Consider the following 576716-nt stretch of genomic DNA (forward strand, 5'->3'; position numbering starts at 1 on the left):
TCTTTGAAAACAGATTTGTGAGCCGCTGCTCAGCTCCCCTATGATTAGAGTAATGAGTACTGTAGCTTCTTGGGAATGGCTGTGTCTACAAAAGGTCAGTGGGCATCAGCACTGCTATGGATTAAAGATGTGATAGGTTCAAGGCACAATATTTCATGCAGCTTCTTAAGATTAAGATACATGCAGACATTATGGATATGTTGTAGAGGGATAATAGTAGCTTGATATTTTAGATTACTGTTTGCGCCTCTTATGATCTATTCCTATTAGGTAGTGACGGGTACAAAAGCATTCTCTTTAGCGTTGATCTATTGTTTCATTACTGGTTTTAATCAATACAAGTGCCACTTGTCTGATTCATGTGTAGTAATAAAGTATGCAATAGCGTCTACCTGAAAATATAGCACAAAGTGACACCCACAGCTTCTTATAGCATTATTCTCTGGGCAGAGCCATGTTCGCTAAGCCTGTATGCTATTATCCAAAGCCATAGGCAGTCCATGTGCCATATTATCTCGAAAACAAAAGGGAATACGGACACCGAGCAAACCGTAGTGTAGTATTTTTCTATAAAATTAGAATATTTGACAGAGGAATGACACTCACCTTAAGGGGTTGTGAGCCCAAGTCACAACTCTGAAATCACAATATAAGATAACCGGAGGGCTTCTCTTCAAATTAAGGCAGCAATGTTCCTAACACCACATGGGTGTATAGTTATGAAGTAAAAAGGACCAGCGGACCAGATTCAGTGGTAAATCTGGCATTAAGGAACTGCGCTCTTCTTAATAATTGGAAAACATGTATTTATTGGCATCAAACTCACACACAACGCGTTTCGGGCGTCTAACCACGCCCTTCTTCAGGTAAAATAGTTTCTTTACCGCTGGGAGGATAGATACCACTGAATCTGGTCCGCTGGTCCTTTTTACTTCATGTGCCATATTATGGCATAATATTATGGAGATATTTTTTCCTAGTAGCATTTTTGTGCCAAACGGCTCCCGAAATGTTATAAACTATAGCCGTGCTGTCTTGGTACAGCTGATGTGCGGGGTTTCTTGGCTGTGAGATTCCTGCAGATGTAATATTGATGGCCTATTCTAAAGATAAGGCATCAGTACTAGAAGGGTGGATAACCCATTTAATATACAGGGGCATCATTTTAGATTAGGGAAACAGGGAACACTCTGAGTCAAAGGAGGCACTGTCTGTGTGTGTGTGTAGGGGAGGAAGGGGGTTGAGGTGGGGCTGTATACTGTTATACCATGTTCGGGGGCCAGCTTTATACCGTGGCATAAATGATGACATGGCCAGGAAAGTGACATGGCATTTTTTCATGCCTTGTACTCCAGTAATACCAGGGTGGGCCCCTAGAATCCATTCCACTGGTGGGCCCTAGACATCCCAGTCCAACACTGTGCGTGGTACTTTTCTCTCAGCCTCACTGAGCAGTGTGAAAATTTCCTGGGGGCCTGGAAAACCCCTTTATTCTATGGGGCAGATTAATTAAATTATCTAAAGGAAAAAGTGTCTTAACCAATCACAATGCAGCTTTCATTTTTCAGGAGCAAAATACAAAATGAAAGCTGAGCTGTGACTGGTTATTATGGGCAACTGAGAAAGTTCAGTTTTTTAGACAACTTTAATAAATCTGCCCCTATAGTCTACACAATGGGGGAGATTTATGACACTGTGTCTTTGTTCCCCATAGCAACCAATCACAGAACAGCTTTCATTTCGTATTCTGGTCTTGAGGAATGAAAGATGGAAAGTTTTTATTTTAGACAGTTTTCATAAATGTATTCTATTGACTCCTGTTCTAGGTTTTATTTGTATACCGGAATAATGGCTACTCCTATATTGTAGAGGGGAATAATACCGCCTTTATCCCTAGTATGAGGGCAGCCGCCTGCCTATACTACTGCAGAGGAAAGTTAAACTACAGTCAGTATGATACAATAAAATATGATGATTTTATTGGTTAAGGGTAACAAAGTGTTAATCCATAGCCATCCTTACTTTCACAATATGGTGATATGTGACTAATATTTGCTTAATTTAAGGGGTTGTTTTTCTACTAAAAGGCAAAACATCTTGGGCTTATTTTTTTTCTATTTACCCTTTTATTACCCCAAGAACATATGACACACCATTGGACCATTGGGGCTAGTGATAGAAAAATGTTTGGTCCGACACACTGATGTGTTTTCTGTCAAAGGAAATGCATAAAATGGCTGTCATCTTTAACAAGCATAGCATAAAATGATTTTTACATGAACACTCAAACCAATATCTTCAAAGCAACCATCGATAGGTTTCTGCCCCTTGCCACAGACTTGGCAAAATGTACAAACATAAGTCATAAGCTGTGAAGATCAGACAGAAAAGTGTCACAGAAGCCTGGGCTAAAGCTGTTCCTGCTAAAAAGCAGGACATCACTCATATATTCTGTATCCCTGGCAGGAGAAAACACCAGTATGTCTCTGAGTACAGAGTGTTTGATGAGCTCGAAGCTAGTTTTAGACACCCCAGTCGGAGAAGTGAAACATCAGAAGACATGATTGTGTAGCTTATAACAATGGCGTCCCATGCTGAGCACCTCCACGTCAAATGAGGGTTGGTGCTGAGTTTTACAGCTAGATATATAAACACACAGATTTATAGACAGATTGCCTTAGGCTTTTCACATCTACTTACTTTTCTCCAATGGAGCTTGTTTTTTTAGGTGAAATAAAACTGGAAGAAAAGTTTAAACCTCAAACGAATACAAGTGTAAAGACTCCTGCCAAGAAGTCTGAAGTTATTATCAATGTGGGTGGATAAAAAATAAGAACCCTGCTATTTATTTTACAATGTAATAATGATACATTGAATTGCTTACCCAACTGATGTAAACATATCTTAATTTATGTTGCATTTTTATCAAATTCTCTGTTGAAGCATATCTCTAAGGAGTAGACTGAGGACTCAAATCTCTGCTGGAAAATAGCTATCCTACTCATTAAAGTCAACTGGGATTACTGTGACATTATGCCTCTGGATACTAATAATCTACATGCACAATATGTTCTAGGATAGTGATATCGCACAAGTTACTTATAGAGAAAGACTTGGTGTACTTGTAGATCATAGACTAATGGCAGCATGCAATGTCAATAAGCTGCTTATAAGACCAGCAGGATATTGTCATGCATTAAGAGAGGTGTGGAATGCGGAGTTCGGGACATAATATTATCAGTTGACAAAGTGTTCAACATTCAGCTCAGCTCTGGGCACTTTTATAGAGAGTTTACTTTAGATTATAGTTTTACATAGAGGTAGCCCTAGCTTTGGAAAAGGTAGAATAAAGAGCAAATAAACTTATAAGGGGCATGAGGATCATTGTTACGTAATCTTATTAATTTAGTCTTGAAAAGAAATTTGTAAGCGAGATATAATTAGTTTATGTAAATATAAAAAGTGACTCAAATTAAAAAAAAAATTGTAAAAAGCCCTTCCTATAAAATTTCCTGAAAAGATAAAGCCACTTCCTCTATCTGAATACTTCCGAAACACATAAGAGGCAGAGCCAAACCTTGTTATAAGAGGCACAGAACAAGCATAGCACAAGGGAGTTCCAGAGTTACTTAAATGCATATAAATGAATAACTCCCACCAGTAACCCCAATTATAAGAAGCATACTTCAACCAGAAAAGTGCATATAGACAAACAGTTCAGGATATATAATCCCAAGAAAAGGTATGATGTATTCAACATACACAAAAAGTATTGTAAAATGACATACTTTATTACCATTAATAAAAGGTTATATAAACATATAAAGACACATAGAACACCAATAATTCAAACGAAAAGGACAACCCACAAATACGGGTGTAGCACTGTCAGACCACTAGAGTAAAAATACACAATGACACTAAGATACTATCTGTTACCCACATGACAGAATGGGCACATATACATATCTAGATGTACATCATCTCCCTCCTAAGGTGTGTAGGTATATGCAGCATAAGGGAGGAGAGAAAAAAAATATACTCACAAAAATTATATACCAGGGGGTAGGGGAGACCCAGTGTAATCATACAGAGTAAATGCTACACATGTTCAGCCATACCCTTAAATGGCATATCTGAATAAACTCAATAGTGAAGATATATAAAGAGTTAGTCCTCAGCATAGGTTGGCAGAAAGCCCAACAGACATGCCTAAGGGAAAGAACATAAATCCCTTACCCATAGTAAGATGATCTGCAGGAGCCTATAGCTGTGGGGAGTCCTAGCCCGACGTGCGTTTCGGCCGTGTGACCGGCCTTCTTCTTGTTATAAGAGGGCAGGCCCACAGGAACAAACGTGGAGAGAGCATGCTGTCAGCCGAAGCGTCTCTCTGTAGAATTGCAAGTTCCTGTGGACTGTTGCTTACAAGTGCATACCTGCTTGGAGCTTTTTTGACATATGTTTGGCCACACACTTGGATACATCCCTATAGGCTTATAGTAAGTGATGTACATCACTAGGTGTTTTTAGTTATCAACCAAGAGTTCAGAGTGTGGACTTTCAAGCAGCTACATATGTTTATGATACTGCGGACCATTATACTGTGCGCCCCCCTATTATACCTATATGGAAAACGTTTCCGTAGGTATAATTGATCTGCTGTTATTTTAGAAAGACAAGATTTCACAATGATGCTCCTCCTCTTTGTGGTGTCGCTGACTCTGCTCTATTCCTGCTGCAGGTCCATTGAGTAGAGCAGAGTCGGTTAGGTCAGCAGAGGAATGAGACTTCAGGCCTCCCCAACTGTGCTCTGCAAAGATCAGCATCATGGCTCTGGGTGATCTGCTTATGCATTAGCAAAAAGGATTGACCAGTGCAGGGCAAGCACAAGTAAACTGTATTTTCCCTGCGTAATCCCTGCAGATAGTAATAAAATATTTCTAATCATATGAAGTCATTTAAAAAGTTAATGTGGTTTACAAATGGGATTTTAAAATGTTATTGTCCTTTACATAACAAACTATAGAAAGCTTCCATTTATATACTGTAATATTCAATAATCTGTGCAGTACCTGTTCATTGTGTGTTTCCTGTGAACCACATCATTTCTTGAAATAGATACCTGCTTGTCAGCAGTCACATTCCTGCTTACGGACAACGATTCTTAGAATTTTTTGAGAACAATGGCTACAGAGAATAGGCAATATTTGTCTGATATTTTTCTTTGGAAACCCTTAGGTATTTCCCTTTTCTTGTAGAATCTGAATATAGGTCCTCCAGGTGTCTGAAGCAAATACCCACTAGAAAGCATACCCAGGGGTGAACCTGTCCTTTACGCCGCCCGAGGTGGACGACAGAAAGCGCCCCCCTCCCCCTCCCCCCCCCCCCCCCCGCTGCTGCAGCGGCCTCCCCAATCCACCGCTCGGTGCTAAGCCAGTCCAGGACAGCTTGTCCTGGACTGGCTTAGGTAAGCAAAAATGCCGCCCTCCCTGGGGCCCTGGCATAGCGCCGCCTGAAGCGGTCGCTTCAGGTCGCCTCATGGGAGGTGCGGTGCTGAGCATACCACCCAAATGTGACAAACTGTATTTTATAACTACCCTACATAAAAATACCATACATGATTCACTCTTCAATTCTTCTCAGAGGTGAGCAAGTGATGGAAGTCCACAGCAGAATCCACCTAAAATCGTTGGAGAGAGAAATCCTAAAATGAGGACTTTTCTCACTGCCGGATTCAATACAGAACCATCAAAAACTATGCAGAAACCTGGCAGACCCCATTATAGTCTATGGGGTCTGTGGGTCTCCACATATAACTGCTTTCTAAGCAGACAGGGTCTTTATCTTTCAAGTCCCTATGTGGACCCAAATGGCAGAAATGCAAATTCCAGGTTAGACTAGACAGTCCAAAGGTATGGCAAATTTTCAAACAGCATTAGACTCTTAGGTAAAGATAGATTAAGACTGTGTAGTCTAACTTTACGATGTCTAAAAGTTGAACATTTTTAGTCTATCTGACCCATTGTGTTTGGCATCTTATTCTCTAGCTGCAGATAGGTCTGGATTTCTATATTGACCCCTGTCCACTGCCAAAAGTGCTTTCAATCGGCATGAAACCATGGAACAATGGAAGAAGGTGGCCTGGTCTGATGAACCAGCCAGCAGGTCACATGACTCAGAGGACTGAAAGCTCTATTGAAATTTATGGGGGGTGGGGGAAGTGTGAGCAGGAGGAGCAGGAGATAAGGGAAGAAAGAATAGGAGCTTTCTATCACAACCAAAGCCCTTTACTCACATCAGTACAGGTCAGTACTTCTCTGTATATGCTTTATGATCCTGACTCTTTTCCTGAGCAAGATAGAGAGAGTTATAGAGCTCATTCTAATGTACCTACTGTGTGCAATGTATGACATCTCATCTCCATCGACCTGCTCAGAATGAAAGGCAAACTACAGGTACAGTATATAGAGGATAAAATGCTAAACAATGCAAAGTGTAAGTCAGATACCTGCAATAATAGTGTATGTACATGGCAGTATATCTTGAATATTGAAATAAAAAGGCCGGTACACTTTAATGAGACTTGCAGGTAATGTCTTTGTGCCAGATATACAAGAATACCTATGGCTAGATCGGTCGGAGCTGTTTTGTTGGCACAAGACAGGTGGATTTAATAGTATAACTGACTGTCACATGTAATAGTCTATATATTGGTAATGTGACAATTAACTACCCCTGGGATAGCATTATAAATGTTGGCTGCTATAGTAAGATGTATTTATATAATTGGTCAAACTATTTTGTAAATTGCTTTGGATCCCATTAGGAAGTTATTACTATTTATTATACATAGTTAAAGGGAAGAACACTTCATTGCATATTGATTTGGAGATAATGACTGTTCACTTACAGCAACATCTTGGAGTCCGCAGTATAATGCTATAAAGGCATCTATCAAAACTACAGAGCGATCTCAATATTACACTCCTGATTATACATGAAAAGGAGCCAAGGAGCGGATGGAACATGTCAATCAGATGAAGTTTTGCAGTCTAGATTGCATAATTACATTTTTCTTGCTCTGTACTCTGCTATTGCATATAATTGTAGTCTAATTTCAATTTTACATATTTCACTGTTTTAAAAGAACATGCAGCATTTCTAAAATTTGCAGGAAATGAAAATTTCAGTGATGAACTTCTGAACAAAACTTAATTTGGCTTGGAAAACTGTATTTCCAAAAAATAACGTATTTTTCAATACATGTTTACTTATCTGCTACTTTCTGCAGATCTTCCCTCATTTTGTAAAGTCACTGACAATATCAACATTTTAAAAGCTAAAACATTGAGAGCGTTGCCTCAAATTCCTTCCTATTATATGGAGCCCAGTTTTTTTCAGATTTTGTTGGATGTAGAGAGCAACAGATGTGTAAATGGTTGTTCATTCATGTCTGTATCTGAAAATACATCACCAGCCACTCAGTATTCGAGTAGGACAGATAGAGGTTATTGAAAGGCCTATAAACAATTGTAGTAGTAACTTGAATTAATTTTCCTTAGTAAGACTATAATTGCATATTAAAATGACTCTCAGATAATGAACAGATTGCTATGGAACCAATTTCTAAACCACCCAATAAACTTTTAGTGGTGGGGGTAAGTTTTGACCGCTCATATAAAATACTGCATTACAAATGAATGGACTGCAATAAAAATAGTACAGGGCTGGAATGAGGGATAGTGAGGGGTAGGCGACTGCCTTAAACACCAACTCTATAGCAGGCAGGAGTTACCCTGCTCTCAAGCCTAGTACTGCCAGGCCTTTAAGGCCTGGTTCACATCTGCGTTCAGTATTCCATTTGGGGCAGCACTTTTCTCTCTGCATGATTTGTGTGGAAACTGAGCAGAAACCACACGGACCCCATTATAGTTTATATTGTCCATATGGTTTTTTAGCTAACTGCTTTTTAATGCATATAGATTTCCGTTCAGGGGGTCCCCAAGCGGACTTTCTCACAGGGGTTTGCTCTCAACAATCATGGTAACCAATTCTTTGGCACATAGCAAATTTGCCACACTAGCCTTCAGATACAACTGTCTCAGCTCCAGAATTGTACTGCTCAGGCAAACAGCTGGATTGCTAGTAACAAAAATCTGATCAGGAGACCAGGAGTCATAGAAAAACTTCCCTTCCCACCCGATGGGACTACATTGGTCAGGACCTAAGTCTGTACTTTGAGCAGTATCAGAGGGGCACCTCTTGCTGGCGGATCTACAGTGGTTGTGAGTGCTGGACTTACACTGATCTTCAAATGATGATCTATAGGTCATTGTTCATATAATTTTGGATAACCCATTTAAGAATAAATTGGAAAACATAAGATCTCTTAGGCCCCATTCATACGGGGCAAGATGGGGCGAATTTTGATGTGGAATCCACGTCATAATCTGTCCCCTCACAATAGCGGTCTATGTAGACCGCGAGCTGCCCTTTCTTCAGGCGGATTCCGCAGCTGATTCAGCCATGGCGTCCGCCTTGTGGCAGGACGCTCTGCACTAGGCCCATTCATTCTAATATAATTCATAATCCATGTTTCCAGAATATACAACAGTATAACAGTATATAACAGTCAGTATAAGCAAAGAAAAATGTAGCATAGATAAATATCTCAACATGAATCAAAATACCCACCAACAGCCATAGTGCACAGTACATAGTACACCTTCACACTGTCCAACAACCCAACTCACGCATGGTGCAGAGAATTGAGACCCATAATCTTGGGAAAGGACAGTTGTGTTACAGTTTGGTTATGATACCTTATTTTCTGTGAGTTACTATTTTTAAGTACCTTGTGGGGGTAGGAATAATTGACTTGAAACTATTTGGCATATTACGCAGATTCTTGTCATGTAACTGCATTATTACGGTTTTGCTCCTAAAAATCAAAATGTAATATATTTTGTAACTCCACCTTTGGATTTCAACACTGCTTGAATCCTTCTGGGCATGCTCTCGATCAGATTAAAGTATGTCTCAACTGAAATCTGATCCCAGGTCTCGTCTACATGTTCCCAATGTTGGTGCATACTGGTCAACTCACTTGGGTACGAATATAGTTTTTTCATTAACTATAAGTGTTCGATTGAGTTCAGGTCTGGGGACTGTGGGGGCCAATTCAGCAACTCTACTTCAATTTAATTGAACCATTTCTTCTCTATTCTAGGTTTATGCTTCGGGCTATTGTCCTGCTGGAACACTGTGTTGTCCTTCCCATATCTATAGTACTCGAATGTATGTAGTAATTTGTCTTGTTGAATATTCACATATTGTTCAGCATTGAGACCACTATCAATCCTGGTCAAGTATCCGACACTTTTGGCTGTGAAACAATCCGATATCATTAGGCTTTTGGACGTCTGTGCTCTCACTATTATGAAACATACAAGCTACTTCCACTACAGTGCTTGTCGTGCAAGAAATAATAGGCCTTTTGATGGGCCAACTTTTTGAATCTGATGTCTTACCTGGACATCCACCTCTTGGCTTTTGAATGGATAGACGGACTTCATTTTGTATTCTTCCAACTATCATGGCACTCACATCATGCAGTTTGGCAATTTTCTTGGCCGACAGAACGCTATCGATGAACTGGATGATGCAGTTACATGACAAGAATCTACATAACTAATAATATGCTAAATAGTTGCAAGTCAAATTTATGTATGTGATAGCCAAGATGATTGTCTATACAATGATGGTAGTCTCATGTCCAAAGCATTAGAGGATGGTGAGATATGAAGCCTGAAAGTCAAAAGTTCAAAGCATTGTTACTTTTTTGCACATGAGTGTATATTTATTTACGTAAGGTTATTTTCAATTAATTTTCTAATTGCATGCAGGGGATGGGGGAGGGTCACAATTTATGTGTCTGCCTAGGGCACAAAATACCTTGTCCTTGCTCTGGTGCCTGGGACTGCTCGGATTCACTTATGTGAGCAGGCAAGGTCCCATTATGATTATAATAAAGTCACTCTCCTAAGCCCTCTTCCACTCTCTTTGTGTCTCTTTCTCTTTCTTTCTGTACATATGCAGTGGAATTTCATATTGAAATATGTTACTATATAACATATTTAGAATTTTGTAATTTCATACAAAGGCTCCAGGGTCAATGAATTTATTTGGACAGCACTACTCTCATCAGTATACCTTACCTTAGGGAAAAAGATACAGTTTAAACTAATAAAAAGAACATACAGGCTTGGTAAATTTTATGACAGGAGCAAAGAGAACAAGGTCTGTTCATCCACAATAACATTTTTGCCTGTCGTGCAATACTCCCTTTATTCAGGAGGTAGGTGTGAGTCTTCAGGCTATAAATAAAGGCTTTGTTGAGAGGATGCTCGTGCTCCACGGTACCTTAAGATTGAATATGTGATTTACTGACAGGGAGTGAGGCAAGGAGTCTTCCAGGACAATATATCCTGTGATTAATAAAACGTGTCTTGCCACTTCTGGACTCTACAGTACTCGCTACGCACAGGAATTATGACCCATGAGTGGCCAGGGAAACTTGCGCCAGATAAAGTGGCTTCACATCTAACAAAAAGGGCAAAAATCTTATTTAAAGTCAGCTGTTCTTATACAATTATTAAAATAATAAGGGAAAAAATGGTTATTTAGTGGTAAGGTTACATCCAGAGGTCATTTTTTTCTAGACACAGTGTCTCAGATGCTTAAGTTTCAATATACAGTTTCTTCTCTGCCGTGTTTTTATAGCAACGTAAGTTTTTTCTTTGTACATTGGATAGGAAGAAGCGTGCCCTTGTATGGATTTGAATGTAACACCATTTTTTTACGTATATTGTCACTTAGTTTACTCAGTGCTCGGAAGGGAAAAGTGAATTTTTTAAAATAGACATGATATTATTATTCATTAAAGGGGTTATTCACTATCTTCAATTGATGGTCTATCCTTTGGATAGACCAACAATTATAGATCTGCAGGGAACCCCCGCAGATTTCTGGTATAGAGAAAGCTCTCGCCATGCTGATCACTCTCCATACAAGCTGTAGCAGCTGTCCCACAGACTTCAATCTACCCATCCCAGAAGATAGGCCATCCTAAGGTAGGGCATCAATTGTAGAAAGCAGATAACCCCTTGAGGCTAAGGCCCCACATAGCGAGCCTCAGCGAAAAAGTGCTCTGGGAAAAAATGCAGAGGAAACACATAGCGGTTTTTCCCATAGAGCTTTTCACAGAAAGTGCGCAGAGTTTTCCTCTGCAGACTTTCTGCTTCAATTAAACCTATAGGGAAACCGTCGGTATTTCCGTAGGTATAATGAACATGCATGCTGGAAATCGCAGCATTTTTGCTGCGGGTATTTTTCTGCAAAGTGGGGGTGAGATTTACTAGAATCCCATCCACTTTGCAGGGATTGTGGCATTTACACCACTTGGGGCCCCCGCCATAAAGAAGTTTTCTGGCCCTGTAAGATTGATGACTTAGATTGGCAAGGAGTCTGACACATGGGCTACTTCCAATCAACTTATTGAGGATATTACAGCATTTGGATGAGATCAGTGGGGTCTTCCCTGGAAAAAAAAAAGCACACAGATGCTTACAGATTGTTGATGTTGCTTTAAATAGCGGATCTACAGTGGTTGTGAGTGCTGGAGATCCACTGATCTTCAAATGATGATCTATAGGTCATTGTTCATATAGTTCTGGATAACCCATTTAAAAACAAAAGGGAAAACATGAGATCTCTTAGGGGTATAAAATGACTTAAAAAACGTCTGTCTTATAAGAAAAAGAAAAGTAACTGACTAAAGTCTATGACTGAATGCTTTCATATAGTTTAGATCCGCATGTGGTGTTGTACTATCCAAAACAAACCTATGATTTAAAGGAAGTTCTCCATCTGCTAGATGATCTTATAGCTGTCAGCTTCTCTTGCAGAAATATAAAGGCGTCTTAACAATGTCACTTGGTCGTGACGGCTTCTTAACAACATGCTGGTTTCAATAATGCATGTCACATCAAGGTAAAAGAAATGGTAAGAATTTCTCTGATCCCAAGAGAATCAAGCAGAAATCACATCATTTGTAAGTTTTCACTTTGAGGAGAGATTTAATAAAGACAAACAGTTTTTAGTATTTACTATTCTATATTACAACATAAATACTATGGAATTTAAAAGCAATGTACGGCCTTTGCTTCTTTTATTTAATAGAATTGTATGTATTTGAGCTATTTTTTTTTTTTTTTAAATATTTGAGTTAAAGGGAGTGTACCATAACCAAAATCAGCTCTAACTTATATGCTATTGCAGGGGTATAACTACAAAGAAGGTTAACATCTAAATTTAATTTTATCACATCATTAACAGAAGCTGATGGATGCGGCTCCAATCTTTCCTCTCCTTAAGCAATAACCACTGTACAGGTATCAGAACATGCCTAAAACGCTCTCCCACTGAAAATAATGAACATCTTCAGACTAGAGGTTCCTATGGCTCATGTAGCTGATGTCAAATGTCTTTAATTGCTCTTAACAGCAACTCAGGCAAGATGACTGGCCCCATAATCATATAAAAAAAACAGAAGATTTTTTTTTTTTTAAATCAGTTTGATTTTAATTAGTAAAAAGCCCCTATACTTCCTTTATAATTATTATTATTATTTATTATTAGAGCACCATTAATTCCATAATGTGGTAAATTTTAAAGTTCACATTTAATACATAAAATACACAAAACAAGTGTAACACTAACAGTGACCAACTGGGACATGGGATAAAGGGCCTTGCCTACAAGGGCTTACAATTTATGAGGGAAAGGGGATAGCGACAGAAGGTGAGGGTAGAAGTTGTTCAGATGGTCGTTTGGTGGCAGTAGTGTTGTATTGGAGGTTGTAGGCCTTCCAGAAGAGGTGAATCTTTAAGGCCTTCTTGAAGCTTGTGATTGTGGAGGTCAGTCTTATGTGTTGTGATAATGAGTTCTAGAGTATGGGTAATGCATGGGAGAGGGTTGTATGAAGAGAGTCTAAGATCACAGTGAAGTAGGAGATCTTGAGAGGATCAGAGTTTACGTGTGGGTAGATAACGGGAGATTAGATCTTAGATGTATAGAGAGGACAGGTTGTGGATGGCTTTTTATGTCGGTATTAATATTTTAAATTGTATTCTATGGGTTATGGGTAGCTGGTGAAGGAATTGGCAGAGGGGAGTGGCTGATGAAAAACGGTGGAGAGGTGGGTGAGAGCTTTTGTTGGGAGCCTGTGGAGAAGGGTGTTACAGTAGTCTAAGTGGGAGCTTATGAGGGTGTGCATTTTTGTAGTTTATGGGGTGAGGAAGGAGCGTGTTCAATGAATGGCTTGGGTGTGTTGATGGAAGGATAAGTCAGGGTCAAGGGTTGTCCCAAGACAATGTACCCGTGGGACTGGGGTAGCGTGATACCATTAACTTTCATAGATGGGTCATGACGGGGGTAGCGTCATACCATTAACTTTCATAGATGGGTCATGCATGGTGGGTTGAAGATGATGAACTCTGTTTTATCCATGCTTGAGTTTGAGAAAATAGACGAAGATGAAGGAGGCTATGGCTGCTCGACATTCTGGAACTCTGGATAAAAGAATAGTAATATCTGTCCAGAGAGATACAGTATATTTGAGTGTCGTCAGCATAGCAATGGTATTGAAAACCGGCGGAGTCTATGAGTTGGCCAAGGCCAAGGGTATAGATGAGAACAAGAGGGGAGGTGGTATGTGAGTAGGAATGCACGGTTGGTGAGGTATGAAGAAATCAGGCCAAGATGGTGATTGCAAGGGGTGAGAGAGTTTTGAAATTAGGATGGAAAGCTTTTCATTGGTAATGGTGTAGAAGCAGGTTAAAGATGAAGAGCACCAAACAGTCTGCAGGACATTTATGGATGATTGGTGGCAATTGGAGCTGTGGCAACATGGGTGGCAGTGAAGTAGATTTTTGGCAATGAAACTGTTCTTTGTCTTTCTGTATTACTGCAGAAGTCTAGCTCACATAGTACATATATCCTCCCTCACTCCTATCTATAATTTCTGTCACTAATCTCATTGTAATTTGTTAAATCTGACTAACCTTTATTTTGATTCTACTACCTTTAAAATTCTCTATATGTTTTGCAAGCTTTGCTGTAGATAGTGATGTGTATTTCTGAAGAAAAATTGCATTGGATCATGCAGTGATGAATAGCACATTCACATCCTACTTCCACCATCACTGAAGTGCCTTATGTTCCGGACCACAGCACCTTATATACTGTATTTGACATCAGCACTATGAGGTCTTCACCTACCACTATTTGCTGAGAGGCTGTCAGAATGTTTGCGTCACGTGTGTCTCTATTTTCACTACATATGTGTGGTGCCAGCCATTTTAGTTAATCTTAAAAGAATTTGCCACTTATTCAGTTTTATTAAAAACCAAGCAGTTTGGAAAATTTGTGTTGAACCCTACTTGTAATTAATTGGCTTGTCCATTTCTACCCATTGCCTAAAAGTATCTTTCATCTTTTCTGTACCACTGATTCATACAGTAGCTTTTATATAACAGGTCCTCTTGGGTTTATAATTGGAGCAATACCAATAGATCTGCTATGGCACCAGTTTCAAACCTGTTCCTTAGTGTAGCAATAGATCCCCTATTGCTGCTCTAAGGCTCCATACACATGGGGAATCCTGTGTGGAAAATTGACTCCATACATCAGTCTGATTTCCTGGCCCAAGCCCAAGAGATTGTAATCGTTTATTTTAACTACTATGTGTATTTTTCTTTTCTGATCTTTCACTTTTTTGTATTTTGACATTCCTAGCTTATATATATTTTTAAATGGAAAATTAAAAGTAAAATTTTATTGAGCCTTGGATGAGTGCAGACCAGCTCTGTTCCTTTCATTATTTCTACATTGTAATCCCGTGCCTGCCCGTGGCTTCACTGTCCTGCATTGTACAGTCCTATGAAAAAGTTTGGGCACCCCTATTAATCTTAATCATTTTTAGTTCTAAATATTTTGGTGTTTGCAGCAGCCATTTCAGTTTGATATATCTAATAACTGATGGACACAGTAATATTTCAGGATTGAAATGAGGTTTATTGTACTAACAGAAAATGTGCAATATGCATTAAACCAAAATTTGACCGGTGCAAAAGTATGGGCACCTCAACAGAAAAGTGACATTAATATTTAGTAGATCCTCCTTTTGCAAAGATAACATCCTCTAGTCGCTTCCTGGAGCTTTTAATCAGTTCCTGGATCCTGGATAAAGGTATTTTGGACAAACAATTCAAGTTCAGTTAAGTTAGATGGTCGCTGAGCATGGACAGCCCGCTTCAAATCATCCCACAGATGTTCAATGATATTCAGGTCTGGGGACTGGGATGGCCATTCCAGAACATTGTAATTGTTCCTCTGCATGAATGCCTGAGTTGATTTGGAGCAGTGTTTTGGATCATTGTCTTGCTGAAATATCCATCCCCGGCGTAACTTCAACTTCGTCACTGATTCTTGAACATTATTCTCAAGAATCTGCTGATACTGAGTGGAATCCATGCGACCCTCAACTTTAACAAGATTCCCGGTGTCGGCATTGGCCACACAGCCCCAAAGCATGATGGAACCTCCACCAAATTTTACAGTGGGTAGCAAGTGTTTTTCTTGGAATGCTGTTTCTTTTTGGACGCCATGCATAACGCCTTTTTTTTTATAACCAAACAACTCAATCTTTGTTTCCAAAATGAAGTTGGCTTCTCCAAATGTGCTTTTGCATACCTCCATACCTCAGGCAACTCTATTTGTGGCGTACGTGCAGAAACGGCTTCCTTCTCATCACTCTCCCTGACAGCTTCTCCTTGTGCAAAGTGCGCTGTATTGCTGACTGATGCACAGTGACACCATCTGCAGCAAGATGATGCTGCAGCTCTTTGGAGGTGGTCTGTGGATTGTCCTTGACTGTTCTCACCATTCTTCTTCTCTGCCTTGCTGATATTTTTCTTGGCCTGCCACTTCTGGGCTTAACAAGAACTGTCCCTGTGGTCTTCCATCTCCTTACTATGTTCTTCACAGTGGAAACTGACAGGTTAAATCTCTGAGACAACGTTTTGTATCCTTCCCCTGAACAACTATGTTGAACAATCTTTGTTTTCAGATCATTTGAGAGCGGGCTGTCCAGGCTCGGCGACCATCTAACTTAACTGAACTTGAATTGTTTTGTAGAAAGAAATGGTCCAAAATACCTTCATCCAGGATCCAGGAACTGATTAAAAGCTACAGGAAGCGACTAGAGGCTGTTATCTTTGCAAAAGGAGGAGCTACTAAATATTAATGTCACTTTTCTGTTGAGGTGCCCATATTTTTGCACCGGTCAAAGTTTGGTTTAATGCATATTGCGCATTTTCTGTTAGTACAATAAACCTCATTTCAATCCTGAAATATTACTGTGTCCATCAGTTATTAGATATATCAAACTGAAATGGCTGCTGCAAACACCAAAATATTTAGAACTAAAAATGATTAAGATTAATAGGGGTGCCCAAACTTTTTCATAGGACTGTATATAGTACGGACAGCGGAGTAGCATTGAGGATGGGTCACTTAGCATCATAGATCACACTTCTGACTTGGTTTAAACCAGATAATTAGGCTGATGTATGGATTAGATATTCTGTCCCCATTTCCCTTGTTTATTTGGGGCCTAATGGTCCTACCAAGATTTACCTGGTTAATTTTTTACATAAATATATTAAACTTGAACTACTTCAACAACATATTGTTGATTCCAATACACAAGACTTTATAATAAGCAAGGAGAAGGATTTTCATGTACTGAACCATTATTTCTCCCACTAGTCTGTCACTAGTCCTCCAGTGGTATACACACATGTCACTGAGGCTGCCTACCTCTGATCTCAGTAGTGATGGCGACATGTATGACACAAGACCACTGAGGTCAGCATGTCTTCACTTAAGGACACATGAAAGTTGACCATCAGAGCAGCAGCGCCAAAGTGGAGGGAAATTAATGGATGCTATGTATTTGTTTTGCAACATTCCAGTATTTTTGGTACAGTTTTTTAAAAGTCATGTAAATTTTTTATTGCTTCTGATAGAAACATAGGACATTTATATATAACCACGGTCTGCAGCTAGAACATCAGTTTTAAGCTATAACTAACCAATTTATACCTAGCCAGATTAAATCAATTTATACCAATATACCTAGCCAACGGTACATGGCAGTAGTACCTCAATAAGTACATCATATACAGTATGACATGTTACCTCTACCTATTATATGTTAGTTCAAGAAACCAGTGTACATCATATACGGCACATATAATTTCAAATCTATCTAAAATGTCCAAAGTAAAACACGTATGTTTATCTTTTGGCCATTTTTGTTAAACGGATTCTATCATTGGGAAAACTCATTTTTACCTAAGCATATATTTGCATAGCCTTTAGAAAGGCTATCCCAGGCATACCTTTTATTTGTTAATCCTCTCAGCCGTTTTTGAATTAGCCCGCTATTATTGATATGCTAATTAGCCACCTCGGAGCATCGGAAGTTCACTGAGCACTGTGTGCTGTGTGTACACTGAGGGGAGGTGAGAGCAGCCTCCCTGCTCTCACCTCACCCTTGTTTACACATAGCAGACAGTGCTCAGTGAACTTCCGATGCTCCGAGGTGGCTAATTAGCATATCAATAAAAGCGGGCTATTTCGAAAATGGCTGAGAGGATTACCAAATAAAAGGTATGTCTCGAATAGCCTTTCTAAAGGTTATGCAAATATGTGCTTAGTTAAAAATGAGTTTTCCCAATGATAGGATCCCGTTAATGTGATATTTGTAATCAAAGTAAAATTTGGTAGGAAATAACAGAACTTAACATTTTTGTTTTTTAAGCTACTTAAGGATATTAGTAATGTTTATTCTATTTATTAATATAATTTTATACCTGCAGAAAGCAGTGGTGTAGGAAGGTTCTCTGGGTATTTTCTTCTGGATATTTCCATCCATGCATGTCTACAATTGCTATAAATACCTACTAAATAATGAGTACTGCCCTTTTTGGGGACCTTCAGCTGTTGCTGGCAGCTCATATCTACGGATGATACTCATGTCATCAAGTGTTGAGTTATTAAAGCAGCTAATCTAAATTCACACTTCAGGCAAATCAAGCGTGCATATTGTGGAAGGGGGGGGGGGGGGCAGGGAATCTAATGTATACAGCCAGCTTAATACATAGCATCCCAATTCCATCCTGGCAGAATGTAGGACAAGCTCTCAGTTGGATAGATAGAAACAAGCTGCATAAGTGACAGATGTTTCATATAGGAGAGCACAGAATCTGCTGGACAGGCATATCACACTAGTATGTTGTATTGTAGGATATTTCAGGTTCCTCAGCCATTAATCTCACAGCATGTGGTTTCCTATGTACCTTGAATTCCATTTCCCCATCATCAGCATCTCTAAAATATACCGAAAAAATTGGCTAGCTCACTGCCTCGCACAGCAGTACTTATTGCCATAATCTGCAGAGAAAGGTTCAAAACTCAGGATGTAGAGAATGAATAAAAGAACAAAGGCCTTATTAAATTCAGTGTCTTTATTCATTACTATGAGCTACACTTTAAAACTATCACACTCCTTAAATTGAGGGTTGACCACGCACTGAGGTCACCATTTCACTGCAAAAGAGGTAAATGGGATCATAAACTCATGCTAATATAAATGCTGTGTGTCACATTTATTATGTGTTTTAGACACTTTTTGCACCTTAAAAGGAGTGAAGCTTAAAGGTGTTGTCCGATCCCCACTGTCTTTACTATGTAATCTGTGAGGGTCCAACAACCAGACCTCACATAGATCAGCTGTTCCATCAGTGTCTGGGCGCCATAAGCTATAGCAGTGGACAGGGGGCACGCCTGAGCTTTTCTATTCAAGTAATAGGAGCAGCACTGCACTTTCCCGTCTCCATTGCTACACAGTGCGCTGATACTATTACTTGAATAGGATAGTCTGCATGCACTTCTTGCCCACTGCTATAACGTCTGGTGACCAGATGATGCCAAAACAGCTGATCTATGTGGATCCTATGGATAGGTTATCAGTTTGAAAAATCGGTTTGGGGCTGGACAATCAATTTAATAGGAAAGGAGGAAATTGTAAAGTTAGTCACTGAAGTGGTGACATAAGGTTAAACAATGGTGTCTAAAGATGTTCCAAATTCAACATAAAGCTTCTGTGATAAATGTGGCACATATCGTCTAGTTTTAAGTTGTCTAACTTTACAACACTATTAACAAATATTTCTCAGGATGTACTGTAGGAAACACATTTGAAAAGAAGGCCCAAGTTATTGAAGGGTCTAAAGATGACATAATTTAAATAGACAAAATCCAAGCTAAAAGTTTGAAAGCATTAGACACTAAGAAACATAAAATATACAAGTATTACCCAAAGGTATCCATATCTACTGTGAGAAAAATCTGATTCTTCCATATAATACATACTTGATTTTCCAGGACATTCTATTTTTTGCTTGGGTAACCTTTTTCAAGCTGCAGAAATGCTAAAGAAAAGTCTGTCTTGAGTATGAGAAGGGTGTGCAAAGCAGATATTGTTTACCCATAATCTACAGATGGGGGTATAACATGTCAGATAGAGATGGATATTCAGTCTCTGCTTCTAAGCAATAAAATCAGCTTCTTGAACATCTAGGTACTATGTAGCGAAATCTAGAAATATACTGACAAGAAGTGTTTATTAAAATTGATTTCTATCAGGTTATTAGTGCTGACATTGCACTTAAGCAATCTATTTTTGCAGTATAAAATAAGTTTATCATGTTCAATGGATGTACATTTAATATAGGCAAATAATATAGACAGGGTATCTGTATCTGTATGGAATTAACACATTGTTGCTAATATCTCCTTCCCATTAGATATATCACAAGTGTATTGAGCATAGTTAAGGTTTGGAAGGTTTTTAAGAACTATGAGAGACACGAATGTAATCAATAGGCACAAACATAATTAAAAGGACTGTCTGGTTTAGAAAACCTATTTTCTAATTCCCTATTAGGGAATTCAGAGTTAATAGAGTGGGTCCATGCTCAGGACCCTCATCTATTAACCAGAGCAGAGAGCAGCTACAAACAGCACCTCTCATTCTGGAGGACCCAGCACATTCATTACATGGACAACCCATTGATTTTAATTAGAACTGCAGAATTTCCCCTGAGGTGGCACTGTAGGGAAATTGAGCACTTGCAGTCGAATTCACCACAGATTACAGTTTATAGCTGGGGGTGCAACAACAGAAATGATTTGATCTGCCCATATTCAAGGGGCCCTTGTGACAATAAGGAATGGTCCAAAGTTGACAACTCCTCTAAAGGGAATAAGAAACTGAAAGATCTCCTGCATTTTCCTTGTGAACGAAGTGCCAGTGCTCTTGCATGAACGGCATTCCAGTAACTTCTATAGGGCTGCTGAAGATTGCAGTCCTGGCAGCCCCAAAACAGTGGAAGAAGCACTGGAAATGCAAACACATTGGCACTTCATTCACAAAGAGAATGCAGAGGGACTTAATCCTCCTGATTGCAGGGGAACCCAATGGTCAGACTCCCAGTGATCAAATGATTATCCAGGGGTGTAACTATCGGGGTAGCAGTGGTAGCAGCTGCCACAGGGCCTGGGACATTAGGGAGTCTGGCAGAAACCGCTACCGCTGCGGATTTATTATTTTTATTTTTTAATAGGCTGTTACCTGCTGGAGTAACTCTCCTGGCTCCTGCTCACAGCCACTGGCACCTACCCCCCTGCGGAGGTGGCTGTGAGCAGGAGCTGGGATTGGTAAGTGAGGCCGTGACCCGCGAACCCCATAAACACCGCCATCATTATCAGTATAATGATCGGAGGCCCAGGGGAGGTGAGGGAACAGAAAAAATGCTGTTACTTACCTCCCCTGGGCTCCGGCAGGCTTTGGGCCTACTTGGTGATGTCACAGACATCATGTGGTCCAAGCTTGCATCCTTATGCGTCGTGACACAAGCCCGGCTTAAGTACCAACCCGTACATCATTGAAGATGGCCAATATCAGCAGGGAGTGCGCCGGAGCCCAGGAGAGGTAAGTAACAGTATTTTTTCACATTTGTATCCTCCCCTGAGTCTCCAATTATTATACTCTGGGATCTGAAAAGACCCCAGAGTATAATAATTGTACATGGGTGGTCCACAATGGGGCTTAATACTGTGTGCAAGGGCCACTATGGGGCATAAAGCTGTTTTCAGGGGCCATTATCGGGCATAATAGTGTGTGCAGGGGCCACTATGGGGCGTAATAGTATGTGTAGGAATGCAGGGGGGAAGGGAAATTGGTTGGGTCAGTTGGGGGGGGGGGGGGCAATGTCAAATGTTCACCTTGGGACACTGCCATTCCTACCATTTCTAGTTATGCCACTGCAATTATCCCTTATCCTGTGGATATGGAATAAGTGTCTGTACATACTATAATCCATGTTTTGTGCTGGAAGAATAATTGTAAAATGATACAAAACCTGTAGTAAAAAACTGGCATAGACAAACAATGATTTACAATTCTCTCAAAGAACAATTTTCAATTACTTCTTCAGTTTTGAAAAATATTTTAGGTTGTTGATGAAGCATTCTCATATCGAGCAATGTCACGAAGAAATGTGATCTTTTTCATTGATGGGGAGTTCACTGTTTGTAGAAGTTATTGACTTTGCAACATACTCCATTAGCACAAAAGGAAGACTTGGAGCTCATCCATTTGCCCTCATCTGACAGTATAGGAAATAGACCAAAGCTTGTCAGTAGCGTATCAACAAGGGGATTATGTGCAGTGTCTGATACACTAATCAAGAAATAAGGCAATTCTGAAAAATCTGTTATATACATATCTATAGATCAGATCTGATGGTTGTATTATATTTCTGTATTGTCATATGACAGGACGAAAGGGCAAAGATAAGCTACAGTCTGTCAGTCTTTATAGAAGTCTCAGTATCAGAAACCTCCGGTCTCGCAGACCGTACTGTATCAGAGCTGGGACAAGGTATTTTGGTGCCATAAGCAAATACACAAATTAAACACTCTCCTTTCCTCCATCCCCAGCATACACTCGTAAATATGAAAACAATCTTAATAAAATAGATAAAAGTTATTGCTTAGCTGTTGGTGAAGACAAAGCAAGTAATACATGCAGTTTAGATATTTTGTCACAATTTCAACATGTATTTAAAATAACATATTATGCTTAAAACCTCTATAAAAATAGAAATGTGAATAATTAAATAAATAAAAAATCTAAATGGGCAATATTTAAATATTAAAATAATAATAATAATAATAATAATAATAATAATAATAATAATAATAATAATAATAATGTATAATATTTGAGTGAGCAAGTATTAAAAATGTAATGAATACTAAAATTAATATAATGTGAAACAGTTAATAAATAATTGATAAGACAACGCTGGTGATATTAAATTTCTATTTCATATTCCATCTTTTTCATAATAAAAGTTATTTTATGGAAAAATTAGCCATAACCATGCAATACTGATCCTATGTCCACGCTGTCACTAGTGCGAAGCTTCCTATATTTTGTATACCAATCAATACTACTTTCATGCAGTGCCAAAGAAATTCCACTGTGTAGTGCCCATTTTCCCAGCAGCTTCATCCAAATACCACCATACTGTGCACATCATACCATCTAATAACACCAAATATCACAGTGGAGCACAAAATACCTCCCTGAACAGCTCCAAAGATATATTAAACTACATACGAGTATTTAGGGATGATCATGTTAATGCTGTTTTTACATTTGGCAGATGAGGCAAGTTCAGTTACATTTGATGCAAAAAAAATAGGACTTGTCACGCATGAGCTGTCCTAGCATGTGACTCAGGTTCGGCTGTTAGGGGTCATCTCACTCCACTCACTCAATCTTGTACTCACCCTTCACTCAGGATGCAAATTAAGTGTAAATCAAACCTTAACATAGTCTAAGCACCCAAACTACGCGCTGCCACCACCTACTGCATGCAGAATCAAGGACCAATAGGAATCCCAGACACACATTACTGCTTCCAGCACTCAGACGCAATCACACTTCAATACTATATGGGTAACAGGTTGATAGAGCAACACAAAGTAACTTTAAATTTAACAATTTAATATCTACAGGGTTCAGTGCTATATATAAAAGAAAAGATAACAAGATAACAAGTTTTTGATAACAAATCAAAAACAGCCTTAAAATAATGGAAGGAAAACATAATAATACTTCCAATACTTTTCTTCCAGGAGCTTGGAGGGTTTTCTGATGGAATTAGACACACCCAGTTCTGTTAGCTGACTTCCACAGATGTGTGCTGGTGGTAAGGTAAAACAATTTCTTATGGCTTGTGCCTAGCCAGGGTGCCCCCCCCCCTCTTACTCCCTGAGGTGGGAAATCAATGACTCATCTTCATCTTGGAAAGATTAATGTTCTTTATTTTCCTTGTAGAGCTGTGTTTCTTCTGGGCTCCGAGGCCCATCCTGGTCCTTTCTGCCTGCTTGACCAAGATGTTGTAAAACAATAAAAACAGATATCTGGTGAACAGGCAGAAGAAAAAAGACAACTAACCTCTGACCCCCTCCTCTTTGTATACACACGCATACCATTGAGGTAGATTGATAACATAAACAAAACATTCGCTAACAATATATATGACTAATATGATTAACCACTTAAGTACCGGGCCAATTTGTGGTCCAGGACCAGACACATTTTCGATTTTTTTTGTATGTGCGGTTTTGAGGGCTGTAACATTTTTCTCGTATGTCTCATTAAACTAATTTCTGTGTCTTTTTTCGGGGACACATAGGGCTTTATTTTTATGTTGTTTTTATTTTTGAATGTGTTTTAATTTTTTTTATATCCGGGAAAATATAAACATAATAGGAGGGAAATTGTGATTTTCACTTTATTATAATTTTTTTATTTAATAACTCAAAGTGCTACTGAAAAACTTTATAAAATAGTTTTTCCTCTCCGTTATGGTAATTTTTATTTTGTATGGTGTCGTCGGGGGTGGGGCTATAACCTTTAATAAAGGCGTTTTGTTAGCATATTTTTTTAAAAAATTATTTTATTTACATTTTTTTTAACTTTTTTATTATATATATATATATATATATATATATATATATATGTATATATGTATTTCAGACTGTGTCCCCATAAGGTCATAAGAGACCTTTTGGGACATCTGATCACTTCTTTGTTAGAGAGGCTGATTTCTCCTATAACTGAAGCTGCTACATTTAGCCTCAGTTGCAGGAGGAATACAGCCTCCTGCACACTGTTCTGTACACTTACAGAGATGATCTGGGTCCTGTAGGACCCACCAGCTCTTATAAGACACTGAGCCCGGCCGATCACGTGACCGCCGGGTCAGAGGGTGGCCCCATCGTGGCGGCGCCCATAGCCGTGTATACAGCGCTCATTGAGTGCTGTATATGCAGCGATCGAGAAGACAGGGAAGGGAATAAACCTTCCCTGCCATCTCTCTGGGAGCTCCGGCTGAAGCTACAGCCAGCTCCCAGCTTCAGCAGCTGCACGATTTTGTGCAGCTGCTGTGTTCTGACTGGACGTACCAGTACGTCCTGTCAGAACAAGGCAACCACTTCCCAGACGTTCATAGTCTATGGGCGGTGGTTAAGTAATAATGCCTGCACAATAATGCATTCTTCTTTCATTACAGGTCTGCCTACAGTTCTATTTTTACCAGCAAAATGAAGCACACCAGTAGTAAAAAGAGGGTCCACCGCATTCGTTCCAATGGTGTCTCTGATGACACGGATCTTCTCATGCTCTGTCCTTTTTCTACATCAACGTCTAATGCAGTCCTGCCTTCTCCTTCTGATGAGGGCAGGTTCTCTGTATAAGAACCCTATTTACTGGAGCCCAGTATTTCATTTCAAAAACTGCCCAGGATATCGGTGGTGGTTTGTGCGCTGCTTGGTGACAGGTTATGTTAGCATGTGCTGACTGCCTAGATGACTAACCTAGCCCTTGTTATGGCCCCTGAATAACTGTGCCTAGATAATCTTTGTACTGCTCAACATTCGAGTCCTGTCAGTTAGATCCCCCCCAGCCACTCATCAATGAATAACCCTTTCATAATTTTTCATGGAAAACTCAATAATACATTTTAGGAAATGAAATACATCTGAAACAGAAATATGTTCGGCACAATGAAGCCAATTGTATTTGAACATTTGTATTCTACTTCTATAACCGTATTTACTGTAAATTTCAAAGATAAGGATAATTTCCTTTATATAGATATATGTAAAGCCTCAAGGGTATTTCACACAAAATATTTCATGTCTATAGACATTTGGTACTGGAATGTTTTTGCATATCAAACTAATGGTAGTGTTTTTTTTTTTTTTTTAGCCAACAGTAAAATAGGATAGGAAAGAAAGAAGCCAGCATTTTTGCAAGACGGATTAATTTAACTCTCTTTTGGACCCCTTACAGTTAGGTTTTCGTGTATTGCACTCTTCAGAAATGGCCCTTAGAAAAGTCTCCAACACTCCTGAGGACTAAATCTAGAGGGAACTATTCACTACTTATTCTCCAGGATCTCTCAGCAGCATTTGACACTGTAGACCACCAATGACTCCTCAAAATACCTAAATGAAGACCCACAACGCTAGGGTGGTGAAAGATCCTCTTTAAAGAGGACCTTTCATGGTTTGGGGCACAGGCAGTTCTATATACTGCTGGAAAGCCGACAGTGCGCTGTTGACAGCGCACTGTTGGCTTTCCTGATCTGTGCCCTGGGTAAAGAGCTTTCAGTTCCGGTACCGTAGCTCTTTACATTCAGAAGGGCATTCCTGAAAGTCAGTCAGGAACATCCTTCTCCACAGCAACGCCTATTGCGCTGTACAGTGTGAGCGGAGAGGAACGCCCCCTCTCCTCCTGATAATACTCGTCTATGGATGAGCACTGTGAGAAGAGAGAGGAGGCGTTCCTCCCCACTCACACTGTACAGCATGATAGGCGCTGTTTTGAAGACTGTTAGGAACGCCCTTCTGACTGTGAAGAACTACAGATCAGGAAAGCCGACAGTGCGCTGAATTCAGCACACTGTCGGCTTTCCAGAAGTATATAGAACTGCCTGTTCCCCAAACCATGAAAAGTCCTCTTTAAAGCACCTTTCAAAACCTTCAATTCCAGCTTTTTACATAATTTAATAGACACCACTCCCCTTATTTTAGCACAGTTGGAATTTTTTCTCTAGCTCCCATAATTCCTGAGCAGTCAATGCTGATCATTTTTCTGCCTGATATGCTATTTAGACTCTCTGTACTGTCAGGAGGGCTGTGTCAGGCAGGAGCAGACAAGGGGAGGGAGTCTGAGCTCTGATACTGGCTGCCTCTGATTGGAGCTCTGAACCACACCCCCTGCCTGACACCGCCTTTCTGACATTACAGAGCTTAAATAGCATATCTGGAGTCGAAAAACCTGTGCTTGTGCCTTGTGAGACTAGAAAGAAAATTCCAACTGCGCCTAGATCTTAAATTAAGCAGTGCTAAGTACTCACTGTTCCCTTGTGCACCCTTTGCTTGGCTTTATTTTATTTGCTGTGATTTGTATCACTGTTATTTACATGCAGCGAATCTGTGGACAAACCCATTTCCCATTTATTTATCTTGTTGCTCTCATTCTCTGTGTACCATTCCCTCATTCCCTTCTTCACTGTTCCCTGCAATGAAATTACAGGTAATAAATCACTCCCACATCCCAGGTCAAGTGCTGCTTTGATGTTCCGTTTGCAAGGTCACTGACCGTGCCCCACAAATCCAGAAATGTACCAGTTATGCACAAATGCCATAATACTATGCTGAGCACATGGAAATGCAAAGTGGTGAACATAATCCAAATTGTCATATATATGTAAATGAGAAATTCTAGTGTTACTTCAATAGATAACTTGCACTAACTGGGGAGTCTTGTAAGTTAAAAGCGGAATTTCCTGGTCAATTTTCCTAGATGGTTTGTGTTTGGCCACCTTTAGGGATATGTATGTCAACAAGCTTTTTGAATGAAACAAGAAGAGATATGAGGAATATCAGGAATAGTTCATGTATTTCCCAAAGTACCCTTCCTCCTTTCAGTTACATTGATAAATCTGAAACCTCAAAGCAGTAACCAAATACAGTGTGTGGGCATGTAAGCTGTAACATCTCTGCCTGTTCGTGTCCCTGCGCCACCCTCTGCTCGCATGCTGCGGTGTAGGAAGCATGTTCAGTTTTATTCCTTGCTTAGGGTTCTTGTTTCTCTGTCTGAATCTTTGTTTCCTTCCACTTCTCTAACAGTATATCTTAGCCTTGCCTGTGTGATTGACAGCCTATCTGCCAATCAAGTCTGGGGCATATCTTGGACATCCTATATTCAGGCCATCAGCCCACAAAGGTTTGCTGGCTATTTTGACTTGTCCTGGCTAAGCTGTTCCCTTTCTATTGCATTGTATTTCTGACTTCTGACCTTTGGCTTTTCTTGTGACTACTCTTTAGGATTTCAATTTGGTACTGCTTTGTCTCTCTGGTTTTGAGTCTTGGCTTGCTGACTCTGCTTCTGTGTTGTTTGTCTGTGTAATCACCTGTTCAAAGAAGGGACAGTCACCCACTTGTCCCTGTCATTAGGACAGTTGTGGTAAGTAGGTAGGGACAGGGGCTGCAGTCGAGTGTAGGACTGTCTCTGTCTTTTCCTTTCTTTTCTGTTTCAGCAGCAACCCTTCAACCAGCAGCAACTTCTTAAACAGTAATACCCCTACATAAGCCACAGTAAATGGGCATAACTGTATCAATGTTGTTTCAGAGGTAATACTGTAAAGCCACTAATGTGTGATTACAATTACATGAGCACTACTGTGTTACACTAAGGTATGTTACCTTTTACATTGCATGGGGACACTGTATACTGTATAACAATATTCTGCATTGTGTTGCACTTGTGTCTGAAGATTGGTAATTGGCTATTGTGAGATTGCTGCATGTCTCGATTCTAAAGTGACCTACTCTGTACATTACATAGCTTAATTTTCCCTTCCCTATTTGCCATGTGCCAAGCAAAGTGTCTAAGTAATATTGTCTTTCTGCTGTCAAGAGATTCGCAACCACAGCAAAGTCAGCAAGCAAAGATTCAAAGCAAAACTTGCCAAACGTTGTTCTTTTCATAGAGATTCTTCCTGACTCTATTATCTATATGCCACAGCCTGATGAAATATTAGTTGGATAAATTACATTAACATTTCCTGATTCAAAAGCTATTTTCACAATTGCTATATAACCATAATAAATCATATTAAAGGGCTTTTGTCTTAAATATTGATGGGTGATCATTAGGTGGGAATATGACGCTTGGGAATCCCACCAATTGACACAACAAAGGAGCTGTATAGTTCTCTTGTGTATGATGTGTCTCCTATTCATTTGCCTGTGGAAACAATAAAGGCATTGGCTTTCTACTGATCTAACATTGATGGCGTATCCTAAGGATACAACATCAATATTTCAGTCTTGAAAATCCCTTTAATTGCTATTAGAAAATGAGCACAGTCTGGACAGATCTGGATTGCTGCCCACATGTCCTAATGTTACATTTATGCTTTACATTAGGAATAAAGGATAATATCCATAGGCAGGGTAGTTGCCTACATTGACAAACCTTTTTAACAGATCTGCACTTCCAAAATAATAGCCATAACTTAATATATTAATACATCATTACTATTAAGTATTTCACGTATTGTTTCGCTTTGCTGGCTTTGGTCCTGAGGAACTTAACTACACAGAAAGTCAGTCTGAAAAATAATATGTGGCATATGTTGTGAAATAGACCTCAATGCCCTTGTCGTAATGAGGCACCTCATCTGAATGCATTAAGTAATTGTTTGATAAAGAACTCCAATAACATTTATTTCACTTAATGTCACTGTTACTCTACAGAGACAAAAAGGAAACCTTTACAACAAAATAATACAATAGTTTGGCACCATTACAAAATGAGTATTCTTTCACACTTGGCCAGTCCCTCTTTGCTGCATTCAATCTTTGAGACATTGATGAATTAAGAGATTGAAGCAAGGAAGATGCTAATGGTGTGGGTAGGAGAGCTATGCTTAACACAAGTTGAATTAATGTTGTGGTTGTGGAGAAATTCTGGTACTGAATCTTGCGTTACCAGACGGAATAATAACGTGAATGGAAGGATTTCTTTGTATGACTATAGGACTGTGAAAGTTCTTGTAGGTTACAGTCATTTACTGATGAAAGTTTATTTCTCTTGAATAAATACAATCGATCATAAAGTGCTAAAGTTTAATAAGCATAGAGGTCAGCCACCAGTGCTGGGTCCGAGGCAATGTGGGTGCTCTCCTGTGGCACAGTGGCTGGCACCTCAACACTGCTACCAATGCACCACTGCACCCAGCCTCCCAAGCTGTTTTTCAGATATCAACCCCTATGTGCCACTTTCAGCTTCCCATCAGCAGTGAATGGCACAAGGACTCGTACTCCTCAATGAAGTACTATGTAGCACTTAATAATTAACCCTTTCCAGCTCTCTTCCATTACATCACGCTGATCACGTACCTGTGGCTTGAACTCCTGGTTGTGGCTTTGTTACTAGTTGTCAGAATCAGAGGTGTTGCCATGGTGGCCAGGAGGCCAGTCAGCAGTCTCCTGGCTATCTTTCCCTATTGCACATAGGGATTCTATGTACAATGTAGTGCAATACAGAAATATTGATCTACATTGCACTGGGTATCAAGAGATCGCAGGGTCAAGTGCTTTGAAAAATACAAAAAAAAGAAAGTTTAAAAAGTTTTTTTATTAAGGATTAAAATAAATAAAAAACTTTTAGTATTAAAAACCCCATAATGTAAACAAATAAAGTAAGCAAACATATTAGGTGTCCCATGTGTGTATAAGTCTATACCATACAAAAATAACGTTACTTATCTTTCATAGTCAACACCATACAAAAATATACTGCGCTGTGCCAATTAATGTGTTTTGGTCACCTTGCCTCCCCCCAAAACAGCAATAAAAGACATCAAAAAGTTGTACATACCAAAAATTGGTACCCACAAAAACTGTTACTTGCCTCATAAAAATGAGCCCTCATATATCTAAACAAACAGTAAAAAAGTTTAAGGGGTCAAATACAGAACCATTCTTTCTCTAAGTAGCCGCGGCAAAACCTGAAATCAATGGGTCTCACCACAGGGAGCAACAAGCAATCTCTTCTGTGGACAATTCATTGTCGTAACTTTGTTCCGCCTCTAAGAAGTGAGCACAAGATATAGCTTTCACTAACAGAACACTAAGGAATGTTATGCCATGCTGAATGCACTCTGATACAAACCATCAAGATTGGCAACTCCCTTTGCAATTACCAGCCAATAAAATCTCAGAGTTTGATGGGAGACAAGTCTAAGGCTATCAATGCATCTGAGAAAAAGTAGGATTCATTTCTGAAGAGGATAGACCTCCATAGTCGGATTACTGTGCATCATGATGGCCTATTAAAGTAGTGGCACAAGATCGATGGAACACCAGTAGCACAATGTGGCTTGTAGCACAATATCATACAAATGCCTTCTGATGGTTTGTGTTGACAGTGTTTGCCCCCTACACTTGGGATGTGACCTTCAATTTTACTTGCAGCACAGAAAGGATCACTACGAGCTATTCTTCACATCAGATGATCCGTCCATGTACCTCTTGCTGTTATTACAGTTCGTGCCTGTTCTCCCAACCACTGCAACTTTCAATATTGACCATTGCTGACATCTCAGCCTAGGCACATAGTGATCTGCTAGAGTAATAAACCAAGGTTTGTGGCAAGAGGCAATAACTGTAACGTTGATGAACATGAGGCATGTTACCAATCCCCTATACTCAATCATCCCACACCATGGGATCCAACTATTGAGGTTTCATGTGGCTAAAATATTTTGCTTTCAAAGATTGGAGCTCGGTTCTTATAAATTTGATCATGTCCCAATCTTAGCAGCACCTACTACTTCTGCGATTTGCACTTTACAGCCTGTCCTTCTTGGCGGTGCAATTTCAATGGTGAGGACTGTACATAATGACATTTGGCTGTTTTTCCAGTTATCACATGTGCCCAATGGCTTACTTACACATTAATTGGTGTACAATAAAAATGTTTTTTTTATTTACAGACTGAGGCAACAACCATTAATCCTCTTATGACTTGTTTAGTACTTAATCTTAGGTTGTGCTAATGGCATTTGTTATCTGCTGGTGTAAAGTATGGACAGAGCTTTTGTCATCCAATAATAATAACCTTAAACCAACATTTTTCTCAGTTATTAACTTATTACAGTTTGCCTTTGCTAAGCCATTTTTACTTTTTATTAAAGTAAATTTTTCTCTGACAGTTCCCCTTTGCGTTCGCCACTGCCAGAAGTGTGCTCACCTTTATCACTATGATCGGCACTCTCTAACAAGTTTCCCTCTTACTCTATGGGTACACAGAGTTTTCCAGAATAACAAGAGAATCGGGAGAGAATCTTCAAAGGGACTGGAATAATCTTTTAATTTGTCAAGGCTTTACTCTCAGTGCAAACAAATGTATTAAAGCCATCAATCTCTTCTTTTCCACATGCCAGAAGAAATTGGGTTATTACATAAATGTTGACGTCCATGTCTGACTTTCCTCAGTGGATGTGATTAGAGGTTCAATCCATTACACAGATGTTATTGTAGTGCCAAAGTTATAGAAACCGGGATCTTTTTGTTGGTTCTTTCAGCATAGTGTATGATCTATCTATCTATCTATCTATCTATCTATCTATCTATCTATCTATCTATCTTTAATTATGATTTTAGGTAAATTTTGAGACTTTGTCTAACATAACATATGACTTGTGCATTTACAAAGAAAATAAAGATCTAGAACAGTCTTTTTACCCGTCTAACATTTTATGTAATTTCTCTTGTAATGAACGGTCTGAACATTATACTTTACATTTCATATCCCATACCATATACACAGTACGAAAACCTTACCCATGCCTGTATATACCCACTTCTACAATCACCGCAGACAAAGTCGCGGGTACCAGCTAGAACTAAATAAATGTACCTATGAGCTTTAATATATGATCAGATCACCAAAGTGAAGACAATATATAGCAGTTCAACCTGATTGAATTACATAACATACTAATAGGAAAAATATCTTTGTACCGTGTTAGCCAGTGGATATGAAATATAAAAAATTGCGAATCTTCAGTAGTTGATACCTTTTTTAATGGCTAACTAAAAATGATGACAGATTGCAAGCTGTTGAAGCTCTAGGCCTCTTCCTCAGGCATGGTAAAAAAAAGTATCAAGTACTGAAGACTCAATATTTTATATTTCATATCTTCGATTTGGTTTTTACCAATGTTGATCTGTCAGATCAAAGGTTCAGAATATGCTCCACATTGGCGTAAGTTGGATGTCATGGCTATTTTGTCAAATGTTTCATATCAGATCATAGGGTCATAGACAATGTTTGAGATCAGTTTGAGGGTCCTTATAGATAGAGCTGATAAATAGGTAGCTCCTCTTTAAGAAAACATCTGCCAACACTTTAAAGGGATTCTACCCAAAAATGGCCGCTCTTGCAGTTCAATACAGGAGCCGGACGGCGGCCATTTTGGGGTAGCCACTCTTGCAGTTCAATACAGGTGCCGGGTGGTGGCCATTTTGGGGTAGAAAAAAAGGTAGTTTAATGGTAGAATCCCTTTAAGGGTGGAATAAGCTTTAAATGGGTTTCTTCCACCAATGCACTTGAGGGCACTTTCTGGCCCCCCATTCTTGTGATTCCTAAGTATATAGTGATCAGACATTACTGTTTCTCCTATCCTGTGAATAAGTGATAAATGTCATTCATGGAAAAGTCCTTTAAAGCTACAGCAATGCACTCAAGTAATAAGAGCAGAGCTCCAGCCCCGTCCATTGTATGGTGGTGACGCCAGGAAAATATAACTAGAATATGAGAAGACTTCTTCTCTCCATCCATTGAGGTAGCTCCCTACCCCCAGAGGCAGTCAGATCAGCAGGATCTGTGAGCGGTTGAACCTCCGCAGTCATCAGTAACAAAAATGGTATAACAAAAATGGTATAACAATACAAATGTGTTATATTGAAATATCTAACATCTGTGAAAATGGCAAAAAACAGAGACAAATACAAGGGGGAAAAGTGAGATTTTGTCATAAGTTTTGTTTCAAATGTGTCTTCTCAAACACTATATTTGATTTTTAAGAATATTGCATTGATTTATAGAAAACAGAATGGGGGAGAAGTCAGAATAACACGGACAATGCCTTTACTACAAGTTTGGATTCAAGAAAAATATTACAGATTTTTCCAGATTTTTTGTCTCATTATATTTGGCCCATTTTATTTAGAAAATACAGGTTAAGTTTTTATTTCTATTCCAGCACTTCCTATTCTCCTTCTTTTTCCTTCCCTTTGATTCTTTATTCAGTAGGCGGTGTATGCTGTGGTGATCATTACTAACTGGATTATAATTGTTCGGGATTACTTCATTTATTTAAATACTAGTCATTTGATCTTTATGAAATCACACATAATGTACATGTGATATCTGGCTTACACTAGGCTCAGACTAGCACTAAGGTTTCCATCTTTCTGGATCAGAAAAACAGAAAACCTATCTGCTTAAAAAGACTATAATGGGGTCTCATGGGTTTCCACCCAGTTTCCACTGAAAACAGCACCCAGTTTCCACTGAAAATTGGGGACGGAGTCTCGTACTGAGACTCAACAGCTGCTGTGAATCTAGCTTTACACGCACAATGACCATATTGGCTCCCTTGAATTAACTAACCATCAACTCACCAACCCACATAGACAAGTTCAATTTAATATATTGTGTAGGCAGCAGAGCTGAAGGCCATAGTGCAAGCATGGCTGAATCCAGGATTTCTTAGCTCCTGAAATTCCCTGTTATCGTATATAACTATCTCTACTAAGGACAAATTAAACAGTTTTAGTTCATTTATATGTCAGACAGTTTGGATAATATGAGGCTTTTGCAGTTCGCTTGAAAATGCCTAGAAACAGGGGCAACATGGTGGCTTAGTGGTTAGCACTGCAGCACTGGAGTCCTGGGTTCGAATCCCGCCAGGAACAACATCTGCAAGGAGTCTGTATGTTCTCCCTGTGTTTACGTGGATTTTCTCCCATTCTACAAAGACATACTGGTAGGAAAAAAAATGAACCCTATATGGGGGCTCACAATCTAAATTTAAGAAGAAACTATTTGTTAGCTAACCCCCCCCCCCCCCCACATGATTCTAACATATTACTAAAAGACATAAGACATAACAAACCAAATATGATACAACCAAGAATCACAACAAGACTGCATACTGAGAGGTAGATATCTTCTTGGTGATGTGGTATGTGTTACTTTATGGCACTTTTTAATGCTTATAGGCATTAGGCTACTTTTTTGCTAATCATTGGACCCTAAGTCCTTGGGCATCTATGGTGTATACCAAGTTCTGAATTATTTCTATGGTCTTTATTACTTGTATACTGCCTATCCACAAAATTTATCATGTTTTCATGTTTTACCACTCACCATTGTGGTCTGCTGGTATTATGACTTCATTGTCTTTTTCCCTCTTATGTCTTGTTATTTATTCGATGTTATATGTATCTTTGTGTTTTTAGTTTTGGATACTAATAAAAGTTATTAGTTTTCTTATAATTCTTTGCAATATGGTTGTCCTTCCTATTTATCTTCCAATTTGTATCCCACACCCATTATGTGTTATTGGCCTCTCATTTATTGTGTATATTAAAGGGGTTGTAAAACTATGCAGATGTGTTTTAACTAACAGACCATACAGTATATAGTAATCTGTTTTTTCAGTATGTTATGAGTACAAAAGTGATCCTTAAGAGGAGAGTTCAGCAACCACTCCTTGCTATCTCTGCTGGTACCGATGTAGAAAAACATAGAATGTACATCCAGTTCCTGAGATGTGTGTGCTCAGCCAGCCAAGCAATGCATGCATAATATTTAGCACCCACTGTCTAGTTATTCTGCAGTGTCAACAATGAAAACTCAAAGTATATATTTCATACTACCAAGACATGAAGTATTGCACCTCCGAAAACTGCAAAGGATGAACAATTATAATAATATATCTGAAAAGTAGAATTTACAGTAATTATGACAAGAACTCAGTAGACACTAGGGGGCCGATTTACTAAAAATTATGTACACACATTTTGGCAAAAAAAATGACAAATCACCAGTTTGCAACTTTTTAACGCCACATTCAACTGTAATAGCCAAAAATGGGGTTTTTACTTCGCCTTCACCACTGTTCAAAAGTGAGCAGGGTGGGATGTTACACAAGTTATATGCTGGTGTAGATCTCTGTTGAGGCGCATGGTCACCTGCTCATGGCGAGACAATAGCGATCATTCATCATGAATCCAGCTATTCCTCCGCCATCAAAGACCTATATATGCCAGTGTTGAGGAATCAGCCCCCAGGAGCTTTAGGGACTTTGTACAGAACTACTTAACAGGCAAAAGTGATACTTAATAAATGTACAGTATTTGCCATTATAAAAACCAACCCCTTATTTGCACTGGAAGCATTGTGTAACATGATCATGGGTGGAGAAGAACACGTTCAAGTACCACTTAGCATTACTAAGCAAAGCCTATATAGAAACCCCTGTGTATTTTTCCAACATTTCCTGGACTTACTTGTGATGACATTAGTACAGCCCACAGCCCATATGGGTATTGAGTAACTTAGGCTGCAGTAGCAATAGTTTTATTGAATCTACTTTTCCATGATCAGAACACAGAGGATTACTTCTCTATTCCTCCCTTTTACTAATTGCCAAAGGTCAGAATAGAGAAAATCGATATTTCAGGACCGAAGTGGAGGTATTACTGTTGGCTAAAGCCATTAGAGATTTTTGTAGCATGGAATTCTGATCAATGGAATACAAAGGTTTGTGCAGCCGCTCATCAATCTGTTCACCTAATGGTCCATTCCTTAATGAAAATGGAGGGGGAAGGAATGCTCACATAGAATTTGTTATATTTTGGGGAATAATGGTTGTCAGAGACAACCAAACAAACAGCATAAGTTGCTCTTGTCCCATTCTCTGACATCTGTCTTCAATGGGGCTGATGGTACAGCACTTGAATGGTTATTAGTCCACAGAGATCTAAGATATAAGAATATAATTCCAGTTTTACACCCATCAAGGAATATCTTGTAGAAGAGCCATCTGCACAAGCCCTTAAGGCAATGCTGAATAAAATGTACCTTAATGTATCAGTAAAAACCATGAATGATTTTATCAGAAATGTGTTCTGGGATTTCTTTTAAGCAGGGCACTTGACCTTTTATGGTTATTATGCATTAATTGGGTAGCAAAGTTCTTGTAAGTAGTAGTATCTGTCTCGCTATGTTTCACTTCCTTTGGTATCGGCATGCATTCCACTGAGTGAATTGGTTGAATATTCATGTAAGCAAAGTCTTTCATTGACCATTTGACCACTTAAATGTCAGCTGTATTTCCTAATGCCCAGCCGTCTATAGTACTTGCTTTAAAGTGTTATTCTTGCATATGGAATCATTAGTATAGTCTGTACATTTATCAAAATAAAAGGAAAATCTAAAAAAAAGTGTTTTCCGTAAATATATAGATTTGTATTTGATTTTCGACATGCATCTTTTAAGTACATACTGAAGTTGCCGACATATTGAGCTATTCTTCCCTATCCCCCTAATATTCCTAGATTTTTCAGTATTGTGAAATAATTTGCTAAGCAATAAATTTGCTAGGATATGAAACATTTTCCATGCACTGTTGTATAAAGGATGTCACTCACTTACTGCTTAATAATTCAGTCTTTGTGTGAACATGAACATTTCTTCCTCATTGCAATATCTAAGTTACCAGGAGTTACACAAGTAGTTCAGGGGTGTTGAGTTCTGTACTATAAAGCTAGCTAAATGAATATATTCTCCATCTTTTGGATATCTCAAGTAAAACCCAGTACAAAACAGTGACAGAAGGATACTGCCCGTTGTGAGCTCCATGCTGGAGAACAACTCCCATCCCATATATGAAAATGTGATAGCACTGGGCAGTACTGTCAGTGACCAACTGCTTTACCCCAAGTGTGAGAAGGAGCGGTATCGGAGATCCTTCCTCCCAACTACAGTCAGGCTGTATAATCTACATCACGCTAAGCGGAGATCACTCCACACAGAGAACTGAATGATCCTGAAGTCTTTCTTTTTCTTTTAGTTGCTATGACTCCTAGTATCTTTTCTATCTGCTATGAGCTTGTATGTGTACTTTCTTGTGATATATTACTGTATTATCCATGCTGCTGTAACACACTGAATTTCCCCATGGTGAGACTAGTAAAGGATTATCTTATCTTATCTTATCTAAAGTGAGTATTTGCTATATATTCATTCATTTAGATAATTGAGAATTAATAGGAATATGTCCTGTTCCCATTAAACTATACATCGTTTTACTCTATAATATGCTGCATGCAACATGTTCAACATGACAGGTTCCTTTTAAATGCACAATTCAGACATTGATGGTTTCATGTAAAGCATGAAGGCCAGGTAAGTTATACTGTTTCACACTTCTCTGAGATAAATACTTTGGCAGATTTTTATAACATTTTTTTTTTCTGTTAATCCCTTTTAATTCCATTTCATACCTGAGCACTCCATAGCAGCATGACCAGGAACCAAGAAAGGACAAGATGATAATATGATAGGACAACCAGTCATGTATACCTAACTTATCTTACAGTCAAGTATCTGTGGCACTTCTATAATCGCCTAGACTTGAGAGGATTGCTGTAAATACCTATCAGAGTCCTTGAATTTTGGTAATGGGGAAGGTGTACAACAGAGGTACAGATAATTAGGTATTGATTTTACAAGCTTCTAACATGAACATGGAGGAAGGAGGGTGTGAGATACAGTTACACTTAGATGTCTGTAAGAAGGGCACACAGATTTCATCCTTTGTGCTTGGAAAGGTCACGTTGAGCCAGGGTTGGCATGCTTCCAAATCGTTCTTTTCATCTGGAGATTCACAGAATGTCACTTCTTTTGAATGGATTTCAGCAATCAATTATATCTATGCTGAGTAAATGGGCCACAACTTATGCTTAACCCTTCTACTGCCTCAGCCGGCTTTACTGCATTTTAAGGCATTTTTAATCTTAATTAATCTACAAATTCTGTGTCTAATTTTACATTTGAAAATTGCTTAACAATCAATTTCCCAATCTTGTAGCTGCTCATTGTTGTCATAAACAAAAGAAAATAAAGAGCTAATAGTCATTAAGTTATTGAAATGAAGATACATCAGCACTGTCGCAGTATCAGTGATCTATTTAATGTAGAGTGGTAGTCAGCAGACATCATAAAGGGCTTGTCCCCATTTTACTAGTATGGACCTGCTATGAAGAGATCAAAGGGAGTCCCAGATCTGTGGATAAACTGCAAGCATATATTTTTCCAGCTGCACCAATGAAGGTTGAAGTCAAGCACAGTTACCATTTATATAAATAGGTGTATAATTCATGAACATGCCAGGCCTTTAGTATGTCATTCTGTAATGGCCAGAACGAGGTATCCCCCTTCCAACATCTGTTAAAGATGCACTCGGGCACATGCAGTATTATATACCGCTAGTAAGCTGACACTTCATTCCTCTCCTGACTGTACTCGTCCATAGACTAGTACTGGGGGGGGGGGGCATTCTTCATTGAGCGTCATGGCTGGGTGTTAAGGAACACCCCCTCTCACAGTACAGCGCTATGGACTCTACTGTCAGGAGGGGCATTCCTCCAAGACTGTCAGAAATACCCTTCTGACATTGAAGAGCTATGGTAATGACACTGACAGCTCTTCAGCGGGGGCATGGGAAAGCGGGGGAACGGGAAAGCCGATAGTGCACTGAATTCAGTGAACTGTTGGCTTTCTAGCGGTATATAAAACCGCAAGTGCCCGAAAACGTGAAAGGTCCTCTTTAACTCAGGCTTCCTTAATTGGGTATTCAGAAATGGATTCTCAACTATGAACATCCTTTTTCATATACATAGAAAAATTCAGATCATTATTAAACTTTTGCATTCATATTTAGTACGACTCTATTGTAAGCAATTGTCCTTTCAATAAACAAACAAAACATTGTTTAATAAATTGCCATGAATTCCCCTAAGGTATCCAGAAATCCTTTAAGCGAAGGGACAAGCAGTTCCTTTGTATAATCCATGAGTCCTCCTTGATCTGCGTCTTGCCGCTCCTGTCTTTCAAGCATGTTTTCGGATGCTGCTGATGGCTGTTGGAAATAATTCCACTTGGCACACAGCAGAAAGCCCTTCCTCAGCCAGTATGCTTTTGCCTGGCACCCAACTACGCTGTTGTGAGAATTTAATTACTAAACGCAAGCCACCACGAGAATGATAAGATGAAATTGTAAATTTCCTTAGCCTTAATGCAAGAGTGCTGCTAACTAAACAGCCCAAAGGTGTTTTTAACATCTTAACATAAAATTCAGGTTTCTATTATTGTAATAATCTATAGTTTAGCAAACACTGTAAAGTACATTGAGAACATTTTCCATCATAATTATGTTTACAGGAGCCCTGTGGGTTTGTTGCAAAGCAGAAGATTAGCAACAAAACCTGTGTCTGTCACTATCGTATTAATACCCTGAAAACTCACTAATACTACTTGGGACTTTGTCCATGCATCTAGAAATTTAAATTGAAAAACTGGCACAGATAGAAGCGAAGAGGGAACCACAGCAAAATACTTTAATTGAAAATTGGTATTACAATGCAGCTAATGCTGGAATTAAAAGTAAATCGACTCATCTGTATTGGAGGAGAACTGAAAATATTCAGTTATTTTACCATATTGTTGTTGTAGATAGAAGCGTAATAATAAAATGTGCTATTCTAATAATGACTGTAAGTATGTCTGGGCACAGACGCTAAACAATGTACATTCCCATATGTAATGTCTGCTATAAATGGAAAGCTTCTCTGATTGTGGTCAAAATCAAAACATGCTACAATCCTTGTATAAAGGAATTTCGTCATCACATAGTTAATGTGACATTCAGAAAAAATACGTTGTACATGTGTAATATGTTGTGTTACTTTGTAACATTCATGTGATCTCTCATTTTTGGCACAAAAGTATTTAACATGACAACATCACAAAGTTAAATGTGATGAGAGCTGCAATAACAATAATTGGATGAGGAAATGTCTGTGAACTTCCCTGACACATGGAATAGAATTCCAGATGTCAAAGAACATCATCTTGTTACTAGAGATGAGACAATCAGTGACAATTGGCCTTGTCAGTTTTGTCAACTTTCTTATTATGGAGCTGAATTTGCTACAATGGATGCTGCAAAGCTGGAATAGGGGTCCAAATCTCATCTGGCCTTGGAAAATATGAGTCATTTAAGTACTCAGATTTGTAAGGCAAATATGCACATTTGGATTCTATTAAAGGGTTTTTCTGGACCTATACATATTTTTGATAATGATGCACTATCCCCAGGGTAAGTCATCAGTATCTGATCTGTGGGGTCCAATACAGCACTGGTGATCCGGGTGCCTTCAGATGTTGGTAACTACACCAGTGGATGAGGAATGGAAGCAGCTCTGCTACTATTCAAGTGATAGATGCAGAGCTGCAGCCCCATGTACTCTATAGTGGTGGCACCAGGAATCTGCAGCAGAGCCACTTGAGCTCGTCATCCACTGCTGCAGCTTTTGGCGCCTGGACAAGTGAATTTGGATCAGTGGATCTGTGTGAGGTCTGGTTGTCGAACCCCCATAGATCAGATACTGATGATAGTTTATCATTAGCATAAAAATGTATATGAGGCCGGAAAAACCCTTTAAGTCAATAATATGAAAGGGATTCAATAATTAAAACTGATTTTTTTTTCTCCCTAACACGTAGGAATAGACTTAAGAAAGGCTATTCTTCTCCTACCTTTAGATGTCTTCTCCTCACGCCACCGTTCCATAGATATCCCGCTCTTCTCAGTATGTAAATGAGTTTTCTTGCAGCACTGGGGGCGGTGCCCAGCTCTCAAACAGCACTTGTGGCGTTCCCAATGCTGCGAGAAAACTCTGCAGCAGCGGCCTCTTCTTCCTCTGGAACACCCTCTCTGCTACGTCTTCTTCCGATGGCTTCTTCTGGCTTTGCATGGCATGCATGCATACTTGCATTACAAATGCACACAGATGAGGCTTATATACTGTATGGCACTAGTCCTATGATAATGTGAGGTGCACAATACTGTTCACTGCCATGTTCTGCCTGTCTGCCATACTGCACATGCACCAGCAGTAGTGCACACCACAATTCACACAACTGTTTTTCCCAATATGCACTAGTTTCAGTCTGTATTGCAAAGGACCTGGATGACCTACTTATCTATTTTCATCCACAGACATATGGACTGAACGCACATATTGATGGAAGTAAAATTATTTTTCATATTGCAATCTGAATAAGACCTAAACGGCATGAATAATCTGAACCTTCATACCAATGCAACTTGCTTTATTCATTTTTTTTAGTACCCCAATTTGATGTTCCTTTTTAATGGTCAAAAAGCAGATTGTTTTCAGAACCATGAGATTTGTTGTTTTGAATGTAATACATGAGTAAAATTAGAAAACTCTTCCATAAAATAGCATGCCAATTTCTGTTTGTCCGATGTGTTGATTCTGTACACTTTTGCCTTATCTGGCTCTCTTAGCATATGTTGCTTTCCTTTCAGTTATTGAATAATTATGATTTTAGGGTCTGGAAAGTAGGACAAAGGTCTATATGTAGTCGTTTCCATGGCAATTCTAAATGTTTAACTTTCCCATGGCAATACTGAAAAGCAACTTGACTTTGAAATACAGATTTATTTTATTGATTTCAATTTTCGCTACTGGAGTGGACCGCTTGATTTATCTGGCAACAAATGATTTTCTGCTCTGCTTCTCCGTATTGTGAAACCACTACCCCGACTCAGCCCGGGCCAAGAGCAATAAGAGATCTGCATTTCCAAACAGCTGAAGTCATTATAAAAATGTCTCCAACTGTTTCTGATTGGAAGAGACGCTCTAGTCAAGTGCTCACAGACCCTCTAATATGTCTACATTAGCCAGCTCCAACTTGACAGAAGGGCTCACTCAGTCCTCTAACAAAACTGATGTTCCCTACCAAATCTACACATGATGTTTCTGTTGAAAAATAGACATGCAATAAAGAGAAGATATAATATATATATATATATATATATATATATATATATATATATATATATATGTATATATTGTGAGAGAGTGAAGGGTGTAGTCTGGGGAGACAAGTATATTCCAGCCAGGCACCTAAGGGGTGTGTGGTGAGACCCACACCAGGGAGGTCAGCTGACTAATCAGGACCTAATAACAGTCTGAGTGTGAAGACTAGCAGGGTGGTACCAAACTGACAGAGTTGAACTGTCCAGACCGGACCTCCAAAGCAGGTACTGTGCCACCCATTGTTGTTACCAAGGTGGGAGACTGGTAGCCAGTCTCCTGTATAGTCAGGGAAAAGTTTCCTTATGTTTAAGTTAGTTTCTCAGCCGAGAAGGGTTTTGTTTTGTTTATCCTGTGGCTTTGCAAAAGCAGTGTATGCGCTACATGTGAATAAAGCCTGAACCTGTGTGCAATCCAGTGTCTGTGTCCCTGTTTCCTGCACTGCTACAAGCATCTACCTGAGCGATTCCCCACATATGGTGCTTCGGATGCGGGCATAAGTGCAGTGAGACATACACAAGCTGAAATAGAGAGCCACAGCTATGGACGAGATTGTGAAACAGCTGATACTGGCTAATAATCATCATCAGCAAGCCTATTTTGACCTGAGTGAACAGGATGCAAGCGACTACCAACGGGTGAAGGGTGAGATCCTGGGCCAGGTTTGGACCAGAATGTCCGGGCTCAAAGAGTCCATGATTGGGAATACCAGGAGGCGTTACCACAAAGTTCACAAATGCACCATCTTGTACAACTTGTCCGTAAGTGGCTCCAGCCAGAGAGATTGACCCCAGCGCAGATTGTGGAGCAGGTCGTCGTGGACCGGTACCTGAGATCTCTACCGGGTAAGATCCAGCAGTGGGTGGGGCATAGAGACCCGAGTAGCACCAATGCATTGGTGGGGTTGGTGGAGCGATACTGCACTACACAGTCCCTTGGGAAGGGGCACCCCCAAATCCCACAAACTCCCAAGGCCCAGAGGGCCAATTTATCTCGAGCTCCCCAGGACAAGGTAGTGACCCAGGGTAGAAGGACTGTCATCTGCTGGGAGTGCCACGAGATGGGCCATGTTGTGGCTAATTGTCCCCGTGCCACTGAACCCATGGACTGCAGCCTGGGTCGGAGGGTGTCCCTCTATGCTGCATCTGTATACACTGCTGCCATCCTAGACACTGTTGATGGGCGCCACCTGTGCCAGGTGACTGTGGCTGGGTGCTTAGTGGTGGTACTACTGGATTCTGGCAGTCTGGTGACCCTTGTTAATGGGAACTATGTTGACCACGGGACTGTCACTGGATGCACAGTCGGGGTCCTGTGCATACATGGAGAGATAAGGGACTATCCAACCATGATTGTCTACATCCAGACCCCCTATGGAGAGAGCCAACATGAGGTAGGAGTTGTTAAGAACTTGCTCCATGACCTCATTTTGGGACGGGACTTTCCCCTATTTTGGACTCTGTGGCGGGGAAAGCAAGGGTCAGAGGATTCAACCCCAAGAATACCACAAGTGTTGTCTGGTCAGGTCCTTGAGCCTGAACCTAATGACCAGGACTCTATGGTTCCTGCCGTAGGGGTGACCATGTTAAAAGAGGATTGTGGCTCTATGTCTCCCCTAGAGGTAATGGCAGGTGAAGTCGAGCAGGCTGGTACTGAACTTCAGATGTCAGATTTGAAAGTGTCTCATGATAACTGCACAATACAACACCAGGATCCCACTCTGCAAAGGGCCTGGTAAAATGTTAGTGTTATCAATGGTGTGTCTGAGCGCCCAGGTGCTGATGAGGTGTTCCCCCGCATGGTTCTCAACCAGGAATTGTTATACCGAGTTAACAGGGTGCGAGGCGAGACCTTAGAGAAATTACTGGTACCCCAGCCTTATCGCCGGGCGGTGCTGGAGTTGGCACATAAACATGTGCTAGGGGGTCACCTAGGTGCCACAAAAACGCTGGACCGCATATTGCAGCGTTTTTATTGGCCGGGGGTATATCATGAGGTAAAAGTGTTTTGTGAAACATGTCCAGAGTGTCAGTTGCATGCCCCCATGGCACATTTTTGAAGCCCCCTGGTACCTCTGCCCATTATTGAGGTACCCTTTGAAAGGATTGCTATGGACTTGGTAGGTTCTTTAGTTAAGTCCACTCGAGGGCATCAGCATATTCTAGTAGTCATGGACTATGCTACCCAATATCCTGAAGCCATCCTGCTATGGCACATGTCAGCAAAATTGATAGCCAAAGAGTTGTTCGCCATGTTTTGCTGAGTGGGACTACCCAAGGAGATCCTCACAGATCAGGGTACCCCATTTATGTCTAAAGTCACCAGGGAATTGTGTAAACTTTTTAATATCAAACAGTTGCGTACATCTGTTTACCAACCCCAGACAGACGGGTTAGTAGAACGGTTTAACAAAACCTTAAAAAATATGCCGAAAATGGTGGTAAGCAAGGATGGAAAAGACTGGGATGTTTTGTTACCTTATTTGATCTTTGCCATCCGGGAGGTACCGCAAGCTTCCACTGGGTTTTCCCCTTTTGAGTTGGTTTACGGCAGACATCCTATGGGTCTCTTGGACATCACCAAAGAGAAGTGGGAGCAAGAACCCACCCCCCACAAAAGTGTTATTGAACATATTTCTGGTATGCAGGACAGGATAGCGGCAGTCATGCCCATGGTTAGAGAGCATCTGCAGGAGGCCCAAAAGCCGTGTTTACAATAGGTTGGCGAGGGTAAGGACCTTTAAACCCAGTGACCGAGTACTTGTACTCCTTCCCACAGTGGAGAGTAAGTTTCTTGCCAAATGGCAAGGCCCCTATGAGGTAAGGGAAAAGATAGGGGAAGTGAACTACAAGGTTCGTCAGCCAGATAGGAGAAAACCTGAACAGGTTTATCATGTAAACCTGCTAAAGTCATGGAAAGGCAGAGAGAGTCTGCTTACAGAAAGGTCTCCAGCTAAACTGTCTCCCGTGAAATCCCCACAGGCTGCAGTTGGGACTACAGAGGTAGTAGCAGGGGTAGGAATATCAGAGACCCTCACAAAAAGCCAGCAACAAGAATGCAAAGAGTTTGCAGCTAGGAATACAGATGTGTTCTCTGAGCAAACCCAGGCGTACATCTCTAATCAAGCATGATATTGTTACTGACCCCATGTGAAAGTACGGATGAGGCCGTACCGGGTCCACGAGGCTCGACGACAAGCCATTTTAGGGGAGGTGCAGAAAATGCTGAAATTGAGAGTCATTGAGGAGTCCAAAAGTGAATGGGCCAGTCCCATTGTTCTAGTTCCCAAACCAGATGTGACATTGCGTTTCTGCAATGACTACAGGAAATTAAACGAGATGTCTAAGTTTGACGCCTACCCCATGCCTCGGGTAGCCGAACTTATTGAGAAACTGGGAGGGGCCCGGTACTTATCCATGATTGATCTCACTAAGGGATATTGGCAGGTACCCCTGACAGATAGCGCCAAAGAAAGACTGCCTTTATCACCCCTGAGGGACTTTTTCACTATGTCGTGTTACCGTTCGGGCTCCATGGGGCCCCAGCTACATTCCAACAGTTAATGGACATAGTGTTGAAACCTCATAGAAAATATGCCTCAGCGTATCTGGATGACATCATCATTTTTAGCAATGACTTGGAGAGTCATTTGGCCAAGGTACAAGCTGTAGTGGATTTTTTGAGAGCAGCTGGCCTGACTGCCAACCCCAAAAATTGTCTTTGGGGATGGAGGAGACACGCTATTTGGGGTATGTGATCGGCCGTGGCATAATCAAGCCCCAGGTCAACAGGGTCAACGCTATCCGGGAATGGCCTCGACCTCTGAGCACCAAACAAGTTAGGTCATTCCTGGGCATAGTTGGGTATTACAGGCAGTTTATACCCAACTTTGCCACGGTATCTGCTCCCCTGATGGATCTCCTAGAGGGTAAAAAGTCTGTTATGGTGCAGTGGAATGATCAGGCCGAAAATTCTTTTCAGGCGCTAAAGGTGGCCTTGTGTGTATTGCCTGTCCTCATTATGCCCAACTTTAGGAGGGAGTTTGTGGTCCAGACGGATGCGTCAGATGTAGGGCTGGGAGCTGTCCTGTATAAGGAGGTGAATGGAGAAGAGCATCCAGTCACCTACCTGAGCAGGAAACTCACACCAGCAGAAAAGAATTACAGCATAGTGGAGAAGGAGTGTCTGGCCATAAAATGGGCATTAGAAGCCCTGAGATACTATCTACTTGGGAGGCAGTTCCGTCTGGTGACCGACCACTCACCCCTCACTTGGATGAGCAGGACCAAGGACAAGAATGCCAGGGTTACTAGGTGGTTCTTGCCACTACAGAACTTTAAATTCACAGTGGAGCACAGAGCCGGGAAACTGCAAGACAATGCGGATGCCTTGTCCCGAGCTTATTGTTTGGTGGCTGGAGTTTGCCCCGAGGGGTCAGAACTGAGTGGGGGGAGTTATGTGAGAGAGCGAAGGGTGTAGTCTGGGAAGGCAAGTATATTCCAGCCAGGCACCTATGGGCTAGTTCACACGTGAACTGCCCGCGCGGGTTTTGACTCAGAGAGAGCCGCGGCGAGCCGCGTCTCTCTCTTGTCAAAACCCGCCCGCCGTGACCATCGCGGTCGCGGCTTTCACCTCCGCTGTCGGCTCAAATGAATGAGCCAACATGGAGGGTGCTGCAGCCGGGCGGAAGCCGTGCGGCGTAGCCCGCGCGGCTTCCGCCTGAAGAAAGAGCATGTCACTTCTTTTCTCCGCTAGCAGCAGCCCGCTGCTAGCGGAGAAAAGACGCCCGGTGGTCTCCATAGACCACCATTATAAGATATACTGTGTGTATATATTATGCATAAATAGGACTATGCCAAAAGGAACAATGATTTCCCTTACTGGAAAAAAAAATACTTGGTTCAAGGTAATTCTTCGTCCTTTGCTGTCTATGTCCTCACTTACTCATCTGTGAATAATAAGTGAGGAGATCATTCTGATGACATTTAGTAAAATGTGTCTTATTGCTACTGTAAATCTACAGACATCAGAGGTACATGACCTGTGAAAAGGCACCAAGCACACTGCAAGCAATGAGCTGTATCACAATCTACATTATTTAGAATGTAAAAATAATACAAATTTCACATAAGCTATACAATAGTTTATAATAGGGCTACTTGGTTATAGAATTCACCCTTGCATTTGTTTAGGGGTGGAATTGTCTTAAATCCCTTGTTAATGAAGTCAGTGACTACAGAATTAATATTGTAATGACAAGGATTAGTTGTAATGTCACCAATTGTTACACACAGTCTTCAAGAGCTTTCAACTATTTCTCCTAACTACTAGATAGATAGATAGATAGATAGATAGATAGATAGATAGATAGATAGATAGATAGATATGCAGAGCAAGCACCTCCCTCAACTTAAAATATATGGCTGAAAACATTCACATTCTCACTCTGTATGGAGAACTATTGAACCAATTAAAAATTGATTAATTGCACCTTGAAGTGCGTCAATTCTTTACTTACCTATCAATGGGTTGGGATCCTATTACAGCATCCTTTCCTAGAAGTAAAAGTGTCTGAAACACAGAAATATGCCATAAGCCATGTTCTCTACAGGTACTCTCCAAAAAACCAGCCAAACTATCATTGTGGTGGAATCTCAAGAACACATGTTTGAATGCATGCTGTTGGAAGAATTGCTTTCAATTATTCAAGTAGTTTTTGTTTTTTTTTCAAAGATTTTTTTTATATATTTGAGACCTGCTTCAAGGGATTAAAATGATTTTAAAGATCATAACTACAGATTATCAAAATCCAACAACTACTGGCATGGCCGTGCTAGTTTTACATTATTTTTTAAATTTTTGGTTGTCCATAATAACTAAATTAATTAGAAAAAGTGTGACTTAGGCTGGCCTTATGCAAACGTAAGTTAAGTCCGCAAATGGTCCTCAATTGTGGGTTCTCAATTGCGGACCATTTGCAGACACATTGTATTCAGTGCAGCCTCTTACACCACCGGATATTTCATCCGTAGTGTGTCGTGCCATGACCGAGGTCCGCACTGAATACCACAGGTCCGCAAAGTCACGGACATCACAGCACAGACTGTCACTTTGTGGATGGTCATGGACATCTGCGGAATGACTGAAATAGTGTTGCTGATCAGCAAATTGCGGACTGCTGTCGTGTAAGACCAGTCTTAATCATTGTTTCATGTAATTGATCTATAATTTATCGATGAGAGAAAATGTGTACATTCTGAACGGTATAACTTCTGTGTTCACAGCAATGTGGACTTCATGTACGTGCTTCTTTTTTGCTGATTAAAAGTCTGTACTTGTCCCTAAAACAGTATTGACACAGTATGATGACAAGCTATGCAAATGACCATGAAGAAATACCTACAGACAATGGAATGAGTGTACATTTTACCTGCAGTTAACTGTTCTATAAAGCTAAATGACACCTTCTGTAATATAAATGTCTACCATTAAGTCTGCCCTTCACAGGCCATTAATAGCAAGTAACTTTGTATGGCAGTGAAGCTGTCCGTCACATATGTTTTCCGGCCACATATTCCAGTTGTCAGAATATGGCTGTCTTGTACAATCTGCAAGCGTTCTATTGTGCCAATAAATGGAAAGCCAGAAGATTATTAGGCAGAAGGTTTGTAAACATCTTCCTCCGTTTTTTTCATTTCCATCCGCAGGATCCAGCCTTTTTACTCATCTGATTATATTTCTTCTTTACTATTCAGATTGGGAATGAGATAGAAAGAATGTGCTCTGAATAAGTAGAAGGAAGTAACAGTGCTATGAATACTAAACCAGCGAATAATAGGAAGTGTGTAGCTCGAAGACTGAGGGAAAAATGCCCATAAAATGTGACTAGGTAAGCAGCATTCTAAAGAGCATCTGCTGACATTCCCCACGTTCTCAATAGATAAAGGTCTTTTAATGTTGGCTGTCCTGTGAAAAATGATGGCTCATTGGGTCTTTAGGTACTAAATATAAATCATTCAGGCATGAGATGCAAGTGTTGCTTTACATCCGCACCTGGCAAAGCTGCCCTCAATGTAGTATTTACACTGCTTTGCTCTTAAGTTGATGAAAAGCTACAACGCCACTGAATGCCCATGTAGGGTAAAGAAAGCGTGTTTTTGTGAAAATTGAGGTCGTAGTCTGCGGAGGTGTCACAGAATGCTTTTGCATTTAGCCTTCCATCAGGAACTATGCAGTTCCATCATGAAATGATAGCAAAAATACAAGTTTAGAACAGATTGTAAAAGGTCAAACAGAGAAACAGCATCATGTTTGTGCGAAATGGTGTTCTGGCTCTAGGACTCTAGAGTTTGCTGTGTAAACATCATATAATAAGTGCTATCCACTAGTTAGATTGCAAGGATTTGTCCCTGAAAAGGGTTTCTTTGTGTAACATTATATATAGAAAATTGTCTTACTGAAAGGAAAGCAAGCTTTAGCTTGGGAATTTATTAACACACAGTTTTCTTGGTTATGTGTGTGAAGATGTGTTGTATCTTTTGTGCAAGAATCTCTTTTGCACCTAATATGCGACACATCACCACGATCTGTGAAGGTGCATAGAGCAGGGCGTGCCGGGGACGCCTCTAACTGGCATAGATCTTCATTTTGGCACATGGGCCGGAGTCTCTTCATAAATCAGCGCTGCCTCATAATAAATCTGACCCAATGTTTCATTCCATAATTATTCTGCTTTTTATTGAAGATCCATGTATCTTCGGTGTTCAAACCTAATATGTCTTTAACTTTTTCTCATTCAATGTGACTAAATATTCCGAAAAATACATTTCAGTAGTGAGTTTTTAAGCTCGGGGCTCAATGAGTACAGAAGATAATGAATGCAAGAAAACTGGAGAACTTTAGCAGAAGAATGTGATTCCGGTCACAGATAGTGTACAAAAGTCTCTCGGTATGAGAAACTGCAGGGCTGTTTGCTTTCTCTCAGAAAGGTTTTGCTTCTGCATTTCTAAATCTTGAGGCATCATCCAGACTCCTGCAGCCCACCACCAGCATGCAGGACAACACTCTCTATACCCTGCTTTCATGTACTGTATACACATGAATCTGCTACTTGCTGTACATATATACCAACTACATATCAGTATGATGACTGCGTAAACATATCACAAGAAAATGCACTACATATGTGTACACATAAATACGCCACATAGACACTAAATACAAATGTACATATACTTGCTACATGAAAAATGCATTCAGAATAATAGCAATAACAATGGCTTTTGGTCTGTGGAGTCTATTATTGCTATGTTCTAGGCTGACACTTCAATGGGTGCCATATAAAGTTCTTGCAAAGGGCTCCTGATGCTAAACACACTGCTGTGATGTCAAAAGTTTGTTTCCGGTCTGTAAACTGCTGTGACATCACAGCTGTGTATCCCTTAGGTAAGTTCCTGAGACTTCACAATTCTGTTTAAAGGGGTTATCCCATCTCAAGGATCCTATCTATACTGCTAGCTTATGAGGATTTAAGACTTTTCCTAAATACATTGCTTCATCAAAACTGCTTAGTTTGGCTGCTATCTGAGATTATTTACTTCATTGTTTACACTGCGTTTCCATAACCACGGACCTGGGGATGATCTTATCTCTCCGCCCAGGACAAGTGACTTAGCTCCCTGCTCTCAGGAGGGAGGGGGAGATGAGTGCTTGGGAGCAGCTTGTATTTCTGAGCAGTTTATCTCCCTCTTCCTGTTATCAGCTCTGCTAATTGAATTTTGCTGATAAGGGCTGAGACAGGGAGTCTGTTCCGTCTGTATGTAAGCACAGACCTAAAACGGATCAGATCACAGTCCTGTTTCTAGACCCTGGTCCAGTAGAAAGCCACGTGTAATATCAGAGAATGGATCCCTTCTAACACAGTCCCCATAGGATTGCTTGTGACAATTCACTCCGTAGCTGTGATACTTTTACATAGCAAGCTTATTTCTTACTTACTGGTAAAGTATAACTTTCAAGAAATATACCATGATTTATTCATTGGGGACTGCACCAGAACTGGATTTCCATCAGGTAAGCTACTGTGACATTACATTTGTCAGTTAAGCTGTTGTGATGTCATAAGTGGGTTTCAGTTGGGTGACATCACATCTATTTTGCTCTGATTTTACAACTGTGTTTCTATTAGGTAACTGTTATGATATCACAAGTGTTTCAGGTAAGCTGCTGAGACATCACAAGTGTGTTTCTGTAAAGTAAGCTGCCATGACATCACCAAATGTTTTCAGTCAGGTGAGCTACTTTAGCTTCTGTGACATCACAAGTATATCAAAGTAAGCAACCATAATAGCAAGACTCCCTGTCAGCTGCCATGACATCATAGGTGTTTTTCATTCCCCCCACATGGGGACCCCCCGAACAGATTACCGAACACATTTGCAAGCGGTGTGCAGTGAAAGCACACGGACCCCATAGACTATAAAAGGGTCTGTGTGTTTGCTGCGAGATCCTCGCACGAATCATATGAACAGAAAAGTAGATTGTGAAGTACTGCCCTGTCCGCATGTTCCCTACGGAGATCTCGAGGCAAGCACACGGACCCCATTATAGTCTATGGGGATCCATACGCTTTCACTGCACACTGCTTGCAAATGCATTCAGTAGTCCGTTCGGGGGGGTCCCCATGCGTACCCCTCTGGATGGATTACCGATGCAGATGTGAACGAGGCCTGACTTGGCAAGATTGCATATAGAAATGTATTTCTTTCTTTTTCTTTATTAAGTATTGAATATTAAGTATTCTATTGTATCTGTATTATATGATTTCATGTTGATAATTCTCTGTTCATGTTATTTTACCAAGGCTATGAATCTGTAATCCACAATATAACACAAAATCAGTGAAACAAAGTGTTTATATAATGTGTATAAATAGAATTAAAATGTAATGTTAGACACATTATTATTAGAGATGAGCGAGTACTGTTCGGATCAGCCGATCCGAACAGCACGCTCCATAGAAATGAATGGATGCACCTGGTACTTCCACTTTGACAGCGGCCGGCCGCTTAACCCCCCGCGTGCCGGCTACGTCCATTCATTTCTATGTGAGCGTGCTGTTCGGATCGGCTGATCTGAACAGTACTCGCTCATCTCTACTTATTATGATGTGTGGGTTTAAAATATTGGAAAAACACATACGCAATAAAAAGTGCACATTTTGCATATGTTTGTTTTCTGGTTGTGGTTTGTTTCACATTAATATTAAAGCAGAATTCCTACAATAATTTGTATAATTTTTATTCTTTGGCCTGTTATATAGGCACATGATGGAAATTGTAGTTAAGGTCATATTAATGTATTTGTAAGTTGTCCACTCTATTCTGGTCTTCTGGTCTATTCTAAGTCTGTTTCTAGTTTTATTACTATGAGACTCAGGCCTGGTTCACATCTGTATTGGGTATTGTATTCGAGAAGTCTGCTTGGGGACCACCCGAATGGAATACCGAGTGCATTAAAAAGCAGAGAACAATGTTTTATGGATGGTGTCCGCATGAATCATGTGGAGAGAAAAGTGCTGCAAGAACTATTTTTGTCTCTGCATGATTCGTGTAGAAACCGCGTGGGAAACACACAGACCCCATTATAGTCTATGGGGTCTGTGTGGTTTCATTGCTCATTGCTTTGGGGGGTCCCAAGCAGACTACCTGAATGGAATACCGAACGTAGATGTGAACCGGGCCTCACATCCAGGCTGTCATAGGAATGAATTGAGAAAGAAATGTCTTGTCTACACATGAGAAGTTGTATCAGTTAGGGTCCATTCACACGGAGGAAAATGGCGCCTTATTTGGTGCTGAATTTTCAGCGCTGACAAAAAAAGCCTCCCATTGACTTCAATGGGTGCCGCTAGCTTTTTTTCCATTCACGGAATTTAGCGCCAAAAAAGCGCTAAAGGTGTAGACCCTTACTAAGAGTCTCATTGCTGGTGACATGGCACAGCTGTGGACCCTGTTTTTTGTATTTATTATTGCAATATAAGATTCTACTGAAATCTCAAATTCTTAATTTAAATTAATAATGTAAACGTGAAAAAAACCCTGAATCTTAATTTCTGAACATAGTGAAAAATGCTATGTTTGATACCTATTTGTACCTATTTGGTTGGTTAAGCTTCACTATAGTCTTTCTAGGATTTCTCATAATGCACCTGAATTACAAGGCAGAAGAAACCTTGAGAAAAAAAACAACTTCATTTAATTATTGCATATGGAGGTTTAGAAAGTAAGCGTGGTGCCATCAATGTTAGTGTGTGATATTATGGATACATCTCAGTATAACTAACATTGTAAGCTGCGAAGGTAAAAGATGTGGGAGTGAACCATGGAGACAGCGTCCTTACAACTGTGTAGACAAATTGTTTGCTTTTGTCAAAATAGTCGATAGAAGTGACACATTAATCTTCAGGAAATGATAATGAATGTAGTACTGAGGGAATGCTGCTGCTTAATAAATGTGGATAAAATTTCAATTACTGTGACGTTCTCCCAAAGAAGTTAAGTTCACTTTTCTCTGTTTTGCATATGCCAACTTTTAATGGAGTTGTAATGAGCAATTAAACCCAAATGATGGAAGACTAGCTTAGATAAACAGCCCTTGTGTAATGAAAGTAATGAACTAATATTTATTATGAGTTAGGTTATTGCCTTGCAGAGCTCTATTATTTCCTGCTCTGATATATGAACTAAGGACAGATGATACATGAGGTTTGTTTATTGTCTTCCCACATTGGGAGTAAGATGTATAAGGTCCATTTCACTGCAGTGCTGCTTATAATGTTAGCTTTGTTTAGCGGTAAACCTGAGCACACAATTTGACCATATTGTAAAAAATATTAAAGGTATTAAAGGGATATTAACATCGTAATATTGTTATTAAGATAGTCTAAAATAGCATATTAAAGAAAGTTATTTATTATTAGAGATGAGCGAACAGTGTTCTATCGAACACATGTTCGATCGGATATCAGGGTGTTCGCCATGTTCGAATCGAATCGAACACCGCGTGGTAAAGTGCGCCAAAATTCGATTCCCCTCCCACCTTCCCTGGCGCCTTTTTTGCACCAATAACAGCGCAGGGGAGGTGGGACAGGAACTACGACACCGGGGGCATTGAAAAAAATTGGAAAAAGTTATTGGCTGCCGAAATCAGGTGACCTCCATTTTAGACGAATAGTGGATTTCAAATCCGGGTCATATGAGAATGTGAACTTTGTGACTATGAGACAGGGATAGCTGTACAGGCAGGGATAGCTAGGGATAACCTTTATTTAGGGGGGAATGTTATTAAAAATAACTTTTTGGGGCTCTATCGGGTGTGTAATTGTGATTTTTGTGAGATAAACTTTTTCCCATAGGGATGCATTGGCCAGCGCTGATTGGCCAGAGTACGGAACTCGACCAATCAGCGCTGGCTCTGCTGGAGGAGGCGGAGTCTAAGATCGCTCCACACCAGTCTCCATTCAGGTCCAACCTTAGACTCCGCCTCCTCCAGCAGAGCCAGCGCTGATTGGCCGAATTCCGTACTCTGGCCAATCAGCACTGGCTAATGCATTGTATTGGCGTGATGAAGCAGTGCTGAATGTAAGTGCTTAGCACACACATTCAGCTCTACTTCATCGGGCTAATAGAATGCATTGGCCAATCAGCGCTGGCCAATGCATTCTATTAGCTTGATGAAGCAGAGTGTGCACAAGGGTTCAAGCGCACCCTCGGCTCTGATGTAGCAGAGCCGAGGGTGCACAAGGGTTCAAGTGCACCCTCGGCTCTCCTACATCAGAGCCGAGGGTGCGCTTGAACCCTTGTGCAGCCTCGGCTCTGCTACATCAGAGCCGAGGGTGCGCTTGAACCCTTGTGCACCCTCGGCTCTGCTACATCAGAGCCGAGGGTGCGCTTGAACCCTTGTGCAGCCTCGGCTCTGCTACATCAGAGCCGAGGGTGCGCTTGAACCCTTGTGCACCCTCGGCTCTGCTACATCAGAGCCGAGGGTGCGCTTGAACCCTTGTGCACACTCTGCTTCATCAAGCTAATAGAATGCATTGGCCAGCGCTGATTGGCCAATGCATTCTATTAGCCCGATGAAGTAGAGCTGAATGTGTGTGCTAAGCACACACATTCAGCACTGCTTCATCACGCCAATACAATGCATTAGCCAGTGCTGATTGGCCAGAGTACGGAATTCGGCCAATCAGCGCTGGCTCTGCTGGAGGAGGCGGAGTCTAAGGTCGGACCTGAATGGAGACTGGTGTGGAGCGATCTTAGACTCCGCCTCCTCCAGCAGAGCCAGCGCTGATTGGTCGAGTTCCGTACTCTGGCCAATCAGCGCTGGCCAATGCATTCTATTAGCCCGTTGAAGTAGAGCTGAATGTGTGTGCTTAGCACACACATTCAGCTCTACTTCATCGGGCTAATAGAATGCATTGGCCAATCAGCGCTGGCCAATGCATTCTATTAGCGTGAACTGAGTTTGCACAGGGGTTCTAGTGCACCCTCGGCTCTGCTACATCAGATTGCTACATCTGATGTAGCAGTGCCGAGTGTGCATCAGATGTGTAGTTGAGCAAAACTGACTCAGCACTGCTAAGTCTCTGCATTCGCATAGGAATGCATTGGCCAGCCTTCGGCCAATCAGCGCTGGCTCTGCCGGAGGAGGCGGAGTCTAAGGTCGGACCTGAATGGAGACTGGTGTGGAGCGATCTTAGACTCCGCCTCCTCCAGCAGAGCCAGCGCTGATTGGTCGAGTTCCGTACTCTGGCCAATCAGCACTGGCCAATGCATTTCTATGGGGAAAAGTTAGCTTGCGAAAATCGCAAACTGACAGGGATTTCCATGAAATAAAGTGACTTTTATGCCCCCAGACATGCTTCCCCTGCTGTCCCAGTGTCATTCCAGGGTGTTGGTATCATTTCCTGGGGTGTCATAGTGGACTTGGTGACCCACCAGACACGAATTTGGGTTTCCCCCTTAACGAGTTTATGTTCCCCATAGACTATAATGGGGTTCGAAACCCATTCGAACACTCGAACAGTGAGCGGCTGTTCGAATCGAATTTCGAACCTCGAACATTTTAGTGTTCGCTCATCTCTATTTATTATCTCATATTATCTCATAATTTATTATCTCATACCTGTGTCTTTAACTATTGTTTCTGTCTTTACTGATTATCTAAGTCTGTACTTTGTACACAAGCAGATCAATTTACAATGAACTATATGGAGAGAGAAGGATAAAGAGAAAGAAGGCTGTATAGTAATTCCTAACAACCCAACTGTGTTGTGAAAGAAAGCTGTCTCTCTACAGTGCAGATGTCTCTCTGCTTTGAGGAGCTCTCTTATTCTACTCCTCCGGTCTCCATAGACTTCTATTGTACAGAGTTGACAGATAAGTTACTACACAGGCAATATAGGTATTCTTACACTTTAAATATGTTACCAACCCTTTTTCATTCATTTTTCAAGATCCTTTTGTCCCCACTACCTGGCATTGTATTTCTCAGTATTCCTCAATTTTGTTAAACTAGTTTTCATGTGATATGCTTTTCTCTGAGCACCACTTGTTCCTGTTCCCATTGGAGGTAAGAGCACAGTGATAAGTGATAGGCTATATTGTGCTATATTCCAAGTACAGCTGAATGGAACAGTTCTCTGGTTACTGCACATAAATGGGAGATGTCCTCTTCATTTCAATGGAACTATATCAATATGAACAGGTCAGGCACTACAGTGTATGTGCCACATTGAGGTCTGTAAACATCAGCAATGTAGCTGTGCAAGCAATGATATTGCAGCAGGTGGTGGTTGCATCAAAGGACAATAGGGTTCAGATGCCCATAGGAAATAGAAAAATCCATATTAGGAGACAATTAATTATATTTGTATAACTTTTATCTAACTTAGTTACCAATTTTTCCTCCTTAGTCCTGTTCCACTGTTGTATGTATTTGTTACAGATTTTTTAAATATTACCTATCCGCTGAATAGAAGATTCTATGTCTGATCATTTTGTGTATCCAGGGCTGGCCCCAAGTTTGTGTGGGCCCTTGGATGACAGAATATCAATGGGCCTCTTCTAGAGTAACTCATACGCATTGCAGCAAAAAAAAAAAAAAAAAGAAATAATTCGTACAGAGGAGTTTGAGGAGGACATGTGCCTCCGATTTCTTTCTATTTTCTCCTGCCTGGCTCATGATGCAGAGCATCAGTGTCCTGTCGTGGCTTTCCCCAGCTGAATAGCCCCAAATGAATGGACCTAATCAATAGGGACTCTGAAGTCATAGCTCCTGTAGAATCTATGGCAAGATCAAGCAGGATGGTTTTTTTTCAGCTTCCTGCTCCAATTGTTTTCAATGGCAGGCAGAATGACAGGAGAATCTGCCATTGACTTGGGGACGAAATTCACTGCAAAATCCGCGCCAGATTCCACAGTGTGAACAGAGGCTGCATTGTTAATAGTGCAGTGAATGCTTTAATCTGTATCCATATGCCCCATTTATACACACGATAATGTCCCACAGTGGCCCCTCCACACAGTATAATTTCCCATACTGCCCCCATACAGTATAATGTTCCCAAAGTAGCCTTCAAATAGTATAATGTCCCATAGCGGCTCCTCCTCCACACAGTGTAATGTCCCATAGCAGTCCCTCCGCGTTGTATATTCTCCATTAGCAGCCCCTTCACACAGTATAATGTCCCATAGCAGCCACTTAATGCATGTCCCATAGCAGCTCCCACACACAGTGTAATGTTTCATAGTGACCCCTGCACACAGTATAATGTCCCATAGTGACCCCTGCACACAGTATAATGTCCCATAGCGGCTTCTCCACACAGTGTAATGTTTTATAGTGACCCCTGCACACAGTATAATGTCTCATAGCGGCTTCTCCACACAGTATAATGTCCTATATCAGTCCCTGTACACAGTATAATGTCTCATAGCGGCTTCTCCACACAGTATAATGTCCTATATCAGTCCCTGTACACAGTATAATGTCTCACAGCGGCCACTTCATGCAGTATAATGTCCCATAGCAGCTCCCACACACAGTGTAATGTTTCATAGTGACCCCTGCACACAGTATAATGTCCCATAGTGACCACTGCACACAGTATAATGTCCCATAGTGACCCCTGCACACAGTATAATGTCCCATAACAGCCCCCACACACAGTATAATGTCCCATAACAGCCCCCACACACAGTATAATGTCCCATAGCGGCTTCTCCACACAGTGTAATGTTTCATAGTGACCCCTGCACACAGTATAATGTCCCATAGCGGCTTCTCCACACAGTGTAATGTTTTATAGTGACCCCTGCACACAGTATAATGTCTCATAGCGGCTTCTCCACACAGTATAATGTCCTATATCAGTCCCTGTACACAGTATAATGTCTCAGCGGCCACTTCATGCAGTATAATGTCCCAAAGTGGCTCCTCCACACAGTATAATGTCCCACAGCGGCTCCTCCACACAGTATAATGACTCATAGTGGCCCTTTCACACAGTATAATGTCCCACAGCGGCTCCTCCTCACAGTATAATGACTCATAGTGGCCCTTTCACACAGTATAATGTCCCACAGCGGCTCCTCCTCACAGTATAATGTCCCACAGTGGCTCCTCCACACAGTATAATGACTCATAGTGGCCCTTTCACACAGTATAATGTCCCACAGCGGCTCCTCCTCACAGTATAATGACTCATAGTGGCCCTTTCACACAGTATAATGTCCCACAGCGGCTCCTCCTCACAGTATAATGACTCATAGTGGCCCTTTCACACAGTATAATGTCCCACAGCGGCTCCTCCTCACAGTATAATGAACCATAGTGGCATTTTCATACAGTGTAATGTCCTAAAGTGGCTTCTTCACACATTATGTCCCATAGTGGCCCCTACGGTGTTCCTTGAAAATATTGCTAAAATTTTGGATCCGTCAGAGCCTGAAATTTTGGGGGTGCACCACCAACGAACTGTTATTATAGTTGGGGGATCTTTTCAGACCACGAGTATAATGATCGGAGGCCCAAGGGAGGTGATCATATACAGTCCTATGAAAAAGTTTGGGCAACCCTATTAATCTTAATCATTTTTAGTTCTAAATATTTTGGTGTTTGCAACAGCCATTTCAGTTTGATATATCTAATAACTGATGGACACAGTAATATTTCAGGATTGAAATGAGGTTTATTGTACTAACAGAAAATGCGCAATATGCATTAAACCAAAATTTGACCGGTGCAAAAATATGGGCACCTCAACAGAAAAGTGACATTAATATTTAGTACATCCTCCTTTTGCAAAGATAACAGCCTCTAGTTGCTTCCTGTAGCTTTTAATCAGTTCCTGGATCCTGGATGAAGGTATTTTGGACCATTTCTTTCTACAAAACAATTCAAGTTCAGTTAAGTTTGATGGTCGCCGAACATGGACAGCCCGCTCTCAAATGATCTGAAAACAAAGATTGTTCAACATAGTTGTTCAGGGGAAGGATACAAAACGTTGTCTCAGAGATTTAACCTGTCAGTTTCCACTGTGAGGAACATAGTAAGGAAATGGAAGACCACAGGGACAGTTCTTGTTAAGCCCAGAAGTGGCAGGCCAAGAAAAATATCAGAAAGGCAGAGAAGAAGAATGGTGAGAACAGTCAAGGACAATCCACAGACCACCTCCAAAGAGCTGCAGCATCATCTTGCTGCAGATGGTGTCACTGTGCATCGGTAACAATACAGCGCACTTTGCACAAGGAGAAGCTATATGGGAGAGTGATGAGAAAGAAGCCGTTTTTGCACGTACGCCACAAATAGAGTTGCCTGAGGTATGCAAAAGCACATTTGGAGAAGCCAACTTCATTTTGGAAACAAAGATTGAGTTGTTTGGTTATAAAAAAAGGCGTTATGCATGGCGTCCAAAAAGAAACAGCATTCCAAGAAAAACACTTGCTACCCACTGTAAAATTTGGTGGAGGTTCCATCATGCTTTGGGGCTGTGTGGCCAATGCCGGCACCGGGAATCTTGTTAAAGTTGAGGGTTGCATGGATTCCACTCAGTATCAGCAGATTCTTGAGAATAATGTTCAAGAATCAGTGACGAAGTTGAAGTTACGCCGGGGATGGATATTTCAGCAAGACAATGATCCAAAACACTGCTCCAAATCAACTCAGGCATTCATGCAGAGGAACAATTACAATGTTCTGGAATGGCCATCCCAGTCCCCAGACCTGAATATCATTGAACATCTGTGGGATGATTTGAAGCGGGCTGTCCATGCTCGGCGACCATCTAACTTAACTGAACTTGAATTGTTTGTCCAAAATACCTTTATCCAGGATCCAGGAACTGATTAAAAGCTACAGGAAGCGACTAGAGGCTGTTATCTTTGCAAAAGGAGGATCTACTAAATATTAATGTCACTTTTCTGTTGAGGTGCCCATACTTTTGCACCGGTCAAATTTTGGTTTAATGCATATTGCACATTTTCTGTTAGTACAATAAACCTCATTTCAATCCTGAAATATTACTGTGTCCATCAGTTATTAGATATATCAAACTGAAATGGCTGTTGCAAATACCAAAATATTTAGAACTAAAAATGATTAAGATTAATAGGGGTGCCCAAACTTTTTCATAGGACTGTATATAAAAAAAACAATGTTACATACTTCTCCTGGGCTCCAGTGTGACTCCCTGCTGAGTCATCGACCCTCTTCAATGACGTCACAGACATTAAAGAGTCCCGAAGACAGCAGAGTCACGCCAGAGCCCAAGATAGGTAAGTAACATTGGTTTTTATGCTTAATCACTTCCCCTGGGCTTCTTATCATTATACTCTGGGGTCTAAAGAGACCCCACAGTATAATAATACCAGTTTCAGTTCGGACATATTTGGTCTGAACAAAACTATCAGGTGATCTTTGTAAGATGAATCTCCCTAGGTTTGCCCAACAAATACTCTTGCCGCGAGCCCGCGGCCCTATTTACCTATCCTTGTCCCTGCCCACTTCAGCTCTCCAGGGCATATCATTCATGTATATCACAAATGGAGTAGTGGTGTTATATGTGCACTGCAGCATTTCAAAATAAATAGGATTGATGAATAATCTTCATCAATCTTCATCTTCATTGAAGATATCTATTTCAACTTTTTGCATCTGTTCTTCATGCTGTTTGCAATACCGACCATTTTTGTGATTTTCTTGCATCTCTACGCCAAGGTATTTCCACCATTTCCCCAAAGATCAAATACAGCAGCATTTTAGCTAAAAGTCTATAGTAAAATATGAGAATCTCTACATATGAGGTTTAGTGGTCTGTGATGTTTTTGTAGTCAGTGACAGAGACACACTCTCTAGCAATGCTGTTTTTTAGGTATTTTTATAAGTTTTCAATCAATCCAAAATGCCTAGAAAAAATGTGTTAATGTGTTTAAAAGCTAAATAAATGCTCTGTGTGAAAAAGGCCTGAAGAACTGGTAAAGTATACTCCCAATTATAAAACAGCTTTTCATAAATGAATAGTATAGGCGAAACTTTGAAATATATTGTATTTACGAATAATGTTTCCTTCTCTATTGATCAGGTGGTTTTTCAGCTCTTTCTTCACTCAGTCTCTGATCTCCAATACCACCTTTACCTATAACCAATTTCACACACAGAAGTCTATGGAGAGGGGAAGAGGAAGGAGGAGTATGCTGCCAGATAGTAATTGATATATTGCCTTATTCTGTACAGCGGTACAGTATTATCTTACAAGATATAGTAGAGTCATAATTTCTATTCTGTTTACAACATACTGTTTATGTTGTTTCAAATTATGGTATATTGAGCACTCCTTTAACCCTTCGTCTTGTCCACCTTCTGTGTATGCCCAAACAATTGAATGTAATGTAGTCGATTTGCTCCCGTCTGTGTCAGGTCTCTCCTAGATCCTGCACCTGCCAGCTCACCTAACTCACAGCTCCTCCCTCTGCTGCCATCATTGTCCACAGGACATGTATAGTTGAACTTTGTCTCTTAAAGGGCCAGTACATGCAACAGTAATTCTATCCCTGATTAATCCCTGCTGGCCCTATTCTATTTAGGTCTGCTCAGCCCTCTGCCCTGCACCTGAGCAAAAGGGTTCTTGTACTCTAAACTTGCTTTAGATTTTCCTGTTATCTGACCTGTCCTGATCAATGTATTTACCCTTAAAGGGGTTGTCCCATCACAAGGATCCTATCTATACTGCTTGTTAATGTGGATGTAAGACTTTTCCTAAATACACTGCTTCAGCAAAGCTGCTTTGTTTGTCCACTATCTTACTTTATTCAATTCTTTGTGGCCACAGCCCTGACTTAGCTGCTCATGAGTCAAGTGATGTATCTGCTGCTCTCAGGGGGGGAGGGAGGAGGGGCTAAGTGCACGGGAGCGAGCCTGTGTATCTAGCTATTCCTGTGTCTACACCATGTGACCTAGGTCCTGCTATCAGATAGGGGAGAGGAGCTGCTTGCATTTCTTCTGTTCTCCCAGTTATCAGGCTAGCTAATTCAATTGTGTTCATTATGGCAGAGACAGGCAGTCTCTGTATGTAACACAGAATGGAGTTGCTGCTGCCTGTACTTCATAGTCCAATATGGGTGGGCGGAGCTTCACACAAATTTTGGGGCGGAGCTAAACGGCAGGTTGCATGTGAAACCCCGCCCACCAAATGATGCAAGAAACCAGGAAGAAAGAAGATTTTACAGCAGTAAAGACTGATGAGTATGTGAGGTGGGAATACCCCTTTAACTTGTTCCTGACTACGTCCCTATCTGTTGTTCCAGTCCTGCTTATTAATCATGCCTGACCTCTGAACCCTTACCGCCTGTCCTGACCATCTGCCTGAACTCAACCATTTCCTTTCCTGACCCCTGGTGGTTTGCAATGGCATTTTTTTGCCCAGCTTGGCCAGTTTCTATCAACACGGACCATCTCAGGAGGTAGCAACAAGGCAGTCTCCCCAAAGTGAAGTCCACATCCCTGTGCAGGAGTTTAAGGGTGGATGATGGGGAGACTGCTGAGACATTGTTCTTACAAGTGGCACAAAGTCAAACCTGCTGACCCTGATATTGATGCCCTATGCAGCTAGGATGTACATATATGGTATTTTGTCCACTTATATGATGAATCTCATTATATATATATTATATATTGCTCTGCCATTAATAACACTGGGCCAGGAGTTTGTCAGTTAGTTTGTACTGAAGTGAAAAGGATTTGCAATAAACAGCTCCAGATCACAAAATGTGCGCACACACCCTGCTGATACTATCAGATGGGGGCAGGCGATAGACAAGAATGAAAATAGGGATCTATGTTCTCAAGTTTTAACATGTTGTTGAAGTTTAAACAAAATACACACATTTTGCATACAAAAGAGAAGGGTTATTTGTATGAATTTGTTTTACCAGCTGTTTAGAGACTCCTTTGCACTGACCGCTGAAAATCACGACGATAAGTACTGCAAGACTTAATTTTTTCATCTGGCGACTTCATTTTAAAAGAATAGACACTATACTGATTATAATGGAATCTGTTGAACTCTGTAGGTGTCTGCTGCTTTAGGACTCTGTGTTTCTCTTATTATTTTTCTTCATAACATAAACAATAAATAGATTTTTTTGTAGCAAAAAGGTCAAAACACTCCCTCTAAATGACATGTCATATTGTAGTAAATACATAGTACACATGCAATATTGAATGACACAGTTTCCATTAGACATTTTTAATTATGTGAAGAATTTCAGGACTTGAAATGGTAACTGACTTAACATACTTAAAAGAAACTCTCCAATTAGTTTTGTATCAGTCCAGGCAATGTAAATCACAAGATTGATCCCAAGAAGGTGAAAAATGCTTTGTAACTGTTAATATACAATAATCTCCATTGGACAACAGATTAGAGGCAAGTAAAGCGCTGTTGTAACTGATGGACTATAGTCTACAATGCAGTCAATATTATGTGATGTCAAAAGGTTCTATGGTTCTATCCAGTTTGTACTATAATGTTTAGACCAATTTATAGAAGCAATATAATATTTCAGAATTACTAGTCTTTCTTTTCCACTTCATATGCTTAAAGGGAGTCTGTCACCAGGGTGAAACATGTTAAACCAGCTACGCAGTTAGATAGGTTAGGCTCACATGAATGTAACACCCTTTTCCTCATGAAAATGCGTTCCTTTGTTGCAGATATATATTTATTTCACAACATGCACCAAAACCAAAGTCGGCTCCATGCTCTCCACGGTGCTCTGATATGCCCTCCATCCACACCTCTCTTTTTCCAGTGACTAGGCCAGGATGCCATGCCAGAATCTCACCTGGCCCTGTGTTCTCAGTTTTATGCCGATGTATTAAAGCAGTGCATGTCATAGCACTTTGGAGTAACGGAGCCGCCCTCAGTGTTCCACATTGCTTATTTGCATATTGTGAAAGGAATGAATATCTATCCAGAGAGGCACAAATTTTTATGAGAAAAACGGAGTGACATGCAGGTGATCCTGACATATCTGTGTTACTGGTCGAACGTGCTTCACCTTGGTGACAGTATACCTATAAAGAGAATATGTCACCATAAAAAAAACCTGAACTACTATAATGCTGGAAAGCTGAAGAGACATACATTCCAACAATAGCATTATCAACAAGCCAACCAATGGTCAGTGCTCTGCATTGTAATGTATCCTCTGGATTTGTAAGGTCAGAGAAATAATGCAGCTGAGTCCTAGGTGCAGTGATGGCTAAAGGAAATTATAGGTACTCTAGGCTGTTCCAAAAACTTAGGATTCCCTGTTCCCCACTGCTGACATTCCATAGTAATAGGAAACTTTTCTGTACTACCATTGACAACTGGGTGTTGTCATCCCCTTTGTCAAAGGACTGGGTCACTACACATTGACAGTGCCCAGTCTTTGCTGAAAGTATCAGACTTTATAGGGGCAGATCCTATACATAATAATATCCCATTACCAATCATTTCCCATTTAGAATGAGAAATTCTATAGAATAAGAGGCTTTACAAAATGCAGACAAGTCAGGAGGGGAGGCAGCTCTTCTATAGGTCTAATTGTACATGTTCTCTTTCCTATTCTTCTCTATATAGCCCAGATCTTCATGACTTCAGAATTTGCTTTTGCGAAAACTTTGGTCTTAATGCTATCCCCAGGCTCATTGCAATACAAATACATTCAGACACCAGACTGGATTTTAGAATAAATAATGACCCAGAAATAAATACAGATGCCCTATACAAAAACAGACTTCAGACCCTCTAAACTACATAATTGCAAAGAAGAGACAACCTTAACAAATACAGACTACAGAATAGACCCCTAAATAAATATAACTCCCCAAACCAGACCCTCTAAATACAGACCCAGACAGGACTCCTTAATAAATCAGGACCCTCAAACTAGACACCCTAAATACAGACCCAGGGCATACTCCCTAAATTAATAGAGACCCAACCCAGATACCTTTAATACAGATCTAAGTTAGCCCCTCTAAACAAATTCAGACCCCTTAAATTAATGCGAACTGCAGACCAGACCCAGGGGTGAACCTGGGCTTTCTGCCGCCTGAAGCGGACATCAGAAAGCCAGGGGTCGCAAGAAGGGGACGGGGCCGCGCGGAAAGGGGCGGGGCCGCGCAGAAAGGGGGCAGGACCAAGCGGAGCGAGCGGCGTTCGCAGGCAGAGAGCAGGCAGGGAGAGGACCTGCTCTCTGCCTGAGTGTGAGGGGCGGCCGCTGGAGCAGCGCTGCGTCCAGCAGGGCCGCCCCAATACACTGCTCGCTTCCTGTGTTGGGCTGCAGACAAGGTGACGCTAAGCCAGTCCAGGACAGCTTGTCCTGGACTGGCTTAGGTCAGCAAAAATGCCGCCCTCCCGAGGCCCTGGCATAGCGCCGCCTGAAGCGGTCGCTTCAGGTGGCCTCATGGGAGGTGCGGCGCTGACCAGACTCCAGACACTTACTTTATGCAGCTCACATGCCATGTCATGTAACCATGATGGACCTTCTGTAGCTCCTACAGCAACAACTGCAATAACACTGCAATTCATTGGACCAAGGATCTCTAGGCATATCAAGCAGTTACCCAAATCTCCCATGTAATAAATTGCTGCCGCCTAGATGCTTCAGTAGCTAACAGACACAGCTACTTGCTGCCTTACTGCAGATTAGTGAAAGTGAGTTCAGAGATCACAACTACATAGTTGGATTCTGTGTTTGTTCAACTATCTATGTATTATGGTAGTTCAGGAATATTTTCATGTAGATATATTACTTTCAGCATCCTAGGAAAGAAATTGTTATGGGTTAGAAAAAAGGTCCGTTTATTCTCAGAAAGCGTTCTTTTCTGTCACGGAGCATAGTCTATTATTGCAGCTGATACACATTTAAGTAAAGTTGAGCTGTAATACCAGACACAGTCTATGAACCAGAGGGGGCAGTACTAAATACACTTATGTTAGAGAACCATGTAGACTTTTCCTGGAAGCTCTAATTCAACATTGAAGGGATTGGGATAATCATATTAGACAATCACCATCTGATAATTCAACATGTCTTATTTTTCTGTTTCTTCTTTGTTTAAAGCAACTATTAATTAATTCTGAACTGCAACAGGTCTAAAGTTAAGTAAATCTTAACTAGACTAGAGAACACTGGTGAATAGATCTGACATATTCATTAAGATGTAGTACATGTAGTAAATCCAGCCATCATGTTGAAGTAAGTCCTAGTATTTGGAACCTACTGTCCAGATAGAACAATCTGGAAATCTTATTGAATGAATTTGTATGTGATTAAACATTAGAATAAATGTGTAAAATGGTTTGTTACATTGTAACAGTGGTACACAGGAAGATCTTCTCTATGACCAAGCCATACCTGCACACTGATCAAGTCAATGCTTCTTCTAAAATGTTGGGTTAATGACAGCAAATCAATTTCTTGCCCATTGGTGATTATTGCTTACTTACATTTGCATCTTATTTACATATTATTTAGCACAATTAATCACACATGCTGATGTGAGGGATGCTCTGTTCTCTTGTATAGGAAGTACAATAAAAAGGCACATGATCATTCATTGTAGGAATTGTGCACCAGTCTGTAACATAAAACCAGCAGAGAGAAGCTTTTCACTTATATCCATCTGAAGTAAAAACATAAACTCTTTCCAGTCTTTTAATCCTCCAACTTTGACGTGCTCTGTCTGTCTCTTCCTTTTGGTATTTCCACACAGGATCCATGACAGCCTATCCACATAGTGGGATGGCTATTATCATGTGATGTTCAGTGGTCCATGAACAGATGGTAGAAAATGTCCTCTTTTCTTGTGTTTATCCAAGAAGGCATCTCTGTATGTTTCTCAGATTTACTTAGAAGACCCCTTCTCCCATAGCCATCAATTCCGACCATGTTTAATCCAGTTTCTTATAATCCATTTTTGTCCTGAGCATCTCTGCACCACCAGTCTCAGTCCAAAATTTGCATCCTTGGACATCTCAACCTCCAGACAGCGGCCCGTGTCCCTGCTGACAATGGGACTATTCTGTATTTAGGATAGAAAGCAAACATTAGAATCCCTGACAATATTCTGCATAACAAACATACAGATGTAAGAGAGTAAACCTGGACATCTACAAACTGCTGCATTGTGATATCTTATTACAGAAGACAACAAATACCAATGAAAAGTCATTGATGCTGGATTCACACTAGCGTTCAGATTTCTGTTCTTCAAATCTGCTTGGGGACCTGTAGAACATAAACCTGATCCACATAAAAGGGGTTATCTTCGGAAACCTGCAGACTCCAAAGATTATAATGGGGTACACCAGGTTTCCGCCTTAAGGGCTTTTCTCTTCACATCTTTCAAGCAGATTTGGGGAAGGAAAACTTGAATGGAGTTCGAATGCTGGTGTAGCAGGGTATGTATGCAGGGGCATAGCCATAGGGAGTGCAGAGGTGGCAGTTGCTACTGGCTCTGGACCTTGGGGGATCCCAAAGATCCCATTTTTCACATAAAATATGCCACTATTATAAAGGGGAGAAGGTAGGTAAGGGTCCCTCAACAGATTTTTGCACTGGGGTTCAAGATCTTCAAGTTATTCCATTGGTGATAAGATATCACATTGTAGCAGTTTAACCAATGGCAATAATTCGAGTTAAACCTGCTACATCTGTGGTTAGCAAGATGTACAAAGTGCCAAAACTGTATATTCCATACATTTCTGTACCAGAAAAATATAACCATGTAATCTGGTAAATTATTCAATTGAATAAAGAGCAAAATATGGTATAAAGCAATGAAGCATTAAGTGTATCCCTGATTTATGTCCCTTATATGTGTCCCTGATGTGCACTGACCCTAAGGATCTATCTATAGTGAGTTATAGCATTCACATTGAACAGTTTCTCACCTGTGTGAAGTCCCAGAGTTTCTGAGTTGGTCTTGGGACATCATCACATTTCTTTAAAGTAGGGGTTCTTCCTTTGCCATCGTCAATGAGACACTTTGTATCAGGTAAGAAGGCAGTAGAGCCAAGGGGACCTAGCTGCAGTAACCCCTCAGCGCTGTATCGTACCAACTGTATGAAAACCAAAAGAAAAAATCATGACCTTTCTACTGCTACAGTAACATATTGTAGGCACAGGGCAATAAACTTCCTTTGATATTAAATCTGTATGGCCAGAATAGAATTTTTGGCCATCTTTCTTATCTCCTGCTGACTTTCTGTATTAGATAAACATATTTACAGCACACTATTTGCTGAGTATAACATTGCTTACGCCCTTTCCTTACCAGAGATACACTAAAGACACTTATTGTCTCTCTGATTCATTCTCGCCTTGACTACTGTAATTCCTTACTAATCGGTCTTCCCCTCACTAAACTCTCCCCTCTACAATCTATTCTGAATGCAGCGGCCAGGCTCATCTATCAGTCTAGACGCTACAGCGATGCCTCTGGTCTGTGCCAGTCACTACATTGGCTGCCTATTCATTATAGAATAAAATATAAAGTTATTACTCTCATGCACAAGGCTCTCCATAATGCCGCACCTCCCTACATTTCCTCCCTCATCTCTGTCTACCGCCCAACCCGTGTTCTCCGCTCACTCAATGACCTAACACTTACATCCTCTATTATCAGAACCTCCCACGCTCGTATACAAGACTTCTCTCGAGCTGCACCACTTCTCTGGAATGCTCTACCCCGGACAATAAGATTAACTCCCAACTTCTACAGTTTCAAACGCAAACTAAAGACGCATCTTTTCAGACTAGCCTATCACAATTCCTAATGCACAAAATTGTCCGAACACTGTATAAGCAATGCCGCCCCTGCTACCTCTTGTGTCACCCCCTCTACCTCATAGATTGTAAGCTCTTTTGAGCAGGGCCCTCAGTCCCATTGTGTGAAATGACGTTCTTTGTTATGTATGTCTGTATCTGAACCCTATAAATTGTACAGTGCTGCGGAATATGTTGGCGCTATATAAATAAAATGTATTATTATTATTATTATTATTATTCCAGTGGACATTGATTCCCTCATATGAACACCCTGCATTGTTTTAAGCAATCACTTTGCTTTTACTTAACATATGTTCCACTGACAGAGACTGTTAAAATCTTTTCCTGACTATATTGCCTGCACCACTGTATAATAAATGTCCGTTCCTGAGAACCCTTTGAGTTTGTGATATCTCTGACAGTAGGGAGTAGCTCAGCAGAAAGCACATGACACAAGCGGTGTAATGTGGTGACACCTGACACTTTCATTTAGGGCATTCCTGCAGAGCTCAGAGACTGTTGATGATCGGAAGGGAAACTGTGCTGGATTCTATTTTAAGAAGGAAACATCATTTTCTTTTATAAAACTATTCTGGATATTTTTAAGTTTAGAGTTCAATGTCTTAGTTACAATCATTAAAAAACACTGATGTTATATTATTATAATATATAGTGTTATATTCTAATTATATAATGACATTATTACAATTATAAGAATTTCTTTGTACAGTTGGATATGTATTCTGGCAATGTTCAGTAAGATAACACCATAAAACAACATACATTTTCAACATAAAATTGTTCCTTAGCCCGTGGGCCATGTGCTGTGTTATGGAATTAGGTTGCTAGACATTATTTAGTATCCAGATGCCAAATAGGGTTAGCTGTATATATTTAAAGTGGCAAAAGATTTCACTGGGGCCCACAAGACTTTAGTTACACCACTGATTCTGGGCTCTAAAGAGACCCCTGTTTATAATAATTTCACATCTGAACAAGTTCAGATTGAACTGGAGGAAGGCTTTGACTGAATGAAACAAGTCTTCAGAGGTTCGCCCATCCTTACTTGTTGTCAATAATTCAAGCAGAAGTGAGCGTGCAGTGCAGGTAACCCTGTTGTGAATTCAGCTTGACTTCAGCCAAAACTTCCCCAAAATCCAGAATGCCAAGAAGGAATTCAATGGAATAAGGTTGAAATAAAACTTATCCTTTATTTAGTTCATAAAACTGAATGTATGACAATACATATTCAGTGAAAACAGGACATTAAAAAAATAGCTGGCACGTTTAGGGATCTATGATCCCATAATCATAGCATAGATCCTGAAATGCATAAGCGATTTTTTTAATGTCCTTTTTCACTGAATAGGTATTTTCATACATTCCATTGGATTCCTCCTTTGCTTGCTGGATTTTATGGAAGTTTTGTCTATTTGTTGGGTACAACATTTCTAGCCGAGGAAATTGAAATCTGAGCACCGGAGGCTGAATACATCCATTGGATTAATTTACAAGTGAGTGTGGACTGTGTTTTGTTTGTTCAGTTTTTGTATGGCTTCAGCCAGCCTGAATTCAGGCGTGTTCCTGCTGGATGGGATGCATAGTTGAGTATGGTACTTTGGCCGCCCCGGTGCTCCCATTGAAGTGAATCTGAGCATGGATGCATCCCATTCAGCAAGGGGCATATCTACATTCAGTCCAGCTGCAGTCAGACTAAATGGGAGCAAAAGACCCCTTTCTCAGAATTGGTGAGGATCTCAGTAGTCAGACCCCGATTAATCAACTAATTATTCTCTATCATATGCATAGATGATAAATATTCTTCATGATATAACACTTTTATTGTTAGTTTTAGTCTACCTTTGGCAAGTCCAACAACTTTTATGCCAAAAATGTACTACAGTAAGTAGTGTATAATGCACAAGAGCTGTTCCTTCTGTCATATTATTCTGGACTACTTCGGCCAAAATTTTCTTAGCTGGCTGTTTTATTATTATGTATCCTGCTAAAATCCTTCTATTCATATTTTACTTTGATTTTATAATATCAACAATAGCAAATATTCATAAATTACCATCATTCTTATGTCTGTAGAGCCCGGGAGCCCCCAAATACCAAATCAATTGCACAGCTAGAATTTATGGATGGCTGACACATTGTGAAAATGACAAACCATGGCTCTTAAAATGTAGTTTTGACATTTGCTGATTTGTACTTTGTTGGTTGATAGAAACAGACAATACAGAGTTGAACTACTCAGACTAATCCTTGAGCAATGCATACAGACCGAGACCTTAAGGAAATCTGGGCTCAAGAGCAAGTAGTGTGGATCAATCAAGATAAATGAGTCACTGGCTGATCTAGCCATGTGCTCAAGAAGGGATTATGGCAGGAGTCTGATGTGTGTGTTTGGTCACTCAAGGTTGACATATATTTCTTATTCTGCCTTCTCCTTCTGTCTTCATTGGTTAGCTCTGAGGACCATATCCTGTAGCACTTTGACTTCCACTAATATTTTTTTCTATTTGGAAAGAAACAGTTAAACTTTTCTCCTCTGTCAAAAATACTCAGTGAAATATGCAAATAAAATCTCTGCTGCATTTGCCACATAGATTCTTTTTACAAAAAGAAAAATAAACAGCGGCAAGAAATATCTTAGCCGAGAAGACGACATTCACAAATAGCCATTATGAAAACAAAGTGTTCAGCTAAGCGTTATCTTAAATTTATAGGGAAGCGCTGCTGTTGGTAATAGGAGAATTTATGCTTGGATAAATATAGCTAAACAGGCAGGAAACACTATTACGATGTGTTAGGACAATAAACCAGAGAAAGAATATTCTTTTATAGAGGGTGATAAGCCTGACTTGGAGTTTGTCATGTCTTAATTATATAAGTACACATATCGTTCCATTACCTGAATAAAGTATAATCCTTTTTATTAAGTTTTGCATTTTTCTAAATGTAAAGTATTTAAAGAATAGCTTGAAGCATGAATCATCTAATGGAAAACAGTTTGTTTAACGTAAAGTTAGAGTACTTGTAGGCAGCTATAGATGAGTCAGTGCAGCCAGGTATGTTGTGATTAATCTGTACTCAGGTCTGCATTAGCCAAAGGCGAAACAATACACTTGCACCAGCCCTATGGTAATGCATAAGACAGCAATGTATTCTGGGTGCTTTCTTGTTAATTGGGGGGGACTCAAATTTAACTCTACTTTTTAATCCTTACATATAATGATAAAGTGTGAGGGCACTATTACAGAGTTGGGGTTCAATAGGATTTGGTGATAATAGGTGGGGTCAAAAGGGAAAAAGAGTGAGGTTAGAAGCATGGCTTTACAAATACAATTTGCCCACCTTTCTGTCGCATTAATTTTACTGTCATTTTCTGTTGATGGGAGCTATTCATATGACTGATATTTTGATGGCCTGTTGTAATGGACTATCAAAATATAAGTCATGTTCTTTTTTTTGTCTGATTTCATACATCCCTTCATACACTGTAATGAGGGACCCGTGAAAACGGGCTCCGCTTGGGTGCAAAATAGCTGCGAAAAATTAATGTTTTTCATAGCTGTTTTCACCATTGGCTATTTGAATGTTTGCTTAATGTTCATTTTCACCCTATAAATGTGCTAAATGGGTGGGGATGTTTCTAATGTATACCTGGAGAGCTGTGCTTTTTATCTGACCGATCAGCTGCATTGATATATTGTATACTGTCCTCTCTAGCCAAATATGGCCCTATCTCTTTGTTCCTGTATTGATATATTGTATATTGTCCTCTCTAGCCAACCATGGCCCTATCTCATTGTTCCTGTATTGATATACAGTATTGTATACTGTCCTCTCTAGCCAACTATCACCCTATCTCATTGTTCCTGTGTGCCCAAAAACTCCTTGAAGAACATGTCCCCAACTTTGAACTGTCTTCCACTCTCTCGACCAATTTACTCTTTGACAGATTATAGTCAGGCTTCCAAACCCATCACTTCATAGAAACTGTTCTAACCAAAGTCACAATGGTCCTACTAACTGCTGAAGCCAAGCAGCACTTCTCCTCCTTGACCTTTCCTCTGCCTTCGACACCAGTCATGACAAGAATACATGAACGAGATTCATGTTTGCATGTATAGAGTGTATGAAAATTTAGGCTACCCATACTGCAGAAAGAAAACTGTGGTAAGAAATAACAGTAAAATCATTTTCTGGGTGAAATTGTCACGGCTGTGTATTCTTTTATTTCTTATAGCAACAAATATGGAATGCTGCATAAAACAAACAAACAAACTGAAATTATCCGGGTAATTTACCAAGCTAAAATTTAAATTAACTCAATTTACTGCCATTCCTCCCCTCCCTCACATCTGAATTGAGGGAAATCCACAGCACATGCATCTATCTGTAGCAGTAGCAGATCTATTTGAGGAGGTTTCAGAAAGACTATGGGCAGAAGAAGGGAAGGCTTAACCTTCTAACCCTAAATATAATTTCATACACATACAAATACAGTTTATGTGTTTCAGGGTGGAGGCAGCAAAGCGTCATTACACTATAGCGTCATATCATTCTTTTTGTCCAGTGGTTGTGGACTTAGCAGAATCTTTTACAGTGTAGCTATATTGGTATAATAGACAGCATGGTGGCTTTGGAGGTAGGAATCCTGGCTTCCAATAAAACTAAAGGCAACATCTGCATGAAGATGTTTATTTTTTCAAAAGAAGGCTCACACTCATTCACACTGGACTTTATCTTCTGTTGAAAACAATAACAAGCTTTCATCTTATTTTTAACATTAGAGTGAATAGTGATGGATGCAAACGGAGGGTACTCCATCTGCATCCTTCATTCTGTCATCTTCTCAGTCCGTTCTCTCCTCTGTCAATGGATCAGAAGAATGGACAGAAAGAAGGCAGTGTGAATGTAGCTCTATAATAATTGTTATTGACACAGGAGTACTTAGAATTCAGTGAAGTCTCCATCATTGATTACTTAGTTACATTTCTTCATTCTATAAATGTTATATTAACATATTATTTAGATAAAAATACAAGTGAAGCTTACACTAGGTTCACACTAGTATTGCATCTATGTTGTTTGTTTGGGACCAGAATAGCATACAGGTGGACAGTTAAAGCAGTGGTTACATATGGAGGCTGGTGGATCCTATAAAACTATATTGGAATCTGTTGGGGGGAGGTTCATAGTTTTTAAATCAAAACTGGCAGAGGAAAAAGTACTTTGTGCAGGACTTTTTGCTCCGCGGATATTCAGTGGAAGAAGAAACACAGTCTGCCTATCTGTTGTTCAGGTCCCAACTAAGACTCCAGCACAGATAACAAATGTGCCTTTAGACACTACCACTGGAATTTTATCAACTTCAACTTCTACATAGAAAAATCATAAAAATTATAATGTGTAAAAGTAATACTTCAACACAGCATAAGCCACGCAATATGGCGTTTCAATTATAAGGAGGCTTGAGCCTCGTCATACATGAGGCACATGCTCCGCAGACTCTGGGGCTAGGAAGAATTGTGTCCCTAACACTAGTCTTCATAAATCTGTCCCATTGATTTCAATGTGTCTATTCACATGTCCCTTCTTTTGAATGACCATTTTTCACTGCCATCAAAACAACTGACATGTTTTCTTTGTCTGTTTTGATGGAGACACAGACCCAATAAAAATCAATGGACCTGTTTTTAATGGATATAAAACAGATTGACACGGATCAGTGGGTTGAGTCTGTTAAAAACAGATGCAAAATGGATGACAAATGGCTGACTTGGCAGTCAGAAAAGGAGAAATGGAACTGAACAGATATGAATATAGGAATGTATATGTCTATTTTTAATAGCTGTTAGGTCCATCACAAACATCACTGTCGTGTGAAATGTGTGATACCCAACAGCTGTATGTATTGCTTACCTGTGAGGACATGCCATGGCAGGGGTACAAAATGGCTTTGTTGTCATCTTCAGAACCTTGATCCAAACAATAACCCGTTGCTTTGCTATTGCGAAGCTAAAATGACAAAAAATAGTCAAAATGGTGAAAGACTGCAGTAGGGATTAGAAATAATCATACTATTAAGAATAGCATTACATATATACTGTAAGATGTAATACACTTAACAGCTTCACATTGATGTGTTTTACTTTGTATGGTGCAGTCGCTCTATAATATCATCGCTAATTCTTCTTGCTATTTTAGATAGTACTAAACTGCTCTGTAGCAGGAGATTGAAGTCCACCTTATTATATAACATACCACCTTAAAGAGGACCTTTTATGTCCTCGGGCACATGCGGTTTTATATACCGCAAGAAAGCCGACAGTTCGCTGAATTCAGCACACTGTCGGCCTTCGTGTTATGTGCCCTGGGGCAAGAGGTATAGGTGCAGTTACCGATATCTCTTCACTGTCAGAAGGGCGTTCCTGACAGTCTAGCAGGGGTGCATGGTACACCCCTCCTGGCAGCACTGTCCGTAGCTCTGTACTATCAGAGGAGACATTCCTTACTACCCAGCCCTGACGCTAAGCTGTGAGGAATGATCTCCCCAGTACTAGTCTATGGATGAGTACTGTTGGGGGGGGGGTGGTGTCATGGCTGGGCGATAAGGAACACCTCCTCTGACAGTATAGCGCTACGGACAGTACTATCAGGAGGGGCATTCCCAGCTAAACACATTTCTGACAGTGAAAAGATATTGGTAAAATATCACTGCTATCTCTTTCCCTGAGGCACATAACGGGAAAACCAATAGTGCACTGAAATCGGCTTTCTAGCAGTATATGAAACCGCATGTGCCCAAGGACATGAAAAGGCCTATTTAAAGGGATTGTCCAGGACTCACTAAACATGGTCACTTTCTTCCAAAAATAGCACCACACCTATGCAAGAGGAGGTTGTTATCTTTCATATGACACTATGGCTGTTCTACCTGTATTATTTCTAGAGATCATATGAGAATAAACACATTCAGAACGGGGAGCAGCTGTAGTTGCATATAGATATCTCACTCCCGACTGTGTATTCAACTGATATTATGTCTGAGAATATATCTGGAAATAATACGGCACTTTTTTACACTTTAGAAATTATGAAATATAAGTGTTTGACGTGAACCTCTCCCACCCTCTTTTCTCTTCATTACACACACACAATGCTGTACACCGTACACAGTGAGAAGCAGAGTACAGCTCTCTATAGAGTATATATCAGTATATTACAAAGTTTATTAATATCACAAATGCTGCCAGAAAATGAAAAGTTGCTTGAAATTTAGTTACCCTTTAAATACATACAGGATTTCTTTAATGAATTCCTCCTACTTCTTATAACCATTTCCACTCCATCAGGAAGCCAAGATCCTCTATAATACATGAGATTTCAGCAAGGTGGCTACACTGTGATCACTATTCTACTGCAATAATATGAATTGATGGACAAATAGCTGGTGTGATTTTGGGCTCCTCCTTAGCTCTTACCCTTGTTCCATCTTGGACGTTGTTGTTGATGACAATCTATGCAGCCAGACTAATGACTGGTTCATGTAATTGTAATGTCTAGCTTCACTCCCGCCTGTTCCAGGATGCTTTGTATCTGTCTCTTGACCTTGTTTTTATACATGATAGTAGTGATTCTATGGCTTTTGTCAGCATGGACAGATGTATATTTTTAGAGATAGGTGTTTTGGTTAGCATCACTACTTTGAGGTTTTACTGCCTTACATTTCATTGTAAGGCATTATCGGTATTGATTTTGCAGCATGTTTTTACACAGGTTCTATACTCTGAATATATGTATGTGTATGTATGGTTCCCACTGGAAAGTTATAGTGTAAGCTTCAATAAAAAAAACATGAAAACATGAATTAAAGTTTATTCTAGTCTGTACTTTGGCCTTTATCTACATATCATTTTGCGATTATTCGTTATTTACGCCATTCACCCTCCTTTCTCCTACCAGTACTAATATGATGTTCCTTTAGCTTACCTTTGTCTTATTTTGGGGCTATATAGAACTCAATGTTATATTTTTGGTTTCTTGGAAGACAAATTATCAGTTTGGAGACTGATATTTCTCTGGTGGAATTATAGGGACACATTTTTCATTTTCATTTTTTATAATCACCAATTTTAAGCACTTATCATTTTCACTACATCTTCTTTTATTGGTCTAAGGGTCTTTTCATAGACCTGCAATGAATATTTACTACATGTGTCAAGAAAACTCTGTTAAACGTCAAGAGCGAGGGCCACTTAGTACTTTAAGAGGGATGTGTATGTCATAGAGATTATGTGTCCACATGTACCCACATGTACCCATGTGAATAAGTCGGGTTGACAACCATGGCCAGACTCCTGCTGCAACTGGGCAACTTCAATCCCTGGTCAGTAGATAGAGAGAGGGAAGGGTCTGCTAGCACCTTACTACCCTTGCAGTTTTGGGTAGTGAGGGTTTGTGTGGCTTCAGGAGGTCTGACATTGATCTGCCTAGTACAGAAGCTTAGCCATAGACTGGGTCTAATAGATTGGCCGTCACTGTAAATCTAGCACATATCACTGCCATACAGAGCTAATAATAAATTGTTTGTAAAACTATGTTATTAAAGCACAAAAATAAAAACTGCTGGTTTTGTTTGCCTTGCCTACAAGAAAATGGAATAGAAGGTAATAAAAAAAAAAGCCTACAGCTCATCCCACAAAATAATATTCCCTTACACAGCTCGATCAATCAGAGGTACGGTTCTCCGAACGTGGCGAAGCAAAAACTAATTATTTTTAAATTGTTTTTATCATCCGAAAGTAAACATAAAAAACGTAATAGAAACAATGTATCACTGTAATCATGCTATTTTCTATTTCACCCCCTAAAATAATAAAAGTTTATATGCACCCCAAAATGGTTCTATTAAACATTACAAGTTGTCTGGCAGAAAACAAGCCATTATATGGCTGTGTTGCTAAAAAATAAACAAAAGTTTTACCTCTTGGTACAGTGAGGATGATATAAGCGTACTGAAGTTACTGGGGTTGTCCAGGCAAAAATGAATAAAATGAAAACAAACAAACAAACAAAAAAAACCCTCATACTCACCTGTCCCTGCTGCTCTGGTGCCTCCCAGGGTGATCCAGGCCTTCTGGTCCATTGTTGTCCTTTGACAGAAGTTCCCCTCCGTATGTGACACTGAGGCCGATCAGCAGTTTTCATTTTGAGAAGATATTGGAACAGCAGGAATAGACTGTGCTTGGAAGATACCGGAGCACCAGGGACAGGTGAGTATGATTTTTTTTTATTGTTTTCACTTCCACAGGCCTATTTTAAAAATAATTGTTTCGCCTGGACAACCTCTTTCATGTTTCCCATATCATTAAAGGGAGTTTATTAGCCCAAAAAATTAAAACAGCCTCAGTACCTTATAGCCCTCAGAGTTACGAGCACAATGCTATAATGTGTCTGTAGATTGGCTGATTTATTTTGACAGAAAACCCCCGCTTTTTATTCCTTTGCAAATGAGGTAAAAGTGCATTGGGGGCATGTTCTGCAATGGCTGAGCATCACAAGATCTTCCTCTTGTTCAATGCTCCTCCCAACAACACTGATGCAATCAAAACGTTCCCTGTATCCTCCTGAGCAACAGGAAGATGTTGCTGTATTGCTCAACTGTCCCAGAACATCCCCCGAATAAGACCCAGCTTTTTATCTAAATTATACGGCCACTGTACAAATGATAGCATTATGTTCACGGTTCTGAGCACTATAACATGCTAGGGCTGGTTTAATAATCTATTGGTGGTGCTGAGACACTCCCTTTAAGGGGTTAATAAGGAAATATAATACAGAAAAAAGCAGATTATGTACAGTAGGTATAATTCTGCCATATACTTTATTAGGGCTTCCATTTGTAATAAGTATTTATCTTTTAGCAAAGAAATAGACGGTTGTTGATCTAAACAAGACCCTAGATATAGGGTAACACCTGGATGAAAATATCACATGAATCCAAGGGAACATGATGCTTCCTGAAAAGGAAGACAAGTAAAGTGTACACTGTCATTGTCTTCCCTGCTGTGGATCACACAAGATGGATGACTAGTCACTGGAATGTCCAGTTTCAGCAGATGAATGTTATTGTTTATTAAATGAAAAGTTATGCAATTTTCCAGTATACTTTCTATTTTAACTCCTCCCAGTTTTCCAGATATCTGTTTGCTGACATTATTTATGTTGTTCCAGTGGATAGAAATCATTTCTTGGTCATGCGATTGACAGCCCCTGGTCATGTGATGGACACACAGGTGCACAGGCCGTCACAGCGCAGTAACCAGAGCTCTGTCTTATAATCAGCTGTGCACCTGTGTGTCCATCACATGACCATAGACTGTCTATCACATGACCATAGACTGTCTATCACATGACCATAGACTGTCTATCACATGACCATAGACTGTCTATCACATGACCATGGACTGTCTATCACATGACCATGGACTGTCTATCACATGACCATGGACTGTCTATCACATGACCATAGACTGTCTATCACATGACCATAGACTGTCTATCACATGACCATAAACTGTCTATCACATGACCATAAACTGTCTATCACATGACCATAGATTGTCTATCACATGACCATAGACTGTCTATCACATGACCATAGACTGTCTATCACATGACCATAGACTGTCTATCACATGACCATAGACTGATTTATCTACTGGAAGTAAATAGAGAATGATAACATGCAGAGATATAAAAAAAAACCAAACATGAGGAATTGATAGAGAAATTAAATTGCAAAATTGAATGACTTTTCAATCTACAAACATTTATATAACATAGCCTCTATCTTCTGAAACTGGACAACGCCTTTAAAGCAATTCTCCTGTCAGACAACTGCCTTACATATAATGTCAGGGCTGAACAGTTATGTATAGTAAATAGAGATGAGCGAACAGTGAAATATTCGATATTCGTTTCGAATAGCCCCTCAATATTTGACTATTCGAACAAATATCGAACCCCATTATAGTGTATGGGGAAAAAATGTTCGTTTCAGGGGAAACCCAAATTCGACTCAGGAGGGTCACCAAGTCCACTATGACACCTCAGCAAATGATGACAACACCTCTGGAACGCAATTGGGACAGTAGGGGAAGCATGCCTGGGGGCATCTAACAAGCCCAAATCACAGTTTTACCCCACCATCACAGCCTATCAACTACACACTTTCTACACTCAAAAAACCCACTATGAAAGTGGGAAAATACCTGGAAACCTTCTTTCCTCTCCAATTGGATGGACAGAAACCCAAATTTTAAGCTAAAGAAACATTGACAAGCACCCCTTTAAATCACATTGCCCATGACAACCACAGATGGAATAGGCAATGGGAAATCCAACAGTACCCACCCTGAACTGTCATTGTGTATGTGTGTGTGATGTGGTAAGACCTTCAAAAATTCACTTTTCTGGTCCTTAACGTGAGCCCTTCCAAATTAAGTTAGAGTCCCTTAAGCTGAGCAACCAGCAGAGATTGAGGCCCTTTAGGTGACTTCAGCCTCTCACCTGCAGAGTTTTAGGCCCTTTAACTTAGTTCAGCCTTGCACCAGAAGAGTTTTTTGCCCTTTGGTTGAGTTGAGCCTTGCACCAGCAGAGTGTTAGCCCCTTTAAAATTGTTAGCCCCTAAAACGGTGGTTCCAGAACCATCATTCTCATTGTGCTGGATTGATGCAGTGGATTGGACTGAGGACCCAGACATTGACCTTGATTGTGATTGGGAAATTGATACAATTTTGGCATCAAGTCCTGGAGGTAACTTTTATTTAGAGGACCGCAAAGGTGGAGAATTGGCTGCAACCACTACTACCGGTAATGGTCCTCTAATATCAGACTCTACATTACATCCACAGGGTTCTGATCAGGTTTTAATAGTCCAAACAACATGCTCCAGTACTTTAGATGTAGATCAGAAACCACTTTCCCTTCCGACAACAGATTTAACCAAGCTTCTTCATCATCATCCTGCTGAGATGGAGCCACTAAAGGAAACCTTGCCTTCCAAGGCATGTCCTGGAGCTGCGACTGAGCAAAATCTAAACACAGAGTTCTTTGGAACTGAAAAAAATTCACCAGCAGTGTTTTTGGCCCTTGAGGTTAGTTGAGCCTTGCACCAGCAGTGTTGTTGGCCCTTGGGGTTAGTTGAGCCTTGCACCAGCAGTGTTTTTGGCCCTTGGGGTTAGATGAGCCTTGCACCAGCAGTGTTTTTGGCCCTTGGGGTTAGTTGAACGTTACACCAACAGCTTTTTTGGCCCTTGGAGTGAGTAGAGACTTGCACCATCAGTGTTTTTGGCCCTTGGAGTGAGTAGAGCCTTGTACCAGCAGTGTTTTTGGCCCTTGAGGTGAGTTGAACCTTTAAACAGCAGTGTTTTTTGACCTTCAGTTGAGTTGAGCTATGCACCAGCAGTGTTTTTGGCCCTTGAGGTGAGTTGTGCCTTTAAACAGCAGTATTTTTTGACCTTCAGATGAGTTGAGCTATGCACCAGCAGTGTTTTTGGCCCTTGAGGTGAGTTGAGCCTTTAAACAACAGTGTTTTTTGACCTTCAGGTGAGTTGAGCTATGCACCAGCAGTGTTTTATTTTTTGGCCCTTGGGGTGACTAGAGCCTTGTAGCAGCAGTGTTTTATTTTTTGGGCCTTGGGGTGACTAGAGCCTTGAAGCATAAGTGTTTTATTTTTTGGGCTTGGGAGGGACCCCTAAAAAATTAGATTTCAGGCGCTTGGGGGTGAGCCCTAAAACATTAATTTTCAGGCCATTGGGGGAGCCCTAAAAAATTATTTTGCAGGCCCTTGGGGTGGAGCCCTAAAAAAATTGCATTGCAGGCCCTTGGGGGGTATCCATGAAAAATTAATGAAGTTTTTTAAGTATTACATTATGATGAATAGGCTGGGGTTGGAGGAGGAGGAGGAGGATGAGTGAATTGGGTGCTGGCAGCCCCTTTCCAGTACCTGGACTGTGGACTGGATACCCAGCTGGATATCCACATCCTCGCCCCCTTCTGCTACTGACAAGGGGCACTAATGGCAGCCCCTCTCCAGTACCTGGACTGTGGACTGGATACCCAGCTGGATATCCACGTCCATGTCCTCGCCCACGTCCCCTGCTGCTACTGTCAAGGGGCACCGCTGGCAGCTCCTCTCCAGTACCTGGACTGTGGACTGGATAACCAACTGGATATCCACGTCCACGTCCTCGCCCACATCCCCTGCTGCTACCCTGCTGCATGATTGACAGGTTCACTGTATGTATACAGTGTTCCTGCAGTGTAGCTCTGAAAAGAGCTGTTTTATAAGAATGTTTTCCTGCCTATAAAATAATAAAATCTATTTCTCACACTGAGAACAAGCTCTCCCTATCATTCCAAAACGAAAATGAGACGAAGATGGCAGACACTATTCTTATGAATCAAAGGTCACATGTTTTCGGCAGCCAATGGGTTTTTCCAATTTTTTTTCAATGCCTACATTGTTGTAGTTCCTGTCCCACCTCCCCTGCACAGTTATTGGTGCAAAAAATGTGCCAGGGAAGGTGGGAGGGGATACAAATTTTTACTGTGTTTGCTGCATGTTATTCGATTGCAATCGAATATATCGAAGAGCCTGATATTCGATCGAATAGTAAACTATTTTCACCCCAGAAAGATTACGTAAGGGTCAGTGCGTAGAGTACTATTGAGAGGCTTTTTTGGAGGCTGATTCTGAGGCGAATTCATCGTCAAAATCAGCACCAAAAATTTTTTGTTTGCACTGACCCTTAAGTCTCTTGTGAATGCGTTTTAGAGGCTAAGACTATTGTTTTCCTGTATGGGAAACAGAGAGAAGTGCAGAGACACCCACTTTGACAGAGCTCACAATAGATGCCAGAACAGTTTTTTGTGAGAGTTCAAGATGGTGACATTACAGGACCCATGTGGGACTTCGATAGTTCCAGAAAAATTTATATAATACCAATTGGTTAAACAAATCAATCCAAAATCCAGACAGTTAAGATGGGCCAATGGGTCCTCTCAGATTGCAGGCTACTATTGATGCTACACAGCGTTGTATACTGCCAGAGTGGTTGTACTTGCTACTGCAGTTTAGCCAAAAAGATGGAACTAAGCTGCAGTTCCAACCCAAAGTTGCCCCGTACTGACCACTGTGCCTATGTCACTTTATCAACTGATTGATGGGGTTCAGGATCAGTCCTCTATGTACTACTGGTTACCCTAAACTTCAGAAAGTCCATTGTCATGTGTATTTTTTATTTGTTAAATTTCAATGATTTAATATATATTTGAACATATGCATATATTTTATGTATTATGTACATACAACCAATAGCTTTATATAATTTGTGTAGCTTTGACAAGCATGAGTGCATGGGCAATTGCAATAACTTTGGTAATAGCAGTGGGAGACAAGTATCTTACTTCTGCAAGAACCTCGGAGTAGACAGTCAGAGCATGCGGAACATAATTCACCTCCCTGCCTGAGGATATGCACCCACGGAGGGCTGATTGCATCATGTAACAAAGTAACATTATATAATGAAGAACTAAAGTACTAGACAAATCCAAGCAGACGTCCATTCTGTGATATTAGTTTTTTTGCCAAGAGGGCCTGAAGATAACATAAGGTAACTAAATGAAATAATCAGAATAACATAACGAAATGTTACTTTGGTACAATAAAACTGAAGAAGATCTCATTAAAGGGATTTTATCATTAAAAACTTTTTTTTCTCCCTAACACATTGGAATAGCCTTAAGAAAGGCTATTTGTCTCCTACCTTTAGATGTCTTCCCCACCCCGCCGTTCGGTTAAAATCCCGTTTTCTGCAGGTATGCAAATGAGTTCTCTTGCAGCACTGGGGGAGGGCCATTACAATACTGTGTAAGTGGCCATTTTTCTTGTGGCTGACGGGCATGCGCAGTCGGCTTTGCCATAGGCCCGAGGCCTAGAAGTTTGAAGCCAACCCCCGAAAGAAGATGCGTCAAGACCCCGTTCCTGAAGAAGATGGAGGTGGCGCTGGAGAGTTCTCTTGCAGCATTGGGGACACCCCCAGTGCTGTTTGAGCGCTGGGGCCCACCCCTAGTGCTGCGAGAAAACACATTTGCATACCGGCGGAAAACGGGATTTTAACCGAGAGAAGACATCTAAAGGTAGGAGACGAATAGCCTTTCTTAAGGCTATTCCGACGTGTTAGGGAGAATTTTTTTTTTTTAATGGTAAAATCCCTTTAAAGGGGAAAGAAAACCCCTAAAATTCAGTTTATACATAATGTTATGCATACTACAGAAGTTGGCTGAAACTTGAGGCTTTCTCAAGGCCTCATTATAAATTAGCCGCACCTTCCATGCAGCAATACTACAATTTATGTCAGCTTGTAGCAGGCTTTGATTTTACTCATCATTAATGCCAAAAAATTGGTGTAAAGGCTTAGTAAATGGTGCAAACGCAAAGACCTGTAGTTAAAGTAGCTTCAGTGATCAACGGCCAGTGACTGAAAATGAAAGAAAATTGTCTTTGTGTGATGTAACATAAGATGGTGGAATTTACAAGAACTCACCCAAAATAAATGTTCTGTGTGCTCAGTAGTCACAAAGTTTTTGATCTCTTCTCTTTTGCCAAAGATTCTGTCACTGGTCGCTCCTACCAGGATATGCTAAACAAATGGCTTATGTCGCAGGTAGATCTACCAAACATAGCAGGATGATACAACTCCACATTTCTATCTAGATGTTAGTAAATGCCTGAATAAAAGTGTACCAGAATGTTGTATTGACCTCGCTGGAAGCAACGTTTTACCAGTAGTGCGCTGGCCTCTGCTATCACCAGACCTAACACCCTGTGACTTCTTTCTGCGGGGTACATCAAGGAATCAGTGTTTCTGACCCCCAAATCACAGGATCTGAATGACCTGATAAGATGTACAGTGTTGGCCAAAAGTATTGGCACCCCTGCAATTCTGTCAGATAATACTCTTGTTCTTCCAGAAAATGATTGCAAGCACAAACTCTTTGGTATTAATATCTTCATTTATTTTGCTTGCAATGAAAAAACACAAAAGAGAATGAAAAAAAAGTCAAATCATTGATAATTTTACACAAAACTCCAAAAATGGCCCGGACAAAAGTATTGGCACCCTCAGCCTAATACTTGGTAGCACAACCTTTAGACAAAATAACTGCGAACAACTGCTTCCGGTAACCATCAATGAGTTTCTTACAATGCTCTGCTGGAAAATTAGACCATTCTTCTTTGGCAAACTGCTCCAGATCCCTGAGATTTCAAGGGGGCCTTCTCCAAACTGCCATTTTGAGATCTCTCCACAGGTGTTCTATGGGATTCAGGTCTGGACTCATTGCTGGCCACTTTAGAAGTCTCCAGTGCTTTCTTTCAAACCATTGTCCTGCTGGAAGACCCATGACCTCTGAGGGAGACCCAGATTTCTCACACTGGGCCCTACATTATGCTGCAGAATTTGTTGGTAGTCTAGAGACTTCATAATGCCATGCACACGGTCAAGCAGTCCAGTGCCAGAAGCAGCAAACCAACCCCGAAACATCAGGGAACCTCCGCCATGTTTGACTGTAGGGACCGTGTTCTTTTCTTTGAAGGCCTCTTTTTTTCCCTGTAAACTCTATGTTGATGCCCTTTCCCAAAAAGCTCTACTTTTGTCTCATCTGACCAGAGAACATTCTTCCAAAACGTTTTTGGCTTCTCAGGTAAGTTTTGGCAAACTCCAGCCTGGCTTTTTTTATGTCTCTGGGTAAGAAATGGGGTCTTCCTGGGTATCCTACCATACAGTCCCTTTTCATTCAGACGCCGACGGATAGTACGGGTTGACACTGTTGTACCCTGGGACTGCAGGGCAGCTTGAACTTGTTTGGATGTTAGTCGAGGTTCTTTATCCACCATCCGCACAATCTTGCATTGAAATCTCTCAATTTTTCTTTTCTGTCCACATCTAGGGAGGTTAGCCACAGTGCCATGGGCTTTAAACTTCTTGATGACACTGCGCACGGTAGACACAGGAACATTTAGGTCTTTGGAGATGGACTTGTAGCCTTGAGACTACTCATGCTTCCTTACAATTTTGCTTCTCAAGTCGTCAGACAGTTCTTTGGTCTTCTTTCTTTTCTCCATGCTCAATGTGGTACACACAAGGACACAGGGCAGAGGTTGAGTCAACTTTAATCCATTTCAACTGAGTGCAAGTGTGATTTAGTTATTGCCACCACCTGTTAGGTGCCTCAGGTAAGTAACAGGTGCTGTTAATTACTAGAGATGAGTGAACACTGTTCGGATCAGCTGATCCGAACAGCACGTTCCCATAGAAATGAATGGAAGCACCTGGCACGCAGACTTTGCCGGTGGCCAGCCACTTAACCCCCCGCGTGCCGGCCACTTCCATTCATATATATATATATATATATATATATATATATGTAAACAAAATACAGTGGATCACATTTATTATCTGCCTATGCCACTTTTGTGGTCTCAAAAAGTCTGAAAAATAGAGTTTGCAACTTTTAAAATGGCATTTGGATCTTGATATGTTTCCTCCATTGTGGTGACAATGCTGCCTACATGTGTTGGAGCGCTGCATTTGCAGACATAGTATAGCTTAGCTTTTCATTTGTAATGTACAGTTTCCAATTTACAAACACAGGTACTGATGACTACAAAAACATAAATAACTGTGCTCTGTAGGAAAATTCTTCGAAGGGTTACTGTACATTGTGTGCTCTAACCACAAATGCACCTTGTACATAGGCAGAGGTGGAGTACATAATAGTACTTAACCTTGCTACAATGACATTGAGACAGATACTGCACCCTCCTCTCTCACCCCACTATATTATTTACTGAATGGAAAATAAGTTATCTAGGCCTGGTTCACATCAGCGTTCAGGTTTCTATTCAGGGAGTCCGCTTGGGGACCCCTCTGAACATAAACCTATCCGCACAAAAAAGCAGATACCTTAGGAAACCGGTGAACCCCATAGACTATAATGGATTCCGCTCGGTTTCCGCATGAAAAATGTGGAGATAAAAGTGCTACTTGCAGGAATTCTCTCCGCATATTTCATACGAATAGGGGAATAGAATGGCCCAAACACAAATGTGAGTCGGGCCTTAGATGGTTTCTTTACATTTACAGAGGCCCTACAGATCATTATCATTAAATGTCATATATTGAAATGTACTACTGATTTTATACAATAAAATTATTCTGCTTAATATGAAAAATACCACCAATACAATGGTATTTCCATTGATATTGACACTACAGACCAAATTTTAAACAACTTTTGCATGTACACTTATCTTAAAAAAATCCAATGAAGGTTATTAACATTTCCTTACATAATACTGCGCCGCCTGGTGTTTAAAGTGTTTAGCAATGTGCGTGCGCACTAAATGAGTTGGGCCCTGGTGGTCACTTATGCTCAGTCACTCTACCCCCAACCAGTGATCCTTTGTTCGAACAGCCAAAAGCAATAGTTGCTGCTTGTCTAGTTTTACTGCCTTTGCTGGATTGGAAAGTAAGTATGGCTTATAAAGTTAGCTGCCAGAGGGGAAAGAAGACTAATTCAGCTCAGAGCCCAATCCCAACAATATGGATTAGCAGCAGCACTAAGAGTTCACATAGAAGCTAAATATGATGAAAATGTGTTATTTGTGCTAGAATAACTGCAAGTTACTTCAAAACAGCTATGGAAGACTTTCAGGACTTTTGGCATGGAATGATTGATAGGATAACCCCTTTAAATTGTGGTGGATTTAAGTATCCCTACAAACAGCAGAGATATTCAGAAACACTATAGTGGATGTAAAAGAAAGCCAGGAAGCATGTATCCCACTTAATTCAATATTCTCAGTAAGAACATATAAAAGCCTTTCTGAAGCCTGTGAAAAATCCACTAGATAAAACTGAGGTCATGGACAGATGAACAACGATGTTCTCTAGTTTTATGTTTTTAGCCGTTGTTAAGCTTCAGGAAAAAACATAACATTGCTTCAGCACTCACACAAGTACTAAAAGACCAACTTATGGACAGAGACAGAGGCCAATGCATCATTGTAATACACTTGAATGTTTTGGCAGAATTTGACACAGTTGACCATTAGATCTTAATACATAGTCTCAAGGAGTTTGTGGATTTGTTTGAACAGTTCTACAGTGATTTGGAGTACCACCAGTGGCGTAACTAGGAATGGCTGGGCCTCAAGGCAAACATTTGACATGGGGCCCCCTTGATCCCCACCCCCCGCACAAATCGCCTTCCTGTACACACTATTTTGTCCCATAGTGGCCCCTGCACACACTATTATGTCCCATAGTGGCCCCTGCACACACTATTATGCCCCATAGTGGACCTCTCATACAGTATTATGCCCCATAGTGGCCACTGCACACAGTATTATGCCCCATAGTGGCCCCTGCATACAGTATTATGCCCCATAGTGACCCCTGCACACAGTATTATACCCCATAGTGGCCCTACATACAATATTATGCCCCACAGTGGCTCCTGCACACAGTATTAGGCCCCATTGTGGACCAACCATGAACAATTATTATAGCTTTCAGACCCTAGAGTATAATGATTGAAGACTCAGGGGAGGATACAAACATAATAAACAATGTTACTTACCTCTCTGTGGCTCCGGTGCACTCCCCACTACTTTTGGCCAATGGCCATCTTCATTGTTGGACCAGACGCCACATGAGCCAGGGTTGTGTTGCAACGCATAATGATACTGGCCTGGCCTGTGTGACATTGGGAACGTCATCAAATAGGCCCAAAGACTGCCACAGCAAAGGAGAGGTGAGTAACAGTGTTTTATGTTCCCCTACATCTCCTGGCCCTCCAATCAGTATACTCTGGGCCCTGCATACCAGCAGCATATTGTCCTATACCAAAATCAGTACAGGACAGTCCATCACTGGGAGGCAGGGACTTCTAGCATCATAGATAACTATCATGCTAGGAATCCTTCTCCCGGCATGATGTTCAGTCCAGTAAATTTGCAAAACACATGGCCAAGTTTCAAGCGTGAAACTTGGTCGGGTGAGTGTAGGACAAGGTCCCACTTTGCGCTGTTTTTTTGTTGCAGATTTTACTGTAGCAAAACGCAACTATTAAACATATGTAGAAAACTCTTGCAATGCTGCAGCTAAAATGAACAAGCTGAAGTTTTGCCGCAGCTCTTTTTCCCCCACGATGTGCGGGTGAGATCAGTCAGAATCTTGATCACCATGGTGGTATTGTAAAACATAGTCAAAAACGCTGTGTTTCCACAATGTGGGGACTTAGCCTTAAACAGATTTTCCAGATTTATAGACTGATGTCCTATCCTTAGAATAGGTCATCAAAGAAAGTTAGCAGATGGGCTGATACCCAGGATCCCGCTGAACTATTTGAAGGGATTGCAGCATTTAGGTTAAATGGTTTTGCATTTCATCCCCTTTCACTTGAATGGAGCTAAGTTACTCACAAGCCAATAGGGATATGGCCACTAAGGGTTCCACCTATGGTTGTGGTGCCCATCAAAACACTTCATCACTAGCATTATACTGTGCAATATTTCTGTATTGCAGTGTTTTGTACATGTCAGTTTTACACTGACACCCAGCTTTTTAGATCTAGCCTCTGGCTGGGCTTATGAGGGGGAATGAAAGATTGGCAGAGGGAAACCCTTCTGTATTTTATTCATTTATTTGCTCGCTTCCCTAGGGCCAAACGCTGTACATGCTGCAGTCACAATTGACAGAGGCATTTAAAGGGTTAAACTACAGGAGATTAGAGTTATCCATCCCTGACTGTTGTGGCAGGAACTCGGCTATGAGTGACAGCTGGGTCCTTCCTGTTAGGAGTATTTAGGTTCATTGCTTTCTGTTTTTCTTACCTGGGGAGTTTTTGGCTGCGCAGTGTCTGGGGTGGCATCCTGGCGCTGCGGGGTTGTCCTGTCGTGAGTATTGGTGCGCACCTTCTGACTTGCACGCGCACACTGCTGGTAGGCAGCTTTATCTCCTGGTTGATTAGTCTGTCCTCCCATTTGCACCTGGGAGGAGTGGTCTCTACTCTGTATTTAAACCCATGCCTCCCATGGTTCTGTGCTGAGTGTCTCTTTTACAGTGCTAGGCCTTAGCAGGAGGAGTAGGTGGTTATCTGGGATAGAGGAAGTTCCGTGGTTGGTTTTTGGGAGGTTTGGGTGAACGAGTTGGTGTGTGTGTTTTCCCTTCTGTGTTCACCAATCCTCCCTCTGTGTATAATTGACTGTGTGAGTGAATTGCCTTATCCTTTGATTTCTACTCAGTTTCCCTGTGTTTGTTTCCTAGTGTAAGGTTCCTTCCCATATTGGTTTGGGGAAATCCTTTCCCACATTTTTCCTGTGTGCTGCTTGTGTTGTTAGTCAGCGCACACCCTTGTCAGTCCCTGTCAGTAGCAGCTTCACTTGTTCGTTAGGGGTGACCCCCTTTTAGTCTCCAGTCCCTAGAGATCTTATAGGGCATTCCTTCTCCCACTTCCCTCTAGGCCTACGGTATCAGTGAGAGAGGAGCCAGTCGGGGTCAGGCTTAGCCTGAGTACAGCCGACCCACACCCGTGAGGCAGGGACCGGGATAGCTAGTGGGAGTAGTGCAGGGCGAGATTTCATACTGCTATTCCTTAGCCCCATTGCAGCTACCTGGACTGACATAACACTTCCATCATTGAGCATTAACTGCCTCTTGGTTATGATGCATATATTCATCATGGAGCATTAAGGGGTTAAATTTGTAACCATATTTGTCTGCATAACAACAGAAAAGTAACAAATTTTGTCATTGTGAATTAATATTTTGATAATTTATAGTGAGATAGATCTATCTATCTATCTATCTATCTATCTATCTATCTATCTATCTATCTATCCCGGTATTTATATATGGCACAGATTTACACATTTTTCCCAATGATATTTAAATTAAAATATCAAAAGCTGAAAGCCTCATTTTTAATTGCCAGCCAGACCCGCAAATGATAAAATGTGGTTTACAGAAGTTTTCTAATCTTCAAAAATTATGTGCAATTGGTTTAAATGTGGTAAGATCAGTCACTCACTAATGTACTCTCCGAGATGCCTCTGTGAGGCAGTCACACATGACCATGCTCCTGGAGTTTATCTCCTACGTTCATGACATTCTGTACTCTGAACATATGGTTATCTCCCCTTTCCCCTTCCCAGTAGAACTGGATGTCACACATCATATGCTTTTTCTCTTTGTGCTATATCTATCCCTGGCTCCTCCTTTCCCTTCCATCTCGGCAGGGGTATGTTTTGCATGCTAGACACCAGATAGTGTCTTGGCTGCGAAGGCAGGGAGTAATTATAGCTCTTCCTTAAAGGGATCCTATCATTGAATACCCTTTTTTTTTCCTCGATAACACGTCGGAATAGCCTTAAGAAAGGCTATTCGTCTCCTACCTTTAGATGTCTTCTCCTCGCCGCCGTTCGGTAGAAAACCGGGTTTTCTTCGGTATGCAAATGAGTTCTCTCGCAGCACTGGGGGCAGTCCTCAGCACTCAAACAGCACTGGGGTTGTCCCCAATGTTGCGAGAGAACTCTCCAGCGACGCCTCCATCTTCTTCAGGAACCCGCCTCTCTGCACGTATTCTTCCGTCCTGAGTTTTCTATTAACTAGGCCTCGGGCAGAGCTGACTTCGCATGCCCGGGCCACAAGAAAATGGCCGCCTACACAGCTTACAGTGTAAGCGGCCATTTTCTTGTCACCCGGGCATGCGCAGTCAGCTCTGCCCGAGGCCTAGTTAATTGAAAACCCAGGACGGAAGAAGACACGCAGAGAGGCGGGCGCCTGAAGAAGACGGAGGCATCGCTGGAGATTTCTCTCGCAGGATTGGGGACGCCCCCAGTGCTGTTTGAGCGTTGGGGCCCACTCCCAGTGCTGCGAGAGAACTCATTTGTATACCGAAGAAAACCCAGTTTTCTACAGAATGGTGGCGCGGAGAAGACATCTAAAAGTAGGAGACGAATATCCTTTCTTAAGGCTATTCCGACATGTTATCGAGGAAAAAAAGGGTATCTAATGATAGGATCCCTTTAAACCTTGTAATGCAGGGATATGCAGGCACCAGTAAAGAGAGCTGATTTGTGAAAAGATTTGAGAGAAGGAGGAATCATGGCAATTTCTGTCCTTATATTTGCAATGCCACATCTGCAAGCCCTTGCAGCATAAAAAAAAACTGTACTACACAGAGCTGAGAAAGATAATAAAGCTAAAAATGGTTGGAATACCTGTTGACCATTCTGACACATTCAGGTACTTTTTCCTACTTTGAAGAACCCCTTTATTTATTATTAATACTATTTTATGGGACTCTGTCACCAAGGTGAAACATATTAAACTAGCAACACCCGAATTTATCACCTTTTCCTCATTAAAATGTGTGCCTCCACTGCTGAGATTTATCTCACACTAGCCTCTGCCCACGACTTCGTCTGCGGGTTGTTGGTGTCGATGATCCGCCTATATTCAGCAAATTACTGCGATCGATGTTTCAGCAGCTCCCAAGCTGTCCTGATGCTGAACTTGTTCGACACACTGTGCCTGTGATTGTTCTGGTATCTCAGCAGCTCGCTGGGATGCCATATAATGAGCATGTTGTTGGTGTTGATGATCCGCCTACTCCGGCGTTTCGACGGCTGTTGAGCTGGCCAGCCACTGAACTTATTCCTCGTGCTGTCCCCGTGATTGTTCCGGTATCTCAGCAGCTCGCTGGGATGCCATATAAGGGTCCATTCACACTATGTAAATGCCAGATTATTCTGAACGTAAAACATGTTCAAAATCAGCGGAGTATAAAGCAGTTCCCATTCATTTTTATGGGAGTCGGCATACGAGCGCTCCCCATAAAATGAATGGGCTGCTTTTTTCACTACGAGCACTCCCATTGAAGTGAATGGGGAGTGCTTGCGTGTACGGCTCTGAAGGAGCAGAGCTAACCGAACACACAAGCACATCCCATTCACTTCAATGGGAGTGCTCATAGTGAAAAAAGCAGCCCATTCATTTCTATGGGGAGCGCTCGTATGCCGACTCCCATAGAAATGAATGGGAACTGCTTTATACGCCGCTGATTCTGAACGTGTTTTACGTTCAGAATAAGCTGGCGTTTACGTAGTGTGAATGGACCCTAATGAGTGTGTTGTTGGTGTTGATGATCCCCCTCAGCTCCGCTTGAGGAGAACTCTGTGACTTCTGGCTTCCTTCATGGCTCTCGTTGTTTGCAACAAATTATATTTTCTTTTTCCCGGCATGTTTAAAATTGGCAAACTGCCAATTTAAATTAAAGGTGTTTGCTCATGTCATTGTGCCAGCACTGCCTGGAGCAGATCAGATAATATGCAAATGTGTGTACACAATGAACTGAGAGATAACAGACCTGGCTTTATCAGAAGCTGAGATAAGAGCAGTGTAATATAGTATGTGAATAAATTCATAACAGTTGTGAAGCCATGTCATTTACTGTGATAAAAAAGTAGCCTATGTTTTAATCGAGGTTACAAACTATCTATGTGCCAAATTTCATTCAAATCCATTCAGCCGTTTTTGCGTGATTGAGCAACAAACATCCAGACATTTTATAATAGTAGGATTATACAAGTAAGGAGTCTGGAGCACTTAGGGTGGCTATGCTGCTTCAAACTGCTATACCTCACACTATTTTAATACGTCCTCCTTCCCCTCTCCATTCATTGAGTGACACTGCCACTGAATGTCACTTATCTATAGAAACAGCTCCACTTCTTGACATAAATCACATTTTTTCATATTAGAAATGTTTCTTACCTCACCATAGGTAATAGTATTATTGTAAATCCTCATTTCTGGATATACATTCTCCAAGTACCATTTAAAACTACGACATTGCAGTTTATGCCGAAGAGCCAGTCTTTCAGTGACATCACCAAAGTCCACCCCGGGGTTCTTTTAACAGAAAGTAAGAGCAGACATCAGGTTTCTGTTTCATAGTTCAGTGAATTGTTTAACAGCACAGTGCAGAAAATTGCTGTAGACTTGTACGCCATCTAACAGACTGACAGAACAATCAGCCTTGTGATACTGAAATGTGGTGTACAGACAAGATACCAAAGCAGAACACATTTAGGCAAATCAAATATTGATCACTTTGTTTTGTTGCATTTGACCTGGAAAGGGTGTGATTTATTTATGTAACCCCTTGTGAGTGCAGATACATGTTCTGGGGTTCATATCACACGTCTATATGTGCACATTCCCTGTCAGGTTTCTACTACTAACTTTTTGCATGGATTGGTTTAATATTTAATGAGTATTTTATATAAGTCTATGCACAAGAGATGCTCTCAAGGCATGAAATGAGGGAGGGCTTGAATGGTTCGCTCATTGCCTTGGATTGGTCCTACTTAATATTACTTTTTTACATCTTATGTCTTTTTTTTTTTAACATCATGTACATAGAGTTCTTTGTACATATATCTAACTTTTGAGACACTGAAGGTAAGCAAACAGTGATATGCCTCAGATGGGTACACAGTATATAGGCCTAGGGATCTTGTGCTATGGATAAAAACTAGGTTTTTCACATGACCGAGTTTCTCTACTTTGTAGTGTACACGAGCCATTAAAAATAGTGTATGCTCTATTTTTTCATGGATCGGTCTCTGAGGTCTGTTTTCAATGTCTCAATACTCCCATTTAGGTGAATGGGCCCATAAAACAAATCCCACACATATCTATAAAACACAAGGCTGGCCATTAGCTCTATTGAGTGAATTTGCACTTAGGCTGGATAAACATATAAAATAGTTTGGCATAATGCTTGTTTGGCCAGCAGCAGTTGTTTAAAACCCCATATACACAAGCATGTTGGACTCAGCCTATCATACAAGTGTTCTGAATGGAGAGAATGGAATAAGTTGTTGTCAGACATCTCTGGAGGTGATATTTCTCCAGTGAGACCAAAAGGATCATGCATGTTAAAATCAATATACACTATTAATTTCTTCCTTCACATTTGTTATCATCTGAGTTTCGTAGGCCCCTATACCCATTAGATGGTCCCACCATAATTGAAAAAAATCCAGAATAGAATGTGATTAGTGAAAACCTGCATTCACCCCAGTTTCTCATGGATTTTGTTTTTATGGAGTTCAATGCCATAACTTTGAGAAAAATCCAAAACTGAAATTTTTTTTTTTTCTTGGGGCTGCATAAGTGCTTGTCACTAAGCAGTAATTGGCACAGAAGGCACGTGGATGACATCCGTGTGCTGCCCATGCCTTCAAGGCCCTATTCATTAAGGCAATAGAAGTGAATGGGTTAGCATGTCACCCGTGAAAAACACGGCTAGTAGTTTGTAGTTTGGTCATTTTCATACAGGGGATACCTAATGTGCATGTGTTTTACTATATTTTTATATGTGAAGGGGAGGTCATTTCAACTTTTATTTATTTTAATTTTTTTACTGTTATTTTTGAATTCCAGGGTGTTTGATCACTAGTAAAATATACTAGTGCATTGCAGTATATTGGGAAATCCATACATTTGTCAAGTGCTGCTCACTCACCATGCAAATTGTATGAGTGTAGGTACTGCAGCACGACCCTATAGACCGCAGTACCTACACTCACTGCTTGGTACTGGTAATCTGTGGGGGTCCCAACAGATCTAATATTGATGGTCTATCCTAAGGATCAGATAAACCCTTTAAAAACATCTGCTAAACTATTAGGTAGAGATGAGCGAGTTTACTATTTGAAACTCCTGTTTCGAATAGCATGCACCCATAGGAATGAATGGACGCAGTCGGCACGCAAGGGGTTAAGCGGCCGGCCGCCGGCAAAGTCTGCATGCCGGTCACTTACATTCATTCCTATGGGTGCGTGCTATCCTAATGGCTTATCCTAAGGATTAGGTGATCAGTATCAGATCAGGTGGGGGTCCGACATCCAGGACCATCATCCATCATCTGTTCTAAGCAGCTGATACACATAGACAGGAACAAGAAGAAGACATCCTTGTTCTCTGTGTATTAGCCAAACTGGATTAAAATCAGCTAACTTTCACATGAATGGGAGTTAAAAAGCACTCAGTTGAGCCACTACACAGAGGACTGAGCTGTTTGCTTCTTGCATTCTCTGTGTACCAACTGCTGAGAAGGTGCCAGATGTTGGTTCCACCAATATGATATTGATGACCTATGCTTAAGATAAATCACTAATATTTTAAGCCCAAAAAATCCCTTTAAACACCCAGAACGAAAATAAATTCCAGTATATAATGGAAATATTATCATTATTTAATCAACTTATGTACAGACACGGTGCTACTTACTGTCATGGGTATGTTCCATGCCATATATACATGGGACTTGAACTCATCCATCCAAACTTCTGCAGCCCTTAGGGCATTACGCTTTGCATAGTAATCAATGTCATTGTTGTAAGGCTTCTTTGTGCGTTCAATATGGGCAACTCTAGAGCAAGGTAAAACTTCCATACTTCCTCCACACTGCCAAACCTAGAAAAAGAGAATAAGAACTTTTAGAAATACATTATAAATGTGACTATAGTGTACTTTGAGTTTGGGTGTAAATGTCACCTTTACTTTTTTCATGTTATTTGCGGTAAAGAATTCCTACCTTCGAACAGTATGCCATTTTAGGTTTAATATTCTGTGTTGATTAATTTCTTAATATATTCTAAAAATAAACTGATCATTAATGAACTTTAATTCATCCGCATATGCATAAAATAGATTGCAAGTATTCTTATTACCTGCAGACTAACTATGCAGAGCTTAGGAGCTTACTGCACATGGACACAATGACCTCAGTAATAAAAGAGAGTAGAAACCAGGGCTGTGGAGTCTGATCTGACTCCGACTCCTTCATAAATGACCGACAGCTCCTCTAATTCATTGAAAAGCTAGTGACTGGCTTCATATGGAAGTAAATATGTAACAAATCATGTATCTAATCAATTATACAATATTACAAAATGTATAATAAAAAATAATCATTTTATTATCAACCTTTTTTCTGACTCCGACTCTACAGCCCTGGTAGAAACAATTATCTAGAATTATATCATTTACCGTTTTATCTAAGCAATATAAACAGGGGATTTGGAGTTTTGTATCAGAAAAAAAAGCACTAGCCTTGTAACGCTAAGGCCCCACGTTGCGGAAATTCAGCTTTTTTTGTTGTTGCAGACTTTGTTGCGGTTTTTTGAGCCAAAACCAGGAGTGGATTGAGCAAAAGGTAGACATATAAGTATTTTTTATTGGTTTCCAATTCCTTCTGCTGCCACTCTTGGCTTTGGCTCAAAAAACTGCAACAAAATCAGCAACAAAAAATCTGTGTTTCCGCAATGTGGGACCTTAGCCCAAAGGTTCTACTAGCTGGATATAACCACAGATAACAATATGAAAAGGTGACTGGAAACCTTAACTTTCCAATATTGGCAGGTATAACACTGAGGTCTTATGGATATTCATTCTTTCTATAGTGGTCAAACTAGGTCACTACATCATGAGGGTCAGACCTCTGGTTTTCTAAAAAATGAGATCAAAGTCCCATATAACATCAACCAACATATAACATACTTTTAAAAACAGCAGATCTGCCCCATCTAGGCTTGCAGGTGTGTATTCCTAATCTCCTGCCTGTGGAACTCTCCATAGATTCTCATGCTATCGCGGCTTCATTGTATTAATTCTTTAGGTACATTTTGTGTATCGTAAACTAAATTACCACCCTAGATAGCACCTTAATTGTAATTCTTAACCTGCTCCTTTGTATCCAGCAGGGATCTCTAAAGCCTAGATAGCTACAATTCAATAGTATTGGTCATGGGGCAGATCTGCTGTTTTTAAAAGTCTGTGACTGTATATGTTGGTTGATGTTACATGGGGAATTGATCTCATTTTTAGTGGTATTTAAATAAAGCTATTGCTTTTATATACATATATCCCCCTTTTGTGTGAATTACTATCACACTTGAGTTATTTAATTTATTATGGGGGCCTACCCTATTATAGTCAGTTTTCATTATTTTCTATATCAGACCTCTGGGTTTCCTATCAGTCCTGTGCATGAAGTAGAGGTAGCACTAGTTTACCACAACCAGATGGGTAGCACTGTATAGAGAAAATGTAAAGGGAAATACAGAGCTAACTCAACAGTGATACTCTTATTATTGTCAGAATTGGTACAAGTTCCAGAGACTGGACTTCCATGATCCTAGTGATCTACCTTTAGTTTATAAAAATGGAAAAAACATTTAGGCTAAGGTACCATGTAGCCAAAAAATGCTGCTGAAAAGACTATGGCAGAAACACATCACGTTTTTTTCCGCAGAGCTGTTCACAGAAACTCCACAAAGTCTTCCTCCGCCAGCGTTTCCATAGGTATAGATGACATACTGTGATTTTCAAACACACAAGTGTTTTTGAAATCGCAGCATTTCCGCTGCAGAATTTTTTCTGCAATGTGTATGTGGGATTCGCCAGAATCCCACCCATTTTGCAGATAATGTAAAATGCAGCGTTTGTTTTGCTGCGGCGTCTCTACTACAAATACAACATTTTCGCAATTTGGGGTCCTGGCCTTAGAGTTACAGAAGCCAAAAAAAAATGTACTGAAAAGATAAATGGTGATTTTTCATGTTTCTATAGCAACACAGGGGATCACAATAAAGCTTTGGTTAAATTGCACAATACCATATAGGATGTTACCATTAGTATTACTAAATATATACTGTACAATGATACTATACTGATTCTTGGAGTAATACAGTTTAATATTTACACGCTGCAGCAGAGAAACGGAAAAAAAGGAAAATCCAGTAATCTGATGTCTTTTATGACACATCAATCAGTTAGAAGAGCAAATAGAGGAGACACTGGCAAAGAATGTGCACAGGGGCTGAATTTGCATGAAGTTCTTGTAGTGATGCCCCGAGCACAAAGCACAAACTGAAGTTATCATCAAAAGAGCATTCAGCATTTCCACCTCCAGCCGCCTCCCTCCCTGCTGGAGGCCTGCGACGTACGACAGAGAACTCCAGGCCTCTCCCGCAGCTCCGAGATTAACGCAAACTTGTTAAATCAAAACATCACCATTAACAACAACACACAGTTTATCTGCTGGTAAATTGCCAGCAAACAAAGAACATTGCATTACATAGCAGCGGAACAGTAGCGAACGAATCCGTGCTTCAAGTAATACAGGTATCTGTCCGTACAATCGAGACCTCATGGGCTACTTCTGCACAGACCGAAGGCAAAATGTTCATAAGCTCTTTTTGACACGTATCTAAGGAGATAGGAACATTTACTGGAATATACAAGACAGATAATGGAGACGCAGTACCAAAGTTTCCTTCTAACTCACATAATGGTGGTGATGGCTTGACATAAGCCAGCTGTTGTTAATGGGTTAGAAATTTGCCTGCATCATTCTATAAGACAGTTGACGTCTAAAATTTCCAAACAGCATTGCCTTGAGAATACCACTGATGTATGAAATCTGGTCCCCTCAATTCTTATCTACGACTACCTAAGGCTGGCTCATAGCGCACCTCAGGCATGTTTGCTACCACTGTGTATGAAATGAGAATGGAAGTTACAGCTATTGTTAGCTATTGTTAGAGGATTTTATACCAATATTCCCAACAAATAAAAATAAATTGAATGTCTTATTGGTTGAGTGATGTTTTGTACAAATAAAGAAATGGGCGTATGACTGAATGACCCAACAACCAGGCTAGGAAACTTGTTATTGCATAATATATTGCACTATCATATTGTGCTTAATAATAGTGAAAGTTATTGCATTGTGCTCTATCACAAGCTGGTTGGAAAGAATCCAACCCTACTGTATTCCCACAAATCACATTTACTATCATTAGTTACAACTGGCAGTACAACATTTGTCATGCAGCCGTAGGCTTTTGGTGGCAGATGTTGGGCCGGATATTTTAGAACATGAAGAGTTGTCAGTTCCAATATGATGCAATATGTTTTACATGCTTTGATAATCTCACTTAGACTACTACAGCAACCTCTCTGGGGCCTACGTGGAAACAGACCTATTGGCTAATTCCAACTGGTAGCGGACAATATTTTACTCACTGATCTCCGCTTCATTCCAGCCTTTGTGTCTACTTCTTTTTCATGTCCTGGAGGTAAAATTGGAGGCAAAATGAGACAGGAGTGGGGATCAGAAAGTAAAACATCAGCTGCTACCTATTGGAATGATTGAATGGGTAACGGCCAAACTTGTGCAGCATCGGGGAGGTGAGTAAAAGCAGCAAACTGTTATACTCACCTCTCCTGGGTATCCAGGGCTCCCCAGCATCCTCTACAGGCCTCTTCTGACCTGTGTCTGATGTTGCGCATCACGTGGTTATTGTTAAGGCCTTGTGATTGGGTCTCAGCAGTCACCTAGGGTGTGCGAAGCGTTATGGTATTTACAGTTTACCATGAAAAGAGTACAAGAGCTTCCAATGCAAATATGAACCTAGAATTATACATTTATGGTGCTAAATAAATAATGGTATACAATATATGAATAATTTAGGGGCGGGGCCTGACCGCGCAGCATGGTGGACGCGAGTCACTAGAGCTCCGTGATACCGGGGACTTTGAGCGGTCGTCTTGCCTTACCTGGAGGTGAACATGGGCAAATCTGGCAGAGATAAGCAGGGGGAAGCTCCGAGCACCCCTGGGATGCCCAAACATCAGGTGGACTTGCAGCGTTTTATTAGAAAAAAGGCCGGGACTTCTCCTCACACTCTCCCTAAGATGGCGCCGGAGTCTAAGCCGGAAGTGGACTCAGAGGACGACTCTGAAGTTGGAAGCATAACGGGAGGTGAGCTTTCTGATGCAAATACCACGCAACTCACACGGAAATTTTTTCTTAAAACTTTGGAAAAAGCAATTACTAATGCGATGTCGCCAGTTTTAGCTGAACTGGCGGATATTTCCTCTGAGATTAAAGCTACTTCTCATAGAGTTCAGGCTCTTGAGGAGTCTTACTCGTCCATTAGAGAGTATGCTGGGGCGGTGTCAGACCATCTCCAACAACAGGAAGAGCTACTTGATCGCTCCTTGCTACTAATAGAAGATCAGGAGAATAGAAACCGCAGGCGCAATCTCCGTTTGAAAGGGGTCCCTGAATCTTACTCCCCAGAGGACTTGCCCAAAATGGCGAACAGCATTTTCACAGATCTGTTAGGCCAGGAACGTGCAGCTCAGGTGACCATAGAACGCATACATAGATCGCTTCGGCCTAAGCCCAGACAAGGGGACCCTCCCCGTGACATAATATGTGGTCTCCTCTCCTTCAGAGACACACACGCCATCCTTACTGCGGCTAAAGCTAAAGACCAAATTTTGCTTGAGGGTGTTGAAATTTTTCTGTACCAAGACATTGCCCCCTCCATATTGGCAAAGAGGAGATTGCTCAAGCCTTTACTAGATGAACTGAGAGCAAGGAATATACAGTATGCATGGTTATACCCTTTTGGACTGGCTATTTTATGTGGCGGACGACGTATTGTTGTCCATACTCCACGGGACTTACCAGCTGTATGGTCATATTTGGATATATCCCCCCTGGAAATCCCCTCTTGGCTACCCTCTCAGAATTTGGATCCGATACCACTACTGCCACCTCTCTCGCATGGGCCTGGTGCTAATAAATTCAAGTCACCCAAATCTCGGAAGAGCCTTCTCAGGGACTAAAGAATTTACCTGAATATGCCCTGGACTTCCCTGGTTGTTATCTGTTCATGGATCTACCGGTAACTTTACATTGTGCTCACTGCCTATCTCTTGAGCAAGAGTCTAGCCTTATCTAGTTGTGTATATTTTAGTTGGACGCTGGGACATTTCCTTTTATACCATAATCACCTCGTGTTGGCTTTGGACTCATCCTTTATCGCACCTTGATGTTTAGTGTGACCGGTACAACAATACTCTGACAGTGCTCTTTAGTTTTCCCGAACTTCGTTCAGTTGTTAACTGTCTATGTTCCTCCTACAGGTATTTTACTTGCTAATTTTTTTTCTTTATAGGACGACCCTTAGGGTCCCATTCCGATCAGGAAAAACCCCGTTCCATCAGTCTACTAGTTTAGTATTTGGTTACTTCTTGACTAGTTCTAGTTGTGTAGGTACTGCATACTCTTATATTCTTTTACTACCTGATAGTTACGAGATACCCTCTAGGGTTCTTTGTGTAGAAGGCATCCACACCCTATTTGATACGTGTCTTGTTTATACTCTTTATAGATATCCTCTTACTTCTAGCCTACCTCACCATTATGGCTTCTGTAACCCCCTCCTCTCTTACGATCTCATCCTTTAATGTAAAGGGGTTGAACTCTCCAAATAAGCGCCATTGGGTAATGTCCCTTTCAAAAAAGTTTAATGCGGATATTTTGTTACTCCAAGAAACCCATTTTAGAACAGACAGGATTCCTAAGCCTTATAAAACTATATATGATCGATGGTACTACTCAACTCATCCGACGTCCTCTTCCAAAGGCGTTGCCATCGCCATTAAAAGGACGCTCCCGTTTATTATCACCCAACAGTATGCTGATGTAGAAGGGAGAGCCATTTTTGTTAAAGGTCGCATTTCTAACCGACCACTAACTATAGCCTCACTCTATGCCCCTAACCATGGTCAGCTCTCTTGGTTAATACAGATCCTGAAATCTCTGGCTCAGTTTGCAGAGGGCGAAATTTTGATCGGCGGGGATCTTAATGTCTTGTTAGATCCCCTCTTAGACTCCTCCTCACAAAAATCTGCGCTTTCCCAGAAGGCTATTAGAAGACTACACCTTGCTTTGCAGGAATTGAATCTAATAGACTCCTGGAGACTGGTAAATCCAACTGTGAAAGATTATACTTTTTTTTCAATGCCACATAATTCACACCAACGCTTGGATTATATTTTATGCTCCAAGTCGTTGGCTAATAATATTACCAAGTCCCAAATTGGTGTTATTAGTGTTTCGGACCATGCGCCAGTCTCTACCACCTTTGCACTTCCAGACCTGACCCCTAGAGAGTGGACCTGGCGCCTTAATGAACAATTACTTGACAGTCTTGAGTTTAGAGAGCATATAGGTAAGGAATTGTCTGCTTATTTCCTGTTGAATGTGTCGCCGGAAGTTTCTCCGGCATTAGTTTGGGAGGCTCACAAGCCTGTTATACGAGGCCTCTTTATTTCAAAAGCTTCAGCCCTGAAGAAGGAGAAACAAAAAATGATTGACTCCCTGATGGCTCAGATTGCCACCCTTGAGCGACTGCAGAAACGTAATGCCCTTTTATCTGCCCACTCGGATCTGTTGCTACTTAGAGAAAAGTTGAAAAATTTGTTGAATGCTTCCTCAGCTAAGGCTTTCTTACACTCTAAAGCCCGTATTTACGCTCATGGAAATAAGGGGGGTAAAATTATGACCGCAATGCTGAGAAAGGAGAGAGCAAGAGCACATATAGCAGCAATTAAGAAAACAGATGGCTCTCTGACTTATGACACTTCTGAAATTGCAAAAGAGTTTAGAGATTATTACTCCTCTCTCTATAACCTAAAGCAACAGGATACTAACCCTCATGGTCCAGTTAGGACTACGGAGGATACGTTACGTATTCGAGAGTTCCTTCACTCTCTTAAACTGCCTTCTGTTACAGAAGAGATGAGTGACTCTTTGCTTCGACCAATTACAGAATCTGAAATACAAGAGGTTTTATCTAGTTTTCCTAGTGGTAAGAGCCCTGGCCCTGACGGGCTGCCCTCCCTTTACTACAAAACTTTTCAGTCTCAGCTAGTTCCTCATCTTACTTCTTTTTGTGATTCTTTGTTGAAAGGCTCATCTATGGTGCGGCAGTCGCAGGAGGCACATATTACTTTGATTCACAAAGAGGGCAAAGACCCGACGCAATGCTGCAATTATAGACCTATATCATTGCTGAATTGTGATTTGAAAGTCTGGGCTAAGGTTCTCGCTATGAGACTGAGAGATATAGTTCCCTCTTTAGTACATGAGGAGCAGGTCGGTTTTGTGAAAGGCAGAGAGGGTAAAGAAAACACGCATAAATTGCTACATGTTATTGCATTGGCAAAAAAATTGAATAGCCCATTACTTCTATTTAGTGTAGACGCCGAGAAGGCATTCGACCGTGTAAGTTGGAACTATATGTCGGAAACTTTACTAGCTTTTGGTATTCCACCTCCTTTTGTTAGAGCTGTTCTCTCTCTCTATGCCCAACCTCATGCTCGGATTAAGATTAATGGTTCCTTTTCAGGCTGCTTTGATATATCCAACGGGACCAGACAGGGGTGCCCTCTCTCCCCTACCCTATTTGTCCTCTCCCTGGAGACTTTCCTCCAGGCAGTGAGACAAAATCCAAATATTTCAGGTTTCCAATTTGCAGATAAATCAATACACACGATGGCTTATGCAGACGACGTGTTGTTCCTGCTGTCTGACCCCGTAACGTCTCTGCCGGAACTTCAATCCCTTATAGTTACTTATGGCTCCCTTTCCAATTATAAAATTAATGACACGAAATCGGAAATTCTCAATGTGTCTATACCACCTTCCCAGATTAAAGTTTTACAAAGCTCCACACCCTACCAGTGGAAAACTAAGTCCTTGAAATATCTTGGTGTACATTTGCCCTCTGATATTGCAGATGTTTTCTCGCTAAACTATGTTCCCTTGCTCTCTGAACTCATGTCACTGCTGAAGGATTATAATCTTCCATATTTGTCCTGGTTAGGCAGGAAAAATCTCTTGCAAGTTTATATTGTCCCAAAAATGCTATATGTATTGCAGATGTTACCCATTTTTGTACCTCGATCTTATTTTCACCAAACTCGACGGCTTTTCTCGGCCTTTCTCTGGAACCACAGACCTCCTAGGTTACCATATAGACTTCTTGTTAAACGAAGACAAAACGGTGGAATTGCTCTACCAGACCTACAAATCTGTTATGAGGCTATTCAGCTCTCCCGCTGGATGTACTATGCTCTCCCTCATAAGATTTCTTTAGTCACGGACTTGGCACAAAGCCTCTTTGATGACTTTTATTTCAAACCTCTTTGGTTCCCCACACCTTCTTACTGTCGTGGAGACCTAAATTTATTATTAAAGGGCCCGTGCGAGGTTTGGCTTAAACATAAAGAACGTTTGGCTCCAACACCCTCCCCAATTTTGCCTGCAGACCTCATTCCGTTCCTTCCGCTGTTAACCCATAACGCGCCGTTACTCAGTGGTTCCATCTGGAATGTTTTGAAAGAAGTTAGACTTAAGGATTTAATTGAGGACGGCTTACCTATTTCTCAAACACAGCTTCATGCATTAGCTCCTTCTGTCAAGCCTCACTTCCTCCATTACGCGCAATTTTATGGTGTTATTAAGAAACTGCTATCAATTGCCAACCCATGTCGTAAGCTTACAGCTTTTGAGAAGGGCCTACTTGCAAAATTACCGTCCCAACGAAAGGTCTCATGCTGTAAACGAATGCTTGAGGATTATGCTGACATTGACAAACCCCCTTATGTCTCTGCTTGGGAGAAAGAATTGGCCTTGACCTTTTCTGAGGAAGATGTAGATTTTATTTTGAAACGTAGTTTTGGACAATCTAGGTGTGTGCGCTTACAGGAACTCCACTATAAAGTTTTAACTAGGTGGTATCGCACGCCGGATTGGCTCTTTAGACATGGCCTTAAAGATTCTAATAAGTGTTGGCGCTGTGATTCTGAAGTAGGTACGATGTTACACATCTGGTGGTCGTGTGATCTCATTGAACCATTTTGGAGAGAGATATCAGACTTTATTAACAGACTTTTCAAAACATCACAGGTGCTTTTCCCGGATCAAGTCTTTCTCACGGGCCCTGCAGGTTCTTTGAGCCCACATAAACGGGAGCTGTGGTTCCACTTGATTGGCGCAGCAAAGTCGCTGATTCCCTTACACTGGTTAAGTTCTTCCCCCCCAACCTTTCAGGCATGGCTAGAGAAATCTCACCAAATTGCTCGTTTCGAGGAGTTAGTGAGTTGGAAGGATAGATCTCACGATCGCTATGTCAAGGTTTGGAAGAAGTGGTGGAACCTGGTATCGTGATTCCTTCTGGGATTTCTTTCTTTTGGGAATCAGGTCCTCTTTTCTTGCTTCTTCACTCCTTTCTTTGTCCCCCCCCCCCCTTGCCTTCTTATGCTCGTATTTGAAGTTTTTTTTTCAGGTAGTTACTTCATACTTATACAGAATGACCTACACAACTGTATGTTCTTTTGACATAATGTGTTTTATTATACCCAACTTATTTGTTGGATTCTGTTTACTTGTTTTATTTGAATTTTCAAAGAAATCATTGGTGTTTGTATCTTTGACTGATTACACCTAATGTCACTGTACTTTCTTGTGTATAAATATAAATAAAGAATAAATAAAAAAAAAATATATGAATAATTTGACACATCACTGCTATATCATAATGAGACTTTTTAGATTAGTATATTCAGGAATCCATGGGAATCACAATGATGGGGATGTCATTGTGGCCGAGTATTCTACAGAAGATATTATAATGACAGCTGTACATCTTTTCTTTGAATGCAAAAATACTATACCTTCCTACTCCTGGTCATTTCTAAGTATTGTAAAGATCCATTGTATAGCGACGCCAATGTTCGAGGCAGTCTTTAAGCAATACATACAAGCTTGAGAAGGAACAGATTTTTAGCTGCAGGACACTTACAATTCTACTGCCATTGGTATTCCAATACCACATTGCATCAGTTAGCCTGCTTGCTTCTAGCCATAGTTTATGTCTACTATATATTTAATATACCTATCATTCCCTGGGATTATTTACGGCTCATACTGCCACAGATAAGAAAGTGGAACTCTCATTTGGAAAAAATAAAAATGACTTTATCATAAAAACTATATGAATATTCATCAATTGATAATGGGATTCAGTGTGTCTTTGTCACTGTCACCTAGCTGAGTACACTGTACAGCAGACCAGTTATTAAAAAGAGATCAAGTACTGTACACAGTGACACCAGAGACTTTGTCTTGACACCTTGCACAAAATATGTCACTTATGCATGAAACTGCTGTTTGGTAACACGGATGTTCGTGAATTTCACTGCACCAAAGGGAGGTTTTTAGCATCCATTCACACACCTACGCAGTCCCATAGGGCTTTGACAGAAAGGCAGGTTGTAATAAGAGCTGGCAAGGAATTCTGATTTAATTTGTCTAAAAATATTCATGACAAGAGCCACTCACCCTCCGTGCATGATATTAAGAGGCAGTTTAGCAGCAAGCTTATTACAGTGACTATTCCTGGCAAGAGCTTGCTTCACTTAAGACACTCAGCCTAGACAAGTGTGTAACATTAACCCCTCGACTGTTATTGCAGCTATCCTGGACATGGACAGTCCGTGCACAGAATTCTTAGTAACATACTAAACACTCTCTAGGACGAGGTGGCCGAGTGGTTTTTTTTTTTTACAAAAAGTCATTATATAGCACTGTAAAAGCAATATCTCAATAAAATAATAGAAGAACCACTATAATTTCTTAGAGAAGACAGACATTTGACAAAAGATAAAAAATGAAACATTCAAATCAATTTTGGTTGACATTGACAGGGTCATTGCAAATACACACAGGGAGACAAGGGAGGATACAAACATATACACTATATGCAGTAAGGGAGCATATCAGGTACATACAATAGCTGCTGAAAAACACTTGGTTTGGTGCAAGTGCAGATTATGTGAAAAAAGGACCTGTACTTCAAGCTTAGGAAATGAAGGAGGCCTGGAACTAAGGTTCCAGGTTTTGAGGAATTGCTGTCTGGAACCTTGGTCTCAACCAGAGTTCTCCAAATCTATACAGTTGCTGAACCATATCTTGCCCCTTGCTGGATCATATGTGGCTCTTCATCTCTCCATTTTAGATAAGTAATTTAGCGGCTTGGGGAAAATAAAAGATTAGATGGTGTTTTGCCAGTTTGAAGTCATAAACTGGAATCCACAGCAGAACTGTCTCTGGCTATAAGGAGATCTCTCTGTTCAGGGGCATTCACATGGAGGACGTTGGCGCTATTCTGGCATGATAACTCGTGACAGAATCAGCGCTGAAAAAAAGACTCCCATTGACTTCAACGGCTCTCAGAAAAAAGACCTGAGCGGCTCCCGTTGATTTCAATGGGAGCATTGTTTTTGGTCAGGGTTTTGAGGTGGATATGGCCTCAAAACCCTGACCAAAAAACTCTGTGTGAACTTACCCTAATAGGAGTTTGCTTTTCATACTAATTATATATCCATGCATGGACCCCACACAGATCAGCTGATCTAGCTGCTTTGGGGCACTAAAGCCATAGCAATGGAAAAAGCTGTAGGTACCATCCACTCTTTAGCAATATATAGCAGTGGCGCTGGAGTACTGCAGCTATGCTCCTACTGCTTGAATACGTGTAGAGTTGCTTCTCTTTCCATATGTCACTATAGCTTCCAATGCCCCGAGGTGGCTGGATGAGTGAATTACTGTAAGGTCAGGGTGTCAGATCTCCACTGTTTAGATACAAATGACCTATCCTGCGGATGGGTTATCAAAGTGGAAAATGTGTGAAGTGCCTGGAAAATTGCTTAAGGTTAAGGCCCCATGTGGCTTGCCGCTCCAAAAAAATGCTGAGGGAAAAACCATGGCGGCAACGCATCACAGTTCTTCCCGCAGCACTTTATTTTATTCTAAATATGATTTTTATTGAGAAAAAATTTTCAACGTATAAAGTCCAACAACAAAACAAGGGTACAAGAAATAGTGGCCCAGTCAGACCATACAAAAGAAAAGAACAGAGCAAATTCACAACCAGCTGTCAGAATAACATAAACAAACAACAACAAAAAAAAAAAGAGTACAAGCATTAAGTACAATGTATGAAAATAGTGACTGTATTGATTCACAAACATCGTCCATCATCAGATAGAGCTGAGCCTAGGACAGGGCCGGTTACAGGGAGGGGGTAGGGAAGGAGAGAAACGGGACAGAAAAGGTATAGGATGTAGGGAAAGAAACGAAAAACCAAAACACACAAATAACATAAGTAAACCAGTGACTCTATATGTATGTAAGGTACCGCGTACTCGGAACAAGGTGATACCATTCTAAATTTGGCATGACAAGCAACGCTCAGAGGAATAAGCAAACACTTGCGACTATTAGAGTAATAATGAACCAGTGTGCGTAGCACTTCAGAGAGTTGTGTCAGTTGTCTCCATAAAGGAGGATCAAAGAGCCCATCTGGAGCAAAAGCTAGAGAAGGTATGATTTTTGGAAGCCAGCATCCGCTCCAGGGTAAAGGCCAAGTCTACATGGTGAATTAGTTAGTCTACCATCAAGCAGGGGACAAATTTCCATTGCCTAACTATCATGGATCTGGCTGCAAAAATTATTTGGCCCAGTACCACCTGCAAACCTGTGGGAAAAGACCCAGTGTCCAAAAAGCAGAGTGCCAGGCTCGGGGAGGGAGGTATAGTGAGACCAGCCATAGAGGAAATAAATTAGAAGAGCGCTATCCAAAAGGCTTGGACCGAGGGGCATTCCCGCCACATATGTAGGAGGGTGCCAACCTGCCCGCAGCCTTGCCAACAGAATTTCGGTAGGGAGGCATCAATATGGGCCAGTTGGCTCAGGGTTCTGTACCAGCACAGCAGGGTTTTTTGCGCTGTCTCCCAATGGGCCGCTCCTTTTGAAACATGTTTCACAAACCCACAAGCTTCGTACCACTCAGGCAGGGAGATGGTTTAGCAAGGTCTGCTTCCCATCTTGAAAGGCAAAGAGGTTTAACCCGTTCAGAGGGGGTAGAGAAAAAAAAATAGAAAGCTGAAATGCCGCCACAACCTCAAAGCAAGCCTGGGGAAAACGAGTCTCATTGCTCCGTGGGTTTGTAAAAGGTGCCTGATTTGTAAATATTTAAAGAAATCCCTATGGGGGAGGTCAAACTCCTCCCGTTGCATGAAAAAGGATTTAAAGCAGTCATCCGTATTGAGGTGGGAAATTTTGCTTAGACCGTTCGCTATCCAACCACGGACTCTCAGCTGGGAGAGGAATACGATTAAGTAGAGCAGTGGCAATTTTATAAGGGGGACAAAATCATCCAAGGAGGTATGCGACATATAGTACCTCCAAGCCTACATAGAAGCTTTAATGCTTAATAGGGGGACCTGAACACTGTGGGGGTCACAATCTTTAGGACGTAAAAGACTCATGAGAGGAGCGCCCAGCATCACCTCTTCCATCTCCACCCATCTCCAGTTAGCAGTATCATCCTACCCGACTCTAAGCTGCTCCAAAACCGCTGATGCGAAACCCGAGGACAGCACACGAGTAGATGGGCAGGAATATAAGGCCAATATCGCAGACTTAAAGGCAGGACCTATGCCAAACTTATCTAGTAGGCTGTCCTGGTGGTGCCAGTGGAGCCTCTAAAATGCCTTTTCAGCATCTAAGGCAAGGAGCAGGGACGGTGCCCCGTCACGCTCCGCTTTTTGAATGAAGTCAATGAATCTGCGTGTGCTGTCCAGGGCCTGCCTATCCAAAACAAACCCCACCTGGTCAGATTGAATCAGCTGAGGAAGGAGGTGTAGCAGGCGCTCAGCCAAGATTTTAGCCTATATCTTAACATCCACATTCAATAGTGAAATAGGACAAACGTTAGCGGGTGTGGTAGGGGACTTGCCTGGTTTTGGGAGAGTAACAATACTGGCAGTAAGCATCTCTTCTGGAAACCGCTGGTCCTCCGCGGCTCTCCTGAACACTCACACGAGATAGGGGGATAAAATGTCAGAGAATTTCTTATAATAGATCCCAGAAAAACCATTGGGCCCGGGGATTTTAATGGCTTCAACACAGAGATAGCCTCTTGCACTTCCAGTAAAGTGATGGGCGAAGCCAGAGACTGGGACTGCTCAGGAGAGAGGCGCGGAAGAGCCACTGATTGCAGAAACTCGTCAATCTCCACTCTAGTGGGCTGATATGATCCCGAGTCACTTCTAAGGTTATATAGGGGGGTATAATAAGAACAAAACTGTTCAACAATAAGATGTGGGTGAATGACTTTATCTCCATGTTCATTTAACAGATAGGCTATGCGTGTCTTGGGCTGAACCTGTTTAATTTTCCTGGCCAGGAAAGCCCTGGCTTTGTTGTTGTGCACATATGCCTGGCATTGAAACCTTTTAAAAGCCAAATCCTGTTGGTAAACCAGTAAATTTTGCAACCTTAGCTGGAATAGGATTGGATTTATTAGTAGCAGACAGAGAGGCTAAAGAACGGAGTAAAGCATCAACCTCTTTGGACCGCTCCTTCTCAGCTCTCGCACAGGCCGGTATAAGCGTTGACTTCCTCTACAGGACATCGGTCACATTTGAGTCTATACCATTGTTATTACTTGTTTACCATTGTCAATTTTTTCTACTGTTTTCTATCTGTACTCATGTTATAATGTGCTATGAATATATTATGTCCTATTGCTGCAACATATGACTGTATGATGCTGGTACATGTTTTCAGTTGTTTTTTTTTTTTTGCTCCTTTCTTGTTAAAATTTTTTTCTTATTAATAAAAATCTAAATTTGAAAAAAAAAAACCCACAAAGAATTCCAGTAAAAAACAATAAATAGAAAGTCTTCTTTTACGTCATTTACCAATGTCACAAATGGTACTAACTTTCAAGTGCTTTATATACCTGGCAGATATTTAGGTATCAGCCCCCTAAATAAAGAACTAAATGATATATCTGAAAGTTGTAGGCTACATATGTTACTGATGTTGGTGCAACCTACTTTAGTAGAGGCATACTATTTTTGAAGGTTATCACCCAGGAGCCCTCTTTGCCCTTTTTGCCCCTTGTCATTCTGTATAGAGCTGTAACAGAGCTAATTGTAATTGTCAGTGCGTGATATCTGATTTGGCTGAAAGGTGAAATGCCCAGTCGATTCTTATGCTATTCCTGGATGACTAGGAAAGCTACTCATGATGGATTTTATGATGCAGAACACTAGGGTTACTCAAAGGTCAGATATGCAGGCTTTTCCCAAAGACGTGAATGAGCTTGCCACTGTCTTGTTGTTACATGGTCAGGCTGTCCTTTCGACATTGATAGCATGGAGAGGTGTAATCCCTAGCACAATGTGTCAGCCTATTATTCTCTCTCTGAATTGAAATAAATAAAAAATAAAAAAAACAGGAATGCAATTCAGAATAACTTCTAAAGGTTATTTCATTGAGATATTGAATTATATTGTATGTAGCCTGCGCTCACGCATCAGACGTTCACATCTCACATCAAGTACCTGAAAACATTGTGTTAATTTGTGAGTATAGCGTTTCTGGTTAGACAATAAAGGTTATCATACCTACAACACTTTTGTCTTTTTTGACACAAAAGTAACAAATATTGAATGTTAATTTGTGAAAAATTAAATTAACATGATTAATTCATTTTTGTGTTTAGATATTAACAAGGTTGTCAGATAACACTTATCATATTCATGACATATTGTGTCGTAGATATGTGTACAGTTGTGTAGGTGTATGTACAACACAATCCTGACTCTCTCTTTCCCTATTCTTGCATCTTTGGTTTGGCCAATAGTGTATGTGTTCTGAGCGGAGAGAGGAGAATACATCGCTGCCAGACACTCTCATGAGAACAAAGGATTGGGCATGTTGAACTTACAGCAGATAATGTTAGGGAAGGAGTTAACATAACCTCGCAAATAATCGACATAATCGATGGACTTGCTGACTTTTCATCTGTGGAAGAAATGTATGGGAATTTTATGAGAGTTTGGTAGCATAGTCACCCTATTTGTGTAGGCTTCCTACCACATGCCAAAAATATGCTGATAGGTAAAACATCTGACCCTTGTTGGTGTTGGGGGTGAGCACCTGTATGACAGCCGCTAACCCCAATGTGCCATAACGCTCCCTGTGTTCTGAGTCCCTTGGTGAATAAAGCACATTATAAATGTTTGTCATAGTCATTATACAAGTACGTCATATTATATTTATTGATCCCTTGATGTCTGCAGCTTATTTTTAGAATTCTGAAGGGGAAGGCGAGAACCTGCAGACCTGGTTGGAAAATTTACAGTAAGAAAATTTGTATATGTTTGGACGTGTATCCTAAGATAAAAAGGGATTATAGACTACAATGGCAGACTAGATAGCCCATGTGGTCTTTTTCTGCCTTCACTGTCTTATGTTTCTATGTTGTGATTTAAAGTGACTGTAAATTGTTAATATTTGATATTTTGTGTGACCTTGTTGCTAACTATTGTCCCCTTTAAGTATGCCTTAAAGCATGATTAAACTTTTTAGTTTAGGTCAACTTTGTAATATACTTTATAAAAGTAACCTACCAGTTTCTTCACTTATTTGCCGCTGTTTGTCACTGATCAAATCCATACAAAAGAACTCTATTTAGGGAGTGGTGAGGAAAAGGGGAGACATCAACAATATATAGAAACAGTTCATTTTCACAACACAGCTGGGTTACGAGGAATTGGTATCCAGACTTCTTCTGACCAAAATGATTCATTTATTGTTGTAGAATGTAGATGGCCTCATCTCTCTGTCTTGGCCATTGTAAACTGAGACTGATTGTGTAAGGATTGTGGACAGAATAAATCAGATAAGAAGTAAAGACAGGAGTAATACCTAGTCACAGGCACTTTTCTTTAGTGAAGTATATTGCAGAGTTTGTTCCCTTGACCTGCGCTATAAAAGAAAAGTTTATTTACGCTTTAAGGGTGCATGCACACTGAGTAACGCCGGGCGTGTATGAGAGCCGTACACGCCGGCGTTACAGCAGGGCTGCCGAGCACTTCCCATTCACTTCAATGGGAGCGCTCGTAAACGCCGCTGTTATGAGCGCTCCCATTGAAGTGAATGGGAAGTGTTCGGCAGTCTGCTGTAATGCCGGCGTGTACGGCTCTCATACACGCCCGGCGTTACTCAGTGTGCATGCACCCTAATGCTCAAGCCATACCACTCCTTTTTCCTTGCCTTCTAGTTTCTATCTTTACAAAAGAGTGAGTGAACCATTACAGTTTCGTAGTTATTCAACGTGTGTTGTGCTTGTCAGGATTGTTTTAGCAATTCTCATGAAATTGTACATTTCAGTAGATTTAAAAATATAGGTTTAGGACACCATTTACAAAGTGGCTGTTGGTTTAAAGAGAGCAAATAGGGCTTTGTTTATATAAATGGTATTTGATATGTTATTTAAGAAATGGCTTATTGAAGCCAAATTGACTCACAAGAAAGTGTTGGTCCTAGTATCCAAACCTGGCATAGGCATATATTCTTATGGGCTTTTGTGTACAGTATTTCTTATTTCTTCCTACATAACCAAAATATGGTCATGCTAGATTAAAACCAGTGTTCGGCTTTCCCCAAGCGAACCCGAAAAATGGAAACCTAATCCACTATGAAAAGTGGTTTCCGCCCAAAAAATGTGGAATAATGCAGAGAGAAAAGTCCTGCTTGCATTTATCTCCGTATTTATCAAAAGATTTGGGGATGGAAAACCCGGACCGGGGTTCCAACACTTGTATGAATCCAGCCTTTAATGAAACAAGGGATGTGACTATGTGTTGTTATTTTGTATACTTTGAAGCTATAATATTATTAAAAAATTAGTAAACAATCATCTTATCACAAAATATTTTGTATACATTTTAGCATGATGTTTTTTTATTGGGTAGAACACAGTGCCTCACAGTAATGGTAGTACACCAGGTACCCCTAATGCTGGCCCATAGGAACTCCCATGGTGACATATGATACCTGAAATCTATAGAATGTGAATATAGAGGCGCAGAATTAGCATTGCAGTTACACCTGGCCAAGGAATCTGTGGGGTACTACGCATATTCTCTCTACATAACAAGATGCCATTGTATAATACTATAATCCCCAAGATATAATGGCTTCAGAGAGATTGTAGAAGGCAGCTGGTATATAGAACTTGTTACAGTCTCTCAACAAATTCAATAACAAAGCATGTCTAGCTGTCACTTATATACACACTCTCCATCTGGATCCAGTTTACAGTTCTGAGTACACTAGGTTACTTTAGGGAGCCATCCATCTACTTTAGGTAAGCAGACAGTGTTCTATGAGCGCTTTTCCAGATCCTGTGTTCTTCTTTAATAATTTCTAGTGATTATGTGGTGTTTCTCAGCACTGCCTCTAAATACATCCTCATTCACTCTTTATAGCTGATGCTAATGTAGCTAGCTGCTGATGCCAAGTCCCATTTCAATGATGCTGTTAAGTATCTACTGGAATATGTTTATGAGTTCTGTCCTGTGTTTTTATGGACTTCTAACCACGATCTCACAGGCCAGTATTCCAGCGTGTAGTATAATATTCTTTCAAGCAAACAAAATTTCTACTTTTTGACACTTCCCTCCTTTATAAACATACTGGCAGATAATACTTTTTTTTGCATTATTAACCAAATTATATGATTTAGGTTTACAATGGTCAAACTTTAATGAGAACACTTTGAAGGAGCTTAGGAGCTGGTTTATTTCTCTTACATGTATAGCGCCTACGTATTTGGCAGCACTTTTCTATATAGGGCTCACAATCTACATTCCCTATCAGTATGTCTTTGGCGTATAGGCGGAAACCCACACAAACAAAGGGAGAGAATACAAACTACTCGCAGATGTTGTCCATAGTCAGATTTGAACATAGGACTAGTTAATTCTTGGGCTGAATTCTCATGGCCACAATACAGCTGTATTATTTGGACTGTATAACAGCTGCAGATCCTGACGTTGCCACAAAATTAATGATCCGAACTAGCAGCATCATAAGGATCTATGATTCTGTAAGTGTGGGTCATAAGACCCATGGTCTAGAGAGGGTTTACAGCTGTAATGAGGCCTCTATAAAACAGATATATATTGGATATGTGAGTCCAGCCTTAGGATTGTGCTGTCCTGGCAATTGGAAAGTGATATGCTATTACTTCTAATGATGAGAAAATCCTTAAAGATTACATCAGTCTAAACCAGGGGTAGGGAACGTACGGCTCTCCAGTTGTTGCAGAACTACAATTCCCAGCATGCTTACTTGCTCTGCTATTCTTGGAACTCCCATAGAAGTGAATGGAGCATGTTGGGAGGTGTAGTTTCACAGCAGCTGGAGAGGCAAAGGTTCTCTACCGTGGGTCTAAACTATTGAAAAATCAAAGCAACAACATGGATTATTATTTTAGCCAACAGTGTTTTTTGGAAATTAATTTCACAATTCTTACAGTTATTTGTATTTTTAATGTCTGTATAAAGTTATTTTATCCTGTGAGATTACATATGAAAAATGTGAGACTATAACCACAGAAGGGCAGCCCAATGACCCTAGAAATGTCTCTAATCTAGAGAATTGCTTATTTGGCTTTTCAATGGAGTGTAATACTCTTAAGCATTGAGGGCCTTTAGTCGGATATGAACATAATTGTCATACCACGAGAATAGAAATTGTAGTGGGAGTACAATGATAATTCAATAATTTGAAAATAGGTATTTTGTCAAAATTGACAATCAGTAAAATAGATAAAATGGCTTGGGGATTAGCCCAAAGCTTCAGGATATTAGACAGCTATCCTATTCTATTAAAAAGATCTTTATATTCATGTTAAATGTGGTCGCTGAAGCGACTTAATGGTTTCAGGAGGAAATAAAAAGCTTCATTAGGTTTCAGCAGAAATATTTGAAATAAACAGGATAAACATTTTAGGAAATAGATGTATTTAGGTTGTTTCATGCAATTTGATCAGTCAGTGCACATGAGAAATTTATCTTAAAGAGATCAGAGAAATCCTTTTTTCAAGATATGGACAGAAGGATGATCAGATGATAGTCCAGGGTCCCACTATCATTATTCCTGGCAAACAGATGATTTTGGCTTGGTAAATGCCAGCCAAACATTTATGAGCGGTGACTGCAGTAGAATTACCAAGTGGTGGCCATTTATCCCATAACATTAACTGAGCAAGGTACGTAACAGTTTAGCCTAAACAGAGGTCGGGCAGTGAAACTGCAGAGGGAACAGTTACTCTAAGGCCTTATTCACACCACAGTGCCATTTTTCATAATGTCCATGAAAAATTTATATATCAGACCGTTCAAGCCCAGTGAATGAACTTATTCACGTGACTAATGTGTAAAATCTGCTGCCTGTTCGGACCTCTGCACCATCCCCTGGCCACATTCTATGGTGCAGGAGGCATGTCCATATATAATCCTCTGGTCCTATTGTTTTTGCACAGCTTAGTATTAGTTGCAGTGTGTTAGCTCAGTCAGTCTTATTTGTCCTTTGGTTACTATGGAGTTAACTTTTCTGTGCTGCTGATTGACAGCCTATCTTCCAAGGCTGGGGTGCATTTTGGACTTCCTTAAACTGGTTATCGGTTCACTGGCTATTGTGACTCTGTCCTTGCTAAGCGTTTCTCTTTGCTCTTTATTGTATTTACTGACCTTTGCTTTTTGGCTTTTGACTACTATTTTGGATTGCAATTTGGTACTGCTTTATATCTCTGGCTTTTACTGTTGGCTTGCTGACTCCTCTTCTGTGTTGTGTTGTCTTGACTAGAGAATGGACTGTCACCTAGTTGTCCCTGTCATTAGGACAGCTGAGGCAAGTAGGTAGGGACAGGTTCTGGGTCTAGTTTAGAACTCGTTGTCTCTGCCATTCCCTTCCTACTAGGTATCATCAGCAGCACTGGGGAATTGCTCAACTGGCAAATCCCTAAAATGAAGGGAGTGTGATGGCTGTTTTTCCAATGGCCGCCACACGGAAATTTGAAAACCCATGAATGTCTATAGATCTATTCACATGGCTATTTATATATCCATCAAACAGACAAAAATAGAGCATGACAGTGTTATCACTGGTAGAGGTGGGAGATGCAAATACTTGCAGCTCTCACTTCAGCCTGTATGCAGGGTAATGAGTGCTGCTGTCAGTGTGCAAGGAGAGGAGAATGAATTCTTATTTTCCTGTCCCTATGACTGCAGATGACCCAAGGGGAGAGGATGCCATGAATGTTTGTTCATGCCCCCTATCATTCAGATGGTATACGTGTTTCGTATCATTAGAGGAATCAGTGTTCGGTGACTATTTAGATATTTTTTTTTTTAATCTCCTTTGTTTAAACCTTTAGATACTGCAGTTAATGCTGACAATGGGCACTTACATAGCTCTATAGAGCTGTAGAGTTAAAAAAAAATTAACAAAAAATATAAAATTTTACATAATTGGTATCATCACCCACATAGCAACCCATAAAATAAAATGAGTATGTTATGTATCCTGGATGATAAACACCAAGAAAACTTGACCAGATTTCTGAATTGATATTTTCTGTTCATCTCACTGCTAAAAGGTCATATGTACCCCAACATTGCACCAATAAAAATTAAAAGTGCTCTGTCGAGAGACATGTCATGGGTCTTAGAATATGGTGATACAAACAAAATAATTTCTGAAAAGCAGTAAAATAGCAAACTCTAAATATGGTATTGTCATAATCACAGTGACCATAAAAGAATACTAATATATTATTTACACACTGCTATAAGCATGAACCTTATAAAATGGTAAAATTGCAATTTTTTCCTATACTCCCCCAAAATAGAATCTATTCAATACTTTATATATATCTGTAAAATGCAAGGTCTCATAAAGCTACACTGAAGAAAAATATAAAGATTTATGAGCACAGAACACAGAAGTGGATAAAATATTACTGGTTTAAAGCTAAAATGAGCAACATCAGTGAAGAATTAACATGCACAGAATGCATTAGTTATGTGCCAACAATATTCACTTGAGTCGTGAACTAAACATCTGCTTTTTCGGGAGTGTTTTTGCAATTTTAATGAGACTGTTATTGGGTTAAAATAGATTGCTGCCCATATAGTATCTGGTTTGCCAGATAAATGATAAAATTATCACTGCTTGTATCTGTCCCTAAATTTACTATTTAATTCAATGATCAAAAGTATGTAGTAATCTCCCACACTCTTTCTAGCGTTGCGGCACAACTATGTATCAAAAAGGTTGCAAATTTGTCTACAAATTGGTGAATTTTTGCCATTTTCTGCCTCTTCTCTGTTTCGACACTTTTCTTAAAACTGGGTAAGGCAGAGTAGGAGATGGGAGGGCCACATTCTGCCCATGTCCTTTACTAGAAATTATATAGAAAGCTGACAAGTTATAACTGAAATTTACATCAGTTCATCTCACATGTAGATTTCGGTTTCTGATATATCAACTGTCAGGAGATGTACAACATATATCATAACATAACATAAGAGTAGGGTTGAGCCGATCTTGACTTTTCAGGATCGATTTAAAATCCGATTTCCGATCATTTTTCATTCGAACCCAATCTCGATCCCAATTCCGATCCCAATGCAAGTCAATGGGATTTTTTTATTAATTGGAGATTGGATTTTAAAAGCAATCTTATTCACTATACAGCATGGAATCTAACAATTGTTAGAATCCACGCTGCGTAGTGAATCACTAAAGTAGCCAGAGGATTTTTTTTTAATCCTCTGGCTACTTAGTCCCCTCTGATGTCCACTTACCTCCAGAGATGGCTGGTCCTGTGCCCGGTGCCTTCTTCTTTGCCTCGCTGCCGCTCCACGCTTCTCTTCTCCCTTCGCTGCCCCCTCCCTGCCAGGTTAGGAGAGTGTGGGTGGGTTAGGAGAGTGTGGGCGGGTACTGGGAGGGGAGACGTCACGTCTCCCCGCCCTGTACACGCTCACACTATCCTAAGCCACAAGCCCCGCCTACCTAGCGCTTTAAACACTAAACTGGGAGGCGGGGCAGCGAGGCAAGAAGAAGAAGGGCACCGGAGCAGCCATCTCTAGAGGTAAGTAGCTGCTAGCGATGTTTAGTTTAGCCTCCCATTCGAATGAATGGAGGCAGCCGGCGCGCAGGGGGTGAGGGCTGTGTGCTGGCTGCTTCCATTCATTCCTATGGAACTGCAGCGGAGCCTTCATACTGAGTATACAGCGTATACTCAGTGTGAAGGCTAGCAAAGCATTGTGGGAAAAGATCACCGATCTCGATCCCACATAAAAAGATCGTGTTCGGAATTCCGATCGCGATCGTCAAATTTTCTCGATCGCCGATCGGAATACGATCTGTTCCGAACACGAACGCTCAACCCTAATCAAGAGGCTTATGTCTGCTTTTGTATATGGTGCATTTCAGTCTACTACTTATTAAGATTGCCTTATGAAACCACCAATTTTAACAAAATTCTCCCTTATTGTCTATGCAGGGGATCATTAGCTCTGTATCAGAAAGGCAAAGCTACATTCAATACTGTATATCAAAGTATATTATGAATTTTGGACCTCAGCAATTGTGATTCTAGGCCAGCTCTGTTTCTGACCTATATTCTGGTCACCATTGAAGTTTGTTATAGTATACCTCTTTCTGCCTTCAATTTCATACAGACTCCCAAATCATGAGGCATATTCCAACAGATACTATGATATAAAGGTGTTTTCTCCTAGAACCCATGTTATCTATGTGACAGAGTTCTGTACAGATGCACTATATAATGGCACAAAAACTGCTACACTCTACTATAGCAGTAGAGTGTAGAAAGTTTGTGAACCCTCCTGACAAATGGTGGAAAAATAAGCACAGCGGACTCGCAGTGACTTCCAAAGCCGTTATGTTTTTGGAAATCGCAGCATTTCAATTATAACTAAGGAAACCCCAGCAGTTCCTCTATGGGTGTAACAGAAACACAAAGTCCACAAACCTCTGTGGACTTTTGTGAAAAGCGCTGCAAGAAAACCCACAATATGTTGCTGGAGTGTTTTTTCCTGCATGTTTTTTTTCACTGGGGCTAACTACATGGGGTCTTAGCCTTAAGTTATGATTCTACTGAACTTGTCTTACCCAAAACAAATCAGGGTCCTGAACTGGCCAAACCCCAAACGACTCCTGAGGGGTTCGCCCATTTCTATATATAATATGCAATGTACATTTTTCATAGCTGACATTTCACCTTAAAATTTATTTATTTCACCAATTATATTTTCTGTCACGTTCCTATCTGCTCACTGGAAAGCTAAGCACGCACAGACTCTTGACCGGAGCTCTCGGAGGTGGGATCAATTTCCATGTTGGCCTATTTTATACTCCAAGTGGCCAGTATGACAGATTGTTTGCTTCAATACTGGGCAGCTTATGATACTGGTTTGTCTGTCCAGATTCAGTTTCTAGTTTTGCAGTCCTTCTAATGTTGTGCCATTGTACCTTTGTCTTGGCATTGACATTTATTTTATTTAATTACTTATATTCATTTGAATTTTTTGTATTTGTTCTATTTTCTCTCATGCTCTTAAAGGGAACCCCAGAATGACATAATTCAGTATGGTGTGGGGGTCACAATAATAACACCACTAAGGAGTCAGGAAGTTGGAGGGGGGCTGGGGTTCGGAGTTGCTTTGCAGAATACTCAAGCTGGTTGGTCCCCCTCCTGACATGATTCATCTATGCAGTATACAGCTGTCAAAGTTTTTTTCATTATTTAGAATTAGACAGCAGGTTATTATTATTGTGAATCTGTCACCATAATGGATATCAGGTTGGCAATTTAACATCTTGCAGACATGAGCTTATTTATAGTGCAGTGAAAGCCATGGGGAAATAGGGTTCCCTTAAACCTTAGAACAACATTAGATAAATTCCCTGGGTGACCAGTTGTCAGAAATGCAACCCCATGAAAGCTAATATGGCTCACAATGATAATTGTCAGAGAGCTATTTTCGGGACTATAAACTAAAAGCTGAAGAAATCTGAGTACAGGCAACTAAAGTCACAAAATAAAGACTGCACAGTTACTGCATCCTAGATTAGATCTCACTGATTCCTGGCAAAACTTATTAGGAAATATAAGCTAATTCGCTAAAGCGGACCTCTACTTATAATTTTTTTTTGATAAATGAATAGTGCATTAGAACATAAGAAACATTGTAATATACTATTATGGATATCTGCTTCCTTCTCCATACATTAAGCTGTTCTCCTACTCCTTATCTCAAGTCTGACTGTTTATATAAGATTCTATCTCCAACTTCAAACATAGAACTCTATGGAGAAGTGAGTGCTGCCGATTAGTTAATCGATTTATTGCCTCACTCTGTGCACAAATAGCCTCTTATCTGCAAGCCTAACAGTGTTAAAAGTGCACAGAGTATAGTAGCAGAAATTTTGTAGCAACCTCTTGATCCTCACTCCCCTCTTCAAAGCCTAACATGTAGAAAATAACTATGAAAAGCCAGAAAGCAGAGAATAAATGTTTTAATTACATATAGTACAAAGTTTCTTGTATTCACTTGTACTATTCATCTATGAAAAGTGGTTTATAACTATATTTACACTTTAAAGGCATAGTTACGTTTGACCCTCAGGATTCAATTTTTAATTCATTTTTACTTTACTATATTTAGGAGCTTTAATGTTTTTCTTAGCTAAATTATAATGCCAACCCTAGCTGATAGACATGAATTGCACTGTTTAAGGAAAAAAGCAAACAGGAGGTATAACATTATCTTGAAAAACAAAGATTATTTTACACTACTTTTTGACTTTAAACACAATTTATATGAATATCTACTGTATGGATAAGAAATCTCCGTAGCTTACTGTATATTGAAAATATTAATAGAATATAAAGCAACTTCAAAGACTTCTCGTAGTGGCTCAAGTTTGGCTTTTGGCAAAAGAATGAGAAGTTAGATAAGTCAAAGTCATGCTAGGTTCCATTGCTGTAAGGAATTGCGTAGTGCAATTACCTGAGCCGTATATGAATAAAATAAATCATAGTTTGGATTTCACGGTGCTCTCAGCGGCTTTTTATTGAGCAATAAACACACTAAGGAAAAATTTAAATGACAATACAGTATGATCTAACTATGTATGGCTGCTCATTGCTGTAGTGCATACGCATTATCAACTCACTTCACCAGCAAATCCAAATAAATGAGAGATTTTTTCCTCCAGTCAGATTACTTAATTTGCACCGCATCTAAGAGACTTAATTAAAATATGCTAATTAAATTGTTGCTGGCTAAAAATCAGCATCTGAAATGGAGGGGGTACAGGACCAATCGGCATGCGGGAGGAAATCTTTTCACAAACCGGCTAATTGGAAATTAAACAGAATGTGTTGCAGCTCAGCTGGTAACAACAATTAACTTTCAATTACAATTTGTGGGTTTTGTGTAGGTACAGTACACAGAGGAAGCACAGAACACAGTGGAGACAGCTTCTAAGAATTGCCATAAACACAGAGACTCCTTTCTATCAACTCCTGGAGTGGACACATTCTGTTAAGTTGATTTGAACAGATTACAGGCGTTTGTCATTGCTGCCAGAAAGCGCCGCTGCTGAAGTCCGCTAATTGTTGAAACTAGTCTTTCTGCTTCTACTGGAAGAAACTCGCTAATGGACCTCAACTCTAAAGACAAAGTATCAAACATTACTTCTTTTCAGATATTTTCTATGCACACGTCACTAGTTCTTTCTCTAAATTGTACACAAATTCATTGTTTAGGCTACTGCTTCTTGCAATTAATAGCACTAATGCATTGCATTTCATTACACAAATGTGTCCTTCTGTACCTTTTCTTTTGGCTCAACATGTCCCAAAATATTTTGGGTGTGTTGAACAACATTTGTAGAAAAACATAATTTTGTGATATTCTGTCACAAAATGGGTATCCTATATGCTTTTATGTACAGTCACACTTTAATCTAAATTGCAGCCTGTCAAGGGTTTTGCTATGACATTGTCTGAGTCAGCAGGAAAATTGGCATCAAACTAATGACAGTACCTCATAGAGCTGCATCTATACTTTCCAAAGATGCCATTGTCATACTGAGTAGTTGCATTTCATGAAAATCAGCATGTTATTCTTAGGCACATTAGCTAAGATAGGGCTTTAGGGATGCTCTTTCTCGTGCTTGGGCTTTACTGTCTGCTCTAGATAACTGCCCCTATACACCACACATATGCCCTCCTTCCCTCCTCCATCTTTGAGTGACAGGGCCAGTGAGTTATGGTGAAATCTAGCCTTACCCTGTGTTTTTGCATTTTTTTTTCTTTTTATGTAGATTGTGAGCCCCATATAGGCCGCACAATGTACATTTTTCCCTATCAGTACGTTTTTGGAGTATGGGAGGAAATCCACGCAAACACGGGGAGAACATACAGACTCCTTGCAGATGTTGCTCCTGGCAGGATTTGAGCCCAGGATTCCAGCGCGGCAGGGCTGTAGTGCTAACCACTGAGCCACCATCTGCCTCCCTGTTTCTGCATTTGTGTTGGTGTATTAGAGAAGTGGGGGGATTAGCAGTTTGGAACAATGGAACTTCACTTAGTGCTCCAAACTGCTCATTTGCATATTGAGAAAAAAATTAATTTTCATTGTAAAAAAGGTGAGCATAACCTAACTAGCTTTGTTACTTGTGTACTATGCTTCACTCTGGTGTCAGGAAAGTTATCATCCCTCTGTGAGGGATTTCAGCATCTCGTTTGTATAAAATATTTTGAATATATTTATAAATCTCTCAATCTTTTCCCACACCTGCTATTTTTATAAGGTCAATAAATGGAGATGTAGCATTCAGTATGACTTGTTTCCAATTTTCCCCAATTCTTTATTCATTTTTATTAGAAAGACTGTCTGTCTGGTATTGTATGGGAAGTATGCCTGATGCAGATGTCACAGACAGAGTAAAGGTGTGTTGCTTTTACTAGGATAATAATTGAAAACAAATCTGTTATTACGTTATTTAAATATTCAGGATTTGCCCCTAAAATAAGTATATATAAGTGGTCATCAATAGTAGGGTGTTTACAGCAAATCGTGACTAGACATGGTAGCTTAGCTGGAGAATAGTCAATGTATATATTGATAGGCACTGCATGGTTAATACAGATTGCTAAAAATATTGTGCAATCCAATAGCCTATTTTCATAAATCCTTTTCTAGGTCAAACAGTATGACTTTAAGGAATCCCATTGGGAATTGTGTACTAGCAATAATGGTCTTTATATAATGTTTCATATTTGTCCTGAATATTAAGGTAAGCAGAATGAATTCTTGTGTACACATAATCTCCCATAAGTGGTGACATACTTCCAAATCCGTGTCAAACTGAACACATGCTATGTCATGGAAGCCAATGAGGTAGCTGCTTCCTTGAGTCTAAATCACTCTAGGATGCTATAAGCCAATACATTATTGATTTCTACTGGCTGCACATGATATGGATTTCTTGTACTATATATATACTACCCATGTTTGCTGAACTTACGGGTTTATTGAATTACATATATTTGCAGCCTTGTTAGTGACCCTGGTTATCTTGTCCACCTTTCACAGTTAAGGTCTGAATATATTGTGGGGAACTTAGCTCGGTAGAAGCAGTGGTGCAGACCCAAACAGTCAAGACACGGACAAAAAATATGCAGCAAACTGGTTTGAAAAACACAGGAAAATTAATAAACCTTGACTTCAGGCACAAAATGAGCAACACAAAATACAGCCTTAACTTCAGGCAAAAACTAAATAAAAACCTGCTCGTCTGAGCAACTAACTAAACAGAATGGATAACCTAACTATACATGTGGCTTACTTCCAGCCACATGAACAAAACAGGAGCAATATATTCCCACCAGACTCAGGTTTACAGGACAGAACCATACACCTCCATTCACCTCATGGAACTGCACTACAATGCAGGAGCTGCAGCCTTTTCTGGCCCAGTAATGAGCCAAGGATCTATATCTGGGCTGAGGCCTACTCCAGATCCACCCTGGACCACACATATGTCAGAAACCTGGGGCTGATATACCTGGACTCCAGCACTCTGCCTGTCACCTTTTCATAATATGAAGAATAGGCTTTGGACTGTCCAGATATCCTTGACCATTATTTCCAAATACTGTTTTATTTGTCAAAGACTCTTATAATTGGAATCCCTTATACTATAATGGGACCTGGATTTTCAGTATTTTACCGCAGATATAAATGTTTTACTTAAGTCTTAAAACTGCTCTTAAGTATTTTAAAAAAATATAGCCACAGCAAACTTCAAAGTGATGCATTTTTATATTACTTAAGGCGACGGAAGCAGATTTACCTGTCCATTAAAAGCTAAAGTCATTCTCTATCTGTACTTTTTAGAAATGTATTATTGTGACAAGCAAAGTCAACACAAGGTAATATGAGCCACAAGGGTAAAATGTTATATGGATTTCCGATATCAGCCAAACAAAGTGAAACTCACAGCCAACATACTGTCATCCCCTTCCACCACAGGCTGCTATGTTTATGGGATTTCATTATTTAGCCAACCAATAGTCCCAGAGATGCAACTTTCTCTTATTACCTGACATCACTGGAATCATCTCACACTCTGAAGGTTGGGAGGAAGAAGTGGTAAAGAGAGGTTCCCTGTCTCTGGGGAAATCACTGTCTCATTGCAATGGGTTTCTGATGGTACAATACTAGTAAAGCACACAAATCACCTATACTTAGTAATAGAATGTGACACTTAGAGCTATTTAATGCAAAGAAGTCTCTAGGATGGAACATATCTTTGTATCCAAATTATCCTACCTGACAGCTTTCTGCTACAGCATAATATACAAAATATAAGTCGCAGAATTGAGTGAAAATACATTGTATAGTTGCATTCAATCTTGTGTATAGCTAAACAAAACATGACAAACTATGAACGAACTTCCAAATCGTACAACTCTGGCATTTCCTTCTGGTAAAATAATCGTGTTTTTTTTTGTGTTAGCAAGCCTTAATAGTTACATTTATACCCTTGACATTTTTAATATAATACCAGGATGGCTGTCTTCAAGAACAGGGTGTTATGCGAGTGCTTTTTTTTTTTTTTTTTTTTGTAAAACTGTTGAGCTTAGCAGCCAAGAGTTGGTGAATAGAGGCAGTCTGTACTGCAAGATCATTCCTGAAGATACTTGACCTACAGCTTGACCTCTTCATTCACAAAAACAAAGTGAAGACTACTTGTTATGCAAAGACTGAAGCTGATAAAGGTCTCTTACAAAATTTCTCTGTGAATTTTGTCTGAACCTAAACTGGCATGACAATATATATATATATATATATATATATATATATATATATATATATAGTGGAAGTTAGCTCGGTAGAAGCAGTGGTGCAGACTGAAACAGTCAAGACAGGGACACAAAATATGCCACTGTTTATTTAGAAAAAACAGGAAAATAAATAAACCTTGACTTCAGGCACAAAATAAGCAAAACAAAATACAGCCTTAAGTTCAGGTAAAAACAAAATAAAAAACTTGCTCATCTGAGCAACTAACTAAACAGAACTGATAACCTAACTATATGTGTGGCTTCCTTCTAGCCACACAAACAAAGCAAGCGCAATGTTGTCTCACCAGACTCAGGGTTACAGGACAGAACCATACACCACCTTTCACCTCATGGATCTACCCTGAAATGCAGGATCTGCAGCCTTTTCCTGGACCAGTAATGAGCCAAGGATCTACACCTGGGCTGAAGCCTACTACACTTCCTGGCGCCGCCTTGTGTGTGGCTGCCTGATACAGTGCTCCAAGCTGGGAGCAACCTTTAACTTTCCTTTTTCACTCTTTTTCTCTGTATCTTCAAGAATCCTGTAACCAAGCAAACTAGCACTATCAATTAGCAACTATAAATCAAATGGAAGATCCTGTGGAGTATTTTGTTCCTTTTGTTTCTATTGTTAAGCATGGACAATGACTCAAGACCTGTGTACATGTGCCTGTTACCATCCCCCCAGGAGCTAAGGACAGCATGGACACCATGTGGCATGGAGAAGAAACCTACATGGAAGTGTGGACTTCTTCTTTTCAAGGAGATGATTTTTGGAGTCTATTGCTGATGTGTGAAGATGCCTACAGCTGACTGATATTTCTTTCTTTTACTGTGGACACGTGGGACTCTGTTACAACCTTGGAACCTACCATCACCCACCTACCCATGTGTTTATGGAAGCTTGGCAAGAGAGCAGCACCCTGTCTACCTGGATGGCTTCAGACCTCTCTGGGCAGTAGAACACAGTGGTAAGAAAAAAGGAAGAGGAGGGCTTGTGATGAAGGATATTTGGGGCATTTTTTTTGTGGTTAATGGACAATAGCGCTGATGCAAGATACCGAACTATCAGCTGTGAGCATGAGATCTCACCACCTACCAAAGGAACTGCCACATGTTATCATGATAGCTGCATATGTCCCCCACCTCCTCAAAAAAACAACAACATTTTTTGCCTGTTATATCTACATGCTTTGACCCCCCTCCTCATGTCCTCCAACCACGGTCGGGCAGTATTATTAACATCACTCCGCACAGAGAACTAAATGATCCTGCGGTGTGTCTGTGTTTCTTTCTTTTTAGTTGCTATGATTCCTAGGATTTCTCTATCTGCCATGAGCTTGTATGTGTTTTTCTCTCTTGTTATATACTACTGTACCATCTATGAAACTGTATCACTGAAATTTCCCCATTGTGGGACTATTAAAGGATTATCTTATCTTATCTTATCTTATCTTATCTTATCTTATCTTACAGATTTGTCCTGGACCACACATATGTCAGAAACATGGGGCTGATATATCTGGACTCCAGCACTCTACCTGTCACCTTCTCACTATATATATGGGCATTAATAGTAAGTTTGAATGGGGCCTCCTAATGTATTAAAATGGCTCTGTATGTGTTGAGTAATTTTTGTCTGTGGAGAAGTTAACTACAATATTCTGTAATGTATTTATTAACAAGAGATCTATAAAATGTGTGCCCAACTTGTATAGCTGAGAATGTGGGAAGATGCTTTGCACAGCAGATTTATTGTTATTGTGTTGTTATTGTGTTACTGCTATTGTGCTTACGCAGTGTGTTAGCTGCCGCCAATTTCACAGTGGCTTACTCGCTGATACTACGCCACAAGTGTCCCTAGCTGTAATAGGTTTTTGTCTTAGGGGTATGCAACCTGTGCTGCCACCAATCGTCTGTCACTTGAGGCTTGGGAATACTACCGGTATAAATTATTCTAAATCAGGGGTAGGGAACGTGCGGCTCTCCAGCTGTTGCAAAACTACAACTCTCAGCATGCATACTGGCTCTGCTGTTCTGGGAACTCCCATGGAAGTGAATGGAGCATGCTGGGAGTTGTAGTTTCACAGCAGCTGGAGAGCCAAAGGTTCCCTACCCCTGTTCTAAATGAAAAAAAAAAATAATTACATTTGTATAGTAGAATTTCTTAGGCCATTATATGACATTTTGACTCTGTTATTTTTTATATGGAGATTTTATTTTCTGTATTATTTGAGCACTCCAAATGGCATAATGCATCCTAGGCATTGTTATGTAGGTAACAAAATGAAGGTGATATTTGGACAATGTATGGCACTATTATGTATGATGTTGGTAGAATTATTCATTTTATGGTACACGCTTTTGTAAATTATATAACAGTACACAGTGGGTGACAAAGTAAGATTTGCATAACTTTTGTAAGTTAGATGCATAAATGTAGATGACATTTTTATGCAGATTTCTATTCTAATTTTATTTTGGACACACTGCAGTAATTATGACTCAAAATGACTGTACAGAAAAGTGGATGCAGAGCTAATGGACCATTGCTTTTTACTGGATTGCATACTGCCTGCAAAGTTTCGTGAACAGAGGAATGTACATATCTGGTAAAGTACAATAAGTGTCTTTTACGAGGCATAAAAGGCATCACAAACAGCAAATTTTAACATTCTGTGATTGGGCCTATTTACTATATGGAACATAAACAGGTGCACAATACAGTTTATGGCCCATCAGACTCTTTGTAGAATTTGTACTGTGAGCACATTCAACATGGTCGGTAAATATTAAAACCTTACCTTAGATAACTTCCTAGTGTTCTGCTTAAACAGATCCATGAATGGTTTGTCATTCATGACAGTGTCGCATTGTAATAGGTCAGTATAAATGGCACAATTATAGAACTATTAGGCTACTTTCAGATTTCGTACATTTCTTGCAAACAATACAACACTACATATATGAATGAAGTTTTCATTATGCACAAGCAACATGTGACTTTTGCTAAGATGTGCAAGAGAATTCAAGGAACAACTTCTTCTGTTGTAGCTGTCATCATCTTTACTAAGCTTACAGGATGGCAATTTAATTGACAATTTAATTTATCAAGTTATTGATTTGGAATTAGTGGTCCTTGACTGCGGTATCCAACAGGTTTGACAAGTGTACTACTACCCCCATCATTCTCCACTACGCAATTACATGGTATTGATGATGATGACAGCTAGAGGCCTAACAATAACATACAGATCTGCCGTCTACAGGAGCCTATAAAATCCAGCCTGAGGCAGGGTCTAATAAGCTCTTGTAGTACACTCTCCGTCAGTGTAAAAGTGACATTTACTGTATGCTATACTGTAACACTGATCAGTGTTTCATATGTTCAAGTCCCCTGGTTGGAATTCAAATAAAAATTAAAAATAAAAAGCTAAAAATGTTAAAACATATCTTAAAAATTAAAAATATTTTACCATTACAAATGTTAGTTTTTTTTTTTTTAAAATTAAGTTTAAATACTTGGATACATGTTAATAAACCTGCATAGTTAGCACAGTAAAAAATCTGTCTCCCAAAAAAGAAATAAAATGGGATTAAAAAGTCTTGTACCATAAAATGATAACAGTGAAAACAACATCTCATTAAGCAAAAAACAAGCTCCAACATAGCTTTTATACAAAAAAAATAAATAAATAAATAGGTTTTAGAATATGGTGACACAAAAACAATTGTGTCTTTAGAAAGTGTTTTTACTACGGTATGTTAAAATTAAGGGTAAAGTTATTTATGTTGCAAAATTTCTAAAACAAAAAATTGTGACAAAATTACTATTATATAAATTTCCTACAGATAAAGCTAATAAAAGTTAATTGAAACCCATGATTGTACCTGTTAGGGAATAGCCAGATGATAATTCCCCAGAAGCTGCTGGCGAACCTTGGGGGAAGGGGCACAAGGGACAGTGAGCCCTAAGCTGAAGCCCCCAACTTTCCCTTCCTATTGCCAGACCCTATCCTACGTAATAGGCGACAACCACGAAGACAGTCCCTCCCTGAATACGTGAAACACGAAATGCAGACAAGACAAACAACAACAAAGGGAGGTCAGCTAGCCAGGGTTCGGTAACAGTAGAGTGATGCAGTGCCAAATCAGAGTCCAAAAGAATAATCAGTAGGGAAGCCAGAGGTCAAGGATTAGAATATAAGTAATTTAAGCAAGAGAAACCAGCAAGCAAGAGGCAATAACTGACACCAGTGTGACTGTGAGCCAAGACTAAATAGGGGAGGAAGGACCCGCCCTGAACCTGATAGGAAGGAAGGCTGTCAATCACAGTGATTCTTCTGATTACCACTCAAGCACTGAAGTTTTTTCGCTGGTGTCAGGGGTCTGATTGAGCAGTCACGGATGATATGATCTGGAGAACCACAGTACAGACACAGGTTATTCCTAAGACGATGCTCTCGTCGTGTCTTGGCGTCCATAGCTCCCAGTTGCATGGGTTCCTCACCAGAAATGATGGGAGGAAAGGTGAGTTTTTCAGGAGAGAGAGAGGAAGAGACAGAAAATTTGGAAGAAACAAGTCCTACTCTCTCTTTCAAATTTTCCCGGATCTTATGGTCAATGCGGACCACCAAAATCATGGCCTGATCAATAGTAGGGGGCTCTGGGTGACCAACCCAGAGCTCCTTAACACGATCACATAGCCCTTGTTTAAAGTGAGCCTTAAGAGTGGACTCACACCAACCTGCCGTTACACTGCACTTATGGAACTCAGAGCAATACTCCTCTGCAGAGCATTTGCCCTGCCGCATGGTGAGAAGTTGAGATTCCGCAAGCGCAATGTGGTCTTGCTCAGCATAGATAGAGCCCAGGGACTTAAAATTTTTTTCCACATCAGACCACTCATCAGCATCAGGAGGGAGTTTAAGGGCCCAAGCTTGTTGGTCCCCCTGTAAAAGAGATATAACCACTCCTACCATTTGGGCCTGAGTAACATGTGGATTAATCCAAAAATACAAGCGACAAGACTCCCTGAACGTCTCAAATTTTTCACGGTCCCCTGAGAAACGATCCGGGAGTAACATCTTAACCCTAGGAAGGGAAGAAACAGCTGGGGATGGTGCAGCAGCCTTAGTAAGGGTCTGAACCTGTTTTGCTAGCTCAGCTACCAGGCCTGACAATCCCTCCAACTTGGCTGCAAGGCACTGAATAGGATCCATGCTTATCTGTAGGGAAGCAATAGATGTAGGTTTTTTCAGGCCGGTTATTCTGTTAGGGAATAGCCAGATGATAATTCCCCAGAAGCTGCTGGCGAACCCTGGGGGAAGGGGCACAAGGGACAGTGAGCCCTAAGCTGAAGCCCCCAACTTTCCCTTCCTATTGCCAGACCCTATCCTAGGTAATAGGCGACAACCACGAAGACAGTCCCTCCCTGAATATGTGAAACACAAAACGCAGGCAAGACGAACAACAACAAAGGGAGGTCAGCTAGCCAGGGTTCGGTAACAGTAAAGCGATGCAGTGCCAAATCAGAGTCCAAAAGAATAATCAGTAGGGAAGCCAGAGGTCAAGGATTAGAATACAAGTAATTTAACAGCAAGAGAAACCAGCAAGCAAGAGGCAATAACCGACACCAGTGTGACTGTGAACCAAGACTAAATAGGGGAGGAAGGACCCGCCCTGAACCTGATAGGAAGGAAAGCTGTCAATCACAGGCAAGACAAAATCACACACTAAATGGACAGAGGCAACATTGGCAGAAGACAGGTGTGGTGCAAATGCAATCACAGAACTAGAGCTGAGTTCACACTGTGCGACTAAAAACTTTAAGCAGATTATCAAACTGCACACGCCTCCTGCACCGCAGCACGCGAGCAGAGGGTGGCGCAGAGGCCCGAACAGGCAGAGATGTTACAGTACCATTGAATAATGTAACTCATCCCACAAAAAGTAAACCCTTGTATAGCAATACCAATGGAAATAATTGCTTGAAAATGAAGGCCTAAAATAGTGCGTTTATTAAGGGATGGTTTTCCCATCTCAGGGTTTCAGCAGTCTGGCTGCAGTCTTTTCATCTCACTTCCTGTATTTCTCCCCCTCCCGCCTCCCTCATGCTAAATAGACGGAGAAGTCTCACAAAACTTGTACAAATAGATACTCTGTGATGCTTGTACAAAATGGACTCAGTGTTATCTGTGTATTTACATAAAGAGATAACAGACTGCGCTTTATCAGCAAACTGCAATTAGCTGAACGATTGTCCTGCTGGCACTGAGTAAGTGACATCTCTTGTCCTATAGGTCCATGGTTATAGCAACACTGTGTAAACAATGGGAGGAATAAGGTCACATAGCAGGAGAACAAAGCAGAACTTCTAAAGCAATATATTTAGGAAAAGTTTTCAATTTACATAAACTACCAGTATAGATAGGATCCTTGAGATGGGACAACCCCTTTAAGAAAGGAGGGGTTGATTCCTACCATGGGCTATCTATGATAATCATGATTTCTTATACTGTACAAAGGCATTAGGGCTCTTGATGATACTGAGCCCCGTAGTAACTGTTACCTCTGTTCCTCCTATGCCCCAGTTTTGAGGTTCTGGGCACTAGGCATTTTATTTGTTTAGCTAGGGAAAGAAGGTCAAAAGGGCCTAGGATGTTCTTTCTGTTGATTCTGGCAGTAAATGAGGCTCAACTACAATTACTACCGCCTATAAACATGAGTGGTGTTGCTTCTGGGGAAGAAAAACAAATCTTTTAATCTTTTTGGCTTCAGCTTTTGTAGCTTAAAAGCTCAATTTTATGAACTGTATATTTTTAGCATATTTAATTAGATTTGCATCTTTTTGATTTCTTCTATATAATCATTTCCATTCTTGTCTAAGAACCTAAGTACAGGGCTACTGTATCCGAGCTCAGTAATGGAAATCTATCATCTAATTGCTGTAGGTATTGATTAGACATGGCTTTCCAGAGTTTATATATAATAACAGCATGTGATTGTGAATTAGAGAGAGAGCGGACAAAGCACGTCCAATACAGAGCTGTAGAAAAAACACTATGCTATCAATATAGCTAGTTTAATAACATTAATGTCTGTTTATGCATGTTTTCCCAAGCGCCTTCTCACCTGCAATGCTAAGGCAATGAACAGGCTAATTAAAAGAAAGCAAAGTTACACATTTTCTCCACCCGCTGCAGCCCATGACTCTTGTGATGTATTATATTTGTATAACCACATGCTGGTAAAGATAAGACAGGCCAAGTCATTCTACTCTTGCCCACAGCTACTTCCTCAGACTTGACACATACATGGAAGATGCTTTTACTTCAAATCAGTAGTTCCCACTGTTCACAAAAATCCTGCTATTATTATACATTTTTTCAGTAGACATCCCTGCCGACAAGACAATAATATTTTTACCTGTGCAAACAACGTCCTTGTACTTACTGCAGGGTTTAGAATCAGTCCCCTGTGTCAGCATTCCAGATATTTATGGAGCTGACCATCTTCATTTACAGAAGGAATTATAAAAAACAATTCCAGGAATAAAGAGTTATAAAATGGGTTTCATAATTTTCAGGTTTGAATGACAATTGGATACATTTTAGAATTTAGATTTATATATTTTTAGTAATTTTCTTAGCAACCATCATGGAACACAAGACAAGAACCAGGAGAGCGCAGTGTCCTTGAGGCTAACTGAGCAGAGCATAGTGAGGAGAAGTGGATGGTCAACAGTGTCAAAAGCTTCAGAGAGGTCCAGAAGAATAAAAAGAGAGAAGTCACCATTTGATTTAGCCATTAGGAGATCATTCAGCATATAGAAAAAATCCAGCATTCTCCGATTCCAATAAAAACTTGTGTCTTTAATTAATCCATAGTTAAAAATCATCAGCCTTCATGTACAAGAAAAATGACTGCATCGGCAGACTCAGCGTATCATAATCAGATGCTTATGATTTTTAACTATGGATTAATTAAAGACACAAGTTTTTATTGGAATCGGAGAATGCTGGATTTTTTCTATATGCTGAATTGTTGAAACCGAACGAAAGTCCATCGGTATCCGTGGATCCCGTTTAATGAGAAAGCATGTACATGACAAGAGGGTGAGCTGAATTGTTTTTTACATATTAGGAGATCATTGGTGACTTTTGTGAGGGCCGTTTCAGTAGAGTGCAGAGCGCTGAAACCAGATTGTAAGGGGTCAAGCAGAGAGTTAGCAGAGAGATAGTGGATTAAACGAGAATAAAACAGGCGTTCCAAGAGTTTAGAGATGAAGAGGAGGTTAGAGACGGGTCGATAGCAGCACAGGATGAGTCTAGGGAGGTTTTTTTCAATAGCGGGGTTATAACAGCATGCTTGAAGGAGGATGGGAAGATTCCAGAAGAGAGAGAGGTTAAATATTTTAGTAAGGTAAGTCGTGACAGCAGGCGACAGAGGTTGGAGAAGGTGTGAGGGGAATGGGTCACTACTGCAGGTCGTAGGGCAAGATAAAGAAAGTAGCTGGGAGACTTCCTCTTCTGTAACAGGTTCAAAAGATGAGAATGGACAGTCTGAAGTACAGTTGGTGAGGGGGTCTGTACTATGGTAGGTGTGGGAATCAATGCCACCTGGGGCTTGGGCAGTTATTTACTAATGGATCTTAACAATTTTATCATGGAAATTTATTCATTAGCACATGAATAAAAATGGACTTATTCAGAAACCACTGAGGCAATCTACATACTATAGGTAGGTGTGGAATAGACTTTCTAAAGGCTATGCAAAGATGTGATTAGTTAAAAATGACTTTTCCCAGTGATAGAGCCCCTTTAATGAACTACTTTCCTCTCTGCATGACTTGTGCGGAAAACACACATTATAGTCTATGTGGTCCGCGTGCTTTCAGTGCTCACCACTTGTCAATGCGTTCGGTATTCCATTCGGGAGGGGGGGGGGGGTCCCCATGCAGATTCCCCAATCGGAATACCAAATGCAGATGTGAACCAGGCCTAAGCTGTAGCTCTACTCTAATGTATCGGAGCTAAAAAGATTTCTAGCAGGTATACATTAGCTGTAGGTACAACATTATTTTTTAGACTTTTTTTTAAAATTTTGTGATAATTAAGATAACATTTAAATACGTGTCATAAACGAAAAAAAAATTATTAATCTAAATAGCTTAAATTATATGACATTTGCCTTATATTAAAAGAAAAGGTCTTCTCAGATTATTTTTCTAGATCTTGTCTTTACTATAGAGACCAGTTTCCTATTGCTTTTTTCTATCATCATCGTATCTTTTATGCTATAGGACACTTTAATTTTCAATCCTAAATTACTGCACCCATGCTGTATGTCTGTTATAATGCAATTGCCATTGTGACGCATTTCCATGGACTGATGCTTGAGTGAGATGAGCACAGATTGATGATATTTACATGGGCCAACCAAATTTCATGGGGGAAGAACAATGATACCCACAGTTCTATCAAGATGGGGTGCTGCAGACCAGAAAACATTTTAATTGCTTGGACAATGATTGGGAATGAGTGTTTGCCTGATCATTGGCCCATGTAAAACGATGTTCTCAACAATGCGGAACAACCATAACGCTTTTTCATAATATTCTCTTTCTGTGCATACAGCTTTTCATTAATATGCATACATTTCCATATGAATGCATTTACTAATTCAAACAGCTGGGTTACATAACATTCTGGTAATGTACTATCTTCTCTATATTCTTCTCAGCTATGAATGGTGTCTTGTTTCTTGGTGTTTTGTATGACCAACCCGTTCTGAATTGAGACCATTTGGTCTGCTGTTGCTGAGTTTCCAGTCTCTGATTTACTGTATGATTTCTATCACAATTGTGTCAATGCATGACAACCGTGGTACTGAATTATACTAGCACTTCTAGGGAAACGGGGTAGGTTAGCTGTCCCTAGTGCTACGACGGCTGACTAGGTCCTGCCTGAGGGTGTTGGTCAGCTGTACCCGAGCTAAGCTTGGCCCCGACAACTACTGACTCGCTAAATGCGAATACCTAATAGACAGGTAGGATGAGAGATGAAAGAGGCTAGGGACTGGGAAACTAGAGGCGGTCACCCCTAGCGAAAGGATAAGTGCAGCTGCAAACAGTACTAACAAGGATGGAACATGCTGGAGAACTAACAGGTGCAGCACAACCACAAAACACACAACAGGAATTGAGGAGAGGAAGAGTGGAGTAGTGAGGAAAGGGTAACACAGGACAGGGGCAAAACAAACCTGAAACACAAAACTCACTAATATCAAAACAGTGACAGGCAGCAAGAAATGCAGGACAGGGGTTGAGTAGGAATGTATGAGGGAATAGCAGACTCTCACACAGAACAAAACTCACACCACTTCCAATTCGTCTCCAGAAACCGTACAACTCCAACTAAACTCTCCTTCAAGACTAGGCCAAGAATCCTAGCTGGTAACCACGAAAACCAGCAAGGACTGAAGCCAGCAGTCAGCCCTTTACAGACCCCGGAAAGACCTGATAGAATGACAACAATTACATACACCTGAAGCTCGCATCCACTGAGACACAAAGCAAGCTCAAGTAAACAATGTGGCAAATACCCAACCACTATCCCAACAGCTCAGTGGCAAGAGAACCGACCAAAGAATCACAGGACACCAGGTCAAATTCCCAGAAACACACAACCATTTTATAACCAACTTAGATCCTGACAATTTCTCTGACTGTTGCTGCACTTACTGTACATGGAGATGCTCTTTCCTGCCTCTACTAACCAGGCTATGCACCTTTATTGATTTATACAATTAATCTAAACCTTTATACACTGTCATTAACTGATCCTGTAGGTTGTATTGTTACCAGTGGCATAACTACCACCATAGCAGCAGAGGCAGCTGCCACAGGGCCCGGGACATTAGGGGCCCGGTGACAGCTACCCCTGCTACCCCCGTTCTTATCACAGACAAACTGTTGTAACTGCGATAAGAGCAGGGGAAAGCTTGTAGGACCTTGTGTGATGTCAGCTGTCACATGACTAGGTGAGCGTGTCTTTATAGCCCGTGCAGTCCTAGAAGAGACGAAGAGAAGGAGAGATGTGCTGCTAGGTACTGAAGGGGAGGGGGGATGCAGGAAAGAAGTGTGTGTGTGTGTCTGTGTGTGAGAGTGTGTATATATGTGTGGTCTGGAGGAGGGGAGAGGACAGTGTCCTGATAACTGTGTATTAGGAGGAGGGGGAGGTCAGTGTCCTAATATCTGTGTATTAGGAGGAGGGAGAGATCAATGTCAGTCAGTGGATCAGTATTCTACACATTGTTTGTATTCAGACTTGCCTGCAATTGCTGTGTCATGTGACATCCGTGCGTTATTAAAGATGGCCAACACCACCAAAGACTGCAGCGGAGCCGGAGACAGGTAAGTAACTTTTTTTTATGTCTGTATCTCCCCTCAGTCTCCGATTATTATACTCTGGGGTCTGAAAACACCCCAGAGTATAATAATTGTTCATGGGTGTTCATTATGGGGCATAATCCTGTGTGCAGGGGCCACAATGGGGTGTAATACTGTGTGCAGGGGCCACTGAGAGACATAATAGAGCGCGCAGGAATTCGGCGGGGGGGGGGGGGGTCGGTCAAGGTCTTCGGTGTTGGTCAGGAGGGGGGGGCCATGTCAAAAATTCACCACGGGGCCCCGCCATTCCTAGTTACGCCACTGATTGTTACCTTGAAATGGGAAGATAGGCACTTCTGTTTAATGATTCTAGCACACAGGCACAGTTAAAGTAAGCAAGTAAAATCTTAGATTTATTGTAAAAACGTAAAGTGCATAGTATTGACAGCAGAGGCAGGAAGGAGCCTCTGCATGTACAGTATCTGCATCAGTTCTCATTGTGTGTATTGGCTCAATTACAGCATTGCTAGCGAGAAACTTCACAGCCAGTATACTTTAATCTCCTGCTAATTCAGGAATAAAGCCATTAGTCATATTATGCTTTGGTACATACATCTTTGTTAGTATATATAGTTTTGACAGCAAGTGGACAACAAAAGATCAGCCATTTTTCTTCCTGGGGAATACATAACATCACAGCATGCTTGCATTCTCTCTATTACTAAATGTAACTACCAAACCTTGTTCTTCCTCTACAGTTGTCTAGACAACTGGATGACTATAATGATATACAAAGTCCTATTTGTTGCATTTTGAGCCCACTAAGACATCTATTTGTGGATGAATCCACTGCACGAGGCTATCAGACTGAAGAGCCTGTGAAGATTTCATAATTCTTAAGAATAAAGGGCTTTGTGACAGCTGTGCTTTTTTATTTCCATGAACGTCAGGTCATTAATTTTGATTGTGTTCTTCACCCAGGGAGAAGCGCACAAACCACAGAGCTAAGTGACAAAAAAGCTAAGTTCTGTCAGGATCTTGTTGACAAATCAAGAGCCGAGACTTGAAAGCTCAGACTTTTTCTTTCTGCTGAGACAGCTTGTCTTCAAGTGTCTGCTTCTTTGTCTTTCTATTGCTGTGTTTCCATGTTTGCTTTCTTGTCTGTGCTTACTTTCTAATCAACTTGATGAATCTGGTCCTTAACATCACTTCTTTCCCACAGAGATTTTTGGTAAGCAAAAAGTCCCTCACGTCATAAGTTATTCTTTGAATTTCTTATAGTGTCAGCACTACATCTGGTTATTACCTGGGCTGTCATTCCTACAATAGGATTCTGAATGTGATCGTTAGGGGTTATATCAGAAAGAATAACTAAAGAGATTACTTTCTGGAATGTTTTAATTATCATATTGTATTATGTATCAAGTCAGTCTAACAGTTCAAACATATATCATTTTATCAATAAGAAAATAATGAATAATAATCCTTAAATTACTGTCCAGTCTTCTGAACAGACAGACATTATGACTTGTTGTGGTGGATACTACCCTCTGTTAGGGGCTTTTAATAAATACTAACCTTACCTGCATTCTCTCACAGCCCCTCGAATGACTCCTGCCTTTAGAATGGAGTAGCCAGTCAGCTGCAGACTAGTGACATAGACATCCAGGTCAGTTCATCACATTCAATTTTTCCAAATTCTGCAATCTCTATCACTTGGAATGACTATTCTCAGCACAAAAATCATATCAAAAGCAACTATTCACACCATTCTTTAATCCATATATATAGTTCATATTATACTTTAGTATAAATGGCAACAAAGGAAAGATACATATTGGTGTCAAATGGATGTGAGAAAAGTCCCCATAAATGTTAATTTTAACCTACATAATCTACACTGTGATAGTGTCCAGTCTCTTCTGGGTGCCAATATCTTAGATAGTATACAGCTGATTCCAATAAGATTTAGCTGTTCTTGTTTGACGGAACTCTAGGCTCCCAATAAGACAATACAAGTTTTATTGGAAATGGGAAAGGCTTGAAAGACAAAGAATTTAAAAAACTTAGATCTCACAGATTAAAGAAGCAGTCCAGCAACAACAATTTATACCATCATCTCATACCATCACTTGGTTTTCTCTCACACTCTGCATTATGCTTATATCCCTGCAGTTCAGCATCTCCACTGCTCTGATGAGACACATCTTGATTTTTAGATTTCTGTTTCTCTGTTCTCTGCTTTCATCCTGTTGAAGAGGTTGCCCATAATCCACCCAGCCTCTTCCATGTGCCACTTTTATCAGTCATATGGTGTCACTAGCTCTTCCTCATTCTAGTTAATGGGGCTCAGATGCTGTAATGTCTCTGCCCCTCTAATAGTTAATTTTAGCCTTACCCTGTGATTGACAGTCTATCTTCCTATCAGATCTGGCGTGAGTTCTTCCTTCCTATTTATTCTTGGCTCACATTCACATTGGTGCTTGCTATTGCCTTTGTTACCTGTATTCATATTCCTGACCTCTGACTTTACTATTACCAAACCCTTGGCTAGGTGACCTCCCTTTGTTGTTGTTGTTTGTCCTGTCTGTGTTTTGTGTTATCCTCTATATCTAGGTAGGGTTTTGCTGTCCAGTGGTCACCTGTCACTTAGGACAGGATAGGCAAGTAGGAAGGGACAGGTGGGGGGTTCAGTTTAGGGCTCACTGTCTTGTTGTGCCCCTCCCCCCAGGGTTCACCAGCCACTACTGGGGAATAGCTCCTCTAACAATCACCTTACAGATGCAAAACCACTCACAAAAACACTCACCCAAATACTAATCAGTGAGAATCCTGTGTGCCAGACCCTTACCAACCACATACTGATGACCTATCTAAGATCATTAATATGTAAGTCTTAGAAAACCCTTTTAAAGGGGCAGAGGTTTCTTTAAGTGAAATGGATTTTACTCTTTAGGAGCTTCTATGTCAGACTTTTGTTGCTATATCATAATGGTAAATATCTTCTTTACAGTTATTATTTGTTACTAAAACAGTTGAGGATGACATTATTATGTTCATTATTATTTGTTCGTTTGCCATAACACAAAGGCATCCGCTAAGGTTATTTGTGTCATTCTAACTAATAAAATATTGTAATTGAAGGGCACAACACAATAAGAGAAGAATATTAATTTGAAGGGAAACATGATGCTAAGCATAATAATAAATTATTGTGAAACACATATGAATAGATGGTATAGTAAGTAGGACATTGATATTCATTATTTTTATAATAGTTCAATGTATCATAAATATACACTGTGTTAATGTTCACAGTACAATTATTCAAAAATTATGATTTTTCCTCCACCGACAATCGGTCTTTGGGGCAGTCATATATGTGTGTGTGTGTGTGTGTGTATAGCAATATTGTGGCAGAAATGATCAAACTAAATGGAGAATAGATACTAAGCACTGTGTTTGTTGCTACCCATAGTAAGTTGTGTTTGGCAGCCCCATCCACTTTTTAGGACATATTTATATTTTCTAGTTCCTCATACAGGTAATAAGGTTAGATATAGACTATGGTTTATATTAAGTCCAAACTATAATCCCACAGAATCGATCCAGAAAAAGGCAAAAATGTACTCTTCATTTTCTATCCTACATAATTTCAGCACTCACCATGGGTGACTTTAATGTCATCATTAACACCATGGTCTCCAATTCTACCTATCCCACACACAAAGGCAGAAATGTAATTTATTTAGTCTTCTTACAGCTCTTTTCGGTTTCAAATTTTACTAATGTTTCTTTCGTCATTGATGACCATAAGCTTCTTTAAACTTCTGATGTTTGTGTGTTTAAACCATGTACTAATCTCCCTAAATCTGACATTTTCATTTCAGTCTGTGGTGTTACAGTATCATAACTATGAGGCAGTACACTTAATATCTTGGGGTTATATTTAACTCAGACCTTTCTTTCACTGCTTATATTCAGTCACTTGCAAGGTTATGTACTGCAACCTGCACCTCCAGAACTCTGTAGAATCTGCCCTTTCTTAACATAAAATACCCTTTACGTCATTGATATATAGTTAGACTTCCCTTTACTAAACTCTTCCATCTATAGTCTCTCCTAAGTGCAGCAGCCAGTCAATCTTTCACTCCAAATACTACACTGATGCCTTCAGTCTGTGCCAGTCACGGCACTGGTTGCCCATCCACTTTAGAAGATAATTTACAAAATGCAAAAGGATCTAACTATTATCCACAAAGCGTTACCCAGTACTGCACATCACCATATCTTACCCCTCATCTCTGTCGTACACAATACCCTTTCTCTCCATTCTAACAGTGATCTAAGACTAACATTAATTATCCATAATCTGGACCTCCCACTCCAGTCTCCAAAACTTCTCCTGCATTGCATCAATTCTGTGGACTGTGCAACTCAAAAAGGTTAATGCTAAACTTCCACAGTTTCGAATGTGCCTTAAAACCACATAATTTCAGGCTGACTTATCATATTACCCAATCTAACACTTATATATTTTAGCATCCTAAATTAACTCTCCCTTCTACATTATTCTTCGGACGCTGTTTCCTTATCTAACAGTAGCCCAGTATGTCAATGCACTTCGCATTTGTACACACACAGACACATGTTGATCACCAAGTTTATTTGTGTTAGCTAGATACTGAACCACTGTACGTGCACTCTACCTCTTGTATCTCCCTTTCCTTTTGTGTGAATTAATTTATTACTCTGTAATGTCTCATTTTGTCTGCCTATTTACTTTCTGAATTATCCATTTTAGGGGAAAAAATCTTTCTAGGCTCCAAATATGGCAGAATAAATCCCGCAAAGAAAGCTTAAAAACTTATATTCTAAGATTTATTTGCTGTACTTTGATTCAATGCATCCACATAATTTACTGTATGTAAAATCTACTGTATCTTTGTATGGGAATAGGGAATTAAAGAGACAAGAGAAAGCTTGGTAAAGAGTTTGAGTCATCAGATCTGGAGTCAACTGCACTGTGAATTCAGCTCTGACTTAATTCAAACTATAAATTATGGTTCAATATAAGTATTGTAATATATACAGCATATTGTTACATGTCTGTCGATTCAATATAAATCTGGATGCAAACTGTAAATTTGAGTCCAAACATACATTAAAGGGGTATTCCTATTTGAACATTTATGACTGTAGCCACAGTCAGTGGCAAAGCTATATGGGTCTCAGCAGTCACAATTGTTACCGGATGTTACCTATGTGGTGGGAATATTACCTGTGGTGGGATTATGTATTACCTGTGCAGGGCACTATTAACTGTGGGGGCACTATAACATATGTGGAGGGGAAAGTATTATCTGTTACAGGGGACCATTACCTATTTGGGGAAGATACTATTACTTATGTGGGGGGGAAATTATTACCTTGCTGGGATAACAAGGGGGGCCCTGGAATCACTGTCATCCTGTGGGGGCCACAAATTAACTTGTGGGGACACAATTAACCTATTTGGCCAATGACAGTTAGTGATGTATCAATGGATGACTTAAGAGACCCAATGATGCAGCTGAAAGTAATAGACAGGGGGCAACAGCCGTGAAAAAAGCAGTAAAAGAGGAAAGGGCCCAAACTGAAGTTTTTGAGCAGAACCTATGAACCTGTACCTTCAAAAGCATACACCATAAGGATCTGATACATGTGGTTCTCTCCTGCTACTCTCAGAAGTGTCATAAAAGTAAATTGAGAGATCTGCACATATGTCTTGTACTCCTTACTTACTCAAGTCATGAGTTGGAGGTCGAGGACCCCAGTTCTTAAAAAAAATAGTCCCATAGGCAGGGGCTCACTTTTACTGGACAGTTATGGCATAAAACTACCGAGATGGGAGTAGCCCTTAAAATATAAGTTGTATTGCAATACTAAACAGACACATTTGCCTAGTCATGTTGGCCTACCAGGCAAGAATCTCCTTGATGTTGAGCAAATTTAGAGATTAAATAATATCTTATCCTTCTCCAACAAATGATAACTCTAATAATTCCTTGTATTGAATGAGCAAAATATTTATATTGTAAGAAATAAAAGCAACCTCCATAAAATGTGGAATTGAGTTTTAATTAGTAAGAACATTTCTACAACATCTTCTACAAAATAGCATGAAATTTGCAAGTGACACTAACACATTTGCTTACAATAACTAATATTAGAACAGTTTCTAGTATGATGAATCCTCTAGGCTTCTCCTAAAGACTTATCATAATCATCTAATCACAATTCACATCAATATATAGACTTTGTAACTGCCTGCTTTCAATAAAGGTATGGACAGTGAATTGGATTCTGGTTAGGTAGATACCATCTCAGGGGCACAAAGAAATTAAAATTTTGTCATACTTAGACATGTTTTTATAAAGCAGCATGAAACTGTAAGCTACAGCTCAGGGTTCCTGGATCTATGGGTAGTATGTGAGAGAGGAGCTCTGCATATTTACAGTACAAATGTGTATGGATTTTACCTAGTAACAGCTCAGTTACATGGTTGCTAAGGAGTATGTTACAGCCTGTTTTATAATAAAAAGGAAGTTATGTAGGATAATAAAGTATATTAGAAAAATGGTCACCAAACACCTCCTGACACAATAAAAATGGAAGTTACAATTTAAGCTTTTACATCTCAGCATGAAAGTTATGACAGATCTTTTCTAACATTTAGAACATACATTAAAGGGACTTTTATGTGTCCTATGTGGTAATATTTCAATAAAGATAATCAGCTCAACAAACAATTATATATCATTTTTGCTTGGCTTTATACATTTTTCTTTTATGGTACTTGCTATACATTTTTGCTTTGATAAGAAGGCTTCATCCCCCATATATATATATATATATATATATATATATATATATATATATATATATATATACTATTTCAGAATAATGAGGATGCTCATACTGTTATCTAACCTAACATCAAAGACTAGCCAAGAGTTTGAAATGTCACACCAAATAACTTCACAAGACCAATATGGTATAAGTATCTAGCTTAGAGATGTGACTGAAATGTTAAGCAATATTCAAAGTAAGAAAAGGCATCTCAATGTTTTTGTATCATTTTGTAATGATATGCAGTATGAAATTTTGCTTTTCATGTGATTTAACATTTTTCTATTTTTTGGGAACGAATATGAATATCAATGTTTTAATGCTGAAACCAGCCACAACTTTCAGTTTTCGTTTTTATAATCATAAACAACCAACATGACATTGATCTGAAAATTGTATCAATAATTGCGAGACTTTAAAAGATATTAAGATTTCTCTAAAATGTCATTAGTTCAGTTGCCAGTTTAGCAGACAGATGTTTTATGACAATTAGTAGTTTATTTTATTATAGAAAAATATAGAACTAAATAAACCTAATAACAATCACATGACGGAGCACAATAATGAAGGGATGCAACAGCCCAACTTGAGGGCATACAAAAAATGTTAAACAGTTGCAAATTTTGTCACAAAATAGGCCATCCACCAAAAAGTGGAACTTTTTACCACTAGAAAAATTGGATTAGCTATTTCAATTAAATTTCCCATGTGTATTTTTCTATCAACCTCTGCCTTTAGAAATACATATGTGCCCTTTCTTACCTCTTTGCTAGACATATCTGGATATTTATGTCATATATTGAGCAGCTTTTCTACAAACAACATGGTTATTGAAAAGTAATATGTGACCATATGCAGCATCCCAGTGGGAGTGTGTGAAGTACATCCTTTCAAGGCTTAGCAAGTTGTAATATTATGCTGAATTTTGGTTTATGTGAAATTGGAGTCATTAACCAAACTGAAGATCATTTCACTGTAGATGCATATACAGTATACTGTACACCTATATTTTGGGCCTGCATTATTTTTCCCCATAAAAATGTTACTAAACTGTTTAAACACACTTTGGTCTAAGGAGGCTTAGTAATTTTGGTCCTAGCAGATACATTTGATATCCTTCTTTCCCACAAGTGATAATGTAATAACATATCTACTGTAGTTCTTAGTATACCTGATTTTAAGGAAGAGATCAGTCATCACATTTCATTGTAGGTAATGACAAGAAAGTTGCTTTTCCAATCAAAGTGTTTATCCAAAATCAAGGGGGTCGTTCAATTAATTTCCATACTCTCTATAAACGTATATGGACATCATGGAGGGAGGTTTGCTCTATTGTTATCTTCAATGTAATCTTCAGGTGAGAGTTGCTGCAAAATGACTCCCACACTGGTGGATTCAACATGAGACCTACAGTCCAAATATATATGATATTACATCATGCATTTGGAACTGCATGTTAGTATCAGAACTATTCAGATGATGTCGTTTTCTTGGTTGATTTATGAACCTGAAAGCTAGACAGCCATACAGCCAGGAATAATGAATTCCTTTCCCAGGAATATAATTAAACTAAATATGTGTTTGTAGTAAATTATTATGACAAGATATGGAAATAAGTTGGAGAAAAAGTAGAAAATCAACAGTTAGAAGAAAACTATCCCAAAATGAATCAATATTGAGAAACCTGTGGACATACAGAGAAAGCAATGTAGCCTAGTTAAGTTATTCTGGGAAAATCAGGACTGCAAAAAACATAACATTGCCTAACTTTACTAAAATAGGCTAAGGCCCCACATTACGAAAACACAGCCTTTTTGTTGCAGCTTTTGCTGCATTTTTTTTTTTAGCCAAACCCGAGTGACTACCAAAGGAATGGGAAATATAAGGGAAGAATGTATATGACTTCCTTCTGCTTAATGCACTCATGGCTTTGGCTCAAAAAACGCATAAAAAAGCTGTGTTTCTGCAACATGGGACCTTGTCCATAATTTGCTTTTGCCTATGAATGAAAAAATGATTTTAGTAATAACTTTTTTGCTATAATCAGCAACATTAGACTCCTCTTCACATGTTAACTACAGTATGGCAGTATGTAAAATGGTAAAGTACCGTATATACTCGAGTATAAGCCAACCCAAACATAAGCCGAGGCCCGTAATTTTACCACAAAAAACTGGGAAAACTTGAGACTCAAGTATAAGCCGAGGGGGGGAAATGCAGCAGCTACTGGAAAATTTCAAAAATTAAAATGGTCGGAGTTTTGGGTGCAGTAGTTGCTGGGTGCTGGGGAAGGGGAGGGGTGTTTCGGTTGTCTGTCTGCCCCTTCCCTGAGCTTGAGGACTAGGATTTTTCTCCCCCACTTGGAATTCAGCCTGGCTGAATATAGGGTATCTGCAGTGCTCTTATTAACAACTTCCTGACGGAACAGGAACACTGCAGATACCCTACATTCAGTAGACCGGGCACTGTCAGGCACAGGGATACCTAATGTGTATGTGTATCACAGTCATTTTCTACTTTTATATGTACTCTAAGGAAAGGTGTGATTTAGAACTTTTATTTACTTTATTTTTTTTATTATGTTTTTCTAAAGCTTTTTCACTGGTCATAGACTCCTCCTCCCCCCCCAAAAAAATTACATATATATATTTTTATATTTTTTCTTTGCTTGACTCGAGTATAAGCCTAGGGGGGCTTTTTCAGCACAAAAACTGTGCTGAAAAACTCGGCTTATACTCACGTATATACGGTACATTATTGCCATTGGTAAAATTTAGACTGCCCATGCAAGTAAGTAGATACAGAGTTGTGTATGATTGGGTTGCTCGATATCATACTGATACATTAAATGTATGCAGGGGTATTATTCCCTGTAGGTGTTGAATTGGTGATAAAATGTGTCACAAGGTTGGTATTAGGCTTTTTGATATTCCCTATTGGTATTCTCGCTGGGCGGTAAGGAACGCCTCCCCCCCCCAACAGTACTCTAATATAGCCTTGTATAGTCAGAGGGGGCGTTCCTTACCGCCCCCCAACGACACTGAACTGTGAGGAATGCCCCCTCTGACAGTACAGTACATAGGAACACATTTTTGCTACCTATACCTATACTTAGAAAATATTTTTTGTGGAGGCCAACTCTCTATCAGTGAGGAAGATCAAGTCTCTATCTATCTATCTATCTATCTATCTATCTATCTATCTATCAATCTATCATCTATCATCTATCTATCTCTTGTGTATTGAACCACATCATGGTATACTTTGGATAGGTTTCTTATATTGTATTGTATATTGTGTATAGTATATTGTACACTGTATGTATATGGTACAATAGTGTCAAAAAGACAGAAGCAGCTCAATATAATTATAAAATATGAAATTTTATTAGATGAACATATAAAATGGGCATGTAAAATTACTGGGACATATAAGACAGGGGAACAATGCTTCAATGGTGCAACTGGTGGTGACAGTGGTAATGAATCATATATAAACCAAGGGTCACAATGGCATAAATAACAACTAGATCAAGCAAATGTATCAAAGATAGCAGCCAGACCCTGTGAAAAACATTAGAAAGGCATAATAACCTACCACCATCGTCTTCATCTTCATCGTCAGACATTATTTTCGCCCCTCCTGACGTCACACTTCCCTCGTCTGTCTTGTTTTAGTGCAATCACAGTTTCCCCCTATATATAGCTTCAATGCAGCATGAATCTTTGTCCCCCAGGTAGAAGCCATAAGACGAAACGTGCATCGGGCCGCGTCCACTAGTGGTAGGTAATTATGCCTTTATAATGTTTTTCACAGGGTCTGGCTGGTATCTTTGATACATTTGCTTCATTGAGCCATTACAGCTGTGTGTTACCTTATGGTATCCACCTGCTTATGTGAACACAGCTTTGTGGGTCTTTTGATCTAGTTGTTATTTATGTCATTCTGACCCTTGGTTTATATTTCATTCATTACCACTGTCACCACCAGTTGCATCATTGAAGCATTGTTCCCCTGTCTTATATGTCCCAGTAATTTTACAAGTCCATTTTATATGTTCATCTAATAAAATTTCATATTTTATTATTATATTGAGCTGCTTCTGTCTTTTTGACACTTCTATACATTATTAATTCTGAAGCAATTTTTTGCATATGTATGTGTTTTACTGTATGTATATGGTGTACAATGACCATCAGTATTTCGAGGACATTTTTTTGTAGGTATTAATTGTCCAATTTATTATAATTTTCATAGTATATCTCTAAAAGTTTGATACACCTTTTCATTTCTGAGTTCAGATGTTTCAGCCACTGACAGCCTGAACAAATATGAGTTCGGTGGACGCATGGAGAGAATGCACCTACTGTAAAAATGAATGGAGAGATAATCATATGGGACTATTTTACTCTTTGCCTTTTATTTCCAATGGGTGCTGTTAATATCACAGACATTTCTGGTTTCAGCTTTACTCCTTTGTACAAAGTAAGATCCAAAAATAAATAGTTTGACAAGTTTTGTATAACGGCCTACACATTGCTACTTATACTCTTCCCACATGTTATTAAAACCGATTTTCTCATAGTTTCATTGGCGAAGGAAAGGCAAATAGCAAGTGTATAACAATCATCCTAGGCAAGTAACAAGCTGCAGTGTAGAGGCTTGTTTATGATTCAGTGGTACAATACCGATCTAAGTGATTTCACAAGTCACGCTCTATTTTGTTTCCCCTTTGTATTGTAGCTGTATGAGTTATAAGGAATGCTTTACAGTTGTCCAAGGTCTGGATGGAGTGAAGATTTAACACACTTGTATTGAATTCAATGATATTTTTCTGCTCATAATTCAATTTCTCCTTGAGAATACAACACAACTTTAACTGCTTTGCTTTATAAAACAAACGTTCTTCAAAGTGAGAAGGAATAATCATATGCTCACAGCTCTGTGTAGTGAGAAAGCCAACAGTATCTTAATCATTTCATGATTCATTACCAGCCAAACAACTGCAGCTCCCAATCAATCAATAGCTTTGCAAGGGGAATCGGGCCATGGCTGGCATACTCTCTCTATAGAACAAAAGGAGTCTATTCTGCCATCCATCACTGGGGAACCTCAGTATCAAAATTCAAATCGCATTCCATTGAAATATCTCTTGGCAGACGGTTTTGTTTTCCCCCCTAAGTGTCCTTCTTTAACATTTGTTTTTTGGATTCAATAGCCCACTTTATCTGCAGAACCTGTCAAGTCCAATTTATTCCTATGACCGTCCTGTATTCAAGAGCGTGATAGATCAATGCATAAGAGCCTCCTTGAAAATGCTTCTGCACCAATGGAAACACCTTTAACCTTGGCACATAGAGACCTGGTGCTTATGTGCCTTTAACCTTGGCACATAGAGGCCTGGTGCTTATACACCTTTAACCTTGGCACATAGAGGCCTGGTGCTTATACACCTCTAACCTTCACATATAGAGACCTGGTGCTTATGCGCCTTTAACCTTGGCACATAGAGGCCTGGTGCTTATACACCTTTAACCTTGGCACATAGAGACCTGGTGCTTATGCGCCTTTAACCTTGGCACATAGAGGCCTGGTGCTTATACACCTCTAACCTTCACATATATAGACCTGGTGCTTATACACCTTTAACCTTTACATATATAGTCCTGGTGCTTATGCGCCTTCAACCTTGACATATAGAGACCCGGTGAGACCTGGTGCTTATGCACCTTTAACTGTTAGAAGATACAGATATTAGATCACTAAGCTGATGCCTTATATAGCTCTTAAAATCTCTCATTTATTACTGTCATCATGCTGCTCTCCTACAAATTAAACTGATAAAATATGGTATTGCTACATTTCTAATGTAATAACTGCAATAACTGAGCAGAAATCATTTTCAAGGTGAAGATACTAAGCCCATATATTTCTCTGCAGATGCTACAGAGATTATCATGGTTGTATGAAACCCGAATAGAAGTTGTTACTCTGATAAAGAGATGATCTCATTCCATTAAGTGGACATCTTGAAACCCATATTTCTGCAGTTCTTTCATATTACTTTACTTAAAGTGATTTTCCTTTACCATTCTGTCTGACTGAAGAGCCCACGTAATTTGTTTATTTAGAACTATAGAAAGGAAAAAGGCATAGGGCAATGTAGCCATATGGTAGTGTGGATGTAAGCTAGCCAAAGACATCATGATTGTTGAAAATCCAGTTCTATGTTTGTTAAAGTGATCTGCTTAAGAAACAGCTTTGGATACATTGGTGGGTAAATTCAAGTTTCTGATCGGGAGTTACAGAGATTATAATTAGAGATGAGCAAACAGTGTTCTATCGAACACATGTTCGATCGGATATCAGGGTGTTCGCCATGTTCGAATCGAATCGAACATCACGTGGTAAAGTGCGCCAAAATTCGATTCCCCTCCCACCTTCCCTGGCGCCTTTTTTGCACCAATAACAGCGCAGGGGAGGTGGGACAGGAACTACAACACCGGGGGCATTGAAAAAAATTGGAAAAAGTCATTGGCTGCCGAAATCAGGTGACCTCCATTTTAGACGAATAGTGGATTTCAAATCCGGGTCATATGAGAATGTGAACTTTGTGACTATGAGACAGGGATAGCTGTACAGGCAGGGATAGCTAGGGATAACCTTTATTTAGGGGGGAATGTTATTAAAAATAACTTTTTGGGGCTCTATCGGGTGTGTAATTGTGATTTTTGTGAGATAAACTTTTTCCCATAGGGATGCATTGGCCAGCGCTGATTGGCCAGAGTACGGAACTCGACCAATCAGCGCTGGCTCTGCTGGAGGAGGCGGAGTCTAAGATCGCTCCACACCAGTCTCCATTCAGGTCCGACCTTAGACTCCGCCTCCTCCAGCAGAGCCAGCGCTGATTGGCCGAATTCCGTACTCTGGCTCTGATGTAGCAGAGCCGAGGGTGCACTTGAACCCTTGTGCAGCCTCGGCTCTGCTACATCAGAGCCGAGGGTGCGCTTGAACCCTTGTGCACCCTCGGCTCTGCTACATCAGAGCCGAGGGTGCGCTTGAACCCTTGTGCAGCCTCGGCTCTGCTACATCAGAGCCGAGGGTGCGCTTGAACCCTTGTGCACCCTCGGCTCTGCTACATCAGAGCCGAGGGTGCGCTTGAACCCTTGTGCACACTCTGCTTCATCAAGCTAATAGAATGCATTGGCCAGCGCTGATTGGCCAATGCATTCTATTAGCCCGATGAAGTAGAGCTGAATGTGTGTGCTAAGCACACACATTCAGCACTGCTTCATCACGCCAATACAATGCATTAGCCAGTGCTGATTGGCCAGAGTACGGAATTCGGCCAATCAGCGCTGGCTCTGCTGGAGGAGGCGGAGTCTAAGGTCGGACCTGAATGGAGACTGGTGTGGAGCGATCTTAGACTCCGCCTCCTCCAGCAGAGCCAGCGCTGATTGGTCGAGTTCCGTACTCTGGCCAATCAGCGCTGGCCAATGCATTCTATTAGCCCGATGAAGTAGAGCTGAATGTGTGTGCTTAGCACACACATTCAGCTCTACTTCATCGGGCTAATAGAATGTATTGGCCAATCAGCGCTGGCCAATGCATTCTATTAGCGTGAACTGAGTTTGCACAGGGGTTCTAGTGCACCCTCGGCTCTGCTACATCAGATTGCTACATCTGATGTAGCAGTGCCGAGTGTGCATCAGATGTGTAGTTGAGCAAAACTGGCTCAGCACTGCTAAGTCTCTGCATTCGCATAGGAATGCATTGGCCAGCCTTCGGCCAATCAGCGCTGGCTCTGCCGGAGGAGGCGGAGTCTAAGGTCGGACCTGAATGGAGACTGGTGTGGAGCGATCTTAGACTCCGCCTCCTCCAGCAGAGCCAGCGCTGATTGGTTGAGTTCCGTACTCTGGCCAATCAGCACTGGCCAATGCATTTCTATGGGGAAAAGTTAGCTTGCAAAAATCGCAAACTGACAGGGATTTCCATGAAATAAAGTGACTTTTATGCCCCCAGACATGCTTCCCCTGCTGTCCCAGTGTCATTCCAGGGTGTTGGTATCATTTCCTGGGGTGTCATAGTGGACTTGGTGACCCTCCAGACACGAATTTGGGCTTACCCCTTAACGAGTTTATGTTCCCCATAGACTATAATGGGGTTCGAAACCCATTCGAACACTCGAACAGTGAGCGGCTGTTCGAATCGAATTTCGAACCTCGAACATTTTAGTGTTCGCTCATCTCTAATTATAATCTATACTGTTATATAACAGAAGAGATAGAGTAGGAAGAGAATTATTACAGCCATACTCAAACTGAGTATTTCAAGTATTATACAACTCAAGGCCAACATTACACTGATTCATTTGAGATTGTTGGGACCTGGAAGACTTGTAGAAACAGTGACCACTGACTGGGCTGTTGGTCTACTGTATCTGAGTAATGGGAGCCAATGATCACTTTCTGATAATGAATTAGGAGGATCACTATAGCAAAGTTGGTTGAGCATTGAAGGTAAAAGCATCACAGAAGTGCTGCAGTAAAGATCTAAGTGCACTATTACTACGACTTCTGTATCTATAGTACAAAAAAGAATACATTCTGACTGAGGGAAATCTGTACAATAGGTTGCAGTATTCAACACCCATAACTGAAATTAATGGACAACTTTATAGTTGTGGCGCTTACTGTATTACTGTTCAAGATGAGTATATGTGGGGCTATAATACAAATAATTTTATGTAGGAAAAATGTGTTGCGTCATGGGAGTACCTCCTTCTGCTGAAAGCACTGGTGTAAGCCAAACAATCATATGTTTAGAAGAAAAGCATTGCATTTCATGCAAGTTTTCTTTCATATGCCATGAAATACTTGTGAAGAATCTAGGTATTATTTTATAGGACCAGGATAAAACATTTTAAGACTGAGCAAGACTTGTTGTTAGGCCAGTAGCAAATAGTCAAAATAATACAGTGATAAAGTTGTTACTTAAGTGCTCTCAGCTAATAATTATGTCTGTTTTTGAATTTAATATAGTGTTTTTGAATACTTGTACTTCACATGTGTAATACTTTTTTTTTTTGTAGATTGTGAACCCCGCATAGGGATTCACAATGTACATTTTCCCCTATCAGTATGTCTTTGGAGTATGGGATGGAAATCCACGCACGGGGAGAACATAAAAAATCCTTGCAGATGGTTTTTTGTCCTTGGCAGGATCTGAGCTGAGGACTTCAGCGCTGCAAGGGTGCAGTGCTAACCACTGAGCCACCGTGTGGCCCCCACATTTGTAATACTTGAATGCTGAGCATATTACTCATTAGACCAGGAAAGATTACAAATCACTCTTTTTGTCCATTGAGCCACAATATTGTAAAATCCAACAAGCTATCCAAATATTCTTAATGGGAAAAATTAAGAGCTGGAACTACAGGAAATAACATCACACCTAAGCCTGTAGAGTTTATAAAAGCTACCCGTACTGAACCAGTAGGGATTATCAAGGCTCCATTGGACAGTTAAGGGTCAGGACACAGGAAAAACAACTCACCACTGGGAAAAGACCTTATATGTACCAATGGACACCTGACATGAAAAATGACTGACAAGATAGACTCTAGTTTGCCATCTGAACCATAGAACATCAAGACCCTGATGTTAAATAGTCTTTCCCCTTAAACTACAGTACAACAGATGCAATAAGAACTAAACAGTAAGAAAAATCTATTATTATAATATTGTGATATTTTATCTCCAGCATAACTGCTTAGGCTTGAAGGTATTTGAAGGGAAATTGCAAACTTCAAATAATCCCTAAATATTGTTTGCTTTGTCCTTCTGCTTCAGTTAAAAAAAGAAGCCTTTTCGACACATCGCATTGCATTTATCTGTCAGGCTTTTTACGCACCATGCCTTGTTTAACACGTCTACTCTTCTGAATTTTATACTCCCAGCTGTAAATGAATACTCATGTGTGGGACATGCTGGTGAATTCAGGCAGGAGAAACTCAGATAGAAAACGTGCATCTTAATTGAACTTCTGAGATCCTACGAATCTTGGCTGGCAGAGCAGGGCGTGAATTGAAATTAAAGATGCTTCAACATGGATGCAGGCACCTGCAGTAACCACTTAGCTGATTCACTCTGCCTGCAGTGCGCTTACAATCATTTTTCTATTTGACTGAACCTGAAAAAGCACACAGAGAACACTTGTTCCCCATACAAAACACTAGGAGTCAAGAAAACAGTATCTGCCTAAAGCGTTAGAAATTTTTAGTTTTTGATATTCTTTTTACAAATCAAGTTATGATGTTTCAGTTAAGAAATATAAACCATATAATGTAAATTAGTCTGTTCTGTATGAGTATGTAATATCCACTTTATTTAAAGTGGTATTGTAAGGGAATTGCTAGAAGAGCAATTTCCCAGTAGCTGCTGGTGAATCTTGGGGGGGGGGGCACAACAAGACAGTGAGCCTTAAGCTGAAATCCCCCGCTGTCCCTTCCTGCATTCCAGTTCTGTCCTAAGCAACAGGTGACAGCTGGTCTAAAAACCTTTCCTATATATATATATATATATATATATATATATATATATATATATATATATTTATATATATATGTGACAACATAGAACACAGACTAGACAATCAACAAAGGGAGGTCAGCTAGCCAAGGGTACGGTAACAGTTGAGCAATGCAGTACAAAATCATAATCCAAGAGAATAGTCAAAGGTAAAGCCAAAGATCAATAATAAGAGTTCAAGTAACAGATAAGCGAGAGTAATGCCAGCATGTACAAGGCAATTGCAAGCACCAATGTGAATGTGAGCCAAGAATAAATAGGGAGTAAAAACCCACCCTGGACTTGATAGGAAGATAGGCTGTCAATCACACAAGGAAGGTTAAAATTAACTATTAGAGGAGCAGAGCGAATCCAAGGTGAAGGAGATGGGTGTGGTGGAAAATCAATTATCAAGGTGAGGGAATAGGACAGTGTTCAGACAATACAAGAAGAACCAAAAAGAAGAAATCACTGCTGGACACGTCTCCTGTGCCACAGCGTGCGGCCAGAGAATGATGCCAAACCCTCAAGGGGCAAAGATGTTGCAGATATTCCCGCAGAAAGAAGTTACTCCCTAAATAAACTCAGCTATTTCCAAAAGTTTCTATTGTAATTAATGCAGGGGGTCCTGCACATTTTTGACCTTCCACTCCATTGAAACTGAGATGCACAACACCTCAGTTCTTGAGATTAATAGAGTACCCAGCTGTTAGATTAGAGGGTAACTTACTGTTACTGGAATACTGCTTGCAGAACAATTTCCAAATTTAAAGTCGTTGTCCTACTATAGACACTTATCTCCTATTCCAGTCAATAGCCTCTTAATGATCAGAAGAATGGAGATCTTCATGTTCTTCGAGTGCTTGGAGCAATTGTGTGAATGCATAGCTACCATGCCATTCACTTCTACGAGACTGTTAGGACAACATTTTCTGGCAGTCCCATAGAAAAGAATAGAATGGTGGTCATGTATGTGCACCACTGATCCAATCACAGGCTACACTTAGGGGAAATGGTGGGACCCTCACCAATCAGACATTTTTCTCAAATATCCTATGGTAAAACTCCTTTAGGCCGGGGCCCCACACAGCGTAAACCCTGTAATTTAGCAGAGATGTTTTACAGTACCTGCAAAATGGATGGGGTTATGGCTAATCCCATGCACACATTGCAGAAAAAAATCTGCAGCAGAAATGCAGCGATTTAAAAAATGCTCAGTATAATTCTGTGTAAAGAGATACGGGAAAAACCGTGATGCGTTTCCACTGCAGTTTTACCTGCAACACTTTTTGGCTGTGGCTCGCTGCATGGGGCCTTAGCCTTATAAAAGTATATGCTCAGAATTGAACAGCATTGTACAATTTACATTTTTTCTTTTGTAAATCATAGTCACAGTAAATTATAGCCCAGAGTTGAATTCACGGTTCTGCTTGCAGCCATTGGAAGTGGTTGACAAGCTTAGAGATGTCCATACTTCTAACAGGTCGGCTAAGTTCCTATTTTTAAGGGGGGCACTTTTATCTCTTTATGAAAGTGTTTTAGCTAGGAAAATAATGGCAGGCATATGCCCTGGGTAATATGTGTCATGACTACACTAACAATCATTAGCGCATTAAAGAAACTCAACTCTAATCTACTAACAAGAGTAAGTTCTCCATATATTACACTCCACAATATACAGTTAAATAAAAAATAAAATCACAGCAAGCAGAGATCTAGAAAACCATGAGGACATGATATAAGAAGTATACTGGGAAATTGTGTAACTATTCAAATATGCAAGCAATTATTTATGGAAACTGGACAACCTCTTTAACACATGACAGTCTGTAGCCTTAGGGAGTGTTCACACTTGCGCCCATATCCTCTGGCTGGGTCACTATCCTATTCTCCAAAGAAACTGCATAAGGGGCGGCTTCCCGGTGGTCAATTTTAAAACCCATTCATTTGAATGGGTTTAAAAGCAAACCGCCAGTGTCCGTATGCTGCCTGGAAACCGTTTTTTTTTGGACAGACACAAAGTCAGACATACAGGTCTTTGCATCCAGCCAAAAAAAAAGTTGTATAGCGTTTGTAACTTTTGTGCACAGTGTATGTCAGCTTATCTCCATACACCAGCATGCAATGGAGAAAAGTGGAAAAAATTGCAGAATATAAAAAGTACATAAAATGTCCCAATACTGTGTTACTTGTCATTTACACAACAGACAGCTTATCTTTAAAAGTTATATGGAATGACAAGTACGCTTTAATATTGATGTTTTGCAGATGAGTCATTGCCATAAAGTTACCTGTTTCAGCGAATCTTAGAAAATATCCTTTTAGGGTGCATTCACACTACGTTTCCTGAAGCTTATTCTGAATGTAAATCACGTTCAGAATAAGCGGCGTATAAAGCAGCTCCATTCATTTCTATGGGAGCCGGCCAGCGCTCCCCATAGAAATGAATGGGCTGCTTCTTTCACTGCGAGCAGTCCCATTGAAGTGAATGGGAAGTGCCGGCGTATACGGCAAGCTCTGCTCATGCCGAGCCGTACACGCTGGCACTTCCCATTCACTTCAATGGGACTGCTCGCAGTGAAAGAAGCAGCCCATTCATTTCTATGCAGGGGCGGATCCAGGGCCGGGCGAGCCGGGCAACCGCCCGGGGCCCCGCGCCTAGCGGGGCCCCGCGGCAGGGCCCGTACCTAACAAAACTCGGGTCGGTCGGCAGGGCAATTGCCGAGGGCCCCAGCACTTGCAGGGGCCCCCTCTCGGTCCTCTTTCAATAGCTGCAGCTCCCTGCACACAGTGTGCTTCACATATATACTTTCCCTATTAGGGAGTATATGTCGGAAGCACACTGTGTACCTCCAGCATCGGCTAATAGACAGCAGCCAGCCAGGGAGCTGCAGCTACTGATAGAGGACGTGCCCTCCTCACCCTCCTTCTCTGGCTGCCCTCTGTCAACCAATGAGAGGGTGAGGAGAGCCGAGTAGGCGGAGCTTATCGCTCTACAGAAGATCCCTGCCGTCCTGCATCTTAAACATGAGAGGGAGAAGTTCAGCAAAGTGAAAGTAAAGACAGAACACGCAGGTACAGGCTGGAGCAGGGAGGGGGGTTACTCTGCCTAGTAATTGTCAGGATACGGAGTCGCCGCGGTCTCCTTGCTATGCGGCGTCTCCCTGGGAGATGTGTTAGGAGTTCTATTGGGTGTGCTTAGGTCATTAAGGGTTAATCTTTTCCTTGCCTTCAGTCTCCATGTCATTAGCCATCAGGTGTGTTTCTCTGCTGCTATTTAATCCCCACCCAGGCATGGATCCTTGCCAGCCATTCACTTTGTGTTTCCTGGTCCCCCTGCTCAGTCTGATTCCCTGTCTGTTTGTATTCCATATGTTTCTTGGTTTTTAGACCCGGCTTGTATTTTTTGACTATCCCTTGTCTTTTGATTTGGTACCTTTTATTATATCTCCTGGCTTGACCTCTTGCTCGTCTGACCTCGCCTTCTCTTCTGTGTCTTGCTGGGACTTGTGGTCCTCCCTGGGTCCATGCTGTTTAGTCTTTTGTTTTGCATTGCATTGACACTGTGCTTTCTGTTTAGGTGTGACCCCGTGACTCCAGTCCCTAGGACTTTCAGGGCCTCCTCTCCCCTTATCCTAGCCGCCGGATAGAAGGTTAGGAGCCGTGGTAGGCGCACTTCAATTAGGAAGTGCATTGGTCTGCCTCATCTCAGATATTACAGCATAGTTATAGCTGCAGGGCCTGCGACCCCTTTTGTCATTAGTTGCACAGTGTTGCTTTGCACTGCCTGACCCTGACTCCAATCCTTACAGTAATGTCAGGCATTTGGGGTTATTCATTTAGTTTTGGTAACTCCATGTGCCTCATATTAATAGCAGTTAACCCCATCATGTCCCTCACATTAATCCCTGTGTACTTCACCATAAGGGTTACTGATGTGTGAGATATATGGGGGTACTAATCATGAAGATACTTCATTATTACCTCCATGTCTCTCCCATATCAGTAACTCTTATGTGAAGCACACAGGGGCTTAATGTGAAGGGCATGATAGGGTTAATTGCTATTAATATGAGGCACATGGAGTATCTTAGGGGGCGTTCACGCTACCGTCAGTGTCCGCTGCTAATGTCGTTCAAAATCTTGCACGGACATTAGCAGCGGACACTAGCTGTGTCCGTGACATTCTGCATTCATTTAAAGGGGCTCTATCAGCAAAATTATGCTAATAGAGCCCCACATATGTGTGAATAGCCTTTAAAAAGGCTATTCCGGCACCATAAATGTTATATTAAACCCCGGTTCCATTTTTAAATAAAAGCATTAAAACATATATGCTAATCGTACCTGAACGTGCACCATGGGCAGGGATGCACGGTGCGACGTCAGCTTTGGGCACACCTGCCTCTTCTGTCTTCTTGTAGTTACGCCCTCTGGTTCCGTGTCTTCTTCCGTCTTCTTGTCTTCAAATCCCTCGCCTGCGTAGTAGCGCTTCCCTCCAGAGCACTACTGCGCAGGCTCACTTGCCAGTCCCCGTAGAACTACACGAGCGTACTGTACGCTTGCGAACTGCCATTAAGTAAAATGGCGAGTGAGCCTGCGCAGTAGCGATCCGGAGGGAAGCGCTACTACGCAAGCGCGAGATTTGAAGACCTCAAGCCGGAAGAAGACCAATAGGAAGCCGGCAGAAGATACGGGACCAGAGGGCGTCGCTCCAAGAAGACAGAAGAGGCAGGTGTGCCCGAAGATGACGCGGCATCGTGCATCACCGCCCCCGATGCATGTTCAGCAAGATTTGCATATATGTTTTTATTTAAAAACGGGACTGGGGGTTAATATAGCATTTACGGTGCCTGAATAGCCTTTTTAAAGGCTTCACGCATATGTGGGGCTCTATTAGCATAATTTTGCTGATAGAACCCCTTTAAACGGACATCGAGTGCATTGTTTTACACTCCGTGTCTGTCCTAAAGATGTCCAACTTTTCAAGCGGACAGAAAAAACCTACATGTCGGGTTTTTGTAAGTAGGGCCCCGCCACAGTCAATTGCCCAGGGCCCCGCAAAGCCTGGATCCGCCACTGTTTCTATGGGGAGCGCTCGTATGCCGACTCCCATAGAAATGAATGGAGCTGCTTTATACGCCGCTTATTCTGAACGTGATTTACGTTCAGAATAAGCTTCAGGAAACGTAGTGTGAATGCACCCTAATATGATAGCATTTAGCCGGCATACTCCTTTATCTGTTGCTGTCTGAATATATGTATCGGTATTTTCATATATGTTATTGCTCTTCTGTTCTTATGTCAAAGCATCAAGAAAGATTTCTTTTTTTCTAACTCGGTTCTTTCTGTGTATATGAATGGCAGGTACATTTAGGTGTCATGAGAAAAGTTTTGTCCCGTCAATGGCTATAAGATAGGAGCTAATGGTACAAGTGCCTTCTTATAACACTGTGTACATAAGTGGCTGTAATCACATCATTCACATTCACCTCTAAAAGCACCAAGTGGCAGCTAATACTTGGCTTTTACTAACGGATGGGAACTTTCTTTAATCTCATTAATATTTTAATATGTGTTAAACATTTTACAATTTATGTAACTTTGCTTCATCCTGTTCTCAATGTCATTTGATCTCATTGTCAAGAAGACTTTTAATACTTTGTAGTTTTCAAAGCCCCGGCTATTAGAGTACTTATGGAGTCACTCTCATGACCCACAGCTCATGACGTGGGCTCAGGAACCCTGCTCAGCTCACTGACAGTAAATTCAGCTCTGATGACTTTGATATTGGATTAAGCAATTCTCTAAAAACTGACACTGATTAATGTGTGCTCGCTAAAGTGCCACGGGCTGGAGAATATTCTGCATAAAGGAGAAGGTACATGATGAAAGGGGACGAATTAGACCTGTCTTAATACAGATGAAATAGATAAGAATTCATTAAAACAGTTTACGTTTTGTCTATGTGTGACCCATAGCAAGAGGAATGTCATAAATGATAGGATAATTGTTAAAATACAGTAAATCTAAGCTTAAAGGGATGGACTCATGAAGACAACCTCTGTCCATATGCCAGCATCATATGGAAATAAAAGAGAGGTTCCCCCATACTTGCTCTGAATTTGAATGGCTACCATGTAAAACAAGGGAAATGTCTCAGCTTAGCAGCTTTACGGCTCTTATAGCTGATCACTGGGGTTATGGAAGATGGAACCATGGAAGTCAACTCATCACAATGCGAACTTCCATTCATAAGACAGCCCCTTTAAATTATATTGGCATTAGAGGTATGTCCATAAGGGACAAAAGTTCTATATGGGACCCTACTCTTTAATTCAATGAGCTAAGGTGTTTTTTTTCCCCAGAAATAGTGAGGTCTCAGTATCTATTTAGTAATCCCCCCCCCCAAAAAAAGAACACTGTTCTCTTAAAATGTGCACATATTTAGGCTATAATGTCACACACAAAAATATACTTAGGACTAGAGATGAGCGAGTAGTACTCGATCAAGTAGGTATTCGATAGAATACTATGGTATTCGAAATACTCGTACTCTATCGAGTACCACTCGCTGTTCGAATGTAAAAGTTCGATACAGAACCAGCATTGATTGGCCGAATGCTATACAGTCAGCCAATCAATGCTGGTTCTTCTCCTACCTTTAGAAGTTTTCTCCGTGCAGCTTCCCCGCAGTGTCTTCCAGCTCTTCATTTACTCTGCCAGGCATCGGGCCTGGGCAGAGCCGACTGTGCATGTCCGCTTGTAGTGCGGGCATGCGCAGTCGGCTCTGCCCAGGCCCAATGCCCGACAGAGTGAATGAAGAGCCAGAAGACGCCGCACGGACGCTGCAAGGAGAAGACTGCACGGAGGATCCAGCCCGACCCTCACTCGTGGACTTGGTAAGTATAATTTGATCAAACGTTGCCTACCCCTGAAACGAGCATTTTCCCCCCATAGACTATAATAGGGTTCGATATTCAATTCGAGTAGTCGAATATTGAGGGGCTACTCGAAACAAATATCGAACCTCGGACATTTTACTGTTCGCTCATCTCTACTTAGGATCTAAAAAATCTGTAGTATTTATAGTTGCCAATAATGGAGTTCCATTTCCTATCTTGAGGCTTTTATTGAAACTTTCAGAAGTAAAAATAACCATCTAGAAGATTGTGCTTATAGTAATTTCTCCATTGACTCACACGGTTGTTTTAATCTATGTTTTAGCAGTATGCATAATGTTGTGCCAATATCTGACTGCTCTTTGCCTGCCAAATCTATTTTATTTATCATGCTGCTTTAGGGATTAAGGAAATCTATTTCCTGTGTACAGGCCAGACGGACTGATCTATAAGGGACATTTTCTTAAACTCAAAGTGATGCTCTGCCCCGAGCTCTACAATTTATTTTATTACCCTTAAAAACATTTTATTAAGGCTGATTCTTAATTATTGCCAACCTTTAACTACTTCTTTTTGTTCACATTAAGACGATAGGAAGATAGAGCAAGTAGCTGTTTAGTTTTAGTGGCTGTAGAAAGAGTATGGCAATGTGGCACAAAGCCAAACCATTCTAGGAAATCAAGACAACTAGCTGGAAGAAGGATGTACATATTTCCTTGAAATGGAAGCAAGTCTGGAAAAGTCATATACAGATGCACAAAATTTAATTGACAGTAGTTGACAAAGATAACTTTCTGCAGGGTGATATATTGTCGCAGGACACAACAAAAACTACTGAAATAGTTCAGGAAATGTTCTGTGCCACAGTGTTGTTGTTTATGTGTTAAAGGGGTTTATAACTACCTTAAAATTTTCTATATCTATATGCTTTGGATAAGCTATTACACTGAAAGAATTTTGTTGAAATGATTAGTTTTAGTCTGTTTATTTATGGATAGACTCTGTGTGGGGAGCCCCCTGGTCCCAGTAAAGGGTGTTGGGTGACAAATGGGTACTGTCCGTGGTGAGCTCCATGCTGGAGAATAACTCCCATGCATGAGACTGTGATAGCACTGGGCAGTACTGTCAGTGATCGACTGCTTCATCCCAAGTATGAGTAGGAGCGCTATCGGAGGTCCTTCCTTCCCACTTCAGTTAGGCAGTACAATCAACACCAGACTAAGCAAAGATCACTCCATACAGAGAACTGGAAGATCCTGAAGTTGTGATATCCCTCCTACTATTTTCTTTGCCTTTATCTTTTATCTGTACCTACTGTCACTGTAATGCCTCTACTGTGAAGCTTTTGTATTTGCATTTTGTATTATCACTGCGTTATCTAGGCTGCAGTAACACACTGAATTTTCCCAGGGTGGAACTATTAAAGGATTATCTTATCTTATCTTATATTTAATTAAATATAGTGAAGTTGAATTTCTGCACCCACTGACGTACTACCTAGTTGTGGATTTTAATATGGCCTTTTTGAGCAGATGCCAGAGGCTTTCGGGAGTCCATTGCCACACAGATCTCTAACCAACTTAAAAAAATTCTGCCACTGGCCACAGTGGTAGACACAAGCTTATGCAAGCTGTTTAAAATTACCCACATACGGACCTCTGTGTATCACCCCCAGACAGATGGGTTAGTGGAGCGCTTTAATAAGACTCTCAAGCATATGCTTAAAAAGGTGGTAGAAAAAGATGGTCGTGACTGGGATTGCCTGTTGCCATACTTGATGTTCTCTATTAGAGAGGTTCCACAAGCATCTACAGGTTTTTCCCCTTTTGAATTAGTCTATGGTAGACACCCCAGAGGCTTACTAGATATAGCCAAAGAAACCTGGGAAACTGAGGCTTCCCCATACCGTAGTGTCATAGAGCATGTAGCTCAAATTTCAACAGTCATGCCGATTGTAAAAGAACATCTGCAAAGAGCACAAGAGTCCCAAAGCAGAATTTACAATCGTTCTGCCAGAGTCAGAGAGTTTAACCCAGGGGTCAGAGTCCTTATTTTGGTGCCTACTGTGGAGAGCAAGTTCTTAGAGAAATGGCAAGGCCCATATGAAATTGTGGAAAAAGTAGGGCCAGTCAACTATAAGGTTCATCAACCAGGGAAAAGGAAGCCTTTTCAAATCTACCATGTGAACTTGATTAAGCCCTGGAAAGAGAAAAAATCCTTGGTGGCCTCAAATACAGAGGTGGGTGATTCGTTGCCACCAATCCCTCCATTCCGTGTGAATGAGACCCTCTTAGTGCCCCAGCAACAGGAGGCAAAAGAGTTCTTGCAGAAAAATAGACGCAAGTTCTCTGATCTACCAGGGTGTACACACCTAATGGAGCACCATGTAGAGACAGAACCTGGGAGGAAAGTAAACCTCAAACCCTACAGAATACCAGAGGCACGTAGGGAGGTAGTGTCAACTGAGGTTAAACGTATGCTGGAGTTAGGTGTAATTGAGGAATCCAAAAGTGAGTGGTATAACCCAATTGTATTGATACCAAAGCCCAATGGTACTTGGCAGTTCTGCAATAATTTTAGAAAATTGAATGAGATTTCCAAGTTTGACGCTTATCCCATGCCCAGGGTTGATGAACTTATTGAGAAGTTGGGTAATGCCAGGTACATGACCACACTGGATCTGACAAAAGGTTACTGGAAAATACCTTTGTCTAAAGAAGCCAAGGAGAAAACCTCCTTTGTTGTTCCAGAAGGGCTATTCCAATACAGGGTTATGCCATTTGGTTTGCATGGAGCTCCTGCTTCCTTTCAGAGGTTGATGGACCAGATCTTGCGGCCACATCGTGACTACGCAGCAGTTTACCTGGACGATGTGGTCATTCATAGCCCAGACTGGGGAAGTCACCTCTGTAAGGTGCAGGCAGTACTGGACTCCATAAGTGAGGCAGGCCTTACTATCAACCCTGAGGAATGTGCTTTAGAGCCCCAAATCAATAAGGTGGAGGCAATGCAAAACTGGCCAAGACCACTGACAAAGAAGCAAGTCAGGGCATTTCTTGGCATTGCTGGCTACTACCAGAGGTTTGTGCCAAACTTTGCCTCTATTGCAGCTCCTCTCACTGACTTGACAAAAGGTGGGAAGTCAGTGATGATCCACTGGACACCAGAGGCAGAGGAGGCATTCCAGAGGTTAAAGCAAGCTCTATGCCAGCAGCCAGTGCTGATAGCCCCTGACTTTAGGAAGGAGTTCTTGGTGCAGACAGATGCCTCAAATGCAGGTCTAGGAGCAGTGCTGTCCCAGGTGGTGAATGGTGAGGAGCATCCAGTAATGTACCTGAGCAGGAAGCTGTCCCCCACTGAGAAAAATTACGCCATTGTAGAAAGGGAATGTTTGGCCATTAAGTGGGCACTGGATGCTCTGAGGTATTACCTTCTGGGCAGAAAATTTAAGTTAATAACTGACCATGCTCCCCTTACATGGATGAAAATGAATAAGGACAGAAATGCTAGGGTTACCAGATGGTTCCTATCCTTGCAAAATTTTTCTTTCAGTGTGGAGCATAGACCCGGGAATTTATTCGGAAATGCTGATGCCCTGTCAAGGGTCCATTGTATGATGGCCACAAATGCCCAGCCCTCCGGTCTGGAGAAGAGAGGGGGGATATGTAAGCCGATGGCCGGCCAGGTAATGGAGGGGGTGTACATCTCACCCAGACTACTAAGGTGGGTGAGATGAGAAAACTCCAGAAAGAATGTTTCTCAGCAAATAATTCTGTCTGCTGAGGGTAATTTCAAAGTTCTGGTTACTGGGCTGGATTTTTAGGAATGGCAGATAGGTTGGTAGTGGGACCTGTCATTCCACCCTCCTCCGGTCCACACTTTGGGGATGTTCCGGCAGCGACTCAGCTGTTGAGAGTCTCCGTGTCAAGGAGGCTTAAGAAGTCAGCTCTAGCAGCAGACTGTGGCAGAGCTTGGCTGAAGTGTCAAACAGAAAGGTCGTTTTTTTTTTTTTTTTTTGGAGCTGTGTTCTGAATTATTCAACTGGCTTTTGATTTCTGCTATTCTAGGTGAGGTAACCTATTCTATGTTTAGTTAGAGCCTAGCCGGGCAGGTATTTATTTTTGTATTGTTTCCTTTTGTAAGCTGCACTACCTTTTTGAGTGAAAATAAAACTCTACTATTGTTTTGGACTAAAGAAACTAGACTTGTGTGTTTATGCCAACCCACATAGGAATCCCAGATCCTGACAATATATATGCACAAGTCCACTGGTAGCAAGGTTAAGTATATTACAAAATGCACAAGGCCAAAGGTGGCAGAATTATATATATTGCAGAAGCCACTTGGTCACACATAGCAGAGATATAAAATGGACAGAACAGGATTTGCATAAAAACAGGGCAGACAAACCTCTGGAATAAAACAGCAGAGAAGCATATGTGCAAACAGATCAGAAACAGAACTCATTGCTCAGTCAAAGTGCTGTTACAAAAAAATCAGACTTAAATAGATACAGACACAGGGATAGGCAGGAGGGAATTTAACAGGTGAAAACACTAATTTGTAAAGAGCCAGGAGCACACACATAGGTAGCCAGAAAGCAAGGTCTACAAAGGGTCCATTAACCCGTAAAATTCCTCTAGTGGAAAAAAAGCTACTAGAACCCATTGAAATCAATGGGAAGCTTTTTTTTCAGTGTGGAAAATTCCACACCAAATTCCTCACCATTTTCCTCCATGTGAATGGACCCTTAGAAAGACAGTATGTGAGCAAACACAGGGTATGGCAGTTACAAAATAATACCTGTCATTGTCTTTGATGCATAATTGCTTTAACTGCCATAAAACTCCATTCTATTCAAAATTCAGTTCAAAATTGTGAAGCAGACAATGGGAAAGCTTTATTAACTTCTCTACACCAGTTTTTTGGTATAGCAGAGTGATATTGTGGTGCACATTTAGCACAAGGATCTTTCTTTGTCCAAATATCTGCCACAACTTCCATTGTGCACCACTCTTTTGTACATGTGCGTGGAACGGGGCTGGTCTGGTGGGGTCACCTTATCTCAATATATTCATTATAACTCACACCAGTTTTTCTCACACATGGACATCGAGTTGATTTATGAAGAAGATAGAACCTCTTCATAAATCTATTGTTCCCTGTACCAGCTGGAGCCTTTATTAAGGCTGGTGTGTGATACGCCAGTATTAATAAATCTACCCCATTGAGATTAATTCATGGGTTCATGTTTTTCTTTTTATACACTGGTATTCTAAAGGAAAGTACTTCTGTTCAGTAAGATCTACACATTTCCAGAACAGCTTTAGTATTGAATTTTTAGGGAATTGTACAGGAATAGAAGAAAAAGCTGGCAATTTACTACAAACTAAACCAATTACCCTCACTATACAGCATTCCATGAACTAAATCTGAGTGGTTACAGAGATGTATGTTGATCTTTTCCCTTTCATTATTGGTTTATGGCATATAGTTCAAGCCCAGTCTAGCATTTAGTAAATCGACAAACTGTACATTGCTATAAATCTTGTATTTTGTCAAGCTGCCTGCAGTGAGTTTTATATCACACCTGGATCCCGTCCATTGCACTCAGTCATTATGCCCATATTTTACTGAGTACAATGCATGCACTTAAAAAATGTGATCTCACAAATTACACTGCATTAAAACTGAAAACTTACTCTCATGCCAAGCTCAATATTTTCTCCTCCGTACACCTCCATGCCAGGATCCAGCAGCCCAATGTCTCCAAAGTATGCTCGATCCACCACAAATGAACAACCAATCATCGCTGGGGTTCTGGTAAGGAAAAATTGAGTTAATATAAAACCATAAGTTTCTGGGTTTTTTCGCTGCTCAGTCTCAACTTTATTATTTGCTGAGAAATGAATTAGGTTGTTACAGTAAATCTAATTGCCATCCTTACAGTGTAACTAAACTTTTGGACACCTTTTGATTTTCTGGCAATATTTGTGTTATGAGGGCCCCTTCACATGGTGTTTACGCTCCGTGTATTCTGTCTACACACTGTGTATTCTGTACATTTTACACGTGTAAAAATCCACGTGTAAAATGTAGTTAGCCATTGAGTTCAATGGCTTTTTCATATAATGCGCGTCCTTTTGCGCGCGCAAAAAGACGCGATTTATACAAACATGCCATTGAACTCAATGGCTAACTACATTTTACACGTGTATTTTTACCCGTGTAAAATGTACAGAATACATGGAGCGTAAACTCTGTGTGAAGGGGCCTTTAATATATTTATTCAGCTAGCGGGAAAAAAAAAGTAACATGACCTATCTTCAGGCAGACCTATTTTCAATGGGAGGCGGAAAAACCGTGACTTGGTTTTTTGGCGCGGTTTTTGATGGGGTTTTTGCAAAAACCACTAGCATTTTTCAAAGAGAAGTTTCCAGATCCATACATTGTGCTGGAGCAAAAAAAAACCCAAAAACTAAAACGCCTCAAAAAACGCCTTATGTAAAAAACCACATCAAAAAACCACTTCCTAATTCCTGAACTAGATTTTTTCCACTGCTAAAAAACTCCATGTGAACATACCCAGAATGAGGGTTAGTCTCACAGCAACCCTCAGGGTCTGTGCACACAAAGTTTTTTGGTGCTGATTTTGATGCTGAAGCCTCCCAATAGACCTTTATTAAGGAGCCTTCACACGGTTTATGCTTGCTCATTCTGAACGTAAAACTCATCCAGAGCGAGCGGTGTAAAAAACAGATCCCATTGACTTGAATGGGTGCCGGCATACGCATGTATCATATTGAAAGCAATAGGTAAAAAAGCCTCCCATTGATTTCATTGGGTAGCGCACATATGCCGGCACCCATTCAAGTCAATGGAATCTCTTTTTTACACCGCTCTCTCTGAACGAGTTTTACATTCAGAATGAGTGAGTGTAAACTCCGTGTGCAGGCTCCCTTAGGAAGCTTTTTTTGGAGGCTGATTTTGAGGCGGATTCAGCGTCAAAAAATTCTGTGTGCACTGACCCTAAATCTGATATCCACTTGAATGAGACAAAACTATAATGTCCTTCGCTAAGAAGGTTTTTGTCGGTAGTTGTACCAATATAAACAAGACAGAGTGTTCAGAGAGTGCTCACACTGATTTTATATTGATGGCAGAGCTTAAAGTGATTATGTGGGGAAGAAAAAATTTCTGGTAGTGTATATACAACAATAGAAACGTCATGTAACTAATACAGATCCTGATACCTGTTGCACCATTTCCAGGCTTTTAATAGTTTTCATAGTGCTCTCATGACACTGCTACTCTTCATCATATGATGACACTGCCCTACTCCAAGTACAATACCCTAGAGGATTTGTCAAGCCCAGAAAAGCAGGAGCAACATGAGAGCATCCTGATATAAAAGACACCATGAAAATCTCAGGCTCAGTATGATGGGGACCAGCATATATGTTATCTGGTGCAGTATATATATGTAATTTATATTTTTTATATAGTCTATCCCCATTATATGGATTAACATATCATGTTTATATAAACTGTGGTTTTCACAGCATTTTATTTCATTGGATTGAATTGTATACACGCATGTTTTATAGATTGAATTCTCTATCCCGCTGTACCAGTTAGTCACTGAGATAGTCTTATACTTGTTCTACCGTATTTTGTGCTTATTGACCTTTTCATATCTAAATTAATGGTGCGCTAAAAATAAATAAATTATTAATAATGATAATATGTGTATACTAAGACATTTTATTAACAAATAGCTCTTGAGATATGAAGAGAGTAGACGATTTTTATATTCTAGTATGAGATTAATAGAACTACAGTAGACCAACTACTGCCCTTTTTCAAGGTCACATTGCTATCTTCTAAGTCATATTGTCATTTTCAGGAATGTACAATTCATTATAGGTCTAGCGGAGGCAGATGTGTTTTAATTCTGGCTTACTGTAAGCAAGTGTTTTTTAACACATATCCACTATGGGATGTGAATTTCTGATGAGAAAAAGCTATTGATGTAATGTGTGTCTGGCATCCATGTGGTCCCTTGTCGATTCAGGACTAATTCGTTCTAGTACCCTGTTAGTTTTGTAATAAATCATGTTATTCCATCTAGGAGCACAGTAATGCTTAGATCAAAGATTCAAGGTCAAAGTTTAACTATTTAAAGGACTTGCTAATAGAAAAGGAAGGTTTGAACTGACTGTGACAAAAGCAGGCTAATAAGGATTATTGTTTATTTTTTAGATCTCTCTCTTGCTCTATCTATCTATGTATCTATCTCCTATCTATCTATCTATCTATCTATCTATCTATCTATCTATCTGTCTCCTATCTATCTATCTATCTATCTATCTATCTATCTATCTATCTGTCTCCTATCTATCTATCTATCTATCTATCTATCTATCTTCTACTATCTATCTATCTATCTATCTATCTATCTATCTATCTATCATCTATCTATTTGGGCAGCTGACTTTTTGGTTGATTGGTTTAACTAATATGGCATTGTAAAATACACAAGCTCAATACCCTATAAAATGAGTATCACATGTAAAATATAGCTATAACATAATATTAGGAGAAAGTGACAATATCTTTATCAACTTACAGTACTAGAGTATTAAGATGGCATAAGTCCTAAAAGAAAGTTGAGATATTGCCAAAAAAAATTCTGTGGACTTTGGCATGAAGCTATGGTAAAATCTTTGCACATTAGATTTTATAGTAGATTTTGTGGTGGGTTTAAAGGGATTCTATCATAGAATTCCGTTTTAAGCTAAATCCATGTAGGAATAGCCTTAGGAAAGGCTATTTTTCCGCCACCTTTAGATGGCTTCTCCGCGCCGCCGTTCTTTAGATATCCCGTTTTTTGTCCATATGCTAATTAGTTCTCTTGCAGCACTGGGGGACGGTCCTCAGCGCTCAAACAGAACTGGGGGTGTCCCCAATGCTGCAATAAAACTCTCCACAAGTCTATATATGGTGATAGGAGTACTTAGCTGTATTGCTGATATTAAGGAGAGGATCCGGGGGTACGCTGGAGGCGGTATAATCCAAAGTACAGATGAAGAGAGTGAAGGAGTACACAATCCGGATACAAAAACTTATTTTATTGCGGTGCAGACAGGTATCAGCTGTGGACATACAGACAGTAACAGGCCATTTGGTGCTTACAGCGCTTCTACAGGCTGTGTATCCGAATTGTGTGCTGCTCCTCCACTCTCTTAGTTTGTACTTAAAACATTATACGTACCCCAAAATGGTGACTAATGAAAGTACAACTCGACATGCAAAGAATAAGCCCTCACATAGCTATGTCAACAGAAAAATTAAAAAGTTACCGTATGAATTTTGGAAGACTGTAGAGTTAAAATAAGAACAATGTCAAAGAGCATTACAAACTACCCTATGTCATTAAGGGGTTAAAGCTAGTCTTCATAGCTTCTGAGGCCTCCACATAAATGAGACAGACCCTCTACCAGGCCATTCCCCTAGAGGCGTATATTTATTACCTTATTTTTGCCAGATTTCTGGTGTGAATGACAATAAATCTATGTTTCTAGATGTAGTTATAACTGTAGTCAGTTCTGGGTCCCCAGGTGCCTTCAATAATAAGTAGAGATGGGGGAAGTGACTGATACCGTGCCAGATTCAACCAAAGTATTTTATGAAACCAAACAATTGGAGATTTGTCTCTGGCAAACTAAAATGGATGCCTTGTGGTGTCTGTCACACTCCTGGCAACGTCATCCACCTCAGGTCACCGCTGGGCCACCATCATGACATCGTAATGCTTAGCATGCCCATGTTACCATTAGGGCATGCTTTGATCACTGAGTAGGTGGAGAGACAGACCTAGACACTGTGAGGGGAGGGGGCCCAGAAGATTTAAGGGAAGGTGAGTATGAATTTTTATTTTTTAAATGTCCCCAGGCCTCCACTTATTCTGTACTCTGTACTGAAGAGTCCACAGAGTAATATAATGTCACTTTCACTTTGACATAACTTCAGCTGTGTTTGCCTTAGCTACATTATGTTTTAAATGAATGTGAGTCATGCTGAACTAGTTCGACCCAAAACAATTCATGGATCTGAGCCACCCAAACCCAACAAGAAAACAATCCTGAGAGGTGTGCCCACCTCTACTAATAAGTAAGTGATTCAAGGATACTTCCCATTAACCCTTTCACTGCCAAGGGTCTCTGGAAATTTTGCACCTCCAGTAGCCAGAGCAATTTTCACAGTTTTGAGATGAACAAATCAAACCTAAATTGCAACATTAAAAAAGCATCTAACCCCCCCCCCCCATACCTATATATTTTCTTAAAGTAGACACCTGCAGCATTGTCTCAATGCCACTTGGTACTGTATACGAACAGGCACCTTCATATAATTTTGATTTCAAGTGAATGTTTTATGAAAAAATGCTAATAAATGTATATGAGTTGCTAAAAGCGGAAACCAAACAAAAAAAGAAAATGCACCAAACCTCCTAAAAATAAGAGTTCAACATGTGCAGAGTTCATTCATATCACTATGGCTTACACCTGCATACACGTGTCTTCAGAAAATCACCAGAACTGGAAGGAACAAAAATCTGCTTTGAAGCTGGAAATGTTAAAAAAGTATCATTCAATAAAATGTAGGGATTACACACCATGAAAAGTAAGTGAACTCCTAAACCCTATATATTTTTTGAAAGTAGACAACTTGAAGATTACAAATGTCTTAATGGATCATCAATAGCCACATCCACCTTCATGCAACTTTGTGACAAACACATTTAAAAAAAAAAAATGCACTAAAACACATATTTGCACTTAAAACTGTTCAATCTCACATTCATATACAAAATACATTTAAAATAATAGCTTAAGGTGTAGACAATGTATATATATATATACTATATGTACTGCAAACATCAACTACAAGAGCTCAGACTACCAAACACACTAATACAGAAGACAGGCAGGATTTTGCTGTTATTCACTAATATGTTAAAAATCTATACTGCACCTACCAAACTGTGACTGTGATACCAAAATCTAACTTTTTTGAGATTACACAGCATACCGTGTATAAAAACACAATTTAATAGTTCATATATACAAACACATTCATGCAACATTGCAGCAAACAGAGATTGCTAGCAAAAATTGCACAAAAATTCAAATTTGCCACTAAAGTGTGACTCAAGCAATCCCTTTCTGCAAACAAAATGCACTTTCCAAAAATCTGCAAGATATGAGGAGTTCATACATACCACACATGTATATATTTACAGGGGCAAGTGTTAAAGAATCGCCAAAATCTCAGAAATGCACCATCCCATTTTGTGCATGCAAATTAAATAGGACTTTACATAAAAATGTTATTTTCCATCCCCCTATAAAAATTTTAGCAATCTATACTTTCATCTCTACTGTAGTGATAATCGTTATTATTATTATTTTAGCATGTAATGGATATCACTAGATGTATTTTACTGTAGAAATCTCAGGAATGGACAGGATAGGGATTGGGTGAAATTTAAACTTTATCCATGATTTTGTGTATATGTTGTGTAAGTGTTTGGTGCGACCTTTTTTTTGGCGCTGCGAACTGGACAATGGTAAACGACTGGGTCACAGCACCAATAATCTTTCTGGTCATGTTTAGAGGGTATTACATAAGAATACCCCACTAGTAAGGCTCAGAGGGAAATTACATTATACCTGTATGTGACAATCAGAGGGCAAATGTATAGCATGCGCTCTGATTGGCAGGAGAATGGCTAATAGGGACAGAAGAGTCCCTGCCACCCCCCTCCTGGTGTCACATACAAGTTATGTACAGAGTCAGATTGTTTCTCTGTCCCTGCATGCTGCTGGGCTGCTCCTGCCCCCCTCCCTTTCCTGTTACAGTTCACAAATTGCTTGCTTAGACAGGAAGGGGGGGATAATTTAGAGCCCTATATCTTTGGACTGCATCAACATATCTTGATGCTTTAAAGAGGAGAATCCCATCTTTAAAATGATACCAAGAACTTGATAAAAAAAACTTATAGTTTTGGAGTGATTCACTGTTGAAATGCTGTCAGGAGTTGAGATCTGCAGTTGGATCTCAATGCCAAATAGCGTTTTCAACAGTAAATCGCTCCAAAATTGTATGTTCTATCATCAAGTTCTTGGTATCATTTTAAAGATGAGATTCTCCTCTTTAAAATGCATTTTAAAGCATCAATATATGTTGATGAAATCCAGAGATATTGGCATTAGTAGGGAGGACATAGTAGCTACGTCCTCCGCTACTGAGGTGCCACCTTGGGATGACGTAGAGCTACGTACTTGGCAGTGAAAGGGTTAATGGGGAGGGGGTTGACATGCTATGTACCTGTATGTAGTTATAACTGCACTCAGTTCTGGGTCACAGGTCCTATCACTAATAAGTAATTGACGCACTGACTAATTCCAGGCTATTTTTCATTACTGAGTAGGTGGCACACTACATACCTGGATGCAGCAATAAGTAAGTGAAACATGGATTAATTAAATAAATACATTAATTAATTAATTAATTAATATCATTTAGCCCCTCAGGAGCAAAATGGCCATTTATTGCTGTTTTTCACCTCAGTTGTGTGAATGTAGCCTTACTGTTGTCAACGTTTAATGCACTGGACCAGTAAGAAAAGATGGACATTTATTTTCAGCAAGAAATTAAGTAATACCTGTACTATTTGCCCATATTAAGAAACTGTCTATTATCAAAACTATGCTATCAGGTGTCCATTTTGTCATATTTTCACTTATTCATTCACTCACTCATTCATTCATTTATTCATTCATTCTGCTATTTGAATTCAATGATCAGATGATGTTTAATGTGATGATGGATATTATTACTATATTTTTTCTAGCTCATTTACTACTTATATTGGAATATCAACTATTGTAAAGAAATATTCTTAGAATGACATAGTACATATTACAAGGAATCTGGACAATTCTGTGTCTAGATATTTCAATGAACTCTGTAGAATGCCACCCAGTGGAATCATTATACAAACCAATGCACTGGAAAGCCAATGTATACCTCATGCGTATAGAGAAGTGCTGATGTGGTACAATATACCGGCTGTTAAAGAGAATCAAATATTTGGAACCAAGTAAGGTTTGATATAAATCAACATTAAACTCATATTTTCTCATGATTCTTGGTGTTCAGGAAGATAATGCTTGTTTATTGACTGTTTGTAGAAATGGTGATGAATGAAAGACGCTACTCAAACACTACATAATGGGACTAATATACTCCAGATGAGTTTGCAGTCTATGATTCTGAGGAGTAGGAGTTTCATTATATTCTCGATGAGAACATGTTTCATAATACTGGGGATAATTCTTATGTGGGTGTAAGATTACTGTTTATCATGGCTTTATTTTTTGAGTCTTGACAGTCCTCTGCAATGAATTACTGATACTTTCCTAATATTGTTCCGCTGGATCACATCAGTTTATGTCTGATAAGCAGGATGGATGACATAAGAATCAATATACTCCAGAGTGATATACATGATCTTATTGAACAACAGTCATTCTTAAATAATTTGGCTTTTTGTGAGATATAATTAAGGTAGAAGTGCAAATACCATGAAATTAATGTTATGTCATTCTTAATTGCAGATGCAAACTGAAGAATACTGTCCAATGTAGCTGTTCTGTGATATACCGATATTTTACAACAAAATCAATACGCCTTACCTAATAAGCAAATTTTAAAGGTTACAACCAAAATAGAATTCCATATGTCATATTTTATTTACTCTCACATATCTAGGACAAGGACAATACTAAAGTACTTGATAAGTATGTCATTTTGGATTATTAATACTTAATCAAGTCTAGAGGGTTTTTTTGGCCTAGAGGGATGATATTGAGGTGCAAGTTTGGTGCACAACCCTTTTGCGCCAAATTAAATGATAACCCACCAAATTTAATTGGTTACTGTGAATTTACCATATTTTCCAGCGTATAAGATGACTTTTTAACCCCCAAAACTTTTCTGAAAAGTTGGGGGTTGTCTTATACACCGGATATATGGTGGGGCAGGGGGTGGAGGAGCGGGATCGCAACCTTCCTGCCGCCGCTGGCTTCCGCCGGGCCGGGTATGTAAAGCTAATGGAAACTGCTCTACTGCAGAACGCTATACGCGGAGGCCTGATGCTAATGCCCGCAATCAGAATGCACTCTGATTCCAGGCATTAAAACTTAACCCCCCTCCCATCCACAAAGTGTAAAAACACCCTGGGGCCGGTACTCCCCGGCCCCATACCTTTAAAGTTGCAGGCCGGCTCCTGCGTGGCGAGTTTGCAGGAGCCGACCTGTTCCGGTGACAGATGGGAGTCTACTGAAGGCTTCCAGGCCTGTCATAGCAATATTACTATCGCGGCTAGTCTATGATCAGCCCTGATAGTAATATATAGAATCTCCCATAGATGGCAATACACTTGTATTGCAGTCTATGGGGACTTGCAAGCAAATGATTGCAGGTTCAAGCCCCCTAGGTGGGGGCTAATAAAAATAGTTAAAAAAAAAAAAGTTAAAAAAAAATATAAAAAAAAAGGTTCTAAATCACCTTCTTTCCCTAGAATACATATAAAAGCAGAAATCTACTGTGATACATATACATATTAGTTACCCCTATGTCCGAAAATGCCCGGTCTACTTATAAAATATTCAAACCATGAAAACATCAAAATCAAAAGTGCCAAACCCCCTTTTTCTTTCACTCTTTTGCCTCTGATTTAAATAAAAGATTATCTAAGCAATAGACATTCCCCCAAAATGGTATATCTATGGTAAATCTGGCCCTGCCAGATTTTCTGTGCAAAAAAAACAGTTATCCAGGCGGAGAGGCCACATACGGACATCGGTAGTTTGCTTTACAACCCATTCAAATGAATGGGTTGTAAAGCAGACCGCTGGCAAGCCACCACCTGTCCAGTTTCTCCAGGGTTTAGGATGGAAATCCCAGGGCAGACAGCGGCGATAGTGTGAACCCTCCTTTACATAAAAGATGGTTTTGGACTAGAGATGAGCGAATAGTATTCGAAACTATAGTTTCGAATACCTCACTCCATAGGAATGAATGGAAGCAGCCGACACCGGTAGCCGGTGCTTAATCCCTTGGTGTTCGGCCTCTTCCATTCTTTCCTATGGGAGCGAGGTATTTGAAACTATAGTTTCCAATACTATTCGTTTATCTCTATTCGGGACTGGAAAGAAAATAAAAACGCATTAAAGAGTATGCCAAGGGATAAGTATGCATTAAAAAGAGGTACCCCACAGAAGAGAGGTACTCTATATTTTAACTGGAAAAGTTGTGGGTCGTCTTATAAGCCCAGTTGTCTTATACGCCAGAAAATACGGTATCTAATAGTACATCCTGAAGATGGTGCCACCACAGAAGCGGAGCTGGCGCCATCAGGATAGGATGTCACACACAGCTGACATCCTCCTGCAATGTCTTCAAAAACACAGTTCGTGGCCACTTAACTTCTTCTTCAATAACGAAGGTGACATCTAAGTGGTCAATGTATGTTTGCCTCCCCACATCAGCACATGAATAATTGCACTACTTTCCTTTAATAAAATGTTATCAATAAGCTAAATTTTTCTCAAAATGGTGCACTAGAATTGTACAAAAGAAAACAAGCCCCCATATGGTTATGTCAACATTACAATGAAAAAGTTGTGGATTTTAGGATGTGACAATGGGAAAAGCAAAAAAATGACCCATATCCTTGAGTATCAAACTAGGCCACATTCTTAGTGGGTTAATAGGAGCTGAGCTGCATTGATAGCACCTTGGCAGTACACAGGGCATGGAGTCAGCTGCTTTTGGCTCCATGTGGTCTGTCATACAGTGTCGGAAGCAGCCCCATACAGCTGACCATACAAGGGCTGACTACTTATTTAACTTATTTAAATATTGTGTAAACTACTAAACCACAAGGACAGATACCAACACCTTATCACAGCTTTTCTTTTGCTTCTAGTCTGCTATATTGCTACATGCATATATTCTAAAGTCACACAGCAATCTGACATCTAAACATTGTGAAATAATGGGACTTATTTGCTTAGAAATGGATGTTTTCTACAGTTTTGGAAGTGCTCCCAAAAATATGGACCTAGCAATATGGGATTTGTATATTGGGAGGTACATTCTGCTTTCTTTAGAAATATATTTTGCATGTTTTATCGTGATCTCTTATACCCTATAACAGATTTGCAGGTTCCTTTACCTTTTAAAGAGCCTCATACTTAAAGAGTAACTGTAATTGATATATTTTTTGCAGATGAATAACTGAAAATGAGAAACTTTGCCAAAAAGAAAAAAAAAATGCTTTTATCTCCTCTTGTCAGTTCCTTATTACAAAGTTTTATCTTCACCTGAACTATTCATTTATGTTTCTTTATTAGACCACATTTACGCTTTAATGCCTCTGATTCCAGTGACTGCCAGAGGGCCCCACGATTTATAAGGATTTTATGAGCCCAAGAGACTTTAGGATATGTTGGTGAACATTTACACTTAAACCTTTGCTTGTTTTCCTATTTTATGTTCTTGAGTTTGTTGCCTGTCCTGATATTTGCCTGACTTTTATTTGATTTAATTCTGTCAGTCTTTAACTTTTGCTCCATCCAACTAGAATTCCTAGCTGCTGCCTTAGTACCATGTAAATGCCAGAGCTGGAGATTCTGTGCTGGAAAGTCCATACGTCCTTCCAGGAGCTAGGGGTAAAGAATAGAGATGAGCGAGTAGTACTCGATTGAGTAGGTATTCGATCGAATACTACGGTATTCGAAATACTCTTACTCGATCGAGTACCACTCGCTGTTCGAATGTAAAAGTTCGATGCAGAACCAGCATTGATTGGCCGAATACTATACAGTCGGCCAATCAATGCTGGTTCTTCTCCCACCTTTAGAAGTCTTCTCCTTGCAGCTTCCCCGCAGCGTCTTCCGGCTCTTCATTCACTCTGTCAGGCATTGGGCCTGGGCAGAGCCGACTGCGCATACCCGCACTACAAGCGGACATGCGCAGTCGGCTCTGCCCAGGCCTGATGTCTGGCAGAGTGAATGAAGAGCCGGAAGACGCCGCGGGGACGCTGCAAGTAGAAGACTGCACTGAGGATCCAGCCCGACCCTCACTCGTGGACTTGGTAAGTATAATTTGATCGAACGTTGCCTACCCCTGAAATGAGCATTTCCCCCCCATAGACGAACATTTTCCCCCCATAATGGGGTTCGATATTTGATTCGAGTAGTCGAATATTGAGGGGCTACTCGAAACGAATATCGAACCTCGAACATTTTACGGTTTGCGCATCTCTAGTATAAAACACAATTTCTTAAACTCTGTGTCTTTGTAAAGCCCTAGTGAGCTAGTGGGTCCATGTGGGTCCATGTCTTCAGTTGGCCATCATTACATTGTATTGTATTGTCTTATTGAGCACTGTTGTTATGCAGACCAGTCATTAAGAAAAGAACTGGAGCAGTTGAAGTGGTTTCTTCTCAGCAGCACTGAATATATTAGGTGTAGAGAAGGAATCAAAAGAACACCAAGGAGCATCATACATATCTAGGCACAAACAATTTTTTTTTTCTAAGTGAACGCCGTTTGCTATTTTGTTTGATTGAAGAAAGAGGTTTAATATTAAATTGAGGGACAACCCCTTTAAGAAAAGCAATCTTAACAGAGCTGACAAATATAGTGGAATTTTAGAATCTCTTTTAAACTGAGATTTACATTACACTGCCGATTCTAAGTTTACCTGTCTTGCATTTTATTTTTAATGGGTTAATGAATTCCTTGCGGTTTTCTTGCATTTCTAGATCTTCAATCCTTGTTAAGTACTAATTCCCAGAATGCTTAGACAGCCTTTGGTGTCTCTGAACAACACTTGGCCTTTGGTTATGTATAGAGAATGAGAATGAAATGTCTGGTCCGTTTGTAATGAATCAGTGTAATGTGCATTGTTTAGGTAAGAACTGTATAGTGAATCAATATAACGCTTCCTTTGAGGGCAAATCTGGACTGTAACTGTGACATTTATGTCTCTGTGCTCATATTACGAGTCAGTGTATGATGCATCCTTTGCCGGTAGATAGCATAAACAAGTTAAAGTGCTTCTTCTCTGAGCAATTTTAATATTTTTCTATTGTACGTTCCTGAACTTTTTAGGCATATAAAATGAATGTGAACTGTAAGTTAGTTCTCTAAAACCACTGATGAAATGAATGCCCATGAAGAGTAAATCTTAGCCCATCTTGCCACATCTGACAAATTGCTGAAAAATTTGGAAAGGTGTTAGAATACAGTCCAGCCCAGCTTGCTGAGTGTGGGGCTGCACTTCATGGTAATGTTATTCCATAAAGACAGTGATTTAATTAATGCAATCCTGAAGTCTGAGCCCTGGAAACTTTTATGTCAACTTCTAGGACTTAAAAACTTTGGTGCCAGAAATTGCCTGGCTGAGGGGTCCACATGTAAAGATCATTTTTGGCGGTCCACTATACAGCTTCATGATACTCATTTGCAAATCCCTAAATGTTCATCAATACAAATGTATTTTTCAGTAGTACCTTACTGCCTAGCCCTCTTATTGTTTATTCCCTGTGGTCCTGTCACCTAATGATCAAGGAGCAAGTTTAGGGTAAAACACCACCATTACAGGATACCATCTGAGGCAAATAGAGTAACCCATATTTACCCTGAACCTCACCCGATTAGCCTCACAGTACTAACTCCTGCCCTTCCAAGGGCAGTACCACAAACTAAGGGATGGAGCTACCCCACTCCATACACATGACCAGAGGGGGTAGCAATACCAATGCAGGAGGCTGAAAGGCGTCGCCCTAAAGTTAGGCATGTCCAACCATCTCAAGTCATGTCAGATGCATCCACCCATGATAACCAGCGATGTGCATGATGATCAATGAACTTAGCCAAAAAGCATGTACGGTGCATGCATGGACGCCTGTGATCTCACTATTACATAGTTTATGAGACACCTCCACTGCCATGTTTGTTGCGCAAGAGCTGATAGACCTTGTGATAAACTGACTCAACCGAATAAAATGCTGAGCAATTAGGGAATGAGAGGTTGTAATTTGTAGTATACAGGAAGAAAAAGATTTTTCCACCTTCAGGAGCAAAACAGTAACAATGCAGTTACATGACAAAAATCTGCATCGGCCCATGTGCCGCAGGGAAAATTGTGCCTTGATCAGTTTTGACCGAGGTACCAGATGCTTTAATGCATGCAATCAGTGCAGCCACTGAATGTAAGCATTAGCCCTGGGTCTTTGCTGTTCAGTACAGCAAAAACCTGGCAGCTATGGCGGTCGCTCAGCTTCTGAGAGGACACCATATTTAAATACCTGACATCCCCTATATGATTATGATGGGAATGGGTTAATGTTGTGACACAATTTAAATGTAAGTTCCCATATTGCAAATTACCCACCTTTTCATTAAGATAGGCCATCAGTTTTAAAAAGGCAGGGGTCTGACTGCCAGGACCTCTGCAGATCAGCTGTTTCGCAGAGTACACAGTTTTCAGCAATGTTTATATGCCAAATGTGGCGATGTTTACTCACCTTATTCATTAAAGTATAGGAAACACAGCTGTGGTATTCACAATTGTCACTATCCTGAATTCAGTAAGCAGTGTAGCACTTGGCATTTAAATAATGCTAGGAGCTGTGCTCCCAGGGAAACTGCTGATCTGTAGAAGTCCCAACACCTGGACCTGCAGCAACATAAAACAGATGGCCCTATCTAATGATATGCCATTACTTTTGAAAAGATAGATAACCCCTTTATTTTTCTTGTGTGGTTAGAATATTCTCTTACAGGGCCGGTTGTACGGTTGTGCAACCTGTGCAGTCACCCATTGTGTCTCACCTGCCCTTACTGAGATGGGTCCCTTAAGTGGTCTAGGACCTAAGGGTCTGCACCATAAATCTAATTAGGTCCAGAAATATTTGGACAGCAGCAAGATTTAACATTTTAGATGTTTACCAAAACATTCAAGATACAGTGATGGACTTAAAATGCAGACTCTTAGCTTTAGGATGTTTCACATGGTCAGTGTTTGTTCAGTGATTTTCATCAGTGATTGTGTGCCAAAACAAGGGTGGGTTAAAAACACAGAACAGGTACAAATATTTCTGTTCTACCTCATCTCTGTGTAGTCTCCATTCCTAATTTTGGCTTACAATCACTGAACAGAATCACTGACCAAACACTGCCATGTAAAAGCAAACTTAATTTGAGTGTATCCCCCCTCCCAAATCCAGTTTAGGATTTGCAGCTCTGTAAAATGTAACTGCCTCTTGGCCAAAGCTAATTGGACAATCATCTCAAAAGCTATTGAATGAGCTGCATTGGGCTATTCCCTCATTAACCCATCATCACTTAAGCAGGTAAAAGAAGTTGATTCCAGGAGAGGTATTTGTCTGGCTGTAAACCCACAATGTGTGATCAAAGCAGATCTCAATGGAAGTGAAACAGAGCAGCATAAGGCTGAAAAGAAGAAATCCATCAGAGAGATAATGCAAATGTTAGGAGTGGCCACATCAACAGTTTGGTACTTTCTGGTAAAAAAAGAGTGCTCGGATGAGCTCAGAAACTCAAAAAGGCCTGGACGTCCGCTGAAGATAACAGACTTCACAATATCCACCCAGGTAAAGAACACTCTTCAAGTAGGAAGTAGGTGTATCACCGTATCTAAGTTTACCATAAAGCAAAGACTTCATGAGAGCAAATACAAAGGGTTCACCACAAGGTGCACACCATAAATCAGCCTCAAAAGTACAAACGCCAGAGTAGACTTTGCCAAAAAAAAAAAAAACATAAGTAAGCCAGCCGAGTTCTGGAATAGTATTCTTTGCACAGATAAAAGTAAGATCAACCTGTACCAGAATGATGAGAACAGAGTATGGAAAAGGCCTGGAATGGCTCATGATCCAAAGTACACCACGTGCTCTGTAAAACATGGCAGAGGCATTGTGATGGCATGGGCAGGCAATCCAATGGCACCAGGTTACTAGTGTTTATTGATGATATGACAGAACACAAAAGCAGTCAGATGAATTCTGAATTATACAGGGATATACGTTCTGCTCAGATTCAACCAAATACAGCAGGTTTGATTGGACAATGCTTAACAATACTAGACACTGTATATAATATAATCCTTTTTTAGATGGCTGTATTATTTGATCAATGTATGGCAATGTTATTTGGGCATCATACTGTATTATAATTAGAATTATGCATGGTAGTATATTGTTATACATACACTATGTGGTACAATACTCTACGGTAGGAAACACCATTAGAAAGTAATGAAAGGCTGATCCTGTCCTCATGTCGTATTGTAAAATATAATAGATATTACTGTAGCTGCAGATATGGAGTTTCATCACTTATAAATAATTCCTAGATATATGTAATAGCTCACCATATGTCTTGTTTGCTATGAATCTGAGATAACTCAATTCTTGCCCAGACATTTTTTATTTATGTTGATTGGTAGAGAATCAGATTGTTTTATCACAGAAATGTTCCAGGTTTCAGAGAACGTAAATCTACTCAGTCCACTTTCTGTATTGCTATATTGGGTCACTGAATGAATTACTTAAGCTTTATGGTTTGTCAGTATGTAAGCCACATTTTCCATGGTTAGCACACTGACCCATTCATCTTTATGACACCATACACATGCCTATGTATTATCTCCAGCATGTGTGGAGCACTGAGCCTGTAGCAAAACTCAGGACAGGTCCTATACCTCTCCATTTTGTGGCCTGGGCTCACTAGATGAAGTGAATGGATCCAAGGAAGTATGGCAGCACATAGATGTCATCCATGCACCGTCCAAGTCGTTTCATCACAGGCTGGCTACATACATGTAACCTTAGATTGTATTCCCTGAGGGACACCATTGAAAATAACAAAATGTACAACTTATCTACAGATGGAGTAATGTTTAGTCTGACTTTCTGCAGTGTGAGAACTTTCTGAATTGTAATATCTCAGAGTACAACAAAAGTCACTGAAAATCCACTAAAAGATTCAAATTAATGTTTGCTACATCTCTATTTGACTCATTTGGTGGCCAAACATAGTTGATGAATAGAGATGAGCGAACAGTGTTCTATCGAACTCATGTTCGATCGGATATTAGGCTGTTCGGCATGTTCGAATCGAATCGAACACCGCGTGGTAAAGTGCGCCATTACTCGATTCCCCTCCCACCTTCCCTGGCGCCTTTTTTGCTCCAATAACAGCGCAGGGTAGGTGGGACAGGAACTACGACACCGGTGACGTTGAAAAAAGTAGGCAAAACCCATTGGCTGCCGAAAACATGTGACCTCTAATTTAAAAGAACAGCGCCGCCCAGCTTCGCGTCATTCTGAGCTTGCAATTCACCGGGGACGGAGGTTTCCGTCCAGTTAGCTAGGGGTTAGATTCTGGGTAGGCAGGGACAGGCTAGGATAGGAAGGAGAAGACAACCAACAGCTCTTATAAGAGCTAAATTCCAGGGAGAAGCTTGTCAGTGTAACGTGGCACTGACGGGCTCAATCGCCGCAACCCAGCTTTCCCAGGATCCTGAATGGAATACACTGTCAGTGTATTCCCGTATACCCGATATATACCCCCGATACCCGTTCCAACGGTGTGCCCCCCACCTTCACCCCAGAAATACCCTGCAAGTCCCCTAGCAATAGGATTGGGGCTATATACACCCACTATTTTTGCTACTGCCATATAGTGCCATTGTCTCACTGGGAATTCAAAGAATATATTGGGCTTACATATAACTTCAATTCCAGGGAGAAGCTTGTCAGTGTAACGTGGCACTGACGGGCTCAATCGCCGCAACCCAGCTTTCCCAGGATCCTGAATGGAACACACTGACAGTGTATTCCCGTATACCCCATATATACACCCCAAATCCCCGTTCCAACGGTGTGCCCCCCCACCTTCACCTCAGAAATACCCTGCAAGTCCCCTAGCAATAGAATTGGGGCTATATACACCCACAATTTTTAATACTGGTATACAGTGCCATTGTCTGACTGGGAATTCAAAGAATATATGGGGGTTATGTGCACCCACAATTTTTAATACTGGTATACAGTGCCATTGTCTGACTGGGAATTCAAAGAATATATGGGGGTTATGTGCACCCACAATTTTTAATACTGGTATACAGTGCCATTGTCTGACTGGGAATTCAAAGAATATATGGGGGTTACGTGCACCCACAATTTTTAATACTGGTATACAGTGCCATTGTCTGACTGGGAATTCAAAGAATATATGGGGGTTACGTGCACCCACAATTTTTAATACTGGTATACAGTGCCATTGTCTGACTGGGAATTCAAAGAATATATGGGGGTTATGTGCACCCACAATTTTTACTACTGGTATACAGTGCCATTGTCTGACTGGGAATTCAAAGAATATATGGGGGTTATGTGCACCCACAATTTTTACTACTGGTATATAGTGCCATTGTCTGACTGGGAATTCAAAGAATATATGGGGGTTATGTGCACCCACAATTTTTAATACTGGTATACAGTGCCATTGTCTGACTGGGAATTCAAAGAATATATGGGGGTTATGTGCACCCACAATTTTTACTACTGGTATATAGTGCCATTGTCTGACTGGAAATTCAAAGAATATATGGGGGTTATGTGCACCCACAATTTTTACTACTGGTATATAGTGCCATTGTCTGACTGGGAATTCAAAGAATATATGGGGGTTATGTGCACCCACAATTTTTACTACTGGTATATAGTGCCATTGTCTGACTGGGAATTCAAAGAATATATGGGGGTTATGTGCACCCACAATTTTTACTACTGGTATACAGTGCCATTGTCTGACTGGGAATTCAAAGAATATATGGGGGTTATGTGCACCCACAATTTTTACTACTGGTATACAGTGCCATTGTCTGACTGGGAATTCAAAGAATATATGGGGGTTACGTGCACCCACAATTTTTGCTACTGCTATACAGTTCCATTGTCTCACTGGGAATTCAAAGAATATATGGGGGTTATGTGCACCCACAATTTTTAATACTGGTATACAGTGCCATTGTCTGACTGGGAATTCAAAGAATATATGGGGGTTATGTGCACCCACAATTTTTACTACTGGTATATAGTGCCATTGTCTGACTGGGAATTCAAAGAATATATGGGGGTTATGTGCACCCACAATTTTTAATACTGGTATACAGTGCCATTGTCTGACTGGGAATTCAAAGAATATATGGGGGTTATGTGCACCCACAATTTTTACTACTGGTATATAGTGCCATTGTCTGACTGGGAATTCAAAGAATATATGGGGGTTATGTGCACCCACAATTTTTACTACTGGTATATAGTGCCATTGTCTGACTGGGAATTCAAAGAATATATGGGGGTTATGTGCACCCACAATTTTTAATACTGGTATACAGTGCCATTGTCTGACTGGGAATTCAAAGAATATATGGGGGTTATGTGCACCCACAATTTTTACTACTGGTATACAGTGCCATTGTGTGACTGGGAATTCAAAGAATATATGGGGGTTATGTGCACCCACAATTTTTAATACTGGTATACAGTGCCATTGTCTGACTGGGAATTCAAAGAATATATGGGGGTTATGTGCACCCACAATTTTTACTACTGGTATATAGTGCCATTGTCTGACTGGGAATTCAAAGAATATATGGGGGTTATGTGCACCCACAATTTTTACTACTGGTATACAGTGCCATTGTCTGACTGGGAATTCAAAGAATATATGGGGGTTACGTGCACCCACAATTTTTGCTACTGGTATACAGTGCCATTGTCTCACTGGGAATTCCACAAATAATTTGGGGATTCATTCACCCTACATCTCAGGCTCTTGCCATATTCACCCAGGTTGTCAGTGCTGCACCAGCTCGTTCCCAGACAGCTCGGCCCGAAAAACACGTTACCTATATAGAGGATTTGGACAATGAAGACAACATGTTCTAAATCTAATGTCTGCACCTTCTCCAGAATTAAAATAAAGGCAGCGTTTAACTTTCAAATAGCACTGCACAAAGGAAGAGCTTATCAGCTTGTCTCATGACATGCTACTGAAAAGTTTCATTTGTGTATCTTAATGTAAATATAGTTGTATAAGCTTTTTGGGTTTTAGGCACTGCCAAGTTATTTATTACCACCCGCTCCCTTATAATGATGATGACGCCAAAGTCACTGTGGGTGTTCAGAGCTCACAGCTTTGGGTGACATTTGTCTTGCTCTCTGTCGGTACCAGCTGTCTTTTTGGATACCGTAAAGTTATGTTGACTTTATTAACAGCTATAGAAGCTTTAGCCAGGTTGCGACGGTGTGTAACCCTAACAACACTAAGTGGGATACACATTAATAGTCAGTCTATGTACGCTAAACGTATCACTGAAGTAATTTTTTTTCCCTCTCCCCTAATATAAGAAAGGAACAGACATTAGACCTAGACCGGGGTTCGAGGCTTGAAAAAATCCAGTATTATTTGTTCTTCATGATGTGAAATATGTGTTGAAAAGCAACCCAAGATGAAGTCAGCCATGTGTGCCAGTGTGTTACTTGGCATGCCTTTGCTGGACCCAACTGTAAGGGTCACTCTCCATTTCCTCCATTTTCCACTCCCCTTCACACCATTTGTGGTGAAGCAATGGGATGCACTGAAGTGCACCCTCTAGCCTCGTGTGGGATAGGGACATCAGATGCCACTCCAACCCCCTCGTCTTCCTCCGCCAGCCAACGGTGCGGAGATGAGAGGAGTGTGCTCTGAATGTTTTCTGCCTAGCAGAGGCTAGTTCTCACTTACGAAAATGGCCCCACTTTGACCTGTATATCAGGCACAATGGTGTAGGTTTCAAAGAAACATGGCACCAACAAGTTGGAAAACGTGGGCCATGCGTGGACCGTGTTTGAGTCTGGCAAGCTCCAGATCTGCTACCAGGTTCCAGCCATTATCACAGGCGCAAAAATGCCAGGCCCCAGGTGTAGCAGGGAAAAAAAAAATGCCATCTCAGCCAGGATGGCATCCCTGACCTCGGAGGCACTGTGCTGTCTGTCCCCCAAGCTGATCAGTTTCAGCACGGCCTGCTGACATCTCCCCATGCCAGTGTTACAGTGTTTTCCGCTAGTAGCTGGGGTGGAGGTTGCAGCTTCGTAGGGAGAGGAGATAGGCCACCCCAGTTTGCACCCGGGGAACAGACTCCACCACATTCACCCTGCCTGTCATTAAAGATAAGCACTGCAGCATCCCTGACCACAGGCGCTTGTCCATGTGTCGGTGGTCAAGTGGACCTTGCAGCAAAGCGCAGAGCTCTGGGCCCGACTGATGTTATGGGACACATGCAGGCGCAAGGCAGAGACAGCACACCAAGAGAAGTAGTAACGGCTAGGCCCAGCATAGGGAGGTGCCCCAGCTGCCATCTGCTGACGGAAGGCCTGGGTCTCCAGAAGCATAAACAAACACCAACATCTCCAGGGCCAGCAGTTTATCGATGAGGCTGTTACAGGCTTGGGCATGGGGGTGGGTTGTATTGTACTTCTGCCTGCAATGAAAAGCTTGGGAAATGTGGAGTGGCTGGGAAGAGGCGCATGATGGTGCAGGCCAAAAGGGCGCATGAGGGTGAACTCCCCAATGTGTCAGAGATAGGTGTGTAGGTGTCCTTGCATCATATACTTGCACCATATTTGGCTTTGGAAGTTAATTTTGTGCCAAAAAGTGGTTAAGACAGCGATCCCTCAGCTACTCCCGTTACACTGTCTATTGAAGTTACCATCTGTGGAAGTGGACCACCATTTCTAAGATCCTAAAGGAAGCAGGCAAGAGATGTGCAGTTCAGAAAAAAAGATGAGAAAATAAGTTTAGGCTGTAGAGCACAGAGGGATCGGAGAGGACAGAGCTGGTGTCGGCCAGGTATTCCCACAACATGCGCCTATACTTGTCCCTCCTGGTGACACTAGGCCCCTGAGTGGCAGTAATTTGTCCAGGGGGGCCATTAACGTGTTCCAGACCTAGGAATAAGTCTTCCAACAGGGTAGAGTTTTGCATGCCTTTGCTTCTACCCACTGTTTTTGCTGCTTAGCTTCCCTCCACATCTACTCTGCTTTCACCCCTAAACATCACCCCAGTTTATGCCTTTGCTTCTACCCAGGTTTTTTGTTGATTTAGCTTCCCTCTACATCTACACTGCTTTAGCCCCTAGACATCACCCCTGTCCATGTGGGGTCGGTGGCCTCGTCATCCACCAACTCCTCTTCCAATTGCGCACTGCCCCCTTACTGCAAACCGCACATGACCACAGCTTGCCTTGATGGCAACTGTGTCTCATGATCTCCACTTAGGTCCAGACAAGTCGGTGGCGGGTCCAAAACCCCAAAATTGGAAGGAAATGGCAGATGCTGCAGTATTTCTAACACCTGTTCCTGGTGCTCGGGCCTGGTCTGTGTTGTACCCTGCACCCTGCTTAACGCATCTGCCATATCCGAAGTTGTGCTGAGCGCATGCTAATGTTTCGTGTCCAGTGCAATGGATGGGATGGGATTTCACATAAGTCTGCCACCCATGGCCACTCATGGTTGAGCAACTGAGGGAGTTGACTTTGATGAACCCGAGGGTTTTGGAGTTGGAACTACATCAAAGGTCTGTGCTGCTCACACACTCTGCTCAACACATGATATGTTTAGTGCCAGCAGTGTGGAGACGTCGCACAACAGCCGTTGTTCCAGCAGGTACAGGCGTTGTAGGAGTGCATAGAGGCTAGCAGCGGCAACTATACACTTTAAAAACTATCCGCACAAGCACCACACTTTCACCAGTAGCTCAGGAACATTGGGGTACCTTTTTCAAAAGATTAGCAGCAATGAGTTAAAAACGTGGCCCAGGCATGGAATATGTTGCAGGCTGCCAAGCTACAGAGCCAATCCCAGGTTACGGCCATTATCACACATGACAACATGCCTGGGCCCAGGTGCAGTGGCAAAAACCACATTGCCGTCTCATCGAGGATGGCATGACTCACTTTGTAGGCAGTGTGCTGTCTGGCCCCCAAGCTGATGAGCTTCAGCACGGCCCGCTGACGTCTCCCCACACCAGTGTTGCAGCGTTTCCAGCTCGTAGCTGGGGTCAATTTAACAGCGGAGGAGGGTGGTGTTTCAGCCCTCCTCCCAGGAATGTTGTGTGGGGAGACAAGTCAGGCCACCACATTTTGCGACCCGGTCCACGCCTCAACTACATTCAACCACTGTGCCCAAATTGAAAGTTAGCGTCCCTGTCCACATGCACTTGTCCATTCGTAACTGGTCACATGGAACTTTAGGGCTAAGCGCTGAATTTAGGGACCGCCTCATGTTTGGGGGAAAGTGCTGGTGTGGACGGCACAGTGCGGTGGCGCAGTAGACACTCTGCCCAAAAAGGGCAGAGTGTCCCCCAGCCGGGATTCCAACATCTCCTGGGCCAGATTTCTTGAGATGAGGCCGTTGAAGCCTTGGGCATGTGGGTGGGTTGCGCTGTACTTTAGCATGAAATGAAAGGCTTGGGAGATGGGGAGTTGCTGGGAAGAGGCGCATGATGGCGCGGGCAAAAGGAGAAATGGCAGGAAAAGGTGAGGATAAGGGTGAACTCCCCAAAGTGTCAGAGGCAGATGTGGAGGTGTCCTGGCTCCTGGTCTGGACTGCAGCGCCAGCCCTGTCAACAGTGGAAGAGGCAGTGGCCGCCAGGCCAAACGACGATTATCCTGCGCTTGCTCTCACCCACTGAGCCCAGGGCTTGCCTTCCAAATGATGGCACCCGCAAGAGGTGGTGAGATTCCTCTCCGCAGATCTCCAAACCATCTTGGACTTGCAAATTGCACTAAATTTGTCATGTAACTGACATGTATATGATGAGTCTATTCATTGTCTGTTCATTTTGGTGAAAGTCAGCCTGTCAGCTGACAGACAGCTGTGCTTGTCAGTGATGATGTCACCGGCTGCTTGTACCCCCAGTTTTTGCTGCTTAGCTTGCCTCCACATCCACACTGCTTTTGCCCCTACACATCACCCCTATCCATGCCTGTGCCTCTAGCCATAAGTCTGCCACCCATGGAAACTCATGGTGCAGAAAGTGAGGGAGCTGACTCTGAGGAACCCTTGGGTTTTGTAGCTGGTACTCCATCAAAGGTCTCTGCTGCTCACACACCCTGCTGAACATACGGTATCTAGGGTTAGAGCGTGTGGTGACCTCGCACAACAGTAGGTGCTTCAGGCAGATGTAGGCCTTGCTGGAGTGTATTGCGGCTAGCTCCAGGTACTGTAGACTTGGGAAAGTGGGTGTCCAAGTGCCGCACTTTCACCCTTAGCTCAGCTAATTTGGGGTATGTTTTTAAAAATCATTGCACCACTACATTGAACATGTGGGCCAGGCATGGAACGTGTTGGAGGCTGGCAAGCTCCAGAGCCCTCCAACAAGCTAAAAAACCTGGCCCCAGGGGCAGCGGGGATAAACAAATTGCCATCTCATCCAGGATGGCATCCCTGACCTCAGAGGCAATGTGCTGTCCGTCTCCCAAGCTGATGAGCTTCAGCCCAGCCTGCTGACGTCTCCCCACACCAGTGTTGCAGCGTTTTCAGCTCGTAGCTGGGGTCAATCTAACAGCGGAGGAGGAGGAGGGTGGTGTTTCAGCCCTCCTCCCAGGAATGTTTTGTGGGGAAACAAGTCAGGAAAATTCTTGAAACGGGAGAGTTTTGCATCTTTGCCCTTGCTGCCTATGGACATCCCTTTGCCTCTAGCCACCATTTTCCCTGCTTTGCTTGCCTCCACATCCACACTGCTTTTGCCCCTAGACATCACCCCAGTCCATGCCTTAGCTTGTACCCCCAGTTTTTCCTGCTTAGCTTGCCTCCACATCCACACTGCTTTTGCCCCTAGACATCACCCCAGTCCATGCCTTAGCTTGTACCCCCAGTTTTTCCTGCTTAGCTTGCCTCCACATCCACACTGCTTTTGCCCCTAGACATCACCCCAGTCCATGCCTTAGCTTGTACCCCCAGTTTTTCCTGCTTAGCTTGCCTCCACATCCACACTGCTTTTGCCCCTAGACATCACCCCAGTCCATGCCTTAGCTTGTACCCCCAGTTTTTCCTGCTTAGCTTGCCTCCACATCCACACTGCTTTTGCCCCTAGACATCATCCCTATCCATGCCTCTGCCCCTAGCCATAACTCTGCCACCCCTGGAAACTCATGGTGCAGAAACTTTGGTTGCTGACTTTGAGGAACCCTTGGGTTTTGTAGATGGAACTCCATCAAAGGTCTGTGCAGCTCACACACCCTGCTCAAGATATGGTATTGTAGGGTTTCAGCGTGTGTGAATGACGGACAACAGCCTGTGTTTGGACAGATGTAGGCCTTGCTAGAGTGTTTTTAGGCTAGCAGCGACTCCTGTGCACTTGCAAAAGTGGGCGCACAAGCGCCGCATTTTCAACAGTAGCTTCGGTACATTTGGGTATGTTTTTAAAAAACTTTGCACCACTAGGTTAGACGTGGGCCAAACATGGAACGTGTTGGAGGCTGGCAAGCTCCAGAGCCGCTACCAGGTTCCAGCCATTATCACAGGCGTAAAAATGCCAGGCCCCAGGTGTAGCAGGGAAAAAAAAATGCCATCTCAGCCAGGATGGCATCCCTGACCTCGGAGGCACTGTGCTGTCTGTCCCCCAAGCTGATGAGCTTCAGCACCGCCTGCTGACGTCTCCCCACACCAGTGTTTTAGCGTTTGCCGCTAGTAGCTGTGGTGGAGGTTGCAGCGTCGTAGGGTTTCAGTCTACTCCTGCCATGAATTTTGGCCTGGGAGAGAAGATAGGCCACCCCAGTTTGCACCCGGGGAACAGACTCCACCACATTCACCCTGCCTGTCATTAAAGATAAGCACTGCAGCATCCCTGACCACAGGCGCTTGTCCAAGTGTCGGTGGTCAAGTGGACCTTGCAGCAAAGCGCGGAACTAAGGGCCCACCTGATGTTGAGTGACACGTGCTGGTGCAAGGCGGGGACGCCACACCGGGAGAAGTTGAGACGGCTAGGGACGGCATAGTGAGGTGCCACAGTTGCCATCAGGTCCGGGAAGGCGGGAGTTTCAACAAGCCGGAACGCCAACCTCTCCTGGGCCAGCAGTTTAGCGATGTTGGCGTTCTAGGCTTGCGTGGGTGGGTGGTTAGCGGTGTATTTCTGCCGGCGCTCCAATGTCTGAGAGATGGTGGGTTGTTGTAAAGAAGCGCCTGATGGTGCCTTTGATGGTGCAGGAGAAGGAGATAAGACAGAAACAGGGGAGGATGAGGGAGAAGTCAACAAAGTGGCGGAGGCAGATGAAGTGATGTCCTGGCTCGTCCTCTGGAGTGCATCGCCAGCACTGTGAGCAGAGGCAGTGGCATGAACGGCGGGCGACGTTTGTCCTGCCGTTGCTGCCTGCCACTGATTCCATTGCTTGGATTCCAAATGACGGTGCATTGAAGTGGTGGACAGGTTGCTCTTCTCAGGGCCCCTACTCGATTTCGAGAGGCAAATTGTGTAGACGACACTATATCTGTCCTCGGCGCATTCCTTGAAAAAACTCTACACCTTCAAGAAACGTGCCCTCGATGGGGGAGTTTTTCTGGGCTGGGTACAAAAGGGAACATCTTCGGACATTCCGGGTCTGGCCTGGCTTCGGCAAAGCAGCTGACCTCTGCCTCTGGACATGTCTCTGCCTCTAGCTACCCTTTTTGGTGCTGCACCTGCCTCAACATCCACACTACTTTCCCAGCTTGACATCTGCCTTGTCCAGGTGGGGTCGGTGTCCTCGTCGTCCACCACCTCCTCTTCCAACTCCTGTCTCGCCTCCTCCTCCTGCACAATGCGCATGTCAACTGGCTGCCCTGACAGCAACTGCGTCTCATCGTCGTCGATGAGGGTGGGTTGCTGGTCATCCGCCACCAAATCGACCGGAGATGGAATGGAGGAGACTCTAGTGTTTGAGCATCTGGACACAGATACTCGTCTGTTAGGTCCGTGGAATCGCGAAATGGAGGGGCAGGTTGCGGTACAGTCAAAGGAAGGGAGAACAGCTCTGGGGAGCAGGGACAGTTGGGGTTATTGTTCTGGGAAGATTGGGAATTTTGGGTGGAAGGAGGACAAGACTGTTGGGTAAGAGGAGGTAGAGGCTGACTGGCTGGTGGACAATGTGCTTTAAGCGTTATCCGACAGCCATTGCAAGACCTGTTCCTGGTTCTCGGGCCTACTAATCTTTGTACCATTCAGCCTAGTTAATGTGGAACTTTTGTGCAAAGCGCAGAACTTAGGGCCCGCCTGATGTTAAGGGACACACGCTGGTACAAGGCTCAACTCACCCTAAGTGCCAAAAACACTGCTGGTGCAAGGCTCTACTCATGCCAAGGGCCTCAATCTCTGCTGGTAGCTCAGCTTAAGGTCATGTAACTTTGTTTGGAAGGGCTCATGTTAAGGGCTAGAAAAGTGAATTTTGGAAGGTCTTACCACATCACACACACACACACACACACACACACTCAAAATGACAGTTAAGGGTGAGGGCTTTTGGAATTCCCATTGCCTATTCCATTTGTGGTTGTCATGGGGAACATGATTTAAAGGGGTGGTTGTTACTGTTTGTTGAGCTTAAATTGGGGTTTGTGTCCATCCATTTGGGGAGTAAAGAAGGTTTCCAGGTATTTTCCCACTTTGATAGAGGTTTTTTTGAATGTGGAAAGTGTGTAGTTGTTAGGCAGTGATGTTGGGGTAATAGAGGGTCTTTGGTGTGTTAGATGCCCCCAGACATGCTTCCCCTGCTGTCCCAGTGTCATTCCAGAGGTGTTGGCATCATTTCCTGGGGTGTCATAGTGGACTTGGTGACCCTCCAGACACGGATTTGGGTTTCCCCCTTAACGAGTATCTGTTCCCCATAGACTATAATGGGGTTCGAAACCCGTTCGAACACACGAACATTGAGCGGCTGTTCGAATCGAATTTCGAACCTCGAACATTTTAGTGTTCGCTCATCTCTATTGATGAACATGAAATGGATGACAAAGATAAATGACTTTCATTGGTGTTTGACCAGATGAAGTATTTTAGGTTACCTGATTGGTGCAGACTCATCCCCTTTCTCTAGCCAATCCTGAGGGGGTGTAATGTACATGCACCATAGGCCCCAGTTATATCCATGTGCTGCATTGGCATATTGCTGCACCTCAAATGTGTTGTACTTGATATTGTCAATTGCTGGTAAAATGATTCGTCTTCGGTCTTCTTTGATCCTTGTGATAACAGGTTCAGCCCTGCATATAAGAAAATATTTCAGAAAGATTCAGTTATCATCATCCTTTTTTAAATTGATACATCAATGTAACTGAATAGTATACATTAGCCCTAAGGCAGAGTATATTTACCCCCATGGCCTTTCTTAAGCTCCAGATGTCCCAGCACTTGGCCCTGATAAAGTCCAGCATCAGAATCCAGTGTGCAGCAGGGCACACAATTGCAGACAATGGCAGTACTCTGGATGGTGTTGCCCATAGCTATAGAATTACCAGGCAGCAAAAATAATGTGTAGGTAGTATGGAGTCCATTTTTTTCATTTAGTATCAGGTATTAGAAGTTAATTCACAAGAACATGGCTGACCTTAGGAATTTTGGGTCCCAGTCAGTAAAATTTTGTAGGCCCTCAAAAATGTGACTGGCCAACGAAGTCAACCAATGAGAGCTCTTCACAGGGTGATTCGCAAACGGCAAATCAGAAACAAAAAAAGTAGTGCCTTTATTTGGGAAGTGTAGCCCTTATAAAAGGGCGCAATAAATATTTTCGGACTCTGTATATTAATATTAGACGCCAGTGATATCACAGTACAAGGATAATAACATTTGTGGGGAAGCATTGAAAAAAGGAAAATAAATAGAGTCCATTGACAATTCAGTGATTTGCCCATATGAAATTGGCATTAAGGCATCTGCTTTGGCACTCAATTGAAATGGCCAAAAGGAGGAATTATAGCATGGCCGAGGTGGCTATTAGCTACTCCACTATATTTTCTTTGTTTTAACCCTGCCCAACTAATGTAATTATTTTCCATGTACTGTGATATCATTGTCTCATACTATGGGGATAAATCATAGGGAGATCACTTCTATTAGTGATCATGGCCCTGCTATTATCCAGCCTATTAAAATTAGCACCAAGGCACTAGTTATGGTGCTGGTGTGGGTAAAGATTATAGTGTAGCATCGTCTTAATGAAAGTAAATGTGGTCGATTTGCAAATTGCATGTTGTTGTGTCCACAATACAATGGACAAAGAGAATCCATTAGGTTTCTGGTTTAACCACATTAGCTTTTATTAATTGCAATTTTCACTGCACAATGTGTATTACAGTCAATGTGGCCCTAACATAAAGACAGTAAGCCTCTGGTATATTTTCTTTAGTTAGGTCAGCTCATCTTTGCTGTTTGGAATGAAGCCGCTCACGTTTCCTTTCCAGGGGATTGAGAAGTGAGACATCAAACACTCTTGAACTTTAGAATATATTAACTAGCTTTATAACTCTTCCAAATGCTTGTATCTGAAGTGCCATTGTCTCATGATAGTGACACTTGAACAGGTTACTGTACTGTGCGCTACATCCGGCAAAATCATTTTCAGAGTGTAATATTTCATTATGCTTGCAAGTAATTATAATTGTCAACTTTTATAGTTATGCCCAAGGTGTAAATATAATTAAGTTCTATATATTGAAAACAGACAACAGAGCTAAAGATTTATAAGGACTAGAGATGAGCGAACAGTAAAATATTCAATATTCAATATTTGTTTCGAATAGCCGCTCAATATTCGACTATTCGAACAAATATCGAACCCCATTATAGTCTATGGGGAAAAATGCTTTGTTTCAGGGGATCCCACATTCAACTCAGGAGAGTCACCAAGTCCACTATGACACCCCGGGAAATGATGCCAAAACACTGGAATGCAACTGGGACAGCAGGGAAGCATGTCTGGGGGCATCTAACATGCCAAAGTCATTGTATTATGTTGGGATCCCTGTCAGCTTGCGATTTGCGGGAGCTGACTTTTTCCCATAGGAATGCATTGACCAGAGTTGATTGGCCGAATGCTATACTCTGTATGGCATTTGGCCAATCAACACTGGTCAATGCATTCCTATGCCGAGATGTAGCAGTGCTGGCTATGAGGAGGTGGAGTCTAACATCGGACCACTGCAGTCTCCATTGTGGTCCGATCTTAGACTCTGCCTCGTCACAGACGAGCCTCCAGCAGAACCAGCGTTGATTGGCCGAATGCTGTACACTGGCCAGTCAACGCTGGTCAATGCATTCCTATGACAAAAAAGTCAGCTCCCTCGTAACAGCAAGCTACCAGCTCTGCCGATTAGCAAGGACGAGCCTGCTGCAGAACCAGCGTTGTCAGGAGATCTGGCAGCTTGCAGTTACGAGGGCGCTTACTTTTTATCAGCGCAAATGCACTCCTCCTAAACACTCTCCTCCTGCTACTCGTGGACTTGGTGACTCTCCTTTAGTCGAATAGTGGTTTTCCCTGAAACAAGCATTTTTTTCCCATAGACTATAATGGAGTTCGGTATTCGATCGAGTAGTCAAATATTGAGGCTCTACTCGAAACGAATATCAAATCTCGAATATTTCACTGTTTGCTCATCTCAAATAAACAATAACATATATATATATATATATATATATATATATAGGGTACTATTCCGTTATCGGGCCAGCAGCAGCGCAGTTCAGCAGCAGCTTTCGGGACAGCAGTTCAGCAGCGGGAATTACAATGACATCCGAGGACTGCTGGCCCGATGCTTGTGCCCAGTAACCAGTACATCGATGACCCCCCTCCCCCATCCTTCTCCTCCTGCCAGTGCTGCCCCCCAGCTCTCCTTACATCTTCCCCGTACCCTCTCCCCGCCACACGACTAGGCCTCACCTCAGCGCTAGTACCGAGACCGAAAGGAAAGACACCGGGGCTCAATCCAGGCCCTGACAAGAAACACGCCGACTATAGGAACGGTGAGCTACAGCGAGCCGGAGGGACAAACTTTCTGCAGCGTCCGGCGGCTATCTAGTAGCATTCATTGCTCAAGATTTACGGTGAGGCCTATTACAGGGAGAGGGTACGGGGCAGATGTAAGAAGAGCTGGGGGGCAGCACTGGAAGGAAGAGGAGGATGAGGGCATCGATCGATGTACTGCCTACTACACACAAGCACGGCCTCTATCATCGGGCCAGCATCGGCTTAGTCATGTGGCGGGGAGAGGGTACGGGGTAGATGTAAGGAGAGCTGGGGGGCAGCACTGGAAGGAGGAGGAGATGGAGGGGGGGGTCATTGATGTACTGGCTACTGGGCACAAGCATCGGGCCAGCAGTCCTCGGATGTCATTGTAATTCCCGCTGCTGAACTGAACTGCTGTCCCGAAAGCTGGTGCTGAAATGCGCTGCTGCTGGCCCGATAACGGAATAGTACCATATATATATATATATATATATATATATATATTTCCAATATACTATCTGTAAGAATTCATCATATTTTCCTAGATCTCTGCTTACTGCCATTGCTACGAATCAGTCTATGCTCGTTAGCAGGCAGATGTCTAATTACTGTGCTGTGACTATAACGAGCCATGCACCTGCGTGACATCACATGACCATGGACTTATCTTTATACATTGGAAGCAAGCAGAGATCTAGAAAACCGTGAGGAATTTATACAGAAAGTATACTGGAAAATTGTATAGCTTTTCATTATACAGACAATAACATTTGTCTAGCAAATAATTTCATTTAAAGAGGACCTTTTATGGATTTGGGCACAAGCAGTTCTGTATACTGCTGGAAAGTCAACAGTGCGTTGAATTCAGCGCACTGTCGGCTTTCCCGATTTGTTCCCTGGGTGAAGAGCCAGCAGTCCCGGTACCGTAGCTTTTCACAGTCAGAAGAGCGTTTCTGACACTCTGTCAGGACCGTCCTTCTGTACAAGCAGCGCCAATAGTGCTGTACTCTGAGATCGGGGAGGAACGCCTCCTCCCCTTCTGATAATACTCCCTGCTCACACAGTACAGTGCTATTGGAGCTGCTTGTACAGAACGACGTTCCTGGCTGACTGTCAGAAACGCCCTTCTGACTGTAAAGCACTACGGTACCAGCACCAATAGCTCTTCACCCGGGGCACAGATCGGGAAAGCTGACAGTACGCTGAATTCAGTGCACTGTTGGCTTTCCAGCAGTATATAGAACTGCCTGTGCCCCAAACCATGAAAGGTCCTCTTTAACTTCTCTAGCATGCTGCATTATATGACGGTTACTATTACAATTTGCCGGTTTACATATATTTTTTATTACATTTGTTTACTAATATAATGAGTATAATTTTTAGTATGTGAGTATTTGTGAAAGGTGTATCAATAAATATTATAAATGTACATCTTCATTTACCCATTTCTAGCAGACAACAGCCACTAAAAGAAAGGTAAGTCTCCTTGCTTCTCCTTGGAAATTTTGCAAGCAGAGCATGTGTACATTACTGACAAATCTCTGTAATGCAGGGATTCATTGTGCCTCCTCAATGGGTATGGATTTGCAATAAAAATCTCCATTAGTAGGCAGCAATAAGGACATTTGATGAACCACTTTCAGTCAGATGCATTCAGATAGAGCAGTTCAGTAAATGGGATGAGGTGAATCTATTTTACTTTTGTTATTTGCTTTATATTAGAATAAAAATAATCTATTCCTAATAGTTTTTTTTTTTTCGGGCAAATTGGAGCATTACCTATGAAAGTCCTAGAGGTTAACTGAGCTGAGCTTTGCTGTGTGATCCTTCTTCCCTCTTGTTATTATTTGTATTATATCTATATATCCTCTTCATAGTACTTATTAATATTTCAAGGAAATATTTCTGGCACTGCGGAATGTGACTGACGGAACATTAAGCCATGCTCTAATGGGTGTAATAAGCTGTCACTTCTAGGACATCCAAAGTAAGTAATTATCTCGTTCTCAGCCGGCTCGTTCAGGCAACAGGCAACTTGATGTTCCATAGAGAGAACGAGAGGTAGATAGCGCTTCAGTCTGTTTTATTGTAATAGTTATTTGGAAATTAACTTAGAAAATGTCACTTAGGATGTTCTTCTTTTTATTTAGATAGAAAATGTAAACCATCAAGCTAGTGGTCAGTTCACAGTTGGCTAGACGCAACATGTTCTTAAATTTTATAATTTTCAAGAACATTTGGCTCCTCATATCGTATGGATATAATTCCTCAAGTACATTATGTTCATAGCTGAAGGTTGACGAAAAGATAAACCACTCAATGGTCTCCTTCACTAGAAAGGTCAAATATCCCACAATAATGTTGTTCTTAATAAAGATGAAACAGTTATGCTTCACCTCAAGGCAAACAGATGGAAGGGCATATGTGGAGACCATGAGGGATCCTTCCAGCTACCCAATGTATCACTCAATTAGTTTTCGCACCTTGCAGAACTTGTAGAACTTTATAAAACACTCTTCATATCTACAGTAAAAGGTTATTTTTTGCCATATTTAAGTTATTTTATTTAACTTTTGTTAAGGTTGAACTTATTTTTAATATCTGTCTATTAAACTGTGATGTACAAATATTACTCACAGGGTAGTCATACTGCAGCTTTTATAGCTATACTATTTTATAAAATAGATGCCATTGAAACAGATTACAAGACACTATGTAACGTCTTACGAGTACTGAAATGAGTTCTTCAAGGACAATTGACTGTGCATACAATCTTCACTATGAGACAATGGTCATACTGCATATAGGGGAGCAATATAAACCAACCTCATGGAATAATGTTGCTCAGTATTCCTAATCCAAGTACCCCCTCTTCAAACAAACACTAAAGTAATCCCAAGACATGCCATCTATCTCCTGGGGTACACATACTGTGGGCAGTGTTCCTTCTAGCTTGGCAACCGGAAAGGAAAGAGTTAAAATTACATTCTAATGAGGTCAACAAGCCCAGTTACAGATGCCTGTCTACATGTGGCATTTTTTTACATGATCAATATTTGTTCAGTATTTTGCATCAGTATTAGCCGAAACCAAGAAATGGAACCTATGCAGAGTAAACGTATGATGGAAAGTTTTTAACACCTTTCTTGGTTATGAACCCACTCACAGTTTCGGCTTACAAATAATAAAACGAAATACTGAACAAATACCGTGTGAAAGTATTCTAAATAATATTGTTGGTGATCTTTGGGGTCCTGTTACAGAATTTGTATTGGGATCTTGGAGTTTCAAGTTACACATTTGAATTTGTTCCTCATAGGTAAAACAAGAAACATACATCTTTAGGGTTCCACATATGATAAGATATACTGTAGTTTTACCAGTTTTCCATTTTACTTCCTAAGATATGGGCTATGATTATTACATTGTTGTGCACAGATAATGGCTTCTCTCACAGTTTAACCTTCATTTCTCCTTAGAGAAGAATAAACAACCATGGAGTAGCTGCACTGATACATTTTATATGACAAGCATTGATAACTGAACATGTAACTTAGTTGATAGATATACAACATGAATATAAAAACCACACTGAGTCCTTACCATCCAGTGTTGAATTCCACATGAGCATCAAAAAATCCAACTATTGGCGCACTGGCTGCCTTCCATCCTTGTATTCGAGCTCGGATTAGTCCTTCCCGTCTAGTATTACGAACTATTTTCACAAGGCCAGGGTATCGCTTATTCACATATTGATCCAAGTTGAATTTTAGCTCGACTGAAACGAAGGAATAATTTCTTTGAACATATGTTATTGAATATATCACATGGGTAATGTAGTTGGAGTCCTAATTTACAAAGAACTGATAACTAAGCGCATGCTTAATGAATGGGAACTCTTCATACTTACTGACATACAGTACATGCTCTGTTGCTACTGTTATCTGGTTTTTGTTTTTTTTTCTTTTTTTTGCATGAAACTTTGGGTGAAAAAAACAATATTAGGGCCAGTTCACACGTCGTTATGGGTGCATAACGCGCGTAATTTTGCATGCGCGTTATGCGGCCGTAATGATCCATTGAAATGAATGGGATCTGTTTTGAGCGCTCACCTTCTGACACGTGTATACGTGCCAGAATGTGCGCCCGTAAACTCAGTGCGAACTGGCCCTTATAATGTATTTTAGCTTTGTCACAGTCCTCAATTTTACTATATATAAATATCCAGTATTCATGTAATTCCATTAGAGGCAAACTCTTTCTGGTAGGATACATCTGATCACAGAAAGTCTGACCCTTAGTACTTCCAAGCTTGCCATAAGAAGCAGAGGTCAGTGTATATTGTAGGGGAAATATAGCATTACATGGTGATCATTCTGATGACCAGCTGTTCATGTTATACAAGGATGGTTAAAGTGGTTATAGCATGTGCTTTCTGCATCCCTGATACACCAATACTGAGCATTTCAAAGGACTGCTTAGGAGCTACAAGTCTTGCATTTAGGTCTTCCCTGCTGATGTGCTTACTCATGGTCACGTGATTGACCCTGCTCTAGTCCTCCTGCTTATCCTCGGAGTTTAGTAGGGTTTGTCATGTCATGCATATAGCAAATATATACATATATATCCATAACCCCTCCCCACTGCAGCTAGTTTTTGACTTCCTGATAGACCTCGATTTTTCAAATCTGACATATATCTCTTCATGCAATAACAACTTTGGAACACTAACTCACCAAAGTGATTTTAAAGGGATTCTACCACTAAAACACTTTTTTTTCTAGTGACCACGTCGGAATAGCCTTTAAAAAGGCTATTCGTCTCTTACCTGTAGAAGTGCTCTCCGCCGCGCCGTTCGTTCAAAATACCGGTTTGTACCGGTATGCTAATGAGTTCTCTCGCAGCGATGGGGGCGTCCCCATCGCAGGAGCAGCGATGGGGGCGTCCCCATTGCAGCTCGAAAACTCACCGCAGCGCCGCCTCTCCGGTCTTCGGTGTCCTCCCCTTGCCTCTTCAGCGTCTGTCGGACGCCTGCGCAGTATGCTCTCTGTTCGGCGAAGATTGCCGAACGTACTGCGCATGCGCGAAAGTTCGGTGCCCGCACTATAGCTGGGATCGCAATTTCGCGCATGCGCAGTACGTTCGGCAATCTTCGTCGAACAGAGCGTACTGCGCAGGCGTCCGACAGTACGCTGAAGAAGCAAGGGGAGGACACCGAAGACCGGAGAGGCGGCGCTGCGGTGAGTTTTCGAGCTGCAATGGGGACGCCCCCATCGCTGCTCCTGCGATGGGGACGCCCCCATCGCTGCGAGAGAACTCATTAACATACCGGTACAAACCGGTATTTTGAACGAACGGCGCGGCGGAGAGCACTTCTACAGGTAGAAGAGGGACTACGGGTAGCAGGGACACTGGGATTCAGCGATCATTCTATACTTGAGTTTGGGGTTGCAAGAAGAAGAAGACCTGAGAAGACACAGACTTCAAGGCTCGACTTTAGCAGGGCAGACTTCAAGAGCCTGAAGGCAAGGGTTAGCAGAATTCCATGGTGCAAAATTCTTAAGCACAAAAATGCACATGAAGGGTGGGAAATCTTCCGTAGGGAAATCATTAAAGCACAGGAACTAACAATACCTAGAAGGAAGAGAAATGGGAAGCACCTAAAAATATCAGGATGGATGACCAAAAAATTACATAACCTGCTAAAAAGGAAAAAGGAAGCATACAAAAAGTGGAAGATGGGAACTATACCTAAGGAAGCGTACACAGCAGTCTGCAGACTCTGCAAGACAAGCATCAAAGGAGCTAAGGCTGAACACGAATTGAAGCTTGCAAAAGAGGCAAAGAGTAAGGTAAAAGGATTTTGGGGATATGTTAAAAGCAAAAGAAAAGTGAAGGAGACCATTGGAGTCCTGAAGAATGACAAAGGAGAAACAGTTAACATGGTGGAACAGCAGGTGGAGCTACTAAATTCATATTTTGTATCCGTCTTCTCCCAAGAAACTAATGGAAATATCGACATTAATGGTGATGGAGATGAGGGGAAGGAGAACTCCAAGCTGACTATAAGCAAAGGTCTGGTAAGAGAGCACTTAGCCAAGTTACAGGAAACCAAGTCCCCAGGACCAGATGATTTACACCCTAGAGTCCTGAAAGAGATAGCAGAGGAAATAACAGAACCCCTTGCTATAATCTTCGGTAAGTCATGGGAAACAGGAGTGGTCCCTTTAGATTGGAAAAGGGCAAATGTTGTCCCCATCTACAAAAAGGGGAAAAGGGACGATCCAGGAAATTACAGGCCGGTAAGTCTGACCTCGATAGCAGGAAAAATCTTTGAGCAAATTGTCAAGGAACATTTACTTCGGTACCTGGATGGGAAGGCATTAATTAACCAGAGCCAGCACGGCTTTATGACCAATAAATCTTGTCAGACTAACCTGATTTCCTTCTACAACAAAATCACTGAATGGTTGGACCAAGGGAATGCCGTGGACATAGTATATATTGACTTCAGTAAGGCATTTGATAAAGTATCACATAACCTTCTTATTGAAAAAATGATTAAGTATGGCTTTGACAAAAAATCAGTTAGGTGGATTCACAACTGGCTTAATGATCGGGCACAACGAGTAATACTAAATGGCTACACATCGAACTGGAAGAAAGTCAAAAGCGGGGTGCCGCAGGGTTCTGTTCTGGGCCCAGTACTTTTTAATATCTTTATAAATGATCTGGACGATGGAATTATTGGGGAACTCATAAAATTTGCAGATGATACGAAGATAGGAGGAATAGCCAACACTAGAGAGGAGAGAGAGTGTATTCAAAAGGACTTAGACACACTGGAACAATGGGCTGAGGCAAACAAAATGGTATTTAACAGGGACAAATGCAAAGTTCTACATCTGGGTAACAGAAATGTAAAAAACATATATAGTATGGGAGGAATAGAACTAAGTGATAGCATAGGGGAAAAGGACTTGGGCATAATAGTAGATCAAAAATTCAACATGAGCCAACAGTGCGGTGCTGCTGCAAAAAAGGCTAATAAAATTCTGGGATGTATTAAGACAAGCATTGAATCTAGATCAAGAGAGGTCATTATTCCGCTGTACTCTTCCCTGGTCAGACCACACCTGGAATACTGTGTACAGTTCTGGGCGCCTCAATTCAAGAAAGACATCGATATATTGGAGCAAGTCCAGAGAAGAGCAACCAAAATGGTGGAAGGTCTGCAAACCATGTCCTATGAGGAGCGGCTAAAAGAACTGGGACTGTTTAGTTTGCAGAAGAGAAGGCTGAGGGGAGATTTAATAGCAGTCTACAAATATCTGAAAGGTAGTCACAGGGCAGAGGGATCTACCCTATTCTCATTAGCACAAGGAAGTACAAGAAGCAATGGGATGAAACTAAAGGGAAAGAGATACAGATTAGACATTAGGAAAAACTTTCTGACAGTGAGGGTAGTGAGAGAGTGGAATAGGCTGCCACGGGAGGTGGTGGGCGCTCCATCAATGGAAATCTTCAAGCGGAATCTGGATAAACATATAGCTGGGATGATTTAGGAAAACCTGCACTCACAGGGGGTTGGACCCGATGGCCCTTGAGGTCCCTTCCAACTCTACCATAAGAAAGAAAGTAAGGTAAGAGACGAATAGCCTTTTTAAAGGCTATTCCGACGTGGTCACTAGAAAAAAAAGTGTTTTAGTGGTAGAATCCCTTTAAGATTGTTTTCTTTGTGACACACTCCGTATTAATGGTAAATTTTAGATTACAGGTAGTCCTCGGGTTCCGACGGTCTCGGGTTACGACGTTTCGTGGTTACGACAGCTCCCTTGTAACAGAAAACTGCCAGCACTCCCAGCTAGCAAGGACTAGCCTGCGGCAAATCAATGCTGGTTCTGCAGCAGGCTCGTCCTTGCTCATCGGAAGAGAGCTGGCAGCTTGCTGTTACAAGTGAGCTTGTAAAATAAAACCCTGAAACAGAATGTGAAACTTACTGACCGGTGCAGGGTGGGTGGGCGGGCATTCAGGCCTCCTCTTCCTCCGATGTCCTGACCACTTCCTCCGGCGCTCACGAACTGATAATGGCCTGGGCGCATGCGCAGTATCATAATGCTTCTATTACGGCTACTGCGCATGCGCCCAGGCCATTATCAGTTTGCGAGCGCCGGAGGAGGAGGACGGAACATCAGAGGAAGAGGAGGCCTGAATGCCCGCCCGCCCACCCTGCACCGTACGGTAAGTTTCACATTCTGTTTCAGGGTTTTATTTTAAAGGGGGGGGGGGGGTAGTTCCGAGCCGCTGCACACTAAATCACGTTGATCCGTTCCTACGCGGTGTCGGTATGGTAGGTTTCCGACTTACGTCGAAATTCGGTTTACGACGCCGCGCAAGAATGGATCAACGTCGTAAGTCGAGGACTACCTGTATATGTTTTGTGTTTAATTATGAAAAAATATTAAATTTGGTGGAAATTTTGAAAAATGAACAATTCAAAAAGTCAAAAAATTATCTGCTTTTTGTACAGATAGTCTTAACACCCAAATAAGTTCATAAATCTAAATTCCACATCTCTGTTTCATATTGCCATTAAACACTTTTTCAATATGAGGCCATGAAAGGTAAAAAAGTTGTTTTTAAAAAACATACTTACCTGTTCTTGGTGTTCCACTGTCTCCCAGCTTGGTTTGGTCCTACTACTTTCCTTTTGACGGAAGTCCCCGCTGCACTAAGACGTCCCATGTCCCTTTTCTTAGGCCACTGAGGTCGCTGATTGGAATCAGCAGTCACATGCAGCGGGGACTTCTGCCAGGAGAAAACACTGTAGCACAATTTTTTATGCAAGTTCACCCAACTACCGAAATACTCCACATGTGAATGTAAACTGATATAAGAACACACAGCAAGATGCAGATGGTAAGGAGTGCCATGAGCCTTTGCTGTGACCAGCTTCAGCCACATTTGCAGATTCCCTGAGGTGCTAAACTGTGGAAACCCCCATCAAGGGGCATAGTGAGTATTTTCACCTACCAGGGTTTTCAATGAATTTATTAACCAATATTGGGATGTGAAAATTAAAAAATATTTTTTTCTTATATTAATATATCTTTAGCCCCATTTTTTTCATTTTCACAAAGGGTTGAAGCAGAATAATCAACACAACATTATCCCATATGTGTTGGTTCGATTTTTTCATTTTTAAAGGGTTCAAAGGAGAAAATGTAACCAACAAATTTTTACACAATTTCACCTGACTACAGAAATATGACAGGGAACACGACAGGGCACAGACGGCAGTAAGTGCCATTAGCCTTTTAGAGAGCAGAATAATGTCCAGGTGCTATGACACATTTGCCCCTAAGGTGCTAATGCAGTGAAGAGTACCAAGAAGTGACTTCTTTTTGGAAACTGTATCCCTTGAAGGGTATAGCGATCATTTTGACCTCAGAGATGCTTTCCAAAAAGCAGGGGCTGGTGAAAAATGAAAATTTATATTTTCCCAGATACACCATGTCATTTTTCTGGCCCTAATCTTTTGCCTAAAGATACAGTAGAGCCAGTGGCGTAACTACCACCATAGCAGCAGAGGCAGCTGCCACAGGACCCGGGACATTAGGGGCCCGGTGACAGCTGCTACCGCTGCTATCATTATTCTCGGAGGTCTTTTCGGACCCCTGAGTATAATGATCGGGGCCCCCTGTTGGTGGAATACTTTCCACCAACAGGGGGCCCCGAAGCTGCAGCAACGGCTGAGACACAGGAGCTGCAGCTCTGGCTCCTCTCAGCGCTTCAGGATGCTCCCTCTCCCAGTTTCTGAAACTGATGAGCAAATCAAACCAATGAGCAATAGCTTGTACTCAGAAGTAGAGATGAGCAAACACTGTTCGGATCAGCCGATCCGAACAGCACGCACCCATAGAAATGAATAGAAGCACCTGTGACGCCGGCCGGCCGCCGGCAAAGTCAGCGTCACAGGTGCTTCTATTCATTTCTATGGGTGCGTGCTATTCGGATTGGCTGATCCGAACGGTGTTCGCTCATCTCTACTCAGAAGTACATTCACCTTATGGGCTTTACGTTGTTCAGCATACAGGTTAAATAACATTTTAGTTTTATTGTTTGGGATTTTATAGATGCAGTGATATCGAATATGTACTTTTTATTTTACCAAATAACATTTTTTTACCACATTTAAACTTTTTATTAACATTTTTTTTTTTATTACTGGTTCAATAGTATAAACTGTAGTACACATGTATTGCAGTTTATATGAGGCTGTCAGCCTAGGCCTCTATTATGGGCAGGATCAGCCAGGTATGTGGCAGGGCAGACCAGCAAGACATGGTGTGCACACAGTTTCTGTGTGCACACCAATCTTCCGTTGTAATAGTACAGAGATATGCGGGAAGTCCTTCCCTGCTGCGCCTTACTATTATGGTGAAAGTTGAGAACGGGTTAATATTAAAATTGCCTCATCATGAAGAAAATGTCTCGGAGTTATTGAAATCACAGGATCAATAGACATGTTAATGGAATTCAAATTGTAAAAAATTGAAACAAAATATTCAAAATATATCAATTTATTCAATATTGAATATGAGCACCACATGCCGAAATGTTGTGCTACGCTGAATGCACTAGGACACGCAAACCACCAAGATCGGTTACTCACAGCTCCCTGAGCAATTATCCTCCAATGAAATTCCAGATTTACTCAATTAGAGACAAATCCAGAGATGCTGCAGGCCACTATAGTACATTTATACCACACAAGCTGCCCAGAGTAGCACAAGCAACACATCCTGGTGTTATCGTGTTAAAAAATGGCTTCTAAGATGATTGGGAGAAATTGGTGTACCACTGGTTCTGCAACCAAATCAATGTAACATGGAGAAGTCAGTATACTAGAAATGAAACCTGCAGGGTTCTGGCTATTGTACATTATGCCACCCCAAACCATAATCCTGAGAGTAGGACCTGTACAACATTCCCTTGTGAAGGCTTTTTTTTATGGCACTCTCCACATGGTCTTCAGACCATTCTACAGCTATAACTGTATCTAAAAAGAAAAGTTGGACTCATTGCTGAAAAGGATGAACCTCCAATCCAGTCTCTATTGCAATACTGCTGTGCACCATCACAGAGAGAGGTGTCATGAGGTCAATGGAACACTTGTAGCGGACATCTGGCTCGTAGCCCAATGTCATGCAATCCTTCGTGGTTTGTGTTGACACTGTTTGCTGTCCTAGGCTTGGATTGTGACATCCAATTTCACTTGCAGTACAGAATGGATGACTTTTATTCAGTCATTCTTCCAGTCAGAAGATCCCTCCTCCCAGAGATTCACCTCAGTGAACGCTTGCTGTCATTCCAGTTTGTTTTTGTTCCCCCAACTATTGAGAAATTCAACAGTGAATAGTGCAGACATCTTGTTGTAGGTGCATAATGATCTGCCAAAGTGTTAAACCAAGGTCTCCCAGTTCATGAATTCTGTCTCTCTCAGTTTATGACAGGTGACAATGACTGACATCTTGTACGCCTTATACCAAGGTAGGCTCCCCAGGATACAGCGAAGTCATGAACGAGGAAAGCAACTACAACACTAGTTTAACCAAAACTGAACTTTTATTGAAACCAAAGGTATATCAAAGGTATTAACACCTCAGATAACTCAAAATTACATACACACAGGTATGAGCCGAGGCCCCTGTGCTACACAGCGTGTTGCCCAGAAATATGTGTTATAGATATACAAGGTAACTTTACCTATCAGCGAGCTTGGATAGGCCGCCCGGCATATACCTATTAATCCCTTGAAACACAGGAACAATTATGTGGGGTGAGTGTCCTGGGCATGCTTGTGGTGTAGCACAGCAGTTTATAATCTTATAAACTATTCACAATATCCCCAACCCACAAATAACAGTGTCAAAGAACAAATGGATGAGTTTGTTGCTGAGCAGATATTACAGGTGGAGTATTTTTTCCGATGTCCCATAGCTGTTATGTTCCTATATTGTGGCTTGTCACAAACAACAGCCCTAACTATACTAACTACAGGCCTGATATCAGTCTCAAAAGGTTTGGCATGCACGCTAACTGACCCAGGTCTTATTTAGATGGATAGCCAGTCACGGTTACTGAATGAGGGGGCTCACTTTGTCAAAGTTCTATACCAAAGATGGTCATCACTTCTCTTTACAACTGGATTCGACATGGCTCCTAAGCTGCCTCGGCAAATCTCTCCTCTCTCCACAGGATCCAGTACAGACAAGAGTAGCTGCTTTTCACAATAGTTGGGTGATCCCAGACGAAAGATGCTCTACGTGGCGTCAGTTCCCTCAGTCTGCCTCAGTTACAGCTGGCTCCCTTACCAAAATGGCTGCTGCTGCTTTCCTTCAGGTCACATGTGCCAACTGTCAGTCTGAAACTATAAATCATTATTCCTTTACCTGGTTATATCTCCTTGGTTTCACCATCTCACATGCTTATACCATTTGATCTGGTTTTTCATGTTTCAAGTTCCTTAAAAACATTGCTTTCAATCTGGCTTTTATGCCCCCCACATGCCACACATTGGAGCTAGGGACTTGAAAATCCAATTAGCTGATCTTAGAGACACATGCTACTTCCTTGGTTTGCATAACCTTACAGTTTGTCCACCGTGGGGTTACAATTTCAATATTGAAGAATGTATGTAAATGGGACCTTCTGCTGCATGTAATATCATGCGGGAAGTTTTTGTATTCCTGGATAACCCCTTTAAATCATCCAGAGGAGGATTCATCCTTATACACTGAAGCTGGCCATACACATTACATTTTAGACTGCCATTGCTTTTCTGCAATGAACTTTGGTAGATTGTTTGTACACCCGAATGTCCCAAACACATGAATAATTGTGAATTTTCAAACAAATGTTTTACTACTACAGATACTTGGGAAACAGCTGATAGTTGTTCAATACTACTGAAGTGTTGACAACAAGAAATGTGTGATGTGTTATTAGTACAAACACATGCCCACTGTAACGTCTCTGCCTGTTCAGGTCTCTGTGCCACCCTCCGCTCGCATGCTGTGGCGCAGGAGGCGTGTTCAGTTTGATTCGTTGCTTAGTGTTTTTCGTTGCACTGTGTGAACATTGCTCTATCTCAGTAATTGAATTTTCACCACACCTGTCTCCTACACCTTGTTTCTCTCCGTTCATCTAATAGTTAATTGTAGCCTTGCCTGTGTGATTGTTAGCCTGTCTTCCAATCAGGTCTGGGGCTGATCCTGGGCTTTCTATATATAGGCCATCCGCCCACACAGACTCACTGGCTATTAAGACTCTGTCCTGTGACTTTGTCCCAGCTAAGCTTCTCTTCTGCTTCTATTATCGCTTAACTCTGACCTCTGGCTTACCCATTTGACTATTCTCTTGGTTTTTGATTCTGTACTGCATTGCTCAACTGTTACTGGAACCTTGGCTATATGACCTTCCTTTGTTGTTGTTTGTCTTGTCTGCGTTCTGTGTTTTCACTTATATAGGAAAGGCCCATCGACCAGTTGCCGCCTATTGCTTAGGATAGGAACGGCAAGCAGGAAGGGACAGCAGGGGGTTTCAGCTTATGACTCACTGTCTATTGTGCCTCTCCCCCCAGGGTTCACCAACTGCTACTGGGAAATTGCTGCTCTAGCAATTCCCTTACACCCACAATACAAATTTCAACTACTGGTCTGTCAGTCTAGCCCATAAAAATCCAGCACAACAGAATTTGTTTGCTACCAACTTTAGTTTGTTGGCTGTATGGGATGAATTTTGGTAGGATTATCCAAAAACAGGTATTAAAAAAACTACCACTTTAACTGTTTAAATTCTAATGTGTAAGGCTTGCTTACCTCTCTGTTGTATCTCATAGAGGGGTCTCCCAAGTGAATACCCACCTCTATGGTGTCAATATATTATAATACAGCAGATAGACAATGGGTACCTTTATGAGACAACCACTTTACATTTTTTATAGCAATACTAAGACAAAAAATAGCTGTTTTCATTTTGCAATTTAGTTGTAAAATTTGTGCTATATAAGAAATGGAAAATAAAATCAATAGTTTATTTACGGCAGAATTGTTCTAAGATTTTCATATCTGTAGTAATCATAGAAAATGATAAGGCTCCTTCAGCTAAGTTTGTTAATTCCTGCAACTACAGTAAATGCATCACCCTCGCCTGTGAAGCCGCCAATTTTGGAGATGAATATTTACAATCTGGATCAGGTATATCATCAAACGAGCAAAAACATTAATTAAGTTTAGTGGTTTATAGCTAAAAGATGCCCGTCCAGTCCATAAATCTCAAACCGAGTAGTGTTTTTTGTTTTACAATGAGCATGGGACAACTTGAATAATTCTAAATGATGTTGAAGTGTCATGCATCTGAGTACAAGCTATTGCTCAATGGTCTGATTTACTCATCAGATTCACAAACTGGGAATGTTGGCTGCAAATTGCTTTAAATGAATATCTAGACAGAAAGAAAATAAAAGATCTGGAAGTTATTTACTTATAGGAGTATTCCTTTTTCTTAGTGTTAATGCAGCGATAGAATTATGATAAGTAGTGATTCGCCCTTTGGGACCTGCCTGGGTTCAGAACAAAGGAAACAATATATCAAAGAAAAGGTATGGAACCACTCAACATAACCAAAAAGTACAAAAAGTTTATTAATTATGAAAATTTGACAATAACATAATCATATAGCAAAGACAGACACAACAGTGCAAGAAAACACTGGGGTCAGCAAGAGGGGTGAAGGTGGAGGCAACCATGTCTCCCTTATGAAATAATTGCAAAATGTAAAAATCCATATTGAGGGTATATACAGATATCAATTAGAGATGAGCGAGTAGTACTGGATCGAGTAGGTATTCGATCGAATACTACGGTATTCGAAATACTCGTACTCGATTGAGTACCACTCGCTATTCGAATGTAAAAGTTCGATGCAGAACCAGCATTGATTGGCTGAATGCTATACAGTCGGCCAATCAATGCTGGTTCTTCTCCTACCTTTAGAAGTCTTCTCCGTGCAGCTTCCCCACGGCATCTTCTGGCTCTTCATTCACTCTGCCAGGCATCGGGCCTGGGCAGAGCTGACTGCGCATGTCCGCTTGTAGTGCGGGCATGCGCAGTCGGCTCTGTCCAGGCCCGATGCCTGGCAGAGTGAATGAAGAGCCGGAAGACGCCATGGGGACGCTGCAAGGAGAAGACTGCTCGGAGGATCCAGCCCGACCCTCACTCGTGGACTTGGTAAGTATAATTTGATCGAACTTGCCTACCCCTGAAATGAGCATTTTCCCCCAATAGACTATAATAGGGTTCGATATTCGATTCGAGTAGTCGAATATTGAGGTGCTACTCGAAACGAATATCGAACCTCGAACATTTTACTGTTCGCTCATCTCTAATATCAATTATAACCCCATATAAACACACACATATTACAGTAAATTGACATGTAGCAAGGGGGCAAGTGCCATAAACACTTGGTTATGTTGAGTGGTTCCTTACTTTTCTTTGGTATATTGTTGGTCTATGTATCTTGGTAAGAACACGCTTTTGTTAGGGCATCTGATTAATATAGGGGAATAGAACCTTGCAAATGAGCTGTAACTCACAAAGGAACTAAGGAAACAAGGTCTCTTCCACAGACAGTGGACATTGGCACGACTGTACATAGAATTTCTACAAAGCTTTACATAAAGAAAACTTATTGCACTAAAATACAGTGCAGTCTTCAGGCAGCATATTGGAGCAAGAGGGGCTGCGCAGATTGATATATAGTTTTGTGGGAAAGATTCGGTATAACTAACAGTTTATTCATCTGTTCATTCTGGGCTTAGCAGTCAAGAAGACAATTCTACTCAGTAACTGACAGCTATCTCAGTATTCACACATACTGTGCTGTTATATACCAGGTTGTATGCAAATTGGACTGCATTTTCAGTATACTAGGTCTATTTTAGGCTAAGGCCCCACATTGCAAGCAACAGTCAAAAAAAAAATTTCCGCACCGTATTTCACAGAAAGTCTGCAGAGTTTTCCTCTGCAAAATTTCTGTTTTTATTATACCTATATGGAAAACACCAGCATTTCCCTAGATAGAATTGACATACTGCAATTTGCAAAATCTCTTGCAATTTTGAAACCGCAGCATTTCTGCTACAGATTGTTTTCTACAATGTGGGTCTGGCTAATCCCATCCACTTGGCAGGCAGTGTAAAATGCAGAATTTTTGCAACATGGGGCTCCAGCCTTAAAGGGCTTTTTCAATGACCATAAACATATTTAAATTTGTAGACCATTAAAAGTTTTATATATATATATATATATATATATATATATATATATATATCTCACAATTAAATAATTAAAATTTTTACATTCCTTCTAAGATGTTCTCTAACTATTGTAATACTGACAGTCTATTGTTTTGATAGGTTGCTAATAGCCCAGCCTTGAGTTCTTTATTTTACTTTACTTTATTGTGGCCAGGTTATCAGTTAGGTACATTGCAAACATGAAAAGATAACCTGGTCACAATAAGGGAATCATGACTGAGCTTCTGACAAGTGACCAGGGCTGGTAGCACAGGTAAAGTAACCAGAAACAGGCCAAGATCAAACAGAGATATGTACTAGTGAATAAATCAGCAGACTAGGATGAGGTCAGGTAACAAGCAAAGTATAAGAAGTCAGGCCGCAGGAAGCCCTTGGCAAGACTCTAACAAGGCTGGGAACCTGATTTCTCAAGCAGGGTGTGGCAAATGAAGCAGAGCTGGTGATTGACTGGGATTAGCTGGAGAAGGCTTTTGGTGCATGCACTGGACTTTTAAGGAGCCGGAAGGAAGCACACACCTGCCCCTTAGGCAGACCTAGTTACAAAATTCCTTTATACAGGCACAATACAGGATACTGTGAGAAGGATAGTTTCTCTTTTAATAATAGTTTTACCTACCATTGTCACTGTTGTCATCTACTAGAACGATCTCTTTGAGTAGATGAGATGGAGTATGGTTAACCACGCTGTGCACTGAACGTAGGATGACAGACAAAGCTTCATTTACAAAAATAAAGACTACCGCAATCTGAGGCAGGTCATCTGGATAACTCATCTGTTTACACCTGTAAATATATGACAAAGGAAAGGTTATATGGATCTCTTCATTATTTGCACCTAATACAAATTAATTTTCACAAGTACGTCTATCAATAGACTTCAGGTACACACTATAAAAGGCATCATAAATGATTTACTTGAGCACAGGAAACAATAGTAAATGCAGTTGTGCAATTTTTTCTCATATTTTTGCTGGTGCCTTCTCCTTAAAACAAAATCATATTTAAACTTTTATACCATTAAATGTTAAACATTTTTCCAAATATAACTAATTTTGTATAGTTTTTCTCTAATTGTCTGTGTGCTGATCAATTGTCAATGGATATGACCATGAATGCAGGAACTTTCTATACTTTGAATTATCGGATTATCTTCTCATGCATAGAGTACAATTTTCCTCAAGATGTTCATTTGGCAACTGGACAGGGGTAGGGAACCTTCGGCACTCCAGCTGCTGTGAAACTACAATTCCCAACACGCTCCATTCACTTCCATGGGAGTTCCAAGAACAGCAGAGCAAGTACGCATGCTGGGAGTTGTAGTTTTGCAACAGCTGGAGCGCCAACGGTTCCCTTCCCCTGCATGGGAAAACACTTCTGTGGGAAAGACCTCAGTTTATAAAAGTTAAAAGGCCTGCTTCTAACAGGACACTTTAAAGAGGACCTTTCACAGATTTGGGCACATGCAGTTCTATATACTGCTGGAAAGCTGACAGTGCGCTGAATTCAGCGCACTGTCGGGTTTCCCAATCTGTGCCCAGGGTAAAGAGCTATCGGTCCCGGTACCATAGCTCTTTACAGTCAGAAGGATGTTTCTGACAGTCTGTCAGGTACGTCCTTCTTCACAACAGCGCCTATCGCACAGTACAGTGTGAGCGGGGAGGAACGCCCCCTCTCTCTGCTCACAGTGCTTGTCCATAGACGAGTATTATCAGGAGGGGAGGGGGCGTTCCTCTCCGCTCACACTGTACAGCGCTATAGGCGCTGCTGTGGAGAAGGATGTACCTGACTGACTGTCAGGAACGCCCTTCTGACTGTAAAGAGCTACGGTACCCAGACCGAAAGCTCTTTACCTGGGGCACAGATCGGGAAAGCGCACTGTCAGCTTTCAGCAGTATATAGAACTGCCTGTGCCAAATCGGTGAAAGGTCCTCTTTAAGAATGACCGATGAAAAAATTTGGGAATTCATGTTCATCATAAAATATAGGTAACTGGCAAAAGGACTCTAGCACCTGAATGTATGAGCCCTCACATGGACACACTTCACCAGTCCCCAGATTGACTACAGATCCCTTAACTCCTAAGTCCTCTTTTTTATTGCCCTGGCTTATCTTACTAATTGAGACTAATTTTCTTTATGTAGTCAGTGTCTTTCTGTGTCCTCAGTTATTCATTTAATTCCTGAAGAAGGAGCTTCTGTGCTATAAAAGCTTCCAAATTTCTTTTTTTCTGGTTGGCCAATAAATATATCATACATACCATACAAAAATATCTAACAATGCCTCATCTTGCTTAACCTATATAATCCTATTAAAACAAACTTTTGGCTTTTCAATGGGTCGACAATGTTACCAAATTTATCGATGTTTCCTCTCTCACTCTTCTTCTTTTCTAATCCTTCGCTGGTTGCCGGTCACTTTGCAACCATAACAAAAAATTCTCACGATACCATATAAAGTGCTTTCCCAACTTGGCTGATTTCTACATCCAAGTTCCAGTCGCAAGACAGCATGAAACCTCCAATAAGGACATGTCATTCTTCTCTGCTCTTATCTGTTCTTCACGCTTGCACGATCTTGACTCCTCTGGTGCATGTCTACTTCTGTGGAACTCACTGCAACTTTATCTATTCAAGCAAGCATTATTTACTTCATCACACCCGTATATACAGTTGTTCATGTGGCACTTAAACACATCTAGTACAAGAGAGCTGTGTGCAAGTGCCTCTACTGAGGTATACAATTAGAAGGAAAAGACTTCACACTCCAGAATGAAACGTATGTAATTTCAGTGTTTTATTAGCACGTGATCATATGTAGAGTAGACTGTACACGTGTATTAATAAAAGACTGATTGTATACATTTTGTCGTTAAGTGTGAAGTCTTTTCTTTCTAATTGTGATACTGGACTGGGGCCCCATCTTCACATTAGATTAGAGTGCTATCTACACCTACATTATAATTAATGAGCTATACAGAGTTCCTGGAGTTCTGTATAGAACTATACACACTCCATGTGCCATTGTAAGGTAAATCATGCAGTGCAGTATCACAGAAGTACTTTCCCTTAACAAGGTTTAAAGGGATGAACAGTATTTTGATAGCACATAGGACATTTTTGTATGTCATGAATAAATCACATGAGTTTGGAAACATAAAAAAGTACAGTAAGGTCCCAAATAACAGTATGGGTGCCATCATATACAGCGTTATGTACATGAACACATTGTAAGATTTTGTGACTGCATTTTTAATCATTCTATATTACATTCTACATCTACAAAAGTAGAAATTCTTTTATACTGTGAATATTAATAAGTCATATATAATTTATGTATCTACAGTATACATTTATATCTTTGTATGCCTAATGTATGTATATATGTATATATATATATATATATATATATATATATATATATATATATATATACTAGCCTCTGCCCACAACTTTGTCTGCGTGTTGTTGGCAACGATGATCTGCCTATATTCAACAAATTGCTGCCGTCAATGGTTCACCTGCTCTGGCGTTTCGGCAGTTCTTATGTTGTCCTGCTCCTGAACTTGTTCCTTGCGCCATGCCTGTGATTGTTCTGGAATCTTAGCAGCTGGCTGGGATGCCATATAATGAGCATGTTGTTGGCATCAATGATCCGCCTACTCCAGCGTTTCGGTAGCTCTGAAGTTGGCCTGCCGCTGAACTCGTTCCGCACGCCGTGCCTCTGATTATTCCGGCATCTCAGAAGCTCGCTTGGACGCCATATGAGTGTGTTGTTGGCATCGACGCATAGCTTGCTCAATCCTCCCAACTATAGCCCAGGTATAAAATAGCCTAGACCAAACTATACTCCTCCAGGCCAGAATTTACCCCTCTAACATGGAGCTGGGCTAATGTTAGCTCCAGGAACAAGATAACTTTTTCTTTAAGACTAGATATGTGTAGGAATCTGTACAGTTACATGTTGATTCCCAGCAGGCTTGTGATCTATATATAGATGACAGTTACACCTCATAAAATACATTTTCTCCTTTTTCACTTGTGAAAATGTCATTGTTTACCAGCTCCATTAGCACGAAGACAGACATGAATAAGCATGCTATGGATCACTGCATCATCTATTTGTACAGACAAACCGACCAACGTTTTGCACTTTCAGAGAGGATATTCAGGATATTTTTCCTTTCCTACAAGGAAATTCAGCAATTTCTATGGTGGATATAGTGAATCAGCCCACAGCGAACAACTGAATTATCAGCTGAAAATTCTACCTTATGATTTTGGCTGATTTATGATAGAAATAATGGAATAAAATGTGAGACTTGACCTGCATGAAATAAGTGAAATGATGATTTTGATTCTGTGTCTTCACACATAATGTAAAATATTTCAAGTTCCAGGAGAGAACAATAGGAAAGTCTCATCTTTTAAATTTATTTTCCTGCACCTGACTCGCAGATCTCGAGAGATAAAGAAAAGATGGCACTTTAAAACTGTCAGCCTTGGTTAAGGATCTCTGTAACTCACATGTGGCCTTTCATGTCTCTACATTTTTTCTTGGAATCCTTAAATGGTGAAAACCTTTGCTGTTGTGATCAGTCAAGAAATGTTCAGGAATGTTTGAGACTTCTTGTTATACTGTTGCTTTTCCTTTTATATATAAAACTGTGGGTGGTTTAGTGCTACATTTTTAAGTGATTTTTACAATTTTATAACAAAAAACCTATCTCAATGTGGGCTAAATACAAGAGAAAATAACACTCTGTCCTGTCAATTCCCCGATACTACCAGACCAATAATTAGAGAAGACACAGAGATAGTAAAAACATATCTTTATTATGTTTATAAAATAAAAAAGGCCACAAGGACAAGGAACACCCGAAATGAAAAAAACCATGAGTAGGTATGGTCATGCAGTCAAACAAATTCTTCAATACAAATTTGTAAGAGCCCATAGAGCCTCCTTAACCCACCCAAGGGTAGGAGTCACGATGATGCAAGCACGAACATGGAAAGTTAGGTAAGTGATGATATAAAAATGCATATTCTAACCACTCAGGAGAACATGCCCCAACAAACAAACAAAAGATGATAACATTATCTTACAATGCAGATATGTGTTTCATCAAAATACAGTTGCAAAGTGACATTATACACTTTCTAATATTGATGGCCTAACCTTAGAGGTCAGCAATATTAGATCTGTGATGGTCCAACTCCTGGTGTAACAGGCCAAATTAACCCCCGCCCAGGTTAAGCCTGGGTATAGTTTGGCTCAGGCCAAAGTATACCCCAGGGATAAATTGTCCTAGGCCAAACTATACCCCAAAGTATAAAATATCCTAGACCAAACTATAGCCGGGTATAAAATAGCCTAGACCAAACTATACCCCTCCAGGCCAGAATTTACCCCTCTCACATGGAACCCGTGTATAGGCTGGCGCAGGCCACAGTATACCCCTAAGGATAAAATTTATACCTGGGGGTGTAAAATAGCCTAGACTAGGAATATATTCCTCCAGACCATAATGTTATCACTTCACTTATTTTCTCACCCTGTCTCTAATTTGTTGAAAAGTGTGCAGTTTTTTTTTTTTTTAAATCATACTCATACACACAGCTGCTTCCTCTTACATTGAACTGACTTTAGATGGTGCTGTCCCAACAGTGCACAGTAACTTTTTATATATGTTTCTCTCTGCTCCCTATGACACCAAACTTTTGACAACCATGGAAGACCAACTGTATGACCAACTTTTGAGATTCGACATTGCAACACTCTACGAAAGTGCCCCCAGTGGATCTACGATCTACCAATCTACCACCAGAGAAACCTGTAAATGCCAAGTCCCAGCTCAGACAAACAGCTAAACTACATAGAGCAGAGGGATTCTTTACCATAGGAAAAAGGAGGTTCTCACTAAAAGCCGACTGCCAAATATCGTGAATGCCTGTCATGACAACCCCATTTCTGGTGGCCATTTTAGCAGAGATAAAACATTCGCCAAAATCTCTGACTATTATTACTGGAAATGGATTAAAGAACGACATTCACCAACATGTCAAAATCGGTAAAAAATGTTTTGTTGTAAATCCCAAAATCAGCAAGGAAACTCCACCATTCAACAGTATACCAGCGCCAGGAAAAGTATAGAGCTTAGTCAGGATTGATATGATCAGTCCTCTTCAGGAAACATCAAATGGCAACAAATATGTAGTTGCTGCCCCAAATCATTTCCTCAAGTGGACTGAAGCAACTGCTAGTTAAGAGTGCCAAATCAGTAGCAATTTTTTTGTACTCCGTTGTTTGGTCACCTAGGCTGTATGGACACTCTTATTAGCGACCAGCGACGAGAGTTTGTGAACACGATCATCAACAACTTGATGGAGCATTTTCAAACAGGTCACTGCATTTCATTTGCCTACCTCACACAAACAAATGGCTAGCGGGAACGAATGTGACAATCGAACACTCAAAGAATCTCTTATTAAGATTGTCAATGACCAAGGTAACAACAGTGATCAGTTCATCCTTGTGTTCTGTTTGCCTATCACACATCTGTGCATGCCTCAACCAAGCGTAGTCCATTTGAGGTCATGTATGGAAGGCCAAGCTTCCTATGGACCTCAATCACTCAGAAAATGATACTGTGGACTCCATGCCTATTTGAGATAAAGCCAACCCTGATGTGCTAAATACACTTACAACAATTCTTAAAAAGCTCTGCTCAACCATCACTGCTAACATCCAATCTGTCCATGAACACCAAAAAATGATTGCTGTCACAACAGCGACAAAGAAATCACTGCTTGCACCATCACTTATATCAAGAATCATTGCTGTATTCATCGCATGGGTTCAAAGATGAAACCTCGCTGGACTGGATTCAAATTGGTTCTGGAATCCTTGACCAAGGGGCAAGTAAAACTTAAGAACAATAAGACTGGTGAGATAGTAAGCAACACCTACCATGCCAGCAACCTTAGAAATTACCAGGATGAAGAGACTTCTTCACCTCCCCAGTCTCATGATGATTGTCCCAGTGACTGTGCCATACGGAAACCTCAACTACCACTACCAAGTTCAGTAAGGAATTATCTTAGCACCACTCTTGGCCTTACATTTGGTAGGTTTATATATTTATGAATGCACAAGGGACCTTGGACAACCACTGCATACATATAAAACCAAAGGCAATTGCAACTGCTACTTCCGGACCATTAGCTACATCCTGACAGGCACAGAGGACAACCAATCCCTTCTCAAAGAAGTCATCCACCACTGAAAACTGAATTGACAAAAAAACTACAGGACTACTTGAATCAAAATGTGAACATCTCTGGTATGTCTCATGATGGAGTGTGGGCAACTGATGCAGAAATCATGGCCACAGTACAGAGTTGTGGCATCATCATCTACGTCGGTGTCTCCATAGATTGGTTGACATTTCCTGCCAGCTTCAGTCTGCAGTCAACAACAGAGCATGCAGTTTGTCTTGAAAACAAGTATCATGTTTTTAATTTTTTTTTATCAGTGTTTCCCTTTAAACATTTATATTGTAGCAAGGACTTGCTAGTGTAAAGGTCTCGATATATGGGAAGAGTAATGGGCAATTTGTTGTCCCTTGCATTGAGTGATAATTGACTTATCACTAATGAGAAATCGCTGAGAGAAAAAAAAGTACATACTCTCCACCCAGCATGTCCTGACCTTGCTCCATGCCTCCTCCATGTCTCCTCCAGCAGCCATTTTTTGCTTCTCTGGCTGGTGCTTTTGAATTTTGCGCTGCCTCCTATCCCCACGGGGCACTTGATGAGTGTATGAATGTAATTTTTGTATATATCACTCAATGCTGGTAATGGTGGTATAATACCCTGGAATATAATCTAGTCTAGGCCACTTTAACCTCAGGTAGAGTCTGGACTGAGGGTATACTGTGGCCTGTTACATCGGGTCTCCCAGAGATCAGCTGTTTTGGGACAGTGCAGTTCCATATAATGTTTACTTAGCAGGAGCCACACTGCTCACTATCCATACAAAGTGTAACAGCAGCTGTAGAATACAACCTAAAAAAGTTAAGCCAGGGGAAACTCCTTTAACCCCTTAAGGGCACAGCCCAAAAGAGCGTTAAGGACCAGGCCTCTTTTTTCAACTCTGACACGTGTCACTTTAAATGGCAATAACTTTGAGACGCTTTAAGTTACACAAGTGATTTTGAGATTGGTTTTTTTTGTAACACATTATCTTTCATGTTAGCGGTAAACACTAATGAATATTTTTGTATTTATTTATAAAAAAAAAAATAGGAAATTTGATGGAAATTTGGAAAAAATTGCAATTTTCAAAATGTGAAATTCTCTGCTTTTTAGGCAGATAGTCATACCACCCAAATACTTGAATAAATATTATCTACCATATCTCTGCTTTATATCGGCATCATCTTTTGATTGTCTTTTAATTTATTTTGGACGTTACAAGACTTACAAGTGTAATAGTGATTTTCCAGATTTACAAGAAAATTCCCCAGACTAATTTTTTAGGGACCACTTCAGTTCTAAAAGGAATTATAAAGTCCTATATAATAGAAACCCCCATAAATCACCCCATTTTCAAAACTGCACCCCTCAAATAATTCAAAACAACATTTGGGATGTTTGTTAACCCTTTAAGCATTTCATAAGAATAAAAATAATATGGAGGACAAATTTAGAAATTTCACTTTTTTCACTAATACATTAATTTAGACCTAAAATTAACACATTCACAAAGGGTTAAAGGAGAAAATTCATCTGAAAGTTTATCATGCAATTTCTTCTAAGCACAGAAATCCCCCACATGTGGGTGTAAACTGATTTTTGGGCAGACAGCAGTGCCTGGAAGGGAAGGTGCGACGCCGGGTGTTTGAACAGCAGATTTTGCTGGAATAATTTTCAGGCACCATGTCTCATTTGCAGAGCCCCTAGAGTACCAAAACAATGGAAAGCCCATAAAAGTGACCCCATTTTAAAAACTACACCCCTCAAAGAATATATCAAGGGGTATAGTAACCTTTTTGACCCTACAGCTGTTTCACAGATTTTACATAACATTGGGATGTGTAAATGAAAAATGACTAAAATGTCACTCTATCCTCAAAATTTTCATTTTCACAAAGGGCTAAAGGAGAAAAAGCCCCCACAATTTGTTAAACAATTTCTCCTGAAGACGGCAATACCCCATATGTGGTCGGAATCTGCTGTATGGGTACATGGCGGGGCTTGATTTTGCTGGAATAATTTTCAGGTGCCATGTCGCATTTGCAGAACCCTTAGAGTACCAATACCATGGAAACCCCCTAAAAGTGACATCATTTTGGAAACTACACCCTCAAAGAATTTATCTAGGAGTTTGGTTAGCATTTTGACCTCACAGTTGTTTCACAGATTTTATTTACATTGGGACGTAAAAATGAAAAACTACTTTTTTCCAATAAATTGTCCATTTAGTGCCATATTTTTAATTTTTGCAAGTAGTTAGAGAATTAAAAGCCCCCCACAGTTTGTTACACAATTTCTCCTGAACATGGCAATACTCCATATGTGGCCTTAATCTGCTGTATGGGTACATGGTGGGGCTCAGAATGGAAAGAGGGCTATTTGGCTTTTGAGGGCAGTTTTCTGGTGCCAAGTCGCATTTGCAGAGCCCCTAAAGTACCAATACAATGGAAACCCCTCAAAGGTGTCCCCATTTTAGAAACTACACCCGTCAAGGAATGAATCAAGGGGTATTATTATTTTGAGCCTAAAAATGCTTCCCTAAAATTAATGTACAAAATGAAAATTGAAATTTTTAAAGAAATATGCCATTTCAGTGCCCAATATGTTGCATCCACTTTGTGTTGTCAGAGTCCTGCACTCCTAAAACTATTAAGTGGGCCATCCCGAGGGTCAAAAAATTATATATGTTGGTGTAAACTGCTGCTTGGGCACACAGCAGGGCGCAGAAGGGAAGGACCATTGTGCTTTTTAGCTTTTGGTGTACAGATTTAGAGGGACTTTCTGGGGGCCATGTTGTTTTTGCAGAGCCCTGGAGGTGCCAGTAAACTGGAATTCCCCAAGAATTGACCCCATTTTGTAAGGGCAATTTTAGGGTCTCTGCAAAAGTGTCATGGCATCCAACAAAAAAAAAAAAAAAAAAAAAACATCTAAGTCTGTGCTCCAAAAACCAAATAACCCTTCTTCCCTTCTGTGTTTGGCTGTGCCCTAATATCAGTTTATACCCACATATGACATTATTTACGTTATTCCTGGGTACAGCAGTGTCATACATGTGCCCTAATATCAGTATATACCACATATGACATTACGTATGTTATCCTGGATATACCAGTGTCATACATGTGGCATAAACTGCAATTTGGGCACACGGCAGGGCACAAAAGGGAAGGAGTGTGATGCGGCTTTTGGAGTACAGATTTAGATGTTTGGTATCTGGACATCATTTCATGTTTGTAGAGCCTGTAAAGTACCAGAAAAGTGGATTCCCCAAAGGAGTGACCCCATTTTGAAAACTGCACCCCTCAAAGAATTTATCAAGGGGTGTAGTTAGTATTAGTATGCCAGACGTGAATGCACAGCGGATGGTGAAGAGGGAATATATAAGCAGTGCGGAGGACATTGCAAACACAAAATTCCCTACTATGTCCCAGTAGCTCCTATGATTGGGGGAGTCACTCTGGGGGTCACTTTGGGGGTCACTTCTGGTGTCTTTTCCCTCATAAGCTGTAAATATGGGGTGCCCCCTGTTATACGCTTGCACAGCTTATATATTCCCTTCCTGCTGCAGTCAGTTGTGTTCTAATAATTTGGGGATTCTGGGTGTTTTTTGTCTTCACGTTATGCAAGCTATATTTTCTTTATTTTTCTGGTGAGGTTGCCATACAAGGACTTGTTGTTTGTGGGATGAGATACATTTTGTAATGACACCATTTTTGGGTGCCTACAACTTATTGAATACTTTTTATTAACTCTTTCTTGCTGGATTAAAAAAAAAAAAATCAATTCTGATATTGCATTTTACCTTTTAAATTTTTTGCCATGCAACATACAGTATAAATAACATGTGAACTTTATTCTGCGGGTCGGTACGGTTATGGCGATACTTCATTCATATTATTTTTTTATGCAATACTAATTCTGCAAAACAAAAACACATTTGGGGACGTAAATAATTGATTTTTGCATCGCCATCTTCTTAGAGGCATAACATTTTATTTTTCAGTCGACAGTGATGGTTGAGGGCTTATTTTTTGCGGAACAACCCGTGCCTTTTATTGGTACTGTTGTGGTGTACGTATGACTTTTTGATCACATTTTATAGTATATTTTGTAAGATGAAATGGCGAAAGATCATTACTTCCGGGTTTTTTCCGTTTTTTTATTCCGCCGTTCACCGTGTACATAAATTTTTAGTTTTTTTTTTTAACATAATTCATCTTCTATAGAAAAAAGAGAATTTGTTTGTTTTTTTTATAACTTTATTAATTTTTTTCAAACACTTTATTTTTTTTTGCACCGCTTTTTTCACTTTTTCATGTGTCCATTTAGGAAACTTGATTCAGCAATACTTTGATTGCTGATAGTGTGATGCTCTGTGAGACACAGTGCATCACAGGAAGTCAGGCTGTGCAGATGCACAGCCTGATGTCGGAAGGTCCTGGCAGGATCAGCCAGGTATGTGGGGGCTACGGGAAGCCTGGGGTCACTGGCCAGACCCGGGCTTCATATTACATACATTGACACCCCCCGCTGCGGGGGGTGCCGGGGGGAGGTTAAAAAGATCACGGAACCCTTTCAATGCGGTGATCATGTATGACCATCGCATTGAAAGGGTTAGAACCTCCAATCGGTAAAACTACTGACCGGAGGTAATAGAAATGGGTGTTAGCTGACTGTAAGAGCTAACACCCAGTTCCAATGCAGCCCGCCCGGTTGCTAAGGGGTTAATCTTCAAAACCATAGACAAAGTTAGGGGCACATTTATAGAACATTGTGTTCTATGTTATCATTTTAAAATGACTATTGAATTATATTTAGTTAACTTCTAAAACAATTCTGAAATTGAATACATTGATAAACATTCACAATTGTAGAGTTCTCCTTCTGTAAAGTTATGATGTTTTTGTGCTTGATTAAATCTAACTTAATGCATTGTTATTCTTCCTATTATGCTTGTTAGTTTTCAATGAAACTGTCGTCTTTAGTCAGAACTATATAGAAGATTGTGAAGACAGTTATTAGGCTTAATTACCCTTACAAAGTTGTCTGGAACACAAAAGAAAATGGCTTATTTGCACCCAAAAGCATCAAATTATGAATATTCTAATTTCCAACCTATAAGGCTGTATTCACACTGAGTAACGCTGGCGTTTTTTGTGCTTATTTTTGCACATAGCGCCGCGTTAACGCCACGTAGCGCCACGTATACGCCGCGTTAACGCGGCGCTACGCGGCATTAATGCGGCGCTATGTGCAAAAATAAGCACAAAAAACGCCAGCGTTACTCAGTGTGAATACAGCCTTAAAATGAAAATCTGATCAAATTGATAATATGGACCTATTCAGGTAATTTAAGATCAAAAGAAAAAGGGATGTAACTAGGAAAGACAGTGCTCCTTAGCAAGTTCCTGATTCGGGTCCCCTGCTGCCCACACAGTTTAAGGCCCCCTTTGCTGGCCAGCACATGGTATAATGGTATAATGCCCTGTATGTACTGCATGGTGGCCTGTAACAGGGGACCTTACTGTATGGGAGCCTGTAGTGGGGGGCCCTTACTGTATAGGGGTGCTGCAATAGGGTCCCTCACTGTATGGGAGTCTGTAACATGGGTGTTTACTGTATGGGGGGCCTGTAATGGGGGGGTCTCTTACTGTATGGAGGTTTGAAACAGGGGCCCTTACAGTACGGAGATTTTTAATGGGTACCTTACTTAGTGCAAGGGCCCATGTTTCAGGCCCCCCCCTATAGTAAGAGCCCCTGTTACAGGCCCCCACATATAGTACCTTTCATACTCTTTGAATTATTCCGGCAGGTAATAGCCGATTTCCCCGCTCCTGTCCACAGTTGTCTCCGCTTAGGCTACCAGGAGGTGTCACATATTATGCCTGCATATTCATAGTCCGTGATATAATACTTGGCACCCCCTGGAGGCTTAAGGATAGGTGGTATTGTATTGAACCAGGAAAATGTAAGTGAAGATCAGACATTACCTGCTGGAGAAAGCCTATTATTTATTTCTTTTTTTTGAAAAGCAGCCATTCAAGACCCCTAAACTTGCATAATAATGAGAATTTTTGTTAGATGATGTTTAATACTTTCTGGCCACGTACAGCAAGAAGAAGATAAGGGATAGTAAAACGTATTTCAGTATTATTTGTATTATGGCTGACCAATGTCTCCCTAGAGTGTAAAGCAGTATGCATAGTACCATAGTAAGTCAGTTTATAAGTTAGCAGCCTGGTTTAGATAACATACTGAATGGCAGTTTCCTAATCCCTTGTGCATAGTGACTTATACCCAATATCGACTGTATTCATCAAGAAAATCCAGTAAAATATGTTCAGATGCAGGAGGTCACAGGATATATATATATTGATGTTCAAATCTGTGATCTCAGATGACTATTGAGTTCCCAAATTAAAGGGCTAAGTGATAGAAGCCTTTGGCATTGCTTAAAGATTTATATTATTGAAAATCTGACACTTTTTAGTCAAGTTATGAATCACATCAGTGTGTACTGGAGCAGATATAGGTAAGTACTTTGGAAAAAATAATTGTTGCCAATATGAACCAATGTATTCATGTCTCATCGTGAATTAGGCACATTCTCCAGGAACCCCTATACTTTTGCTAAAATCTATGCCACCTTTTTGCTGATATAGACCTCTGCCTTCACTTCTGCCTTCCACCTTTTGGAAGGTAGCTTCCTATAGATTATTGCACGCAGGAATGGTGGGGCCCCATGGCGAACTTTTGACATGGGGCCCCCCCCAACCGACACCGAAGACCTCGACCAACCTCTCCTCCGCATTCCTGCGTGCTCTATTTTGTCCCTTAGTGGCCACTGCACACAGTATTATGTCTCTTAGTGGCCCCTGCACACAGTAGTATGTCCCTTAGTAACTTCAGCCGGTAACGGCCTATTAAAAAAAAACAAAAAACGCAGCAGTAGCAGCTGTCACTGGGCCCCCTAATGTCCCAGACCCTGTGGCAGCTGCCTCTGCTGCCTCTATGGTAGTTACGCCCCTGATTGCATGTTTTTCAGCATAATCTGAATTGTATACCCAATAACGGGGAGATGTGGACAGCGCTCACTAGTCAAGGATGGAGTACAGTCAGAAGTGTGAACAACAAAGAAAACTTTATTGACAACAATACAAGCATTTTGGGCAAACACAAGGCCCTTTTTCAAGTGCATAAACTGAATCAAATGTATGGGAACGCATTGTGCTGTTGTCAATAAAGTTTTCTTAGACAATGGCAGATCACTTCACAGGGGCACCTGTTCCACCAAGGAGGTTTTATTTGCATATTCCTACCCAGAATTCTTGAAAGGGCATACATGGTTAAATATATCCCTGTACTGTCTCTTCCGAATGAGATACAGTACTCCTACATCAAGACCTGTCATGCAGCCAGCACCCTGCTCTGCACTGAATGGAGGCAAAACCTTAAAACACCTGTCTGCAAATGGGTCCCTCTTACTTTTGGAGGAGCTATTATGAATTGGCTATTATTCTGAAATTTTGCTATTAGTGTTTTCTCTTTCTTTAAAAAAAAAACAAACAAAAAAACAACATACATTAATCTAGAGGGAACTACCTTCCAAAACAGCTGTTTTTTTTAATGCAAATTGTGAGCCCCATATAGGGATCACAATGTACTTTATTTTTCCTCCTATCAGTATGTCTTTGTAGAATGGGAGGAAATCCACGCAAACACGGGAGAACATACAAATTCCTTGCAGATTTTGTTTCTGGTGGGATTTGAACCCAGTACTCCAGCACTGCAAGGCCACAGTGCTAACCACTGAGCCACCATGTTGCCCCTCGAAACAGCTTTTTGAACACATTCCTCTTTCCCACCAAGAAGATCTTATTTGCATATATGTATCAGCATACTAGTAGCATTCTGTGGTCAAAAGAACACAATGACGCTTATATAGAATATAATACTTTTCACCTTCTTGGAAAACCACCAAATCATGTTCCCTTTTCATTGGTTTGAAATAGTTTTTTAAGGAACATGGGAACTAATTGATTAATATACTGCTGGTCTTCTACTCTTATGAGAATTACAAGATGTAAGAAAATCTAAGATAAGTGTAGACTCAATATTATCATCCAGTTAAAGAGATAAAATATTTCCCATTTAATGAAAATATCTACAAAAATCTCAAAAAAATTGGGCTGACATTCCCTTGAAGGAGAGTATTAGACCTTTCTAGACAAAACTTTAATTTGTAAAAATTTCCACTTTGTCTTCTCAGTAAGCTACATCACATTGGTCACATGGTCATGCTGCAGCTTGGTCACTTTCATTCAGAAATTTTTTTGCAAAAGAATGGATTTTGCCTAATTTTTTTGTGAATCCAGAAAAGAAACCAAATCTATCCATTATCTTCAGCACAAAGGAAAGAACCTCAGAAGTATTAGAAAAATACAAAAGATAATCTGTTTAATAAGAAACTCCTATTTCACTCCTCATGTAGAAAGTGAAGAAAAGGTGATAAATCAGCTTTATAATAGAGACTTGAGACCAACCGGTAGCCTCGGCAGTCACTGGAGAGGGATTGGTGATATCACTCACATATGTCACTGTTACTCTACTAGTGTTGCTGAGGCCATTGATTGATGTCAGTGGTCACGTGAGGTTTACAGTTTCTGGTGAGGCAAGCCCCAGCACTCAACGGAGAGAGAACTGGGAGTGACATCGCAGTACCCTGGGGACAGGTGAGTATATATTTTTTTCTTTAACACTCAAATCCTGAGGACCACTTTAAGCTGTTAGTGAAAACTAATTTGACCAACAGTGGGCAGCAGTCAGTGACACCTTTGTAAGGTACACTTTAAGTGTACAATACGATTGAAGAATTTCCAAATTTTCAAGGACTTGTGTGATTTGCTATAACATAAATGTTTTAAATTGTCAGGAAATAGGAGCCTCTAGGCATCCTTCTTGCTATACTCCGCCAAAGGAGTGCTATATACCTGTGCCATTTCATCCTATGTGTTTCTACATTTTTTCTACATACTTCCACTTATTGGGGCTGACACACTCACATGTGGATTTCCCATTTGATAGTCATATGATGTTTGAAATACCTTGAAACTAAATTGTTCTGTCTATTTGTTAAGATGAAACAATATAAAAAATGTATGCTAGCCAATACAAAGAAAATTGGTGTGCCAAAGGAAGTATGTTGTACTGAATTCATATCACATATAAGCTTTTATTCTTCTTTCATAGCATTTAGACAGTACATCAATCTAGATATAGTGTTACTTATTGCAAGTGACTTAACACCACCCCCCTTGTAGTTTAATCAGTGTATTCTACAAAGTGGTTTACAAGGAACAACATGTCCATTTCTTGTTGTTCTGTATGACCCAAACTTAGTGACATAATCAATCTTTCAGTTGTGTCCTCTTCAGCTATTTCATCATGGATGTTGAGAGCTATTATTATTCTACATATGATGGCTCATTGAAATGAGAAAACCCAAGCACTCCTCACCCATGCTGACCTTCTCTTCCAGAGAGCAGAAGCATCCGTGATAGATTATTCGACGTTACCGTAGCTACCCTTGGCCTCCATTTCAGTAATGTGTTTGATGTAAAATTTCAGGTGCATAAACCGTGTAGTTACAACGCTGTTAATAGCTGACACTTGTTGGATCCATGTGAAATATGAATTAGGTGACGCCTGGATGCACATGACTAATTTGAGTGAACGGACAATATATTGCATCTGATTGATTCCGTGAAAGTTTTAACCAACATTTACAAACTCCAACAAGGCTTGTTTCAGGAACACAGACATTCCCTGCCACATTTGTACTTCAAAGGAGGCAGAATTTAGCTGTCAGAGAATCACAAAAAGGACAAGCACGGCCATCCAAAACCATTTGGGTTGATACTGTATCATTGAAAAGTTCTAGTTTTATTAAAGGGGTTGTGTGAGAAAATAAACAATGGAAGGGAAAGTATACCAAAGATAGGCATGAAATACATGAATATGCAATGTTTAAGCTATTTACAAAAACTCATATAGTAGAGTTTTCTTATATTTTATTTTCACATGAGCACTTGCTTCTGTCTGTTCTCCTACTCTGAGACAATCCCCGACATCTTCTTCTCAGTCCTGTCCACCTGAGTTGAATCACACATCGTCAGCTATGGAGAGCAGTTGGTTTTTCCAAAATCCGCTTCAGATCCTAGGGGGCTTACCGAGGAGAGCACACATACTCAGTTAGCCAAGAGGATCTTCTGTTTTTTTCTCATGATAGTTGCAGCTACTGTCCGTGGTATGTCGAATTCTGTGAGTCTGACTGTCCTCTGGTATGTGACCTCACCTCACAGATACCAGTCATACTGAATTGGAAATGCTCTTGCATCATTCCTATCTTCTTGATCCATTGCAACCCATACCAATGCATGTATTCTAGAGTTCAGGATGGGTCATGTGATGACAGCCATCTTAGCCATCTTAGCTCCTACCATGATAACTCACTAGATAAAACAAACCTATTTTGTTTTGGTATTTATGAGTTTTTTCTTTAACTTAAAATACCGGTAGTTTAATTAATTAGTTGGTTTCTATTCCCCTTAACCCCATCAATTTTAAGTCTGGAAAAAGGAAACATTAGGGCTGATTTATAGCAACCAACATTTTGTGTGTCCATCCTAATCTACTTGCGAAGTTGTGCTGGAATTATAGAGAGGCTCCATATTAATTTTCTCAGATCACAGCCATGTGGATGGTCCATAAACCAGAAATTCAATCTATGCCATTCATGGACTGTGGAAGATTTCTGGTGTAAATCATATCATTTTCTGGTATTATGTACATTAAATCTATATCCTTGCCATCCTTGGTGTGTAGGGCAAAAAATGGGAAAATCACAATCTTTGAGACAAAATTGCCTGAAAACTAACATCCAAGGCATGTAAAACAGCCCTAATGTGTTTTTTTAGCTTTATTTTCACTTGTTAAAACTTTTCTGAAGAATACATATTTGCAAAATTACTTTTCTAGTGCATTAATTTATTTATGCATAATAGAGGTAAAGCATGCATATTAACGTATTCAGTAATCTGTAACAGATAATGGTTTGGGATAAAGTGTCTGAATTCCTACTGAGAGTAGTTACTGCATTTCCATGTAATTGATGGTATCACCATTTTAAAACTATAGGTAAAGATTAAAATTATATTTAAATTGCAGCACAAGGCTTTTACTGAAGATAATAGTGGATATTTCTACATAAACAGATGAAATAAGTAGCCTAGAAGTCCTGCATAACCAATTTTCTCTTTAGGATAATCTGTTGGCATTTTCTTGTATCAAAGTCGTACTCCCGTAACATGAAAATTTGATGGAAAATTATGGGCTTAGTAAACGCTGGCTGGTGGCATTAATCCTTAATGACTGGTCTCGCAGTCAATCTAAACTGAGAACTGTCCTTTTTATAGTCATTTTTAATATTTTTATATCATTATATTACTTTGCTTCAGACAATACCCGATCCGACATAAAATGATGTAAAATTCATTATGTTGTTTGATGGTCAAATTAGAAAGGGTGATATACCAATTTACATACAAGGGGTATCATAGAAGGATTCATTAATATATTAGGAAATTGTAAAAAAATAGAAATTGTATCACTACTGATATCTGTAATGAGAACTCTACAATCCCCCTGCCTCTTTTGCTAATCACATTGACTCAACTTTTTTTTTTTTCACTGCCATCTCTTTGTCTGGTCACTCCTTTGTTTGGATGTAATATGAGTAGTTATATATATACTGTAAGCCGATGGCTGGACAGGTAATGGAGGGGGTGTACATCTCACCCAGACTAAAAAGGTGGGTGAGATGAGAAAACTCCAGAAACAATGTTTCTCAGCAGATATTTTTTTCTGCTGAGTGTTATTTCAAAGTTCCGGTTACTGGGCTGGATTTTTAGGAATGGCAGGTAGGTTTGGTAGTGGGACCTGTCATTCCACCCCCCTCCAGTTCACACTTTGAGGATGTTCTAGCAGTGACTCAGCTGCAGAGAGTTTCCTCGTCAAGGAGGCTTAAGAAGTCAACACCAGCAGCAGACCTTGGGCAGAGCTTGGCTGGAGTGCCAAACAGAGAGGTTGGTTTTTTTGGAGCTGTGTCCTGAATTATTCAACTGGCTTTTGATTTCTGTTATTATAGGTGAGGTAACCTATTCTATGATAAGTTAGAGCCTGGCTGGGCAGGTATTTGTTTTTGTATTTTTTCCTTTTGTTGCTGCACTACCATTTTTGAGTGAAAATAAAACTCTACTCTTGTTTTGGACTAAAGAAACTGGACTTGAGTGTCTATGCCACCCCACCTAGCAACCCCAGACCCTGACTATATATAGTCAAAAATTAAAGCGGAAAAACACACTACAGACTGATCCAACTTTGATGTAATGTCCTTAAAATATGTCAAAATGAGGCTCAGTAGTGTGTGTGGCCTCCACTGCCTGTATGACCTCCCTACAATGCCTGGGCATGCTCCTGATGAGGTTGCGGATGGTCTCCTGATGGATCTCCTTCGACCTGGACTAAAGCATCTGCCAACTTCTGGACAGTCTTTGGTGCAACGTGACGTTGGTGGATGGAGCGAGACATGCTGTCCTAGATGTGCTCAAACCGATTCAAGTCTGGGGAATGGTTGGCCAGTCCATAGCTTCAATGCTTTCATCTTGCAGGAACTGCTGACACACTCCAGCCACATGAGGTCTAGCATTGTCCTGCATTAGGAGAAACCCAGGGCCACCAGCATATGGTCTCACAAGGGGTCTGAGGATCTCATCTCAGTACCTAATGACAATCAGGTCACCTCTGGCAAGCACATGGAGGGCTGTGTGGCTCTCCAAAGAAATGCTACCCTCCACTATTACTGACCCACTGCCAAACCAGTCATGCTGAAGGATGTTACAGGCAGATCACTCTCCACGGTGTCTCCAGACTCTGTTACATCTGTCACATGTGCTCAGTGTGAACCTGCTTTAATCTGTGAAGAGCACAGGGTGCCAGTGGTGAAGTTGCCAATCCTGGTGTTCTGTGGCAAATGCCAAGGATCCTGCATGGTGTTGGGCTGTGAGCACAACCCCCATCTGTGGATGTCGGGCCCTCATACCATGGTCATGGACTTGGTTTCTAACCGCTTGAGCAGACACATGCAGATTTGTGGCCTGCTGGAGATCATATTGCAGGGCTCTGTCAGTGCTCCTCCTGTTCCTTCTTGCACAAAGGTGGAGGTAGCAGTCCTGCTGCTGGGTTGTTGCCCTCCAATGACCCCCTCCATGTCTCTTGGTGTACTGGCATGTCTCCTGGTAGCACCTCCAGCCTCTGGACACTACACTGACAGACACAGCAAACCTTGCAACAGCTCACATTGATGTGCCATCCTGGATGAGCTGCACTACCTGAGCCACTTGAGTGGGTTATAGAGTCTGTCTCATGCTACTACAAGTGTGAAAGCACAACCAACATTCCAAAGCGACCAAAACATCAGCCAGAAAGCATTGGTACTGAGATGTGGTCTGTGGTCCTCACCTGCAGAACCTTCCTTTATTGAGTGTGTCAATTGCCAATTGCCAATAATTTCCATCTGTTGTCTATTCCATTTTCACAACAGCATGTGACATTGATTGTTAATCAGTGTTGCTTGGAGTTACATTGCGTTGCTTAAGTGTTCCCTTATTATTTTTATGTTCAATTCAGATATTTCCACTTACATTGGAGTACATTGGTTTCTGAACTCAATACAATAGTATGTGAGGCTAGCAAAACCCTTAAAGGGGCTCTATCAGCAAAATCATGCTGCTAGAGCCCCACATATGCGTGAATAGCCTTTAAGGCTAAGGCTATTCAGGCACCGTAAAAGCTATATTAAACTACCCCCCCCCCCCCCCGTTTTAAAATAATACCCTAAAAAAGAATGTTATCTATTTACGGATCGTGCATGCTGGGCGGGCATTCAGGGTGTGTCTTCTTCTTCATCCACGCCTCTTCTTCCTCCGACGTCCTCCGGTCCCATCCTCCCCCGGCGCTCGTGAGCGGACACTGATATAAAAAAAATGGCCTGGGCACATGCGCAGTAGCATGCAGCTTCTACTACGGCTACTGCGCAGGCGCCCAGGCCATTTTTTTATATCAGTGTCTGCTCGCGAGCGCCGGGGGAGGATGGGACCGGAGGACGTCGGAGGAAGAAGAGGCGTGGATGAAGAAGACGGTGCACCCTGAATGCCTGCCCACAGTGCACAATGCGTAAGTAGATAACATTCTTTTTTAGGGTTTTATTTTAAAACTGAGGGGTAGTGTAATATAACTTTTACGGTGCCTGAATAGTCTTTTTAAAGGCTATTCACGCATATGTGGGGCTCTATCAGCATGATTTTGCTGATAGAGCCCCTTTAACTACAATGCACGACTAGCAGGTGGCTGCATACAGACACATATAATATGTGACTTGGTGACCCAATATAGTAGTCATGTTATTTTCTTGTGACTCACATACCTCAATATGACAAGCCATAAGGAAAGGTAGGGAAAGACCTACCTGTATGAGCAATATGTTTGTTTGTACCCTTATACATGCAATACTATATAATGGCCAATTGTTATTTTCTCTTCTGTGCTGTTTCCCTAATGGAATACGATACAGATATCTATGTAGTTGACATTTTCTTCCAACCACAACTGAGACTCGGCAAGACACTATAGCTTATTTTCTATCTTTTGGCTGCTGAACCTTACAATGTTTTTTTCTGGTTGTGACATAAGTAGTTGAAATAGGATTGAATGAGTTGTTATATTGTACGCTCTTTTTATGGGTGTTGAACTATATTTACATAATTGTGTTATCAGTATATATATTAAAAGGTATGTTTTATATGATTTTTTTTTTAAATGTAGATTGTGAGCCCCATATAGGGATCACAATGTACATTTTATTTTATTTTTTCATTTAAGTATGTTTTTTGTACAATGGGAGGAAATCCACGCAAACACGGGGAGAACATACAAACTCCTTGCACATGTCGTTCCTGGAGGTATTCGAGCACCCAGGACTCCAGCGCTGCAAAGCTAATCACTGAGCCACCATGTTGCCCCATGTTTTATATGATTTCAGCAAGCCTTCATGCACAAAAAAATCAGGGCTTACTTCTCCACCCTTCCTGCTGAGCTCCTTCAAAAACTATGTGAAAGTGTACCTAGAAGACTTGATGCTGTTATAGATCACACCAAATATTAATTTAATGTAGCATTTTTCTTTTTTTCCACATACTTAATTTTATAATGAAAAAAAATAAACTATTACTTCTATTTTTGAATATATTATTACTTTCCAGCATTTTTTCCACACCTGCTTAAAAATTGTACACACTACTATATGTGCTAAACGTTGTTCTACTGATATATATATATATATATATATATATATATATATATATATATATATACTATATATCGATATAGTTTATAGGCTATATAGTTCTATCGATATATATATATATACTACATCTAACAGCCTAATTGCATATTTATGCCACATATTATTCCAAAAACAGCTCAATTTAGGTTTCAGAGTGCAAGAATCAGATACTTTGATCCGAAATACCCAACTTCAAATACATTGAAAAAAGCTACAACACGGCTTGTAATGAACAGTGCTTGGATCTTTATTCACCCATTACCACAACCATTCAACCCTCACCGTGACTGAAACAGACTTCACAGTGAGGGTTGAATGGTTGCATTAATGGGTGAATAAAGATCTAAGTTCTCTTCACTAGAAGAGGAGGGCTGCAGCTTTTTCCATGATATATGCCACAGCGGTTCTTTTTTTCTTCTTTAGGAATCTTATAAGGTTTGGTAACATGGAAAGATAACTCCATCAGCAGATTTTTTGCTAAACAATTAAATATAATGGATGAGTTTTAACAGATGGAACTGTCAGAATACCATAATTATATGTATTTCAACTAAGACAATGTGTCACACATAAAATCTTGAGTAAGAAATATGCAAATAAGACCTCCTTGGTGGAAAAAGGAAATTTACTGTAGAGCCACCTTTTGAAAGGTAGCACTCTATAAATCAGTGCATGAATTTTCACTAAGCCTAATAACATAATCTGAATCTGTATACATATCTATAGCAAGTTATCTTCCAACAGATGCACTAGAGCAAGTTTCTTTTTTCCATCAAGGACTTCTTATTAGCATATTCTTTACCTAAAATTCTTAGCAGGTCGAGCATGGTTTAATATGACCCTTTAAATCTCATTATGACATCTTCCTAATGAGACATAGTACCCCTTCTGATACACATCCTAGAACTTTCACACAGCTAGCCAGTACCATACTCTGCACCGATGAGAGACAAAACTTTAATACAGCTGTCTGCAGATGGGAACCTCTTCCTTTCTAAGCATTTATTCTGGTTTAGCTATATTATCATATTATGCTGTTAGGTTTTATAAAAAAAAACCCCCAAAGAAACATACATTGATCTATAGAATTTACCCTCCAGAGGGTAGAGCAAGAGCATGCACAGTATAATAAGTCCCACTACACCTCACCTTGGCATCTTCCAGCAGATATATAACTGGGGATTGTTCATTAGCTATAATATTAGTAGCAGGTAGTATGAGCTACTAAATTCCCCCAGTACTATATGTGTTAAGAAGTCCCTCCTATTAGTTGGGGCCCCTGATTAATCAATTACTACACACAATAGAATCTCTACTTAACTAGACGCTTGTTATTAAGTTCCGTTGAATTACATGAAGTATTTTTTTGTAATACCTCCTAATGCACAATGTTATACGTCAATGTGTTGCACTTCTATTGTATAAGTTTTGTTATCTTGAAAAATTTCAATAAAAATATTTAAAAAAAACAAAAAAAAAAAGCAATGGAAACTCTAATCTGGCCCTGAACATGATCAACATTAAATCATGAGGGGAGAGGGGGGTCAACATTTTCCAGGTACACCTCCAGTCTCTAATTCATGATTCATTTTGACACACAAAAAATATGTGCTGAACCAAATTACAGGCCTCAGTAGTGATCTGCCTGAGCCAGTGATTGGCTGTGCTTCCATTTACAGGTATTTTTTGTGTGTCAAGAAGGGACCAGAAAATAGAGATCAGCAGGGACTGAAGTGACTGGGGATCCACAAGGTATCTCTTCTTTTATTCCCTTTGTTCAAGGTTTTTTCAAGCAGGGCGCAGAGATAGGTATAGGACACATCGTTGGGCATATCTGGTGTGTCAAAGATACACCACAACTATTCCTATCTATACTAGTTTTCTTGTTTTCTGACCCCCTGACAAAGGCACTTACTGAAATGTGCATTGGGTTATGGTGTCTTGTATGTGCCTGGTACGCATCTGTTACTTTTTGGAGCAAATTGTGTATACTTTTGTACTATGTATAACCCGTAAAAGCTGTCTGTTTTTTTTTTTTTTTTTCAATTGTAGATTGCGAGCCCTATATAGGGCTCAGAATGTACATATTTCCCTATCAGTATGTCTTTGGAGTATGGGAGGATATCCACACAAATACAAGGAGAACATACATACATGTCCTTGGTAAGATTCGAACTCAGGACTCCAGCATTGTAAGGCTGCAGTGCAATCTATTGAGCCACCGTGTTGCCCCTAAAGCTGTTTGTTTTTAACCAATAAATATTTGATAGCTTTTGATATATTGTTCTTGTTATCTTTGGTTGGGGGTTTTTTGGTGCATATTTTCTTTTCATTATTTCTAGTTTTCTGGTATATATGGAATATTACACCCCCCCCCCCCGTGTTTATTTTTCTTCTCTTACTTTATACACCTTGGTGTTTTTTGTGCAAACTACATTTTTCCTGTGTTTTTAAAGTTTTTTCTTATATATATAAAATATAGGTTTTAAAATTTAAAAACACAAGAAAAATGCAGTGTGCTCAAAAACAGTAAGATAAAAAGAAATGCAAAAAGAATTACATAAAAACACTAAGCAATAGTAGCATCCATTATGGCATATTTTTTTAAAGGAAAAAACACTAAGGAAAAATGTAGTGTGAATGTAGCCTGAAAGTTATTTTAGCAAAGGAGAGGGAGTAGGGAAACAGCCAGGTAAGAGTAGAATGAGGCTTTTTCCTCTGTTAATATATATTACAAAGTTCCTTATTGCCTTTACTATTGTTGAAATGTTAGTGATCAAAGAGAACACTAAATAAATAAATGAATGAATGAATGAAGTAGTATCAGAATTATCCATAGCATTATTTTAGTGAATACAGTGACAACTCTTCAGAAGAATACTTCTTTGTGGAAACTAGTTATCAATTTTAATTTCCTTTTCATCTTGTGTATTTTGACCCTCTTCTCTGTGAGGAGCGCCCCTTTGGAAGACTATTCTTCACCACCCACAAAGAACACTATTATATTCAGAGTTCTCCTCAAACTATAAATTATAACAATGGAAGGGCCAAGTCCAACATTATGACGTGGGAACATCCATTGTGATCACTGAGGCTCAATCTCAGGCTGGAGTAGTAACCCTGGGGAGTGTGATGATAAAGGAAAAGCCAGAGAATCACCAGCATAGATGAGTATAACTGTTTGTCATTTTTACCCATATTTCCTGGGCCTCCACTTATTATACTGTGGGGTCTGGTGAGACCCCAGAGAATAACAATAGCACTTCCGGTTCATGCTGAACCTCGTGAATATGTGCCAAAACAAAAACCTTGCAAACTTAGGGGCCACACGGTGGCTCAGTGGTTAGCACTGCAGCCTTGCAGCACTGGAATCCTGGTGTTCAAATCCTGCCAAGAGCAAAAAAAACATCTGCAAGGAGTTTGTATGTTCTCCCAGGGTTTGCATGTTCTCCCAGGGTTTGCATGGATTTCCATCCCATATTTCAAAGACATACTGATAGGAAAAAGATGTGCAATGTGCGATCTATGTAGGGCTCACAATCTACATTAAAAAAACTTTGTGAAGTTTGCCCTTCACTACTTTTGGATCTGTCACTGTATGTGAATCTGAATGTCATACTTCTAACACTCCATAGTATAGAAATCGAAAAAGAGAATACATATCGCAATCTTTCAAGTGACACCTACATTAATCTTCACATCACATTAAATATAAAATATTGATTTATCTCTCCAGGAGTGCTTAACACTAAAAAATACAAAATGGTAGTTCTGACTGATCTATACATTTTCTCATGTGCAGACAATTGTATGAATGCATTTGTCAATTCAATATATACAATATTTGCTGAGTGATACTTTGCATACAAGTCATACATAGGAATGACATCACTGACAGGTAATTACTCAGGTAAGGGTATATTCACTGAAGGGGTAACTAAAACATAACTTTTAAATATAGCTAAAAGACAAACACAATTGATATTAGTCCACTAAAGTGAATATTGTGGGGCGACAAGGCATCCTGCTTATACTATGGGAGGATAAAATAACTCCACCCAAATAGCCATAAGTCATATTCCCACTATACAATAGTAATTCTTTGGTGAAACAAGTCCCTCACCCCAAATATGTGAGTAACCATGAAAATCACTGGGATCACTCTGGAGAGTTAGCTCCTAGTCAAATGAGAAATAAATGGATCCCTCACAGGAATGCTGAAACAGGTCTGGGTGTAGCATAAAGTCCAAGTGTGTGAATTCCAAATGTAATGATCAGCAATGGGACCAACAGTGCTCCTGAGTAAGTTACAATACACTCCTCAAAGCATTTCGCTATCCCTGTCAGCTTGCAATATGCACGAGCTGACTTTTCCCATAGGAATGTATTGACCAGTGTTGATTGGCCGAATGCCATACAGAGTACAGCATTCAGCAAATCAACGCTGGTTCTTCTGGAGGCTCATGTAGCCATGTAGACCAGTTGCCTGTTCTGGCAATTAATGAACCGACAGATTTTGTAAGTAGTTCCAGTACTGATGCTTGTGAAGGTAGGCCCTACTCTGATAAATTCACAGGCTTTACACCTTTTGCATCGATATGTGCCATCAGGAATATGCCAATTCAGTGGGTTGGTATTAAAAACCGGTGCTAGGTCACTGTGTATTAATCTATCCTGTAGATTTCTACCTCTCCGGTATGTTATGGATGGAGAATCTGTAATCAGTTTATTAATGTCTGGATCAAGTTTTAAAATGTTCCAATGCGACATGAGGATGGATCTCACCTCCCTGTTATGGTCAGCAAAGGTACCGATAATTCTTAGGGAATTGTCAGATAAATTTTGGGGCAGGGGTTGAGAAGGGCAGAACGTTTTTTTTTTTGGATGCAAAATCAAACACTTCAAAACAAAAGATCGTCTGGATAAACTCGATTTGTGAAGCGCTTGGTAAGGTCCTCAGACGCTGCCTGGAAACTAGATATGGAGAAATCACCACTATGCAAAAACTTTATGAATCTGTAAAACTTTCTCTGACAATTAAGGTATATGTAGAATATATAAACTTTAGATATTACATTAAGTAATGGTATAGCTAGCAGCTAGTACATTGTCTGCTAGCATACAGTAGGTGTTTTCTAAGTTTATAATGAAACATGTACAAGTTTGTCTTTCCTAGCCCTTCCTCAGGGACATGTCTATATATGTGTCAGAAGATGATCGGCTTTTCAAAACAATATCATTTGCAATATTCTCTTACAAGATGATCTTGAATGTGTCTATGTATAGCTACTCAATGGTTGTTCTCTGAACTGCAGCCTGTCAGAAGTATATCCCAAAAATCTATTAAGATTCTTTAATGACAAATTGAAATCCTCAACCAAATTTGGTCTAAGCGAATTTGATCTAAGGTGAATATATCAGTAGGTCAAATTTTTTAACTATTTGTCTGCAAGAGACTGACCTGAGCTCACCTTCCTCCCTTATAATAGACTTATACTCACTATATAAAGAGGATATTTGACATCTACTGTGTCTCACCCATAAACATGCATACATGATTTACTTTAAGACCGTTTGATAAAGGATAAGGCATATTAAATCCCATTCACTGGCTGATAGTTGGCCCTCATATACGTACTAGTGTCAGGTTCTGCATGCATTAATATAATAGCTATTGTCCACTTTAACCTTAAGATATTTGAGTTACATATTTATTTTCATGCCTCAGCTTAACCTTCAACCACTTCTATGCCTTAAGATTTTGAAAAGCTTACAATTTACAACTTTGTGCCTAATCGATCCTAACTAGAGATGAGCGAACAGTGTTCTATCGAACACATGTTCAATCGGATATCAGGGTGTTCGCCATGTTCGAATCGAATCGAACACCGCGTGGTAAAGTGCGCCAAAATTCGATTCCCCTCCCACCTTCCCTGGCGCCTTTTTTGTACCAATAACAGCGCAGGGGAGGTGGGACGGGAACTACGACACCGGGGGCATTGAAAAAAAATTGGAAAAAGTCATTGGCTGCCGAAATCAGGTGACCTCCATTTTAGACGAATAGTGGATTTCAAATCCGGGTCATATGAGAATGTGAACTTTGTGACTATGAGACAGGGATAGCTGTACAGGCAGGGATAGCTAGGGATAACCTTTATTTAGGGGGGAACCCTTGTGCACCCTCGGCTCTGCTACATCAGAGCCAAGGGTGCGCTTGAACCCTTGTGCACACTCTGCTTCATCAAGCTAATAGAATGCATTGGCCAGCGCTGATTGGCCAGAGTACGGAATTCGGCCAATCAGCGCTGGCTCTGCTGGAGGAGGCGGAGTCTAAGATCGCTCCACACCAGTCTCCATTCAGGTCCGACCTTAGACTCCGCCTCCTCCAGCAGAGCCAGCGCTGATTGGCCGAATTCCGTACTCTGGCCAATCAGCACTGGCTAATGCATTGTATTGGCGTGATGAAGCAGTGCTGAATGTGTGTGCTTAGCACACACATTCAGCTCTACTTCATCGGGCTAATAGAATGCATTGGCCAATCAGCGCTGGCCAATGCATTCTATTAGCGTGAACTGAGTTTGCACAGGGGTTCTAGTGCACCCTCGGCTCTGCTACATCAGATTGCTACATCTGATGTAGCAGTGCCGAGTGTGCATCAGATGTGTAGTTGAGCAAAACTGACTCAGCACTGCTAAGTCTCTGCATTCGCATAGGAATGCATTGGCCAGCCTTCGGCCAATCAGCGCTGGCTCTGCCGGAGGAGGCGAAGTCTAAGGTCGGACCTGAATGGAGACTGGTGTGGAGCGATCTTAGACTCCGCCTCCTCCAGCAGAGCCAGCGCTGATTGGTCGAGTTCCGTACTCTGGCCAATCAGCACTGGCCAATGCATTTCTATGGGGAAAAGTTAGCTTGCGAAAATCGCAAACTGACAGGGATTTCCATGAAATAAAGTGACTTTTATGCCCCCAGACATGCTTCCCCTGCTGTCCCAGTGTCATTCCAGGGTGTTGGTATCATTTCCTGGGGTGTCATAGTGGACTTGGTGACCCTCCAGACACGATTTGGGTTTCCCCCTTAACGAGTTTATGTTCCCCATAGACTATAATGGGGTTCGAAACCCATTCGAACACTCGAACAGTGAGCGGCTGTTCGAATCGAACCTCGAACATTTTAGTGTTCGCTCATCTCTAATCCTAACCTCTCCGTTTTCTGCGCTGGTAGCATATTGACTTGTGTTGGTTATACTGTACTTATTCAGAGGCATTCTTTTATTTGCTTAACTGGACTGTACTGACCATCCTGCCTTGCTTGTTACTACAGATGAAATGAATTTGTGGAGAAGTTTGCACAAATTGAATGATCATGTTAACTATATCGTATAACTCATTTATATTACACTTTATCACAAGACTGCTCTATTGTTCTATAAAGGCAGAAGAAAGAGTGTGTGAAATATAATCATGTATTTTACTGATTTAAATCTGTATTTTTTGAATTCCTTGAAAAAATTTTTTGCTGCAAGAGGATTTTAATGTGCCGATCTCAGCAATGGATTAAGTAACACCTTCACAGCTTTGTGCCAGCTTTCCCCTTCAGACAGAAATGCAAGCTGAATTAAAGCGGCTTCATGAATCTTTTAAGTGTCTAATACCAAATATGTTTTTCAAATGAACCTGCGGGTTTAGAGCCACATTTATCTCATCCTTCAAAGCGATTCACCTTTCCCATGAATATCAACAGCAGATTCTCCAGTGCAAACAGAGGGGAATAATGCAGTGAATGGCTGAATAAACTAAAGACTGCAGGGGTATGTAATTTTTATACCATCCAGTGACAATGTGGTACTGACGTGTTTGCTTTTATGTGATCATACAACATTCAATATTCCATGATAAGCTCTGCCTAAAGTAGTAAAAGCTGAATAAAATACAATTAAATATCAGTCTGGCACACTAGAATAAGATCTCAATGACAATGAATGTTTAAGAATGCTATTCCATAAAGGTCATTTAACTTTTCTGAATTTTGCCTAACCCAGTATCTAAGGCAAAATTTCAATGATTTATGAGCTGTTAATACATTTATAATATCCAAATAAATACCCAAAACATATGTTTATGTATAAATGTCTTACTTTATATTTTTTAAGAGGACTGTTTACCTCCCTCATCAACCTAAGCCCTTTGTACTACTTCATTGACCCTGGCACCGTTGGATTTTTTTCCTCTGGTCCTCACCATTCCTGAGCAATCAATGTTGTTAGTTTTGTAGCCTGATATGCTAGTCTCTATACTTTCAAGTGGATGGTTTTAGCCAGGAGCAGGCAATGAGGGTCAATTCTGAGTTTCCTGACAATGTCTAGTCAGATGCCAATAATGTCAGAGAATCAGAATCATTTCCCCTGCCTGCTCCTCCTTGACATCACCCACTTAACAGTAGAGCACAAAAACTAACTGTGCTAATTGCTCAGGAAGAGTGGGAGATGGAGAAAAAAAAATCCAACTGCATTGGAATCAGTGAAATATCACTGATTCAAGGATGCAAAGAAGTCAAGTTGGTGAAGGTGGTAAAAGGTCCCTTTCAATGATTTAATTTTAAGGGGTTTTCCCATATCCCTCTTTCTGCAACTTGGTGCCTTTTCTCTCTTCATCCGGCTTCCTGTATTCTTCAACAAGCTGGTTGGTGGCTTTGACTGTTTGGTGAACAGGGCAAAATAAAGTACCTCAAAATATAAAGAATTAGCCTTTACCATGAAAAAGTATTTATGTTGACTAGAAATATAATGTAAATGCAGTTCAAATAATATGCACAGTAAGTGTATATTACATTACGCAGGTTTGGAAAGAAAAAAAAGTAAAGGCTGCCAGGACGAACAGAACTCAACACTATTGTCTCTGTATTTACATGATTAAGGAAAACTCTTGAAAGTTTCGATAAGATACTTGATATGAGAATACCCCTTTAAACCTTAGGCTAAAGTGCTTAAAAGTTACACATGTAGATAGGACTGGTCTTAGATTGATTTTGTCCTCTACAGTCCCCCTTCAAGGAGTACAATATAGTCTCCAAATACAGTGTCTAAGAATATAGAATATGCCTTATACAAAACAGAGTACTATGTAGACAAAGTGTTAAAGTAGGAGTTCAAGCCCCATGTGCCCCAGAGTTAGTGACATTCTCTTCAGTAGTGACAGGTGAATCAACTTCCTAAGTAAACCTGGCACATCACTAAGGTCAACCCTGAAACTGAATTATGTCTAATGTGTTCACTGGTGTCCACATATCAGGAAAAACTGCTCTATTTGCTCTAACCTTATGACATAAGTATTATAAAGAAAAAGGCGATTTCTCTTTAATTAGACATACACAACAGTCCAATGCAGACTATTTTATGAACATAGTACATGGATCTGAGATCTGATGTCTGTTGCATCTTCTATTTTCTAGACATATTAGCAATGTCTATCTCTATGTGCCACTTCATTTACAAACATGTCCTAAGGCTAAAGGCCAAACAGAAACAGATAATGTTAGCAGGTAACTGGCGTCAACATGAAAGAAGAACATTAGTAGATAATGTATGAAGTACTTTATAAGTGTATGAGGTATCACATAGATCAGTGGTGCCCAATACGTCAATCGCGATCTACCGGTTGATGGCAAAGAAAGTATGGTTCGATTGCGTGCCATTTTTTATTTATTTTTTATTTTTTTTGTTTGAATCAGTGCAGGAGAGCTGCCGCTCTCCTTGCACTGGTTCAGACGTCTACGTTTCAGCATAGGCGGCGTCATCACGCCGCCTACGCTGATATTCAGGCGTCTGCCAGGATTAAATAATGCGCCGGCGGCAGCCGGAGCAGCAGCAGTAGCATCGAGGTTGGTAAGTATGAGAACTTTATGTTTGTTTGTTTTATAATACGCCGATACCTGCTGGAGTATTCCCAGCAGGTAGTGGCCTATTTACCAACCTCCCCGGATCTGTTTACTGTCGCCCCCGCTTCCTCTTGTACTATAGGCCGCGGCGGGCGGTAGTGAATAGGCCCGGGCCAGGCCGCAATCCCACTACCGCTAATATTATATTCAGGGGTCTAGGTACTACATATTTTAGTAATAATTGTGAGATATAGCCCTCATGTCTTTGATTACATGTTCTTTTTCTTTGCAATGGTGGTAACAATCTTCAATACCAGATAATAAAGTCACCCTTTACTTGTACATTATAATTCTCGAATAAATAAATATCTTCATATATAAAGCAGCCAGCATTGCATGTAATATCATTTTTGAAGTGTAATTATAGAGAAAATGATGGATAGGTCACTGTGTCTTTTAGCAGTTAAACAGGTCTCGGGTCCATAGGCTTATACTGTAGCTTCAGGGACAGCGATTAATTGCCATCTGTGAAACAGGCTTGTACATGTCTAGCAATGTGAAGATGCTGATATTAATAGTATTAATTAGTCAGTTCTTATTAAAATCCGCACAATCTGGGATTGGGTCCATTATGTAGAAAGTGATTAAAGTCACCAGGGGATATGGTTTTCATAACATTAGTTGCATTTTAACTTATTGTAAGGGACTTGGTTTTTCAGGCCCTTTGAAACGCATTTGCTTTAATTAGAATCTGTCAAATAACCCGACGTCCGATTGAATTTTAATTAATGCTTAAGAGACCAAAATTCACTCGTTATAAATAATATATAAATAATATCAGATCTGACAAATGTTGAGTCTTACCTCACCATGGACTTGTGAAAAGTGCATGGATTGGTCGAAAGCAAGAACATAACAGGCTTCTGAAAGTAAGAGTAGATGAAAGAGGTACATGTGTTTATTTTACAAGCACATACATTTGTTCATTTTAATGAAGTTGCCCAGCTGCTAAGGTGGTGCAGAAAGAGACTATATAAAGAAATGGTACACCAGATGGAAATGAGCAAGAAATCCAATTAAAACTAGCCACAAATCTTCCCCTGACAATTCTCTTACAAGACTCTTCCTTTAATATGAAATTTACAGCTGGAAGTTGTTGTTTTTTTCCCCAAAAACTAGAAGGAATCATAGAAGCCATACTTTCCATCAAAGACATACTTGTAGTCCTGTTTTAAAATTGGTCTTTGGGAAACTAAAGTCAATAACTACTGCCTGCCCATTTTACATTCCATTATACTTTCACCCAATAGGCTATTTGGGAAGGTTGGATAGAATGGAGAACAGGAACTCATGAGTCACCTTGAGAGGATACCCATGGCCAAAAATTCTTCCTGTACAACAGCAGATTTACTCGGTGTGCCATTCAGATAGCTTTGGGATCCTGTCCTAGACCTGAATGTCTATCTGGTTGAACACTAACTTGCCCTTGATTTTACTAGGTTTATGCCTGTAGAATGACTCTTTGCTTATGGAGTCTCTGCACACTTTATGTCAGAGTAAGCTTGCTGAGCCCCTTTATTTCAAGACAAATAATTTTCATATTTCTAACGCTGTAGAGGTAACTTGTTTAACCGATATAGATTTTTATTTCATGTCTTCTCTGCACTGATGGTACTTGTCAAATGCTCTCATGTTGTACTACATATCAAGTGAAGGGTTTTAGCACAGCCTTACATATCTGCAGGCCTTTCATTAACTTCATTTACCCTTTATATATTATTGTAATGTCATTCTCACCACGTCTTTTTCTTTCGCTACAAGTTTTCAGGCTGTAGAAATAATAAAATGCATTTTACATGTATTTTTTTTTGTGTGCGTATGAGTGGAAACAGATCAAGCAGGTCAGGGTAATTTCTCAGAACAGTAATGAAATCTTCTATCTTGTAAAACCAGACTTTGAAATGTTCACTTGTCTAACCGTAAACATGTTGGTCTATTATTAAACTACATTCACTTGAGAACTTAGCTATAATGCATTGAATATTGGTGATTGTGTTTAATAACCTGCATTTGAAGCTTCAATGTGGCAGCATTTTTGGGTGTCGCATGTAGGTGATATACAGCATAGGAAACATTTTAAATATATCTGTTGCAGACCTTTAGAATTACCTGAATATTTAATATAATTCAGTGAGCAATGCTTCCTTGGTTATACAAATCCTGATGGATCTATTGGATCCCCCTTTGTGGTGGCCCAAAATATTTTACAATTTAAAATTTGGGCTGAAATATGGAAAATATTTTTCTGCTCTGGACAGGTCCTCCTTTCCTTTGAGGAAATAGACATTTTTTTTTCTCACATCTGAATGACATGCGTGATGACAATTCCCAACTCAGGCACTTCAGGTTCTGGACACTTTGGTATAAGGAAAGTGTGACAAGCTACTTATTGATTTTCACGCAAAACCCACAGACCGTAAAATGTATTGCAGTTTGATAGTATTTGATTTAGGTCTAGAGTGGAATCTCTACCATAAAGTCAAAGGCATTATTCAAGATTCAGCATGTTTGGATGATAGTTCAACAGAGATGTCCAAGGCCAATTTACACCTACAGAATTGATTGATCAGAAAGAATATCAGTATTTCTTTCCTTAATTGCAGGAATAGCAGGAACTTGTCATACACTCTCAGAAACAGGAATAGCAACAGGAATCACATAACTGATGTATTGCAATTCCCTTCTAAATTGCAATATGTAGATACATACAGTAAATCCACAATATGTACCAAAAGAGTGGATTTACCTATGTCTAAACACTTCATCAAATTTCACCTCCAATGAATTACCTTAAAGCGTACCTATTGTTACATTTGACTTTTCCAGATAAGCTGGTATGTGTGTATATAACAACACATTTCTGGTAACTATATGGTTTATATTCTGTAGTTTGTAGCATTTTCCCTTCACTATGCATGCTATATCTTGTAGTTTGGCTTCTATATATTGCGCACACTAAGTAAAAAAGGAATCTGCCCAATAACTATCTCTTTTTATCAGAGCCATCCCAACATCATTCAGCTGCTTACTTCTCCCCTTCATAGACCTCGATCGATTTGTGTAATATAAGTTATATGACCCACAGTCCTTCTTTGGATCGATATAGCAGTGATTTTCAATGTGAAAGGTAACTTAGCAAAGTGGAGGGGAAGCAGGATGGATTTTAACTGGGATGTGTTACCATGAATTTGTATATATACAGTACAGACCAAAAGTTTGAACATACCTTCTCATTCAAAGAGTTTTCTGTATTTTCATGACTGAAAATTTTAGATTCACACTGAAGGCATCGAAACTATGAATTAACACATGTGGAATTATATACTTAACAAAAAAGTGTGAAACAACAGAAAATTTGTCTTATATTCTAGGTTCTTCAAAGTAGCCACCTTTTGCTTTGATTACTGCTTTGCACACTCTTGGCATTCTCTTGATGAGCTTCAAGAGGTAGTCACCGGAAATGGTTTTCACTGCACAGGTGTGCCCTGTCAGGTTTAAAGAGGACCTTTCACCACTTTTGGGCACATGCAGTGTTATATACTGCTGGAAAGCTGACAGTGCGCTGAATTCAGCGCACTGTCGGCTTTCCCGATCTGTGCCCGGTGTAAAGAGCTTACGGTGCCGGTACCGTAGTGCTCTATGGTCAGAAGGGCGTTTCTGACCATTAGCCAGAGACGTCCTTCTGCCTCGCGGCGCCTATCGCGCTGTGCTGTGGAGCTGGGAGGAACTCCTCCCTCCCTCTGCTCACACAGCTCGTCCATAGACGAGCATTATCAGGAGCGGGAGGGGGGAGTTCCTCCCCGCTCCACAGCACAGCGTGATTGGCGCCGCGAGGCAGAAGGACGTCTCTGGCTAATGGTCAGAAACGCCCTTCTGACCATAGAGCACTACGGTACCGGCACCGTAAGCTCTTTACACCGGGCACAGATCAGGAAAGCCGACAGTGCGCTGAATTCAGCGCACTGTCAGCTTTCCAGCAGTATATAACACTGCATGTGCCCAAAAGTGGTGAAAGGTCCTCTTTAATAAGTGGTATTTCTTGTCTTATAAATGGGGTTGGGACCATCAGTTGTGTTGTGCAGAAGTCAGGTGGATACACAGCTGATAGTTCTAATGAATAGACTGTTAGAATTTGTATTATGGCAAGAAAAAATCAGCTAAGTAAAGAAAAACGAGTGGCCATCATTACTTTAAGAAATGAAGGTCAGTCAGTCTGAAAAATTGGGAAAACTTTGAAAGTGTCCCCAAGTGCAGTTGCAAAAACCATCAAGCGCTACAAAGAAACTGGCTCACATGAGGACCGCCCCAGGAAAGGAAGACCAAGAGTCACCTCTGCTGCAGAGGATAAGTTCATCCGAGTCACCAACCTCAGAAATCACAGGTTAACAGCAGCTCAGATTAGAGACCAGGTCAATAGCACACAGAGTTCTAGCAGCAGACACATCTCTACAACAACTGTTAAGAGGAGACTTTGTGCAGCAAGCCTTCATGGTAAAATAGCTGCTAGAAAACCACTGCTAAGGACGGGCAACAAGCAGAAGAGACTTGTTTGGGCTAAAGAACACAAGGAATGGACATTAGACCAGTAGAAATCTGTGCTTTGGTCTGATGAGTCTAAATCTGAGATCTTTGGTTCCAACCACCGTGTCTTTGTGCGACGCAGAAAAGGTGAATGGATGGACTCTACATGCCTGGTTACCACCGTGAAACATGGAAAAGGAGGTGTGATGGTGTGGGGGTGCTTAGCTGGTGACACTGTTGGGAATTTATTAAAAATTGAAGGCATACTGAACCAGTATGGCTTCCACAGCATCTTGCAGCGGCATGCTATTCCATCCGGTTTGCATTTAGTTGGACCATCATTTATATTTCAACAGGACAATAACCTGAAACACACCTCCAGGCTGTGTAAGGGCTATTTGACCAAGAAGGAGAGTGATGGGGTGTTACGCCAGATGACCTGGCCTCCACAGTCACCAGACCTGAACCCAATCAAGGTGGTTAGGGGTGAGCTGGACCGCAGAAGGGGCCAACAAGTGCTAAGCATCTCTGGGAACTCCTTCAAGACTATTGGAAAACCATTCCAGGTGACTACCTCTTGAAGCTCATCAAGAGAATGCCAAGAGTATGCAAAGCAGTAATAAAAGCAAAAGGTGGCTACTTTGAAGATCCTAGAATATAAGACATATTTTCAGTTGTTTCACACTTTTTTGTTAAGTATATAATTCCACATGTGTTAATTCATAGTTTTGATGCCTTCAGAGTAAATCTACAATTTTCATAGTCATGAAAATACAGAAAACTCTTTGAATGAGAAGGTGTGTCCAAACTTTTGGTCTGTACTGTATATTTTATATGAGTGCTGAGACTACAGTGCTTCTTTGACCGTATTTGGAATGGTGGGGTTAGCTGAGGACAAACTAATAGTCTTCTAAGTATTAGCATCAAACCTAGACGTAGCTTATTCTGACAGGTAGAGTAAATATGGTGGGACAGTTGTGTTATGATCATCTGCTAGTCTATCAATATTGATATATGCAGTAACCACTGGAGGGTGCCAAAGATGACTGAGAGGAATGTGATATACAAATTCAATTATAGTTTAGATTGATGATAATTGATTGTTGCAATATTACACAACATTTGCCGCGATTGATTGGATTTTCACATGTAACAATTAATCATGTTTTGGAAATATGAAAATACTTTTTTATATTTTTCTCTGTGATGTATGTAATTGTTTAACAAAATAACACATTGGTCTCCTTTATTGCTAGAATCACTCCTTATTTATATAGTACAGTTTGTTGCTCGAGAAAGGTTCCTGAACTGAATTGCAATGTTACAAGGGTGATGGTTTATTTTGACTGCTGCGTCTGTCTCCAGCAATTGTGGGTGGACATCTGTACTGTGAACACTTGAGAAAATACAAACAATAATTGGAATGATTTATCTGATTTCAGTGTAACAAGTGAGCTTTTACAAATGCTACTGAGGGAACTACCGAGGTGGAGGATATAAAATACCACTGGGAAACTCAAGGGAACAAAATACAGCTAGCGGCATATGAGATACAACTTAGAATCAGTACAGCTAAAAGACATGAATGTAAAAATGGAATATACATACCTTGGGGAGAAGATGAATGGAAAAATCCATGAAAGTAATTTGAAATGATTTAAAATCGAGTCACACAGTGTGCCCCAATAAGAGCCATAAATGTGTAGCTATGTCACAGAGCAAAGAAGAACAGATGGGAGTTGATGGGGCACGGTAGAGTGGTGATTTTGTTAGATGAGAAGGAAAAGAGAAGGGAATTATAGAACAATTTGATGTACTTGCCTGAAGAAGTACAGTATATTTCCAAGAAACACTTATGTCAAAGCCAAGTCTAAAAACCCAGTATAGGTTCTTTAACCTGGTGAGTATACACTGTTGCAAACTTGAGGAACATAAGATGATGGGGAGTAATTTATTTTTCTGTATCTTTATAGATTTTTTTGTGATATATTATTGTGGTTTATTATAGAGCTAGAGCTGTTTTCATGTAAGATAAAGTATTGACAATTTTAAAGGGAGTCTATCGTTTCTCATCAAGCATATTCAACTACCACAATTGCATTACTGAGCACATCAGGCTAGTAAACATTTTAGCCTTGTTATATATGTCACATTTGTAGATGTGGAGAAAATAATTTTGATTTTTTATTAAAACCAGCAGTTGTTGAATTGGGGGACAGGTCTTCAGCATTGGGAGCACTGCTCATGCTGCTTATTTAGGATGTGTGATGTCATAGCTGTGAGAAGATCAACTACTACTGCAAGGGATGGTTCAGACAGGAGGTGGTAGTGGTCTGAGTGGCAAACGGAGTGCCTCTGGATCCGAAGGCCCACCCCCAGTGCATCATTTGCATGACATGACACAAGGTTGTTTTTCTCCAAGCAGTGACATCATCATACCACCTTTGCTTGGATGCTAGCGCTCTACATCACCATATTTCAACAGTATCTGTGTGTTAAGTTGGGCTCTTCTGATTGAAGGCATCAGGCCAAAAGTCAGTGCTCTGGGATCCATGAGCTCCTCTAAGGATGGAGGTCCTGGGCAACTGCACAATTTTTAACACCATCCCTCATCAGTCTTCATTTACAAAGCACAGGGACTGTCAGAGCCATTGAATATTGAATATACGATTATGGTAGGAAACTATTACTGCTACCCAGTATAAAGGATGTCACCGCGGTGCTTGCATATGTGCAGATGTACCAGTATAGAAATTACAGTTTTCGGAGCAGGGGAAAGAAATTGACTTGCCTTTACAGGACAAGCTCAGAGCAGTGCCAATGGAGGACGTTGCCATTAGTAACAGGATCCATAAGCAAATCAAGCACATAGGGAATTAGTAGGTGCCTATATTTGAAATCTGAAAGCACATAAAACTATATTTTTTTTGTTGAAAAGGGGAGTTTTTGTTGAGGAATTAAGGTTTTTTTCTTTTTACATCTATCTACTAATGCAAAATATGAATTGCAGTCATACATATATTGTCAGTATAACTATTTAGCCTGTGCATCTTATGCTGAAATAACTATATAATACTCTAAGAAATCTGATAGATACATTTTTTTCATGTTTGATAATGTATATTTAGCTGCTCAGATCCAATAAATTTAGGAATATGGTATTGATAAGTTAATAATAGAAAGGATTTTCTAAATCAACTCTCATTCACGAAAGCAAGAAGATTGAAGAACTAGTGCTCTTCTTCAAGAATAGTAATGAACATCACCAAAATTTACATTTTTAACATATGCACATACAAAGGTATATGCATGACCAGAAGAACTAGAATACTACCACTTATCTACAATTGTTTTGTCACCTGTTACATCTACGATAGCAGGAGCAGGGTAAGCATAGAAGCATGGTAGCAAAGAAGAAGCAGTGGTTCCCAAAAGGTGTGGATGATTTGGATTCGACAAGTTCATATTCCCTTTGATTCTTTTGACTCTATAAATAACAGGACATCTGTTTAGAAATGAAGAACACTTTCTAATTTTGCATCTGCCAGATGGGCAAAATGTCTAATTATAGTTGCCGCTATTAATGGATGAGAAGTATTTAGCTTGTTTTCACATAGCAAGGTTATCTTCTAAAACTGTAGTGCACAACTATTACACGTGATGGTTAAGAAATTCGCCACGGATGTAACGTAGCTGAGTTGAGGTTAAGAATAGAGATGAGCAATTAGTATTCGATCGAGTAGGTATTTGAAATACTCGTACTCGATCGAGTACCACTCGCTATTCGAATGGAAAAATTTGATTCAGAACCAGCGTTGATTGGCCGAATGCTGTACAGTCGGCCAATCAACGCTGGTTCTTCTCCTACCTTTAGAAGTCTTCTCCTCGCTGCATCCCCGCGGCGTCTTCCGGCTCTGAATTCACTCTGCTAGGCATCAGGCCTAGGCAGAGCCGACTGCGCAAGCCCGCGCTACAAGAAAATGGCCGTTTTGACTGTGGGTAGTCATCTCTGCCAGGCCCGATGCCTAGCAGAGTGAATTCATTGCCGAATGATGACACGGGGATGCTGCGCGGAGAAGACTTCTCGGAGAATCCAGCCCGACCCTCACTCGTGGAATTGGTAAGTTCAGTTTGATCGAATGTTGCCTACCCCTGAAACGAGCATTTTTCCCCCATAGAGTATAATAGGACTCGATATTTGATTTGAGTAGTTGAATATTGAGGGACTACTCGAAACGAATATCGAATATCAAGTATTTAACTACTTGCTCATCTCTAGTTAAGAACAATGAAAGAGATTTATTATGACTGGCATGGTATATAAACACATTTATCCAAAGACAAAAGCCTCTTAAAATATTTGCGATATATTTTTGGATCTCCTTATACAACAAATTGAAATCTACATTATGAGCTTGTGGAGACGTTTGACTTGTGACTTTTTAACACCCCAAAAATTGGCAATAAAGGTTTGATCAATTCCCTCTAATGTGCTAATGTATGTGTGGTTGTCCACATAAGGCCTTATTCACACGTTCACATGTGTGTTGTCCTTATCATGGACTTCATTGATTTTAATGGGCACATGCATACATCTGCTTAATTTTGGCCCATTTTATGAGCCATGGAGCTCCATTAAAATCTATCAGAGAAATCAGAGAAAATACAACTGGTTGTCATCCGATTTCACAGATCCATACAAATAGAAAGGTATTCGAAATGTAAAAAAAGTGAGAAAATAGAAGGCGAAAAATGTATTAACCACAGACTACAAACAACCCAAAAATAAGCAGGTTCATGTGCAGTTATTATTATCATGCACATCACATCTGATGTGTGAATAAGACCTAAGTGTCACATAAATGAATAAATTCTTAATGATACTGTTCATCAAGCTAACATGACATCAATGTGTAATCTTTAGCACCTGGTTCATAACTGGAGAGGTTGCAGCTTATGGAAAGAGACTTCGCACTAAAATATAGCTGCTCTTCTAGTATAAAAAAAAATGAGGATTCTGGAAAAGAATGACCTAAAAGGATCTATGACAAAGGGTTATGTAAACCCCCCAGAAAAGCCCATTTGGAAGAATTTCTAAACAATATTCTATATTTACCCTGCATTTTTAACATACCGGTCTGCGTTTCATCCTCAAACGTAATATTTTTTAGGCTCTTGAAATGGTGCAAAAATATGAGTGCAATGGGAGCTCTTGTATAACTGTATATTGACTGGATATAAATGGCCTTAAACTATCTTTTCTCTGAAGCAGTCTGTTTGCATGCAGAGAGAAGCTGAGCTATCTACTACTTCCAGTCTCCCAGAAGGCCCCAGGGATCCATCATATTTCTTTCTTTGGAACCTGCTGGCACTTTGATAACAGCACAAATCAGCACACTTGCACAACTCTAACAATCTTCCCTGTAACAGTTTGCCTTTGAAGTATATAACAAGCATTTAGTAGATTCGGGATGTGCCAAAAACACTGCTGTAACTTAATCCTTAGGAAAATTATTTAAGCCTTAAATGCAAATTCTTTCAGGAACACACTGTTGTTTCAAGTCAGTCCAAGAAGGGAAGTATTAAGTGGAGAGAATGCTTTACAACGTTGGTTTTTTTTTTTCTATTGCACCTATTATTATACGGAAGATGGGCCCTAAAACAGCATTTTATTGTAACAAAATGGTTACACTTTTAAGTTCATTACATTTGCACAGACGTAAATGAACAAAATGATCTTGCTCTATTAACTAACTCTAATTCCTTAATAATCTTACTATTAAAGGGATTTTAGGTATCTACAAACCAGTATTGAAGTGGAGTGTGGAACGTTAGGCACGGATCATTAATTGGAGGCCTCTGCTTGTGCCGAGCATCTGTCTGTTTATCAATATTTTCAGCACTGTTTTGGTCACAAGCTGTAACTTCACATGTCAGTAAATTAAGTGTTAGATGAGATATTAAAATCTACTAATAGAATGAATAAGCATGATTTATCTGATCTCTGCGCTTGCACCCATAGGCGCTCACCCTAATTTGCATTGTATCCAGATGTAAGACATATACGGACAATATCCCTCACCTACAAATCTATACGTTTTATCCCTTGAACAGAGATAAATGCATTGCACAACCTTTCCAGAGAGTTTATTCCTCCATGTAGTGCAGAGGTTCACATAGGCTCTGAAGACTGGAAAGCCATATAAGAACTCCACTACTGTAATTGTTCAGTTTAAGGTTTTAACTTATTTTCCAATTATATGACGACATACAAATACTTAGCTTGGTATGACAGCTGTAAAAAGCTCCAAAAATTAAATCACTGAAACAATATAAAAGCAGAGAGAAACAAAAGGTTCTTACTGTAAAGTGTTTCTTCCCCCATCATTACATAAAGTAGTGCTTATGCATAACAGTAACCACTGGGCACAATGAGGCACATAACCTATTTGCCATAATTCAATCCTTTTTCAAAGCTTCTTGAAGATCATCTTGGTAAATTAAATCTAATAGATCACACCAAGTGTATGCTTGAATATGTCTGGCCAGTCGTACCTGTGTATTTGTAGTATGCGTAAACTGTAGATGATAAGAATGACTATTGCAATTGAGAAAAAATACATATATATTTTTTTCAAATGTAGATTGTGAGCCCTATATAAGGCTCGCAATCTACATTTTTCCATATCAGTATGTCTTTGGAGTATGGGAGGAAATCCACGCAAACACAAGGAGAACATAAAAACTCCTTGCAGATGTTTTCCTTGGCAGGATTCGAACCCAGGACTCTAGCGTTGCAGTGCTAACCACTGAGCCACCGTGTTGCCCCTCAATTGAGCAAATTTGAGCTCTCAATAGAGGAGCAGCAAGCAGGGATCCTAGACTTAGTACTGTCACTTGTGTCCTATATAATGTCATGTTGAGCCAGTTTGGAGAGTGCCCTAACGCCTTTAAAACTGGGAATACCTAAGCTATAATACAGGTGGTAAAGGCCATATTACATGGGCCTGTAGATATATGACTGCCAGTAGAGTTATATGGGTCAGTGATTGATATCAAGTGCTTTACTAATGTTTGTTCTTGATAATTGACCCCATCAATGGCCTATGTAATATGGCCCTACCTCAGGAATGGAACAAGATAGGTCATACTATGTATTTACAGGGTTAATTAGCTTTTTATTTTAGTATACAGTGGTTATGAGAAGAGGCTTTACACTTTAAAGACAGTCTCAATTTTCTTCCCTGATTATGTTAAAACCTAAATGTATCATACCAATGGCATATCGCCTAGATCACATCTGGCCACTGCAGGTACTTATTTGATGATTATGCTTTTCTGCAATCCCCATCCTCTCTATTAGGACATAGTGTGCAATAATGCTGCCTCCCTGCCATCGGACCATGTTGATGTCTTTCCTCCATATGTTGTTTACACCCAGATAATATCTGTAAGCAGCAACTTTAAAGAAATTCATTTGGGACTTTCCAATGTGAAAGAAATGGCTGATTATAAGCCGACAGATGGAATGACATCTGCCAAAGCTTCAAGCTCACCAGAGTCACCACCATTTTGAAAGGTCTGAACATGAAAAATGCCTGTACTTTACCTCCTGAAACAATAGAACAAGGCAGACAGAATATAGGAAAATGAAAGGAAGAAAAATCTGGCGAGAAAAAAATAGAACATGCGGAGGAGGATATCGGCTATAGTAATATGATATTTTCCAAAATGGCCATTGAATATAACACATGACCCACAGCGAGGTTTAATAAAGAAGCATTTCCATCCTGATAAAGAATAATAGACGTTGTATTGTGTTTCGTTTTATGTATTCACATAAAGAGGTGAAAACTAGATATATACAAGGCTGTTGTTCATAAAAGCTTGACACTGGGCAAATCACTTTCCATTTCCTCATTGCAAATGTGGAATAGAACTGGAAATTCTTTGTCACTGAATTCCATTAAACCTATATCACGGTATAAAGTAAAGTCTTATGTAGTCAACATTATTCAGTTGTTCACACATCATGGATCAAACTTAATGCACATTGCCCATTACTGTGTAAATAGGTATTACATTGATACGATACCTGCAGAAAATTGTTCAGCAGTGACATATAATGGGTGAAGTGGGTAGGGGGCGTCAAAATATACAAATACATCCAGTTATATTTACCTACAGATGTAACATCATGATTCAGCCTGTAATGTGTTGTATATATTGGATCACCTCTATTTCTCAGATAACTGCAGTCAGGATATTGTGTTGTTTAGTTGAATTATACTATATTACACCAGCGTCTGCTATTAATTTATGTCCGGTATTAATTTACTTATGCATTATGTTCTTGCATCTGTTTATGAAATGACTGTAAATGCTACCTCTGAAATATAGTACAGAACCTCTGCTCCAGTTTATCTTTAACACTGAGCAATGGAAGGAATAAAATAATCCAGCTAGAAAAACACTTTAGTTAATGAAAATTATCTCTGGAGAAACATAATTCATGGAGATGGAACTAAGTGCTATATACCAATATAAAGCATGTTATATATATTAGTCATGCAGTAGGATTATACCCACCTGCCTAATACTGTGTATGACCAAAACTGGCATGGACTCCATAAGATCTGACCGAGACACAAATAGCAGCCAGATACCAGTAGATGCTTTTAAAGGGATTCTATCATTGAGAAACGTCATTTTTAACTAAGCACATACTTGCATAGCCCTTAGAAAGGCTATTCCACATGTACCTTTTGTATGTTAATCCCCTCATTAGTTTTTAAATGAGCTCATTTTCATTCATATGCTAATTAGCCTCCAGTGAGCACCGGAAGTGTCTGTGAGCACCGCCTGCTCTGTGTGTATGAGAGCAGAGAAATGAGTGATCATCATTAGCCTCTCTGTTCTCATACACATAGAGAATAGTAGACGGTGCTCACAGACACTTGGGGCCATGTTTGAGCCGTCCAGGCCATTGATTGTGTACTTGAGAAAGGACCATCACAAGTCCAAAATGCGTTGTACCATGTTCCAATACCATTAAAGAAGAATTTCGGTTTATATCTGGGTTAGCACTGTCTTTCGACCTGATACTCCATCAGGTTGTTCCATGACCCACTTCTGTACATGTTGGAACGTTCCTCTAGCTGCTGCCTTGTACACTGCCCTGTCCTGCCTATGATCCACTTGTGTTTAAAAGCTCTGTTGGGTTGTTGTGACATCATCACAACCCATACAGGTGAGCAGGCACTTGTCGTCTCTGTTTCTTGTGCCCATTAACCTAGTGGTAATACACGGGGATCAGCTCGGTATCTCTATTTGCCTTCCATCATCTTACATATAGAACTGTAACTTCAATGACATAGCAATTATAGTACCACACAGTACAACTTAATATCACTGCTCACAGTGGCCATTTTACCTGTGCATACAAGTGTTGTGACATGTTTTACTGAAATGTTAAATTAGCCACACCAGTTTTAATGTAAAAAAGTCCAACAATAAAAAACTGATTAAATTAAAAATCAAGAAGAATTAAAAATTCAGCATTTCAAGAAAAACTGGATATGGCTACCTTGAATGAAAGATCGGTGGGTCAGAGCATGCCCATTTTGTTTAAATAGTTGTGAGTCTTTGACATATTGGGTACAATGTAAATGTATATAAAAACATTGTAAACAGCAGTGATGCATTTCTAAAAAAAAATGTTGCATTGAAATGATCAATTTGCACATATTTAATTCCAAGGACAGACTTTAAATGTCTAGTTCTGAATACTGGATAACTCTATCTTGCAAGTGCTAATTACATTAAATGTGAGTCTCATAGTCTTAACTTGTTCTCTAAAGGCTAATATTGAATATGTATGAAGAACAGGATTTGAAATGCAAAATAAGGACCACAGTTGGATACAATGTCATGACGGAATTGGTATTGCCCCAAAGGTCTCATAGACATTACTGTCTGTGACATGTGTAGATTAAACTACTGATCAACAATGTGTCCCTAGAAAATACTTTAAAATGTTTTTATGTACTGGAAGAGTTGTAGACAATGGTATAAAGATATCACTAGTATCAAGGAAAATTCCACTATGAATCAAAATGTAAGGAGTTTTGTGTATTAGAACATGTATTACCTTTCTGGGTGTAAACGGACTAGCTTAAAAAAGAACAAAAAAAAACCCCAAAAACCCAACTTTTTATAGCCTTCATCATTACTTTGTCTCAAATGTAGCCTGAGATATTGTATGATATACTTATAGCGCAAGCCTGTACACAACCCTAGCCCCCGTTCAACACATACAGAACAGTCTCGTGCCTTAGTATTCATCTAAGAGGACATGCGGGTGCATTGTTAGACATAGATAATCCATGCATTGAGTTGTTGATGACAGACATTATTGGAAGTTGCTTAGATGGGCAGTAGAACAATGTGTCAAGACCCCTTGGATAATTGAGTTTTTAAAGTTAAAGAGGTTTCAAGAAAGAATATTATAGTATATTGACTTGGTATGTCAGATAATTCAAATTGGTGGACATCTAAGATCCTGCAGATTACTTTTGTCAGATTACACATAGCAACAGAAATCTATGGAGTGGGGAGGGGAAAAGAGTGAGCAGGAGTTGAAAGATGCAGAAACAGAGACACATGCTAAGGTCACACTGCAGTTAAATAGAAGCTTTCTATCACAACTTTATACAATACATCACATCTCAATATATGTCCTATATGATCCTGGAGCTGTTTCTGAGAAAGTTAGAGAAGAGATGTTCTTCTGCTTACTGAGGACAGTCTTTGGCACCCTCATAAGAAGAACTTCAATCTAGACAGAGCCTACACAGGTGATGAGCCAGCACAAGGAAACATAGGAACTGTAGGAGGACTAAGTGATCTAAGTGGTCATATTAGTAAGGTGGGCCCACATATTGGGAGTTAAGTAGGCAGGAGAGACTTAAAAAAAAAAAAAAAAAAAGTACATTGTACTAGTGGCGCAACTAGGAATGGTGGGGCCCCCGTGGCAAACTTTTGACACGGAGTACACCTTGACCAATGCCGAAGATCTCGACCAACTGACCACTACCCCCCCCCCCCGCATTTCTGCGCACACTATAATGCCCCATAGTGGCCCCTGCACACAGTATTGATCCCCATACTGGCCCCTGCACACAGTATTATTCCCCATAGTGGCCCCTGTACACAGTATTATGCCCCATAGTGGCCCCTGCACAAAGTATTATATCCCCATAGTGGCCCCTGCACACAGTATTACACCCCATAGTGGCCCCTGCACACAGTATTATGCCCCTTAGTAGCCCCTTCACACAGTATTATGTCCCTTAGTGGCCCCTGCACACAGTATTATCCCCAATAGTGTCTCCTCTACACAGTATTATTCCCCATAGTGGCCCCTGCACACAGTATTATTCCCCATAGTGGCCCCTGTACACAGTATTATACCCCATAGTGGCCTCTGCACAAAGTATTATATCCCCATAGTGGCCCCTGCACACAGTATTATCCCCCATAGTGGCCCCTGCACACAGTATTATTCCCCATAGTGGCCCTTACACACAGTATTATGCTCCATTGTGTACACCCATAAACAATTATTATACTCTGGGGTCTTTTCAGACCCTAGAGTATAATAATTGGAGACCCAGGGGGGGATAAAAAAAAAATTAAAAAAAAACACTGTTACTTACTAGAGATGAGCGAACACTAAAATGTTCGAGGTTCGAAATTCGATTCGAACAGCCGCTCACTGTTTGAGTGTTCGAATGGGTTTCGAACCCCATTATAGTCTATGGGGAACATATACTCGTTAAGGGGGAAACCCAAATTCGTGTCTGGAGGGTCACCAAGTCCACTATGACACCCCAGGAAATGATACCAACACCCTGGAATGACACTGGGACAGCAGGGGAAGCATGTCTGGGGGCATAAAAGTCACTTTATTTCATGGAAATCCCTGTCAGTTTGCGATTTTCGCAAGCTAACTTTTCCCCATAGAAATGCATTGGCCAGTGCTGATTGGCCAGAGTACGGAACTCGACCAATCAGCGCTGGCTCTGCTGGAGGAGGCGGAGTCTAAGATCGCTCCACACCAGTCTCCATTCAGGTCCGACCTTAGACTCCGCCTCCTCCGGCAGAGCCAGCGCTGATTGGCCGAAGGCTGGCCAATGCATTCCTATGCGAATGCAGAGACTTAGCAGTGCTGAGTCAGTTTTGCTCAACTACACATCTGATGCACACTCGGCACTGCTACATCAGATGTAGCAATCTGATGTAGCAGAGCCGAGGGTGCACTAGAACCCCTGTGCAAACTCAGTTCACGCTAATAGAATGCATTGGCCAGCGCTGATTGGCCAATGCATTCTATTAGCCCGATGAAGTAGAGCTACATCAGAGCCGAGGGTGCGCTTGAACCCTTGTGCAGCCTCGGCTCTGCTACATCAGAGCCGAGGGTGCGCTTGAACCCTTGTGCACACTCTGCTTCATCAAGCTAATAGAATGCATTGGCCAGCGCTGATTGGCCAATGCATTCTATTAGCCCGATGAAGTAGAGCTGAATGTGTGTGCTAAGCACACACATTCAGCACTGCTTCATCACGCCAATACAATGCATTAGCCAGTGCTGATTGGCCAGAGTACGGAATTCAGCCAATCAGCGCTGGCTCTGCTGGAGGAGGCGGAGTCTAAGGTCGGACCTGAATGGAGACTGGTGTGGAGCGATCTTAGACTCCGCCTCCTCCAGCAGAGCCAGCGCTGATTGGTCGAGTTCCGTACTCTGGCCAATCAGCGCTGGCCAATGCATCCCTATGGGAAAAAGTTTATCTCACAAAAATCACAATTACACACCCGATAGAGCCCCAAAAAGTTATTTTTAATAACATTCCCCCCTAAATAAAGGTTATCCCTAGCTATCCCTGCCTGTACAGCTATCCCTGTCTCATAGTCACAAAGTTCACATTCTCATATGACCCGGATTTGAAATCCACTATTCGTCTAAAATGGAGGTCACCTGATTTCGGCAGCCAATGACTTTTTCCAATTTTTTTCAATGCCCCCGGTGTCGTAGTTCCTGTCCCACCTCCCCTGCACTGTTATTGGTGCAAAAAAGGCGCCAGGGAAGGTGGGAGGGGAATCGAATTTTGGCGCACTTTACCACGCGGTGTTCGATTCGATTCGAACATAGCGAACACCCTGATATCCGATCGAACATGTGTTCGATAGAACACTGTTCGCTCATCTCTATTACTTACCTATCTCCCAGCTCCACTGCATTCTCCGGCGCTGTTGGCCATCTTTAATGAGGGCTGGGATGTCATGTGACTGGGGGGCCTGCGTTGCGACGCATAAGGATGCAGGCCCGGTTATGCGACGTCACGCAAGTAGGGCCTAAGCATGCTCGGAGAGCGGAGAGGTAAGTAACACAGTTTTTTATGTTCCGTTACCTATCCTGCACCTCTGATCATTATACTCGGGGGTCTGAAAAGACCCCCGAGTATAATAGTGCTTGTGGGGTTCACGGAGTCACTTATCGATCCCGGCCCCTGCCAGGATCAGTAAGTAAGTAGGGCCCATTACCGGCTGTAGTAACTCCAGCCAGTAACGGCCTATTAAGAAAAAAAAAACTGCAGCACTAGCGGCTGTCGCCGGACCCCTAATGTCCCGGGCCCTGTGGCAGCTGCTACCGCGGTAGTTACGCCACTGCATTGTACCTAAAATCCCCTTTAAGTATAGTAGTTCAGCATATTTAAGTGATAGTTCTGTTTTAAAGGGGCTTCCTGGTCCCAATTTTGATACTGACCTGCTATCATCACAGTAGGTCATCATCAATATTAGATTGGTGGGGGTCTTACAATCTGATAGATCATCAGTATCAAAATTGGCAAGAGACAAGAAAATCCCTTGAACCAACTGAAAATTATTTTGTATGTTATCTGACAGTAATGGTATTTAAAATAAAATGCTATTTATTATTCATCTTCATAGTCTCTCCTAAGCTCCTGAGGGCATCTCTTAAAGGATGTCACAGCCGAGGAGAAATGCTTTCTTTTTCTTATCTTGTTCAGCTATCTCTATCTATGTAGCAATTAATAAGCCAGGATATATTGCCCACGTGTAACAAGAGGGACTTAGGGTAAGGTCATTTAGTTTTATGATTCTGTTTAATTTGGATTTGCCAATCCCCAGCTCATTCTCCCACAGGCCGGACTTAATAATCAAGATCCATGCTCCGTGCTTTGTGCACTAATTAAGGCCACTGTTTAATTAGAAAACCTAGCTGGTGCCAAACAAAGAACAAAATCAATAACAAATCCAATGGAGGGGAAAGAGGAGAGCAATAACTTGTGTTTTCATATAGAAAATAGCTTTAAGCATATTCAATACGGCTCATGTACCGTAGGTGAAACACAAGTTAGCTCTCATGAACCCTCCTCAGACCATAGTGTGATAACAGCAGTGATTTAGAATTGTCACTCACAGTTCAAAAGCAGGGGATGAAAACTGCAGGGATTTCTTTTAAGTCCACATCAGCACTTGGCTTTTTATATCTATGCATATCTGTCCAGGTCATCTAAAAGAAAGAACATGCAGGGCAAGGGCTTATGGAGGAAGCTGGGGAATCTCTGACATTGTGGAAAGCAACAGAAGGCTTGTGCTGCAACGGCATTTTTTAATAGTTGAGGACAGCAGTTTGCTAAATGTGGAAGACTCCTCAAAGGATACCTTCTGTTACAGGAACAAATTGGTAGCGGGACTGTTCTATGCTAGAACTCAAGTGATTCTTAATGTAGTTATTATAACTGTCACTATAAATGTTTATTAGTTTAGCAGATTAATTATCCATTTGTACGCTAATATTATATAGTTATATTGTCTGCAATGCCCCCCCCCAAAAAAAAAAATAAATAAAAATAAATAAATAAATTCATAGAAATTCTATTATTTTTAAGGAGTAATTGCTAAATCCTGTATAGGACACCAGTCTAAGTTGGACTTGTAAATTGCAGAATGGAAATATATAAATTAATCTAAGTAACATAATGGATCATTTCCAGTTGCATTTTGCTGTACCAAGGGGTTGTACAGACATGGTAGGCAAAAGGTTAAAAGGAATTTGGTTGACAAATTTCCTAGTGTGGAGATACTGTATATAGGCTTGTCCTACCTTACCAATCCATTAGTTGGACATGTCCATGGGAAGCTGTGTCCCCCCTTACCTGTCATCTTGTTTGATTTGTCTAGATATGCATGTTATAAGTAAGTTCGAATTTTAAGATGATACTGTAGTTATATATTGTACCAAAAAGTAATATCATGTGTGTGGCTGCTCAGTGTGTGTTTTCTGAATTGCAACCCTGTACTACAATGTTGTGTTATTATATTGAACTGGCTTATGAGAAAGAGTCTAACCAAATTTGAGTTAAGGGTTGACCTCTGTATGTGTAACATATTTTGTGTAGCTTATTGAGTGGCAACATTGATAACGCTGTACAGAGCTTACTGTACGTCCATGGAAGTGAATTGAACACCCTACACTAATTTGCACATTACGATATATATTTTTAAGGTATTTTTACCATTTTTGAATAGTGCAGATTTATACGCACATAGGTAGCAAAAGCCTTCTGTTGCTTTCCACAATGTCAGAGGTTCCGCAGCTTCCTTCATAAGCCCTTGCCTTGCATGTTCTTTCTTTTAGATGACCTGGACAGGTATGGTTTACATTATGTATTTTTGAACTTTTTCTTATTTGTTTATTTTTTTATACTTTATTTTTAATTTTTTCAACTTTTTTTTACTGTTTTCCTATCCCACATGAAGACTTGAACGGAAGATCTGTATTGTATGGCAGTACATTGCACATAGATTCTCTATGTGCAGTAGAGAAAAGCACCCAGGATCCTTTAGCTCGTCACAGGGAATATGAGGGGTTAAGGCTGGACAATCTAACCCCCGGACTACCTGGAACCAACTGGATGTTGCAGTATTTTCATTCTCTGGTGGCTAGTCCTGAGTACTGACTGCATAATATATTACATCTCATGGTGCGACTTAATAGTACGGTGCTGAGCGGGAAGAAGTTAATTACAGAGATCCTTAACCCTGTGTGCACTTCAGTTACATGAGAAGGAGGTTCTTTTTCACATATTTTCTGGCTACACAATCCCTTTAATTTTGATGTATAGCCAAAGTCTATAAACAGTAAAACCTGTAGGCTTAGTAGTAAAAGAGTTTCAATTGGAATGGTATCTCTAAAAATTACCTATTTTTTTCCCCAATGATAGTTTAGTATGAATCAGCCTGTAATGGACAAATTCCAGAATGTGTGCTGGGTTTACTTTAATATACAGCAGGTATTCTGAACATTGAGATATTTAACATTAGGATAAACCAAAAATTGAACCTCGGATGAGACAGGAGGTAAATATCTGGCTAAAGCCGACTGTAAAGAACAGTAGAAATAATGAAGTATCCTTTGTATAAGGACTGCATGTGGTACTTTGTGATTCATGCTACCCAAGTGGGCATGATTATTGGTAAAGGAATTTTTTTTTGCAAAATTGACTTTTCTAAAAATGTTGCAGATTTGCTCCACCACATTGGCATAAAACATAAGTCACAGGAATAAAACTAAAGCTCAATACCTTGTCCAATAAAAACTGCAAAAAAATTTAAGAATACCATGCCATATTTGATAAATTTGTTGCAAAGCATTTCATTTCAGATATCCTTTCCTCCATATTTACATATAATACCACACTATCAAAAAGAGCTATTATTTATACATAGCCTTAAAACATTTACGAGAATCATGTGCACTAGTTAAACAATAGAATTATAAACTGATGTATTTTCTACAAAACACAGTTTGTTTTATCACCAGCATACAATTTATTTATTCCAATTCATATTTAATAAATATGACACAGAAATTCCGGTTACCAATCACTAAAAATACTGTATTATATCCATCTATAAAGCAAGGCCAAACACAAATGTCATAGTATCATATCCTAACATAACATGTGATACTACGAAGGCTGAAAAGACAATGTAGTAACAATATAACACTATATACACACATTAAATATATATGAATAAGGTTCATCCAATCATTTAATAGTATTTAGGGCAATGTTTCATTTACTTACTTTTTTGGTCTGTAATCTGGAATTGATCTGTCCAGTGAGATTCTGTCACTTAACTGGGCATTGTAGCCATATTCTTCGTATTTGGTTTCTGATTCATGGCTATCATCTCTTAAAGTTGCAGCCATTCCACCTTGGCCAAGCCCACCAGGTCCTTCTACGAGCCCCATTGGTTTTGCCAGGCCTAGAAAATTACATAACCCAATTAGTTCAATCATAGGATAACTGATATATAGAAAAAGTGTAAATCACAACAAACACAGATTCCTATTTATTGGAATGAAAAAGTTAAAGCAAAGTTAAAGCTTTATTCCAACACATGTTATTGCTGTCTAGTATAGGGCATACTAATGTGCAGTCATTCTCTGGTGCATTGTTCACATATTGAGCTCCAGAATATGTCTCTTAGTTGGTCATGTGATCAGCATGATTAATGAGCCAATTAACACCCAAAGTTCCTGGTTTATATGTAGGTTTATGAGCACAACATCCGAGCTAGGGCTACATGATGACTTTAACCACAATTCCCATTATGCAGAGATTGCTGTGACTCCTTCACTAATGTATGTAAATGGACTTGCATTACAACTCTGAGGATGCTGCAACTGCATGCTCAATCTTTCTGCGACCAGTGCTGAATCTAGAAGTCACGGTCAAATCAATGTGACTCCATTTACTTACAAGTTGACACAGCAATCTTTGGTCACATGACAGGAGTTCCCTGTACCACATGGCTACACAATTTGCTGCTGGACTTTAATTAGAATGCAACCTTATTGTATTTTTTAATACAGTGAATGTTTTTCAATATTACATCTCTAGAACATATTTTTGTAAATATAACATAGCACATTCAGAAAATGACATATGATGTTGGTAAGTACCACTGCAGTTATCTGAGACATACGGTAGTTTTTCAATTTGCTGAGATGTTCCTTTATCACCATACCTTCTGAAAAGCTGAAGCTGGCTCCCTGTAGGGAGATAGATAAGTGAACAATGGATTGTTTTTTTAAAAGTTGTATTTGCTTATTAAGGGTCTCACAGGGGCCTATTAGGCTAATGTTATAGTGCCTAAAATCCCCTCTGCTCAATGTTTTATCCTATGCTGAATGTGAGAATAGGAAAGCAAGGGATTTATGCATGTAATGGGGGCTTCAGAGGGCTGGTCACACTCATTTTATGCCGTACATTATATATTATTTGATCTCTTAAAGAATTCTTTGATACTCTGTCTTGCTTTGTGACCATCATCTTTACAACTGAGAATGGCATCTTACTGCTGGCTTACATTTAAAAAAAAAACAAACAAAAAAAAACATATACTTTGGCTATTGGAATCTAAGAAAAGCTACAGTATTCTGTAAAAGTTTTAGCCAGGTTGTGGAACATATTCCTCAAAGTAAGAATTTTTTCAAAAACAAGTGTTGATAGTTTATGTTTGTCTATGAACAAAATAGAAATATAAATCATATCAATATTTGTGACCACCCTTTGGAGGCGGCGTCCTGGATGTCATGATATTGCCCCCACAGATCCCTAATCTCAACATCATTCAGTCTGTCCTGGACTACGTGAAGAGACAAAAGGATTTAAGTAATTCTATATCCAAGATTTGTGCTTAGTACACCAAGATGTTTGGTATATAAAGATTGAGAGTCTTCAGTAGCTGATACCTTTTTAATTGCTAACAAAAATGATGACAGATTGCAAGCTTTCGAGACTACTAGGTCTCTTCATCAGGCATGGTATGACACAATTTCTGAAGGCATGCATATTTATACACAAAAAGGGCACAGGAATCAAGTGTTCGGTGAGACAGGTGATGGAAAGCAGTATACACACAAATAAATATAGATCAGTTAAAAAACAAATTATCAGTTCGGAGGATGGCCCTCTGAGTTTTTATGGTCCCTTTGATTGGTGATGTGATGCCTAGTTCTTGAAGAAGGACATAAATCTATGCGACGGTACAAAGATATATTTTTCCTTATACAAGATGTTTGGAACAACCTTCCTTTCGAGATACTAAGTATTGATTTGATTTAGATTTCTTTTTTGCTCATTCACTCAATTTGGTCAATTTGCAAAAATAAATTATTAATACTTCTATTTTTGAAAGCACTTTTGCTTTGTGTCATTTTTCACACCTACCTAAAATTTTTAGACAGTATTGTAATTCTTCCCCTCCCCCCATCAGTATGTCTTTGCAGAATGGGAGGAAATTCACGCAAACACAGGGAGAACATGCAAACTCCTTGCAGGTGATATTCCTGGTAGGATTCAAACCTTAGGACTCCTGCACTGCAAGGCTGCAGTGCTAACCACTAAGCCACCGTGTTGCCCCAGTATTGTAATACTTTGGATATTCTATTCCTTCCGTGGAATATGTGTTGTACCTTATTTTGAGACAATATTATGACTTTAGTGCGTCCAGCTTGGTCCACCATAGAATTTATTTTGTAAGTACTTTATACCAGCACAGTAAACCATGTCTCACAACTGAGCGGGATTTAATTGTAAGGTAATGTAGTGTAATAATTTCCCAGCCTTTGTATTACAAAGTATCATCACAATGTTTGCATGACCTTCAGAATCAGGTACATAGTAGGTAACACAATGTATCGGTACAACATTTTAAATTGTTGTAATAAAAGCAAACAATGACATACTTGTGCATGTTTTCCTTTATTTATGCAGAATTAATTGTTATCGTCATGGCAGCACAATTATGGTATGTACCTCTTGTTATTATGAAACTGTATGCAAATGAATTAACTACTATTGGACTCAGGTTTTACAAAGACATTAATTAATATTTCAGTGTCTTATTTACATTTCCCAATGTCATGACCCTATGAGACTATCAATCAACTTATTACCATGACAACAGTTAACATATTTTTTATGACTGCGGCCATCTTTACATTCTGCTTTACTATCTAACCCTGCAAAATAACTTCTGTTGTGACTGTATCCAGTCTAGAAACTCTCGTCTTACTTTAGTTTCAAAAAGTATTTATTGAATGACATCAAAGGTAGAACAAAAAAGCAGATAAAATGAGAACAGTATGAACAATCCTGAGGGTAAAATGCACAGGACAGAACACCACAATATTATAACAACTCTAAAAGTGAAAGTGCTATCATAAAGGAGGGATAAAAAGGTAAATAACCAGTAACAAACATGTGGGGAGAGAAGAGGGATGGGTAGCGTTCATTTCTTCATGGAGCATGATCATGTCAACGAATGATGTTTGTCGGTGAAAGAAAGGGGGCGCAACCAATTAGAGGCAATATGGATTTATGCTGCCTATAGTATATACTGAAGTCATTTCTATTGAGTGTATCCTCATCCTTATATGGTATTATATACTGCTAGAAAGCCAATAGTGTGCTGGATTTCCTGGTATGTGCAATGGTGCTGATGATATCATTGCTGTTAATTTTGGCACCGACATCTCCCCACTGTCAGAAGGACAAGCCTTGCAGCTTAGCATTATCGCTGGGCAGTAAGGAACGCCTCCCTCTCTGACAGTACTCTAATATAACCTTGTATAGTCAGAGGGGGCATTCCTTACCGCCCCCCAATGACGCTGAACTGTGAGGAATGCCCCCCCTGACAGTACAGTACATAGGAACACATTTTTGCTACCTATACTTAGAAAATATTTTTTGTGGAGGCCAACTCTCTATCAATGAGGAAGATCAAGTCTCTATCTATCTATCTATCTATCTATCTATCTATCTATCTATCTATCTATCTATCTATATCTGTATATATCTTGCATATCCATGCAGAGGTTGTGCTTACATATGTTGGTTTGTATGAGAAGGAAAGTGAACATTACTACATATAAATTAGATGGAATAAAACTTGGAATAACAAGAGAATAACCTGAGTATTCTGGTTTCAGAAAAATATTGACTGCAAGCAGGAAATGTCTTAAAGTAGAAAACAAGCAGTCAGTGGTGTAACTAAAGTCTTGTGGGTCCCAATGCAATCTTTTGTCTGGGCCCCAACCTCATCCCTACAGCGAATTCTTGATAGTGATGGTTACGAGTGCTCAGGAGTGTAATCACCCTAAGGGGGCATTCACACTACGTATACTGAAGCTTATTCTGAACGTAAAACACGTTCAGAATAAGCGGCGTATAAAGCAGCTCCATTCATTTCTATGGGAGCCGGCATACGAGTGCTCCCCATAGAAATGAATGGGCTGCTTCTTTCACTATGAGCAGTCACATTGAAGTGAATGGGAAGTGCCGGCGTGTACGGCAAGCTCTGCTCATGCCGAGCCGTACACGCCGGCACTTCCCATTCACTTCAATGGGATTGCTCATAGTGAAAGAAGCAGCCCATCCATTTCTATGGGGAGCGCTCGTATGCCGGCTCCCATAGAAATGAATGGAGTTGCTTTATACACCGCTTATTCTGAACGTGTTTTACGTTCAGAATAAGCTTCAGTATATGTAGTGTGAATGCCCCCTTAGTGTAGTTAGGGTAATATGTGAGTTTCCTTGGCTTATGGGCCAGATGGAAGCTGCAATACTGATGCCACTGCTTATGGGCCCCCTAAGGCTCCTGGGCCCCGGTGCGACTGCACCCTTTTCAACAACTTAGATCCAGTATAAACAGCAAAACGAACATTTTGATGATTGGCTGTCTTTAAATGAACGCAATACATAACACGTGTTGACATTGTGTTATGCCTAGTACATGGCTTGAAGTGTAGAACACATTTATTCTTTGGCATTCTTTGAAGCTCTGATGAATGTGCCACCTCCTCAGCTTTGCCAAGAGGTTTTCTTTAGGAAAAGGTCCTTTTTAGGATTGGCTTTATATTATTTACCAATTAACTATATGGGCTATCCAATCCTGTATCAAAGTAATGCCTTGATGCTCCTTAACCCCTTTCTGAATACACCATGTACTATAAATTAACTTGTAAACCTGTAATACATTTTGATTGACTATATTTACCATGCATTTAGTGAATATTAAAATGTATTAAAAATATCTCAAAGCACAACCAGAATGTCAGTTGTGTATAGCAGGAACGTACAAATGCCTGATTCCGTTTTACATTTCTCTAAGTAATAAGCTAGTACAGTGTAACATCTTGACTGGTAGCAGTTTTTCATGTGCTGGCATCCAGCCTTCTTCCCTAACCCTAGCCCAGATGTGCCATAATCCTCAGCAAATGCAAAGCGTCCTCAGTCTTATTGCTTCATTATGTCCCTTATTATTCATCTTGCCTCACAGTCACAACTCATCCTGAGAATGAGCTCTGACTAGACAATCTCTTCTTCTCTCCTTTCATATGTCAAGTCATTTTCTGTGTTCTTCCTACGCCGTCACCTTTAATTTCCATTACTTTCACTCAATATATTATAAAAGTTTCTCTATGGATAAAATCAACAGTTTTTTTTATACTTTATCTTTTTTTTGTAGATTTACTTACTTTATTTCCAGATATATTTTAGGATTATATACGTATATGATTTAATAATTATATCTAATCACAAGGTATACATTCGTAACATTCTGGGTGCTATTCGCATTGACATATTTGTCTATATACTACATGAGGTTTACAAGATAACTGCATACCTGCATATATTGCATATGGAATTACTACTGTATAATATTCATTTTATTTTCAGGAAGATGCAGATCTTCCTAATACTTATTATTTGGCTTCCTTTGCTACGGTTTTGGTTCCAAACACTTGCTACATATGTACACTGTTATACAATGGGGCTCACAGGGAAGCGTACTGTTTTTTTGAATGCCCCCTTCCATACCTGGTGAGACGTAAGTAAAACACAATTTTGCATTACTCTGTCACGGGATGTTTAACATGATTTTCTGTTACGCTGCCACTTGATGGTTATTCAGTATGTATCTATGTGTGGGAACCCAGTTGTAGTGAATTGCAGTGGGACAAATATAGGATATATATATATATATATATATATATATATATATATATATATATATATATATATATATATACACTCACCGGCCACTTTATTAGGTACACCTGTCCAACTGCTCGTTAACACTTAATTTCTAATCAGCCAATCACATGGCAGCAACTCAGTGCATTTAGGCATGTAGACATGGTCAAGACAATCTCCTGCAGTTCAAACCAAGCATCAGTATGGGGAAGAAAGGTGATTTGAGTGCCTTTGAACGTGGCATGGTTGTTGGTGCCAGAAGGGCTGGTCTGAGTATTTCAGAAACTGCTGATCTACTGGGATTTTCACGCACAACCATCTCTAGAGTTTACAGAGAATGGTCCGAAAAAGAAAAAACATCCAGTGAGCGGCAGTTCTGTGGACGGAAATGCGTTGTTGATGCCAGAGGTCAGAGGAGAATGGCCAGACTGGTTCGAGCTGATAGAAAGGCAACAGTGACTCAAATAGCCACCCGTTACAACCAAGGTAGCCAGAAGAGCATCTCTGAACGCACAGTACGTCGAACTTTGAGGCAGATGGGCTACAGCAGCAGAAGACCACACCGGGTGCCACTCCTTTCAGCTAAGAACAGGAAACTGAGGCTACAATTTGCAAAAGCTCATCGAAATTGGACAATTGAAGATTGGAAAAACGTTGCCTGGTCTGATGAGTCTCGATTTCTGCTGTGACATTCGGATGGTAGGGTCAGAATTTGGCGTCAACAACATGAAAGCATGGATCCATCCTGCCTTGTATCAACGGTTCAGGCTGGTGGTGGTGGTGTCATGGTGTGGGGAATATTTTCTTGGCGCTCTTTGGGCCCCTTGGTACCAATTGAGCATCGTTGCAACGCCAAAGCCTACCTGAGTATTGTTGCTGACCATGTCCATCCCTTTATGACCACAATGTACCCAACATCTGATGGCTACTTTCAGCAGGATAATGCGCCATGTCATAAAGCTGGAATCATCTCAGACTGGTTTCTTGAACATGACAATGAGTTCACTGTACTCCAATGGCCTCCACAGTCACCAGATCTCAATCCAATAGAGCATCTTTGGGATGTGGTGGAACGGGAGATTCGCATCATGGATGTGCAGCCGACAAATCTGCGGCAACTGTGTGATGCCATCATGTCAATATGGACCAAAATCTCTGAGGAATGCTTCCAGCACCTTGTTGAATCTATGCCACGAAGAATTGAGGCAGTTCTGAAGGCAAAAGGGGGTCCAACCCGTTACTAGCATGGTGTACCTAATAAAGTGGCCGGTGAGTGTATGTATATATATATATATATATATATATATATATATATATATATACAGTATATCCTATATATATAGGATCCTATATATCAAAACTATGCACAGTAAAAATCCGGTTGAACTTGACATTTTCTGACATATCCGTGAAATGTCGGAAGAAGTGTCCAAGTGATTTTTTGAGCTAACATAAATAGAGTTCTTCGAAAATATTATTTATTTCCTATTTTATCGACATGATATTGCACTAACTGTATTATAACAACAAGTGATTCAACTGAGATATTAAGGAACATTGGCACACATTTACTAAGGCTTGCATATCTCATGCCAGTCTAAGTAAAGAAGATAGCTGGAGTGATCTGGGCCAAAAGTGTTATAAGGCGTACATTTCATAATGAATTGGCACATTTATAACTCTTTTGCATTTTTTTTTTTTTTTTTATTAGTTTATACCCTCTAGGACATGTTATACACTTCTAGGATGAGGAAGGTTTTCAGTTAGTGTTTGAAGGTTTAGAGAATAGGAGAACATTGGATACCAAGACTAAATTCTAAGGTGGGGGGAGACAGAGAAAATTATTAGTATATGAGTATGTGAGGAGGTGATCAGGATATCACTGGCAGAGCAAAAATTGGTGACATCTGTGAATTAGAGAAGACATGTAGTATAGAGCAGAATTGGATAGGTTTTTTATGGTAGAGGAGAGGAATTAAATGTATTGTTTGTGTGATGGGCAGCTAGCAAAGGGAATGACATAGAGGGAGAATAAGAGGAACAGAGGACGTGTAGTGTAAAGGATAGATTGCAGAGGAGTTTGTCAGCAGGAGACAAGGGCAGAGTTAATCTAGCCAGAATATTTTAAGTGCATTTGCTACTGTAGTCTCCTGTGAGAAAAAAAAATAGATAAAGGAAAAAAAAATTTTCAGGTGAAGATTGCAGAATAATGAGAATATGGATGTGAGATACAAAGGTCAAAGGGATTGTCCAATTATGGACACTTATAACCTATCCACAAGACAGGGGACAAGTGTTTGATCATTGGGGCCCCGATTGCTGTTTCCCCGAGTGATCAGGAGGACTGGGGACCCAAAGTCCCCTAACACCTCCCTTTGAATGAAGCTCCAGTATGTTTGTGTGAACGACACTCACTATTGGTCCCCCATCCTCCTCATCATTGGGGGATTAGGATCCCAGCAATTGGACGTTTTTCCCCTACCTGTGGATAGGGGATAATTGTTCATAACAGCACAATCCCTCTAATTTTAGAGATGGGGGAACCCAGGGCCACACCTCTAATGAGGCGATGGCCCCAGGAGGCACTATCGGGGCGGGCGGCATAGAGGAGCACTGGTCTCCGTGATTTGCTCCAGACCATTATTATATGCTGCCCCTCCAGTGGCTGCGCTGTTAAATAGTCTGCAAGACACCAATCTATTTAAAACTAATGCCATGTTGCTGTAGACAATGACATCACGAACCTCCTACGCTGAGACCTAGCAGACATCCTGTGCGCTGTGATCCTGGCTAATGAAGAGCAGACGCTGGCTGCATCAAGCACTCTTAGGTACGTGAGTATACCTTTTTTTTTTTTGTTTAGGCGAGTTGTGGGTATTTAATGGGTCATTAGGGGGGGGCACTGTATTTAATAACAGGAGTTATTTATATAAGGGCTATTAGGGGTATTATTAATATAAGGGGGTATATTAATAAGGAGCACTATATAAAGAGGACCTTTCATGAGTTGGGGCACATGCGGTTTTATATACCGCTGGAAAGCCGACAGTGCACTGAATTCAGCGCACTATCAGCTTTCACGATCTGTGCCCCAGGTGAAGAGCTATTGGTGCTGGTACCGTAGCTCTTCACCGTCAGAAGGGCGTTCCTGACAGTCAGTCAGGAACGCCGTTCTTCACAGCAGCGCCTATAGCTCTGTACTGTGAGAGCAGGGAGGAAAGTCCCCCCAGTAATCTTCTATGGATGAGTACTATCATGTTACGCACTGTATCACTGTAATGTTACCACTAGTGCACCCCCTTCCCCCCGGGGGGGCGCCTTTCTGTCGTCCACTTCGGGCAGCAGAAAGGCTAGGTTCACCACTGGGGGAACCTCCAAAGATTCTCTTCATTTTGGGTTTGGATGGTTTGGTCCAAAGAACTTTTCTGTTAGGAGTATTTTGTGTCGTGGGTATTGGTGCACACCTTCTGACTTGCTCGCACGCACTGTTGGTAGGCAGCTTGATTTCCTGGTTCATTAGTCTGTCCTCCCATTTGCACCTGGGAGGAGTGGTCTCTACTCTGTATTTAAACCCATGCCTCCCATGGTTCTGTGCTGAGTGTCGCTTTTACAGAGCTAGGCCTTAGCAGGAGGAGTAGGTGGTTATCTTGGATAGAGGAAGTTCCGTGGTTGGTTTTTGGGAGGTTTTGGGTGAACAAGTTGGTTTGTGTGTTTTCCCTTCTGTGTTCACCAATCCTCCCTCCGTGTATAATTGACTGTGTGAGTGAATTGCCTTATCCTTTGATTTCTACTCAGTTTCCCTGTGTTTGTTTCCTAGTGTACGGTTCCTTCCCATATTGGTTTGGGGAATTCCTTTCCTACATGTTTCCTGTGTGCTGCTTGTGTTGTTAGTCAGCGCACACCCTTGTCAGTCCCTGTCAGTAGCAGCTTCACTTGTTCGTTAGGGGTGACCCCCTTTAGTCTCCAGTCCCTAGAGATCTTATAGGGCATTCCTTCTCCCACTTCCCTCTAGGCCTACGGTGTCAGTGAGAGAGGAGCTGTCGGGGTCAGGTTTAGCCTGAGAACAGCCGACCTACACCCGTGAGGCAGGGACCGGGTTAGCTAGTGGGAGTAGTGCAGGGCGAGATTCCCTACTGCAATCCCTTAGCCCCGTTGCAGCTACCTGGACTGACATAACAGTACACTCAGCCGGTAAAAAAAAAAAAAAAAAAAAAAAGGGAAAGGTTCGTTTGCATTATGACGGACCTGAAACAGTTGTACCAGGCGGTGCAGCAGATCTCCACTGAGATGGAGGGGATCAAGCTACGAATGGATGCCATCCAAGCTTCTGGCGTATCTCAAGTACAGCAGTTGGCTCAACACACAGCCTCTCAGGTGGAGGGCATACAGAGGCAGGTGAGTAGCGCCCCTGTGGGTCGGCCTCTGGAGCCAAAAGTCAGCTTACCTGAACCCTTCCGAGGTAAGAGGTCAGATTTTTTCCGATTTCAAAAGGACTGTCTTTTGTATTTCCGGCTACGGCCGTTTTCCTCCGGTTCTGAGGTACAGAGAGTTGGGATTATTATTACTTTATTGAGAGATGATCCCCTCATCTGGGCACATTCGTTACCAGCCGACTCAGCTTGCTTACTAACTGTAGAGGCGTTTTTCTCCACAATGGGGTTACTGTATGACGACCCAGACAGGGTACGCACGGCTGAGTATAACCTACGACGTGTGGTGCAAGGGGATCACGCTATAGAGAAATATTGCACAGAGTTTCGTAGGTGGGCAGCAGAAGTACACTGGAATGACCCCGCTCTACTTAGTCAGTTTGAGACAGGGCTCTCGGACCAGGTTAAAGATCATCTAGTTTCTCACCCTGTTCCTGGAGATCTAGATGAGGCCATGCAGCTGGCAATTAGAGTTGGACGGCGCCTCCGGGAGCGTGGAGACAAGAGTCCTGGGGGGCTTAGCCCTCCTCAATTCTCTGTTTTTGGAGAGGACCCGGGGGACCAACCCATGCAGATTGGGGCCACTGTGCGAAGTGCTAGACCCAAGAGTGAAGGGTCCCGCACAGTACGCTGTTTTGTGTGTGGAGGAATGGGACATTTAGCAAGGGTGTGCCCCTCCAGAGAATGGTTCGCCAAGGAGGGTAATAACCCCAGGTCTATTGAGAGTAAGGGGAGAAAACCTACTAAGGAGGGAGGTGTGCATATTTCCTGTACTCAGACTGCCGGGTTGACCCTTGATGGATGGGTAAATGGGCAGAAGTGCCGGATTTTGGTTGATTGTGGTTCGGCAGTCAACCTTATTGACTCAGAGTTTTGTGAGCAACTAAGGGTGAGTCCTTTGGTCTTGAAGTCTCAGATACCGGTGTGGGCTATTGATAAGACCCCTCTACAGCAATCTGTCATCTCCAAACAGGTGGAGGGTCTGGAGTTTATTGTGGGTGGCCACAGGGAAGAGATTGACTTGTTCTTGTTGTCTAAATTACCAGCACAAGTAGTGTTGGGGTGGCCCTGGCTGAAGCAGCATAACCCTATTATCAACTGGGAGACCGAGACAGTAGTTTCTTGGGGGCATGGGTGTAATGGTCGATGTCTGCCCATATCCGTGATGTCTTTGTCTATAGACAATTTGCCTCAAGAAATATGTGAGTTCAGGGAGGTCTTTGAGGAAAGGGCAGCCAAGACATTACCACCACATCGCACCTATGATTGCTCGATTAAATTTATACCTAATGCAGTGTTACCCAAGACAAGGTTGTACAATCTCACTATTCCGGAGAGGGAGGCGCTCAAAGAGTATATTGAGGGGAGTCTAGAGGTGGGGCATATTCGCCCATCTAAGTCCCCAGTAGCAGTGGGGTTTTTCTTTGTAAAGAAGAAAGATGGAGGGTTGCGCCCTTGTTTGGATTTTAGGGAGATTAATAAAATCACGGTGCGGAATCCCTATCCCATCCCGTTGATCTCGGATCTTTTCAGCCAGATTACGGGAGCTCGCTGGTTTAGTAAAATAGATTTACGTGGGGCGTATAACTTGCTGAGAATCAAGAAGGGGGATGAGTGGAAAACAGCGTTTAACACACCCCTAGGACACTTTGAGAATCTGGTGATGCCTTTCGGTCTAACCAATGCGCCCGCGTTTTTTCAGAATTTTATTAATGATGTACTAAGTGCCGTCATAGGGAGGGGGGTTGTGGTCTATCTGGACGATATACTCATTTACACCCCGGATTTGGAGACTCATTGGGAGAGAGTGAGAGAGGTTTTAAATCTCCTGAGGGTTAACCAATTAAGTGCTAAGCTGGAGAAATGTGTGTTCGCGGTCAATAAATTATGTTTCCTTGGCTATATCCTATCGGACAAGGGGTTCGAGATGGATCCTGAGAAGGTCAGGGCAGTCTTGGAGTGGCCGCGACCTGAGAACCTAAAGGCGGTCCAACGGTTCTTGGGATTCTCCAACTATTATCGCCAGTTTATTAAGGGATTTTCTGAGGTTGTGAAACCCATCTCGGACTTGACTAAGAAGGGGGCTGACTGTGCTAAGTGGTCGCCAGAGGCGCTAGCCGCGTTTGAAGAATTGAAGAAGCGATTCTCCTCCGCTCCCATTTTGAGACAGCCGGATGAGAGGTTGGCCTTCCGAGTGGAGGTGGATGCCTCCTCGGTGGGGGTGGGTGCAGTACTTTCTCAGGAGTTCGAGGAGGGTACGCATCCCTGTGCCTTCTTTTCTAAGAAATTCTCTGCCTCTGAACGGAATTATGACATCGGAGATAGAGAACTACTGGCAATAAAACTAGCGTTCGAACATTGGCGTCATTTCCTGGAGGGGGCCAGAAGGCCAGTCCAGGTATTTACTGACCACAAGAATTTGATTTATCTTGGGTCGGCGAAGAGATTAAATGCACGGCAGGCCAGATGGGCTCTATTTTTTGCGCGGTTCCATTTTACCGTGACTTATGTGCCGGGTTCAAAGAATGTTAAGGCTGATGCTTTATCCCGGTATATGTCGACTGAGGAGGAACGAGAGGCGCCGGCCACTATTCTTGGGGATGGAGTGGTGGTAGCAGTATTGGGCACGAAATTGGAGAAAGCCTTGATCGAAGCGCAACACGCTGCACCTTCCAAGATACCTAGAAACAAGCTGTTTGTCCCAACTACTCTCCGACAAAGTCTACTGAGGGAGTGTCACGAGTCGGTTCTTGCTGGTCACCCGGGGGTTTCAGAGACCATGAGATTGGTGTCTAGGAATTTTTGGTGGCCAGGGTGGAGTAAGGATGTCTTGCAGTTTGTTCAAAATTGTTCGGTCTGTGCAAGAGCCAAGGCGTCGCATACCCGTCCCCACGGTCTTCTACATCCGTTAGAACCTCCTAAGGCACCTTGGACTCATCTGTCTATGGATTTCATCACGGGCCTTCCAGTGTCTAAGGGTTTCACGGTCATTTGGGTAGTCGTTGACCGCTTCACGAAAATGTGCCATTTGATCCCGTTTTCCAGGCTGCCATGTGCCAAGACACTATCAGGGTCATTTATTAAAGAAATTGTAAGGTTGCATGGTCTTCCTGAGGAGATCGTTTCGGACAGGGGTCCGCAATTTGTGGCTAAATTCTGGCGGGCTTTTTGCAGCAGGTTGGGAGTTACACTGTCGTTTTCCTCCGGGTTTCACCCGGAGTCTAACGGGCAAACAGAGAGGAAGAATCAGGATGTGGAACAGTTTTTGAGGTGTTTTGTTCGAGAGAATCAGAATAATTGGGCTGACTTTCTTCCCCTGGCAGAATTTTCCTTAAACAACCATGATTCCAACGCCACAGGTACCACACCTTTTTTTTGCTCCGGTGGTAGACATCCTGTTTTCGGAGTATTTTCTTCCATTTCGTCCCCAGTTCCGGAGGAGGAGCTATTTTCTAAAAAGCTGCAAGGGGTATGGTCCCGTATCCGAGAGAATCTGGTGCGGGCGTCGCACCAGGCTAAGGTCCAGGCGGATAGGAAGAGAGGGGAGTTGCAGTTCTTCCCTGGTGAGATGGTTTGGTTGTCCACCAAGAATATCAGGTTGAAGGTTCCTAGCAAGAAGCTGAGTCCCAGGTTTGTGGGTCCTTTTAAGATCATCAAGATGGTAAATGAAGTGGCGGCGCAGCTGCAACTACCTAAAAGGTGGAAGATAAACCGGGTGTTTCATGTCTCCTTGTTAAAGAAGGCCAAGAAGGGAACGTCTCCAGTTAAAGTTCCACCAGTTTCTGAGTCCGGGGAGTATGAGATATCCCGAGTTCTGGATAGCAAATATGTTCGGGGGAAGCTACGGTATCTGGTGGCATGGAAGGGATACGGTCCTGAAGATAATTCTTGGGTTCTGGAGTCGGATATGTCAGCCCCCAGACTCGTGGAGAAATTCCACAAGGAGTTCCCGAAGAAGGATGCTCCTAGAGAATCCGGAGTCTTCTCCTTGAGGGGAGGATCCTGTTAGGAGTATTTTGTGTCGTGGGTATTGGTGCACACCTTCTGACTTGCTCGCACGCACTGTTGGTAGGCAGCTTGATTTCCTGGTTCATTAGTCTGTCCTCCCATTTGCACCTGGGAGGAGTGGTCTCTACTCTGTATTTAAACCCATGCCTCCCATGGTTCTGTGCTGAGTGTCGCTTTTACAGAGCTAGGCCTTAGCAGGAGGAGTAGGTGGTTATCTTGGATAGAGGAAGTTCCGTGGTTGGTTTTTGGGAGGTTTTGGGTGAACAAGTTGGTTTGTGTGTTTTCCCTTCTGTGTTCACCAATCCTCCCTCCGTGTATAATTGACTGTGTGAGTGAATTGCCTTATCCTTTGATTTCTACTCAGTTTCCCTGTGTTTGTTTCCTAGTGTACGGTTCCTTCCCATATTGGTTTGGGGAATTCCTTTCCTACATGTTTCCTGTGTGCTGCTTGTGTTGTTAGTCAGCGCACACCCTTGTCAGTCCCTGTCAGTAGCAGCTTCACTTGTTCGTTAGGGGTGACCCCCTTTAGTCTCCAGTCCCTAGAGATCTTATAGGGCATTCCTTCTCCCACTTCCCTCTAGGCCTACGGTGTCAGTGAGAGAGGAGCTGTCGGGGTCAGGTTTAGCCTGAGAACAGCCGACCTACACCCGTGAGGCAGGGACCGGGTTAGCTAGTGGGAGTAGTGCAGGGCGAGATTCCCTACTGCAATCCCTTAGCCCCGTTGCAGCTACCTGGACTGACATAACATTTTCAGTCTGAAAAAGTTTGTCACAAACCAGAACTTAAAGAGGACCTTTCATGGGGCACATGCGGTTTTATATAATGCTAGAAAGCAGACAGAACACTGCATTCAGCTCACTTTAGGTTTTCCCGTTATGTGCCCCAGGTGAAGAGCTATCAGTGCATTTACCAATAGTTCAGTGTAACTGAGAACATGACACTGAGCGCTGAGGAATGCCCCAAGTACTAGTCTAAGGATGAGTACTGTCAGGAGAGGGGGGCGTTCCTCACTGCTCAGCATCATGGTGGACAGACTGTCAGGAGGGGTGTTACCAGTTACACTGTCAGGAATGCCCTTCTGACAGTGAAGAACTATTGATATATGCATGGATAGCTCTTCACCCGGGGCACATAATGGGAAAACTGACAATGTGCTGAATTCAGTGCACTGTCGGCTTTCTAGTGGTATATAAAACCGCATGTGCCCGAGGACATGAAAGGCCCTCTTTAAATTATCTTAGAACATAGAATCCTATTAGCCCTGACATTGTTGTACAATAGTTAGCCCATTTCTAGCTCTCTAAGCCAAGACAGCTAAAGTCATGTCAAAATAAGGCTCTATTCACATCACATTTTTTACATCCATTTAACAAATGCAAAAAAACAAATGCAAAAAACGGACATAAACACATGCAAATGAGTTCTCTATGGGACATGTATGTCTATGAGAAAATGAATGTAAGCAGTTGACACAAACTTCCAGTTTAACCAAACATCGTACTGCCACTTGCTTTTACTCATTCCAACATTTGAATTGCTCCAAAACTTAATCTGTTTAGGGAGATGTTGCTTGTCACATGCTGGTTATATTGCATTAAGCAATCATTTTATATAGCAGCCCATTTTGGGGACTTGTGCAACAGGCTTGTTATTTTAGAAAAACATTTGTGGCTATGTGCCTGGTTGAAAAGTGATGAAGAATTTGCGTTTAAAAAACAGAATACTGCACCAACATGGTGTTGGTATTGGAAGAAAAAATAATGGGGTTCATGTTTTATTTAGTTATTATGCCAACAGTGTGACAACATTGGAGAAGTGCTCTCCTTTCACTTATTGTGGAATGGATCCAGGACCAAATCCAGAGAATGGTGGAGATGGTCTCAGTGCACTGCAAACCCTAGCAAAACATTAATAACTTGGTACTTTGGAAGATATCCTTCTACCTTCTTACCATTTCCTTCTACTTCTTTCCTTTGTATTTCACTGCCTATATTGTGTCTTACTGTTTTCACAACTATAGTTATTGTTTTGTCTGTGTCATTGCTTTTTGGTGTATAACCCACCTCTCCAGTAAATGTACCTTAGGCCACTTTATACTGACATTACCATCATTTAACCCTCCACACTGATACAGACAACAATGTGCAAATCACTCATCCACTCACTTGGAGTATCATGTGTTGGCCTTCATAACTAGCCTGCCCATAGAGAGGTAACACATCACTCTTCATGCTTCCAAACTGTAAAAAGGGTGGGGTAATGGGGCTGTGGGTGTTGTTGTCTACATTGTCTATGTGCGAGATCAATGTTTTTCTATCTTTCCAGTTATTTGAAAGCCCTTAAGAAAACTTGATTAAGCAAAAACAGATAATACACATTCTCAACTGATATTGCTAAGAATAATTAGAGCCAAGTATTACATAAAGACAATTAGCTAAGCCTTTCTTACATATTTATTTGTAATCAAATATTGTAGAATATTGAAGTCATTATCTTAAATATAGGATTTTTTTAACATATTTTAAATGTTAAATATAAACTTGTAAATCTGAGCCACTTCATTCTTACTGATGAGCTAAATGATTAATGATAGTAATGCATCAACATATTAGAGGGATTGGAAATTCAGTGAATTAGCCAGTGAAATAATCAGCTGTTATAGAGGCTGTCGGTAAAGGGAAGTGAATGATTGCTTGGATTGGCTTAGTGCGTCAGATTTCTGGCCTCAGAGACACTAAGCATCCAATCAATTTCAGGTCTTCCCAAATCATTATTCTCTTTTACTGTGGAGTTATTACGGTGTTGGCCAAAAGTATTGACACCCCTGCAATTCTGTCAGATAATACTCATTTTCTTCCAGAAAATGATAGCAATCACAAATTCTTTGGTATTATTATTTTCATTTAATTTGTCTTCAATGGAAAACCACAAAAAGAATTGTCAAAAAGCCAAATTGGATATAATTCCACAGCAAACATAAAAAGGGGGGTGGACAAAAGTATTGACACTGTTTGAAAAATCATGTGATGCTTCTCTAATTTGTGTAATTAACAGCACCTGTTACTTACCTGAGGCACCTAACAGGTGGTGGCAATAACTAAATCACACTTGCAGCCAGTTGAAATGGATTAAAGTTGACTCAACCTCTGTCCTGTGTCCTTGTGTGTACCACATTGAGCATGGAAAAAAGAAAGAAGACCAAAGAACTGTCTGAGGACTTGAGAAGCAAAATTGTGAGGAAGCATGAGCAATCTCAAGGGTACAAGTCCATCTCCAAAGACCTGAATGTTCCTGTGTCTACCGTGCACAGTGTCATCAAGAAGTTTAAAGCCCATGCCACTGTGGCTAACCTCCCTAGATGTGGACAGAAAAGAAAAATTGACGAGAGATTTCAACGCAAGATTGTGCGGATGATGGATAAAGAACCTCGACTAACATCCAAGCAAGTTCAAGCTGCCCTGCAGTCCGAGGGTACAACAGTGTCAACCCGTACTATCCGTCAGCGTCTGAATGAAAAAGGACTGTATGGTAGGATAACCTGGAAGACCCCAGTTCTTACCCAGAGACATAAAAAAGCCAGGCTGGAGTTTGCCAAAACTTACCTGAGAAAGCCAAAAACGTTTTGTAAGAATGTTCTCTGGTCAGATGAGACAAAAGTAGAGCTTTTTGGGAAAAGGCATCAACATAGAGTTTACAGGGGAAAAAAAAGAGGCCTTTAAAGAAAAGAACACAGTCCCTACAGTCAAACATGGCGGAGGTTCCCTGATGTTTTGGGGTTGCTTTGCTGCCTCTGGCACTGGATTGCTTGACCGTGTGCATGGCATTATGAAGTCTGAAGACTACCAACAAATTTTGCAGCATAATGTAGGGCCCAGTGTGAGAAAGCTGGGTCTCCCTCAGTGGTCATGGGTCTTCCAGTAGAACAAAGACCCAAAACACACTTCAGGTCAGCACTAGAAAATGGTTTGAGAGAAAGCACTGGAGACTTCTAAAGTGGCCAGAAATGAGTCCTGACCTGAATCCCATAGAACACCTGTGGAGAGATCTCAATATGGCAGTTTGGAGAAGGCAACCTTCAAATCTCAGGGACCTGGAGCAGTTTGCCAAAGAAGAATGGCCTAAAATTCCAGCAGAGCATTGTAAGAAACTCATTGATGGTTACCGGAAGCGGTTGTTCGCAGTTATTTTGTCTAAAGGTTGTGCTACCAAGTATTAGGCTGAGGGTGCCAATACTTTTGTCCGGCCCATTTTTGGAGTTTTGTGTAAAATGATCAATGATTAGACTTTTTTTTCATTCTGTTTTGTGTTTTTTCATTGCAAGCAAATTAAATGAAGATATTAATACCAAAGAGTTTGTACTTGCAATCATTTTCTGGAAGAACATGAGTATTATCTGACAGAATTGCAGGGGTGCCAATACTTTTGGCCAACACTGTATATGCAAATTATGTTATACTATATTGTGAATAGACACAAGTAATGCCAGTAGAGGATTATCTGAGATTAAAGTTTCTACACCCAAAAAAGTATTGTGTGTTTTTAAATAGACTTGCACACTGAATACCAAATGATGATACAACAATGCAGATTGCAGAAAAATCGATGGATTAGTCTTACAATGTTACAGCAACAGTGAATGTACATTGCATGGAAACAAAGTGTCATGAGGAATTTTAGTATAAACAGTACACAAGAGTTATCAAATGGAAGGAGCTCAGCATCCAATCAGGTTGAAGCTTTTATTTGGAAAAACAAAGCCTCTGTATATGATTGGTTGTTATTCACACCTGCGTTCCTGTGTAGCAGTATTGATAAATATTTCCTATAGAATTAAATACATAAAATCACAACACATATACTAACAGTGTGAGCTAAATGGTGCATACAGTATGTGTTCTAAAGTTTGCTTCAACACTGAAATTCACAACAAGTAAGATTCTGATGAGCTTTTCTTAAATGTACTAGGCATGGAAAAATTTTCCCTGTGTCTAATCTCCTAAGGGAGAAATTACATTTTTGGTAACATATGACAATTAAGCTGTATAATGTGATCATAAAGTCATTAGCATCCACACGAAACCAAATTAACATGCTCTGTGGTGAAAATCTGTGTGCTTTGTGTCTGAACAGATTACAGTAACATTACACTGAGTCCTCTCCCGGGCTGATCATCTACATTATCTATGCGTAGTGTTTAAGTTGGACATCCAAGAAAGGGTAAAGCTGGGTAGTCAGTATTTAGTAGAGATGAGCGAGTACAGTTCGGATCAGCCGATCCTAACAGCACGTTCCATAGAAATGAATGGATGCACCTGGTACTTCCGCTTTGACGGCGGCCGGCCGCTTAACCCCCCGCGTGCCAGCTACGTCCATTCATTTCTATGCGAGCGTGCTGTTCGGATCGGCTGATCCGAACAGTACTCGCTCATCTAGTATTAGTGCAATTCCATTATACAGTACCCTGATTATGTCTACATTTAAGGAAAAATGTCACATAAGTACATATATAGCATACAGTAGTGACTCACAGTGACATTACTCTTCCATAGCCTTGTACTGTTGGGAGAGAGCATTGCTCACAGCACAGTGATGACACTGAGCTATAAGGCCCGCACCTCTGACAGTGGAGGGATGTTGATGCCTAAACTAAAAGTACGGAAATCTCCCCCTAATGTCAGAAGACATGAAAGATGCTCTTTAAATTGAACCAGAATTTCCATAGTGTCTAATGCTGTTTGAAAATCTGGTTTACTTTTAGACTATCTGATCTAACTTTACACCACTTATTAGCTGGCTTAGTTTCCGACAAAATTGTGGGGCAAAAATATGGCACAATGGCTGAAGTTGTAGCACAACTTCCAAAATTTTGCCGCAATGTCAGTCTCATAATTTAGCATATTACACCACTCCTCCTTTTCAACAAGCACTGCCCACATATCATACAAGGCATACTTACACATAGAAAATGAGGAGTAAAGCATATACACCATTTTTGGGGGGCAAATTATATTGGAATTCTGCATATTTATTAGTTTATCTGCCCTGGTATGTATTTGTTTCTGTGTCTTTTATTCACATTTAACCCGAATTTTCTTCTAAAGTTACAGACCTGCCTTCTTTTGTGCAATTCTCAATCAGGCTTTTCTTTAGAATAGCTTGTTGTCTATAACATTCTATTCCTCTTCAGCCGACTCTCAAACTCTATCATTAAAATTACTTTCTAAATCACTTTTTTCAGGCCTAAATATAACTGAATGCAACCTAATTGATTAACTTCTAATTAATTTCCCAGGCTATATAATTAGTTCTCTAGTTATCTGGGGCATACTTGTTTGTGGATTCCATGTGTTCAAGACTTGGTTTATCCTTTTTTGGCTTTTCTTTCTGTAAAATCTATATGGCTCATATGTGTTATGTTGACTTACATATGCAGGTATTGGACAAAATATCTGAAGCTGCCTTTTATATAGTTGAGTTGAATGTTTTCAGACACATCTGCCATCAACTGGAATGTCCCATTTTTTTCTAAACAGGAATTATTGTTTGTGCAAACATGGTAGGGGCTTCTGTGACTCAAGGTGTTGAGAGTTAAAGCTTGACATGAGGGACAAAAAAACATTTTGTTGAATTGTAGACAACAAAATTAAAACAATGGCCTGTTAAGTTTAATATCAATGAAAATTGTCAAAATGTCAGGTTGTCATGAATGCACTGCAAAAAGTTGATATCTATGACAGTGCTGTAAAATCCAAAACAAAGTCAAGCTTTGATTTTTGGCCATAGCTACTTAAATTTTCATTTGTTTTGCTAGTCTTTGCATACTAACATGTAAGTGAGGAACCAGTAGAGCTCAATATACCCATTAGCCAAGCAACTAAGGTTATAGAAGACCCTACCAAGTACACACCAACAATCACTTACCTTTAGAACCCTGTAAGGTCTAATATACAACACTACTAAAACAAATAAACAGTTTTTGTGATTTTGTGATTGAGCAGAACTTTGGTCATTACCGGTGATGGCAGCTGGGTCAAGAACAGTTCAACTTGACTATGGAAGAACATGGGTGTACTTTTGTCCAACCTTTGTGCATGCATCCCTATACAGATGTTTGCATATTGTTCATGCACCATAATGGAAGTAATGTATAGTTGATCTTCTTCATATGAAGCTTGTTTTTTTCCCATAAACAACAGTATTTTATGAATTTATGTGATATCCTACGTAATTGTATTGCAAAAGTTTTGAAATGTTCTTGAATCTCTTCTTTAGCCTTAGTTCACATCTAACGTGCTTCCATCATACTCCTCCCAACCTAAGTTTCATTATGTTCTTGCAACCAAGCGTCAACCTCCAGCCAAGCGGTTAATTCTAATATAAATGCCATATAATGCTTGTGTTCGTGTATTAGCAAGTGGCACAAGCTCCAGTTGTTTTATGCCATGAGAGGTTCCCCAGAGATTGTAATTTGGACCAGCGTGCTATTTTTTAATGTTTTCTTAATGACCTGTAAAGCAAGATAGAATTATTCCTGCTTTTTTTTTGTGCTGAAGTTATCAACATAATTAAAGTTGTGATCAAGGATATTTAAGAGTTATTTTACTCCAAACTGCAAACAAACACAGATTAACTTTATTTCTTCGCCTTCCATGTTTTCCACTGTCTGGTGTCAAAAGTCATGTTGAAAAAGTTGAAAAAAGATTTTGTGTTTTCTCATAATTGTTAGCCTTGTCTATCCTTTAGACCTCTGATGAACTGATGTCAGCTACTAAATTGATGATTGAGCATAAGAATAGATAATTAATAGAGATGAGCGAGTAGTATTCGATCGAGTAGGTATTCGATCGAATACTACAGTATTCTAAATTCTCATACTCAATCGAATACTACTAGCTATTCACAGTAAATATTCGACTCCGCCTCTTCAAAGATGAGCCTCCGGCAGAACCAACGTTGATTGGCCGAATGCTGTACACTGCATAGCATTCGGCCAATCAACGCTGGTCAATGCATTCCTATGAGAAAAAGTTTATATGCTATGGGGTCTGTGTGCTTAACTGTCCAGCGCTTGCAATTGCACTGATATTCTGTTCGGGGTGGGTCCTCCTGCGGACTCCTTCCGGACGGAAGGCAAGTGCTAATGTGAACCGGCCCTAAAAGCAAAGTGGAAGAAGTAGGACATGGCGTGGGGAAAATGTTAGACCCGCAGGATAGTATTGCAGCATCCCTCCTGCAGAACCAGCGTTGATTGGTTGAATCCTATACTGTACAGTGTATAGCATTCAGCCAATCAACGCTGGTTCTGCAGAAGGCTCATCTTTGACAAGGCGGAGTCTAAGATTGGACCACAATGTAGACTGCATATGTAACATTAGAGCAGTCTACATTGTGGTCCGATCTTAGACTCCGCCTCGTCAAAGATTAGCCTCCTGCATTCCCTAGGAATGACCGTATCATCGAGAAAACTAAACAATTCCTCAAAAATGTATCCTAGAACCAGAGTCTAAAACCTTTCTTTTATTCATCTTATCATAAAAAACACAAAGACTGCATATATAGTAGCTCCAAAAACATTTCCAGATTTATCACCCCATATGCCTAATAACCAACAAACAATTACCTCAAAGAACAACCAAGTAAGATAGTAAACAAAGCTAAATAAATGAATGAAGGTCCCAATGCGTCTCCCAAAAAATGTTGATTCATCAGGTGACAATTAGACAACAAAAACATAAAATACCGAAAACCACCAGCACAGCTATGAGTAAATGAAGAAATACAAATCATGCCATTAGAACAAGATCAATAGATACTACATTAAGTGTAGTATATGTGGTGAATATGAAAATAGTTGATCAAAATTTCACATTTGTGATATCACTCACAGCTCTGGGTCAATGGAAGATGGCTTAGGATGAGGAACAGTAGGATAATCCTGGAATCACTGGTAACTTGAGAGCAAATGGAGGAAATCTATGGTCAAAAATGGGTTCCCCTTGCATGGAGCAATGTTTACTTCTTAGGTGGTCGTGATGGGCAACAAGTGTCAAAACTACTATTTAGTGTGGTGGACAAGCCCAATAACCTCTCATCACCTAAAACCAATACTGCTCAAAGGAAGCAGTGGTGTCTCCACCAGATTGCCCATGTGTATGCGCTACTGCAAGGAAGCAGTGCCAATGCTATATAATAATATGGGATAATAGGGCACCAACCTTAATTCATAATAGACAGCATGGATGGCACTGGTGTCTCATTGACATAAGCACAGGTAGCACATGCTATACCTATTGTAAGGGATAATTGTCTGGCATGTAAGATTCTCTAACCAAGAACTGATGAGGTACAAAGATCCCAAAACAGCTGTCTGCAATTGGGTTTCTTCATCCTTTTGGAGTTGCCTCTTGGTTTGCTTAAAATCCTTATTATAGTTGTAGAGTGTGTTAGGGGTCGGACATTGGCTATAGCAGGGGTAGGGAACGTGCGGCTCTCCAGCTGTTGCAAAACTACAACTCCCAGCATGCATATTGGCTCTGCTGTTCTGGGAACTCCCATGGAAGTGAATGGAGCATGCTGGGAGTTGTAGTTTCACAGCAGCTGGAGAGCCAAAGGTTCCCTATCCCTGGGCTATAGGGTAGCTACTAGAGATGAGTGAACAGCGTTCGATGGTGTACATGTTCGATCGGACATCATGCTGTTCGCACTGTTCGATTCCATATGAACACCGCGTTGAAAATGCACTTACAGTTCGATTCCCCTCCCACCTTCCCTGGCGCTTTTTTTGCACCAATAACAGCGCAGGGGAGGTGAAAAAACTAGGAAAAAGCCATTGGCTGCCGAGTACATGTGACCTCAGATTCAAACGAACAGGCGGCATCAGCTCCGATTCATTTGTGCTTGCACTTAGAGACAGACATCTGCTGAGGGCTAGTTAGGTTTTTAGATTCTGCTAGGCAGGAATATCAAAGAAGAAGAACCACAACAGCTCTTTTAAGAGCTACACTAAAGGGAGAAGCTGAAGCAAGCTTGGCACAGTGTCTACCCACAAACGCTGAAGTGGGATTCACAGCAATTAAGCCAGGATGTATCCGCGCAACCCAGCTTTCCGTGGTGAGGATTATGCTAAGTGGGATACACTGAAATTGTATACCCATATATCCTATATACGCTTAATCCAGGGTTCAACACTGTGTTCTCCCTCCCTCCTGAAACTAAGGGGTATACACTGAACTTCTCAGCCCATATACATTATATATACACTTCATCCAGGTTCTCATGGTGTGTACCCCCAAAAAAAATCAGTGGGATATACATTCTAATTCTCAGGCTATATACGCTTCATCCAGGTTGTCACAGTGTGTGCCCAAAAAAAATCAGTTGGATATACATTGTAATTCTCAGGCTATATACGCTTCATCCAGATTGTCATAGTGAGTACCCACAAAAAAATCAGTTGGATATACATTCTAATTATCAGGCTATATACGCTTCATCCAGGTTGTCACGGTGTTTACCCACCAAACCATCAAAACCATATAAAAATGCACAAGGCTACCAGTAAGGGACGTGGACGAGGCCGCGGGTGAGGCCGGGGGCGTGGGAATGCTGCTGGAGAGCAAAGTCGCGGTGAAGCCACAGCGCATTCCATGCCTACTCCTCAGAGGCAGCAAGCATTGCGCTTCTCCACAGTCCCCGGCTTGCTGGTCACATTGTGTAGGATGCAGGGCACAAACCTAAGTAGGCCCGTGCACCAGGAATATGTGTTACAATGGCTGGTAGATAATGCTTCCACTACATTATCCACCAGACAGTCAGCCTCTACCTCAACTCTTCCTCCTACACAACATTCTGGTCAGCCTTCCTCCCAAAATGCCCAATCTTCCCAGCAGAGTAATCCCAACTTTCCCTGCTCCCAGGAACTGTTCTCTGGTACTTTAACTGTCCCTTTGCCACTCGATACTGAGTAGAGGCTCTGAAAAGAGCAACATTTCGACCACTTCCTTGCGCCGTCATTTAGAATCCAAGCACTGGACTCAGTGGGAGAGAGCAAACACAGGACAATTGTCGTCCGGCGTTGCCGCCACTGCCTCTCCCACTGTTGCCAGTGCTGGAGCTGCAGTCCAGAGCACCAGCCAGGACACCGCAACATCTAGCTCCTCCACTTTGAGGACTTCTCCCTCATCCTCCCCTATTCCTGTCTCAGCTCCTTCTCCTGCACCATCATGCACCTACTCCCAGCAACCCACCATCTCTCAGACATTTGAGCGCAGGTAAAAGTACAGCGCTAACCACCCACATACGCAAGTCTTGAACGCGCACATCTCCAAACTCCTGGCCCAGGAGATGTTGCCGTTCCGGCTTGTGGAAACTCCGGCCTTCCGGGACCTGATGGCAAGTGCGGCACCTCACTATGCCATCCCTAGATGTCACTACTTCTCTTGATGTGCCATCCCAGCCTTGCACCAGCACGTGTCACTCAACATCAGGCGGGCCCTAAGTTCCGCGCTTTGCACAAAGGTCCACTTGACCACCGACGTGTGGACAAGTGTATGTGGACAGGGACGCTACATTTCACTGACGGCACACTGGGTGAATGTAGTTGAGGCTGGGACTGGGTCACAAACTGGGCCGGTGTACCTCGTCTCCCCGCCTATCATTCCTGGCAGGGGCTCTGAAACAACACCCTCCTCCTCCACCTCCTTCTCCTTCTCCTCTGCCGTTAAATTGACTCCAGCTACGAGTTGGAAACATTGCAGCACTGGCGTGGGTAGACGTCAGCAGGCCGTGCTGAAGCACATCAGCTTGGGGGACAGACAGAACACTGCCTCTGAGGTGAGGGATGCCCTCCTCGATGAGACAGCAATATGGTTTGAACTGCTGCACCTGTGCCCAGGCATGGTCGCAACTGATAACGGCATCAACCTGGTAGCAGCTCTGGAGCTTGCCAGCCTCCAAAATGTTCCATGCCTGGCCCACATCTTTAACCTAGTGGTGCAACGTTTTTTAAAGACATACCCAGATGTGCACGAGCTACTGGTGAAAGTGTGGCGCACAAGCGCCCACTTTCGCAAGTCTACAGTAGCCCCTGCTAGCCTCAAAAAACTCCAGCAATGCCTACATCTGCCCGAACACCAGCTGTTGTGCGACGTCCCCACACGCTGGAACTCAACATATCATATGTTGAGCAGAGTGGTTGAGCAGCAGAGACCTTTGATGGAGTACCATCTCCAAAACCTTAGGGTGCCACAAAGTCAGCTCCCTCAGTTTCTCAACCATGAGTGGCCATGGATGGGAGACCTATGTGAAATCCTATGGGTGTTTGAGGAGTCCACCATGAGGTTCAGCTGTGACGACGCAATAGTGAGCGTAACAATCCTGCTCTTGTGTGTGATGCGATAATCCCTCATTGCCATCAGGGATAAAGCAGATCACACTGAGGGGTCAGGGATAGCAGCAGAACTGTCACAGTAGGAGAGTAGTTCCACACACCTGTCCACTTCACAGCATTTAATGACGGAGGAGGAGGATGAAGACGTGGCAGATGATATGATTGTGACACAGGAGGCTACCAAGGAAGTTCAATGTGTCCCATTCTTGCAGCGCGGATGGGGCGAAAGGGAGGAGGAGGAAGAAGAGGAGGAAATGGAGAGTGACCTTTCTGGTGGGGGCAGCGAAGTCATGCCAAGTAACACTCTGGCACATATGGCTGACTTCATGTTGGGGTGCTTTTCAAGTGACAAGCATGTAGTCAAAATAATGGAGAGCAACCAATACTGGATATTTGCAATCCTTGACCCCCGGTATAAAAATAACATCTCGTCTTTTATTCCGGTAGAGGGGAGGGCCAATCACATTAATGACTGCCACAAGCAATTGGTGCAGAAAATGATGGAGATGTTTCCATCAAGTGTCGTTGGCGGCAGAGAGGACAGTTCCTCCATGAGGCGAACAAGTGCCGTCCGGTCCACACCCACAAGGGGTCCACTGTCTAAGCTCTAGGACACGTTAATGGCACCCCCTCACCAAACTCCCGCCACTGAGGGGTCTAGTGTCACTAGGAAAGTATAGGTGCATGTTGCGGGAATACCTGTCTGACCACAGCCCTGTCCTCTCTGATCCATCTGCGCCCTACACGTATTGGGTGTCGAAGTTGGACCTGTGGCTTGAACTTGCCCTAAACGCCTTGGAGGTGTTGTCCCGCCGCCAGCGTGCTATCTGAAAGGGTTTTCAGCGCAGCTGGTGGTATAATCACGGTTAAGCGCAGCCGGCTGTCAGCTGAGAGTGCTGACCAGCTGACTTTCATCATAATGAACAGCCACTGGATAGACCCATCATTTTCGTGCCCACCAGTGTCAAGCACCCCAACATGAATTGTCATGTCTGCGCTCAACCTCTACAATTCCTCCTCATATTCCTCCACCATCTGCGTTGCACAATTCTGATCCTTCTAGGCTCAATCCACCCTGATTTCCCCAAACTCTGCTGGTTAGAGGCTGAATCCACACTGATTTCCCCAAACTCTGCTGGTTAGAAGCTGAATCCACCCTGATTTCACCAAACTCTGCTGGTTAGAGGCTGAATCCACCCTGATTTCCCCAAACTCTGCTGGTTAGAGGCTCAATCCACCCTGATTTCCCCAAACTCTGCTGGTTAGAGGCTGAATCCACCCTGATTTCATCAAACTCTGCTGGTTAGAAGCTGAATCCACCCTGATTTCACCAAACTCTGCTGGTTAGAGGCTGAATCCACCCTGATTTCCCCAAACTCTGCTGGTTAGAGGCTGAATCCACCCTGATTTCCCCAAACTCTGCTGGTTAGAGGCTGAATCCACCCTGATTTCCCCAAACTCTGCTGGTTAGAGGCTGAATCCACCCTGATTTCATCAAAATCTGCTGGTTAGAGGATGAATCCACCCTGATTTCCCCAAACTCTGCTGGTTAGAGGCTGAATCCACCCTGATTTCCCCAAACTCTGCTGGTTAGAGGCTGAATCCACCCTGATTTCCCCAAACTCTGCTGGTTAGAGGCTGAATCCACCCTGATTTTCCCAAACTCTGTTGGTAGAGGCTCAACTAACCCCAATGACCAAAAATACTGCTGGTGCAAGGCTCAACTAAGTTAAAGGGCCTAAAACTCTGCTGGTAAGAGGCTGAAGTCACCTAAAGGGCATCAATCTCTGCTGGTAAGAGGCTGAAGTCACCTAAAGGGCCTCAATGTCTGCTGGTAACTCAGCTTATGGGCCTCTAACTTAATTTGGAAGGGCTCACGTTAAGGGCCAGGAAAGTGAATTTTGGAAGCTCTTACCATATCACACACACACACACATCCACAATGACAGTTAAGGGTGGGTAATGTTGGATTTCCCTTTGCCTATTCCATCTGTGGCTGTCATGGGCAACGTGATTTAAAGGGGTGCTTGTTAAGGTTTGATTAGAGTAAAATTTGGGTTTCTGTCCATCTAATTGGGGAGGAAAAAAGGTTTCCAGGTATTTTTCCACTTTCATAGTGGGTTTTTTGAATGTGGAAAGTATAGTATAGTTGATAGGCTGTGATGTTGGGGTAAAACTGTGACTTGGGCTTGTTAGATGCCCCCAGACATGCTTCCCCTGCTGTCCCAGTTGCATTCCAGAGGTGTTGGCATCATTTGCTGAGGTGTCATAGTGGACTTGGTGACCCTCCTGAGTCGAACATTGGTTTCCCCATAAACGAGTATTTTTCCCCATAGACTATAATGGGGTTCGATGTTCGATTGAACAGTCGAGTATTGAGTGGCTACTCGAATCGAACTTCGAACATTTCACTGTTCGCTCATCTCCAGTAGCTTTCTTCAGGAATCTAGTCATTCTGTATAATCCCTGAAAGTAGACAATAAAGATTACTTCTGAATGACAACAATCAGAAATCATAATAACTGTGAGAAATCACTGCCCAGTTTACATTAAAGAGGTTTTCTGGGAAAAAAAATCAATATTTAAAAAAATCTGCTAGTGCTAATAATTGGTTAAGTTCCCCAAAATTCCTTTAGCAGTGATTTGACTGAGTCCTGGGTTACCCAGAAGCTCCTGGCATGCTCTGCATTTGTTTCATCTATTTCTTCCTGTTGTGTGCATTTACTACAATTCCCATGATTCCTTGGGCTGTATTCAGAGCTGCAACTCCCTGTTGCTCACTCACCTTCTCTCCCTGATGTCCATATACATCACATGGAGATCCTGAACGCCGCAGTATCAGCTGATATGTTCAACAGAGCAGTAACATAGTCCATATACATTATTATTACCAGATTCTGTACAGTAGCATATGAAAAGACCATATGATATTATATACTACAGAACAGCAGCATTGCCCATGTTAGCTGCACTCAGTTACATAGCATCTCAGCTATGCTGCAGCACACTTAGGCCCGGTTCTCATCTGTCCATGGGTTTCCATTCGGGGAAGAGCAGTAACCTTAGGAAACCTACAGACCCCATAGACTATAATGGGGTCCGTGTGGTTTCCACACAAAAAATGCAGAGAGAAAGGTGCTGCTTGCAGGACTTTTCTCTTTGCATTTTTCATGCAGAAAGGGGAACGGAATCCCTGAACGCAGATATGAACCGGGCTTCACTTTGCTGTTGCTGTCTTTTGGACAAGGCACTACAAAGGATGTACTTTATCATCACATTACAACAACATTCTGTTTGCATTACACTATATCTTTATCATCAGCTTAAACTTTAGTTTCTCTTTCCCAACTGGTTTACTTCATTGTCAGACTCAGCCTGCTAATGCAACTATGGCTCTTTCATTCATGAGACATGCCTGACTTGTAAATCATTAAAGGGATACTATCATTTAAACTCAATTTTTTTTCTGCCTATCACGTAAGAATAGTCTTAAGAAAGCCTATTCTTCTACTACCTTTAGATGTCTTCTCCGAGCCGCCGTTCAGTTAAAATCCCATTTTTCGCTGTTATGCAAATGAGTTCTCTCTCAGCACTGGGCGCGGGCCCCAGTGCTCAAACAGAACTGGGCGCGGGTCCCAGTGCTCAAACAATGCAGCGAGAGAACTCTCCATCTTCTTCAGGAACGTCCTTTTCACGCGTCTTCTTCCAGGGGTTAGCCTCAAACTTCTAGGCCTCCGGCTTAGGGCAAGGCCGATGGCACATGGCCGTCGGCCACAAGAAAATGGGCGCTTACACTTACTGTAAGTAAGTATAGGAAAAGAATAGCCTTTCTTAAGGCTATTCCTACGTGATAGGCAGAAAAAAATTGAGTTTAAATGATAGGATCCCTTTAATGTTAGCATTATGTGGGGGGAGTCAAGTAGCACATAGACGGTTCAGACCTCTCACTGGCGTCATGACATTCCAAACTACTTTGCTTTTGGGGGAGGACTGTCAGAGAACATGGGGCAGGGATTCTTGGATGATGCTCCTTGCCAAGAACTTCTTGATTTTAGCAGACCCGCATTGCCACTGAATGCACAAAAAATGGGCTACATGCAGTCATGTGACCAACATTCACAGTACTCTATTCCCACATTAATAACACAGTGAGTATATTATACAGTTGCATGAAGGACCATAGGCAATGCAATATTAAAAAGCCCCTTTAAGAAATTGCATTTTATGTAGTGAATAAGCTTTATTGCTTCAAACCTTTCAGTGTTCCTGGAACATATAGTGAAACTGGCTGAGGGAGAGGAGACTTTACTGTAAAATTGTCACCCGACCTTGTGCTTGTGCCACAAAAGGTTATGCGCTGGTAGGAGAATGATGTCTTTTTTCTCTTATTAGGAATGATCAGCTTAAACATTATAATTAAGGAAAGAAAGAGCAATTTTATTCTAAATGCAATTTTTAATAAAAAAAAAAAAAAAAAAAACATTGTGCACTTACAATGCTGGCAGATAACAGGGCTCTTTACCAGCCTGGGCTATTAGCAGAGCTTTGTCGTATTTACCTTTGAGATGAAAATATTAAGTGAATGTTTTGGCCGTCATCAAAGGTGTTAGGTACGCTACTGTTTTCAGTATAAAATCTACTAGACATCAGCCAAAAATCCACTTCAGAAAAATGGTTAGTGAAATAATAACACATACATTTTATGACAGCTACAATGAGACTGCAGAAGAATGAAAAGAAGGGGCAGGGGCTTAGCTTCACATGTATAATTTGTTCTATGCATATATTACATCTCAAGACTGCAGCCAGGATATGTTTACTCCTATCATAGACTTGATGTAAAAATATTTCACAGCCATACATTCTTGTTTAAGGATTTCAGATTATATTATACAAATATTTAATTCATGAAACACATAAAACATATATTTTGTATATTGGATTGAAAATTGATCCTCGGAGTCACAGCCACTGAACATTCACTACCTTGATGAATTTGCAGGTCCCAGATTTCTGCTTAGAAATGCAGGTCTGACTGCAGCCTTGTGTTGCAATTAGGGTGCATTCACACTGAGTAAACGCTAGCTTATTCTGAACGTAAAACACGTTCAGAATAAGCGGCGTCTAAAGCAGCTCCATTCATTTCTATGGGAGCGGGGATACGAGCGCTCCCCATAGAAATGAATGGGCTGCTTCTTTCACTCCGTGCAGTCCCATTGAAGTGAATGGGGAGTGCCGGCATGTACGCTCCGGCATGAGCAGAGCTTGCCGTATACGCCGGCACTCCCCATTCACTTCAATGGGACTGCACGGAGTGAAAGAAGCAGCCCATTCATTTCTATGGGGAGCGCTCGTATCCCCGCTCCCATAGAAATGAATGGAGCTGCTTTAGACGCCGCTTATTCTGAACGTGTTTTACGTTCAGAATAAGCTAGCGTTTACTCAGTGTGAATGCACCCGAACTGTAATTTTCATGTAGTTTATACTTAGGACACCAAGAAATAATTCCTAATATATGTAAGCAGATTATTGTTATTATTATTATTATGTGGCCTATTTTTTTTGTAACTTCGTGAGTAATATTTACTTCCTCTCATTGACATAGATAAAAAGAGGCTGTTCAAATGGTAATGTTAGAAAGCTATTGTAGGAAAGTGACATAGAAAATTGAAGGCATATAAAAAGACCACCTGGTACATCTAGTCTGCCCGTTATATACCATTTTACCTTGTTTTTTTACATGTGTTTATCCCCGACATGCCTAAATTCACTTTGTGTAGATTCCCTAACTACATTTGCTGGAAGTTTGTTTAAGCCTCAACTACTCTTTCAGTGAAATAGTATTTCTTAACATTTCCCATTTAATTTTATGTCACCCATCCCTCCTAAGTGGCAATTGTCACTACCAGCACATGCGGGTTTACATGTACTGTATACGTGGGAAGTGTAAGGTTGTAACCTCAATTCTTCATAACATACAGTTGTGGAGAAATGCCTTTGAGATGGAGTTCATAGCTGTCTCCTCCAGTCAGAAGGTTCATTGCAATTATACCACATAAAAAGTTGGTACATGACAATGCTCGGACTGGGGGAAATTTCTATATGTGGTTAAGTACCTGTCTTGAAAACAGAGAATGACTACGAACAATGCATTCTCAGACTGGGTGACCATCACTATTCTATTTAAAATATTTTTGAATCATCTAATAAAAGGTTTGCACAGTAAAATACCAATGTTTGCTGATGACACTAAACTATGATTACCACAAATCACAACAGTATACTGCTGCAAATGGATCTGGATAAGTTAGAAGCTTAGGCAGACAAGTGTCAAATGAGGCTTAATACTACTAAATATAAGGTTATAGACATGGGAATAAAAACTACATGCCAGAATCACTTACCAAGTGGGAAAACATTGGGTAAAACTGACATAGAAATGTACTTCGGAATTTTAGTTTTAGGCAGTAAACTTACTTGTAGCAACCAATGTCAGGCAGTTGCTACCAAGGCAAATAAGATGGGGTGCATTAAAGAGAACCTTTCACATCCTTGGGCCCATGCGGTGTAATACACCGCTAGAAAGCCGACAGTGCATTGAATTCTGCGCACTATCGGCTTTCCCGTTCTGTGCTCCGCTGAAGAGCTAACAGTGTCGTTACCGTAGCTCTTCAGTGTCAGAAGTGTGATTATGATAGTCTGTCAGGAACGCCTCTCCTCATGGTAGCGTCTATTGCGCTGTACTGTGAGAGGGGGCGTTCCTTACCGCCCAGCCATGATGCTGAGTGGTGAAGAACGCCTCCCCAACTCCTGATAGTACTCGTCCATAGACGGTAAGGAACGCCCCCTCTCACAGTACAGTGCAATAGATGCTACCGTGAGGAGAGGCGTTCCTGTCAGACTGCACATGAAATATTTAGTAGTGTGGCCACCTGTGTACAAGAAAGTCATATTCGAAGACAGCTTCATTGAGTTCAAGGGTTGGCAAAGACAGTAATATGTGGAACTGGTGGTCTTCAGTAACCAGATGGAATATTAAAACTTGGTATATTTACTTCAGAAAAAGAGACAACTACTGGATAACTTAATAACTATGTATAAATATATCAAAGGTCACTGAGGGATTTTTGCTACAATTTTTCATACCCACTTTAATTAAAGAAGGTCTGAGGTCCAACACCCATGCCGCCAATGGATCATCTGTTTGAAACGGCTACTGCTTTTGGGTGAATACCACAGCCTCTTCAGTACTTACCAAGCACAGCACCTTACATTTGTGCAGTGGCTGAGCATGGTAATGCAGCTTAGTCTATTAACATGAATAGAACTGAGCTGTGCTTAGGCCATGTGGCTGATGAATGTAACGTCACATGGCCCCTTCAAACATCTAATTCTTAAAGTTCCTGAGTATTGGGCCTAAAGATATGAATAGGTCTTAAATTAAAAAGGCCTGAGAACCCCTTTTACTGTAACAAGGGGGCATCTTTTACCTTTAGAGGAATGAAGGTTTCCATACAGACATAGGCAGGGTTTTTACTATAAAAGCAGTGAAATCTCCCTGCCAGAGGAACTTGCCATGAGGAGATCTTTAAAAGAGTTTAAGAAAGACCAGGAGGCTTTCCTAACAGTCACAGTATTATAACAGGTTATAGTTACTTGATTTTGGAATTTATTCAGATTAGAGTTAAGAATTAATTTTTCCCTTAAAATGAGGAAAATTGGCTTCTACCTCATGAGGTTTTTGTCTTGCTCTGGATCAATGCTTCAGGAAAATTGGTTGAACTGGATGCTCATATGTATATTCTCAGCCTTACAAATAATGTAACTATGTAATCTTGTGGCTTTGGCTGAGTGAGGCTGAGCTGCCACTTATGTAGGTTCTGTGGTCAACAATTACGTGGATACAATATAGATACACATAACTTATGCGCATAGAAACATATATTGATGAGTGAAAGGTGTATTAAAGTGTAGAAAGATGATGAGAGGTGGGCACGTGGCACAGAAGAGAGACTTTAAGTTATGTGGTTGTTGTTTTGAAATGATTCCACCTAGCAATAGCCCAAAAGTATAAAGATAAAGAGCGACAGCACTTATAGTTACTTACTGTAGTTACAGTCCATCAAGTTCAACTGCTTTGTACTTATAAACCTAACATGATCCACAGATCACTTTGCGGAGAACACATCCCCAATTCACCATTAAGTAGAAAAAATTCCTCATCACCAGAAACTTTGCATATTGTGGTTTACAAGAAAGATAGCTATCCATTTTTAAAGCTTTCCTCCATTAGCATAATATATGGTTGCATGTTCCATCATTTTACAGTTCTGACAAACTTTGTGGCAAAATTGTACTTCCTTGTTCCATAAGCAGTGACTCCATGTTTCTGCAGTTGATGAAGCAACTCATTGAAAAGGACTTTCTGATGGCCAACTGGTTCCTGAGCTTCCTGCTCAGCAATGATGTCCCATCATGTGGCCACTGCATTCAGTCACTGGCTGTAGCAGATTACTGGGTTCCTGTCAGGATATCATCACTGGATCATCATCAACTACAGAGAATGGGGACTACAGATGTGTTGCTTGGCACGTGACACAAGTGAAAAAAATCCAACATGACACATAAACATTTTAACAGACAACTGCCTTTGGCTATTATCTGTTACATTCTTACATGTTACAAAAAGGCACCAATGGTCAGCAGAAAATGGACTAAGCAATGCTTTTTGGCTGTCCATTTAATGTATTGACAGCTTTCCAAGGTGAAGTATACCGGTTGCATATTAGCTAGAATGTGGGCCAGTAAGTTCTTGCTTTCAGTTGTCTCACCAAGGCTTTGCCTACCAGTAGAAGATGACTGTCCATGTCAGGTGTATATTGATCTTACATAAATATTAAAGCAACAATTTTGGTATATAGATTTTAAAGTTGCACACTGTAGCTATAAAAATCATGTACATCTGGAAATAAAAATAGCAGTTCTCTTTCTAAATGCTGTGTTGGCAAGCCAAATGTTTTGCAGCACGCAAGTACACATTTATCACATGATGTATTGCAGACCCTACTAGAATAGGAATCCGTGATCTCAGCTATTGGACATATTCCTATTGCAACCAATTATCCAAAAGTAAACTAAACATTGTGGTACATCAGCAAACTATCCATGGCGGTAGCTAGTATTGTAATACTTTGATGCATAGGGTCAACAAAACATTCAATCACCTATTGAAGGGACAATCAGATAACAACAAGTACACCTGTAATGACAAGTAGATAAATCAACCTATTGTGTACAGTAGATGTAAAGTCTAAGTAGTGTAATTGATAGATCCCCTTTTAGTTGTGGACACATTTCTCTAATCATACAAATGTTAGGCATTTACGTGGTGCACTACTGAGATTTTGAAAGGACATTTTTTGTCGATCTCACATCACAAAATCAGCAGATATGAATACAGAACATGGACAGTATAGAATATAATAATATTCTCAACACCTAATGCTAGTGACTTGGATTGCAGTCAGGTGTACCTCATATTATATCAGCATACTGCTGAGACTGGGAAACAATGAGCTATATAGAATAATATTGTAAATTTGCTCAAAGAGCCCTGTTTTAAGGTATGAAAGATTAATTTTGATTATTAAAATCCATTTTCTGAAATATATAATGTACAGCTATAGTTAGGCAATAATAGTACACACCAGTAAAATGACATCAATGTGTTAAAGAGCCTGATAAACCAATTCAGCTGTAAAAAGCTCTGATCATGGATGGAGGCCATTTTACTACAGTTTGTAAAGTTGTTTATTTGTGTTATTTTATCTACAAATTAACCAAGGAGCAAAAGAACATCTTTGTTTCTAAGCCTTAAATATCTCTCTACTATGTCTGTACATATTGTACTTGATTTCTTAGTGAGAGTAGTAGATTCTGAAGATTTTTACAGTGTACTGTACAAACTCTACAATCTTTACAAGCCATATTGTGCTTTATGTCTTTAGAAGAATCAGCTAAAGCTAAAGATATCTACATTGGGGACAAGACTATTGACTGATCACGGCTTATTAAAGCTGAAGGAAAACAGTATACAGTAAACGTGCCAAGTGAACATATCCTTCTCTACAGCAGTTTTATAGAGCATACTAAAATCTATCTCTAAAGCACAGTATGCATACAATGCAATCACACTGGCAGACTCTGCTGGGAAAGCTTAATGAAACTTCTATTACCTTCTATAAAGTACAACACAGAGAAAAGCTATTTAAGTGGACGGCATGAAATCCATAAGGAACTAGCTTTTTGGGGGTGCTTCTAAAATCCTACTCTATTTTTCATGCACGGAGCCATTCACTTTTTCACTTTCTAGTGTTTACAGATTTTTTGTACATGTATAAACTAGTATATTAGAGTTAAATGTGTATTCTTTATGTATATGATTTAAAAAAGTATGCAAAAACTCTGAAAGTTAATGATAAACGCATTACCAATATCAAAATATCCTACAAATTACTTAGCAATATATCTCTCACTTTTCCCCTTTTTGTATTAAACATAACTATCTCTCTCTCTCTCTCTCTCTCTCTCTATCTCTCTATCTATCTATCTATCTATCTATCTATCTATCTATCTCTCTATCTATCTATCTATCTATCTATCTATCTATCTATCTATCTATCTATCTCCCTCCCTATCTATCTATCTATCTCTATCTATCTATCTATCTATCTATCTATCTATCTATCTATCTATCTGTCTATCTATCTCTCTCCCTATCTATCTATCTATCTATCTATCTATCTATCTATCTATCTATCTATCTATCTATCTCTTTATCTTTAAATACTACTTGTACAGTCATAGCAATACTAAATAATATGGCAGGCCAATGAATCAATGGTTTGTGAACCAGACATTCCTTTATTTGACTTTCCGAGTACTATAACTCAGGTAGTTGGTCTTGTCATTTTTAACCTCCTTGGTATCTAAACATCATTTTTCAATGACAAACCTTTAGAAGAGGATTGTTTTAAAAAGAAAAAAAACAACATAACTTTTATCCATAGTATCTTTGGTTAGCTAAGATAGATATAGTACATTGACATAACTTACAGCTTTGCGCCAATCTTATTTCGAGTAAGAGAACCAATGTATGTTTATTATCTTAGAGAGACTGTTACTTGGCACAAACAAAAAAATCATAAACATCTAACATTATTTAAGAGAAAACTGAAATGTCTACAACTGGGACCCCCTAAGTACAGAGATTCCTCTGGCTTCAGCGATTGCTCTGTGACCTTTGCTTTTAAATCCTTTTACACTAAATGAATGTTATTGCTCCACTGCACTCACCAACATTTAGCAGAGCTTTTAGAGCCTTAAGTGATTGTGTTTCCTCTATCACGGAGAAGGTTTCTGGTGCTATTAATTCTTATTTCAAACAGCACTAGCCTTACTATTGGTTACAGTGCATGTAATCCAGCATCCAAAACCAGTAGCATGTACCCAGTGCAGGCACTTGGCCAAGGTCAATGGATGTGCCTACATAGGGAAGCAAATGCAATCAATTATCTGTGATGTGGAAGTATGGTTTGTTTAGCCTGGATATAAAAGGTCACAAACACACACAGGCACACAATCTCAGTAGTACGATATTTACACATTATGTTTTGCAGATTTTTTTTGTTTAGGCTGGACTTCCCATTCATAAATTGTATTTTTTTGTTTAAAGTGAAATCTATTAGAGCTTTCAGAAATCTTATTTTTTTTTTCTTTTCATTCATCTGTTTGATGTTAATGCTAGGGATACAAAAGATACGTTTATAAGATCTAATGAAGCTCCAAAACTAAGGCATCGCACACTCTCACATACACACACACACACACACACACACACACACACACACACACACAGAGGCCCAGAAAGTACAGCAAATAGATTATTAGGAATCTAACCATGAAATTGACAATTCAATCATAGACTAAATTCATCCTACCATTTAGTTGGTTGTAAACTACTTCTTCTAGGTGATCCAGTCTTTGCAGAATAGACTCTCGGTCAATCAGAGCTCCCACTTTGGTGTTCCTGCTTCTTACTCTGCGGTCAGAACTTCTCACGATCTGCACCAGCTCCTGGGATCTGTCCTGGATCCTGCAGTAAACTGAAAACAAGATGATCCCCACAAATACCAGGATATTCACAGTCAGCAAAGTTTTGATTTTTCGTGCCACCGCCATGAAATCTGTGGAGATCCAGCATCAGGGCATCCCAAGTGAAGTCTCTCATTTACACTGAGCCCAAGCAGAGCAGTCCAGAATGGAGGAAACCAAGTGACATATCATGTAGTACAAGACAAAGGATCTGATACATTTGAAGCTGACCCTGTAGCTCCACTGTAGTATACAGCTACACCCTTAACAGCTTGGAAAGGGCATTTACACTAGAAAATGTGAAGGAATCAACTACACATGAATGTATATGACACTAGAGAGAATGACAGAGCAACAGCAAGCTGTAGTAGTGCCGTGGCTACTACAAGAACACACTGTGAAAGGCTGAAGTGCTGCCCTCTCAGCACCACATCCCTGTGGTATGTATCATCCAGTGCCGTCCCTTTTAGTAGCACATCCCATTGGTATGTATATGGCCAGTGCTGGAGTATGAGGCTGTATGTCTCCAGTGCTGGGTTTGCTCTGGAGCAGGAGCTGTCCTTTCAGCACCAGGGCTCTCCACTATGTCTCCACTGCTTGGGTTGCTCTGGAGCAGGAGCTGTCCTTTCAGCACCACATCCCTTCTTTGCTCTCCGGTGCTCTGTGCTGGTCTGGATAAGGGAGCTGTCTATTTCAGCACCACCTCCCGTCACTGGTTTTCTCTCTGATGTGAAAGCAGCTCGTAAGCAGACTGCAGCCTCTAAATACTATGTGCTAGGAAATGCCAGCTCTTACATTTATCCTCCATAGATAACATTGAACTGGAAAACAGCTTGGTAGCAAATACTTGAGTAAAATATTGTGTCTGCTTGTTTAATCCTGCTTTTGTATGTGTGTAGAAGCAGCTGTGTATTTTTGTATGTTAGTATATTTGTGTGTGATTGTATGTCTTTGTTCCAATACACAGCGCCTGTGCAATGTGACGTAGAAATACTCATCAGCATTCACAGAATACAGCCAGCATTAACCCTTCCTCTCATGCCTGTGCTCCTCTCATCATTGCATTTGTTCTGTAAGCAAATGTAGAACACAGCAGAATACATTATTTTATACACACTTACACATTCATTGGCCACAGTAGATATAAATTCAGCAAAGGGTGAAACACAATCCTAGTGCATGTATTAAAGCATCACACAGACACAATTACCAGCCATTGGAAGCTTTGGAAGCTTACTCATTCTTCACATTTTTGCTACAAACCTACCATTCCATCATCATCATCTAAGGTGCTCTGCTGGACTTGGATATGGTCATTTTACAGGGATGGAGAATAGTGAGAATATTATCAAATTGATAGAATAAGCTAAAGATATGTGTTTCTGACATGGTGTGGCATTTAATAAATGATAATGTGAAGCTAAAAGAATATCCTCTTATCCATCTTAGAAATCACTTCTACCATGTCTTCATTTACCGTGGCTATGGTACAAAGACATATGGGAAGTTAGGTAAACCCCCTTTCTGAAGATAGGTAAAAATGCCAGCAGTCGATCTGCATTTATCCTGTGGATAGTCCATAATTGTCTAAGATGAAAGAAGTCCCATTTAAATAATCTTACATGTGACTTTACTGCCACCTGGCTCAACTACTGAACCAATGGATTCTGTCCTTCTAATCTGCGCAGGGCATGGTATGGTCTGTTGTGGCTTTTTGATAATGTAACCTGACTGCTGTGCATGCAGGGTTAGTAAGGAAGGTATAACATGTAACACAAAAATGGTTACCTGACTTTGTCATAAACAATATGGCAGAATATCTAGACCATTGAAAACCTGTATTGTTGAGTACAAGTATAAAATTAGGATGGCATACAGGAAATACAACTTGTCACTACATTTTAAGGAAGTGCATACTCCAGACTCGTGACAAATGAAATGTATTGCTTTACAGACCATCAAATGTAGTTGGAAGGCCCTGAAGGCCATATAGCAAAAATGTCAAGGGTGAAGTCCCCCACAATATTTTTAATTTGGGTCTCTGGCATCTAAGGGTCTTCATGAATAGGCAGATATATGTCTTTTTTTTATCCAGAAGGTGAACATGAATTGGGGTTGACCCCTCCCCCATTAGACAAGCTGTTAATACCAGCAGGTGCTCGAATGTAGAATAGGGCACACAGCATTTTATCATTTATATACATAGTTTATATCTCTGCCTTCCCTTATATGTGTCATCTAGTTTCCTGTTGGTCCATTTCATATAAAATATTTATAAAACAATTATATATAATTGATAATGTGTATAAATAAATATAGCAACTACATATAGTATACAGACATGTCCACAATAGCAGATATTATTAAATAATATTACATCATTTATAGACAGAGATATCATTTTCACTAAGGGACATTTTATATTTTTCACTTTTGAGTACCTTTGGGTATGTTTTAACAGTAGGGTGATTTTATTTTAGGAGGATCTCATTTTTTAATATATTTTTGTAAAATATTTTTATGTTTATTTATGCATTTGATACAATCAAGCCTCACTTCCACATGGGTCCAATGATGTATATTAATCCATGTTGCTGAGGAAAGAGATTATTGTAACTTTTTCTTTACCCGATGAAAGCTTCCTTTAACACTTTTAACCATATCACTACATTCTTGAAGACAGAATTGCCTAATCTAACTGGCTGATGAGATGCATTAAGGCATATCCAGAAGTTCATCACTAGGTGGTGATTGTGAACGCCATGAGGAAACTTAACACCTTACAAACAATTATGCGCATGTGCTCACTAAATTCTACATGAGACGCTCTTCTGAAGACACAGAAGATGGTGTATCATAGGCCTGAGGTCTTTCAATATATACAGGAAGTGGTGAAAAGTTTCCTAAGCTTTTTAAGTGCTTTCATTCTAAGTTGTGCATAACATATTTATATTTTATCTGAGGACAAGTTTTATGCCATATCATTGCATCTGCCAACAGCATTTGTATATTAATATCTTAGGAAGTATTTTCTTTTCATACAACTGTATTTAAACTGGATGCCTTTTTCTAGCCTCAGTATATCGGGAGGTCAGATGTGCGTTTAAATATTGACTGATATGACATTGATACTTTTCAACTAATGTTATTCTGTATATTAGCACTTCTACGTCTACTACTTTTTTTTTTATTATGGATATTATGAATTATTAGATACATTTAGGTTACACTATATATATAAAGTTCGAAAGGGCTAACTTGCATATTGACATAAGTGGCGATATCCTGGCAATCGAGGCACCGGTTTACTAATATATATATATACTGTATATATATATTGTAAGGGCGTGAACCTAGGGGGCGCTATAAACAGGGTTAAAAAGGACTCTGACCACAACCATAGCTGAGAGAGGGGCTCCACTCCAGAGTGAGTGCACACAGCAAGACAGTGCTGTTAGTGGCCTGCAGGGAGCAGGTGCACTGTGGACCAGTTAGAGATGGGCAGGTGGCCTGTACCAAGAAGACTGGATTCTAGAAGGAGCCTAACTCCAGAGAGAGAGTACAGATTGTGACCTGCAGACACAGGTGGACCTTGGACCAGTTAGAGACAGACAGGCGGTCTGTCCCAAGAGGACTGGATTCCAGAAAGGACTTTGAACCGGATTGGTGAGATGAAACCTCAGCAAAGTATCTTGCCCTTGGTAGAATAGACAGGGTTAAAGAAGTGAGGTAGTGCCCTGTGTGTGGGCTAGGCTGTTTGTTGTTTTGTTCCTGTTTAAGCTGAATAAAGCCACTTATTTTGGATTGTACCACCTGATCTGCTGTTTATTTGGCACCCAGCGCCACCAACACCTCTGTAAACCCAGGAACACCGCTTACCTTTGCTGCTAAATAACCCCAACTATCACAATATATATATATATATATATATATATATATATATATATATATCTCCCTATATTATAAAAATGAACTTCTGTCTGTCTGTCTGTCTGTCCGTCCGTCTGTCTGTCTGTCTGTGCTCTAATGCGAACCAAACGACTGGACCGATCTTCACCAAATTTGGTACAGAGATACTTCAGGTATCCGGGAAGGTTTAAGATGAGACTCCAACTCGCTCAGACGTACCGTTGCTGAGATACAGCATTTCAAACACAGTGCCCCCCCCCCCTTAGCCAATACAAGCCTGCAAGACTTTCACTCATATTCCAACTGCAATACACACGGTCACTCCACATACACAATACAACACTGATATCCAAACTGAGATACACGCATCAGAGGATTAGATACACAGATCAGCACACAGTATCACACGCCAAAGGATTAGATACACGGGTCTGCACACAGTCCCACAAACCAGAGAATTAAATACGCGCTTCTGCACAGTTCCACACACTGAAGGATTTGATATGTACGTCTGCACACGGTTCCACATACCGAAGGATTAGATACAGGCGTCTAAACACAGTTCCACACTCCAGAGGATTAGATACGCGCGTCTGCACACATTTGTACACGCCATAGGATTAGATACACGCATCTGCACAGAGTACCACATGCCTTAGGATTAGATACACGCGTCTACACACAGTTCCACACTCCAGAGGATTAGATACGCGCGTCTGCACACAGTTGTACACGCCATAGGATTAGATACACGCGTCTTCACACAGTACCACATGCAGTAGGATTAGATACGCGCGTCTACACACAGTTCCACACGCCGAAGGATTAAATACGCGCCTCTTCACACAATACCACACAGGGGAGGATTAGATACACGTGTCTTCACACAGTTGTACACGCCATAGGATTAGATACACGCGTCTGCACACAGTACCACATGCAGTAGGATTAGATACGCGCGTCTACACACAGTTCCACACGCCGAAGGATTAAATACGCGCCTCTTCACACAATACCACACAGGGGAGGATTAGATATGTTTGTGTGCACACTGTACCACACTTTGGAGGATTAGGTACATGCCTCTGCACACAGTACCACAAGCCAGAGAATTAGATACGCGTCTCATCACACAGTACCACATGGGGGAGGATTAGATACGCACGTCTACACACAGTACCACATGCCATAGGATTATATACGCACGTCTGCACACAGTACCACATGCCGGGGGATTGGATACATGCTTCTACACACAGTTCCACACACTGTAGGATTAGATACGCACCTCTTCACACAATACCACACAGGGGAGGATTAGATACACGTGTCTTCACACAGTTGTACACGCCATAGGATTAGATACACGCGTCTGCACACAGTACCACATGCCGTAGGATTAGATACGCGCATCTACACACAGTATCACATGGGAGAGGATTAGATACAGTTCCACACTCCAGAGGATTAGATACGCACGTCTGCACACAGTTGTACACGCCATAGGATTAGATACACGCGACTTCACAGAGTACCACATGCCGTAGGATTAGATACACACGTCTACACACAGTTCCACACTCCAGAGGATTAGATACGTGCGTCTGCACACAGTTGTACACGCCATAGAATTGGATACACGCATCTGCACACAGTACCACATGCAGTAGGATTAGATACGCGACTCTTCACACAGTACCACACAGGGGAGGATTAGATACGTGTGTGCACACAGTATCACACTTTGGAGGATTAGATACATGCCTCTGCACACAGTGCCACAAGCCACAGAATTAGATACGCGTCTCAGCACACAGTATCACACGGGGGAGGATTAGATACGCGCCTCTTCACACAATACCACACAACGAAGGATTAGATACGTGCATCTGAACACAGTACCACACGGGAAGATTAGATACAGGCCTCTGCATACAGTACCACATGCCAGAGAATTAGATACGCATCTCAGTACACAGTTCCACATGGGGGAGGATTAGATACGCGCATCTGCACACAGTACCACACGCCAGAGTCATTAGATACGTGTGTCTGCACACAGTTTCACTTACTGGAGGATTAGATACGCGCCTCTTCACACAATATCACATGGGGAGGATTAGATATGTGCATCTGCACAAAGTACCACACCAACAAGAATTAGACACTTGCATCTAAACACAGTACTACACGGGGAAGGATTAGATACAGCTTTACTCCAGGTATCCATAACAACTGATCACAGGTTTTTCACTGACATCCAAAATGAGATACACATAATCACATGACGCTTATGGACATACACACAAACCACGTACAAAATACACCAGTGCAAAATTGGACAATTCTTATGGGGCCAGTACACAAACATAAATTGTAATATACCCGTGCGAAGCCGGGTCCTCCCTCTAGTATATATATATATATATATATATATATATATATATATATATATATATTTGTAGTAACCTAAATGTGTCCAATAATCCATAATATCCATAATCAATAATCAAAGAAATATATATATCCGGTGATTTTGGCATGCTCCTGTGTACAGTATATCACTGTGAGCTTACTAAAGTGAATAGTGCAACTGACAATATCAATTTACATAGACAGAGTACAGAAAGGGACTGTGGCACTTTGGCAGACTGTATGTAAAAACAAAAAACTATACTGTACGATTTCACAGAATTACCCTTCTTTTACACAGAGCCTATTCTGGACGGTCTCACACACTCCTAAATCTCTCTTTCTAAACATATTAAATCTATTTAATCTATTATCTTCTCCACACTCACCAGGGGCTTTAATATCTCCTGTATGCATTTTCTGTAGTAATGCTATTGATTTTCTTTATTTCTCCACTGCACTATTGTTTTTCTTTATCCCTGCTTTCTGAGGTCTGTCCCTGCTCTCTCTCTCTCTTGCTTTTTCTTCCTTTTAGCCACAAAATAGCTACTCTCTGGGTATTTTCTTAAATAATATTCATCCCTTTGGCCATTGTGACAATGTATCAGTTCCGTTCTTAATAATTGTGTGGCACGCTGATGCAAGCAATCATAGCGTCTTAGGGGTTAAGTGCTTGAGATCAGAGTTATCTTTGTTCTTGTGCACAGTGGTAGGGTGTCAGCTACATGTTACAGCAAACATGCGCTGCTAATGTTGCCGACTGAATCACTACATGTCTATGCCATAAATGTAGAGCTTGGAACATGCTACATGTCAAGGTATACATTTACAAATAGGTGCAAGAACAGGCTAATAAACTAGTGTAGCTAATTGCTGATAGTTTCTCTTAATTTACACAAAATCATAATATTTTTCTAATATATATATATATATATATATATATATATATATATATATATATATGTATATATATAAGATTTTTGCATGACTGCTTCTAAAAATATTCCAAAATATAGATTACAGCAGCCACATGGACCACAGAAACCTGTAAGAAGATCTCTATGGGAGGATGTTTTAAGCATGCTCTGTGAACTCTGCAGAGGTAAATGTTGAAGTACTATGTAGCTTACATGAAGGTGTTGTCATTATAATTCTGGCTGTGCTGATAACGAGAAAACTACAAAAAGTGATCTCTACAGAACGGTAATGCTCAGCCTATTGTGAATGGTATCCTATTCCTCTTTATCTTTTTGACCTTGTTGGATATAGTATTGTGCTGTACAAAAGTCAAAGATCTCCTGTGCTAGATTCACATTAGCGTTCAGGGACTATGGTTATGGTAACGCTGTGTAAACAATGGGAGAAAAAAGTCCACATACCAGGCAAACAAAGCAGCATTTCTAAAGCAATATATTTAGGAAAAGTCTTCAATTTACATAACCTACCAGTATAGATAGTGGGTAAAAAATATGCTAATCTATTCTCCAGGATGTAATTAGGAGAACAGTGCACTCTGTACGCAGCCCTCTAGAGGGCAGTATCCTTAACATCATGCATGACTCAGTTAAAAAGTCTTTTTAATCATGATGTGGATTTAATTGCCAAATTAGTATTTCTATCCCAAAAGGGACAGATTCCCAGTATAGATAGTATCATTGAGATGAAAATACCCATTTAAACCCTTCCTGCCGATGGCACTTTTTGATTTTCGTTTTTGACTCCCCTCCTTCTAAACCCCATAGCTTTTTTATTTCTCCGCTCCCAGAGCCATATGAAGCCTTAATCTTTGCAGGACACATTTTTCTTCATGATGCCACCATTAATTATTCTGTAGAATGCACTGGGAAGCTGGAAAACAATTCAGAATGGGGTGGATTTGAAGAAAAAATGCATTTCTGCAACTTTCTTACGGGCTTCGGTTTTACGGCGTTCACTGTGCATCCAAAATGACATGTCCCCTGTATTCTGTGTTTCGGTCCGATTCCGGGGATACTAAATTTATATGGTTTTATTTACATTTAACTGTGTTAAAAAAATTTTTTTTCTAAAAGTCGCCATATTCTGACAACTGTAACATTTTTATACATCCGTGTTCGGGGATGCATAGGGCGTCTTTTTTTGCGGGGTCAGGTGTAATTTTTAGTTCTACCATTTTCGGGAAATGCTATTGCTTTGATCACTTTTTATTCAAATTTTTATCAGAATCAAAACAGTGAAAAAATGGCAGTTTGGCACTTTTGATTATTTTTCTCACTACGGGTTTACCGTACAGGAAAAATATTTTTATAGATTTGTAGAGCGGGTGATTTCGGACACAAAGATACCTAACATGTATGTGTTTCACAGTATTTAACTACTTTTATATGTGTTTTAGGGAAAGGGGGGGTGATTTGAATTTTTAATGCTTTTTTAAAAAAAATTATATTTTTTTTTACTTTTTTAAAAAAATTTTTTTTAAATTTATTAGACCCCCTAAAGATCTTGAACTCCAGGGGGTCTGATCACTAATGCAATGCATTACAATGCTAATACATTGCAATGCATTGCAAAATACCGGCACTTCTATATCAAGCTATGTAGCATAGCCTGCAATAGAAGTAATGAAATGACAAGCCAGGGAGTCTTCACAAGGCTCCCGGATGTCATAGTAATGTGACGCCGGCCTCAGAGCTTACTCCGGGTGCCAGCGATCACAAAGAAAATGGCGGCGCCCATGATCGCGGCGCCGGAGGAGTTAATGCCTCTGATCGGTCCGGGGACTGATCAGAGACATTAGCGCTGGTTGTCTACTGCGTAAAGCAGTAGACACCCGGCGGTACTATTACGGCGGATGTTGGGAAAGGGTTAAAGGTATTATCCAGTTATTAGTGATTAAAAACAAGTTAGCTCTTATTCATCTTGATATTTGATGTGATTCCAGAGCTTGGGCCCAAACTTGTCACATGAACTGGAGTGTTGTGTACAACAATTTGACAAGAGCTGCTGGTCAAAAATGCTTGTAGCCACTCCATTTCCTTCATGCCACTCCTTTCAGACCCTAGTTTTTGTGATCGATGGGACACCTGTTCAGCAAAGTACCTTCTATCCTTGGCAAGACTGTTGTTGTTCCAAAGGGCTCATTTGCATATTGACATAAGCACCAATATCTTGGCAATGGAGGCATCGGTTTACAATGGAAAAAACACTGTTTAATTCAGATGACCAGTTGGCCAACTTCTTAAACAATACTGCAAGACATTGCCAATATTCACCTCGATTAAATAATTATTTTTAGTGGACTAATAATATAATTGGAATGACAATAGGGTTCAGTAAAGGGCTCATACTAAGCTGTATTTTGAAAATGTGTCTTTTTAGAGTGTAAAGAACTTAAAGAGGACCTTTCACTTCCTGGGGCACATGCGGTTTTATATACTGCTAGAAATTCAGCACACTACCGGCTTTCCCGTTCCATGCCCCGAGTGAAGAGCTATCGGTGCCGTCACCATAGGTCTTCATTTTCAGAAGGCATTTCTGACAGTCAGTCAAGAACGCCCCTCCTCACAGTAGTGTCTATTACACTGTACTGTGAGAGCGGTGAGGAACGCCCCCTCCCCTCCTCCTGACAGTATTCGTCCATAGACGAGTACTGGGTGGGCAATTCTCACCGCTCAGCATCCCTGGGTGGTAAGGAACACTCCCTCTCTCACAGTACAGCGCAATAGATGCTTAGTGAGGAAGGGCGTTCCTGACTGACTGTCAGAAACGCCCTTCTGACAGTGAAGAGCTACGGTACCAGCACCGATAGCTCTTCACTGGGGGCACAGAACGTGAAAGCTGATGCGCACTGTCGGCTTTCTAGCGGTGTATTACACCACATGTGCCCTAGGAGGTGAAAGGTCCTCTTTAAGCTAAATATCTGTATAAAGATAGAGTGTATAAGAGAAGTTTGAGAAGATGTACAATATTTGATGCACTGTGAAAAAAATATTTCATGTTATTCCATGGTAGTAATAATAAAGGAGAGTTTCAATACTGCGTATACAGTATACTGTGAAGCTAAACGTCATGTGTTTATAGTTTGATTCAAAGCACTTTGCATTATGATAGAGAATGTTTTGTTCTTTATATATTCATTCAGTTTTTATTTTTAAGTGTAGTGTATGATTCATTCATTATAAACTTACTATGAGGAGATGAGTCATCTTATTATACAATACAGTATAGGAATATTTGCCTTTATCTTTATTTCAAATGAATATTATTAAACATGCCTGTTATGTTATTTAGCTTAGCTTTTACTCTAATATGTGAACAATATTGTCTTGGTAAAGCATCTCAGACAATATCACACTGCCTTTGGAGGTAATATGCCATTTCTACTATAATGTTTATTTTTCCATATTCTTTTTAGAATGTAAATGTTCTTTGTCATATAAATGTTTTGGTAAACTGTTAAAAGAACAATTTATTTGTCTGTTTTTAAAAGATATGTGTTTCTGAAATTGGCATCTGAGCAGTCAAAGAAATTTGTATTTATCCAGACATTTTCTATAATTTTACTAAAGAAGCAAAGACGCATTAAGGAATATTGATATAAATCCTAAATCCAATTTAGAGTAACTATAGCTATTAATATATTTCCTGAGCTGTTCTATTTTGCTAAGAAAATAGCTTATGATAGTTGGAAAGCAGGTTGGTTGCTTTCTCTGAGACTGTACAGTGGCTCATACCTGCATAAAATATTGAATAATGTGCCCTTGTCATTTATGCTGGCCACGGTTCCTCTGTTATGACCTTGAGAATAGACATACAAACTGTAGAAATATATCTATTCTACACAGCAAACTGTGCTTATATCAGCTTTCTACCAGTATCATTATCCTACATGTAATAGAAAACAGAAATCAATGTGCATAGTCATCCATATTTGATGATTTTGCGTGAAAGCAAGGGATAATGTTACCACATGTATCAAAAATGCTGCTACATTTTAAGTATCTGGAACAATGGCTGTCAGTGAAATAGGTATAGTCTCACATTCTAAGCTGTATTAGCCTAGCTAGACAGATTTAATTACTAATCTTTATACAGTCAGAATTTCTAAATATGGCTGATAACTTTCATATAAAATATTAATGCAATGGCATTTTTCAAGTCAACTGAGAGCTTTTTTGTGGAACAAATAATTGTACTTCATATTAATACTATTTAAAGGGGTATTCTGGGGACTGCTTTAGCTAAGCATGAATGCATGCCATTTACCAGCATGTGCTGCAATGCTGTGAGGTTCTTTTTTCCTTCTTTCAATATTTTTTCAACTTCCCAAGTTTCTGTTGGCCGCGACATTATTGGACTTCCTGGAATGGAGGAGGGACGTGTTTTCTCCTGCATTCTCCTCTTACCCAGGGTTTGTTTTGTCTGTCAAAATTGTCTCCATGCTTCTTTTTTACTGGCCCACCTCATCTTACACTCCTGCCCATTGTATCTCCTGTGTCCTTCTCCCCATGTCTTATGTTCCACCCCCCATATCTTCTTTTCCAGCTGCCTAAATATTTGGCTCCTCCCCACATCTTTTGTCCCATCCCCACATCTTTGGTCTCACCTCGGCATTTCCTGTCCTGCCCCTTATAACCTCCCTTGTTCTGCTTTCTTTATCCTCTTTTCCACCCTTAGTATAGTGTGTTCCTCCTCCTTTGTCCGTTATCCACTCTCTCCTGTGTATCTGTCTCTATCCTAGTATAGTATGTTCTTCCTCCTCTGTGCATTGTCCATCCTCCCCTGGACAGTAAGCTCCATAAGAATATATTTTTTTATAGTTTCCATATCTTTTGAGCTTTCAATGCTGCTGTTGTGTAGGCCATAATGCCATTACTCTTCCAGATATGGAGAAAATCCTACAAGTCCCTGCATTCTCCTCTTACCCAAGGTCTGTTGTGTCCACCATCTCATCTTACATTCCTGCCCATTGCATCCCCAATATTTTGCCTCCACTGTGATTCATGTTTTCATTTCCCCTTTGTCTTCTGCTACACTTCTCAAAGGAGGAACACATTATCCCAGTATAGTGTGTTCCTCCTTTTCTGTCCATTGTCCACTGCCTCCTGTGTGTCTGCCCATCCTCTCCTGGACAGTGTGCCCCATATGAATATACATGTAAGGGGCTCATACATCCAGCCAGCTTCTGTGCTTTGCTCCCTTTCAAGAACAGCAAGACTAGCAAACAGCTAGCCCCTGTCCTGTCGTCTACCTCCAGTGAGAAAATATTATCATTGGTTGCAAGACTGCAAGGGGGTGGCAACTACGATGTAACCAGCCCTTTGCATTTAAGTGATTAAATATGTGATTTTATGTCCACAGATAACCCCTTTAATATTCTGTACGATGTACTGAGAAGCTGACCAAAAATTCAGAATTGAGCGGTAATAGAAAAATCTGTAATTGTGGAATTTTCTTAGGAGTTATGATTTTATAATGTACAATATGTAGTAAAAATTACACATTACTTATATGTTTCTGTTCACTATGATCACACCAATTCCAGCTTCACATAATTTTTGTTATGTTTTAATGCTTTCACAAAAATTCAAAACTTTGAAAAATACAAAAATTTCCTTGACTCAACATATTCTGATACCTATAACATTTTTTTATAAACCCAGAAATCCACAGCTCAGGTGTGAGGATCTGTCCACGGGACAACTATAAGTCGTTTACTCCATACATCTGGCATTTATGAAAGAGTGGCAAGAAGAAAGCCATTGTTGAAAGAAAGTCAAAAGAATTGCCATTTGCAGTTTTTCACAAGTCATATAGGGGACACAGAAACCATGTGGAAGAAGGTACTCTGGTCAGATGAGACCAAAGTTGAACTTCCCCCTGAACACACCATCCCCACTGTGAAGCATGGTGGTGGCAGCATCATGCTTTGGGGAGGCTTTTCTTCAGCAGGGACAGTATTACAGTTCTGTGTATATATATATATATAAAATAATAAACTTTAACTACAGAACCGCTAGTCTGCAGACACTACAGCGAGGTCCACAGGCCCAGATGGGCAGCTGTAAGTCTGAACAGCGTGCTACCAGTTAAACTGCACTGGCAGTCATGTGGCGCGGTACATAATGTGAACAAGCTGCGCGGTACATAATGTGAACACCCTGCCAGTTAACCTAAATGGACAGGTGCAGTACAGCTGAAACAGCAAGGCTGCCAAGGGTTAACCATCACCCCAGGTCAGCAACAAAAGCAGCAGCTAGGAGTACACAGGAAGTTTGACAGTATAAAGAGGCTAACTCAGAGACCACACCTGCTGTCAACGCCTCAGGCTGGAACAGAGCCCACCACTCCTAGCCTAGTGTAGGGCTGACAGTTCAGGATTTATAGGTAAAAACTATAGAGCAGATAGAGGCTAAAGAAACCCCAAACAGAGGCCTAGTTTGAACACCTGCCTGGATACTGGAGCCTAGCCCTGAACTAGTGTCGTTAGTAAACTTCAAAGTGTGAGCACTGGGCGGGCGTCGGCTCACACTATTTAAAGGGAAGTCCCAACCAATAGGGGCGGTAGCCATGACCTCACCACTCATGCTCAATAGGGAAGAAATGGCACTTAGCTTGTGAGCGGCTCCAAAAAGTCTGAGCATGCTCAGTAGGCCGCAAGCTGAACTTACACTCCAGACACCTCACTACCCGAGGCCGAGGGCCAGAGTTAGATTGACCTGCAGGTGGCGCTGTACGCTGAGAGAGAACTCTGCGGGACCCAATCCTAACAGACAGGGAGGATGGTCAGAGTTGATGGGAAGATGCTAAATACAGGGAAATCCTGGAAGAAAACCTGTTGGAGGATGCAAAAGACTTAAAGGGGTATTCCCACGTTGCATACTCACCAGTCTTCGTTGCTGTAAAATCTTCTGTCTTCCTGCTTTGTTGCGTCATTGGTGGGTGGGGTTACATATGCAAAGCCGGCGGCGAGATGCCGCTGGCCCTGCATGCACGCTCATAGATGGTGAGACCAGTCTAGCCTTCACAATATGAATACAGACCCGGCATCCGCTGTAATAGAGAGGCGGATGCTGGGGACTGTTGACGCTGGCACAGGTGCCTGCAACATCGCTATGATCCTGCCCTGCATGAAGCCAGCAGAGGCAGAAGCGATGCTGTTATTCTGCTCCTCCGCCCTCCCTCCTCCCTCTGGAATAGCAGCACCGCTCCTGCAGCTGCTGGCTTCACGCAGGGCAGGAGCATAGCGATGTTGCAGGCACCTGTGCCGGCGTCTACACTCCCCTACGCTGTAATAGAGAGGCGGATGCCGGGTCTGTATTGGTGGCCCCTTCCCCCAAAGGGTAAACTCCCCCCCCTCCAGGCTCACTCCCGTGCACTTAGCCCCTCCTCCCTCCCCCCTCAGAGCAGCAGATACATCACTTGACTTATGACCAGATAAGTCAAGGGATGTGTCAAAAAAAAAAAATTAATAAAGTAAGATAGTGGACAAACAAAGCAGTTTTGCTGAAGCAATGTATTTAGGAAAAGTCTTACATTCACATTAACAAGCAGTATAGATAGAATCCTTGTGATGGGACAACCCCTTTAATACTAGGAAGGAAATTCACCTTCCAGCAAGACAATGACCCTAAAAATATAGCCTGAGCTACAGAGGAATGGCTTAGATCAAAGAATATTCATATGTTAGAGTGACCCAGTCAAAGTCCAGATCTAAATCCCATTGAGCATCTGTGGCAAGACATGAACATTGATGTTCACAAACGCTCTCCACACAATCTGGCTGAGCCTGAGCTCTTTTGCAAGGAAGAATGGGCAAAAATCTCAGTCTCTAGATGCACAAAGCAGGTACAGACATACCCCAAAAGACTTGCTGCTGTAATTGCAGTAAAAGGTGGCTCTACAAAGTATTGGTATAGGGGGATGAATGCTTTAGTATGTCATACTTTTCAGATTTTTATTTGATTAATATTTTGAAAACCATGTATCATATCCCTTTCACTTCACAATTGTCTGCTACTTTGTGTTGGTCGATCACTTAAAGTGTCAATAACATACATTTAAGCCTGTGGTTGTAAGGGGACAAAATGTGAAAAAATTCAAAGGGTATGAATTCTTTGCAAGGCACTGTATAATAAGTTTTGCCAGTGATAGAGCCCATGTGTACCAGCAAAGAAAACTACTTCTGTAACAATTTCTATTTATTTTAAGAGGTTTCATAGCTTTTGCAGGATTCATTAGAATTCTATGTTTAAAGACACACTGAGGAACAAAATATTCTAAACTGGAAATATATTTTTATCATAACTTTCATAGGCAAGAGGATGGCAGCTTTCTACTGTATTCAAATACAAAGAATACACTACATACTAGAAGCTGAAAAAGCTAAACAACAGTTATACTGTATTAGACGGAGAGAGTTGCCCATTGTAACCATTTAGAATGAAGCTGGAGCCTGCAGCGTTCCTATAAATACCTCTTTTCTCTGTAGCAAGTTGTGATACATGTCTTCTTAGTGACTTTTTGATTCTTATTTGGTTTGCACTAATATAAGAAAGAAATACAGGGATGAAGAGATAGATACATAAATTATAGTGCATGTGAAATTAAGATTATGAAGAATTATGGAAAAATAAAAATGTCAGAAATCACTGATAAAAATAAACCAAAATGAAAGAATATCTCATATTTAGCATAGTACAATAAATATTGCTGTATCCATTCATTATCATAAGAAAATATACCTTTTTGGGAATTATCAAGGCTGGTGTTTCCTATGTCTGTCTTGATCCACTGTGTACCAGAATGGAGTTGCCACTTAATAAGGAGCTAGGAGATGGGATAGATTTGAGTTACAGAATAATTGAAACCAATTTCCCACTAATCCCCTTCCCTGACATGCTTACTGTAATGGAAATCCTTACTTGTATACTATCAGTGGATTGTATTGTTTATATATGTATATACATGATGTTTGTGATGTGTCTAGGAGTAAAACATTCTTATCTAATGCTGTCACTTCTGACCTTAAGTCTGTCATTGATGCTTCACTTTGAAGCAGCACAAGACAGATAAAGAGGTTATAAAACTGACAGACACAGGAAATCCCTCTTGGAAATCAGAGAGGTCTGGGGGTTCCAACTATTCCCCAAAATCAGTAGGTGGTGGCAGAGAGCATTTGGGGTGCAGGGATTGTGTTGGGTTGTAATTTATGATAGCCTCACCCACGTCATATGCTAGGACCAGCCGTATATGACACCCCCTTTTTAAGGCTAAGTGGACACAATCATGTACAGGCCATTGTTTGAATGGCACAGCCTGTGCATGCGCAACACAGTGATGCACTGGCCACAAACTGGACAGGAAGAGGACTTGTTCTGAGTTTTGTGGTCCGGACTGTTGTCCCGCACATGGAACCATATGGAAAAGGAAAGGTCGTGTGCATGGGGCCTAAAAAAGTTTGGAAAACAAAAAGGCAAAAAGGCAAAATTTTGGTGCAATATAGAGTATGTAAGCAATTGTGATTTTGCCAGTGTGAAAGCTTTTATAAATCCCCCAATGGCTTTTGTTTATTCTAATTCATACTGTATGCCACCATTCTCTCAAATAGTCTTTTTTTTTTTTTTTTTTTTTTTAGAGATTTGGTAGATCTGTAACCCTGCAAAGTTATTGAAATCCTTTAATGGAGCCTTTGTTTTATTTCTAAAGAAGTCAGTGTACTAAAGGTTATTGCATGCAAATCCAAATATGACTTCCAGGGACATAATAATGGCAGGCTGAGATTGTCCACTATGGTTAGATGATATGCTCCCATTATATGAGACAAAGCATGGGAGTAAGCATGTTGTGGTAGGGAAGGGTACACATTGGCAGTATTGAATTGGAAATAAGATTTTTTTTTTAATTTACACCTTTTAGAGAAAGGGAGGTATGATTACATTTGCACAGAAAATTCCTTTAACCTGTTCAGGACCAGGATCCTATTCACTGGGACAAAATGTATTTCACAATGGCACCATTTATTATTCTGTATGATCTACTTGGAAGTTGGCAAAAAAAAAAAAATCAGAACAGAGTGAGATTGTGAAAAATAACAGTTGCATTTTTTTTTTTTTTTTTTTTTATGGATTTTGTTTTTACTGCATTCACTATTTGGCAAAAGTGTCAGGTTACCTGCATACACCACATTTATAGAGATTTGGGAGTGAACAGCAATTGAGCTATTCCCTGCTATGGTATTCAACATATGGTATACATAGCTGTATATTTTAACAGTTTGGGTATTTTCAGACATGGCAAGGTGTAATATGTTTATTTTCATTTTGGTTTGCTTAAAATCAAATTCAATGGTATTTATTAAATGATTTGTGCCTTGTTTATGGTGGAAAAAAGTCATAAGATATGATGCATGCCGTATATACAATAATTAGTTATTTTCTAACCATTGTTAGAAGAAGACTGGGGACAGTATATGGCGTGTTTTTTTTAAGTGCAAATGTATGCCTGTTTGTAGTAGGTATAGGATTATTTTTTGCCTTTAGGACGGCCCAAGACGCACTTAGACTGCAGTATAATATCTCTAAATTTTACACTTTACATCTACCTGAATGTGAGCTAATCTTGAAACGTATTCTCACTCAGAACTTTGACATTAGATATTCAGAGTGATTTCTCTCCTGAAGTATAAGTTAAGCCATATGGTAAGAAATAAAGTGACCTCAATGTCAAAGACCCATTGGATTAAATATTCTAAGAGAGGAGCCATCACCTTATGCCATTACCTTCTGACCCAGTGTTGCTGGTTTTAAACAATAAAAGTAATGAGATTTTAGATCCCATTTATTCTGAAACAACAACAGGGAACCTGAAAGAAATAGACATGTTTCAGGAAATCGACTTGACATTGACATTTTTAGTGAGCAATGACTTTTCTATGCCTTGTGGTTAGTCAAGTTGCAAGATTTATCTGCTCTGTGCAGTGTGGGCTTGAAATGATTTCTGGGAGGAAACTCTATGAGCTGAATATAATTCACTCTACAGAGAAGTCCTCATTATGTTTGGATAAAGTGCTGTGGAACCTGATTATTTTATAAACCTCCCTTACTTAAGCATATAAAATATTCTTTTCTTGCAGAAATAGAAAGGCACCTTTTCAGTTGGGTATAAAGTTGTCTGTAATTGGCTAGCTTAAGTGTGAAGCTTTTTCCTTTTCTTCCTTTTTATCTGCTTTTCAATATGATAAAACATACAAATAAAGTGAATGTCACAAGAGCCAATGTTAAAAAACAGCCAATTTCAGAAGCATTCCCCCTTGCCATTACAGCTGTCATCCAACATCAGGAAAAGCACGGCTCACTTGTCTTCTACGTTGACATTCTTTATGGTTCATTTTGTAATAGAAAGGTTAAGGCAGAGGAAAGTAAGGCTGCCAACTATTGGGGAACAAACTCTCTTTTCAGAACCGCAAGTGCCAATCAGTCACTTCTTTCGCTACAAGACAAATGCGCGTGTACAAATGGACCTCTGCCATTAAACAGCCATACACTTTACTAAGTTGAATTAGTTGTAGGATTCACGCCAAGTAGGACAATGATTATAAGAAGGTTGAACAGAAATGCCAAGTCAATGAGAGTGATAGAAGACTCCAGCTTTGTCTTAGATTGCATGTTTCCGAGTTTGTCTGCCACACATTTACCACTACTACATCAATGTCACACTTGCAGATTTGTGCACTTCTACATTGCATCTAAATGGCTCAAACACATGTCAGGCACTGCAGACAACAGATTTTGATTGTTTTCTTTTGTGATTATTAAACTATTTTTTAATATTATTTGCTTCAGATTGATTGAATAAAACATTACTGACTGTAAGCCCCCTTGTTTATATCCTCATGAGTGTAGTTTCATCCTCAACTTTAAGGAAAGTGTTCTTTTATGGGTGAACTGTTCTTCTCCTGCTGTGAATGATTTACACTTTAGCGACAGCTGAATAAATTAAAAATGAATTCTTCATACTAAAGGATAGAAATTATTTTAATGTGTAAATAACAATGAAAGGAGGAAGACATAGAGGAGGAGGTCTATGGTCTATAGTGTACACTCAATATTCTAACTAATTTACAATCTTCTGTAACATATGGTGCTGTAAACTTAGAATTTGATTTTATGTGAATTAAAAATTGATCTCAATCACCACAACTTTAATTATTGATAAGCTGAAAACTATCGGAACAATAGCAAGATATGTTTTAGAGAAGAATTGGACAGTTTATTCCAGCATGGAATTTACTAAACTAGGATTTCAGTAAATAAAATAAACATGACACAGATTGCACTTATAATTATTTCATTAAATGATGTCATATTTACAAACCATACAAAAACAGTGAGGTCTTGAGATTTCTTCCTCAAATAGGTGTCCCAAGTACACCCACTTCCTTCCCTAGGGATGTCTTCCTGTAAATCCCCCACTTCTGAGCCATACATACCATTGGTGGCAACAGTTGTTTGTTCTTTCCCTACTTGAAGAACCATAACTCACCTTCATGATCAAAAAAACCTCTTTGAAAAACACATTGGGTTACTCCTCCTAACTCAGGCATTTAACTTCTTCAAATATCTGCCCAAAGAGACATTCTTTTTAGCCTTTTTTTTAGCCTTGCTCCTCCTGGCATTGATAAGACAGGCAGCATTGGTAATTTACTGGAAGTCTCATTAAATGCAGTGCTCTGTGTAAAACAAGATACGCCTCTTTTTTGGGAAGGTGAATCTTATTAGTTTAAAAGAATAACCTTCTAGGTATAAAGTTTCCATGCTGTTTCCTTTTTTAGACCCATAATGGTTATAGCTACTACTGTTCCTTGCTACTCAGGTTGTATAATCATGCTTTCTTTATATGCAACCTTCCTGTCCTTCACGTTTCTGCATTACACTTTCATAGAGTATATATTAATCATGAATGGGGTTGTAGTAGGTCATAAACATCTGATCGTGGGGACGGGGTGATAGGCTGTCCCATCACAAATCAACTGCACGAGCCACTTCTGGCACCTATACTGTATACAGCATTGCTCCAGCAGGAGTTGACCCTGCCCTGTATGGTGTCTGAGCAACAGTACTGCACCTTAGCTCCCATTGACATCTGCAGAGCTCAGAAACAACTCCTTCCTGCTCTGAGCTGTCTGTCAGTTCTCCATTTTACAAGCGGGCATGCTCAGTCGGCTCTGCCCAGGCCCGATGCCTGGCAGAGTGAATTCAGAGCCGGAAGACGCGATGGGGAAGCTGCACGGAGAAGACTTCTAAAGGTAGGAGAAGAACCAGCATTGATTGGCTGACTGTATAGCATTCGGCCAATCAATGCTGGTTCTGCATCGAACTTTTCCATTCGAATAGAGAGTGGTACTCGATCAAGTATGAGTATTTCGAATACCATAGTATTCGATCGAACACCTACTCAATCGAATACTACTCACTCATCTCTAGTTATAACATCTTCCAATACTTCCTAATCTTCCGTTTGGCCACCACTGTTAGATATGAGGGAATTGCTATCATATGTTTTGAATATCGTGCTTTAAGCAATTTAGCAGTTGGAGAGAAACCAATGAAGCCCATTGATATCTACATCCATTACTTCTGCAAATTTTTATTAGAAAACTTCTACAGATTAGACTCTGTTGATGTCATAAATTCTGCAAAACATAGTGTACTGCAGTTTATTTAGTTGTTCTGCTACTATGAAGGAGCAGTACAACCAATGTGATCAGAGCCTTAAAACCTTCCATAAATATCATTAAGACTGAATTTCTGAAACAGAGCTCTACACAATAGAATTATATTAGGTAATCCAGTTAGAAGAGAAATTGGCCATTTATGGCCAACCCAAAACAATGTCTACCAAGTAGAATGTTAGACGCTTCTCTATAAAATACAATTCATGTGAATGAAATTGGAACGGTTTCTCTTAAAACTTCGTAAGATGATAAACTACGCACTCTGCAAGTGTTAAATTAAGCACCATAATAAGCAAAAAGCACAGCATGCATGTTAAGCTATTTTTTACTTTCGTCAGCAAAGAAAAATGGGCCGAGGAAATGAGAAAAAGTCACATGAGGGGTTTAACAGATCATAGGGGGAAAGGGATATTAAATTATTTAATTTAACTGATGACATGATACATTCTTTACAGTAATGCTAGAGACTATATTGAGGTTTAGTAAAGCTGGCCAAGCTACAATTCATATACAAAGCTAGAGTTTGTTGCTAGTTTACTTTTAGAGCAAATGCAAGTTTCATGTTTGCAGGCTTTTCTGTTTTTATGATATTTATTACAAATATTTTCATGAACATTTTGACTTGATTTTGAATTGATTGTTACAATTAGGGTCATTTGACATGGAGAAATTTGTTTGGATTTGGGGGTGGATTTTGTGCTGAATCCGCCTCCCATTGTTTTCAATGGAAGGCAAAGATCACAGCAGGAGGCGGAAAGAAGAAGTGTCCTGCTAGATCTCGTCACGGATTTTGCCCGTGAGGTCTGCAGCTCGAGAATCCCTCCTGATTAAGCCCATTCATCCATGCCTAATCAGGAGCGGGATGCCGCGATGTAATGCTGATTCATTGCATCGGCATCCCGTCACGGCTAGCCCATTCAAAAATGCCCCAAATGGATTTTTTCTTACAGATGACCTATCCACATGATATGCTGCCAGAACAGCTGATCTGTATGACTCTGGTTGTCAGACCCCACAGATCACAAACTGATGATCTACACTGTGGATAGGGCATCAGAATGAAAAATCCATATGGGGCTGGAAAACCCCTTTATAGGGATTGCTCACCTGCAAGCATACTCAACTGTCAAACCCATATTGCAGAGCACATTAGAGTAATAAATGATATACTTATGTTATGTACTTCACTTTTGTAGATCTGGAGAAACAACTTTGAAGTCTTATGAAAATTAGACAACTTGTGCACTGGGGGTGGGCCTTCAGTCCTGGGAGCATTGCTCTTTCAACTCAGAGCACTACCACCTCTTGCCTAAGTTAGGTCTTATAATAATAATAATAAAAAATGTTATTTATATAGCGCCAACATATTCCGCAGCGCTGTACAATTGAGAGTTGATTCTTTCACTGCTGTAACACTCCACCAAAGCAGCAAGAGCTTTGCTCCAGGAGCTGAAGTCCTCCCAAACCCCCCAATTAACCCCTGTGCTGTGCACAAACTGCCTTATTAGCATTTTGTGCACTGGGGTTAGGCATTTAGCTCTTGGCACCTTGATTCTGCTTTGCCCTTTGAATTGTCTGCCTGATACCTATTGTTTTACTCCTGGATCTAACTGTTACCTTCTTTCCTGAGTCCAATGTCTCAGCCTATGATATGACATCTTCCTTAATGCTCAGCTAATAATGACTCTAGACTTTTCTCCTGTTGTGTCAGCGCTGTTTCCATACAAACTTAGACTGGCCCACAGGAAAGCAGCCCTGTAGGTTCTGGAGCCAGAGTGAACTCCTGGCTTCCCACCCCATGTCCAAATAGTGCGGAGCACAGTATACTCACTATACTAAATACAGAAAGACAGCACAAAGCATTTTAACCAACGTATATGTCCATATTATAAAAGAATAATTTTTTTTTAACAAACTGATGATTTATAATTACATGGATACATCAATGGCACAGATGACATGTAACTGCCCAAGCTCTGCCTCCTCAATGTTGCTGTAGGGATACCAAAAACCTTACCTACCGCTCTTACAGCTACCTGAGGTCTGCACACATCCCTATTCTTAGACTCACACAACTTAAAATACCAGTTGGCTATGACAGCTGAAAGCATGACAATTGACACACTGACATGATAGCATTGGAAATATAATTGTCAACTGCATTGTGGGAGCTATGAGCATACTCACACAGACACCCCCAACATATATGATGCAATTCAAACATAATAGGAAAATCCATATATTTCTGAAAATCAGATGAGCTATTTATTATGATTTGCACTGAGTTTAATCCCCCAGCCCCCTCTCTAATGTATAGTTAAACATAGAGTTAATAAAAGTGTCTGTGCACTATACACTCCAATAAAGTATAATAGAGTATTGAAGTGTATAACAGGCATTAGCCTATGCATTTGCATAGGTTTATAGGCCTGCGTATCACCCCTACTACCCCTACAAAGCTTAACCAAAGCTAGACCAGAAACAAAAGAACATCAAAATTAATACAATTAATGGGGTCTAAGCTGAGCATAGCTTTGTAGGCCTTATACTAAACTGAATAATATCACTATAGGCTGTACTTGTAGCCATCCATTTTGAATTACCTGAATAAGGCAAATCAATGGTTTGATCTGCTTTTTACTGTTTATACAATTTCCATCTTCTTGCTATATACTATGGTCCGAACACCATGATGCGCTCTAATGATTACCATACTGAAAAAAATGGCCTTGTTAGTATTCAATGTCCTTCCCAATTAATAGGTAATGTGTCAGCTTGGAGAATTCTAGATGATGACTCAGGTTGCTTAACTCTCAACAAAAGGTTAAAACGACTGCCTTGAGGAAGTAATTGTTTGTCACATGTAATTGAGTGACTATAGACTTTGACAGGTTAAAATAAATACTGTATAGAGAGGTTTCAGTCATGGAAAGACTCGCTCAGGTTCAGGAAGAACAATGTCCTTAAATCAATCTATGTTATAGAAAAAGTCCTATAAATCTTTAGTGTCAATCATTTATAGGAAATAAAAAAGGAAAACAGTTTTACATGATAAGATGACAGACATTGATCCTTCCAAGCTTGACCCTCTGGAAATGATAGAGGTAAAAATAATGTGTTTACAGACTGTGGCCATGTTGCAGTTTTTCTTGCATCTTTCCAAGACACTGGAGTTTAAAAAAACTGAGGTAATAATGACAATGTAAACGCAACCTTAAGGGGCTCTCTGTCCTAATTGGAGGCTTAGTTTTACTCTTTGGTTTTTGTTCTCCATTTCTGGAAACTTAGAATTTAGAGGTTATTGTTCTGAAAATAGATTGATCCTCATTGCAGAAATGTTTTTGATATGGGAAGGTCCAGTCTTCGTTCTCTAATTGTATGGTGATGTGAATTCATACGCATTCTAAGCTGCTGTCCGCAGCAGCAGCAGCTTAGAATGCGTATGAATTCACATCGCCATACAATTAGAGAACGAAGACTGGACCGTCTCGTATCAAAACATTTCTGCAATGAGGATCATAATATCACCGATCACATGAAAATTTTGGTTTTAACAGGGAATTTCAAATCAAAGAAAGAACGAGAGAGTTATGAGTGTAAATTTATGACCCTGCTTCAAACACTGGAGAAGGGGCTAAATCTGTCACATGGTTTTATGGCATCTTACAGAAAACACTGACCTGAGACCCTGAGAACTGATAAAAACCTGGAATGTTTACATTGTTCTTACATTGTTTGGACCAATTACTAATGACCCTCTACCCCCCTTCCTCCTGGAATTCTATCCCTATGTGCCCTTTTGTACATAAGTATGCATGCTTCAGAAATGGTTTTAAATTTACTTGAGAAAGGAACCTAGAGTTCCGAAACATTGTAATCTGTCATCATTATTAGTTAGCCATTAAAAAGGTATCAACTACTGAAGACTATCAAGTTTTTTTTTTTTTTTTTTTTTTTTTTTTATATTTCCTACCCACTGGCTAGCACGAGAACAAACATTTTCCTTATACATGTTGGTGCATTCACACATGGAAAATATGTTACAAAAAAGTTCTTTTTATCCAAATAAGGCTTGCAGAAAACCATGTACTTGCTGCAGAAAAAAAACTTACTTAGATTGAACTGATGCCTCCCAGACTTACAAAGAAATGCAGAGAAAATCATTTTTAATGGATATGCAAATCAGCCTGTGCATGGGGACTCCGCACGGAAAGCACAGGGACCCCATTATAGTCTATGGGGTCTGTGTGCTTTCACTGCTCCCTGCTTGCTAATACGTTTGGGATTCCATTTGGGGGGTCCTTATGTGGGGAACGCTGATGTGAACTAGGCCCTGAGTGACATTTTTAGCCTTAGACTGTTTCATAGCTGTCTGTAGACAAATCTCCCAAATCCAGCCCAGCCCCATTGCCCTTGTCAGATTATTTACATATCTCTAAAAAAAAATATTATCTCTGCATTACTTCATCTGGCCACAAAGGTCTGTGTCTATTCATTTTAAAGGTCCCTATATGGCAATATTGGTTTGTGGAGTATTTTGAACCTAACACACTGTCTTTAACCCTGCCCTTGTGAATTCACCCTGACTGTTTTTCTCTACTAGCTGAAGAAGCTCCTATAGCCCCGAAGTCTCAGATATCAAATTTAGGCATACACAGACTAATTTACTGTAACTATGTCTAAACTCCCATAATCTGCTTGTTATTGAAATACAGTATAAAACATAAGAAGAATATTGTGACAAAATACATTGGTAAAATGATGTCCAGTAGAGATGAGCGAGTACTATTCGAAACTCCAGTTTCGAATAGCACGCACCCATAGGAATGAATGGAAGCGGCCGGCATGGCTATGTCCATTCATTCCTATGGGTGCATGCTATTCGAAACTGGAGTTTCGAATAGTACTCGCTCATCTCTAATGTACAGCTTTATCAGCATTTTTTAAAGGGTCTTTATCACTTATAGAATCTTTATAGGTATAGAAAGCAAGTTATATAATAGTAATACTAATAAAGCTATTATACTAGCTTGTATAATCTGATTTTGCAGTCATACTATTTTTTCTGCCCTCTGCTTAATTTTAATGTATAGGCTGTAGGTAAGCAAAAAGGAGAGGACCGACATAACTAGGATCAGGCTATACAGGGTTTATTTGTTGTCTGTTGTCATTGAAATACACACCGTAGGTATGTTTGGAATTGTAGAAACAAAATAGGAAATCCATGGAAAACTCGGTTCATTCTTCAAGGTAAATGCTTTGTGATTAAATAAAAATGGTTGCAAAGGTAGACTTTCATTGGACTCTCCCCTCTGCCAATCCCTTCACTGGCTACCCGTTGTCCAGCAAATAGAGGTCAAAATACTAACGCCATCCACATACCTGTCTCCTAGTCCGCTCTTCTCTATCCGCTCTGCACACAACCGTCTCCAAGATTTCTCCCGTGCATCCCCCATACTCTGGAATTCCTTACCAAGACACATAAGACCGACCCCACAATCACAGGATTCAAGAAGGCCCTGAAGACTCACCTATTCAGGAAGGCCTACAACCTCCAATAACACTACTGTCACCACATCACCATCTGTACAGCCTCTCCCCTCACCTTCTGTCTCTATCCCTCCTCCCTCATAGATTGTAAGCCTTTGTGGACAGGGACCTCTATGCCACTGTGCCAGTCAGTCATTGTTAGTATTGTCATTTTTTATTTTTTTGTTGTATATTTTGTGTACCGTATGTAAACCCTCAAATGTAAAGCACCATGGAATTAATGGTGCTATATAAATAAATAAATAAATAAATAAATAAATAAATAAATAATAATAATGATAACATGTAAAATGTAATGCCTTGTTGCTTTCAGATTTTCTGTGTTTGGGGGATTTTCTTTTGCCCCAAATGTAACTTAGTTTTTGTTTCTAATATGTAATATAGAGTTTGCAACCGTACGTAATTGTACCATTATGTTCTAGACATATAGTTTTTACTGGTTATGCTCACCATTGCCAGCCGCTCTTGCTCCTCCATGAAGCAGCAAGATAAAAAGTCTCATTGCTTGAAATAGCACAAGGGCTAAGAAACAGTAGGGCTTAAGTCTGTTATTTAATTGTTTTTAACAGTCCTTTTAAGTAGACATGTATATTCTTCACTTCAGCAGAAAAAGTACAATTTTCTCCATGTAGTATCACAAAGTAGAATGCCTGAGATCTGTAAGTCCCTATGGCCATTTACTGCTGACATATCTATTCTGGTCTTTTTTTCTCCATTACTGTAGCCTTCAGTAGGACTAAAATGTAACCCCTCCTCTTCCCTTCGTCTCCCTGGGCTAGTTGTTCCCTACTAGACATATTGAATAGACTCTTTTTCAATTCCCATGCCCAGCACTCTTAATATATCACCTCAATTTATCTCCACACTGCAGAAAGTCAAACGTTGACTGCTCCATTACTCACACGCTGGATAAATAGTGTCACATTTAGCAAACTTGCTGCGTATCCAGTTTTTACACACATTATGTTCTTCCTTGGGATCTGTGCATTTTCGGTCTTAGAACAATTTCCTAATGAACTCCCAACATGGAAAATATTCTTTGTACGCATTGTACAATAAATACACAAATGTCATATGTAACCCCCTTTACAACAAGAATATCTATGTAAGAGGAGCCCACATTTCTCTCTCCTAGACTTATGCCACCAGCGTACAAAACAATCTATTTACACAAGTCAATTCTATAGTATATGGGGAATAGGTGTTGTAGAGGAGGTGTGAATTAATGGTCAGTATTAATCTTAAACATGCAGATTCAGTAGCACTCGGGGACTCTTATTCTTGTGGTACATATACACATCTCAGCTGCTGATTCAACAGTTCCACACAAACCTCCTCTAATAGCGAGAAATGTTTCAAGCTCTCAGCCATCAGAACTCTATAGAGAAAGAGCAGCCTTTAGATATTTCCAGGATGCGCCCTGGTTTGATTGGACTTACTACACTAAAACAAAGAACATAAGCACAAAAAATGTCATCCTGTATTGTAGTTATGTTTTTGCATTTCAAAGTAAGAATAAACTCTATAGAACTTAGCTAAAAGTTATTAATTAGAGATGAGCGAACACTAAAATGTTCGAGGTTCGAAATTCGATTCGAACAGCCGCTCACTGTTCGAGTGTTCGAATGGGTTTCGAACCCCATTATAGTCTATGGGGAACATAAACTCGTTAAGGGGGAAACCCAAATTCGTGTCTGGAGGGTCACCAAGTCCACTATGACACCCCAGGAAATGATACCAACACCCTGGAATGACACTGGGACAGCAGGGGAAGCATGTCTGGGGGCATAAAAGTCACTTTATTTCATGGATATCCCTGTCAGTTTGCGATTTTCGCAAGCTAACTTTTCCCCATAGAAATGCATTGGCCAGTGCTGATTGGCCAGAGTACGGAACTCGACCAATCAGCGCTGGCTCTGCTGGAGGAGGCGGAGTCTAAGATCGCTCCACACCAGTCTCCATTCAGGTCCGACCTTAGACTCCGCCTCCTCCGGCAGAGCCAGCGCTGATTGGCCGAAGGCTGGCCAATGCATTCCTATGCGAATGCAGAGACTTAGCAGTGCTGAGTCAGTTTTGCTCAACTACACATCTGATGCACACTCGGCACTGCTACATCAGATGTAGCAATCTGATGTAGCAGAGCCGAGGGTGCACTAGAACCCCTGTGCAAACTCAGTTCACGCTAATAGAATGCATTGGCCAGCGCTGATTGGCCAATGCATTCTATTAGCCCGATGAAGTAGAGCTGAATGTGTGTGCTAAGCACACACATTCAGCACTGCTTCATCACGCCAATACAATGCATTAGCCAGTGCTGATTGGCCAGAGTACGGAATTCGGCCAATCAGCGCTGGCTCTGCTGGAGGAGGCGGAGTCTAAGGTCGGACCTGAATGGAGACTGGTGTGGAGCGATCTTAGACTCCGCCTCCTCCAGCAGAGCCAGCGCTGATTGGCCGAATTCCGTACTCTGGCCAATCAGCGCTGGCCAATGCATTCTATTAGCTTGATGAAGCAGAGTGTGCACAAGGGTTCAAGCGCACCCTCGGCTCTGATGTAGCAGAGCCGAGGGTGCACAAGGGTTCAAGTGCACCCTCGGCTCTCCTACATCAGAGCCGAGGGTGCGCTTGAACCCTTGTGCAGCCTCAGCTCTGCTACATCAGAGCCGAGGGTGCGCTTGAACCCTTGTGCACACTCTGCTTCATCAAGCTAATAGAATGCATTGGCCAGCACTGATTGGCCAGAGTACGGAATTCGGCCAATCAGCGCTGGCCAATGCATCCCTATGGGAAAAAGTTTATCTCACAAAAATCACAATTACACACCCGATAGAGCCCCAAAAAGTTATTTTTAATAACATTCCCCCCTAAATAAAGGTTATCCCTAGCTATCCCTGCCTGTACAGCTATCCCTGTCTCATAGTCACAAAGTTCACATTCTCATATGACCCGGATTTGAAATCCACTATTCGTCTAAAATGGAGGTCACCTGATTTCGGCAGCCAATGACTTTTTCCAATTTTTTTCAATGCCCCCAGTGTCGTAGTTCCTGTCCCACCTCCCCTGCGCTGTTATTGGTGCAAAAAAGGCGCCAGGGAAGGTGGGAGGGGAATCGAATTTTGGCGCACTTTACCACGCGGTGTTCGATTCGATTCGAACATGGCGAACACCCTGATATCCGATCGAACATGTGTTCGATAGAACACTGTTCGCTCATCTCTATTATTAATATGACATTTTAACATTGCCAGTACATTACAATTCCCCAAAGGCCTATATATATATTGTGCCACAAGTTCACATTCTTGATCACCTTCTCTTCTCTTGCAGAATGATTTTTAACACTAGTGGCTTCTAGTTTTTACTATAAAGTGGACTCTGCTGCAGTTCCTGCTATTTACCTCAGCTACAGTCCTATGAAAAAGTTTGGGCACCCCTATTAATCTTAATCATTTTTAGTTCTAAATATTTTGGTATTTGCAACAGCCATTTCAGTTTGATATATCTAATAACTGATGGACACAGTAATATTTCAGGATTGAAATGAGGTTTATTGTACTAACAGAAAATGTGCAATATGCATTAAACCAAAATTTGACCGGTGCAAAAGTATGGGCACCTCAACAGAAAAGTGACATTAATATTTAGTAGATCCTCCTTTTGCAAAGATAACAGCCTCTAGTCGCTTCCTGTAGCTTTTAATCAGTTCCTGGATCCTGGATAAAGGTATGTTGGACAAACAATTCAAGTTCAGTTAAGTTAGATGGTCGCCGAGCATGGACAGCCCGCTTCAAATCATCCCACAGATGTTCAATGATATTCAGGTCTGGGGACTGGGATGGCCATTCCAGAACATTGTAATTGTTCCTCTGCATGAATGCCTGAGGATTTGGAGCGGTGTTTTGGATCATTGTCTTGCTGAAATATCCATCCCTGGCGTAACTTCAACTTCGTCACTGATTCTTGAACATTATTCTCAAGAATCTGCTGATACTGAGTGGAATCCATGCGACTCTCAACTTTAACAAGATTCCCGATGCTGGCATTGGTCACACAGCCCCAAAGCATGATGGAACCTCCACCAAATTTTACAGTGGGTAGCATGTGTTTTTCTTGGAATGCTGTTTCTTTTTGGACACCATGAATAACGCCTTTTTTTTTTTATAACCAAACAACTCAATTTTTGTTTCCAAAATGAAGCTGCCTTGTCCAAATGTGCTTTTTCATACCTCAGGCAACTCTATTTGTGGCGTACGTGCAGAAACGGCTTCTTTCTCATCACTCTCCCATACAGCTTCTATTTGTGCAAAGTGCGCTGTATAGTTGACCGATGCACAGTGACACCATCTGCAGCAAGATGATGCTGCAGCTCTTTGGAGGTGGTCTGTGGATTGTCCTTGACTGTTCTCACCATTCTTCTTCTCTGCCTTTCTGATATTTTTCTTGGCCTGCCACTTCTGGGCTTAACAAGAACTGTCCCTGTGGTCTTCCATTTCCTTACTATGTTCCTCACAGTGGAAACTGACAGGTTAAATCTCTGAGACAACTTTTTGTATCCTTCCCCTGAACAACTATGTTGAACAATCTTTGTTTTCAGATCATTTGAGAGCGGGCTGTCCATGTTCGGCGACCATCTAACTTAACTGAACTTGAATTGTTTTGTAGAAAGAAATGGTCCAAAATACCTTCATCCAGGATCCAGGAACTGATTAAAAGCTACAGGAAGCGACTAGAGGCAAAAGGAGGATCTACTAAATATTAATGTCACTTTTCTGTTGAGGTGCCCATATTTTTGCACCGGTCAAATTTTGGTTTAATGCATATTGCGCATTTTCTGTTAGTACAATAAACCTCATTTCAATCCTGAAATATTACTGTGTCCATCAGTTATTAGATATATCAAACTGAAATGGCTGTTGCAAACACCAAAATATTTAGAACTAAAAATGATTAAGATTAATAGGGGTGCCCAAACTTTTTCATAGGACTGTATATCCATGTGCTTTACACAATCTCATCCTGCAGCAGCTAAGCGATTGTTCCTGTGCTGGACCCTAGGCTGTAAATCCTGTTGGTGCCCACAGTCACTACTAGAGGAATATTGTATGGTATACTTTGGTCGGTGACTAGTTCCGTCAGGTCTTGCATATTTTAAACTTTGCCTCTTGTCACCTAGCTTGTTTCAAGGTGTTCCTGGTAGTTATGGTACTCTTGCCAACTTCTTGGTTAATGCATATGGTGTCTCTATTGCTCTCCTGGTGACTCATGGGTATTTTAAGACAATGCTCCGGCTGTTTTATATGCTTCTAAGCCATGTCCTGTCACTTGCTACCAGCCATTGTGTCTTTCTTCCAAACCAATTTGGTGGCCAAATCTGCTCATGCCCTCCTAGTCAGGTTCTGGCTCTGCGCTCCTGTTCTCCATTACATATCTATCCTTCTTCTAGTCCTTACACTTCCATTTGCTTTATCCTGATGTGAAGTATTTGTAACCAAGGTTTAAACCAGTGTGAAATAGGGATAAAGTAAGAGGGATATGTGTCTATAGTCAGAATAGTACATTAATATTAATGTTTAGATAAATAATGCCCATTTTTGTCATACTTCTGAAAGGGAATCTGCCACCAGAGCACATTACAGTGTTAAACATTATACCTTTGTTATGAATATCACTATTGAATTTGGAGAAAGTTGTAAACCACCACTGTGCAGCCGATGGGGCACAAACTACCTGTCCACTAATAGTTTCTTTTACTTTTTTTTTTTTAATTTTACAAAAATGTTCTAAAATAAGAACTTAAAAAAGATATGTCCCTAAAAATATTCTATGCACAGCAATGTTAGGCACCGAGCACACATCTGTTATCAACTCAGAAGGTCTTCTAGAACACTGGATAACTTGGGAAGTGATGAAATGGAGAGGTAAACAGCAGCTGGGGCCCTCCACACCCACAAGGGATGATGTACAGCAGAAGAACGACCTTCTTCTGCTAAAAATATTCTATGTCCCTATAATGATAAAAAAAGAACAGTATAATGAATCATTTGTGATGTAGAAGGAATTAAAATATGGCATAAGCAGGCTGCATATGTTTCCATTATAACTCATGTAAAAAAACTGCTTTGAGTTATAATGGCTATGCCCCACTATGCCCATAATGTGGTGGTTGTGGCACGGAATAGGTGGTTGTGGCGCATGCTTGGCACAAGAAAGGGCCTTTCACTAAATGTGCACCACAATATCATGATCTACTCCAGAAAACTGGTGTAGAGGGATTGATAAATCTTCCATATTATTTCTATACCACTTTGATAACCTTTCTATAATCTTTGTAAACCAGTTTTCACTCACTTGAATACATTCACCCTAATCTCCAACACTTGGTATGGCTGGATTTAAGATGTAGCTTAAAGGGATTCTACCATTAAAACATTTTTTTTTTGTGGATAAGACGTTAGAATAGCCTCTAGAAAGGCCATTTGTCTCTTACTTTTAGACGTGATCTCCGCGGCGCCATTCCTTAGAAATACTGGTTTTTACCGGTATGCAAATGAGTTCTGCCAGAGAAGGGTCTCCAAGCACTGCCTCCTTCTTCGTCCGCCGCGTAATGTTCAAAGTCTTCTTCTGGCGCAGGCTTGGAAACCTAGCAGAGCAGAGCAGACTGCGCAGGCGCACAGGCCACAGGAAAATGGCCGCTAACAATACTGTGCAGCAGCCATTTGGACAGTTTGCGCCTGCGCAGTCTGCTCTGCTCTGCTAGAAGTTACGAGCCTGTGCCGGATGATGACTTTGAACATGACGCGGGGGACGAAGAAGGAGGCGGCACTTGGAGACACTTCTCTGGCAGCGGTGGGGACGCCCTCATCGCTGTTTGAGCACTGGGGCCCACCCCCATCGCTGCCAGAGAACTCATTTGCATACCGGTAAAAAACGGTATTTCTGAGGAACGGCACGGTGGAGACCACGTCTAAAGGTAAGAGATGAATAGCCTTTCTAAAGGCTATTCCGACGTCTTATCCACAAAAAAAAAGTTTTAATGGTAGAATCCCTTTAACATTACACTGATAACACTACAGCATGATATCATGTTACAGAAGACAACAAAATCCATTGGAATCCATTGAAAACTTTGACTTAACATCCTGTGTCCCAGTCTAGTTAATGTGTCATATTAAACTTGGCTATATTTGTAGCTATAAGCATAAAAGGGCTGTGCCTTTAGGTGATACTGGGAGAAGGGAGGCTGCTAAACAGAAAATGTACATATTAGTACACGTAACTTCTTAATGAAGTCAAGTACCTACAGTGAGTGTTAAATATGGCACCCAATCAGAGACAAAGTATGCACCTACCAGATAACCCTGCTTATGCCCCTCTCATGGCATCCCCGTCTGGCCTCTTACAATGATGTCACAAAATGACTTTGCACTGAGAGATTGAAAGAGCCATCCTTTGTTATTGGCAGCCGGGAGCCTAAGGAAAGTTGCCAAGCCTGCCATAACTATACATCCATTGAGGTTTGCCGGTGACAGGCCTCAATAGAGATTTAGTGGTTGTCTCATAGATATAGTCTATGGGACAAGCAATCTAATGATTGAGGGGCGATTCTAAAACTTTTTTTTTTTTAATATAACATAAAAGTTTAAAATAAAATTTTAAAATAAGTAAACAAAAACAAACATATACAAATTAACCATTTCTGTATGCTGAACTATAAAAATATAAAAATATTTGTCATATGGTGAACACCATAGAGTTAAGAAAAAGCCCAAAGATCAGATTCACTGATTCACGAATTTCAACTCCCAACTAAAATGTAATAAAAACTGATCAAACTGTCCAATATCTCCTAAAATGGTATAAATATGCTGTAGTGTATACATTATGTGGCATATTTCTAATTACACGTTTACTAATTGTACATCCGTATTTTGCAAATATTCTCACTTTGTTCCTATAGTAGTCTGCTCTGCCATTACAATCATGTTTATAGTGACTTGGCATTTGTAGTTCTAGATTATGTTCTCTTCATTTTACTTTACCTTTACAGAAATGTCCCCATGATGCTTTTTAGTGTTATAAATCATTTGTATGCTGCCATATATTCTATATTCTGTATATGTAGTTAGAAAATCCTGGCTGTTTGTCACTTATATACAGCAATATTCAGAGGGCCTAAGGGAAGTTTAGAGCTGCTCATGTAACACTCCAGCCTAACCATAAAGAACAATGCTCTTAGTTTGTGTACTGCCACTGGCCACCAGTGTTAGCAGATGTGTGGAAAGCAGTCATTACAGTATCTGGCAGAAGGGAACACTACATGGTATAATGAAGTAGAAAGGCGCTGGCATAATGAAGTGTGGTGGCACAGTTTCTTTCATAATGAATGTCTAAGAAAAACATGGCCTGCATAATGAAGCAAATGGCAGTATCAGTTGGGGGCACAATGCCTCAGTGCTTAGCGTAATGAAACTTCTGAGAAAATGAATGAGGTTCCCATACGGATATTACAGTGGCTAGAGACTGGCACAAAGAATTATTTGGGGTGGTTAGCATAGAGGGTAGAACTGCCAGAGTATTTCTGAACACACTTCACTGTATGTACTATGTATATAAAAACATTGATTTATATACTATTTAACAGGTACAACAGAATCCAATGAACATTAAATCAAATTGAGCTACTTTTTAGAATTTTAAAGAAGCACTCCAGCATTTTTGCCTATACAGTACACTGCAGCATAGGCTATTATTAAAGAAGAATATAGAGACCCTTGAGTGTGCCTTATGTATACATGTTTTAGATGATATGCCATGTATGGGCCAACTATGGTAACATCTTTTTTTCCTGTGATATTGTTACTCTTATGCATTATAAAACATAGATTGTAAGCTCTTGCGAGCAGGGCTCTCAGTCCCATTGTGTGAAATGACGTTCTTTGTTATGTATCTGTCTGTATTTGAACCTTACAAATTGTACAGCGCTGCGGAATATGTTGGCGCTATATAAATAAAATTATTTATTATTATTATTATTATTATTATTATTATTATTATTATTATTTCTAAACATATCTTGCCAAGTTTTAAAAGTACCAGAATATTATATTGTATTATCAATATGTTATTTCTAACAAAAATCAGATCCATAATATTTATGGACCAAACATTACAACATTACATTCCGGTAACACTATGTCTGTATAAAAACAATCAAATTAATATTATATATGTCAGTAACTAATATTACTATATCTTGTATATTTTATGGTTTGAGACCCACCTACAATCCTTTTATGCTAGTAGTTTGACCAGTACCATCTTGGTGCACACAAAGACGCAAATATATTTTTATAATTACCGTCGTTGTCCCAAATCTTGCACACTAGGATTGTGTCAACCCTTAAATCTGATATGAAATGCCATTGTGCCAGAATAATACAACTATAATACCAACTGCACAATGAGAAAATAGAATCAACAGCTAAACAATTAAGCAATAGGGTCATTATAAAGACCAAAGGGGTACAACCTGCTGCTAAGCGTGTGATCTAAAATGCTAATCCATGTACTATACAGAATCAGATTAATTCCTTTTAGACTGCTATAAGTGTACATGAGTAAGTTTTAATGGCATTAAGATGATCATTACAATTATCTTTCATGCTGAATTTAGCTCCATTGATTTAATTTCTCACTTTCCCACTGACTTTCGTTCTTAAAGATTTTTCTCTCTTTTACAGATGGAACATTACAATAGATCCGAGGGGTTTGCAGCTTCAGCTGAAGAATTGGCTTAATACATATTATTGTTACTGTAGACTTCTCTAAATGCAAAATGAAAGTTCAAGATAACCCTCAGAGTGCGGGTCCATTTAGGCTGCTTTCACATGGAGTCAACACTCCACTCATTCTGACACGTAAACACGTGTCAGAGTGAGCGTAGTAAAACAGAATCCTATTGAGTTCAATGGGTTCGGTCTTACGTGCGCTACCCATTGAACTCAATGGGAGGCTTTTTTACCTATTGTGATACGCAAGTATCACATTGAAAGCAATAGGTTAAAAAGCCTCCCATTGAGTTCAATGGGTAGCGCACATAAGACCGAACCTATTGAACTCAATGGGATTTTGTTGTACTGCGCTCACTCTGAACGTGTTTACGTGTCAGAATGAGCGGAGTGTTAACTCCGTGTGAAAGCAGCCTTACATTGCTTATTTTTTAGCCCAAATGAAGGCAATCAGCGGTAAAACAAGTTCATCAGCATTAGTGTATAGGACCTTTTAGTTTGAAGGACCCTACTCACTGCTGTGCATTATTTCAGTAATTACAATATACAATAGTTCTAAATTTTACTGCATATCTACCAACTATACAGGGGTTGTCTCACCACACCCTTTTAGATTGATGCTTGGGGCTCAGTTGCGATACTGAGGGAAGCAACAAGCCATATATATGATCACATGGAAAAGGGCTGTCTTTATGAGGCAATCCGCTTAATAGTCATATAAAAATTGCAAACTCTCCCAAAAATGACCCCTTTTTTCAACATTCTTTCTTTATTAGCAAATATAACAATATCAAAAGCAGTACAAAATGTAATTTCAATACTGGAAGAACTATTGCAGTATGTCGGCATGGGTACACCAAAATTATGCAACATTGCACATTTAGTGGGTACAGCAAAGACCATGTATGGGGTAAGAATAAGAGGATACCACTTTATAGTTACTATCATTACACAACCTACTTAATAACTAAATACAGAAAATAAAATAAAGGGGTATGAGGTGGGATAATAAAGGATTGGTGGAGGGAAGAGAGGAAGGCTAGGAGGGAAAATGTAGGAAGGGATGATGATGGCAGACAAAAAATAAAACCCATGGAAGTGGCAGGACTCATACAGGGTGGCAGAAGATTCCACATAAAAAGCAAATGTCCATTCCACCCATGAGATTGCCACCGAAGCTGCTGTGACTGCTGTGGCTGGATTGGAGCAGAGGATTGCCCGGTAGAAGAGGAAGCCAGACTCCAGGAACCACTGTCTCTTTGTGGTGTAGGAGAAGGTGGCTGTTGCTGAACTGAAGAAATGATGGGGCCTCCGCTGTAACACTTGATCTTTAACACCTTTCTGGTAGGGTTTTGTCCGTCGGGGAGAAGAATTACCCTGTGTTTGCTGAGGTCTCAGGCAGAGCACATTTCAGGCACTTCTGATCTCCAGTGCATCAAGGCACCCCCCCCCCCCCCCCCAAATAACACTTTTTTATTGCAGATTTTGAATTTATGACTCAAATAAATATTGCTTTTCCGCAGCAGCTAAAAATGATATTTCTGCATTGTGGGGCCTTAGTCTAAAAGAAATGCAGTACTGAATCAGAGAGGGAATACTTTTATGTTCAAATCATAGATTATTCTTTAGGAGAAATTAAATCTCCAGTATTCTCTTATACAGAAATAAGTGAATGTGCAAATCATTCTGTCTCTGCCAATTCAAACTGCGATCGTCTTATAGTTACAGAATCTACTACCAACCACCAACCAGTGTGTGCTAAAAACCTTACTAATACCATTTGTTTATAGAACTGCAAATGAGGATCATAATCCACTTGATTCTTTATGATGAAAATAATCCTAATCCTGAATACAGGGCCATATTTTTGAACACACATCATTGCTTTAGCCCATCCATTTATTATTTGTTCTACATTTACCCGAGTCACTTGCTTTAGTGAACCTATTGCATTCCCCAGTGTGATGCAATCTTTTTCTTCCTGTCTCTACATTTCCCTGTAGTACTCACAAGGTCCTCAGAAAAATAAAATAGAGCAAGGGAGATTTATGAGAGCGATTCAGAAGCCTGTGTTTGCTTGCTGACATTTGGATTCATCTATCGTCTCATTTCATGGAGTGTGATAGCACAGCACCAATCTAAAGCCACCAGAAACAATTTTCATTAATCACAAGTCCAAAGGCATCGTGTCACTGAAGGTTCTGACTCAGTGCTCCCTATCTCTGTCTGCTTCGTCCCAGTGGTGTTCATAGACTGATCACGCTCCCCCACCAACCAAACACTCGACACTTGCCCGATTCTGAGCTGTCATACTGGATAGTGAACACATATGTGTATATGAACAAGACACTGCAGGAAATGATTTGTTCTCAGAGAAAAATAATAAGCATTGAGAAATTTTATGATGCAGAAAAGCAGAAAATTGCATGATTTTTAAATGATCCTTCACTTCTATTTTTCTTATTTGTTATAATAATTTTGTTGCATAATTGCCCTTTTCTCCCAAGATTATTTTCAGCCTATGACAGACAGCAATTGCATAATGTTATTGATGACTTCACATTACTATTAATACTTACATCTTATTAATAAGAGAAACTTCATTTCACAAAAGTGAGTTTAAGGCTGTGGCCACACACTGCGGAAAGGCAGAAAAAAACGCAGCATTTTTCAATACCAGCAAATTGAATGAGTGAAGTCAATGTTACAATGAAACATTCACGTTTTCCCTATAGAAATTTATAAAGGAAGAAAAACTGGAGAGACAAGCTGAGCAAAACTGCAATGACTTTTTATTTGCTGCGTCCCACTATGTGGGGCCTTAGCCTTAGGCTGGTTGCACATAACCATGTGCTTTTCTGCGGCCGTGAATTAAAGGCACAGGTGGTGCACGGGGGACATGCGGAAGTCTCCAGCCGGAAACGGCCTATTAAAAAAAGAAAAACTGCAGTGGTAGCGACTGTCCCCGGGCCCCTAATGTCTCGGGCCCTGTGGCAGCCGCTACCGCGGCTACCCCCGGTAGTTACTCCCCTGATATAGCCTTTAATTGCAAATTGTTATGCAATATAACTAGCATCATGGAACCAATTATTATGCCTAACATGTTTCCAGTTCTCCGTTAAAGATGGGATTTTCTTTGTGTTCTGTGTAATTGTTGAAACTATTAATTAAAACAGAATTAAAAGAAAAGAGACTGGGTACAACCAGTTATGATATTTCAGTAGCTCTGGGCCCTAATGTGACTGGAGAAAGCAGATGCATCTCTGTACTTCTTATTTGTCAGGTGTACATGTGAAGTGAGGGAGGTGAGCCTTTGTCCAAATATAGTCCACAAATACATTACATATGTTCTACCAGATTATGTAGTATATAGGTAATTAATCACATTATAAGAATTTCAGTTTGTATAAAAAAAAAGAATTTCATTACAAAAACATGTTCTGTTTAGAGTTTAGTGCAAAATAGCATTGACCATGATATTGTTAAAGGGGTTATGCAGGAAAAAATAATTCTCTGCACTGGTTAAGCTAAATCAGTAATGTAAGGAGGAGTCCATTATTACTTTTATTACCTTCGTGGAGAGCAGCTGAGGAGGCTGAAAGTCTTGGTCCTCAGCCTTCTCTGTTAATGCTCTGACTCTGGGTTATGATCGACTCCATTGTACTCAATGTAATCCAGGTAGATGTATGCGATGTCACTGAGGGCAGGAGTGGCTGCAGGTGAGGCAGAGGAACAAGTGGTCCATAGCCTCCCATGCTGTCCTCTACAAGGATAATAAAAAGGCCTCCAGGGAGCCGAGGTGTATCTTAATAATAAAGGCTAACCAGCGCAGGAAATGCATAGGTAAAATGTATTAATCTCTGGATAATCCCTTTAAACTTTTAATGCAGTGATTTGCATCTCATTGGGGCTTGCAGAAATCCATGTGCTTGCTTTTTCAGTTGCCACCAAAAAAAACGTGTTGAGATGTATGAAACTCACTTTCAGGCTGAGGCCCCACATTGCAGAAATGCAGCTTTTTTTTTTTCTTTTTTTTTTTCAATTCTCATTTTATTATGATTTTTTACAACATTTTACAAAGAAGAAATGTTCACCACATACATACTCTAATACAATAACAAAAAGGATTGTACACTGTAGTCATAGCGCAATACCTAAAAAGGTAAAGTCTGTAAATAATTTGTGAGGAAATAAAAGACAATAAACATAAAGAAACCGGTAACATAACACCAACCAATGATGGAAAACGTGGGGAAGTATGAAGATGTTTGTGAGCCAATCTTATATCAACTGATCTCAAAAATTGGGTGTAGAGTCAGTAGATGGAGGGGGTAAAAGGGGGGGAGTGGGGGGGTATTAGGAGGGGGGGGGGGTCATAGGGCAACCATTGACATGAATCAGGTAGAAGAAGACCACCAAGGGGACCAGGTCCACAAGTATTTATCGTGAGTTCTCTCCTTCCAACTGATTAGCTCCTCGAATCTAGCTATTTGATATACTTTTTCCTTCCAGGCTTTTACAGTAGGGGGAGAATCTTGTAACCAATGTAGTGGTATAAGGGATTTAGCAGCTTCCAGTAAGTGTGTGGTCAAATTTTTCTTAGAGGGAATGTACTCAAGAGAGGGTTTGGCTAAGAGGACTTCTGCCGGACCGAAGGCGTGTTTGCTGTTCGTGATAACAGAGATTTGTTCCAAGATGTCACACCAATACTTTTGTATAATTTCACATCCCCACCATATGTGCAGCATCGACCCTGGGGCCTTCTTACATCTCCAACACACATCTGACTCTGAGAGCTGTCTGTGAAACAGCCACTGGGGTGTTCTGTACCACCTCGATACAACCTTAAAGTGTGACTCTTGCAACCTCACGCACCTAGAGAAACCGTGGGAATGCGTCAAGATAAATTCAGATTCCTGATCTGTGAATGCAGTTCCAAGTTCCAGTTCCCAGGAGCTCAAGTAAGTGGGCTTGGAAGGGCATTCCTGCTGCAGTAAAAACATCTTGCACATCGATATCTTTCTACTGGAGTCTAATTTACTTGTCAGGTTTTTCTCAAAATTAGTGGGTGATCTCGAAAGATTTACCTGCTTCCGAGCGGTATTTACAACATGAACAAAATGAGCATAATCCAAGAAGGTGAGATGTGGTACAGATAGCTTGGCTTGTAATTCCTCCTGAGAGAGCGGAGAGCCATTTTGTATTAGATCTGATACTTTCCAGTTGCGGAGCCTCATCCACCACTGAGGCGTCTGAAACCTGCAAGAGGAGATGAGGTTTGGGAGTAAACTAGCCGGCGTACAAATGGAGGTACCACCTCCCAGTCTTTCTTTATAGAGACACCAAGTCTCTGCTGGGCCCTTCAAGAGAATATCCACATCTGTCTTCGCGAGATCTCTGCGTTCTGGCAACCATAACCAATATAACATGCGAGGGCCGTGGTTAATACTCTCTAGAGTCGTCAGTGAGGGGCATTTTGACGGATAGGTGTAGGCCATCCATCTGGACAATTGTATCGCTCTGTAGTACAAGTGGATATCCGGCAGACTCAGTCCACCATCTCGCTTGTCTCTAGTCAAGAAAGAATAAGGCAATCTAGGTTTTCTCCCTTTCCATAGATAAGAAGAGAAAAGTCTGCGTAAACAGGTAAAGAATTCGGGTGGGACATAGACAGGAAGCATTTGAAGAGTATATAATATTTTAGGGACTATGTACGTCTGTAAGAGGTTCCTGCGGCCTATCCAAGAGATCATGGGAAGATCATATTCCCTTAACAGCTTTTTGATATTGGACAAAAGAGGGAGATGGTTATATCTATAAACGTTTCTGGGATCGGCTGGAAGGTGAACTCCTAAATACTTAATAGTATCAGCCTTCCAGGTAAAGGGGGAGGTACTGGCCAATCTGTCAGCTTCTGCTTTGTTCAAAGACACATTTAAGATCTCAGACTTAGAGACATTCATCTTGTAATTCGAGAGCTGTCCATACATGTGAATAATTTTTAGTAATTCAGGAAGGCCTGACTTTGGGTTGGATATACAGAACAATATATCGTCTGCGAAAGCTACAGCTTGGAGCGATGCATCCCCAGCACAAAAGCCACGAATCCTATCATTCTGCCTTACAGCTTGCAGTAACACCTCCAGGGTAAGAACGAATAAAGATGGTGATAACGGGCAGCCTTGACGAGTGCCGTTTGAGATGGCAAAATAATCTGACAACACACCATTCGTCCGCAGTCTGGCATGTGGCTGTTCGTACAATGTAAAAATAGCTTTGACAAACTTGGCCGGGAAGCCAAACGACAGGAGAGTAGCTTCCATAAAACTCCAGCTCACCCTGTCGAATGCCTTCTCGGCGTCTACACTAAGCAGTAATAACGGGGTGTTTTCTCTTCTAGCTATGGACATCGCATGCAAAAGTCTAATAGTATTGTCTTTACCTTCTCTATGCGCGACGAAGCCCGATTGTTCGTCGCATAGCACGCCTGGGAGTAGAGATCTCATCCTCATCGCCAGGAGTTTTGACCAGATTTTGAGGTCCAGGTTCAACAAAGATATCGGGGGATAACTGCCACATTCTTGAGAGTCTTTTCCTTCCTTGGCGATGAGGACAACATGTGCCTCCTGCGTTTGCCGTGGCATAGACTGTCCCTGTAGGAGAGAGTTGCAAAATTTAGTGATATAAGGTAGTAATTGCTCTGAGAACTTTCTATAATACAACAATGGAAGGCCATCTGGTCCCGGGGCTTTCCCAATTGGGAATGAATTTATGACTCTAAGGACTTCAGCCGGCGAAACCTCTGCAAGTAGCTGAGAATGTTCTGATTCGGGTATCTTAGGAAGTGAGATTGAGCTAAAAAAGTTTGTGAGCGCTTGACTACTATCTGAAGTATGAGAGGCTGTGTCATTAGAGTCTAAATTGTAAAGATTGTTATAAAATTCGCGAAAGGCCTCCGATATGCGTTCAGCGTCTCTCTCAAGAGCACCCGAGGCAGTTTTTATCGCAGCGATATGAGTTTTTTCTTTCTCTTTTTTAAGCATGGCAGACATAAGGCGTCCGCCTTTGTTGCCGTGTGTATAAATTCTGAGTTTAGAATATAAAAAACTCTTCATAGCTGTCTCATTCAATGCCTTTTTTAACTTCTCCCTTAGAACTAGCAGCTCAGCGTGAACATTCCGCAACGCTTGTTGCTTGTGTATCCTTTCTAAGGCCGATATTTGGGCCAACAAGGAATCAATCTCTTTCTGCCTAGCTTTTTTCTTGGCTGAAGCCTTCGATATAAGCACTCCCCGAATGAAGCATTTATGGGATTCCCAGAGGATTGGGGAACTCACATCAGGAGTAGAGATGAGCGAACAGTGTTCTATCGAACTCATGTTCGATCGGATATTAGGCTGTTCGGCATGTTCGAATCGAATCGAACACCGCGTGGTAAAGTGCGCCATTACTCGATTCCCCTCCCACCTTCCCTGGCGCCTTTTTTGCTCCAATAACAGCGCAGGGTAGGTGGGACAGGAACTACGACACCGGTGACGTTGAAAAAAGTAGGCAAAACCCATTGGCTGCCGAAAACATGTGACCTCTAATTTAAAAGAACAGCGCCGCCCAGCTTCGCGTCATTCTGAGCTTGCAATTCACCGAGGACGGAGGTTTCCGTCCAGCTAGCTAGGGCTTAGATTCTGGGTAGGCAGGGACAGGCTAGGATAGGAAGGAGAAGACAACCAACAGCTCTTGTAAGAGCTAAATTCCAGGGAGAAGCTTGTCAGTGTAACGTGGCACTGACGGGCTCAATCGCCGCAACCCAGCTTTCCCAGGATCCTGAATGGAATACACTGTCAGTGTATTCCCGTATACCCGATATATACCCCGATACCCGTTCCAACGGTGTGCCCCCCCACCTTCACCCCAGAAATACCCTGCAAGTCCCCTAGCAATAGAATTGGGGCTATATACACCCACAATTTTTACTACTGGTATACAGTGCCATTGTCTGACTGGGAATTCAAAGAATATATTGGGAATACAAATACCCTCATTTCTTGCTACTGCCATATAGTGCCAGTTTCTGACTGGTAATTCAAAGAATATATTGGGGTTACGTGCACCCACAATTTTTACTACTGGTATACAGTGCCATTGTCTGACTGGGAATTCAAAGAATATATTGGGGTTACAAATACCCTCATTTCTTGCTACTGCCATATAGTGCCAGTTTCTGACTGGTAATTCAAAGAATATATTGGGGTTATAAATACCCTCATTTCTTGCTACTGCCATATAGTGCCAGTTTCTGACTGGGAATTCAAAGAATATATTGGGGTTATAAATACCCTCATTTCTTGCTACTGGTATATAGTGCCATTGTCTGACTGGGAATTCAAAGAATATATTGGGGTTACGTGCACCCACAATTTTTACTACTGGTATACAGTGCCAGTTTCTGACTGGGAATTCAAAGAATATATTGGGGTTACAAATACCCTCATTGCTTGCTACTGCCATATAGTGCCAGTTTCTGACTGGTAATTCAAAGAATATATTGGGGTTACGTGCACCCACAATTTTTACTACTGGTATACAGTGCCATTGTCTGACTGGGAATTCAAAGAATATATTGGGGTTATAAATACCCTCATTTCCTGCTACTGCCATATAGTGCCAGTTTCTGACTGGGAATTCAAAGAATATATTGGGGTTACGTGCACCCACAATTTTTACTACTGGTATACAGTGCCATTGTCTGACTGGGAATTCAAAGAATATATTGGGGTTATAAATACCCTCATTTCTTGCTACTGCCATATAGTGCCAGTGTCTGACTGGGAATTCAAAGAATATATTGGGGTTACGTGCACCCACAATTTTTACTACTGGTATACAGTGCCATTGTCTGACTGGGAATTCAAAGAATATATTGGGGTTATAAATACCCTCATTTCTTGCTACTGGTATATAGTGCCATTGTCTGACTGGGAATTCAAAGAATATATTGGGGTTACGTGCACCCACAATTTTTACTACTGGTATACAGTGCCAGTTTCTGACTGGGAATTCAAAGAATATATTGGGGTTACAAATACCCTCATTGCTTGCTACTGCCATATAGTGCCAGTTTCTGACTGGTAATTCAAAGAATATATTGGGGTTACGTGCACCCACAATTTTTACTACTGGTATACAGTGCCATTGTCTGACTGGGAATTCAAAGAATATATTGGGGTTATAAATACCCTCATTTCCTGCTACTGCCATATAGTGCCAGTTTCTGACTGGGAATTCAAAGAATATATTGGGGTTACGTGCACCCACAATTTTTACTACTGGTATACAGTGCCATTGTCTGACTGGGAATTCAAAGAATATATTGGGGTTATAAATACCCTCATTTCTTGCTACTGCCATATAGTGCCAGTTTCTGACTGGGAATTCAAAGAATATATTGGGGTTACGTGCACCCACAATTTTTACTACTGGTATACAGTGCCATTGTCTGACTGGGAATTCAAAGAATATATTGGGGTTATAAATACCCTCATTTCTTGCTACTGGTATATAGTGCCATTGTCTGACTGGCAATTCAAAGAATATATTGGGGTTACGTGCACCCACAATTTTTACTACTGGTATACAGTGCCAGTTTCTGACTGGGAATTCAAAGAATATATTGGGGTTACAAATACCCTCATTTCTTGCTACTGCCATATAGTGCCAGTTTCTGACTGGTAATTCAAAGAATATATTGGGGTTACGTGCACCCACAATTTTTACTACTGGTATACAGTGCCAGTTTCTGACTGGGAATTCAAAGAATATATTGGGGTTACAAATACCCTCATTTCTTGCTACTGCCATATAGTGCCAGTTTCTGACTGGTAATTCAAAGAATATATTGGGGTTATAAATACCCTCATTTCTTGCTACTGGTATATAGTGCCATTGTCTGACTGGGAATTCAAAGAATATATTGGGGTTACGTGCACCCACAATTTTTACTACTGGTATACAGTGCCAGTTTCTGACTGGGAATTCAAAGAATATATTGGGGTTACAAATACCCTCATTTCTTGCTACTGCCATATAGTGCCAGTTTCTGACTGGTAATTCAAAGAATATATTGGGGATACGTGCACCCACAATTTTTACTACTGGTATACAGTGCCATTGTCTGACTGGGAATTCAAAGAATATATTGGGGTTATAAATACCCTCATTTCTTGCTACTGCCATATAGTGCCAGTTTCTGACTGGGAATTCAAAGAATATATTGGGGTTACGTGCACCCACAATTTTTACTACTGGTATACAGTGCCAGTTTCTGACTGGGAATTCAAAGAATATATTGGGGTTACAAATACCCTCATTTCTTGCTACTGCCATATAGTGCCAGTTTCTGACTGGTAATTCAAAGAATATATTGGGGTTATAAATACCCTCATTTCTTGCTACTGGTATATAGTGCCATTGTCTGACTGGGAATTCAAAGAATATATTGGGGTTACGTGCACCCACAATTTTTACTACTGGTATACAGTGCCAGTTTCTGACTGGGAATTCAAAGAATATATTGGGGTTACAAATACCCTCATTTCTTGCTACTGCCATATAGTGCCAGTTTCTGACTGGTAATTCAAAGAATATATTGGGGATACGTGCACCCACAATTTTTACTACTGGTATACAGTGCCATTGTCTGACTGGGAATTCAAAGAATATATTGGGGTTATAAATACCCTCATTTCTTGCTACTGCCATATAGTGCCAGTTTCTGACTGGGAATTCAAAGAATATATTGGGGTTATAAATACCCTCATTTCTTGCTACTGGTATATAGTGCCATTGTCTGACTGGGAATTCAAAGAATATATTGGGGTTACGTGCACCCACAATTTTTACTACTGGTATACAGTGCCAGTTTCTGACTGGGAATTCAAAGAATATATTGGGGTTACAAATACCCTCATTTCTTGCTACTGCCATATAGTGCCAGTTTCTGACTGGTAATTCAAAGAATATATTGGGGTTACGTGCACCCACAATTTTTACTACTGGTATACAGTGCCAGTTTCTGACTGGGAATTCAAAGAATATATTGGGGTTACAAATACCCTCATTTCTTGCTACTGCCATATAGTGCCAGTTTCTGACTGGTAATTCAAAGAATATATTGGGGTTATAAATACCCTTATTTCTTGCTACTGGTATATAGTGCCATTGTCTGACTGGGAATTCAAAGAATATATTGGGGTTACGTGCACCCACAATTTTTACTACTGGTATACAGTGCCATTGTCTGACTGGGAATTCAAAGAATATATTGGGGTTATAAATACCCTCATTTCTTGCTACTGCCATATAGTGCCAGTTTCTGACTGGGAATTCAAAGAATATATTGGGGTTATAAATACCCTCATTTCTTGCTACTGCCATATAGTGCCAGTTTCTGACTGGGAATTCAAAGAATATATTGGGGTTATAAATACCCTCATTTCTTGCTACTGGTATATAGTGCCATTGTCTGACTGGGAATTCAAAGAATATATTGGGGTTACGTGCACCCACAATTTTTACTACTGGTATACAGTGCCAGTTTCTGACTGGGAATTCAAAGAATATATTGGGGTTATAAATACCCTCATTTCTTGCTACTGCCATATAGTGCCAGTTTCTGACTGGTAATTCAAAGAATATATTGGGGTTATAAATACCCTCATTTCTTGCTACTGGTATATAGTGCCATTGTCTGACTGGGAATTCAAAGAATATATTGGGGTTACGTGCACCCACAATTTTTACTACTGGTATACAGTGCCAGTTTCTGACTGGGAATTCAAAGAATATATTGGGGTTACAAATACCCTCATTTCTTGCTACTGCCATATAGTGCCAGTTTCTGACTGGTAATTCAAAGAATATATTGGGGTTACGTGCACCCACAATTTTTACTACTGGTATACAGTGCCATTGTCTGACTGGAAATTCAAAGAATATATTGGGGTTATAAATACCCTCATTTCCTGCTACTGCCATATAGTGCCAGTTTCTGACTGGGAATTCAAAGAATATATTGGGGTTACGTGCACCCACAATTTTTACTACTGGTATACAGTGCCATTGTCTGACTGGGAATTCAAAGAATATATTGGGGTTATAAATACCCTCATTTCTTGCTACTGCCATATAGTGCCAGTTTCTGACTGGGAATTCAAAGAATATATTGGGGTTACGTGCACCCACAATTTTTACTACTGGTATACAGTGCCATTGTCTGACTGGGAATTCAAAGAATATATTGGGGTTATAAATACCCTCATTTCTTGCTACTGGTATATAGTGCCATTGTCTGACTGGGAATTCAAAGAATATATTGGGGTTACGTGCACCCACAATTTTTACTACTGGTATACAGTGCCAGTTTCTGACTGGGAATTCAAAGAATATATTGGGGTTACAAATACCCTTATTTCTTGCTACTGCCATATAGTGCCAGTTTCTGACTGGTAATTCAAAGAATATATTGGGGTTACGTGCACCCACAATTTTTACTATTGGTATACAATGCCAGTTTCTGACTGGGAATTCAAAGAATATATTGGGGTTACAAATACCCTCATTTCTTGCTACTGCCATATAGTGCCAGTTTCTGACTGGTAATTCAAAGAATATATTGGGGTTATAAATACCCTCATTTCTTGCTACTGGTATATAGTGCCATTGTCTGACTGGGAATTCAAAGAATATATTGGGGTTACGTGCACCCACAATTTTTACTACTGGTATACAGTGCCAGTTTCTGACTGGGAATTCAAAGAATATATTGGGGTTACAAATACCCTCATTTCTTGCTACTGCCATATAGTGCCAGTTTCTGACTGGTAATTCAAAGAATATATTGGGGTTATAAATACCCTTATTTCTTGCTACTGGTATATAGTGCCATTGTCTGACTGGGAATTCAAAGAATATATTGGGGTTACGTGCACCCACAATTTTTACTACTGGTATACAGTGCCATTGTCTGACTGGGAATTCAAAGAATATATTGGGGTTATAAATACCCTCATTTCTTGCTACTGCCATATAGTGCCAGTTTCTGACTGGGAATTCAAAGAATATATTGGGGTTATAAATACCCTCATTTCTTGCTACTGCCATATAGTGCCAGTTTCTGACTGGGAATTCAAAGAATATATTGGGGTTATAAATACCCTCATTTCTTGCTACTGGTATAAAGTGCCATTGTCTGACTGGGAATTCAAAGAATATATTGGGGTTACGTGCACCCACAATTTTTACTACTGGTATACAGTGCCAGTTTCTGACTGGGAATTCAAAGAATATATTGGGGTTATAAATACCCTCATTTCTTGCTACTGCCATATAGTGCCAGTTTCTGACTGGTAATTCAAAGAATATATTGGGGTTATAAATACCCTCATTTCTTGCTACTGGTATATAGTGCCATTGTCTGACTGGGAATTCAAAGAATATATTGGGGTTACGTGCACCCACAATTTTTACTACTGGTATACAGTGCCAGTTTCTGACTGGGAATTCAAAGAATATATTGGGGTTACAAATACCCTCATTTCTTGCTACTGCCATATAGTGCCAGTTTCTGACTGGTAATTCAAAGAATATATTGGGGTTACGTGCACCCACAATTTTTACTACTGGTATACAGTGCCATTGTCTGACTGGAAATTCAAAGAATATATTGGGGTTATAAATACCCTCATTTCCTGCTACTGCCATATAGTGCCAGTTTCTGACTGGGAATTCAAAGAATATATTGGGGTTACGTGCACCCACAATTTTTACTACTGGTATACAGTGCCATTGTCTGACTGGGAATTCAAAGAATATATTGGGGTTATAAATACCCTCATTTCTTGCTACTGCCATATAGTGCCAGTTTCTGACTGGGAATTCAAAGAATATATTGGGGTTACGTGCACCCACAATTTTTACTACTGGTATACAGTGCCATTGTCTGACTGGGAATTCAAAGAATATATTGGGGTTATAAATACCCTCATTTCTTGCTACTGGTATATAGTGCCATTGTCTGACTGGGAATTCAAAGAATATATTGGGGTTACGTGCACCCACAATTTTTACTACTGGTATACAGTGCCAGTTTCTGACTGGGAATTCAAAGAATATATTGGGGTTACAAATACCCTTATTTCTTGCTACTGCCATATAGTGCCAGTTTCTGACTGGTAATTCAAAGAATATATTGGGGTTACGTGCACCCACAATTTTTACTATTGGTATACAATGCCAGTTTCTGACTGGGAATTCAAAGAATATATTGGGGTTACAAATACCCTCATTTCTTGCTACTGCCATATAGTGCCAGTTTCTGACTGGTAATTCAAAGAATATATTGGGGTTATAAATACCCTCATTTCTTGCTACTGGTATATAGTGCCATTGTCTGACTGGGAATTCAAAGAATATATTGGGGTTACGTGCACCCACAATTTTTACTACTGGTATACAGTGCCAGTTTCTGACTGGGAATTCAAAGAATATATTGGGGTTACAAATACCCTCATTTCTTGCTACTGCCATATAGTGCCAGTTTCTGACTGGTAATTCAAAGAATATATTGGGGATACGTGCACCCACAATTTTTACTACTGGTATACAGTGCCATTGTCTGACTGGGAATTCAAAGAATATATTGGGGTTATAAATACCCTCATTTCTTGCTACTGCCATATAGTGCCAGTTTCTGACTGGGAATTCAAAGAATATATTGGGGTTATAAATACCCTCATTTCTTGCTACTGGTATATAGTGCCATTGTCTGACTGGGAATTCAAAGAATATATTGGGGTTACGTGCACCCACAATTTTTACTACTGGTATACAGTGCCAGTTTCTGACTGGGAATTCAAAGAATATATTGGGGTTACAAATACCCTCATTTCTTGCTACTGCCATATAGTGCCAGTTTCTGACTGGTAATTCAAAGAATATATTGGGGTTACGTGCACCCACAATTTTTACTACTGGTATACAGTGCCATTGTCTGACTGGGAATTCAAAGAATATATTGGGGTTATAAATACCCTCATTTCTTGCTACTGCCATATAGTGCCAGTTTCTGACTGGTAATTCAAAGAATATATTGGGGTTATAAATACCCTCATTTCTTGCTACTGGTATATAGTGCCATTGTCTGACTGGGAATTCAAAGAATATATTGGGGTTACGTGCACCCACAATTTTTACTACTGGTATACAGTGCCAGTTTCTGACTGGGAATTCAAAGAATATATTGGGGTTACAAATACCCTCATTTCTTGCTACTGCCATATAGTGCCAGTTTCTGACTGGTAATTCAAAGAATATATTGGGGATACGTGCACCCACAATTTTTACTACTGGTATACAGTGCCATTGTCTGACTGGGAATTCAAAGAATATATTGGGGTTATAAATACCCTCATTTCTTGCTACTGCCATATAGTGCCAGTTTCTGACTGGTAATTCAAAGAATATATTGGGGTTATAAATACCCTCATTTCTTGCTACTGGTATATAATGCCATTGTCTGACTGGGAATTCAAAGAATATATTGGGGTTACGTGCACCCACAATTTTTACTACTGGTATACAGTGCCATTGTCTGACTGGGAATTCAAAGAATATATTGGGGTTATAAATACCCTCATTTCTTGCTACTGCCATATAGTGCCAGTTTCTGACTGGTAATTCAAAGAATATATTGGGGTTATAAATACCCTCATTTCTTGCTACTGGTATATAGTGCCATTGTCTGACTGGGAATTCAAAGAATATATTGGGGTTACGTGCACCCACAATTTTTGCTACTGGTATATAGTGCCAATTTCTAACTGGGAATTCAAAATGCGCAAGGCTCCCGGAAAGGGACGTGGACGAGGCCGTGGGCGAGGTCGGGGGAATGGTTCTGGGGAGCAAGGTAGCAGTGAAGCCACAGGGCGTCCCGTGCCTACTCCTGTGGGGCAGCAAGCATTGCGCCACTCCACAGTGCCAGGGTTGCTTGCCACATTAACTAAACTGCCGGGTACAAACCTTAGTAGGCCCGAGAACCAGGAACAGGTCTTGCAATGGCTGTCAGAGAACGCTTACAGCACATTGTCCAGCAGCCAGTCAGACTCTGCCTCCTCTCCTCCTATTACCCAACAGTCTTGTCCTCCTTCCTCCCAAAATTCCCAAGCTTCACAGAACAATAACCCCAACTGTCCCTGCTCCCCAGAGCTGTTCTCCGCTCCTTTCATTGTCCCTCAACCTGCCTCTCCACGTCACGATTCCACGAACCTAACAGAGGAGCATCTGTGTCCAGATGCTCAAACACTAGAGTCTCCTCCATCTCCGTTCGATTTGGTGGTGGATGACCAGCAACCCACCCTCATCGACGATGATGTGACGCAGTTGCCGTCAGGGCATCCAGTTGACCGGCGCATTGTGCGGGAGGAGGAGATGAGACAGGAGTTGGAAGAGGAAGTGGTGGATGATGAGGACACTGACCCGACCTGGACAGGGGGGATGTCAAGCGGGGAAAGTAGTGTGGATGTTGAGGCAAGTGCAGCACCAAAAAGGGTAGCTAGAGGCAGAGGCAGAGGTCAGCAGCTTAGGCGAAGCCAGGCCACACCCGGAATCTCCCAAGATGTTCCAGTTCGTACCCAGCCCCGAAAAACTCCCACCTCGAGGGCACGTTTCTCGAAGGTGTGGAGTTTTTTCAAGGAATGCGCCGAGGACAGATATAGTGTTGTCTGCACAATTTGCCTCTCGAAATTGATTAGGGGCTCTGAGAAGAGCAACCTGTCCACCACTTCAATGCGCCGTCATTTGGAATCCAAGCACTGGAATCAGTGGCAGGCAGCAACGGCAGGACAAAGGCCGCCTGCCGTTCACGCCACTGCCACTGCCTCTGCCTCTGCCACTGCCTCTGCCTCTGCCACTGCCACTGCTGACTGTGCTGGCGATGCACTCCAGAGGACGAGCCAGGACACCACTTCATCTGCCTCCGCCACTTTGTTGACTTCTCCCTCATCCTCCCCTGTTCCTGTCTTATCTCCTTCTCCTGCACCATCAAAGGCACCATCAGGCGCTTCTTTACAACAACCCACCATCTCTCAGACATTGGAGCGGCGGCAGAAATACACTGCTAACCACCCACACGCGCAAGCCTTGAACGCCAACATCGCTAAACTGCTGGCCCAGGAGATGTTGGCGTTCCGGCTTGTTGAAACTCCCGCCTTCCTGGACCTGATGGCAACTGCGGCACCTCGCTATGCCGTCCCTAGCCGTCACTACTTCTCCCGGTGTGCCGTCCCCGCCTTGCACCAGCACGTGTCACTCAACATCAGGCGGGCCCTTAGTTCCGCGCTTTGCACAAAGGTCCACTTGACCACCGACGCGTGGACAAGTGCATGCGGACAGGGACGCTACATTTCACTGACGGCACACTGGGTGAATGTAGTTGAGGCTGGGACTGCTTCCCAAACTGGCCCGGTGTACCTCGTCTCCCCGCCTAACATTCCTGGCAGGGACACGAGAAGAACACCCCCCTCCTCCTCCTCCTCTACCGCCTCCTCCTCTGCCACCTCCTCCTCCTCCGCCACCGCCTCCTCCTCCGCTGTTAGATTGACCCCAGCTACGAGTTGGAAACGTTGCAGCACTGGCGTTGGTAGACGTCAGCAGACTGTGCTGAAGCTGATCAGCTTGGGGGACAGACAGCACACTGCCTCCGAGGTGAGGGATGCCCTCCTCGATGAGACGGCAATATGGTTTGAGCCGCTGCACCTGGGCCCAGGCATGGTCGTTTGTGATAACGGCCGGAACCTGGTAGCAGCTCTGGAGCTTGCCGGACTCCAACATGTTCCATGCCTGGCCCACGTCTTCAACCTAGTGGTGCAATGTTTCCTAAAGAGCTACCCCAATGTTCCAGAGCTACTGGTGAAAGTGCGGCGCATGTGCGCCCACTTTCGCAAGTCGACAGTAGCCGCTGCTAGCTTAAAATCTCTCCAGCAACGCCTGCATGTGCCACAACACCGGCTTTTGTGCGACGTCCCCACACGCTGGAACTCAACGTTTCAGATGTTGAATAGAGTGGTTGAGCAGCAGAGACCTTTGATGGAATACCAGCTACAAAACCCTAGGGTGCCACAAAGTCAGCTGCCTCAGTTTCACATCCATGAGTGGCCATGGATGAGAGACCTTTGTGACATCCTACGGGTCTTTGAGGAGTCCACAAGGAGGGTGAGCTCTGAGGATGCGATGGTGAGCCTTACAATCCCGCTCTTGTGTGTTCTGAGAGAATCCCTGATTGACATCAGGGATAACTCAGATCACACAGAGGAGTTAGGGATAGCATCCGATCCGTCACAGCTGGAGAGTAGGTCCACACATCTGTCCGCTTCACTGCGTTTAATGGAGGAGGAGGAGGAGGAGGAGGAGGAAGAAGAGTTGTCCGATGATGTGATGGTGATACAGGAGGCTTCCGGGCAACTTCGAATCGTCCCATTGTTGCAGCGCGGATGGGTAGACATGGAGGATGAGGAGGAAATGGAGATTGAACTTTCCGGTGGGGCCAGAGGAGTCATGCCAACTAACACTGTGGCAGACATGGCTGAGTTCATGTTGGGGTGCTTTACAACCGACAAGCGTATTGTCAAAATCATGGAGGACAACCAGTACTGGATCTTTGCTATCCTTGACCCCCGGTATAAAAACAACATCTCGTCTTTTATTCCGGTAGAGGGGAGGGCCAATCGCATCAATGCTTGCCACAGGCAATTGGTGCAGAATATGATGGAGATGTTTCCAGCATGTGACGTTGGCGGCAGGGAGGGCAGTTCCTCCAGTAGGCAACCAAGTTCTCACCGGTCCACACAAACGAGGGGCACACTGTCTAAGGTCTGGGACACCTTGATGGCACCCCCTCGCCAAAGTGCCGCCACGGAGGGTCCTAGTGTCACCAGGCGTGAGAAGTATAGGCGCATGTTGCGGGAATACCTTTCCGACCACAGCCCTGTCCTCTCCGACCCCTCTGCGCCCTACACGTATTGGGTGTCGAAGTTGGACCTGTGGCTTGAACTTGCCCTATATGCCTTGGAGGTGCTGTCCTGTCCTGCCGCCAGCGTCCTATCTGAGAGGGTGTTCAGTGCAGCCGGTGGCATCATCACTGACAAGCGCACCCGTCTGTCAGCTGAGAGTGCCGACCGGCTCACTTTGATAAAAATGAACCACCACTGGATAGAGCCTTCATTTTTGGGCCCACCTGTGTAAAGCACCCCAACATGAAACTCCATGTCTGTACTCAACCTCTCCAATTCCTCCGCATCCTCATACTCATCCACCATAAGCGTTGCACAATTCTGCTAATACTAGGCTCCCTCCACCCTGATTTCCCCCAACTCTGCTGGTTAGAGGCTCCCTCAACCCTGATTTCCACCAACTCTGCTGGTTAGAGGCTCCCTCCACCCTGCTTTCCCACAACTCTGCTGGTTAGAGGCTCCCTCCACCCTGCTTTCCCACAACTCTGCTGGTTAGAGGCTCCCTCCACCCTGCTTTCCCACAACTCTGCTGGTTAGAGGCTCCCTCCACCCTGCTTTCCCACAACTCTGCTGGTTAGAGGCTCCCTCCACCCTGATTTCCACCAACTCTGCTGGTTAGAGGCTCCCTCCACCCTGCTTTCCCACAACTCTGCTGATTAGAGGCTCCCTCCACCCTGATTTCCACCAACTCTGCTGGTTAGAGGCTCCCTCCACCATGAATTGGTCCAAACTGGGCTGTTTAGCGGCTCCCTCCACCATGAATTGGTCCAAAATAGGCTGTTTAGAGGCTCCCTCCACCATGAATTGGTCCAAACTTGGGTTTTTAGAGGCTCCCTCCACCATGAATTGGTCCAAACTGGGCTGGTTAGAGGCTCCCTCCACCATGAATTTGCCCAAACTGGCCTGTTTAGAGGCTCCCTCCACCATGAATTGGTCCAAACTGGGGTTTTTAGAGGCTCTCTCCACCATGAATTGGTCCAAACTGGGCTGTTTAGAGGCTCCCTCCATCATGAATTGGTCCAAACTGGGGTTTTTAGAGGCTCCCTCCACCATGAATTGGTCCAAACTGGGGTTTTTAGAGGCTCCCTCCACCATGAATTTGCCCAAACTGGGCTGTTTAGAGGCTCCCTCCACCATGAATTTGCCCAAACTGGGCTGTTTAGAGGCTCCCTCCACCATGAATTGGTCCAAACTGGGGTTTTTAGAGGCTCCCTCCACCATGAATTGGTCCAAACTGGGGGTTTTTAGAGGCTCCCTCCACCATGAATTTGCCCAAACTGGGCTGTTTAGAGGCTCCCTCCACCATGAATTGGTCCAAACTGGGGGTTTTAGAGGCTCCCTCCACCATGAATTGGTCCAAACTGGGGTTTTTAGAGGCTCCCTCCACCATGAATTGGTCCAAACTGGGGTTTTTAGAGGCTCCCTCCACCATGAATTTGCCCAAACTGAGCTGTTTAGAGGCTCCCTCCACCATGAATTGGTCCAAACTGGGGTTTTTAGAGGCTCCCTCCACCATGAATTGGTCCAAACTGGGGGTTTTTAGAGGCTCCCTCCACCATGAATTTGCCCAAACTGGGCTGTTTAGAGGCTCCCTCCATCATGAATTGGTCCAAACTGGGGTTTTTAGAGGCTCCCTCCACCATGAATTGGTCCAAACTGGGGGTTTTTAGAGGCTCCCTCCACCATGAATTTGCCCAAACTGGGCTGTTTAGAGGCTCCCTCCACCATGAATTGGTCCAAACTGGGGTTTTTAGAGGCTCCCTCCACCATGAATTGGTCTAAACTGGGGTTTTTAGAGGCTCCCTCCACCATGAATTGGTCCAAACTGGGGTTTTTAGAGGCTCCCTCCACCATGAATTTGCCCAAACTGAGCTGTTTAGAGGCTCCCTCCACCATGAATTGGTCCAAACTGGGGTTTTTAGAGGCTCCCTCCACCATGAATTGGTCCAAACTGGGGGTTTTTAGAGGCTCCCTCCACCATGAATTTGCCCAAACTGGGCTGTTTAGAGGCTCCCTCCACCATGAATTGGTCCAAACTGGGGTTTTTAGAGGCTCCCTCCACCATGAATTTGCCCAAACTGGGCTGTTTAGAGGCTCCCTCCACCATGAATTTGCCCAAACTGAGCTGTTTAGAGGCTCCCTCCACCATGAATTGGTCCAAACTGGGGTTTTTAGAGGCTCCCTCCACCATGAATTGGTCCAAACTGGGGTTTTTAGAGGCTCCCTCCACCATGAATTGGTCCAAACTGGGGTTTTTAGAGGCTCCCTCCACCATGAATTGGTCCAAACTGGGGTTTTTAGAGGCTCCCTCCACCATGAATTTGCCCAAACTGAGCTGTTTAGAGGCTCCCTCCACCATGAATTGGTCCAAACTGGGGTTTTTAGAGGCTCCCTCCACCATGAATTGGTCCAAACTGGGGGTTTTTAGAGGCTCCCTCCACCATGAATTTGCCCAAACTGGGCTGTTTAGAGGCTCCCTCCACCATGAATTGGTCCAAACTGGGGTTTTTAGAGGCTCCCTCCACCATGAATTGGTCCAAACTGGGGTTTTTAGAGGCTCCCTCCACCATGAATTGGTCCAAACTGGGCTGTTTAGAGGCTCCCTCCACCATGAATTGGTCCAAACTGGGGTTTTTAGAGGCTCCCTCCACCATGAATTGGTCCAAACTGGGGTTTTTAGAGGCTCCCTCCACCATGAATTGGTCCAAACTGGGGTTTTTAGAGGCTCCCTCCACCATGAATTGGTCCAAACTGGGGTTTTTAGAGGCTCCCTCCACCATGAATTGGTCCAAACTGGGCTGTTTAGAGGCTCCCTCCACCATGAATTTGCCCAAACTGGGCTGTTTAGAGGCTCCCTCCATCATGAATTGGTCCAAACTGGGGTTTTTAGAGGCTCCCTCCACCATGAATTGGTCCAAACTGGGGTTTTTAGAGGCTCCCTCCACCATGAATTTGTCCAAACTGGGGTTTTTAGAGGCTCCCTCCACCATGAATTGGTCCAAACTGGGGTTTTTAGAGGCTCCCTCCACCATGAATTTGCCCAAACTGAGCTGTTTAGAGGCTCCCTCCACCATGAATTGGTCCAAACTGGGGTTTTTAGAGGCTCCCTCCACCATGAATTGGTCCAAACTGGGGTTTTTAGAGGCTCCCTCCACCATGAATTGGTCCAAACTGGGGTTTTTAGAGGCTCCCTCCACCATGAATTGGTCCAAACTGGGGTTTTTAGAGGCTCCCTCCACCATGAATTTGTCCAAACTGGGGTTTTTAGAGGCTCCCTCCACCATGAATTGGTCCAAACTGGGGTTTTTAGAGGCTCCCTCCACCATGAATTTGCCCAAACTGAGCTGTTTAGAGGCTCCCTCCACCATGAATTGGTCCAAACTGGGGTTTTTAGAGGCTCCCTCCACCATGCATTTGCCCAAACTGAGCTGTTTAGAGGCTCCCTCCACCATGAATTGGTCCAAACTGGGGTTTTTAGAGGCTCCCTCCACCATGAATTGGTCCAAACTGGGGTTTTTAGAGGCTCCCTCCACCATGAATTGGTCCAAACTGGGCTGTTTAGAGGCTCCCTCCACCATGAATTGGTCCAAACTGGGGTTTTTAGAGGCTCCCTCCACCATGAATTGGTCCAAACTGGGGTTTTTAGAGGCTCCCTCCACCATGAATTTGTCCAAACTGGGGTTTTTAGAGGCTCCCTCCACCATGAATTGGTCCAAACTGGGGTTTTTAGAGGCTCCCTCCACCATGAATTGGTCCAAACTGGGCTGTTTAGAGGCTCCCTCCACCATGAATTTGCCCAAACTGGGCTGTTTAGAGGCTCCCTCCACCATGAATTTGTCCAAACTGGGGTTTTTAGAGGCTCCCTCCACCATGAATTGGTCCAAACTGGGGTTTTTAGAGGCTCCCTCCACCATGAATTGGTCCAAACTGGGCTGTTTAGAGGCTCCCTCCACCATGAATTTGCCCAAACTGGGCTGTTTAGAGGCTCCCTCCATCATGAATTGGTCCAAACTGGGGTTTTTAGAGGCTCCCTCCACCATGAATTGGTCCAAACTGGGGTTTTTAGAGGCTCCCTCCACCATGAATTGGTCCAAACTGGGGTTTTTAGAGGCTCCCTCCACCATGAATTTGCCCAAACTGAGCTGTTTAGAGGCTCCCTCCACCATGAATTGGTCCAAACTGGGGTTTTTAGAGGCTCCCTCCACCATGAATTGGTCCAAACTGGGGGTTTTTAGAGGCTCCCTCCACCATGAATTTGCCCAAACTGGGCTGTTTAGAGGCTCCCTCCATCATGAATTGGTCCAAACTGGGGTTTTTAGAGGCTCCCTCCACCATGAATTGGTCCAAACTGGGGTTTTTAGAGGCTCCCTCCACCATGAATTGGTCCAAACTGGGTTTTTTAGAGGCTCCCTCCACCATGAATTTGCCCAAACTCTGCTGGTTAGAGGCTCAATCCACCCTGATTTTCAAAACAAATGTTGGTGCCAACCTCAACTTACTACAAGGGCCAAATTCACTGCTGGTGACAAGCTCTCCTCACTGCAAGTGCCAAATACACATGTTTCAAGGTGTTTTCCTACTGTCAGAGAGGTGGTATTGAGTGTGTAAAGTGTGTAGTTGTTAGGCTGTGATGTTGGGGTAATAGAGGGTCTTTGGTGTGTTAGATGCCCCCAGACATGCTTCCCCTGCTGTCCCAGTGTCACTCCAGAGGTGTTGGCATCATTTCCTGGGTTGTCATAGTGGACTTGGTGACCCTCCAGACACGGATTTGGGTTTCCCCCTTAACGAGTATCTGTTCCCCATAGACTATAATGGGGTTTGAAACCCGTTCGAACACACGAACATTGAGCGGCTGTTCGAATCGAATTTCGAACCTCGAACATTTTAGTGTTCGCTCATCTCTAATCAGGAGTATCATTCATTTTAAAAAATTCAGATAATGAATCCGCTACTTGTTTCGTTATGTTTGCATCATCTAACAAAGACTCATTAAGCCTCCACGTCCATTGTCTGGAAGGAAGGTCTGGGAAAGCAATGGTGGTAGTGACAGGGGCGTGGTCAGACACACTAATACAACCTATGGTCGACTTGATTACCCGGGATGCAGAGGATGTGGAGCAAAATACATAATCTAACCTCTGGTGGGAATTATGCGGAGTGGAGAAGAAGGAGTAGTCTCTCACTTTGGGGTTCACCAACCTCCAGGTATCAATCAACTGAGCATCCTGCAAGGCAATGTGAAGTTTCCGCAATGCTTTCTGGGAGATAGCTGACTTACAGGTGGACGTATCCATGAAGGGATCTAAAGCCACATTCATGTCACCACCCAGGATTATTTCACCTTCCGAGAAAGTTGAAAGGTTCTGAATAGCATCACATAACCACTGGATTTGGCTCTTGTTCGGAGCATAAAATGTAGCTAATGTGACCTTACGAGCGTGAAGAAAGCCCTTAAGAAAGAGGTATCTGCCATCTGGGTCTGTGAGTTGGCTTGTAAGAATAAAAGGACAGGAGTTCTTAACGGCGATAGCCACTCCTCTAGAATTAGAAACCAAGCTATTAGAATAGAACCACTGGGAATATAATGATTTAGGGGGTTTCGGAATGCTATTTTGGGAGTAGTGAGTTTCCTGAAGCATCAATATATCAGCTCCAATCTTTTTAGACAGATTCATAACCCAATGTCGCTTATTTGGCGAGTGGAGACCTTTCACATTGAATGAAGTAATTATAAGCTGTGTGGGAGAAGACTCGGTCCTAGCCGGGGGGGACATCCTCTAAAGAACAGTGGAGAAGCTTAATCACAAATAAGACAAATCTGTAATGAGCACGTACCAGACGAAAATCCCCAAGGGATAAAGAAGTCAATGTGTACCCAATAAAAACAAAAAAGGGGGGGGGTAAGAAGAGGCTAAAGGTACGGAGGGGCAAGGAGGGTTGGGGGGTCAGGAAGGGAGCTTGCGATTCCAAGGGGTGCCCTAGTTCTACACCTCAAGGGCCAAAAAAGAGGAACCAAGAAAGTGAGACCCAGGACAAACCGAGGGATCAGCGGTATCAATAAACACAAGTCGGTGAACTATGGGGGTAGGGGGTAGGAGTATATTCCTGATCGGTATCCAGCCCAAAACACCTCGTCTCAGAACAGGCTCGTGGGCAAAAGAGCCATAAATACAACAAATGGCAATATGCAGTACAATACAAAATAGGGTAGAAAAAGAGCAAACCATATTGATAGTGAAGTAGCTAAGTAATAAAGCTCTAAACCATAGCATAGAAAAGTGCATGACAGTCCGGAACCATGAGTAATATTCTAGGATGTCCTGCAATACACATAACAAACCAGGTAATTATAAGAAAGAAGGCACGTAGTTTGAGAAAATAAACCTGAGACCAGGGAGTCCATATCAAGACGTAACTTGTTTCAATTTTGAAAGTGCTTTTCTCATTCTCGGCGACTTGGCTGTTGATCCATTCCACGTGGATAACGGAGGAAGGTCTGGAAGCTGATCAATATCAGCAGTAGGTAACCATGACTGAATAGGTAGTGGGTCGATATCTAGTACATGCCAAAGCGGGTCAAGGTCTTCCGGTGTGTGGACCGTAATGCGTCTGCCCCGGAGCGTGATAGCAAGTCCAAACGGGTACAACCACGCGTATGGTATATTACGCGCTCTAAGAACCTCCAGTAGCGGTCTCAGCATCCTACGTTTGCTCAAAATGAAGGGGGCTACATCCTGATATAGAGAAATCTCTGCACCTTCATAAAGTATCTGGTCTTTCACTCTGGCTGCAGATAATAATGCCGCAGTGTCCACAAATGACAGCAAGCCACATATAATGTCTCTCGGTGGTTCTCCTTGTTTGGGCTTGGCCCTGAGGGCTCTATGAATGCGCTCTATTACAATCCCCTGGGCCCTCTCTTTCCCCAGCAAATTTGTAAAAACATCGTCCGCCATTTTGGGCAAGTCCTCTGCTAAAACAGACTCAGGGAGGCCTTTTATCCTTATATTTTTACGTCTGGAACGGTTTTCCTGATCTTCAACTAATAATAAAGACTTGTCTATCATGTCCTTATGCTTTTGAAATTGGTCTGCAATAATATCAGAGTGCGATCTTACCGCCGAATATGCTTCTTCTAAGGCCTGCACCCGTTGTCCAACAGATTGTATTTCAGTCTTGATCTCAGACACCGCTTTGTCTAGAGCTTTGGTCAAAGCTTTCTGTAAAAAGAGTTTGGACACGCTGACAATCCCACTATCTCCGCCATCTGTATCAGGAGTGCCGTCTTCCTCCGAATCCTCCAGGAACTCACCGTCTTGCCTGCAAGCCGGCGCCATCTTGTGAGTACTCGCCGGAGGGGTAAGTGTTTTTTTCCGCAGGAACTTCTGCATGTCGCCTTGTTTGGAGACCCTGGGTGTGCTCGGGCCTTCCAGGGACCGATCCCTGTTAGTTTTGCCCATCTGGGGTTGCTATAAAGAGGCTAGACGAGGTGTAATGGGCCCGAATCGAAGGAGCTCTAGCTCCGAGCGTCCTTCTCCATGCGCGGTCAGGCTCCGCCCCCGAAATGCAGCTTTTTTTTTGCTGCAGATTTTGTTACGGTTTTTGAGTCAAAGCCAGGAGTCGCTACACAAGGAATTGGAAATATACAGGCAGCACTTATACTTTAAACTTTTGCTCAATCCGCTCCTGTCTTTGGCTCAAAAAAGCGCAACCAAATCTGCAACAAAAAAAACCCTGTTTCCGCAACTTGGGACCTCAGCCTTAGTCACTGAAATCTCTGCAACAAATTTGCCTCATGTGAATTCCCTTGGAGGAAATGCCCACACAAGATATAAACTGAAAATAAAATGTTTGTCATACATTTTAACCAAAATTTGAACCAAAATCAGCATGTTTTACATGAATCCATAACAGAACCTAACATACTGTGTATTTAACCCCTTCCTATTAGAGATGAGCGTGTACTGTTTGGATCAGCCGATCCGAACAGCACGCTCCATAGAAATGAATGGATACACCTGGTACTTCCGTTTTGACAGCGGCCGGCCTCTTAACCCCCCGTGTGCCGGCTACGTCCATTCATTTCTATGCAAGCGTGCTGTTCGGATCGGCTGATCCGAACAGTACACACTCATCTCTACTTCCTATCACAGCCATTTTTTTTTTTTTTTTTTAATTTGTGTTTATTGCTCCCTACAGGGCCATTTTAACACATTTGTGGGCCCAGTGCAAAGGTTTCATAAGTTTCATTAGTGGGAGCGCACCCTAAATCTGAATGTCTGCCATTGGTTATAAACTGCTGCAGTGGGATATCTTATCCCAGAACAAAACAAGCCACATGAAAAGTCATTGAATAATGTTTTTCTAATTACTTTTCATTGGTTTGTGTTGTCTTCTGTGTTTATACACACACAGTATATACATATATGAATTTATCTATCATCTATCTTTATAGTAAAAAATATTAATTTAGTTAGACCTCTGAGCACGGTTAAGTGGATTGAGATGCAAAGTCCCGGCAGTTGTCTGTCATTTGTACTGTGACAGTTTTGATCTTCAACGATAACATTTTGTGTTTCGGGCTGTATCATTCATATTCTCTCCTCCCACTGGCAGTGTAAGTGTCAAAGCCATAGACCTTGCTAACTTCTAGCAGGGACACAGTGTGCCGGCCACTTGGTTGCTTCCCAAGCAATTGAAGAGTACTTAACATTCACATTTTAATTTGCAGGCCTGTCTTCAGATATGAAGAATCGTGGAGTCACTGAAGCACAGGATGTTAATGGAGTTTTTTTCCTCTGTTTTGCTAATTAGCTGCCATTAAAGAGAAAAAAAGCATCCAGACAGAACCTGGGTAAATCATGTCCAGACATAAAATCCTGAAGTAGAAGCCAGTTCTTTGTTCCTTCAGAGGTAGAATAAATAAAATGCCTGAAACAAGCCATAGATAAAAAGGTTCAGTGCCGATAATACAACAGATATAATCAATACCCAGAATTCAGAGAATAATTTCAGTATAAATTATAAAATAATATTTGTATCCAAACTATTGAAATGTTTCCCACTTGGATCTTATTATTTATTATTTATCACAATCATCAATTTAATTAATGGCCAAACCTCCGAAGATTATTTTCAGGTTTTTGGTGGTTCAGTGTAAAGATTTGTTTTGGTTCAAATAAGATTGGTATTAAACAGAGCTTAAATGGGCTTAAAGCACAGTGTATGACTCTATCAGGGGTCCTAGGAATTTATCTATCCAATCTCCAGCTGTCTAAGGCAAACACAGTCAAAGTTGTCACAGTGAAAGTGACATGTATGTCTATGAAAGATAGGTGGTAAGCAGTGGATACAAACTAAAAGTTTAACCATAACCTGTGCTGCCACACAATTTACAGAATTTCTTGAAAAAAGTGTGCCATGAGTGTGCCTAGCTTGCTAACAGATGGGTCCCACCCGGTGTTGAAACTGTGCCTGTACCCACGACATGATGTCAGTAGTAGAAAGCACCTGGTCTTTCTGCATTATAGACTGTGGCCACTGACATTCAAAACATTGAACCAATGAATAGTGAACATGAAAGCTGCTCTGTCCATAATTGCTTTTGCCACGTTAACATTGGCGGGCACCTTTCTCCACAAGGAGGCATACAAAGAGAGGCCCACATGCAGGGGGGTAACTACTGGGGTAGCAGCAGTAGCGGCTGCCACAGGGACTGGGAAATCAGGGCACCCGGCAGCAGCTGCTACCACTGAGGATTTTTTTTTTTTTAATAGGCCAATATCTGCTGGAGTAACTCCACAACCACTATTATTATACTCGGGGGTCTTTTCAGACCCTTGAGGATAATAATTGGAGACCCAAAGGAGGATACAAAAATAAAAAAAAAAACACTGTTACTTACCTATTCTGGCTCTGGATGACGTCACAGACATCATGTTTGCCGGGGCTTGCATCGCAACGCAGGAGGAAGCGTAGTTGCTGCTCACAGAGATGTACTTATGTCTTGCTCTGCATGAGGTTAGAGATGGGCAAACCACTAAAATTTGTTTCATTCTAAGTTCGGATGAAGCAATTATTTGATTCAGTTTGGTCCATATTTGTTTGGATAGAACCAGAAGTGAAAATATTATACTCTGGGGCCTCTTTAAGCCCCAAAGTATAATAGTTAGAGGTAGTTGCGTAACTAAAGTCTTGTGGGCCCCCTCCCTACAGCGTATCCTTGATAGTGACAGTTATGGGTGCTGCAGTGATATCTCGGATGGTTGAAAATGATACAACTCTAGTACCAACAGCTGCTGTTATCAAGAATATGGTAAGTGAGCAGCGCAGCACCCAGCATGTAAACAATACCAGGAGCTGAATTCTGTGGGAAATGGTTGATCTGTAGGGTACTAACATTCTAAGAGATCAGTGGGGGTCCAACACCCAGGGCCCCTGCTGAACAACTGCTTGAAGTTACTGTGGTGCTTTTGTGAGCACCATGACCCCTTTACAGCCTGTAATAATAGTGCACAACTGCTATAAAACAGGTGGATTATTAGGTGAATAGTATAGAGGCCCCACACAGTATAATATGCACCACAGTGGCCCCTAACACAGTATAATATGCTCCATAGTAGCCCCCACGCAGAATAATATGCTCCACAGTGGCCTTTACACAATATAACATGCTCCACAGTAGTCCCAGACAGAATTATATGCTCCATAGTGGTCCCCACACAGTATTATATATCGTATTTTTCGGACTATAAGACGCACCCAGGTTTTAGAGGAAAAAAATAGGGAAAAAAAATTTTCAGGCAAAAAATGGTAAAATATTTAATGTATGGGAGTTGTAGTTTTGGAACAGCTGCAAGGCCACATTGACAGTTGACCCTGCAGCTGTACGGGGATGTATAGGGCGTTTTTTTTTTGTGGGGCCAGGTGTACTTTTTAGTTATACCATTTTGGGAAATGTTTATTGCTTAGATCACCTTTTATTTAAATCAGAGGCAAAACGGTGAGAAAAACCCAGTGGTTTGCCACTTTTGATTTTGACGTTCACTGTACATAAAACTATTGGTAGATCGGGCATTTTCAGACACTTCAGCGTCTTTTATTTATTTTATTTTTTATTATATTTTTTTTGTGTTTTTTTTTTTTTAACTATTTTATTATCCCCCGCCTAGGGGGCTTGAACCTGCAATCATTTGATTGCAAGTCCCATAGACGGCAATACAAGTGTATTGCCGTCTATGGGAGATTCTATACAGGAGCCGGCCTGCATCACTAAAGGTATGGGGCCGGTGGGGACCGGCCCCGGGGCTAACTTTAAACTGCCGGGACCTGCGGAGGAGGAGCGGATTTGCAGCATGGCCGCGCTACTGCCATTGCTGGTTTTCTTCAGCGGCAGGAGCTTGGCAATCTGCAGGCCCCGGCAGCTAAGACAGTCCCCGGCACCTGCTGTAATAGGCCGGCGGATGCCGGGGAGTGTTTTAGCTGCAGTATTGTCACGCTCCTGCTGCTGCAGAAAACCAGCGGTGGCAGTAGCGCAGCCATGCGGTAAATCCGCTCCTCCCCCCACATTCGGACTATAAGACGCACCCTCATTTTCCTCCGAAATTTTTGGGGAAAAAAGTGCGTCTTATAGTCCGAAAAATACGGTACTCAACAGTGGCCACATACAGTATAATAAGCAGTAGAAAATGCAACCAAGAGCCCCCTTGCACCGCTTCGGGTGAACCCCACAAAATTTGACAAATAAGGTTCAACCCTCCTGTTTATTTTGATGCTATTAATTTACTCCTCAGACTCCAGAGTGTAATAAGTAGAGGCCCAGGGAAGGTGACTAAAAATAATAAAACACTTATACTCACCTTACCTCTCCTTTGCATCCTCACTCCATTCAGCTCTCTTCAGCATCTTCTTCGGTTCTCTTTTGTCTGTGACTGAGCAAATGTGTGATTGGGCCTCAGCAGTGTAGTGAAGCACGCTGACGTCATTACACCACCATGTCCCATGTAATTGCTGAGGCTAAATCACAGGCCCCGGCAGTGACCCCTGGAACATGTGATCTCAGTCACAGGCCGAAAAAGCTCTGAAGAGGATGCTGAGGACCATCAGAAGCCCAGGAGAGGTTAGTATAAGAATTAGTTTTTAATCATCTCCCCTGGGCAGGCTACTATTGGAAAGAAGTTATGAAATATATGTACATGCCACCGGGCCATTTTCATTAACAACATGTATAGCGGTCAGGGAACCAGGCTTTCCCCTATCACTATCATGGTGGTCTGCGGCCATGGCCTTCTCCAGCTGGTCATGGGTGCCTGTACCCTGCCAGGCCTGTTTGTTATATCCCTGGGTGGAAGCCCAGGGGAGGGGACAAAAATAAAGAAAAAATCATACTCACCTTCCATTACTATCTTTTGGGCCTCTTCAATGTCCGGTCTGGCACTCTGTCTCTGCCTCCTTGGTGGCGTCTGGTAGTTTCCTGTGACATCATGCGCCAGTGATTAGTCCTCAGTGGTGACATGGGCATGCTGAGAGTCATGACATTATGCCAATGTTACCTCTGATGCCCAATCAAAGGCTTTATTGGTGACCCTGTGCACATGAGAGTTGAGATAGAGACAAAGTGCTGAATGACTCAACAACAAGGCTAAAAACAGGTAACAGAAGGTTAGGAATGTTTTTTTTATTTTTGTCACCTCCACCTATTATACTCTGGGGTCTCAAGAGACCCCAGGGTGAGTGATGTAGCTAGCAGGAAGGCATAGGGGCATCTGTCCGTTTATAGTTACTGTGTGATGTAATTACAGTCTTGTCACATAGACATGTATAGGACAAGGTTGTAGTTACACTACATGGCCCGCTATGAAATGAATGACATTATTTAGACAGAGAAGGGGGTCACAGGGTGTACACAAGTATTATGGAACAACAGCTGATCAGCGGGGGTCCTGGGTTTTGGAACCCCACTGATTTTTTTTTTTGATGACCTCAAAAACCTTTTACTTAGGAAACAAAAGGGATATTATTAATAAGGGGAAGTATTTGAATAATGTATACATGGACATTATTAATTGAAAGATGCACTCAGAGAATTATTGATTATGTTATATCATATATTTTATAATTGGGGGTAGAAGCAGAATGGAAACTTTATGTAGGTGAGAAGAATGTCAGTCAGGTGTCAGTGAGGAGCTAAAGCCGTCTGTGCTGCAAACTTTACAAAGACAAGGCACGGCTTGAAGAAGTGGTCATGATGGTCCAGAGGGAAGAGATGAGAAATAGCAACAATTACAGTCAGAGACGTCCCTCTAAGTCACTAAATGTTACTGCACTGTATACACCAAAATGATCTGTAGAGCGCTGTGCAGAGCCAATATCTACCACCATACAGTCATTGTATAGTGATAATATTGGTATAACTAAGTTGGGAGCCCAATTGAAAAAGTTTGCCCCTCTGTGCTAAACCCCCAGCTATGCCTCTGCCCAGGGTTTAATCATTTACCGCAAAGTATGTTGATGCCGTCGTTTTAGTTTGTCCGAGACAAATCTAAAATTGTTCAGTTTCATTAAAAATTGAACAACTTGAAATATTCGGTTTCAACTCAGTTCGTGACAAAGCAGTTCACCCATCTCTACTTGAGGTGAGGAGGCACATTAGCAATACTTACTCAGTATCTAGTTCCTGAAACTGGGGCATTAGCCAGACTCTGCTCAGCAATGATATACATATCTAGTATCAAGGATAGTAGAACAATGAATAATGTCCACAAAATATAAACTGTACAAAAATATACTTTATTAGCTACTTGAGCAGAAAAAGAATTTGTTTAAAATCAATTAAAAACATAGAAAACAATACATAAGTGGGAGTCACAGTGAGAAGAGCACAAAAAGTACAAAGAGTAATCATGATACACACATATACCATAGATGGGTCAGAGGAGCTGAAGAGTGTGCTGTTATAATTCTATATGCACAATAATTTAAAGATTGTGGATCCAAAAATGCAAGTGCAAGTGCAAAAGTATAAATACATAGGTCAGAATACATTATCCACAAAGTGGAGCATTTTACTTAAGATGTATCTAGCTTCATGAATGAATCAATAGATAGAGTGCAAGACTAGCATGTGCAAATAGCAAATAAAACACTAGCCACAATTATATGTGCCTGCATAAAAAAGGTATACTCAAACTCCTCAGATACAAGTATATAGAGTATTGTGCTCACCACTGTGACTCCCACTCAGAGCCCTGACGTACATATCGCACCCTTCGTCAGAGGGTGCACCTTTTTCACCCCATGCATACAGAAAAGGTGCCAAACATGCCCTCACATACTGACCACCGACAAGATAAAGATCCTCAATTCTAACAGGGAATATAAGATCCCTGGTACCTTCACCTACAACACACCTAATGTGGTGTATTTAATAATATGCACCAAGTGTTCCACTGAAAATCTGTATGTTGGAGAGACTGGTCAGAAACTTAGAATGTGGATGAACTGACACCGCCATAAAATTAGAGAACAAAGAATGGACCTTACACGATACAAAAACAAACTTTTTCCTTCTTCTATACTTGGCAGTTGAAGGACAAGTCTGGATTTGGCAGTTGCCAGGAGGACATTACCTTCCTGACTGCACTGTGCCAACTGTTAAGTTTCTTGGAGAAAGAATAATACTATAAGGTTGTTTTAACGGGTTTGTCTAGTCCCCTTAGTTCCAGTGTAGAGAAATCTTAATACTTCCAACTTTATGGGAAAAATATGCAAAGTGTGCAGAAAATCCTCTTTTGTTCCAGTGTGATTTTTGTGCAAAATCAAGATCCATAAAGGCATAGTTAAGTAAGTTTGATGTAGAAGAATTTTATTGGACTGCACAGAGCAGGAAACAACCAGATACATTTGGGATAAACTAAAGCTGAAAACTTGAGCTAGGCTTCTTGTCCAATATTAATGTTTAATCTTACAAATGATCTTCTGGATAAATGGGAAAAATCTCAAAGAAACCTTCCCAGAAGAGTGGAAACTATTTTAGCTCCAAAGGCAATTTCATATTCATAAGTATGGAGTTGAAATAGGATGTCATGAAGGTTCGTTTAGTAGTAATATATATGTAGGTTTCCTAATATATTTGTCCATATAGAGTACATGTACATAAAATAATTCCAGAGCTTGATAGACAATCATATGAGGGAGTATTATGATGGAAAGTTATGGTTTCACTGAATATCTCTTTAAAGTAAAAATTAATTCAGCAGTAGAAGTGGCAATGACTAAACTGAGTTATAAAAAAAATATAAAAACAAATATTCCAGGATGTTGGTATTATGAGCTGTGGTTTATAAGGAAACCTCAGATATGAAATCAGCAGCTAGAAAAAAAGCCTTAAATAGGTATGGACATGGTTCGAGAGATTATTGCAAAAACAGTATTATAAATATATGAATCTCAATATAAAGTGTTTTGATGAAAAGAAAATGTGGTTAAGGCTGGGGCCCCACATTGTGAAAATGCTGCAAAATGTATGGGATTCTGGCAAATCCAATCCAGATACTGCAGAAAAAAATCTGTAACGGAAAATCGTAGCATGTCAATTATACCTACGAAAACGCTGCTACTTTCTGTATGGTAGTCTACTATAGTCATGTAGGAAAGAAACACCAGACTCTGATATTCTGGAACTAAAACTTTACTGAGGTTGATTAGAGGGATACGGAGGAAAGATTATAATACAACACTTTACAGTACACTTCACAAGCACATCAGTCATAGGCATCACTCCTACACTCACCGCCACCCAACGGCCTCTGGTGTATTGTGACGTAATAGCTACTTTCTGGTATAATGCAGACGGGACCACCGAACTGATGAATTCAACTCCCCTAGACTCCCAAAAATATATATGTAAAGTAAACCTCACCCCGGAACAACCTGATCATCACAGGTTGGGAAAGGTAACACAGAACATCGAATGCAGCAGTCATAAAATACACATGAAGCTCACTGAACAATCTTAGGATATTGTATCTGGCCAGTTTTAGTCAATAACCTAAGGTTTACTAGCTGGAGAGGTTGGCCTTCACCACCCAACGTGATAACAAATCCCCTACTGGAACCCCCATTATTACATAGCTGTTAAATGTGGAAACCCAGACAGTAAGAGTCCATTTTACCTGCAGTGTCAATGTTAATGTCAAATGTAATAAATGCAAATAAATCCTTATACGTTCCTCCATAGCAAGAAACATTCATTGTAACTATCTTCCTATCTAACCAAGAGGTGAGGATCTCTCTCTAATAAGCTGATTTCCCTAATAGTGTATATGAAATTGAGTTCTCCGACTATCCTTCCAAATACCTACGTTAGTATCTAAATTTCCATTAAAATGTACAAATTTTTTATTTAGCTCTGTAAACATAAAATAAAATGGAGCTTACTTTTGCCTGGATCCTTTTCTGATAGGTTAATTTATATAGAAAAGGTAGGATTATACTATAAACCTAAACTCTTTCATTCGTCCTGTATACAGGATTAAATATCAACTAAATGTTCAGTCTATCTAGGTCAATATTTTTAACATATAAAGAAAATTTATTAAGAGTGGGATTTTCTACACCACTTGTGATCTCCTATGTGTCAGAATGAAGATACACCTAATTTATTAAGAAGCATGTCTCTTAATAATTTGGGAACATCTTCTACCCGCCATGCAACTAGAAACTAAAAGTGGCACACTGGGTCCAAAAGCCAATTTGCTTTGCATTTTTTATACAAATCTGGCCACGTGCAAATATTGCTACTTTTCTATAGCAAAAAGCTGTCATAAACTTTTGATACATTCTTCCAGTGATTTCAGAAATAGCAGTTTCAGGAATTCTGATTAATGTGAATAGAGATGAGCGAACAGTAAAATGTTCAAGGTTCGATATTCGTTTCGAGTAGCCCCTCAATATTCGACTACTCGAATCGAATATCAAACCCCATTATAGTCTATGGGGGGAAAATACTCGTTTCAGGGGTAGGCAACATTCAATTAAATTATACTTATCAAGTCCACAAGTGAGGGTCGGGCTGGATCCTCCGAGCAGTCTTCTCCGTGCAGTGTCCCCGCGGCATCTTCCGGCTCTGAATTCACTCTGCTAGGCATCGGGCCTGGGCAGAGCCGACTGCGCATGCCCGCACAACAAGCGGACATGCGCAGTCGGCTCTGCCCAGGCCCAATGCCTGGCAGAGTTAATTCAGAGCCGGAAGACGCCGCGGGGAAGCTGCACGGAGAAGACTTCTAAAGGTAGGAGAAGAACCAGCGTTGATTGGCTGACTGTATAATGCTGGTTCTGCATCGAACTTTTACATTCAAATAGCGAGTGGTACTCGATCGAGTACGAGTATTTTGAATACCGTAGTATTCGATCGAATACCTACTCGATCGAGTACTACTCGCTCATCTCTAGATGTGAATATACATTATATAAATATTAAATACATTCACTATTCACATAACAAACTAAATATATCTGATTTCAGAACTAGACCTCATCTGTAGCAATCTCCTTTCCCAGATACTAACAATGTCTTACAGTACTCGGACACCCCAAGGGCTTTACGGTATGGCGAAATCTGTGTACATCTAGATAGCCACAGTAGATAATGGGAACTCACAAAAGATGAGTGAAACTGAATGACAATGATAAATGGCCAACAGATAATGGTGATAGGTAAGAGAACATATTACTGTATATCTGACCCTAACTATATCTCCCTGGGTCTTTCCATAGATACATCTCTAAATGCTGTCCCTATTACCAGATACCAATGACCCTAACGCTAGGTTCACACTAATATTCTTCTGTCATTGGGTCCGCATGAGGACCAGAAACGCGGAGACCCTGTTCATTTAAAATGTGGTTACACATGGAACCCCTGACCCCATAGACTATAACGGGGTCTGCCTGGTTTCTAACTGACACCGGCGGAGAGAAAAGTCTTGAAGATTTTAAAAGAATTCTGCAGCAGAATCAGGAACAAAAGAAGCATCGTTATGTCCAAAAATGGCTGAACTGTAAAAATATAAAAATATTTATCTCATATGGCAAACACTGTAGCTGTAAAAAAAAAAAAAAAAAGAACCAAGCCATTTTGCATCCCAAATAAAATTGAATAAAAGGTGAATTAAAAAGTCTGACAATTCTCCAAATATATAAATAAAATCTTCATACATGGAAAGTAGGAAAGTATGGATTTTTATAAAGATCTTTAAACAAGACAAACTATATAAATGTGTTACTGCTGTCATTGTACTGATCCGAAGTGTAAAAGGAACGTGTCATTTTGGCTACACAGTGAATGCTAAATGAAACCTGTAATAAAATAGTAAAGTTGCAGTTTTTCTTTAATTGTAATGATTTTGTTTTTCTAGATTCCCGATGCATTGTACTGCATATTGTATGGTACCATTATAAAGTACAGTTTGTCTTGAGGCCCTCATAACTATGTGAATAGAAAAATAAAATACTTAAGGCTATTGGAAGGCAGTGAGTGTAAAAACTAAAATCAAAAAGTGAAATATGGTTGTGGAAGAAGAGAGCAGCAACGCCTATTTGCTGCTGGGAAAATGGTACCTCTGACATGTTTGAAGGTTAATGCATGCGAATAATGTGGGCACTGATCGCAGGGATTGTTGCTCGGTGTCTGCTATATTATACAGAAGGGGACTGGGTCCTTGCATCCTTGACCCCCAATTCAGTGTACTGCAATACTGTATTGCAGCACAATGTACATAGGCTCCCTATAGGCAATAGGGAAAGACAGCAATGACATTGTTTATTGGCCTCCTAGATGCTGTAACATCCCCTCGTACCCCACAATTTCATCACAGGGGATTTGAGGGGCTGAAGGGGAGTTGATCTTGTTATTCTAACTACACAGATGTCGTGATCGCTATTGATCACAGCATCTGAAGGGAATAAGCCGATTGTGACTAGTCCTAGTTCCCAGCTATATAATACAGCCAAGGTCTAGAATTCATGCCGCAGATACAGCACCTGTGCCTGTAATATGACAGCACATGACAGCGCTGTACTATTGTGGTGCGGAGCATTAACTATATGCGTAAAACAGGAAATATTAAGGTATTTTCATCTAAAAATGGCATCCAAAGCAGCACAGAAACCATGACTTGGTAAAGCGCAGCCCCAGGCATAGTGTTTATGATGTCATCCAAAAATGACATTGAGATGTGATGCGTGTATCTTCATGTGTACCTTTGTTGTATTTTCTTTTTAATATGAGTGTTTATAGTCTTTATTGAATACATTTGTCAATAAAATCCTTTGTAGAGTCCTATACCTACATAGGCTTGCAGATGCAATTCTTCGGCAGTATGACGCCCACTGTGACAATTTGTTTAATGTTCTCTACTTCTGGAATTCAGAATAAACTTCTCACCTCAAAGCACACAACACACACCGTTATCAAGCAGTATTATTTCTCGAAAAATGAACCGTTTAAAGACCTTTGTCAATAGTTCCATAGCACAGAATAAAAAAGTTTTATTTTCGGGGGCGGAGCCTGACCGGAGAGTGAGATGGCAGCTTGATCTGCACCTCTGCCGTCTCGTTTGCCCGAATCCATCTCCATCCAGCACAACGCTCATCCAAAATGGTCAAGATCGGAAGGGACAAAGTAGCTACACCACCCGACCATCTTAAATCCAGAGGTTCGCAAACCGACATGCATAAATTCTTAAATAAGCAGCAGAGCAGGCCCGCGACCTCTGTCGCAAATATGGCGCCTGATGACGGCGATACTACAGGAGCTTCAGCCTCTGAATTACCAATAGAAGACCAGCCAGCCTTTTCTGATTCTACCCTTCTCCCAGCCTCCAGGGAATTTATCATGGAGGCTTTACAACAAACTATCACCCCGGTGATGAAAGAACTGGCGGAGCTAAAGGCCGAGATGAAGGCTGTCGGCAAACGCGTGGACAAATTGGAGGCATCACAATCTGTATTGGTCAAGACGACCAAAGCGAACTCCAGACAGATAGACATGCATATGGAACATCTGAATAAAACTTACCTGATGCTGGAAGATGTGGAAAATAGGAGCCGTCGTAGAAATGTGAGAATTCGGGGTCTTCCGGAACACCACTCAGCCGAAGCACTACGGGAAGTAGTATCCACCATCTTCCAAAACCTTCTTTCCTCCTCCTCGAACCCCCCTGCAATTGAAATGCCGTTTACTATATCTCGCATAGAAAGAGTGCACAGGGCACTACGTCCGAAACCGGGCAATACAGATCCCCCTAGGGACGTTATCTGTGCTTTGCTATCCTCTGCGGACACTACTGCTATTCTGAGAGTGGCGAGAGATGCTCAAAAGCTGGAGTATGACAACTCCACTCTTCAACTATATCAAGACCTCTCCCCTGCTACTCTCCAGAAACGGAGAGTACTTAAACCTTTATTAGATGTTCTCAAGGCTCATCACCTGCAATACACATGGTTATTCCCCTTTGGTCTATCTGTGCTGAAAAATGGGAAGAGATTCAACGTATACTCACCTACTGATCTGGATAGCCTCTATCTGGCTCTGGATATTCTGCCTGTAGAGATTCCTTCATGGCTACCAGTCCAAGATCCCGTGAAAGAATTTGCGACTCCCACTAGACTGTCTTCTCCACGTACGCCGGGAAAGTTCAAGTCTCCTAGGAGTAGGAGACCGATTCGTAAATCGGGTTTTCTCCCCTCAACATCTTCGGCAGAATAATTCTTTTTTTTCCCCTACTGCTGTTTAGGCTATACGTCTGATTTTGACCTTATACACCGATAACAGTGTCACTTGGGCCACCATGGACCTTTCAACTTCACTTCTACCTGAAGCTGACTGATAATGCTCCTCTTGTATTCCCCCCCCCCCCACTACCACCACTCCCGGACCAGCTTATAATGTTTAATAACATGTGTAATGGAGATCAATTGCCCCTATATTGCTTCTATATTGCTTGGACGCACATGGTCTCCAATTATATACTTTCGCTTATTGCAAATTGCTTACAATTGACTCAGGATTGTATATCTCCTTGCTTACTAACTGGCCCTGGGCGTATATTTCCCCACCTCCCCCTTTTTTTTACCTTGCTCCTCCTATACTGTTACCTTCCCCTTACTCTCTAAGACCCTCTCCTGTTACTCCACCCATATCCCCTCCCCTCCACATATTCCCCCCCCCACTTCCCGCTATTCCACTTACCTTCCTGCTTCTTCTTCCCAGAATCCCTTCCTCTTGTTCGCTATCCCGCTCTTTTCAAGCTGAGTAGCTTCCACCCTTACCAGGTCTTTGAAATGGAAGATCTGCGCCGGTGGATTATGATGTCACTTCCTACCTCGCGTCTTTCATCTACGAAATGCGATCCCACAGACATCTGGAGTACACATCTCAACCTTCGTAATGAGAAGAATACAGGCATGCCGGAGGACGTTTGCTGGTATTTCATATAATTGACATAGTCCATGAAATGCTTGTCTCTCTTTTTATGAGTATCTATATGATTATATAAGATAACCCCCAACGCCCCCCCTCCCTTCTCCCCCCCCCGTATCAGTCTTTTTCACTTGCCTTTCCCTGCCCCTAACCCCCCCCCTCCCATCTCATATGCGGCTCCCGTTCACCTCCCCCGCTCCCCTCCCCCCATCCCCTCCTCCCTCCCCCCTCACTCCCTCCCGGGCCCCGGGGGATCTATACATAAGAGAGCTTTGGGGTATCAGTGTGTAGATGCTTTAATGACAAATGTTATAATAGGGACTGGTATGCACTTCCTGTATCATTACTGGGATTTCTGTGATAACGCTGACTCCTACAGGCTCTTTTATTTTTATTTTTTATTTATTTATTTTATTCATTTTTATTTTATTCGTTTTCATTTACTTATTTATATTATTTTTCGTTTCCTTTCTTTTAATTTTATTTTTATACCTTCCTATGGCAACTATATTATATGTGACTACCATGGCATCTGAACTACTTACTCAATCACATATATATTCTGCCATACTCCCTCACTCATCCCTTCCTCCATTCCCCTACGACAGGTATTTACTAACCCTCCCTCCTTTCCCCTCCCCACACACACACACACACAATATTCTTATTTCCTACCCCCCCATGCCCCGCCCCCAATTGGTTGAGCTCGAGTGACGCACTCGAAGTTAATCCCTTAGCTCTTTTGTTTTTGAGTGTTGTAATGTTACCTCTTTCTTGAGATTATTCTTGGAGATGTCTGGGATTTCGGGCATATTAATGTGATCAGGACTTCCTCTCTGCCTCTTGACAGCCTGGTTTCTGACAGGGACTTATCTTTAGTCTTAACTTGTTTTTGCTTCCAGTGGATACGCAGATCTATTCCACTGTACATTGTACTCTACTAGTAGTCAGTACCTCACTGCTGTTTTTTGTTGCGAACTCTTGCAGCAGTCGATACCCCCTCACACCTACTTAATCCTTTTGTGTCTACCTTTTGTGTTTCCCTCTTGTGTCCTTCTCAACTCTATCTGCCTACCTCATTCTTTATCCCTTTCTATTTCTTCACTTCCCACTTTCTCCTCTTTTAGCCTTTGTTTTTACTCTGGTCCTTACTTTACTCTTCTCTCAGACCTTCCACGACCATCTTTACATCGAAGAGCTCTACTTTGCATTAGCCTTTGATCTCTCACACAAGCTATGGCTACCATAACATGCACCTCATTCAATGTTAAGGGTCTAAACTCGCCCAATAAGAGGCATCATGTTCTGCATCTTCTACAAAGACTAGGAACAGGTATTGCCTTTTTACAGGAGACTCATTTTAAATACCAACGTGTTCCGGTTCTTCCTAAAAAACACTTTACGCTAGGCTTTCACAATCCTCACCCTTCCTCAGCTTCGAAAGGAGTGTCTGTGTTAATACACAAATCAGTCCCATTCATTTGTACCTCCCATTTTATGGATGATGAAGGAAGACTCTTATTCCTGAAAGGCTCCATAGCCTCCCAACCATACACTCTGGCCAACTTGTATGCACCAAACAGAGGCCAAATATCTTGGCTCCTGTCAGCACTCCAATCTTTACAATTGTTTGCGGAAGGCCCGATTATATTGGGTGGTGACTTTAATATCGCGCTTCGGCCATCCATGGACTCATCCTCTGCCACCCAAACATTCACGCAGAAATCCCTGGGTAAATTGATGGCAGCTTTATGTGACATGCAGCTACTCGATGTTTGGCGTACTCAACACCCGAACACTAAGGACTTCTCCTTCTATTCCGCACCTAATAGATCATTTCATAGATTGGATTATATTTTTGTCTCTAAACCTTTGCTGAACTTTGTTACCGCCTCCACTATTGCACCTATGACTATCTCTGACCATGCTCCAGTTCAAGTCAGTATTCAAGTGCTGAAGCTACCTCGACCAGAATGGACATGGCGACTTAATGAGTCTTTACTAGACTCTGAAGATAATGTGGAAACCCTCACTAAACATCTAGAAGAATATTTTCAAATGAACTCCACACCTGATGTACAACCTGCCTCTATTTGGGAGGCTCACAAGGCATATGTTCGAGGTTTCTTGATTTCGCTCGCCTCCAGAACCAAGAAAGCAAGGCAAAAGGAGGTTGACGATTTATTAAACCGCATCGCTGACATCGAGCGCTGTCATAAGCGGTCACATGTGTTATCTCTTCAATCAGAGTTAGACTCTTTGAGAACTAAGCTACTGGATGTGTTGAATGCTAAAGCAGCTAAACACCATCTTCATTTTCGAAAACTGTTGTATGCCCATGGAGACAAAGGTGGAAAACTGATGTCCAATTTAATCAAGAAAGAGAAAGCGAAGTCTTTCATTCACCAACTTAAGGACTCGTCAGGTCGCGTACTCACGGATACCTCGACTATCGCAAAGGAATTCTCCAATTTCTATTCAGCTTTGTACAACCTGAAACAAACAGATCCTCTGGATCTATTGATCAGGAAAGGAGAACTTACGGAAAAATTTTTGCAGAACTTACGCCTACCTAAACTTCCTACATTGGCAGCGGACTCATTACTGGACCCCATCACTCTTAAAGAAGTTAATGAAGTATTATATAGTTTTGCAGCAGGAAAAAGCCCGGGACCAGATGGACTCCCTATACTTTACTACAAAAAGTTCCAATCAGTACTGTCGCTCCAACTTGTTTCCTGGTGTAATGCGCTGCTGCAAGGTGGTTCTCTCCCGAAACAGGCTCAAGAGGCCCACATCACTCTAATCCCTAAGGAGGGGAAAGATAATCTTCTCTGCGGGAGTTATCGACCAATTTCACTACTAAATGTAGATATTAAAATCTGGGCCAAGATAATTGCCAGAAGAATACGCTCCTTTATCCCGGATTTGGTTGATGCGGAGCAGTCCGGATTTGTTTTGGGTAGGGAGGGAAGGAACAATACCGCTAAGCTACTACCTCTCCTATCTTATGTACAACGCACCTCTTGCCCTCTGGTGTTAGTAGGCATAGACGCCGAAAAGGCGTTTGATAGAGTCGACTGGCAATTTATGAAGGCCACTCTTCACTCATTTGGATTCCCACAGCCTTTTATTCAAGCCATCTTCTCACTTTATTCTGACCCCTCGGCGAGAATTAGGGTCAACGGTACCTTGTCTCCAGCCTTTTCCATATCCAATGGAACCCGACAAGGTTGTCCCCTCTCACCCACACTTTTTATTTTGGTCTTGGAGACCCTGCTCCAAACAGTGCGGCAAGATGACAGGATACAAGGCCTTAGTGTAGGAGGTCACACCCTCTATTCCACTGCTTTTGCAGATGATGTTCTTTTTATTGTATCAAATCCGGAAGAGGGCCTACCAGCACTAGTGGATGACATCAAGAACTATGGGATGATTTCGAGATACAAGGCGAATCTCACAAAATCAGAAGTACTGAACGTTTCACTTCCTCAGAAGAAGGTGGAAAAACTGAAGGCTGAATCTCCATTCATCTGGACGAACAGTAGCTTGAAGTATCTGGGCATCCGACTATCGCCACATCCTGGAAATTTATATCAGCTCAACTTTGCTCCACTTCTAGATGAGATATCTAAGTCTTTGTTGACATACCAAAAACTGCCCCTTTCATGGTTCGGAAGAAAAAGTTTGATACAAACTTATTTAATGCCAAAAATTCTATATAAAATGTTAATGTTACCTATTTCCCTGCCTACATCATTTTTTACTTCGATTCGTAGTATTTTTACGAGATTTATTTGGAAGAACAAGAAGTCTAGGGTATCTTGGAACAGGCTTACAGAAAAGAAACACGCTGGAGGAATTGGTCTTCCTGATGTCAAAAAGTACTACAAGGCCATACAGTTAGCCTGGTGGCTGGATCTAGTTTCGCCGCTGAAGACCTCTTTTCCGGTTCACTGTCTGGATGTTGGCAAGAATATGGACCCACTATCACTCTTGTGGTTACCAGGTCTCAAACGTAAGGCTCTACAGGTGCTCCGTAATAACCCACTAATTAAGGGCCCTTGTATGATCTGGTCTGAGTTGGGCGCAGAATTGGCTCCCTGTCCTTCTCCTCTCTTGCCACTAGGACTCATACCTCAATTATTGAGCTTGGACCCCTCACCATATCAACAGTTATGGAATAAATTGAATTCTCTAACTTTGAGAGATGTTGTTGACTCCTCGGGTGCTCTGTCAATGGAAAAGATCAGAGAGCTTTGCCCCGGACTCCCATCCTCCTTTCTACATACGAAACACTTGGAAGCAACTCTAACCTCGTTTCAAACTTCTTTTACAATTCGGTCTCACTTAACGGAATTTGAAAAAATGATGGTCTCCAAGACGGCGATCCTTAGGAAAATCTCTAGACTAGTACATAGGTTTGTTGAACCGAGTCATTTTGATAAACCACAGTGCCTCACCGTGTGGGAAAATGAACTAGATATTACTTTGTCTGACACAGAAGTCGACACAGTATTGGCCCTCACACATGGCCCATCTAGATGCATCAGAATTCAAGAGACCCACTACAAGTTGTTTTCTCGTTGGTATCGTACGCCGTCCTGGCTCTATGATAAGGGCCTTAGTGAGACGAACACATGCTGGAGATGTAAACAGGAAACGGGTTCATACAAGCACATCTGGTGGGACTGTCCTATCATACAGCCATTTTGGATCGGAATCAGAAACATTATTCGATCGTTGGGCTTTCCTCGGTTTGAGATCACGCCAGCTATGATCTTCTTGTCCGCTCCCTCGGGTGACTTCCACCCCCTGAAACAATTGCTTATCTCACACCTGTTGGCGGCTGCTAGAACATTGATCCCCCTTCACTGGATACAAACATCACCTCCGTCAGTGGATAGTTGGATTCATAAGGTGGACCAAATTGCCAGATTTGAGGAACTTCTCAGCTGGTCTTCCAGAACGCATGACAAGTTCTTGCAAACATGGTCACCATGGCTTGACTTAATGAGAAATTAGGCTTGCTTTCTTTTTTTTTTTTTTTTCTTTCTTTGATTTCTACTCTTCCTCTATTTCTTGTTCTTGCTACAACACACTTCACTATTCTCCGATCTCTCAAGCTCTTTGCCCTCTAAGTATATGATTTTCTTAACTACCCTTATCTTTCCATCTTTTCACATCTCTATTTTTTAGCGCATTCGAATACCCCTTTTCTTTATTCCTTCCCCACCCCATTTCTTGTTTCGTAGTTTGTACTTTCCTCCTTAACCTCTACACCCTTACCCCACCCCTACCCCTCTCCCCTGCTCTAGTTTTCCTTCGTCTGTCCTCGTCTGTCCTCTCCCATTCCACTCACCCTCCCCTCATCACCCCCCTCTCCCCCCCCCTCTTCGTTTTTTCTTTTTTGTCCACTGATCTATCGATGTATTTCTTTTCTGGTTTGTCATATTTTGTATATGGTTACACTGCTGCTCTGGTTCGCTCCGGTTTGTACTAATAATTTTTTACTCCTTACTGACATTTGTAGACTTTTACTCGATTTGAAATTTACGGTTCTTCGAATGTTCCTTACATGACTATCTCGTATATCTTGGAATACTTAGCACAAGTATAGATCAATGAAGTTTGCTCTGTTCATTATTTCGAATGTTTGTTAGTAACCGATGTGCACTATGTATAACCTTCTCTATAGTTTACTCAATCTTATAAGACTGTATGTTTCTTATACTTCTTTGTTACGCTGTAATTCTAAAATTCCTAATAAAACGTGTTGAATTTAAAAAAAAAAAAAAAAGTTTTATTTTCTAACAATTAAGAACATTTTAAGTCTGTTGAAAAAAAAAAAACACTGTTAGGGAGCCTTCACACGGAGTTTACGCTCCGCTCATACTGAACATAAACTCGTTCAGAGTGAGCAGCGTTAAAACAGATCCCATTGATTTCTATGGGTGCCAGCATACGCGTGCTACCCATTGAAATCAATGGGAGGCTTTTTTACCTATTGCTTTCAATGTGATACGTGCGTAAAACAAGTCTAATGAAGTTGTCTTTCAGAAGTCTTTGATATACAGAGATTTCAGTGGATTAGAATTAGGCTGTATTTTCCATGTGACAGATTTCCCCTAAAGCCAGCTTCCAGTTATAAAAAAACTTTTTATCAATGAATAATAAAGAGATTAAAAATAAAAAATTAAAGAAATATGTTTTCTTGGCCACTTTTCATGCAGTTAATTTCTCCATATTAGTCTATGAAAAGAGAAGGATAGAAAAGATACTCAAATAAATGCTGCTGTTACACTTAGCTATTGCTTGCTTTTTTAACACTGCTTAGTTGTAGATAAGAAGCTACTAATACACAAATGAGGCAATATCTCAATTAAATAACAAGTAGGAAAATTCTACTTAACCCCTCCCTGCTCCAGGGCTGGCATCAGCACCCGGGTTACCCGGGCAAGTGCAGGGGCCCCAAGCTCCTGAGGGAGGAGGTCCACTCAGCATTGGCATAGGATACCACCATGGTATCACCAACATAGCAGTCAGGGAAAACTGGTTCCCCAACCGCTATACATACTGCTAATGGAAAAGGGCCGAGCGATCACCCAGCCCATTTCAAATAGATGCCAGTCCAGGGGAGGTGATTAAAAATAAAAAAAAATACTTATTTTAACCTGTCCTGCACTCAGGATCCACTCCGGAGCTCTTCCGGCCAGTAACTGAGGTCCTGCTTCCCAGGCCTCACTGCTTGGATCTGTGATTTGGCCCCATGTGAGGTGGTCATGTGAGGCGCTCTGGCATAATGAAGCATTTGTGCCCCATGTGACCACAGAGGCCCAATAACAGGCCCCAGCATGACATCTGGGGAGCAGGATCTCAGTTGCAAGGCAGAAGAGGAACGAGGAATGAGCGATGATAACCAGGAGAGGCGAGGTAAGGTAACTATATGTGTTTGTTATTTTTAATCACTTCCCTTGGGCCCCTGATTATTATACTCTGGGGTCTGAGGTGATGTCACGTCTCCTCGGCCTGTACCCACCCACACTCTCCTAAGCAACAAGCCCCCGCCTTCTTCCTAGGTCTTAACACTAACCTGGGAGGCGAGGGCAGCGAGGCGAAGAAGACCGAGAACACCGGGCACCGGACCAGCCATCTCTGCAGGTAAGTGGACACCAGGGGGGACTAAGTAGCCAGAGGATTAAAAAAAAATCCTCTGGCTATTTAGTGATTTAAAAAAATCACTACACAGCGCGGATTCTAACAATTAAAGTGTTCAATTGTTAGATTCCATGCTGTGTAGTGAATAGGATCGTTTTTAAAATACGATCTCCGATTAGTAAAAAAAATCCCATTGACTTGCATTGGCATCGGAATTGGGATCGAGATCGGGTTCGAATGAGAAATGATCGGAAATCGGATTTCAAAATCGATCCTGAAAAGTCAAGATCAGCTCAACCTTAATTATGAGGCTTGAATCACATCATAGTAGCTACTGCCTATCAGCAGCCATGACCTTTTCTGACAGCAAGAGCATGAAGTAGGTGCTGAAAGCCACCTGCTGCTAAGTTTCTGATCCAGTTCCTTGAACCAATGTAGTTTGCAGTTATAAATTCCTGCAGATTGAACTATGGAGTATGCTAGTGTCTCATTATAGTTTTATGCTAATATTACATTGCAATTTACTGTGCTCTCAAGTTTCTATCTAGGGTAACGCTGGTTGTAATCTGAATATTTGCAAAATCTCACGAAAAGAGAAAGGAAGAAAAATAATTTATGGTTTGTATAATCATAAGAGATGCAGAGTGTGCACATATTTTCATGATTCAGTGGCTTAGAACAGCAAATAATTTCTACCTGGATTTCAGTAAAACATTTTTAGACATTTTTTTGCATTTGTTAGGAATGGGTACTAAAACTGTTCACTATCCAAGGGCTCTTTTCTTTCTCCAATGTTTAACACTCAAATTATATGTAATAGCAGGTCAGTATGTGAATCTGAGGAAGTTGCTTGCAGTACAACGCAAGAAGAGGTAATTAGGTTCCTAGGTGAAGCCAAGAGTGCTAATGCACACCCACCCTGAATATTAAACAGCCGTCTTCTGCCAGTATTTAATTTCATGTAGGTCACAGATGAGTGTGCATGAAACAGCAGCCTTCAAAAAACCCAGAAAGCTATTATTTAGTGCAGTGAAAAGCAGGCGTCGGGACTCTGCCTCTCACAACACATTAAGCACTCCACTTTTGGAGTAGCTGACAGTGCATTGCAGAAGATTCTTTGTCTTATGTTGATACTTGCAACTATGTTCTTTGTCTGCTTATAGATTACTTTGATTTTATTTTATATTATTAGTTATATAATACCAACTGGACAATATTTTTGAACATCTCCAATGGCCCCAAAGAATGTGTACTGAAAATAACTGAATCACTGTAAACTATAAAATCAGCAGTGTAAGGGTCCATTCACACAGAGGAAAATGGTGAGGAATTTGGTGTGGAATTTCAGCGCTGAAAAAAAAGCCTCCCATTGACTTCAATGGGTTCCTTTTTCTGCTAGGTGTCCGGAAAGTAAGTACACAAAATGAAAGGGTGGCCTTTAGCCAGTATATGAAGTGTGTTTTATTAATGAACATGTGACCAGCGATGCACCATTGTGGTACTGCAGGTAGACTGACAGAGAGTATTTCTGCAGGATGATTTGCTGATGTTGCTCAAAGACGTGCCTTTGAACATGAGGGCAAGGATTCGGCTCCAGCAGGATGGAGCACCTCCCCATTTTGGCCGCATCATCCGTGAACACATCAACAATCAATGGCCAAATCAGTGGACCAGACGCGGTGGACCTGTGCTGTGACTCCCTCGCTCACTAGATTTGACTCAACTTGATTTTTTCCTGTGCCAAGCTGCGAAGAGCTTGTGAACCGCATCCAGGTTGTGTTCGTCATGGTGAGGACCATGCCAGGAGTCTGTGCAGGGTCAGACTGGCCCACCGGGGAACCGGTGAATCCCCTGTTGGGCCCCGAGCCCTGACTTTTAAATCCTCATTTTGCCAAAGCAGATGCACTGGTCGGGGGCCCGATCGTGCACCTGACCAATGCATTTGCATTTGTCTAAACACACTGGGGCGCCCATTGGCTGATGCTGAAGCTGCACATGGTGTCCTCCCGATATATAGGGAAAGTACATATCAGAGGACACCATCTTCAGCTTCTGCATTTGCTAATGGCTGCTTGTAATCCCTCACTTATCTGCAGTAGCTATCGCTGCTTTCCTATGATGTCTCGTCCCTGCTGCCCAGACTTCCTCCCTCCCCCCTCCCCCTCCTCACTGTGAGTCGTCTCTCACATCGGAGCGTGTGGGGAAGACAGGAGCCGTATACTACGATGCTTCACTCTTCTAGAAAATGTGAGTATATTCTTTTGGTAAAATCTGTCTATTTAATATGTATATATGTGTACATTTGTGTAAAGTATGTGTCTTGTATATTGTGTGAGTACTGTATGTTTGTAAACAGGTATGTATTGTCAGGGTCTGGGGCTGCTAGGTGGGGTGGCATAGATACACAAGTCCAGTTTGTTTAGTCCAAAACCAAAGTAGAATTTTATTTTCACTCAAAAAAATAGTAGTGCAGCAACAAAAAGGAAAACAATACAAAAATAAATACCTGCCCGGCTAGGCTCTAACTGAACATAGGCTCTAACTGAACATATTCTAGGTTACCTCACCTAGAATAACAGAAATCCAAAAGCCAGTTCAGTCATTCAAAACACAGCTCCAAAAATATGACCTCTCTCTTTCACTCTCCAGCCAAACTCTGCCAAAGTGTTGCTGCTGGAGCTGACTTCTTAAGCCTCCTTGATGAGGAGACTCTCTGCAGCTGAGTCACTGCCGGAAAATACCCAAAGTGTGGACTGGAGGGGGGTGGAATGACAGGTCCCACTACTAATCCTACCTGCCATTCCTAAAAATCCAGCCCAGTAACTGGAACTTTGAAATAACTCTCAGCAGACAATAGTTATCTGCTGAGAAATGTTCTTTCTGAAGTTTTCTCATCTCATCCACCTTAGTAGTCTGGGTGAGATGTACACCCCCTCCATTACCTGACCAGCCATCGGCTTACAGTATATACAGTATACTATAATAATGTGTATGTGTGAGTGTATGTATATATATGAGTATATATAGTATTCATACATTCATATAAGTATATATATGACATATGGTATATAAATGTATATGTGTGAGTATATATGGTATATGTATAGGCCTGGTTCACATGTGTGTCCGGTATTTCATTCGGGGAGTCATCATGGGGACCCCTCTTCCTAACGGACTACCGAACGCATTAGCAAACGGTGTGCAGTGAAAGCACACAGAGCCCATGGACTATAATGGGTCCATGTGCTTTCTGCGCATGTCATGCAGAGAGGAAAGTAGATTGTGAAGTACTTTCCTGTCCACATGTTCCATGCGGACACCACGCAGAAAGCACATTATAGTCTATGGGGTCCATGTACTTTCACTGCACACCACTTGCTAATGCATTTGGTAGTCTGTTTGGGGGGGTCCCCATGCGGACTCCCCTAATGGATTACTGAACGCAGATGTGAACCAGGCCTGAGTGTGAAGTTATATAGTGTGTGCATTCCCATCCACACATTGCAGAAAAATACACGCGGCGGACACACTGCAATTTCCAAAACTGTTGCAGTTTTAGAAATTGCAGCATGTCACTTATACCTACAGAAACATCGGCGATGTCCCTATAGGTATAATGGAATCAGAAACTCCTCAGAGGAAGCTGTGTGGAGTTTCTGCAATAAGCGCTGTGGGAAAAACTGTTGCGTTGCCACCGGGTTTTTCCCGCAGAACTTTTTTGCTGCAGGACGCTGTGTTAGGACTTATCCTTATAGTTCTTCAAAGAAAAATAGGAAAGAATTTGGGGTGGGCACTCACCATAAACTAGTCGGCAGATGATACTTGACACTTCTCGTATGTAAAACCAAAGTCCTTTATTGAATGCGGATAAAAATAATTATACAGGGAGGGAGAAAAAGCATTATAGGCACAAAAAATGGCAACAGCCGTTTCGCATCTAAACTGACGCTTTTTCAAGCCAAAAATGCAAATTTCTTTCTTCATAATAAGGACTTATCCTTATAGTGTGATGTACAATATATTGAGATAATAAGGATTAGGCCCAAGAAAGAGAAGCAACTAAAAAACCCTGTGGAAAAAAATAGCGGTGAATCCCAATGTATTTTTTCTACAGTGTTTCTTAAGGGTCCATTCACATGAAGGAAAATTGTGAGGAATTTAGTGTGGAAAATTCCGTTAGTGAAAAAAAAAACAACTAGCGGCTCCCATTGAAGTCAATGGGAGACTTTTTATTTTTCAGCGCTGAAAATTCAGCGCCAAATAAACCACCATTTTCCTCCATGTCAATGGACCCTCATTGAGGTTTTGATGCATTTTTCCTGTACTTTCTCCTGATTGCACAACTGAAAGTAAAAGGCCATGTTTTTAGAAGCGCACGCATTTGAGGGTCCATTCACACGGAGTAAACATGCACTCATTTTGGCAAAATACACGTGTAAAGAATACACATATAAAAATAAGACTCCTATTGACTTCAGTAACATTATTTTACACGTGTAAAAAAACACATCAAAATGCACATCAAAATACACATGTAAAATGTCATCAAAGTCAATGGGAGTCTTATTTTTACATGTGTATTCTTTACATGTGTATTTTGCCAAAATGAGCGCACGTTTACTCCATGTGAATGGATCCTTAGAGTTTGCGGCTGTTCCAGATCTTTTTTTTCCTACAATGTGTGGATGAGGTAAATTTAATTACATTTCATTCACTTTGTAGGCAAAGAATTTGTGTTTCTGCAATGTGGGGCTTCAGGTATTTATGGCCTATACTGAGCATAGGCCATAAAAAAGATTAACCCTGGACAACCTCTTTAATATACATTACACAGTTTAACGTCCCCTTCCGCACAGGATGTTCATTCCATCACTGCTCCCACACAATATAATGGCCCCATCACTGTTCCCCATACATTATGGGGGACCAGTGAAGAGGGCACTGTATGGGGGGACCAGTGAAGTGGCCATAAAACATTTGGCCCAAACAACCCCTTAAAAGAGGTTGTCTATAAAATGGAGTGATCACTGTGTGGCCGCCAGGGAAGTGTGAAAAAAAAAAAAAAAGTATACTGACCTGTCCCAGCACCCAGTTGTTCTCTGCCTGTGTTTGTTCAGTCTCATGGCGGCGACTCATTTCTGGAAATCCTGTACCTAATTAGTCTCAGTGGTCACATGAGATGCAGGGATCCCAGCAAGAAGTGCCAGCACAAGACTGAACGGACATTGGCGGCGGACAAGAGAGCGCCGGGGACAGGTGAGTATTCTTTTTTATTTATATGTTTTTTATTTTACACCTCCCGCCCACCACATGAGTTGTTCCAGTTCCTAGACAACCACTTTAAAGGATTTATCCATGTTTCTAATATTGATGGCCTGTCCTTAGGATAGGCTTTCAATATTACATCTACGATGATACAACAGCCAGGACCTCTGCAGTTCAGCTTTTCCAGGACAGAGCAGCTACAGGTAATGGTAACATTTCTAGAGGCCATGCTGTTCACTTGCCATACAAGGGGTAGCAGTAGGTTTAGGTAGTGCACATAGTATAGTGGGTGAGCAGCATGGCTCCCGACATGTTGTTGTCTTTAGCCGTCGTGTCTCGGTACCACTGATCTGCAGGGTCCTGGCAGTGGGTCCCTAGAAACAATTCCACTGGTGGGCCCTAGACACCCCAGCCTGACCCTGAATCTGTGAACGGGTGTGTCAATCCATCTCCCGGCGTTGCACTACTTGCATCGAGGCAGGTGGCCAGTACTTTGAGCAATTCTTGTAATAAGTAACAGTGATTAAATTGATTTCCCATTAAAGTGCTTTCTCTTCTTCATTTCTCCTTTCACATGGCACAGTGAGGGATAGGAAACCGACATCTCGGTCTACCTGCAGCACCACAGCGGTGCATTTCCGGTCACATGTTCATTAATAAAAAATGCTTCACAAACCGGCTAAAGTCCACCCTTTCATTTTGTGTACTTACTTTCTGGACACTACATATATATAGTCCTATGAGAAAGTTTGGGCACCCCTATTAATTGTAATAATTTTTAGTTCTAAATATTTTGGTATTTGCAGCAGCCATTTCAGTTTGATATATCTAATAACTGATGGACACAGTAATATTTCAGGATTGAAATGAGGTTTATTGTACTAACAGAAAATGTGCAATATGCATTAAACCAAAATTTGACCAGTGCAAAAGTATGGGCACCTCAACAGAAAAGTGACATTAATATTTAGTAGATCCTCCTTTTGCAAAGATAACAGCCTCTAGTCGCTTCCTGTAGCTTTTAATCAGTTCCTGGATCCTGGATGAAGGTATTTTGGACCATTCCTCTTTACAAAACAATTCAAGTTCAGTTAAGTTTGATGGTCACCGAACATGGACAGCCCGCTCTCAAATGACCTGAAAACAAAGATTGTTCAACATAGTTGTTCAGGGGAAGGATACAAAACGTTGTCTCAGAGATTTAACCTGTCAGTTTCCACTGTGAGGAACATGGTAAGGAAATGGAAGACCACAGGGACAGTTCTTGTTAAGCCCAGAAGTGGCAGGCCAAGAAAAATATCAGAAAGGCAGAGAAGAAGAATGGTGAGAACAGTCAAGGACAATCCACAGACCACCTCCAAAGAGCTGCAGCATCATCTTGCTGCAGATGGTGTCACTGTGCATCGGTCAACAATACAGCGCACTTTGCACAAGGAGAAGCTGTATGTGAGAGTGATGAAAAAGAAGCCGTTTCTGCAAGCACGCCACAAACAGAGTCGCCTGAGGTATGCAAAAGAACATTTGGATAAGCCAGCTTCATTTTGGAAGAAGGTCCTGTGGACTGATGAAACAAAGATTGAGTTGTTTGGTCATACAAAAATGTGTTATGCATGGTGTCCAAAAAAAAGCATTCCAAGAAAAACACTTGCTACCCACTGTAAAATTTGGTGGAGGTTCCATCATGCTTTGGGGCTGTGTGGCCAATGCCGGCACCGGGAATCTTGTTAAAGTTGAGGGTCGCATGGATTCCACTCAGTATCAGCAGATTCTTGAGAATAATGTTCAAGAATCAGTGACGAGGTTGAAGTTACGCCGGGGATGGATATTTCAGCAAGGCAATGATCCAAAACACCGCTCCAAATCGACTCAGGCATTCATGCAGAGGAACAATTACAATGTTCTGGAATGGCCATCCCAGTCCCCAGACCTGAATATCATTGAACATCTGTGGGATGATTTGAAGCGGGCTGTCCATGCTCGGCGACCATCAAACTTAACTGAACTTGAATTGTTTTGTAAAGAGGAATGGTCCAAAATACCTTCATCCAGGATCCAGGAACTGATTTAAAGCTACAGGAAGCGACTAGAGGCTGTTATCTTTGCAAAAGGAGGATCTACTAAATATTAATGTCACTTTTCTGTTGAGGTGCCCATACTTTTGCACCAGTCAAATTTTGGTTTAATGCATATTGCACATTTTCTGTTAGTACAATAAACCTCATTTCAATCCTGAAATATTACTGTGTCCATCAGTTATTAGATATATCAAACTGAAATTGCTGTTGCAAACACCAAAATATTTAGAACTAAAAATGATTAAGATTAATAGGGGTGCCCAAACTTTTTCATAGGACTGTATAGCTATTATAAAAGAAACTTATTTATAAGGTGGGCTATTACTTATAAGTGGTCTAGAATGAGGGGGAAATTAAGATATACTAGCAAAAGGACCCGGTCTCGAATGGGTATATTTCATTTTTTGTTTGTGTAGTGTCCTCATAAGAATTGGTACTGGTCTATTTTGTATATTTTTTGTGTGTAGTTTAAATACATTTTAATTTATAAGAATGCTGACATCCAGTATGGCAGTCCAGTATAGGTACAGTCTATTTATGGCTGTGTTGTTATGGAAACCTGGTAAATTAAAAGTAAAGATATATCGGCTGATCAACACATCATACAACTGAATATTTAAGGACCTGTGAACTGCTATTGACTAACACAGGTCATAAATAGTTTGGTTGCTATGGAAACCTGGTGTAAAGCTGTATGTATGTCAAGACTGAAGAACCTGTGAGTTTCAATTGGTCTATAAGTGTCATGTGATCCTGTGTATTTCAATTTGGATATCCGTGAAAAACCTGCGAATGGTTGTTGTGGAAACAAGGAGTAAAGCTACGTGCATGTGGAGTCTAGGCGCCTACGAGCTTCTATTGGCTGATAAGGGACATATGAGCATGTGTATGGCAATTGGAATATGAATGAAAGTGTAACATCTCGGCCTGTTCGGGTCTCTGCACCACCCTCTGCTCACATGCTGCGGCGCAGAAAACGTGTGTAGTTTGATAACTTGCTTAGAGTTTTTGGTTGCAGTGTCTGAACACTGTCCTATTCTTTTACCCTTTTTAATTGATTTTTTACCACACCCATCTCCTTCACTTTCATTTCCCTCTGATCCTCTAAGAGTTAAGTTTTGTTTTGCCCTGTGATTGACAGCCTGCCTTCCTACCAGGTTCAGGGCGGGTTCTTCCTCCCTATTTACTCTTGGTTTGCATTCACATTGTCGCTTGCTATTGCTTTTTGCGTGCTGGCTTTTTCTCTTGCTGTTTATTCGTGTATTTTGATTTTTTACCTCTGGCTTTCCCTATTGACTAATCTCTTGGATATTGATTTTGACCATGCATTGCTCAACTGTTACCGAAACCTGGCTAGCTAACCTCCCTTTGTTGTTGTTTGTCTTGTCTGCGTTTTGTGTTTCATGTGCATAGGAAGGGATCATCTCCAAGTTGCCGCCTATTACATAAGATAGGACTAGGCAAGCAGAAAGGGACAGTGGGGGGCTTCAGATTAGGGCTCACTGTCTTTTGTGCCCTCTCCCAGGGTTTCCAGCAGCTACTGGGGAATTGCTCCTATTGCAATTCCCTTACAGAATACAAATTCAATCCTCAATCTCAATGGGCACTGACTGCTACACTTTCTCTTATAACAAACAACACTTAGCATAAAACATAACTTTTAATGTCAAATATGGTCAGCTAAAATCTTTCAACGGTATAGCTAGGGCTAAAATTAGAATACATAACTCAATAAGAAAAGTAGGGAACACTATAGAGATCTAGCTTTTTTGCAATGTTCCTAGATACTGCAGGGTAGTTCAGCTTAGGGGAGTGATAATCACAACTTAACAGGTGACGGTTAGCACTAAATAGGTGCCTAGATGATGATAATCTCACTGATACTGTAGCTGATAATGTTGTATAGAGTAAATACCTTCTTCCCCCCTACTGTTTTGATGCTGTTCACACTGCCCTAAAGCGTCCACTCAATAGCAAAGTTAACCTGACACCTAAACATATAACTAGTGTCCCTGTCCACTTGATAAATATGCCATTCTATAGGGTTCACACTAGATATGCTGTAAATAATTAATCTCTCTACGCGTTTCGATTACATATTCTCATCAGGAGAGGATAAGGAAAAATAATAAAGAAGATGTTGCGGTAAAAAACGCATTTCCCGGTTCCCCGATGGTGGGAGCCAGTACTCAGTGTTTTATGCTAAGTGTTGTTTGTTCCCTTACAGAATAGTAAGCCCAAAAAACCTACTGCCATTGCTTCCCTCCAGATAGCATTGATCCTATTCAGGGCCTTGCGGCAAATTTGGAGGGATTGTCAGGCCTGGTAGCTGAGCTAGCTAGACAGGTTTAGACCCTTACTGAGGCTGCTGCATCATCCCCAGCTGTTTCGTCACCTTATAAGGTCAAGATGTTACTCTCAGATCGTTTCTCAGGGGACCATGAAAAATTTGAAACTTTCAGGGAGTCTTGTCGTCTGCACTTTTGTGTTAATCCACATGTGACTCAGGCCCAAATGTTGGGAGTGGTTATATCTCTGCTACAGGGGGATCCACAAGCTTGGGCCCTTAAACTCCCTCCTGACGCTGATGAGTGGTCTGATTTGGAAAAAAAAAAATTGAGTCCCCGGGCTCTATTTATGCTGAGCCAGACCACATGCACTTGCAGAAACTCAACTCCTCACCATGAGGCAGGGCAAATGCTCTGCCGAGGAATATTGCTCAGAGTTCCGTAAGTGTAGTAACTACAGGTTGGTGTGATTCAGCTCTAAAGGCTCACTTTAAGCAAGGTTTGTGTGATCGTGTTACGGAGATCTGGGTTGGTCACCCAGATCCCCCTACTCTTGAGCAGGCCATGACTTTGGTGGTCCGTATTGACCATAAGATCTGGGAAAATTTAAAAGAGAGAGTAGGGCCTGTTTCCTCCAAGTTTTCTGTCTCTTCCGCTCTCTCTCCTGAAAAACTCACCTTCCCTCCCATCACTTCTGGTGAGGAACCCATGCAACTGGGAGCTGTGGATGCCAAGACATGACGAGAGCATAGTCTTAGGAATAACCTGTGCCTGTACTGTGGTTCTCCAGATCATATCATCCGAGACTGCTCTATCAGACCCCTGACACCAGCGAAAAACTTCAGTGCCTGAGTGGTAATCAGAAGAACCACTCAGGCATCCAGGTATTTGGGGGGGAATATGATGTTATCTGTGTCTCTGTGCTCTGGGGACGCATCTGTTTCTGGCCAGGCCCTAGTTGACTCTGGGTCTACAGCTAACTTTATTAAATATTCGTTTATTTAATCTTTGGGCATTGAGCTTTTGCCACTTGTCACTCCTCTGTATGTTACTGGAGCGGATTTTGCACCACTAGCCAGGGGTAAGGTTCAATATAAGATCCCCTTAATCACATTGCAAGTTGGTTCTACATCTGTCTGCTGATGTTATTTTGAGGTCCCCCTGGCTGAACCTCCATAACCCTATTTTTGATTGGGGTAAAAAGGAGTTGGTAAAGTGGGGAGATCAGTGTTCATCCCACTATATGGCTTTACATTCCTTAGATTGTGTCAGTCAGGAGAAGTTCTCAGCTACTAAAAGTTGGGAACGCCCCTCCGGTATTAAAACCTGGTGGTATCAGAAACGCCAGGTGAATAAAAAACGTTTGCGTGGTCCTCAAGCGTCTGAGGTTCAAGCAAAACTAAAATACAAGGCAGGGGAAATTCAGAATCCCTCTAGAACTGGTTTGTCTGGTGAGGGTCCAGTGGCCCCTCATAAAAGGGGGAGGGGCACGGTAACATCTTTGCCTGTTTGGGTCTCTGCGCCACCCTCTGCTCGCATGCTGCGGCGCAGGGGGCTTGTGCAGTTTGATAACTTGCTTAGAGTTTTTAGTTGCAGTGTCTGAACACTATCCTATTCCTTCACCTTTTTAATTGATTTTCCACCACACCTGTCTCTTACATTTTCATTTCCCTCTGATCTTCTATGAGTTAAGTTTTGTTTTGCCCTGTGATTGATAGCCTGCCTTCCTATCAGGTTCAGGGCGGGTTCTTTCCCCCTATTTACTCTTGGATCACATTCACATTGTTGCTTGCTATTGCCTTGTGCGTGCTGGCTTTTCTCTCGCTGTTTATTATTGTATTCTAATTCTTGACCTCTGTTTTCCCTATTGACTACTCTCTTGGATATCGATTTTGACACTGCATTGCTCGACTGTTACCAAACCCTGACTAGCTGACCTCCCTTTGTTGTACATAGGAAGGGATCATCTCCAAGTTGCCACCTATTACATAGGATAGGACTAGGCAAGCAGGAAGGGACAGTAGGGGCTTCAGCTTAGGGCTCACTGTCTCTTGTGCCCCTTCCCAGGGTTTCCAGCAGCTACTGGGGAATTGCTCCTATTGCAATTCCCTTACAGAAAGACTTGTAGGTTTCTATTGGTTAGTACAGGTAATTTTGAGGGGAATCTTTTATCTCAGGAACGGTACATCCTAGAAAGCTGGTCTAAAACCTTCCCAGACACCTGATTTACCTGTGTACCAAATTTGGTGAAGATCAGTCCAGTCACTTGGTCGCGCATAAAGAATAGAGAGACAGATGGACAGACAGACAGACACTCATTTATATATAAATATATATATATATATATATATATATATATATATATATATATATGATATCTGTAACACATGTGTACCATATACATGTCTGAAAAGCCGATTTACAGTGTAATAAGCACATTTTTGTCTGAGTGCTGACCATCTTTACCTTCTATAACATTATACAGAGGTATTTATGTAAATCTAGGTTTTCAGCCTTGTTTAACAGTTATATAAATACACCTTCACAAAAAGAACACATTATGATCAAGTGAATCAGACTGCCCATATTTCCCTTCTCTGACTTTATAACCCTGCACAATGCCTGGGAGAAATATAGGTTTTTACCAGATATGAATGGAGGAACAGATGTTGAAAATGGATAATCTCTAAACAACTATTTAATGAAAGAGGTGGGAAAATTCATACCTTGTTATGTAAGAAATTGCACAACACCAAAGAAAAGCCTACTGTTTATAGTAGGAATAAGAACTTTGGAAAATACAGAGTTTCCTGTGCTTAATTGCTACATAAGCTTATATAGTAGAACTTAAGTCATCCTACTCCCTTCCAGCTTTAAAACGTGTGCTTTTATGTATATACAACCTCTAGATGACCAATATTATGAGGAGAAAATAACCTTTGCCATCAAAGGCTTTCTGCTCTCTAAGTCACAAGACATTGGCAACCTTTCTTACATGTAAGTGTTTCTGTAATGTTGATTTATTCTTATTTCCATACAATAGTACAGTTAATATTGTATCTCTTCTGGAAATCATCCCATCTCTGGTAAATACCAATTTGAAAGTATTAACTAAATTGCCATATTGACTTTTCTTTCCACCTTAGTACAGTAGAGCTCAAGAATATAGATACTACAGGGAGAATACAAATATCCTTCTTTAGCTGTCCTTTTAGCTGGTCATCTCTAGATCACAAGTTAACCCTTAGATACTATCGGCAGGATTTCTCACATAAGTACTATCAAAGTGTCTGTGGGATTCCTCTATTGTCCCCCTTTTTTGAATTTTAAAAAAATTCTCTATTTTGCTCTTAGACTTCCACACAAGACTTCTTTACAATATAATTTGCTTTGGCTTTGCATTATAAAAAGCAAAAATTTTATAAAAAGTCATTTCTGGCTTGTTTAGGCTGAGAAGTACCAGGTTGTACATTCATTATGGTGTAGAGTTCAACAGTTTCTAATCTATAAGTAGAAACACAATAATTAATTAAATGAGTTAATTAGTTATAAAGCATGTTCATAGTTAGAGATGAGCGAACAGTAAAATGTTCGAGATTCGATATTCATTTCGAGTAGCCCCTCGATATTCGATTACTTGAATCGAATATCGAACCCTATTATAGTCTATGGGGGGAAAATGCTCGTTTCAGGGGTAGGCAACATTCAATCAAATTGAACTTACCAAGTCCACGAGTGAGGGTCGGGCTGGATCCTCTGAGAAGTCTTCTCCGTGCAGCGTCCCCGCGGCATCTTCCAGCTCTGAATTCACTCTGCCAGGCATCGGGCCTGGGCAGAGCCGACTGCGCATGCCCGCACTACAAGAAAATGGCCGCTTACAGTTAAAGCGGCCATTTTCTAGTAGCGCGGGCATGCGCAGTTGGCTCTGCCCAGGCCTGATGCCTGGCAGAGTGAGTTCAGAGCTGGAAGACGCCTCGGAGACGCTGCGCGGAGAAGACTTCTAAAGGTAGGAGAAGAACCAGCGTTGATGGGCCGACTGTATAGCATTCAGCCAATCAATGCTGGTTCTGCAACAAATTTTTCCATTCGAATAGCGAGTGGTACTCGATCGAGTACGAGTATTTCGAATACCGTAGTATTCAATCGAATACCTACTTGATCGAATACTACTCACTCATCTCTATTCATAATCATTAAAAAAGTTACATACTTACTATTGTGTGTCTCTGAGGCACCGGCAGATCTTCATGTCATCATAACTAACAAAGCACTGAACAAATTTCCACCAAATCAACACCACACTTTCTGCTTCTATTGGTTGAAAGGTATGTGGGTGGAGCTTCTGATCAGATACTGGAATGTGGAATTATGGGGGAACAAAGATTGGATAGTACTTAAGGGTTAAGCTGCTTTACTCAATACAACATGGTTTTGGAAAAAGTTAGCACAAAGTGGTATACTAACTGTTGTGACAGGTCCAGGGGCAAAGTTGTAGAAGGAGTGTACATTTCTCCCAGGTTCCGGTCATACACATTCTAGATGCAGCTGAGAAAAGCTGTGTTCTTGGCTGGAGGGTTTTACCAAAACCCTGGAAAAAGGTCTGGTTGCTGGAGATGGCAGAATTGGGTGTGTCTCTACTCCATTCAGCCACTGCAGGTTTTGAGATGTGTGGGGTTAATTCCTGTGTTCCTGAAGTGTGTATAAAAGGGCAGAGAGCCCACAGGTATATGGCTCTCTCTCTCCTGGAAAAACTATTTGTAAACAACAACTGCTATTTGTTGTGTTTGAGAAGTTGGGCAGTAGGCCCTGCTGTCTTTAGTTATAATGCCTGTTGTTGAAGGTAGAAGCCGGACGGCTAAGATTTTATTTTGTATTATTGTTTTGTTTTGCCTGCACAACTACTAATAACACTGGTTGCGGCCAGTTGCACCACACTTGCTGGAGTGGACTTTCATTACTGTGCCAAAAAAGTGCTCGTCTATCTGAGGAGACGACGATCCCTGAGCTAATCCTGTTACACTGTCCTATTTGTGACTGTTATTACAAATGGCATTCCGTGATATTGTTGAACCAATTTATTCTTCCAAGGCAAATGAATACATAATAAAGTGTGGCCATTCTGAATAATGCACAATATTAGTCCAATGAAAATGTGGCATAACCTTTTCTTCTTTAAATGTTACTATCTTGGGACCATCTTTGATTTGTCTTCACTGTATTTACTACATATATAAGTACCGTATTTTTCGGACTATAAGACGCACCTAGGTTTTAGAGGAGGAAAATAGGGAAAAAAAATTTTGAAGCAAAAACTGGTAAAATATTTAATATATGGGAGTTGTAGTTTTGCAACAGCTGCAAGGCCACATTGACAGGTGACCCTGCAGCTGTACGGGGATGCATAGAGTGTTTTTTTTTTTGCGGGGCCAGATGTACTTTTTAGTTATACCATTTTGGGGAATATCTATTTCTTAGATCACCTTTTATTGAAAAAAAACCTGGTGGTTTATTATATATGATTTTCTACTTTTATATATATATTCTAGGGACAGGAGATGATTTAGAACTTTTATTTATTTCATATTTTTATTATATATTTTTAAAGCTTTTTTTTTTTTTTTTTTTTACTATTTTATTCCCCCCCGGGGCTTGAGCCTGTGGTCACTTGATTGCAAGTCCCATAGACGGCAATACAACTGTATTGCCGTCTATGGGACATTCTGTCTATTAGTATTACGGCTGGTCATAGACCCAGCCGCAATACTAATATATAGCCGTGACAGGCCTGGGAGCCTCATTAGGCTCCCGGCTGTCACCCGAACAGGTCGGCTCCTGCGATATCGTCGCGCAGGAGCCGGCCTGCAACTTCACAGGTACGGGGCCGGTGGGGACCGGCCCCGGGGGAGAAGGGGCCACCGATACTGACCCGGCATCCGCTGTACTAGAGAGGTGGATGCCGGGGAGGGATAGACGCCGGGGCCTGAGACATCGCTGCCCTGCCCTGCATGAAGCCAGCGGCGGGGGGATGGAGGAGCGGAATAGCAGCATCACTCCTCCCGCTGCTGGATTCATGCAGGGCAGAGGAGCGCAGCGATGTCTCAGGCCCCGGCACCTGTAATGGCGTCTATCACTTGCCGGCTTCCGCCTCTCTATTACAGTGGATGCCAGGCGCCACATTCAGACTATAAGACGCACCCTTCTTTTCCCCCCAAATTTTGGGGAAAAAAAGTGCGTCTTATAGTCCGAAAAATACGGTACATTTTATGACTATCAGCACTCACAGACACATCTTTAGATTTTTTCCATTAATTTTTTTTTTTTTTTTCAAAATCTGAAATAACTAATACTTAGACCTGTTTTAACGTCACTATTCACCTGTATTTGCTATACTAATGGGTTGTAGTAGACAAGATGATTTTTTAAAGGAGTGTCGATCCTTCTGTACCACTTTAATATACAGATGATGCAGAGCCCTGGTGGAAATATTAGACAGACTAAGTATCAGGAATGAGCATTTGTACGATTGTCCCTTGTCAATAATTGCTTGTGTTAGAATCACATCCTCCATCTTTGTATTTTGTCAGCCATCTTGTAACCTTTTATATATAAAACTGTATAAGTATGTCTTTTATCTCTGTAGAGTCCAAGAGGCAACCTTTTAGGTTATAAGGAGCATGGAATGTTAGTGAATGGGCTATGAGTTCTTATCTCTCTGTTTTGCTTAAGGGCCTAATCTTTTGAAGATGTATGGTATATGGAGGTTACAGAGTTTTTGTGACCTATTGATTATTATCTCGAAGGCTGGAGCAGTCTGGCACCTGGAAATAGTGTGAGATGTTAGTTCACACATAAATATCTTAAATGCTTCTTTGTTTTATGAGAAAGTCCATCCCAGTTTGAAAAGTAATAATGAGATGCAGATTACATTAGGCCTTATCCAATAGTCATGTGCCACATTTTATGTTATAACTCTACAACCAATCGTGTTATTAGAATAGTCCAACCTACTTTTGTCTGTATTGTATTTAAACTACCTTTTTTGCACCATTAAAATTAGAACTCACTTGGTAAACCATCAGCTGTGTGTATGTGTGTGACTTCTCCAGGCCTGATATTTAATTTGGAACTCTGCAACATACTCTATTATGGGGACCCCTTGATGTCCCTAACACTTGTAAAATCACTCAGTTTAATAGAGACTTAAGATGCAATCCAACTGATTCTGGCTTAAACTACAGTAGCTTTATAATCTGAATTATTCGCTGCAGGGAATGATCAGGTCATGGTCTCAGATTGGCAGCTGCAGTGCAGTGTAGTAACAAAACGTAGTCACGTGCTAGTCACAGGTTGTCAATATAGTCCGTAAGATAACACTAGACATAAAGAGAGGTCAAAGTACGGAAATAAGCTAAGGCCAATAACAAGAGAAATATAGCAAGAACCAAATATATAGCAGAGAATGAAGATAGCAGGACATCGAGGGAATTATATTATCATCAGAACAACTGCAACAGAGCTCAGAACAAAACCAAGGAAAATTAAGCATTGAACTAGGCATTGAACAGAACAACGGTATACAGGAACCTATATAAGTCCCCTGGAATTAGCAAAAAATTCTTTCCTTCCTGACAAACTTAATTGTTCCCAAACCACCTATTGTGTATCGATAGGTTACTCTTTTTTGTTGTGTAAATCATATTATATTGATAAGATGGTAGTAAACAGGTTTTTCAGAAGGCCCACTCTCTGTCTTGCTGCTATCCTTTATTATTTGTAGGATACCCTTAATATACTGCTCACTTATTCCTAGGATCTTTTGATAAGCTGTAAAATCAAAAACCAACATCCTTAGTTGCAGAATACAACACATCTGATGGATGGGAATCAGTGCTATGCATATGTACTTCTTATATGAAAATCATTTTAGAGCTAGGAACATGTTAAAGTGTGATCCTACTGTAATCTCTACAACAACAACCTGAGCTCCCTGTTGATTAAAAATTCTGCTTGAGCTGCTTCCATAAATTGATGTGTAATATCACAGATTATTACACCCTTCTATTTGTAAGGCGACATTGGAAAAAAGGTAGGTATTGCTGAAAATTGGCTTTTAAATCTGGCTTCCCCCGAGGACACCGCTGGTGAGTTGCCTTTTGTGGAAAGCCACGATAAGCCATGATTGAAGCAGTAATCCAACGCCGCAATCAGAAAACCAGGGAGCTTTTCTGAAATTACTTTGCAGTAAGACAGACCTGCATGGTACAAGATAATGCAGGCACAGCTCTCCAATCTCACTCACAACTGTTTGACCCATTACTCATCAACTAAAAACCATGGCTCTGTCCATTGTCTTTACAAGTGAATGCATCAGGTTAAGTTTAGGTAACAGGATAGAATCATTATAGAGAAATAAGTTCAGCAAATCTTGAAGCAGCCAAAATGCAAAGAGCAATATATGTAGCAGACAATTGACATTGCGATTGTACCCAAATATAATAATCCAGTAGAGGTTAATATATATGTTTTTGAAAAAGATCTCCTAAATTTATTTTTTGATGAACTACAAATGTCAAACATTTCAACTTGTGTGTCAAACTTTCCTAAATCTGTGTGTGCATCTACAAGAAGCAATTCTTCAATTCAAGTATTCCCAAAAAAATGCCCTTCATGTGGAGTATAAAGTATAAAACATACTGGTCAATGGAGAAGAATATTTGGATATACTAAATGGGTGGTTCTTGGATAAAAATGAAATAACTTTGACCATTCGGAATATATCGAATTAATATTTTTCTGTAAACACAAAGAGTTAAATGTTTTGAGGATTTTGTGAAAGGTTATAAGGAGTACTAGCTGTTATATTTTAGAGCTCGACTCATACCCAATTCTGCTTGTCTATATATATATATATATATATATATATATATATATATATATATATATATATATATATAGTACAGACCAAAAATTTGGACACACCTTCTCATTCAAAGAGTTTTCTGTATTTTCATGACTATGAAAATTGTAGATTCACACTGAAGGCATCAAAACTATGAATTAACACATGTGGAATTATATACTTAACAAAAAAGTGTGAAACAACTGAAAATATATCTTGTATTCTGGGTTCTTCAAAGTAGCCACCTTTTGCTTTGATTCCTACTTTGCACACTCTTGGCATTCTCTTGATGAGCTTCAAGAGGTAGTCACCTGCAATGGTCTTCCAACAGTCTTGAAGAAGTTCCCAGAGATGCTTAGCACTTGTTGGCCCTTTTGCCTTCACTCTGCAGTCCAGCTCACCCCAAACCATCTCGATTGGGTTCAGGTCTGGTGACTGTGGAGGCCAGGTCATTTGGCGTAGCACCCCATCACTCTCCTTCTTGGTCAAATAGCCCTTACACAGCCTGGAGGTGTGTTTGGGGTCATTGTCCTGTTGAAAAATAAATGATGGTCCAACTAAACGCAAACTGGATGTAATAGCATGCCGCTGCAAGATGCTGTGGTAGCCATGCTGGTTCAGGATGCCTTCAATTTTGAATAAATTCCCAACAGTGTCACCAGCAAAGCACCCCCACACCATCACACCTCCTCCTCCATGCTTCACAGAGGGAACCAGGCATGTAGAGTCCATCAATTCACCTTTTCTGCGTCACAAAAAAAAAAACAGAACCAAAGATCTCAAATTTGGACTCATCAGACCAAAGCACAGATTTCCACTGGTCTAATGTCCATTCCTTGTGTTCTTTAGCCCAAACAAGTCTCTTCTGCTTGTTGCCTGTCCTTAGCAGTGGTTTTCTAGCAGCTATTTTACCATGAAGGCTTGCTGCACAAAGTCTCCTCTTAACAGTTGTTGTAGAGATGTGTATGCTGCTAGAACTCTGTGTGGCATTGACCTGGTCTCTAATCTGAGCTGCTGTTAACCTGCAATTTCTGAGGCTGGTGACTCGGATGAACTTATCCTCCGCAGCAGAGGTGACTCTTGGTCTTCCTTTCCTGGGGCGGTCCTCATGTAAGCCAGTTTCTTTGTAGTGCTTGATGGTTTTTGCAACTGCACTTGAGTACACTTTCAACATTTTTACAATTTTTCAGACTGACTGACCTTCATTTCTTAAAGTAATGATGGCCACTCGTTTTTCTTTACTTAGCTGCTTTTTTATTGACATGATACAAATTCTAACAGTCTATTCAGTAGGACTATCAGCTGTGTATCCACCTGACTTCTGCACAACACAACTGATGGTCCCAACCCCATTTATAAGACAAGAAATCCCACTTATTAAACCTGACAGGGCACATCTGTGAAGTGAAAACCATTTCCGGTGACTACCTCTTGAAGCTCATCAAGAGAATACCAAGACTGTGCAAAGCAGTAATCAAAGCAAAAGGTGGCTACTTTGAAGAACCTAGAATATAAGACAGATTTTCAGTTGTTTCACACTTTTTTGTTAAGTATTAGAGATGAGCGAACAGTGTTCTATCGAACACATGTTCGATCGGATATCAGGGTGTTCGCCATGTTCGAATCGAATCGAACATGGTAAAGTGCGCCAAAATTCGATTCCCCTCCCACCTTCCCTGGCGCCTTTTTTGCACCAATAACAGCGCAGGGGAGGTGGGACAGGAACTACGACACTGGGGGCATTGAAAAAAATTGGAAAAAGTCATTGGCTGCCGAAATCAGGTGACCTCCATTTTAGACGAATAGTGGATTTCAAATCCGGGTCATATGAGAATGTGAACTTTGTGACTATGAGACAGGGATAGCTGTACAGGCAGGGATAGCTAGGGATAACCTTTATTTAGGGGGGAATGTTATTAAAAATAACTTTTTGGGGCTCTATCGGGTGTGTAATTGTGATTTTTGTGAGATAAACTTTTTCCCATAGGGATGCATTGGCCAGCGCTGATTGGCCGAATTCCGTACTCTGGCCAATCAGTGCTGGCCAATGCATTCTATTAGCTTGATGAAGCAGAGTGTGCACAAGGGTTCAAGCGCACCCTCGGCTCTGATGTAGCAGAGCCGAGGCTGCACAAGGGTTCAAGCGCACCCTCGGCTCTGATGTAGGAGAGCCGAGGGTGCACTTGAACCCTTGTGCACCCTCAGCTCTGCTACATCAGAGCCGAGGGTGCGCTTGAACCCTTGTGCACACTCTGCTTCATCAAGCTAATAGAATGCATTGGCCAGCGCTGATTGGCCAATGTATTCTATTAGCCTGATGAAGTAGAGCTGAATGTGTGTGCTAAGCACACACATTCAGCTCTACTTCATCGGGCTAATAGAATGCATTGGCCAGAGTACGGAACTCGACCAATCAGCGCTGGCTCTGCTGGAGGAGGCGGAGTCTAAGATCGCTCCACACCAGTCTCCATTCAGGTCCGACCTTAGACTCCGCCTCCTCCGGCAGAGCCAGCGCTGATTGGCCGAAGGCTGGCCAATGCATTCCTATGCGAATGCAGAGACTTAGCAGTGCTGAGTCAGTTTTGCTCAACTACACATCTGATGCACACTCGGCACTGCTACATCAGATGTAGCAATCTGATGTAGCAGAGCCGAGGGTGCACTAGAACCCCTGTGCAAACTCAGTTCACGCTAATAGAATGCATTGGCCAGCGCTGATTGGCCAATGCATTCTATTAGCCCGATGAAGTAGAGCTGAATGTGTGTGCTAAGCACACACATTCAGCACTGCTTCATCACGCCAATACAATGCATTAGCCAGTGCTGATTGGCCAGAGTACGGAATTCGGCCAATCAGCGCTGGCTCTGCCGGAGGAGGCGGAGTCTAAGGTCGGACCTGAATGGAGACTGGTGTGGAGCGATCTTAGACTCCGCCTCCTCCAGCAGAGCCAGCGCTGATTGGTCGAGTTCCGTACTCTGGCCAATCAGCGCTGGCCAATGCATTCTATTAGCCCGATGAAGTAGAGCTCAATGTGTGTGCTTAGCACACACATTCAGCTCTACTTCATCAGGCTAATAGAATACATTGGCCAATCAGCGCTGGCCAATGCATTCTATTAGCTTGATGAAGCAGAGTGTGCACAAGGGTTCAAGCGCACCCTCGGCTCTGATGTAGCAGAGCTGAGGGTGCACAAGGGTTCAAGTGCACCCTCGGCTCTCCTACATCAGAGCCGAGGGTGCGCTTGAACCCTTGTGCAGCCTCGGCTCTGCTACATCAGAGCCGAGGGTGCGCTTGAACCCTTGTGCACACTCTGCTTCATCAAGCTAATAGAATGCATTGGCCAGCACTGATTGGCCAGAGTACGGAATTCGGCCAATCAGCGCTGGCCAATGCATTCTATTAGCCCGATGAAGTAGAGCTGAATGTGTGTGCTAAGCACACACATTCAGCACTGCTTCATCACGCCAATACAATGCATTAGCCAGTGCTGATTGGCCAGAGTACGGAATTCGGCCAATCAGCGCTGGCTCTGCTGGAGGAGGCGGAGTCTAAGATCGCTCCACACCAGTCTCCATTCAGGTCCGACCTTAGACTCCGCCTCCTCCAGCAGAGCCAGCGCTGATTGGCCGAATTCCGTACTCTGGCCAATCAGCACTGGCTAATGCATTGTATTGGCTTGATGAAGCAGTGCTGAATGTGTGTGCTTAGCACACACATTCAGCTCTACTTCATCGGGCTAATAGAATGCATTGGCCAGCGCTGATTGGCCGAATTCCGTACTCTGGCCAATCAGCACTGGCTAATGCATTGTATTGGCTTGATGAAGCAGTGCTGAATGTGTGTGCTTAGCACACACATTCAGCTCTACTTCATCGGGCTAATAGAATGCATTGGCCAATCAGCGCTGGCCAATGCATTCTATTAGCGTGAACTGAGTTTGCACAGGGGTTCTAGTGCACCCTCGGCTCTGCTACATCAGATTGCTACATCTGATGTAGCAGTGCCGAGTGTGCATCAGATGTGTAGTTGAGCAAAACTGACTCAGCACTGCTAAGTCTGCATTCGCATAGGAATGCATTGGCCAGCCTTCGGCCAATCAGCGCTGGCTCTGCCGGAGGAGGCGGAGTCTAAGGTCGGACCTGAATGGAGACTGGTGTGGAGCGATCTTAGACTCCGCCTCCTCCAGCAGAGCCAGCGCTGATTGGTCGAGTTCCGTACTCTGGCCAATCAGCACTGGCCAATGCATTTCTATGGGGAAAAGTTAGCTTGCAAAAATCGCAAACTGACAGGGATTTCCATGAAATAAAGTGACTTTTATGCCCCCAGACATGCTTCCCCTGCTGTCCCAGTGTCATTCCAGGGTGTTGGTATCATTTCCTGGGGTGTCATAGTGGACTTGGTGACCCTCCAGACACGAATTTGGGTTTCCCCCTTAACGAGTTTATGTTCCCCATAGACTATAATGGGGTTCGAAACCCATTCGAACACTCGAACAGTGAGCGGCTGTTCGAATCGAATTTCGAACCTCGAACATTTTAGTGTTCGCTCATCTCTATTAAGTATATAATTCAACATGTGTTAATTCATAGTTTTGATGCCTTCAGTGTGAATCTACAATTTTCATAGTCATGAAAATACAGAAAACTCTTTGAATGAGAAGGTGTGTCCAAACTTTTGGTCTGTACTGTAGATAGATAGATAGATAGATAGATAGATAGATAGATAGATAGATAGATAGATAGAGATATAGTATATATTAGTATTTTTATATCAAAATTTAAGTTTGGTAAAAAGTTTGTAGGAGATGCTAAAAGTGTAAATAAATGTTTTTTTAGTATCATCTTTCTGAGACACCACAACTCACATCCAACAAGTCTGCTTGGTTCTGCCAATCATGCCTGTATTATTAATGGGAAGAAAGGGGAAATAAACTTTCAGACACCTTTGGCAGCATCTTGTCTGTCATGTGAACAAAGGATATAGCATGTTGAAATCCAACATGTTCAATCCTCCTTTCCCCAACAACATCTGTCAGGGGAGAGTCAGCACAACTCTATACACATAAAGTAAGATATTCAAACAGTCCTGTCAAAATCAGATTAGAAAATGTAACTCTTAAGGGTATAGGCATCTTAAGACAGCAGAGAACCCTTACCAGTTGATCATCTTGCTATTATACATAAGGATTCAGATGATTCTCATAACCATTTATAAGCATTGGTTATTTTCTGGGCTAGTTAACTCAATAACTTCAAATAGAAGCAGGTAATGGAAATAGGATTGCATAAATGTTGTTAAAGGTCTTCCTTAAAGAAGCTATTGAAAATAAATTTTAATCCTCTGTCTCATTAGAAAGGTACATGATAATATAATTGTAGTGAAGATAATCTTTCTATCGGTGGCTGTATTTGTGAGTTATCTGTCCTGCATGTCCAACTTTGTGTCTGTGCAAGAAAAACTTGTTTCACCACAGAGAGGCTGCATACGGACACTGGCAGTTTTCCAGTGAATGGGTTTTAAAACTGACCGCCGGCAAGCCATCCGCTATACAGTTTCTCTGGAGATTAGGAGATTAGGATGGAAACTCCATGGGCAAGTGTAAATGCCGCATAAGGCAGATGATCTAATAATGCACCAGAATTCTGCATATTTTGTGTCAAAAAATTGGCATACCTGCTTTACATCACATTTTCTATGTGTGTTATACACTCTCTAACAGTTTCTGCATCTTGTGCAACAGGTGGACCAGACTTGTAAAAGGGGCTTCATATGTGAAACCGTGAGCTAGAAAATGTGCCAAAATTCAAGACAATGCACTAAAATAAGTGTTGCAAAGTTAAATTAGACAGTCTAAAAGTATACCAGAGTTTCAAACACCTTTAGAAACTTTAAACAATCTGGTGCATTTTAAGACTGTCTACTGTAAATAAAGATTTGCCTGTACAATATTAGTTTATTTTACTGTCATGTCTAGAGAGGAAGCCAGCATCTCTATGAGACCCACATGGAACGAATAGAGAAACTAACTTCCTATCCAGACATAAGTAGCTGTTAGTTGGAGAGTCTTATTACTGGTCACATGACACAGGTGCGGACCAAAACAAAACTGAAATGCAAGAAGAATACCTTCTGTATAATTTACCTTTCTACATTTACGCTATAAGTGGGTCTTTGTAATGGGACAGAGAATAAAAGTTTGCATGTGAGTGCCACTTTAAGGAATGCATTTAGTTTTATTTTCTGTAATTATCATTATCTCTAATTATAATCAGGTATAGATTAAATTCATACTTGGATCACTTTGTCCCATTTATGCACATAACATAATGTACAGTATTTGTCAAGTTTTTAGTCTAGCAATAATTTAGAAATTAAGTAAGATTTTATGTCTGTGTATATCAATAAAAGGCACTTCTAATATCACCTTCCACATAAAAATTATTATCTATTAAAAGTGTTTCATTTATTAACATGAAATGAAAAATAGTTTACTGAAATTAAATGACATACTCCTTCATAGAGAGAGCATATGAAAGACATTGAAGTAACCCCTTCCTGACATCCACTGGATATTGACTTGTTAAAGATGCCACCGCCATAGTGCATCTAAGGGGTTAAAGGGGCTCTAACACTGGATTTTCGCTATTTTAGATAAATATATGCCTGAATAGCCTTTAGAAAGGCTATTCAAGTCCTGCTAATCGTTGTTAGAAGACCGCCTCGTTTTAATGAATTACCTTTTAAACGTATATGTAAATGAGCCCACTGTGCACCATGGGCGTTCCCATGCACCCCTCACGTCATACTCTGTTCATGCCCTCCTCTCTTGGTTGTTCTATGTAAGTCCCTCCTCTGCTTTTGATTCACATCGCTATTGCTCTGTGATTGGCTTGTCCCTCTGATGACGTCACAAGGTCCTTCATCGTCTTCTAAGTAGTGATCTATGCAGAGCGGGGGCTGCAGCTCCCTATCACAGAACAGTAGTGATGTGATCACAGGTCCTTTTCCAGAAGCAGGGAATAGACAACACCCATGGTGCACGGAGGGCTCGTTTACATATACATTTAAAAAGTAATTCATTAAAATGGGGGGGGGGGGGTTCTTTTAAGAAATGACTAGCAGGACTTGAATAGCCTTTTTACCTTTTTAAAGGCTATTCAGGCTTTTGTTTATCTAAAATAGCAAAAATCCAGTGATAGAGCCCCTTTAAATACTCAGATCACAGTATTTTAACCCCTCAGATGACCCGGAGAGACGCAACCATGGCACCTGAGAGGTTAGTTTTTACTTTCAGTTTCATTTTACCATTGGAGTGGGTCCTCAAAGTAAGATTGCAGGAGCCATTAAGTTTTCATAGCTGCAAGGAACCTTCAGAAGGCTTCCAGGTCTGCCAGTGTTACAGTAGATGTATAATAAACCTTGCCCCAGGCACTGTCTAATACAAACCTATTGATTTTTCCATAGACTGAAATACTGTAGTACTTGGTATATGCAATCTGATGATTGCTTTTTCTAGCCCTCTAGGGGAGCTAAAGCAGTTTAACAAGTAAAAAAAAAAAGCTATAAAAAGTTTTTAAAAATACAAAAATTCAAGTCACCCCCACTTTCCCTAAATCCTACTAATATTATAAATGTGAAACTTTGTGTGTTTGTATGTTTGTTCCTCAATGAAGGAAAAATTGCTGAACAGATTTGAATGAAATTTGGCACATAGATAGTTTGTAACCTCGATTAACACATATGCGACCACCCCGGGAGAACCGTGCAGGAAGCTGGACTGTCACGGTGACCTTATTGGCACTGGAACTCCCAGGAGAGGTGCACAATGCAATAGGCAGAGTCAGTTAGATGTGACGCCAGTTGGAGTATTTAGACACCCGCAGGTCCCTGAGCTGGGATGGTGATGTGGGTGTCAGTGCTCCACTCCAACAAGGAGCTGCTCCCAGGGCTTAGCTGCAAGGAAGGCGATGTCCAGGCCAGGATCAGTAGAACTGCTCACTGCTTTATTGTAACAGGCATCTGCTGGTTCACTTGTCCTGTAGCAGTGAGCTGTGGCACAGTGGCTTGTAGCTGGCTGACACCTTCCCATACATTAGCAGAGAGTCTAAGATGTCTGTAGGTCCAGTTTCTGGTCTACTGCAGGAGTTCATTTACCTTGTAGCGGTAGGTGCAGGCTGCCAGGGTTATAGCTCTGCTTAGCCTGATATAATCCTGTCCTCTTACTAATAGTGATGCAGGGCATTGTCACAGCTTCTCTGCCCTGCTGCTGCTGCTGTGGAACTTCATCACAGCACACAGTGTCTGACACACAAGATGGCTAATGCCACGCTACTACTTGCTTCTTCTTCCCTGTCTGCTTACAGGATACTACTTCCTCTCTCTGCTATGACTATTTCCTGTTCCAGCTCCAGATCTGCCCACTATACTGTGTGTCACCATGGAAACAACTCACCAGGACAAGTGAAACCAGAGAACAACAGCTTGAAAACATTTCATAAATGAATACAGTATGAACATGAAAAACATATACAAACAATCATAACATGTAAGGCACTTTTATGGCCAAATAGCCATTGGTAACTCCAGTGAGGGGGTTACACTTAGGCTACTTTTTATTCCGGTAAATGACATGGCTTCACGACTGTTATGAATTTATGTTCACACACTATATTAAACTACTCTTGCAGCAGCTTATCTCAGGTTCTGATAAAGCCAGACCAGAAAGGATTATCCCCACAGTAACAAAAATCAAGATTAAAACCTAACTTTTATTAAAGTCATTTAAAATAAGTCTATAAAGTTCATGTGTACCTCCTTCTACCACCTAGTGCAATAAAATCACTATTCCTCACTGAGTGGCAAATCTTTTTTATGCAGGCGTGTGTTCTGTAATACCTAATCCGTATGTCTTTACTACAACCGGGATCCACCATCAGGGTCCCGGTCTCAACTGTGGTTTTTACCACATGCCATATCGCTGGTATTGCAATAGGCTAGATGGCAGGCTATAGTTAATAGGGCAGCCTGCAAAAATTTTAATCATCTCCTGATGAGCTTGATGAAATGCGTAGAGACCCTATAATATAAGAGACGAATATATCTGATGTCCTAGAATATCATCTGTTCTCACAGATACAGGCATAATAACTAGCAGGGTCCAGAGCTGCAGGTTCTCAGAAGTGTCCAGGCTAAGGCAGAGACTCCCAGCACGGCCAATTTGAAATCCAATTGTTTGAGGAGGGGAGGGAGAGCTGTCAAAACGAGCACCTGTCGGCTTAGCAGAGCTATAGAGAGTGGTGTGAACAAGTACCTAGATTCAGGGTGAACACCCGACATACGGATTCGGTATTACAGAACACACGCCTGCATAAAAAAGATTTGCCACTCAGTGAGGAATAGTGATTTTATTGCACTAGGTGGTAGAAGGAGGTACACATGAACTTTATAGACTTATTTTAAATGACTTTAATAAAAGTTAGGTTTTAATCTTGATTTTTGTTGCTGTGGGGATACCCCTTTCTGGTCTTGTATTAATCACTGGTAATCCCAGATCCTTGCATAGAAATCTGATAAAGCCAGGTCTATTGTCTCTCTGTGTAAATACTCAGCTAACCCTCAGTGGATTGTGTTCCTGCATTTGCATATTATCTGATCTGCTCCAGGCAACATGCTGACACACTGAATGGGAAAACACCTTTAATCCAAATTGACAGTTTGGCAATTTTCAACATGCCTGGAAAAAGAAAATCTAATTTGTTGCAAACAACGAGAGCTATGAAGGTAGCCAGAAGTCAACAGAGTTCTCCTCAAGCGGACCTGTGGGGGATCATCGACGCCAACAACACACTCATTTTATGGCGTCCCAGTGAGCTGCTGAGATTCTGGAACAATCACAGGTACGGTGTGAGGAACAACTTCAGTGCCAGGCCAGCTTGAGAGCTGCTGAAACGCCGGAGCATGCGGATCATCAACACCAACAACATCCTCATTGTATGACTTCCCAGCAAGCTGCTGAGATGCCAGAACAATCACAGACACAGCACGAGGAACGAGTTCAGTGGTAGGACAGTTTGAGAGCTGCTGAAATGCTGGAGCAGGCAAACCATTGATGGCAGAAAATTGCTGAATATAGGTGGATCATCGACGCCAACAACACGCAGACGAAGTTGTGGGCAGAGGCTAGTTCCATATAAAAATAAAAGAAACCTAAACATTTTAAGTATCCTCATTTCATAAATGAGAGAGGCCTATTGTTAGGATTGGGTCCCGCAGGGTTCTTTCTCAGCGCACAGCGCCACCTGCGGGTCAGTCTAACTCTTGCCCTCAGCCTCGGGTAGTGAGGTGTCTGGAGTGTAAGTCCAGCGTTCGGCCTACTGAGCATGCTCAGACTTTTTGGAGCCGCTCAGAGGCTAAGTGCCATTCTTTCCCTACTGAGCATGCTCAGACATTTTGGAGCCGCTCAGAGGCTAAGTCCCATTTTGCCCATACTGAGCATGATCGGGGACTAGCCTTTATATGGTGTGAGCTGACCAGGGGCGGATCCAGGGCCGGGCGAGCCGGGCAACCGCCCGGGGCCCCGCGCCTAGCGGGGCCCCGCGGCAGGGCCCGTACCTAACAAAACTCGGGTCGGTCGGCAGGGCAATTGCCGAGGGCCCCAGCACTTGCAGGGGCCCCCTGTCGGTCCTCTTTCAATAGCTGCAGCTCCCTGCACACAGTGTGCTTCACATATATACTTTCCCTATTAGGAAGTATATGTCGGAAGCACACTGTGTACCTCCAGCATCGGCTAATAGACAGCAGCCAGCCAGGGAGCTGCAGCTACTGATAGAGGACGTGCCCTCCTCACCCTCCTTCTCTGGCTGCCCTCTGTCAACCAATGAGAGGGTGAGGAGAGCCGAGTAGGCGGAGCTTATCGCTCTACAGAAGATCCCTGCCGTCCTGCATCTTAAACATGAGAGGGAGAAGTTCAGCAAAGTGAAAGTAAAGACAGAACACGCAGGTACAGGCTGGAGCAGGGAGGGGGGTTACTCTGCCTAGTAATTGTCAGGATACGGAGTCGCCGCGGTCTCCTTGCTGCGCGGCGTCTCCCTGGGAGACGTGTTAGGAGTTCTATTGGGTGTGCTTAGGTCATTAAGGGTTAATCTTTTCCTTGCCTTCAGTCTCCATGTCATTAGCCATCAGGTGTGTTTCTCTGCTGCTATTTAATCCCCACCCAGACATGGATCCTTGCCAGCCATTCACTTTGTGTTTCCTGGTCCCCCTGCTCAGTCTGATTCCCTGTCTGTTTGTATTCCATATGTTTCTTGGTTTTTAGACCCGGCTTGTATTTTTGACTATCCCTTGTCTTTTGATTTGGTACCTTTTATTATATCTCCTGGCTTGACCTCTTGCTCGTCTGACCTCGCCTTCTCTTCTGTGTCTTGCTGGGACTTGTGGTCCTCCCTGGTTCCATGCTGTTTAGTCTTTTGTTTTGCATTGCATTGACACTGTGCTTTCTGTTTAGGTGTGACCCCGTGACTCCAGTCCCTAGGACTTTCAGGGCCTCCTCTCCCCTTATCCTAGCCGCCGGATAGAAGGTTAGGAGCCGTGGTAGGCGCACTTCAATTAGGAAGTGCATTGGTCTGCCTCATCTCAGATATTACAGCATAGTTATAGCTGCAGGGCCTGCGATCCCTTTTGTCATTAGTTGCACAGTGTTGCTTTGCACTGCCTGACCCTGACTCCAATCCTTACAGTAATGTCAGGCATTTGGGGTTATTCATTTAGTTTTGGTAACTCCATGTGCCTCATATTAATAGCAGTTAACCCCATCATGTCCCTCACATTAATCCCTGTGTACTTCACCATAAGGGTTACTGATGTGTGAGATATATGGGGGTACTAATCATGAAGATACTTCATTATTACCTCCATGTCTCTCCCATATCAGTAACTCTTATGTGAAGCACACAGGGGCTTAATGTGAAGGGCATGATAGGGTTAATTGCTATTAATATGAGGCACATGGAGTATCTTAGGGGGCGTTCACGCTACCGTCAGTGTCCGCTGCTAATGTCGTTCAAAATCTTGCACGGACATTAGCAGCGGACACTAGCTGTGTCCGTGACATTCTGCATTCATTTAAAGGGGCTCTATCAGCAAAATTATGCTAATAGAGCCCCACATATGTGTGAATAGCCTTTAAAAAGGCTATTCCGGCACCATAAATGTTATATTAAACCCCGGTTCCATTTTTAAATAAAAGCATTAAAACATATATGCTAATCGTACCTGAACGCGCACCATGGGCGGGGATGCACGGTGCGACGTCAGCTTTGGGCACACCTGCCTCTTCTGTCTTCTTGTAGTTACGCCCTCTGGTTCCGTGTCTTCTTCCGTCTTCTTGTCTTCAAATCCCGCGCCTGTGTAGTAGCGCTTCCCTCCAGAGCACTACTGCGCAGGCTCACTTGCCAATCCCCGTAGAACTACACAAGCGTACTGTACGCTTGCGAACTGCCATTAAGTAAAATGGCGAGTGAGCCTGCGCAGTAGCGATCCGGAGGGAAGCGCTACTACGCAAGCGCGAGATTTGAAGACCTCAAGCCGGAAGAAGACCAATAGGAAGCCGGCAGAAGATACGGGACCAGAGGGCGTCGCTCCAAGAAGACAGAAGAGGCAGGTGTGCCCGAAGATGACGCGGCATCGTGCATCACCGCCCCTGGTGCATGTTCAGCAAGATTTGCATATATGTTTTTATTTAAAAACGGGACTGGGGGTTAATATAGCATTTACGGTACCTGAATAGCCTTTTTAAAGGCTTCACGCATATGTGGGGCTCTATTAGCATAATTTTGCTGATAGAACCCCTTTAAACGGACATCGGGTGCATTGTTTTACACTCCGTGTCTGTCCTAAAGATGTCCAACTTTTCAAGCGGACAGAAAAAACCTACATGTCGGGTTTTTGTAAGTAGGGCCCCGCCACAGTCAATTGCCCAGGGCGCCGCAAAGCCTGGATCCGCCACTGGAGCTGACGCCCGCCCGGTGCTCACATTTTGACTAAGTACCTTAAGACAGGAGGTTAGGGCCAGGTTCCAGTTAATGGTAAGAGCAGTCTCTAGGGATCCATGTAGGATTCCTTGGCTCTGCCAGTGGGAATCAGTAGCCCATTTAACTGACTACCCACTTTGTAGCTCCTAGCTGTTGCAGGAGTATGTTTTGTTGCTGACCTAGGGTGAAGGTTAACCCTTGACAGCCTTGCTGTTTCAGCTGTACTGTGCACCTGTCTAGTGAGGTTAACTGGCAAGGTGTTGTTGCAGCCTGTTCACATTGTGAACCGCACCACATGACTGCCAGTGCAGTTTAACTAGTAGCACGCTGTTCAGACTTACAGCCGCCCATCTGGGCCTCTGGACCTCGCTGCAGTGTCGGCAGACTAGTGGTTCTGTAGTTAAAGTTAATTATTTTTTTATATATATATACACAGAACCGTAACGCCTATAATTGACATCAAAGGTAGACCTCAACTATGAGAGACAAAATGAGAAAACAAATCCAGAAAATCACATTGTCTGATTTGGAAAGAATTTATTGGCAAATTATGGTGGAAAATAAGTATTTTGTCACCTACAAAGAAGCAAGATTTCTGGCTCTCATGGACCTGTAACTTCTTCTTTGAGAGGCTCCTCTGTCCTCCACTCATTACTTATAGTAATGGCACCTGTTTGAACTTATCAGTATAAAAGACACCTGTTCACAACCTCAAACAGTCACATTCCAAACTCCACTATGGTGAAGACCAAAGAGCTGTCAAAGGACACCAGAAACAAAATTGTAGCCCTGCACCAGGCTGGGAAGACTGAATCTGCAATAGGCACGCAGCTTGGTGTGAAGAAATCCACTGTGGGAGCAATAATTAGAAAATGGAAGACATACTGATAATCTCCCTCGAACTGAATCTCACCCCGTGGGGTTAAAATGATCAAAAGAACAGTGAGCAAAAATCCCAGAACCACGCGGGGGGACCTAGTGAATGACCTGCAGAGAGCTGGGACCAACGTAACAAAGGCTACCATCAGTAACACACTACGCTGCCAGAGACTCAGATCCTGCAGTGACAGACGTGTCCCCCTGCTTAAGCCAGTACATGTCCGGGCCCGTCTGAAATTTGCTAGAGAGCATTTGGATAATCCAGAAAAGTACTGGGAGAATGTCATATGGTCAGATGACTCCAAAGTAGAACTGTTTGGTAGAAACACAACTCATCGTGTTTGGAGGAGAGAGAATGCTGAGTTTCATCCAAACAACACCATACCTACTGTAAAGCATGGGGGTGGCAACATCATGCTTTGGGGCTGTTTTTCTGCAAAGGGACCAGGATGACTGATCCATTTACATTAAAGAATTAATTAGGCCATGCATCGTGAGTGCAAACCTCCTTCCATCAGCAAGGGCATTGAAGATAAAACGTGGCTGGGTCTTTCAACATGACAATGATCCAAAGCACACCACCAGGGCAACGAAGGAGCGGCTTTGTAAGAAGCATTTCAAGGTCCTGGAGTGGCCTAGCCAGTCTCCAGATCTCAACCTTATAGAAAACCTTTGGATGGAGTTGAAAGTCCGCTTTGCCCAGCGACAGCCCCAAAACATCACTGCTCTAGAGGAGATCTGCATGGAGGAATGGACCAACATACCATCAACAGTGTGTGCCAACCTTGTGAAGACTTACAGAAAACGTTTGGCCTCTCTCATTGCCAATAAACGTTATATAACAAAGTATTGAGGTGAACTTTTGTTATTGACGAAATACTTTTATTCCACCATAATTGGTAAATAAATTCTTTCCAAATCAGACAATGTGATTTTCTGGATTTGTTTTCTCATTTTGTCTCTCATAGTTGAGGTCTACCTATGATGTCAATTACAGGACTATCTTCTTTTTAAGTGAGAGAAATGGCACAATTGGTGGCTGACTAAATACTTTCCCCCCCCCCACTGTAAACAGTGACTGCCATAGTGGAAAAAAAAATCTAAATGGCTGAATTGCGCGCCAGAATATGGTGACTTTTAGAATTTTTCTTCAAACTTTTATATTTTTCTTACATTTTTTTTTTAAAAAAAACATTCCTAAAACTATACAAACTCGGTAATTCTGTGATCATATTGACCCTCAGAATAAAGTTAGCTAACAGTGCAAAGTTAACGAATAGTGAAAACAAACCTGTAAGAAAATGGCTCAACTGAGTTTTATTTTCTGCTTCGCTCGCGGAAAATGTTAAATTGTTGGTTATCCTAGCTAAAGTAAAATTTTCAGTGTCACACTGAAATTGACATTTTCAGAGTGCTACAGTAAATCTTTTTTCCCACTTAAAATTTTTATTATTTTGGCATTTTCCCAATTTGTCGTAACATTGATGTGAACAACTTTTTTTAAAAAATTTCAACATTTTTATTGATTTTACATAGTCAATACATATCACATAGTTCAAAAAATAGTTATAATAGGTTAAACAATGTTTTTTCAGCAAAAATTTTAATTTCTGCACTTTACACAAAAAACATTTACACCCAATTAACAACATAGTGCAACCCTTCCCCCTCCCTCCAGTGTAATCTATAAATAGTTCACGGACCAAAGAGTAAAATTGGTTTACAGTTAAACAACTATCTATTGTAGTGCTTTTTGGTGAAAAACGTTTCTGGTTTTACCTTCAGGTGCATATATGAAAAGATTTTTGGGGTCACTCATTCTAGAGCAAACAACATACAACTGTCCATGTGAAAAACACGGGCTCACTAAATTAATGCCGGCTACTTTAAGTGATTGACCTTGTGTCTCTCTGGGCCATGGATTCTACAGCTCCATATGTAATAATATATGGATAATATAATAATTTTGCACCCTCCATAGAAGTATACTTCTATGGAGGGTGCAAAATTCACAGCTTTGTGCACAAAGAATCTATGGCAAATCCAAGGCCTGGAGGCCTGTGAAAAATACTATATTGATATAAATGGAGAACAGGTGCGTTCTTTTACAGTCCATGCCTGTCCTTAAGTGTCCGTTCCTAAAGATGTCCGACTTTTCAAGCGGACAGCAAAAAACGACATGTAGGTTTTTTCTGTCAGCTGGCTCTCTACATGAGGTAAAAAAAGACCCTGATTTGTCAGAAAAATCTACTTCCTGTTTTTATTGCTCAGTTTTCCAGTTCTGAAGCTCATGTGCTCATTCTAGGCACTTCAGTGATGTATAAGGGTTACCAAGGGTAGCCGATCTGAGGCTGTAAGGCAAATTGCATAGGCAGTTTTAACTTCTGGATTTGTTTTGTGTTATTACACCACATGGGCTAGTACTTGCTCCCTGTGTGTACCATTGAGACTTGGGCACCCATGATCCGAATTACCAATTGTAGTTCTTTTTTTTTTTTTTTTTTGTAATGTAGATTGTGAGCCCCACATAGAGCTCACAATGTACATTTTTCCCTATCAGTATGTCTTTTTTTTGGAATATGGGATGGAAATCCATGCAAACACGGGGAGAACATACAAACTCCTTGCAGATGTTTTTTTGCCCTTGGCGGGATTTGAACACCAGGACTCCAGCGCTGCAAGGCTGCAGTGCTAACCACTGAGCCACCGTGTGGCCCCTAACAATTGTAGTTCTAGTTGAACTTACACATATTACTTACACATACTTGATACTAATTCTTGCATATGAGAAATATTCCACAAAGCCTGCTGGTTTGGAGATGCTCTGACCCAATTGCCTACTCATCCCAATTTAGCCTTTGTCAAATTTGCTGAGATCCTTATGCTTGTCCATTTTCCATTCTCCCAACACATAAACTTTAAGAACTGACTATTCACTTGCTGATTATTGTATCTTATACATTAATAGTTGGAGATCACCAACATACTGTATTCCACAAGACTGTACTGTAAATAGACACTACACATACACAGCAATTTGAAAGGACCTATCAGTATATAGAACATTGGAGTGCTCAGAAGAAAGACTTGTCAGCACTAGGAGATCATAAAAATGCCAAGCAGTTGTTGCTGTTTGTCACATTCCAAGACCAAGTGCTGAAGGGCAACAGTACTTATTACATTTATGAGCTTTTATTTATTTAGTACTAAAATAGTGTGCAGTGCTGTACCCTATTGTAACTGGAGTTCACAAATTGTTCCTCAAATGCAAGCGAGCACAGAAAAAAAACTGACAATTGCATTTAATACGAATAGCCACTGCTGCAAAGGTTAACCCTTAAGACATGGTGTAAACTATCTTCCACATTTCTAAATTATACTGTAATTATTAATCTTGCTAAGCTTTTTGTCAAGGGGAACTTGGCTTTAATATTGGGTATTGGGGTACTTGTAAAATATATCACCAAAGAATGCATTCAAGCTAACCAACATAATTATCTTATTTATTGGAGTCAATCTTTACTCACTGCTCATCCATATGTATATTGTATGTATCCACAGTTAGCTTAGCTCAATTTTTGACTAAAGACTCCAATTTCTCTTGAATCCAGTTCAATATCGCAGCAAAATAGTAAAGTTGTAATTCCCAACACAACCATGTGGTGGCCACATGCTTGCATCATGTGGTACCCTTTGACAGCGTTATGTTGTTTTGAAAACCTGGTCATCCAGTGATACACACATCTAGACATGACCAACCAAGAGGATAGGTGAATAAAGGCACAACTGTACATATTTAAGATGCCAGTGAACTAAATGGTAGAAAAAAACGGAAATTAGTCCAGCACCACACGCTGGACTAATTTCCGTCTTTTTTTTGCATATGCTTTTCTGTCCCGGTCCGGGGGACTGGTCCGTGCATCGCCATTTATTCCATGTGACAGGCTGTGGACTCATTCTATCGTGTTTGCAACTAAATGGTAGATTGATTATTCAACAACCTGTCAGGAGTCGGCCATCAAAAAATCTCATCCCATCAGTTTCATATAAAAATATTATGTCATGCTTAGCAATTTGTAATGAGTTTATAGTGATATATATTTGGTTTCTTGTTTCTGTAAAGAAGACACAGATGTGTTACTGTGACATTTATGTCCCTTACCTGAAAATGTTAGCTTAATTTGTAGAAATAGATAAAAGGTTTTTGGATCCAAAATTTTGTCAGCTCTGAAAATCAACTGCAGAGTTCTGGGAAAAGAGAATGCTGCTGTAATGGAATATCACACGGGTGAAATGACAGCCAGAAGCTGCTTTGGCTTGTAAATGAGTTATGGGGAAATGGAAGCAGGGAGCGCACTGGGCTGGAACCGGGCATTGACAGGGATTCAAGAGTGTGGAGCAGAAGAGGAGAGAAGAGGGCTCAAGACCTGTCAAGTGCCACACACTGTGCAAGATTGAAATGATGTCACAATAAAGCAAAATAGTTCTTTCTACAAGATTTTTACTAATGTTATTTCATTGCCGGCTGCACAACATAAAGGCAATACTGCATACATATTACTAGAACAGACTGTACACTCACCTCTGTGGGCTGGTGGTGAAATGAAATGAAGCCCTCAAGCCTACAAACTTAACAACTGTGATTTATTTCATTTGTACCAAGAGTTGTTCCTTTCACAGCTTTGGAAAGCATCCCACAATGAGCTCAGGAAGGTGAGGGTTACACTAGGTGAAGAGATGAAGAGCGAAGAATAAAAATGATCCAGCTCACCAGAAACAAAGGCGCACAGAAACCATTGCTTACAATTCTCCCACTGTGACTACATCTAGTTGTCGGTATATTTATTCCATCAGCATGTACTGCTCTCCACAGGAGAGGAAGTGTATCTTGGAAATTGAAAAGATACAACACAATACAAGCAAATGAATATTATCTATGATGCATAGATTCAGTGTGGAGGGAGCCGAGGGGAAATTTAATAAGTCTTTAGAATCTTGTGGGATTTAGGAAAATAAACCAAACCCATTTGTTTGACGCAGTGAGTCTGTACAGCCAAAGCATTGGAGCTGAGACAATGAATGCATAGCACAATAACATCATTTGAATGCATTGTGTCTGCCATACAGAAAACAGAGAATCAGAATAATATAGAGAGAAGTAATGGGATGGATTATAATGACAGAAGATCTTCATGAAATAATTAACAGTAATGCCATTGCAGCATACATAGCTAGAAAAGGGTGAACAATGAAAGAAAACAGGGGGTGTTTTCATGTATGAAAAAAACATCTGATGCTACGCGGAAATCTTATTATGGCATTTTAATTGAGCAATTCTAATTTTACACACAAACCAACAGCTTTATTCATATCACAGTTATGGGCTAACAAATATATGTATGGATTAAGGAAAATCACTACAAAAATATATACAGTTATGCTTATTTGAGCCAACCACCTAAATTTCTAAGACAAAAAAAATAGGGGAAGGGGGGCCACACGGTGGCTCAGTGGTTAGCACTGCAGCCTTGCAGCACTGGAGTCCTGGTGTTCAAATCCCGCCAAGGACAAAAAACCATCTGCAAGGAGTTTGTATGTTCTCCCCATGTTTGCATGGATTTCCATCCCATATTCCAAAGACATACTGTTAGGGAAAAAATGTACATTGTGAGCTCTATGTGGGGCTCACAATCTACATTAAAAAAAAAAAAAAATAGGGGAAGGGAAAATGTATTAAGAGTTGTATTTCTTATCTTAATGAAGTTCCTGACTGGTCCAACGTGAGCCTAAATTGTTAAGAGTTACCACCCTCATAATAAATTAGATGGACTGCCGTGCACCAGAATAGCAATTTACACCAAAAACTTGCATAGATTTCCTATGTAACTCACATCTGGCAAAATTTGTCATGCCAAGTCATCTCTCCACCCCGATCTGCCCACTTTTGCACAAAGTGGTGATCAAGGCACAGAAAAAAGGATGTTTCACATTTCGGCAAAAGAAAGGGTTATGCATCAAAGATGGAGTGGGTGAGTTAATAAGTTCCCCTCTAAGTATTTCATGCTAGATATTATTTTAGAATACCACACAGATCCCGACTTCAACTAGAACTAACAAAACAACTATGGTACTGTACAAACGTCACCCCAGCCCAACGTTCCTACTTCAAGATGGACTCCTCTTCTCTTGTTCAAGCATGTCCTTAATCTCTAAATCTGTCTCCACAACAGGGTTGGCTCCCTTCTCATTCCTATTCACCAGCATAACTCCACCTCTAAGTCCTGACCAGAATGTTTCCCCTTCTTATCTGCCATTTTTTGTAGGGTTTCAAAAAAATCCGACTTTGAACAAATCAGTTCACCATCCTGTTGGTGCTGTCATGGTGGTATATGCAATAGTCCAGACAAATTGATGTTTTATTATTCATTACACCATGCAACAATGATTTTGCTACTAATTGAAAAACATGTGATTTATATAAAATGAGCGCGTCGATTCCAAATATGAACTCGGAATTTGCCTCACATGTCTAGATTTTAAGTTATACATATAAAGCCTATTCAGTTATAATATTAATGCATTATATATTGAAAATATTCCCATGGACATACCCGGACCTGTCCGGCAATTTCACTTTTTCGTCATCAACACACCAAGTTAGCTGCACACTATGCAATGAAAAGCTATGTCTGTATCTGTACTGATGTAAATGGTCTTATGATGGGGTTAGATGGTGCACATGTCCCTGTTGAATGGTGGCTAAATGGAAATGATCAAATACTCAGAACATAAATGGCAATTTGTGCTGCTTGGCCTACAGTTAGGGTACACAGAACATACAGTCCTATGAAAAAGTTTGGGCACCCCTATTAATCTTAATCATTTTTTGTTCTAAATATTTTGGTGTTTGCAACAGCCATTTCAGTTTGATATATCTAATAACTGATGGACACAGTAATATTTCAGGATTGAAATGAGGTTTATTGTACTAACAGAAAATGTGCAATATGCATTAAACCAAAATTTGACCGGTGCAAAAGTATGGGCACCCTTATCATTTTATTGATTTGAATTCCCCTAACTACTTTTTACTGACTTACTGAAGCACAAAATTGGTTTTGTAACCTCAGTGAGCTTTGAACTTCATAGCCAGATGTATCCAATCATAAGAAAAGGTATTTAAGGTGGCCAATTGCAAGTTGATCTCCTATTTGAATCTCCTCTGAAGAGTGGCATCATGGGCTACTCAAAACAACTCTCAAATGATCTGAAAACAAAGATTGTTCAACATAGTTGTTCAGGGGAAGGATACAAAAAGTTGTCTCAGAGATTTAACCTGTCAGTTTCCACTGTGAGGAACATAGTAAGGAAATGGAAGACCACAGGGACAGTTCTTGTTAAGCCCAGATGTGGCAGGCCAAGAAAAATATCAGAAAGGCAGAGAAGAAGAATGGTGAGAACAGTCCAGGACAATCCACAGACCACCTCCAAAGAGCTGCAGCATCATCTTGCTGCAGATGGTGTCACTGTGCATCGGTCAACTATACAGCGCACTTTGCACAAATAGAAGCTGTATGGGAGAGTGATGAGAAAGAAGCCGTTTCTGCACGTACGCCACAAATAGAGTTGCCTGAGGTATGAAAAAGCACATTTGGACAAGGCAGCTTCATTTTGGAAACAAAAATTGAGTTGTTTGGTTATAAAAAAAAAGGCGTTATGCATGGCGTCCAAAAAGAAACAGCATTCCAAGAAAAACACATGCTACCCACTGTAAAATTTGGTGGAGGTTCCATCATGCTTTGGGGCTGTGTGGCCAATGCCGGCATCGGGAATCTTGTTAAAGTTGAGAGTCGCATGGATTCCACTCAGTATCAGCAGATTCTTGAGAATAATGTTCAAGAATCAGTGACGAAGTTGAAGTTACGCCGGGGATGGATATTTCAGCAAGACAATGATCCAAAACACCGCTCCAAATCCTCAGGCATTCATGCAGAGGAACAATTACAATGTTCTGGAATGGCCATCCCAGTCCCCAGACCTGAATATCATTGAACATCTGTGGGATGATTTGAAGCGGGCTGTCCATGCTCGGTGACCATCTAACTTAACTGAACTTGAATTGTTTGTCCAAAATACCTTTATCCAGGATCCAGGAACTGATTAAAAGCTACAGGAAGCGACTAGAGGCTGTTATCTTTGCAAAAGGAGGATCTACTAAATATTAATGTCACTTTTCTGTTGAGGTGCCCATACTTTTGCACCGGTCAAATTTTGGTTTAATGCATATTGCACATTTTCTGTTAGTACAATAAACCTCATTTCAATCCTGAAATATTACTGTGTCCATCAGTTATTAGATATATCAAACTGAAATGGCTGTTATAAACACCAAAATATTTAGAACTAAAAATGATTAAGATTAATAGGGGTGCCCAAACTTTTTCATAGGACTGTATGTGTTTCTTGTGCCTATGGAACAGTTGTGATGACAACAATCATTACAAAATGAGACAGAGGCCTCTCAGAGTCCAGCACACAGTTGGTCAGGACAATGTACAGCACAATTCACTGGTCGATCCACTTCACGTTTATCTTCTACCACTTCACATTAAACTTGGTTTGGTTACTGCTGGGTTTTGCAATGGGAATATATGACTATTCACAAACACAAAAGCAGCACTTTTAACAGTCCTGGGGCTTGTTCAAATAAGACTTTTAAAATGAAAAACTAGACTTTTTGAAATTTATTCCATTATGTTTTCATACACTGTTTACTACGAAAACTTTGATGTAGATCAGGAAATTGTTGGAGTAAAACTTGTTCTGTTCAAAATTGTTCAATGGTTTCCAAGTGCTTAATTCATTTAGGCTTACTGATGCATAGCAAAATTCCTTGACATGTAACAACAATTCTGACTATGGATTTGGAATCTGCACACTCGATTTAGTATAGGACAAATGATTTTTGCCCAGTAGCAGACATAGAGGTTTTTTTTGTTGTTGTTGTGTGGTGTTATTCATGTCTACCTTTCAATCCATACTTGGAAAACTACAGATTCCACCAGATTTGTTGTTTAAGGTATCAACCTTTAGATACATCATCCAATACATATATACAATATTTGTATAGGATGATCTTCAATATCTAATACAAACAATCCCCAAGGTGGGACTATTAAAGGATTATCTTAATATGGCTGCCATTTTTGAAAGTTGTGTTTATGGTCAGTTTGTTACAAACATGAACTGCATGTGAAACATTTTTGCCTCAAGAGATGTAAGTTCTGTGTTAGATAAATAAAACTGCATGTCCACAGCAAAAAATTCTGAAAATATATCAGAAATTCTGAAAACATATTTGAAATATGTGAAAATCAAAGGTTGGCTAAACATGGTTTACAGATTGGATTAGACATAACAGAAACTTTGCTGTGTCATGTAAATCTTTGTAAATCTGAAAATAATGTCTCTCTTGGTGCTTGTAAATATGTTCATAGGATTTTTTACTCCCTTTCCATGATATGAAAAGAGCTGTTACCCAGAGCTGAAGCCATCTAAATCAAAGGCAGTAACATTTCAGCTGTTGGCAGCGTCTTCAAAACTGTACAAAACACATAACAACAATCACAGCTCATAATGAAAAAAGAAATTAAACTTTGTAAAGATAAAGAAAAAGTTTGTAGCTTGTAGCTATGGTTTATGCGATCACATGAAATGTAAAGATTAGAGATGAGCGAACACTAAAATGTTCGAGGTTCGAAATTCGATTCGAACAGCCGCTCAATGTTTGTGTGTTCGAACGGGTTTCGAACCCCATTATAGTCTATGGGGAACAGATACTCGTTAAGGGGGAAACCCAAATTATGTGTCTGGAGGGTCACCAAGTCCACTATGACACCCCAGGAAATGATGCCAACACCTCTGGAATGACACTGGGACAGCAGGGGAAGCATGTCTGGGGGCATCTAACACACCAAAGACCCTCTATTACCCCAACATCACTGCCTAACAACTACACACTTTCCACATTCAAAAAAACCTCTATCAAAGTGGGAAAATACCTGGAAACCTTCTTTACTCCCCAAATGGATGGACACAAACCCCAATTTAAGCTCAACAAACAGTAACAACCACCCCTTTAAATCACGTTCCCCATGACAACCACAAATGGAATAGGCAATGGGAATTCCAAAAGCCCTCACCCTTAACTGTCATTTTGAGTGTGTGTGTGTGTGTGTGTGTGTGTGTGATGTGGTAAGACCTTCCAAAATTCACTTTTCTAGCCCTTAACATGAGCCCTTCCAAACAAAGTTACAGGACCTTAAGCTGAGCTACCAGCAGAGATTGAGGCCCTTGGCATGAGTAGAGCCTTGCACCAGCAGTGTTTTTGGCACTTAGGGTGAGTTGAGCCTTGTACCAGCGTGTGTCCCTTAACATCAGGCGGGCCCTAAGTTCTGCGCTTTGCACAAAAGTTCCACATTAACTAGGCTGAATGGTACAAAGATTAGTAGGCCCGAGAACCAGGAACAGGTCTTGCAATGGCTGTCGGATAACGCTTAAAGCACATTGTCCACCAGCCAGGCAGCCTCTACCTCCTCTTACCCAACAGTCTTGTCCTCCTTCCACCCAAAATTCCCAATCTTCCCAGAACAATAACCCCAACTGTCCCTGCTCCCCAGAGCTGTTCTCCCTTCCTTTGACTGTACCGCAACCTGCCCCTCCATTTCGCGATTCCACGGACCTAACAGACGAGTATGTGTGTCCAGATGCTCAAACACTAGAGTCTCCTCCATTCCATCTCCGGTCGATTTGGTGGCGGATGACCAGCAACCCACCCTCATCGACGACGATGAGACGCAGTTGCTGTCAGGGCAGCCAGTTGACATGCGCATTGTGCAGGAGGAGGAGGCGAGACAGGAGTTGGAAGAGGAGGTGGTGGACGACGAGGACACCGACCCCACCTGGACAAGGCGGATGTCAAGCTGGGAAAGTAGTGTGGATGTTGAGGCAGGTGCAGCACCAAAAAGGGTAGCTAGAGGCAGAGACATGTCCAGAGGCAGAGGTCAGCTGCTTTGCCGAAGCCAGGCCAGACCCGGAATGTCCGAAGATGTTCCCTTTTGTACCCAGCCCAGAAAAACTCCCCCATCGAGGGCACGTTTCTTGAAGGTGTAGAGTTTTTTCAAGGAATGCGCCGAGGACAGATATAGTGTCGTCTACACAATTTGCCTCTCGAAATCGAGTAGGGGCCCTGAGAAGAGCAACCTGTCCACCACTTCAATGCACCGTCATTTGGAATCCAAGCAATGGAATCAGTGGCAGGCAGCAACGGCAGGACAAACGTCGCCCGCCGTTCATGCCACTGCCTCTGCTCACAGTGCTGGCGATGCACTCCAGAGGACGAGCCAGGACATCACTTCATCTGCCTCCGCCACTTTGTTGACTTCTCCCTCATCCCCCCCTGTTTCTGTTTTATCTCCTTCTCCTGCACCATCAAAGGCACCATCAGGCGCTTCTTTACAACAACCCACCATCTCTCAGACATTGGAGCGCCAGCAGAAATACACCGCTAACCACCCACCCACGCAAGCCTAGAACGCCAACATCGCTAAACTGCTGGCCCAGGAGAGGTTGGCGTTCCGGCTTGTTGAAACTCCCGCCTTCCCGGACCTGATGGCAACTGTGGCACCTCACTATGCCGTCCCTAGCCGTCTCAACTTCTCCCGGTGTGGCGTCCCTTGCACCAGCACGTGTCACTCAACATCAGGTGGGCCCTTAGTTCCGCGCTTTGCTGCAAGGTCCACTTGACCACCGACACTTGGACAAGCGCCTGTGGTCAGGGATGCTGCAGTGCTTATCTTTAATGACAGGCAGGGTGAATGTGGTGGAGTCTGTTCCCCGGGTGCAAACTGGGGTGGCCTATCTCCTCTCCCAGGCCAAAATTCATGGCAGGAGTAGACTGAAACCCTACGACGCTGCAACCTCCACCACAGCTACTAGCGGCAAACGCTAAAACACTGGTGTGGGGAGACGTCAGCAGGCGGTGCTGAAGCTCATCAGCTTGGGGGACAGACAGCACAGTGCCTCCGAGGTCAGGGATGCCATCCTGGCTGAGATGGCATTTTTTTTTCCCTGCTACACCTGGGGCCTGGCATTTTTACGCCTGTGATAATGGCTGGAACCTGGTAGCGGCTCTGGAGTTTGCCAGCCTCCAACACGTTCCATGTTTGGCCCACGTCTAACCTAGTGGTGCAAAGTTTTTTTAAAACATACCCAAATGTACCGAAGCTACTGTTGAAAATGCGGCGCTTGTGCGCCCACTTTTGCAAGTGCACAGGAGTCGCTGCTAGCCTAAAAACACTCTAGCAAGGCCTACATCTGTCCAAACACAGGCTGTTGTCTGTCATTCACACACGCTGAAACCCTACAATACCATATCTTGAGCAGGGTGTGTGAGCTGCACAGACCTTTGATGGAGTTCCATCTACAAAACCCAAGGGTTCCTCAAAGTCAGCTCCCAAAGTTTCTGCACCATGAGTTTCCAGGGGTGGCAGAGTTATGGCTAGGGGCAGAGGCATGGATAGGGATGATGTCTAGGGGCAAAAGCAGTGTGGATGTGGAGGCAAGCTAAGCAGGAAAAACTGGGGGTACAAGCTAAGGCATGGACTGGGGTGATGTCTAGGGGCAAAAGCAGTGTGGATGTGGAGGCAAGCTAAGCAGGAAAAACTGGGGGTACAAGCTAAGGCATGGACTGGGGTGATGTCTAGGGGCAAAAGCAGTGTGGATGTGGAGGCAAGCTAAGCAGGAAAAACTGGGGGTACAAGCTAAGGCATGGACTGGGGTGATGTCTAGGGGCAAAAGCAGTGTGGATGTGGAGGCAAGCTAAGCAGGAAAAACTGGGGGTACAAGCTAAGGCATGGACTGGGGTGATGTCTAGGGGCAAAAGCAGTGTGGATGTGGAGGCAAGCTAAGCAGGGAAAATGGTGGCTAGAGGCAAAGGGATGTCCATAGGCAGCAAGGGCAAAGATGCAAAACTCTCCCCTGTTTCAAGAATTTTCTTGACTTGACTTGTCTCCCCACAAAACATTCCTGGGAGGAGGGCTGAAACACCACCCTCCTCCTCCTCCGCTGTTAGATTGACCCCAGCTACGAGCTGAAAACGCTGCAACACTGGTGTGGGGAGACGTCAGCAGGCTGGGCTGAAGCTCATCAGCTTGGGAGACGGACAGCACACTGCCTCTGAGGTCAGGGATGCCATCCTGGATGAGATGGCAATTTGTTTATCCCCGCTGCCCCTGGGGCCAGGCTTTTTTGTCTTGTTGGAGGGCTCTGGAGCTTGCCAGCCTCCAACACGTTCCATGCCTGGCCCACGTGTTCAATGTAGTGGTGCAATGATTTTTAAAAACATACCCCAAATTAGCTGAGCTAAGGGTGAAAGTGCGGCACTTGGACACCCACTTTCCCAAGTCTACAGTACCTGGAGCTAGCCGCAATACACTCCAGCAAGGCCTACATCTGCCTGAAGCACCTACTGTTGTGCGAGGTCACCACACGCTCTAACCCTAGATACCATATGTTCAGCAGGGTGTGTGAGCAGCAGAGACCTTTGATGGAGTACCAGCTACAAAACCCAAGGGTTCCTCAGAGTCAGCTCCCTCACTTTCTGCACCATGAGTTTCCATGGGTGGCAGACTTATGGCTAGAGGCACAGGCATGGATAGGGGTGATGTGTAGGGGCAAAAGCAGTGTCGATGTGGAGGCAAGCTAAGCAGCAAAAACTGGGGGTACAAGCAGCCGGTGGCATCATCACTGACAAGCACAGCTGTCTGTCAGTTGACAGGCTGACTTTCACCAAAATGAACAGACAATGGATAGACTCATCATATACATGTCAGTTACATGACAAATTTAGTGCAATTTGCAAGTCCAAGATGGTTTGGAGATCTGCGGAGAGGAATCTCACCACCTCTTGCGGGTGCCATCATTTGGAAGGCAAGCCCTGGGCTCAGTGGGTGAGAGCAAGTGCAGGATAATCGTCGTTTGGCCTGGCGGCCACTGCCTCTCCCACTGTTGACAGGGCTGGCGCTGCAGTCCAGACCAGCAGCCAGGACACCTCCACATCTGCCTCTGACACTTTGGGGAGTTCACCCTTATCCTCACCTTTTCCTGCCATTTCTCCTTTTGCCCGCACCATCATGCGCCTCTTCCCAGCAACTCCCCATCTCCCAAGCCTTTCATTTCATGCTAAAGTACAGCGCAACCCACCCACATGCCCAAGGCTTCAACGGCCTCATCTCAAGAAATCTGGCCCAGGAGATGTTGGAATCCCGGCTGGGGGACACTCTGCCCTTTTTGGGCAGAGTGTCTACTGCGCCACCGCACTGTGCCGTCCACAACAGCACTTTCCCCCAAACATGAGGCGGTCCCTAAATTCAGCGCTTAGCCCTAAAGTTCCATGTGACCAGTTACGAATGGACAAGTGCATGCGGACAGGGACGCTACCTTTCAATTTGGGCACAGTGGTTGAATGTAGTTGAGGCGTGGACCGGGTCGCAAAATGTGGTGGCCTGACTTGTCTCCCCACACAACATTCCTGGGAGGAGGGCTGAAACACCACCCTCCTCCGCTGTTAAATTGACCCCAGCTACGAGCTGGAAACGCTGCAACACTGGTGTGGGGAGACGTCAGCGGGCCGTGCTGAAGCTCATCAGCTTGGGGGCCAGACAGCACACTGCCTACAAAGTGAGTCATGCCATCCTCGATGAGACGGCAATGTGGTTTTTGCCACTGCACCTGGGCCCAGGCATGTTGTCATGTGTGATAATGGCCGTAACCTGGGATTGGCTCTGTAGCTTGGCAGCCTGCAACATATTCCATGCCTGGGCCACGTTTTTAACTCATTGCTGCTAATCTTTTGAAAAAGGTACCCCAATGTTCCTGAGCTACTGGTGAAAGTGTGGCGCTTGTGCGGATAGTTTTTAAAGTCTATAGTTGCCGCTGCTAGCCTCTATGCACTCCTACAACGCCTGTACCTGCTGGAACAACGGCTGTTGTGCGACGTCTCCACACTGCTGGCACTAAACATATCATGTGTTGAGCAGAGTGTGTGAGCAGCACAGACCTTTGATGTAGTTCCAACTCCAAAACCCTCGGGTTCGTCAAAGTCAACTCCCTCAGTTGCTCAACCATGAGTGGCCATGGGTGGCAGACTTATGTGAAATCCCATCCCATCCATTGCACTGGACACGAAACATTAGCATGCGCTCAGCACAACTTCGGATATGGCAGCTGCGTTAAGCAGGGTGCAGGGTACAACACAGACCAGGCCCGAGCACCAGGAACAGGTGTTAGAAATACTGCAGCATCCGCCATTTCCTTCCAATTTTGGGGTTTTGGACCCGCCACCGACTTGTCTGGACCTAAGTGGGGATCATGAGACACAGTTGCCATCAGGGCAAGCTGTGGTCATGTGCGGTTTGCAGTAAGGGGCCAGTGCGCAATTGGAAGAGGAGTTGGTGGATGACGAGGCCACCGACCCCACATGGACAGGGGTGATGTCTAGGGGCTAAAGCAGTGTAGATGTAGAGGGAAGCTAAATCAACAAAAAACCTGGGTAGAAGCAAAGGCATAAACTGGGGTGATGTTTAGGGGCTAAAGCAGTGTAGATGTGGAGGGAAGCTAATTCAACAAAAAAAACAGGGTAGAAACAAAGGCATAAACTGGGGTGATGTTTAGGGGTGAAAGCAGTGTAGATGTGGAGGGAAGCTAAGCAGCAAAAACAGTGGGTAGAAGCAAAGGCATGCAAAACTCTACCCTGTTGGAAGACTTATTCCTAGGTCTGGAACACGTTAATGGCCCCCCTGGACAAATTACTGCCACTCAGGGGCCTAGTGTCACCAGGAGGGACAAGTATAGGCGCATGTTGTGGGAATACCTGGCCGACACCAGCTCTGTCCTCTCCGATCCCTCTGTGCTCTACAGCCTACACTTATTTTCTCATCTTTTTTTCTGCACTGCACATCTCTTGCCTGCTTCCTTTGGGATCGTACAAGTGGTGGTCCACTTCCAAAGATGGTAATTTCACTAGACAGTGTAACGGGAGTAGCTGAGGGATCGCTGTCTTAACCACTTTTTGGCACAAAATTAACTTCCAAAGCCAAATATGGTGCAAGTATATGATGCAAGGACACCTACACACCTATCTCTCACACATTGGGGAGTTCACCCTCATGCGCCCTTTTGGCCTGCACCATCATGCGCCTCTTCCCAGCCACTCCACATTTCCCAAGCTTTTCATTGCAGGCAGAAGTACAACACAACCCACCCCCATGCCCAAGCCTTTAACAGCCTCATCGATAAACTGCTGGCCCTGGAGATGTTGGTGTTTGTTTATGCTTCTGGAGACCCAGGCCTTCCGTCAGCAGATGGCAGCTGGGGCACCTCCCTATGCTGGGCCTAGCCGTTACTACTTCTCTTGGTGTGCTGTCCCTGCCTTGCGCCTGCATGTGTCCCATAACATCAGTCGGGCCCAGAGCTCTGCGCTTTGCTGCAAGGTCCACTTGACCACCGACACATGGACAAGCGCCTGTGGTCAGGGATGCTGCAGTGCTTATCTTTAATGACAGGCAGGGTGAATGTGGTGGAGTCCGTTCCCCGGGTGCAAACTGGGGTGGCCTATCTCCTCTCCCAGGCCAAAATTCATGGCAGGAGTAGACTGAAACCCTACGATGCTGCAACCTCCACCCCAGCTACTAGCGGAAAACACAGTAACACTGGCATGGGGAGATGTCAGCAGGCCGTGCTGAAACTGATCAGCTTGGGGGACAGACAGCACAGTGCCTCCGAGGTCAGGGATGCCATCCTGGCTGAGATGGCATTTTTTTTTCCCTGCTACACCTGGGGCCTGGCATTTTTGCGCCTGTGATAATGGCTGGAACCTGGTAGCAGATCTGGAGCTTGCCAGACTCAAACACGGTCCACGCATGGCCCACGTTTTCCAACTTGTTGGTGCCATGTTTCTTTGAAACCTACACCATTGTGCCTGATATACAGGTCAAAGTGGGGCCATTTTCGTAAGTGAGAATTAGCCTCTGCTAGGCAGAAAACATTCAGAGCACACTCCTCTCATCTTCGCACCATTGGCTGGCGGAGGAAGACGAGGGGGTTGGAGTGGCATCTGATGTCCCTGTCCCACACGAGGCTAGAGGGTGCACTTCAGTGCTTCACCACAAATGGTGTGAAGGGGAGTGGAAAATGGAGGAAATGGAGAGTGACCCTTACAGTTGGGGCCAGCAAAGGCATGCCAAGTAACACACTGGCACACATGGCTGACTTCATCTTGGGTTGCTTTTCAACACATATTTCACATCATGAAGAACAAATAATACTGGATTTTTACAAGCCTCGAACCCCGGTCTAGGTCTAATGTCTGTTCCTTTCTTATATTAGGGGAGAGGGAAAAAAAATTACTTCAGTGATACGTTTAGCGTACATAGACTGACTATTAATGTGTATCCCACTTAGTGTTGTTAGGGTTACACACCGTCACAACCTGGCTAAAGCTTCTATAGCTGTTAATAAAGTCAACATAACTTTACGGTATCCAAAAAGACAGCTGGTACCGACAGAGAGCAAGACAAATGTCAACCAAAGCTGTGAGCTCTGAACACCCACAGTGACTTTGGCGTCATCATCATTATAAGGGAGCGGGTGGTAATAAATAACTTGGCAGTGCCTAAAACCCAAAAAGATTATACAACTATATTTACATTAAGATACACAAATGACACTTTTCAGTAGCATGTCATGAGACAAGCTGATAAGCTCTTCCTTTGTGCAGTGCTATTTGAAAGTTAAACGCTGCCTTTATTTTAATTCTGGAGAAGGTGCAGACATTTGATTTAGAACATGTTGTCTTCATTGTCCAAATCCTCTATATAGGTAACGTGTTTTTCGGGCCGAGCTGTCTGGGAACGAGCTGGTGCAGCACTGACAACCTGGGTGAATATGGCAAGAGCCTGAGATGTAGGGTGAATGAATCCCCAAATTATTTGTGGAATTCCCAGTGAGACAATGGCACTGTATAGCAGTAGCAAAAATTGTGGGTGCACGTAACCCCAATATAATCTTTGAATTCCCAGTGAGACAATGGCACTATATACCAGTAGTAAAAATTGTGGGTGCACATAACCCCAATATATTCTTTGAATTACCAGTCAGAAACTGGCACTATATACCAGTAGTAAAAATTGTGGGTGCACATAACCCCAATATATTCTTTGAATTCCCAGTGAGACAATGGCACTGTATAGCAGTAGCAAAAATTGTGGGTGCACGTAACCCCCATATATTCTTTGAATTACCAGTCAGACAATGGCACTATATACCAGTAGCAAAAATTGTGGGTGCACGTAACCCCAATGTATTCTTTGAATTACCAGTCAGAAACTGGCACTATATAGCAGTAGCAAAAATTGTGGGTGCACATAACCCCAATATATTCTTTGAATTCCCAGTGAGACAATGGCACTGTATAGCAGTAGTAAAAATTGTGGGTGCACATAACCCCAATATATTCTTTGAATTACCAGTCAGAAACTGGCACTATATACCAGTAGTAAAAATTGTGGGTGCACATAACCCCAATATATTCTTTGAATTCCCAGTGAGACAATGGCACTGTATAGCAGCAGCAAAAATTGTGGGTGCACATTACCCCAATATATTCTTTGAATTCCCAGTGAGACAATGGCACTATATACCAGTAGCAAAAATTGTGGGTGCACGTAACCCCAATATATTCTTTGAATTACCAGTCAGAAACTGGCACTATATACCAGTAGTAAAAATTGTGGGTGCACATAACCCCAATATATTCTTTGAATTCCCAGTCAGACAATGGCACTGTATAGCAGTAGCAAAAATTGTGGGTGCACGTAACCCCCATATATTCTTTGAATTCCCAGTGAGACAATGGCACTATATACCAGTAGCAAAAATTGTGGGTGCACGTAACCCCCATATATTCTTTGAATTCCCAGTCAGACAATGGCACTATATACCAGTAGTAAAAATTGTGGGTGCACATAACCCCAATATATTCTTTGAATTCCCAGTCAGACAATGGCACTGTATAGCAGTAGCAAAAATTGTGGGTGCACGTAACCCCCATATATTCTTTGAATTCCCAGTCAGACAATGGCACTATATACCAGTAGTAAAAATTGTGGGTGCACATAACCCCAATATATTCTTTGAATTACCAGTCAGAAACTGGCACTATATAGCAGTAGTAAAAATTGTGGGTGCACATAACCCCAATATATTCTTTGAATTACCAGTCAGAAACTGGCACTATATACCAGTAGTAAAAATTGTGGGTGCACATAACCCCAATATATTCTTTGAATTCCCAGTGAGACAATGGCACTGTATAGCAGTAGCAAAAATTGTGGGTGCACGTAACCCCCATATATTCTTTGAATTCCCAGTGAGACAATGGCACTGTATAGCAGTAGCAAAAATTGTGGGTGCACGTAACCCCCATATATTCTTTGAATTCCCAGTCAGACAATGGCACTATATACCAGTAGCAAAAATTGTGGGTGCACGTAACCCCAATATATTCTTTGAATTACCAGTCAGAAACTGGCACTATATAGCAGTAGCAAAAATTGTGGGTGCACATAACCCCAATATATTCTTTGAATTCCCAGTGAGACAATGGCACTGTATAGCAGTAGCAAAAATTGAGGGTGCACGTAACCCCCATATATTCTTTGAATTCCCAGTCAGACAATGGCACTATATACCAGTAGTAAAAATTGTGGGTGCACATAACCCCAATATATTCTTTGAATTACCAGTCAGAAACTTGCACTATATAGCAGTAGCAAAAATTGTGGGTGCACATAACCCCAATATAATCTTTGAATTCCCAGTGAGACAATGGCACTATATACCAGTAGTAAAAATTGTGGGTGCACATAACCCCAATATATTCTTTGAATTACCAGTCAGAAACTGGCACTATATACCAGTAGTAAAAATTGTGGGTGCACATAACCCCAATATATTCTTTGAATTCCCAGTGAGACAGTGGCACTGTATAGCAGTAGCAAAAATTGTGGGTGCACGTAACCCCCATATATTCTTTGAATTCCCAGTCAGAAACTGGCACTATATACCAGTAGTAAAAATTGTGGGTGCACATAACCCCAATATATTCTTTGAATTTTCAGTGAGACAATGGCACTGTATAGCAGTAGCAAGAATTGTGGGTGCACGTAACCCCCATATATTCTTTGAATTCCTAGTCAGACAATGGCACTATATACCAGTAGCAAAAATTGTGGGTGCACGTAACCCCAATATATTCTTTGAATTACCAGTCAGAATCTGGCACTATATAGCAGTAGCAAAAATTGTGGGTGCACATAACCCCAATATAATCTTTGAATTCCCAGTGAGACAATGGCACTGTATAGCAGTAGCAAAAATTGTGGGTGCACGTAACCCCCATATATTCTTTGAATTCCCAGTCAGACAATGGCACTATATACCAGTAGCAAAAATTGTGGGTGCACGTAACCCTAATATATTCTTTGAATTCCCAGTGAGAAAATGGCACTGTATAGCAGTAGCAAAAATTGTGGGTGCACATAACCCCAATATAATCTTTGAATTCCCAGTGAGACAATGGCACTGTATAGCAGTAGCAAAAATTGTGGGTGCACGTAACCCCCATATATTCTTTGAATTCCCAGTCAGACAATGGCACTGTATACCAGTAGTAAAAATTGTGGGTGCACATAACCCCAATATATTCTTTGAATTACCAGTCAGAAACTGGCACTATATAGCAGTAGCAAAAATTGTGGGTGCCCATAACCCCAATATAATCTTTGAATTCCCAGTGAGACAATGGCACTGTATAGCAGTAGCAAAAATTGTGGGTGCACGTAACCCCCATAAATTCTTTGAATTCCCAGTCAGACAATGGCACTATATACCAGTAGTAAAAATTGTGGGTACACATAACCCCAATATATTCTTTGAATTCCCAGTGAGACAATGGCACTGTATAGCAGTAGCAAAAATTGTGGGTGCACGTAACCCCCATATATTCTTTGAATTCCCAGTCAGACAATGGCACTATGTACCAGTAGCAAAAATTATGGGTGCACGTAACCCCAATATATTCTTTGAATTACCAGTCAGACAATGGCACTATGTACCAGTAGCAAAAATTATGGGTGCACGTAACCCCAATATATTCTTTGAATTACCAGTCAGAAACTGGCACTATATAGCAGTAGCAAAAATTGTGGGTGCACATAACCCCAATATAATCTTTGAATTCCCAGTGAGACAATGGCACTGTATAGCAGTAGCAAAAATTGTGGGTGCACGTAACCCCCATGTATTCTTTGAATTCCCAGTCAGACAATGGCACTGTATACCAGTAGTAAAAATTGTGGGTGCACGTAACCCCAATATATTCTTTGAATTCCCAGTGAGACAATGGCACTGTATAGCAGTAGCAAAAATTGTGGGTGCACGTAACCCCCATATATTCTTTGAATTCCCAGTGAGACAATGGCACTGTATAGCAGTAGCAAAAATTGTGGGTGCACGTAACCCCCATATATTCTTTGAATTCCCAGTGAGACAATGGCACTGTATAGCAGTAGCAAAAATTGTGGGTGCACGTACCCCCAATATATTCTTTGAATTACCAGTCAGAAACTGGCACTATATAGCAGTAGCAAAAATTGTGGGTGCACATAACCCCAATATAATCTTTGAATTCCCAGTGAGACAATGGCACTGTATAGCAGTAGCAAAAATTGTGGGTGCACGTAACCCCCATATATTCTTTGAATTCCCAGTGAGACAATGGCACTATATACCAGTAGCAATAATTGTGGGTGCACGTAACCCCAATATATTCTTTGAATTACCAGTCAGAAACTGGCACTATATAGCAGTAGCAAAAATTGTGGGTGCACATAACCCCAATATAATCTTTGAATTCCCAGTGAGACAATGGCACTGTATAGCAGTAGCAAAAATTGTGGGTGCACGTAACCCCCATATATTCTTTGAATTCCTAGTCAGACAATGGCACTATATACCAGTAGCAAGAAATGAGGGTATTTATAACCCCAATATATTCTTTGATTTCCCAGTCAGACAATGGCACTGTATAGCAGTAGCAAAAATTGTGGGTGCACGTAACCCCCATATATTCTTTGAATTCCCAGTGAGACAATGGCACTATATACCAGTAGCAATAATTGTGGGTGCACGTAACCCCAATATATTCTTTGAATTACCAGTCAGAAACTGGCACTATATAGCAGTAGCAAAAATTGTGGGTGCACATAACCCCAATATAATCTTTGAATTCCCAGTGAGACAATGGCACTGTATAGCAGTAGCAAAAATTGTGGGTGCACGTAACCCCCATATATTCTTTGAATTCCCAGTCAGACAATGGCACTATATACCAGTAGCAAGAAATGAGGGTATTTATAACCCCAATATATTCTTTGATTTCCCAGTCAGACAATGGCACTGTATAGCAGTAGCAAAAATTGTGGGTGCACGTAACCCCCATATATTCTTTGAATTCCCAGTCAGACAATGGCACTATATACCAGTAGTAAAAATTGTGGGTGCACATAACCCCAATATATTCTTTGAATTACCAGTCAGAAACTGGCACTATATAGCAGTAGCAAAAATTGTGGGTGCACATAACCCCAATATAATCTTTGAATTCCCAGTGAGACAATGGCACTGTATAGCAGTAGCAAAAATTGTGGGTGCACGTAACCCCCATATATTCTTTGAATTCCCAGTCAGACAATGGCACTATATACCAGAAGCAAGAAATGAGGGTATTTATAACCCCAATATATTCTTTGAATTCCCAGTCAGACAATGGCACTATATACCAGTAGCAAGAAATGAGGGTATTTATAACCCCAATATATTCTTTGAATTACCAGTCAGAAACTGGCACTATATGGCAGTAGCGAGAAATGAGGGTATTTGTAACCCCAATATATTCTTTGAATTCCCAGTCAGACAATGGCACTATATACCAGTAGCAAGAAATGAGGGTATTTATAACCCCAATATATTCTTTGAATTCCCAGTCAGACAATGGCACTATATACCAGTAGCAAGAAATGAGGGTATTTGTAACCCCAATATATTCTTTGAATTCCCAGTCAGACAATGGCACTATATACCAGTAGCAAGAAATGAGGGTATTTATAACCCCAATATATTCTTTGAATTCCCAGTCAGACAATGGCACTATATACCAGTAGCAAGAAATGAGGGTATTTATAACCCCAATATATTCTTTGAATTACCAGTCAGAAACTGGCACTATATGGCAGTAGCAAGAAATGAGGGTATTTGTAACCCCAATATATTCTTTGAATTCCCAGTCAGACAATGGCACTATATACCAGTAGCAAGAAATGAGGGTATTTATAACCCCAATATATTCTTTGAATTACCAGTCAGAAACTGGCACTATATGGCAGTAGTAAGAAATGAGGGTATTTGTAACCCCAATATATTCTTTGAATTCCCAGTCAGACAATGGCACTATATACCAGTAGCAAAAATTGTGGGTGCACGTAACCCCAATATATTCTTTGAATTACCAGTCAGAAACTGGCACTATATGGCAGTAGCAAGAAATGAGGGTATTTGTAACCCCAATATATTCTTTGAATTCCCAGTCAGACAATGGCACTATATACCAGTAGCAAAAATTGTGGGTGCACGTAACCCCAATATATTCTTTGAATTACCAGTCAGAAACTGGCACTATATGGCAGTAGCAAGAAATGAGGGTATTTGTAACCCCAATATATTCTTTGAATTCCCAGTCAGACAATGGCACTATATACCAGTAGCAAGAAATGAGGGTATTTATAACCCCAATATATTCTTTGAATTCCTAGTCAGACAATGGCACTATATACCAGTAGCAAGAAATGAGGGTATTTATAACCCCAATATATTCTTTGAATTACCAGTCAGACAATGGCACTATATACCATTAGCAAAAATTGTGGGTGCATGTAACCCCAATATATTCTTTGAATTACCAGTCAGAAACTGGCACTATATGGCAGTAGCAAGAAATGAGGGTATTTGTAACCCCAATATATTCTTTGAATTCCCAGTCAGACAATGGCACTATATACCAGTAGCAAGAAATGAGGGTATTTATAACCCCAATATATTCTTTGAATTCCCAGTCAGAAATTGGCACTATATACCAGTAGCAAGAAATGAGGGTATTTATAACCCCAATATATTCTTTGAATTCCCAGTCAGACAATGGCACTATATACCAGTAGCAAAAATTGTGGGTGCACGTAACCCCAATATATTCTTTGAATTCCCAGTGAGACAATGGCACTATATACCAGTAGCAAAAATTGTGGGTGCACGTAACCCCAATATATTCTTTGAATTCCCAGTGAGACAATGGCACTATATGGCAGTAGCAAAAATAGTGGGTGTATATAGCCCCAATTCTATTGCTAGGGGACTTGCAGGGTATTTCTGAGGTGAAGGTGGGGGGGCACACCGTTGGAACGGGGATTTGGGGTGTATATATGGGGTATACGGGAATACACTGTCAGTGTGTTCCATTCAGGATCCTGGGAAAGCTGGGTTGCGGCGATTGAGCCCGTCAGTGCCACGTTACACTGACAAGCTTCTCCCTGGAATTGAAGTTATGTGTAAGCCCAATATATTCTTTGAATTCCCAGTGAGACAATGGCACTATATAGCAGTAGCAAAAATAGTGGGTGTATATAGCCCCAATTCTATTGCTAGGGGACTTGCAGGGTATTTCTGGGGTGAAGGTGGGGGGGCACACCGTTGGAACGGGTATCGGGGGTATATATCGGGTATACGGGAATACACTGTCAGTGTATTCCATTCAGGATCCGCGGAAAGCTGGGTTGCGGCGATTGAGCCCGTCAGTGCCACGTTACACTGACAAGCTTCTCCCTGGAATTTAGCTCTTATAAGAGCTGTTGGTTGTCTTCTCCTTCCTATCCTAGCCTGTCCCTGCCTACCCAGAATCTAACCCCTAGCTAACTGGACGGAAACCTCCGTCCCCGGTGAATTGCAAGCTCAGAATGACGCGAAGCTGGGCGTCGCTGTTCTTTTAAATTAGAGGTCACATGTTTTCGGCAGCCAATGGGTTTTGCCTACTTTTTTCAACGTCACCGGTGTCGTAGTTCCTGTCCCACCTACCCTGCGCTGTTATTGGAGCAAAAAAGGCGCCAGGGAAGGTGGGAGGGGAATCGAGTAATGGCGCACTTTACCACGCGGTGTTCGATTCGATTCGAACATGCCGAACAGCCTAATATCCGATCGAACATGAGTTCGATAGAACACTGTTCGCTCATCTCTAGTCCTGACGGCCTAAAAAATTTTACTATGGGACAGTTTGCTTAGATTGTGGAAGGGAAATCAATGTGTTGGGAACCAGTGAGGGGTGAACAGTGCTGATCTCATACCTAGGCGAGGTGTAGGTTGGTCCAATTGGAAACAGTGACAGTAACCATGTCAGTGGGACCAAGTGAAGGACTGTAGTAGAAACCTGGATGTCTAAAGTGTAGCCAAGTTAGCTCAGGGCATAATTGAATGAGTAGTGTGGTAAAAGCTCTTGAGCATTTACAATATAGACCCTAATCTGAGTTTTAATCTGTATCATCGTAAATAGTACAAACCTTGATATTACATGAGAGGGCCTGGTTCACCATTTAGTTCATCCCAAAGATGTTCGATGAGGTTGAGGGCAGAATCTGTGCAGGGCAGTTAAATTCTTCCATACCAAACTTGTCTAACCATGCCTTTGTGGACCTTGCTTTCTGCACTGGAGCACAGTCATTCTAGAACAGAAAAGGATTGTTCCCAAACCATGCATACAATTGTCTAAAATATTTTGTTTACTGATATTTAGTTGATGGTAAAAGGAAAATTCACTCTAGCACCACCAGTTGGAAGGTAGTTCCCTATAGATCAATGCCAGGCTTTCTATGAAGTTTACAGTTGGCACATACAGTAAGGCAGGAAACATTCTCCTGGAATTCACCAAACTCAGTCTCACCCATCAGACCTTTAGACAGACAGACAGTGTGATTCATCACTCCACAAAACATGGTTCCACTGCTCCAGAGTCTAGTAGCAGCAGGTTTTACACTAATGCATCTTAGGGCTAGAATGATGTTGGTGATTTAAGGCTTGCATACAACTCTTTGGCCACAGAAACCCATTCTATAAAGCTCCTAGAATGGACTTTTTATATATAGTGTACTTTTGTCCATATAGTTTATTATACACATAGCCAGGAACTATTTCTACTGCACTCTATCATTTGTATACAATATCACACTAATATAATTTCTATACAATATACTTAAAAATCAGATACGTTATTTATGTCCTTGTATATTTCAGTGGATGTTGGAAGCAGACATAGACATAAAGTTATAAGTGTTGGCTATAAAGCCATGTTTACAGTAGGAAGGAATAAATCAAGCCTTTTCATCTGATGGCTTTAAAATACAACGATAAGAACTAAGTGCACATATGCATGAACAATAACAAAATCTTCCAATCTCTCTATTCCCGGCTGCTAAGTTAATCACTGTAAAATAGCTGAATGCAAAATCATATAAACCCAGTATTAATTTCCCAAGGGGGTTTTCCTAGACAAAACCTGACCCTACAATCACCTTAGCTTTGCAACTTCCATTTGTTTTCATTATCTCTACGGTTGTATTATGCAGGGTATCGATCTCTATGTTTAATGAAGCTTGTAACAAAGGAAGCTTAATGCTAAAAAATAGTGTTATTTGGGCTGCACAGAAGAGACGTGGGAAAGGTTAAAGTTTGAAGATAAGAAGCTTACAGGTGAGAGCCCCCAATTAGTATCATGTGCTTTACTTATCAGATCTGTAAAACTGTATATACAAGGTACATTTAATCGTATAGAAGAATTATACAATTATGTGAGAAGGCAAACTCAACATCTTATTTACGACCATAACAAACTTTTTACAAGCATGTATAAAATGCAATTTCAACGTCTACTAGAATCCACATCGTATTATCTTATCTTATCTTATCTTATGGTAGAGTTGGAAGGGACCTCAAGGGCCATCGGGTCCAACCCCCTGCGAGTGCAGGTTTTCCTAAATCATCCCAGCTATATGTTTATCCAGATTCCGCTTGAAGATTTCCATTGATGGAGCGCCCACCACCTCCCGTGGCAGCCTATTCCACTCTCTCACTACCCTCACTGTCAGAAAGTTTTTCCTAATGTCTAATCTGTATCTCTTTCCCTTTAGTTTCATCCCATTGCTTCTTGTACTTCCTTGTGCTAATGAGAATAGGGTAGATCCCTCTGCACTGTGACTACCTTTCAGATATTTGTAGACTGCTATTAAATCTCCCCTCAGCCTTCTCTTCTGCAAACTAAACAATCCCAGTTCTTTTAGCCGCTCCTCATAGGACATGGTTTGCAGACCTTCCACCATTTTGGTTGCTCTTCTCTGGACTTGTTCCAATATATCGATGTCTTTTTTTAATTGAGGCGCCCAGAACTGCACACAGTATTCCAGGTGTGGTCTGACCAGGGAAGAGTACAGCGGAATAATGACCTCTCTTGATCTAGATTCAATGCTTGTCTTAATACATCCCAGAATTTTATTAGCCTTTTTTGCAGCAGCACCGCACTGTTGGCTCATGTTGAATTTTTGATCTACTATTATGCCCAAGTCCTTTTCCCCTATGCTATCACTTAGTTCTATTCCTCCCATACTATATATGTTTTTTACATTTCTGTTACCCAGATGTAGAACTTTGCATTTGTCCCTGTTAAATACCATTTTGTTCGCCTCAGCCCATTGTTCCAGTGTGTCTAAGTCCTTTTGAATACACTCTCTCTCCTCTCTAGTGTTGGCTATTCCTTCTATCTTCGTATCATCTACAAATTTTATGAGTTCCCCAATAATTCCATCGTCCAGATCATTTATAAAGATATTAAAAAGTACTGGGCCCAGAACAGAGCCCTGCGGCACCCCGCTTTTGACTTTCTTCCAGTTCGATGTGTAGCCATTTAGTATTACTCGTTGTGCCCGATCATTAAGCCAGTTGTGAATCCACCTAACTGATTTTTTGTCAAAGCCATACTTAATCATTTTTTCAATAAGAAGGTTATGTGATACTTTATCAAATGCCTTACTGAAGTCAAGATATACTATGTCCACGGCATTCCCTTGGTCCAACCATTCAGTGATTTTGTTGTAGAAGGAAATCAGGTTAGTCTGACAAGATTTATTGGTCATAAAGCCGTGCTGGCTCTGGTTAATTAATGCCTTCCCATCCAGGTACCGAAGTAAATGTTCCTTGACAATTTGCTCTAAGATTTTTCCTGCTATCGAGGTCAGACTTACCGGCCTGTAATTTCCTGGATCGTCCCTTTTCCCCTTTTTGTAGATGGGGACAACATTTGCCCTTTTCCAATCTAAAGGGACCACTCCTGTTTCCCATGACTTACCGAAGATTATAGCAAGGGGTTCTGTTATTTCCTCTGCTATCTCTTTTAGGACTCTAGGGTGTAAATCATCTGGTCCTGGGGACTTGGTTTCCTGTAACTTGGCTAAGTGCTCTCTTACCAGACCTTTGCTTATAGTCAGCTTGGAGTCCTCCTTCCCCTCATCTCCATCACCATTAATGTCGATATTTCCATTAGTTTCTTGGGAGAAGACGGATACAAAATATGAATTTAGTAGCTCCACCTGCTGTTCCACCATGTTAACTGTTTCTCCTTTGTCATTCTTCAGGACTCCAATGGTCTCCTTCACTTTTCTTTTGCTTTTAACATACCCCCAAAATCCTTTTACCTTACTCTTTGCCTCTTTTGCAAGCTTCAATTCGTGTTCAGCCTTAGCTCCTTTGATGCTTGTCTTGCAGAGTCTGCAGACTGCTGTGTACGCTTCCTTAGGTATAGTTCCCATCTTCCACTTTTTGTATGTTTCCTTTTTCCTTTTTAGCAGGTTATGTAATTTTTTGGTCATCCATCCTGATATTTTTAGGTGCTTCCCATTTTTCTTCCTTCTAGGTATTGTTAGTTCCTGTGCTTTAATGATTTCCCTATGGAAGATTTCCCACCCTTCATGTGCATTTTTGTGCTTAAGAATTTTGCACCATGGAATTCTGCTAACCCTTGCCTTCAGGCTCTTGAAGTCTGCCCTGCTAAAGTCGAGCATTGAAGTCTGTGTATTATCTGCACTATGATTAAAAGGTTTTTAAAGGAAATGACTCATGTATTTCATTAGCACTGTATGTTCTATGTCTCTACAATAAAAATTATTTATATATTTTTTATTGTACAAACTATAATTGTTTTCCTAGGGGCTGTCATATTGTAGATACGCGCTTGTAGTTTATGTAGTGCAACAGGGTATGCTGGATGTGCTTCATGACAGCTACAATCAATGGAAGATAACTGACATTGAAAAACGTCCTAAACTTGTCTCGAGGAAGTGATGGAGTGTAGCCCTTTCCTAGAGATTGATCTGTCTATATGTCACAGGGAAATGATGAAACTAGGGATATTGTAAACTCTGACCGAATTTGTGTATGAAGAACAGTTTAATGAAACTATCAGGACGTGTTTTGAACAAGCGGCAAGATAAAGAAAAACCTTTGTGGACTCGCAAAAGGATAGAAGAAGCTTCACAGTCACTGAAAAATTTAAAATTAGTCGCCACTACTTACAATACAACAGACACATACACAGGACTATTAGGGTAAAAAAAATTATGATGTTATGGAAGTAGGTAATAAAAAAATATCAGCTTAAAGGGATTCTATCATTGGTGTCAGTAGTTCTGAGATGGACATTCCTGGATAGCCTTTTAACCCCTTCCGGACATCCGCCGTAATAGTAGGGCACCAAATATGTAGTTACTGCGCTTTTTATTTCACCTTCATGTATTTTCCAATCTTTTTCACCTGTGTGTTATGGTGTCTTTACCATTTTATTTTGAAAAAATAAAAGTTAATTTTTACTACGAGCAAGAGCTGCGGATCTTAACTTTCTACAAATTTCTACGGAATTCCTTTTTCCTCAAGTCCAGGAGAACTAGATCGTGCACCTTGCAGCGTGGATACGGTGAGCTTATACATCAAATTCTCTTTTTTTGATTATCCCTTTAAAGCATGCCTATCATACTAGAGCAATAACACTTTCATGATCTCAGTGTCACCCGTATGTGTATTTTTTTATGCTCCATCTCTACAGGTTTCATGTCAAATGTTCAATTTACTGTAAGAATCTGCATCAAAATAAAAAATCATGGAATTAAATGTTGGTTATAGATTTCTTATGTACTAAGTCCACTCTCTGTGAATAAATCCTTTTAATGTGTGATACAAATTTACAGATCTAAATTTTACTTTTTAGAAATATACATTTACAAATACAAACTAGTGTAAGGCCAAGAATATTTCTTTTTTATATGTGCCTTAAAATATTTCATACAAAAAAGTGAAATGCTTTTAGATACTAAAATATTTTTTATTTTTATCTATAACTAGACAATTTATGTTAAATTATTCAAAAGTGCAAAAAATCCTCAGGAGCAACATCTTGTGAACTCTGCCAGTAACAAAAGGTCAGAAAGTGAGAGTGGAAACAAGAAATTTTACAAACAGAAAAGGAAGTCAGTGAGTAGATGACATTCCATGTTACAGAAATCTGTAAAATCTGCATTTTACTTATTCTTAAAGCTAAGTTGATAAAATGTAAAGTTCAACCAATTATGTGAAATTAATAATGTACAATTAAAAACAGATAATAATGATCTATAATGAATACCATACAGTATTACCTACTATTCAACTAAATACATACATCATAATAATTTAATTGACTTAAAACAGCCTTAGTAATGTCAAAGTGTCAGTAAGTAACATATATGGCTATAGGTAAATGGATGGTAGCTGATGCTAACAATCTGTTTAAAAACACTGAAATGCACTTGGTTTTTTACATTTTTTTCAAAATTTAAGTCTCACGTTAAAATGTAGCTTTTTTGTTGTTGTTGCAGATTGTGCTGCATTTTTTTTGAACCAAAGCCAAGAGTGGATTCAGCAAAATGTAGAAATATAAAAACTTCCTATATATTCCCCATTTCTTTCATAGCCATTCTTGGTTTTGGCAGTATAGTATTTGCACAATTGAGAGTCCACAACACATTTAAGAAAATTATAGCAAGACATTCAAGAAACAGAATAAACACCATCCCTAATAAAATGGCAACCAATCTTGGTCAAGGACTCTGTGTATGGCCACTACAGGTCCCACAGAGGGTTACTGCCTAAGGAGTTTAACCCTTTTTACCCCCTTATAACATCAACATTGACCTCTTACACCCACAGTACCTCGTAATGGGCTGAGGGGCTACCTGCAGTGCATCATGGGGATGTCTGCCTGCTCCTTTAGGTAATGTGATCTTTTTTCTCTGTGCCTGACTGTGTTCAAGTGGTAATGGCCACCTTGGATAATTTGTCCAAAACAAATCACAAGTTTCAGATTTGGCAGTATTCAAAACATTTGACAAAATCGGGTTGAATCCAGTTTATTATGAATCAATTCATTCATCTCTAACAAATATAAACAAAATAATAATAATAAAAATAATAACAACAATAATAATAATACGTAATAATAAGAAGAAGAAGAATATACATGTTAGTAAAAACTTGTCTAAATAGGACAACCCCTGTTCATATGCCTTATTATAGTATATGGACATCAAAGGGGGGGTCCTCCGCTTATAAGGCAGTACAGAGAGCAACTGGTGGATTAAAGCCATTCTTGTGTATCAAGGATGGTCAGTCATCTATCGCTGTTGCATGGAAAATGTCTGACTGGCCATGACTTCCGCTAGAAAATCAGTTATTAGTTGATTGGGTCGTGTCAGCAGTAGGTCCTCAGGGTTATCAGATGATTACCAAGGGAGTCACTTTCTAAAAGACAATGTCTTTGGAAAGACAACCCCTTTAAACTGTAAAAAAAAATTACAGTATTCCCCATATGTACTGTATGAAACTTAATGCTCAGATCTGCTTAAAAAAAAATAAATGCCTACTACTTTTATTCTACACAATCATCATTAGATTCCCATTAGGTTCACACTAAGTAATTTGGAGAGGAATTTGAGGCAGTTCCTCTCCAGATTCCAGACCAGTGGATCTCCGATGGCAAGCTGAAACAGCAGGTTCGCTCTGAGGGATAGTGGCAGTTTTCTCTTGCTTGTACTTGGTCACAAGTCCTATTTGATGGTCTCTATGTTTGACTACTTTTCCTCTTACTATACGATGGTTGGATAAATAGCTGATCTAATAAATACTAGTATACTGTATACCTTGTATGTATTGGTGGTTGAGACAATCGAGATATTTTAAGGCATGGGTATTGGCTGAAATACATTTTGTTTGGTATTCTTGATCTTGACAAGGCTTTCCGTAATCTTTAAAACCGCATTCTCCCATAATAACAATTAAAAGCAGAGAGGATTTCTAATGCTAGTGGACACAAAGTGAATTTCAATGCAAGAATTCACAGACTAAAAATCTGTTGATAAAATGTATTACAAAATGTGGCACAAAAACTGCCATAATATCAAAAGTGGTTCAAAACATTTAGTACACTTCAAGAAACCCCATAAGAAGGGAAGAAGGAGCCACAATGTGAGAAGACCCATCATTGGCACATCCTTTAAAGCTTGTACAATAAACACACGGCATACACAAGAGCCTCTAAATGATTTTATTAAATATTACATATGCTGAACTATATAGGAAAAACCATTTGTTTCTTATTTAGTATTATTTGAGCAATGTACTAAGTACGAGGGTTTGGGTCCTGTTCGGTTTGGTGGTGTTTCCATATAATTAGATATTATAGCAGAGCTTTAACAACACCAATAAACATTCACTGTTATATTATGGGATTCTGGCTGCCATCCAACCTATGTCTGATGCTATATAACAGAACTCTCACAAACTAGTACCCAAATAACACCTCTAATTCTCACAAATGTTAGGATATAGTAGTAACATTGAGACAGATAGATATTTGGGGATATTACTGTAGTTTTCCTGACTCAAAATATTGATGAGCTACTCTCAGTACCTTCAGCAATGAGCTGTTCTTAGTGTCTCATACAAAGGACAAGGGGAGCAGACAGTTCTATTCTCCATGTATTGGCTGAACCAAGTAAGTGCAACTTAGGGACTATTTAAGGGAATCATATGCAATAACCTGGTGTCCGGTGTCAGACCCTGTCCCAATCTGATATCAAGGATTTATTCTTAGTGTAGGTCAATATTTTAGCCTGGAAAACCCTTTAAGAATATCCTTCCTGGTGTTCTGTAGGACGATAGTGACACATTAGTATCTGTCTGTAACTATTGAGCAATGACACATTCAGTCCTTGGTCCTTGTTAAAAAGTAATACATTCAGTTTCCAGTCTTGTTTTGATGCCCGGTTGCCAAGTAGGATTTGCATTCACAGTTGTTTGGGTGGTTTTGTAATTTCTTTATACCCAAGGGAATTCTTTGCTTTCTCATCTTATCTTCCTGTATCTGCATCATATACAGTATGTGCATGGATTACAGTTATTTAATTGCAATTGCTAATTCATGATTAAAATAGGTTCATAGACTTCACTTATTAGCATTTTATCTGTAATGTGTACCCAACGTGCATGATGGATAAAGTAGTGGTTTCCATTTCAGCTAACACTATCTTTATAGAAAAATAAGTATGACACTTAATATAATCAAAGATTTTTCAGACAAATTCTCAGATCCTCATTTACTTTTCCAAAGAAAAATTGACACTTTTTTCCATTTCATGTCACGAAAGCATGGCAATGCTGGTAATGCAGCCTCCATATTTGTTTTCATACAAACACATGGCAGCTGCATGAAGATAAATATATTAATCATAGAGCAAACATTACCCAATCATCTCAGGTTTGTGTGTTTATTGGATCCTATACAACAAGGAATTTATTCCTTAAACTAGGTGTCTTACTCAACGGCCGCTTTTCTACTTTCATGTGCCATCACATTTATTATAGCTAGGGGATGTTTTTCCTTATATTATTTCAGTGGATGTGATTTCAAAGACCTAGCGTCAGGTTCTCTTTTCTTGCATGTCAGATAATATCAGAGAATAATTCCACAGGTATGTCTTCACTTCAATCCCCCTCTGTCTCCCATGACCCAAGGCGATATTTCTATGGCTACAGTTGGCATATAGTGTAACTAATCATTTCTCTCTCCCTGTGCTTTAAGTCTTTGGTAGGTCAGTAGAAAGCATAGCTCCCTACTAGTTTGCCTTTAAAACCTAAGAACCGTAGCGGAAATCTGTTGATAGTTGAAGATGTGGCATTAAAACCATGTCTGCTACAGGAATTTTGTACTTAAGTTATTTGGTGTGTGATAAAATAAGATTTCATTCTGTGCAAGAAGCCAAAAGGAAAGATTTATAGGAAATATAATCTTGTATTTCATGATGTGGTTATAAGTTTCCTCCTTGTCACTTCTATCTTTATGATCAAATGGAAGAAAGTTTGTTTCCGAACCCTACTACAAGCTGATCTTTTTGTTCATGTTATTTCAAAACTTCTTATGATAAAGTTCTTAAAAGGATTTGCATCTGAAATGTAGCATTGGTCATGTCACAACAACCAGAAGTAAAAGCAGTGCTGATGTGTAGTGATTAGAGGAGCAAGAAAAAAGTAAGTGAACCCTTTTGAATAACCTGGATTGAATACTCATAAAATATGGTCTGAAGGATAATCTAGCTAAACTAATAATTCACCAAAAGTTGTCTTTCATTGAACTCATTGAGTAAACATCCACAGCGCAGACAGAAAAAAATAAGTGAACCTTGCTTTTAATTACCTCTGTAATTGTCAAAAATTGTTTTAGGCTGGGGCCCCAAGTTGTGAAAATGCAGTATTTTACAGTACCGGCAAGTGGATGAGATTCTGTAGATTTCTATCCATACATTGCAGAAAAAAATCAGCTGCAATTTGAAAAACTTGCAATTTCTGTAGAGATATAATAGAGGCAAAAAGTCTACAGAGGAAAACTCTGCGGACTTTCTGCAAAAAAAAAAAAAAAAAAAAGCATAATGTGTTTCCACCACTGTCTTTTCTGTAGCATTTTTTTTTCTTTTTTGCTGTGGCTTGCTATGTGGGGTCTTAGCCTTAAGGAGATGCTATTTGACATGTCCCCACTTTCATCTCATAAAGTGGCTACTAACAAATCTGTTTCTCATAAGGAAGATTGGTTAGTGTTAACCATAGCTCTATTCAAACAACTCTCACAAAACCACAGAAGACAGCAGTTTGATCATGGTCGCCATATTCTGACAACTATAACTTGCATTTCATTTTATGGAGCTGTGTAATTTGTCTTTTTTTTGCGGCAATATGTAGGGATTTTTTTTATACCATTTTGGGGAATATATTATGTTTTCATAAAATTTTATATTCTAATTTTTGGGGGGAGGCAAAGTGTCCATGAACACAGAAATTGCAGTCTATGGCAAATTTCCTATGTAACTGCAGACAGACTTCAATAGCTACAATACTATGGCAGGCCTATAATCATTCAGCAATTCTTGGGAACACTGTTGGGACTGCACCAAGTAAATACAAGTAAAAGTAATACAAGTGAATACAAGTGAACGTAATACAAGTAAAAGTAATCACTCTGATGCCTTGGTAAGATCAGAGCCTATGCTGATCAGGGCACTACACAGGATTCCTGCTGTATGAAACAGCAGAGACCCAATGGCTTGTGTGCTTACTTTGCTTCTGAGCAGGCACCATAGTAGTCAGGTGCACCAGGATGCACATGTACATCCTAATGTGTCTAGGAAAGAAATAAGAAAGATGCCAAGGATAATATAAAATGCCTGATGAATACCCAACAAACAGAAAAAACCTCCTATTTGAAATATTGTGATTTAGGTTTGTCAGAGGCCACCTGGATAATCCACTTTCCTGTGAAGAAGAAGTTCTATGGTCAGATAAGACAAATTATGTACTGTAACTATTTAGCCGAAATGCCCAACATGATGGCGGGAAAAAGAACACGGCACACAAATATGGTGTTAAGCATTATTTCAACTGTGAACTAAAGATTGGCAAACCTCTGAAGATGTGTTTAGTTTCGAGTTTGGATGGTTTGGTCCAACAATTCATTTCCAGTCTAATAAGTTTGTCATGAGCTGTAAGTTACTATACTATATATTGGGGTCTCTTTAGATACCAGAGTATAATAGGTTGAGGCCCAAGGAAGGTGTGGTAAAAAACAAAACAAAAAAAACACTTATACATCCAGTTCCACATCAGAGCAAAACTATTAGAAAATTCAGGGTGAATATAGTTAAATCCAAGCCAGTTTGCTCATCGCTACTGTGAATCATGGTGGAGGGAGCATCATGGTTTGAGACTTTGAGACATTGCTACCTCAGTGGTTTGATGCTTTGCTGTCTATGGGTGCATTTATAAGTTCTTGAATGCTCTTTTTTGGTTGAATAACTCAAATTATAAAAATGCTGTAGCCCTCAAAACTGCACATGTGAAAAAACCTGAAAATGTCCTGAACCAGAGAAACTGGCTCAGTATTGAAGTGGTTAACATTGGGGAAAACTTAGCAGCTAAAGGAAACTTTTGCTTCACCATCTATTATGAATACTATTAATATGTATCAACTTTATTAGGTAACTTTAAAACATAGGCAAATTATAACTATATGGAGCATATACGCCACTGAATGTTGGCAAAAGTCCAGTCAATATTCGTCATATTTAATACACTTAGAATTGATAAATTATGCGAATTAAAGTTATAATTTAGCCAGTGAGTTGAGTTGATATCCGAACATGTAGACAAAATTACATTTTTTTACAAATTTATGAGAAGCCACAGAAATTCAATGCTGAAAACCAATATGGCTACCGTCTTATTGTTACATTTATAAAAATTACTAAGAAAGAAAAAAATACAATAGTTGTATTACGTTGTCTATTCTGTGCAATTGTTTTTCATTACGTTCACATTCTAATGGGATGTGCTATATTGTAATCCAAAGGGATAACTAAACTAATTTTCTTTCTTTAATAAGTTATTGCTTTAGGGCAGGGGTGCCCAATACGTCGATCGCGATCTACCAGTCAATCGCGAAGGACGTATGGGTCGATCGCGGGATCGGTGTCTGCTTTTTGACAGCACAGGCTGAGAATCATCTCCGGACACTGGCAGGCTGGGGCCTTGCACTCGTTCGCAGTCAGGGCTGCGGCAGCCCCGCCTGCCAGCGTCTGGAGATGATTCTCAGCCTGCGCTGTCAAAAAGCAGACACCATAGAGCTGTCTCCTGCTCTCTCACTCCGCTCTGCCCACAGGCCCTGGCCCCTGCCCACAAGAAATGGATAGTAGATCTTATCCATTGGTGAGTTTCTAAAGTAGCTCACATGCTCAAAAAGTGTGAGCACCCCTGCTTTAGGGGATTTATATCATTTAAATGTTACTTTTTTAACTCACTAGTATTGGATAGAGAATATTGTAATAATCTGCATGTGTCACACGTTTTATTTAACATTCAGCCCCTATCATGCAACACAGATTTTGTTTCCAAATATCAGCTGTAGCAACTACGTCTAAATAAACTTCTTATGGATTTAGTGTCAATCTATGTAATCCTTTAAGAATCCCCTTTTCCTCATCCCCTTAAAGCATCCTTCTATCCTGTCGCAGGTGCTTCTATTTCCTCTCTTTACAAGTCTAAGTCATTTTTCCTATTATGTATGTGATTTAGCAGCCAGAAGTTGAAAGTGTTCTCTAGGGTACAACTAAGTTTAATATCTGACTGCTTCAATATACATTTATTTCCAAATGAAAGATCTGAAGTTTGAAAAATCTGATGGGAAGTACAGTAACATGTAATGGATCGGCGTATGCATTAACCACATGTTGCCAGTTTATAGCGTATACTTATAGCCTTTCGGCTCGTTCTTAGAGTCCAATATGTTTATGTAAAAATGAGAATTCACTGGGATTGTGCGAAAATTCCAGAATTTCCAGGCAAAGGAAGATCAAGTAAATGAAGATATACTTCAGAAAAAAAATCCCATCAAACTTTGATTTAAGCTTACGTAAGGAGAGTGAGAAGTTATCATAATTGCCATTGCTCTAAAATTGTGACATACTAACTTATTTCCTTGACAGTCTTTTATATCATTAAAGGCTTCTCTGACAGCATGATACAAAGGGTAAGCCAGATATTAATTAAACTGTATATTCGCTAAAGAATATACATCAGATTCTATAAAATACATATATGTCATTGAGTTCAGATTGACTTTTGGTTAATTTTAGGGTCATTACTAAATTAACTTGAGGCACTCAATAATATGTACCTGTCAGCGCTGTGCACCCAGAGCACAATTACAGATACATACTTTCTAAAATCACATTCTGTATATTTGCCATTGCCAGAAAATTTTACACTTGGGTTGTCATTGAAGAGCTGTGATCCTTCAGGTTCACACACACAAGCCATTGAGTTTCTTTTCACATACTGTAAAACTACAGGCAATGAAAAAGGAACAATTGAAGAGAATTTGTGAAAACATTTAAATATTTATGAGCTAATAACTTTATATGTATGAAATGGTTTGTATAAAATGATGTTTCCATAAACAGTTCCACGCTTGTCCATGGATTGTGTGTGATGCTGCTGCTTGGCTTTGTTCCAGTAAATAAAGGTACACCGCAGTACTGCACACAGCTCATGGACAGCAATAAAACTCTTTCTGGAAGAAATATGAAGAAAAATGAGTTTTCAAACCCATACAACCCCATTGACTTGAATTGGTAATATTTCTTTCACTTTTTCCTTAAGGTCCTTGTCATCAAAAAGTATTTTTAATGTAAAGGCCATTTAAGACTGAATATTATTGGTCAGTTTTAAAATAAACTATTGATATGCTTTTATACAGTGGCATCTCACTGTAATGGTTCAGCTTACCACCATAGCTTCACTGTGAGACTTGGACTGCTCTGGTTAGCAGAGTCTAAGTGACTTTGGATTGCCACAGTTTAATCCCTGCGCATAGATTTGGATTTCATATGAAACTAGTCACTGACTAGTGCAACAAAAAGGTAGAGAGTGTAATTGAATGGTCAAGGGTCAATTCTGGGTCAAAGCAGAAAGTATGCAGGAGCCAAGAGCTAGGGACAGAGTATACACAAAACAATGGGGACACCAGGTTGTAGGACACAATATTTGGCTGAGAAACAGTGGGCTTTGGGCTAACACTGAAGGTATTGTCTAAGTCATGGGTAGGAAATAGAGATGAGCGAACAGTGTTCTATCGAACTCATGTTCGATCGGATATTAGGCTGTTCGGCATGTTCGAATCGAATCGAACACCGCGTGGTAAAGTGCGCCATTACTCGATTCCCCTCCCACCTTCCCTGGCGCCTTTTTTGCTCCAATAACAGCGCAGGGTAGGTGGGACAGGAACTACGACACCGGTGACGTTGAGAAAAGTAGGCAAAACCCATTGGCTGCCGAAAACATGTGACCTCTAATTTAAAAGAACAGCGCCGCCCAGGTTCACGTCATTCTGAGCTTGCAATTCACCGAGGACGGAGGTTTCCGTCCAGTTAGCTAGGGCTTAGATTCTGGGTAGGCAGCGACAGGCTAGGATAGGAAGGAGAAGACAACCAACAGCTCTTATAAGAGCTAAATTCCAGGGAGAAGCTTGTCAGTGTAACGTGGCACTGACGGGCTCAATCGCCGCAACCCAGCTTTCCCAGGATCCTGAATGGAATACACTGTCAGTGTATTCCCGTATACCCGATATATACCCCGATACCCGTTCCAACGGTGTGCCCCCCCACCTTCACCCCAGAAATACCCTGCAAGTCCCCTAGCAATAGAATTGGGGCTATATACACCCACAATTTTTACTACTGGTATACAGTGCCATTGTCTGACTGGGAATTCAAAGAGTATATTGGGAATACAAATACCCTCATTTCTTGCTACTGCCATATAGTGCCAGTGTCTGACTGGGAATTCAAAGAATATATTGGGGTTACGTGCACCCACAATTTTTACTACTGGTATACAGTGCCATTGTCTGACTGGGAATTCAAAGAGTATATTGGGAATACAAATACCCTCATTTCTTGCTACTGCCATATAGTGCCAGTGTCTGACTGGGAATTCAAAGAATATATTGGGGTTACGTGCACCCACAATTTTTACTACTGGTATACAGTGCCATTGTCTGACTGGGAATTCAAAGAGTATATTGGGAATACAAATACCCTCATTTCTTGCTACTGCCATATAGTGCCAGTGTCTGACTGGGAATTCAAAGAATATATTGGGGTTACGTGCACCCACAATTTTTACTACTGGTATACAGTGCCATTGTCTGACTGGGAATTCAAAGAATATATTGGGGTTATAAATACCCTCATTTCTTGCTACTGCCATATAGTGCCAGTTTCTGACTGGTAATTCAAAGAATATATTGGGGTTACGTGCACCCACAATTTTTACTACTGGTATACAGTGCCATTGTCTGACTGGGAATTCAAAGAATATATTGGGAATACAAATACCCTCATTTCTTGCTACTGCCATATAGTGCCAGTGTCTGACTGGGAATTCAAAGAATATATTGGGGTTACGTGCACCCACAATTTTTACTACTGGTATACAGTGCCATTGTCTGACTGGGAATTCAAAGAATATATTGGGAATACAAATACCCTCATTTCTTGCTACTGCCATATAGTGCCAGTGTCTGACTGGTAATTCAAAGAATATATTGGGGTTACGTGCACCCACAATTTTTACTACTGGTATACAGTGCCATTGTCTGACTGGGAATTCAAAGAATATATTGGGAATACAAATACCCTCATTTCTTGCTACTGCCATATAGTGCCAGTGTCTGACTGGGAATTCAAAGAATATATTGGGGTTACGTGCACCCACAATTTTTACTACTGGTATACAGTGCCATTGTCTGACTGGGAATTCAAAGAATATATTGGGAATACAAATACCCTCATTTCTTGCTACTGCCATATAGTGCCAGTGTCTGACTGGGAATTCAAAGAATATATTGGGGTTACGTGCACCCACAATTTTTACTACTGGTATACAGTGCCATTGTCTGACTGGGAATTCAAAGAATATATTGGGGTTATAAATACCCTCATTTCTTGCTACTGCCATATAGTGCCAGTTTCTGACTGGTAATTCAAAGAATATATTGGGGTTACGTGCACCCACAATTTTTACTACTGGTATACAGTGCCATTGTCTGACTGGGAATTCAAAGAATATATTGGGAATACAAATACCCTCATTTCTTGCTACTGCCATATAGTGCCAGTGTCTGACTGGGAATTCAAAGAATATATTGGGGTTACGTGCACCCACAATTTTTACTACTGGTATACAGTGCCATTGTCTGACTGGGAATTCAAAGAATATATTGGGAATACAAATACCCTCATTTCTTGCTACTGCCATATAGTGCCAGTGTCTGACTGGGAATTCAAAGAATATATTGGGGTTACGTGCACCCACAATTTTTACTACTGGTATACAGTGCCATTGTCTGACTGGGAATTCAAAGAATATATTGGGAATACAAATACCCTCATTTCTTGCTACTGCCATATAGTGCCAGTGTCTGACTGGGAATTCAAAGAATATATTGGGGTTACGTGCACCCACAATTTTTACTACTGGTATACAGTGCCATTGTCTGACTGGGAATTCAAAGAATATATTGGGGTTATAAATACCCTCATTTCTTGCTACTGCCATATAGTGCCAGTTTCTGACTGGTAATTCAAAGAATATATTGGGGTTACGTGCACCCACAATTTTTACTACTGGTATACAGTGCCATTGTCTGACTGGGAATTCAAAGAATATATTGGGGTTATAAATACCCTCATTTCTTGCTACTGCCATATAGTGCCAGTTTCTGACTGGTAATTCAAAGAATATATTGGGGTTACGTGCACCCACAATTTTTACTACTGGTATACAGTGCCATTGTCTGACTGGGAATTCAAAGAATATATTGGGAATACAAATACCCTCATTTCTTGCTACTGCCATATAGTGCCAGTGTCTGACTGGGAATTCAAAGAATATATTGGGGTTACGTGCACCCACAATTTTTACTACTGGTATACAGTGCCATTGTCTGACTGGGAATTCAAAGAATATATTGGGAATACAAATACCCTCATTTCTTGCTACTGCCATATAGTGCCAGTGTCTGACTGGGAAATCAAAGAATATATTGGGGTTACGTGCACCCACAATTTTTACTACTGGTATACAGTGCCATTGTCTGACTGGGAATTCAAAGAATATATTGGGAATACAAATACCCTCATTTCTTGCTACTGCCATATAGTGCCAGTGTCTGACTGGGAATTCAAAGAATATATTGGGGTTACGAGCACCCACAATTTTTACTACTGGTATACAGTGCCATTGTCTGACTGGGAATTCAAAGAATATATTGGGGTTATAAATACCCTCATTTCTTGCTACTGCCATATAGTGCCAGTTTCTGACTGGTAATTCAAAGAATATATTGGGGTTACGTGCACCCACAATTTTTACTACTGGTATACAGTGCCAATTTCTAACTAGGAATTCAAAATGCGCAAGGCTCCCGGAAAGGGACGTGGACGAGGCCGTGGGCGAGGTCGGGGGAATGGTTCTGGGGAGCAAGGTAGCAGTGAAGCCACAGGGCGTCCCGTGCCTACTCCTGTGGGGCAGCAAGCATTGCGCCACTCCACAGTGCCAGGGTTGCTTGCCACATTAACTAAACTGCAGGGTACAAACCTTAGTAGGCCCGAGAACCAGGAACAGGTCTTGCAATGGCTGTCAGAGAACGCTTACAGCACATTGTCCAGCAGCCAGTCAGACTCTGCCTCCTCTCCTCCTATTACCCAACAGTCTTGTCTTCCTTCCTCCCAAAATTCCGAAGCTTTACAGAACAATAACCCAAACTGTCCCTGCTCCCCAGAGCTGTTCTCCGCTCCTTTCATTGTCCCTCAACCTGCCTCTCCACGTCACGATTCCACGAACCTAACAGAGGAGCATCTGTGTCCAGATGCTCAAACACTAGAGTCTCCTCCATCTCCGTTCGATTTGGTGGTGGATGACCAGCAACCCACCCTCATCGACGATGATGTGACGCAGTTGCCGTCAGGGCATCCAGTTGACCGGCGCATTGTGCGGGAGGAGGAGATGAGACAGGAGTTGGAAGAGGAAGTGGTGGATGATGAGGACACTGACCCGACCTGGACAGGGGGGATGTCAAGCGGGGAAAGTAGTGTGGATGTTGAGGCAGGTGCAGCACCAAAAAGGGTAGCTAGAGGCAGAGGCAGAGGTCAGCAGCTTAGGCGAAGCCAGGCCACACCCGGAATCTCCCAAGATGTTCCAGTTCGTACCCAGCCCCGAAAAACTCCCACCTCGAGGGCACGTTTCTCGAAGGTGTGGAGTTTTTTCAAGGAATGCGCCGAGGACAGATATAGTGTTGTCTGCACAATTTGCCTCTCGAAATTGATTAGGGGCTCTGAGAAGAGCAACCTGTCCACCACTTCAATGCGCCGTCATTTGGAATCCAAGCACTGGAATCAGTGGCAGGCAGCAACGGCAGGACAAAGGCCGCCTGCCGTTCACGCCACTGCCACTGCCTCTGCCACTGCCTCTGCCTCTGCCACTGCCACTGCTGACTGTGCTGGCGATGCACTCCAGAGGACGAGCCAGGACACCACTTCATCTGCCTCCGCCACTTTGTTGACTTCTACCTCATCCTCCCCTGGTCCTGTCTTATCTCCTTCTCCTGCACCATCAAAGGCACCATCAGGCGTTTCTTTACAACAACCCACCATCTCTCAGACATTGGAGCGGCGGCAGAAATACACTGCTAACCACCCACACGCGCAAGCCTTGAACGCCAACATCGCTAAACTGCTGGCCCAGGAGATGTTGGCGTTCCGGCTTGTTGAAACTCCCGCCTTCCTGGACCTGATGGCAACTGCGGCACCTCGCTATGCCGTCCCTAGCCGTCACTACTTCTCCCGGTGTGCCGTCCCCGCCTTGCACCAGCACGTGTCACTCAACATCAGGCGAGCCCTTAGTTCCGCGCTTTGCACAAAGGTCCACTTGACCACCGACGCGTGGACAAGTGCATGCGGACAGGGACGCTACATTTCACTGACGGCACACTGGGTGAATGTAGCGTCCTGATCAGCTTGGGGGACAGACAGCACACTGCCTCCGAGGTGAGGGATGCCCTCCTCGATGAGACGGCAATATGGTTTGAGCCGCTGCACCTGGGCCCAGGCATGGTCGTTTGTGATAACGGCCGGAACCTGGTAGTAGCTCTGGAGCTTGCCGGACTCCAACATGTTCCATGCCTGGCCCACGTCTTCAACCTAGTGGTGCAACGTTTCCTAAAGAGCTACCCCAATGTTCCAGAGCTACTGGTGAAAGTGCGGCGCATGTGCGCCCACTTTCGCAAGTCGACAGTAGCCGCTGCTAGCTTAAAATCTCTCCAGCAACGCCTGCATGTGCCACAACACCGGCTTTTGTGCGACGTCCCCACACGCTGGAACTCAACGTTTCAGATGTTGAATAGAGTGGTTGAGCAGCAGAGACCTTTGATGGAATACCAGCTACAAAACCCTAGGGTGCCACAAAGTCAGCTGCCTCAGTTTCACATCCATGAGTGGCCATGGATGAGAGACCTTTGTGACATCCTACGGGTCTTTGAGGAGTCCACAAGGAGGGTGAGCTCTGAGGATGCGATGGTGAGCCTTACAATCCCGCTCTTGTGTGTTCTGAGAGAATCCCTGATTGACATCAGGGATAACTCAGATCACACAGAGGAGTTAGGGATAGCATCCGATCCGTCACAGCTGGAGAGTAGGTCCACACATCTGTCCGCTTCACTGCGTTTAATGGAGGAGGAGGAGGAGGAGGAGGAGGAAGAAGAGTTGTCCGATGATGTGATGGTGATACAGGAGGCTTCCGGGCAACTTCGAATCGTCCCATTGTTGCAGCGCGGATGGGTAGACATGGAGGATGAGGAGGAAATGGAGATTGAACTTTCCGGTGGGGCCTGAGGAGTCATGCCAACTAACACTGTGGCAGACATGGCTGAGTTCATGTTGGGGTGCTTTACAACCGACAAGCGTATTGTCAAAATCATGGAGGACAACCAGTACTGGATCTTTGCTATCCTTGACCCCCGGTATAAAAACAACATCTCGTCTTTTATTCCGGTAGAGGGGAGGGCCAATCGCATCAATGCTTGCCACAGGCAATTGGTGCAGAATATGATGGAGATGTTTCCAGCATGTGACGTTGGCGGCAGGGAGGGCAGTTCCTCCAGTAGGCAACCAAGTTCTCACCGGTCCACACAAACGAGGGGCACACTGTCTAAGGTCTGGGACACCTTGATGGCACCCCCTCGCCAAAGTGCCGCCACGGAGGGTCCTAGTGTCACCAGGCGTGAGAAGTATAGGCGCATGTTGCGGGAATACCTTTCCGACCACAGCCCTGTCCTCTCCGACCCCTCTGCGCCCTACACGTATTGGGTGTCGAAGTTGGACCTGTGGCTTGAACTTGCCCTATATGCCTTGGAGGTGCTGTCCTGTCCTGCCGCCAGCGTCCTATCTGAGAGGGTGTTCAGTGCAGCCGGTGGCATCATCACTGACAAGCGCACCCGTCTGTCAGCTGAGAGTGCCGACCGGCTCACTTTGATAAAAATGAACCACCACTGGATAGAGCCTTCATTTTTGTGCCCACCTGTGTAAAGCACCCCAACATGAAACTCCATGTCTGTACTCAACCTCTCCAATTCCTCCGCATCCTCATACTCATCCACCATAAGCGTTGCACAATTCTGCTAATACTAGGCTCCCTCCAACATGATTTCCCCCAACTCTGCTGGTTAGAGGCTCCCTCCACCCTGATTTCCACCAACTCTGCTGGTTAGAGGCTCCCTCCACCCTGCTTTCCCACAACTCTGCTGGTTAGAGGCTCCCTCCACCATGAATTTGCCCAAACTGGGCTGGTTAGAGGCTCCCTCCACCATGAATTGGTCCAAACTGGGTTTTTTAGAGGCTCCCTCCACCATGAATTGGTCCAAACTGGGGTTTTTAGAGGCTCCCTCCACCATGAATTGGTCCAAACTGGGCTGTTTAGCGGCTCCCTCCACCATTAATTGGTCCAAACTGGGCTGGTTAGAGGCTCCCTCCACCATGAATTTGCCCAAACTGGGCTGTTTAGAGGCTCCCTCCACCATGAATTTGCCCAAACTGGGCTGGTTAGAGGCTCCCTCCACCATGAATTGGTCCAAACTGGGCTGTTTAGAGGCTCCCTCCACCATTAATTGGTCCAAACTGGGCTGGTTAGAGGCTCCCTCCACCATGAATTTCCCAAAACTTGGCTGTTTAGAGGCTCCCTCCACCATTAATTGGTCCAAACTGGGCTGGTTAGAGGCTCCCTCCACCATGAATTTGCCCAAACTGGGCTGTTTAGAGGCTCCCTCCACCATGAATTGGTCCAAACTGGGTTTTTTAGAGGCTCCCTCCACCATGAATTGGTCCAAACTGGGCTGTTTAGAGGCTCCCTCCACCATGAATTTGCCCAAACTGGGCTGTTTAGCGGCTCCCTCCACCATTAATTGGTCCAAACTGGGCTGGTTAGAGGCTCCCTCCACCATGAATTTGCCCAAACTGGGCTGTTTAGAGGCTCCCTCCACCATGAATTTGCCCAAACTGGGCTGGTTAGAGGCTCCCTCCACCATGAATTGGTCCAAACTGGGGTTTTTAGAGGCTCCCTCCACCATGAATTGGTCCAAACTTGGCTGTTTAGAGGCTCCCTCCACCATGAATTGGTCCAAACTGGGGTGGTTAGAGGCTCCCTCCACCATTAATTGGTCCAAACTGGGCTGGTTAGAGGCTCCCTCCACCATTAATTGGTCCAAACTGGGCTGGTTAGAGGCTCCCTCCACCATTAATTGGTCCAAACTGGGCTGGTTAGAGGCTCCCTCCACCATGAATTTGCCCAAACTGGGCTGTTTAGAGGCTCCCTCCACCATGAATTGGTCCAAACTGGGTTTTTTAGAGGCTCCCTCCACCATGAATTGGTCCAAACTGGGCTGTTTAGAGGCTCCCTCCACCATGAATTTGCCCAAACTGGGCTGTTTAGCGGCTCCCTCCACCATTAATTGGTCCAAACTGGGCTGGTTAGAGGCTCCCTCCACCATGAATTTGCCCAAACTGGGCTGTTTAGAGGCTCCCTCCACCATGAATTTGCCCAAACTGGGCTGGTTAGAGGCTCCCTCCACCATGAATTGGTCCAAACTGGGGTTTTTAGAGGCTCCCTCCACCATGAATTGGTCCAAACTTGGCTGTTTAGAGGCTCCCTCCACCATGAATTGGTCCAAACTGGGGTGGTTAGAGGCTCCCTCCACCATTAATTGGTCTAAACTGGGCTGGTTAGAGACTCCCTCCACCATTAATTGGTCCAAACTGGGCTGGTTAGAGGCTCCCTCCACCATTAATTGGTCCAAACTGGGCTGGTTAGAGGCTCCCTCCACCATGAATTTGCCCAAACTGGGCTGTTTAGAGGCTCCCTCCACCATGAATTGGTCCAAACTGGGTTTTTTAGAGGCTCCCTCCACCATGAATTGGTCCAAACTGGGCTGTTTAGAGGCTCCCTCCACCATGAATTTGCCCAAACTGGGCTGTTTAGCGGCTCCCTCCACCATTAATTGGTCCAAACTGGGCTGGTTAGAGGCTCCCTCCACCATGAATTTGCCCAAACTGGGCTGTTTAGAGGCTCCCTCCACCATGAATTGGTCCAAACTGGGGTTTTTAGAGGCTCCCTCCACCATGAATTGGTCCAAACTTGGCTGTTTAGAGGCTCCCTCCACCATGAATTGGTCCAAACTGGGGTGGTTAGAGGCTCCCTCCACCATTAATTGGTCCAAACTGGGCTGGTTAGAGGCTCCCTCCACCATTAATTGGTCCAAACTGGGCTGGTTAGAGGCTCCCTCCACCATTAATTGGTCCAAACTGGGCTGGTTAGAGGCTCCCTCCACCATTAATTGGTCCAAACTGGGCTGGTTAGAGGCTCCCTCCACCATGAATTTGCCCAAACTGGGCTGGTTAGAGGCTCCCTCCACCATGAATTGGTCCAAACTGGGTTTTTTAGAGGCTCCCTCCACCATGAATTTGCCCAAACTGGGCTGGTTAGAGTCTCCCTCCACCATGAATTTGCCCAAACTGGGCTGGTTAGAGGCTCCCTCCACCATGAATTGGTCCAAACTGGGTTTTTTAGAGGCTCCCTCCACCATGAATTTGCCCACACTGGGCTGGTTAGAGGCTCCCTCCACCATGAATTGGTCCAAACTGGGGTTTTTAGAGGCTCCCTCCACCATGAATTTGCCCAAACTGGGGTGTTTAGAGGCTCCCTCCACCATGAATTTGCCCAAACTCTGCTGGTTAGAGGCTCAATCCACCCTGATTTTCAAAACAAATGTTGGTGCCAACCTCAACTTACTACAAGGGCCAAATTCACTGCTGGTGACAAGCTCTCCTCACTGCAAGTGCCAAATACACATGTTTCAAGGTGTTTTCCTACTGTCAGAGATGTGGTATTGAGTGTGTAAAGTGTGTAGTTGTTAGGCTGTGATATTGGGGTAATAGAGGGTCTTTGGTGTGTTAGATGCCCCCAGACATGCTTCCCCTGCTGTCCCAGTGTCATTCCAGAGGTGTTGGCATCATTTCCTGGGGTGTCATAGTGGACTTGGTGACCCTCCAGACACGGATTTGGGTTTCCCCCTTAACGAGTATCTGTTCCCCATAGACTATAATGGGGTTCGAAACCCATTCGAACACACGAACATTGAGCGGCTGTTCGAATCGAATTTCGAACCTCGAACATTTTAGTGTTCGCTCATCTCTAGTAGGAAACCTTCGGCTCTCCAGCTGCTGTGAGACTACAACTCCCATCATGCTCCATTCATTTCCATGGGAGTTCCAAGAACAGCAGAGCAAGTATGCATGCTGGGAATTGTAGTTTTGCAACAGCTGGAGAGCCGTACGTTCCCTACCCCTGGTCTAAGTGATCCTCTGGTTTTTACCTTTAACCCAAATATGGGGATATTGACTTCCTGTAAGTAAATGTTCCATTAATCCTCCACAGGCACAGATGAGTAGCTAGCAAAAGACCAAAGAGTTTTACAAACTCTTAAAGAGCCGTGCATACATTCTGTGGATGGGCAGAGAGTGGAGACCAGTGGATGTGGTCTGGTGGCACTACACTGGCACTGATGACATCATAGAACCAGTTCAAATAAAGCACCAAGGGCTCTGGTCCAGACTAGTCAGCCTGAAGTCTCCTACTTGGCTGCATGTCCATGTCTCATCTCTGTCTATCTCCCAACCCAAGCTCTCCATTCACTCACTGACCTAAGACTAGCATCCTCTATTATAAGAACCTCCCACACTCATATACATGACTTCTCCCAAGTTGCACCACCTCTCTGTAATGCTCTATCCCAGACACTCAGATTAACTCCCAATTTCTACAGCTTCAACCGCAAACCAAAAGAAACATTTTTTCAGACAGGCCTATCACAATTCCTAATGTAAACCCTTCTGTACCTTAATTAGAATCCCTAAACCAAACCCTCCTCTGATCCCGCTCCTAGATTATCCCACACAATATGATGCTATTTGAGACTAACTTTATATGTCGAGGCACAATCTGCACGTTAAAGGATATGACTGGTGATAGCTCATACAGTTTTATGTTTGTGTTATGACAGTAACCACTATTAAAAAATTGTCTGACCATTGTATAAGCAATGCTACCTCTGAACGCCCTTTCTACCTCTTGTGTCATCCCCTCGACCTCATAGATTGTAAGCTCTTGTGAGCAGGACCCTCAGTCCCATTGTGTGAAGTGATTATTTCTTTATAATGTATCTTTTTGTCTGTACTTGAACCCTACAAATTGTAGAGTGCTGCGGAATATGTTGGTGCTATATAAATAAAATATTATTATTAGTAGTAGTATTGTCTTGTGAATGGACAGACAGCCACATGCTCCTTGCACATGCTGCCCAGCCAGCCCTCCCTACCTACCAGCACAGAGAAAGGCATTGTGCAAGAACAGATTGGTAAGAATGTAAAAATCTAAAACCTGGACATTTCAGTTTTCCTAATAAATATACCATATTTTTTAATTCATTCTTACTACATATATTTACATTATGATTACATAAATTAACCACATCCATGAAATGTTAATAATCCTGATAATTTTCTTACTGATGATCATTCCCTTTCCAGTTTGGATCTTGACTAGGGTTGAGCCGATCTTGAGATTTCAGGATCATTTTTAAAATCCGATTTCCGATCATTTTCCATTCGAACCCGATCCCAATTTCCGATCCTAATGTCAATGGGATTTTTTTAATAATTGAAGATCAGATTTTAAAAACGATCCTATTCACTAAACAGCATGGAGTCTAAAAATTGAACGCTTTAATTTTTAGCCTCCACATAGTGTAGTGATTAAAAAATCCCCCGGCTACTTAAGTTTCCTCCTGCTGTCAACTTACCTGCACAGAAGCGCTGCCCCTGCCGCTCAACGCTGCTCTCGCTCCTCTTCTACTTCGCATGTCTGCAGAGCACCATATGTGCCCCCGCCTCCCAGGATAGTGTTACTGATGCTGGAAATAGGTGGGGCTTGTTGTGGCTTAGGAGAGTGTGGGCAAATACAGGGCGGGGAGACGTGAGTGCATCATCCCTGCCAGTACCCGCCCACACTCTCCTAAGCCACAAGCCCCACATTCTTCCTAGGTCTGTAACACTAACCTGGGAGCTAGGGGCACGCCCGGATCGAGAAAAACGGGGAACGACAGCAGCAGCAGATCTGTGCAGGTAAGTGGACTATTCTGTTTCTAGTAGACTATACTATTCTGTTTGCTCTCTGTTGTGCCATATACTAGACTCTGCTACATCTGCATTACTGTACATTGACTTTTCTATCTACTCTTCTGCTTTGTCCCTAAAGCAGAGGAGTAGATAGACAAGTCAATGTACAGTAATGCAGATGTAGCAGAGTCCAGTATACGGCACAGCAGAGAGGAAACAGAAGAGTAGATACTATGTACTCTTCTGTTTCCTCCCTGTTATGCCGTAGGAATGAATGGACACAGCCAGCGCGCAGGGGGTTAAGTGGCCGGACGCCGGCACAGGCTGTGTGCCGGCTGCATACATTCATTCCTATGGGAGCGTACTATTCGAAACAGCAGTTTCAAATAGTACTCGCTTATCTCTAGTAGCTAACATTGTTAGCTTTTCCCACAATGCTTGACCAGTAGAAAAGCATTGTGGGAAATAACCTCTGACCTCGATCCCGCCTAAAAAGATCGGGATCAGAATTCCAATCGAGATCGTGAAATTTACTCGATCGCCGATCGGAATCCAATCTTTTCCGATCCCAATCGCTCAACCCTAATCTTGACAGTTCGTGTTATAATCGTGAAGGCCAGGCCAATGTTTGAAAATAGTTGAACGTCATTGTATTCCATAGTATGAGCCGTTCTTCAGCTTCTATTATCTTTATTATGCTTGATTTTCTGTAACTGCTGAGGTTAGGGTATACACGCGAATGTATTTATTACTACATACTTTTGCTCACTTGAAAACAGCAGAAAATTGAAGCTTGAGTCAAAAGAACAAGGAACAAAGCCACCCACTTATTATGAGTCTTATAAAATATATGATTTTATGTAACATATATTTGTAAGATCTAATAGCAGATCAACATCATTTTGCATAATAAAATTATATTTACTGTGAAAAAATATTTCCACATAAATCTGTCCTTTAGGTCTTTAAATCTAACAGACAGTAGGCAATTCCAATGTCTTAATTTTGTTAAACCAAGAATATACTCTATAACAAAAGTGAAGAACCCATTTTATATGTATATGCTGAATAAGACACATGTAATCCCCCTTCTATAAAGCTATCGGAGTATGGAGGTCTCTTTTATAGGACAAATATCTTAATGCCAGATCAGGTAGTAGCAACTGTGGCCTATTACTGCTTATCAGCGGTGACATGCCTTATATCCAGTGATAGGGCGAGGATCTATAAGTCCACTATGTCTGCATCACACTGCTTTGACTAGGAGGCTGAGCAGAATGAAATCTAATATACTGAGAGCCGTATTCTTTCCAAAGGACATTGCATTGTTCAGAATTCTTTTCATTCGCCTCCAAACCTTTGTCATTTTTTTATTTGAAACAAAGGATACAAATAAAAGAGGAAATTGCTGATAAGGTTCCTTTCAGCACAAATCCATAATTCATCCAGCGATCCTTATCGGAGAATGATTAAGCAATGGGAAGTCAGGGTTGGCTTGAATTCATTCTCCTCAGGGAAATGTGAGGCTTTAGATTGTGGTTTTAACTATTAATTGCCCTGTTTCTGACACCAGTCACCTCCCAGGAGGCTCTTAGCTTAACCTGGCAATAATTAATATGGTTTAAGACATGTTATGGTAAAAATGGACGTTAGAAAATGGATGAGGCCTGTGTGTTTTAAATTTTTTTCCCTATGGTGCACTCTTGTGGCTAGATCTAGTATATGCGTATTAAATAACAGAAAGTACTCCATTGCAGGAGCCTTAAATGGAATGCTTTGTCCTAGAAAAGGAAGACATTGCAGTGTGGAATTGGTTATCAGATGGGATCAAAGGAGATTATGAAAGCTAATATAATTATTACAATTATTACTACCTATATATTTGATATTAGTCTGCTTATATTTCTCAGTCTCCCATGACTTGCTATTCACTCTATGTATTATGTTGTATTCAGAATGTTTGTATTTACTCACTTCTGTACTTTAAAATCTGCTGAGGTGAATATAGGACATTTTGATTTTTAGGGCTGTGTGTTTCGGGTTTAATACAATATTGTGAACGGCTGGACCAACTATTGTTTTTGGGCATGTTATGAAAGCACATTTGTTTTACATTGCTTTATACACGTAGCCAAAATTTTTGTTACCCCTCGTTTAATGAAAGAAAAACTCACAATGGTCACAGAAATAACTTGAATCTGACAAAAGTAATAATAAAAATTTGTTGAGAAGCCACAAGGTTTCTGGGAGAATGTCCTATAGACAGATGAGACAAAAATCTAACTTTTTGGCAAGGCATATCAGCTCTGTGTTCACAGATGGAAACATGAAGCATATCTTGAAAAGAACACGGTCCCTACTGTGAAACGTGGAGGAGGCTCTGCTATGTTCTGGGGCTGCTTTGCTGTATCTGGCACAGGCTGTCTTGAATCTGTGCGGGGTACAATGAAATCTCTAGACTATAAAGGGATTCTAGAGAGAAATGTGCTGCCCAGTGTCAGAAAGCTTGGTCTCAGTCGCAGGTCATGAGTCTTGCAACAGGATAATGACCCAAAATACACAGCTAAAAACACCCAAGAACAATTAAGAGGAACACATTGGACTCTTCTGAAGTGGCCTTCTGTGAGCCCTGACCTAAATCCTATTGAGCATCTTTAGAAAGAGCAGAAACATGCTGTCTGGAAAAGGCACCCTTCATACCTGAGACAACTGGAGCAGCTTTCTCATGAGGAGTGGGCCAAAATACCTGCTGAGAGGTGCAGAAGTCTCATTGACAGTTACAGGAATCGTTTGATTGCAGCGATTGCCTCAAAAGGTTGTGCAACAAAATATTAAGTCAAGGGAACCAGCATTTCTGTCCAGGCCTGTTTCATGAGTTTTATTTAAAAATATATATATATTTTGAAGCGAAAAGCAATGTCTGACTTTCATTTGTGCATTTTCATAGAATTTTTATTTATTATTAGAGATGAGCAAACAGTGTTCTATCGAACTCATGTTCGATCGGATATTAGGCTGTTCGGCATGTTCGAATCGAATCGAACACCGCGTGGTAAAGTGCGCCATTACTCGATTCCCCTCCCACCTTCCCTGGCGCCTTTTTTGCTCCAATAACAGCGCAGGGTAGGTGGGACAGGAACTACGACACCGGTGACGTTGAAAAAAGTAGGCAAAACCCATTGGCTGCCGAAAACATGTGACCTCTAATTTAAAAGAACAGCGACGCCCAGCTTCGCGTCATTCTGAGCTTGCAATTCACCGAGGACGGAGGTTTCCGTCCAGCTAGCTAGGGCTTAGATTCTGGGTAGGCAGGGACAGGCTAGGATAGGAAGGAGAAGACAACCAACAGCTCTTGTAAGAGCTAAATTCCAGGGAGAAGCTTGTCAGTGTAACGTGGCACTGACGGGCTCAATCGCCGCAACCCAGCTTTCCCAGGATCCTGAATGGAATACACTGTCAGTGTATTCCCGTATACCCGATATATACCCCGATACCCGTTCCAACGGTGTGCCCCCCCACCTTCACCCCAGAAATACCCTGCAAGTCCCCTAGCAATAGAATTGGGGCTATATACACCCACAATTTTTACTACTGGTATACAGTGCCATTGTCTGACTGGGAATTCAAAGAATATATTGGGAATACAAATACCCTCATTTCTTGCTACTGCCATATAGTGCCAGTTTCTGACTGGTAATTCAAAGAATATATTGGGGTTACGTGCACCCACAATTTTTACTACTGGTATACAGTGCCATTGTCTGACTGGGAATTCAAAGAATATATTGGGAATACAAATACCCTCATTTCTTGCTACTGCCATATAGTGCCAGTGTCTGACTGGGAATTCAAAGAATATATTGGGGTTACGTGCACCCACAATTTTTACTACTGGTATACAGTGCCATTGTCTGACTGGGAATTCAAAGAGTATATTGGGAATACAAATACCCTCATTTCTTGCTACTGCCATATAGTGCCAGTTTCTGACTGGGAATTCAAAGAATATATTGGGGTTACGTGCACCCACAATTTTTACTACTGGTATACAGTGCCATTGTCTGACTGGGAATTCAAAGAATATATTGGGAATACAAATACCCTCATTTCTTGCTACTGCCATATAGTGCCAGTTTCTGACTGGGAATTCAAAGAATATATTGGGGTTACGTGCACCCACAATTTTTACTACTGGTATACAGTGCCATTGTCTGACTGGGAATTCAAAGAGTATATTGGGAATACAAATACCCTCATTTCTTGCTACTGCCATATAGTGCCAGTTTCTGACTGGGAATTCAAAGAATATATTGGGGTTACGTGCACCCACAATTTTTACTACTGGTATACAGTGCCATTGTCTGACTGGGAATTCAAAGAGTATATTGGGAATACAAATACCCTCATTTCTTGCTACTGCCATATAGTGCCAGTTTCTGACTGGTAATTCAAAGAATATATTGGGGTTACGTGCACCCACAATTTTTACTACTGGTATACAGTGCCATTGTCTGACTGGGAATTCAAAGAGTATATTGGGAATACAAATACCCTCATTTCTTGCTACTGCCATATAGTGCCAGTTTCTGACTGGGAATTCAAAGAATATATTGGGGTTACGTGCACCCACAATTTTTACTACTGGTATACAGTGCCATTGTCTGACTGGGAATTCAAAGAGTATATTGGGAATACAAATACCCTCATTTCTTGCTACTGCCATATAGTGCCAGTTTCTGACTGAGAATTCAAAGAATATATTGGGGTTACGTGCACCCACAATTTTTACTACTGGTATACAGTGCCATTGTCTGACTGGGAATTCAAAGAGTATATTGGGAATACAAATACCCTCATTTCTTGCTACTGCCATATAGTGCCAGTTTCTGACTGGTAATTCAAAGAATATATTGGGGTTACGTGCACCCACAATTTTTACTACTGGTATACAGTGCCATTGTCTGACTGGGAATTCAAAGAGTATATTGGGAATACAAATACCCTCATTTCTTGCTACTGCCATATAGTGCCAGTTTCTGACTGGGAATTCAAAGAATATATTGGGGTTACGTGCACCCACAATTTTTACTACTGGTATACAGTGCCATTGTCTGACTGGGAATTCAAAGAGTATATTGGGAATACAAATACCCTCATTTCTTGCTACTGCCATATAGTGCCAGTTTCTGACTGGGAATTCAAAGAATATATTGGGGTTACGTGCACCCACAATTTTTACTACTGGTATACAGTGCCATTGTCTGACTGGGAATTCAAAGAGTATATTGGGAATACAAATACCCTCATTTCTTGCTACTGCCATATAGTGCCAGTTTCTGACTGGGAATTCAAAGAATATATTGGGGTTACGTGCACCCACAATTTTTACTACTGGTATACAGTGCCATTGTCTGACTGGGAATTCAAAGAGTATATTGGGAATACAAATACCCTCATTTCTTGCTACTGCCATATAGTGCCAGTTTCTGACTGGGAATTCAAAGAATATATTGGGGTTACGTGCACCCACAATTTTTACTACTGGTATACAGTGCCATTGTCTGACTGGGAATTCAAAGAGTATATTGGGAATACAAATACCCTCATTTCTTGCTACTGCCATATAGTGCCAGTTTCTGACTGGGAATTCAAAGAATATATTGGGGTTACGTGCACCCACAATTTTTACTACTGGTATACAGTGCCATTGTCTGACTGGGAATTCAAAGAGTATATTGGGAATACAAATACCCTCATTTCTTGCTACTGCCATATAGTGCCAGTTTCTGACTGGGAATTCAAAGAATATATTGGGGTTACGTGCACCCACAATTTTTACTACTGGTATACAGTGCCATTGTCTGACTGGGAATTCAAAGAGTATATTGGGAATACAAATACCCTCATTTCTTGCTACTGCCATATAGTGCCAGTTTCTGACTGGGAATTCAAAGAATATATTGGGGTTACGTGCACCCACAATTTTTACTACTGGTATACAGTGCAATTGTCTGACTGGGAATTCAAAGAGTATATTGGGAATACAAATACCCTCATTTCTTGCTACTGCCATATAGTGCCAGTTTCTGACTGGGAATTCAAAGAATATATTGGGGTTACGTGCACCCACAATTTTTACTACTGGTATACAGTGCCATTGTCTGACTGGGAATTCAAAGAGTATATTGGGAATACAAATACCCTCATTTCTTGCTACTGCCATATAGTGCCAGTTTCTGACTGGGAATTCAAAGAATATATTGGGGTTACGTGCACCCACAATTTTTACTACTGGTATACAGTGCCATTGTCTGACTGGGAATTCAAAGAGTATATTGGGAATACAAATACCCTCATTTCTTGCTACTGCCATATAGTGCCAGTTTCTGACTGGGAATTCAAAGAATATATTGGGGTTACGTGCACCCACAATTTTTACTACTGGTATACAGTGCCATTGTCTGACTGGGAATTCAAAGAATATATTGGGGTTATAAATACCCTCATTTCTTGCTACTGCCATATAGTGCCAGTTTCTGACTGGTAATTCAAAGAATATATTGGGGTTACGTGCACCCACAATTTTTACTACTGGTATACAGTGCCATTGTCTGACTGGGAATTCAAAGAGTATATTGGGAATACAAATACCCTCATTTCTTGCTACTGCCATATAGTGCCAGTTTCTGACTGGGAATTCAAAGAATATATTGGGGTTACGTGCACCCACAATTTTTACTACTGGTATACAGTGCCATTGTCTGACTGGGAATTCAAAGAGTATATTGGGAATACAAATACCCTCATTTCTTGCTACTGCCATATAGTGCCAGTTTCTGACTGGGAATTCAAAGAATATATTGGGGTTACGTGCACCCACAATTTTTACTACTGGTATACAGTGCCATTGTCTGACTGGGAATTCAAAGAATATATTGGGGTTATAAATACCCTCATTTCTTGCTACTGCCATATAGTGCCAGTTTCTGACTGGTAATTCAAAGAATATATTGGGGTTACGTGCACCCACAATTTTTACTACTGGTATACAGTGCCATTGTCTGACTGGGAATTCAAAGAGTATATTGGGAATACAAATACCCTCATTTCTTGCTACTGCCATATAGTGCCAGTTTCTGACTGGGAATTCAAAGAATATATTGGGGTTACGTGCACCCACAATTTTTACTACTGGTATACAGTGCCATTGTCTGACTGGGAATTCAAAGAGTATATTGGGAATACAAATACCCTCATTTCTTGCTACTGCCATATAGTGCCAGTTTCTGACTGGGAATTCAAAGAATATATTGGGGTTACGTGCACCCACAATTTTTACTACTGGTATACAGTGCCATTGTCTGACTGGGAATTCAAAGAGTATATTGGGAATACAAATACCCTCATTTCTTGCTACTGCCATATAGTGCCAGTTTCTGACTGGGAATTCAAAGAATATATTGGGGTTACGTGCACCCACAATTTTTACTACTGGTATACAGTGCCATTGTCTGACTGGGAATTCAAAGAGTATATTGGGAATACAAATACCCTCATTTCTTGCTACTGCCATATAGTGCCAGTTTCTGACTGGGAATTCAAAGAATATATTGGGGTTACGTGCACCCACAATTTTTACTACTGGTATACAGTGCCATTGTCTGACTGGGAATTCAAAGAATATATTGGGGTTATAAATACCCTCATTTCTTGCTACTGCCATATAGTGCCAGTTTCTGACTGGTAATTCAAAGAATATATTGGGGTTACGTGCACCCACAATTTTTACTACTGGTATACAGTGCCATTGTCTGACTGGGAATTCAAAGAGTATATTGGGAATACAAATACCCTCATTTCTTGCTACTGCCATATAGTGCCAGTTTCTGACTGGGAATTCAAAGAATATATTGGGGTTACGTGCACCCACAATTTTTACTACTGGTATACAGTGCCATTGTCTGACTGGGAATTCAAAGAGTATATTGGGAATACAAATACCCTCATTTCTTGCTACTGCCATATAGTGCCAGTTTCTGACTGGGAATTCAAAGAATATATTGGGGTTACGTGCACCCACAATTTTTACTACTGGTATACAGTGCCATTGTCTGACTGGGAATTCAAAGAGTATATTGGGAATACAAATACCCTCATTTCTTGCTACTGCCATATAGTGCCAGTTTCTGACTGGGAATTCAAAGAATATATTGGGGTTACGTGCACCCACAATTTTTACTACTGGTATACAGTGCCATTGTCTGACTGGGAATTCAAAGAATATATTGGGGTTATAAATACCCTCATTTCTTGCTACTGCCATATAGTGCCAGTTTCTGACTGGTAATTCAAAGAATATATTGGGGTTACGTGCACCCACAATTTTTACTACTGGTATACAGTGCCATTGTCTGACTGGGAATTCAAAGAGTATATTGGGAATACAAATACCCTCATTTCTTGCTACTGCCATATAGTGCCAGTTTCTGACTGGGAATTCAAAGAATATATTGGGGTTACGTGCACCCACAATTTTTACTACTGGTATACAGTGCCATTGTCTGACTGGGAATTCAAAGAATATATTGGGGTTATAAATACCCTCATTTCTTGCTACTGCCATATAGTGCCAGTTTCTGACTGGTAATTCAAAGAATATATTGGGGTTACGTGCACCCACAATTTTTACTACTGGTATACAGTGCCATTGTCTGACTGGGAATTCAAAGAATATATTGGGGTTACGTGCACCCACAATTTTTACTACTGGTATACAGTGCCAATTTCTAACTAGGAATTCAAAATGCGCAAGGCTCCCGGAAAGGGACGTGGACGAGGCCGTGGGCGAGGTCGGGGGAATGGTTCTGGGGAGCAAGGTAGCAGTGAAGCCACAGGGCGTCCCGTGCCTACTCCTGTGGGGCAGCAAGCATTGCGCCACTCCACAGTGCCAGGGTTGCTTGCCACATTAACTAAACTGCAGGGTACAAACCTTAGTAGGCCCGAGAACCAGGAACAGGTCTTGCAATGGCTGTCAGAGAACGCTTACAGCACATTGTCCAGCAGCCAGTCAGACTCTGCCTCCTCTCCTCCTATTACCCAACAGTCTTGTCTTCCTTCCTCCCAAAATTCCGAAGCTTTACAGAACAATAACCCAAACTGTCCCTGCTCCCCAGAGCTGTTCTCCGCTCCTTTCATTGTCCCTCAACCTGCCTCTCCACGTCACGATTCCACGAACCTAACAGAGGAGCATCTGTGTCCAGATGCTCAAACACTAGAGTCTCCTCCATCTCCGTTCGATTTGGTGGTGGATGACCAGCAACCCACCCTCATCGACGATGATGTGACGCAGTTGCCGTCAGGGCATCCAGTTGACCGGCGCATTGTGCGGGAGGAGGAGATGAGACAGGAGTTGGAAGAGGAAGTGGTGGATGATGAGGACACTGACCCGACCTGGACAGGGGGGATGTCAAGCGGGGAAAGTAGTGTGGATGTTGAGGCAGGTGCAGCACCAAAAAGGGTAGCTAGAGGCAGAGGCAGAGGTCAGCAGCTTAGGCGAAGCCAGGCCACACCCGGAATCTCCCAAGATGTTCCAGTTCGTACCCAGCCCCGAAAAACTCCCACCTCGAGGGCACGTTTCTCGAAGGTGTGGAGTTTTTTCAAGGAATGCGCCGAGGACAGATATAGTGTTGTCTGCACAATTTGCCTCTCGAAATTGATTAGGGGCTCTGAGAAGAGCAACCTGTCCACCACTTCAATGCGCCGTCATTTGGAATCCAAGCACTGGAATCAGTGGCAGGCAGCAACGGCAGGACAAAGGCCGCCTGCCGTTCACGCCACTGCCACTGCCTCTGCCTCTGCCTCTGCCACTGCCACTGCTGACTGTGCTGGCGATGCACTCCAGAGGACGAGCCAGGACACCACTTCATCTGCCTCCGCCACTTTGTTGACTTCTACCTCATCCTCCCCTGGTCCTGTCTTATCTCCTTCTCCTGCACCATCAAAGGCACCATCAGGCGTTTCTTTACAACAACCCACCATCTCTCAGACATTGGAGCGGCGGCAGAAATACACTGCTAACCACCCACACGCGCAAGCCTTGAACGCCAACATCGCTAAACTGCTGGCCCAGGAGATGTTGGCGTTCCGGCTTGTTGAAACTCCCGCCTTCCTGGACCTGATGGCAACTGCGGCACCTCGCTATGCCGTCCCTAGCCGTCACTACTTCTCCCGGTGTGCCGTCCCCGCCTTGCACCAGCACGTGTCACTCAACATCAGGCGGGCCCTTAGTTCCGCGCTTTGCACAAAGGTCCACTTGACCACCGACGCGTGGACAAGTGCATGCGGACAGGGACGCTACATTTCACTGACGGCACACTGGGTGAATGTAGTTGAGGCTGGGACTGCTTCCCAAACTGGCCCGGTGTACCTCGTCTCCCCGCCTAACATTCCTGGCAGGGACACGAGAAGAACACCCCCCTCCTCCTCCTCCTCTACCGCCTCCTCCTCCGCCACCGCCTCCTCCTCCGCCACCGCCTCCTCCTCCGCTGTTAGATTGACCCCAGCTACGAGTTGGAAACGTTGCAGCACTGGCGTTGGTAGACGTCAGCAGGCTGTGCTGAAGCTGATCAGCTTGGGGGACAGACAGCACACTGCCTCCGAGGTGAGGGATGCCCTCCTCGATGAGACGGCATTATGGTTTGAGCCGCTGCACCTGGGCCCAGGCATGGTCGTTTGTGATAACGGCCGGAACCTGGTAGCAGCTCTGGAGCTTGCCGGACTCCAACATGTTCCATGCCTGGCCCACGTCTTCAACCTAGTGGTGCAACGTTTCCTAAAGAGCTACCCCAATGTTCCAGAGCTACTGGTGAAAGTGCGGTGCATGTGCGCCCACTTTCGCAAGTCGACAGTAGCCGCTGCTAGCTTAAAATCTCTCCAGCAACGCCTGCATGTGCCACAACACCGGCTTTTGTGCGACGTCCCCACACGCTGGAACTCAACGTTTCAGATGTTGAATAGAGTGGTTGAGCAGCAGAGACCTTTGATGGAATACCAGCTACAAAACCCTAGGGTGCCACAAAGTCAGCTGCCTCAGTTTCACATCCATGAGTGGCCATGGATGAGAGACCTTTGTGACATCCTACGGGTCTTTGAGGAGTCCACAAGGAGGGTGAGCTCTGAGGATGCGATGGTGAGCCTTACAATCCCGCTCTTGTGTGTTCTGAGAGAATCCCTGATTGACATCAGGGATAACTCAGATCACACAGAGGAGTTAGGGATAGCATCCGATCCGTCACAGCTGGAGAGTAGGTCCACACATCTGTCCGCTTCACTGCGTTTAATGGAGGAGGAGGAGGAGGAGGAGGAGGAAGAAGAGTTGTCCGATGATGTGATGGTGATACAGGAGGCTTCCGGGCAACTTCGAATCGTCCCATTGTTGCAGCGCGGATGGGTAGACATGGAGGATGAGGAGGAAATGGAGATTGAACTTTCCGGTGGGGCCAGAGGAGTCATGCCAACTAACACTGTGGCAGACATGGCTGAGTTCATGTTGGGGTGCTTTACAACCGACAAGCGTATTGTCAAAATCATGGAGGACAACCAGTACTGGATCTTTGCTATCCTTGACCCCCGGTATAAAAACAACATCTCGTCTTTTATTCCGGTAGAGGGGAGGGCCAATCGCATCAATGCTTGCCACAGGCAATTGGTGCAGAATATGATGGAGATGTTTCCAGCATGTGACGTTGGCGGCAGGGAGGGCAGTTCCTCCAGTAGGCAACCAAGTTCTCACCGGTCCACACAAACGAGGGGCACACTGTCTAAGGTCTGGGACACCTTGATGGCACCCCCTCGCCAAAGTGCCGCCACGGAGGGTCCTAGTGTCACCAGGCGTGAGAAGTATAGGCGCATGTTGCGGGAATACCTTTCCGACCACAGCCCTGTCCTCTCCGACCCCTCTGCGCCCTACACGTATTGGGTGTCGAAGTTGGACCTGTGGCTTGAACTTGCCCTATATGCCTTGGAGGTGCTGTCCTGTCCTGCCGCCAGCGTCCTATCTGAGAGGGTGTTCAGTGCAGCCGGTGGCATCATCACTGACAAGCGCACCCGTCTGTCAGCTGAGAGTGCCGACCGGCTCACTTTGATAAAAATGAACCACCACTGGATAGAGCCTTCATTTTTGGGCCCACCTGTGTAAAGCACCCCAACATGAAACTCCATGTCTGTACTCAACCTCTCCAATTCCTCCGCATCCTCATACTCATCCACCATAAGCGTTGCACAATTCTGCTAATACTAGGCTCCCTCCACCCTGATTTCCCCCAACTCTGCTGGTTAGAGGCTCCCTCAACCCTGATTTCCACCAACTCTGCTGGTTAGAGGCTCCCTCCACCCTGCTTTCCCACAACTCTGCTGGTTAGAGGCTCCCTCCACCCTGCTTTCCCACAACTCTGCTGGTTAGAGGCTCCCTCCACCCTGCTTTCCCACAACTCGGCTGGTTAGAGGCTCCCTCCACCCTGCTTTCCCACAACTCTGCTGGTTAGAGGCTCCCTCCACCCTGATTTCCACCAACTCTGCTGGTTAGAGGCTCCCTCCACCCTGCTTTCCCACAACTCTGCTGATTAGAGGCTCCCTCCACCCTGATTTCCACCAACTCTGCTGGTTAGAGGCTCCCTCCACCATGAATTGGTCCAAACTGGGCTGTTTAGCGGCTCCCTCCACCATGAATTGGTCCAAAATAGGCTGTTTAGAGGCTCCCTCCACCATGAATTGGTCCAAACTTGGGTTTTTAGAGGCTCCCTCCACCATGAATTGGTCCAAACTGGGCTGGTTAGAGGCTCCCTCCACCATGAATTTGCCCAAACTGGCCTGTTTAGAGGCTCCCTCCACCATGAATTGGTCCAAACTGGGGTTTTTAGAGGCTCTCTCCACCATGAATTGGTCCAAACTGGGCTGTTTAGAGGCTCCCTCCATCATGAATTGGTCCAAACTGGGGTTTTTAGAGGCTCCCTCCACCATGAATTGGTCCAAACTGGGGTTTTTAGAGGCTCCCTCCACCATGAATTTGCCCAAACTGGGCTGTTTAGAGGCTCCCTCCACCATGAATTTGCCCAAACTGGGCTGTTTAGAGGCTCCCTCCACCATGAATTGGTCCAAACTGGGGTTTTTAGAGGCTCCCTCCACCATGAATTGGTCCAAACTGGGGGTTTTTAGAGGCTCCCTCCACCATGAATTTGCCCAAACTGGGCTGTTTAGAGGCTCCCTCCACCATGAATTGGTCCAAACTGGGGGTTTTATGAAACTCCATGTCTGTACTCAACCTCTCCAATTCCTCCGCATCCTCATACTCATCCACCATAAGCGTTGCACAATTCTGCTAATACTAGGCTCCCTCCAACATGATTTCCCCCAACTCTGCTGGTTAGAGGCTCCCTCCACCCTGATTTCCACCAACTCTGCTGGTTAGAGGCTCCCTCCACCCTGCTTTCCCACAACTCTGCTGGTTAGAGGCTCCTTCCACCATGAATTTGCCCAAACTGGGCTGTTTAGAGGCTCCCTCCACCATGAATTGGTCCAAACTGGGTTTTTTAGAGGCTCCCTCCACCATGAATTGGTCCAAACTGGGCTGGTTAGAGGCTCCCTCCACCATGAATTGGTCCAAACTGGGCTGGTTAGAGGCTCCCTCCACCATGAATTGGTCCAAACTGGGCTGGTTAGAGGCTCCCTCCACAATTAATTGGTCCAAACTGGGCTAATTAGAGGCTCCCTCCACCATGAATTGGTCCAAACTGGGTTTTTTAGAGGCTCCCTCCACCATGAATTTGCCCAAACTGGGCTGTTTAGAGGCTCCCTCCACCATGAATTGGTCCAAACTGGGCTGGTTAGAGGCTCCCTCCACCATGAATTTCCCAAAACTTGGCTGTTTAGAGGCTCCCTCCACCATTAATTGGTCCAAACTGGGCTGGTTAGAGGCTCCCTCCACCATGAATTTGCCCAAACTGGGGTGGTTAGAGGCTCCCTCCACCATTAATTGGTCCAAACTGGGCTGGTTAGAGGCTCCCTCCACAATTAATTGGTCCAAACTGGGCTAATTAGAGGCTCCCTCCACCATGAATTGGTCCAAACTGGGTTTTTTAGAGGCTCCCTCCACCATGAATTTGCCCAAACTGGGCTGTTTAGAGGCTCCCTCCACCATGAATTGGTCCAAACTGGGCTGGTTAGAGGCTCCCTCCACCATGAATTGGTCCAAACTGGGCTGGTTAGAGGCTCCCTCCACCATGAATTTCCCAAAACTTGGCTGTTTAGAGGCTCCCTCCACCATTAATTGGTCCAAACTGGGCTGGTTAGAGGCTCCCTCCACCATGAATTTGCCCAAACTGGGCTGTTTAGAGGCTCCCTCCACCATGAATTTGCCCAAACTGGGCTGGTTAGAGGCTCCCTCCACCATGAATTGGTCCAAACTGGGCTGGTTAGAGGCTCCCTCCACCATGAATTTGCCCAAACTGGGCTGTTTAGAGGCTCCCTCCACCATGAATTTGCCCAAACTGGGCTGGTTAGAGGCTCCCTCCACCATGAATTGGTCCAAACGGGTTTTTAGAGGCTCCCTTCACCATGAATTGGTCCAAACTTGGCTGTTTAGAGGCTCCCTCCACCATGAATTTGCCCAAACTGGGCTGTTTAGAGGCTCCCTCCACCATGAATTGGTCCAAACTGGGCTGGTTAGAGGCTCTCTCCACCATGAATTTCCCAAAACTTGGCTGTTTAGAGGCTCCCTCCACCATTAATTGGTCCAAACTGGGCTGGTTAGAGGCTCCCTCCACCATGAATTTGCCCAAACTGGGCTGTTTAGAGGCTCCCTCCACCATGAATTTGCCCAAACTGGGCTGGTTAGAGGCTCCCTCCACCATGAATTGGTCCAAACTGGGCTGGTTAGAGGCTCCCTCCACCATGAATTTGCCCAAACTGGGCTGTTTAGAGGCTCCCTCCACCATGAATTTGCCCAAACTGGGCTGGTTAGAGGCTCCCTCCACCATGAATTGGTCCAAACTGGGCTGGTTAGAGGCTCCCTCCACCATGAATTTGCCCAAACTGGGCTGTTTAGAGGCTCCCTCCACCATGAATTTGCCCAAACTGGGCTGGTTAGAGGCTCCCTCCACCATTAATTGGTCCAAACTGGGCTGGTTAGAGGCTCCCTCCACCATGAATTGGTCCAAACTGGGCTGTTTAGAGGCTCCCTCCACCATGAATTTGCCCAAACTGGGCTGGTTAGAGGCTCCCTCCACCATTAATTGGTCCAAACTGGGCTGGTTAGAGGCTCCCTCCACCATGAATTTGCCCAAACTGGGCTGGTTAGAGGCTCCCTCCACCATGAATTGGTCCAAACTGGGCTGGTTAGAGGCTCCCTCCACCATGAATTTGCCCAAACTGGGCTGTTTAGAGGCTCCCTCCACCATGAATTTGCCCAAACTGGGCTGGTTAGAGGCTCCCTCCACCATGAATTGGTCCAAACGGGTTTTTAGAGGCTCCCTTCACCATGAATTGGTCCAAACTTGGCTGGTTAGAGGCTCCCTCCACCATGAATTTGCCCAAACTGGGCTGTTTAGAGGCTCCCTCCACCATGAATTGGTCCAAACTGGGCTGGTTAGAGGCTCCCTCCACCATGAATTTCCCAAAACTTGGCTGTTTAGAGGCTCCCTCCACCATTAATTGGTCCAAACTGGGCTGGTTAGAGGCTCCCTCCACCATGAATTTGCCCAAACTGGGGTGGTTAGAGGCTCCCTCCACCATTAATTGGTCCAAACTGGGCTGGTTAGAGGCTCCCTCCACAATTAATTGGTCCAAACTGGGCTAATTAGAGGCTCCCTCCACCATGAATTGGTCCAAACTGGGTTTTTTAGAGGCTCCCTCCACCATGAATTTGCCCAAACTGGGCTGTTTAGAGGCTCCCTCCACCATGAATTGGTCCAAACTGGGCTGGTTAGAGGCTCCCTCCACCATTAATTGGTCCAAACTGGGCTGGTTAGAGGCTCCCTCCACCATGAATTTGCCCAAACTGGGCTGGTTAGAGGCTCCCTCCACCATGAATTGGTCCAAACTGGGGTTTTTAGAGGCTCCCTCCACCATGAATTGGTCCAAACTGGGGTTTTTAGAGTCTCCCTCCACCATGAATTGGTCCAAACTGGGGTTTTTAGAGGCTCCCTCCACCATGAATTTGCCCAAACTCTGCTGGTTAGAGGCTCAATCCACCCTGATTTTCAAAACAAATGTTGGTGCCAACCTCAACTTACTACAAGGGCCAAATTCACTGCTGGTGACAAGCTCTCCTCACTGCAAGTGCCAAATACACATGTTTCAAGGTGTTTTCCTACTGTCAGAGAGGTGGTATTGAGTGTGTAAAGTGTGTAGTTGTTAGGCTGTGATGTTGGGGTAATAGAGGGTCTTTGGTGTGTTAGATGCCCCCAGACATGCTTCCCCTGCTGTCCCAGTGTCATTCCAGAGGTGTTGGCATCATTTCCTGGGGTGTCATAGTGGACTTGGTGACCCTCCAGACACGGATTTGGGTTTCCCCCTTAACGAGTATCTGTTCCCCATAGACTATAATGGGGTTCGAAACCCGTTCGAACACACGAACATTGAGCGGCTGTTCGAATCGAATTTCGAACCTCGAACATTTTAGTGTTCGCTCATCTCTATTTATTATTACTTTTGTCTTATTCAAGTTATTTCTGTGACCATTGTGGGCTTTTCTTTCATTAAATGATGGGTACCAACAATTTTGTCCATGTGTGTATATGTGCTGTTTGTATTGCATTATATTGTTATATTTTATATTTGAAAAAGAAATACAGGATATTACAAATTTTTGTTGTCTCTTGCTACACAGGAAATGTTTAAGATGCCTGTGTAGCCAATATCTAGCCACAGCAATGATGTACCTCAGCCCATGATACATTTAACTAAGTCTAAACTAAGTCTCTGTCAGCAGTAACAAAAATTCAGGGAATATTCCATTCCAAATATTACAATAGGACCATGTGATTATTTGTTATACTGTTGTCTTAGATGTTTTGTTATTGGTATTGCACCTCTGGACTGCTTGGCATTGACTGTACCATGTATTTTAAGCAGTTTTGAAAGTAGAAACAGCACTTATATGTAAATAACATCATTATTGACTCAGAGTCACTATAAAACAGGCCGTCCTAGATGTCCCATCGAGGCAACTAAGGTGCAAGGTCTGTGTGTACAGAATGTAAAGGTCTGTACATTCAGTGCCTGATCTCACAAAGGAGACACAGTTAATTGCTTCGTAACAGGGAGCGTATTGAAGTATGAAAACAATCTGCCTGGGCTGATAACTATCCCATGTTCACGTATTGAGATATGATTAGTTTTTTATCACTAAATTAAATTCCCCCTATTGCCTGTCGTCTTGTATTAGATCTCTTGAAATCTTAATAGACTTCAAGCTGCAAGTGTGGGAAGGAGAAGATAATTCACTTGCAGGCCAGCTAGAGACAGAGAAGAAGAAATCCTAATGTGGTTAACAGATGGAACATGTAGCCAATCAGAGGACTTCATATTACTAACCATATGTAAGATTACAGATGCAAATAGTAGGAGTATTTTTGCTATTGCCTTTCTTTAAAGCACAGATATTTTATAGATTACACAAACAATTCTATAAATTAAAAGTTGAACCAGTCCACACACAGTGAATTTGTTACAATGTATCAGTGTACTGTAAGTATAGGTCTATAATGTTTAATAAATATATATAAGATGATCAGAAAACAACAAGAGAAACTATTTAATCAAATTTTAAAGCTTTGCAAAGAACATATTTTGTTGGTAGAATATAGAGGGTTATGGTAACTCTATTTTTACAGGATTTTCTTTATTATCCTTACTTTTCGTTCTGTTCAGTTTTCAGACTTTCTTTACTTTCTAGCTCAAATCGGTAGCGCAAATAAGAGAATCAATGATGGAATAATAAACTGTTAGTCTTGTCTCAAGTGTGTATTTTGTATGACTCATTTCATTGGGATGATGTGTTATGAAATGAAGCCTTTAAAGAGAGGTCCATTCTCTAACATGTATATGCAGTTTTTGGTTCACTTAAAGTGTTGTAGGGCATGCAAGCATACATTAGCGAAAGTTTAGTATTATGGAGAAATGGCACAGTACATACTAAATGCAAAGTAAACACCTAATTAATTAAATGATTAAATGTATTTTAGTATATTTACCAAAATTGTACAAAAGTACAGACAATAGGATGAAATAATAAAATAAATTAATTAATTAATAATAAAAATAAAAAATTATATATATATATATATATATATATATATATATATATATACACACACACACACACACACACACACACACACACACACACACACGCACCTCTTCAATCACACACACACCCACCCATGGCACATGGTTGCTGAAGAAAGTGAACAGGGACCAGACAACCAGAGCATTATAAATAAACATTTAGTAATTGCAACCATTTTTCTACAAAGACTCTTCTTTTCAGGGTCTTAAAAGTAATTGGAGAGCTTAACATTACCATATTAAAGGGGTATTCCCGTGTCCCTTGCTCACCAGTCTTTGCTGCTGCAAAGACTTCTTTCTTTCTAGTGGTGGGTGGTTTCATATGCAAAGTCATACTGTCCAACTACCTCCAGTTTAGCTCTACCTCCAAATTAGCGTGTAGCTCTGCCCACTACATCACGTGATCCTATGGGACAACTGAAGGGCCTGTGATGTCATCAAAGGTCCTATAACACTTGGATTTAGCTTGTTCTATATAGAGTCCGCTAAATCCTAATGGACTAAGGGACCAGGTCCTTCTGCCCACTAGCTTTTAGCCTGCTCTATATAAGAAAGCTAAATCCTAGTGAGCAGAGGGACCAGGTCCTTTAGCCAACTAGGATTTAGACTGTTTTATATAAGAAAGCAACACTCATTTCCCCCCTACTTTATCTGAGAGCAGGAAGCTAGGTCACATGTGTGGTGCAGACACAGGAGCAGCTACAGACACAGGCTCACTCCCGTGCACTTAGCCCCTCCCTCCTCCCCCCTGAGAGCAGGTAGCTATGTCACTTGACATTTGAACAGATAATCCCAAGGGCCATAGAAACGCAGTGTCAACAATGAAGTGAATAAATTAAGATGGTGGACAAACAAAGAAGTTTTGTTGAAGCAGTGTATTTAGGAAAAGTCTTAAATCCACATTAACAAGCAGTATAGATAGGATCCTTGTTATGGGACAACCCCTTTAAGTTTTGTCTTAAGCAAGTGAAAGGCATACTCAATCGAATTGAGATCTGGTGATTAGCTCAGCCATTGTAGATAACCACTTCTTTGCTTTAAAAAAAACTCCTCATTTGCTTTTGCTGTATGTTTTGGGTCATTGTCCATCTTTACTTTGAAGTGCCGTCCAAACTACCTTGATGGATTTGGTTGAATCTAAGTAGAAGGTCGATCCCTTTACACTTTAGAATTCATCTGGCTGCTTCTGTCACATCATCAATAAGCACTAGTGACCACGGGCCAGTAGAAGCCATGCATGCCCATGCCATCACACTGCCTCCACCATGTGGTGTGCTTTGGATCATGAGCCATTCCAAGCCCTCTATATACATTCTTCTTCCCATCATTCTGGTATAGGTAGATCTTAGTTTCATCTGTCCAAAGAATTCTGCTCCAGAACTGGGCTGGCTTCTTTAGATGTTTTTTGCAAAGTCTAATCTGGCCTTTTAATTTTGATGCTGGTTAATAGTTTGTACCCTCTGGAGACTTAGATACTGATATACTCACTTCCTGGAGAGGGTTCTTCACTTGAGTGGATGTTGTGAAGGGGTTTATCATTATTAGAGATGAGCGAACAGTGTTCTATCGAACTCATGTTCGATCGGATATTAGGCTGTTCGGCATGTTCGAATCGAATCGAACACCGCGTGGTAAAGTGCGCCATTACTCGATTCCCCTCCCACCTTCCCTGGCGCCTTTTTTGCTCCAATAACAGCGCAGGGTAGGTGGGACAGGAACTACGACACCGGTGACGTTGAAAAAAGTAGGCAAAACTCATTGGCTGCCGAAAACATGTGACCTCTAATTTAAAAGAACAGCGCCGCCCAGCTTCGCGTCATTCTGAGCTTGCAATTCACCGAGGACGGAGGTTTCCGTCCAGCTAGCTAGGGCTTAGATTCTGGGTAGGCAGGGACAGGCTAGGATAGGAAGGAGAAGACAACCAACAGCTCTTATAAGAGCTAAATTCCAGGGAGAAGCTTGTCAGTGTAACGTGGCACTGACGGGCTCAATCGCCGCAACCCAGCTTTCCCAGGATCCTGAATGGAATACACTGTCAGTGTATTCCCGTATACCCGATATATACCCCCGATACCCGTTCCAACGGTGTGCCCCCCCACCTTCACCCCAGAAATACCCTGCAAGTCCCCTAGCAATAGAATTGGGGCTATATACACCCACTATTTTTGCTACTGCCATATAGTGCCATTGTCTCACTGGGAATTCAAAGAATATATTGGGCTTACATATAACTTCAATTCCAGGGAGAAGCTTGTCAGTGTAACGTGGCACTGACGGGCTCAATCGCCGCAACCCAGCTTTCCCAGGATCCTGAATGGAACACACTGACAGTGTATTCCCGTATACCCCATATATACACCCCAAATCCCCGTTCCAACGGTGTGCCCCCCCACCTTCACCTCAGAAATACCCTGCAAGTCCCCTAGCAATAGAATTGGGGCTATATACACCCACAATTTTTGCTACTGGTATACAGTGCCATTGTCTCACTGGGAATTCAAAGAATATATGGGGGTTATGTGCACCCACAATTTTTAATACTGCTATACAGTGCCATTGTCTGACTGGGAATTCAAAGAATATATGGGGGTTATGTGCACCCACAATTTTTAATACTGGTATATAGTGCCATTGTCTGACTGGGAATTCAAAGAATATATGGGGGTTACGTGCACCCACAATTTTTAATACTGGTATACAGTGCCATTGTCTGACTGGGAATTCAAAGAATATATGGGGGTTACGTGCACCCACAATTTTTAATACTGCTATACAGTTCCTTTGTCTGACTGGGAATTCAAAGAATATATGGGGGTTATGTGCACCCACAATTTTTAATACTGGTATACAGTGCCATTGTCTGACTGGGAATTCAAAGAATATATGGGGGTTACGTGCACCCACAATTTTTAATACTGCTATACAGTTCCTTTGTCTCACTGGGAATTCAAAGAATATATGGGGGTTATGTGCACCCACAATTTTTAATACTGGTATACAGTGCCATTGTCTGACTGGGAATTCAAAGAATATATGGGGGTTATGTGCACCCACAATTTTTAATACTGGTATACAGTGCCATTGTCTGACTGGGAATTTAAAGAATATATGGGGGTTATGTGCACCCACAATTTTTACTACTGGTATACAGTGCCATTGTCTGACTGGGAATTCAAAGAATATATGGGGGTTACGTGCACCCACAATTTTTAATACTGGTATACAGTGCCATTGTCTGACTGGGAATTCAAAGAATATATGGGGGTTATGTGCACCCACAATTTTTAATACTGGTATATAGTGCCATTGTCTGACTGGGAATTCAAAGAATATATGGGGGTTACGTGCACCCACAATTTTTAATACTGCTATACAGTGCCATTGTCTGACTGGGAATTCAAAGAATATATGGGGGTTATGTGCACCCACAATTTTTAATACTGGTATACAGTGCCATTGTCTGACTGGGAATTCAAAGAATATATGGGGGTTATGTGCACCCACAATTTTTACTACTGGTATACAGTGCCATTGTCTGACTGGGAATTCAAAGAATATATGGGGGTTACGTGCACCCACAATTTTTAATACTGGTATACAGTGCCATTGTCTGACTGGGAATTCAAAGAATATATGGGGGTTATGTGCACCCACAATTTTTAATACTGGTATACAGTGCCATTGTCTGACTGGGAATTCAAAGAATATATGGGGGTTATGTGCACCCACAATTTTTACTACTGGTATACAGTGCCATTGTCTGACTGGGAATTCAAAGAATATATGGGGGTTACGTGCACCCACAATTTTTAATACTGCTATACAGTGCCATTGTCTGACTGGGAATTCAAAGAATATATGGGGGTTATGTGCACCCACAATTTTTAATACTGGTATACAGTGCCATTGTCTGACTGGGAATTCAAAGAATATATGGGGGTTATGTGCACCCACAATTTTTAATACTGGTATACAGTGCCATTGTCTGACTGGGAATTCAAAGAATATATGGGGGTTATGTGCACCCACAATTTTTACTACTGGTATACAGTGCCATTGTCTGACTGGGAATTCAAAGAATATATGGGGGTTACGTGCACCCACAATTTTTAATACTGGTATACAGTGCCATTGTCTGACTGGGAATTCAAAGAATATATGGGGGTTACGTGCACCCACAATTTTTAATACTGCTATACAGTGCCATTGTCTGACTGGGAATTCAAAGAATATATGGGGGTTATGTGCACCCACAATTTTTAATACTGGTATACAGTGCCATTGTCTGACTGGGAATTCAAAGAATATATGGGGGTTATGTGCACCCACAATTTTTAATACTGGTATACAGTGCCATTGTCTGACTGGGAATTCAAAGAATATATGGGGGTTACGTGCACCCACAATTTTTAATACTGGTATACAGTGCCATTGTCTGACTGGGAATTCAAAGAATATATGGGGGTTATGTGCACCCACAATTTTTAATACTGGTATACAGTGCCATTGTCTGACTGGGAATTCAAAGAATATATGGGGGTTATGTGCACCCACAATTTTTACTACTGGTATACAGTGCCATTGTCTGACTGGGAATTCAAAGAATATATGGGGGTTACGTGCACCCACAATTTTTAATACTGGTATACAGTGCCATTGTCTGACTGGGAATTCAAAGAATATATGGGGGTTACGTGCACCCACAATTTTTAATACTGCTATACAGTGCCATTGTCTGACTGGGAATTCAAAGAATATATGGGGGTTATGTGCACCCACAATTTTTAATACTGGTATACAGTGCCATTGTCTGACTGGGAATTCAAAGAATATATGGGGGTTATGTGCACCCACAATTTTTACTACTGGTATACAGTGCCATTGTCTGACTGGGAATTCAAAGAATATATGGGGGTTACGTGCACCCACAATTTTTAATACTGCTATACAGTGCCATTGTCTGACTGGGAATTCAAAGAATATATGGGGGTTATGTGCACCCACAATTTTTAATACTGGTATATAGTGCCATTGTCTGACTGGGAATTCAAAGAATATATGGGGGTTACGTGCACCCACAATTTTTAATACTGCTATACAGTGCCATTGTCTGACTGGGAATTCAAAGAATATATGGGGGTTACGTGCACCCACAATTTTTAATACTGCTATACAGTGCCATTGTCTGACTGGGAATTCAAAGAATATATGGGGGTTATGTGCACCCACAATTTTTAATACTGGTATATAGTGCCATTGTCTGACTGGGAATTCAAAGAATATATGGGGGTTACGTGCACCCACAATTTTTAATACTGCTATACAGTGCCATTGTCTGACTGGGAATTCAAAGAATATATAGGGGTTACGTGCACCCACAATTTTTAATACTGCTATACAGTGCCATTGTCTGACTGGGAATTCAAAGAATATATGGGGGTTATGTGCACCCACAATTTTTAATACTGGTATACAGTGCCATTGTCTGACTGGGAATTCAAAGAATATATGGGGGTTATGTGCACCCACAATTTTTAATACTGGTATACAGTGCCATTGTCTGACTGGGAATTCAAAGAATATATGGGGGTTACGTGCACCCACAATTTTTACTACTGGTATACAGTGCCATTGTCTGACTGGGAATTCAAAGAATATATGGGGGTTACGTGCACCCACAATTTTTAATACTGGTATACAGTGCCATTGTCTGACTGGGAATTCAAAGAATATATGGGGGTTATGTGCACCCACAATTTTTAATACTGGTATACAGTGCCATTGTCTGACTGGGAATTCAAAGAATATATGGGGGTTATGTGCACCCACAATTTTTACTACTGGTATACAGTGCCATTGTCTGACTGGGAATTCAAAGAATATATGGGGGTTACGTGCACCCACAATTTTTAATACTGGTATACAGTGCCATTGTCTGACTGGGAATTCAAAGAATATATGGGGGTTACGTGCACCCACAATTTTTAATACTGCTATACAGTGCCATTGTCTGACTGGGAATTCAAAGAATATATGGGGGTTATGTGCACCCACAATTTTTAATACTGGTATACAGTGCCATTGTCTCACTGGGAATTCCACAAATAATTTGGGGATTCATTCACCCTACATCTCAGGCTCTTGCCATATTCACCCAGGTTGTCAGTGCTGCACCAGCTCGTTCCCAGACAGCTCGGCCCGAAAAACGCGTTACCTATATAGAGGATTTGGACAATGAAGACAACATGTTCTAAATCTAATGTCTGCACCTTCTCCAGAATTAAAATAAAGGCAGCGTTTAACTTTCAAATAGCACTGCACAAAGGAAGAGCTTATCAGCTTGTCTCATGACATGCTACTGAAAAGTTTCATTTGTGTATCTTAATGTAAATATAGTTGTATAAGCTTTTTGGGTTTTAGGCACTGCCAAGTTATTTATTACCACCCACTCCCTTATAATGATGATGACGCCAAAGTCACTGTGGGTGTTCAGAGCTCACAGCTTTGGGTGACATTTGTCTTGCTCTCTGTCGGTACCAGCTGTCTTTTTGGATACCGTAAAGTTATGTTGACTTTATTAACAGCTATAGAAGCTTTAGCCAGGTTGTGACGGTGTGTAACCCTAACAACACTAAGTGGGATACACATTAATAGTCAGTCTATGTACGCTAAACGTATCACTGAAGTAATTTTTTTTCCCTCTCCCCTAATATAAGAAAGGAACAGACATTAGACCTAGACCGGGGTTCGAGGCTTGAAAAAATCCAGTATTATTTGTTCTTCATGATGTGAAATATGTGTTGAAAAGCAACCCAAGATGAAGTCAGCCATGTGTGCCAGTGTGTTACTTGGCATGCCTTTGCTGGCCCCAACTGTAAGGGTCACTCTCCATTTCCTCCATTTTCCACTCCCCTTCACACCATTTGTGGTGAAGCAATGGGATGCACTGAAGTGCACCCTCTAGCCTCGTGTGGGATAGGGACATCAGATGCCACTCCAACCCCCTCGTCTTCCTCCGCCAGCCAACGGTGCGAAGATGAGAGGAGTGTGCTCTGAATGTTTTCTGCCTAGCAGAGGCTAGTTCTCACTTACGAAAATGGCCCCACTTTGACCTGTATATCAGGCACAATGGTGTAGGTTTCAAAGAAACATGGCACCAACAAGTTGGAAAACGTGGGCCATGCGTGGACCGTGTTTGAGTCTGGCAAGCTCCAGATCTGCTACCAGGTTCCAGCCATTATCACAGGCGCAAAAATGCCAGGCCCCAGGTGTAGCAGGGAAAAAAAAATGCCATCTCAGCCAGGATGGCATCCCTGACCTCGGAGGCACTGTGCTGTCTGTCCCCCAAGCTGATCAGTTTCAGCACGGCCTACTGACATCTCCCCATGCCAGTGTTACAGTGTTTTCCGCTAGTAGCTGGGGTGGAGGTTGCAGCTTCGTAGGGTTTCAGTCTACTCCTGCCATGGCCTGGGAGAGGAGATAGGCCACCCCAGTTTGCACCCGGGGAACAGACTCCACCACATTCACCCTGCCTGTCATTAAAGATAAGCACTGCAGCATCCCTGACCACAGGCGCTTGTCCATGTGTCGGTGGTCAAGTGGACCTTGCAGCAAAGCGCAGAGCTCTGGGCCCGACTGATGTTATGGGACACATGCAGGCGCAAGGCAGAGACAGCACACCAAGAGAAGTAGTAACGGCTAGGCCCAGCATAGGGAGGTGCCCCAGCTGCCATCTGCTGACGGAAGGCCTGGGTCTCCAGAAGCATAAACAAACACCAACATCTCCAGGGCCAGCAGTTTATCGATGAGGCTGTTACAGGCTTGGGCATGGGGGTGGGTTGTATTGTACTTCTGCCTGCAATGAAAAGCTTGGGAAATGTGGAGTGGCTGGGAAGAGGCGCATGATGGTGCAGGCCAAAAGGGCGCATGAGGGTGAACTCCCCAATGTGTCAGAGATAGGTGTGTAGGTGTCCTTGCATCATATACTTGCACCATATTTGGCTTTGGAAGTTAATTTTGTGCCAAAAAGTGGTTAAGACAGCGATCCCTCAGCTACTCCCGTTACACTGTCTATTGAAGTTACCATCTGTGGAAGTGGACCACCATTTCTAAGATCCCAAAGGAAGCAGGCAAGAGATGTGCAGTTCAGAAAAAAAGATGAGAAAATAAGTTTAGGCTGTAGAGCACAGAGGGATCGGAGAGGACAGAGCTGGTGTCGGCCAGGTATTCCCACAACATGCGCCTATACTTGTCCCTCCTGGTGACACTAGGCCCCTGAGTGGCAGTAATTTGTCCAGGGGGGCCATTAACGTGTTCCAGACCTAGGAATAAGTCTTCCAACAGGGTAGAGTTTTGCATGCCTTTGCTTCTACCCACTGTTTTTGCTGCTTAGCTTCCCTCCACATCTACTCTGCTTTCACCCCTAAACATCACCCCAGTTTATGCCTTTGCTTCTACCCAGGTTTTTTGTTGATTTAGCTTCCCTCTACATCTACACTGCTTTAGCCCCTAGACATCACCCCTGTCCATGTGGGGTCGGTGGCCTCGTCATCCACCAACTCCTCTTCCAATTGCGCACTGCCCCCTTACTGCAAACCGCACATGACCACAGCTTGCCTTGATGGCAACTGTGTCTCATGATCCCCACTTAGGTCCAGACAAGTCGGTGGCGGGTCCAAAACCCCAAAATTGGAAGGAAATGGCAGATGCTGCAGTATTTCTAACACCTGTTCCTGGTGCTCGGGCCTGGTCTGTGTTGTACCCTGCACCCTGCTTAATGCATCTGCCATATCCGAAGTTGTGCTGAGCGCATGCTAATGTTTCGTGTCCAGTGCAATGGATGGGATGGGATTTCACATAAGTCTGCCACCCATGGCCACTCATGGTTGAGCAACTGAGGGAGTTGACTTTGACGAACCCGAGGGTTTTGGAGTTGGAACTACATCAAAGGTCTGTGCTGCTCACACACTCTGCTCAACACATGATATGTTTAGTGCCAGCAGTGTGGAGACGTCGCACAACAGCCGTTGTTCCAGCAGGTACAGGCGTTGTAGGAGTGCATAGAGGCTAGCAGCGGCAACTATACACTTTAAAAACTATCCGCACAAGCGCCACACTTTCACCAGTAGCTCAGGAACATTGGGGTACCTTTTTCAAAAGATTAGCAGCAATGAGTTAAAAACGTGGCCCAGGCATGGAATATGTTGCAGGCTGCCAAGCTACAGAGCCAATCCCAGGTTACGGCCATTATCACACATGACAACATGCCTGGGCCCAGGTGCAGTGGCAAAAACCACATTGCCGTCTCATCGAGGATGGCATGACTCACTTTGTAGGCAGTGTGCTGTCTGGCCCCCAAGCTGATGAGCTTCAGCACGGCCCGCTGACGTCTCCCCACACCAGTGTTGCAGCGTTTCCAGCTCGTAGCTGGGGTCAATTTAACAGCGGAGGAGGGTGGTGTTTCAGCCCTCCTCCCAGGAATGTTGTGTGGGGAGACAAGTCAGGCCACCACATTTTGCGACCCGGTCCACGCCTCAACTACATTCAACCACTGTGCCCAAATTGAAAGGTAGCGTCCCTGTCCGCATGCACTTGTCCATTCGTAACTGGTCACATGGAACTTTAGGGCTAAGCGCTGAATTTAGGGACCGCCTCATGTTTGGGGGAAAGTGCTGGTGTGGACGGCACAGTGCGGTGGCGCAGTAGACACTCTGCCCAAAAAGGGCAGAGTGTCCCCCAGCCGGGATTCCAACATCTCCTGGGCCAGATTTCTTGAGATGAGGCCGTTGAAGCCTTGGGCATGTGGGTGGGTTGCGCTGTACTTTAGCATGAAATGAAAGGCTTGGGAGATGGGGAGTTGCTGGGAAGAGGCGCATGATGGCGCGGGCAAAAGGAGAAATGGCAGGAAAAGGTGAGGATAAGGGTGAACTCCCCAAAGTGTCAGAGGCAGATGTGGAGGTGTCCTGGCTCCTGGTCTGGACTGCAGCGCCAGCCCTGTCAACAGTGGAAGAGGCAGTGGCCGCCAGGCCAAACGACGATTATCCTGCGCTTGCTCTCACCCCAGCCCAGGGCTTGCCTTCCAAATGATGGCACCCGCAAGAGGTGGTGAGATTCCTCTCCGCAGATCTCCAAACCATCTTGGACTTGCAAATTGCACTAAATTTGTCATGTAACTGACATGTATATGATGAGTCTATCCATTGTCTGTTCATTTTGGTGAAAGTCAGCCTGTCAGCTGACAGACAGCTGTGCTTGTCAGTGATGATGTCACCGGCTGCTTGTACCCCCAGTTTTTGCTGCTTAGCTTGCCTCCACATCCACACTGCTTTTGCCCCTACACATCACCCCTATCCATGCCTGTGCCTCTAGCCATAAGTCTGCCACCCATGGAAACTCATGGTGCAGAAAGTGAGGGAGCTGACTCTGAGGAACCCTTGGGTTTTGTAGCTGGTACTCCATCAAAGGTCTCTGCTGCTCACACACCCTGCTGAACATACGGTATCTAGGGTTAGAGCGTGTGGTGACCTCGCACAACAGTAGGTGCTTCAGGCAGATGTAGGCCTTGCTGGAGTGTATTGCGGCTAGCTCCAGGTACTGTAGACTTGGGAAAGTGGGTGTCCAAGTGCCGCACTTTCACCCTTAGCTCAGCTAATTTGGGGTATGTTTTTAAAAATCATTGCACCACTACATTGAACATGTGGGCCAGGCATGGAACGTGTTGGAGGCTGGCAAGCTCCAGAGCCCTCCAACAAGCTAAAAAACCTGGCCCCAGGGGCAGCGGGGATAAACAAATTGCCATCTCATCCAGGATGGCATCCCTGACCTCAGAGGCAGTGTGCTGTCCGTCTCCCAAGCTGATGAGCTTCAGCCCAGCCTGCTGACGTCTCCCCACACCAGTGTTGCAGCGTTTTCAGCTCGTAGCTGGGGTAAATCTAACAGCGGAGGAGGAGGAGGGTGGTGTTTCAGCCCTCCTCCCAGGAATGTTTTGTGGGGAAACAAGTCAGGAAAATTCTTGAAACGGGAGAGTTTTGCATCTTTGCCCTTGCTGCCTATGGACATCCCTTTGCCTCTAGCCACCATTTTCCCTGCTTTGCTTGCCTCCACATCCACACTGCTTTTGCCCCTAGACATCACCCCAGTCCATGCCTTAGCTTGTACCCCCAGTTTTTCCTGCTTAGCTTGCCTCCACATCCACACTGCTTTTGCCCCTAGACATCACCCCAGTCCATGCCTTAGCTTGTACCCCCAGTTTTTCCTGCTTAGCTTGCCTCCACATCCACACTGCTTTTGCCCCTAGACATCACCCCAGTCCATGCCTTAGCTTGTACCCCCAGTTTTTCCTGCTTAGCTTGCCTCCACATCCACACTGCTTTTGCCCCTAGACATCACCCCAGTCCATGCCTTAGCTTGTACCCCCAGTTTTTCCTGCTTAGCTTGCCTCCACATCCACACTGCTTTTGCCCCTAGACATCACCCCAGTCCATGCCTTAGCTTGTATCCCCAGTTTTTCCTGCTTAGCTTGCCTCCACATCCACACTGCTTTTGCCCCTAGACATCACCCCAGTCCATGCCTTAGCTTGTACCCCCAGTTTTTCCTGCTTAGCTTGCCTCCACATCCACACTGCTTTTGCCCCTAGACATCATCCCTATCCATGCCTCTTCCCCTAGCCATAACTCTGCCACCCTTGGAAACTCATGGTGCAGAAACTTTGGTTGCTGACTTTGAGGAACCCTTGGGTTTTGTAGATGGAACTCCATCAAAGGTCTGTGCAGCTCACACACCCTGCTCAAGATATGGTATTGTAGGGTTTCAGCGTGTGTGAATGACGGACAACAGCCTGTGTTTGGACAGATGTAGGCCTTGCTAGAGTGTTTTTAGGCTAGCAGCGACTCCTGTGCACTTGCAAAAGTGGGCGCACAAGCGCCGCATTTTCAACAGTAGCTTCGGTACATTTGGGTATGTTTTTAAAAAACTTTGCACCACTAGGTTAGACGTGGGCCAAACATGGAACGTGTTGGAGGCTGGCAAGCTCCAGAGCCGCTACCAGGTTCCAGCCATTATCACAGGCGTAAAAATGCCAGGCCCCAGGTGTAGCAGGGAAAAAAAAATGCCATCTCAGCCAGGATGGCATCCCTGACCTCGGAGGCACTGTGCTGTCTGTCCCCCAAGCTGATGAGCTTCAGCACCGCCTGCTGACGTCTCCCCACACCAGTGTTTTAGCGTTTGCCGCTAGTAGCTGTGGTGGAGGTTGCAGCGTCGTAGGGTTTCAGTCTACTCCTGCCATGAATTTTGGCCTGGGAGAGGAGATAGGCCACCCCAGTTTGCACCCGAGGAACAGACTCCACCACATTCACCCTGCCTGTCATTAAAGATAAGCACTGCAGCATCCCTGACCACAGGCGCTTGTCCAAGTGTCGGTGGTCAAGTGGACCTTGCAGCAAAGCGCGGAACTAAGGGCCCACCTGATGTTGAGTGACACGTGCTGGTGCAAGGCGGGGACGCCACACCGGGAGAAGTTGAGACGGCTAGGGACGGCATAGTGAGGTGCCACAGTTGCCATCAGGTCCGGGAAGGCGGGAGTTTCAACAAGCCGGAACGCCAACCTCTCCTGGGCCAGCAGTTTAGCGATGTTGGCGTTCTAGGCTTGCGTGGGTGGGTGGTTAGCGGTGTATTTCTGCCGGCGCTCCAATGTCTGAGAGATGGTGGGTTGTTGTAAAGAAGCGCCTGATGGTGCCTTTGATGGTGCAGGAGAAGGAGATAAGACAGAAACAGGGGAGGATGAGGGAGAAGTCAACAAAGTGGCGGAGGCAGATGAAGTGATGTCCTGGCTCGTCCTCTGGAGTGCATCGCCAGCACTGTGAGCAGAGGCAGTGGCATGAACGGCGGGCGACGTTTGTCCTGCCGTTGCTGCCTGCCACTGATTCCATTGCTTGGATTCCAAATGACGGTGCATTGAAGTGGTGGACAGGTTGCTCTTCTCAGGGCCCCTACTCGATTTCGAGAGGCAAATTGTGTAGACGACACTATATCTGTCCTCGGCGCATTCCTTGAAAAAACTCTACACCTTCAAGAAACGTGCCCTCGATGGGGGAGTTTTTCTGGGCTGGGTACAAAAGGGAACATCTTCGGACATTCCGGGTCTGGCCTGGCTTCGGCAAAGCAGCTGACCTCTGCCTCTGGACATGTCTCTGCCTCTAGCTACCCTTTTTGGTGCTGCACCTGCCTCAACATCCACACTACTTTCCCAGCTTGACATCTGCCTTGTCCAGGTGGGGTCGGTGTCCTCGTCGTCCACCACCTCCTCTTCCAACTCCTGTCTCGCCTCCTCCTCCTGCACAATGCGCATGTCAACTGGCTGCCCTGACAGCAACTGCGTCTCATCGTCGTCGATGAGGGTGGGTTGCTGGTCATCCGCCACCAAATCGACCGGAGATGGAATGGAGGAGACTCTAGTGTTTGAGCATCTGGACACAGATACTCGTCTGTTAGGTCCGTGGAATCGCGAAATGGAGGGGCAGGTTGCGGTACAGTCAAAGGAAGGGAGAACAGCTCTGGGGAGCAGGGACAGTTGGGGTTATTGTTCTGAGAAGATTGGGAATTTTGGGTGGAAGGAGGACAAGACTGTTGGGTAAGAGGAGGTAGAGGCTGACTGGCTGGTGGACAATGTGCTTTAAGCGTTATCCGACAGCCATTGCAAGACCTGTTCCTGGTTCTCGGGCCTACTAATCTTTGTACCATTCAGCCTAGTTAATGTGGAACTTTTGTGCAAAGCGCAGAACTTAGGGCCCGCCTGATGTTAAGGGACACACGCTGGTACAAGGCTCAACTCACCCTAAGTGCCAAAAACACTGCTGGTGCAAGGCTCTACTCATGCCAAGGGCCTCAATCTCTGCTGGTAGCTCAGCTTAAGGTCATGTAACTTTGTTTGGAAGGGCTCATGTTAAGGGCTAGAAAAGTGAATTTTGGAAGGTCTTACCACATCACACACACACACACACACACACACACACACTCAAAATGACAGTTAAGGGTGAGGGCTTTTGGAATTCCCATTGCCTATTCCATTTGTGGTTGTCATGGGGAACGTGATTTAAAGGGGTGGTTGTTACTGTTTGTTGAGCTTAAATTGGGGTTTGTGTCCATCCATTTGGGGAGTAAAGAAGGTTTCCAGGTATTTTCCCACTTTGATAGAGGTTTTTTTGAATGTGGAAAGTGTGTAGTTGTTAGGCAGTGATGTTGGGGTAATAGAGGGTCTTTGGTGTGTTAGATGCCCCCAGGCATGCTTCCCCTGCTGTCCCAGTGTCATTCCAGAGGTGTTGGCATCATTTCCTGGGGTGTCATAGTGGACTTGGTGACCCTCCAGACACGGATTTGGGTTTCCCCCTTAACGAGTATCTGTTCCCCATAGACTATAATGGGGTTCGAAACCCGTTCGAACACACGAACATTGAGCGGCTGTTCGAATCGAATTTCGAACCTCGAACATTTTAGTGTTCGCTCATCTCTAATCATTATTATGGAAAGTATTCTGTGATCATCCACCACTGTTGCCTTTAGTGGACATCCAGGCCTTTTTGGGTTCTCAATATCACCAGAGCACTCTTTTTTTTCCAGAATTTGTCACACAGTTATTATAGCCACTCCTAACATTTTCTATCTCTGATGCATTTCTTCTTTTTTTTTTTTTCAGGCTAATGATTCTCAGTTTCACTTATATTAGGAGCTCCTTTGACTGCATGTTGTGGGTTTACGGCAATAGCAAATGCCACACATGGGGTCAACTACAGACCTTTTACCTGTTTAATTCAGCCGATGCAGCCCATTACATATTAGCTTTGATCACTTGAAAAAGAGGCAGCTACAAATTACAGAGCTGTAATTCTTAAACTCTTTCTACAATTAGGGTAGGAATACCCTCAAATTAAAGCTGAGAGTCTGCACTTTAACACCATATTGATTCTATAACTGTACTTTGAAAATGTCTTGGTAAAATGCCAAAACTTGTGTCACAGTACAAAAGTTTCTACACCTAACTGTGTATATATATATATATATATATATATATATATATATATATATATATACTCTATATATACATATGTATGAAGTATGAAATATTTATAACGTTTAAATATGAGTCAACTGATAAGTTTTCTTCACCATGGGTACAAATTCTATTACAAAGTCCTGTTTCCCTCAAGTGCTATGGAACAGATGAAATGCTTTAATACAGAGTTTCCTGAGTTTATTGTCTAATATGGGGGAAATTAATTTTCATACTAGAAAAATAATTCACGGCTTCATTCATAATTCAAGTGAAATTGAAACTATAAAGACGTACAATACAAATTTATAGCTATTCAAAGGTTCCGTATATTGCATATATTCAACCCCCAATCCTTTCCAACTCTTATAAGACAGTATTCAGTTATATGAGTTGAAAAAGGGGAAGGATATTCTGAAAATGGTTACCTAGTAAGATTAATCTATTATACACAGAAGGAGACACAAGAACCATATAGTACATTTATAGTCCCAATTTCTAGACAATGTTCTTTCCTATATTGTCTATAGCTATACCCTATAGTCCTAACAAGGAGATGATAAGAACTATTGAGAGTTCCAAAAAAAAACGGGACTCACGCTCCTCACAAACACACTGGGTGTACTGTAATATGAAGTATAAAAGGCTTTATTGGAGATCACATTTCATGGTCTACATTGCTTATGAATAGCATACCCCTTCATCAGATCTAAGTCTGGCTGCTCGTTTGCATGTGCAAGCTTACATGTCTTTATGTTCACCTTGAGACAAAGTTTATTTGCTCAAAGTCACAGAAAGAAGGTATTATGATAGACTGCTACTTGCTGTCTTCACAGTTATTGAAATAACCACTGGTATTATATCACTTAAACCTTCCAACATGCACAATTGAAGCATGTATAGATATTTAATGATATATTTCTGGAGGAAACATTATTTTTTGTGCATTAAAACACAATGATACATTTAGGCCTTATGCACATGAGAGTTGAGCAAAAAAGACGTTAAATGGATGAAAATGTTTATTACACACAAAAGTGCGTTAGATACTTTTCTTCCATTTTCAGGCCATTTGTTCATTTTAACATCAGTTTGTCATTCATTTTAAATGTCAGTTTAAAAAAAAAAAAAACAGATTAACTTCGTTAGTGTATTTTTGATTTTACCCAACTCACTCACCCTATTTTGTAATCGACATTTTTGACTGTGACTATGTACTCATTCAATTCCATTGTTCTAAAAACCGACATAATATAAACATTAAAAAAGTAGTGGACGGAATAGGTTAGCTAGAGAGATGGGATGTTTGGAGGGGCTAGACTTAGTGACACAAGGAGTGTTTTGTAACAGAGTGAGAGAGAAGGGGAGGCTGAATGAGAGGGAACTAGTGTAGTAGCTACACAGGAAGCTGCACAGCAGGAAGATAATACTAGTAAACAAAGGCAGAAGATGTTAGCAGCTGTCAGAGACACTCAGAAATCACTCCAAACACTGCTAAAGGTAAATGGATGTACTTATTAACCCATTAGTAGCACTAACAGACCTTTCTTTTAAAAAAAAAGTTTCCGAGCCCCAGGGATGCGTAGAAACAAGCACTTTTATTCTTTATTCAAAAGCGGATCTTGGAGCACAGGGAGAGTATTTCTGCTATTACTGAGCACTGCTGCATCATCACTAAACATACCCATCCTGCATTCAGATCATTTCCCTGGGCAGTATGAAGATCATCTCATCAGTGCTCAGTAATAGAAAAAAAACATCCCCTGTGCTCCAAGATTCTCATTTTGTACCTATTCCAAGAGCTCCAAAACTTAAGAAAGGTATGGTTTTTATTCTGCTAACAGCATCTACAGCATTATGGGAGCAGTTTAAAATAGCTGGGGGCAATGATAGACTCTTTTTAATGCCTTACCCAACCTTACATCAAGTATTAACTTTCAACCTCCAGCTTAAGAATTGTCCTCAGCATACAATGTATAAATTGTAAGCTGATGCTAAAACAATTATAGGCTATGTACCATTAAACGTTTATTTGCTTTTGTATATGCTTAGAAACTTTATTTGGCATTAATCATGTCAAAATAAAGTTATATGTGAGTTTGTGCAGAAGACAGCATATAAACCTTTGCACCATACCTGAACTCTACTGCAGTACTTACTTCTCAATGGTATTATGAGCAAGAGCACAGCCATAAAAGAGAACAAACAAAATCTATTTCTCTGTCGCTCGGGGGAACCCAGCGGCCGAACACGTCTAATAAATGTTTCCTTTGCAGCAGTGTGTAAGTAAAAACAACAACTATAAAGAATAATGTATGGGAAGCAATACGCAGTGATCGTTACTTTATAGAGGTGATGAGACAGAAAATAAAAGTGGTCACTGCGTCTTCTTTAAAGGTTCATGGACACTTCAGCATCATATTATTCAGTAATATCCTAGTGCTAATAATATGTGCAATATTTTTCATGCCCACAAATCAGCTGCATACATTTCATTTTTAATTGTTTGTTTTTTTTCTTTTTATAGAAATTTTATGAAATAAATAAAAGGTAAAATTTGTTTAATTCAGAAACCATTTCAAAAATAGTATTTTACGGAATGTATAAATGATGCAGATTTGGTTGAAAAATGAGCAGTAAATTAATTTAAAGAAGCAGTCCTCTTTTTTTTATTGCCCTCCGTGTTTCTTCATTGAAAGTTCAGTGGGGTTATGAATAGGTTAAACTTACTAGTTGTGTTATTTGGCAGATACATTGTCCCACACTGCCTCGGGTGACCTGCCTTTGAGGTGCTTAAGGTCACTGTATTATTCACTAAAGTGAAACTTTTAACCCTTACACCAACTTTCATGCCTGGTATAAACATATACAGTATTTGTCCTATGGCCTGGTTCACATCTGCACTCAGTATTCCGTTCGGGGAGTCCACTTAGGAACCCCCCAAACGGAATACTGAATGCATCAAAAGCGGTGAGCAATGAAAGCACACGGACCCCATAGACTATAATGGGGTCAATGTGTATTCTGCACGGTGTCCGCACTAGCCATATGGACAGAAAAGTACTGCAAGCAGGGGTGAACCTACCTTTTTTTTCCGCCCGAGGTGGACGACAGAAAGCCCCCCCCACCTTACCCGGAGGAGGTGGTGGAGCGGAAGGGGCGGAGCAAAGGGGGTGGGGCAGAGCGCAGGTGGGTGCGGCGGAGCAAAGGGGGCAGAGTGGCGTTAGCAGGCAGGGAGAGGACCTGCTCTCAGTCTGAGCATGAGGGGAGGCTGCTGGAGCAGCGCTGCATCCACAGGGCCTCCCCAATCCACCGCTCGGTGACGGTGACGCTAAGCCAGTCCAGGACAGCTTGTCCTGGTCTGGCTTAGGTAAGCAAAAATGCCGCCCTCCCCGGGGCCCTGGCATAGTGCCGCCTGAAGCGGTCGCTTCAGGTTGCCTCATGGGAGGTGCGGCGCTGACTGCAAGCACTACTTTTCTTCAAGTACTACTTTTCTCTCCGCATAACTCATGCAGACACCACGTAGAATACACACGGACCGCATTATAATCTATGAGGTCCGTATTCTTTCACTGCTCATCACTCTTTAATGCATTTGGTATTCCGTTCAGGGGGTCCCCAAGCAGACTCCCCAAATGGAAAACCGAAAGCAGATGTGAACCAGGCATGAGATTAAATAATATAAGGCAGAATAGATGGACCAGGTAGTCTTTCTCAGTTCTGTTATGTTTCTGTGATTCACAGTACAGTCTACACAAAGACTAGCACCTAGTATTTCCTTTTTCTTTTAACATTTTTAACTTTGTATTTAACTCCTTACCGCCAGTTGCAATTTATGATTTTTTTTTTTTTTTGACTCCTCACCTTCCAAACCTCACAAATTTTTTATTTTTTGTTGACAGAGCCTTTGAGTACATAATGTTTGCTGGGAAAATTGTTCTTCATAATGGTACCATTTATTATTCTGTACAATGTAATGGGAAGCTGTAAAAAAAAAAATCAGAATGCGGTGGAATTTGAGAAAAGTGAATTTGCAGGTTTTATTTTACAGAGTTCAATGTGAAGCCAAAATGACATGTTAAGTGTATTCTATGGGTAGGTATGATTTCGGGGATACAATATTAATACATTTTTATTTACATTAACCCCGGCCTTCATATTTAAACACCCAACATCCATGTACTATTACGGTGGATGTCGGGAAGGGATTAAATATTGCCAGCTTGTGTTCTTAGCAATTATTCACTCTATTTTGTACACAATTGTAAATTAAGTGAGCAACGGTTAAAATGAAAAAACAAATGTACTGAAATTTCAATTCCCCCCAGCTTTCTTATTATCATCACAGGCAAGATTACAATGAAATGCAATATCTGACAATATCTATGTAGATAACACAGGATCCACTATTGACAATAGGTAATGGACACAGATTGTCCCTTCCCTTCACAAATAGCTGTGCATAGGTAACAGAGATATGCCATAGACATAATTGAACAGTATCTGCAGGCTACAGGTTTCTTTGGTCCATGTGGTTTCTGCAAAATTTATCTCTGAATATGACTAAGCAGATTGGCCAAGATGGCTATCATCATAAAACAATTGGGTGCCCCTGGTCGTCACATATAACCCACAACTGGAGACGCTGAAAGAATCACACGCAAATTACATTCACTACTGCAAAAAGACCACCGTCTAAAATCCATATTTCCAGACCCCCCTCTCCTGTGCTACAGACAGCCACCAAACCTCAGGAATATGGTTGTTAGCAGCTCACTATCACCTCCAACTAACACAGGAACATTTCCATGCGGACAGAAAAGGTGCAAAACCGGCCCTCACATACTGACCACTGACAGGATAGAGATACCAAACTCTAACAGGGAATATAAAATCCCAAGTACGTTCACCTGTAACACACCTAATGTAGTGTATTTAATAATGTGCACCAAATGTTCCACTGAAAATCTGTATGTTGGAGAGACCTTTCAGAAGCTCAGAATGAGAATGAACGCACATCGCCATACAATTAGAGAACAAAGAATGGACCTTCCTGTGCCAAAACATTTCTGCAATGAAGATCATAATATCACCAATGACATGAAAATTTTGATTTTAAGAGGGAATTTTAAATCAAGGAAACAGCGACTGATTCATGAATACAAGAGCATGACCCTATTTAACACTCTGGAGAATGGAATGAATGTCTCACATGGGTTCATGTCATGCTATAGAAATCACTGAACTAAAACAGCCATAAAGATAAAAACTTGGGACCTGGAATTGTTTACATGTTTATACTAATAAGCCTCTTCTCCTCATCCCCCTCACTCCTAAAATCCTATTCCTAAGTGTCCTGTTGTACATAAATATGCAGCCTTCAGAAATTGTTCTTAGTTATATCTGAAGAAGAAGCCAAAGAGCTTCGAAACATTATATTCTGCCATCATTATGAGTTAGCCATTAAAAAAGGTATCATCTACTGAAGACTCTCAAGTTTTTTGTTTTTTAGATTTCATAGTCGTGTACAGAAAGTAAAATAGAAACACATTATAGAGAAGATTAACCTATAGATGACACACACCATTTACCAAATATTATTTTAGGTCTATATGTGAGACAATGGATTTTGTTAGTCGATTTACTTTGCTGATAATTGATTAATTGACTAGTCGTGCCCAAAGTTAGTTCGATAGCTCCGATTCGGTATACATTGGCCTACTTGTATCATTTTTCAGTGCCTTTGCCTTCAGGTGACTGTAGTTTTAAGATCAGCTATTCACCTTGCTTCCCCTAATAATCTGCATATTCATCTCATCTAAGCATGCATGTTATTCCAATATGTCAGGGAGATGAACAGCTGATTTTGTTTCTATGACAGTATTCTTGAGGCTAGGGTCTTCCAGGCCCCATAGACATAAATTTGTTGGCGGATCCTGCTAGAATTAGAAGTATATGTTGAGAAAAATCTAATGTCTAACGAGAGCTTTAGACAACTGAGCACAATGAAATGCCTATTGGCTGAATGTCAAATCAGCTCATTGCACTTTCAACACATTCCTAATTTACCTAAAATGACCAGTGTGCATCATATTCTGCAATGTTATATTAGCATTTATGTCAAAAGAGAACCATGATACAAAATCAAGAATATCACTATCATATGCACTGTAGGAAATAAAGGATTATTCTAAATCTTCAATCATCTTGTATGACTGTGCACATTTAAAAACTCCCAGAGTACATAGGTTAAAGGGGTATTCCCACCTGGACATTTATGGCCATATCTATTGTGGCCTTGGTGGGCGGTCTGCTCAGCTGTTTTTGGAACTCCAGTAAAGGTAAATTAAGATGTCAACTGATGTGTGGCCATTTCTTTCTTTATAGGGGAGCCCTGTTCTTGAGATACCTCCTGGAAATTACCCTTTAATATAATATGTTTGACTGGTAAGACAGAAGCATGTCTGACATGGAATTGTTTCAAACACAAATGCAGAGTGAATTTTGCTTTACTAGTTAGAAATAAGTCATGGACTAGAGGGTTAAAGGATTGATATGGTTATCTAATAGGGCCTTAAGGGAAGACATCCAAGAGTCCCATACAAAAGTGCATTCTTTTGTGATCCAGCATGAATGTTGTTCTAATCTATAGATCTGGCATTTTTTCCCACTGGATCCAGGATGCTGCTATTAATTTATATTCCAAAGTAATTTTTCCAATAGGAAGTCTGCCTGGCAGAACTGACAGCAGTGATCAGCTGTAATCTTTATATTCTATTTATTTGTTCAACTAGCAGTTACCATAAGGCATATAACAGGGTCCAGTGCCACCATGTGTTCATATATGTACTGGTCTCGGTATGCCACCTCAAATAAAGGGTCTTCTAGAGATTTTGGAAGGCACCAATAAGCACTGAGATATTCCTGCTGTGTCAAATTTTGATTGAGATCAGATTCATGTTTTGAAAGAAAGGAGGTTTGTGATTTATTTTTTTGACATTTATCGAAGGGCTAGTTCACACGTGAACTGCCCGCGCGGGTTTTGACACAGAGAGAGACGCGGCGAGCCGCGTCTCTCTCTTGTCAAAACTCGCCCGCCGCGACCATCGCTGTCGCGGCTTAACCCTCTGCTGTCGGCTCAAATGAATGAGCCGACATAGGAGGGAGCTGCCGGGGCGGAAGCCACGCGGCTGAGCCTGCGCGGCTTCCGCCTGAAGAAAGGACATGTCCTTTCTTTTCTCCGCTAGCAGCAGCTCGCCGCTAGCGGAGAACAGAAGCCCGGCGGTCTCCATAGACCACCATTATAAGGGGAGGTTTTGGACGCGAAATCCGCTGTCAAAAACCTCCCCTTATACTCACGTGTGAACTAGCCCTAATAATAAGAAAATGTAACAAACAAAGAAAGGAGCTTTATGCTAAGGCCCCACGTTGCGAGCCACAGCCAAAACAAAAAGTATAGCAGGAAAAAAACACTTCAAAAACGTTTTCCTGCAGCACTTCTCACAGAAAGTCTGCGAAACAAGAAAATTCTGCAGACTTTTTGCTTAAATGATACCTATAGGGAAACCGCCGGCATTTCCGTTGGTATAATTGACATGCTGCAATTTACAAAAACGCAATAGTTTTTGAAATCGCAGCATATCCGTTGCAGATATTTTACTGCAATGTGTGGATGGGATTAGCCAGAATCCCATCCACTTTGCAGGTACTGTAAAATGCTGCGTTTTTCCCACAAAGTTTCTGCCGTGGCATAATCATGGCTTTTTTGTTATGCTTGGCCCTCGGTTTAACAAGCAGATCCAAGAAGGATGCCGACAAACCAGCATGGAGAAAGCATATAGGTGCAAAATCCACTCACAAATGAATCATTGCAGTACTTTTACATATCTCATTTTGAATAGGACTGGATTAAAAACAGAGACGTAGAATGTTTTTCTTTATAATTCTCGCCTTTTACTACTCACTCCTTGCTTTGGTTTTCAAAACTACTTTGCAAACAGCATAAGGAATAGCACCCTTAGGCCAGGACCACATGGGTAGTAATGGCAGCCGGGCATAACCATAAGCTCACAGCTAACCTTCTGCCATCTTCAGCAAGATCTCTGAGCTTTGCAATGTAGAATTGCAGCTAAAGCTACCAGTTTTTAAGTGTTTTTTGTTGTAGCATTTTGCAGAAGAACACCCTAGAGCAAATTATGCAGTATGTTTTTCCATGGTGGCTGTAGCATTAAAAGTCTTTCCAAGGCATTTTTCTTTTTATATAGAACTCTTATTTGTGAATTTACTGTACATGTCTTCATTGAAGCTCCTGGACTCCAATACAACTCCTGTAATAGGGCCTCTTTCTACTTTGTTCCTACTGGTACCGTATATACTCGAGTATAAGCCGACCTGAATATAAGCCAACCCCCCTAATTTTATCACAAAAAACTGGGAAAACTTATAGACTCGAGTATAAGCCTAGGGGGGAAATGCAGCAGCTACTGGAAAATTTCAAAAATTAAAATGGCCGGAGTTTTTGGGTGCAGTAGTTGCTGGGTGCTGGGGAAGGGGAGGGGGTGTTTTGGTTGTCTGTCTGCCCCTTGCCTGAGCTTGAGGACTGTTTTTTTGTTCCTCCACTTGGAATTCAGTCTGGCTGAATATAGGGTATCTGCAGTGCTCCTATTAACCCCTTCCCGACAGAATATGAGCAGTGCAGATACCCTATACTTAGCCTGGATGTTGTCAGGCTGAATTCCAAGTGAGGGGGAAAAAAACTCAGTTTCGGGGAAGGGGCAGTTAGACAACATTTTTTTTTCCCGTTACGGCATTTACCGTACAGGAAAAATATATTTATAGGTATGTAGAGTGGGTGTTTTTGGACAAAGGGATAATGTGTATGTGTTTCACAGTATTGGTATTATGTGTGTTCTAGGGAAAGGGGGAGGATTTGAATTTTTAATACTTTTTATTTACTAATACTTTATTTTTATTTTTATTTTTTTCACTTTTTTTATTTTATTTTATTTATTTATTTATTTATTTATTTATTTTTTTGCATTTTTTAGACCCCCTAGGGGTCTTGAACCCCAGGGGGGCTGATCACTAATGCAATGCATTGCAATGCTAATGCATTGCAATACATTGCAAAAATTGTCATTTCTTTTGCAGGCTGCATAGAGCAGCCTGCAAAAGAGAGGCACTGACGGCTGGGGAGCATTTACAAGAGCTCTGAGGGGAATCCCCGGCAAGAGCTCTGAAGGGAATCCCCAGCCAGAGCTCTGAAGGGAATCCCCAGCCGGCTGCAACTGAAGGAGAACTGTAGCTGGCCGGCGGCAGGATTGCTGAGGGGAATTCCCAGCAGAAGCGCTTCTGCCGTCGGCCGGCCACAGTTCATAGGATTGCCCACTCCCTCCTCCCTCCCTTGTACTGGGACATCGTAGAACATCTCTGCTGTAACACTTACAGTGGAGATGTTCTAGCTCCCCATGCCTGCAATGTCTGATTGAAGGCATGATTGCAGGGAGCTCCAAGGTGTCAGTTGGTATGGTGACTGCTCTGAAGCAGAGCGGCGCCATTACAGTTACAGACCCGGTATCCAGACCTGGCATACAGACACCGGGGCGAGTGCTGGGCCGCAGCATCGCCACGCTCATAGCAGGAGTGTAGTGATGCTGTCAATTTCAAACTGCAGAAGTACTTACGGTACTTCTGCTAGCAGGGCCAAAATGCCAGGTGCGGGCCTGAGCTTACGTGGCCACGTCACCCGGCGTGTGATGGTGTGGGGGGGCGGGGTCTGTATTCCGGCCCTGCTAGCAGAAGTACCATAAGTACTTCTGCAGTTTGAAATGAGCAGCATTGCTACGCTCCTGCTATGAGCGTGGTGATGCTGTGGCCCGGCACCCGTCCCGGTGTCCGGATGCCGGGTCTGCAACTATATTACCGTAATGACCTGAGTATAAGCCGAGGCGGACTTTTTCAGCACAAAAACTGTGCTGAAAAACTCGGCTTATACTCGAGTATATACGGTATATTTTATGTGGCAGAGAAACCTTTGCGGCCCCCTCAGTGTTCATGGCCCAATAGCAACTGCTATCATTGCATGCTTTAGGGTGCATTCACACGGTGTAACGTGCCGCGTGATGTGGCACGTGTACGCCGCGTGACCCTTTGCGTGCCGTACACGCTCCCATTCATTTCAATGGGAGCGGAGATCGTATGCGCCGCGCTAGTTTGCGGCCGTGCATTTATTCACGGCCGCAAACTAGCGCGGCGCATACGATCCCCGCTCCCATTGAAATGAATGGGAGCGTGTACGGCACGCAAAGGGTCACGCGGCGTACACGTGCCACATCACGCGGCACGTTACACCGTGTGAATGCACCCTTACAGCTATACCTCTGTGTACATTGCAGTAATGCTCAGGTCTATACTTACTTCCTTTCTTATCAATTTTTATTTCAGTGTGCACTGCGAAAGACCTGTATATTGCACAGACAAGGTATTTCTCCCTTTCCCCCAACTGAGTTTATGGCAGAGCTATGTTCTATAGATTGTATGTATAGAAACCAATGGCTTTTATATCAACTTCACTTTTAACATTTCACAGATTGAAAACTGTTTATAGCCATATTCTGCTTTATTTATTTTCCCACCATTGTCAGTAGTCGTAAAACTTCAAAATTATATGGGTATGTACACATGCTGCAGTTCTGTAAGATTCTTACCACTATAGTAAGTAAACATACCGTAGATTATGATCTATTATATAGGATCCTGTTCACATACTGTAGCTTTTTTTGTTACTACATTTTATACAATATATTTGGACTTCTTTGGAGAAACCACAACTGCAATAAATTTTATTGAACTGCAATGCAATTTTCCATAGAAAATGTTCTACGAACATTTTAAATTTGGCTGTAGATGTCAATAAGGAGAAAACACTATTTAATTGTAATTGCAAAGATGCTTCAAAGCATTGTAGAATTAAGCTGTTATGATGCTAATAAAATATTTAAAAATGCAATATTTCTATGCACATAAAATTACACTTTCCACATTGGTCGTTTCTGAAAAGAAATGAATGCAGAAGTGTAGTGCATTACTTCATAAATTAGTGAATTTTTGATAAGATAGGTACATTCCAAGCCAGTTTTGTTCCCAAGGCCTCCATTTTTGTCATGCATAAATTTTCCTTATTGCTTTTGTCCAGTGAGAAAACTTGGGCATTCAGTCTATTATTAATATTTAATGAATTATGTCCCCAACTCCAGATGGGGATGTTAGAAAACATTATTTATATTCTGAAAATGGAATCGAAAAGCTTCATCTTGGAAACAAATGTCAAAGGTAAAGCTACATTCATACGACAGTGATCAATGGCCGTGTGGCGTCCGTTTTTTTAATATTTTGCATTTTTGGTTGTCTGAAAGTAACCTAAATCAAACCAATATGTAACACTCCAGAACACTAGTCCTATCCTATCCTATTAATCCTCCTATTTAATATTATAAGTTTGGATGTTTGTTACTCAATCACGCAAAAACAGCTGAACTGATTTGGATTAAATTTGGCACATAGATAGTTTGTAACCTGGATTAACACATAGGATACTTTTTATGCCGGTAAATGACATGACTTCATGACTGCTATGAATTTATGTTCATATTCTATATTAAACTGCTCTTGCTGCCAGGACAATTCATCTAATTGCAGTTTGCTGATAAAGCCTGGTCTGTTATCTCTCTATATAAACACATAGATAGCACTGAGTCCATTCTGTACAAGCATCTGCATATTCTCTGATCTGCGTAAGTTTTCTGTGTCCTGTTCAGCCAGAAGGAGGAGGGGGAGGCAAATACTCGAAGTGATAAGCAGACACTCCAGGCAGCATGCTGACACACTGAGATTAGGAAAACCCCTTCAATCCAAATTGGAAGTTTCCCAATTTTAAACATGCTGGGAAAAAGAAAATCTAATCTGTCACAAAATTTGAAAAAAAAACGAGAGCTATGAAGGTAGCCAGAAGTCAACAGACTTCTCTTCAAGTCGAGCTGAGGAGGATTAAGCAAGCTAGGCGTCAAGGGGCTGTTAGAGTAGCCGAAACTCTGGAGCAGGCATCGACGCCAACAACACGCTCATTATATGGCGTCCCAGTGACATGCTGAAATGCCGCCACAATCACAGACACGGTGAGAGGAACAAGTTCAGCGACAGGACAGCTTGAGAGTTGCCCAAAAGCAGAAACAGGCAAACAATCAACGGAAGCAATTTGCTGAATATAGGCATATTATCAACACCAACAACACGCAGACGAAGTTGCGGGCAGAAGCTAGTGTATAATAAATGTGTGGGTATGCCCAGGGTCTCAGGGTTTGCTTTTGATTGTCTATGAGAAACCCAACAGCTTTTAGCAAAACCGTTGTGGTATCATTGCTTTTGCATATAAAGTCAAAACTGACTGCTACTCTGTCTTTCCCATATAGAATTATGTAGGAAAAGGGCCAACTTGCTACTGGCAGATAAGATGGAAAACATTAAAAACAGGCAAATCCCAGAGATTGCACCAATTGAAGGCAGATTTTCTACTGTTATAATGCAGGTCATGTTTATTATTATTATTATTATTATTATTATTATTATTATTATTTATTTATATAACACCATCAATTCCATGGTGCTGTACATTTGGGGGTTACATACAATACACAGAATATACAGGTAGATATAATACTAACAATGATCGACTGGCACAGTGGGGTAGAGGGCCCTGCCCGCGAGGGCTTACAATCTATGAGGGAAGGGGGGTAGAGACAGAAGGAGAGGGGGGAGACTGTACAGATGGCAGTGTGGTGATAGTGTTATTGGAGGTTGTAGGCCTTCCTGAATAGGTAAGTCTTCAGGGCCTTCTTGAAGTCTGTGATTGTGGGGGTCAGTCTTATGTGTCTTGGTAAGGAGTTCCAGAGTATGGGGGATGCACGAGAGAAATCTTGGAGACGGTTGTGTGAGGAGTGGATGAGAGCAGAGCGGAGTAGGAGGTCATTGGAGGATCTGAGGTTACGTGTGGGCAGGTAGCGGGAGATTAGTTCAGAGATATATGGAGGGGACAGGTTGTGGATGGCTTTGTATGTTAGCGTTAGTAGCTTGAACTCAATTCGCTGGGCTATAGGTAGCCAGTGGAGGGACTGGCAGAGGGGAGCAGCCGATGAAGATCGGGGGGTGAGGTGGATTAAGCGGGCAGCGCAGTTTAAGGTGGACTGGAGGGGGGCGAGGGTGTTAGCTGGGAGTCCATGGAGAAGGGCGTTGCAGTAGTCTAGGCGGGAGATTATGAGGACCTGGACGAGCATCTTGGTAGTTTCCTGGGTGAGGAAGGGGTGAATTCGGTGGATGTTCTTGAGTTGGAGGCGGCAGGAGGTGTTGAGAGCTTGAATATGTGGCTTGAAGGATAGGTCAGAGTCCAGGGTTACCCCAAGGCATTGGGCCTGTGGGACAGGGGTAATTGTGGTTCCATTAACTTTGATAGATGGGTCAGGTGGAGGGGCCATACAGGATGGGTTGAAGATGATAAACTCTGTTTTCTCCATGTTGAGTTTGAGAAAGCGGGAGGAGAGGAAGGAGGCTACGGCCGCTAAACAATCTGGAATTCTGGCCAGCAGGGAGGTAATGTCTGGTCCAGAGATGTAGATTTGGGTGTCATCGGCATAGCAGTGGTACTGAAAGCCATGAGATTCTATGAGTTGGCCCAGGCCAAGGGTGTAGATGGAGAACAGGAGGGGTCCTAGGACGGAGCCCTGGGGGACACCTACAGAGAGAGGGTGAGGTGAGGAGGTGGTGTGCGAGTGGGAGACGCTGAATGTGCGGTCGGTGAGGTATGAGGAGATCCAGGAATGGGCCAGGTCTGAGATACCAAGGGATGAGAGAATTTCTAACAGGAGGGAGTGGTCAACTGTATCAAAGGCAGAGGAGAGGTCGAGGAGGAGGAGGACAGAGTAATGGCGCTTGGCTTTGGCGGTTAGCAGGTCATTGGTGACTTTTGTTAGGGCAGTTTCAGTGGAGTGCTTGTTAGAGTAATGACCTGAAGTAACTCACTCTATCTATCTATCTATCTATCTATCTATCTATCTATCTATCTATCTCCTCTGGACAGTGGCGTAACTAGGAATGGTGGAGCCCTGTGGTGAACTTTTGACATGGCCTTCCCCCCTGAAGACCCCGATCGACCCCCTTCCTCCGTATTCCTGTGCACTGTATTATATCCCATAGTGGTCCTTGCACAGTGTTATTCCCCATAGTGGCCCATAGTGGCCTCTGCACACAGTATTATGTCCCATTGTGGACCACCCATGAACAGTTATTACACTCTGTTACTTACCTTTCCCTGGCTTCAACGCACTCCCTGGTGATGTCGGCCATCTTCAATGACGAACAGGACGTCACTTGAACTGGGGCGAGTCAAGGGTGTCACACAAGTAGGCCTGAAGCCTGCATGGAGCCAAGAGAGGTAAGTAACATTTTATTTTTATGTTCCCTCACCTGCCCTGGGCTTCCGATGTTTGTGGGGTTCACAGGTCCGCAGCCTCACTTACCGAACCTAGCTCTAGCTTCCAGCCTCCGCAGAAGAAGCACCGGTGACCATGAGCAAGAGCCAGGATCAGTAAGTAAATAGGGCCCGTTACCTACTGGAGGACTATTAAAAAGAAATAAAAAATCTGCATTGGTAGCAGCTGACGCCGGGCTACCAATGCTACCATGGTATTTACGCCACTGCCTCTAGATAGAATCCTCCTATAATGACTGACAGTATAAAACAACAGTGAGCAAGTGTATATGGGTTATGTGACTGCTGTCCTGGGATAATGGTTAATTGCAGAGAATAGTGGCTGCAATCCTCTGATAATGCTATTATAGAGGTTTCCAGTTATAAGACAAATTACAGATGAGGCCAGGGAAGGTATAACATAAAAAGTAAAAAAAAAAAAAAAAATTCTGGGGCCACACAGTGGCTAGCACTGCAGCCTTGCAGCACTGGAGTCCTGTTGTTCAAATCCCGCCAAGGGCATAACCATCTGCAAGGAGTTTGTATGTTCTCCCTGAGCTGCAGAATCCACCTGAAGAAAGGGCAGTTTGCTTCTTTTTTCCATTAGTGGCAACATGCTAGCGGAAAAAAGAACACTAGCGGTCTCCATAGACCACCATTGTGAGGGGGCAGATTATGACGTTATTATGGCGCCATAATCCGCTCCCTCTGTGCCCATGTGAACGGGCCCTTATACTGTCCCTGGCCTCCCTGTAATATTTCCAATTCTGGACAACCCCATAAAGGGAAAAACCTCAGCGACAACTCATTGCGATTTTTCCCACAAAAAACGTTATGCTACGTAGAGCAGAAGACGCTTACAGGCACTCACCAGTGGACACTGAATGTCTGTTTCCGTCTTCTGCTGACAGAAAATGGAAACCTGCAGAATGGAGATCAGGTGCTGGTGTGAACCCGCCCTTATATGTATTCTAGGGAAAGGAGTGATTTACAACTTTTATTTATTTTATTTTATTTTATTTATTTTTTTATTACATTTTTTTTTTTTTCACTATTCTATTAGCCCCCCCAGGGGACTTGAACCTGCAATCATTTGATTGCAAGTCCCATAGACGGCAATACAAGTGTATTGCTGTCTATGGGAAATTCTATACATTACTATTGCGGAGGGTCATAGGTCAGCCGTAATAGTAATATAGCGATGACAGGCTGGGAGCCTTCATTAGCCCGGGGATAACTTTAAACTTTTTTTTTTTTTTTTTTTTTTTTTTGGGGGGGGGACATCTCCAGAGGGCAAATTGCTTATTTTCCATTTTTTTTCTGGAAACTTTTTTTTATTTTGTTTTAAATAATTTCTAAATATATTGGTCAAATTTAGCCAGTAACATAAATTAGAATTCATCATGAAAAAATGGTGTTAGAATTAGAGATGAGCGAACACTAAAATGTTCGAGGTTCAAAATCCGATTCAAACAGCCGCTCACTGTTCGAGTGTTCGAACGGGTTTCGAACCCCATTATAGTCTATGGGGAACATATACTCGTTAAGGGGGAACCCAAATCCGTCTCAGGAGGGTCACCAAGTCCACTATGACACCCCAGGAAATGATGCCAACACCCTGAAATGACACGGGGATGCAGGGGAAGCATGTCTGGGGGCATAAAAGTCACTTTATTTCATGGAAATCCCTGTCAGCTTGCAATTTTCGCAAGCTAACTTTTTCCCATAGGAATGCATTGGACAGCGCTGATTGGCCAGAGTACGGAATTCGACCAATCAGCGCTGGCTCTGCTGGAGGAGGCGGAGTCTAAGATCGCTCCACACCAGTCTCCATTCAGGTCTGACCTTAGACTCCGCCTCCTCCGGCAGAGCCAGCGCTGATTGGCCGAAGGCTGGCCAATGCATTCCTATGGGTATGCAGAGACTCAGCAGTGTTGAGCCAGTTCTGCTCAACTACACCGTGTGCCGGTCAGCCCTGCTGTGCGAGCTCGGCACACACTCAGCTCTGCATCACCGCTGGCGTTGGCCAGCATTGATTGGCCAGTATACAGAATCAGTATACAGAATCAGCAGAACCCTTGTGCACCCTCGGCTCTGCTACATCGAAGCCGAGGGTGCACTAGAACCCTTGTGCACACTCAGCTCTGCTACATCAGAGCCGAGGGTGCACTGGAACCCTTGTGCACACTCAGCTCATGCTAATAGAATGCATTGGCCAGCGCTGATTGGCCAATGCATTCTATTAGCATGATGAAGCAGAGCTGAATGTGTGTGCTTAGCTCAACTACTCCACCGGCGTAGTTGAGCTAAGCACACACATTCAGCTCTACTTCATCATGCTAATAGAATGCATTGGCCAGCGCTGATTGGCCAGAGTATGGAATTCGACCAATCAGCGCTGGCTCTGCTGGAGGAGGCGGAGTCTAAGGTCGGACCAGAATGGAGACTGGTGTGGAGCGATCTTAGACTCTGCCTCCTCCAGCAGAGCCAGCACTGATTGGTCGAGTTCCGTACTCTGGCCAATCAGCGCTGTCCAATGCATTCCTATGGGAAAAAGTTTATCTCACAAAAATCACAATTACACACCCGATAGAGCCCCAAAAAGTTATTTTTAATAACATTCCTACCTAAATAAAGGTTATCCCCAGCTATCCCTGCCTGTACAGCTATCCCTGTCTCATAGTCACAAAGTTCACATTCTCATATGACCCGGATTTGAAATCCACTATTCGTCTAAAATGGAGGTCACCTGATTTCGGCAGCCAATGACTTTTTTCGATTTTTTTCGATGCCCCCGTTGTCGTAGTTCCTGTCCCACCTCCCCTGCGCTGTTATTGGTGCAAAAAAAGCGTCAGGGAAGGTGGGAGGGGAATCAAATTTTTTTGGAGTTTGCCACATGATGTTCGATTCGAATCGAACACATCGAACAGCCTGATATCCGAACGAACTAGTTAGAATCACACGGATAACAACAATTTTGCAACACAAGGCACACAAAAAAGCAACTGCTTCAAAAATAAACTAAGTATGACTATGTCCAAGAAGGGACAGAAGAAACACAATAAATAAAATGACAATTTTTATTAAATGATAATAAATATGAAAACATAAATTACACATAAACAACAGGGGGTAAATGCTTCACAAAGAGGCGTGTGGTAATAAATAGTATATAGGTCTAGGGTGAAAAAAGTATGTATATGGGCCCATTCACACGGAGTAACGTGCTGTGTGACCTGGCACGTATACGCCGTGTGAGATTTTGCTGGCCGTATACGCTCTCATTGATTTCAATGGGAGCATGGATCGTAAACGCCGCGTTATTTTGCGGCCGTGATTTTAACGTTTACGATTGTGTTATTGCAATTTTTACAGCAACTCCGTTGTCAGTCTGCACAAGTGTGGACAGATGAGTAAAAAGGATCGGCTGCTACTTCTTACAATAATGCAATAAGTAGTGGGGAATTCAAAAAAGAAATACCGTCCTGCAGTTTATTCCATGATGCGCCTCAAGGTGCACCCCTGTCCTGAACACACAAACACATCTTTGCAAGCTAAAAAGAGTCATATGACCTTTGTTGTTGAAGAACCAGTGTATAGAAATCTCCAGTGAAGCCTGAGATGTTCTTTCAAGCTGCCTTCAAAAGGGGCAAATCCCAGGGTAAAAAAGTAGGCGCTGTTTGCTGAGATCCAAGAGTTGTGTATTTAGATTTTTTCTTTGATCTTTGCAGAATAGAAACATCCATTATCATTGCAGCTGGCAGGATCTTTGTTAAATGAATACAACACATCCACTATGTAATGTACACATCAAGTGTCATTAGGACGATGAAACCTTCCATCACTCTCAGGTTTCCCGTCATAAACATGGCCTGTTTTCAACTCCCTAAATCTCATTTTTATTAATGTTTAATAATGTGTCTGTCCTTGCTTTACTGAGCAGAGGATTTGTTTATTACTCTCTGCCCCCTACAGAAGGAGTTTGGTGTGATGGAAAAGGTATTCAGATTTCTCCCTTGTTCATGTTCTACACAAACTCTACTATTAAGGATAATGAGGACAGATGGCGTCGTACAAGTCCTTGTTTGTCATCTTTGAGATGTCACAAAGGATTTAAGGCAGCATCTAAGTGGCGTGCCAGCCTGTAATTTCATTTATATCAATTTAGTTCTGTGTTATTCATATCATCTGTAGCTTTGTGTCTAGTCGGCTAATTCCCCATATACTGCAGTCTACAACATATATTGGTGAGAGTGCTATAGCCAGTCAGAACTGAATTCGGAGGTAGAGTCGCCAGAGCTCTAGGCAGCTTTTCAAATTATATTTTTTAATGGAATTCAGACAGATTCATGGTGCACATTCCAGGCACATAGCCTTCTGAAATGCTGAGACACAGTAGCTTGTCCTCCGAAACAAAGGCATAGGAAGAATGTGCAAACACATCTGCACTAGAATATGCAGACAGCTTTACCACACAATATAAAGATCACCTAACCCTAAATCTGTAATCCATGACAAATGTCTGCAATCTAACAAGTCATATGGTAATTCATAGATTATTATTACAGCGATACAAAGGACATAACAGTTCTGCCAATACTGGTTGGGGAATGACTAGAAGGAGTTTACCTACTCTCTGGTTTATCACCAATTTGTATCATTGTGGGTTGTATTAGGACATTGTAACTCCAGAGTTCACCCTATCCCAGCCACATATTGAAGAGGTGGCCACATAGACCCATTTCATTGAAGTTCAAAGAAGGTCTGAAAACTCACAATAGATTCCACCATTTTATCATTTATTTAAAGGGGTTATCCACAAAATGTCTTTGACCAGCAGATCTATGGGTGTATTGACCCTCAGTGATCTAATGTCCCTATCCTATGGGTTGGCCATTAATATTAGAAACTGGATAAACCCTTTAATGATTAATAATTATTATGATTATTAATGATAATAATGAAACCAAAATGTAAAAGCTACGTGTGGCAAACTAACTCCACTCTATGAATCACTAGCTTGTAGAACCGCCTTCAGAAGTTTGAAGTAATGATATTTTGTATGACTTTATCAGTTGCTCATTCTGAAGAAATTTTGGCCCATTCCATTTAATATGACTTTGCTTCATAGAGGTTTGTGGACATTCGTTTACACACAGCTCACTCAACTCCTTCAGGCCAGGGGTCCTATGTGGCGTTAACGGTGCAGTTTTGCTTGTGACAGAAATACCATGGAGAAAAACATAATGTTTACAGTCGCTGCAAGGTCCAGATGGGATTGTGGCAAATTCCATCCACACCTTATGGAAAAATATGTGCAGCAGACACACTGCTGTTTCTAAAACCATTACGGTTTTGGAAATCACAGCATGTCAATAATACCTACAGAAATACTGGCAGTTTCCTGATAGGTATCATTGAAGCAAAAAGTCTGCAGTGGAAGACTCTGTAGACTTTCTGTGAAAAGTGCTGCAGGAAAAACCACGATGCATTGCTACCACAGTTTATCCGCAATGCTGTTTTGTTGCGGCTGTCTACATAGGGTCTTAGCTTTAAGAGGTATTCTCTGAAAATAAGATGTTTGTCAAATAAATGTATTTTATATCTGTTTATTCACTATATTGTCAATGTATGTGACCATTGCTTGCCTGCTCTCCTAGCCGGGCTCTTAGGAGTCAGCATGCTAAAGATTAAATAACATATTATTCTATGAGTCAGTACAATTATGTCAATACTATGTTTATACAGTTGTTTTATAGGTGTTTTACTCATTTTGTTCATCTGAATACATCAATAGAGCTATTTGAGGGCTTGTTTTTTGCTAGATGAACTATATTTGTTTTGTCAGACCACCTCAATTATCTAACTGAAGTGGTTAAGTGTAACGGAATCACAACTTAAGCAATTCCCAGGTGATGGAATTGCTGGTTAAGCAATTTCTGAATACATTGCGGGAAACTGGGAAATCAAAGACAGTAAGTAAACCCACCTATAACAAAAAACACTATTCTGGTAGGTAGAATGTAAGGCATAATTCAGGAGTACTGTATGTCACAATGTGCAGTCATCTGTGCTAAACTGTTCAGAATAGGATATGTTACTAAAATTCCTTAAAATGGCTTTATTCCAATTTCTTCACATTATATTATATATAAATTTCTTTGAAAAAGACATTCTAATTGGAATGTATGCAGGATGGCTTTGATAGTGCAAAAAATAATCCTCCAAGACAGTTCTAAAAATGCAAACAAAACTGCGAGCACTAAATAGTATTTTATAAAAACATTCAATGCTTATTTATCGCGCTGAGCCAGATTCAACAATAAAAAGGCTGTAATTGGTTATTCCCCAGGTTATTTTACAGCAAACGGCTGCTGAGTTGTACAGGCGGCTCATTAACTTCACCTGCAGCTGCAGAAGTAATGCACACACTATGCTGGAATGGGACTACACCGCTAATTCTCAGGGCAACAGCTCTGCTTTATCATTGCCAGAAACATCTTCTGTTTAGTCTGCAATGCATTGATGGCTACAGTGCCTGAGAGACTGGCTCTCATTGCTGAGCATTAATTACCTGTAGCTCATTTACTTTAATAATGGAAATCTATGGAAATAGCAAATCAGCGTCGTCCTGCTGCAACACAGAAGGGACTTTCACAGAGAAGGATGACAGCTCTGAAACAGTCTTTTTTAAACTCTTTCTGACTATGCAAGTAATTACCAAAAGCTTTAAGGCCTCATGCACATGAATGAACTGTGCATTAGGCTGTATGTGGTATACCTCCCAACCGTCCCAGATTCAGTGGGACAGTGCCGGAATCCGGGTGCTATCCCAGTGGACAAGAGGTATGTCCTTGTTTCAACTCATCTGTGGCCTTTCTGGACTCAGATTTGTTACATATAATATTCCCTGTTTCACCATTTGTCCAGTCTCTGCTTCAGAAGCTGTAGGCACAATGTGATGACATTACTCAGGATGGGCCTGCAGCTCCTTGAGGCTGCTAACAGAACAGCAGAGTGGCAAGAAAAGGTATTAGTGTATGTTACTATGTATTAGTGCATATTTATTTGGTAGGAGAGGGACAAAATACCGCAGATGTTCTGGAGAGGGTTTCCACATCAGCTTTATACTGTGGTAATGCATTTACAACCAATCCCCCATTACTGACTGCAAACATAGCAGATAGCAGAGCAAGTGAAACCCCACCCACCAATGTGCTGAGAAATCCAGGAAGTAAAGAGAGCACAGAGCCTCCAGGCTGCAGAACAAGAGTTATGGGAACACCCCTTTAAACTGTTAGGACAGACTGGGGAGGGACATTATGCTGTGAGGGGTTATACCATGTTAGGGTGACTTTAGGAGTGTTATACTGTGTGAGGGCACAAAGACAAATTAATGGGAATGGGTGGAATCAAAGTGGAAGTGGGTGAGGCTAAATTTGCCGCACATTCTGTCCCTCTTTCTATTGAAAATTGGGAGGTATATATATGTGGTCCTTTGGAATCCCATACTACTGAGTCACAGGGTCTGCTGTACAATGCTCCACTGGGTACCATATATTCAGACCAGTCTTGATGCTATACCCTAATGGAGGAACATTTGATGGTGAATGTCACAATATAAAAACCTTTATATGGCTTTTGTAAAATTGGCCATATTTGGATGTGCATGTGATCTATGAAGTTCTATATCTGCCTTTTTATGCCTCCTTAGGATATGCTTACACCTAGCAGTAGCTACATTGCTAAGATATCTTATATTCTGTATCCTTTTTGGTGTGGTTTTATTTCACAAATTTAAATTATATGCCTTAACACTCAGTTCCCCACCACAGTATAATGTACCTAAGTGGCCCCATGCAATATAATATGTTCCCAAGAGAGTCCCCCAATGTAATGCTTCACAGTAGCTCCACAAAGTATAATAGGTTCCCAAGAGCCTTGAGCCACTTCAGGCAAACCCTTTGAAATTTGTGTTGACAATATTCATGAGTTTTGAGCCTGTTTCGAGTTAAGTGTGTTTCAGTGTTATTATTATACCTCGGAGTCTCTTCAGTATAGGCCATAGGGAGGTGAGGGTAAATGACAAACAACTATACTCATTTTGCCTCACCAATCCTGGGCATCCTCACATCACTTGGCTGTCTGCGGCTTCCTCTTCAGAATGTGTCTGACGTCATACATTCTAGATGTCACTGCTGATCCCAGAGTATAATAAATGGAGGCCCAAGGGAGGTGGTGGAAAATAACAAACAGTTATACTCACCTTGCTTCTGCAAAAGAAACCTGCCCAGGGGAGGTGAGTAAAAACAACAAACATTTGTACTCACCTCTCCTGGACATCAAAGCTGAGGCCTGTGATTGGGCTTCAGTGGTCACATTGGGTAGGCTGACGTTATGATGTCTTCAAAGCTCCATGCAACCACTGAGGTCCAATCACAGGTATCTCTAATCTCATCCAGGAGCATACATGTTTGTTATTTTTACTCACCTCCTCTCGGCAGACTTCTTTTGCGATGTCGCTGGACCTCAGTCGTGCCTGGGCCCACTGGATGATCCTCCGCCAGTCTGATGCTGATTGAAAGATTTAACTGACAATTCATTGACAACTAACAAAATATAGGCACAGAACATTAATTTTGCTTTCTTAATGACATTCCAATGGCTTGTTGTGTTTTTTAATAAGATGTTAAGCTGCAGCAAATTATCAGCGTGTTTAACTTTGCTACATCTGTATATCAATAAAGAAGACAGAAAAATACTGAATCAAAATAGCAAAACAAATTGTTTGCAAGGCTACATTTTATGAAGATTTAATTAAATATTTTCCCTGAAAAGTTTTTTTTATTATTATTATTATTATTATTATTATTATTATTATTATTATTATTATTATTATTATTATTATTTTGCTATATATGGAATTATAGCAATATAAATTTTGCATTGCCATGATTCTACCAAACTGTGGAATTGATGTAATGTGTCAATACAGTGAGCACCATAAAAACAAAACCCAGATGAAAAAAGCTAAACTGTGATTTTTTTTTCCACCCCATTCATAATATTTTACATCCTCCCAATACATTATATGGAATGCTAAATTAGAAAGTACAATTATGCAGAAGACAAATCTTCATACGGCTTTGTAAATGACGAAGTAAAAAAGAGAAGAGCGAATCATTTTATAATAAACTGGATTCATCACAAATACGCCAAATTGTTTGGCTTTTAACAAAACTGAACAATTTGGGATTTGTCTCGGATAAACTAAAATGGTCACGACAAAAAGATGATAACTATAGCGGGACCAACACTGCTATTATGGTGGTCCCAGTATCGCAGAATATCCACTGCCGCCACTGAACTCACTTCACTTGGGCTAAATTCAATGGGTCAGTTGCAGAGGAGCTGCTGCCAGAACTGAATTCAGTATTTCCGATCTAATTTTTTTTTGCACCCACTTCCACATCACATATATGAATTGACCTTAATGCAGCCATGCGACAGCTGTTAAATGTCTGCTGTTAAATGACCTTGAAACTTGTCTGTGTGAATAAAGCTTTACATTCAAAGGTTTATAAAAGCTAGAAGTATCACTGAGTCCCACAGATTTCATATTAGTGTCATATCTTTAGAATACATTGTCAATATTTCTAGCTCGGGAAACTCCTTTAATAATATTATTTACAGTCCAGAATGATTTAGATTTAAACATGAAAAACTTCAAACTTTCCATCTCCATTATACGATTTACACATTGTATGTTTTGCCCTTTCTCCATACTTTCTTTCAGTTTAACAAGAAAATCCATATTTCCTTAGCCTGTGTGATCTGTGTTTTTAACCCTGGGTGAATCCACCTGCTTGCCTCTATTACGGGCAGAGACTGTTTGCATGAGCTCATTGTTATCAGCAGATTCATCTGAAATCAATTTTTTACGTTGAATGAAAAACCGTATGAATTCCAGCAATTGTCATGAGGACACCATGAATATTGTGTTTACATTCTAACAAGGTCTTAATTATTTCCAATACAGAGACCCAAAATTATTCACTAGGGAATCGAGACAACATCTAAAACATAAAAATGATATCTGAGTTATTCAGTGTAACGCTGTGTTCCAATATTGGAGGTCAGTTAAATTAAAACCACATTGCAATCACCATGTACCAATTAAATAACCATATCTGCATTAGAGAGTTTCATGCTATGGCATTATAATAGTGAAAGTCTAAGGCTTAAATGCTGCACATTAGCATTACAAAATTAAATGAATCCAATTTCCTTTGCCAGGATGGTGCTCTTTTTAAAACTACATTGATATGCACATATTTCCTTTTATGTTAACAGGATAACCCCAGATGTTGTGAAATGAGAAGATACAACAGATAGCAATAATAATTATAATAATAATAACAACTATGATCATAATAATGATAATAACATATCATGCAGATAGCTCTGTCTATGCTTTATTTTAGAGAAAATTAAATTCTGTACAAAGAACTGCTGGGAAAAGCCATCAATTTCCTTAACACAATAGGAGCATATACTTGTATTGCATTTGTAGAATTTGTATTTGTACTTGTATTTGTAGCATTTGTATTTGTACTTGTATTGTATTTGTAGCATTTGTATAACATTGCCAAATTTTCACTGTATGTCATATTTCGGGATAATTGGTGGGGGGATCATGTGGAACCTGACAGAAGTGTCTTGGTATCCTTGATAATAGAATAAAATGTGACTGCTTAAGAGATTTCAAGTCATTATACAAAAGAACATGGCACTGACAAAATAATTTCTGCTTTTGCACACTATAACTGCAGTCAAGCATTATATTTTTTCACACGTTTTTAATCTTCTCATATTGAAAGTCCTGGCCAATCTTGTATTTTCTTAGATTTGGTGGCTGTCATTACCCAAATGCAAGTTTTAACTGTGGAGGCCTGTGGAGTAAAAGGCCTGCAGAACCAAAAAGAAGCAGCGTTCTATTGTACATGCAAGGCTTCTGATGGACTTCTATTGAGCAGGCACCAGTTCCGGATCCTAAGTGAAGAAGCAGAAGAAGGGACAGTGGCACCTGCAAGTCATCTCCAGGACGAAAAGACAAGTACATATGTTGGCATCAGGAGGGGGTTGAGGGAATGAGTTAGTTAGCTAGATAGGGCTTGTAGTCAGCGGGCTAGGTGGGGAAAATGGGAGGGGGGGTGAACTGCAATGCATCATAGTAGTAGTAGGCTAAGACAGCAGGAAGCTACCCATGTAAACAAATGCAGAGGACAGCAGAGAAAGCCAGAAATCACTTAAGAGCTTTTATTTATTTCGAAAAAGTGAATTCTTCATCCCTTTTTAACCCCTTAAGGACCAGGCCATTTTTTGGTTTCGCATTTTCGTTTTTCCCTCCTCACATTTCAAGAGCCATAACTTTTTCATTTTTCAGTTCACAGAGTCACATGATGGCTTATTGTTTGCGGGACAAATTGTACTTTGTAATGGCATCATTCAATATGCTGTGCAATGTACTGGGAAGCTGGAAAAAAATTCAGAATGAGGTGCAATTGGAGAAAAAATGCATTTGCGCCATTTTCTTATGGGTTTAATTTTTACAGCGTTCACTGTTTGGTACAAATGACATGTTACCTGTGTTCTACGTGTCAGTACGAACGCGGTGATACCAAATTTATATAGTATTTGAAATGTTTTGATACTTTTAAAAAAATGATAAACTTTGCAAAATAGAAAAAAAAATTTGTGTCATCATGTTCTTACACCTGTAACTTTTTCATATTTCCATGTATGGAGCTGGTTGTGGTGTCTTTTTATGCGGGACAAGATGACGTTTCTATTGATACCATTTGGGGAAAGATCTGATGGTTTGATCACTTTTTATTCAATTTTTTATAGGAGGCAAAGTGTTGAAAAAAACGCTTTTTGGCTTGAAACCTAGGGGGTCTGATCGCTCATACTATTCACTGCAATACTACAGTACTGCAGTGAATAGCAGAATCGCAGCACTTCTATTAGACGATGCCTCTGGCATCGTCTAATAGATCTCGGGCAGAGACAAGCCTGGAAGCCTTCAATAGGCTTCCGGCTGTCATAGCAACCGATCACCGCCCTCATGTGACGTTCAGGAGGGCGGCGATCGGGGAAACATGGCGGCGCCCATGCCGCCTGCGCTGTTTACACGCTGCGGTCGCGTTTGACCGCAGTGTGTAAAGGGTTAACAGCAGCGATCGGCTCGGGCACCGACCGCTGCTGTTATTGGCAGGTCCTGGCTGTATGATACAGCCGGCATCTGCCGTGTATGGAGCGAGCTCAGCGTGTGAGCTCGCTCTATACATCCCCATGCGACCCATGACGTACAGTTACGTCAAGGGTCGCTAAGGGGTTAAATAGGCTCAAAGCCACAAATATTTCACCAAATTACAACAATCCTGTAATACTTAAAAGTCAACAACACAGGTTATTTTGTTCTAACAAACCATTGTTTTTTTGCATGTGTGTCTAAAAAACCATGGGCAAGCACCTTTTCTCACAAAAAAAAAAAAAGTATAATTCTTGGAGTGTTTTGAATGTACAAGCAAGTGTCACCTCGGAGTTTGCATCCGCTGCTTACCTTCTGTTTTTTCATAAACATGTCATATAGACTTTGGCATAACTTTGGCTATATTTGCCTTCGAAGGAAAGAAATTGGACAGATACAGTAGATGCGTGGAGACTGTTATCCCTTATGCTTTAAGCCAATTTAAGTTGTGGTTTGTACAGAACTTGTTTAACCTGAAACAAATCTGGGCCCTGAGTCACCCAAACTCGAAACAAAGCAAATTCTAACAAGTTTGCACACCTCTATGAAACAGGCGTTGCTTGCAACATGGTTTACTCAGACAAATCTTCCAGTCATAAATAACATGGAGACACAGTCTCTTAAGAATACAATATTTACTCCGTAGCTCTCTACATGTTCATACAAAAGCGGCCTATGCTCTACACTCCCTCCTCTATTCAGCGTTCCTTGTCTGCTGTGGCAAATATGGGGTTAATCTGACTCCTCTTTCCCAGGGCAATAACTTTTCTTGTTTTAAACACTATTGGGGTAATGCAGTTCTTACTTTAACTATGTATACCAGGTTACCTACTGATAGGCAGCGAAGATCTTCTGTACAGCAATAAGGTTCCTTTTTGCAAGTTTTAAAGCCCAGTATTACTGTGCAGCCTGTCTCATGGCCTGAACTACTTCTAAGTAAAGAGCAGAGCTGAATTGCAACACATCTGGTTATCTAACTACCAACATATTAGACATCAGATACCATCATCTTACCAAAAGGAGTGTTCTTGTATGATGCCACATATACATAAACCCTCAGATGTTATTGTGAGTTTTCGCCATCCATTTTCTTGCCCTTTAATCTTTGCCATGTTGTATTAACCCAACCTATCATAAGGAATATCCTAGTGGAAGATAATTTCATTTTACCTACGTGTGGTTGAAGAAGCTTTGCATTTAAACCATGTAAATGGAAGCTGAAGATTCCAAGGGCAGTTCTCAGGAGTCTAAGGCCACACTGTCAAAGAAGGCAGCAAAGTTAATCATCTATATTTGAGCACAAATTGCTGCTAGTATATGCCCCGGTACACGGCTATTTCTCAGCATCATTTCAGTAAAATCCTTATGTCACTCTGAGGTCTCAAAGCATCAAACAACTTTCATTACTGATCTTGCAAGGTTTTATTGGGTCACCACTTATGTCAAAGCTTGTTTAGGTTCATTGATGAGAAGTCATCTGGAGCGATGAGAGTTCAAACCAAAAGAAGCAATGCATGCTTAATTCAAGACTTTACCTGCCAAACACACATTTTATAGAAATTGGACTTTATTTTGTTAACAGTTCAGTACTAGTGGATATTAAATCATTAGATGGTAACTACTGTATGAAGAATATATATATATATATATATATATATATATATATATATATTTGTATACAAAGTTGAATGTGATGACAACAAAATCCCACAAAACTCATCAATAGAAATCAAATATATTAAAGGGGCTCTATCAGCAAAATCATGCTGATAGAGCCCCACATATGCATGAATAGCCTTTAAAAAGGTTATTCAGGCACCGTAAATGTTATATTAAACTACCCCCCCGTTTTAAAAAAATAACCTAAAAAAGAATGTGCTCTACTTACAGATCGTGCACGCTCGGCGGGCATTCAGGGTGTGTCTTCATCTTCATCCCCGCCACTTCTTCCTCCGATGTCCTCGGGTCCCGTCTTCTTCCAGCGCTCGCTCGCGGACACTGATATTAAAAAACGGCCTGGGCGCATGCGCAGTAGCACGCGGCTTCTACTACGGCTACTGCGCATGCGCCCAGGCTATCACTGTCCGTTCGCGAGCGCTGGAGGAAGACGGGACCGAAGGACATCGGAGGAAGAAGAGGCGGGGATGAAGATGAAGACACACCCTGAATGCCCGCCCAGGGTGCACGTTCGGTAAGTAGAGCACATTCTTTTTTAGGTTATTATTTTAAAATGGGGGGGTAGTTTAATATAACTTTAGCGGTGCCTGAATAGCCTTTTTAAAGGCTATTCACGCATATGTGGGGCTCTAGCAGCATGATTTTGCTGATAGAGCCCCTTTAACCAATGGAGGCCTGGATTTGGAGTCACCCCCAATTAAAGTGGAAAAACCCACTACAGGCTGATCCAACTTTGATGTAATGTCCTTAAAATATGTCAAAATGAGGATGAATACTGATGCTCAAGCTAAGGCCTGTTTCACATCTGTGTACGGTATTCCATTCAGGGAGTCTGCTTAGGGACCTCCCCCCAAACAGATTACTAAACACATTAAAAAGCGGTGTGCATTGAAAGCACACAGACCCCATAGACTATAATGGGGTCCGTGTGTTTTCCGCGCGGTATACCGCTCGAGTCATGTGGAGAAGAAAGTCCTTCAAGCACTATCTCTGCATAGCTTGTGCGGACACCATGCAAAAAAAACACTATGGGGTCCGTGTGCTTTCATTGTTCGCTGCTTTTTAATACGTACGGTATTCCATTCGGGGGTCCCCATGTGGAATCCCCGAACGGAAAACCGAACACAGATGTAAACCAGGCCTAACATACCTGATCACACAACTCCTCATTTCATTCCCAAGCATGGATGGACTATAACAGCAGATGACCATTTAGAGCAGCATTGCTGTCTAAGAGAAACAGAAGGAAGGACACCAGTGGGTAAAAAGCATCAAACGTGTATCACTGAGCATTAGAAAACAGTGCCTGGTCAGAATTATCAACATTTTGTTGCAACCTGCTGATGTGAGGGACAGAATTTTGCAAAGCAGGATGAATTGAACACTTTTTTTCAGTGGAGTAAAGGTGAAATGTTTTTTTTTTTGTTTTTTTTTTTTGGCACGATGGATTCTCTGATACTTATGGATGGTACAGTATCTGTGCCACAGGGAATTGCTATGGAAGTCCACCAAAATACTATACGGGTGTCTCTAATAAAGTGATCACTCTGTATATAGAAAAGTGAAAAAGAATCCAGCTCCACTCCTTAAGTCCCTTTTGTTAAAACGTAGCGTTTATTTTTACATTTGTTTAAAAAAAATCCAGCATATGTCACAGGCATGATTGCTGTTAGATCATCTCCATGTTCCCAAAGAAAAGCCAGCTGACGCGTTTCAAGGACAGGCACGTCCCCTTAGTCGTAGCCATGGAAGGAACACCTGGTCATTCAACTAACATCGTTTGTTCATTTAAACTAGTTCAAGTAAGTGGGCTGTATTCATTCCTTCCCCAATACTTCCCATTTATATTTATTATCACTCTGTATATACTGTACAGTATTTATCATGATGAACTCTAAAAGGCAATAGTTAATATAAGGTGATACAATACAATAAATATTACAATAAGGGAACAATAATCATAAAAATACAATAAAAATTCTTACAAACCTTTTAATTAGAGATGAGCGAACACTGTTCGATCGAATACATATTCGATCGAATATCAGGCCATTCGAGGTATTCAATTCCAAACAAAAACCACGAGGCAAACACACTAAAAATTCATATCCCCTCCCGCCTTCCCTGGCACTTTTTTTGCACCAATAACTGTGTAGGGGAGGTGGGACAGGAACTACGACAACAGAGGCATCGAAAAAAATTGGAAAAAGTAATTGGCTGGCTAAATCAGGTAACCTCCAATTTATACGAATGGTGGATTTAACATTCGGTTAATTTGAGACTGTGAACTGTGTGACTGTGAGACAGTCAGCATTGGAATGCATTGACCAGCATTGATTGGCCAAATGCCATACAGAGTACAGCATTTGGTCAATCAACGCTGGTTCTGCCAGTGGAGGCGGAGTCTAAGATAGGTCCACAGCAGTCTTCATTCTGGTCCGATATTGGACTCCGCCTCCTCACAGACGAGCCTCCGGCAGAACCAGTGTTGATTGGCCGAATGCTGTACTCTGTATGGCATTCGGCCAATCAAAGCAGGTCAATGCATTCCTATGGGAAAAAGTCAGCTCCCGCATATCACAAGCTGACAGGGATCCCGACATAATACAGTGACTTGGGCATGTTAGATGCCCCCAGCCATGCTTCCCCTGCTGTCCCAGTTGCATTCCAGGGTGTTGGAATAATTTCCTGGGGTGCCATAGTGGACTTGGTGACTCTCCTGAGTCGAAGAATGGGATCCCCTGAAACAAGGATTTTTTTTTTTCTATAGACTATAATGGGGTTCGATATTGAATAGTTGAATATTGAGGGGCTATTCGAAACGAATATCGAATATTTTACTGTTCGCTCATCTCTACTTTTAATATTTTCCTTACTTTTCACCCATCTTTGTTTCACATTACTATTTAAATTGAAAAATATGAATTATTTTTATTATTATCCCAGAACATCAGCAAATTTCCGTCTTCTCACCATCCTCAGTATGTCTATAAGGCTATTTGTGAAACAAGAAACCTTTACTTACATTTCTGTTAATAAGACAGAGACAAAGAATATTAAACTTCTCCCATTTTGCTGCGCTCATAGAGAAAACTATATTTGCCTATACAAGATGTCTATAAAATGATTTACTTCAAGAACTTACAGAAAATCCAGCAGATTAAGTTGCACTTTGTGTTTTACTATTCATTCCTAGCTATAGAGTTCCTTTAAATCCGCAGGAAAATGAGCATAGTTAGGAACCAGTGATGAATGGCCTGACGGGTATTTGCGAGGCATATTATGTTTATTCATTTACTACATTTCCAAGAAAATGTCCACTTTAGACAGTCTGTCATAGTCAGTGGAGACAACCATTTTGTAATCTAAGTGATATTCAGGAGGAATGAATTATATTCCAGGTAATTGTTCAATGAATCGTTAGGTTGAGTTTTCACAATATTCATTAAGTTCCTAAATTGAATGTGTCTATTATGGGCATGTGAAAATCCACTTTAAAGAGATTACAGCAATGATGAAAGTTAATTTATGATCATGTCACTGCAGAATGTTCTTCCTGTGCCAGATGATTGTCAGTAGACGAACATTAGGCTTAGCTGAAGCTGTCAGCTTTCCAGTGTTCCCCGACATACAAAAATCCAATGATAATAATAATACAGAACACCTCTGTATTTCTTCATAATCTCTAACATTTCCAAGATGTTCGGATATTGATTCAATACATTTTAAGTGGCAGGAAAATAATTTAATGTATTTGCTTACATGGTCTATAAGGTTCTCTTGACTAAAGAACCATATTGGCATAACAACGATGACAAGAGAAAAGGAAATGTATATGTAAAATTACATATGTGTTCAGTTACAAAACTATAGTGGTAAAATGATCTTATTTTATAGCGCTCTTTACTAATAGTACCTGTACAGGACATAACCATAGGGGTCCATAGGTAACAGATGATGATGGATGGTAATCAGGGGCCCTGTTACCAATTTTTTACTGAGGCCTAGGATCAATAATAATAATATTCTGTTCAATAACTATATTTTACTAGAATACCGCCATTCCATGTACAGATTCTGCAGAGGTAATCTAAGCTACAGAGTTTCATACAAGCAGAGGACGTTACAGTAAAGCATCGGGTGACTTGTGGCTCACTTGAAATTTCCCAGTAAGATAAAGCAGGCACAGTAAGTGTGCCATGTTGTGATCTCAATCTGTCATAGATCACAAACCACTTTCAAATATGACAACTATTGGGCCACTTAAAGAGGACCTTTCACCAGATCGGGCACAGGGAGTTTTATATACTGCTGGAAAGCTGACAGTGCGGCTTTCCCGAACTGTGCCCGATGTAAAGCGCTATCGGTCCTGGTACCGTAGCGCTTTAGTGTCAGAAGGGCGTTTCTGACAGTTAGCCAGGGACGCCCTTCTGCCTAGCAGCGCCTATCACGCTGTACTCTAAGACTGGGGAGGAACGCCCCCTCCCTCTGCTCACACAGCTCGTCCATAGACGAGTATTATCAGAAGAGGGATGGGGGAGTTCCTCCCCGCTACACAGTACAGCGCGATAGGCGCTGCTGGGCAGAAGGGCGTCCCTGGCTAAGTGTCAGAAACGCCCTTCTGACAGTAAAGCCCTACGGTACCAGGACCGATAGCGCTTTACATCGGGCACAGTTCGGGAAAGCCGCACTGTCAGCTTTCCAGCAGTATATAAAACTACATGTGCCCGATCTGATGAAAGGTCCTCTTTAAATACACTACTCAAAAAAATAAACACTCAAATACAACATCCTAGATCTGAATGAATGAAATATTCTCATTGAATACTTTGTTCTATACAAAGTTGAATGTGATGACAACAAAATTACACAAAAATCATCAATGGAAATCAGGATCAACCAATGGAGGCCTGGATTTGGAGCCACCCCCAAAATTAAAGTGGAAAAACACATTATAGGCTGATCCAACACTGATGTAATGTAATCGTAATCACATTCAACATTCATTCAGATCTAGGATATGTTATTTGAGTGTACCCTTTATTTTTTTTTAGCAGTGTAGTTAAAGTAAAGAACTTATTGAATACTGTAAAATACTTAGTAATATGATTTTTGACCAAGAGTTAACAACCAGTGCCAGATACCAAGCTTCGGTATTACTGTGAGGTCAACTGCCAACAGCTGAAAAGTGGTTTGACCCAGGAGCTACATATGACTCCAGAACTATTGGTTGAGTAATACTGTTTTTTGGTTGATGGGCTCATGGACACTATCCTATGGATGTATATGGTAGGACTTTTAAAGGGTCTAGAAACTCTAAAAGACATTCCTTACTTGGGAATAATGTAATTTTCTGATGCTATAAGAATAACTTTAGTTTCCTGAGCGTAACTGCTGTAAAGTATTATCTCATTATGAAAAGGAATCTATTTGTCAAGTATGCACCGTGATAAGCACCTGAAAAAGGTGGTGAAAAGCCCTTATCTCTCTATTGACATTTACATAAATTGAGAAGAAGAGTGCAGAATACCATGTACTTGGTTGAATGGTTCACTATAAAACTGAAATCTTCATAAGATGTTTACATGTGCTGGGATAACAATCATTTAGTATTCTAATAATGTCAAACCTTTCTCTTTTTACCGGATTTGCTTCTTGTACAAATCAGACATAGTTTGAAATTAAAGCAGGAACTATATTAAATGTATTTTGCTGTGTCAAGCAATCCTTCAGGAACCAGTGAGCAGGACAATATAGGCTAAATGTTTGTCCACGATAGGGAAAAGACAGGTTTGGCTTATGTATGATTTGCATATTGCTTACTGAATCCACAAGAATGATTTTCACAGGGGAATATTCAGCTAATGGTAGCTCCGTGATGTTTAGCTGTATTGCACTTCTGGTTATTTAGATGTTATTTAATGATTATTTTAGAAGTGTTTAGGTTTAGTATTTGCCCAATCTTTCACTGTGTATTATGTTTAACACTAAGGGCGGGTTCACACCTGCGCCCGGTCTCTGCTTTGCACGTTTCTGTCTTCTGCCCGAGAAACTGGACAGGAGACGGAAACCTTTCACTAGAATGGGTTTGCAAAGTGACCGCCCATGAGTTTCGCCACAGAGACCAGAAGACGCTCACGGGCGGACACTGATTGCCGGGTTTCTGTCTCCTGTCCAGTTTCTCAAGCAGAAGATGGAAACCCACAAAGCAGAGACAAGACGCAGGTGTGAATCCGCCCTAAGTGATAAGCCTGGTGGACTCAGTGAGCAGTGAAAAGAATGACAGCAGTCTTGACATGGTATCATCATCTGCATACATGGCTCATATGTAACCCCCTCACAGGAGTTACTAATGGTTATTTGGCCATATAAGTGCCTTACATGTTATGATAGTTTGTATGTGTTGTCATGTTTATTCTGTATTCATTTGTGTAATGTTGTTAAGCTGTTGTTCTCTGGTTTCACTTGTCCTAGTGAGCTGTGGTCTCCATAGCAACACACACTATAGTGAGTGGATCTGTAGCTGGAACAGGAAATAGTCATAGCAGGGAGAGGAAGTAGTATTCTGTGGGCAGCTAGGGAAGGAGAAGGGTGGCAGTGGCCATCTTGTGTTTCAGACACTGTTGTGAGGATTGCCATAGCAGCAGCAGGGCAGAGAAGCTGTGTGACAGCGCCCCCATCACTATCAGTAAGAGGACAGGATTACATCAGACTGAGCAGAGCTATAACCCTGGCAGCCTGCACCGACCTCTACAAGGTAAATGAACCCCTGCAGTAGACCAGAATATGGGCCTGCAGACATCTTAGACTCTCTGCTAATACATGGGAAGGTGTCAGCCAGCTACAAGCCACTGTGCCACAGCTCACTGCTACAGGACAAGTGACCAGCAGATTCCTGTTACAATAAAGCAGTGAGCACTTCTACTGATCCTGGCCTGGACATTGCCTTCCTTGTAGCTAAGCCCTGGGCTAAAGCTCTTTGTTGGAGTGGAGCACTGGCACCCACATCACCATCTCAGCCCAGGGACCAGCGGGTGTCTCAATACTCCAACTGGCGTCACATCTAACTGACTCTGCCTATTACCCTGTGCACCTCTCCTGGGAGTTCTGGAGCCTATAAGGTCACCGTGACAGTCCAGCCTCCTGCACGGTTCTCCCGGGGTGGTCGCAGTTGGCGTCACGAACAGGATTGCTGTGCCATTGAAAAAAAGAAGGGAGGCACTTGAGCTGCTGGCAGGAAAAAGGATCTGTGACTGCGACACTGTGCAATATCGCCATCTTGGCCCTGCATCGCACGCTATACCTGAATCTACAGCACAGGCAACAGCAGGTGAGCCACGTACTGCCAGTATGTTTAGGAACAAAGTAAAAAGGGATTTTGTCAGTTTTAAACACCAAGGGTCCAGTAGTGAGGATGAGGAAGAGGGGTGTAGTGTTTCAGCCCCCACAGCTGCAGTAATGCCAATCACAATGCCTTATTACCCAGGCGTGCCATGGCTGCCACTCTATGTAGGCGAGCCAAATACCCTAAAGGACTTTAAAGAAAAGATGCAAGCAACTTTCAAAGTTTATCCCCTCACTGCTGAGCAGAAGGTTGCTATGTTAATGGGTCAGATGGGAGGAGCAGCCCTCCGTGAAGTTAAGTCCTGGGATGTTAAGGAGAAACAAACTGTTAAGCAAATTTTTGATAAACTGCGCGCCATATTTGAAACTAAGACTCTGTCAGAACTAAAAGCTCGGTTCTTTAGCCACAAGCAGAACGCAGGTGAAAGTCTTAGAGACTATGCTCTGAGCTTGGATGAAGCTCTCCGCCAGGTTGCGCAACTAGATCCTCATGAGCTTCACAATTATGATTGCACGCTGAAGGAGCAATTCATCGAGGGTGCTACACCTGATGCAGTTAAAATGCAACTACGTATGCTTAACTCTCAAGACCCTGACCGACCCTTCAACCTATTTAAAGAGACAGCCATCCAAATCCTTAAAGTGGACACAATGCCAGAGGAGCAGCATAATGTGCCCTCAGCTTCTACAGCACCTCCGCCCTGTGTAATCCAACAACCCATTTCTCAGTGCGCACAGATCCAACCTTCTGACTCCAACCTTGAACTCCAAGGACAAATCGCTGAACTTTCAAAGAATCTAATTAAGCTTTGCAAAAAAGTGGATGACCTTCAGCTGACACCACCGAGGTCTCCCTCATCCCGGCACTGGCAGCGACCTTCGCCACGTCAGTATTCATGCAGACCGTTATTCCGACCCGGTCGCAGGGTCACGGACCAGTTTGATTCATCCGGAAGGCCCATCTGTCGAAGTTGTCATTTACCAGGACATGTTGAACGAGAATGCCAGTCTTTAAACTAGGCCGTCCTGGGGCAGAGGACCTACCCCCAGGAGACAACCACCACCATGGTCCACTATCACCTGAATGGGGCCGACGTTTCATTGGAGACCGTCCTATCCTTTCCATCAATATGAACAACATCCCACTGACTGCTCTCTTGGATACGGGATCACAGATGACTACCATGCCCCTTGCCCAGTTTGAAAAATATTGGTCTCAAGATCAGCTACAACCATGCAATCCTCATGAGCATGTGACTCTAATTGCCAGCAATGGACAAGAACTTAAACAGGTAGGATACTTCCTAGCCACCCTTAAGATTGGCAAAACCGAACTGAAGGATCAAGGGATTGTCATTGTGGACGTTGCCAAAGACAGAGACACTCCCTCCATCATCATTGGGACCAATGTCTTAGTTAATTGTTTTGATGAAGCCATTGCTGCCTTGTCTGACACTCTTCAAATAGTCGCTCCAAAAGAGAGACACATCTACCATAAGGCCATTAAGGTTTTGGTCCAACAACAACAGGTCCAACTTTCCCAAGGTGAGATTGGAAAAGCTAGGGTGACTGACGCTAGACCCATCATCTTACCACCTGGTCATGTGATGATGGTCTGGTGCCGGGCCAGGTTTGGTGTCAAAGGCAGGGATTACTCCGTGCTCATCGAGTCAATGCCTACGGATCGTACAGTTATTGCTGCCCGTAGTTTGGCTAAGGTGACCCATGGACGAGTCCCTATACAATTGTTGAATTTTGGGGATTCTGAAGTTACACTACCTCGGTATACAGTGGTTGCCAAATTATCCAGAGTTCAGGATGCTGATTGCCTCCAGAGAGTCCATTGTGAAGCTCAGACCACCAAATCACAACCCACAGATACCCCCACTGGGGAGCAAAAAGAATGGTGGCAAGAGATTCACCTTGGAACCCCTGAGACGCCTTCATCTCAGCTGGAAGGGGTATTGCGGGTAGTTCACGAATTCGAACACATTTTCAGCAAGTCCCCTATGGACTTTGGGCATGTCACTGCAGTAGAACGCACAATTCAAACTGGTGATCATCCTCCCATCAAGGAAAGACATAGGCCCATTCCCCCAGCACAATACCAACAAGTAAAAGGCTTACTCCAAAACATGAAGGATTCTGGTGTCATAAGGGACAGCCGAAGCCCTTGGGCTGCTCCCTTAGTACTTGTCAAAAAGAAGGACGGTACCATTCGCCTTTGCGTGGATTACCGCAAATTGAATGATATCACCCACAAGGATGCGTATCCGCTGCCCCGGATAGAGGAGTCCCTTGCAGCTCTTCAGTCTGCAGCCTACTTCTCTGTCCTGGACCTTACCAGTGGATACTGGCAGGTCCCTATGTCCCCAGCTGATGCTGAAAAAACTGCCTTCACAACACCAATGGGTCTGTTTGAATTTGACCGGATGCCATTTGGGTTGTGCAATGCGCCTGCCACATTCCAACGGCTCATGGAATTCTGTTTAGGTCATCTAAACTTTGAGTCTGTCCTGTTATATCTGGATGATATAATTGTTTACTCCAGGACATATGCAGAGCATTTGGATCACCTTGCGAGAGTGTTTGAGTCTTTGGATCGCTATGGTCTGAAACTCAAGCCTTCCAAATGCCATCTCCTAAAATCTGAAATCCAATACCTGGGACACATTGTGAGCGCTGATGGGGTGTCGCCAGATCCTCAGTACACTGAACGGATACGCAACTGGCCAACTCCTGAAACGGTAAAAGACATCCGTAGATTCCTTGGGTTCGCCGGTTATTACCGCCGATTTGTAAAAAACTTTGCCCGGATTGCTGCACCCTTACAGGCTGTACTGATAGGTCAGTCTACCACCCGATCTGGTAAGAGTCCAACTATCCAATGGACCCCTGAAATTCAAAAAGCATTTGATGAATTAAAAGCGGCCTTAGTCGGTCCAAATGTCCTTGCTTACCCTGATTACAGTAAACCGTTCATTCTGCAAACAGACGCAAGTAAAACTGGACTTGGTGCTGTCCTGTCCCAGAAACAAGAAGGTTTGATTAGACCCATTGCATTTGCCAGTCGTTCGCTTCGGGCAACTGAACGTAATGACTCTAACTATAGCTCCTTTAAGTTGGAGTTTCTGGCCTTGGTTTGGGCGGTTACCGAAAAATTCCATCATTATCTCACCGCCACTCCTTTTGTTGCATACACAGATAATAATCCTCTGACCCATCTTAGCACTGCCAAATTGGGAGCAATTGAGCAGCGTTGGGCTTCACGTCTTGCCAATTATCAGTTTACCTTAAAATTCCGTGCAGGGAGGGAGAATGTTAATGCTGACATTTTATCTCGGTTACCCCAAGAGTCAACTAATGACCTAGATGACCCTGATATATGGGAAGAAATTGAACTCCCTGACTTTTATGACAAAGTCACTCAACGTGTTAATCAAAATGTCCGGACCAAATATTGTACCCTTCAGACCGTGCGAGTTGAGTCCCTCCATCATATGGATTGGGAACAAGTCCAAAAACAAGATCCAACATTGCAAAGATTAAAAGACCTTTTAAAAGATTCTAATTCAATAGGTCCAGATAACAATGCAAGCCCTGAACTTCAAAATCTTTGGCGAGAGCGCGGTCGTTTAACCTATCTGCAGGGAAAACTGGTCCGCCGTTATGTAAATCCTCGTACCCATGAGCGAGTGTTTCAGATTGTGATACCAAGACAAGACGCTCCTTTGATCTTGGATGCGTATCATAATCAGTCAGGACATTTCAATGCCCAAAAGACAGAACGAACCATTAAGGATCGTTTCTACTGGGTGGGAATGCGCCCTCAAATTGAACAGTGGTGCCGGGATTGTGCACAATGTGCTTTGCGGAGAGGATCTAACCAACGGGCCCCTCTACAGGGCATTGTCACAGTCAGACCACTAGAGTTGGTAGCGCTTGACCACGTCAAGTTGACTCCAAGTCGGTCAGGTTACACTTATGCACTAACAATGATTGATCATTTTTCAAAATTCATGGTTGTAGTCCCAGTAAAAGATCTCACTGGTAAAACAGCAGCTCGGGAATTCCAAAGACATTTTGGGCGACCCTACGGTTATCCTGAAAAGATCTTTACTGATCAAGGTCCTGCATTTGAGTCAGAGCTTTTTCAAGAGTTCTGCAACCTCTATGGGTGTCAAAAGATCCGCACTACAGCCTACCATCCCCAGGGTAATGGGCTTTGTGAAAAAGCCAATCAAATCATTATCAACATGCTGAGAACAGTTGCCCGTGAAAAACGATCTGAGTGGCCAGAGCTATTGCCAGAGATCACTGAGATCTATAATAACACCAGACAGGATTCCACAGGGTACACTCCTGCATACCTCCTTAGAGGACAGTTAGGACAGCTCCCCGCTGATCACCAAATGGGAGTGATTACAGAGGTTAGGTCCCCACCTTTACCAAATGACACTTGGGTAGCAGAAAGACTAAGGGTTAATAGAGAACTTCAGGAACTTGTGTGTAAATCTCTGGACCAGGCTAGACACAAACAGGCTCTCCAGTATGACAAAGGAGCAAATGCTCAACCCTTGCAACCTGGAGATAAGGTCCTAAAAAGGCGACATGTTAGGCATCATAAGTTAGAGGATCGTTGGGAAGACAAAGCCTATGTTGTCCAAGAGGCACCACATGATAACTCTAAAGTGTGTAAAATTGTTCCAGAGGATGGAGAAGGTCCATCCCAGCTAGTGTCTCGAGATGATCTCAAAGTCTGTACCTCCTCTTATACAAGTACTAGAGTGACCCGTCGGTTACCGGCTACTCCACATGCTCTGTCACAACCAAGACGGACATTACCCTGTATACCCATTCCTGGCCAACATGGTACAGAATTAGGACTTGCTCTGGCTTCCCCTAACTTATACTTCTTTGTGAAACCTACGGTTACACCGTTGCAAAGAGAGACTCCTTCTGTGTCAAGGGAAACAAGTGACTCCATTTCCTTAGAGGACTTTGTATCAGAGACTCCGGATACTCAAGTACTCCCTGACAGAGAGGAGGCCTCAGAGCCTGAAACAATTTCTCAAAGGAGATCCCAAAGGGTAAACAAGGGTAAACCCTCAGTTCGCTACAGCCCTTAAAGGAGCATGCCAAGATCAGCCATAGTAGACTGTGCATTTCAGCTGATCATCTGCCTTGGAGACTGTTGTTTATCTTCACTTCAACAAATAAGCCATATACCTGGTGCCATAGTGGCGACACCATGCTTGGACTGCCCAAAGTTCTACCTCTATGTTTATTACGTTTATTCCATTTACTTTGGACTATGGGATATATAAGCCATTGACTGTTTTCTGTGTTATTGGTAGCCCGAGGACGTGCTACATTCAAGAAGGGAGGGATGTAACCCCCTCACAGGAGTTACTAATGGTTATTTGGCCATAGAAGTGCCTTACATGTTATGATAGTTTGTATATGTTGCCATGTTTATTCTGTATTCATTTGTGTAATGTTGTTAAGCTATTGTTCTCTGGTTTCACTTGTCCTAGTGAGCTGTGGTCTCCATAGCAACACACACTATAGTGAGTGGATCTGTAGCTGGAACAGGAAATAGTCATAGCAGGGAGAGGAAGTAGTATTCTGTAAGAGCCAGGGAAGGAGAAGCAAGGAGAAGGGTGGCAGTGGCCATCTTGTGTTTCAGACACTGTTGTGAGGATTGCCATAGCAGCAGCAGGGCAGAGAAGCTGTGACAGCGCCCCCATCACTATCAGTAAGAGGACAGGATTACATCAGACTGAGCAGAGCTATAACCCTGGCAGCCTGCACCGACCTCTACAAGGTAAATGAACCCCTGCAGTAGACCAGAATATGGGCCTGCAGACATCTTAGACTCTCTGCTAATACATGGGAAGGTGTCAGCCAGCTACAAGCCACTGTGCCACAGCTCACTGCTACAGGACAAGTGACCAGCAGATGCCTGTTACAATAAAGCAGTGAGCACTTCTACTGATCCTGGCCTGGACATTGCCTTCCTTACAGCTAAGCCCTGGGCTAAAGCTCTTTGTTGGAGTAGAGCACTGGCACCCACATCACCATCTCAGCCCAGGGACCAGCGGGTGTCTCAATACTCCAACTGGCGTCACATCTAACTGACTCTGCCTATTACCCTGTGCACCTCTCCTGGGAGTTCTGGTGCCTATAAGGTCACCGTGACAGTCCAGCCTCCTGCACGGTTCTCCCGGGGTGGTCGCACATACGTGTCCAAAGTCTAAAGTACAGGACACTTGTTTCTATTCATTGAAGCTGCTCCAAATCAAATCCATATGCTGCATGAATATTGTGACAGAAATACAAGTCTTAAGGAAGTTACTTATTCTTGATTATAGTTAGTTCAGACTTGACATTGGAGAATGTTTCCCATGAAAATAGAATATGAAATATTATATTCAATACTGGACTTGAGGCAAGTAATCTACATACACCAAAATACTCTTCTGCATACCCTTCAATGTAACCCTGGATTGCCAGCCTTAATTATCTTAGACGATGTGTAGTATAAATGTACGCTACCTTATTGTCTAAATGAGCGCATGCAGATGGGTTGTTACATAATTTCCCACTTTCTTAACAATGCTTTCACAGGAAGAAAATACAAAAAAGAAGGACTATACCCCTTAGTGTTTCTTTAATGAGGAGCAGACGCAAGTTCAAATCTCACTGAAGCCATTCTATCACCTAACTCTAATCTAACAAGACACATAAGAAAGTATAATGAGAACACATTTTATTATTCCAAGCAAGTAAGGAAGAAAAGACAGACTGGAAAACCTAGAACAAATCACAGCGCCTGTGCTCCCAAATTGCTCAACTGCTAATGACCCCGCTGAAATGCCTATTCTTTGACTCTGAATCAACAAATCTGTTGTCATTCAGGTGTTGATTGGCAATCAGCAATGATTTTATTTTTGTCCCTGCCGGTCTATGGGAAGCTGTATTACCGATTCACACATCACAGCTCTCAGAAGGGCTCACTGTGGTCTGGAATCGTGAATTACAGCTTCACAACTGCTGCTGGCTGCTTAATACATTCCATATGTCTGGGTGTATATATAGGAATGCCTTCTCGACTGCTATTCACTGGCCGAGGTGTTGTGAAGTAGCCCATTTTTCTCCTGAAATTGTTTATTTATTGAACAAGGATGTTGAGCAAACACCAAAGAATCAATGTATAATTTCTGAAGCAGCGGTTAGAAAATGAATTTTCTCTGACATCCAGTGAGGGAGGGATGCTCGGGGGAATGTGAGTTCTGTTAATCAGATTTCAGTCAACATTATGCGCTTGGGAATGTTGTACAGGGGTGACAAATTTCTGATGATTAAATTCCTGATCCATTACATTAGCGCATAGTCAATCATGTTACGCAGCCAACACAAACCTGAAAGTGCAGGTGCTGAAGCCATCTCTTCAAAAAGACCTCAAAAGAAGACATAGACAGAATGGAATTTATATGTAATGTCTTTCTCTTGTACATCACCAAACCTTCCTTCCCCAAACTGCCCCCGATAAAAGTCACTATTCTAAAGAATACTGTTTAATCCACCCATTCAATATATTGTGTGGAATTTGTTTAGAAATACCTTACTGGGATTTTCTGATTTTTTGTTAATTTGTCTGTTCAGTAGTAATGTTATGACTTTTGTTATGGCCATAGCCTTTTAAGATGGATGAGTTGTGTTACAAACGGAGCTGCGATATGTTAACCCTTTAAGTTTAAGTAGTATAGTATGAGTGTTAAAAAGGTTGTCCAAAACCCTTGGGTCCATTATCAGTGATCCCCAGACCAGGTAAGGAAATTACATCCAATCCCTTTAAGGTCCATAACTTTTTTCATATTTTCCATCTCCACTTTCCAAAAACTTTATATTTCCGTCAACATTGCCATATGGCTTATTCTTTGCACTACAAATTGCACTTTTAGTTGGCACCATTTAATATTTTGATTAGTATTTATTAACATTTTCATTCATTTCATTAACATTCATCTTTTGCCGCTTTCCCCTAAACCCTGATACCTTACAATGCCACAGTAGGGACCAGCAATCATCCCTGCTGTCTGCACAAGTTCTGTGCAGGCAGCATGAAGAATTACCAATTACTGCTGCTGTCATTGTAGGTATCAGGTCTTAGGAGACAGTGGTCGAGAGAGAAATGTTTCTCACAGCCGCTATCGTAGTGAATGGGTGAGGAGGTGGGGGATAATTGGCCTGTTGGTTAACCCTGTTCTATGCTATACAAAGCGAAAAAGAAAGTAAATGTATATGAATCTATCCTTGGTGAAATGTCAGCTTATAATGGTGACATGTAGGCCTTCAAATTGACCCTTATCACCATGATCATACATCTAAGCGGTTAAATGCCAGTAAACAATGTTTTCACAGCTCACATCCATTGGAGCAGGATGTCAACTGTGTGTCCTGAGCCAACGCCATCTTTATGGCATAATAGTAAGTCATATTATGTTAACTGGGGCCCACTTGTGACATACTACGTCATGGAGAATTAAGTGGTGTAAGAAGGTGACTGGCAGAGTGCTGGAGTCCCGATATATCAGCCCCAGGTTTCTGATATATGTGTGGTCCAGGGCGGACCTGGTGTAGGCCTCAGCCCAGGTGTAGATCCTTGGCTCATTACTGGGCCAGAAAAAGGCTGCAGCTCCTGCGTTGCAGTGCAGTTCCATGAGGTGAAAGAAGGTGTATGGCTCTGTCCTGTAACCCTGAGTCTGGCGAGACATTATTGCTAGAGATGAGCGAACACTAAAATGTTCGAGGTTCGAAATTCGATTCGAACAGCCGCTCAATGTTCGTGTGTTCGAATGGGTTTCGAACCCCATTATAGTCTATGGGGAACAGATACTCGTTAAGGGGGAAACCCAAATCCGTGTCTGGAGGGTCACCAAGTCCACTATGACACCCCAGGAAATGATGCCAACACCTCTGAAATGACACTGGGACAGCAGGGGAAGCATGTCTGGGGGCATCTAACACGCCAAAGACCCTCTATTACCCCAACATCACAGCCTAACAACTACACACTTTACACACTCAATACCACCTCTCTGACAGTAGGAAAACACCTTGAAACATGTGTATTTGGCACTTGCAGTGAGGAGAGCTTGTCACCAGCAGTGAATTTGGCCCTTGTAGTAAGTTGAGGTTGGCACCAACATTTGTTTTGAAAATCAGGGTGGATTGAGCCTCTAACCAGCAGAGTTTGGGCAAATTCATGGTGGAGGGAGCCTCTAAACACCCCAGTTTGGGCAAATTCATGGTGGAGGGAGCCTCTAAAAACCCCAGTTTGGACCAATTCATGGTGGAGGGAGCCTCTAACCAGCCCAGTTTGGGCAAATTCATGGTGGAGGGAGCCTCTAAAAAACCCAGTTTGGACCAATTCATGGTGGAGGGAGCCTCTAAACAGCCCAGTTTGGGCAAATTCATGGTGGAGGGAGCCTCTAACCAGCCCAGTTTGGACCAATTAATGGTGGAGGGAGCCTCTAAACAGCCCAGTTTGGACCAATTAATGGTGGAGGGAGCCTCTAACCAGCCCAGTTTGGACCAATTCATGGTGGAGGGAGCCTCTAACCAGCCCAGTTTGGGCAAATTCATGATGGAGGGAGCCTCTAAAAAACCCAGCTTGGACCAATTCATGGTGGAGGGAGCCTCTAACCAGCCCAGTTTGGGCAAATTCATGGTGGAGGGAGCCTCTAAACAGCCCAGTTTGGGCAAATTCATGGTGGAGGGAGCCTCTAAACAGCCCAGTTTGGACCAATTCATGGTGGAGGGAGCCTCTAAAAAACCCAGTTTGGACCAATTCATGGTGGAGGGAGCCTCTAAACAGCCCAGTTTGGGCAAATTCATGGTGGAGGGAGCCTCTAAACAGCCAAAATTTGGGAAATTCATGGTGGAGGGAGCCTCTAACCAGCCCAGTTTGGACCAATTCATGGTGGAGGGAGCCTCTAAACAGCCAAGTTTTGGGAAATTCATGGTGGAGGGAGCCCCTAAAAACCCCAGTTTGGACCAATTCATGGTGGAGGGAGCCTCTAAACAGCCCAGTTTGGGCAAATTCATGGTGGAGGGAGCCTCTAAAAAACCCAGTTTGGACCAATTCATGGTGGAGGGAGCCTCTAACCAGCCCAGTTTGGACCAATTAATGGTGGAGGGAGCCTCTAAACAGCCAAGTTTGGACCAATTCATGGTGGAGGGAGCCTCTAAAAAACCCAGTTTGGACCAATTCATGGTGGAGGGAGCCTCTAAACAGCCCAGTTTGGGCAAATTCATGGTGAAGGGAGCCTCTAACCAGCCCAGTTTGGACCAATTAATGGTGGAGGGAGCCTCTAAACAGCCAAGTTTTGGGAAATTCATGGTGGAGGGAGCCCCTAAAAACCCCAGTTTGGACCAATTCATGGTGGAGGGAGCCTCTAAACAGCCCAGTTTGGGCAAATTCATGGTGGAGGGAGCCTCTAAAAAACCCAGTTTGGACCAATTCATGGTGGAGGGAGCCTCTAACCAGCCCAGTTTGGACCAATTAATGGTGGAGGGAGCCTCTAAACAGCCAAGTTTGGACCAATTCATGGTGGAGGGAGCCTCTAAAAAACCCAGTTTGGACCAATTCATGGTGGAGGGAGCCTCTAAACAGCCCAGTTTGGGCAAATTCATGGTGGAGGGAGCCTCTAAAAAACCCAGTTTGGACCAATTCATGGTGGAGGGAGCCTCTAACCAGCCCAGTTTGGACCAATTAATGGTGGAGGGAGCCTCTAAACAGCCAAGTTTGGACCAATTCATGGTGGAGGGAGCCTCTAAAAAACCCAGTTTGGACCAATTCATGGTGGAGGGAGCCTCTAAACAGCCCAGTTTGGGCAAATTCATGGTGAAGGGAGCCTCTAACCAGCCCAGTTTGGACCAATTAATGGTGGAGGGAGCCTCTAAACAGCCAAGTTTTGGGAAATTCATGGTGGAGGGAGCCCCTAAAAACCCCAGTTTGGACCAATTCATGGTGGAGGGAGCCTCTAAACAGCCCAGTTTGGGCAAATTCATGGTGGAGGGAGCCTCTAAAAAACCCAGTTTGGACCAATTCATGGTGGAGGGAGCCTCTAACCAGCCCAGTTTGGACCAATTAATGGTGGAGGGAGCCTCTAAACAGCCAAGTTTGGACCAATTCATGGTGGAGGGAGCCTCTAAAAAACCCAGTTTGGACCAATTCATGGTGGAGGGAGCCTCTAAACAGCCCAGTTTGGGCAAATTCATGGTGGAGGGAGCCTCTAACCAGCCCAGTTTGGACCAATTAATGGTGGAGGGAGCCTCTAAACAGCCAAGTTTTGGGAAATTCATGGTGGAGGGAGCCCCTAAAAACCCCAGTTTGGACCAATTCATGGTGGAGGGAGCCTCTAAACAGCCCAGTTTGGGCAAATTCATGGTGGAGGGAGCCTCTAAAAAACCCAGTTTGGACCAATTCATGGTGGAGGGAGCCTCTAACCAGCCCAGTTTGGACCAATTAATGGTGGAGGGAGCCTCTAAACAGCCAAGTTTGGACCAATTCATGGTGGAGGGAGCCTCTAAAAAACCCAGTTTGGACCAATTCATGGTGGAGGGAGCCTCTAACCAGCCCAGTTTGGACCAATTAATGGTGGAGGGAGCCTCTAAACAGCCCAGTTTGGACCAATTAATGGTGGAGGGAGCCTCTAACCAGCCCAGTTTGGACCAATTCATGGTGGAGGGAGCCTCTAACCAGCCCAGTTTGGGCAAATTCATGGTGGAGGGAGCCTCTAAAGAACCCAGTTTGGACCAATTCATGGTGGAGGGAGCCTCTAACCAGCCCAGTTTGGGCAAATTCATGGTGGAGGGAGCCTCTAAACAGCCCAGTTTGGGCAAATTCATGGTGGAGGGAGCCTCTAACCAGCCCAGTTTGGGCAAATTCATGGTGGAGGGAGCCTCTAAACAGCCCAGTTTGGGCAAATTCATGGTGGAGGGAGCCTCTAAACAGCCCAGTTTGGACCAATTCATGGTGGAGGGAACCTCTAAAAAACCCAGTTTGGACCAATTCATGGTGGAGGGAGCCTCTAAACAGCCAAGTTTTGGGAAATTCATGGTGGAGGGAGCCCCTAAAAACCCCAGTTTGGACCAATTCATGGTGGAGGGAACCTCTAAACAGCCCAGTTTGGGCAAATTCATGGTGGAGGGAGCCTCTAAAAAACCCAGTTTGGACCAATTCATGGTGGAGGGAGCCTCTAACCAGCCCAGTTTGGACCAATTAATGGTGGAGGGAGCCTCTAAACAGCCAAGTTTGGACCAATTCATGGTGGAGGGAGCCTCTAAAAAACCCAGTTTGGACCAATTCATGGTGGAGGGAGCCTCTAAACAGCCCAGTTTGGGCAAATTCATGGTGGAGGGAGCCTCTAACCAGCCCAGTTTGGACCAATTAATGGTGGAGGGAGCCTCTAAAAACCCCAGTTTGGACCAATTCATGGTGGAGGGAGCCTCTAACCAGCCCAGTTTGGGCAAATTCATGGTGGAGGGAGCCTCTAAACAGCCCAGTTTGGGCAAATTCATGGTGGAGGGAGCCTCTAACCAGCCCAGTTTGGACCAATTCATGGTGGAGGGAGCCTCTAACCAGCCCAGTTTGGACCAATTAATGGTGGAGGGAGCCTCTAAACAGCCAAGTTTTGGGAAATTCATGGTGGAGGGAGCCTCTAACCAGCCCAGTTTGGACCAATTCATGGTGGAGGGAGCCTCTAACCAGCCCAGTTTGGACCAATTAATGGTGGAGGGAGCCTCTAAACAGCCAAGTTTTGGGAAATTCATGGTGGAGGGAGCCTCTAACCAGCCCAGTTTGGACCAATTCATGGTGGAGGGAGCCTCTAACCAGCCCAGTTTGGACCAATTCATGGTGGAGGGAGCCTCTAAAAAACCCAGTTTGGACCAATTCATGGTGGAGGGAGCCTCTAACCAGCCCAGTTTGGACCAATTCATGGTGGAGGGAGCCGCTAAACAGCCCAGTTTGGACCAATTCATGGTGGAGGGAGCCTCTAACCAGCAGAGTTGGTGGAAATCAGGGTGGAGGGAGCCTCTAACCAGCAGAGTTGGGGGAAATCAGGGTGGAGGGAGCCTAGTATTAGCAGAATTGTGCAACGCTTATGGTGGATGAGTATGAGGATGCGGAGGAATTGGAGAGGTTGAGTACAGACATGGAGTTTCATGTTGGGGTGCTTTACACAGGTGGGCACAAAAATGACAGCTCTACCCAGTGGTGGTTCATTTTTATCAAAGTGAGCCGGTCGGCACTCTCAGCTGACAGACGGGTGCGCTTGTCAGTGATGATGCCACCGGCTGCACTGAACACCCTCTCAGATAGGACGCTGGCGGCAGGACAGGACAGCACCTCCAAGGCATATAGGGCAAGTTCAAGCCACAGGTCCAACTTCGACACCCAATACGTGTAGGGCGCAGAGGGGTCGGAGAGGACAGGGCTGTGGTCGGAAAGGTATTCCCGCAACATGCGCCTATACTTCTCACGCCTGGTGACACTAGGACCCTCCGTGGCGGCACTTTGGCGAGGGGGTGCCATCAAGGTGTCCCAGACCTTAGACAGTGTGCCCCTCGTTTGTGTGGACCGGTGAGAACTTGGTTGCCTACTGGAGGAACTGCCCTCCCTGCCGCCAACGTCACATGCTGGAAACATCTCCATCATATTCTGCACCAATTGCCTGTGGCAAGCATTGATGCGATTGGCCCTCCCCTCTACCGGAATAAAAGACGAGATGTTGTTTTTATACCGGGGGTCAAGGATAGCAAAGATCCAGTACTGGTTGTCCTCCATGATTTTGACAATACGCTTGTCGGTTGTAAAGCACCCCAACATGAACTCAGCCATGTCTGCCACAGTGTTAGTTGGCATGACTCCTCTGGCCCCACCGGAAAGTTCAATCTCCATTTCCTCCTCATCCTCCATGTCTACCCATCCGCGCTGCAACAATGGGACGATTCGAAGTTGCCCGGAAGCCTCCTGTATCACCATCACATCATCGGACAACTCTTCTTCCTCCTCCTCCTCCTCCTCCTCCTCCATTAAACGCAGTGAAGCGGACAGATGTGTGGACCTACTCTCCAGCTGTGACGGATCGGATGCTATCCCTAACTCCTCTGTGTGATCTGAGTTATCCCTGATGTCAATCAGGGATTCTCTCAGAACACACAAGAGCGGGATTGCAAGGCTCACCATCGCATCCTCAGAGCTCACCCTCCTTGTGGACTCCTCAAAGACCCGTAGGATGTCACAAAGGTCTCTCATCCATGGCCACTCATGGATGTGAAACTGAGGCAGCTGACTTTGTGGCACCCTAGGGTTTTGTAGCTGGTATTCCATCAAAGGTCTCTGCTGCTCAACCACTCTATTTAACATCTGAAACGTTGAGTTCCAGCGTGTGGGGACGTCGCACAAAAGCCGGTGTTGTGGCACATGCAGGCGTTGCTGGAGAGATTTTAAGCTAGCAGCGGCTACTGTCGACTTGCGAAAGTGGGCGCACATGCGCCGCACTTTCACCAGTAGCTCTGGAACATTGGGGTAGCTCTTTAGGAAACGTTGCACCACTAGGTTGAAGACGTGGGCCAGGCATGGAACATGTTGGAGTCCGGCAAGCTCCAGAGCTGCTACCAGGTTCCGGCCGTTATCACAAACGACCATGCCTGGGCCCAGGTGCAGCGGCTCAAACCATATTGCCGTCTCATCGAGGAGGGCATCCCTCACCTCGGAGGCAGTGTGCTGTCTGTCCCCCAAGCTGATCAGCTTCAGCACAGCCTGCTGACGTCTACCAACGCCAGTGCTGCAACGTTTCCAACTCGTAGCTGGGGTCAATCTAACAGCGGAGGAGGAGGCGGTGGCGGAGGAGGAGGCGGTGGCGGAGGAGGAGGCGGTAGAGGAGGAGGAGGAGGGGGGTGTTCTTCTCGTGTCCCTGCCAGGAATGTTAGGCGGGGAGACGAGGTACACCGGGCCAGTTTGGGAAGCAGTCCCAGCCTCAACTACATTCACCCAGTGTGCCGTCAGTGAAATGTAGCGTCCCTGTCCGCATGCACTTGTCCACGCGTCGGTGGTCAAGTGGACCTTTGTGCAAAGCGCGGAACTAAGGGCCCGCCTGATGTTGAGTGACACGTGCTGGTGCAAGGCGGGGACGGCACACCGGGAGAAGTAGTGACGGCTAGGGACGGCATAGCGAGGTGCCGCAGTTGCCATCAGGTCCAGGAAGGCGGGAGTTTCAACAAGCCGGAACGCCAACATCTCCTGGGCCAGCAGTTTAGCGATGTTGGCGTTCAAGGCTTGCGCGTGTGGGTGGTTAGCAGTGTATTTCTGCCGCCGCTCCAATGTCTGAGAGATGGTGGGTTGTTGTAAAGAAGCGCCTGATGGTGCCTTTGATGGTGCAGGAGAAGGAGATAAGACAGGACCAGGGGAGGATGAGGTAGAAGTCAACAAAGTGGCGGAGGCAGATGAAGTGGTGTCCTGGCTCGTCCTCTGGAGTGCATCGCCAGCACAGTCAGCAGTGGCAGTGGCAGAGGCAGAGGCAGTGGCAGAGGCAGTGGCAGTGGCGTGAACGGCAGGCGGCCTTTGTCCTGCCGTTGCTGCCTGCCACTGATTCCAGTGCTTGGATTCCAAATGACGGCGCATTGAAGTGGTGGACAGGTTGCTCTTCTCAGAGCCCCTAATCAATTTCGAGAGGCAAATTGTGCAGACAACACTATATCTGTCCTCGGCGCATTCCTTGAAAAAACTCCACACCTTCGAGAAACGTGCCCTCGAGGTGGGAGTTTTTCGGGGCTGGGTACGAACTGGAACATCTTGGGAGATTCCGGGTGTGGCCTGGCTTCGCCTAAGCTGCTGACCTCTGCCTCTGCCTCTAGCTACCCTTTTTGGTGCTGCACCTGCCTCAACATCCACACTACTTTCCCCGCTTGACATCCCCCCTGTCCAGGTCGGGTCAGTGTCCTCATCATCCACCACTTCCTCTTCCAACTCCTGTCTCATCTCCTCCTCCCGCACAATGCGCCGGTCAACTGGATGCCCTGACGGCAACTGCGTCACATCATCGTCGATGAGGGTGGGTTGCTGGTCATCCACCACCAAATCGAACGGAGATGGAGGAGACTCTAGTGTTTGAGCATCTGGACACAGATGCTCCTCTGTTAGGTTCGTGGAATCGTGACGTGGAGAGGCAGGTTGAGGGACAATGAAAGGAGCGGAGAACAGCTCTGGGGAGCAGGGACAGTTTGGGTTATTGTTCTGTAAAGCTTCGGAATTTTGGGAGGAAGGAAGACAAGACTGTTGGGTAATAGGAGGAGAGGAGGCAGAGTCTGACTGGCTGCTGGACAATGTGCTGTAAGCGTTCTCTGACAGCCATTGCAAGACCTGTTCCTGGTTCTCGGGCCTACTAAGGTTTGTACCCTGCAGTTTAGTTAATGTGGCAAGCAACCCTGGCACTGTGGAGTGGCGCAATGCTTGCTGCCCCACAGGAGTAGGCACGGGACGCCCTGTGGCTTCACTGCTACCTTGCTCCCCAGAACCATTCCCCAGACCTCGCCCACGGCCTCGTCCACGTCCCTTTCCGGGAGCCTTGCGCATTTTGAATTCCTAGTTAGAAATTGGCACTGTATACCAGTAGTAAAAATTGTGGGTGCACGTAACCCCAATATATTCTTTGAATTACCAGTCAGAAACTGGCACTATATGGCAGTAGCAAGAAATGAGGGTATTTATAACCCCAATATATTCTTTGAATTCCCAGTCAGACAATGGCACTGTATACCAGTAGTATAAATTGTGGGTGCACGTAACCCCAATATATTCTTTGAATTACCAGTCAGAAACTGGCACTATATGGCAGTAGCAAGAAATGAGGGTATTTATAACCCCAATATATTCTTTGAATTCCCAGTCAGACAATGGCACTGTATACCAGTAGTAAAAATTGTGGGTGCACGTAACCCCAATATATTCTTTGAATTACCAGTCAGAAACTGGCACTATATGGCAGTAGCAAGAAATGAGGGTATTTGTATTCCCAATATATTCTTTGAATTCCCAGTCAGACAATTGCACTGTATACCAGTAGTAAAAATTGTGGGTGCACGTAACCCCAATATATTCTTTGAATTACCAGTCAGAAACTGGCACTATATGGCAGTAGCAAGAAATGAGGGTATTTGTATTCCCAATATATTCTTTGAATTCCCAGTCAGACAATGGCACTGTATACCAGTAGTAAAAATTGTGGGTGCACGTAACCCCAATATATTCTTTGAATTACCAGTCAGAAACTGGCACTATATGGCAGTAGCAAGAAATGAGGGTATTTATAACCCCAATATATTCTTTGAATTCCCAGTCAGACAATGGCACTGTATACCAGTAGTAAAAATTGTGGGTGCACGTAACCCCAATATATTCTTTGAATTACCAGTCAGAAACTGGCACTATATGGCAGTAGCAAGAAATGAGGGTATTTATAACCCCAATATATTCTTTGAATTCCCAGTCAGACAATGGCACTGTATACCAGTAGTAAAAATTGTGGGTGCACGTAACCCCAATATATTCTTTGAATTACCAGTCAGAAACTGGCACTATATGGCAGTAGCAAGAAATGAGGGTATTTATAACCCCAATATATTCTTTGAATTCCCAGTCAGACAATGGCACTGTATACCAGTAGTAAAAATTGTGGGTGCACGTAACCCCAATATATTCTTTGAATTACCAGTCAGAAACTGGCACTATATGGCAGTAGCAAGAAATGAGGGTATTTGTATTCCCAATATATTCTTTGAATTCCCAGTCAGACAATGGCACTGTATACCAGTAGTAAAAATTGTGGGTGCACGTAACCCCAATATATTCTTTGAATTACCAGTCAGAAACTGGCACTATATGGCAGTAGCAAGAAATGAGGGTATTTGTATTCCCAATATATTCTTTGAATTCCCAGTCAGACAATGGCACTGTATACCAGTAGTAAAAATTGTGGGTGCACGTAACCCCAATATATTCTTTGAATTACCAGTCAGAAACTGGCACTATATGGCAGTAGCAAGAAATGAGGGTATTTGTATTCCCAATATATTCTTTGAATTCCCAGTCAGACAATGGCACTGTATACCAGTAGTAAAAATTGTGGGTGCACGTAACCCCAATATATTCTTTGAATTACCAGTCAGAAACTGGCACTATATGGCAGTAGCAAGAAATGAGGGTATTTGTATTCCCAATATATTCTTTGAATTCCCAGTCAGACAATGGCACTGTATACCAGTAGTAAAAATTGTGGGTGCACGTAACCCCAATATATTCTTTGAATTACCAGTCAGAAACTGGCACTATATGGCAGTAGCAAGAAATGAGGGTATTTATAACCCCAATATATTCTTTGAATTCCCAGTCAGACAATGGCACTGTATACCAGTAGTAAAAATTGTGGGTGCACGTAACCCCAATATATTCTTTGAATTACCAGTCAGAAACTGGCACTATATGGCAGTAGCAAGAAATGAGGGTATTTGTATTCCCAATATATTCTTTGAATTCCCAGTCAGACAATGGCACTGTATACCAGTAGTAAAAATTGTGGGTGCACGTAACCCCAATATATTCTTTGAATTACCAGTCAGAAACTGGCACTATATGGCAGTAGCAAGAAATGAGGGTATTTATAACCCCAATATATTCTTTGAATTCCCAGTCAGACAATGGCACTGTATACCAGTAGTAAAAATTGTGGGTGCACGTAACCCCAATATATTCTTTGAATTACCAGTCAGAAACTGGCACTATATGGCAGTAGCAAGAAATGAGGGTATTTGTATTCCCAATATATTCTTTGAATTCCCAGTCAGACAATTGCACTGTATACCAGTAGTAAAAATTGTGGGTGCATGTAACCCCAATATATTCTTTGAATTACCAGTCAGAAACTGGCACTATATGGCAGTAGCAAGAAATGAGGGTATTTATAACCCCAATATATTCTTTGAATTCCCAGTCAGACAATGGCACTGTATACCAGTAGTAAAAATTGTGGGTGCACGTAACCCCAATATATTCTTTGAATTACCAGTCAGAAACTGGCACTATATGGCAGTAGCAAGAAATGAGGGTATTTGTATTCCCAATATATTCTTTGAATTCCCAGTCAGACAATGGCACTGTATACCAGTAGTAAAAATTGTGGGTGCACGTAACCCCAATATATTCTTTGAATTACCAGTCAGAAACTGGCACTATATGGCAGTAGCAAGAAATGAGGGTATTTATAACCCCAATATATTCTTTGAATTCCCAGTCAGACAATGGCACTGTATACCAGTAGTAAAAATTGTGGGTGCACGTAACCCCAATATATTCTTTGAATTACCAGTCAGAAACTGGCACTATATGGCAGTAGCAAGAAATGAGGGTATTTGTATTCCCAATATATTCTTTGAATTCCCAGTCAGACAATGGCACTGTATACCAGTAGTAAAAATTGTGGGTGCACGTAACCCCAATATATTCTTTGAATTACCAGTCAGAAACTGGCACTATATGGCAGTAGCAAGAAATGAGGGTATTTATAACCCCAATATATTCTTTGAATTCCCAGTCAGACAATGGCACTGTATACCAGTAGTAAAAATTGTGGGTGCACGTAACCCCAATATATTCTTTGAATTACCAGTCAGAAACTGGCACTATATGGCAGTAGCAAGAAATGAGGGTATTTGTATTCCCAATATATTCTTTGAATTCCCAGTCAGACAATGGCACTGTATACCAGTAGTAAAAATTGTGGGTGCACGTAACCTCAATATATTCTTTGAATTACCAGTCAGAAACTGGCACTATATGGCAGTAGCAAGAAATGAGGGTATTTATAACCCCAATATATTCTTTGAATTCCCAGTCAGACAATGGCACTGTATACCAGTAGTAAAAATTGTGGGTGCACGTAACCACAATATATTCTTTGAATTACCAGTCAGAAACTGGCACTATATGGCAGTAGCAAGAAATGAGGGTATTTGTATTCCCAATATATTCTTTGAATTCCCAGTCAGACAATGGCACTGTATACCAGTAGTAAAAATTGTGGGTGCACGTAACCCCAATATATTCTTTGAATTACGAGTCAGAAACTGGCACTATATGGCAGTAGCAAGAAATGAGGGTATTTATAACCCCAATATATTCTTTGAATTCCCAGTCAGACAATGGCACTGTATACCAGTAGTAAAAATTGTGGGTGTATATAGCCCCAATTCTATTGCTAGGGGACTTGCAGGGTATTTCTGGGGTGAAGGTGGGGGGGCACACCGTTGGAACTGGTATCGGGGGTATATATCGGGTATACGGGAATACACTGACAGTGTATTCCATTCAGGATCCTGGGAAAGCTGGGTTGCGGCGATTGAGCCCGTCAGTGCCATGTTACACTGACAAGCTTCTCCCTGGAATTTAGCTCTTACAAGAGCTGTTGTGGTTGTCTTCTCCTTCCTATCCTAGCCTGTCCCTGCCTACCCAGAATCTAAGCCCTAGCTAGCTGGACGGAAACCTCCGTCCTCGGTGAATTGCAAGCTCAGAATGACGCGAACCTGGGCGGCGCTGTTCTTTTAAATTAGAGGTCACATGTTTTCGGCAGCCAATGGGTTTTGCCTACTTTTCTCAACGTCACCGGTGTCGTAGTTCCTGTCCCAGTAATCGAGTAATGGCGCACTTTACCACGCGGTGTTCGATTCGATTCGAACATGCCGAACAGCCTAATATCCGATCGAACATGAGTTCGATAGAACACTGTTCGCTCATCTCTAATTATTGTTCCTGTTTTGGAGCCAGTTTGCTGCATGTTTTGTGTCCCTGTCTTGACTGCTTGGGTGCGCACCACTGCTTCTACCGAGCTAACTTCCCCACAGTGGTAAAGGGAAATTCCACAAACACAACCATATTTAAATTTATAGATAATTAATAGTTAAAATTTTTTACAAATATAAAATAATTATAATTAGCAATTTAAAAATGCTCTGTAACCAGCTCAGTCTTTTGTCTTGTTCAGTTGTCAGTGGATATAATCATGAATTCAGTAAAATTCTATGGTCTAGACACTCAGCCATAATTTCCTTCTGCATAAGAAGATAACATGGCCACAATAAGTAAATTATGGCTGGGTTTGTGACAAGTCTCAGACCATAGAGAGTTCCTACATTCTTGGTTGTAGCCAGTGGCAACTGATCAAGACAAAAGACTTTCACCATTAAGATAGTCTACAAAAATCTTTAAAATTCTGCAAAATTTAAACTATTTAATATCTGCATAAATGTCATTATTGTCATGAAAAAGCCCCTTCAATTGCAAACCGCATAAAACCAGTACCAGCTGTATACTCAAATACTGTAAGCTAAATGAATAGGTAAGTAAGCATTGATTTAATTTCTTTTTCATGTGTCTTTGACTGACCTTTTCAAAACAGGATGAATAAGAAGAAAGAAACGAGGTCCTCAATAAAGTTGAACATTTAAGATACTTCTAGCCTCTGAGAAGGAAGAATGCAGCCGTTTGTGATCTAATAATTCTTTGAATCTCAACATGATACTTGGCACTGACATTTATTTATTTCTAATGAAGTTAGTCTTGAATATGCCTTAGATATGAAAACAACAGTCCCTGTAACCTAAAAGGTTGGGAACAGATCAATGCATTGAATTAGAGATGGTGTAACATTTTCAGGAACCTTGCTGTTACCAAATAAAGAAAATGAAAACATTGAAGTAGGGAGAATATATTTTGCTGCAAAAAAAAATTGTTGTCCATCTATAACTGTTTTGGAAAAAAATGTTGATTCTGGATTCACCCAATAATAGCTCTAGGTTATAGCCAACAGATAGAGGAAAAAAGTGAGGAATACTCAAATATTTCTGAATGCCACTATATGTTTCAATGATTTTATACGCTGGACACCTCCTTTAAATAATATTTTAATGATATACATAATTAGCTGAAATTCATTGGCAATTATGTCTATTAGTATTTTAAGGTATCTTTAGAACACTGAAGACATTGCTCTTAATTAATAAGTTTATGATATTTTATTCCAAGGACATAGTATACTACTATCACTTTTAGATGTGCGATTAGAAAAGATAATTAGATAAAATAACACACTTTATTAGATATGCATTAAAACTATCCTCTTACTCATCTTTGTACCATACACCACGTTTCATCCCAAATAAAAAGGATGAAATGAAAAATTTCATGGTGAAAAATAAACCGGTGTTCAGAGAACCCAACTCGTAGATATGATGTTTACTGTATGTAGTCGACAAATACAGAAAATATATAATGGGAATGCTCCAACACCTATGTAAAGCTACCCCTCCTAACTAGTAATTGGGTCTTATACAGTGGTTTGCAAAAATATTCATACCCTTTGAACTTTTTCACATTTTGTTACCTTATACCCACAAACTTAAATGTATTGTATTGACATTTTAAGTGATAAACCAACACAAAGTGGCAGATAATTGTGAAGTGGACCAAAAATGATACATGATTTTCAGAATTTTAATCAAATAAAAATCTGAAAAGTGTGATGTGCAGAAGTATTCAATCCCCCTTGCACTCTGATACTCTGTTACCTCTAAATAAAATCCAGCACAATCAGTTGCTTTCCAAAAATGGAAAAAGTATTCTACAACTTCAAATTTTCCAAGACATAGCTGTCCACCTAAACTAACAGTTCGAACAAGGAGAGGACTGGTCAGAGAAGCAGCCAAGAGGTCCATGGTCACTGGAGGAGCTGCAGAAATCCACAACTCAGGTGGGAGAATCTGTCCACAGGACAACAAAAAGTTGTGCACTCCTCAAATCTGGCCTATATAGTTACATAGTTAAATAGTAGATGACGTTGGATAAAGACATCAGTCCATCAAGTCCAACCTATAACCCTACAATCCCTTACAGTGTTGATCCAGAGGAAGGCAAAAAAAAAAAACCATGAGGCTTATGCCAATTGCCCCATTTCAAGGGGAAAAATTCCTTTCCAACTCCAATCTGGCAGTCAGTACAAAAAACCTGGATCAACATGCCCTTATAATTTAGAGTCCACAACCCATAATATTGTTCTCTTCAAGAAAGGCATTCAATCCCTCTTTGAACTTGCTCAATGAATCCACCATCACCACTTCCTGGGGCAGAAAGTTCCATAGCCTCGCTCTTCTTACTGTGAAGAATCCACTTCTATTTTGCCGATGAAGCTTTCTCTCCTCCAGACGTAGAGGATGTCCTCTAGTCACTGTCACTGGCCTAGGAGTAAAAAGATCATTACAAAGTTCTTTGTATTGTCCCTTCATGTATTTGTACAATGTTATTAGATCTCCCCGTAAACGTCTTTTCTCTAACCTGAATAACTCCAAGTTTGTTAATCTATTGTTGTACTCCATCCACCCATTCCCCTAATAATATTGGTTGCCCATCTTTGCACTTTTTCAAGTTCAATTATGTCTTTCTTGTATATTGGGGCCCAAAATTGTGCACAATATTCTAAATGTGGCCGTACCAATGATTTGTATAGAGACATAACTATATTTTTGTCATGAGATTCTATACCCCTTTTGATGCATCCCATAATTTTTTTTGCCTTGGCAGTAGCTGTCTGGCACTGTTCACTAAAGGTAAGCTTGCTGTCCACCAGAAGTCTTTTTCATTGGCAGTCTTACTCAGTAATTTACTATTAAGTACATAATCATACTTTTTATTTTGTCGACTAAAGTGCATAACCTTACATTTGTCAACATTAAGCTTCATTTCCCATGTCTCCGCCCATGCTTCCAGCTTCCTTAGATCCCCCTGTAATCTTCTACTATCCTCCTCATTTTTTATTACATTACAGAGTTTAGTGTCATCTGCAAATATGGACATCCTGCTTTGTAAACCCTCTACCAGGTCATTAATAAAGATATTAAACAAGAGAGGACCTAATACTGACCCCTGCGGCACCCCACTGGTGATAGTGACACAATCTGAATATTTACCATTAACAAGTACCTTTTGTTTCCTATCAGTGAGCCAGTTGCTAACCCAAATGCATATGTTTTCCCCCAGTCCCAACATTCTCATTTTGCATACCAACCGTTTATGTGGAACAGTATCAAAAGCCTTTCACAAGTCCAGGTACACCACGTCCACTGCATTACCTATGTCCAGCCTTGAACTGACCTCCTCATAGAAGCTGATCAGATTAGTCTGAAAAGACCGATTCCTCATAAACCCAAGCTGATTGGGTGTTATAAGATTATTTACATTGAGATACTCCAGGATAGAATCTCTTAGAAATCCCTCAAATATCTTTCCAACCACAGAAGTCAACCTTACTGGCCTATAGTTTCCAGGTTCACTTTTAGACTCCTTTTTGAAAATTGCTTGTGCTATGTGCCAATCCTGTGGAACAGACCCAGTTATTACTGAATCCTTAAATATTAGATACAAGGGTCTATCTATGACCATGCTTAATTCCCTCAGAACTCGGGGGTGTATTCCATCTAGACCGGGCGATTTCTCTATTTTAGTGTTTTGCAGGCGGCGCCGCACTTCTTCCTGGGTTAAGCAGGTGACATTTAATTGAGAGTTAACATTACCCCTAATCATGTTGCTGGCCATTGGATTTTCTTTTGTAAACACTGTAGAGAAGAAGGCATTTAATACTTGTGCTTTTTCCTCCTCCTCCTCCAGCATTACACCCAGATTATTTTTGAGAGTGCCCACATTGTCAGTTTTTATTCACTTGTTATTTATGTAATTGAAGAATAATTTTGGATTATTTTGACTTTCCTTGGCAATTTTTCTCTCCCCCTCAATCTTCTCCTCCTTTATTTGTCTTTTGCACAATTTATTGTTTTAGTACTTTAAATGCTTCCTTTTTATCCTTTATTGCACTCCTTACTGTTTTAGTTAGCCATATTGGTTTTCTATTATTTCTGGCCTGTTTATTCCCATAGGGTATATGTTTTTTAGTGGTCCTATGTAGAATGTTTATGAAGATGTCCCATTTAGTTTGTGTTCCCGTCACGTTGAGGACATTGTCCCGGTTTATGCTGCTAAGCTCCGCTCTCAGATGGTTAAAATTAGCCTTCCTGAAGTTTAGAGTTTTTGTATCCCCTTTACTGAACATCTTCTTAATGTGTACAAGTAAACTTATTATGTTATGGTCACTATTACCCAGATGTCCCTCAGCCTCCACTTTTGACAGTGTGTCAGGTTCATTTGTTAAAATTAGGTCTAAAAGTGCCTCGCCTCTTGTTGGGTCCTGCACTTGTTGTGATAGCTAATTGTCTTTTATTACTGACAAGAACCTGTTTCCTTTGTTGGACCTGCAGGTTTCTGCCTTCCAGTTGATATCAGGGTAGTTGAAATCTCCCATAATATTGACTTTATTATGCTTTGCAGCCTCATCTATTTGTTTTATTAGTATATTTTCAGTTTCTTCCATTATATTTGGAGATTTATAACAAACCCCTATCAGTATTTTATTATTTTTTGTTCCTTCCTTAATTTCCACCCATAAGAAGAAAACCATTGTTGAAACAAATACATAAGAAGTGCTATTTGCAGTTTACCACAAGCCATATTGGGGACACAGCAAACATGTGGAAGAAGGTGCTCTCGCCAGATGAGACCAAATGTATGGTGGAAAAGTAATGCCTGGTTCACACCTGCGCTTGGTAATCCGTTCGGGAAGTGGTGAGCAGTGAAAGCACACAGACCCAATAGACTATAATGGGGTCCGTGTGCTCTCCGCGCGCTGCCCGCACGAGTCATGCGGACATGAAAGTAGATCAAAAAGTACTTTTATGTCCGCATGTTCCATCCGGACACTGCACGGAAAGCATATAGACCCCATTATAGTCTGTGGGGTCCGTGTGCTCTCATAAGCTCTCCTCTTGTCAATGCGTTTGGTATTCCGTTCAGGGGGTCCCCGTGCAGACTCCCTGACTGGATTACCAAACACCATCCCCATCCAGGGCACCAACAGCCTCACTTGCATAAATCTTCAGAGTTGTTTTATTCTAATTCTACAAAAGTGACACACATAACAAAAGTATAATGTTTATCACTGTAATGTGCTCTGTAATACAGTGTTGAGAATTGAGTTCGCTTGGTGAAGATGATAGACTCCCTTTAGTTTCATTTAATCTTGTTAATACATTTATATATCAGGAATAGTTACTGCATGTAAGGGCCAACGATTAAATTCTTGCAAAATAATGTAAAGTATTTATATCAATAATTAGAAACTTTTCCTGTTTTTATTGCATTATTATTTATATCAGTGTAAATGCAAACAGTTATTGGATAAAACCTGCTAGCCTTTTTATCAGCTATCTCTCTGTATCTTAATATTTACTTCTTTGGCCTTTTGGCAGACACTTAAATGGAGCCAATAAATTTTACATGGCTTTGAAAGCCAATCGATATTTCTACACACTCCTCAGAGAAAGCTAATTAGTTTTTTTCTATGTCAGGTGTTATATTGTAATATTTTGTTTTCTGAGCTCTACATAAGACATGGACATGAAAACTTGTAAAAAGTAAACTAAGAACTTAAGCACTATTTCACTATTATTGAATAGGGGTGTTTGATGAATGTTTTTGAATGATACTTTATTAAGCTATTTTGCCTCCTTTTAATAGAAAACATAGCAGTTGCTAGAAAGAACTTAAGGGAATGCAGAGGGTGCAGTTGCATTGGGGCACAGGAGCCTTAGGGAGCCCATAAGCACTGGCATCAGTATTGAGATTGCAGATTCCATCTGGCCCATAAGCCAAGGAAACCCACAGATTACCCTAACTACACTAAGGGTGATTAAACTCCTTCGTCCCCATAACCATCACTATCAATAATTTACTGTAGGGATAAGGTAGGGGGCCCTGGAGAAAAGATTGCACCAGGGCCCCTAACACGTTAGTTACGCCACTGCTTTAGAGCCTAACTCAGCATTGCCGGGGAAGTCTATACATACTGGGGAAGATTTCCTGTTCCATCCACTGCAGAAAAGTGGTGTAGATGAGCACAGACATGGCACATCTTTTGCGCATGGCTGCGATTTGTGCCAAAGATGCATGTCTTAGTTATTTCTGCACACTGCTGGGCACTTTAAGTGGGCAGGGTGGGAACCAAGGTGGTCTGGCTGGACAAATTTACTGTAATTGACACTAGAAAAGTGGAATGATTTATTCCTGAGATGTATGCCCGTCCCTGACTGGCATAGGTTTTATTTCCTGCAGCATTACTGAATTATTAAGAGATCAGAGCCTGTTAATAATTCAGGTGCATCTCGCACCAGTGGGGGAATTGATTAAGACTAGCATAGGAAACCGTGTATTGACAGTATGTACAAGTGTAGCAGTTGGAAAAGAGCCAGTCACTTCAAATGACTGTATTTCTCATTGGTTATGACCTAAAACAGTGGATCTAATATCATATGAAAGTTGAGATTGTCAATTGCAAATTCTAGCTATAAAAACAGAGATATCACTATTCCTGCTGTATATAAAAATCACATTTCTGACTGTCCATTTTATATAGCTAGAAATAACAGACACACAATCTCAACTTTCTCTTACCAGAACCGCTGTTCTAGAACTGGAGATACAGCTATGTGAAGCCACACACACATGCACACTCCCGTGACCACTGCTACATCTGTTCATACTGGAAATATACAATGCGAAAGATTCCTCAAGCCATTTGCACAGTTTTTTGTCCAATATTGCCCTTTTCATGTTTTTACGCTACTTACATATGTATTACAAGTGTTATTACTGAACAGGTGATCAGATGATAGCTGGTTCAAGTCCCCTAGTGGACTTGTAAGAATATGTGACTTTTTTATTATTGCCATTTTGGAAAATGATATTCTACGCTGTTCAGCATTACAGTTGCATTGTTTAAGTCATTATGGATGCGACAATACTCAATGTGTGTTATGTTTTCATTATTTTTATTTATTAAACATTTTGTGATGGTGGATTATTATGGTATTAAGGTTTAACTGTGTTTCTTTCCCCAGGGGACTATAACTTGGAATCTTGCAATCAACCTTTGTAATTCATTATACTGCCAGTCATAAGCACAGCTTAATAGGATTGTACAGAAGCAACCCTAGGGGCCTTCATTAGGCCCCCGGCTGTCATGTAAAGTCATTGGACCGCTGCAGTTTTATTCTCAGGGGTGCTAATGCCTAAGGAGGGAGCATTTTAGATGCTGCAGTCACTATTGACTGCAATAACTAAAGAGTTAAATGCCCAGAGATGGAGTTTGGCCAATCCTTGGCGTTAGGAACAGGGCACCTGCTCGAAGCCCCCAACTACTCTGCCACAAAGTGTTGAAAGTCAATTGTGGCAGGATAAGGCCCATTATTAACTGATGTAGAAAGTCTATATTTTAGTCAAAAATGTTCAAAAACGGAAAAATAATAAATGAATACGTAAAACACCAAAAAGGCCAATTATATAAAATTCTTTATGATGACATGTAGGGTTTTTCTGTCCGCTTGAAAAGTCAGACATCTTTACATGCGGACAGTGAAGGAAGGGCACGGAGTGCAAAAGAACGCACCCGATGCCCATTTAAATAAATGACAGGTGTCACGGACACAGCTAGTGTCCACTCCTAATGTCCGTGCCAGATTTTGAGTGGACACTAGGAGCGGACACTACCTGTCGGACACCGACGGTAGTGTGAACGCCCCCTTACTATCAGGCAGTTTTCCCCTGACCAATATTGCTGTTCAGTAAGGCTGCTTGCACACTACAGTAACACTACAGGGCCGCAGAGGTAAACTTCTATGGAGCCTGCAAAATTCAAAGCTTTCTGCACAAAGAAGTCTATGGAACTGCCAAATCCATGGCCTGGAGGCCCGTGAAAAATAATATAGTGTGCTATGTTATGTTTTGTCAGTGCATGCATGCATGTACATGTGTGTGATACATGTGTATGTATGCGTGTGTGCATGCACATTTGTATGGTCCGTGTATATGTATGCGTGTAATCCATGTGTACATGTACGTGTGTGGTCCTAGTATATATGCGTGTGTATGTATGTATGTGTGTGTGCACATGTGTGATCCATGTATGCATGCACGTGGGTGGTCCATGTATATGTGTGTGCATGTGTGAGTGTGTATGTGTGTGCCCGTGTGTGATCCATGTGTATGTATGCGTGTGTGCATGCACGTGTGGTCCATGTGTATGTATGCATGTATGTGTACATGTGATCCATGTGTTTGTGCGTTCACAGTGCAAGTGTCCATGCATGTGGTAGTTGTGTGTGAGTACGCATGTGCTCTGTTCCCGTAGTGTGCATCCATCCGAGTGTGTTTGCATGCTTGTGTGCTCCATGTGTGTGGTATTTATGGAGTGGTGTTGTGGTCTGGTGTTTGTGTGGTGTGTTGTGGTATTTGTGTGGTGTTGTGCTTGTGGGTTGGTGTTTGTGTGATGTTTATATGGTGTTTGTGAAATGTTTGTGTGTTGTGTGTGGTGTGCATGTGGTATTTATGGGGTGGTATTGTAGTATTTGTGGGGTGGTGTTTGTGTTGTGTGTGTCTAGAGTGCTTTAAAGTCATAGCAAATGCAAGACGGATTGGGAATTGCAGACACTTAAAATTGAAGGGCATGTCGCTTGGAAGCAACACCTGACACTGATGAGAGATATAATAGGAGGAATAGTAAATCCAGAGCAGCCCTCACACAGTATTAGGGTCCATTCACACGGAGGAAAATGACACTGTATTTGGCGCTGA

General features: G+C 41.7%; 1 protein-coding gene across 1 annotated transcript; it reads right to left on the reverse strand.

The window, feature by feature from the left end:
• Positions 1-67257: 67257 nt before the first annotated feature.
• GALNT9 (polypeptide N-acetylgalactosaminyltransferase 9) lies at positions 67258-310796 on the reverse strand. Its single transcript, XM_075274965.1, has 11 exons — positions 309798-310796; positions 271012-271192; positions 217284-217450; positions 203887-204061; positions 197348-197545; positions 169796-169913; positions 97382-97567; positions 94856-94993; positions 75867-75962; positions 69056-69223; positions 67258-68184 (listed from the first exon to the last, which is right to left on the reverse strand). Exons 1-11 carry the CDS (start codon positions 310036-310038, stop codon positions 68038-68040), a joined length of 1815 nt encoding a protein of 604 aa, XP_075131066.1. The 5' UTR covers positions 310039-310796; the 3' UTR covers positions 67258-68037.
• Between the last annotated feature and the right edge of the window lie 265920 nt (positions 310797-576716).

This window comes from Leptodactylus fuscus, chromosome 1 (genome assembly GCF_031893055.1).
Source record: "Leptodactylus fuscus isolate aLepFus1 chromosome 1, aLepFus1.hap2, whole genome shotgun sequence".
Taxonomy (NCBI): Eukaryota; Metazoa; Chordata; class Amphibia; order Anura; family Leptodactylidae; genus Leptodactylus; species Leptodactylus fuscus.

What these genes read in the sequence shown, in the direction of transcription:
- GALNT9 (XM_075274965.1), bottom strand. Translation starts at nt 310,038, where the DNA reads ATGGCGGTGGCACGAAAAATCAAAACTTTGCTGACTGTGAATATCCTG. An exon ending in CCAGATTACAGACCAAAAAA is followed by an intron (nt 217,451 to 271,011) that starts GTAAGTAAATGA and finishes ATATATTTACAG; the next exon opens with GTGTAAACAGATGAGTTATC. An exon ending in AGATGACAACAGTGACAATG is followed by an intron (nt 204,062 to 217,283) that starts GTAGGTAAAACT and finishes CCTTCGTTTCAG; the next exon opens with TCGAGCTAAAATTCAACTTG.